We start from the raw sequence: 576,716 nt of genomic DNA on the forward strand, positions 1-576,716 counted from the left end.
GAGTTTATGTGTGAGTGGGTTGTGAGGGGTTTAGATTAGATACAGTGAGTGACAATTAGAAATAGCCAACATCTAGATCATAGAGAGTTGTGAATATGTTGAGTGGTTCTATGCAAACCTAACCCCAAAAGCCCAAGGAAGCTGAGAGGCCAAAGAAAGAGGCTGACAAATTCAGTTTCTCAGAAAGAAACATTGAATAGGAACTTAGCAACAGAAGTCATGTCTATGTCTCTGGCAGTGGCAAGACAAGATGGAAGATCCCCATGGCATTACCATCCAGGCCAAGGAATGTGTAGGACAATCATAGGGAAAGGCAAGAATGCTGTGTGAATCTGCCTAAAGGCAGGATTTGTAGTTAAGTGTATTTTGACCTAAGGGCAGAATTTACAGTAAATACATGCCCTTACACAAGGAATCAAAAAACAGTAGACAGAATAGAAATCTTAGAGGCATTTTCTGAACTGGGGTTCATCAGAAGACGACATGACAGATTTGTATCCAACATGGAGTTGCTTTAGCCTCCACAGACTGCCAGGCTGGGGATTTTAGAATTAATGTAGGTGAATTTGGAAGATATTGAGATGCTTAAATAAAAACGTGATATAATAATGTCTGTACTTTATAAAGATGACTTTGCATATGTTAAGAATTGATGAGGGAACAGTTTGCAGGTGAGAACAATGACGATCCTAACACAGCATTTCAGATGTTGCTGATTTACTGCAGTAGCAGTGGAAGCGCCAAAGTGTAAATTTACACAAAGGAGAAAATAAGAAAATTTAAAAATCTATTTTGTGAATTTGGGCAGGAGAGATGGAACCTTGGTTAGCAAAAATGTTTAGCTGAATTATTTAGATAGTGGTATTAACACAACCCCATTGTGAGGAAGTTAAAATGCAGTTGGTGCTAATGGATATTTGATTAAACTAGTTTATAATATTTGATATTTTTGCGTGTGTCCTTCTTATCAAAATCGGTCATTATGCTATAGTGAGGGAATGCCTCCAAATGCTGGTTTTAAGGATCTTTGAAAAGGTTTTGAGCTATTCTTTCCCCCTCATGGCTATGAATCCTTTATGTTGTTTTCTTGAAAACTTTCCTTTTTACAAATGTTCTTTACAGTCCTTTCTACAAAGAAACCTCCTTTTCTATAAATAATTTGCCTTATTTTTCATTTTTATCATGAAATTTTTTAAAACTTGCACAAACATAAGCAGAATTGTATCATAATCCCTCAGGTGATTATCCAGCTTTTAATATTACCTACTCATAGCCAATCTGTGACTTGTGTTCTTCTACCCATTTACCCCTACTTCTGCATTATTTTGAAGAAAATCCTAGACATCTCATTCGATCTGTGAAAAATTTCTCTATGTAGCTCCAAAAGAGAAGAACTTTAAAGAAAAAACATAATGGTAGCATCTTAACACCTAAAAATTAGCAATGATTCTTTCAAATGATCAAATATTCTGTGAGTGTTCCAATTATTTATTTATTACTGATTTTCTAGTCTGTTTCAATAAAGATCCCAACAAGGTTCACATATTGTGATTAGTTCATGTATCTCTCAAATCACTTTTAATTTATGGGTTTCCATTTCATATCTGTTTTCTTTCTTCCTTGCAAGCAACCAGAAAAACTGTTTATCCATTAGAATTTCCTCACTGTGTGGAAATTGTTGATTGCAACCCCATGCTGTCATTTAGCATGAGACTTAGGTATTTCTTGTAACTTGGATTTGAATCCAGAGCAGTGAGCTTTAACATGGGGTGATTTTACTTCTCCCTCCCCTACCCATCCTCCCATGGGAAATTTGGCAGTGACTGGAGACATTTTCACAACACAAGGATGATACTAGCACCTGGTAGGTAGAAGCTAGAGATGCTGCTAGACATTTAAGAATACATGAGAAGGATGTGGGAATACCTTGCGCAACAAAGAATTATTTGGCCCCAAATGTGAATAGTGTTGGGGTTAATCTAGAGGCTTGATCAGATTAAGGTTCATATTTTGGGTAAGACTACTATAGTGGTTTTGGGTGGTTACTTCAAATTATTAGTGATATAAGGAGCTATTGATTAGGAGTTGTAAAAAGTTATACTCTTTTTTTAACTTAAAAAAATCTTTATTTTAGATTCAGATGTACATGTGCAGTTTTGTTATATAGGTAAATTGTGTGTCATGCGGATTTGGTGTACAGATTATTTTGTCATCAAGGTAATGAAAATAGTACCTGATAGGTAGTTTTTTAATAGTCACCTCACTGTCCTCCCACCCTCCACTCTTAATAGGCCCTGGTGTCAGTTGTTCCCTTCTTTGTGTTCATGTGTACTTGCTGTTTACCTCTGACTTGTAAACAAGAACATGCAGTATTTGGTTTAATGTTCCTACATTAGTTCACATAGGATAATAGCCTCCAGATCCATCCATGTTCCTGCCAATCACATAATCTCATTTCTTTTTATGGCTGCATAGTAATCCATGTTATATGTGTACCACATTTTCTTTATCCAGTCTACCATTGAAGGGCATTTAGGTTGACTCCATGTCTTTGCTATTGTGAATAGTGCTACAATGAACATACATGTCCATGTGTGTTTATGGTAGAATGATTTATCTTCCTTTGGGTATATACCAATAATGGGATTGCTGGGTTGAATGATAGTTCTGTTTTAAGTTCTTTGAGAAATTGCCAAACTGCTTTCCACAATGGCTGAACTAATTTACATTTCTATCAGCAGTGTATAAGTGCTCCCTTTTCTCTGCAACCTTGCCAACATCTGTTATTTTGTGACTTTTAATAACAGCCAACCTGACTAGGTGTGAGATAGTATCTCATGGTGATTTTGATTTGCATTTCTCTAATAATTAATGATGTTGAGCATGTGTTCATATGTTTATTGGCTGTGTGTCTGTCTTCTTTTGAAAACTGTTCGTTTCCTTTTACCACTTTTTAATGGGGTTGTTTCTTGCTTGTTAATTTAAGTAACTTACAGATTCTAGATATTAGACTTTTATCAGACGCATAGTTTGCAAATATTTTCTCCCATTCTTTAGGCTGCCTGTTTACTCTGCAGAAGCTCTTTAGTTTAATTAGGTCCGTTTCGTCAATGTTTGTTTTTGTTGCAATTGCTTTTTGTGCCTTCATCATGAAATCTTTGACAGGGTGTATGCCCAGAATGATATTTCCTAGGTTATCTTCCAGGATTTTTTATAGTTTTAGGTCTTTTATTTAAGTCTTGAATCTATCTTGAGTAGAATTTTGTATATGGTGGAAGGAAGGGGTCCAGTTTCAATTTTCTGCATAAAGCTAGCCAGTTATCCCAGTATTATTTATTGAATAGGGAGTCCTGTCCCCATGAATTGTTTTTGTTGACTTTGTTCAATATCAGATGGTTGTAAGTATGTGGTATTATTTCTGTGCTCTCTATTCTGTTCTATTGTTCTAGGTATCTGGTTTTGTACCACTACCAGGCTGTTTTAGTTACTGTCATTTTATAGTATAGTTTGAAGTCAGGTAGTGCAATGCTTCCAGCTTTGTTCATTTTCCTTAGGACTGCCTTGGATATTCAGGCTCTTTTTTGGTTCAATATGAATTTTAAAACAATTTTTCTAATTCTGTGAAGAGTGCAATTGGTAGTTTGATTGGAATAGCATTGCTTTGGGGAGTATGGCCATTTTAACAATATTGATTCTATTTTACCCATGAGCAAAAAATGTTTTTCCATTTATTTGTGTCATCTCTGATTTCTTTGAACAGTGTTCTATAATTCTTGTAGAGCTCTTTCACCTCCCTGGTTAGCTGTTTTTGCAGGTATTGTATTCTTTTTGTCGCTGTTGTAAATGGGATTGCATTCTTTATTTGGTGCTGAGTGTGGACATTGTTGGTGTACAGAAATGTGACTGATTTTTATTCATTAATTTTTGTATCCTGACATTTTGCTGAAGTTGTTTATCAGATCTAGGAGCTTTTGGGCACAGACCATAGGATTTTCTAGTTATATAATTACATAATTTGTGAAGAGAGATAGTTGGACTTTATCTCTTCTTGTTTGGATGCCTTTTATTTCTCTTGTCTGATTGGTCTGGCTAGGACTTCCAGTATTATGTTGAACAGAAGTAGTGAGTGCTTCCTTGCCCTGTTCTGGTTCTCAGGGAGAATGTTTCCAGTTATTGCCTGATCAATATGATGTTGGCTCTGGGTTTGTCATAGATGGCTCTTATTATATTGATGTATGTTTCTAGTTTGTGGAAGGGTTTTACCCTAAAGGGATGTTGAGTTTTATCAAAACACCTTTCTACATCTATTGAGATAATCATGTGGCTTTTGTCTGTAGTTCTGTTTATGTGATGAAATAAATTATTATTTTTTAATCAAAAATTTATTTTTCTGTGTATTTAGGAAGTTTGTGTATTATTTGGGCAGCTACTTTCTTTTTCTTTTTCTTTTTTTAAATTATTTGATTTGTGTATGTTGAATCAAACTTGCATAAGAGATAAAGCCTACTTGGTTGCAGTAGATTAACTTTTTGACATGCTGCTGGATTCAGTTTGCTAGTATTTTGTTGAGGATCTTTGCATCTATACTCATCAAGGATATTGACCTGACGTTTTCTCTTTTTATTATGCCCCTGTCAGGCTTTGGTATCAGAACAATGCTGGCCTCATAGAATGAGTCAGGGGGAGTCCCTTCTCCTCAATTTTTTGGAATAGCTTCTGTAGGAATGGTCCCAGCTCTTCTTTATACATCTGGTAGAATTTGGCTGTGAATCCATCTGGTCCTGGGCTTTTTCTGGTTGAAAGACTCTATTACTGGTTCAATTTTGGAACTTGTTTTTGATCTGTTCTGGGATTCAATTTCTTCTTGGTTCAATTTTGGGAGGCTGTATGCTTCCCAACATTTATCAATTTCTTCTAGGTTTCCCGGTTTGTATGTAGAGGTGTTAGTTGTAGTTTCTGATGATTTTTTGTATTTCTCTAGGGCAGGTGGTAATGTCTCCTTTGTCATTTCTGATTGTATTTATTTGGATCTTCTTTCTTTCCTTATTAGTCTAGCAAGTTGTCTGTCAATCCTTTTTATTGTTTAAAATAACAAACTTCTGGATTCGTTCATATTTTCTATGATTTTCCACATCTCACTTTCATTCAATTCTGCTTTGATTTGGGTTATTTCTTGTCTTCTACTAGCTTTGGGGTGGGTTTGCTCTTTTATCTCTAGTTCCTCTAGGTGTGAGGCTAGGTTGCTAATTTGAGATCTTTCTAAGTTTTTGATGTGGGTGTTTAGTGCTATAAAGTTCCCTCTTAACACTACTTTAGCTGTTTCCCAGAAATTCTGGTATATTGCATCTTTGTTTACATTAGTTTCAAATAATTTCTCGATTTCTGCCTTAATTTCATTGTTTACACAAAAATTATTCAGGCTTACATTATTTAATTTCCATGTAATTATATGGTTTTGAGCAATTTTCTTAGTATTAATATCTGTTTTTATTGTGTTCTGGTCTGAGAGTGTGGTTGGTATGATTTTAGTTTCCTTGAATTTGCTAAAGATTGTTTTATGGCCAAATAAGTAGCCTATTTTAGAGTATGTGCCATGTATAAATAATAACAATGTAAATTCTGTTGTTTTGGGGTGGAGAGTTCTTTTGGGGTGGAGAATTCATCTGTCTCTTAGATTCATTTGGTCAAATGTTGAGCTCAGGTCCTGAACATTGTTGTTAGTTTTCTGCTTGATAATCTGTCTAATACTGTCAGCAGATGTTGAAATCTCCCACTATTATTATTGTGTGATTATCTGAGTCTTTTTGTAGATCTCTAAGAACTTGCCCTTTAAATTTGGGTACTCCAGTTTTAGATGCAAATCTATTTAGGATAGTTAAGTCTTCCTGTTGAATCAAACTCTTTACCATTACGTTATGCACTTATTTTCTTTTTTGATCATTGTTAGTTTGAAGTCTGTTTTGTTTGAAATTGGAATAGCAACTCTTGCTTTCTTCTGCTTTCTGTTTACTTGGTAGATTTTTCTCCATCCCTTTACTTTGAGTCTATTTGTGTCACTGCATGTGATATGGGTCTCTTGAAGACAGCATACAGTTGAGTCTTGATCCTGTGTACAGACTTGCCCTTCTGTGCCTTTTAATTGGGGTATTTAGCCCATTTACATTGAAGGTTAATACTGATATGTGTTAGTTTGATTCTATCACCATGTTGCTAGCTGGCTATTATGCAGATTTGATTGTGTGATTGCTTTATAGTGTCAGAGGTCTATGTGTTTAAGTGTGTTTTAGTGGTGGCTGTTAATGGATTTTACTTTCCATGTTTAACACTTCCTTAAGGACCTCTTGTAAGGCAGGTCTGGTGGTAATGGATTCCCTTAGCGTTTGCTTGTTTGAAAAGAATCTTATTTGTCCTTTGCTATTGAAGTTTAGTTTGGCTGGATATAAAACTCTTGGTTAGAATTTCTTTTCTTTCAGAATACTGAATGTGGGTCCCCAATCTCTTCTGATTTGTAGGATTTCTGCTGAAAGTTCTGTTTTTAGCCTGTTTGGGTTCACTTTGTAAGTAATCTGCCCATTCTCTCTAGCTGCCTTTAATATTTTTTCTTTCATCTTAACCTTGGAGAATCTGATGACTCTGTGTCTGGGGGATGGTCATCTTGTATAGTTTCTCACAGGGGTTCTCTGCATTTCTTGAATTTGAATGTTGGCCTCTCTAGTGAGATTGGGGAACTTTTCATAGATGATACACTCAAATATGTTTTCCAATTTGCTTGCTTTTTCTCCCTCTCTTTCAGAGATACCAATGAGTCATAGATTTGGTTTCTTTATATAATCCCATATTTCTTGGAGTCTTTGTTCATTCTTCTTTATTTGGTTTTCTTTATTTTTGTCTGACTGAGTTATTTTGGAAAATGAGTCTTTGAGTTATGAGATTTTCCTCAGGTTGGTTGATTCTGCTGTTAATACTTGCAATTGTATTTTGCAATTCTTGAAATGAGTTTTTAGCTCTATCAGATCAGTTTGGTTCGTTCTTAAAATGGCCATGTCATCTTTCATCTCCTGTATCCTTTTATTGTATTCCTTAGATTCCTTGGATTGAGTTTTGACTTTTTTTCTGAATCTCAATGATCTTCATTCCTGTCCATATTTTGAATTCTTTTGCTGTCATTTCATCCATGTCAAACTGGTTAAGAATCATTGCTGGGAAACTAGTGTGGTCCTTTGGAGGTAAGAAAACACTCTGGATTTTTGAGTTGCCAGATTTCTTGCACTGGTTCTTTCTCAAGTATATGGGCTGATGTTCCTTCAGTCTTTGAAGTTGCTTTCTTTTGGATGGCTTTTTGTTGTCGTTTTGCTTTTTTTTTTTTTTTTTTTAGATGTAGTCTCGCTCTGTTGCCCAGGCTGGAGTGCAGTGGTGCAATCTTGGCTCACTGCAAGCTCCACCTCCCAGGTTCATGCCATTCTCCTTCCTCAGCCTCCTTTGTAGCTAGGACTACAGGCACCCACCACCACGCCCAGCTAATTTTTTGTATTTTTAATAGAGATGAGGTTTCACCATGTTAGCCAGGATGGTCTCAATCTTCTGACCTCGTGATCCACCCACCTCGGCCTCCCAAAGTGCTGGGATTACAGGTATGAGCCACTGTGCCTGGCCTGTTGTTTTGCTTTTATCTTCTTTAATGCCCTTGGGTGTTTGATTGTGGCATAAAGTGAATTCAGTTGAATGGCTTTGTTTCTGAAAGATTTTGGAGGGCCAAGGCTCAGCTCAGCACTCCTGGACTACATGCTCTATCTGGTGGGGGGCTGGTACCATCCTCTGGCTTTGCTCTCTGGTCCCTTGAAGTTAGGAACCTGCTACATTGGAGGGATTGAGATGTTCCCAGTCTGCTAAATACAATACTCTAATGGATGGTGCCAGCCAAAACTCATCATCAGGGTGGTGGCAGCAGGATCTATGCTCTCTTGCATGTACTAGCAGCCATGTCAGTTTGGCAGGGTACATGCATGCTGGCTGGTGTGGCGTATTAGTGGTAGTGGGGCTGCAGTGTTCCTGCACACACTTGCCCATATGTGCATTCTGGCAAAGTAGTGAGGGGGTAGCCATGGGTGAGTGCATGCCAGCAAAGCTACCTGGGGAGGTTGTGGTGAGTGGAGCATGAAAGTCGGCTTGTATACATTGGCGAGGGCCACTCTGCTGGAGATCTCTGATGGTCAGGCGTGGTCTGCTGGCAAAGCAGCTGTGATGAAGGTCCCAAGGAGCACCCTGCTGGGCATCCAAGGATGTGCCGCAAGTGAGTGGAGCCAGGCTGGGACCCTGGGAGAGGTCAGTGGATAGTGAGGTGCTCAGATTAGCCTGGCCCCATCTCATGGACAAGCCTGCCCTGCGCTGTCTAGGTCTGAGAGTCACCCCAAATCTAAAGTCTCCTAGAGGAGCATGGCAAGCCTTATGAGATGGGAGTTCCTGACCATGCTCCACTGCAGACATTCTTGCACCAAACCCTCTGGGCTCCACACAGGTTGGAGTCCTGCCCCAACACCTCTCTAGGCAGCTTTCCTGCCAGCTCAGGTACTGTGGGGTTTGTGGTGTCTCCTGCTGCCAGGATTCCAGAGGTCCATGGTGAGAATGGGTAACTCCTTGGCTGTTCAACTCACCCCTTCCCCAGGAGTTGGTGGGGCCCAGGAACGAGTCCTGGTGCTTAGCCCCATGCAGCGTTCTCATCTTCCTCCTACTTCAGCCCAGCATCTGTGTCATCCCTCTGTCTACTCTCAATGCATTCCCTCTGAATATCTGCTCAGAGTGCACCAGTCTTTATGACATCCTGGTCTCTACGTGGCAGATTTTCCTCTTGGCTCCATCTGGTCAGCCATCTTGACTAAAATTCCAAAAGGTAATATACTAATTGTATCATTCCTTTTTCATGTCTTAGCTGGAAAACATCTGTAAAGAGAAATTTCTTCTCATCTGCTTTTTGGTTACCCAGAAAGATGACTTAGTTTAAAGCATTAAAGTCTATTGAATATCTGACAAATGAATAGGATTCAGCCAGCATGCCTGCATATGTTTTCCTTTCAAAGCACTTAGACTCAGATCCAAAATAAGTGGAATTATGTAGACAACGTCAAGATTAATTGGTTTAGAATACACAAACCTTTCCTTTTTAGTCTTACTAGACAATCTATTAGAGTATCTCTACTGAGAGTTTTTCCCCTCAATAACTTTAGCTGTATTTAAAGTTAATGAGCTTTTTCAATTAAAGCCACAGATATTTAGCCTTTGGATAGCATTTAGATGAATCAGGGTGTATCTAATTACACTGGGTAAATTCTTAAGAAGCTGAGAAGATTCTTTATTCAGAACAAACACATTTTAAGTCAGAGTCATATAGTAGACATCATTCCAACCTGTATGCAAATCATCTTTGTGAAACGAGCCTCTAGATGTAGCTGAGTATTTGAGAAATGTATGTAGTAGAAAGCATAGAAAGTATTCTTTTTGACAGAAATTTGTCAATTCTAGTGCTAGAAGGCAAAACAGACATATTCTATTACATGATTGTTCATAGAGCAATTGTAGTTCGTTCGTCAGGAGGCCTCTAGTTCACTGACTTATTGGCCTAAATTCAGGGATAGTTAGAATCAGATGTCCAAATAAAGTAGGAATTTGTTCCAAAATGAGTTTTTCAATGGTCTGGCTAGAATAAGTGAATACTATGATTGACCAGGCTTGGGATTTGTGGCCACTTCTAGAGCCATGGGATAGCTTCAGGTCCTCCACAACTATTTGGACTGAGATAGAAAGAGGATGGTTTCCAAGCTGAGGTGCTTCAGGCAGTCAGATAAAATAGATGTTCACTAGGCTTAGGTTTTGTGGTTTTTCAATTTTTACTGTCTACCACTTCTTTCCTACCAAGGATCTTACTGCTGTTTTGTCTTTAGTATCTGTCTCCCTTATGCGGAAAACTAGAAAAAAGGTTCTCAATGTGGTTATTAGTTGTTTCCTGAAGAGTTTGGTATTTCATTTTTCAGCTTGCCAATTGTTTCACACACATAATTTTAGTAAATTAGTCTTAGTTAGGCAGTGACAGTTGTTGAAATTACAATTGTGCAATTCTTTTCTGAACATTGAAGTTAATGATTAGATCTCTCTTTCAAGAAGGTTGATTTATTTCAATAATTACAGTATATCATTCAGGACACTAGGGAAAAGTCTTTGTGTTTGTGTGTGTTTGTGTGCACATGTGTTTCATTAAATATTGGAGGAGAAATTTAAACTTTCTCTCTACCTAATGTCAACTACAGTAAATTCTTGAATTTTGTACTTTATGGATGTTATTTTAATAATTTTCATTAGTGGAGATAATAGGGAAGGTATTTGTAGCAGCAAAATGGAAATAGAAAATAGTTTGAAGCATTTACTAAAAAAAGAAAAAGAAAAGAAAACTTTAAGATTATTAAGTATTTTACGTAACACCAATAGGTATTAACCAAACAGTTATTGAAGGTAGAAATAAGATTTCATGCAGTGACATTTTTCATGAAGATATATTTTTCTAAAATTACAGGTTAATTAGTGATAAGTGATCGTCTGTAATACTAATTTTGAGACCCTCTAATAATCATATTATTATCCCTTATTTTCCAAAAGGTCTAGCAGAGTTTGGGAATGATATTTCAGGCAGAGATCTTGGGACCTGAGTCCTTCATGCCATTCCTCAAGTCATGCACACGCAAGTGTATAACTCTCAAATACTACAGCATATAACCAAGTGATCACACAATTAGCTGAGAATAGTTATTAATTTGTTGTGCATTCAAAACTTTTCATTTTTATTTAATTGTGTTACATGCCCTTATATCCCCTGGAGGAAGTGTTATAACACATATCCTAGAATGTGTGGGAATTAAATTGATTTACATGTACTAAATGCAGAAGGGTGTATAAAGTAAAGTGATATATTTAAATGCCTAGGGTAATACCTTACTCAGTTTACTGAGAAGGTACTCAATGGATGGCAGCTACTACAATTGTCATATTAAAAACATTAAAATAAGAATATACCTTAGTTTTTAAATACCTCCAAAAAGGAATAGCCCATAATTTATTAAGTAATTAACTACTAGGTTGTTCAATTTTCACTATTAGTAACTTTTCCACTGGTTGAAATTCCTAATTCTTTAGTTTCTATTGTTTCCTTAGGGTAATATGAACAACTGGTTATGAATTTTAATGGTGGAAACTTCATACCTATGTTGACCTTAACTGATCATCTTTTAAGTGTTTGGGAATAAACATTCTTTATGCATATTTTTGAATATTGTTTTCATGCATGTGTCTCACTTTCTTTATATGCCTCTTAGACTCCTCTTAGACTGAAATGTCACAGTGATGTCAAGGAAGATTTACCTATTACTTAGTGTAGTAGGAGGATTTTTTTCAATGTTCCTCACTATACTGTCGTCTCTCTGTCTTCTGACTGGAAGAGAACACCAGTAATTTAGGTCACTCATGACATTTCTGTAGAAAAATGCAAGTAAGAGATGCATGCTATAGTAGATGTTGTTGTGTTGTACCCAGATTTCCCCAGTGAGCATGGAGCCACTCATTCCCTCAGCTGCTGGGAATAATGACTGCTAATGGCTCCCAACTAAGCAGTCCCCTAAGCATGGCTGTCTACTGCAAGGGGCATTTAAAAGTTACGCTCCCTCTCTCAGTGTAGCACACATCCAATGACTTGTTGTGCGGGGCTATAATTGCCTCATTTTGCGACATCTTTGGAAGACCATCACCACTTCAGCATTCCTGTGGGATCACCTCCAGTCTCTGTTGGACCTGCATCGTGATTCAACTTGTCCCTATGCCCAGGCCTGCTTTCCTTACTTTCTTACATGTGTTGTTACCAAGAGCAAACCTTAGTAAACATCTTGCATGCAAATGCCTGTCTTAGAGTCTGTTTCCTAGGACTCTCAATGGCCAACTGTTGGTGCCAGGAGTGATCCTTAGAAGTGAATGAAAATGAAATTTTGGAGCTGGATCTGTGTCTGTCTGGCTGACAATGAGGCTCCCATTACTGGTGATAGGCACAATATTGATAGCCCTTGGAATATGGTAGCAGTAGAACTTTTAATACTTTCACCAGGGGTGAACTAGGAAGAGATACTATGAAAGAAAATACACTAGCTGCTGCGACATCACTGGTATTTGACAAATTAGATGTGTGTGGGGACAAGGAGAAATAGTTGTTATAAGAGCTAAGAATTGGATAGCTGTTACTCTGGCAATCAATGCATTGGAAAAATATATGGTAAATGCCTGTGGGTGAGTAATCACCAATTTAAAGCTAAATATGAAAACCAGAGTGCTTCTTTGGCAGCATGTAAAGAGACTCATCTTCTGCAGCTGGAGGACAGAAAAGCTGAAGATCAGGCTAGTTACTTCACTGTTTTTTTTCTTTTATGGTTCCCCAGGAAAAGAGGCCAACCACAACCCTGGAAGAACTAATCCCAAATGGAACAAATTTATTACATTAAATGAATGACTGCAGTGATGCAAGGGGTGCAGTGAAAGCTGTGTTGCTACATGGCCTCTTTAAGGATTAAGACATTCATTCTCCAGCGACTGGGAGTGTTTCTGCTGATGGTTCACAACTGAGGCCTTTCTCAAGCATTGCCCTAAATTAACAGGAACTGCTTCATGCAAATTTACCTCATCCCAGGAGGCAGTTTAATTCAATAACCAATCCATGCAGATGAAGAAAGACAAGTTATATGGCTGCCACACAAGCAAACAAACAAGAAAATAAAAACAAAACAAAAAACTCACCCATGAGTTCAGTATTGAAGGGTATTAACCATAAGGGCCACTATTCTTTTAATGGGCTACATCATACTATTCTGTTCTCTTTCGGATGCCAACACTTAATAAAGGCATAAACAAATAATGCCTAATAAACAAACACACATAATCCAGATCATAGGTTTTCTTAAAACTATTGTAAAGTAATGGAACTCTTTTTTGTCCAGATCAAAAATATATATATATATATTGCAGATTACCCACAAGTAACAAGGCTGAGAATGGAGTTGCTCTAGTTGAAGAATTCCCTTTTTCCTTCTTTGAAGTAGTTCATAATTTGTGTAGCAGGAGTCCTCCTTCTTCTTTTCTTCCTTTTTTTTTTTTCTTCTCCTTATCCTCTTTTGCTTCCTTAATGGACTTCTGGCGCATGTTGGAGGAGCCCCTATATCTCCTCAGAACAATATTTGCAAATCACTGCTCAAAATAACTGCATGATAAGGATGCTACTGTGGTGACTTAAACACTGAATGGGGTGTGGAAGTTGGTTTCTTAGTTTCTCTAGCCTTTAATTCTGTAATATTCATTATATCTGCTTGGTCTTTTATTCTCTATACACCAAATCCTTATTTAGCATCTCTTTGGCAATCACTTTCTTTTTCAGCATCTTGGAATAACTAAATTTTTGTTTTTGATTACATCTCCATTTCAACTAATCGAATGGTCTACTAACCAAATTTGCAACCTATTCCTCTGTTTACTCTGAAGCATAAACTGATTATCACCCATATCTAGAGCAGTCACTGGTGAAAATGTGACATCAATTTCTGTTAGAGATCATCTCATTTTTTATAAATGATGAGCTTGGGCACAGAGAGATTAAATGACTTGTCTATCACGTAATTAAACAGCAGAGCTGGGTTGGAATATAGATTTTTATTCTCTCAGTCAAAAGTTTCCTATGTAACATTTTGAGCACACCAGCATATAAATTCAAATTTATTTCACCAAGCATTGCTTCTCAACTGCATTACCCAAATTTTAAAAAATTAAAAAAGAAATTAAGAAAAACAAAATCTATCCCAAGGTTCTAACACATCTACCATCCTCCTTTTTCCATATTCTCTTTCATACAAATAGTAGTTTTCCAGTTATTATCATAATTATTACATCCAGGGCCTTTTTTTCCTCCTCGTTCTTCCATTTTCTTCTTTTTCTCTTCATTCTCCTTTTCTTTCTACCTTTTCTCCTTTTACTCCCCCTACTCCCTTTGCCATCTTTTCCCTTTCTTTCCTCTTCCTCTTTTCCATGTACTTTTCCTCCTCCTCCTCAGGGATATCTTGTAGCAAACCTTCCAGGTTCCTCTTTTGATTGAACAAAAGGAGTAAGAGGATCTTTTTGTTTAATAAAAACAAGCCCCTTCCGTTGGATGACAATTCTGGGAAATGGTTGGACAAACTTGCATATGATATTCAGAGATTTGAGGAGACAGGAGAAACAGATAAATTAACTCATTTTTTCTGAGATTTGGATGGAGGTTGTGGGTTCGGTTAGCTACAACCAAGGCCTAATGACTGTAAATGCCTAACATCTTATTTCTACGTGGGTAAGGACAGAAGGAAGTATAATAGAATAGAAACCAAATGACTATGCCTGGCCTGAGTAAAGGTGAGGAGAAAAGGGGGGACATTGGTTATGTATCAGGAAAGAACTAGTTCTGATCTTGTCTTGTACCCTACAATGGGATTGTGAATATGGTTAAACAAAGAGTTAGATGTACAAGGAACTAGTATATTTGGGGTCTCAGGCTACTAATGAATGGGTTCTCTTAAGTGAGCATGACATCAGGGAATAGTCTTCAATTGAAGAACTTGCTACTACAAAAGGGCTCCAATCTGGCCTTCATGGTAAAGACCAGAACAGGGGGAATATAGCTATATCCTGAGAACAATACTTACCTCCCTGCCACCAAGATATCCCATCAGAGTCCCTTTGGTGTTTGGCAATTTCCACTCAGCTCTGCTCCAGAAGCAGCACTAGTTCCCACAGCCTCCTTTTTCTCCTGGAGAAAATTTGGCTATATGATTTCCAATGAGTTTTTCCCCAAGAGAGCCACAATTCCACTTTGACCCCTTTCTCCACCAATGTTGGCTCATAAAGCAACCAACACTGGAAATGTTCACAGCTCCTCTACTCTGGAGCATCTTCATATGCTGTGGGATAGCTGGTAAGGTAATGAAAAGAATTTGGAGACCAAGGTCTCTCTCTGTTTTGCTAGAGAGTTCCCATTGCCAGGTGTCACTGGTGAGCAAACATCACTTTGGTCCCTCTACAAGTTACTGGAGCTGACTTTCCCTCAGCTACTTTTCTTTGGGCATAGCCAGAAAAGACCATATTATATGCTGCAGCTAGAAACTTCCAGCAACAGGCAGCACATGGAGAAATGACTCAAGTAGATCAGATTTTTCCCATCTCTCAGCCCCCAGAGAGCATATGGAAATTTCTGGTAATATTTGGGAGGCGGTTGAGGACTTGGTGGACTCGCCTAAACTTTATGACATACCTGGCTAGAGGGACTTGACAAGGGTACGTAAGTTGCATCCTAAACCATAAAATGGTGACCTTAGCTAGGTTTGCATTCTACTTCTTCACTGACTCATACATTATGGACATTTCCCATGTTGCTACTTGGTTTTCTGTATTTGTTTATTGAATGATCTTTATAATTATAATTTGATTGCAGCATAATGATTCCCTTAAGAGGATGTGCAATAATTTGTTAGTCATTCATTGATTGCTGGACATTTCGGTTTTTTCCAATGTTTCATGATTATAAATAATGTTGCAAAGATATGCCTATTGCTTCTTTTCTTATTTTAAATCATTTCCTTAGTGTGCATTCCCAAGAGTGAGATTACTGAGTCAAGTGTAAACATTTTGGTTAAATAAATCCAAGGGGAAGAACATATTCTATATACTTGAAAAGTAAACTATGAATCTGGAAAATACCAGTTGACTGGGGCTGAATCTGCACCATTTGCATTAATTTAAAATGAAGGTAAACCTTCCTTTTCTATAACTAAGTCCTGTGAAATAGCATCAACCACATCGGCCCTACCAACAGGCTGTCCAAACAGACTAACTGCAGGCCTGTGATACAGCACAACAGAAATTATCTCACCCTTGGGTTCAGTACAACATCCAATTGCATTATCATTTTCCCAGTAAATAGCTCTTGCCATCTCTAACTACAGCTGTGTGAAACCAACAGCATCCACTTGGCAGGGAATCACATTCCGAAGTGTTACTCAATTATTATCCAGAAATAAAACTTAAATCATCTCTCCTGGCTGACTGAATGTAAGGTACGTTTTATTTACCAAAGGGTAAAATCATGCCTTTTAAGCAAACTTTGGCTTTAAGTGTCAGTTTTCTGACAGGGAAGGGTATTTTTATGGCCTCAGAATGTAAGGTGAACTCACAAAACTCTTCCTTCTTCCTCTTCCCATGGTTTTTGGCATTCAGAATGTATTCCTGGAGCTCTACCTAAAGGCAAATTCCACAGTTGTCTTACCATCTCCCTAAGGGAAACATATTTCACAATAGTTACACTAAGGTGATATTTGTTTCACGTCAACAAAAATTTATTGAGTGTGTATGCAGCAAGGCATATAGGAAGAATACAGGCTTGAGTATCATACATACTTGCTGTGTATCCAAAGACATTTATGAAATTTTCCTAAATTCCAATGGCCTCATCTATTAAATGAAATGAACAATGCCGCCTTCACAAAGTAATTGTGAGATACAAATAATATAAATGAGAAAAGTGCTCAGTATACAATAAGCAATCAATACATGTGAATTCTTTTTCCTGAGTCCTAAATGGAATACTGAAATGAAAGACACAGTTTCTGTTCTCAAAACCTACAGAATGGCAGATGAGTACAAACGTAGCTATGATACCAAACAGCCTGTGACAAATACCATAAAACTAAAACAAAGTTTGGAGGGAAAGAACAAGGAGAGAGAGATGTTTACAGAGTGGTCTAGAGTCAGTACTAGATATGTTTTAGATACCAAACCGAAAATAAGCATGTATCTGGACAGCGGTCATGGGTTTCACGGAGTAACCTAACTTCTTTGAGACTAAGTTTCTTCATCTGGAAATGAAAGAACTTAGATTCCCACTTTACAGAGATTTAAAAACATGATTCTCCTTTGTAACTATAACATTGTTTGTATTTTGTTAGTTATTTGAATAATGATAACTCCAAATTTAAGTATCTGGATGGCTGGGTGCAGTGGCTCACACCTGTAATCCCAGCACTTTGGGAAGCCAAGGTGGGCAGATCATCTGAGGTTGGGAGTTCGAGACCAGTCAGGCCAACATAGTGAAACCCAAACTCTACTAAAAATACAAAAATTAGCTTGGTGTAGTGCCCACGCCTGTAAGCCCAGCTACTCGGGAGGCTGAGGCATGAGAATCTCTTGAACCCGGGAGGCAGAAGTTTCAGTGAGCTGAGATTGTGTCACTGCACTCCAGCCTGGGCAACAGAGTGAGACTGTCTCAAAAAAAAAAAAATAAACTAAAATAAAGTATCTGGGAATGCTTTATGAAGGTGGTGGAATATGAAATAAATTGTATAAAATGGGTTGGGTGTTGACCACATATTAGAAGAATCAGCTGAGGGAGCAGCTTAAGTAAAAGATCTTGGGTAAGAAAACGCACCATCGGATGAGTAAATGATTTAAATGGAAAAATATTGTAAAGTGACTTGAATCCACATAGGATATACTTTGGATGGATGGTTACCTGAGCATGCGATTGCATGTTATTTGACATCAGGGGAAGCTCTTGACATTTTTTAAACAAGAAGTAAAACCACTGTCATCTCAAATTTTAGAAAATAATTCTCACAGTAGTAAAGAGACAGCACACTCCCCCATCCTTTGTTGAAAAACCATTTATATCACACAACAAGGAATCGGAAATTGAATTAAAGAGGTTAGTTTTAAACATCCTGTGGCCTGAATTATGGTCTCCAAAGATTTTTATATTCTGAGGCCCAGAACATGTCAATATGTTATCTCACAAGAAAAATAAATAAATAAACAAATAAAAGGAGGAAGGGGAGATTTTGCTGGTATGATTAAGGATCTTGTGATGGAAATATTATTTTTGGATTATTCAGGTAATTACAATCTTAGAGACAAGAGGCAGGCAGGAACGTGAAGATCAGAGAGAAGAGAGATGTGCACCAGAAGTTGGAGTAATGTGCTTTGAAGATGGAGGAAGGGACCATAAATCAAGGAATGCAGACAGCCTGTAGAAGCTGGGAAAGGCAAGGATGAGGATCCACTCTAGAGTCTCTAGAAGAAATGCAACCCCACCAACACCTTGATTTGAGGACTTCTGACCTTCACAGTGAGAAAATGATACATTTGTGTTATAAGCCACCCACTTTGTGAAATATGTATCTACAATTGAAAACTAGTACATAGTCACATACTCTATCTCTGTTTTTTTAGCTTATTATTTTCAATCTCTGTCTCCAACCCACAAACCACATGGATCATAAATAAGTTAAAATATCAAAACTTTTCTTCTGGAATGTTTTTGGGAATACAAATTCATATCATTGAACTAAATATTTTAGAACCCATAAAAAAAAGGTCAGATTTAATCTTTAAAAAAATCCAAGATATGTTTGCAAGTGGTGCTTTTGCCTACTTGGTTTTGTTTCATCAACTTGACACTATCTGGAGTCAGGGAGTCACCGAATTGTCCATTGCAATGTACTCCCAGCATAAGACTGGAACTGGAAGGTCTCCACAGACACAAAGTTAAATTCCTCATGCTGCTTCTCCAAACAGCAGTACCCTTCAAGATGTATGCCCATTCGTAAGACCTTTTTTTTTTTTTGCCTATTCAATGTTCAGTTTTGCCCTTGTACAGCCTGTAATTTGGAGGAGGAGAAACTCACTAACTTCTAAGCACAGTTAAAGTTACAAGAACCTAGAAAGGGGGAAAATGTTTCACAAACTAAGATGCTTTAAGAACTTACCAGGATTCCTTCGTGGCCATTCTTTTGTTATCGTATCCCCTATGACTTCAGCCAGAAAACATTAAAATGAGTTCCTTATACTGTGCATGGTTTGCAGGTGAAGGTTGTCTGAGCTTTAATTTGCTGTTTGATTCGCCCCAGGAATTTCAGGTGTTGCACGAGGGACTAAAGTACAGAGCGTACCTAAGTTCTTGGTTGTCAGCCATTGGACCATGGCCATAGTATTATTAAACCATCCAAGCACGCTGAGTCTCAACCACAAAATTTAATTTTCTCTGCTGCAGGGGCTAATCAACTACCATAGACTTAAAGAGACTGTTTTTATCTACAAACAATTTCCCCCTTCAGACTGATGTGGAGCTAATTTTAGTTTTGTCTATCCTCAGGGTTACAAACACTGATAGAAATTCAGCTTGATAAAAAACAGATAAGAGGTAGAATTTATATGAATACACTCTGTAATATAAATTAAAGAAAGATGAAAGCTCCAAGGTTTTTGGTGACACCTTAGTAAATAATGCTTAAGAATTCCACTGTAAGCAAACTTTACCATACTTGTTAACCATGTATTTTTACACACTCCAACTACCAGGGAATGCCTGTTTCTTCCTGCTGTCCCCATAGGGATTTCCCTCTTCTTTGACTCCTTTCCTTTTTGTTAGCACATCCTCAGTCTCCACTCTTACCACATCCCACCTCTAACCGTGTGTCAGGGTTCAGAATTGGTGTTATGGAAGCAGAAGCAGGGAAAAGGAAACTATTACATGTATTGAATGCCTGTGATACTAATCTTGGGCTATCTTCAGACCTCTTTTATGATAGAGAAAAATAACCCCTAATATGTCAGGACCACTGGTTTTCAGGTGCCTATTACTGGTAACCAAATGCTTCTAAATGATTCTCATAGCATCACATTAAACAATCAAGATTTTAAAATGATCCCCTTTTTTAAAAAAAGAAACTTGTAAATATCCTTCAGCCTTCCAATTGTTATTTTTGAAACTATTTAAATAAGACAGACCCAAAAGAAATAAAATTCATATTTTTGATCACCTAATGGCTGCTATGGAAGCAAGGGATGCCACATGGCATCAATTGTTCCTCAACTGATGCAATCAACATGGAATATGAAAATGGAATGGGCTGCCTCTCGAGGTGGAAAAACTTTTGATTATGTGGATTACACGATCAGAAGCAGCAAATCCATATGGCTCTGTGCCAAGTGACAATTGAGGAAGGGCACTGCATCGCTTTCAAATATTTAAGGATGAGCTCATTGAGACATCAAAGAAACAAGTTTCAATTATAGCAAAGGACTGATTTGATTGCTTTAGGACACAAATTGTTTGGCATAACACCAGAGATTGGGGGTAAATTCCAAGTACTTATACAGGTGACCCAAGACTTACAGCTGCTTAACTTGTGACTATTGTTCAGGAAGCAATTAAGAAGTGAATACAGAGGTGCAGTCAGCAGTACACTCCAGGGACCTCCTGGGAGGTACAGAGTTTGGGGGGCTGGCTAGAAAACCAACTATAATCTTTGATAATTTCTGTTGAAACATATAAAGTTCTGTACAAGCAACATAAAAACTAGCTTTTCAAAGCAATTTGCGTTTTGTAATGTCAGGCTTGTCCAGAGAAAACAAACTAGTGCCTTCCTCATTGCAAAAATTATATATATACACACACACACACACACATACGTTTTCCAGTGGAGCAGAAAGTTGATTCTGACTGCAGATTGAAATACCTGATAGCCAGACTACCTTCCGTGGTGTTTTAAATCTGATTAAAATTATAAATATATACCTGGAAGGGTAATAAGCTTCCTGGTAAGAATCAGAATGGCTTACTGGAAGGAAACAAAAGGACTAATAAGGAAGCACTTCATTTCTTTTTTACCTTAGTAGGAAAAACACTAGCGTGTGTCTGTCTGTTATCATTGCACCCACCTTTCTTCTTTATTTGAGGAAACTCCAGTTTTGTTAAGTGGCAACTTGCTCAGTCCCAGGCGGTGATTCCTGATTGTCCCAAGTAAATCACAGGTAACCTGTTTTCCTCCACTAGTTATTGGTATGGGCGTGGATAGAAGAGCCAGTTCTGGTCAGTGGAGTATGAGCAGAAGTATGAAGAAGTAAGCCTTTTTTTCTGCCATTACTTCCCACCCACCTCCCCTCCAACTGGGGATGTGGTTTCATGAAGCTTTGATGATTAGTACTTTGGCAGTCATTTTGAGACCATCAGGGGAGATCTCAACACCCCACTGGAGACATGCAGAGGAGAAGCTTGGAAAGAGACCGGCCCTTATTGATATCATTGAGTCCCAAGAGCAACCCAGCAATCACCTCCTCTGGCCTTCTTGTTCTGAAAATAATAAATGTTTTAGATTTTATGCAATTTGGTTGAGTATGCGTCCTTCCAGGGAATGACACAGTGCTTTATCATGGAACTCAGAGACTTAAAGAATATTATTAGGAAGATTTGAGGTCCTTTGGACCAAAGAACCACAATGATTACCCAAAGATTTTTTTTTTTTTTCTTGCAGGAAATCATAGGAAGAATTTGAAACAGAGCAATCTTCCTTTTGTAAAAATTAACCCAACTCACAAATACAGGAACAAGTGAGTTCAAGAACTTCATGTCAGTCTGATATTTTGAGGGATCAAAATTCCGGCAAAAGTGTAGGATGTGCTGAATAACATTTGATTTAGTTCTCTAAAGTGTTTTCATTTGCTATGTTTGAAACCTCTTTGGTAAGTTTCCCACCTGTGTTCCAGGAAGTTGGGACATCTTAATTTTACTTATTAAAAGAGACATGGTATCAATTACCTTCCAAAGGGAGAAAAATCTTAAGAAGATCACTATGCAACTCCCAGCTATAAAATATATTAATGTTACCTTTAACCATAAGAAGTATTTTTTAGAGAATTCTTGAGAAAAAGAGAGGATAAGAGGTAGAAATAAAGGGCGGAGAAGTGGAGTGTCAGAAGTGGAACTGAATGAAATAATGAGCCCTTTAATTTCACTAGTCTGGCAATAAAGGTTGTACTATACACATGTTAAATATATCAAGAGGAGGCAGGACAGCCCACATGACTAAGAAGGAAAGTGATTTTAAAGAGTTCTTTCAAAATGATTGCTTTACAGGAAACATTAACTTTAAACAAAATTGGGAATAGAAGAAAGTTCTTACTAAAGAAAACAATTGTAAGTATTCTTAATTGCCTGGAAATAATTTGTCATGCAAAATTGGACCATGCACGATACATTTATAAAAATGGTTTAGAGGTACTGATGTTGTAATGCTGCATATTTTCTTTGCACATAGTGTTCTGATAATACATTCAAGACAAGGGATCTGATTTTCACTTTTATCTCTCCTCCTCTCCCTTCTCTGCAACCTCTACTTGCTTTTTGGGGCTAGGGAGGGACAGAAGGGAGGAAGAGCAGACATAAAATAACTGCAAGAGCCAATGCTGCTACCCAATGTATTTTATTATTTCAGGAATTCATTCAAGGCTGGGTTGCAATTACATTTAAAAGAGGAGAATAATGGGCTATTGACATGTATATGGTTTTAGAAATATAAGGCCTCATTTTCTCAGCTGGAATTTCCCCTACAACGTGCATTTGCATTACATTAGAGAAGCTCTTTTGGAAAAAGAGGATCACATGCATTCAGACATTTTGACATTATCTGGGTCAGAGGGAACATTTAAAAGCAATAGCCCTACAAGTACCAAAGCTTTCTTACAGGCAAGCATCACAATGCATTAGGGAAGAAGGAGGCCAGCCCTGAGCATCTCCCTGCATTGGCCATGTTTTATGACATACCTGCCTAACCCGGACATTAATCTACTGAAGATGGATTGGCCTGGTCATGGTCCTCTGCTAACCTTCAACGGCATGTACATTACCTAAATTGAAATCTGCACTTTTTCATGCCACGTGTGGTTTGATGTGATGGTCCAAGGAATGTAGGGTGCATTAGAATTGGTTTTTATGTGAAGAGAATCTCCCTTCCTATTTACCTTTCAGCAGGGCAGCTGCAGGCTTTCCTTCTCACTTGACAATGAAGGCATTCTTTTCCACCGCTTAACCCAAGAGCAGCTACCCTGGCCGGCTCAGAATTGCATAGCGCCAGTCAGGTATGTAAGCAACTCAGTGCCTTTCCTATTCCCAGAAGTGCCAAAGACATAATGAAAAAGGAATGCAGAAGTTTTCACCTGTTGTAATTATCTAAAAAACCCTGTAAAATGAAATCTTTATCATCTTCTGAGAAGAGGTCAGTTGTAAGTGTCAGTGATTACATGAGCTCTTTATGTGAACTGAAGGACCTGTATAATTGGTGTGATATAGCAAGAAAATCTCGATGTTGCATAAGGTGTCTATAATTTTCTCATCTCCCACATCCTAGTTCCCCAGACATGACACTCTTTATTTACCCTGCACTTACGTTTCTTTCCTGAATAGGCAGGAGAACTAGACTTGTACTGGCCCCTCTGTAATTAGTGGAATACGGAGCAGTATTGTGGGGAGCCAGGATACAGTGAGTCTTTGTGAAACTGCCATCGCTGAATTTTCCTGTAATTTTACAGGTTAAAATTGAAAGAGTAAATGAACACCATAGGGGTCAAGGGTAAAGGCTTTATGAATGGACAATCTGAGTTCAAATCCTCCTTCTCCATCTGTTAGAAATGTGTGACCTTTGAAATTAGTTTCCTTATCAGCTCATCAGTGACATTATGAGAATTAAATGAAATGCTGTAATTATTCATTCATTCATTCAGCAAGTACTCAGAAAACACTTCCAAATATGAAGCACTGTATGTGCCTCCAGCGTTGGGCATACAATGCTATGTTCTGCTTTCATGAAGACTATAGTTGTTAATCCAGGAAAGCATTTAGGATATAGTGTTTGGCACATACTAAACACACCATAAATTTGCTATTATCATAATTACTGTAATAAAAGTATGCAGAGTCACATTTCTATACTTCCTTTTGAAGACATTCCATGCTGTCATCTGGAAGAGCAACAGAAGGGTTATTTTAAACAATGGCATTGACACCTTCCAGAAAAGCATAGGTTAGTAGAACTTTGGTCGTGTACTCAGTGCAGATACTTTTGTAAAACCATTAGGTCTGTTTTGGCAGTTAAAGATGATGGTGCGCTGGTGTACTCTGAGCATTTTCACTTCAAGGTTATTGAGAACCAACTAATGTGCTAGACACTCTTATGTGGGGTGAGTCTGGAGAGACTTTTTCCAATTATTAAAATCATTTTTGCTGCCCATGTTCATGGAACAAATTCAAAGACATTGTCTTGCTCCTGGGTATAAACACTGTCAATATTTTGATACATGAAGGACCTATTCAATGTTGGTGATAAGTGCCAATGCTGACATTCAAGCAGCTGGCCTTTTCCTTGACCCATTAACCCTCCCACTGTAGAACTGAGTTCACTTGTTTACTGAATGCACTTAAAGTGGGAATGACATTGCCTAGTAGGGCTCCCTGGAACTGTGTTGCTAATGGTTGTGGCATAAATAAGGAAACTCTGGGAAATGGGTGGCAAAGAACTAAAGGGAGCTAGGTTGATGTAGCCAGGCAGGAAAGCTGTACACCTGCTGGAGTTACACCTGGCATGAGCCAATTCCATTTGTTCTCTCTTTCTTAGGCAATAAATTTCCTTGGTGAGTAATGGTGCACACCTACCAATTTAGAAAATTAGAGAGATAGTTTCCATCCCAGGGAGTTGACTCCAAAGGGTGTGTGGAGAGCTGGAGACTCTTTGAAGAATCCAAACTCTCCACAGAGTATTCCTTAGAATTTGTCTCACTGGCATTGGGAACGATTTGCAGAAAGTACAGAACATGACACATGCCTTTGATGACTAGAGGAGGAAGGGCTGTGCCAAGAACATGATGAAATGCTGTACACCTCTACCGAAAAATATCCCGAAAAGGTCATGGGACAGTTTTGTTGAACTTTATTTATTACCTAGACTTTGAGAATAATGGCAATTAAGCAAGACCTCGGATTTGATCAATCTTGTGACTAAATCACCAGATGATTTTAGAAGTGCTGATTAAAACAAATACTGGTAAAAGCAAGCCCAAGTTTACACTGAATTTTATTGAAATGCAGCTTTCTGGGTTTTTTTTCCTCTAAAATTGTGAAGGCCTTAGTCTATTTTCCTTTTCCACTGCTTTGTTGTTTTCAGGAATTTTGTGGGTATAAAGTATCTCTATAAGGATATTCTGTTATAGAAAGCATCTTTACAGAAGTGAAACCAGCAACTGTGTGTTTTTTGCCTCTCATCGAGATCCGAATGGAACCCTGTCTCAACATCACCAGAGCTTTTGGTTCCCAGTTCCTTAATTGGCACCTGGAAGCACTAACAAAGAAACAAAAGCTCTGCCAACCTCATTTGCCTAGATAGCTTTTGTGCTCACATTTTCTCCTAGCACCGAGGCATCAGGGAACAGAAGACACAGAGAGGAAATAAATAATTTTCTAATTAAGCTAGTGTGCAGAAGCAGCACTATATTTCTCTTATTGTGTAAACTGAAATATATGAGTCAAGATAGACCAAATGATGCATGATAACAAAAACTCAAAAATTTCATTGGCTTAAAATATTAAGTTTATTTTGTAGTTTCTGCTACACTGTCAACTTGGCTTAGTAGGGACTCTGCTCAACTAGATCACTGTAGGATACTTGGGCATTTTAACACATGCTTCCAATGTTTCTACAGCAAGGGAGGAAGAAGAACAAGGATACGTGAACACTGGCTTTTAATGCTAAATGCAAACACATATCATGTTTGCTCCCATTTCTGTGGCCAAATAAGACATGTATCTAAGCCCAAGTCAGGGAGGCAGAGAGGTCAATTCTTTCGTGTACCAGAATGTCTACACTCATCATAAATTACGGTAGGATTTTTTTTGGTAATTTTATCTTTTTTGTGTATGGAGTGGTAGCCTAGGTGAATATAGAAAAGCTATGACAGCATAAAAGTCAGGTTCAAACTAAAATACAAATTAAATTCTCCCTTCCTTCACCAAGAGTTTTTTAAAGTAATTTCAACTTTTATTTTATATTCAGGGGTTACACATGCAGGTTTGTTACATGAGTATATTGCTTGATGCTGAGGTTCACGGTATGATTGCTCCTGTCACCCAGGTAGTGAGCATAGTACCTAATAGTTTTTCAACCCTTGCTCCCCTCTCTCCCTAACCCCGTTTAGGAGTGTCCAGTATCTATTTTTGCTATCTTTATGTCCATGAGTATCCAATGTCTAGCTCCCACTTATGAGTGACTACCATTTTACCTAGCAATTCTGTTAATGGGTATATATCCAAAAGAAAATAAATCATTCTGCCAAAAAGACACATGCACTCATATGTTCATTGCAGCACTGTTCACAAGAGCAAAGACATGAAATCAACCCAGATGCCCAACAATGGTGGATTGGATAAAGCAAATGTGGTATATACACACTGTGAAATACTATGCAGTCATAAAAAAGAACAAAATCATGTTGTTTGGCACAACACAGGTGTAGCTGGAGGCCATTATCCTAAGCAAATTAATGCTGGAACAGAAAAGCAAATACAGTAAGATTTGTAAGAGTCTATCATTCCATATACACTAGAATTTGTTCATTGTATTGGGCCAGTGGTTCTCAACCAGGAGCAAGTTTGCCCCCTAGAAAACATTTGGCAATGACTGGAGATATTTTTGTTTGTTGGGAGGGTGGGAGATACTGGCATCTAGTGAATAGGGGACAGGGATGCTGCTAAACATCCTAGAATGTACAGGACAGCCCCCACCATAAATTATCTGGTCCAAAATGTCAATAATAATTAGACTACTGGGTTTCTTGAAGCTAGTGTAAAAAAGAAAACTCATGCTCACACAGAAATAAAAACATCATTTCAAGCTCTAGTAATTGAAACTGTGTGGTATTGATAAGGGAATAGACAAGACAAATAGATTAATGGAGAAGAAAAGAAAGTCTTAACACTGACATTTTAAAACAATGGGGAATGGTGTAAAGGTAATTGTCTATCCATGTGGGAAAAAGATAAAGCTGTATCTTTACATCATAGCATTTGCAAAAATAAATTCTAGATAGATTAGAACATGTAAAAGTAAAAGCAAGATTATGTTTATTAGAAGAAAACATGAACATGTTTCTATGATCAAATGAATAAAAATGTAAAAAGAAACAAAAAAATTTAAGAAAAATATGCATAATTGTGATAATAAAACTACATGACAAGCCAAGAAACTGAGAAAACACTTGTAAATATCTATACTATATTAAAAAAATAGCTAAATATATAAAATTTCATCAAACATAAAAGCAAAAGAGGAAAATACAAATTGAGCCCAGGGCATCTGGTAGTATCTCAAAGTAAGGAAATGCTCAAAAACAAACAAACAAACAAACAAAAACAATGATGGTATGTCTAAAGGACAGAGAAAGTAACCCGAAAGAGCTTACAGTGGCCAAAGCTGGAATAATTTGAGTAATAAAATAAATAACATGGTACAGGGTTATAGCTTAAATTACAAAATAAATATACACAAGCCCATATTGATATAGAGAAATGATTTAAGAAATAAATAGAAGAGAAGAAACAAGTCTTTTTGCAGAAGAATTTCAAATACTTTAGTAGATAGTACCCACCTAGAAGGTGGAGCTTGGCCACTACCAGTCCCACTCCCACCTTCCTCCCCTCGCCTTGAGTGACTTGCTTCCAAAGAAAATAATATGGAAAAAGGAGAAAGTAACTTTACAGTGGTAGGTGACTGAATTTAACATGAACAGTCATAAGTCATGTTGATATCATGACCCCCTTGATATGATGTGAAAAGGGGGACATGTTAGCTCTGTGAAACACATAACACCAATCCAATCATGAGAAAAAATAGGAACATTCACAAAATTCCTAACATATACTTCTCAAACTGCCAAGGGCATAAAAAGTGGGAAAAGACCGAGAAGCTGTCATGGACCAGAGAAGACTAAGGAGACATGGTGACCAAATCCAGTGTGGTATTCTGATGGGGTCCTGGAATAAATAACCTATGCTAGTGAAAAACTGGTGAATTCCACCTAACTCCTGGAGTTTAAAGTAATGTGCCAGTGTTGATTCCTTAGTTTTGATACATGTACCATAGTGATGTGAGATGCTAACAGTGGGGGAAACTGACTAAAGGGGACATAGAAATTGTCTGCACTACCACTGCAACTTTTTTGTAAATCCAAAATTATTTTCCATTAAAAAATGTGTATTTAAAAGGTGGAAAGGGGTAGAAACAAAAGACAAATAGCCTAAAATAAAAATGAGTGAAGGTCATAAATGGAAAATTCGCAAAGGAGGAAACATAAATTGCAATGAATTTATCAAAAGATAACTTTATAACAAATAAAATGCAAACTAAAATGAAAATGAAGTATTTTTCAAGTTTGATAGTGTAAATTGGGGAAGCGAGTATTTTAATAAATTACTAGGAAGTATAAACTAGTACACTTACTTCACAAAGCAATTTGGCAGTATGCATTTACATTTAAGGCAGTGGCTCACACCTATAGTCCCAGTATTTTGGGAGGCCAAGGTGGATGGATCACTTGAGCCCAGGAGTTCTAGACCAGCCTGGGCAACATAGTGAAACCCCATCTCTACAGAAAATACAAAAATTAGCTAGGCATGGTAGCAAGTGCCTGTAGTCCCAGCTACTTGGGAGGCTGAAGTGGGAGGATCCCTTAAGCCTTGGAGGTGGAGGTTGCAGTGAGCCAAGATGGTGCCACTGTACTCAAGCCTAGGTGACAGAGTGAGACCCTATCTCAAAAAAACAAACCAAACCAAACAAAAACAAAACAACAAAACAAAACAAAACAAAACAAAAACCCACCACCACAACCACCAACAGCAAACATTTAAAACATACAACACCCCAGCAGCCCAGCAATTCCACTACTTATTAGCCTAGAGAAATGCTTTATGTGTTAATATGGTTTGGCTCTGTGTCCCCACCCAAATCTCACCTCGAATTGAAATCTTCATTTGCCCATGTGTCAAGGGTGGGACCAGGTGGAGGTAATTGGATCATGGGGGTGATTTCCCCCATGCTGTTCTTCTGATAGTGAGTGAGTTCTCATGAGATCTGATGGTTTTATAGGCATCTGGTGTTTCCCCTGCTTGTACTCACTTCATCCTGCTGCCCGGTGAAGAAGGTACCTGCTTCTCCTTTGCCTTCCACCATGATTGTAAGTTTCCTGAGGCCCCCCCAGCAATGCGGAACTGTGAGTCAATTAAACCTCTTTCTTTTATAAATTACCCAGTCTTGGGGATTTCTTCATAGCAGTGTGAGAACAGGGTAATACATATGTGCATAATCAGTCCTACATGTGAGTATTCATTGCAATGTTGTTTAAAATAACAAACAATTGAAAATAATGTGTCAATCAGTAGGGGATTATTAAAAATGTTCATGCATAATCTGGAATACTATGTTTCATTAAGAAGCTAGACTTATGCATAATGTATAGTATGTATATTACATAATGTATATATACATATAATGTTTATGTAATGTGTAATATATAATGATAGATATAATGTAATATGTAATGGAAAGATCCATGAAATATATTGTTGAGTGATAATAATTTATTTACAGAAAGCCACATCGTCATCGAGGTAACTCATAGAAACCCATGTAAAATAATCTCTGAAGTACACATACTGTATGCAAATCTAAGAAAAAGATCTGCAAGGATACATGTTGAAGTAAAAATAGCCTTTACCTTGGATAGCAGACTAGGTAGAAAATGCAATATATGGATATCCGAAGAAGAAGGCAGTGATACTTTGAAAATAATGTATTTTTATTCGTTATATAATTAAGAAGCAAGTTAAATAAATAACCTCCTTGGGACTTGTTAAAGATGTTCAGTTTTCTAGAAATTAGAAATTCAGTAGGTTGTTGGTGGGGCCCAGAAATCTGAATTTTAAACAAATGCTTTGGATGATTTTAAGGCAGTAGACGTATGAGACACTGCATTCAAGAATCTGGAAGGTAGTAAGTATGTTTTCAAGTTGTGTTCCAAATATTACTGACTTTTCTGAGCCAGGCAGGATTAATTTTATATGTCCCACAACCAGTCTTAAAATTTGAAAGGGTCCAAGCTGTGACCCAAATGAGAAACAAGACAAAAGATTAAGGCAGATGGAAGATAAAAATATCACCTTAATTATCTATAAAGCTGATATTGGAGGATGATTCTGTCGATTGACAGACCTTCATAACACTAAATTGCAGAATTAAACAAACTTACCTACTCAGTCATGCAGGCCGGTTTTCACTTTTATTTATGACCAAGAACATGTGTTGTCTTCAGTCAGATTCACCTCCATGGGTAAGAGAAGTACTACCCTATATATTCTTTTTTGAACTTTTCATTCCCTTTCTCCTGAGGAGCAGTGAGTAAGGGACTGCTCACTGGATCATCCTCGTCAAGGTCTTCTCACATGGAAGGAAACATCTTAGAATAGTGAAGGATGGAACCCCTAACAAAACAGAAAATACGAGAAAAATCATGGCATTGTTCAAAGAAGCTGTACTCTTAGGAGACAAGTCTATCATTTAAATCATAAACTCTTCAAACTAATGGTTCAATCTTTCAATTCCATGTTTCTCCATATTTTATTAAAATTGAATTTACCTTTTTACATGTGATAGATTAGTAAAATAATAGTTCTCAATTTTTTACTTCTTTCTGTATCCATGACCTTTTGGGGTCTCCACTTAACACTCACTCTGGGTTTAACCATATTTTTTTGGCCAATGGAACTTGAAAATGAGACTTAAAGTCTATTTGCATGCTGGGTCTTGGAACATTTGCCAGTGCCACCATATGAATAGGCCTGGGCTAGTTATTGGAAGATCAGAATCAGATAACCAAGATACTCCCTTTGCCCCAGCTGAATATTGCATGCAGCCTCTAGACCTGTGAATGAGGTCATCTGACACCAGCCAGCACCAGATGACCCGCCAAATGACTGCAGACATGCAAGTGAACCCAGATGAGATCAGAAGCCTGGCCTGAACCAGAGAAAGACCCACCCAGCAGTATTGTCAACTAACAAAGTGGCTACGTTTTGGGGTGGCTCTGCAGCAAAAGCTAAATGATACACTATATTGCAGGAAGTATATAGCTACATAATATCCTATATTTTCCTTCTGTACTTTTTAATGTGGAAATTGTGAAACTTCCTAATGCTGAAAATGTAAATACTATTTTATGATCTGATCTTTATGAAATAAAACTAGACAAAAATTTAACAAAACCATTTTAAATCTGTAGGGTTTTTATTTCAGTGTGCTCTCCTGACACTCGTACCCAAACCCTAAGTGAACATTCTATAGTTAAATATAAATTTGACAGTCTCACTTCTAAGGAACTACAGTAATGGTCACGGAGTCAACTTGCGTAATAACTATATTTAAATATAAGCATCTTGATTAGTTTAGTCTTTGTTCTCAGGACCATGCCCTTGGACAATACTGAGAAATACTCTGAGTCCTAGTATGCTCCTAAGAAGAAATTGAGCATATACTTCTTTCCTGAGTGATGGTTTAAGGAGTGCATTAGTAAGCCTGAGAGTTGCAAACATGCCACCTTTCCCAATCATGTTGTTATCAGGGGCTAGTTTGAACTGTGTATTGGTGGGGAACTGTTTGAATATTCAAACATAATGAATTTCATTGTTTATATAAGTTTGCCTTTACATAGTTATACATGGTTTACCTCCTCTGAGGAATTGTTACAACTTTGCCTATAAATAATAGGACATTACTTAACTTTCCAGAATTCTCCATGAAAGGGGGCATCAAAATGGAACAGTCATCTCAGCAGATCTGAAAGGAGTGACTTCAGATGCTGCCTGCCAGGAAGAATCAACTACTGCTTTCCAATTCATAAACAGTCCAGGACTCAAACCCCTCCCCTATTCTGTCTCAGTCCAACCTCAGTGACTCATCTGACGTGGTGCTCCAGCACCCAGAACCACCACCAACAGTTCTGTCGTCCTCCCCTTTGTTGTTCTTCTCCCCAAATTATCCAAGCTACCTTGGAGATCTTTGGTGAATGCCATCAAGGTTGACAAATGCATACTGTTGGTTGCAATCAAAGCTATTTTAGCACAATTGGCTATAGTGGAGAAACATCCAGATGAATAAGGTTGAAGTATTTGAAATTTCTCACTTAGTTTTAAGTTGTAACTCACCTCGTAGAAACACCAAAAGCTAAAGGGAAATTTCTTTGCCAAAATCAATCTTATGAAATAATGCATTTTGGTATATGCTGAGAGATTACCAGTAAGAACTACAGCAAACCCCATTAAACATCTGCACCTACTTAAAGCCACAAGTTTTTGCACTGGCATGAGTGTCATGCATTCTAAAGTGATTCTTATTGTTTAAATTAAGGGAGGTGGCTTCCATTTTGTTTACTTGTAGCATTGTGACTGCCATTAAAAGAATACATTTGATTGTTTTACATTTTCATTCCTAAGAGCAAAGCAAACTCAAAGCAGGAGATGCTTATTGTGCACAAGTGTAAGCATATATGCTCACCACAGGAAAAGAGAGGGGAGTTTTTGGTAACCATTGCAAAATGCTAATTATGACTGTAACACCACCTTAGGTAAAATACTGGCTTTGGGGGTCACAGAAGTTTAACATGCATTCTTTTTGGAAGGAAGTGATTCTGAATATTAGTGCCTTGTCCTCTCTGCCTCTTTCTAGCTGATTCAATGAGAGAGATAATTATTTATTTTGTTCCTAGAAAAATGAGACATCCTTACCCAACTCTATTTATTGTTGTTTTAAGCCGAGGCAAGACCTTTAAAATAAGAATTCAGTGGTTACCTCTGCAAAATTGAGGGTGGATGGAAGGACAGGCAACTGCAAAAATATACAAGAGAGCTTTTTGTAGTGAAGGGAATTTTTTTGATATCTCAATCGGGGTGGTTACATGGGTATGCGCATTTGTCAAAACCCATCAAACCGTACACTTAAAATATGTACCTTGTATTTTTAAATGAGAATAAAATAAGAATGAGGAGGCCAAGTCAAATAGGATTTTATAGACTGTGGTAAAAGATTTGGGTTTTGCTGTGTGTGAGATGCAAATTCACTGGAGGTTTTTCAGTGAAGGAGTGATACAGTCTCATTTGTGTTTTGAGGCAAACTGTCCGTGGCAAAGCCTGAAGGTAGGAGACTGTCCAGGGGGCTGCTATTGCAATCGTCCAGGAAAGACCAGATGTTGGCCAGGCAGAGGTGATTGTGGTGGAGGTGGTGAGAAGTGGTGGTACTTCTGCTGTGGACTTTGTGCTGTTCTGTCCAGATCTGCCTAGACATGTGTGAAGAATTTAAGACCCAGCTGCTGGGAAGGTTTCGTTGCCAGCACTCAGAACTGTCTCTTCTGAAGACAGCCACTTGCTCGTTTCCTGGGGCAGCCCAAACACAATGATAGGTTGATGCAGGGCTATAAAGGCCTGCTCTGTGGCCAATCTGGAAGGGCCATCCCAGCCTTCAAGTTCCCTGCAGGGTTGGCAGAGGCCTTGTGACTGCAGCTCAGCCCACTCCTCTCCGCCAGTCTGCTTCTCTCCCTTTCCCCATGCAGGAGTCAATCCTACAAACTCTCTCTGATAAATGCTCACCTCTGTCTCAGAAGCTGATTCCTGGGGAACCCAATCTGTGATGATTTCTAATAGAAGGTGATTCCATTGCTTATTGGTCTATAAATGAAAGATCAGGATCTCATCCCTTCATCTAGTGATGTATGATGGGTTGTGATGGTCTAGATATATTACTGAATGATGAGCCTCTCCCACCCTCTGCTCCTAACTGGCCATGGGGCACCGGCAGCCATTTAACTTCTTTGCCCTCAGTTTCATCTTCTGTAAAGTAAGGAACAATTTAATCAAATGAGATATTCCAGAATTTTTTTTAAATTTTGTGATGAAATTCATTAGAAATATTAAAAATAACTATAAACCAGCTTATTATTTTGTTGACAGGACTCTTGATCTTGTCTTTTCTAAATTAATTCCCTGCTTATTAGCTGTTTTGCAATGGTCATGTATATCTGTAAAAGGTACATAGGAGACATGAAAGATTAGACTAAGCCTACCAACCCTGTAAACTATTTGCAAAACTAAGACTGAGTTGGAGAAGATTGTTGTGAAGAACTACTAAGCTTGATTTCTTGTTTTTTTGTTTGTTTGTTTTCTTTCTTCTTTTTCTTTTTTGCATATTTGGCCTCTGCCCTAATGATTCTAAGTGACTCCAGGTCACTGCCTGACTTGATTTCGCTCTCCTGGGTCTTGATCGTCTCTCATGCCATTTGATTAAGGCAAACTTGTTTCACTCTTTACACATATTCCCGCTGTCTGAAACACTCTAAACTCTTAGTACAGTTAACTCTTACTCATCTTTTAGCTCTCAGCTGAAAAGTTACACCTTCAAGGAATTTTTTTCTTGACTACCATTCTTGCCTGGTGATTACCACCGGCTTGGAACATTCCCATAGGCTTACTCCATGTTGCAGGGAGATTTCTAGGAAACTACATGTAACTCAACATGTGAGTGACAGTGACAGTGAACCCAACTCTATTATAAAATTAAGAGTGAATTGTTTAAAAAATCTTTTTTAGTTACTAATAGCAACACATTACTGGTAATACATTTCAAAACAAATTATTGGTAATTCGTTACACAGCGCTAGTTGGTCACTATAACAAACAAAATTTAGAATCTTTGCTTTAGAGTATTTTATACAATGTAAGTAAGGAAAGAAAGTAAACAAATGCATCCTGATTTTGTAAATTTAACTTTTCTTTGAAGGCTTTTTCCTCTTTGTGGCATGGGGAATAAGGATGGAAAAGTAATGATTACGTGTTCAGCCACCTTTGATGTGTTAGCAAGGAAAGAAATATTTACATGCATTTCTGCAACACTGTGTGATAGACTTAAGACTTCAGGGTGCAAATTCATTGACAGTCTTCTCCTTAAGAAGTGGGGTCTATGTCTCCACTTGATTCTGGGCAGGCATTATGACTGCTTTTACAAATAGAATAAGAAATGACATTGTACCAGGTGCTAGTCTCAGACCTTAAGAAACAAGCAGCTTTGATTTTCTGTTTCTGGGAGACCCAAGGCTACATTTAGATGCTCCAGATGACAAGACTAGTTAAACTCAGGCTCCTAGCCCCTTCTTCCAAGAAGCCAGATATGAGAATGAAGTCATTTTGGACTCACTAGACCAGCCCACCTCCAAGCTGATACCTCCAAGTAGCCTCCATTGATACCATGTGGAGCAAAAGAATCATCTAGCTGAGCCCAAGCCAAGCCACATTTCTGATCCACACAAATGTGAGATGCAATCAGATGATTGTGGTTTTAAGTCACTAATTTGGGGATAATTTGTTACACAGCAATCGATAACCAGAGCACCCTAATTGACATACTTTTTCTTCTGTGGTTTTGTTTTTCATTACTCATGTTGTCCATATATTTAGCTGCAATGTGTCTACACCACTAAAGAAAACAAATTGTCTTTTCTTTGTTTCCAAAGTCCTTTTGTATTCAGAGTTGAAAAAGAAGTTTAATGAACAATGGAGCCATCCATTATTGGTTGGCGAATTAGTCTGTTTTCATGCTGCTAATAAAAACATAACTGAGACTGTATAATTTATAAAGAAAAAGAGGTTTAATGGACTCACATTTTCTCGTGGCTGGGGAAGTCTCATGATCATGGCGGAAGGCGAGAGACATGTCTTATGTGGTGGCAGGCAAAGAGAGAGAATGAGAATCAAGCGAAAGGGGAAACCCCTTATCAAACCATTAGGTCTTGCGAGACTTATTCACTACCACAAGAATAGTATGAAGGAAAGTGCCCCCATGATTCAATTATCTCCCAGTGAGTCCATCACATGACACATGGGGATTATGGGAGCTACAATTCAAGATGAGATTTGGGTGAGGACACAGCCAAACCATATCAGTTGGTAAAGCAAAAACTATTAAAAAAAAATAAGGCCTAGGAGGAAGGAGGATTGCTTGAGGCCAGGAGTTTGAGACCAAACTGGGCAGTGCAGCAAGATCCCATCTCTACAAAACTAAAAGAAAAAATTAGCTGGGTGTAGAGGTCCATGTAGTCCTACTACTTGGGAGGCTGAGGCAGGAGGACCACTTAAGCTCAGGAGTTCAAGGCTGCAGTGAGCTATGATTCTGCCACAGTACTCCAGCCTGGGCAATAAAGTGAGACTGTCTCCAAAAATAAAAAAAAAAATTAAAAAAAGGAGAAAAACCCAAACAACTTGTTTCTAAAGAAAGATGAACCAGGCATTGTGGCTTACTTTGGGAGGTAAAGGCGAGCTGATTGGTTTAGCCTAGGAGTTTGAGACCAGCCTGGGCAACATAGCAAAACCCTATCTCTACAAAAAAAGAAAGGAAGAAAGATGAGTGTTGTTGTACCCTGTACCCTGTCTCAGAGGAGTATCCATTTTGAATGTAACACCTCCCACCTTGCCCTTTTTTGCTTGCTAATATTGAATTCAATTTAACCTTTTTTTAAAAGATGCACCATGTTCATTACATACAGTGATGGTCATTTTCAGTGCCGCATATTTGCAATAGTTGACATACAGCGTGGGGTGTAATGCTTAGCCGGCCCCTCTCTGTGCTTACAGAACTTCCTCCCTCTCTATCTATTCTTCTTTGCCCTCACATTTTGCTAGGTTAATCAAAAGCTTCTCAAAGTCTGGCTCACATTCTATTTGCATTAAAATCAAACACTTCATGAATTAGAATCCCAGGAGTGCAGCACAGGAATTTACTTTTTTTTTTTTTTTTTTTTTTTTTGAGACAGAGTTTTGCTCTTGTTGCTCAGGCTGGAGTGCAAGGGCATGATCTCGGCTCACTACAACCTCTGCCTCCCGGGTTCAAGCAATTCTCCTGCCTCTGCCTACCGAGTAGCTGAGATTAAGGCATATGCCACCACGCCTGGCTAATTTTTGAATTTTTAGTAGAGACGGGGTTTCTCCCTGTTGGTCAGGCTGGTCTCGAACTCCCAACCTTAGGTGATCCCCCTGCCTCGGCCTCCCAAAGTGCTGGGATTACAGGTGTGAGCCACCGCCCCGGTGGAATTTACATTTTAAACAAGCTCCCAGGTGATCTTACACTCAAATTACTGTCTTTATGAACATTTAACTGTCCTTGCTTTTAGCCCCTCCCCATTATGGCATTACATTGTGAGTCTTTTAATATCATTTAACAGCTTTAATCTGCTGTGGCTTCTAAGTTATCTGCTTTCCCTTCGTCTCCTGGGTTATTTCTGTGTTCTGTCATTTTCGGTCTCCTTTGTTTCTTATTTATTAAACTGACTAATAACCCAAGGGCTCTAAATACAATATTTAAATCTGTTGGTGTCTTTTTTGCTGATCTATTTGTTTTTGATTCTGTTAGAGGTTTAGAGTTTTTCTCTCTCAAAGACATTATAATGGCAGAAACATTTAATTGTACTTAGATTATCACATTTTTTTCTGATTTTAATTGTTTCAATTAACTGGAAAAAGATCTGCTTGACCTTCCTCTGACTATTTTGATATTTGTATTATCTGCTTTTCATAACACACCTGTGTCTTTTTCACACAAAAACGGGTGAATATTACAATATTTAAGCATTTCAGTGGCACCAATGCATATCTGAACCCTGAACTAGCCAATCAAGACTCACAAGGAGGTCAGGCATAGTGGCTCATGCCTGTAATCCCAGCACTTTGGGAGGCCAAGGCAGGTGGATTGCCTGAGCTCAGGAGTTCAAGACCAGCCTGGGCAACATGGTAAAACACCGTCTCTACTAAAACACAAAAAATAAGCCTGGTGTGGTGGCGTGCACCTATAGTCCCAGCTACTCGGGAGGCTGAGGCAGGAGAATTGCTTGAACCGGGGAGGCAGATGTTGCAGTGAGGTGAGATCGCACCACTGCACTCCATCCTGGGTGACAGAGTGAGACTGTCTCACAAAAAAAAAAAAAAAAAAAAAAAAAAAAAAAAAGACTCACAAAGAGTGGATTTCAGGAAACCAAAATGATATGTCCTTAGCACCTGAAAAAATATGCAGAAACTCAGGTTACATATGGAATTCATTAGGTGTTTTCTTTGTCCATTCCTGATCAGTTTTCTTACCACCCTCCCCATGAAAAGTAGGTGATCTGGGTGAATTCATTCACAACCTGGTTCAATTTCTCAAGAACATGTATTGATCACTGCCATAGTTCAAAGGAGGGTCTCGAGTAGGGAGGTGAGAGTGGGGGTCTTTGAAAGCAGTAGGGAATGAAGGGAGGAGCCCACTGGGAGCTGGGATTCTTGAACTCCCAGGTAATGCAGAGAATGCGGTGATTTATGAACTGTATTGTACTAAGCTATAGTAAAATTGTTTGGTACAACTTAGAGCACACTATATTTCTTCAAACACAGTGATTTCATTTCGACCTGAACAGTTACTCTGCAGTCCATAAAATATTAACATTGCCTTTCTAAACATATACATTATTTACTGTACAGTGTATAAAATATTTATGTGATTTTCTCTAAAGATACTGTATATAGTGCATTATTTTTGTCCACTTTTTCCCCCTCCTGGAAGCAGGCATGCCGTGAACTGGAAAATGTTTTTGAAATCAAGGAAAAGCAGCAAAAAGGAAGGCGTTACCATGGAACTGAGAGAGGAGATAAAAATCTTTGTTCCTGATGGTCTTGTTCCCACCTGCCTGGGTGCTGCAGCTCTGTGCTGCCTGAGAAAGCCAGTGACCAAGAGGAGCAGAAGACTACCAGGTATCAGGTGCTTTGGGTTGACTATGAAGAGCCAGAAAAGAAACTCAGTATTCACCCATCCAAATTTTCAAGGAAAAAAGCAAGAAAAGCATGCATATGCACAACACCTAAGACATAACAAAACATGAATCACTCACCTGTTACGATTGCCTAAGGTATAGTATAAACTTCATACGCACCATCTTGACCAAATAATTGCTATCCTCTTACTTCACTTGGTTTAGCTTCAGAGACATTTTCTCTGAGGTTCAGCAAAAATGTGAATGAGAGAACTGAAGCATTCATTGAGAAACTTTAAGCTGATAAAATGCAACTGTGATTCCCTAAATCCTTAGTAAAATTTACACGGCACTCCAAGTAAATGAGATTTCTAATTTTTCCAATAGCTCTTAAACTTTTCACATCATTGGGAATAAATACTTTGACATGAGGGCTATCTATATCTGTGGGTTGCCAAATATCTGGCTAGTAAGTAAAAAATAAATTAATAAATAACAACCATGAGAATGTTTTGTCTTCATGATAGTAATTTGGTTTGAAGTTATCCAGTTAGGGTCCAGACTTGGTTCATATTCATTGGAATGCAAAGTACCATTAGTTCTCCAGATTATGTTTTTAAAAATGGGTTTCATTTGCAGAAATTCAGGATAGAGGGGGATGGTACAGAGTTCATTAAAAACCATTTAACACTAAGCTGAATGTCAGCATACTTTGAAAGAGGCCTATTAGTTAATGTACACAAGAAGCTATCAGCACTTGTGATAAGTCAAAGAAACCAAACAGTGAAACCCATTAGATGGTACTTGTAAGGCAGTTGGGTTTTATGAAATGTTTTAGATAAATTAGATTGGGATTGACAGAAAAAATGGCATTAACAAGGAAAGATTTTTATTTAGAGCCCTTACTTGGAGCCAAAAATCCTCAGTTTTGACTGACCTTAAATGATTAACTTGGCCACAAAAAGTTGATGACCTCACAGGAGATACAGAGGACATAATTACACCACAACTAGAAGTGTATTTGTTTGTTTGTCTTTCTGTGCCCTTTTCATGGATATAATGGATATAATAGACAAGATTCTCACCAATACAAAAATAGTGTTACTGCTTCCAAAGACCATAATCCAAAACCTCCATTTCTTAGTGTAGTCTGCTGGCATTAGAGTGAAAAAGCAATTCTGGAACATAATTCTCATAATCCAGCTAGACCTAAGAATAATACTTAGAACTTTTAGATTAATATTATTTCTTTCAAATGTACTTGCACAAAATGCAAGGTCGTTGTAATCTCTGACGAGAATATTCTATGGTGACAATTCGGGGGAGATGCTTATGATTTTACAAATAGCTGGGGCGGGACATAGAGGAGGTAAACTAATGAGCCTAATCTGAAAACAGCCAAAGTGGATGCTCACTCCACTTCAAAGGAAGATTTAGAGGAAGATCCAACATTTTCATGAAGGGATAGAAACTGAAAGGATAGTTATGTGCCATACTAAGTTATTATAATACATTGTAGATAGTAAAAACTCAAAAGAGGCATTGTTACTAGCTACTTCCAAAGAAAAATAAATTAATGATACATATGCCCATGTCAAATTTTAATTAATGTAAGTATTTGTGAGGCCTCTATGCTTAGCTGATTAAAGACCATGCTTTTGGGTAATTGAATGATTTGACTCCATATAAAATGTTTTGTATCAAAGCCAGTTACATGTCAAAGAATATCATTAAAGCTGATAATTTTGGTTTTAGTATAGTTGATCTTAAGCTAGTTTTTCTACTAATGAGTAGCTAGCAGACCTAGTTGTGTCTAGTAAGGTTACTTCTACTGCATAGCAATAGAAACATGTCATTGACATAAGGAGAAACTTAATCATTTTGCTTCTCAGTAGTCAGGAGTTATTTGCTTAGCTCATCCGAAAGTCAAATATTATTAGAATGAGAGTTAAGAGAAGGGAAACCAAATTAAAAGTGTTACATTTGTATCTCTTTTTCTTTGTTTCAATTTGTAGAGGACTTTCAACCAAGTTCTAGTAGCACAATAATAGCTGAACGTTCCATGAATTCCTACTATTTGCCAAACATTGTTCTACATTATCTACGGTATTATTTAATCTTCACAATAATCCCATGAGGCAGGCATCATTATGACACCCATTTTATAGATAATGGAAACTGAGGCAGTGATAGTTTATAACTTGTCCAAGGTCACATATCAAATAAATGAGAGAGCCAACATTTGAATGTGGGCACACAACACTGCATCGTGGTTTAGCCCAAGTTCTCTGAGGAAGTAGCCCTCAGATAGTCCAATATCCAAAATATGTCATTTACCACAAATAGATATTTATTCAGAAAATACTGATTCACTTTGATTCACTTTTGAATAGATCATAAAGTAAAATTATTACAATATGATATGGATGTTGAAACATTTAGAAGAGAACATGAAATCGAAAACCAGTGTGTGTGTGTATAGTAGGGGTGAGGGGAACTGTTTGAATGAAGGTAAGACAGATATACCCCCCACCTCCAAAAAAAAAAAAAAAAAAAAAACACAAATGCTGCCTTTTTCTAGTCAGGATTATGTGCAAAGCATATCATCTTTAGAAAATAGCCCAGAGAAAAGGGAAAAGGTCACAAGTTAAGGGTAAGTTATGGCCTGTTTGGTCTAAGTCTTGACCACTGGCAGGATGCCTTTTCTCTTCAGGTTAGAAGCCCAGTGAAATATCTGCAATGACATTGCTTTGGCCTCCTGGCATTTGATACTGTATACCTGTCTGTAAGGAGAATGGTTTGTGAGCAGCTATTACAGATACCACATTACAAAGTAGATAAGACAACATCTTTGGACCAAGTTTGCCCTGGTCCAAAATAAAGATTGTTTTGTTGACTGTTGGAGACGTTATTAGATTTATCATAAGGATAGCCATTAAATGTTGGCCTTTTCACTATGTATTTGATTTTCTGAGAGATCTCTAAACATTTCTCTAGCTTTCTTTCTGGAGTATGTTTCACAATTGTGATTAGTTTTCATTATCGTTGCACAGTTTTAGTGTGAGCATGGCAAATTGATCAAATCATCATTTGCCTCTATTTATCTTTTGTTAAAAACATGCATCATAATCTTTTTTTCTCTGCTCAGGAATGCTATAATCATACATATAATGACTGCACAATTTAAGTTTATAAACATCTATTACTACATTATCTGCCTTACATGTTTGGAGGACGTCAAAAAGAAGAAAACATAAACACCATACAACAAAGCTATAGTTCATTAAACATTTCATATTACTTTAAATCTAATACATTAAGTCTACAGTATGATTAGATAGAATGTATATATTTAAGAACAAAAGTAAAAAATTGCTCTGCTGAAAGGACAGTGGATTTTAGTTCTGTGACTGTAATAATTTGAGGGCCAAATCACCTGTTATTGGTACTTTAAATTTAGTCTAATTGGCTTCAAAATGTTTCTTCAAGGAATAGAAATGTTTAGCTCTGTTAAAAGAGAAAGTCTTTTCACCAAGTGAAAAGGGTAACTTATGGTATAGCAAGCTTCCAAACACATGAATTAAACTAGAGTTAGTTCTGTTAACTACAGCTAGATAGATGTAGAAATAGAATTGGTTCTGGGTCTCCCAAGGGTCACAAAATATCTTCACAATATGTCTCAGGGTTTGCATGCTTTATTTCAGCTCTAGTTATCTGTGACTGTCTGCCCACTCTTTCACCAGACTGGCTTCTATTGCCTACACATGGTCCCACATGGTGACCCACAGTGTGTTTCATCTTAGAGGCCCAATACTCTCATTTGCCAACTGCAGCCCTGATTCTCAACTGAGCTAGCGTGTCTACTCCAGATGGAGTGTGCATATCTCAATCTTTAATTATGGAGAGGAGGGGGATGAGCAGTATGAACATCCATCTTTCATATTTTAATATAACTTTATATTTGGAAAAGTTAAAATATAGCCATTATTTCATTATGCAAATTCTGAAAATGAAAGCTCCACAAAATCTTCTTGGGGAATGAGGGAAAATATTAAAACATAGTGACATGTTTGACTGATTCTCTCTGTCTGTGTCGTTTAGTTTAAATTCAAGACACAGTGAGAGTTGGCCTGAGGGATTCTAGCCAGCTGCTGAATTGACTGGCCTTGGGGCAGGTTTTTCACCTCTAGTCTAGTCCATTGTACTAGGGAGAAGGATCATGTGGAAGGAACTTGCCCTATCTCTTCAGCACGGAGTGTGATGACGTCTTTCCCAGAGAGAGCACTGTGGGCGGTTAAGTTCCCCTCCCCACCCAAACATGTTAACTAGGTAGCAGAAGTGATCAATTCTATTACATCTTGGGCTCAAAATTTTAAAACGGGATATAATTTAAATGTCAAGAATTGAGAAAAGAGCTTGCGGGATATGAGCTATTTCAAAAGTAAAAGTGTATCTAAAATGAAGTTCATGCAGTATGGTTTGAGGAGGATAGATAAAGACCATATCTTGAAATAGGGTCCAAAGCAGTTTTGCCACTGAAATCATAGATGCAGTTGCTCTCAGACGCTCTGTTTCTGGTGAATATTTCTGATGGGAAAGAATTCTTGACTGAAAGCTGCCAAGTTTGCTTAACGTACTTACCATTAGGAAGAAGCGGGTAGAGCCCTCTAGAAAAGAAGATACAGGCCAGGCATAGTGGCTCACGCCTGTAATTCCAGCATTTCAGGAGGCCGAGGTGGGTCAATCACCTGAGGTCAGGAATTCGGGACCAGCCTGGCCAGTATGGCGAAACACCATCTCTATTAAAAATACAAAAATTAGCCGGGCATGATAGTGTGTGCCTGTAATCTCAGCTACTAGGGAGGCTGAGGCACGAGAATCCCTTGAACCTGGGAGGCGGAGGTTGCAGTGAGCTGAGATCGCACCACTGCCCACACTCCAGCCTGGGTGACAGAGTGAGACTCCCTCTGAAAAAAAGAAAAAAAGAAGAAGAGGAAGGAGAAGAAGATACTGATGTACCCACGCTCTCAGCAGGTTTCCTTGCAGACATGGCTTTCCAGCTTTGAATGGAGAGCAGGTTTGCACCTATCACTAAAAGACTGGGAATCCAGGTTTTAATGTTTCAAAAAATATGCTTGGATTGGCCTCTCCTTCCTTTCTTGCTTCCAAAGAAGTAACTTTTCCTTGGAGTCAAGTAATGGAGCCAAAAAGAGGAGAGTGTTCTTGTGTTTGGATCGGGGAAGAACAGGGTATGGGGGAAGGAAGGAGGCTATGGAGGGCAGTAAAAACTAGCTTTTCTTTATAAGTTTACTTCTCAGGGCCATTCCATGTGACCTCTTTCTAACTTATTTTGGACACAGACAGAGGAAAGATGAGATCAGGGGCCCCCAGAGTCGACAGAGACAGAAAGGAAGTTATTAATTCAGTAAAGCTGTATGCTTCAGAAAACCTTTCCTATTGCAGAAGAAGAAAATGTTCTGTGGAATTTTCTTTTTTTGAAGGTCGGCATCCTCATGTGATATTTACATGATATACTATAATAAGTGACCCAGATAGGATTATGTGCAGCATTTTTATGGCTCTCATTCATTTCTCCTGTTAAACTGTACAGTCTTCATCCCACACGGATTTGCGAGGAGGCTGGGCTTTTCTCAGCCTAGGCCTGCCGAGACAGCTCCTGGTATGCCTCTTTTGACTTCTCTCTCTGTCCCACCTTCCCGGCTGTTGTCAGTTTATTTTGCCTTCAGGCGGAACAGGGCCTCTCCCTTCCTGTTAGTGCTTTGTCACGGCTCAGTCAGCGTGTCACCAACTCTCCTCTCTCTGAACGGTTTCTCCTCTTCCCACCTCGCTTTCAAAAACACATTCAGAGGTGTCCAGGAGCGTCCCATCTGCCCTCTGGACTCATCTGGTTTTTATTTGGTGACCTTGAGGAAGAGCGTTTTAACTTTGCTTTAGGTTGTGGGGAAGCAGGCTTTCGGAGGCCTCTCGGAGGGAGGAGAGCCTATTCCCAGGACTCACACAGGCCTGAAGTTATTGGCTTCGTGAAAGCTGTTCCTCTGTTTTGAAAACCTGCGTGAGTCTGTTATTGTTGGGTACCCCAGAGGCTAATCACTCAGAGGGAGTCTGATCCTGTGCTGTCTGAGTGAGAGCACTGCGAGGCCTTTGTCTCCTTGCTGCCTGCCTGCCCTCCCGACGCAGCAGCGGTGGGCCTCCTGAGGCCCTCCCGGCATTCCTCAGTCACCCTCTCTGAGGCAGAGCAAACCATTCACACCAGGAGCTCACAGAGGTGGGAGCGGCAGAGGATGTGCAATTTTGAAGTAAATTTATCAGGTTGTCTCAAAACACAATGTTATTAGGGTTTACCTCAATTTGTTTTATATCTTTCTATATTCATGAAAGTCTTGTTGTATGTGGCTTTTAGAACATTTGTCATTTTTCTATTGTGAAATGCAACGTGCATTTAGAAAAAATACACAAAACGTATTGGTTCGTGTTAAGAAAATATTAAAAAGCAAATAGCTATGTAACTACCACTTTATTATTTAAAATGCTACTTTTTTAATGCAGGGGAAAAGGCCCTTTAAAACATGGTCTCTTTTGACTTATGGAAAATAAGTAGGAATTCATAAGTGAAAATATTGATTTGGATTTTATTTTATTTTAATAATTTTTTGAGATGGAGTTTCTCTCTGTCACGCAGGCTGGAGTGCAGTGGTGCGATCTTGGCTCACTGCAACTTCCACTTCCAAGGTTCAAACGATTCTCCTGCCTCAGCCTCCCGAGTAGCTGGGATTACAGGCACCTGCTACCATGCCCAGTTAATTTTTATATTTTTAGTAGAGATGGGGTTTCACCATGTTAGCCAGGTTGGTCTCAAACTCCTAACCTCAAATGATCCACCAGCCTTGGCCTCCCAAAGTGCTGGGATTACACAAGTGAGCCACCACACCCAGCTTTGATTTGGATTTTAATATCTTAATGGTGCAATTGTTGTTTTAAGTTCATGTATTTGCTGAGCAATTGACTCTTAATTATTTGCCTGTATATCAATCATTTCATGGTTGAGGTGGAATTTTTACTCCAGGTTACCTTCCCTCATGAAAATACTATATTTTAGGGCTATCTGCTACTTCTTCAAGGCTTAACCCATAAAAAAGTAAATGAATCTGTATATTAAGGTATGTAAAACAGAATTCTCTGTACTGATGAAGTAAGACTACTGCAAAATGACCAAGTAAATCTAGATATCATGCATTAATTACTTTTGGAGCATTCTAATTTTAAGATCACTCTCCCCATTCCCATGAATATGCTACAGGGATGACTAAGTGAAATCTTTTCACCTCAATAAATGTTTAATATATGCCTACCCTGTGCTGGGCATTGTTCTTTATCCTTGAGCCATATGAGAAAAAAAAAAAAAATCCTTGTTCTTAAGGAGCTTATGTTATGGGAGCAAAGAAAAGGGCCATAATAATGAGCATAATGTATAAATAAATTATACAATATGACACAAGTTGATGAGTGCTGTTAAAAAAACACATAGCCAAGTCACAGAATTGAGAATGCAGTGTGGAGGTGATGGACAGCTTACTGTATTAAATAGGGTTGTCAGGATAAGCCTTCTTGAAAAAGTGAGATGTCATCAAAAGCTTGGAGAAAGTGGAAGAATTAGCCATACTAGGGAAAGAACATTCCAGAAGTGTAAGAAGGAACAGTTTGAGCAAAGGCTTGAAGACAGGAAAGTGCCAAAGATATTTAAGAAAGAATAAGAAGGCCAGAGCAGAGTAGCTGAAGCAGAGAGAGTAAGGAACAGAGAAATTTTACACAAGGTCAGAGATCTACGACCAGATCATATAAGGTCCTGTAGGTCACTGTAAGGACTTTGACCTTTACTCTAGTAAATGGTGAGGTCTTGCAGGGTTTTAAACAAAGGGACGCATTATCTGATTAACTTTTCAAATCGATGTGCCAGTTCTTAAACTATTGTCTCTTAACTCCAAACTGATCCTTTTAATACTTGATTTTGTGATGCTGAGGATGGGACTCTTCGGACCACACTTCTTTTTTGCAAGTTGCTCCTGTTAGGCTCTGCCCACAGGAGACAGTAGAGGGGGACCGCAAGAATGAAGGCGAGAGAAGGTACTTGTTCCTATTTGCTTCTTGTGGGCTTCCTATGTGTATCATGTTTCTAGCAATACTTCTTCAACCTAGTAGTAGGAGTCCCTTCTCTTAGCAGCAGTTTTCAGTGTTTCTAACAGTCCAGAACTAACCTCATTATACTCTCTCAGAAACCTCAGTATCTCCCATTAGAGGACTGAGCTAGTTAAGTTTTGATATTTCCAATCTCTTTTCTCTAGTCCCCAGCTATGGAAGATGCTTTCTGCTATTTTTACCTCCATTGTACCCTTTTTTGTCTGTTTGCTTACTCAGTTAATGCCTTTATTCCAGTTAACAATTATTTATATTACATTCTCTCTATTAATATAACTAGTGTGATTCCTGTCTCCTAAGTGGACCGTGACTGATGTAATGAATCACAGTGGCTGCTGTGTTGAGAATAGACTAATGTGAAACAAGAGTAGAATCAGGGAGAGATGTTGGAAGCCTAATGTTTAGGCCAACCAAGAAATGCTCAGAACAGGGAGGCAGCAATAGAGGAGATGGAAAATGAGTAAATTCTGGATAGCTTATGAAGAAAAAAGTAGATTGAATTCTTGAAAGTTTGGATTTGAGTGGTGAGAAAGAGAGGGTCAGGGATGATTCCAAGGACTTTTTAGCCTGGGCAAGTAGAAGACTAGATTTGCCATCAACCAAGATGGGGAAAGCCATAGGTAGAGGAGATTTGGGGCAAATAATGAAAAATTCAGTTTTAGGCTCATTATTTAGACATTAACAGAGATGTCATATAGGCAGTTGGATATAATCAAAGAACTAATTTTCATTCTTTTCTACATGGCCCTGGGCCATGATCACACCTTTTGCTACATTAGAAAAATTTATTGAAAGATTTATGCTCTTGAAATAAAATTATTTGCAGGAATTTAAGTCATTCAGTTAAGAACACAGATGTTGGAATGAGACAGAACTAGGTTTGAATCCTGGTTCCTTGGTTCATCTGTCACACTGAATAAGATAGGTATCCTTTCTAAGCTTACATTTCATCAGCTTAAATAAAAAATATTAAAAAGAATTTAAAACGGTGAAATAACACCAAACTTGCACAGTAATTGAAAAGTAGAAATTGAAGGATACAGAGTAGTGAGCACATTGTAACCTTTGCAAGTAAAATATCCTCCTCAGTTTCCTTATTTATAAAATGGGGATAATAATATCTATTTTATAGGGTTTTTTTTTTTGAGTATTACATCAAAACAACATATGCAAATCACCTAACAGAGGACCATCTGTATAATAGACACTCAGTAAATCTAAGCTTTTCTCTTTATGTGCTATTTCATTGTATGCTGAAAACACCTCACTCATTTACAAATTTAACATCATTTTTCAAAGCCTGTTCCACAAAGCATTCATTCCAGAGGATGTTAATAGGGATTAATACAATAAAATTAAGTCTGGTCCCAAAAAGGTGGCAGGTGGCTGCACACCATTATTGGTCAGTAGCTGTTGGTATCTCTGTCTTCTATGGCCCTTCTCTCTTCTTACTCAGTGTTCCCTCATCCCGGTTGATATGGTTTGGCTTTGTGTCCCCACCCAGATCTCATCTTGAATTGTAATCCCATAATCCCCACGTGTCCTGGGAGAGACCTAGGGGGAGGTAATTGAATCATGAGGGCAGTTTCCCCCATGCTATTCTCATGATTATGAGTGAGTTCTCATGAGATCTGGTGGTTTTATAAGGGGCTTTCCGTCTCCTTCACTCGGCACTTCTCTCTCCTGCTGCCATGTGAAGAAGGTCATGTTTGCTTCCCCTTCCACTATAATCGTAAGTTTCCTGAGACCTCCCTAGCCATGCAGAACTGTAAGTCAATTAAACTTCTTTTCTTTATACATTACCCAATCTTGGGCAGTTCCTTATAGCAGCATGAGAAAAAGACTAATACACTGGTTGACCCTCCCAAGCTCTTTTTGAATCAACTGTAGTTACCCAGAAAATGACATTATATTTTCCAAGAGACTACTCTGCCTTCCACAGTCAGAGGAAAAAATGTATTAAGTGTCTGTGGTTTAATCTAACTAAGTACCCCCTCTTTACCAAGCTCTACATACCTGGAACCCAAATATGATGGTTCCTTGCTAACACGGAGCATTATATTTGGTATCAGGGAAGGAGTAAGTTGCTTCTGGATATAGATGTTTCTGAAGGAGTACGGCAATTTGACTAAGGATATAGACTCTGTACCCAAATCCTAGCTCTACAATTTGCTGGCTGTGATTCTGTACTCAGTAAGTACATTGTTCTCTCTCAGCCTATTTTTCGTCCCTAAAATGGGGAAACTAATAGAGTTGTGTCAGGGTGAATGGAGATGCACTTGTAAACACTCTAATGAGAGGCCAGTCCATTACAGGCACTTGGTGTTAGCTGGTAATAGTAAAAAAATTACAATTTGGTTGGAAGAAAAAAGTTTTTTTTTTTTTTTTTTTGAGATGGAGTCTCACTCTGTTGCCCAGGCTGGAGTGCAATGGCATGTTCTCAGCTCACTGCAATCTCCGCCTCCCAGGTTCAAACGATTCTCTTGCCTCAGCCTTCCGAGTAACTGGTATTACAGGTATGAGACACCAGGCTGGCTAATTTTTGTATTTTTGGTAGAGATGGGTTTTCAGCATGTTGGCCAGGCTGGTCTTGAACTCCTGGCCTCAAGAAATCTGCCCACCTTGGCCTCCTAAAGTGCTGGGATTACAGGAGTAATTTAAGTTAGTGCTAAGCTGCATGTTCCTGCTAAAATGTGAAATAAGAGTTGAAAAAAATAAGAGTATGGGTTACAGAAGTGAGGAGTAATATTACAAAAAGAAAGAATGAATCTGAGCCTTAGATTGTAGGGAATTTGTGTTACTTCTGCTTTTATTTTGTTGTTTTTGGAATGAGGCAAGGATAGTCAGAGATTATGGCAGTACAGGAAGAAGATATATTGAGCAAGAATGTCAAATTTGGTTTCTTTTCTGGAGGTCTATGTTATTACCTTCTGATTAGAAAACTGGTGTTAGTCTATTGCTCAGTGGATGGGGTGTTATTGTACCATTACACTGCTTCAACTATAGATCTGTTTTTCACTATTTCAAGTTAAATTTGTAAATATCTTACAAAGAAGGCAGGTGTGAGTCCCCTTTCTTTAGTTGGCATGTATCTCACTAGCATTATTATATAATGTAGCTTTTGAAATAATTTCAATTGGGATGAACGACATATTTTCTTTTAGCTGTTAGTTTCCAAAACATGACTACAGTACCAATTGGCATATAATTTAAAGGCTGACATAAAATGCAAAAGAAAGGATTTAGATATTTAATATTTAATATCCCCAAAAGATTATGGTAATTATTTCTTTTTTAAAAAAGAGATGACTAGGAACTTGGTTGAGATATTTCTTTCAGTGCAAGTGATCAATGAGGGAAACAAAAAGCATTCATTGCAGAGGAACATTGCTTATCACTCGTACTTTGAGGAATGCGGGGAAGCTTTCCAGTTCTGCGGATTTACTTCTTGTCTAATTCACTGTGCTTTTAAAATGAGCAGCTTGGCAATATAGAAATTTAGACTCACGTTTCTATCTATAAATCATCAGTTTGTCCCTTATGTTGACAGTTGCTGTACAAAATCAGAGAATTTCAGAGTGTTCCAGCAACAAAATGTAAGAAATTTCAGAACACATAAATTTCAAGTGTTTTCTACCTACGTCAGCAACATCATTTTAGCAAAATACAGAGAGGACATTCAAGTGCCAAGATGGGAAATAAAATAAATAGGAAAACAGAATTCAAAATAGGGGGCATGCTTGGATAACCAAACTAATTATTGAGAGATGCCATTGTGACTTACTAAGCTGCTTGTTAGTTACCTAAGTGAAGACAAGTTGGAAATGTAAAGAAATAAGTGCCAAGTCCAAAACTGAGGATCAGACCAAAAAAGCACTATTTTGAGCAAATGCTATATCTTTCATCACTCAACTATTGAGCAGTTACAATAATGTAGGCCAAACACTGTGAATCATTAGGGATAAAAACAAGATGAATATGACTTAGTTAACCTCCTCAAGGAACTTATAACTTGGTAGTGGTTTTGTGACTAGTAGCATTAGCACAACTTTTAAAAATTGCCAGATTCAATTGAAGATGTGGATGAGGGAATAGGACACAATCACATAACTGATATACAATAGATTATGCAATAGGACCACCAACCTAACCATTTCCAGCATTTAAGAAGAAATATTCTTGCCCCCATTTTCCTCACAAATTTAACAGGAGAATCTGTGAAGCCCTTTGTGACCCTAAAAAGGAGCAAGCCAACATTTTCATGAATAGCCTATTCATATGCCGGGACCTGGACTTCTATATTGACTTTTACCATTTCCAATTATTTTTCACAAGTGATACCAAAGGGGTGAGGGAGTGAGAAAGAAAAAAAACTTCAAAAATTGACTCTTAAAAATCACCTAGTTTCACTTTTCTCTTTCATTTAGTTTAAGTGCCTTGACGATTGCCTTTATATTGTACTTATTTTTAATGATCAGTTAAATTGATGAATAGCAGAAATAGTAAATTTAATAGATTGTGCTTAATATTTTGCTCTTGAGCTAATGTTCTTCTAAATTAGTTAGGTTTAAATGATTACGTCTTCCTTTACAACTGCCTCAAATTCTGTAACTCCTTGTACCTGGATTAAGGACATTTGAAGGAAATGTAGCAGCAGGAAAGAGCTGAGCGTTAGAGAGAGTAATATCTTAATGCATTGTTATTGCTTTATTGATCGGAATCGATTCTTTCCCTTGTTCATTTTCAAAGGTGCTCCCATCGTGACAGCAATTGCGAAAACCACAAAATTTCTCCTGCTTACAGATTTCTGTATTCATTTTCCATAAATTTTAACAGAAACCTCAAATCTTGCTACAAAATGTTTTAGCACAAGCATGAATTATTTTGGAGAGCTGGTTAATAATCCCTTTGGCTCAACTGCATTCCTCTTAGTTTATTGAATTTATATGCTATGGTTAAATATATATATGTATACTTTCTGTGGCTATATATATAATCTTTGGTTTATGTGACAACGGATTCCCTGTTAAGAATAATTTAACAAATATGTCCTTTAAAAGATCACAATAATAATGATGGGCATTATAGACACACACACACACACACACACACACACACACACACACACACACAGAGTGATCTTCAGAGTACAGGAAAGAGGGCATCTGACGCATAGAAGATCATTTCCAGGCATTATCCTCAGGTGAAAATGGACTAGCAAGAGTAGGAAGGTAGCACTGTTTGGGTTGTAGGCAAAATTAACAATATTATTTCCACAATCATTGTTCTCTTTTTGAATCCATGCTTTCTTCTGATTTTCTGAAAAACACCAGGGCTTTATTCATCTGTTGGCTCTGTATGTGATTTGCAGAGGTGTCATTGTTCTCAGCCACATCCTGTTTTCCTTTAGATGGCCTTTTAGGTTCAGTGGGAGTGACCAGAGGGTCAACTTTGTTGTCTCTTGTAATGGAGAAAAACACTGTGCAGTTCAAGAAAACGATAAGCCAATTTTAACATGCTCCTTTTAGCTTGCAGTTTTGAAAATGAACTTTATTTTCCATTATCATTAATTGCTGTAAAAACTCATGGCTGTTAGATATTTCCTGATGGATAGCATTTGTCAAATCTAGAGGAGGCAGAATTATTTGTGGTCAGTACTAGTCATTTTTCTACTAGGTACAAATCAATTTTCACTTTTCCCTTGTTTATACATGGTCACCTATTCTAAAACATTTGGGGAAAAGGGAGAGTTTGCCTTATTCCTGCTAGGCTGTTAGCCTTTATCCCTGTGGCTCTGGACTCAGCTCATGAAGAATTTCTGCAAGCTATGGGAAGACCTTAAAAACTGTGTGAATGGGGTGGGTCTCTTCACTCTTACAGCTTCACCCCTGCCTTCTGTCATCTGGACATAAAACTATGTTTGAAGTTACAACATAAATGATGATATTTAAAACTATGCAACATGGGCTTATCGTCATATAGTTCCAGAACCAGAAGCCACACAGTTAAAGCCTTTGCAATCTGTTGACATCTTCTCCTGGGCGCATCTAAATCTTGCTGTGCTTCCTCAGGTCTCTGACTTCCTTCCTTTCCTGAAGAAACCTCCACCCCAAAACAGAGTCTTGGTCTAGTCTTCATTCTGTCTTGGTCCTGCCATAGCACATTTCTCCAAATCTGGATGAGCACCCAGTGGGCTTTGCGTCACTAATGTCCTACAGAACAGGCCAAAGTGGCCATTGAACCCCAACCGAAGACCAGGCCCCTTGAGTATCTATCAGTGAAAGTTTTTAGGTAGGCACTTTTTCATCAAACTCACATTTCTCCTGAAGACTAACATTAATATTTGAATTTTTCAATCTAATTTATTAAAGAGAATATATATATATATAGAATAAATGTAGAGAATATATATATAACTCATCCTATAATCTGGAAGTTATTGTACTATTATAACATTAATTTTTTTCTTTTCATCGATCCCTCCCATTCCTCAAATCTTCTGTGAACACCAAATATAAAACAAACTAAAGATTCCAAACACTTCTTAATGGTTCCTCTTCTGGCTGTACAAAAACACAGCTGAAGCTTTGAATTTATTTCCCTGGTTTCTGATTGGGTGGGTGGGGTTATATATATATTATATATATATATTTTATATATATATATAAATATATATATATTTATATAACGTATATATATTTTGCAGTTACTTTCAAAAGAACGGTTGCTTGTGAGTTTGGACAGTTGACATCAGATTAATTCCTCTTTGCCTCATAGTATATGGACAGAGTGTCAAACTTGAAATGACAAGACCTGGGTGAAGATTTCAGCTCAACTATCTGCTTGCTATTTGACTTCACACAGTTTTCTTAAATCTGGTGATTTGGTTTCCTTTGGTATAAATTGTGGCCAATAATAGTGTTCACCCCATGGTTATATTATGGTCAAATGAGAATTTAAGTGAGAACATTTAGCATTACTCCAAAGACCCAATATGGGCTTGATAATGTAGTGAATCCATGTCTAATTTTGCTGTATAATAATAGAAGGTTATTACCAGCCTCACAAACAGCCAAACTTCGAATGAAATTACTAATGACTTGCAATATTGATTATATTTTCATTTTCTTCCTAATTTTGCAAGGTCATGTTACATGACAGCTTTTAGTTTTACATGCATTTTTAAGAAAAATTCACTAACAATACTGATTGATAAGTTGCTTGTCAATTATAATTCATAGGCAGATATTAGGCTATGATCATTTCATTTGAATTTTTATGTAGGGACCATTCCAGAAACACTTATTTTCATTTGCTATTTGTAATAACAGGAATAGTCCCCACTTATTGCACTAGTAACTGTGGCTATATGGTTGAAAGATTGTTAAGTGCCTAATACACATTATCTCATTTAATCCCCACATCAACTCCATGATGTTTAGAACATTAACACGATTTTACAGATTAAGAAACTGATGATCAGAGAAATTAAATACCTTGCACAAAGTCTTCTAATTAGAAAGTAGAAGGGCTCTATTTGAAGCCAGATCTGATACCAATGCCTGAACATTTAATAACTACATGTTTTGCAACCTTATACTTTCTTCTGATAATATTTTCTTTATATCACAAATAATTCTTTCTTACTACTACCTATCCCGCAGTTGACTCCCTGATGCCATCATGGCATTCTCAGATGGTGATCAGCTTTGCCTCTATACTTTTCTGAAGGGGAATCTCCTTTCCTAGTGCTTCCACTCTTGGCACCTAAATTTAGATGACATTTGTCACACAAGACCACGTGGGATGAAATATTGCCATGAATAATCTTTGAGTAAGTTCTTTGAATTAAAAGTACTGTAAAACAACAGAAAAAAAATATTGAGGATGGGGGGATCCATGTGATGGTATAAAGTTTCAGTGTAAGCAAAATTTTAACGAACCATGCTAAAATGGCAGCACAACTGCAACCCACTAGGTTGAAAAAATCAAATGTAGTGGAAAATCATCTCTATCTCTTCCTTGATGCTATTTAAAACACATCTTTCCCTAGTGTTTTTGTCCTTCTTTGTCATCTGTTGATTATGTTCTGTGACTTCATACCTACCCAAATGCCATGTTCTTCTCTCCAGATTTCTGCAGAAGGCAAATCCTCTTTTTTCTTTTCAAAGCAATTATTCAAATCTCAGCCTTTCGATATAGTTGCTTTACCAACTTTTTGCATATCTTCAATTGTTTTTTATTTACCTTTGCACACATGTACAGATGTGTTTTCTTCCGGTGCTTATTGCAGTGGTTTCCTACCTGAAAATAATGTATTTTTCTCAGATCTTATAGGTTGGCCCTGGCCCTGGAAAGAGTCACAGAGACCACTCTTAGTTTTGCCTGAAAGAGACAGTTTTCTCCATTGTTTGTAGGTCTTTTACTTCTTTCTATTTTCTATATTACAGTATCAGAAATCCCCTCTGTTTACAGAAGGCTGGGATATGTTGGTTATTTCCCCTGACCTTGTCTCCAGGGAGTGTACTGTATTATCGCATAGAAATACCTAAGCCAGTCTGTATTGTAATTCCTTAGGCTATAATGTAATTTAAATTCAAAAGATCCAACTGGGCTGGGCGAGGTGGCTCACACACCTGTAGTCCCAGCACTGTGGGAGGCCGAGGCGGGCAAATCACATGGTCAGGAGTTCGAGACCAGCCTGGTCAATGTGGTGAAACCCCGTCTTTACTAAAAAATACAAAAATTAGCCAGGCATGGTGGCGGGCGCCTGTAGTCCTAGTACTCGGGAGGCTGAGGCAGGAGAATTACTTGAACCCAGGAGGCGGAGGTTGCAGTGAGCTGAGATCAAGCCACTGCACTCCAGCCTGGGTGACACAGTGAGACTCCGTCTCAAAAAAAAAAAAAAAAAAAAAAAAAAAAAAAAAAAAATCCAACGGAACAAAACTGAACATAGATCCAATTGGGAATAGAATAGGCCTTTATAAACATGCAGGCAAATTCATGAAAACATAATAGATTTGAACACATAAAAACTTAAGTTTTCTGTATAAGAGCAGTAACAACAAAATACTCTGAAAATAATTAGGCAAATGAAAAACTGGCCAAAGTATTTGCCACTTTGAATAGATGAGTTCTAACAAATTAAATGAGAAAAATACAAATGTGCTGTGAGAAAGCAAAAAGCATGAAGAGGGAATGAACCAGAAGAGAAATTTTATAGACATGAGGTATATGAAAAATGTTTAACACTACTAGAAATTAGAGAAATAAACATATTTCACTTATCAAAATAGAGATATGCAGAAATGTACATATTCTCTCATATATGTGTGTATATATGTATCTGATATACATGTATAGATATGTATATGTATACATGTATAGATATATGTATATATCTATATATACATGTATAGATATATGTATATATCTATATATATACATGTATAGATATGTGTATATATGTGTGTGTGTATATATATGTCTGTGAGGACAGAGAGACATAGAGGCACTTGCCCTGCTGGTGGGAATGACACTGGTACCACCTCTTTGGACGTTGTGCCATTTTGGAAATAGGTTTCTAAATCCCTCAGTATGTTTTTACTACCTGGTTTAGTAATCTGACTTTTAAAAATGATCTTAATAAACTAATTTACACAGTATAATAATTGAAACTGGGATCCATGCAAAGATGCATCTAGAAATTATAAATTGCAGACTTGATTATAAGAGCAAAAGTTTGAAAATAATATGTGTTCAGATAAATAGAAAAGAGTTGTGAAAGAAGTTCCAAAGGTACCTACCTAAGAAGACTATCTGTAGCAATTAAGAAAGCATGCTTTAAACAATACTTAATAATACAGGGTAATGTTTATTTTGACTTGCTTAGTGAAAAAGATGTTACAGAGTTGTATACACAATGTGATGCTAAGTGGAATAAATTATATTTATAAATATTCACAGAAAATAAAGATAAGAAATACTCCAAAATATTAATATCAACTAACCTTTAATGGACATTGGGATTAGGAATGATTTCTATTTTTGTTTATACTGTTTTCTTCATCAGTGTATCTTGGAAAAAGATACACTTTGAAAATAAAAATTTAAAGACCATATAATCCTACCAAAATGACTAAGATATAATACAGTTTAGATGGAATATTTTCTTTACTTGTTGTCCAGATATTTTCATTCACACTCCTAGCCATTAATCTATTCTTCTGTTTCCAAGAGGTGTTCAAGAAACTGTATTTCTCACTCAGAACTCAGAGAAAAGATGAAAGGCAGTTGTTACCTTTTCTTTTTACACAGGCAGTAAAATCTATTTTTAATGGTTCTGTTTTAAATCCCTGTTGTTAGAAACATTTATTTAACCTCTAACGCTGTTCTACTGAGACATTTTTGTTTACATCAGGCTAGACCTTGACCTTCCCAACCTCACACTCAGGGGAAACTTGTTGTTGTTGTTGCTTTTAAAAAAGATTTGATTGAAATTGTTTTGGCTGGTTCTTTTAGATTTGGAAATAGCCAAGAGCTATTCTACTTTGGACTATTTGGGGAGACTTTATTTTTCCCTCCTCTGGCTTAAAAAGATTTCATTATAAAAGTGAAATTATACAGACAGTGAGTAAGACAGGAACATGTCAAAACTTTTATTCCCCCTGGAGCTTGAGTGGTAAAAATGATCTTTTGCCATTGTGTGTCACTTCTTAGTTCTCTCCTCTTTTCTTGGAGGCATATTGGCATGCAGGCAGAGCTTCAGATATGGTCTTCAGGGTGCTGCAGATAATTTGAAAGGATGAGGGTTGGTGTCTAGTTTTAGTTAGCCAGCATCTGGCGGCCTTCCATAGAAACACCTAAAACGGCCTCAAAAGGAACTTGGAGTTAAGTTTACTCCACTTTGCAGAGAATACCAGGAGTCTGCTCATATGTTTGCTACTTAGTCTATGGAAAGTGAGAATATTGTCACTATGGAAAGAGTTTGTATGTGTGTCCAGGGAATGGTGTAACAAGAAAGAATGAGTCCAAATCATTTTCATCCACCTTTCTAACTCCTTTCAGCCTCCCATCTCTGGGAAGATATTCTGAAGGTTACCACTATATCTATAGCTCTCTCATGTATCACAGACCACTCCCCGGGATACATGGGAATGACAGAGGCCACAAGAACCACCACATGACCCCAACTCTGCTCACTATTGTGGTGTCTCCTGACCATTTATTACTGAGAATGTTTCATGTGTACTCAGGTGCAGTCCTACCAGTTACCACATGGTGCCCATATAATTTTTCCTCTCTAGGAAATTACAATTTCTTAAAGGATCCCTGGTTTTGTTTTTGTTTTTGTTTTTTAAGTGAAGCATGGCACTTAGAAGCTAAGATCTAGTGTTTAGTGTGCTCATTGTTACTGGGACGCCATTGCTTCTAGGTGTTGTCATTGGACAGAACTAGGAAATAGATGTGTATATATGTACATATAAATACACACACACACACATATATATATATCTCCCACACACATACCTCTTCAGTGATCTCTATATCTTTCTGTGTATATATTTGTCACAAAACCATATATGTATAGATGTATGTATGTGTGTATATATATATGTTCATTTCTCCAACACCTCAGGCTTCTTTCTTTTCTTGCTCCTCTTCCTCAGGTGTTGGCAATCCAATACCTCGGGCTTCTTTCTTTTTGTTCTCCTCTTCCTCAGATGTTGCAATCCAAAACCTTGGGCTTCTTTCTTTTCTTGCCCCTCTTCCTCAGGTGTTGCCAATCCAATACCTCGGGCTTCTTTCTTTTTTTCTCCTTTCCCTCAGGTGTTTCCAAGCCAACACCTCAGGCTTCTTTCTTTTTTTTCTGGTCTTCCTGTTTGTAAAATCTTCTCTAGCAGCATAAAATTTAGCTCCCATTATCCTCAATGTATTTAATTATTTACTCAATCAATTTACTTTTTATTAAATGTAGTCGACCTTCCAACCACGATGGCCGTTGAAGAGATGCCATCAAGCCAGGGTCTCTGCTTCTCCCTGCTGCAGCCTGTATCCGAGACTGGCTTCCTGACCTGCACCTCAGTGAAAGGAAGGAAAGAGAAGGGGAAATGGAAACAGAAGGTACAGCAACTTTTTAATAACTTTTTTCCTTATTCCTTTTGCTCACAGTAATTCTCACACTCTGCACCTGCCCCGAAGGTTTGACATCCCAATCCAAAGCACACTAACATTCATAAATATGAATTTTCTTTAATACTTTGTAAAATTATCACTTCAGATAGTCTTTTTTAAAGCTTAATCCCTATATGTATCCACTCCATCCCCTGTAATATTCTTAACTTCTTGCTTTTTAAATCAAACATAGTAACTTTACCAACAGAACAATACTTCATTTGACATTAAAATATACAAAATATGGTGCTAGCAAAACTTGACCTCACATGCAAAGATCTTCAACTGCCAGTGAAAGTTAAGAATATGAAGGTAACTGTAGACTTTTCTCAAGTTCACACTTCTGGTAAAGTCTGTGTGTGTGTGTATGTGTGAGAGATTGCTGTTTTTCTTCTTTGTGGATTTTCTACCCTCTACATGTTTTGAAAACGTCAGTGCTGAAAAACTAAGCTGTCAAGAAAAGGCTGTACATTGCTTTTTTGAAAGTAGAATATGCTGACCCCTTCCTTGAGAATGAAAAAGGCCTCTCTTTTATTGGGCGAATTCTTATCCAAAGTTTTGACCCATAAGACACTTTAAATCTGTAGAAATTGCTAACAACACATTTTCTTTGTTTTCCAGACACAAAACTTCACTGCATTTTCTAGCCTCCTTTGTCATTATACAAGGCCAAAGGAATATGGCTGAAAGTGATGTACAGCAACTACCTCCGAGCAATGTTCCCTCTTCCCTATCTTTGCTCGTATGGTGGAGCAAATGATGAGGAGCACTCAGTAGAGAACTCCAAAACCTAATGGTGGAGCCACTATGGGGAAAGAACCTGATTCTTGCCTGGGGTAGGGTTCCCTCATTCCCTCCACTCCATTCCTACTAACCTGGACAGGACTGTGAAGTGTACAAGTAATAGACATGGATCATTGAGTTTTGTTTGGTATTTTTTGTTATAATACTTATTATGATTAACAACATTTCCAAAACAAAATACCATGTGGGTTTCTACTAGGAATAAATCATAATGTTCACTGTTGGATAGATTTCTAGAGTGGCAGAGTATAGCAAAACTTGGCTGTCTGAGCAAAAATTTTTTTTTTTTTTTTTTGAGATGGAGTCTCGCTCTGTCACCCAGGCTGGAGCGCAGTGGCTGAGTAGCTGGGACTACAGGTGCCCGCCACCACACCCGGCTAATTTTTTGTATTTTTAGTAGAGATGGGGTTTCACTATGTTAGCCAGGATGGTCTCGATCTCCTGACCTCGTGATCTGCCTCCCTCGGCCTCCCACAAGTGCTGGGATTACAGGCGTGAGTCACTGCGCCCGGCCGGCAAAATGTTTTTATTTTACTTCACTATGAAGTTTCCTTCAGCTTCAGTGAGTAATGTAGTGATACTTCTTAAGGTTCTGAAGCTTTGCAACCAGAGTTCCAAGCAAGGAGCTCAGATATGCCCAATTTCAATGGCTTATCTGGAGATAAATGACTCTAGAGAAAAACAGTGATGGTCCCTTCTGTGAGCCAGCATACGGATTCATGGAGCTATTTCATGTCTGGTCAAGTGTAAATACTAATAAATGTTACTCTAACACCTCTTTGAGATGTATAAGGGTTAATATTCTTTCCAGCATGACCTAGTTTATTAGCAAGAATGACTAAGTAATAGGGAGAACTAAACTCAATATCACTATGGTATTTCCTTTCCTTGGAAAGAGTTTCTGGCCATGAAAGGTGAGCTCACTTGCATTTTCACTTCTGTCCATGAAATAAGGAGAATGACCAAGACATCACCTCGGTCGTCTCGTTCACAGGTCATCTGTGCTGCTCTATTTGGGATGCTCCAAGTTGCTTTTTAATCCCTGGTTCCTTTACCCCTTAGAGTAGACCCTGGGGCATTCTCTGTGGAGGGCTCTTGACACTGGAAATTCCTTCTTTGGTTGATCAAAGCTGGTGCAGCCTGACCCCACCCCAGGAAGCTGTGGCAGACGTGTCTGCTCAACCTGGCTTCCTGCCAGCTGGGGATTTACTCTGGGGTGAGTGGGGAGAGGGACTTTCATGTGAGGAGGGGATTTATTGTTGGTTGATGGGGTGTGGCAAGTGTGAAGGGCGGGAACCACTTCAGCTTCTTCTCTGGATTGTCTGTGAGGCAGAGATGAATCTTTGCATGTGGGTTCCAAGAGTTTTGTGAAAAGTCAGGGTAAGTGCTGAATTGGTGAACTTTAATGATCAACTGAAATGCTTTTTTGGAAGTGAAGTATGGACTTGCAAAAAGCAAGATGACAAAAGTTGAAGGTTTGCTGACTACACGCAGTAAAATACTGTTTAGAACCAAACAGCTGGAGATAACATTCTGACGCTCCTCACCAGTTAGCCAATCTAGCTCCACAGACCTAGGGGAAGAATGGAAACTGAGGCTGGGTAACTTGGTATTCTGAAATCCTGCCTTCCTCTAATGGAGGTCATTGAACATTAGAACTCTTCATAACTCAGTATTTTCATGGTAACAATGGTAATGACACTAAAACGATGCATCGCATTCTATAAAATATACCATATCTCGTGAAATTACTATATTTTGAGAAAGACAGAAGATGACATTATATAGTGTTGGTCCAGGAACATTGAGTGACTAGAATAGTAAGGTAGTCTGATAAATGACAGCAGGATGTGGTTCTGAGCTCCCTGCTGTGTCAAGCATTCAGTATATGAACAGAAAAGAAATGTCATGGGGTTTAATTGAGTTTGATTCTAGAGCTTGAGAGAAAGCCAACATTTTTGCACTTTAGAAAATCTTTTATTTTCCTGGCCTTTATATTACCTTTTAAGCCTGCCAAGGGCAGGAATTTTGCATAGGTCTGAATAATTGGCCCCCTCATAGATTTCATCTAGCAAATACTTGTAATGTGGCTTTGATGCCAACTACTGGGCCATATGCTGAGGTATATAGAAAATAAATATAAGCTGTGGTCCCTGCTCTCCGTATAGCAGGAGTTCCCATTTGCAGCATACATCTAAGAATTCAGGTGGGGCCAGTGCTTATTTGTAAATTAGAAAAGAGATGCTGTCTTAGGCGGTCACGGCCATGGCTGCACAGTTTGGTGACTGGAGAGTGGCTGCATTTCAGCCTTCCCTGGTTCCTTTATCCCTTGCCCTTGTGCATCTTTGTGTGCTTTGGATTCCATCATATCTTGAGGACCTGTGGGATATGTCTGCCAGGAACCTAAGTTGTGTGAGAGAGTAAAAAATCCTTCTAGCAGATAAATCATCCTAAGGAAAGAAAAATTAGAAGCAGAGAACTTTAATCCAACCCCAATACATCACAGTGAAATAGACTGGGAGATTCCAGTGGCAGCATGGTGTCTGTCTCTAGACCTTTTGTCACTCTGTGAGTGAAAAACTGAAAGAGCTGTTTCAACAAAGCATTTTCTGTGGAAGAACATGAGGGAAAAAGGGAGCACTTCTTGGGATCTTCCATATTAGAATACAGGGCAGAGATAGGTGAAGGTGGGGAGTGTATGTTGGCTTTAGCAGTGGGGTGGCCTCCACAGGTTCAATTCAGGGGCCTAAGAAGTCTCTGTACAGATCAGCAACAGAAGATAGAGGCTTTGAGATGGCTTTAGAGTGGCTGAGTGATAACTTTTCCAGCACTGGATCAGCGAGGGAGAGTGGAAATTGTCAGATCCCTAAATCATCATCTATGTATTGTTTGAAGAATTCCGGAAATACCTGGGAGAGGAGCAGGCTTAAGCACTAAATTTCCTGAAACTGTGACTTAAGGAAGTATCCTATGAATATTATGTGTTGCTGTATTGTGGCATTAGTTTTATGTCAGTGCAGAGGAAAATAGGGAAACCAGAATAGCACATACACATATGGAAAATGTCATACCATTGTAGGATAACTTTTCCTTACTATAAGGTGTGGGATTAAAGACAGTAGAGGATCACAAAATGCAAGTTATCTGCATATATTCCATTTGGGTTGGAGATGACAGTGTATGAGACAGTAAGCAACTTCGCAGAATTAGTAAGTGGGGCTTCCTGGACAAAGCTCTGAAATCTCTATTTTGATAAATGATAGGTAGGGAGAAGAGAAGAAAGGAGGAGTGGAACGGGGAGGTGAGGAGACGAGTTGGTCGATTACTAGTGGAAGCTACATGGAAGGGAATGTACTCTAAACTGAAAACCAAGATTCCCAGGTTCTCTGCCTAGTTCTGCTCCAGTTAGTAAAGTGGGTGTGGGATAATCAATGACCTTCTCTCTAAGCTTTGATTTTCTCATTTGTTGAATGAATGGATTGAACTTATGAACTTTTAGATTTCCTCCCTGAGTCTGATGTTCACTTCTTTTTCTTTTAATACAGTTGTAGTTTAAAAAAGGGAGTATGCCTACAAATCTTGTGAATGGTTTGTGGCTTATTCTAATAGGATAGGACTGAAACCGAATACAGTGTATCCCCAGCAAAGAATTTGCTGTCTGACTAGAGCTTTTTGACCTGTGGGTAGTTCAAGTCAAGGTTCTATAAGAAGACATTGAAGCCCTGTTTCTACACTGCTGAGTGTATATGTTTTGCCACCTTTCCCACCCCATCTTTCTTTCCTCTCTAGTTTCCTACATGTCAGTTCCTATTTCCCTTTTGGTCACTGTATAAACTTGTAGGACTTCTCCTAAGCCTATCAGATTGGCCAGGCATGTAGTTTGTGTTTTTGCACATCCTGCCAAAATAAGCTTGGTCATTTACCTCTGTTTATTTTCCCTTTCCAGACATCAGGTATTGTCTGCATTCCAGCGCCCACACAAAAGTAATATCTCCCCAATTAAGGCTGCAGTGTCTCTGATTGTTGCTAAGGTTGGTGGACTTGGAGTCAGACCAACCAGAGGCATTTATTAAACAGCAGCCAGTGACATTTGGTTCCTTCAAGAGTTTTCAAATTCTCTGCAACAGCAATTCAAGTGACATTTTCAATAAACAATCTTAGAGGAGAGGAAAAGAAAGGGGAGGAAAAGAGAGGGGAGGGAAGATGAGAGCAGAAGAAAGGAGGGGCATAGAGAGGAGTTGGAGGAATGAGGGGAGCTAAACTGTAAGAGAAGAAACCCAGAGAAAAATTGACACCTTTGCACATTTCTTTCTAGCAAAATTATTAGAATTTTGCCTTTATAGGATATTGATATTCTAGTTTTTCATCAAATTGCATTTTCAACATTTAAAAAATTAATTTTAGGTTGATTCTGGTATCTGATGTTTTGGTAGTTCACAAAACATCGGTTCTCCCTGCCCTAAGAACATTTAGGTTCTTTTTCAGGATCGTCTTTTGGAAGCAACGTTCCAGAAACTTACCTCCTTACAGAATCTTCATTGACACCTTGACGTCCATATACCTTTGTAGTTTCAAGTCAAGCTGATTTTTTGGGTCTGTTTTCAATGCTTTTCCACAGAAGTAGCCCTTGCATACAGTTGCATCACTATTTACAAAACACTGCTATTCCTATAGCTAGAATTTTATCTATTCCTTATTGAAAAGAGGTCAAATGCTGAGACCATACACATATTTTTTCTTTTATTTCTTTTTCAACTTTTATTTTAGGTTCAGGAGGTACATGTGTAGTTTGGTTACATGGGTAAGCTGTGTGTTGCTGGGGTTTGGTATGCAAATAATTTCATCACCCAGGTAGCAAACATAGTACACGGTAGGTAATTTTTTGACTCTCACCCTCCTCCTACCCGCCACCCTCAAGTAGGCCCCACTGTCTATTATTCCTGTTTAGCTCTCACTTATAAGTGAGAACGTGCAGTATTTGGTTTTCTGTTCCTATATTGATTTGCTTAGGATATTGGCCTCCAGTTGCATCCATGTTGCTGCAATGGACATGATTTTGTTCTCCTTTATGGCTATGTAGTAGTACATGGAGTATATTTACCACATTTTCTTCAGTCCACTGTTGATGGACACCTAGGTTGATTCCATGTCTTTGCTATTGTGAATAGTACTGCCATGAACATACATGTGCATGTGTCTTTATGGTAGAATGACTTATTTTCCTTTGGGTAGATACCCAGTAATAAGATTACCAAGTCAAATGGTAGTTCTGTTTTAAGTTCTTTAAGAAATCTCCAAACTGCTTTCCACGGTGGCCGAACTAATTTACATTTCCACCAGCAGTATAAAAGCATTCCCTTTTCTCTGCAACCTCATCAACATGTTATTTTCTCATTTATTAATAGTAACCATTCTGACTGGTGTGAGATGGTATTTCATTGTGGTTTTGATTTACATTTCTCTAATGATTAGTGATGTTGATCATTTTTTCACATGTTCGTTGGTCATATGTGTGTTGAGAAGTGTCTGTTCATGTCCTTTGCCCATTTTTTAAAATGAGGTTGTTTTTTGCTTGTTGATTCATTTAAGTTCCTCATAGATTGTGAATATGAGACCCCTGTCAGGTGCATAGTTTGCAAATGTTTTCTCCCATTGCTAGGTTGTCTTTTTACTCTGTTCATAGTTTCTTTTACTGTGCAGAATCTCTTTAATATAATTAGGTTCCACTTGTCCATTTTTGTTTTTGTTGCAATCGCTTTTGGAGACTTCATTGTGGAATCTTTGCTAAAGACTATGTCCAGAATGCTTTGTCCTAGGTTTTCTTCTACCATTTTTATAGTTTTAGATCCTATATTTACATCTTTAATGCATCTTGAATTAGCTTTTGTATATGGCAAAAGGTAGGGGTCCAGTTTAAATCTTCTGCATATGGCTAGCCAGTTATCTCAGTACCATTTATTGAATAGGGGGTCCTTTTCCTATTGCTTGTTATTGTCTATTTTGTTGAAGATCAGAGGGTTGTATGTATGTAGCTTTATTTCTGGGTTCTTTAACCTGTTTCATTGGTTTATGTGTCTGTTTTTGTGTAAGTCCCATGCTGTCAAGGAGCTTCCTTACCTTCCATATTCTGCATTCTGTGTCTGTCGTTTTAGCCACTTCAGTCTGGTTAAGAATCATTGCTTGGGAGCTCAGGCAGTCATTGGAGGTAAGAAGACACTCTGACTTTTAGAGTTTCCAGAGTTTTTGCACTGGTTCTTTCTCATCTGTGTGGGTTGATGTTCCTTTAATCTTTTGAAATTGCTGTCTTTAGGATGGGTCTTTTTGCTTTTATGTTCTTTGATGCCCTTGAGGTTTTGAATGTGGTATAAATTTGGTTTAATCGATTGGCTTCATTTCTGGATACTTTCAGGGGGCCAAGGCTCAGTTCAGCATTCCTGGGCTGTGTGATCTAATTCTCAGGGGCTGGGACCTACCTGCAACTTTGTTCTCTGGCTCCTCAAGGTTAAGCACCTGCTGTGCTGGAGGGGCCGAGGTGTTCCCAGTCCACTAGCAGCAACATCCCCAACAAAGGCTATCAGCAAAAGTGTTCCAGTGGGGCAGTGGTGAGACCCCACGTGCACGTACACCAGCACATGAGATCCCCAGGGAAGGCAGAGGTCCTCGTGCACACAGACACTGGTGGGGCAGTGGTGGGTCCTCCTGCATGTGCTTACTATCAAGTGGGCAGAGTGAGGTTTGGGTGGGTGCATTGTTGATGGGGGTCCACCTGCAAAAGCGCTCCAATGGTTAGATGGACTCTTCTGGCAAAAGAGCAGTGGTGGTGGCTGCAGTCAAGCTGAGGCTGCACTGTAAGGGGATGCAAACAGACAGGAACCCCGGGAGAGTGTGGCAGACAGGTGGGTGCTCAGATCAGACATTCCCTGTCCCATGGTAAGATAGCCCTGCTTTGTCCCTGTCTGGTAGCCAACAAAGGCTAGGCCACTTAGAGGGGTATGGCACACCTTGGGGTATGGGCTCCCATGGCTATGCTTCACTGTAGTCATTCCCAGGCCAAACCCTCTGGGTTCCATGCAGACTGGAGTTCTGCCTCTGCCAACTCTATGGGCAGTTCTCCCTGTCATCTCAGATGCCAGTGGGGTTTATGGGGTCTTCTGCAGCTAGCATCCCAGAGGTCCGTGGCAAGAGTGCGTCACTCCATGCCTATTTCACTCACCCCTTCCCTAGGATTTGCTCAGGGCCAGGAAGGAGTCCTGGTGCTCAGGAACCCTGTGCAGGGTTTCCAGCCTCCTCACCTTTTAGCCTGGGGTCTGCATCTTCTCTTTGTCCACTCTCAATCCCTTCATTGCAAAGATCTTTCAGAGTATGCTAGTCTACTTGATGCCCTTGTCTCACTCAGTAGGAGTAGTTCTTCCTGGCCACTTCTAGTTGGTAATCTCAGCTCTCCCCGCTCCATATCCTTCCTAAATTAGATGTTTTTCAGTTGCCTGTAAACTACCTCAAATATTGTGCAAATACTCTCATGTTCTCTGTTGGGAATTAGGTGAGCCCTATCATTCTTATTTGAAAGTTGTTATAGAGAAAATGCAGAAGGATTATGTGGTTTGAAGATCAATTGACCAATATCTATACTGATGACAGGAGAAAAAATGTGATTAAATGAAGGCAAAATAACTTTTATGATATTGAAAATAGGAGATAGTGAAATACTGTGTCCAGCTGACAAGTGTTGTCGAATTTGGTTTCACCTACATCTTCCATATAATGGTAGTAAGAGACACAAATCAAACTGTTTGGAATTATTTAATAAGGATTTAGATCTGGATAAGCCTAGAGGGAGAAATTTAATCAAGTTGACTTTCTGTTGTATATAAATATAAGCAATATTGTCCAGAAGCAAGTAGATGCTGCTCATGGCTTTCTGTTTTTATGGAAAATTAGTAAAGAGAGAGTAACATAGGAAACAAAAATTGTAATTACCTACTATGTGCCAGTCTTGTGTTTTCAATTCCCTCATTTATCCTTACACAAACCTCCCTAGGGGAGTTACCATTATCCTCATTTTACACATGAGGATACCAGCTGGGAGCCATAAAGTAACTGGTCCAAAATCACGTAGCTAGAAAATGGCACAGCCAAAATTTTAACTGAGATCAGCCTGACTTCAGAACTGTCTTCTATCTACCTGATAGCCTGTCATAATTTTTGTATTTAATAATTCACTTTCTTCTTGTTTTAGAGAAATTATGGAGGATTTAATCACCAAGACCTGTGCAATTCTATACAATATGTTAGTTACCATTGTAAAATCATTTTAGTATTGAACAGTTCACCAAACTGAATACAATTCACCAAATACTGAAATGCTTTCTCTGGAGAGCCAATGGGCCATTCTGTTCTGAATCCACAGTATATTGTTAGCTACTGTTCAAGTTTGGTTATTGCCAAATATGTCTTTGGGAACATTCCCTAAATATGATAGAGTCTTTACTAACTTATTAACATCTGAGGAGTTGGGAAATTCTGAAAGCCTTGTTAATGCTGAATCAATTGAAAATATAAAATAGGTGATAACTGTCTCCTACTTTGGGAGAGGGTAAGTGGTTACAACAAACTCACAAAGATAGAGAAATAAACTTCAGAAGGATGGTTTCAATCACTGTTGGAAACAGTGTACATCTATGTGAGATGCTATATGAAAATCTGGAGCAATGACTTTCCTGGTAGCTGTGAAAAAGTTAAGGCAAGGCACCAATCAGTAGATCTCCAATTCCTTGGGTGCTCTTCAGGAAAGGTATTTCTTACTGCAGTCTCAAAATCAAAAGACAGAAACAGAAGACACACTACAATTATTATCATCATAAAATTCCATGAAGTATCCATTTAAAAGGATAAAATTTCTTGTAACAACTAGGTTTCTGAGCCAAGGATGATCGAAGTTATGTATTTTTTAAACACACATGTAAGTCTTTTACATCTTAGAGAAACTTTGGACAAAAAATTGGGAAATATACACATGAAATATTCTAATCCTTGGTGAGTAATCAGGTTAACCCTATTGGTAGAATAGGGTTGAGATAATTAATAGGTGAATGTGCCAAAATGAGTAAATGAATCCATTATAATACATTATGTCACAATCCTATCTTTGCTACCATCACTTTAAAATAAAAATAACATTTAACAAGTTCTGTGCCATGAAGATGAAAATAGAATGTTAAAGATTGTCATTATTTCTTCTTTGGGAAGGCTTGTGACTGATAAGATAACTATTGCCTAAACTATTTTAGTATGTGGAATTGGCACAGATAAATTCTCTGCTCTATGTACTAATTACTGTAATTTGATCATTATAATGATTATAATTTCATATTCACTTTATATGAGATACTCTTTTAACACTGCCTGTCACATCATAGTAAATTTGCTTGCAAGATTGTTTTGGGGGGAGAAACTATTATATCTTATCAACAATGCCTTTGGTAGCTTAATTATGATATGCCTTTAGGATTTTTGTAACACCTGTTATAAAGCCTGTTTCCTGAATGAGAATGTTACATTTCTAAGAACTGTATGAAGATACTATTTTAAATGAATTGCTAATTGCATTTCTAATATTTATATGAGAACAATTATTAAAAACAACATAAAATTTCAAGGAGATACTTATTAAATTAATAATGGCTATCCATATAATAATAGAATACTACACATTTACAAAAAGAATGAGAAAAGTATGTACTGAGTTAGAAAGATTTCCATGGTATATTATGGGATCAAAAAAGCAAAGTACAAAACAGTGTACGTAAAATATATTTTTGATACAAAATAGGGGATACATAAAAATTGACCTCTGTATTGTCTTTTTCTTAAAAAAATAACTCTGGTAGGATAAATAAGAAAGTAGTAAGAATGGTTTCCTGAGAGAAAGGAGAAGGGTATACGTGATAACTGAATGAATGGAAGATAGGCTTAAAGAGAATCTTTCACTGTACTCTTCTCCTTAGTCATTGTTGATGGCTCCTGGTGCCATGAGAAGTTTTTGATAGTCATAATCACTGCATTGATCTTTCCTTTTTTCCTTTTGGATTTCAAGCCATACATACAAAAGTCTTTCTCTTTTGTCATTTTATCACTTGTATAATTTTTATAATTACTGTATTCATTTTTAGTTTATTATGGTGCATATTATGAGAAGAAGTGGTTATCCAGTTGTCCCAACACCAGTTATTGAGTAGATTACCACTTACCTGTTGATTGGAGACACTATCTTGGTCATGTATTGAATTATCTGTATTTGAACTGTTTATTCCATTACAGTGATTTGTCTGTGAATGTGCCCCTATTTCTTTCTTTTCTTTTCTTTTTCTTTCTTATTTGTGTGTGTGTTTGTTTTTCAGATAGGGTCTCACTCTGTTGCCCATCCTACAGTGCAGTGGCACAAGCACAGCTCACTGCAGCCTCAAACTCCTGAGCTCAAGTGATCCTCCTACAGCATCACAAAGTGCTGAGATTATAGCTATGAGCCACCACACCTGGCTTCATGTTTTAATTACTAAGACTTCATGCTTTAACATTGATATGTCTATAGGTCTAATCTGCCCTCATTGTTCTTCTCTGTCAGAGGTTTCCTGGCTTTTAAAATGTATTTTTAAACATGTTGGTCTTTTAATTGAGATTGTCCTAAATTTATAAATTTACCCTTATGATGTTGAGTATTCCTGTCCCCACACCTGATATGTCTTTCTATTTACTCAAGTGTCTCTTTGGCATTTCAGTCATGTAGTACAGTTTTCCTTATATGGGACTAGAATATTTCTTATTCATTTCTAGGTTTTTTTTTAATTATACTTTAAGTTCTGGGGTACATGTGCAGAACATGCAGATTTGTTACATAGGTATACGCATGCCATGGTGGTTTGCTGCAACCAACAACCCGTCATCTACATTAGGTATTTCTCCTAATGCTATTCCTCCGCCAGCCCCCCACCCCCTGACAGGCCCTGGTGTGTGATGCTCCTCCCCATGTCCATGTGTTCTCATTATTCAACTTCCACTTTTGACCGAGAACATGTATAGATTTCGTTTTCTGTTCATGTGTTAGTTTGCTGAGAATGATGGTTTCCCGCTTCATCCATGTCCCTGCAAAGGACATGAACTCATCCGTTTTTATGGCTGCATAGTATTCCATGGTGTATTTGTGCCACATTTTCTTTATCCAGTCTATCATTGATGGGCATCTGGGTTGGTTCCAAGTCTTTGCTATTGTGAACAGTGCCGCAGTAAACATATGTATACATGTATCTTTATAGTTGAATAATTTATAATCCTTTGGGTATATAACCAGTAATGGGATTGCTAGGTCAAATGGTATTTCTAGTTCTAGATCCTTGAAGAATCACCACACTGTCTTCCACAATGGTTGAATTAATTTACATTCCTACCAACAGTGTAAAAGTGTTCCTGTTTCTCTACATCCTCTCCAGCATCTGTTGTTTCTTGACTTTTTAATGATCACCATTCTAAGTGGTGTGAGATGGTATCTCATTGTGGTTTTGATGTGCATTTCTCTAATAACCAGTGATGATGAGCTTTTTTCATGTTTGTTGACCACATAAATGTCTTCTATTGAGAAAGGTCTGTTCCTATCCTTTGCCCACTTTTTGATGAGGTTGTTTGTTTTTTCTTGTAAATTTGTTTACGTTCTTGGTAGATTCTGGATATTAGCCCTTTTTCAGATGAATAGATTGCAAAATTTTTCTCCCATTCTGTATGTTGCCTGTTCATTCTGTTGACAGTTTCTTTTGCTGTACAGAAGCTCTTTAGTTTAATTAGATGCCATTTGTCAATTTTGGCTTTTGTTGCCATTTCTTTTGGTGTTTTAGTCATGAAGTCTTTGCCCATACCTATGTCCTGAATGGTATTGCATAGGTTTTCTCCTAGGGATTTTATGATTTTAGGTCTTATGTTTAAGTCTTTAATCCATCTTGAGTTAATTTTTGTATAAGGTGTAAGGAAGGGATCCAGTTTCAGTTTTCTGCTTATGGCTAGACAGTTTTCCCAACACCATTTTTTAAATAGGGAATCCTTTCCCCATTGCTTTTTTTTTTTTTTTTTTTTTTTTTTTTTTTTTTTTTCCAGGTCTGTCAAAGATCAGACAGTTGTAGATGTGTGGGGTTACTTCTGAGGCCTCTGTTCTGTTCCATTGATCTATATATCTGTTTTGGTACCAGTAACATGCTGTTTTGGTTACTGTAGTCTTGTAGTGTAGTTTGAAGTCAGGTAGGGTGATGCTTCCAGCTTTGTTCTTTTGGCTTAGGATTGTCTTGGCTATACGGGCTCTTTTTTGGTTCCATATGAGATTTAAAGTAGTTTTTTCTAATTCTGTGAAAAAAGTCAATGGTAGCTTGATGGAGATGGCATTGAATCTATAAATTACTTTGGGCAGTATGGCCATTTTCATAATATTGATTCTTCCTATTTGTGAGCCTGGAATGTTTTTCCATGTGTTTGTGTCCTCTTATTTCCTTGGGCAGTGGTTTGTAGTTCTCCTTGAAGAGGTCCTTCCCATCCCTTGTAAGTTGTATTCCTAGGTATTTTACTCTATTTGTAGCAGTTGTGAATAGGAGTTCACTCATGATTTGGCTGTTTGTCTGTTATTGGTGTATAGGAATGCTCGTGGTTTTTGCACTTTGATTTTGTATTCTGAGACTTGCTGAAGTTGCTTATCAACTTAAGGAGATTTTGAGCTGAGGCGATGGTGTTTTCTAAATATATGATCATGTCATCTGCAGAGACAATTTGACTTTCTCTTTGCCTAATTGAATTCCCTTTATTTCTTTCTCTTGCCTAATTGCCCTGGCCAGAACTTCCAATACTACGTTGAATAGGAGTGGTGAGAGAGGGCATCCTTGTCTTGAGCTGGTTTTCAAATGGAATGCTTCTAGTTTTTGCCCATTCAGTATGATATGGCTGTGGGCATTTCTAAGTGTTTTAACACATTTGCAGCTTTAAAAAATTGACTTATCAGTCACACATTCAAACTGGTCTTTGTTATGTATATGAAAGCAATCATTTTTTGATTGTTAATTTTTTACTTCTCTATCTAGATTTCCTAATTGCTTGTAATAGTTTTCCTACTGGGTCTCTTGGATTTTCAGGTATACTATCATACTGCCTGAAAACTGATAATCCGTTCCTGCCTTTTCACTTTTCAGGTCTCTAGTTTCTTTTATCTAATTGCAATGGTTAGTTTAATAAGCTCCTTTAAAAGATTCTGCAAAGACTAGCCAGTGGAATGAAGGTTACAGCAACAGGGTCTAGGTAAAATAACCCATTATATATGCACTATTTTAAATAACTGTTTTGGCTATATCAGTATGACCTGTTAGAGATATTTCTTGAGGCAGTATTTCTAAGAAATGAAATTTATTTCACCGGGTTTTAGAATCATCTTTAGCATATCAAACTGGAGCTTTCCTTGGACGCCATGTTACAAATGGCCATGATTCAACTGAAGTAATTTAAAGGAAGATGCACAGACAAACTAGAGATTTTAGCAGTTATCCAGTTAATTCCTCTTTTCCACCGACTACATTTACTGAATGTGATTGCTGCAAAATCCCCAATCCCACCCTTCACAACTTTAAAATTCAGTTATTATATTTGAACATATCCATAGTGAGTTTAAGAATGATTTTCCTCATCAGTGGCAGCAAGATTGCCTGGTATATTGTGTGATGATATTGATATTTGTATCTATATTTAGCCAATTTGGGGCTGAGTTTGGTTCAAAAAAATATTTATGAAGCAAAAAATATTTGATAATTAAATAAAATGAATGTCAACCAAGCTCACAGTTGCTAAGTTTAGGAATTCTTTATTCAAGAAGAAAAAGATTAGCGAATACTTGTGAAAATCCACAGCTGGAATTGCAAGACTGGTTTTCCACAATTAAAATTTACGAATGTTCTTACTGGCACAATCTTCAGCATATTTGATCAATGAGGAAGTTTATTATGGAAAGAAAGGCGTAGTAATGATAAGAAAATGTCCTAGCTCTACCAAAGTTAAACAGAGTACAGTGTCCTCTCAGGCTCTAGGGCCATGAAGGCCCATGAAGGCCCTACTCTGGTTTGAGGAGCACTTAACTTGTAAAAGGGTTGATTTTCCTTAAACACCTTGAAACTCACATCTGGACAAAAATGAAGATCAGTAAACCTGCCAGGAAACAAGAAAGCAGGTTCAAAGTAAAACCTGCCAGTTGTGAGTTCTTGCAAGCTGATTCAGTCCACTGTCTTTGTAGCTTGAGAAAAAGTTGCCAGCTTGGCAACCTAATGAAAGTTACTCCTACTTTAAGCTCCCATATTTAGCCCAACTCTCACAACTTGCAAATCTACAGGAAACCAGCAGGACAGAACATCCATTCAATCATGAAAATCCACCATTGTAGCTTACTAGGATGAGTGTTTGTTACTCACGATGTCTACCAACTTGGTAACACCAAGGTCATCTCTCAATTTCAGAGCATGTACATTTTGACCTACTGTTCAACTAGACTTCCAATGATGAATGGAGGGTGATTTCTACCAGGTGAAAATCTTATTTATCTATCCTAGACTGTGGGTAAAAAATCCTGGATGAGAGCCAAAAGATACATGAAGTGGATTATATATTCTCAGAAGAATTTGTATATCAAGTGACTGCTGATTAGTAAGGAGGTTCTCTTGAGATGTGTGTGTGTGTGTGTGTATACACGTGTGTGTGTGTTTTTGTTTGTATCAATGCTGTGCAGTGCCAGGTTTTATAAATTATCAAATATATAGTCACTACCTATTGAAAAGACTAAATATTGGCTTGGAGGCATTGGCTAAACTTTACCATAGTTCTTTTCGTAATTAGATTTTTTTAAACCTAGCCCCACATGCTGCTACTTTTACCATGATGCAGGAGGGTCTAGTTAAGTTATGCTATATGCTTTTCAATTAAACCATAACTTTCACATGTGCATTTTGTTGTGCTTACCAACATTAAATAAATGGATAACACCTGAATAAATTTAATATCCCAGAGTTCACTCATTCTGGGAACTAACTTACAAGTGAGAGGTTTTTCATTTTAGTTCAGTCGAGAGTTTTACTGAGTTGAAGTAAAGCAGTAGTTCCTTAAGCATAACCTCTAAAAACAGGTAATAGTAAAATACATACTAGTATTTATGACTGACCCATTTCTCAACCCATTTAAATCTGGAAAGATATGTAATAAATGTGAGTCTAGTTTATACACTTAGGCTATTCATATAAACAGTAAAGCTCTTTCATAAAGCTTCTTATCAGGGGACGTGACTTAGAAAGGAAATGGAAAATTATGGGCATAGAGTTAGTACATAAGATTTTCAGTCTTGCATTTTACATTTCTTTTTCTTTTTTTTATTATTATTATACTTTAAGTTCTAGGGTACATGTGCATAACGTGCAGGTTTGTTACATATGTATACTTGTGCCATGTTGGTGTGTTGCACCCATCAACTCGTCAGCACCCATCAACTCGTCATTTACATCAGGTATAACTCCCAATGCAATCCCTCCCCCCTGCCCCCTCCCCAACATTTTACATTTATATCTCCTTATTTGTGCTAAAAGACATAGCTACTGACAATGACACTGTATGTGTGTATAAAGTGGTCCAAGAGACATGTATTGTGAGCACTTCTTGGAACCTAAGAACCCTGTGGCCTCACTTTACTATTGATGACATTTTTCATGATGAAGGTGATTGGCAATGACAATCAATCTGAAGTTTCTCATTTTTGAAAGTTTTAACACCTGATTTCGGTTAGGTATATCGTTTTGGGGCCTTGTGCACACAGGTGTTTAGCCAATATTGGTTAAAAATGATCACTACCTGCTGAATAAAATTAAATACTATGCACAATGTAGATGCTGATAAATTTGATGAAGAATCTAAATATGCCTGTGAAAGAGCTAGATCTTGCAAACTGTAGTCTGTGAATGACTTGTCTTCTGGGGTGTTGATTAAAAATGAAAATTCCTAGCATGTACCTAAGACTCTGTGATTTCTAACTGTGAGCCTGGAAACCTCAGTTTTAACAACTCCTTTGGCAAATACTTCTGTACCGAAATGCTCGATGACTATTAATCTTTAGCTCTTGGATTCTTAAAATAATATTTCAAATTACATAGAGGTTCATTTTCATTTATACCACTGAAAAAAAAACACAAAAAGATGATTTTCAAGATCAGATTCTAAATTCTTTACTCAAGTGGTTGAAATGATTCCAACCTGGCACCTGAAGTATTAAACTGTGTCTGTAAGAATTCTTAAAAACATAGCAGGAAACAGAAATATTCTCAATGGTAAGTATCTGGCTTTTAAGGAAGATCTGGAGTTTTTGATTATTTGAAAAAAACTTACCAGTAGGTTTAGTGATAAGTGAGCATAAAAAGTTTTTGAGTTAATTCACTAATGCAGAGCTCCAGAAGAAAAAGACCTACAGCATTGAGTGAAACATTTTTACTTTTCTACCATAAGCAGCAGGAGAATGCATGGAAAGCGTAGTTGGAGAAGTGGTAGAATTAAATGCAACATAAAATGACATCATAGTACTATTTCTCAATTATAAAAAGCAAAAGCAAGTCCCCAGTAAGAAGGTCTGGGATGGAGGAAAAACTCCTTGTATGAGGGAGGCTAGGGAGGCTGTTTGATGATACCTGAAATTTGGTTCACTTTTAGAAGGAATTGATGTACTGCATGCATCCAGGGAAGAAAGCAGGGCTTATGAAAAATGGTTAAAAGAAATCTGGATGCTTTGTCTGATAATGATGAATTTTGACGTAAGTGTGGAAAAGACGAAGTTAGGAATAAGGGATGAGGACACAGGCAGGGGATGGGAGTGGTAATGTCAGATCTAAACTGAGAGCTATGCTCAAATACTTAAAGGGTTATCATAAGAAGAGTGGTTAACTGCATGTGTGGTTTGAGAATAAAACATGAAGACGAAAGGGTGGAAGTAATGGGGAAATTGAATATGAAAAAACTTTCTTAAATCAATAAAACTTAGCTTACAAACAAAAAATAAGAAAAAGAGTAAAAGAATAAACAACCACCACCAAAATAAAAGAAGAAAAAAGAAAAAGTTATCCGACAAAGGAATAGGATGACTATGCATTAGTGAGTTTCGTATCTTGGAAGTATTTAAGTATATCTGGAATGTTTATTAGACAGTGCTTCTTAAACTTCACCATGAGTATGGATCATGTGAGGATCATGTTAAAATGCAGATTCTGGTTCAGGAGGTCTGAGGTGTGAGACCTAAGATTCTGCATTTCCAACAAGGCTCCCAGGTTTGGCTGAATCTCAAAGGAAATGAAATCTGCAATAACTCCATTATGCAAATAGTAGTAACATTGAAGGAACCTGGGAATGAATTTCTAGAGACCTAGTTTTGAGTCCTGCCTCTACTTAGTCATGTAAATTAGCAGTCTTCTCTCAAGCCTGACAGTCCCACAATGGGGGAGAACATGTGCTCTTTTTTACAGCTGACCTCTTTGACTCTGAACTGACAGTTTCAATTTTTTATTCTGATAATACATGTGTACATATGCCCTAGAGGTGATATTTTAAATTTTTCTGCTTCTAATTTATTTGGTTTGGGTAAAACAGACTTAAGCACATAAGAATTATATGTAAAGTATGAGTAAATAGACTCTGAGCAAGTGTATAAAGATTCCTAATAGGTCACGAGGATAAATGTAATAACAGCATTTTTGCTCTTCAAGAGCCTTTAAATGTTTCAAGGTTGTTTTGTTTGTTGTTGCAGAGGGAGGGTGGAGCCTGCTGGAATTGCTAGAAATCTGATTTTTGATAAGTGGGGTGGTACTTTATCATCCTGATGATGATAATAACAGTAACTGTTTTCTTTTGGGCTTGGTTCTCCTTCTTGTTTTCTTTTCTGTCTTCTAAAATTCATTAACCTGAATTACTAATAGAATGGGGAGGTACTAGGATGGGGGTAGGCAAAATGGAGTTGATACCAAAAAAAGTTAGATGTCAAAGTGTAAAATATTTAGATATAATTCCATGTTTCAGTTGAAGGTGTTGGAACTCTGAGGCTAAGAGGTACTATTACTTTAGAGGGCTAGTTAGAAGCAAGACGCAGAAATAGATCTCTAGAAATTCCTCCCACGTTCCTTTAATGTTAGTACTATTTGTATAATGGCATCATTGCAGGTTACTTTTCTTTTTGGAGTGGCAGTGCAAATATACCTGTGGTTTATTCTTACTACTTTACATCTTTAGATCACACTCATAGTCTAATTTTTAGGTGTCAAAAGAAACAAAGACAAAATTATGTGTCTTACAGAGCATAGAAAACATGAATATAGGCTGGGTGTGGTGTCTCACACTTGTAATCCCAGCACATTGGGGGGCCAAGGAGGGTGGATCACCTGAGGTCAGGAGTTCAGGACTAGCCTGGCCAATGTAATAAAACCCTGTCTCTACTAAAAGTACAAACATTAGCCAGGTGTGGTGGCAGGCACCTGTAATTCCAGCTGCTTGGGAGGCTGAGGCAGGAGAATCACTTGAACCTGGAAGGCAGAGGTTGCAGTGAGTTGAAATCATGCCACTGCACTCCAGCCTGGACAACAAGAGTGAAACGCTGTCTCAAAAAAAAAAAAAAGAATATTTCATATGTTAATTACAAAGTATTTCCTATTCACTTCTTTGAGTTTTTAAACCTCAAATGATATTTGATCAAACTTTCTGTGTGCAGATAAGCTGTTGTAAACACATTTTATTAGCATTGTTATATTTTAGTAAATGTAAAACTAATTTTCTGACAATGATTCTGACTTCTCAAGAATGGATTAAATCACATTGATCACTGTGCATAAGAAGACAGGATATATATTTAAAAGCCAGAATACACATAGTGCTTGCTATAGAAGGGTTTTTATTCAAAACAACAACAAGCACAGACAAAAACAGCTTAAAGAGTAAGCACTTTTGTTTGAGGTATCTGGAAAGATACATATCCAATTTTTATTACAAAGTGTTGGATAATGAGACATCACTACATTGTCTCTCCTTGAAGTTCTTTGGTCATTATTAATCAAGATATTTTTTGGCACTTCTCTCGTATCTATATATTTTCTCTTTATATCCAGTATGTGTTGCGCAGTGTGGGAACCCACAATGTAAAGCATAGGTCTAGACAGTTGTTAATTTAGGAATAGACAAGTCAGATTTAGAAGGAGTGGTTTAGAGCATGGGCTTTGGAGGATGTCAGATAAGGGTCACAAATCTATGCTTACTAAATATGTGATCTTAAGGAAGTTGTTTAATTTCTCTGTAACTCAGAGTCCTCATCTATAAAATGGAAATCAAAATACCGACTTCCAGAAATGTTATAAGGAATAAATAAAATATGTATGCCAGGCACTTAAATTTAGACCCCGAAACATAGATGCTAGATAAATATTTGCTGCTGAATGAATAAACTGGGTGATCTTGGGCAAGTTATTCATGAACTTCTCTTTCTTCATCTGTAAAATGGGAAAAAAATATTGCTCAATCTCAGAGTAGTTAAAAATAAATGAAACCATGTACGTATTACATATATGTACATAGGGCACAATGTACCTCTGGAATCTAGTAAAAACCTAATAAACTGTACTCTTTGGCAATATTATTTTTTAATATTTAGAAAACAAATGCCAAGGTTCATGGTACAATATAAGTTCAGAGAAAGGGCAGACCGTTGTGGGTGGGAGTCGAAAAGAAAGGTTTCCTCTAGAAGGTGCAACTCTGAATTACAGTTATACAACTCTGCAGGGGCCACTTTACCTACCCTCATAACCCATTGTTACCAGATGCCTTGTGGCAAATGGAAACCAAGGTGCCAGGAAATAGTTTCTCGCAAAATCCCAAGGAGTTACACATACATAGGAATGGACCCATGTGAGCTCCACCAATGGCCTCTGCATTCCCTTGGTGAAGGGCAGTGACGCATGAAAGATTACTTTGTTTTTGTGAACACTACCCCTGCAAAGGCATTATTTTACTTCCTCAGCATTCATCTGCTTCAATTATATAGTTCACACTTCATTATTGGTGATGGTGGTGGGTTTTATCTTGGATTTCTTCTTTTTTTCCAAATTGGAAATAGCTTTATATTTTCTTCTGATGATATAAGTGACACATGCTCATGATTATTAATCAATAGAGAAAATTTAAGGAGAAGGCAAAGATCCTGGAGATTTTCCCCACGAATCAGGATTTCTAAAAGAGAAGTAGAGGCCCTAACTTCATGCAGAAATCAATGATAATTAACTTTGATCCCTATAGCAGCCAATATAATCTTAGCTACAACTCTGGTCATGTCATTTTCATGTTTAAAAAAAAGTCCCCCCCCCTTTCCCTGCCCCAACGCCCCTGGCCAGGACAGTCTTAGTGTTGAGCACAGCATATGAAGCCCCTTTGTGATCTGATTCTTGCTGAACTTGTCACTTCCCACCATTCTCCTTCTACCATTAATTGTATGTTCTGGCCCCAGAGAAGTACTTTAAATTATCCAAGTGTTCCTATCATACCTTTAAAGCCTTTTTGACTTGAATTTTACACAGTGGAGAACTAAACTAACAAGAGCCCCTCTTACTGTAAGCACATAGAAATGCTAGATAAAATACAGCTAAAAACATTTTTAATAAATGCTAGGCTTTAAAAAAAATTACATGGTACCAGAACTTAAGAAGAATTTGTAATCAGAATTGTAAACTCCCTAAAGCCTTGGTGGCTTAAGAGGATAGTGGACATAGATATACATCCTAAAAATTATGAAGAGTAATTATTCACAAAGGAGCAGGAGGTGTGGTGTTGACTGCTATTTAAGTCCAGGAGCTGGAGTTTGATCCCCCTTTTCATAAAACAAGGGCACTGAAGGGACTATCCTTTCAGTAAAAGAATTCAAAAGAATCAAAAAAAAAGAAAATTTTTGCAATCTACTCATCTGACAAAGGGCTAATATCCAGAACCTACAAAGAACTCAAACAAATTTACAAGAAAAAAACAACCCCATCAAAAAGTGGGCAAAGGATATGAACAGACAGTTCTCAAAAGAAGACATTCATACAGCCAACAGACACATGAAAAAATGCTCATCATCACTGGCCATCAGAGAAATGCAAATCAAAACCACAATGAGATGCCATCTCACACCAGTTAGAATGGCAATCATTAAAAAGTCAGGAAACAACAGATGCTGGAGAGGATGTGGAGAAATAGGAACACTTTTACACTGTTGGTGGGATTGTAAACTAGTTCAACCATTATGGAAAACAGTATGGCGACTCCTCAAGGATCTAGAACTAGAAGTACCATATGACCCAGCCATCCCATTACTGGGTATATACCCAAAGGATTATAAATCATGCTGCTATAAAGACACATGCACACGTATGTTTATTGCGGCACTATTCACAATAGCAAAGACTTGGAATCAACCCAAATGTCCATCAGTGACAGACTGGATTAAGAAAATGTGGCACATATACACCATGGAATACTATGCAGCCATAAAAAAGGATGAGTTTGTGTCCTTTGTAGGGACATGGATGCAGCTGGAAACTATCATTCTCAGCAAACTATCACAAGAACAGAAAACCAAACACCACATGTTCTCACTCATAGGTGGGAACTGAACAATGAGATCACTTGGACTCTGGAAGGGGAACATCACACACCGGGGCCTATCACGGGGAGGGGGGAGGCGGGGAGGGATTGCATTGGGAGTTATACCTGATGTAAATGACGAGTTGATGGGTGCTGACGAGTTGATGGGTGCAGCATGCCAACATGGCACAAGTATACATATGTAACAAACCTGCACTTTATCCACATGTACCCTAGAACTTAAAGTATAATAAAAAAAAAAATTCAAAAGAATCCACCCAGCAACCAAAACAGGCCACAGGAAATTTTGTACAGTTTGAGAAAAAAGGATTTCCATAGGAAACGGAAATCCCGGGCCTCAGGCATGGGTGGGTATTGATTCTGAATTTGCATTATCCTTGTTGTGGGGGAAACTCCAAGACTTCAATTTGTTCCTGACTGGAGATATTAACCACTCATTAAGGACACTCCTGTAACTCTACAGGAATGGAATTACAGTAAAATAAAACAAAAATAATAACAAAAAATTATTAATGAAGAGGCGCTGAGGAAGATTCCAAACCATCCAAGATAATGATTCACTATAGGAGGAGTTAGCACACCAAAACACAAGATAATTTAAATTCCAAGAACTTGAGATTAAACTAAAAGAAGCTATAAAAGTAAACAAGAAGAAATAGAAACTATCAGGAAGGAAGAGCATAAATTGTTAAAAAACAAAAAAATAGAAAACACCATTTTTTCCAGGGAAAAAACCCAAAAACTTTTGTAGAAATAAAATATATAGTAATTGAAATTGGAAAAAAAAAAACCACACACACACACTCGAAGGAATTAACACATCCATTTGGGCCCATCCAAAGAGAGAAATTGACTTCTGGAAGAGCTGAGGAGTCACTCAGATTAACTTGAAGGTATAAGGATTTAAAATTATGAAAGAAATGTTAAATGGCTAAAAGAGCAATAGAATGATTAGTTTTAATATATTTAAAATGATTTAAAGAGGGAATAAAAAGAATGGAAAAGAATAACGTTCAAGCTGCTAAACATGAAGCTTTATGGAACAGATGAAATATATGAATCCTTAGATTCAAGGAGGACAAAGTTCCCACAGGTTTTCAGTTCCAGCCATGAAGAAGTATTACCCTACCTTTTCTACCAAAAATTGTTATAAAAACTGCAAACATACATAGAACAAAAGTCTGAAGGTATTGGTGAGCAACAGAGGCGTGACATAAAGAGTCTATGATCCTTAAGAGAATAGGCACACACCTCCAATTCCCCGCACAATCTTTGAAGGACATTTATCAAAGGCGCAGGGAAAGAGAGTTTGAATCAAAACTGTCTGTATTTCTGGACTGAAAAGACAGAGGTCCGAATCTGAGGCAGGCAAACTTCTAGAGAGTAGGGAACCACAGAAACAAAGTTTAAATATCTACATTTAAATAACCTTCAAGGAATTGGTCAGCTTTTTGGCTAAACATGTGCATGTTAAAAATCCAAGGAAAACATGGGAAGCTGCAAAGTTGAACAAAGATTTCAGCATCCATGTGTGTTAAGACAGGGATTAAAACTCAAATCCTGCCATGATGGTGGGATTTTGGAAAATAACCTTGGCTCTTCTTAGGTGAGACCCAATGCAAGTGCAACAGCCTTAAAAGTAAGGCCATACTTTAGGATTAAGAGTTGTATCCTAAGGATAAGATAAAAATGAGAAGAGGCCAGTTCTAACAAATTCTTGATGAAATTAATATATTCAATAAGTACCCTATTTTCCTGTCATAAAAAAGTTCTTTTTGGTGGAAGATGTCCGCAGAAAAACCCTCTACAATTCTTCATTCACAATATTCAGCAACTAAACAAAAATGTAAACATATGCTAAGAAGAAGATTAAGTGAACGAAGATGAAGAGGAAAAACTAGATTCAAAGGCAGAGCCAAAGGTAATGTATTATTGAAGCTTATCAGACAGATTTTAAAATAATTGCAATTAGTATTTTTGAGAAAATAGGAAAGCTGAAAACGACACACAGAAAATCCTCTATTTTTGTCTGTGTTGCTCAAATTGTTATTTGGAATATTTAAGAATGTAAAAGGATAGTCTGGAATTGAAAAATACAGTCTCCTACATTTAGAACTCATTGTGAAATGGGAAAGTTCCCTTGTCCCCCCTTGCAGGGTGTGACAAGGGGAGTGGCTTGCTTCTTCACTGCCCAGCTACTCAAACCTCTAGGGGTCATACAGATGGGCAGGTTATGGGGTTCTGACCCCACGAAAGCATCTAGAGGTGAATGTTTACAGTTCCTGAAGCCCCAGTGGGCGTGTGCTCTTTTAGTTTTGCTGTCTGTAGGCCCCTTGTGCTAACTAGATCAATTAGACTCTTGCTTTATCGCAAGGACAGAGGGCTTTCTGTATCCCAGGGTTCTTGCCTTGGTGTACTGGAAGAATCAGATCACAGGTGGGCTTGGAGAATGAGTGCAAGGTTTTATCGAGTGGAAGTAGCTCCCAGCAGATGGGGAAGTCAGAAAGGAGAGATGGTTTATCCCCGGAGTCAGGCTGCTTGGCAGCCTGGGCTCTCCTCTGACTGCTCCAGTCAAACTCTGCCTCATTCCCCCATCAATGGCCTGCCAGCATGGTGGTGTCTGTCCTGTGCTCTTTGGCTAGTGTGCTCCCCTCGACCTTCTCTCGACATCCAGCAGCTTGTGTGTCTGCCTGCTGGATCTTGAGGTTTTTATAGGCACAGGAATGAGGGTGTGGCAGGCCATAGTGGTCTTGGGAAATGCAACATTTGGGCAGGAAAACAAAAATACCTGTCCTCACCTAGGTCCATGAGCACCGGCCCAGGGGTGAGGCCCTAGCCAGGGACCATGCCCTTCTCTACCCGGCTCTTCCCTTCTTCCCTATTATTTAAAGGGACCACACCCTTCCCTTTCCAGCACTTCCCTTCTGTATCAATTAGATGGCTTTGGCAGTTTATTGGGCACAGCAGAAAACAAGATTAAACAGGAAGGTAGTTCAATTAAAAAAGAGTCAAGCTAAAGAACACACACATGAATGAAAAAGAACAGGGAATAAGAAACATATGGTGAGCAGTAAAAAGATATACGTTTGAAAAAGAAATATTAAACAATGAGAAAGAGAAAGTGGAGCAAAAACAATGTATCAAGAAGTAATGACTAAAAGTTTTCCATACAGATGAAAGGCATCAACCAAGATTCAAAAATCTTTGGGAACCCCAGACAGAGAATACCACACTTGGGCACGTCATATTCAAATTGCTCAACTCAAAGTCAAAGAGAAATATCTTAAAGGCAGTCAGAAAAAAGGGACATGTTATCCTCAAAGGAACAACAGTAAGCCTGAATTGACTTCCAATAGAAAATAGGAAAACCAGATATTTAATAAAAATTAGTGTGCTAGTATCAATAAGAAATCTTCTTACCTGGAATTCTACATGCAGCAAAAATATCTTTCAAAAATAAAAGATTAAAATAAAGATGCTTTGAGACAAATAAAAATTGAGAGATTAGATTGCTAGCAGACCTGTATCCCCCAAAATGCTAAAGTATATTCTTAAGGGTGAAGAAAAATAATCCCAAATAACATAGAACTTCAGGGAAGAAAGAAAAACAATGGGCAGAAAAACATGTGGGTAAATATAAATGAATGTTGGCTACTTAAAACAACAACTAAAATATTTTATAAGGATTGTCACGTATGTAGGAGCAAAATGTATGTCACCAATACCACAAAGGATGGGAGAGGGGAAATGGAAATGTTAGTTGTAAATTCCTTGGAATATTTAAGATAGAGTATAGAATGTAGGGATACATACTGTAAATTGTAGGATAATAACTGAAAATATATAAAATATATATACAAATATAGGAGGAGAACTAAGTTAAAAATATCTGATTAATCCAACATAATGTAAGAAGGAAAGAATAAAAAATAGAGACACAGACCAAATGAAAAATAACTAAAAGGTAAATTTAAGCTAAACTAGATTAGTAAGTACATTAAGTTAAAGTAGCTAAACACACCACTTAAAAAATAAAGATTGTAAGAATGTAAAGAAGAAAAAACGAAAAAACAAGTCCTGCTTCAAAGAAGTGCTCTATAAATATAAGGAAAATGATACATCATATAAACATTTACCACAATGAAGTTTACTATATATAATCTTTTAAAATTAAAGTTGGCTCTTTTAATTTTATTGTGATGTAAAATAGATATAGTAAAATTTATCCTTTCAAAAAACTGTGCTGTGTTCTGTGGGTGTTGACAAATAGCTACAGACCTCTAACCACCGTCACAATCAAGTCCATTGTGACTTGTTCGTCACAGAACAAGTCCATCACTCTTCCCCTCTGCCAAATGTGCCATGGTGCAGTCCCTATTTATTCAGCTTGTTTTCACTAGCCATGGCAATCACTGATCTGTTTTATGTCCATATAATTTTGGCTTTTTCACAATGTCATACAAATGGAATCATACAGGATGGAGTCTTTGAGTCTGACTTCCTTCACTTGCATAAAGCACTTGAGATTCACCTATGCCATTTTGTGCATTTGGTCTTCATTTCTTTTTATCCTGGCATTATTCTGCTGTATAGATATACCAGAATTTGTTTAACCAGTACCTAGTTCAAACATTTGGACTGTTTCCAGTTTTGAATGATAACAAAACCACTATGAGCATTCACATACAGTTTTTCTGTGAACACAAGTTCTCATTTCACTTGAGTAAATACCTGGGAGAGGGATTTCTGGTTTGTATGATAACTATATTTTTAACTTTATAAGAAACTGTCAATTTGTTTCTCAAAGTGTCTATTATGTTGCATTCCCACAGCAATGTGTGAAAGATCCAGTTGCTCTACGTCCTTGCCAGCAGTTGGTATGGTAAGTATTTTCAAAATTTTATCTATCCAAATAGATGGGTAGTGGTAGCTCATTGTGGCTTTAGTTTGCATTTTCCTAATGGCTAACTTTCCTAATCTTTTCATGTACTTATTTGCCATACGTATCTTTTTTGGTTAAATGTCTGTTCATATGTTTTGCCTGCCAATTTCTTTTCTTGTTAGTGAGTTTTGAGAGTTCCTTATATATTCTACATACAAGTCTTTTATTAGATATATGATCTGCAAATGTTTTCGCCCACTTTGTGGCTTCTTTATTCTGTTCTCTTACAAGTATTTTTCAAACAGCAGAAATTCTTAATTAAATTTATTTACTTTTCCTTCTATAACTGTGCTTGGTTGTCATGTCTAAGAAATTGTTGCCAGACCCCAACAGCAAAGATTATTTTCCCAGTTTTTGCTAGATGCTTTATAGTTTTTGATTAGTGAAGATATTATGATTGGAGAAGAAAATTCAGGGGCTTTAAAAATACTGTCATAGTTATATTTTGTTTAACCTGCTTGGTATTTACATAGGTGCTTGCTTTATTTTTTTTTAAATGCTATATATCTGTACATCTCTGGGTATGTTTACAGTAAAAAATTAGAAAATGAGTATGACAAAAATTTGACATCCATTCATGTCATAGGAAAAATAAGCTGTAAATATTATACTTAATGGAGAAAGATTCGCAACATTCTCTTTGAAGTACAGTAGACAAGTATGCTCACCATAACGGCTTGTATTCAACATTGTTTCAGAGGGCCTGGCTATATCAGTAAAATAAAAATCAGAACAAATAAATATTCACAATGATTATAAAGGAATGATAAAAACAAAATAAAGGTGATAGGATTATTTCTATATAATGTCTGAGACAGTCTAACAAGCTATTACAATTAGTTTCAAAATTTTTACATAGTTTCTGGAAATAAGATTAACATAAAAGATAATGTATAATACACTATGACTCATTTTAACAAATTTTAAATGTAGTTAAAATATTCCATTCAAAAGAGCAACAAATATAATAAAATGTGTACAAGTCTTTCTGCATGGAAAAATTTATGTGTAAGGACCTAAGGAAGGCTAATATAAATTGATACACTGTTTTATGAATGGAAAGACTTGCGTGTTAAAGATAAATTCACAGTCCCAATTCTGAGTATGTTTATATAGAGCTTGACAAGGTGATGTTAAAGTTCATTTGAAAGACAAAGACCAAAGAACTCAAGACAATGACAAAGAAAATAAAAAAGAGAAAATTTTCTTTAAGAAATTTAGTACAAATTGTTTTCTATCTGGTGGCACCTACTTTAAGATTTAATCAATGTCTTCTATTCTATGAAAGCTTCTCAGCCTATGACAATTCCCCTCTTATGTAATTTCATTGCATTCTATGCTTATTTCTTTCATAGTATTTATCATAGTGTTTATCATGACTGTGCTGAGATTTGTATTTACTCCTTTATCTCCTTCACTGAGCTATTAAGTGACTGCGCAGTTCGTCTTTGTATATCCAGAGTGCCACATGGGATCTAGCTCACAATAAGAAGTTAATGTCAGCTGCTTGCTCTCTGGCTTTACCATTAGTATTTCTTGGTAAGATGAGCTTATTGTTTCCATTAAGTTTGTCACCTAGGCTTTGGCAAAGGACATTAAAGTTTGGTCATTTTTCATACCCAAGTATCTGGGGCTCAATTTTAAAGTGATGTCTGAAGGTAGCTCTTTGATACTACTCGTGTTTTCTCTAATGTTGAATAGAATCATGAGTAAGAATGCATTATGGAGTTTGTTATCTGAAAAACCCTAAGATTATATCCATTTCACCCCTCCTTTCAGATTACAAGCGGACTCAGGCTGCTCAGATAATTTCATTTAAAAATAACTTCAGTTATGTTTTATCTATTGCATACTATTTCTACTTCCTGACATGCATGAAATTAAACAAATTGAAGTCTCAAATTGATCATTTATAAATCTGACAATGAAAAGAGCTAGGAAACTGACAATATGGGAAATATGTAGATAATAAAGCACAATGCGTGATGTTTAAATATGCATAGTATGTTATTTTTACCTACAATATTCTCTTCATCCTGCTTCACAATTAAGCTTAACTCATTAAAAGTTATTGGGAAATCGAGAATCGTACTTAAGGGACTATTCAAGAGAATTTGAGCTTATACTCTCAAAGCCTAAATAAAAGTATTCTATATTTGTACAAGCTACCTTCAGGCAGTTGTTTATGTTCAGCAAAGAGTTATGTAACTTTTTGATTTCAGTTACCTCTTTCATTAAAGAAACAATTCTGAATACCATTACTTATTTCCTTTTGGAATCTCACCAGGTGAAATGATCATTCTAATTCTATGTATGTTGGCTACCAGAAAACTTTGGCATTGGTTTTGCAATTTATACATCCTGTTTGTGTTCTCTCACATTGTTAGCAGTCTTCCTATTTGCTTATACAATAGCTCTCTCCACACCTATACTCCCCCTTGTTTTTCTTATGTAATTTCTTATGTCATTAGGGCTTACCTACTGAAAAATTTTAATTAATGCCACAGTGCAGCCAATGTGTTTAGTTTTTTTGGCGATGTGCTTTGGAGGAATCCTTTTTACAGTAACATAAAAAAATCAAGTATTAATTTGAATCCCCCCAAAACTATTTTCATATACGAAAAATCAATTTCAATGAAAAGAACAAGTTAAAAAGTTTTCACAAACGCAACCTCAATACAATTAAAAGGACTTGCTATTGGAAATTAAGGTACAAATAATCAAACTATACAATCAAAGGAGTTTGTAGAGAATAAGACAGTGCTGACTGCTATCATACTTGATTAACATAAATGTGTTGATGTGAATAGTTAGTTGTAATTAGGAGAACAATTGAATGATACAACACAAACTCATCTTCTCCCCCAACAAACAGGAGACAGGAACACTTGCTACTTTGGTGAAGTCAAGGGCAGATAGTCATTACACAAGTGCTTAATCATTTTCTTTGTGGGAGGACTCATGCTTCCACTTCTTACTGCTTTATAGAAGAATGTGAAAGATTGGAGATTTTTTATTAGCTTTTAAGAAAGAATCCTCAGTACATTGAAAAGATGATTTAATAAGAATATCTGTCATCAAAATTGTAATAATTAGCTGATGGTGATATGACGTTAAAAATACAAGAACTTGAAAACGTAGGCATACCTCCATATATAGAATGCTATGGTACTATTATTGTTCAGTTTTGATAAAAGTCTGCAGAGGGTATAGGATGAAAATGAATGTACAAATAATTAATTTTAATCAATTTTCCAGCTTCTCAATAGGCAACAATTCTTGTAACTTACCAACGTAACACACCAAACACATAAAACAGCATTTTTTAAAATCCAAGTTTTGTGGTTTCTAATTGAATATATGCTTCAAATTTTCCATTTCTGTCTTCATTTTTGGTATTGTTCATGTAAATCAGAACGTAAAGTGGAAAAGAACTGTTAGAAACATGATGTTGCCAAACAGTAAACTGCAAAAGGATTTAAAAGCAAAACCAAAAAAAGAATGTGATTTAGTACTGATACATTTACAGCAGGATGTGAATGCTATGGGTTGGAAGATTACAGCGGGTAGAATATTTCTTTTCTCTCCCGTTCATAGAATTTCAACAGTGGGTTAGTATTTTTGGATGATGTTCAAAATGTACAAAATTAAAAGACTGATGATATAAGTCCTATCATCCACAATTTTATTTAATAAGCCTTTCCTAAATCAGTGATTTTGAAATGTACTTTTGCTGACCTATTACCATTTTTCCTCATCCATTCAATTTACAGCAAATGTATGAATAGTGTACTTTTATTATTAATAGTAAATTTGACATTTCTTTCAGGGTTAATCTTACTCATGTTTTAGACTTCTTAAGGGTTTATGCTTATGGGTTTTAAATCATACTCCAAATCCCATGAAATACACATAATTTCAGATCTATTTCATGTTGTGAATAAAGGGACATATTCTTTCCTACCAGCTTGTCTCCAAAGGCGTGGCATTCTTCTGCTTTACTTAGTGTATTGATCCACAGCCAGCAGGAAGAGAACATAGCTTAGCCCTAGGCAGCTGACAGTTGTGCTGTCTTGTTTATTGGTTTATTTTTCACCCTATTCCTCCCACTTCCTTCAAGGCCCCTTAGAACTTTTTCTAATTTTCTTACATATTAAATAGCATATACCAGTCTGAGGAAGTCACTGTGCAATTGTTTTTAAAACTTACTCTGTCCTGTTCAGATTGGCTTTTAGAAGTGCTTTTGACCTCTTTTTTTTTTAAAAAAAAAAAGTTGACCGAATTCAAATTGTAAAAAGGAGAGTCTGGTTTAGATTGTTGAACAAATCATTTCAGTATAAATGGGGCACTGATGATGTGGGGTTATGCATGAGCCAGACTTGTGGCTTCTTGTATTTTTCCTTATTTTTCTGTTCTAGCCACAGAAGTAATACACGAGCTGAAAGAGAAGGTCTCTCAAAGGGTGTGGTACAAGGACTTTGAGTCCTTTGGTTGAGAAGGACACATGAACAGATAAGTTTCTATTTAGAGTAATTAGAATAAGTAGCTAATTAAAGGTTTCTTGGCACTTAAGTATAGAAACAGGCTGAAGTGGCTCTGCTGTCCTCAAGCTTGAAGTACTGCCAAAGTGAACAGTTTGGACAATTTTTGATGCTAGGAAAGTGGTCACATTGGGTTCTATTTAGGTTGGGGAAGTAAAACTACCTTGCTTAACAGATTAAGCAAGAATGAATTTTAAGACTTCATTTATCCTGAGTGAATATATTGTATATCCAGGTATTTAAATTTCTTCCAATCTTGCTGTCAATTGTATTTTTCTTTAGTGACATTAAAGAGTAATACTCAATAGCAATTCTGATTTATAAATATTTATACCCTCAATGAATAAGGCCAATTTCTTTAAAAAAAAATATTTTTTTTTTGAGACAGAGTCTCACTCTGTCACCCAGACTGCAGTGAAATGGCATGATCTTGGCTCACTGCAACCTCTGCCTCCCGGGTTCAAGCGATTCTCCTCCATCAGCCTCCTTAGTAGCTGGGATTACAGGCGCCCACCGCCATGCTTGATTAATTTTTGTATTTTTAGTAGAGACAGGGTTTCGCCATGTTGGCCAGGCTGGTCTCAAATTCCTGACCTCAAGTGATCCGCCTGCCTTGGCCTCTGAAGGTTCTGGGATTACAGGTGTGAGCCACCATACCTGGCCAAGGTAAATTTCTTTAGCATTAGATTCAAGACCCTTCACATCTGATTTGCCTTTAGGGACACCAGATAGACTGCTAGAAAACAGTCACTGATCTATTTAGGGTGATGTAGATTACCCTAAAGGTACTATGGCGGTTGGAACTACATCAGGTACTATGAAGTTGGAAGAGTCAGAACTGCTACCAACAAAAGTCTGATGGGGAATTAGTGATTTGATTCTGGTCTTAAATACAAATAAATACTATAGACAAAGGGACAGAGTCAAATAACAAGTGGATGGTCCTTCCTCTCTGTTTTATATCTCTTGTCTGATTATTTGATTCTTTGTGCTCACTTGTACATACCCTGTGGCTGCTTGATGTTGTGCCCATTGACTGTTCTGTCCCTTGCTCTGGTGCCGGTTCATGTCTTGTCCAGACCTAATTCTGCAGGGGTGAGCTGGACAGTGAACAAAGAACAAGAGAGATAGGAAGAGCTTGTTCCCTTCTCTGTCTACCACTCCATTTGACTTAACTAACATTTCCAGCTAACAGGGAAAGTCAGAATTTTTCCACAAAGAATGACAAGTGTCCTGAGTGAAAGGATCTTTCTAGGAGAAACCCAGATCTGAAAGGGAAATGTCTCTGACACATAATGCATGGGGAGGAGACATAACTTTTGCAAGCTGGGGAAATAGCTTCCCTTGCTCCTGGATAAAAGGAGGAAGAGTCAGTCTTTTCAAGTCTAAATTGGCACACAGTACTTACAGTCTGAAAGTTTATGTTCCTTACGAACTCATGTTGAAATCCTAACCTCCAAGGTGATGGTATTAGGTGAAGGGGCTTTTGGGAAGTAGGTCATGAGGGTTGTGCCCTCATCGTAGGAAATAAGACTTAGTCCCTAACAGACTTTTGTATTTCCATTTGAAGAAGGTCACCACTAAGAATATGATTTCCGTGTGATTCTTACAAACCATGAGTCAGCAAAAAGTGTGAATGGAATTTTATTTGGCACAAATAGAAAATGACTTATGTAAAACCAAATTAGAATCATATTTACTAAATAATGTAAATTTGCATTTTGAAAATGAACAGTACAGCAATTCCAGGTATTAAGCATTTTAACAAGGAGGCATATGCAAAGAATAATAGTAAAGCTATGACCACAAATTTCTTTATTTCTGTTAGGTATGAACCAAGTATTAAAACTCTACTAACAACTAGGTAGTAGTTTTAACTCGATTGAAGATACAGTTGAAGATACTGAGTAACAGGTGGAGGAACTGATTAATCTCTGCAGAATAAACACACTCTAATATGTTGTATTTGTACATACTGGTGTAAATGAAAAATTGTGAACTTTGGATCCGAGACTATACCTAAGTTTATACCCTATATGACTTTAAGATAATTTACTGAGTGTCTCTGAAACTCAGTTACAATCTAAAAAATGGGATAATAAAAACTAAGAAGACAGTTGTCGAGAGGATTAAATGTGTACAGCCTGCCATAATGTAAAGCACCTGGTAGGCTCAATAAATATTAGCTTTCCTTCTCTCCTGTCAGTCTTTATCTGCTCTCTTTTTCAATCACCCCACTTTTGCAATACCCCAGACAAGATGGAACAACTGATTTCTAACTAAATAAAAACTACAGCAAAATCCTAACAGAATCTGATGAAAATAACATTTCCACTTGTGTATGATGATGTTAATACTTTAAGATAATCATTGCAATCCATTTGTTGAGAAATACTCTTTTGCACATGGGCTGATCAGACTTGCCTGAGCTCAGGAAAAGACAAATTCCTCCTTCTATTTAGCATGTTAATCTGTGAATATACAAAAATAAATGAGCATTTTAGAAAGATATTTTTCTCTATTTCCTTAAAATTAGCTTCACTGAAAAATGAAATGGTTTTAAAGCTTAGTGCAAATAGTGAGAAAAGTTTTATAAATTGTTCAAAGGACCTTTTAACTCTAAAAATGATTATTTCGGCATTCAATATGCTGATTCAGTTGACAAATATAGAGACTGAAATGTGGGGTGTTTGCTGTTGTAAAATAGTTATTTCTTTAGAGTGCAGGTGGAATTAGAAAAAGTGGAAGAGGTGTATGTATGTGTGTGTGTGTTTTAATTCTTCACATTTTAATGCAAATAGATTGGAGGGGTAGATAGGCACGGTGAGATGGAAACAGTGTAGTTGACACCTATATCAAAGGGGTAATTTCTTCATCCCTTGACACATATGTGAGCATTGCTTTTGGATATATGAAAAGGAGAAAGAGAACTGTTGATATTAACTAGAACAAAATGCATCTGGGTATGTGAATGTGTATGTACACATGCATGTGTGTGTAGAGCAAGAAAGACAGACAAAAATAGTCTTCTCTTCCTCTTTGCACCAGACGTGGGTCTGTCTTTTTCTCTTTTCTGCATATATCTTGGATAATCTCATCTATTCTTATATTTGAACTATTATGCTAATAGATTCATACTGTAACACAAAGTAAATCTCATCATCTCTGTTTGCTAGACATACTTTTACCTCAAATTCAATATGCCTAAGGTAGAAGCCTTCATCCCACATCTTCCCTGCTCACCTCAAGCAAACTAGTCCTGATATTAAAAATTCAGAGATTTGGGGTTGGAAGGAAATTTCAGTTTATGTATCCTGACCTAGAAACCACCATGTAATGCCACCCATAGTAATCAGTGAGTTGGTCATCTACCTACATTTTCAAAGCTGAGGAGCTCATTACTTGACCAGATAATCTATTACATGAAAAAGAAAGATATTATCTTGCAAGACAACCCTTTTCGTACACACTTATATATCTATCTATATGTATGTATGTCTGTAAATGATTAATAGTACACAGATTGTTGTCTACTACATGTTGGATAAACTATTAGCCTTAAAGCCCAGCTCTGCTCCTTACTTACTAGATACAATCTTTGTCCTGTTACCTAATTTCCTTATGCTTTGATTTGCTTATTTGTAAAATTAGATTAACAACAATGTGATAGGGCTTTTGTGAGGAGGAAATAATACATGGAAAATCCTTAGCATAGTGTCTGGCCCATAGTAACTGCTAAGTAATTTATTATCATTTATATTATTATGACATATTTTATACATACAGAAAGGTAAAAGCATTGTAGTAGTTTTTCTTGTCTGTAGGGGATAAGTTCCAAGACCGTCTGTGAATGCTTGAAATCGTTGATAGTACTGAACTCTCTATATATAATACTATGTTTTTGTGAGCTGATAACCAAGACGGCTACTAAGTGACTAATGGGCAGGTAGCGTATAGGGTGCATAGGGACAAAGAGATGATTCACATGACAGGCAGGTCTGTGACGTATTTCATCATGCTACTCAGAACAGCACACAGTGTAAATCTTATGAATTGTTTATTTCTGTAATTTTCCATTTAATATTATCAGACCATGGTTGACCACAAGTAACTGAAACCACAGAAAGTGAAAGGGGGGACTACAGTATATAATTAGTACCCATGTCCCTACCACTCACTATAAGAAACAAAGTATTAACTAATATAATTCAAGTCCCTGTCTCTCTCTGGCCCTACTTCTCTTTTTTTCCCTGAAGATTAACCCCTACTTAAACTTGGTATTCACCCTTCCTACGGATCTATTAATAAGTTTGTTAAATAAATAAATACAAGCAATGCATAATACTGTGTTATGTGTTTCTTAACTTCATACAAATGGTATAACATGTCGTGTTTTCTTTTGCCACTTGCTCTTACTATTCAGCAATACATTTGTGAGATTTATCAATGTGGATAAAGCTAGTTCTAGCTCACTCATTTTCACAGCTGTATTTTATTACATTGTATAGATATATCACATTTTATACAGTTTTCTTTTATAAGTCATTAAGTTGACATCAACGTTTTTGCCAATATAAACAATGCTGCAAGGGTATTTAAACACGGGATGGCGAACAACTGATCTCTCAAGTTGATTTGAAATTTGCCTCCATGCCATCTCCATGCATTGTTTCTAACTCTTCCCTGTGAATATATACTGAATTCTTATATTTCTTGTATATTTACATCTTGCAACTGTGATTTTAAAATGAGCTTATTTTATGTAAAAAAACCTCTCACTGATCCCAGTTTTATTTATTACCTTTTGAAATTGTATAACTAGTGCATGTGTGTCATAAAAATCATCACAACAATCTACAAGGGCATATATGTAAGTGGTAGTAACTATCTGCCACTTGCTAGTGATTACTGCCTGTTAGTTTGGCAAGCATGTTTCCAGTCTTTTCCTATGCTCATATCCATACATTGAAACATACATGTGTTACTATCTCAGTCTGTTTGCATTGCTATAAAGGAATACCTGAGACTGGGTAATTTATAAAGACGAGGTTTATTTGGCTCAGAGTTCTGCAGGCTTTACAAGAATCATGGCACCAGCGTCTGCTTCTGGTGAGGACCTTAGGAAGCTTTCAATCATGCCAGAAGGGGAAAGGGAGCTGGAATGTCACAGGGTGAGAGAGGAAGAAAAAGAGAGAAAGGAAATGCCAGTCTCTTTTAAACAACCAGCTGTCATGTGAACAGAGCAAGAATTCATTCATTGCAGTGGGGACCGGACCAAGCTATTCATGAAGGATCAACTCCCATGATCCAACCACCTCCCATTAGGCCCCACATTCAACATGGAGGATCAGATTTCAACAAGAGATTTGGAGGGGGCAAATATCCAAACTATATCAGTTCCTTTGGTTTAGAATCACTTGTTTGCTATGTACAGAAACTAATTTCAGACTAGCTTGTACAATTTATTGGCTCACGTAAGTGGGAAATCCGATGAAGTTCAAGCATACTTGAATCCTAAGTGTTGATTCAAAAAGAGAATCAAGATTTTGCTTTTTAAATTTTGTACTATAATATTTGTTTTATTTTTAATTTTATTTTTCTTTCTACAGGTATGCTCTGACCACTATTTTAAGTCATTTTAGAATTATTGTATAGAAGTTTTCCTCTTCTTCAGTCTCCTGGCTTTTCTGTGTCTTTTATTTAGGGTAGCCTAATTTTCTTCCATTGAATACAGATTGTTATTTGCAGGAGCAAATTTGGTCATTAGCATCCCCAGATTAAGATCCTTTAGATTAAGCAACATGGTAATTAAACTTCACATTTCCAATATCTTCTAGGGATGGATTAGCACTTTTTTGAGTTATACACTGATTACCATGCCCAAGGGAAGAAAATTCCAGATCATTTTCTCCCTGTAATGTCATATAGCAAGGTACATTATCAGATAACCAGAAAGAGAATAAGAAAATACTAAGAGCAGCTGAATAACTCTACAAGTCCACTCATGTGCAAACAGACACATATACACAAATTTTTGAAAATAAAGTTTTCTGTATGTACAGGTTGAATATCTCTTATCTGAAAGTCCAAAATCTGAAACTGTTTGAGTGCCAACATGGTGGTCAAAGGAAATGCTCACTGAAGCATTTTAAACTTTGGATGTTTGGATTAGGGATGCTGAGGTGATAAGATACCCAAATGTGAAACAATCCAAATTATAAAACTTGTCTTCATTTCAGATAAGAGATACTTAATGTATAATGTTATGTAACTTAATAGTTTTTACACACCATGCCATTACATCTTTCTATATCAGTACCTACCAAGCTACTACCTTCTTTTTTCTATGACTATAGAGTATTTCATGGTATTTGCTTGCTACAATTTATTGAACCCTTTGCTTGAGGTTGGGCTTTTAGGCTATCTCTACATTCTCACTAATACAAATTAAGCTAAATGGATACTCTTATTCATTCACTGAATATTTATTAAACCCCTATGCACCTGGCACTATGTTGGGCACTGGAGTGGTACAATATTGAGCACAAAATTACATGACTGACTTTTTAGAGCTTAGAGAATGGAGGAGAGACACTTATTAATTAAACTATCCACATAGATGTAACATTACATCTACGTCCATTCCTCTTCGGTAGAGACATATGGTTATACAGTATTTAATGGTAAGATTTACCTAGTAGGGATTCAGGGAAGCTTTTGAGTAATGGATTCTTTAGCTGGAGCCTGAGAGAACTGTGTTAACTTTAGTGTCCAAACACTGAGAATCCAATAGTACCCTAACTTGAATTATGGAGAGTGCATAAGACAGAACTTTTGACCTGTTTTTCTCCTAAAGAGTATTATATTCCAGGAAACTGATTATTTGAAACAGCACATTGTAAATCTTGCTAAAATCATAATATAATTACATTCATGGTCATCAGTGTTTTCTAGCCTTGCAATGGAGTTCTTTTAACTTCCCTGCCACAGACTTTGATATTAAAATTAAATAAAATATGTTGTTGGATCAATTATGCACCAAAATAGATTGACAAATTTGCTGATTCTATCTATTGAACATGAACAAATGATGATCAATTTTGACAAAGTCATCAACATATTTGCACAATTTAAAGTTTTAGAACAAAAACCATGATTATTATCCATGACTACAGCAGAACAATACACAAGTATAAATTTATATATATATATATATATATATTTTTTTTTTAGACAGAATTTCGCTCTTGTTGCCCAGGCTGGAATGCAATGGCACGATCTCTGCTCACTGCAACCTCCACCGCCTGGATTCAAGCGATTCTCCTGCCTTAGCCTCCCAAGTAGCTGGGATTACAGGCATGTGCCATCATGCCCGGCTAATTTTGTATTTTTAGTAGAGATGGAGTTTCTCCATGGTGGTCAGGCTGGTCTCGAACTCCCGACCTCAGGTGATCCACCCACCTCGGCCTCCCAAAGTGCTGGGATTACAGATGTAAGCCACTGCGCCTGGCCAAATTTTTATCTTTTTCCTCCGCAAGTTCATGTTCTAAAAGAGAATGAAGTTATTATTTTTCAAACATTATACTATAATATTTATCTTATTTTTAATTTAATTTTTCTTTTGATTGGTATGTTCTGACCACTATTTTCATTTATTGTAGAATTATTACATCACACAATTTTGCCATAAAAACAATGTTTAAAAAATAATCCATTCTTCACATCAAATGCAATAGCTATACTCTGGTCATGGCTAGGTATTAAACCCATTTTCTTTAGAGGTGATTAGAATCAGAATCACAGGCCTCTGTGGTGGCCAACAATATAGAGCAGTGTAATACTGTTTCCTCAAAGAAAAAGATTAAGAGTGATGTGGTATTAGAGCAATTAACTAAACAATCACCCTACTTACTCTATTAAGTTCTAAACCCTGGGCTAGAGGGGAAATCCAAAGAAAGGTAAACTCATGCTTTTTACTCTCTAGAACCTTCTAGTAATGATCAACTATGGACAATGAGGAAATTGGGTACCATGGAGGACCATTTGATGCCTTGTCTAAGACACTGGCTGCGGACTGGGGTTCTATCAAATTCGAACTTTAAGACCTACAGGAAATAGCTGACCTTCTCCAAGTTTACTTTCTCTGACCTATAAAGTGGGGATAATATTATTACCACATAGAGATAGTATACCTGGCACATTATGGGTATCTAGTGACTCTTAGTCAGATACAAACAAGACATGGCAAATTAAACATGGAGGAGATAATTAAAAGTTTGATGCAACAGCAAATAATAGGTTATCAGGTGAGGATTCATTTCCTAATGGATGATACGCATGCTATTAGAGTTCAGGGAACATTTGGAACATCTGAATACTGGATTCAGAGTACACACCCAGCAGGTGGACAGGAATGGGGCCTGGAGTCATTAGGAGAAGCCTCCAAACAACAAATTGCCTTGCGTGAATGTCTTAACTACATTCCAGTCCCTAGCTTAACTAATATATTTTCAATATTGAATCTAAAAAGCACAAAAGATTATATGCTGTATGATTCCTTCATTTAAAGTACACAAAAGGCAAAGCTCATCTGTGGTGTTACAAGTCGGGATAGAGTTTATCTTGTAAGAGAGATAAGAGAACTGGAAGGGGCAGGAATGATCTGGGAACTAGTGATGTTCTGTTTCTCGATGTGGATGCTGGTTACAGGGATGTTTCTTAAGTTTGTGGAGATATATTTTTATGTGTGTACTTTTTAATATACTACTCTATAATACAATTTCAAAATACATAAAGTTTCATTTTGAAAATTTTGAAAAAATAAAGAATAAAGGGGAAAAATTAAGAAAAAATCACCTGTAATCCTAGGGCTTAAAGTAACTGCTGTTAACATTTTAGCGTAGATGTTTGACACATAATTAAGATCATCCTGTATAAACTGTCTATTTTACAACCTATTTTTTTCACTAAGCAAGCATGTTACAAGCCCTTTCCCATGTCAGTGAATATTTTTCTAAAACATGATTTATGTATATACCATAATTACCATTTTCTTTAATAATTATGATATTTCTATTTTTAATATTTAAATATCACCACAATGAACTCTTTTGTACATAAATATATTACTTGTTTTAGTATTTGGCCAGGATAACTTTCTATGAGTCATAATGTTTAAGGTTTTTTTGTATACTTTAAAATTTCCCTTTAAGATTTGAGTTCATTTCTCTCAAATCCTTAACAATATTGAGAATGTTTTTCAAATCTGCATTTTGTAGGTGAGCATTCTTTTACTTTTACATTTTTGTTCTTTTAATACTGAGACTGAATGTTGTTTTATATTATTAGCCATCTCTGCTTCTTTTTTTGGAATGCCTTCTCCTAGCCTTGGCCAGTTTTTTTGTTTTTTCCTATTAGAGCATTCCATTTCTCTCAGATTTCTCAGCTTTGCAGTATCCTCTTGTCCAAACTCAATATTTCATTCAGACTAAAACCTAGACTTTACTTGCTTTATGAACTAAGTTCATTTCTGTCCACTTATGCTTTTGGCATCTGATCCTGTTTGTGTTTCTGGTCTGAGTTTTTAAACTTTCTTCTGGGTTTTAAAAGTTCATTATAACCAAACTAACTATGGATAAAACAGTAATACTTTGTGGTAGAAGATACGGAGATTGACTATAAACTATTCCCAAGTGTAAGGCCATAGAAAAAAAAAAAAAACCCTAATTCCCACTACTATTTCCAACAGTCACCATACATATCCATGCTAAATTATAATTACAATCGTTGACCCCAAAGTTGTGGCATCCTAGTTTTAGTAGATTGAGCTCTTTCTGGTTTATACCGAGCATCTGGCTTGTAGATGAACTTTGTCATTTCTGTATTTTCTAAAAGCCTGTAAAAACAAACATGCTTTCTATTTCCCTTATTGCAGTAATGTCCATTAGAAAACACAAAGCAAAGTGTATTTTCAACCAAGCACACAGACTGCCTGCAGTTTCCTCTCATTGGGGTTTGTTCTCCCTCTATCACAGTTGGGAGAAGGCTGTGTGTGATCGGTATTTTTTTCTATCTCTATGAAAGATGACTTTCACATTCTCCAGTTTGGGATGGTCACTGATGAAGTCAGTGCTGGAAATGGCTCAGCCGCGCTGGGCAGCAGAGGGGCAGATGTCTTTCTGTTTTATTCTTCATTTTGAATGTGCCCCGTGGCAAGCCTTAGTTCCTTCTCTCTGTTGGTCTTGAACCTTTACCTTTATTCTTTGCTTACTCCTATTGTATTTTTCCTGCTGTCACTTATGGTGGGCTCGGGGAACAATGTTGCAGGAACATAGAGCTTTTGAGGGAAATGTAAATTGCCGGCGATAGTGAGTCCCGTCTGTTTTCTCATCGGAAAGCAGCATTTCAGAGAGCTGAACTGGCGACATTGCTTGGCGAAGACATGCCGAGTTCAGGAATATTCCCTGTTCCCAGGCCCTGGTTGTGTCGAAGTGGGACTTTGTGAAGAGGGGGCACTCTGGGAGAGACGGGAGCAAAGGGGCACTTTCAGAAGCAGATGCTCCTGGCTTCGGAAGGAAAGCTGCTCTAATCGGAGTTCAGCCGTCTAGCAGACAATCCACAGCTTTGGAGAGAGACAAACAAAAAAGAGTCTCTTAGTCTAGTGCATAAATGTAAGAGGCTTGTCTTAAGTGTGTGTGCAGGACTCTAGCAGGGCTAAAAATGTTATGCAGAGTTAAAGTGAGGCATTGTTTAGGTTTTAATGAAGGCAACCAATTTTTAACAACAGAAGTTCTGTTGCTGAATACCCCTCCCCTTCGCCCTCAACATTCAGTTCCTCTGCCCCTGCACCTGCTTTCATTTTTGGCTTCTTGGCACTGATGTTCACAGAGACATCAGCTGGCAGTGGCAAACTGCTAAAAGCTCCCCTGCAATGCAGCTCTGCAAATGCCAGCCATTTATCCACTGGTGCATGCCAGCTTAACGTAAGGTCTCCCTTTCTCCCTCCAGCCCCAGCCCCCTCGGCCCCCCAGTTTTACTTCCAAATGACAGTAAATGATCCAAACTGAGCAGTGGTTTGGCCCTTTGAGTATCCATTAAATGTGGCCACATTTATTTGCTGCATCTATTTGCTGTGATTATAATATTTTGATCCAAAGAGTGTTGCAGAAAATTTAGATGACAATACTATTTCTTCTATTCAATAAAGAGCTATTGGCCCACAGGCTCATTTCTCTCTCCCCAGCAGATGGTGGGATAGTTTCTTGAGGTCTCTCTGACTTGAAATAGGCTTTTTGTTTTTGTTGCTTATTGAGAGCCAGTTGCCCCAAATTCATTGAATAAAGACATCCACTTTTCAGTTTAAGCTAAGCTCCAATAGATAAATACTGACTTGGAATTGGGGACTGATGGACAAGCTGGAAAGGCAAAGGGGCTGTTGGAAGTTCAGTATTCAGCACAAGGGTTTGCAGTTTCAGAAACGATGGTTTTAAGTTCTCCATTCACCACAACAATTCTGGCTGTATACTGAGAGAGTGTGAGAAATCTGTGAGAAATTCGACATATATTTATTTTTCTTGGAAATTAGAGAATATCTTCACAGTGTACACTCTGAAGGGCTTTTGTTTTGTTTTGTTGTGTTTTTAATGATCTAAACCATCTGGGGAGTTGATAAAGGATGCGATTTTCACAAGCTGAGTTAGCAAAGCCTATTGCTAAATCCCAAACCTTTATCCAGCCTACAGATAAAACCAGGGTGGGAGAGCTTCCCTTCCAGCTCTGAAGCACTATGATCCCACGTATGCCAAATGTTTTAGTATCTGGGTGGTAAGAAAAATACAGAACTGATTAAGGGAGCCTGGCCCAAGGATCCAGAAATGGACATTACTTCTTCTTCTTTTTTTTTTAAAGATTGGTGGAGATCACAAATTTCCAGAAAATCTGTCTGAAAAATAAGCCAGCATCATATTTTATCTGGGGCCTTTTTGGTCTTTTTTTATCCAGGGACAGGAATTAGCACTTGCCAGTATTTCTTAGTCATCTACTTCTCAAATCTGGAGTCTAAAACCTGTCTTACAATACTAGACACAGCAGGTTCCCACATAGAATTACAGAAGTGCTTTAATTGTACCAGTCATCTTGCAATAACCATGATCTTATATAAGAATGTCTGTGTACTTGGAGTTTATGACAGATGTCCAGTTAGGCTTTTCAGGGTTCACAGTCAGCATTTGGGCCAGCTATGTGAATAAGATAGAAAAATCAGGAAATTCATTCCCAGAAACTGACTGTACACTGCCAGTGTTATTATGTCATGTTTTTTGACTCAACCCTGTCTTTTCCTTTTATTTTTTTGAGACACAGTCTTACTCTGTCACCCAGGCTGGAGTGCAGTGGCAAGATCTCAGGTCACTGCAACCTCCACCACTGGGTTCAAGTGATTTTCCTGCCTCAGCCTCCCAAGTAGTTGGGATTACAGGCATGCGCCACCACACCTGGCTAATTTTCATTCTTTTGTTTGTTTTTTGTTTGTTTTTACTAGAGACAGGGTTTCACCATGTTGGCCAGGCTGGTCTCAAACTCCTGATCTCAGGTAATCCCCTCACTTCGACCTCCCAATGTGCTAGGTCATCAGCCACCATGCCCAGCCCAACCCTGTCTTTTCTCTGAGTTCTATCTCCTCTTCTCTAGTTATCTACTGTGAGGTACACCAGATCGAACTGAAAGTTACCCCTTTCTATTTGAACACAAGCATGATGTAAGTTATAAGTTGCTCATGGTAACTAACCAGAAGTCTGACAATATTTCCAAGGCTTGTTCATCCGTGAATTTCTATTCTCTATGAGACTTGTGTGTTAATAAATCAATATTTAATTAATACCTATCACATGCTGCTTTTACGTCTTTCAAACATATGTAAATTGTGTCAGAAATGTCATTTTAATACTTCATCTGGCTGGGGGCGGTGGGTCACGCCTGTAATCTCAGTACTTTGGGAGGCCAAGGTGGGAGGATTGCTAGAGCTCAGGAGTTTGAGACCAGACTGGGCAGCATGGCAAGACCTTGTCTCTACCAAAAATATGAAAAAATTAGCTAGTTATGGTGGCATGCACCTGTAGTCTCAGCTACTTGGGGGGCAGAGGCAGGAGAATCGCTTGAGCCTTGGGAGGTCGAGGCTGTAGTGAGCCAAGATCGTGCTACTGCACTCCAGCCTGGGTGACAGTGAGAGCCTGTCTCAAGAACAAAACAAAACAAAAATAACTTGTGCCTAAGATGCTTTTAAAATTAAGGATCTGGCTAAACATTCAGGGGTGTCCCCCTTCTCCTGGATGGAGCCATGTTACAACGAAGAAACCCAGGAAGCTAGAGCTGGAGCTAGAGCTGGGGGTGACTGTTAACAAGCATTTCACAGGAAATAATCACAAGGTAGTACAATTTTAAGTAATGTGGAAGACTTTTGGTAATACTGCTGACTTTCATGCTGACTGGTTGTCTACTTATTTCACAAAGCCAGAGAACTGTATTACCCCGTACTCCTCACTGTAGCTCTGATGTGTTTCCAATACTAGAAGAAGGAGTATAATAGGTGATGGGCCACAGCACAGCATATCAGAACTTCTACACCTAAAATGTCCTTCAAATGATTCTTCAAAGTCCTTTAGCCTCTCTGAAACTTGGGTTTCTCATCTGCAAAATGGGAATAAAATTATATTGACTCCTGCCAATTCACAGGCTTGTTGTAAGAAACAAATTAATATTTATTAACTTTAGATCACTATATAAATGTTCATTATTATAACTATTTGTGTTACTGCTTTGTAAGCCACACAAGGCTATATGATTGTCAGTTATAATAATTATTATTTACATTAGAATTGTGTTGGCAATGCCTTAACAAATCTGGCCTTCTTCCTCTTTTCCCTAATTCAGAGTGGCTCCATCCAAACAGTCGAATGAGCTTTGACACAACCCTCTCCCTCATTTCTCATATTTTATCTATCTTAACTTCTATTGATTTTGAACTTCTTCAAGCTGAAGGAATTTAGGGCAACATATTGTATTCAGATCTGATCTGTAATGGTTCCTAGCTCAACATTGAATAATTGAATACATTTAATTTATAAATGTTTTATAGGTATTTATTCATATCCTACTTTAATTCAAAAGAAAGATTTAGGGAAGGTTATATGACACATAAATACAACAAATTAGCATATGACAGAGGTAGCTGGGAAATACAAAGATAAACTAATGGTAGGTACCTAAAACAGAATCAAGAATTAGATTAATACAAAGTCCTAACATTGAATCCTTTTTTTAAAATTTAGTTTTTATTTCAATAGGTTTTGGGGGAACAGGTGGTGGTTGACTAAGTTCTTTAGTGGTGTTTCCTGAGTCTTTGATGCACCCATGCAGTGTACACTATACCCAGTGTGTAGTCTTTTATCCCTCACCCTGCTCCCGTGCTTTCCCCCGAGTCCCCAAAGTCCATTGTATCATTCTTATGCCTTTGCGTCCTCATAGCTTAGCTCCCACTTATGAGTGAGAACTGTTTGGTTTTCCATTCGTGAGTTAATTCACTTAGAATAATAGTCTCCAATTCAACCCAGGTTGCTGTAAATGCGATTATTTAGTTCCTTTTTATGTCTGAGTAGTATTCCATGGTGTGTGTGTGTATGTATGTGTGTGTGTGCGTGTGTGTGTGTATATATATATAATTTTCTTTACTCGTTGATTGATGGGCATTTGGGCTGGTCCCATATTTTTGCAATTGCAAATTGTGCTGTTATTAACATGTGTGCAAGTATTTTATTTTTGTAAAATGACTTCTTTTTCCTCTCGGTAGATACCCAGTAGTGGGATTGCTGGATCATAATGGTAGATCTATTTTCAGTTTTTAGAGGAATATTCACATCTACTTTTGTTCTTTAAGGACTATTCACACTGTCTTCCATAGTGGTTGTACTAGTTTACATTCCCACCAACAGTGTAAAAATGTTTCCTTTTCACCACATCCATGGCAATATCTACATTTTTAAATTTTTTGGATTATGGCTATTCTTGCAGGAGTAAGAAATGTGGTATCACATTTTGGTTTTGATTTGCATTTCCCTGATAATTAGTGATGTTGAGCATTTTTCCATGTGCTTTTGGTTATTTGTATATATTCTTTTGAGAATTTTCTATTCATATCCTTAGCCCACTTCTTGATGGGATTGTTGTTTTTTTCTTGCTGATTTGTTTGAGTTATTTATGGATTCTGGATATTAGTCCTTTGTCAGATATATAGATTGTGAAGATTTTCTCCCACTTTGTGGGTTGTCTGTTAACTCTGCTAATTATTTCTTCTGCTAAGCAGAAGCCTTTTAGTTTAATTAAGTCTCATCTATTTATCTTTGTTTTTGTTGCATTTGCTTTTGGGTTCTTGGTCATGAAGTCTTTGCCTAAGCCAATGTCTGGAAGAGTTTTTCCCATGTTATCTTCTGGAATTTTTATGGTTTCAGGTCTTAGATTTAAGTCTTTGATCTATCTTGAATTGATCTTTGTGTAAGGTGAGAGATGAGGATCCAGTTTCATTCTTCTACATGTGGCTTGCCAATGATCCCAGCACCATTTGTTGAATAGGTTGTCTTTGCCCCACTTTATGTTTTTGTTTGCTTTATCAAAGATCAGTTGGCTGTGAGTATTTGGTTTTATTTCTGCGTTCTCTATTCTGTTCCGTTGGTCTATGTGCATATTTTTATACCAGTACCATGCTGTTTTGTTGATCTGATAGTTTAAAGTCAGGTAATGTGATGCCCCAGATTTTTACTTTTTGTTTAGTCTTACTTTGGCTATGCAGTCTCTTTTTTGGTTCCATATAAATTTTAGGATTGTTTCCCCAGTTCTTTGAAGAATGAGAGTGGTATTTTGATGGGAATTGCATTGAATTTGTAGATTGCTTTTGGCAGTATGGCCATTTCACAATATTGATTCTACCTGTCCATGAGCATGGGATGTGTTTCCATTTGTTTGTGTCGTCTGTGATTTCTTTCAGCAGTGTTTTGTAGTTTTCCTTGTAGAGGTCTTTCACCTCCTTGGTTAGGTATATTTTAGATATATTCCTAAATTTTTGTTTTTGCAGCTATTATAAAAGTGATTGGGTTCTTAGTTTGATTTTCAGCTTGGTTGCTGTTGGTGTATAGCAGAGGTACTTATTTGTGTACATTAATTTTGTGTCCTGAAACTTTGCTGAACTCATTTACTAGTTCCAGGAGCTTTTTGGATGAGTCTTTAGGGTTCTCTAAGTATATGATCATATCAACAGCAAACAGTGACAGTTTGACTTCCTCTTTTCTGACTTGGATGCCCTTGATTTCTTTCTCTTACCTGATTGTTCTGGCTAGGATTTCTAGTACTATGTTGAATAGAAGCAGTGAAAGTGGGCATCCTTGTCTTGTTCCATTTCTCAGGGGGAATGCTTTCAACTTTTCCCTATTCAGTATAATGTTGGCTGTGGGTTTGTCATAAATGGCTTTTATTACCTTATGTCCCTTGACATTGAATCCTTACTATGAATGGGTCCAACTGTAACTAGACATTTCATTAGACTCAAAATTTAGTGGTCATGAGATGGAAGCACAAATATTGTCTAAGACAAACACACATGCCTTCTGAATATAATTACAAGAGAGAAATTTCTGGAAAAATCTCCTAAAAAGGACTCAGTGAAATGTAATAAATAATGTTCCTAAGGATATCATTGTAGAAAGTATGTCTAACAGTTTCACAGAGCTCTTTCATTAAATGTTTTTTGTACTTGGTATTGGAGGTACTAAAACATGTAAGATAGACCTTGCTATCAAGGAATCACTGAGAAAAATATACATCAGAAAAAATCAGTACCATTCACTAAGATAAGTTGAACAAGAGAAGGAGGGTACATAGTGCAGTGGGGCACAGAGGAGAAAGTGATCATTCCCACTGAGTGGGCCAATGAGGCCTTCTTGGAAGAGAGAGCACCAGATCGCCTGCATTTCTTCAACAATTTGTATCAATTGTCAATTATGTGCTAGGCAAGATGTTACGTGCTAAAATTAAGATGATGAGAATAATGTCTTTGTATTTATAAGTAGACAAGGCTTTTAAGAGCATTTCAGTGAGAAAGACTCTCCCTTGTTTGTGAGTCATTCCCCGCCCCCCAACTGTGAAAGTTTAATAACAACAGATCTCTTGCTTGCCACTGCCTTCTGAAAAGGAACACGGAACAATATCAGGAACTGCATGAGATGCTCTAGCCACTGTGCAAAGCTGCCAGAGGCCTTGGGAAAGGAAGTAGATAAGAAATAGGCTTCTAGGAATGCATGGGATGCCTCTCCTTTGGACAGAGGGAGGAGTGACTGAACCAGGACAAAACAAAGACCTGAATGTTTGGCATCTAGGAAGGCCAGCAGATATTACCTCCAATTGAAATAACATGCTGGGAAATAGACATGAAAGTCATCTTTTTACAGAAAAGAAAAAAGAATATGCAACTTGGTTCCCTTACTTCTGAATAATTGAGATGAGCCAAGTTCATCCTACTGTCAGGGTGGATATCTTGATTTTTCCAGTGACCAAACTTCTGAGATACTTCCCACTGGTAGTGAACTGTTAGGCCAAAAAAGTCAACATTAATACAAATAACTCTTCGTTATTACCTATATAAATAATGTTCTAATATATTTCATTTAATATTTCCATGTGTGATTTTTTTTTGCTGTATATGAAAGCAATACTCCTCAATTAGTCAGCATGCCTTGGAGGATAACAACATATGCTATTTGCAAGGAGGTACTTGGCACTAAGAGGCAGCACAGAAATATTCAGTAGAGATTCCATTAGTCTGATGCTCAAAAAGGGAAACAAGATGAACTCATAAAACAATAAAAAAATCTAAGTTACAGTCATATGATAAGTGTTATATGCACAGTATAGATAATAACCTACTGACAAAATGAAAGGAAGAAATTACTGGAGCAAGAGGAATCAAGAAAGATTTTATAAAAATTGGGAACTAAAGAGTAGGAAGAACTCAGATAGGAAGGACATCAAGCAGAAGCATTTCAGACCAGAAGAGAAAAGCTTATAAAGGTGTAGAAAAATAACTTTAAAAAAAAAGCATATGCAAATCTGGGAAGCAGAAGATTAACTATTATAACACAGCTGTCAAAAGAGATCTGTCTCTGTCTGTCTGTCTCTCTCTCTCTCTCTCTTTGTCTCTCTCTTTCTCTGTCTCTCTCTTTCTCTTTCTCTCTCTACACCCACCGCCCCCCGACCAAGCCACATACACACACAAGCATTCTTGGGAAGTTTGAAACCTTTGAGAAAGTAAATGGATGTAGATGCATAATGAAATATACATCCTTATTAACAAACATCTGCCAATATAAATTCCTTCAAAGGCATAAATGTTACCAAATGAAAACTCATACAAATAATCCTCCAGGAAAAAATAGCTTAATGCCAAATATGTCAGTGCTGGTAGGTTAATTCTAGATAGATATGGTGCAAAATAGTAATTATCAGGGAGCTGAACCTGAATAAACCACATTCGTTTGTTAAATTCAAACCTGATTAATAGTACTAAATATCAGACTAAATCAAAATTTTTGTTACAAATACAACAGCGTTTGTTTTCACATGTTTGCTTTATATATATGCTGGAATATATTCTCTGAAACAAACTGGCATAGCATCTATTTTGGTATCAAATAGCAAATTCTACCATAGTTTTAAAAAATGTTAAATCACACACACACACACACACACACACACACACACAAATAATCTTCAGAGAAGTTAAATAAGTTGCACAAGATCACACGTCAAAACAACTCTTTATGGCTACAGAACCCTGTGCTTTAAATTATAAGAGTGAAAACCTCTTATAAAAGTAAAAATCTAAAGTTGTGTGCCAGAACCCCAGGGGAGCCTTTTGCATGCAAATGCCAGAACTAGCCCCAGATCCACGGAATTAGAATCCCCAGAATGGGGCCCAGATGTGCAGATTATTTTTAAAAAGTATTCTTTTAAGATATTGATGCCTATCCTTATTTAAGATGCTGCCTACCAAAACTACAAAACAAATGAATGCATGCATGAATGAATACATCAATCAAGAAAGGAATGGAGGCCCAAGTTTGTCACTGAAGTTCAGCAAGACAAGATGGAGAAATATTAATCTTTGTAGCTTTCTTCCTCTGCCTCACTTTCCAATGGTCCTTTAATTAATCAGAACTCTACATTGCCCGAAGGAAAATTTGGATTGTAATAGCAGGGAAAAAGACACAATTTATGTTTATTTTTGGTTTTTTCAACGAGGCTCTAGAGAATCACAACGAAAGGCCTGGAGAGCAACAGCATTGACTGGAAGAGAGTGGGAAAGCAGAGAAGGGATTGCTACCCTTCCTAGGGTGTTCATGTAGCACGTAGGCAATGGGTGGGGAAGCGGCGAGTAAGACATCTGACTAGCTCCTGCTAATATGGCACAGAATGAAATAAAATGTTGAGAAAAATGACAGTAACGTGATGTCAAAATGTGGAGGAAAAGTCAGAATGCGGAGGAAAAGGATATTAACTCTGCCTGGTGACACTTTAAAGAATCCCTGAGGAAGTTAGCACTGGAGTTGACAGTCAATGCATATGATTTCCCATAGATAGAGAATGTGGGGAAAAGCATTCTGGACACACCTTATTTAGGCAGTGTCAGATTAGATGTAGGTAGTTTTCATCAAGCTGAACAAAGCAGATTCAAGAAGAAAAAATTACTGTATTTCTAGAACTTTTTAGTTCAATTCTCTACCACTTCGAAAGATATAAGAAATATATAATGAAATTACTATGATTATTATTGATCTCATTCCTCATTATTTTAGCTAATTCATAATTTGCTGACGACTAGCACATCACTTTCACTCACCAGGAGGTCCCTAGCCAAGGTGCTTTTGGTGGCTTCTCATTCTCACTCTCCTCTTCTTCCCTTGCCCACCAACCCTGATCTGACACTCACAAACTGCTGGATTCTCAAACCTGTTATCTGCTTCCACTGATTCAAGTCACTAGACTGAAAATACAATCCTCTGTTGAAATGCTCCACGCATCTGAACTATGGAAGTATAGAGCGAGTGCTCCAATCTTTGTAGTCCACTCTATCAGCAACTCATCAGTAACTAGTGGGGAAAATTTCAGGTCACATAGAACAACTGAGGAGTAGATTAGGAAAGCTAAAAGGTACCTTAGAGACAATCCACTCCTCTGTTTTATTAACTATTGAATTTGAGGTTCAAAGAGGTTAATTTGTTCATATCTGGAAGCTTCTAAGGGTCAGAAGTGAAACTTGGACCTAAATCTAGGTGCAGTATTTATATTCCATACCTGCGAAGGACGGGAGGGGGGTGTTCAGCAGCAACACTCAGGACTGACTTTGCAGGATGCTCCTTCTCCTTCTCCTACCTACTTTCCTTTAGGGCCACCTCTCACGTGAACTTGGTGCTTTTTCTTACTAATTTACTTTTCCAAATGAAGCAAAGATTAAAATCCTATACATTAACTGTGTGCAAACTGTTAGACAACAATAATTTATTTTCTTTGAGTTCACAATATGCTATACCAGGGAGTGATTTCAGAATTGGGTAGACTCAAATTTAATGAGACTTGATTATAATTACTCAATGTTGTATTGAAAATTGCTGAAGAGGCCGGGTGTGGTGGCTCACACCTGTAATCCCAGGACTTTGGAAGGCCAAGGTGGGCAGATAGCCTGAGGTCAGGAGTTCGAGACCAGCCTGGCCAACATAGTGAAACCCCTGTCTCTACTAAAAATACAAAAATTAGCCAGGCATGGTGGAGGGCACTTGTAATCCCAGCTACTTGGGAGGCTGAGGCAGGAGAATCACTTGAACCTAGGAGGTGGAGGTTACAGTGAGCCGAGATTGAGCCACTGCACTCCAGCCTGGGCGACAGAGAACTTGTCTCAAAAAAAAAAAAAAAAAAAAATTGTTGAAGAAATTGAAGAATCATTCCTTCCCATTATAATGGACTTAGTAAGGAGCATGAATGAGCCAAACAAAGAATTAATAAAATTTGCAGATCTATTTTTAGAAAGCCTGGCTAAAAAGTCAGGATTAAAAAATAAGAAATGACTTGGAAGAAATTTAGAATTTTGAACACGTCTGAAACACAGATGAATTTCTATAGGTGGAAAATCTTAAATATAATTAATACAAAAAATTATGCCAGAGGCCAGGCAAGGTAGCTCAGCATGTAACCTCAGCACTTTGGGAGGCTGAGGCGGGCAGATCATCTAAGACCAGGAGTTCGAGACAAGTCCGGCCAACATGGTGAAACCCCATTTATACTTAAAAAAAAAAAATAGCTGGGTGTGATGGCATACCTGTAATCTCAATCACTCGGGAGCCTTAGGCACAAGAGTCGCTCGAAGGCTGGAGGCAGAGGTTGCAATGAGCCAAGATTGTGCCACTGCGCTCCAGCCTGGGTGACACAGCAAGACCCTGTCTCAAACAAAACAAAACACAAAACAACCACAATTACATCAGGATAAAAAAAGAAATCTAGTCAAGCTAATCTTTGGTTGATTTATAATGTAATGTTGCAGAAAAGGGTATACTATTCAATTTGGAACTGAGACAAGAAAAATCAGTGCTAGGAACTAACTGAGTCTAGATTTTCCGAAAAATGTAGAGAAAGAAGAGCTAATTCAAAACAAGAGCAATAGAGTGATTGTATCATTTGGAGACTAATGTACCTGGAAGACAGCATGAATATTATGATCAAAGGTTTGGTTAGACAATGATTGAAGTAATAAATTATTAACAGTCATGATAAACAGAAAGGGGAAGTTACAATGAAATAAATCTAAAAAGACAAACCGAAGAAAGTTAAAGAAATGTCTACAGTGGTTACTATAGAAAAAAAGTGGTGAAATGGCTCAGAATCATAGATATGCTTCCAACCATGAATTGGAATCCTGAAATTTTGAGTTTAAAGAAAACATAAAATGATAATAGTATTATTATATGGATTTATCGAAAAATGAGTTAACCAATCAATGCCCACATCTCTTTAAATTCAGGTGTAAGGGTTTGTCCACTTAAATTGAACCTTTTTTATAGTTTCTGTTCAGTCAAAGAACATAAGCAATAGGAAATGCCCAATATATTCTTTTTTTTCTCTTTTTTTGTGATGGTTGAAGAGATACTAATCTAATGAAAATGAATCTGATCTAGAGTCTTTGGAAAATATTTATGAAGAACTATATCATATTAGTCTAATTTCAACACCAAGCTTGCCAATACTGCTTGATAATGCTTAGAGGGTTCAACATTGTCCTTTCTCCGGCCATGCCCCTCTCCCAAGGCAGGGAATCTGAGAGTCGAGGACTGTTCTCACCTGCAATATGCCACCAAGACCTGCCACTGGGCTTGAGGGAGGCCCAGGAGCAAGGGTTGCAGTGTATGTGAAGGAGGGTAGTAAATAGAACTTGGAAGTACTGAGTAGAGCATCCGCTGGTGCATGAGGCCCCTCATGTTGCAGGATGGAACCCTGAATAGAATGGGGGTTCAGGTCCACTCTCTTATGCCACCATGTTCCTCTGCAGAACTCTGATGAATCCAGTACTTTGAAATGTGAACCTGGTCTTCCAGATTATTATATAGTTGGTTTGTTTAAGGCTGGAAGATAGAACATAATTTAAACATTGTTAACTTGGTTTACATATTTGAAATATTTGGACATATAGTATGTGGTCTTACCCCGGGCCTGCAAAGTTTTAGAGGCAGACCTGTGTCTTGGCCCCTCTCAGGCTATGCCGGTTCCAGAAAGCAGGGACTATCTCCTATTTTTCCCTTGTCTTTTACCATATCTGACAAGATGCTCCACGCCCGTTTGGGAAATCAAAAGGAACTGAAATAGGAAAATGCAGGGACACGTGATATGAACATAGGTAGAAGATGAAGCAAATATTTCCAGCAGTTAGAATTATTATCAATCTGCCCCATTGCCTTGACTTTCCTGCCACAGAGAGAAATATTCAGGAACGTTATTCCAGACTCAGAACTAAGCCCCTGATGAACAGGTCACCACTACTGTACCTGGTGTTTTACAACCTTGCAGCCTGTTTCCTACACTGCCCAGGTCCCTGTGAAACTTCATTTAGCACGCGGTTAGAATCTCAAGGACAAGGCAGTTTGAGGTCCCCTTAGCTGTTTTTTCCCCCTCAAGGAAATCAACAGAGCTGCCAGAACTTTTAACTTCATATTTTTTAACGTTGCATATTTCAGGAAAAATTTACGGCTCCTTTTATTACATTTTCCGGGACCGTTGATAATATCCTTTCAATGCACAGTTTTTACACCTTACTAAGGAAAATGGACTTTTCTCCATGGCTCCTGTATGAACCTTTGAGTCATTTCTTTCTTTTTTTTTTCTTTCTTCACAGAAATTCAATCATTTAAATTCAGTTGCCATTCTTTTTAATAGAGCCACACTTAGTTCTCATCACTCTGTAAGGCATTCACAATATGCACATCAGATTAATGTGAATGCATTACACAATTCCAAAAAAAAAAAATGTGCTTCCTCATCTTGAATTTACCCTGGGAAACAATGATATATTTTTCTGTCTCTCCTACTATTTGTGTATGTTACCACATCTCAGCAAAGGGTGAACTTGGGTTGGGGTCATTATTAGCGATTTAATGAACTAGGAACATATTTACTTTTTTATCATAATCCTGTGTTTATGAAGCTGATACTTTTTTTGTTTCTTATGGTAATTCTATAATAGTTGGCTGTCAGAGAGGATGTTTTAAAAATTCCTTTATATATAGTTACATTCTTACAAGATTTGCTTGAGCTAAGAAATACTCTTGTTGACCAATTACCCAACAAAAGACATCCAGTTCACAAATTTTCCTTGAGTCTGTTTGCCAACTATATAGGAAAACTATGTAAGCTCTCTGAGCTTCAGTTTCCATATTTTAAATGAAGTTGTCCCAACATACAAGATGGGCATTAGAGATGTCATTTCCTGTGCTGGCATGCAGTTGGTAAACAGTGTGGTCCCCTTCACCAACTACCTTCACTTCTCCCTAACAATATGCTCTGCCCCATGATAGACATTACTCTAACTTGAGTTTGGCCCTAAAGTAGAAGAAGCAAGCTTCAACATTTTTTGAATTTTATTTCTGAATTGACTCTCTTGCAGCTGGTTGGATTCTTTGGTTATGAGGTCTGATAGATAAGTGGTTTTTCCTTTGGTATATTATTTATCATTTTCTTTCCTGCTTTTGTCAAAAAGAAGGCATTTCTTTCTTCTCTATAGCAGATGGTAATAGCAATTAGCTATTACATAGCAGTTACAATCCCGACCCTCAATAGCTGTCAAGTCCCGCTGTGTATCGGAACTGGATGGAAAATGATCTGGATGTTGCAGTCGGCGTGCAGTTGCCCAAAGCAGTCCCACTTATCAAACACAGATTCACCAGGTGACTGCCCCCAAAATTGGCCTGGCAGAACACAAAGAAATACTCTAACATGAGGTCTTCTCTTTTTTTCTATCCGTTTCAATAAATTATAACGTGTAGATACTATCCATCCCCCTTATTACTACTTAAAATTTTCCTGATATCTGACTTTACCAATAACACCAAAAGTTTCTGCCAAAATACTTTCTGATGATAAGTTTATCTGGAAATAACATCTCAGAATGTATCCTCTTTTGTTTGTGAAAATTCCTCATTATAGTAAGATGATGATATAGGCATTATCTAGGTCTGGCTTGAGTGTCTGCTAATGTTAATTCCAAATTATTTTATTGTGTATTGATTACAAACAAAGAGTATAATGTTGTTTCTGGCTTTATACATAATCTGGTAAATTTAGTTTAACCATATACTTAATGTTGATTGAATGGAAAAATAAGACAGGTCTTTTCTATCTCTCCACTTCTATACATGCTGTCAGTAGACAGGGAGGAAGTTTCTGTTCTATGCGTTATTGTACAGTTACCACTTTTAGAAAATGGGGTCCCATCTTTCTCCTGTGTAATTGTCATCTTCACATATCTTACTAATTAAGTGGCTAATTCGCCTAAATTGATTTCTCAAATCTTTCTAGGTCTTTTTGTCACAACAAGGGAATACATTTAAGTTGATCCATCTTTTTTTTCCACAGCTTTATTTAAATATAAATGAAAAAAATTGTATATATTTAAGGTGTACAATGATGTTTGAATATATGTGTATATATTTTCCATTATTTTTCTTTTTTTGTGTAGTGAGAATGATTAAGATATACCCTCTTAAAATATTTCCAATATATTCTGTGGTTTTGTTAACCATACTCAGCATGCTGCACATTAGATCTCGAGAAAGCATTCATCTTGCATAACTGAAACTTTGTACCCTTTGATCAACCTTTCCTGGCAACCACTCTTATACTCTCTGCTTCTATGAGTTTGATTATTTAAGATTGCACATATAAGTGAAATAATGCAGCATTTGTCTATGACTGGCTCATTTCACTTCACATAACATTCTCAAGTTTCATCCATGTTGTCACAAATGGCAAAATTTTCTTCTTTTTTTTTTAGGTCTAGTGGTATTCCATGGTATATCTAGATATACATCACATTTTATTTATCCATTCATCTGTGGCTGGACATTTACATTGTTTCTCTATCTTGGCTATTGTGAATAATGCTGCAGTGAACATGGGAGTGCAGATATCTCTTCAACAAACTTATTTCATCTCCTTTGATTATATACCCACTAGTGGGATTGCTGGATGTTATAGTAGTCTTACTTTTAGTTTTTTGAGAAACGTCCATACTGTTTTCCATGATGGCTGCATTAATTTACATTCCCAGCCATAGTATACAAGGGTTCTTTTATTTATCTTCCATCTTTTTGATGATAGATATTCTAACAGGTGTAAGTTGGTTCATCTTTTTTTTTTGAGACGGAGTCTCACTCTGTCACCCAGGCTGGAGTGCAGTGGTACAATCTTGGCTCACTGCCAGGTTCACGCCATTCTCCTGCCTCAGCCTCCCCAGTAGCTGGGACTACAGGCTCCCGCCACCATGCCTGGCTAATTTTTTTGTATTTTTTTAGTAGAGACGGGGTTTCACTGTGTTAGCCAGGATGGTCTCGAAGGTTGGTTCATCTTAATGAAGGACTGTGATAAATAATATAACTCTATATCCCTGGCTTTTCCAATTTGGGAAGAATCACAGTAATCTGAATCCCAACCAACTGGACCAAAATAAGCCTAGGTTTTCCTCATGTTTTTTACCCCAGATATTTCTAAGATTCTCCCCAAGAAAATTCATGTCCATTTTTCCAATCCATTCTTACCGCTTCTTGCCTCCTAGTCTTAGGTGAATGTGTTGGAGCATGACTACTGTATTTGGGATTTGGCCTTCCCAATCCTTTTATTACCCAATAATAGACAATGGAAGTGTCTATTTCTTTCATGGCCATCTCCATCTCTTATCCTCTTATCCACAAGGATAATCTTCCTCAGGATTTCCACTAGGGCAAATTTTCAGAACTCCATAATTAGGTATCAGTGTAATTCCCAAAAATGAACTCTTTAGTCTTCGATAAATCCACATATATCACTTCAACATTGTAATCTACTTTGGAATGAGGTGAACGTATATCCCTACATCCTTATGCTGTCTCGTGTACGATGCTATAGCAAGGATAACAGATATAATTTCTAATAATAAAGAATAAATTTCAGAGTAATTGTCTCTAAGTACATATTTAGGAAAGAAACCATTTTCAGAATGAAACTTAGACTTCTACCATCAACCCCTTACCTGCTGACTTTGGCATAAGTCACACTGCGAGACACTTGACCCTTTGGAGACCCATCCACCCTCAAAAAAGATCTGGCAAAGAGTTCTGGCTGTCACTTCTGCATATGGTGCCCAGTCGACAAAATGTTTAAATGCACTGCTTGCCTCCATGTGATAAAAGGCATTTTGGCATACGACTCTATAGAAAATGGGGCACCAATTAGGCCTTGGAAATCTATGACCATCAAGAAGGGCAAATTCTGCTCTTTCAAAACATAAGCTCCTCACTATTTATTTGCCAATGGATTGGGCATTACAACACTAGACAAATGACATACTCAAATATGTACTGTCTTTTTGTATTCACTGTTGTTTTTTGACTTTTTTTAAAAAACAGAATTAAGAAATTCAGGTCACATGAGTAGGTTGGATATTTTCTGCAGTTGAACTAGTTTGTTGCTTATTTGTATTTAGAAGGCTAGAAACGGAAAAGAGTAGCATTGGAATTGTGAACATTTCCAGGAAAGTTAGAGAGGGCCCTAACCTATTCAGTTGTTATCTCTTCAGGAAGACAGATCTAATGCAGGGGTTGGCAAACTCATGGCCCACAGATCAAATTGACTTTGTTGTTTCTGTAAGTAAAGTTTTATTGGAACGTACCCATGCCCATTCATTTACATGCTGTCTATGGCTGCTTCCACACTACAATAGCAGAGGTAATTTGTTGCTACAGAGACTGTATGGGCCACAAAGCTTAAAATATTCAGCCCTTTATAGAGAAAGTTTGCTGACCACTGATCTAGTGTAGAGCTATCTTTCTTGTGAAAATATTTTATAAACTTTCTAGTGAAGTTGGAGATAAATATATACTTCTATGTAAAGAAGTTAACACTTAGAGATTAGATCATCTTACTACATTCCTTCTACTAAAGTCAAAATGAGGATCTATAAAGACTTCAAGTGTTGCCTGTGCATGTGCTGATGGGACAGTTGATTTTTCTCATCTCAGTCTGTTGTGACACAGTTGCCCCAAGGAAATGCTCTTAGTTTCAGTCATACTAAAAGTGAAAATCATAAGGCCCACTGCCTGCTAATCACGTTGCCTAAAAAAAAGTGAGAGAGAAGAAAACCTTTAAAACAAGAGACCGTTTTCCTCTAATCATCTTTCTCTTTAAGTGGATTGTTTGAGAGTTATTAAAATAACCGAAGCAGCCTGGAGAATCCAACTTAAAAAACACATAAACCCAGCGTGCTCAAAGTTCAAAAGGTCTATTGCATAGTCACTATTAATCTCTCTATACATATTTTATTTAACCTTCTGTAAATATTGTCATTGTAAAGTGCTTTGGACAGGCTAATGCACTGGGATGTTTTGCTAATGGAAACAGAGACAATAATGCAGAAAGCAATCACAAGACGGGAAGAGGAGGAGGCAGATGAAGGAAAGAGCAGACTGAAGGCAGAGCCCGGGTTGTCTGGGAGAGGTGAGGCCGGGACACTGCGTGGAGCTGACTTCTTCATTAGCAGAGGCTGGAGCCACGCCAGAGCATTCCAAAGGACTACAGTCTGCTTTAAGAGCCCATCAGTTCCCCCTCCCCATTCTCCTTCTCTCTCTCTTTCTTTCAGTGAGCTTTAAAAGAAAGAGCATAACGTTATTTTCCCCCTACGTTATAATGTACTCCTTTCCATTGGAAAATCAGTACATAAAATTGGCAAATCTCTTTTAATTCTGGATAATCAGAGAGTAACTTTCCATTTAGTCATCTACAATGTTTGTTAATGAGAGTCGTAGCTTTGAAGCTCTTCCTGTTTTTATGATTTTGTTCCTCCATGGTGTGTGTAATTGGTTGTTCTAAAGGATGTGGTATCCATCTTCCTACTTCCTGTCATTCCTAAACAGCCTCACAAGACTACTTCCTCAAGGGTGCTGGGGATACCATTTTCCTGTTTCATTTCAAGAGCAACACCGCCATTGCTTGAACTGGTAAAGCATTTGCTTCCTTCTCTCTCTCTCTCTTTTTATCCTTCCCTCTCCTCCATCTTCCTCTTTTTCTCTCCCTTACTCTTTTATTGTTGTTGATGTGTTTCCCACACCAAAAAACTGCCTCCAGGACTGCCTAAGTCCATGTTGGCGGGCTTCTGTTTGTGGTGCAGGTGTGCAGAGCCCTCCTCCGTGTCGTCGCCACAGCAACCTAGGGCTCTAATCTGCTGAATATGAAAAGAAGAAACAGAAAGAGAAAAGCCATCCACCCCCTTCTGCTCCATCCATGAGTCCAAAAGAGGGATACCGTCTCCAAGCATTCCTGATAATCCCCCAGCCATTGCCCAGGCAACAGTCACAGGGAACTGGCACGGCCTGGGGCGAGAAAGCAGTCCCTGTCTCAAGCTCAGACCTCCTCCTCCTCCTCCCTCTTCTCCTCCTCCTCCATTCCTCCAACCCTGGGTCCCCTATAGGCCACTACAAACCTCCATCCCACTTCTGGCCTCCCTGCCCCATACCCTCCAGCCAGTGGGTCATTAACTCACAGACAAGGCAGAGTGTGGGGGGAGTATATGTCATATTTTTCTTCTAATGGTGCTGAAACAATACTCTTGTGTGTATGTGCATGTATGTGTGTGCACATATATTCATATATGTGTGCATGTGTGCTTGCATGTGTATGTGTATTTTAGGAGATTTTCATCCTAGTTACCTTTCAGATGAACTGTGTTTATGAGCTGGAAAGGACGAGTTGGACAGAGAGTTTTTCTTATCGAAGCTAGTAGTTTGAAAAAACAGTCCTTTGCAGGTTCCACGACTTCAACTGTTTCTGGGTTGGAGGAGGATTTTCAGAGCCCTTTGCTCTCTAGTGCCCATATCCAGCAGTGAAAGCTCTCATTTGTCTCCCCACCATCATGTTGATGCAGCTGGGTTTGACACTGCTTACCTCAGCAATTTTTTTTTTTTTTTTTTTTTTTTTTAGTTGAAAGACAGAAGGCTTCCTTGTGATCCCAGCCTTTTCCTATCAAATGACACTCAGCCATGGTTTGGGTGACTTATTTACTGGCAGCGGACCAGTAAAAACAAAAATGAATGTTCACAACTAATAAATCCTTGAGCTTAGATAGCTACAGCAACAGTGGTGGGATTACATCAAAATGTTCAGCCTGATACCACGGGGCTCCCAGGCAGTGTGGAACCTAATAAGTCAGGGGTAGGAAAAGGGGGTAAAACAAGACAAGGAACAGAGAAATTTTTTATACTCTGGGTCTAAGGTACACTCAGAAACTGAGTTTGAATGATATCATGTGCTTTCTTGGTTGGGGACTTTAAAAATGGGGAGCAGGGTACACTGTATTTGAGTCATTGGAATGGGAGGCAGCTATGCTTGCTACCTTTTTCTTTCATTCTTGGAAATTAAACCACACACATCTTCAGCATGATGAAGGAGGCCAGCCTAGATGGACTAGACAGCAAAATCACAGCTTTCTCAGCTGCACTGAAAGAAACTATTTTTATAGAGGACATGAGGTCAAGAATGTTTAGCAAACAAAATTGAATGTCATCTACTCCTAGATAATTCTCCAAGGACCTTCCTCCTCCCAGGCCCTTACTGAAAGTGAGGGCATCTCTTTCAGGCTAGTATGATAATATTTTTATTTGTTTTGGAATTGATCTTTTGGACAGAAGCACATTTTTTTTTTCATTAGTATAAATTCAGAAAAATCTAACCACAAAGCCATTGACTTTAGCTAATGTTTTCTCACTTACTCCCTCTATGACTTCCTCTAATTCGATAAGTAACTATACTTTCTGTGATGACTAACTATTGATTCAGCTTTTGTAATGGTTGAGCTTTTCTATACAGAGCTCAATCTCTGGGTAGAAATGTGGATAACAAATGGGGACAACTTTAACCATAACCCCAGTGTTTAGTTTATGTGTTGCTAAATATTAGAGTATTTGGAAATATGATTGATTGATTTTACTCTTTAAGTGTTGGTTTTGGTTTCATGACTCTCAGACAGTGATGGAGGACACTTACCCGATAACGAATGAAATCACACCCACCCAGTAGTTCTATCTATTTGTTATAATGCAGAAAGAAACACTACTTTTTGTTTTGGTTTGGTTTGGCTTTGCCATTGTCATACAACGAGGCTCTGATGGCATCTGAGTACCTGGAAATTGCCTATGGAAAGTAGGTCATTTGATCAAGTTGCTTTCCAAAGTACCTGATTAAAAGGCATCTTATACAATTCTGCAGAGCTCTGTGTAATTATCTTTGAAGGTTCTTCCATTGCCACTTAAAAAAATGGCTGGGATAAAACCAGAAAAATGAAATATATAAACGATAATTCTGCCATCTGAAGGTGTTTAGAGTTCTTACTGTCTACCAAAGACATTGCTGCTTCAAATTCTTTCGTTAGTTCCCAGGAAAGTAACATAATCGCTCTGTGGTTGAATCTAGCTATATTATTCTCCCTACCCTAGAGATATTGTCTACAGTCATTTTCTCTAAGGCAAATCAAGTATTGTTTGAATGCTATTTTGAAATCCTTAGGAAAAAAGCATTATGTATTCAAATCATCTTCAAATTCTGTTTAATTCCTAGAATCCTTATTTCGCTTCCTCTTTATCTGTGATTGTACCAATATGTTAGGGGCACCTAGTATGTGCCAGACACTATCCTGTGCTCTCAGAATTCAGAGAACTTGTGGTCTAGATGGGGATGCAGGAGGAGAGTAAGTAATGGCTAACTTTTATTGAATCCTTACTAGGTGGCAGGTACTGTTTTAGCATTGCATATGTATTCATTCATTCAAGCCTCAAAACAACTCCATGAGGTAGGTAACAATTATCCCGTATTCCAGAAGCAAAACTAAGGTAAAGAGAGGCTGAATTACTCTCCTCAAATCACATGCTATATTATTTTTAAAGTAGCGTTTGGAAAATACATGGACTGCATCACCGAGTCCAGTATCCTCAATACATAGTAAATAAGCAGAAGCCTTCCAGATAAAAAAGGGAAGGGAATTTAGAGCCCCAAGATTAAGCCCTGACATCATCTCAACCTCTCAGGGTTGCAAAGAACTCTCACTGAGGTGATGGATAATAGCTTGCAGTAACAATGTTTTGGAGGGCGTCTCTATGTAGTGCTGCTCATATATCATTCAACTTGGTTGCTGAAAAATTGGTTTCAGGTTGTTTTAAATGTAAATGAGTTAATATTTCTAATGTGCTTGGAGAAGTGCTCTTACAAGAGGACAGTGGTATATGGTACAGGTTTTAAAATAAAACTAAGAAACAAACTTAGTTGGGGGTTATATGATAAGTGAAAAAAAAAAAAGTAATGACAGAGACGTAACTCTAGCTGCACTGTAAAACACTGAGAGAGAAAAAGCCTTGTGAGAGTCAGGAAATGGAAGATGTAATGTGGGTGACAAGAGAGTCCTTCCTCAAGTCAGTAAGAGCTGCATCAACCATATGTAAGTGACAAAGGCTAGACTGGTGGTCAAAGCAAAAGTTAAATAGTAAAGTAAGGTGGTGACACAATCATATCTGTGTTTCATTGAGTAAGGTAATTTCTGTAGCAATGCAAAGGATGAAAAGGAGATTAGACAGCTGTAGCAGAAGCTCTAATTTAAATACCATTGCAAAATCCAGATGAGAGATGCTGCTGCTGCTGAAGTGGCAATGAGATTGGAGGTGGGAAAACTTGGAAAGACATTTAGGAAATAGAATCCAGAGAACATTGTCCTTGATCAGATGATGAATCAGGGCCCCGATAGTGTGATGACAAGAAGATGAGACCTTGGTTTGGGGCATAGATGACTAGTATATGATGACATTCACTGAGAGAAAGATATTTGGGAGGCAGAGTGTTGAGCTAGTTTTAGGCCTGTTGAGTTTATAGTACCGAACATCTGAGAGAGAATAAGACAGGCAGTTAAAGACACAGTCTATATCCCAGGAAGAGATAGATTTTGGAGTCATGCATACAAGGGGGGTTATTTTAAGAGATGGGAGTATATGGGGACACCAAGATAAAACAGAGATGGAGAGAAGAGATACGGGAGCCAAGGACAGAACTTGGGAACTCAGGGAAAACCTCCTGGGGCCACTTTAAAGAAGATTGCAGACAATAAAAGAAGCCTGGTCAATTAAAAAAAACAAACAAAAGAGAACTAAAAGACTCTTCTCAAGTCAAAAGTACTGTTGCTCTGTAATTTCTTCCTGCAGCTTCCAATCCATCATCAGAGCTAATCTACATTTTGAAACCATCAACCAATTCTCTGATAATGTTGGTCTTGAGACTTCACGAGCTCAAAGGCATCTTGGCACTGTCAAGCTTTTGAAACATAACTCAGTACCTCAACTTTGTAGAGGTCACTGAGAACATTCTCCTGCCTGAAAGCTTAGGTGCTATCAATCACTGATTAAAAAATGCCATCTCTTGAAAAGGCTGGCTCAGCAGAGGGGCTGAGCACAGTCTTGATGAGGAGAGAAAATGAATCCTAATTACTACCTTTGTGATCCTAGAGTTTGGTTTTAAGAAATACAGAAAGACCATCTTCTGTTTACTTACCTCTCCTTACTTACTCAATTGTTATAGGATAATATTTAGGCAGCTTATTAGTAGAATCACTGCAGGATGCAGTAAACTCCCCTTACCAGAGTATATCTTGAAAAGTGTATTCAACCTCCCAAAATACAATATTAAAACAACAACAGGAATAAAAATGCACCCTCTATGTGTTTCATTTATAAAGGGCCAAGTTGAAAAAAAATGCTAATTGGAATGTAATACTCCCCAAATTATTATGAAATGAGATGCTCTACCAGAGTTTATTTTAGTTTTTTTTTAATCCTTAGTAGAAGCAACCATTTGTTCTGTGTTAAAGTCATCACTTTGGAGCAGATATTGAGTGACCCTTCTTAATTCTGTAGATATAAGGAAAGCAGGCTGTTGGCCCTGGGGAAAAAGATGTATGTTACTTTTTTGTCTGACTTAATAAATAAGCACTTTTTTCCCCCTGGTGTACAGACTACTGGGAAGGAAACAGACAAATTCAAGTAAGGAGGAAGGCCCAATAAACCCCCAATCTCATCTTCTTGAACTTGAAATGGTAAAGATCTATGAATCAGACTAGAGTTGCCCTTACTCAGGATCCTAAAATAAAGTTACCTTAAGGTGGTAGTTTTCAAGCAGGCTGGTTTTGTCCCCTAGGAGACATTTGGCAATGTCTGGAGACATTTTTGGTTGTCATAACTAGGGAGGTGGTGTTACTAGGATCTACTTGGTAGAGGCCAGGGATGCTGCGAATCATTCTATAATGCACAGCACAGTCCCCCAAACAAAGAAGGAAACTGCCTAAGTTGTCAATAGTGTTGAGATTGGAAACTCTGCCTTAAAGGTAGAAAGATACAGAACTCATGGACTGATTCTGAAACTGTCAAGAGAAAGAAAGGAGAATAATGGCTTTGGTACATGAGTGGCATTCTCTGAAGCCAGTTTTGTCCCATTTCTTTGTGTCTGACCAGTGTCCCAAGCAGCAGCACTCTTGGGAATAAAAACAAATGGTAATTAAGGCTGTCACTGTTGCATGTATGTGTGTAGCTAACTTAATTACAACCCAAAGGGATCATACTTACTCTGTGCTCTGCATACAAACTTTGAAGATAACTTTGAATCTTTACCATGAGACTCAAACCTTTTTGAGTGGAAGTACCTCATGCCCTTTAATAGTTGCTGGGTGATAGAAGTAGCAATTTTGGGTTTGGCCCAGTTGCTGGAGATTCTCCATCACTGAAAGTAATGCTAGAAAGTAGGGTCCACTGACATGGTTTGGCTATATCCCCACCCAAATCTCAACTTGTAATCAAATTGTAATCCCCATGTGTTGGGGAGGGACCTAGTGGGAGGTGATTGGCTCATGGGGATGGTTTTCCCCATGCTGGTCTCATGATATTGAGTGAGTTCTCACAAGATCTGATGGTTTTATAAGTGGCAGTTTCCCCTGCTCTTCTCTTTTATGCTGCCTTGCAAAGAAAGTCCCCGCTTCCGTTTCTGCCATGATTGTAAGTTTCATGAGGCCTCCCTAGCCAGGCAGAACTGTGACTCAATTAAACCTCTTTCTTTTATAAAATACCCTGTCTCAGGTGGTATTTTTCTGTTTTGCATTTAAAATTATTTCATTTTATTATTTTTTTATTTCCATAGGTATTTGGGGAACAGGTAGTATTTGGTTGCATGAGTAAGTCCTTTAGTGGTGATTTGTGAGATTTTGGTACACCCATCACCAGAGCAGTATACATTAAATTCAATTTTCAGGTGGCATTCTTTACAGCAGTGTGAAAACAGACTAATACACCCCCTCAACATCAAACAATGGGTGTCAGCACCTTACCCAAGAACTTAAAAGGAGTCACTTTGCTTCATGTACTGCTCACCAAGCTACTTCTGTTTGGCAACCAGCTCTATTGCATTTTGCTCACCAAGAGAGAATTAAATCAGCCTGGAATCTCTTGTGCCTCTCACACTACTCCCCATACCCACACATCTACCACCAACCCCCATGAATGTATACCAGGGAAGACATGAGGACCCAAACATATCCTCGAACCTGACACAGATATGATAGTTTTTTTTTCCCAGCAGTATAGAAAAGACCAGGACAATTGCAGTGGGCTATGATACCCTCTGCCTTTGCATGAACAAAAACACCAGAACATTATTTTAAGATATTGGAGCCAGAGGGAGCCCTAAAGAGCGTTTGGCTTGACTGGGCACAGTGGTTCATGTCTGTAATCCCAGCACTTTGGGACACTAAGAAGGGCAGATTGCTTGAGTTCAGGAGTTCGAGACCAGCCTGGGCTGGTGAAACCCCATGTCTACAAAAATATAAAAAATAGCCAGGCATGGTCCTCATGCCTTTAGTCCCAGCTACTTGGGAGGCTTAGGTGGGAGGATTGCTTGAGTCTAGGAGGCAGAGGTTGCAGTGAGCCAAGATCACACCACTGCACTCCAGTCTGGACAACAGCGTCAGACCCTGTATCAAAAACAAAACAAAACAAAACAAAAATATTTGGCTCAGTCATCCCAAGGTGGTACATGTTAAACAGATTTTAGGTGCTACCTGAATAGGGCTTTAAATAACATGAAATCCTATGAGTTGATGAGTACGTTAATTAGCTCAATTGTGGTAATCATTTTACTATGTATATGTATATTAAAACACCACAATTGTACACCTTAAATATATGCAATTTTTAGTCACATATTCCTCAATAAAGCTCTTAAAAATAACATTAAATCCACAGTAAGAGACTTAGTACTTTTCAATTCTGTTTCAGTCTTTCTAGTTATGATTAAATCTCATAATACCAAGTGGCAATAGAGAGGGGGTGGGATTTGAATTCTGACTATGCTGCTTGTAAATGAACTTGTGACCCAATCCTGACCAAAGAGAAGTTGAAGACTTTTGAGGAATTCTTAGATTTTTAAACTCTAAAGCTTATACCTTAAGCTTCTCTATTACATTGCTATCCTGACTAAATAAATTATATAAAGGCTGGGGGACCCTATCTTGTCCTCCACTGCATGTCTAGGTCTAGGCATATCTGGCACTGTTGCCATCTATAGGCACTTAATACATATGTGTTGAATGAACATTTTTTAAAAACATATCCATTATTGACCAAATATCTATTTTCATTTTAATGATGGTTTTACAGTATATAGATTTTCTCCCAGGCTAAATGTGAAATCACGAAGTAGACTCAGTCATTTTTCTCACTGCATTTTTGTTTTTAATAGATTTGGTGAGATGTAGTTGATGGGAAATAAACTACACAAGTTTAAAGTGTACAGTTTGACATGCTTTAACAGATGTATACACTTGTGAAACTTCTACCATAATCAACATAATGACTGTATCCATTATCCCCCAAATTTGCTGGTTCTCCTTTGTAATCATCCTCTCTCTGGTGAAATATCTGTTCAAATGTTTGTCCATCTCCATTGTTTTTTGGAGAATACTGACTCCACAAGCATGAATAGATTCCATGCTATTTTGGATATTTTGGGTACCTTTTTTCACTTCATAGAAGCAGTGCTTTTCTCTTTTTCATAATTAAGTTCACCCTTCCAGACTCACATCAAATATTATCTTCCCTATGAAAATGTTGTAAGGTTTTGTAGTCAGAATGTATTGTTTCTCTGAGCTTTAATAGTGTATATATTGCATTATAATTAAGTTACTGCATGTCTGTCTTATCCTTTACCCATTTCCCAGAAGACATTGTAAATATTTTCAGAATAGGACCACTTATTATTTATTTTTACAGTCTTTGTGCCTAACACAGAATCTAGTATTGAAATCTATTTTTGATAAACATTCATACTTGGTATCTGCATTGGTGCCTGCCTGCCTGCCTGCCTTCCCTCCTGCCTTCCTCTCTTCTTCTCTTCCTCTCTTCCTCTCTTGATGGAGTCTCTCTTTGTCGCCCAGGCTGGAGTGCAGTGGCGTGATCTCAGCTTACTGCAACCTCTGCCTCCTGGATTCAGAGGATTCTCCTGCTTCAGCCTCCCGAATAGTTGGGGTTACAGGCACATGCCACCACACGCTGCTAATTTTTGTAGAGGCAGGGTTTCTTCATGGTGGCCAGGATCATCTCAAACTCCTGACCTCAGGTGATCCCGCCCACCTCAGCCTCCCAAAGTGCTGGGATTATAGGTGTGAGCCACTGCACATGGCTGTCTGGCACTGTCTTTTTTTTTTTTTTTTTTTTTTTTTTTTGAGACAGAGTGTCACTCTTGTTGCCCAGGCTGGAGTGCAATGGTGTGATCTTGCTTCACCACAACCTCCACCTCCCAGGTTCAAGCGATTCTCTTACCTAAATAAAATCAAAAATATTTCTATCTTGGTGTATGTGTGATTTTTGGTTTGGTTTTTGCCATTAAAGTTTGAACTTGCATAAGAGTGTTTAGAGACAATCAAAACTCTTAATTTTTGCCCAGGAGAAAAACAAAAACAAGGTAGAACTGTAAAAGTGCATGGCACAAAGCTAAAAGGTAGTCTCTCCTCTGTTCTCTTGGCTCTAGCAAACTTGGGGTTACAGACAGGAGGCAGTTCAGCAATAGCTCACCCTAAGGCATTGCCAAAGAAGCCCTTAGCAAGAGAATGGATTGCTTGTTAGGGCAATTTTAAGGGGATATGAGTGAAACTGAAAGGAGGTACTCAAATAATTCCTTGTGCAACCTCAAAGGGTTGCCACAATTCCCCTGTGTTTAAGAGGACCCCCACATCCAGGAAAAAAGATCCCAGCCTGTGGAAACAACCCAAGCCAAAGCATGAGGCTCCCCAGGGGAGGGCCCAGCAGGAAATGCCTCTTTGCTTTGCAGTAGAGTCCAACACTTCAAGTTCTCAGAGATATGTGTTTGTGGTTTACCTAAAGGTGGAGAAATTCTACTTTGGACCCACACCTTAAATAATTAGCCTTCCCAGTGGTCAATTTTGCAATTAGGCTAAAATGTTTACCGTCAAGTATATGGCATGCGGATTTGACAAGAGAAATTTTCCATAATTCGAGTCTAGAAAAATTATTCCTAATCCAGATGTGAGAGAAAATAAATTGAGAGCATAAAATATTTTAACTGTAGTCCCATGATAGGCCAAACCCAATATTATGGTGAGCCAGGGCCCCCTGTTGCAGCAAAGTACTTTCCTGCATGAAGTAAATAACTTCTTCCTAAGCATGAAATGTTGCTCTCCAGAGGGTATTTTAGTTGCCTGGAGTTTCTGTAAGATTGAGATTGTTTAGTAAGTTTGAGTTGAATTTTGTTTCTTTTTCCATCTCTCAGGCTCTAGTCTAAATAATACTTATCCAGTGCTTTTTTAAACGTAACAAATCCTGTTCAATTTGATTCTTCATAAATGTTGCAAATTATCTTACTGAAGCTAAAAAAAAGGTACAGTTTTAAAAGATAGTCAAGAGTTAAGGGAGGAAAAAAAAACACCTAAACTAAAGCAGGTATAAATAGGAATCTTTGCAATAGTTTTAAGATTTAAGAAGTTTTAGTTTATTTCCACCTGCTGTTGTCTCAGTGGGAGATAAACTTCCAAGGAAATAGCTGCCTTGGAGGGTGAGAAAGGAGAGAAAGGACTATGCTAGAAATCTCCCACTGGAGAGGACATTCTTCAGCCTCCAAAGGAAGCGTCTCTCATTTGTTTATGCTGTTTTGCTAAAAGACATACAAAGTGAATTAAGAATTTGCAGGCTGGGTGCAGTGGCTCACGCCTGTAACTCCAGCACTTTGGGAGGCCGAGGTGGGCAGATCACTAGAGGTCAGGAGTTTGAGACCAGCCTGGCCAACATGTCTCTACTTAAACAGCCTCTACTGAAAATACAAAACATTAGCTGGGCATGGTGACTGGTGCCTGTATCCAGCTACTCGGGAGGCTGAGGCAGGAGAATCGCTTGAACCTGGGAGGCAGAGGTTGCAGTGAGCTGAGATGGTGCCACTGCCCTCCAGCCTGGGTCATAGAGCAAGACTGTCTCAAAAAAAAAAAAAAATTTGCTTCCAGAAAGTTTATATTTATATGATGTATATACATCACACAATTAGTCATTTATGTTAAATTAAAATATTTAAAAATCTAAATTAAAATACAGATTTAAAAAATCTATTTAGTGTGTGAATAGAATGGGAGGAAACTAAAAAACTGAGCACATAGATGTTTCATAATTCCTCAATTATAAGTAGCATAGTAAACCTAAGAAAATAGCGTTCTTTTTTCCCAGTAATAAAAATTATTCTAACTGATATGTTTTCATATTTGTAATAGCTGTCAAGAAGCCCAGTTTAAAATTTGAAGGCCACCAAAGTTAAAGCTTGGCAAAGGCACATTAATCACATTTATTTATTCACTTTGTTTTGTTCTTTGTCTGCTCTATTTGTCAGTCATTGGGAGATGTATCAAACTCTTGAACTAGAAGTGTGAATTTATCAACCACTCTGCAAGATCTTGCCAATTTTGCTTTGTATATTTGACATTTGCATTGTTAAGTATTTACAAGTTTAGAATTATTATATTTTCCTAAAGATTTAACAAGAACTGACTCTTACAAAGTAATTACTGTACAACTCACATAATCTAAATATGTTACATACATTAACTTATTTTAGTCATTACAATAACTCAGGTGTTATTATCCCAATTTTATGGTTGAGGAAAAGTTTGGAGAGTTTAAATAACTTATTCAAGTTCTCAGTTCCTGGCAACGTCAGGATTTGTACCTAGATATTATGGTTCCTAAAAACATGCCCTTTACCTATATACTGTACTGTCTCCCTATCTTCCTGTTGTTATCTATTGGCCCTTTTCATCACTATGAATGCCTTTTGGCATAGTTTGTATTGTCTGATATTATTATAGCCATATAAAAGAAATCCAAACTTTGGCAGCCCATGGCTGCTAAGTGGATTACACAGGCATCCAGAATTCAGCTTCCACAGCTTGTGACCTCAATGAAACTCATAGTCTAGGAGAGCTGCTGAAGTTCCAGCGAACACAAATGTATTGCATTTCAGAAAAAAGAAAGGCAGAAGAATACAAAATACTTGTCCATTTAAAACTGTGCTCCCTAATATGATAGCCACCAGCTGTATGTGGCTATTGAGCGTTTGAAATGGAGACAGCCTAAACTGAAATGTGCTGAAAGTGTAAAATGCACACCAGAATTTCAAGATTTCATACAAAAAAATATGGAAATTAACAGTTTATTATATTGATTTCATGTTGAAATAATATTTTGGACATATTGGTTTACATAAAGTACATTATTAAAATTGAGAGTCCAGGCATGGTGACTCAAGCCTGTAATCCCAGCACTTTGGAAGATTGAGGCAGGAGGACTGCTTGAGGCTAGGATTTCAAAGTTGCAGTGAGTTATGATAGTGCCACTGCACTCGAGCCTAAGTGACAGAACAAGACCCTGTCTCTAAAATTAAAAAATTTAACCTGTCTCTTCCTACTTTTTTAAGGTAGCTGCTAGAAAAAATTAAATTACATACTAAGTTTTCATTTGTGGCTCACTTTATATTTCTGTTGGACAGTGATTTAAAGAGCTTCCTTGGAATTCCCATACAACAACTTCTACTTACTTTTTACCAGCAAGAATTTAGCCCCTGGATAACTAATAATGGAGACTACAGAATGTGGCCCTCTAAGCCTATGGTTACTCCTAACTGTTCTTAAGGGAGCATTGGAGAATGGAGACTTGGGGAGAGCCTCCTTTCCCTCAACCCCTGTAACCAGTGGATTGATTAGGATTTAATTTGCTTTTGCTCTTCTGCTTATTTGGTATGTATATACTCTTTTTCTGCACTGTCAGTGAAATCTGAAGAAGCATACCTGAATGAATAAAATCGAAAATGTCTCTAGCCTCTTCCCAAAAATGAAAGAATATTTAAATGTTTTCACTTGGATTATTTACTTTACTTCCATTTTGCATGTGACTATAGTCTAGTATTTTGTTTCTATCATGCTTTACACTACCAAAAGATTATTACTTAGACTTACCCACATGCTTACCAATTTCTATGCCTGATATTATTATTATTTTGCTCCTTTATTATTTCACTCCTTTCTTCTAGTTCAGTTTTCTTCCTTTAGTATTCTTAGGGTGATCTATTAGGGATAAATTATTGAATTTTTTATTTCATTGAAAATGTATTTTTCTAGTGTATTTGAATGATAATTTATCTAGCTATTTGATAGTAATTTACTTTCAACATTCTCTAAGTCTTTCATTTTGGAATTCCTATTGGCTATATGTTAGACTATTATCTGTTACCCTAATTATCTCTTAACTGCTTTTTGAAATTTTCTATCTGTGAAACTCCATATGCCACATTGTTGTTCTTGGTTCAGAATGATCTTCTACTTTACAAATTCCCTTTTAAGCTGCCCAATTCTCTTTTACTCTTGGCTGATTTTCTTTTTAGTATGAATGTTGAGTTTTCAATGTTTATAGTCATGTAACCAGCTTCATTATCAAGATACAGATTTCTGCCATCCCCCCAAATTCCCTTATGTGGCACCTTGGAAGTCAATATCTTCATCTCTACCGTCCCGAGGCATCTCCTTATCTGCTTTGTGCCTTATAGTTTTGCCTTTTCCAGGATACCATAAAAGGGATCATACAATATACAGCTTTTTGTGTCTGTCTTCTTTCACTGGCATAATGCTTTTGACATTCATTCATGTTGTTGTTTGTATCAGTAGTTTATTTTTTTTATTGCAGAATATTATTCCATTGTATGGATATATCACAATTTCTTTATCCTTCATCAGTTAATGGATATTTGTGTTGTATCCGCTTGTTGGTTATTATGAATAAAGCTGCTGTAAGCATTTGCTTACAGAACTTTATGTAGTCATATATGTAAATAGGAGCAGAATGACTGAATTATGTAGTAGGAGTATGTGTAAAGTTTCAAGAAATTACCCAACTGTTTTCCAAAGTGTATGTACCATTTTGCACTAGCACATTCTCCCAGAACTTGCTATTGCCCATCTTTGATTTTAGCCATTCTAGCAGAGATGTAGTGGTATCTCACTGTGGTTTTGATTTTGATTTCCCAAATGCCTAATGATGTTTAATATCTTTTCATGTGCTTATTTGCCAGCTGTATCACTTCCTTGGTACAGTGTCTGTTCAAATGTTTGCTCATCTTTAATTTTTTTTTTTTTGGTATTCTTTAGTCATAATAGTTCTTTATATGTTCTGGATACAAGTCTTCAGAAGATAGGTGCTTTGCAAATATTATCTCCCAGTCTGTGACTTGTCTGTTTATTTTTTTTAACTGTGTCTTTGAGGAGCTTTTACATTTTCATGAAGTTAAATAAATAGGCCAGTATTTTCTTTAATGGTTTTTGCCTTCTGTGACCTTAGAAATCTTTGCCTAACTCAAAACAACAAAGATTTCCTTCTAGTTTTTAGAGATGTTTCATCGTTTTAGCTCTTCCATTTAGGTCTATGTTTATTTCTGTTTTATTCCGAGTTAATTTTTTATTTTATGTGAGGTACGGGATCACAGACTAGTAGTGTCCATCATTCCCCTGAATCCAAAATGTTAAGCAAGATGTCTTCTCTACCTTGATGTCACCTGGGAAGGAAGGAAAGAGAAGAGGTGCGAAAGTGAAGCTGAATATAATTCATTTACATTCAAAGTTATTACTGATATGTGAGATTTTGTTCCTATCATATTGTTAATCATTTTCTGTTTATTTTATATATTCTTTGTTACTTTCCTTTTCTTATTATTTGTCATAATGGTTTGGTGGTTTTCTGAAGTGGTACCATTTGAGTCCTTTCTCTTCCTCATCTGTGTCCTTTTCAGTGAGTGTTATCCTTTTGTGTGCTTTCATGATAGTAAATGTCATCCTTTCACTTTCAGGTTTAGGACTCCTTTGAGCATTTCTTGCAGGATCAAGCTATTGTTGAGAATTCCCTCAGTTATTACTTCTCTGGGAAATACTTCATTTCAACTTTTTGTAAATAAAGGATAATTTTGCTAGATATACTGTCTGTGGCAGGCAGTATGTATTTCTCTCCTGGCCTATAAGCTTTCTGCTGAGAAATCTGCTGTTAATCTGGTGAGGGTTTCTTTAGAGGTGACTAGAAACTTTTCTCTTGCTGTTTTTATAATTTTCTCTTTGTCTTTGCTTTAGACAGTTTGTAATGTGCTTGGAGAAAACCTTTGCATTGTATCTGTTTGGTGATCTCAGAGCCTCCTATATCTGGATGTCTAAATCTCTTGCTAAATTATTTCATTAAATAGGTTTTCTAACCTTTTCATTCTCTCTTTGCCTTCCAGGACCCTGACAATTCAAACATTTGGTTGCTTTATGGTGTCCCATGTGTCGTGAAGGCTTTGCTTATTCTTTTTTATCCTTTTATCTTTATTTTTTTCTTATCAGGTTGTTTCAAAAGACTGTCTTCAAGTTTTGAGATTCATTCTTCTTGATCTAGTCTGTGTTGAAGCTTTCAAATATATTTTCTTTTCATTCAATAAAGTCTGTAGGTCCAGAGTTTCTGGTTGGTTCTTCTTTATGATATCTGCTTCCTTGGAAAATTTCTCATTCATATCCTTAATTGTTTTTCTTATTTTTTTGTATTTTTTCAGAATTTTCTTTATCTCACTGAGCTTCTTTCGTATCAACACTTTGAGTTCTTTTTCTGGAATTTTGTAAATTTGTTTTTTATTGGGATCTGTTTCTGGAGAACTGTTGTGTTCCTTATGTTGATATCTGTGCATCTTGTGTAATAGCTACTTCTAATTTTTAAAAATTCGCTTTCATAGGGGAGAATTTTTCTGAAGATGTATCTATGGTATTGGTTCGGTAGAGCACTTTGGCTTTGATTCTGGGTACATACAGTACTATAGTCGCTACACGATTTATTTGCTTGTAAACAGCATCAGTGGTGTCTGTGATTCGTCAGTGACTTAGGGTGCAGTTATTAATGGAGGGTGTGGTGAAGTTTTGCTGAGGACTATGACACCAGTAGGCCAGTCTTTAGGCTTTAGTGGTGGCAGTGGTGAACTGAGCATGCCTATTCTTGAGCTCTAGAGTAATGTGTGCTGGCACTGGTATTAATGGGCCCAGGTAGGACAGTTCTTGGGTTTCCAGGTGGATTACTTAGATGCCAGTAGTGGTAACAGTGGGCTGGGTGGGTGAGTTCCCGGGCCCCTGGCAGCCAGTATGCTATGAACGATGGCAGTGGTAGGGCAACCCTTTGGGTCCTGAGCGGTGTGTGCTGGTATTGACAGTGGCTGCAATGGGCTGAGTAGCCCAGTCTCTAGGCCCATAGGTGGTGTGTGCCGGTAGGTGGTAACAGCTGGGGGCAGAGGAGAAGGGTTGGGAAACCCAGCCTCAGGCCCTTGCTAGGAGTGTTCAGGTGTCAACAGTGGTGGACTAGGCTAGGAAATCCTCTGGTCCCCAGACTGTGTTCTGGCATGGGGTGTGTAGAGAGGTGAAGCTGGGCTAGGTAGGTTTGTTCTTGGCACCCCCCAGTGATGTGTACAGGCATCAGCCATGCTAGGTAGGGCTGAGGCAATATCCAGACCACCAGCAGAATGCTTGGGTGGGGTTGGTAGTGTCTAGGCTGCTGCTCTGCCACCACAGAGGGTGGGGCCACATTCAGTGGCAGCAGATTAGGCCAGTGGGTGGGGAATGTGTGCGCCCCTTCTGTCTCTGCTCTGGTGGTGCTTGCACCTCAGTCCTGGTGGTGGTTGCCTGTTCCTTGCTTACATTTCAGCTCCATGGGCAATAGCCCACACTTCTCTTGCTCCTCTGCCTTGGTGCTGCGGGGCCTAAGACAGCACACAATCTGTTGGAAGGGGAGCTCTAAAATGGCACTTTGCTGTAGCTGCTTAGGTGTCAGGGTGTGTGTGGGACCCAGCACGAACTCTCTCTCTGGAACAATGGTGTCACACAATCCCCGGGCGGCTCCCTATGTTAGTTTCAGGGCCCCTGGGGGTTGTGGGGGCTCTCCTGTGGCTAGGATTATGGGTGGGAATGTGGACTGCTCCTGGCTTCTCACTCACCCTTTCCTCACGTTAAGGAGTCTTTCCTGGCTCCAAGCCAATCACAGCTGAGCAGGCTGTCTCACTTCCCTCTCCTTCCTTGCTTTAGGTATTTCCTGTTACTTTTCTGTTGAATTCCAGTATTCTTTCTTGGATGATCTATTCAAAGTGTGATTATCTACTCACTATTTTGGTTCTTAGTGAAGAAGGCTAGTGCAAAATGCCTCTAGTAAGTCATTTTGAAGCCCTTCCCCTATTAATTAAAAATAACATAAGACCGAAACTCTTGATTTTGACTCTTTCTGGTGTTAAAAAAAAGGGATGGACAAAATATTCTTAGTATTGATCTGTCTCTCCATACACTGCTGCAACTATCATATTGGCCACAGAAGAAGAATTTTCCCTTTAAAACTGGACAAATGACCATGTTTCTGATTTTCCATTGCTTATCTAGCACAAGCCTATAAGAGTCAATGTAATTTTATTAAATCTTGAAGATAGGGAAAGGAAGTTAACAGCTGACTCTAGGCAATTTGGGGTACAGAATAGAGCTTATTTGTTGAAGCAAACTGTCCACTATACAGGCTGTTTTCTTGGTTGTTAGCATTCTTCATGTGACAGACATGCTTTTAGAAGCCCCTAAGTAAAGAATTCTTTTAGAATTTTTTTTTTTTTTTGAGATTGAGTCTTAATCTGTCCCCCATGATGGAGTGCAAAGGTGAAATCTCAGCTCAGTCTAGAGTTCAGCTGCACAATCTTGGCTCACTGCAACCTCCACTTCCAGCGTTCTCCCGCCTCAGCCACCTGAGTAGCTGGTACTACAGCTGCCTGCCACCACACCCAGCTAATTTTTGTATTTTTAGTAGAGATGGGGTTTCGCCATGTTGGCCAGGCTGGTCTTGAACTCCTGACCTCAAGTGATCCACCCACCTCAGCCTCCCAACGTGCTGGGATTACATGCATGAGCCAGCATGCCCAGCCAGAATTTCACAGACTCTTTAAGGTAAAAAGCAAGAGAAGGTGGCTAAGCTTTTTCTTCCATTTCCATAGGTTTACCCCTTATGTCTAGTTCTGTTTAGAGAGCCCAACTCTTCCATTCACTATTGAGACTGAAAATGATCTCACTCTTTAGAAAACTGAAATTATCTTATCACAGCAATGTTCTTCAAGATAACCATATCTTAATAAAGTAGCTCAAACATTCCTAAAGCAGAATTGTCTCTTTCCACTAATTGTGAACAAACACTGCTTGGGAAATAGATTTGTGGGACTCAGACTTTATAATTTAGTTAGATTTAAGAGGTGCATAAACCAAATATATCAATTATTCAAAGTCAGTAGTATATTATTTCATGAATCTTCAGAAAAAGTAGAGATTATTGTGTAAGAAGTTTGGGCTTAAATTATACCTATGGACATGAAAGTGAAAGTCATTCCAAGCAGGGGCATACATAAAAGAGAAGGCAATGGAACATGAAATATTTAAAGGATAGTTCGTCGAGAGTTTGGTTAGAGAAGTAAGTAGTTATAAAATTGCCATAGCAGAAGAAAGTCATACAACTGAATTTGAATTTCCTTAACTTCCTTTTTAAGGAAGTGGGGTCCAAACACAAATTTTGGTCAGAGTGAATTAATGTGTAAAGTGTGATTTTAAAATAATCTAGAGGTGGATGTTGGGGTGTAGTGACAAAGACAGGTTGAAGCAGTGAAACCAGTTACAAGGCTGTCTGTTGTCATGAACAGACAGTTCTGAAATGATAAAAATTTGACCTAGGGTGCTGATGATAAAAAAAAAAAAAAACCAAGTCAAAGGAATTAGAAGAAAATCTAATATATTTTGGACTTTGATTTTTTTAAATTAGGTAATTATTAATATAGAAATTAACTTTGTAACTGACCCCCAATGCGGGTCTTTGTAGTTCATAATATTTTTATAAATTATATGAATTTGGCTACTAAGTGCATGTATACATGTCATCCAAATATAAACTGTATCACATTTTTAGATGCCCCAAGTGATAGTGAAACGACTATGCTCAAAGTGAATATAATAGTCCATAGGCGTATCATACCCTTCCCCAACACCCCTCTTCTTGCTTGAATTCATCCCTCTCAAGTGAAGTAATTGAAGTTCCAAAAAAAATATTTAAATTGTAAATTTCCTGTAGATTATCAAAAACGCAGAAACTCAAGCTATCTCACAAACACTGGTGGGTCAGTTGTATTTGAACCAAATGTTGTCTTGTGGCATGTCTCATTATTGACTATAGTTGGATTTGCCTCTAGAAGTCAGACACAGAAAATGCTTTGAACTGTACTATTCATGGCCTAGATTTCAGTGAGAGGATATGAATATTCGTACTTGGCAGGAAATTCCCTTCATGTTCTTTTTCTCTTCTCACCACTTTTTAAAGTCATTAGAATGTCAGGTAAGTCTGTTTTCTCTTCGCATTTCAAAGGGCAACAGTCAATTTTCTTTCAGGTGGGACTTTTTTCTTTTTTTCTACTTGGTTTTGTGTTGTATTAACTGTATTTTGCTGAAAGTGTTTTTATGCTGGTGCAAATCTAGACAAAGAAAACTGTTATGCAAAATAAACAAAATAGAATGTACTGAGCCAGGATTTCTTTGCAGGATATGTTCCTTAGGCTACTTCTGAGAGGTTATTTAGGGATGGCTGTTTATCCCCTGGAGCCTGACTTCATTTCTTGGTGAAGTGAAATGTTTCTGTGTTTAGTACCTTGCTCTGCCACCCCTGGGAATGGCTGGATGTCAAATATTTACCCCTGTGAGATCGAACAGAAATCAGAGATGCACGGAGAAAACAGAAGTCAAATGCGGTATCCTCAAGAATTGGCAACAATTCAAAGGAAGTGGATTTTAAAAGAAAATATTTAAAAATAAAGTGATAGCATAGTGTAACTTTCTTCATTGGAATGAGGGAAAACCCACTAAAATATAAAATTACTTCAAGCAGAAGAGTATTTTCATCTTACTGCTTTCTTAGTGACCACACCCATTCCATTTTCTTACCTGGCTCAGTACCAGGCCCAGAGGGAGAGGTTTTAAATTTTTATTTTTTTTAATTGAAAACGGATGCTGCACCTTGTTTTTCAAGCCTGCGTTTTTCATCAGAAAAACAAACAAACAAAAAGAACACCTGGCCAAGTATTAGTCTGGTACCTATGCAATCACATAAAACCTGGGAATCAAAACTTGGCATTCAGCTTTCTAGTCACATTGGAAAAATCAAGAAAGTTCCAAATAAGTTTGTTGTCTTCCCAGGACGTCTCCTTTCAAATTGTGTGTCTGATTCTCTCATCCATCTTCTCTACAGTTTCCTTTGGCGTTATATTTCCTGTATTGTCAGAAACGAAGCTACATTTAAAAGGTTAAATCAAATAAATCCAGCTACAAAAGGGCTTATAAAATAATCATAGTTGTGAACAGCAAGGAAAGAGGACAACCACTAAAACCATAAAGGGAATACTTCATGGATGGCCGTGCTTTAACGTTCACATGAGCTGTGTAACATTAGATGCTTTTAAAATTCAGAGGACAAAGTACAGGCATGTTTGTGCATTTCTCTTTCATTTGACAAGTTTTTTTTTAGTTAGGTCTGGACCAGACACTCTCTGCTGCTTGCACATGTGTAATAGAGGAGTTTGCTTTGGTGGTGTTTTCCACTTTCAAACTTGTGTACTATCAAGGCGTGAAAACAATCCCACCTCCTTCTAAACCCCAAAGTGACACCAAATTCCGGCTTGATCTCCTCAGTCTCAGAACCAGCATCCATTTGAAATATTGTCCAAGCAACTTACTGGTATCTTGGGAAGCTGTTAATCACAGACTGCCCTGCCTTCTGTGAAACTGACAGCATTTGGAAGGCGGCTGGGCACACTAAATTTAAAAGTAAATGTTTGGCAGCTTCAGCCGTCCTCAAGTTTGGCAAGGAGAGTATAATCAACAAAGGGGCATTACTTTTAATTGTATTTAAAAATATAAGTCCCTGCAGAATCCAGAGCTGTGTGCTCTGAGAGGCCCTTGTGCTGTTTGCCCCTGTGCACCAGGGGGGATGCAGTTTATACAAGCAGGCTTTGTTTTAATTAGTGCAGCAAGCAGCCTCCCTCCCCACCTCCTCCTTTCAGTGCTTCCAGTTTACAATTGTCCATAACCCCCTCAGCTAAAAATTGTTACTAAGAAAAATTTCACAGAAACCAAAAGAAAAGGGCCAGCAGAGACTGTGCTTTTAAAGAGCTTTTCCAGACTGACTCGGCAGAGCTGTCTGCAGGGAGTGAGTCGTTGAGCTATTATTACTCCAATGGCTTTCAGCTCCAGGGATGTCCCCCAAGGTTAACAAGATAGTTCAGTTAAAAATAACATTAAATTCTTCTCCCTACCCCTTCCCCCAAAAGGGGAAAAGCAACAACATGCCCACCTTTAAATAACATTAAGGATCTGGTTTAAAGTGACAAAGGCCAGAAAATTCAAAATTAAGGGGGTTAGAATTCTATCTCCAAGCCACGTCTTTGAAGGAGAATAAAATCCAGACTCAATGAAGTGAGTTAAGGGTAAAGTGCCAGCTTTAACCCAGCATTACAGAGCTTTTGTGCCTTCTGAGGCAGGCTCTTCTGAATGTTGAAGCAGTAGATAGCAAAAAATCGTGTTTAAAAGAGAAACAAGTTAAGGTGGGATGAGAAGCACGTTGCATGAAATCGTAGTCTTGGACAAACGTTGTTTTACATTTAGCAAAGAAAAGCACTTGGTTCTTGGGCGCTAATCGAAACCTTTGTCATCTGATTAATTGTGCAAAGGATTTTTTTGTGCTCCATCTTTTCCCTTTTGATTTTCAACATTGCACACGCCCACAAATTCAGGTCTTCATTTTCATTGAAATCATGTTGAACAATCACTCCTTTTATTCTTTAATTTAAAAAAGGTGCTCAGATGGGAGGGAAAATTTTATCAAGTATTTGAAATTCATGCTTTGTTGGACCACTGGATTATAACAGCTGTGAAGGTGTCATTAGAGACTTTGCATAATCAATGACTGGGTGTAGATCAATATCATTCATTTCCAGGACAGAGACTGGTTTGGGACCTGTGTTCACAGTTTCCTTCAAGGTATACAACCATGTGGAGTAAGGACTTCCCAAATGAGGTTTTTAAACTGAAGTATTTTCAGGTTAAAATGTTTACAATCTTAAACTACTTTGATTCCATTATATTTGTGCATATTTTAAAAATACAAAATTTAAGCATTTTTGAGAAGAAATACTATGTACTCATGTGATATCAAATAAGCCTCATTTATTCACTTGGAAAATGAGTATAATTTTTAGGCAATTATCAGTGTACTTTTTTTCTCCCTATTAAGAAAAGAGAAAGTTTCTATTTCTTGTTTGTCTCTTTCTAACTCGTTTGTTGTAAACATCTCAAACTGACCTTTTAAACTCTAATTTTATGCTGAAATGAATATTTCCATTATTCCCAACACTGATATATCCATGGAGCTAAAGGAAAAAAGCCCATTTCCTACATATTAGTTAGTGAAAATTTTTTAAAAAGATCTATCAGTGGGTGAGGCGACATAATGGTTTTTGCAACCATGTTTGGTAAAATATGATAATCAGAGTTCTCCAAAGCTGGATGTATATCCACAAGTGGCAAGCTGCTCCACTGTGGTCCTGTCATTTAAAAAAACAAAAACAAAAAACAAAGTGTTGTGCTGTACTCTCTGGGATCCAGTAGCAATTTGACTTAGACATTTTGCATAACCCTGTTTTTCACACGTGAAGACGATGGCACTAATCAAAAATAGCAGCATTTTCACTTTAGGTAGTTTTTTTGTGTGTTGTTAGAATGGATTTTACAAAGCCATCTATGGTGTTTTGATATCTAGTCTCTTCACAGCACATTTTAAATGGTGGCCAGCTGGCTGGGATTAAAGACCCATTATGTGGCCAGAGGAGAGAAATCAACAGGCCCACACAAGAACTAGACCTCTAACACCTGACTTCATGGTTGCCATTACTTTAAGAACTAAGCAGCTTTATTGATATGAAACATACTGCCATCTTGCCTTTTGAGGAAAGGGTCCCATCCTCAAGTGCTGGACATTCATAATGGGGGTACTAAGTGTGTGGTTTAGGGGGAGGGCAGAGGTGGGCTTCAACATCTGGTACTACCTCTTCACTAGCTGTGTGACCTTGGTAGGGCTGGATATTTATTACTCCTTTCTTTTCAACTTAATTTTTTCACCTATAAAAAAAAAAAAGGTCAGCCTTATAAAGTAGGGTTACATAAAAAAATAAAAACGTATTTATTAGGGTGACTGAGAAAAGTACTTAATAATGGTAGCTATGATTATTGTTATTACCATTTGGTCTGGAGTGTTCTCCCATATTTTTTGTCACCCTAATTTTAAGCTTTTAAATTCCCTAAGAAATTTTGGAAGGTTTAAAGGCAGAAGTGGCCTGAAGAAACTGGTTATTCCTGTTTTTTTTGTGAAGTCTCAACCCATTCAAGAGATCCTTCAGACATCTTGATGAGGAAGGCAAAAGAAAGCTTCCTGTTTGGAAGCTGCAAATTGCCAAAGGAGTCTGAGAAGTCTTGAGGGTTGTGTCCTGCATCTCTGACCGTAAAGAAGGGATGGTTGTGGCTGCCACATGGAGAGGGGAGATCCTGGCCATGGCTAGCTTCACACTTATTTGGGCTTTTTTTTGTTGTTGTTCCGTTTATGACAGAATAATAAACCTTAATTTTTTTAAAAACACTGAATGTTGTTCAAATACTGGTTCCAAAGACAGCAGAACAAAGGAGATCTTGGAAACCTGGATTTGGATTCCGTATCTTCCATGACTGACTAAGTGACTTTAGGCTCCCACGAGTGGACGCAGTCAGGGTAACTGGAAATAAGATATTTTCCAGAGGCTACTGACTGGCCATTCTCCAAGTGCTGTCACCCCAGATAACCACCTCCATTTCTTCCTTTCCAAAATGAAAGAGCCAAGATAGCTTGGATGAAGCCTAAGCATAGCTGTGTGACCCTGGGCACATCATATAACCTCTTTGCTTTTTATTAGAAAATGAGGTTAACAATGGTCAGCTTTCTGAAGATACAGGTGTTAAAACGAAGACCACTTTAATGTCTTTGTTGGTGAAAACTATTACAAAAATGAAATGAGCTCTGTATCCTTCTTGCTGTAGTCAAGATGATGGATAAAAATATATTTTTTTCAATTCACTTATCCTATTAACAAATGTTAAATTACAGTGCTATTCTATCAGTAATTTAGGCACATAGAGAAAATGAGGCTATAGTTTAACCCAGAGTTTCCTTCCTCCAAGACACAGTGCAGTCGAACTCACTGAAATGAACAGAATCATTCTCTGTCTACACGTCGGGCCTATGAGTACATAAGCCGATATGATTCGATCCTGCTGAGAATAAATTTCTAAAAGAAGTGCAAGGGAAACATTGATTCAGATAATGGTTGCACTTTTCACTATCAACCTGAAAGGTTTTTGTCTTAATAATTTTGTTTTTTGTTTTTGTTTTTGTTTTTTTTTTGAGACAGAGTCTTGCTCTGTCGCCCTGGCTGGAGTGCAGTGGCGCGATCTCGGCTCACTGCAAGCTCCGCCTCCCGGATTCACGCCATTCTCCTGCCTCAGCCTCCCCAGTAGCTGGGACTACAGGCGCCCGCCACCATGCCCGGCTAATTTTTTGTATTCTTTAGTAGAGACAGGGTTTCACAGTGTTAACCAGAATGGTCTCGATCTCCTGACCTCGTGATCCGCCCGCCTCCGCCTCCCAAAGTGCTGGGATTACAGGCATGAGCCACCGCGCCAGGCCTCGTTTTAATAATTTTGAAAATATTTCCCTAAGGGTTCTATTTTCCAAAACCGTCCTTTATGCATTTGTCATTCTCAAGTTCACCTAATCCTGTGCTTCCTAATGAGAGTTCCATGGAATTCCAGTTGTGAGGAATGTTAAAAGAAAATACATGCAGGAAAAGGAAAAAAGTTTTCTCTCATCAAGCTTGGTATATATTGGGTGTCTTAGTCTATTTGGACTGCTATACTGAAGTACCTTATACCAGGTAATTTATAAACAATAGATATTTATTGTTCATGGTTCTGGAGACTGGGAAGTCCAAGATGTGCCAACACATTTAGTGTCTGGTAAGGACCTATTCCTCACAGATGATGCTTTGTGTCCTCACATGGTGAAAGGACAAAAAGATTCTCTCAAGTGTCTTTTACAAGGGTTTAAACACATGAATTTGTGGGGGAGGGGGCACATACATTCAGACCATAGCATATTGGGTAAACAAAGTCACTTTTCTATAGTACAATACATCTTAGAAACTGTAACATTTTAATATTCATTATGGATCTTTAAGAAGGGGGGATATACTATTTAAGCATTACTAAAATGTATTTTACCAAAGAAATATTTGTTTCAAAGAGCATCTCCTATAAACAGTGGAACATACCTGTGGAACTCTGGTTTGGACATAAGAGTTTTAAAATCTAAATTCTTAGCCAGGATGGCTTGTGCTTCCACAGCGTACAGTCATTGATCCTTTTGTTAATCTCTGTAATGCTTGGTCACAAATAGTGTCAGCAATAGAAAGGTAGAGCTAAGAAAGGGGTGAGCAGAGGAAATATTTTTAGATGACCAAGATGGGGAAGTTAGGTCTTTATGCAGGAAGTCATAGATATTTTGGAAGCCAGAGCTAGAAACACACATGGGAAACTGCAATCATATCTGACAGATAAAGTCAAGCACAATCCCTGGTCCCAGACATCAGCTAGACAAATGTACACAGGATAATATCTTTTGGAGAGCACTGGAAGACTTAAAAGAAATAGCCAATTTCCCACTATCAAAGGGAAACTGCCCAAAGACAGCCAAATGTTGAGGCTTTGAAAAAAAAATTTTTATATGTAGAAATAATGTGTTGTCACTGGAGAAGATTTGGGGAAGGAGAGTAGATTAAAGAAAATAGAAATTATTTGTCCTCTACTATTCAGCTATTTGTTGTATATTCTTTCAGTCTTTTCTCTATATGTATAAACATATATATCTTTTGTATATTTTATATATATTTATAAATTGTAATGACTTTCCCATTTTAGCTCATTAGAATGTCTCATTAAAAATCTTTGAAATCACACTTTACAGTGGTTTACAAAATATTTCATCACATGGATTTCTGGTAATTTCTGTTTTTGAACTTTTAAGTTGTTTTCTAATTTTTCACTATTATAAATAGAGCTATTGTGAATATCCCTGCACATAAATCTTTGTCTGCATTTGTTTATTTCCTTAGGATGGATTCCTAGAAGTGGAATTCCTTGTATCTAATGGCTTGGATTTTTTCAAAGCTCTTTATACACTAAAACCTAATAGCTTGCCAGAATATTCATATCAATCTACACTCTTATGGCATATGAAAATGGACAAAGAAATAATGACTATAGTAGTTTAGGTATCTCTAGATAAAAGCATCCAAAGGAATTCTTCCCCCGCCCCAAATTGTGAGAAGATAAAGAATTTGTCAGGAAATTATTATACTCACTCTTTATTAAAAATTCTGTACATTTTATATAAATATGTATATATCAATTTACAGTTTTGTCACCTAAACAGTTGACAGTCTGTAAGTAGTAACGATGAATTACTGTATTTAGTTCTAACATTTTTTGTCTTTGCTCTATGAAACTCATTACCCCATGATCTGCTCTAACCTGGGGTTTCTGCTTTGAGAATTTTGGGGTTCTAGTCATAGATTTGCTTAAAATGAAGTTTTTATTATTAGTATCTATCAATTTTGGATGCCTAGTACCCTCTCATTTGCTTACTTCTCTGTTCTTAGACCTCACCTTTCCACTTGTTTCCTCTTCCAGAAAACACTTATTTTCTCCTCCAGAAATTCTTTCTCCATATATTTTCTCATTTCGTTTAGATCTCTGTTCAAATATCACCTCTAAAAGAGCATAATTCCTGCCTCACTCTTTACACTGCTTTATTTTTTCCTAGTAATTATGATTTGAATTTATGTTATACATTTATTTTTTTATTTGTGTGTTATTCTTCTCCCTCTCCTAACAAGAATTAAAACTCCATGAAGGCAGAAACTATGAGTGCATTATCTGCTACTGTATCCCTAACATATCCATAGTGTCTGGCACTTGGTAGTGGCTCAGAAATATTTGATGAATGAAAGAATAAAATAACTTTCCCCTACCTGACCAAAGCTGTTTACCTGTTGAATTTGCTAAGGAAAACATTTGTGTAGCTGTAGCTTTTTCTAAGTACAACAGTCTATATTTGCCTTGTTCCTGGACTGTGTCTTTTTTCCTGTAAGACCAGAGGTTTTAGTCAAGGCAATGCTGAAAGGAAGAACACTTAGACACCATTTAATGAGAAGAGTCATTTCCTGCTTAACATTTAATCTGTAAATTGATCTACAACTGAACCAGAAGTATGGATACCGCAATGCTTTATGTTCAACACTTTTTACATCTGCCTGGACTCACGGGTCCTATTATTTACTTATGTTATATCTGATATCATGAGGCTGTACAAGAAGCCAGATCTAGAATAGATCTGTGGTGACAGGGATGCTGGGTGGGAGACATGGGAATCTGGTCAGTATGAGTAATGTTCTCTATGTTTGTGGTGCTTTGAATATCTTATATTTCTCTCTCTCTCTCTTTCTCTCAACCTCAAGGAGCAACCTCCTACTTCTATGTAGATAGGAAGTTGACATTCAATTGACCCCATCATTTATGATTAAAGGCTGATAAAATATGACACGAAATATGGTTTGGGGTTGCAGTTATGAGTTCTATTAGTTTCATTGTCTCTACCCAGGAAACTAGTAAAAACAACTTAATTCTTCAGTCTTAGTTACTTCCTCAGAAAAATGAAAAATTCTATTGACCTCTGAGTACCTGTAATTCAAATATTCTAAGATTATGATCGATGGCAGAGCTTCCCAAGTGTTTTCTATGGAATCATGAATTTCACAAGATGTCCCTACAGGGCAGAAGGGTCGACAGATTCCATTGGATAAGGACAAGTAAGTCAGAGCGAGTCAGCGTGTCACAGCCCCTTAAGAAATGCAGATCTTGCATTAGCATGTTAACTATTTATCTATAATAATTATAGATCCCCATTCCATCTTATTTATAGACTAAAGATTTTCAATCTTGTATATTTGTTCTTATAAAGGAGTAGCACCATTTTGATTATTTTATGTTTCTTCTCCTTAGCATCTTCAGATAAATTACAAATTTCTTAAAATTTAATGGTTGAAACTATATACTTATTTGGGTAGAAGATACGGTTTGGAAACATATAAGGCAATGTTCTGTTAGTTTTATGTATCCTTCCTGATTATAGCTAAAATTTTATTATCTCTTGCAGTAGCAGCAGCTTCACTCAAGCATTCCCTTTGGGGAACATCTTCAGACATCTCTCTTAGAAACTTCTTCCTTAGAATCTACCTCCCTAAAATGTTTTCACTCTGTAGCCAGGACCAGAAAGTAGAAATCATTTCTTCTCCCACCTAATATCCTTTTTATGTAAAAATTTGTTAATACTATAGATCTTTAAAGAAAAAAAAGAAATGGAAATTACCACTTAGATTTTTGCTTGTTCAGAATAAACATCCCTAGGTCCTTTACCTCAGAGGTAGCAAAGTATTGGCCTATGAACCTCCTGCTCAAGTTTGGAGACAGTTTATTTCATACAGTGATTTTGTTGTTATTTGTTTTATTAATTGAGCCAAGACATAAAAATTGGGAAGTTTTATATAAATACCCAAATTTCAATTTTCACTTGAAAAAATAAGGAGTAGTAGTAACACTGGGCAAACAGTTCTACAGACAGTAATTGGCTAGTGGAGGGTGGTGCTGCCTCCTTTAAAATAGCATAGGTTTTCCAGTGTGCCATAGTCCCCATCACTCCTATTGTGCTGCATTTTCTGAGATAGACTATCAGTTTTTCTTTACCCTCAAGCCTACACTGATTTTCTCCCTAATAGTAAGAGAAATATTTTTCTGCTTCTATTCTATTTCAGGTATTTACACTGGGTACTATAAATACTTGAGTGGACAACTCCTGCTTTAAATCTTACACAAATGACATGGTGTCAATTTTCTTTCCATTCTGATTTCTCTCTTCTGAGTGAGGTTTATAGCCTTTGTTTGCCTTAAATATACTCATAAATGAACACAGTTTTCCTGACGTTGTCCAGCCAAAATATATTACAACATGTTGTTGTGGACTAGGTTGTGTCCCCCGACATATGAATTCAACAGATTCATATGTTGAAACCCTAACCCCAAATGTGACTGTTTTTAGAGATGGGCCTGTGGGAGGTAATTAGGTTTAGATGAAGTAATGAGGGTGAGGACCCCGTGATGGCATTAGTTCCCTTTTAAGAAGAGATACCAGAGAGTTTGCTTCCCTCTATGTCCACCATGTGAGGAGACAGCAAGGAGGAGGTAAGGAAGAGGCCTTCACCAGGAACAGAAGTGGCTTGCACCTTGAGCTCCAGACCTGTGAGAAAACAAATATCCATTGTTTAAAAACCATGCAGGGCTGTGGTATTTTATTATGGAAGCCCATACTGACTAATATACAAATATAGCCAAAGATTATTTACATGATATTAAGCGGATGATGAAATGAGAGAATAATAAGTCTGCCAAAAATGCTAAGCTATTTTTAAGCATGCTGCTCTTAAGCCAGGGCTCCCCTATTAAGCCCTTATTTAGTGGCTTTTCATCCCAAAGGAGAGCACCTTAAACAGATCTTAAGTCACCTGTTAAGATGTGCTTCAGTGTTGAGGAGAGTACAGGATATGCATTCAGAAGAACTGGGATATGATCTAGGCTTTTGCCTTTATTAGCTATGTACTGTTGGTTATATCTTTGTACTCTGGGTCATAATTTCCATATCTGTAGCAAAATTGATGGCATTATATTACTATAACCCAAAATAAAACAGCTTTGTCTTATAGACCTTGTTCCAGCTCTGAAAATAATGTATTGGTTTAAAAGAATTCTCCTATGGTATGTTTCTTTAACTTTCCAATGCTTCAGCACATTCCTGAATTTAGCCTGACACTCTCTCAAAAGTTTATGCTGCTTCTAAAGTCTCCTTGTTGGAGGCCTTCCTGGTCACTTTTTGTACACACTCTTCTTCTAGCCTGAACTTACCAGACAAATTCTTCTGCTTTATATAACTCTACTTTTTTCATTGAGATCAGGTATGAAAAAATATTTAATTTTTGATATCTTTCCACTATTGTCTGCCAGTTTTCTTTTTGAGATTTTTTTAGGTCATAGAATTAGTCCCACCCCCTGCCTTTTTTGTAGAGATGGGGTCTCACTATGTTGCCCAGGTTGGTCTCACTCTCCTGGCCTCCAGCAATCCTCCTGCCTTGGCCTCCCAAAGCATTGGGATTACAGGCGTGAGCCACTGCACCTGGTCTAGAATTATCCCCCTTTGCGTGTTTACTTGTGTATTTGTTTTGACCTTCTCTTACCCTCCTGATATCTAGCATACTCCATTTAATTATGCTTAGCCTTTCTGTCCCCTCATTATCAAGTTACTAAAGATTACAAGGTCATATTATCCCAATCTACCAAAAAGAGAATCTAAACATTAACTTAAGACCATTGTACTTTCTCTACCTTTGGGGACTAGAAATCTTAAGTGAAGGAAGTCAGGAACTGGCCAGATGCTTTGCTTTTAGCCAAATTAGATTTCCAGTAAATACTTCTAATCATTCCCAGATACTCCGATTTTAGTGAAATGCTATTACATACTCAATGGCCGATCAATAGAAGCTTTAATAATAGTTAAGAGAAAGGGTAATTACAGTCTGAAATTGTAAGCCAAAGGTCTCAGTTTAAGGAAAAGACTCAGCATACAGGAAAATAGAGTGTCCACTTTCTATATTCTAATTCATCCTAAGCCCTGGCCAGAGTAATAGCTGTTTACATTTTGCCTAAGGATGCAAGAGTTGGTCTCATGAAAACCTGAGATGACTATTGACCCAATGTTTTGACCACTTCTTGAGTTTCTTCCTATCCCTGCCTCCCATATTCTCTTTTCTTTGACAACTGAGAAGCCAAGGCAAGGGTGGGACTTTTCTGGGAGGCAATTTACAGTCAAGCCTGCACATGAGCAGCAGTAAAAGGAACTGGGCATCACACAGAAACTCACAGAATCAGATCTACTTATTTTGCAGACTCAAATGACAGACTTGGGAAATCGGGTGGTGCTTGGAAGTGAACCCTGCAAACTTTGCTCCTGCCCATCTCTCTGCATGCAGTGATGTTTGTCCAAGGCACAGAAAGAGTCTGCAGCTGAGAGAGTCCTGAAAACAAAGGTCAATCCTGGAAATGTCACTTGTATGAGTTTTGAAATCAAAGACATGCTAAGAGAAAGCGGAATAACTATAAAACATACGTCTGACTTTGATTTCTTACCTTGTCATTGTGTCATGACATTTCGTTACCATAACCCAGATTCCCTTCAGATTCTTCACTACGTTTACAGTCATGATACTGGTGCTTATTGCAGGACCTAAATACCTGCTGCTGGTTAGTGGGATACACATTTGACGACAGATCTCCTCGTTTTCGTTGTTCATTCTCTAGGACTAATCTGCAGTTTTGACTAGTAGACAATAGTAATTCATGTGTAAAGCTGCCTCACGTGATAAGCACAACCTAGTAGATAAAGTATGTCTCTCTACTCCCAAGAGAAGGGCATGCCCCCATGGCCTTGACCTAGTATCAAGTAAAAATCACTGGCAAGGCAATATAGTAAAACTCCCATCACGACTGGCCACATCCTATTAGGGATCTGAAAAATTAAAGGAGAGAGCTCTATAAGTCTCACCTTCAATATAAAAGCAATAAGCAGCTACATTGAAAAGCGTAGTAATGGCCTAATTGTTTGTTGTTCTTAGTCCTACCATGTGAAAAAATTGCCTAGAAGAATTTAAAAACAGCTTACGTGCTGAATATAAAGAAACCTAACATTTTAGTGCTTCGCAGCATGGTTTCATTACATTTCAAAGCCAGCTTTCTCTTTTTTAAACAAGTGTATGTGAGATACTACATGTATGTCTACTAGTTAAGTGTATCCATGTTACTCCTACTGCATTGTTACTCAAGGTTGAAACTAATCACTTATCCCACATTCATTTTTTTTTTTCATTCTCTTCAGGAATACTTTTTGTAATAAACCAGTGGAAATTGGGATATTTCTACGTTTGAAATTACATTTGCCATTATTTTATACTATAGTTTTCTACAATCTGAGTTCTTAAAAGTTTGTTTAAAAAATTGTATTTGAAAACCATTTTGAATATATGTGCTGGTTAAAACATGATTAATGTGATCACTTCTTAGTCAGATAGTTTTCATTAAACTTTAAGGCAAGAACCCTGGAATGGAGATTTCAGAGTGTGTACCTTTAACTCAAAATGGGACTAAATTTAATATTGGATTAACAGGTCATTTGTTGTTTAACGATGTAAAAGTTCCAGTAAAAATAATGGCTCATGAAACCTTAAAATATACTTAATACAACATTTTGAAAGGTAGAAATCTTATTTTCCTTCATGGGCACTTAGAATTATAGTTGAAGGAGCCCAGGAATATAAATAGAACTTTTTCTCCTGAGTAGAGGTGTTACCCTCCACCTGGCTCACTTCCCACTCAGGTAATTACACCAGACCTTTTGAAATTATCCCTGAAGTTCTAATTAGACGCAATCTTCTTTGCCTCCTGTTGTAAACTGCTGCTTTGAGTTTTGCTCTGGGGTGGGTTTCATATCCATGCCCCTTCCCCTTCTTCCTGACTATTCTTGTGACTTTGCTAATTAATGCTCAATGTAACACTGTGTGATCTGAAAGGGGCTATGGAAGTGCAATGTCTTATTATCTCTACCACTGACACTTTAACAAGACTTCTGCAGTTAAGCAAAGGGAAGTTGAGAAGGAAAGAATCAACATTCCATGACAACTATACCACCAGTAATATTGCTTGTTTTTCCCATGAATACTTCTCTAGCAGCTATTAGGTCCTCTAGAAGAGGGAGCTTTGAACCAGATGCTGAATCATTTTACAAGTGTGAATGATGTTATTAACAGTTCACTGTGTAAGGGTGACACCTGCAGCAGTGAATTATCTTAATCAGTTTTATAAAATATTTTTAAAATCATGTCAATGAAGCACCAAAACCAAGAGAGAATTTCCCTTGAAACAAAGTAGATTAAAATCATGAAATATGCATGTTTGCAAATTTATAATAATTTTCCTGCAGTTTTTTTCATGAGCTGTTCAGATATAGGCTATATCATCTTGGAAGTTTATATAAAAATTTTCTGGAAATGCATAAAAAGTATGTAATTCCTCTGTTGTGGCTGCTTTAAAATCATTATCTAAAATATGAAATATAGGCATATAAGTGTATATGAAAGGCGATGACCTTAAGGCAGCCCTAACAGGGTTTACGTATTAATATGTGTATGTCATAAATTTGTCTAATATACTTGCTGCCTTTTCATCCATTTTAGGCTGCTGTAAGTTGTTCAAAACCCTGTTGTGCCCTATCACCTATGACCTAGTTAAACCTTTTTCTTCCTGTGTGGTTGCTTATGATGTAGCTTCCTTGTTCCTCATATCAGTAACCCCAAACCCCAAACACATCATACATGCTGACCACATAAAATCTTAATGGTCAACACCAGGGTCACGTAAATAAGGTCCTCCCTTTGTATGTGTTTTCTTTCATTAAACTAGCCAATCCACAACTTCTAAGAGAAAGCCTACGGGATCATGCCCATGGACCTTAATAAACACATAGTCCCATAAGTTCTCTCTGTCCCTCTCCCTCTGCTATCTCCCTCTTGTTTTTCCTTCTCCTCTTCCTCATTTCTCCTTTTTCCTTCTACCCATCATCACCCTCTGGCTGAACTCCCTGCTGCCTCAGGATTTCCCCATCAGTTTCCCTAAGCTGTTCTAGGACCTGTAAGTGACAATGGTCTTCTGTTACATACATTTTAGTTTCATTTCCTCATTGGGTCTCACTTGAAACATGCATTCCTGAACCTAACCTTCTTTCCAGTCTGGGTTCTTTTTTAGAGAGTGGCTATCTTGGTAGGAACAAACTGGACACAGGTCAGACGAGTGTCACAAGGGCATCTGCCAGTGTAAATAAGATTCCTGTGGAAGGGACACCTGGCCTCAGGTCACTTGGGTATTAGGCCTTCTGCCAGGATAAAGAAGTATCCCATTTAAGACACACTGTAAACATCTGCAACCAAATCCCTTGAATTTCTAGTCAGGGCAGGGTCTAGAGCTTATGGCCACTCTCAAAAAGAAAAACCAAGACTAATTTAGAAAGAAGGGTATAACAAATAGAAATAATATCCATCAAAACTAGAAAAAATTAAAAATTCTACAAGAGGAGCAATGTTCTCTTTATGTGTTTGAAAGTCTAAGAAAATTTATTATTCTGCAAAATTTTATGTGTCAGATAACATAAATTGAAACTGCCCCAGAATATGCTTTTATTGAAATTATGTCTCTTTGAGATGTTCAGAAATGCTTTATAGGGTTGAGACATGTCAGAAAAGGAATTAAAAAATAATCTCTAATTTTAGTAAGTGGCTAGAGTTTGCATTGTTTTCAACTACTTTTTAATAAATTCCAAGGTTTGGACACTGAGCTTTTCTATATAACATTACTGACAGAATTAAAATGACATACCACAGAAGAAGTAATTCAGCAATTTAAACTCTTTAACAGGGATAATAAAGTGAGAGTTTCTGGAAAAAATATCTTGTGGATTAGTTCTTTGCCAGCAATCTCCTTTTACCTGGAGAAAGATCTAAACTGTTAGAGGTTTTAATTTTTCAATCAAGTATGTGACTATTTTTCTTATTTTCTGCTGGGAAAAAATGGTGGGCTATTTCTTAGTCTCCAAAGGTGGTCAGTATGGAATTAAAGCATGACAAGATTAAAGCCAGTCCTTGTAGATTACAAGAAGAGATTTACAGATGCAAATTCTGAGGCGCTGGCATTGGGCATCACAGTGTTATTACCAGTTATATTCTGGTCAAGAAGGTAAGTGCATGGAAAGTGAAAGGGAGCAAAAACTTCTGGGCCATATTATGCTGCCATCAGACATTGAAATTTTGTTCAACTTTCTTCCTCTGTTGTTAGTGCAGTGTACGATTCCAAAACCGGGACGTGAACTGGATGGTTACTCTGGTGATCTGGCACATACTTTGTAAATATTTACATCATAAAATTTAGAGCCTAACATTTAGCTATGATGTTGACACTCCAGTGCGACACTTCCAAATGTTCCCTCACATTGGATCAAGGCAAGTAATCAAAAAATAGGAAAATATTTGAAGAAAAAAAGACATGATTATAATGAATTAAATACTTCCCAATACCTACATCAAGTCAGCTTTTAATTCACAATATCAAAATATCTGGGCAGTTCAGGATCCCACATTTCCATGGAGAAGGCACTTGCCTACTTGGGAGGCAGCATGATGTAGTGGAAAGAACATGACTTAGAAACTCATAGACCTGGATTCACATCCTAGCTCATATGCTTAATAGCTCCATAAACTTAGGCATGTTACTTTCTCTCAGTTACGGTTTTCTCATTTTTAAAATACCTTCTTTGCAGTGTCTTGTGAGGGCTAGATGTGGTGATGGAGAATACCGAACAGTTTGCATACTATAGGCTGGGAAATCAAGAATGACACCAATACAGATGTTTTCTCTTCATTAAAACTGGCTGAATTATTCTACTTCATTGATTGGAGTTCATTTAGCAATGGCAGCAAAATATTAATACTTCTAAATAACATATCTTGCTGACAGTACATCACCTGGCATGTAAAACACAGTCATCTCTCAATTACTACCCCGTTTCTTTAAGAGTACTTAAATTTTTATTTTGAACTTTAAAGAATGTGTCATCAATGCATTTACCTTCTGTATCAGTTAAGTGGCAAGATGGAAGGAACAGCAGTCTCAAATCAAGATAATGCAAAGAGTTTTTTCATCCAGAGGTGATTTAGAAAGAGGATTAAGGGAATTGCATGTAAGAGTACAGGGACCTGGGTCCAGCTGCAGTGGGAATGTCACCATTTCTAACCCTAAAGCAAAGAAAAAGGGAAAAGTTATAGGAAATTAAAGGAATTGTATCTTTCTCTCCTTGAGTCTAGCAGTGACCATATATTGAAGAATATAGGTAATCCCAGGTGAGTCTTAGACAGCAATGGGAAAAAGTACAGGTGATCTTTCTTAGCTCCCTCACTCTGATCTGCCAGGGCTCCTGATTGGCTAAACTCAACCAGAAGCCACAGGGTTCAGGTTCCTGATGATACAATCCATTCAGGTCAGCCTTGTATAGAAAATGTTGTAACTGGCAGGGCGTGGTGGCTCACACCTGTAATTCCAGCACTTTGGGAGGCTGAGGCGGGCGGATCACCTGAGGTCAGGGGTTTGAGACAAGCCTGCCCAACATGGTGAAACCCTGTCTCTACTAAAAATACAAATAAATTAGCTAGGCCTGGTGACAGGTGTCTGTAATTTCAGCTACTCGGGAGACTGAGGCAGGAGAATTGCTTGAACCCAGGTGGCAGAGGTTGCAGTGAGCTGAGATCGTGCCATTGCACTCCAGCCTGGGTGACAAGAGTGAAACTCTACCTCGGAAAAAAAAAAAAAAAAAAAAAGGAAAATCTTGTAACCCTGTTAAGTTTCATTTTTTTTTTTCCTATACAAGCAAACCTTAACTTTTAACTTCAACACACTGAGCTCATTTCTCTTGAGTCTGTATATCTTGGAAGGCTATTCCTAGCTTTTCACTTGATAAACTCTTTAAACTGGATCCTGATTCTTTTGATTATGTCAGGTTGACATCAAAATAACCAAGATATGGAAACAACTGAAATGTTCATAGATGAATATAGATGAAAAATGTGTGTATATATACTACTATATATAAGGATGAATATCATTCCATTATATATTTGTATATAATGTATACTATGTATAATGAATTTTATTCACCCTTAGAAGGAAGGAAATCCTGCCATTTGCAATAACATGGATGAACCTAGAGGACATTATGTTAAGTGAAATAAGCCAGGCACAGAGAGAGAAATACTGCATCGTCTCACTTTTATGTGGAATCTAAAAGGGTCAGACTGATAGGAACAGAGAGTAGCAAGGTAGCTGCCTGGGGCTGAGGGGATGAGGAAATGGGGAAATTTCATTCAAAGGATACATTTACTTTCACTTATAAGACAAATAAGATCTGGAGATCCAATGCACAACACAGTAACTATGGTTAAATAATACTATATTGCATACTTAAAATTTGATGAGACATTAAGACATTACCTTAACTGTCCCTAGCATGAGCATGTGCACGCACATATACACACACACACACACAGAGTACGAGGGGTTGGATAGATTAATTAGCTTGATTGCAGTAATCACTTCACAATATATGCTTATCAAAACAATATGTTGTATACCTCTGATTTTGTGATATAATAAGAAATACATATTTGATCTCTGCCCTTGGTTCCTGGCACACAACTTCAAAAACCCTTGGAATTTCAAGTGACAAATGTCTTTTCGGATGCTAATGAGGTGACTGCTGGCTGAAGGCTCCAAGATAACCTCAGGATGGAGCCAGGCTGATTGCCAGAAGAGCCAACCATGTAATTAGAGGGTTGGAACTCTCGGTCCCACCCCCAGTCTCCAGGGAGGGGAGATCGGCTGAAGGTTGAGTTGATCACCAATGGCTAATAATATGCTCAATCATGCTTATGTAACGAAGCCTCCTTTATGAAAGCCCAAAAGGACATGGGTTGGGGAGGTGCTGAGGCACCTGGAGAGGGCATGGAAGCTTCTCACCCTTTCCACATGCCTTACTCTATTCATCTCTCCAGTGTTTCTCCCCGAGAAAAAAAGTGGGTCTTCTAAACTTTTCCAGAGAGAAACAAAAGTGATGAAGAAAGAGGAGGGCAGGGAGTAGAGACAGTAGCTTTTTTTTTTGAAACAAGGTCTAGCTCTGTCGCCCAGGCTGGAGTACAGTGGAGCAATCGTGTATCACTGTAACCTCTGCCTCCAGGGCTCAAGCAATCCTCACACCTCAGTCTCATGAGTAACTGGGACCACAGGCATGCACCACCATGCCTAATTTTTGTATTTTTTATAGATTTAGGGTTTCGCCATTTTAGCCAGGCTGGTCTCAAATTCCTGGGCTCAAGCAATCTGCCTGACTTGGCCTCCCAAGGTGCTGGGATTACAGGAGTGAGTCACTGTGCCTGGCCAACAGTAGCCATTTTTGATAAGAGAATCTCCAGAAGCTACTGTGCATAGAACAAATAAGGAGTTAGGACAAATCTTCCTGTTAGAGTGATGAAAGGAAAGGTCAGTCTTCTCCACAGTTCTAAAATGTCCAAATATCTACCACATATTCAGTTTTCAAAGTACTTTCAAAATTATTTTGGTTCAACAGGGAATTATAACCTTTGTATTGCCCATTTTATTTTGGATTATTTGATTTTTTGCTATTGAGTTGTTTGAGCTCTTTGAACATTCTGGTTTAATCCCTTGTCAGATGGGTAGTTGGCAAATACTTCCTTAAATTCTGTGGGTCATCTCTCCAATTTGCGGATTGTTTCCTTTGCTGTGTTTCTTAGTTGGTATTGTTCCATTTGCCCATTTTTGTTTTGGTTGCATGTGCTTTTGAGGTCTCAAGAAATCTTCACCCAGAGTAATGTTCTGGAGAATTTCCCCAGTGTCTTATTTTAGTAGTTTTATAGTTGCAAGTCTTAGATTTAAATGTTTAATACATTTTTTATTTGACTTTTGCATATGGTGAGGGATAAGGGTCTAGTTTCATTCTTCTGGATAGGGATATCCAGTTTTCCCAGCACCACTTATTGAAGAGACTGTCGCTTCCCAAGTGTGTGTTATTCGTGCCTTTGTAAAAAACGAGTTTTGACTGTAAATGTCTGGATTTATTTCAGGGTTCTCTATTCTATTCCAATTGGTTTATGTGTCTGGTTTTTATGTCAGTACCATGCTGTTTTTGTTACTATAGCTTATAATATAATTTGAAGTCTGATAGTGTGACGTCTCCAACTTTGTTCTTTTTGTTCAGAAATATCTTGGCTATTCCAGGTCTTCTGTGGTTCCATATAAATCTTAGGATTATTTTTTCTATTTTTATGAAGAATATTATTGGTATTTTTATAGGGATTGTAATGAATCTGTAGATTGCTTTGGGTGGTATGGATATTTTAACAATATTGATTCTTCCAATCCATGAACATGAAATATGTTTCCATTATTTTGTGTTCTCTTCCAATTCCTTCATCAATGCTTTACAGTTTTCAATGCAGAGATCTTTCACTTCTTTGGTTAAATTTATTCCTAGATATTAAATTTTATATATAGCTATTGTAAATGGGATTGCTTTATTTTTCAGATTGTTTACTCTTGGCATATCAAAACACTACTGATTTTTTAGATCTGAGTAAGCATTTTTAAAAAGAAGGCATACAAATGACCAAAAGATACATGAAAAAATGCTCAGCATCACTAACATCAGAGAAATGCAAATAAAAGCTATAATGAGATATCATGTCCCCTCAATTTAAAAAGCTTTTGTCAAAAAGCCAGGCAATGTGGAAGGGGTGAGTTTAACTGGCAAGGAACAACCTGCTCTCACCATGGGCCTCTGGAATCCCAGTAGAAGGAGACTCCTTGACCATCATGGACACTTGAGTTGAGAGGGAGAGCTGCTTAGAGAGGTGGTAGAGACAGAATTCCAGCTGGTGGGGAACCCAGGACAGTTTGGTGCAGGAGCATCTGTAGGGGAGCACAGCTAGGAATACCCATCTCCTTAGTATCAATTTGCTCCCATAGGAGACTTCAAGACTTCAACCCTAGTGTAACTGTTGAACCCGAACTCTGCAGGGCAGTCTTGCCCATGAGATAGGGCTAGTTCAACCCAGCCCTCACTCTGATAGCCTCTCCTGGGGCCCCAGCCTGACGGTGACTGCTTGCAGTGCAGCCCCTAGGTACCAGCTGGGGACTAACATCATAGTTCCTGCACTGGTGGACCACACCTAACCAACAGAGTGCTTCAGCAGAGCTGCCCGCACCAGTCCACCCACGCCTTCCCCCTAGTGCAGCCTTCCCCATACCACTTTGCCTACAGGCAATCACCCATGGCCACCCCCATATCACTTTGCTGCTATGTGTGTGCACAAACGGACCTAGCCTTCCCTTCCCTGTCAGTGTGCATGTGTGGGTGCACCACGCCATGCCACTGCTGCCAGCATGAATGCACCCTGCCCCCTGCCCTGCCACACTGCCTCTGTTGTCAGCGTGTTGGCAGGCACAGAGCCTACCAGCCCTGCCCCTGCCAGTGCCCCATTTCTGCACTGGGGCTGCTGTTGCAAAACTAGGCACAGAGAACAGCAGACCCCCTGCCTCAAGCACAGAGTAACCACTGCTGCCAGCACAAACACGCCCAGAGGGCACATACAGTCCTACATCCACCAGTGCCCTGCTCCTGTGCTAATACCACCACTGGTGTGAACAAGGGCCCTGCACCCCCAGCCCTACTGCTACTACACAGAGGCTGGCATTGCAGCACCTGCTAGCTCCCTGCTGCAACCAACAAGCATGCATCCCATTGCACTGCCACTGCTGCTGGCACAAGTGAACAAAGACAGATCCTGCTGCCACCACCTTACAAAGTATTTTGGCTGGCACTACCCATTGGAGTGTTGTGACTAGCAGTCTAGGAGCACCTTGGCCCTTCCAGTGCAGCAGGGTCCTAACCTTGAGGAGCCAAAATCAAAGCCAGACCTAGTCGAGTCAAACAGAGTTAGAACACACAGTGCAGGAGTCCTGAGCTAAGCTTTGGCTTGGCCTCCTAAAGTCTTCCAGTAATGAAGCTAGTCAACCGAACCCACCTTATACCACAATCAAACCCCCAAGGTCATCAAATAGGATCAGAGAAAATACACATCTAGAGGATAGCAACTTCAAAGACTGAAGGAACATGAGCCCACAAAGGTGAGAAAGCACCAGAACAAGAGCTCTGACAACTCAGTCAGAATGTCTTCTTTCCTCCAAATGATGACACTAGTTCTTCAACAAGAGTTCTTAGCCAGATGGAAGTGGCTGCAATGACAGAAATAGAATTCAGAATATGGAAAGGAGGGAAGATCACTGAGATTCAGGAGGTTATTGAAACCCAATTTAAGGAAGCTAAGAATCACAATAAAATCATACAGGAGCAGACAGACAAAATAGCTGGTATAGGAAAAGATGTGACAACCTGATAAAGCTGAAGAACACTCTACAAGAATTTCATAATGCAATAACAAGTATTAACAGCAGAACAGACTAAGCTGAGTAGAGAATCTCAGAGTGTGGAAACTAGCTTTCTGAAATATGACAGACAAAAATAAAACAGAATAAGAAGGAATAACCCAAACCTCCAAGAAATATGGAATTGCATATAGAGAATGAATCTATGACTCATAGGCATCATGAAAGACATGGGAAAAATGAAAGCAACTTGGAAAACATGTTTCAGAATATTATTCATGAGAACATCCCCAACCTAGCTAGACAGGCCAACATTCAAATTCAGGAAATGCAGAGAACCCCCACAATATACTTCACAAGAAGATCATCCCCTAGACACATAATCATCAGTTTCTCCAAGGTCGAAATGAAAGAGAAGTTGTTACAGGACAGGACACTTACAAAAGGAAGCCCATCAGACTAACAGTGGACCTCTAAGCAGAAATCCTCCAAGCCAGAAGAGATTGGGGGCTGTACTCAACGTTCTTAAAAAAAATTCTCACCAAGAATTTCATATCCAGCCAAAATAAGCTTCATAATCAAAGGAGAAATAAGATTCTTTTTGGACAAGCAAATGCTGAGGGAATTCATTACCGTATACCTGCCTTACAAGAGCTCCTGAAAGGACTAAATATGGAAAGAAAAGACCGTTATCAGCCACTCCAAAAGAGATGTAAATTCACAGACCAATGACACTATAAAATAACCACACAAGTCAGCATAATAAACAGTTAACAACATGATGACAGGATCAAATCCACACATATCAATACTAATCTTTAATGTAAATTGACTAAATGCCCCAAATAAAAGGCACAGTGTGGCAAGCTGGATGAAGAACCAATTGTATGCTGTCTTTAAGAGACCCATCTCACATGCAGTGACACTCATAGGCTCAAAATAAAGGGATAGAGAAAAATCTACCAAGCAAATGGAAAACAAAGAAACCAAGGGTTGTAATCCTAGTTTCAGACAAAACAGACTTTAAAACAACAGAGATTTAAAAAAAGATAAAGAAGAGCATTACATAAAGGATTGAAATCAGAACACCTAACTACTTCAAATATATATATGCACCCAACACAGGAGCATCCAGATTCATAAAGCAAGTTCTTAGAGACCTTCAAAGAGACGTAAACTCACACACAATAATAGTGGGAGACTTCAACACCCAACTGACAGTATTAGAAAGATCAGAGAGGCAGAAAATTAATTAACAAAGATATTCAGGACCTGAAGTCAACACTGTATCAAATGAGTCTACATAACTCTCCACCTGAAAACAACAGAGTGTACATTCTTCTCATCTGTACATGGCACATACACAAAATCAACCACACAATCAGAGATTTAAAAATCCTCAGAAAATGGAAAATAACTAAAATCATACCAGCCACTCTCTTGGACCACAGCACAATAAAAATAGAATTCAAGACTAAGAAAATCACTCAAAGCCATACAATTAAATAGAAATTAGAGAACCTGCTCCTGAATGACTTTTGGGTAAATAATGAAATTACAGCAGAAATCAAGAAATTCTTTGAAACTAATGAAAACAAAGATATAACATACCAGAATCTCTACACAGCTCAGGTAGTGTTAGGAGGAAAATTTAGAGCAGTAAATGCCCATATTAAAAGATTAGAAAGATCTCAAATTAACAACCTAACATCACAAGTAAAGAACTAGAGAACCAAAAGCAAACCAACCCCAAAGCTAGTGGAAGACAAAAAAATAACCGAAATCAGAGCTGAACTGAAAGAAAGCGAGACATGAAAAGCCATTCAAAAGATCAACAAACACAGGAGCTGGTTTTTTGGAAAAAAAAAATAATAATGAGATGAATAGACTGCTTAGCTAGACTAATGAAAAGAAAGAAGATTCAAATAAACGCAATCAGAAGTGACAAAGGAAGGGGGGTATTACCACTGACCCCACAGAAATACGACTAACCACAAGAGACTATTAGAACACTGCCATGCATACAAACTAGAAAATCTAGAAGAAATTGATAAATTCTGGTCACATACACCCTCCCAAGACTGAACCAGAAAGAAATTGAATCCCTAAACAGATCAACAATGAGCTCCAAAATTGAATGAGTAATAAATGGCCTACCAACCAAAACAAAAAAAAAGACAACTCAGGACCAGATGGATTCACAGCTGAACTCTACCAGATGTACAAAGGAGAGTTGGGACCATTTCTACTGAAACTACTCCAAAACACTGAGGAGGAAGGACTCCTCCCTAACTCATTCTATGAGGGGCAGCATCATCCTGATACTCAAATCTGGCAGAGATACAACATAAAAGAAAACTTCATGCCAATATCCTTGATGAACACTAATGCAAAAATCCTGAACAAATTACTAGCAAATCAAATCCAGCAGTAAATCAAAAATACTAATCCACCACTATCAAGTAGACTTTACACCTGGGATGCAAGGTTGGTTCAACATATGCAAATTAATAAATGTTATTTATCACATAAACAGAAGTAAAGACAAAAACCACATAATCATCTCAATAGATGCAGAAAAGGCTTTTGATAGAATTCAACATCCCTTCATGTTAAAACTCTCAACAAACTAAGTATTGGATGAACATACCTCAAAATAATGAGAGCCATATATGATAAACCCACAGACAACATTATACTGAATGGGAAAAAGCTGGAAGCATTACCCTTGAAAACTGGCACAAGACAAGGATGCCCTCTCTCATCACTCTTATTCAAAACAGTATTGGAAGTCATGGCCAGAGCAAGAGAAGGAAATAAAGGACATCCAAATGGAAATAGAGGAAGTTGCACTATCCCTGTTTGCAGATGACATGATTCTATATCTAAAAAATCCCATAGTCTTGGCCCCAAAGCTCCATAAGCTGCAAAGTCACTTCAGCAAAGTCTCAGGATACAGAATCAATGTAGAAAAATCACTAGCATTCCTATACACCAACAACAGTCAAGCCAATATCTAAATTGGGAATGCAATCCCATGCACATTTGCCACAAAAATAATAAAATACATAGGAACAGAGCTAATAAGGGAGGTGAAAAATCTCTACAACAAGAATTATAAAACACTGCTCAAATCAAAGAAGACACAAATGGAATAAACAGGAAAAATCAATTTTGTTAAAATGGCCATACTGCCCAAAGCAACGTCCAGATTCAATGGTATTTCTATCAAACCACCAATGACATTCTTCATGGAACTAGAAAAAAAGTATTTTAAAATTCATATGGAACCAAAAATCCCAAATAGTGAAGGCAATCCTATGCAAAAAGAACCAAGCCGGAAGCATCACACTACCCAACTTCAAATTATACTACAGGGCTACGGTAACCAAAACAGCACGGTACTGGTACAAAAACAGGCATATACCCAATGGAACAGAATAGAAAGCCTAGAAAAAATAGTGCTAGGATTACTGGCAAGCCATATGCAAAAGAATGAAGCTGGACCCCTTCCTTATGCCATATACAAAAATCAACTGAAGATGGATTAAAGACTTAAGTGTAAAACCCCAAACTATAAAATCTCTAGAAGGCAACCTAGGCATACCATCCTGGTTGTAGGAACAGACAAGTGTTTCATGACAAAGGCACCAAAAACAATCACAACAAAAGCAAAAATTGACAAGTGGGATCTAATTAAGAGCTTCTGCACAGCAAAAGAAAACTATCAATAGAGGGAACAGACAACCTACATGATGGGAGACAATTTTTGCAAACCAACCATCTGACAAATGTCTAATTTCCAGCATCTATAAGGAACTTAAACAAATTTACAAGAAAAAACAAACAATCCCATTAAAAAGTGGGCAAAGGGGCCAGGCACTGTGGCTCATGCCTATAATCCCAGCACTTTGGGAGGCTGAGGCGGGCAGATCATGAAGTCAAGAGATCGAGGCCAACATGGTGAAACCCTGACTCTACTAAAAATCAAAAATTAGCTGGGCACAGTGGCGCTCACCTGTAGTCCCACATACTCAGGAGGCTGAGGCAGGAGAATCACTTGAACCAGGGAGGCAGAGGTTGCAGTGAGTCACGATCAAGCCACTGCACTCCAGCCTGGTGTCAGAGCGAGACTCGGTCTTCAAAAAAAAAAAAAAAAAAAAAAAAAAAAAGGTGGGCAAAGGACATGAAGAGACACTTTTCAAAAGAAGACATGCATGCAGCCAACAAGCATATTTTAAAAAACTCACTATCACTGATCATTAGATAAATGCAAATCCAAACCACAATGAGATACTATCTCATGCCAGTCAGATTGGCTATTATTAAAAAGTCAAAAAATAACAGGTGCTGCAGTGGTCACAAAGTAAAGAGAATGCTAATACACTGTTTATAGAAATGTAAATTATTTCAAACACTGTGGAAAGCAGTGTAGCAATTTCTCAAAGAGCTAAAAACAGAACTACCATTGGATTACTGAGTATATACCAAATCAATATAAATCATTCTACCATAAAGACAGATGCATGTGTATGTTCACTTTAGCACCATTCACAAATGGCAAAGACATGGAATCAACCTGAATGCCTATCAATGATAGACTGGATAAAGAAAATGTGTGGTACATATACCTCACGAAATATTTTACAGCCATAAAAAAGAATGGGATCATGTCCTTTGCAGGAACATGGATGAGAATGGAGGCTATTATCCTTAGCAAACTATTGCTTGAACAAAAAAACAAATACTGCATGTTCTCACCGATAAATGGGAGCTAAGTGATGCAAACACATGGACACAAAGAGGGGAACAGCAGACACTGGGGCCTAATAGAGGGTGAAGGAGGCAGAGGAGCAGAAAAGAAAAACAACTAATGGGTACTAGGCTTAAGACTTGGGTTATGAAATAATTTGTACGTCAAACCTTTGTGACTTGAGTTTGCATATATAACAGAACTGTACATGTACCCCTGAACCTAAAAGTTTAAAAGAAAAAAGAGAGGCAATAATGGATGCTGCAAGGATGTGAAGAAAGAGGAACACCTTTATACTACTGGTGGGAATGTAAATTAGTAAAGCCTCTGTGGAAAATAGTATGTAGTTTCCTCGAAAAAGTAAAAATAGAACTACCCTATTATCTAGAAGTTTCACTGCTGGCTATATCTAAAATAAATCAGTACATCAGAGAAATATCTGCACTCTCATGTTATCACAGCATGATTCATAATAGCCAAGATATGGAACCAACCTCAGTGTCCATCAATGGCTGAATGGAGTAAAAAATACAGTGTATATACACAATGGATTATTATTGAGCTATAATAAAAGGATGAAGTCCTGTCATTTGCAACAACATGGAAAGAACTGGAGGACATTATGTTAAGTGAAATAAGCCAACCACAGAAAGACAAATATTGCATGTTCTCATGCATATGTGGGAGCTAAAGACAAAAAAAAAACTGATCTCATGGAGGTAGAGAGTAAAATGATGGTTACCAGAGGCTGGGAAGGGTCTTGCGAAGGGGAGGGAAAAAGAGAGGTTGGTTAATTGTTAAAAAATACAGTTAGATAAATCTAGTGTTCAGTAGCACAATAGGGTGACCATAGTTAACAATAATGTACATTTCAAAATACCTTGAAGAGTGAAATTGGAATGTTCCTAACACAAAGATATAAATGCTTGAGGTAGTGGATATCGGATTACCCTAATTTTATGATTATCTATTCTTTGCTTGTGTCAAAATATCACATGCATCCCATAAATATGTACAACTATTATGTATTCATAAATAAAACAAAATGATTGCCATAACAAATGCTTACAGAACTAAGAAGATGTATAGGCAAAGATAACATAATAATAGAATATTCCAACTTCTTTCAGTAAATGATAAAAATGGAGGGGCACAAAAATCAATAAGGATATGGACGATCCAGGCAGCATTATGACTGTTACACCAACCAACTGCAGAATAATATGTTATTTTTGATTGGCTATTGAAAACATTCATGCCCACTGTTTACCAAGAAAGATTATATACAAGGTCAAAAGAAAGTCACAACACATTTCTATATAATTCTAGTATGAAATATTTCAATGTGAACAACAATAAAAATAAAAGACACCAAAATGTGGAGATTGCAAGCAAATAGTGCTTATGAGAAAATTTAAAACCTTAAATATAGATATTAGAGGAAACTCAATTATGTAAATGTCCATCTTAATCTGAAGAAACAAGAGCAGATTAAACTCAAGCTAGAAGGAAGTAAATAATAAAAGAACAGAAATAAATGAGAACAGGTATAAAATAAAGGATCTCAACAAAGCCGAATGTTCATTTGATGAAAAGAGTGATATAAATTAATCCATATTATTAAGCCCTAAGGAAGACATATATTTACTACAAGGAATGGAGAAAATACAAACTAATCAATATGAAAAATGAAAGAGGGAACATCACCATAGATTCTGCAGCTACTAAAAGGGATGAAAAGGTGCTACTATGAACAACTTTATGCCAATACATTTAACAACTTGAAATGAAACAAACTAATTCTTTGAAAAGCACAACTCCTAAACCAGCACAATTGAAAAAAAAATTAGTGCTATGTCTGTTAAAGAAATGAAATTTGTCATGAGAAATCTTACCAAAAGGAAAATCTCAGGCCAAGCTTCATTTATTAACAAACTCTTCCAAACATTTAAGGAAGAAATAATACCAATGTTACCAAAACTCCTTAAGAAAAGACAAAAAGAGGGAACATGTCCCAACTCATTTTATGATGCCTTAATACTGATGCCTTATGTGAACACTAATTAAAATGAAAATTATAAATCAATATTCCCCATGAAGACAGATACAAGAGATTGGAAAATTGAGCCCAGTGATGTATAAAAAGCATAATACATCATGCTCAATGGGATTTATCCCAGATATAAATGGTTGAGTTAGCAATTGAAACCAATCACGTAATTTATCACATTAATATAAGAGAAAAAACTTTATAGGAATTACATTTCTAGGGATGAAAAAATTTTGGCAAAATATAGTACCTGTTCATAATACATTTATTACCTGTTCATAATAAATGTTAGCAAATTAAAAATAGAAGAGACTTTTTTCAAACTGATGTAGGATTTCTATTAAAAATTTATAGTTAACATCATAATGTAAGATATTAAATGTTCTCTCCCCTTTGGGAACAAAGCAAGGATCTCCACTTTTACTGCTTTTATTCAAATATTGCACAAGAGGTCCTAGTCAGTAGTAAGTACAATATGGCATGAAAAAATTAAAAGAAATAAAGATTGGAAAGAGAGACATAAAACTTTTGTACTTTTAACAGAAAGTACAAAACAATCTATAAACCATTAGGATAAAAGAACTTAGCAATATTGTTAGATACAAGGTTATAATAAAAACTAAATTATATTTCTCTATAATAGGAACATAAAGCAGAACATAAAATTGTAAATAAGACCTTTTATAGGAGCATTGAACAAACTTGAATACTTAGGAATGAGTTTAACAACCTGTTTAAATCTACTTTTAGATTTAAAAGCTTCTATAATAAAAATAAAACATAATAGGAAAAACATTATAAAAGACCTAAATAAATAGAACAAGATGGCATATTAATAGATTGGCAGATCCTATATTATTAAAATGTTAATTCTTCCAAATTAAACTACAGCATCAATACAATCAAGTCAGAATGCCAGTGGGTTTGAGTGTGTATGTAAATTGATGAATTGATCCTAAAATTTATATGGAGATGCAGAAAACCTAGAAATAGCCAGGACAATCTTGGCATAGAAAAGGAAAGTTTTAGAACTTCTGCTACACCATTGTAAGATTTACTACAAAGATTTACTATAGTAGTAAGACAATATGGTAGTGGCACAAGGACAAATATTTCAGTGGAACAGAATAGAGAGTCCAGAAAGAGGCCCACAGTTAAATGGTAACTTGATTTATGAGGAAGTCACTAATGGAATTTATTGAGGAAATGTTGGTCTTTTCAATAAATGAAGTATAGTAACCTGTATGGAAAAAATAAACCTTGACTCCTCATATAGTCACAAAAATCAATTCAAGATGGATCATAGACACGAATGTAAAAGCAAAAACTAAAGTTCTAAAAGAAAACATAGGAAAATATTTTCATAAGCTTGGGTAGCCAAAAATTACTTAAATGGCATACACAAAAGCACTAACTAGAAAAATAAAATATAATGAATTGGATTTTATAAATATTAAAAACTCTGTCATTGAAAGACTTCAATGAGAAAATGAAAAGGCAAACAACAGACTGGAAGAAGGTGTTAGCAACAGATGCGACTGACAAAGGAGTTGACTCCAGAATATATGACTTCTATAAATCAGTAAGAAACAGACTTGAGGAGATTATCATGAATTATCTAGGTGGACCCAGGGTAATCATGAGGATCCTTGTAAGTGGAAGAGGGAGGCAGGACAGTCAGAGAAGATGCAATGTCAGAAGCAGATTTCAGAGGGATGCAATGTCAGAAGCAGACTTCAGAGGGATTCAATCTCTGGCTTTACAGATGAAATGGGGCTGCAAGCCTAGGAATGTGGGCTGCCTGTAAACTGGAAAAGACAGGAAAATAGATTTATCCTTGGAGCTTCTGGAAGGAATGCAGCCTTGCCCAAATCTTAATTTTATTCCCATGAGACCCATTTTAAATAAAATGAAAAATTCTATTTACAAAATAAAAGTAATGTGCTGCTTTAAACCACTAAGTTTGTGGCGCTTTTTTTTTTTTTTAATTATACTTTAAGTTCTAGGGTACATGTGCACAACCTGCAGGTTTGTTACATATGTATACATGTGCCATGTTGGTGTGCTGCACCCATTAACTTGTAATTTACATTAGGTATATCTCCTAATGCTATCCCTCCCCGCTCCCCACAAGAGTCCCCGGTGTGTGATGTTCCCCTTCCTGTGTCCAAGTGATCTCATTGTTCATTTCCCACCTATGAGTGTGGCGCTTTGTTACACAGGAAGAGAAAACTGCTATGGCTTAGAATTTCCATTTCTAGATGGCTACCTTAAAGTAGCTGAAGACATGTACAAGAATGTTCTTGGAAGTATGATAATAGTAAAAACTTGGAACCAAACTGTCTTTCAATAGGAAAACAAAACAATTGCAGTTTATATTTTGGACTATTAAGTGATAGTTAAAAGAATGAATTAGGTGTATATTTTTAACATTAAAAAAACTCAAAAGTGTGTGTGTGTGTGTGTGTGTGTGTGTGTGTATTTTTTTTGAGATGGAGTTTTGCTCTTGTTGCCCAGGCTGGAGTGCAATGGCGTGATCTCAGCTTATGGCAACCTCCACCTCCTGAGTTCAAGCGATTCTCCTGCCTCAGCCTCGTGAGTAGCTGGGATTACAGGTGTCCACCACCATGCCTGGCTAATTTTTGTGTTTTTAGTAGAGATGGAATTTCACCATGTTGGTCAGGCTGGTCTTGAACTCCTGACCTCAAGTGATCTGCCTGCCTTGGCTTCCCAAAGTGCTGGGATTACAGGCATGGACCGCCGTGCCCAGCCTAAAAGTATATTATTGAGTGAAAAGCAAGTGCAGAAAATAAAAGCAGTATTCATATTCATTTCCTATGGCCACTGTAACAAATTACTATACATTCACTGGCTTGAAAAACCACTCATTTATTCTCTTACAGTTCTGGAGGTCAGAACTGAAATCAAGGTGTTGCAGGGCTTTTTTTTTTCTGGGATCTCTAGGTGCGAATTTGTTTCCTTGCCTTTTCTAGTTTCTGAAAGCCACCGTTTTTCCCTGGCTCATGACTTATACCTTGTACCATAGACCATTTATCTGTCTGTTTCCACTGTCACACTGTCTTCCTCTGTAGTTAAATCTCCCGTTGCTTTCCTTTTACAAGGACATTTGTGATTACATTTAGGGTCCACCTGGATAACCCAGGATAATGTTCTCATCTGAAGACTCATAACATTCACATCTGCAATGTCCCTTTTGCTATATAAGGTAACATTCACAAATTTTAGGGATTAGGATGTGGATGTTTTTGTGGGCCTTTATTTGGTTTACCACAGTGTCACATAATTTAGATAATTTAATGCATTGCGGGAGGTGCTTCATTACAGGAGGTGCTTCATTCAGTACTATATAGCAAGAACCACCAACTCCTCAGCCTATACTAGTGGAATCCCTCATCATTTTCTAATTCTACCCAATAGTCAATTCTACATCTGCCACTTACAACATACCTATTTGCAGCTCTAACTCTCCATACTGGAGTTCAATCATTAAATAAAAACTGATGACATTTTTTTTTCCCAAATGTAGCTTATAAACTTGAAGAAAAAAAATAAAAAGATTTTGAAGAGAACAGAAAACAGAGCAATTTCAGAAAACGATATAGAAGGACTCATGGTCTGTTTTAGGGGAGCTAACATCTGGATGAATTAACAGTGTAGGGAAGTTTGAGGAGGGTGAAAAAGGTATGAGAATGGAAAATATCACACCAAAAAAAAATGCAACATCAGTAATGTTGAGTACACAATTCAGGTTGGTGGCTATGTATTTATGAGTCATATCAATTAGCCATGTTGTATGATTTTGTTTCTAACAACATTCAGTATTAAGGTAAAGAAATAGAGAGTAATAGCTTGGTTCATCCAAGGAATGCAGCAAACACAAGGGACAAGAGAGTGGAGAATCTATGTGTGAGTGATTACACTGAGTTTTAGTGGTAATTGAACCCAGTAATGTGGGAAGTGACAAGAGGAGTAGGCAGATAGGATAGAATTGGTTGAACTGATATATTGGAGGCCACCATGAGGTAAAATTATGTAGTAAATAAGACAAAATAATAGGACAGTGGAATGTTGGGCTTATGACTTTCAAAGGTGGAGCAATTTCAAATGATGACAATGTCTAGAATATGACCATAGAAGGAGATACGTTTTCTGAATTGAAGGAAAAGCTCATGGAAGATGAAAATGCAAAGAATCATGTAAGGACATGGTATTGACTAGCTCAGCAGCATGGGCATTTAGTTCATTCTTATAATATTAGGAGCTTGTATGGAGAATAAAAGTATTACCCAAGTGTTAAAAATCTTCATGAGGCTGAATAATCAGAACAATATGTTGAGCAATTAAATAGACTATGATGTCATTCACTGACATAGGGAATAGATACAGGATAGAAAGGGGGTAGCTTGGAGAGTGAAGACTGTCCATCCAGATTTGAATACATTGAGTTTAGATTTCCTGTGCAGCAGCAAAATAAATCTCTCCACTAGGCAGCAGGCCATATAGGTTGGAAAGTAAGAAGAATAAACAGGATATTGAGAATGTATAGATTATAATTTAAATAAGAAAACTAAATTGAGATAAGCCAAAGAGATTGTGTAGATTATTTAAATTTTGTCAGAAAACTTATATGTCAATGATTGTCCTTGTTAATGCTTAAGTTTTATTTTTATTGCTTATAATTTTATGTGAGCTGATAATTTATTTGTTCCTTATATTTACACACACATACACACATGCGCGTGTGCACACACAACACACACACATAACACAGTTTCTTCAACTTGTTCATTAACTTTGATTTCCAGGCCATGTTTTATGATTGATTTTGTTACTATAGTGCTTAATAGAAGACTATCAATAGATAATAGATAATATATATTTCTTTTTACTAAATATGCAAATATTCTATTTTTTGATTTGTGGTTCTGAATTTTTTAAAAAAATAGATAACATAGTTGGCTGTGACATACCTCTATGGCACTGAAATATTTCACCTCACTTTAGGAAGTAGACTTTGACATAGTTAACATTTAGCTCTCTATAAATATGTCATCTTTTTACTTCTTGTTAGGGTAACTTCAGTATATTCTGTGAGTGATTACAAGCTCATAAGAGGGTACTATGAAAATTATATGCCAACAATTTGAATAACCTAGAAGACATGGATAATTTTCTATAAACATACAATCTAAGAATGAATCATAAAGAAATAGAAAATATGAACAAACCAATAATGAGTAAGGAGAATTAATCAATAATAAAAAACTTTCCAACATTCTATCAAACATTTAAAGAAGAATTAATGCCACTCTTTCTCAAACTCTTTCAAAAAAATTTAAAAGGTGGGAACACTTTCAGACTCATTTTATGAGGCCAACATTACCATGATACCAAAGTCAGAAAAAGATACTACAAGAGGAAAAAATATATAGGCTAACATCTCTGATGAACATAAATGCAAAAATCTTCAAGAAACTACTAGCAAACAAAATTCAACAATACCTTGAAAGTATGACACATGATCATCAAGTGGTATTTATTCCTGAAATGCAAGGAAGTTTTAACATACTAAAGTCATCAATGTGGCTGGGTAAAGTGGCTCATGCCTGTAATCACAGCACTTTGGGAAGCCAAGGCATAAGGATTGCTTGAGCCCAGGAGTTCAAGATCAGGTTGGGGAACATGGTGAGACTCCGTCTATACGCAAAATTTAAACATTAGTCAGGCGTGGTGGCATGTGCCTGTGGTCCCAGCTAAGTTGGGAGGCTGCAGTGAGCTGTAATTGCACCTCTGCACTCCAGCCTGGATTACAGAGTAATCTGTAATCTGTCTCAAAAAAAATTTTTTTAAAGTCATGAATGTATCAATGTGATACACCACATCAACAAAATGAAGGATAAAAATTATGATCGTCTCAATAAATGCAAAAAAAAATTGGCGAAATTCAATACCCTTTCATAATAAAAACATGTGTTTCAAAGAACATCTTTATTTCTGCCTTCATTTCGTTGTGTACCCAGTAGTCATTCAGGAGCAGGTTGTTCAGTTTCCATGTAGTTGAGCGGTTTTGATTGAGTTTTTTAGTCCTGAGTTCTAGTTTGATTGCACTGTGGTCTGAGAGACAGTTTGTTATAATTTCTGTTCTTTTACATTTGCTGAGGAGTGCTTTACTTCCAACTATGTGGTCAATTTTGGAATAAGTGTGATGTGGTGCTGAGAAGAATGTATATTCTGTTGGTTTGCGGTGGAGAGTTCTATAGATATCTATTAGGTCCGCTTGGTGCAGAGCTGAGTTCAATTCCTGGATATCCTTGTTAACTTTCTGTCTTGTTGATCTGTCTAATGTTGACAGTGGGGTGTTGAAGTCTCCCATTATTATTGTATGGGAGTCTAAGTCTCTTTGTAAGTCTCTAAGGACTTGCTTTATGAATCTGGGTGCTCCTGTTTTGGGTGCATATATATTTAGGATAGTTACCTCTTCCTGATGAATTGATCCCTTTACCATTATGTAATGGTCTTCTTTGTCTCTTTTGATCTTTGATGGTTTAAAGTCTGTTTTATCAGAGACTAGGATTGCAACCCCTGCTTTTTTTTGTTCTCCATTTGCTTGGTAAATCTTCCTCCATCCCTTTATTTTGAGCCTATGTGTGTCTCTGCATGTGAGATGGGTCTCCTGAATACATAATTAAACATTAAACAAATAAGGTATAGAAGGAATGTACCTTAACCTAATAAAAGCCATATGTAATAAACCCTGGGCTAACATCAACTGGATGTTGCAAAGCTGAAAACTTTTTCTCTGAGGTCAGGAAGAGAAGATAAGGATACCTACTCTCACCACTTCCACACCATATAGTACTAGAAGGGCATAGTCAGAGAAATTAGGCAAGAAAAAGAAAATCATCAGAAAAATGCAAATTAAAACAACAATGAGATATTACCTCTTACTTGTTAGAATGACTATCACAAAAAAAGAAAAGATAACAAGTGTTGGTGAAGATGTAGAAAAAAGGGAGCCCTTGAACACTGTTGGTTGGAATGTAAATTAGTACAGCTATTAGGAAAAACATTATGGAAATTCCTTTAAAAAAATTTAGAATTACCATATGATCCAGCAATCTCACTGCTGGGTACATATCCAAAGAAATGAATCAAGTATGTTAAAGAGATATCTGCAGTCTCATGTTCACAGCTTTATTTACAATAGCCAAGATATAGAATCAACCTAAGTGCCCATGGATGAATGAATGGATAAAGAAAATGTGGCATGCATATATATATACACACACACACACACACATACATACACATACACACACATATGTATACGTATATTCTGTTGTGCATATATATATAATGGAATACTGTTCAGCCTTATGAAAGAAGGTAAATCCTACATTTGTAACAACATGGATGAACTCTGAGGACATTATGTTAAGAGAAGCCAGGAACAGAAATAAAAATATTCTATATATTACATATATATTACATTATATATATTACATATGTGTATACACACACACACACACACACAAACATAATCTGAAAAAGGTAAACTCTGAGAAGCAGAGAGTAAAATGGTGGTTGCCAGGGTTGGGAGTTGTTGGTCAAAGGGTACAAACTTTCCATTAAACAGAATGAGTAAATTCTGGAGATCTATTATACAGCATGGTGACTATAGTTAACATGTATTCTATACTTGAAAATTGCTAAGAGGGTAGGTCTTAAATGCTCCCACCAAAAAATGTATGTGAGTTGACACACATGTTAATTGACTTGATTTAACCATCTCAAAATGTATATGTGATTCAAAACATGTCATATGCTATAAATATATACAATTTTGATATGTCCAATATGCCTTAATAAAGCTGTTGGGAAAAAAAAGGAAGTCAGGCAATGTCAAAAATAAAGAAGGAATAATAAGCAAGGAATTGATTATGTTTTTGTTTAAAAATTTATTCTCAAAACTAATTACTTCTTTATGTATGAAGCTGAGTCCTGACCATACACTGAGTAAATAAGAGCAAGTCTGAATTTCTACAAGCATGATGGAATTAATATAATCAATTTTCACACTGTATCCAAAAGTCATGGACATGGAATGAACTTAAAATCTGAAAAACCTGCTGAGAGTTTTACTATTCTTTAGTTGTATAACTTTTAGCAAATCCCTGTTTCTCTGACCCTTAGTTTATTCGTTTAGAAAACGTAGATAATGAAGTGAAAGATATTAAGATATGCTGTTTATGAAAGTTTTCTACAAGGACATAAATATGAGTAGAACTAACATAAAACTGTAACTTAATTCAGTGTAATCATAGTTGCATGGCAATCTCTACCAAGGTACCAATGCCTTAAGGAAGATGTTAATTCCTTCCAGGGATGCTACAAATGTGGTACAAATGGGCTAATTAACCTACCAGTTTTGTTTTCTTCATTTTAAAGCAAACCAAGGGAAAAAAAATGAACTAAAGTGCAAAAACTCAAGCGATCAAATTATATGAGAAAAGTACAGTTCATGGTGCTGTTCTTTGGAGTTACTGTGTTTAGTTTTCATTTGCTCTATAGTCACCAAATTATTCAGCATTTTCAGAATCTTTCACGAGTTTTTGTGTAAACCTTTAAAATCTTAATAAACAAGTTCCAGTGCAAGAAAAATTTCCAGGTCAGTCAAGAAGCCAGAGGAAGACAGCTCAGTAAACCTTTCTTCTAATTAGTGCTTAAAAGAAGCCAGTGTTTCAGAACAATGGGTACACAATGGTTGCTGCTAGTGACAGAAGTAATTGTTGACCTAGCTGTTCTTACAAAATATTGCTTTCCCATAGGCCCTAATTATTAGTCCTGTTATTTCTCCACTGTTTGACCAAGACTAGGTCTGTTCTTAATTTGGGGTCTGCTGCATGACAGTGCTTAGCTTTGCTAATTTTGGAATAAATTACTTTAGGTAGAACCTTTAACAAAAGCTAAATTTCAACACCTTAACTCCTAGGTAAGTTATCTGTATTTTGCTACCTTATATTTTTCGAAATCAAGATGTTCTAACAGGCATGTTGGTTCCCTTGAATCTGTGTCAGATGAACAGATGTTAAAATGCACAACCATATCTAACACAATTTCACCAGCAATGGGTATGTATAAAAACGATGATATTTAATATGACATTAATACTTAGCAAAAAAAAAATACTGAATATGACTAAAACTGAAATTCAAAGCAATTCAGGCTTCAGAGTGTGAGTTTGGAATAGAAAGCCTGTACCTTTAAATGAAGAGTTTCAGTTGATGTTATTAGAAAGTGTTTGACCTGTTAGGGTACCCATAGGGGACAGAGGTTTTTAGTCTTCCTACTTGGATGATAGGAGCATGTCTGCTTTTCTCCACACTTATGTACTCCAGATATAGTAAGTGTTCTGTGTTCTAGGGGCATGTCTGAGCAGGATGGAAGGAACCCAGCTTTGAGCCTTTTGACAGTGTGGATTTAATTAAGCTACACATTGCCTCGAGGTTGCAGCAGTACAAATACATTTATTCCTTACTTTCAACACAAGAAATTGTCATCCAAGGAGAGGAAGAAAAAATATATATTTTTTCATTGAAAAGCCAATGTTATTCATTACATTGGAAAAGTGTACAAACTCCTATACATTAACCACTGGATAAAACATTATTAATTTGAAGCATACTTCTGATTGAATTTAAGAAGGGTCTACATTATAGTCTATAACTAATATTAGTTTCTAGTTTACTAAAACATTTACAAGTTGAGACTTTGGGCTCCTGAGATTTCACCTTTTGCCTCCATTTCAGCTTTTGGGACCATTTACTTTTTATGCTGCAGTAGGAATGTGGATATACAAAGTGTGAAATAGAAGGGGAGTACTGGGCAAAAATTCAAAGGGCCTGGGTGCTATTCTCAGCTGTTCTGCTAACTAATCATATGAGCAGAAACCACCCAGGTAACCTCACAAGATTTAATTTCTTGCTTGTAAAAATCTAACAGTTGTAAGAGCTCTGCAAGACCAGTTGTGGGGCTTCCAACAAGTCAAGTGACCTTCTACTCACAGTTATAAAGTGAAAACCATGACACCTACCTTAGAGAGTTGAGGATTAAATCAGCAAATATACATAAAGAACCTCTCAGAAGAATATGAAACAGAGTAGCTACCATTATGAAGATTCTTAATTCTCAGAATGCACACTGCAATATGAGTTTTATTTTAATGAAATCCATGTGTTTATAGCCATTTCAGATTTGCAGTAAAGTATTTGCAGGTCACAGAAACATTTACAGTAAAATGTCACTTCAGTATGTGTCTGCCTAATTTAACTCTTTACCATATCAGACTTTTCTTTCTCAAATTAAAGCTGTTAAGAGTGATTTAAATGTAGAAATAGAAACCCTTAATACGAAGTGATTATGGCATCTCTGTTATTGTACTTTCTTTTTAGCACAAGTTCTGGGTTTAGCACAGAATCAGAGAATTTGTTACAAACAGGATTTAACTAAGTGATTCACTAGGGCATCTGCAGACAGCCTTTCCGCTTTTCCTGTTGCATATTGAGAGAGAACATGCTAGGATTAGAGAGAACATCCTCTTCAGGGGATATACTAAAAATATGGAGGTTCTTGTGTTTAAGTTAAATGTAAACAGTACCTTTGCACACTACTGAGTGCAAGAAGTAATTTTGAACTCCTACCCCATTTCTTGGCCTTAAGGATTTAATTTTTTTGTTAGGTTTTTTTTTTCTCTCTCTCTTCTTTTATCACATGTGCATTGGCATGTGAAAGGAAAGGAAGCAGATAGAAAGATGTTTAATTTTTCTAAAGCTGAGAAGCTATATGTCTTAAGGGTAATTAAATTATGATTTTGTGACTTTTCAATATGGATTATCAAACTTGATGGCTTTAGAGGCTGCAGTAGATCCTTGGAAAGCCACAGCTAACATTTCACTATTTTCCCACCTAGAGACCTACCTATTTCAAAAAAGAAAAAAATATGCTTTTCTACTTCAATTGTTGAATAGCCTCCTCATATGTTTTATTTGTAAAACAAAACATACACATTGTGAAAATGACAAAAACTGCACAGTGTGAAAAGAAACCATCTAGCTTGCATAGGCACATATTTTTACATATTTGTTTCTAAATGTACAAACAGGATCTGCTCTACAAAATGCTCCAGGATAGTATTTGTTTCAAATTTATGTAATCAGCCATGTTGCAAGATGGTATTCAAAGAAAAGCTCAGAGATGTGTTATCCTGGTCTCATCTCTGACATTCCCCCCAACTCCCCCGCCCCATAAATAACAGAGATGAAAATATACTTATTGTCAAATGATACACTAAAATATGGAAATGTCTTTATGTTTAAAAAACACAGTCATATCTAAAAGATGAGCTCCAGCCAGGAGAGAATCTTTGTGTGAGGGGAGAATTCAGTTAAAGATCAGAGTTTTCTGCTGGCTGTTTTGTAGATCTTAAAATTTATAAGTAGATTTCCAGATGTTATACTATCAAACTATAACTTGAGTTCAGTTCATTAAAATGTCGTTGTTGATCAGGACTCTCAACTGAATTTCCAAATTATCTCTCTCTTACCTATTCATTTTAATGGCCTTTTGGCAGGCTGAGTCTTGCACTTGCCGTCTTATTGACAGACATCATCCTTTAACACAAGATCATTTGAACCCTGAACCAGCACATGCAAAACAAGGCATGTGCCTTTCTGGAAAACCAGCGCTCGCCAAAAGAATGGCTGGCATAGCCTCCCAGTCGCAATCAAACCCAAGAATCTTTTAATTATGAAACAGATATCTATGTTAAGAAAAAAAAAGAAAATTTAAAATACTCTGGAAAACTGGATCATTACTGGACTCTAATTCTTTCAGTTTATTGCAAAAGGTTCCAGCAATGCTTACCCGAAACATAAATGTGTCTCTTAAATATGATTTAGAGTTTACAAAAGACAGAGATTATTCCAAAATAATAAAACTATGGCCTGGCTGAGGAAGACTGAATCATCTTTTATGAGGAATCTTTATTTTTTCCCGAGTTATTAAAGTTGTTATATAAGGGCACAACTAGCACATTTGCTGGCCCTGATCTCAGATAAGATCAAACACCACATATAGCAAGATAGATGGTATGTACTGATAGAACAAATTATCCTTCAGTGAATTTATAGCTAGGGTGGGAATGCACTGCCTTGCTACCTGTGCTGACCAATTTTTTGGCAGACATAACCACAGTTTTAATAGGCTTCCTGCTCGAGTTTTGGAAAAACCTTCTTGCCAGTACAGCTACTGGAAGAAATTGCAAAGATTTCTTCAAATCAAAGGCCAAGGTAATGTGGAGGATCTTTCAGAAAGACTAATTGATAAAATAAACTACAAAAGGCAGAAACTAATTATAAGAATAAATATACTAACCACCCAAATTTCTTTTAAGTCAATTTGAATGTTTATGAGAATTTGGGTCTATTCTTGTGTGCCTTCTGACTACATCCTATTTCCCAAATTCTATTAAAAAGTAGTATAATTATTCATACTTCAGAGAACTTTTTCATTCTGGCTTAGCTTACACAATTTCCTAGGAACTAACTTCGTGAAGCAGGAATATAAATTTTATTTGCTCTTTATAAACTTGTATTTGGGAAGAAAATAAAGCAAATTTTAACTGAATTAGAAAAAAAAAAAGCAGATGATAATAATTCTATGGGAAAATAGGTAAATAAGCAATACTCCAAACTAGAGATTGGCAAAGTACAGGCACAGCCTATTGCATTCAGCCCTTGAGCAGAGAGAATGCACCAGAGACTGTGTGGCCCATAAACCCTAAAATATTTGCTATCTATTCCTTTATAGACAGAACTTGTCAACTCTTGTTCTAAAAAAAGGACATCCTGCTGTACCTTTTTGTTATTTCTTACCTATACTTTGTTATTGCAAAGAGGAATGACAAAACTGGAAATCAAGAAAAACTAAGAGTAATTTTTAAAAGTTAACAGTAGTATGTTACTTATTAGTATACATACTGTAGGATTCCATCAGTGTGAAGTTCAAAAACAAGCAAAACTAAACTATCATGATAGAGATCAAATCACTGGTGACCTCTGGAGATTACCGACAAGGAAGTTGCATGAGTGAACTTCTCGGAGTGATGAAAATATCCTATATCTTTATTAGGGTAGTGGTTACAAAATAGTGTATACAGACATAAGATTTCATTGAATTGTTCAGTTGAAATATGCAATTTGCTGTCAATAAGTTATAATAAAAATGTAAATCAATCGAGAAAAACATAGATATGTTTGTACTATCTACACATCTGCACATTTTGTAGTATAACATAAAGAAAAAAGAAAAAATTTAACAGCATCCTGAAAAAGAAAAAAAATCAGATTATCTACAAAGTAACATCATTTAGACAAACAACAGATTTATCAACAACAATGGAGGCAGAAATACAATGGAATACAATCTTTAAAATGCTGAGAGAAAATAAATATCAGCCAAAAATTCTCTAACTGGCTACACTGTCGTTCAAAAGTAAAAGTAAAGTAAAATAATTTGTAGGAAACAGATTAAGAAAATTTTTCACATATAGACCCTCAATGAGGTCTATACTACTAAAGAATTACTAAAGAATGTGAACTACTAAAGAATGTGCTTCAGGAAGAAGACAGTGGAATCTAGAAGGAAGAAATGGAATGCACAATGTGATACAGAACAAGGAGATAGATAAATACGGGGATAGATATAAATAAGCATTTACTGTAAAGAAAAAGTTAACCATAATACAAATTATTAATTTAGGAGTGTTTGAAAAACAAGGTGGACTTGAAATGCTGAACAAAAATTCATTGTGCTATATACCTAATTTTTGTACACTTTACTGCACATAGACTACATTCACTTTTTAAAATGTTACTAGAATAACAATCATCCTATTCCATCATTGTTAATACAAAGATAATGATCATCATCATTTTAATTGCCTCCTATTCACTCCATTGGTGATGGAGGGTTTCCTGCCGTAGGGTTGTGGAAGTGGCTGAAACTATACTTGACACTGGACAGATAAAATCAATAGGAGTTTATTGGTCACATATACTCACAGCCTGGGGGAGGAGTATACACCTCCCCAATGTAGGGAGGCACAGGGGCATATTCTGGAATGCAGTGAACATGTAGGGGCTGTGAAAGTCAGGTGTTGTAGTATTAAGAGTTTGAGGTACTCCCTGGTCCACGGGAGGGTGTGATTGACTGAATCATTCTGTGGATTGGCAGGGAACCAAAACTCACTACTCAGGGCTAAGCAGGAACTGCATCTGGTCCTTTTGATAAAGAGGGCCATTTGGCTAGGGGAGGTTAGCAGTGAGAACAGAGTGGAGAGCAGAACTTGAAGTTAGGCCATTTGAATTCCTCCTGCTTCCTCCCAGATGTTGAAGCAGCACATAATATTGGGCCTTAATCGTAGGCCTTACACTGTAATTATTACCTTGCCCAAGAACTAAATTAAACCCTGGAAGTGTTAATGTCCAAGCTTTTGCACCATTTGGGGGAGTTATGAAGGAGTATATCACTGAGTATGCCTAATTCTTATTTCTAGTAGTCTCAGAGAATACAATTTTAATAAAAGAAGGTGGAAAAGAAAAAACATTGTAATGCATAATGGTAGTTATATTGTTGTACAGCATTAGAAAAACATGGTATAGTTGTTAATTGTTCAAGAAGTGTATGTGTGTGTGCCTGTGTGCATCTGAGAAAAAATGATCCACACTCAGTAGACTTTGATCTGTCTCCAACCATTGAGAAGACCCCAAGAGAAACTGCACTATGTATACCAAAGCCCCAAATAGACTCTGCCGCTTATTATCAATATCTCAGATTTAGAGGAGTGTATTGATGTAGGGAGACAGAGAAATCCTGAAAAATTAAATTCTTTAGGTGGAAGTTTCCAAAAAGGTGAATAGAAAATCCCATTATGTACGTCTAAAGAAGGTGCGCAAGAAAGGGAAGACGTAGATCTCAGGTTAAGTAAGGAAGTTTATGAACTATTATGTTATAGAAGCATGCTTTCAGTAAAAGGGGCAGAGCCCTGCTTATTAATATTCCACTCCCATTTCGCTCCTCTTCCATATACACTCATGTCTTAAAAGTTGTTCATGTTCAGTGTGAGAAAAAATATTTTTCAAACCCTAGAAAATGATATCAAAAGCATATTTTTGGTCTATGATGTTATTACCAGACTTTTCTGAAAAGTAGCATTTCTGATAGATTTTAATGAGTTCAAGTTGTTTTTTTCCACCCCCCAAGGTGGGGAGGGGGTATTTGTTTGTTAGAAAACTAGATTTTACCTATCCTGCTAATTATCCAGTTTTAATGAGCCAACTGATTTTTAACTAGACATTTCCGTTTTACCTTTAGCTAATAATATTGTCTGTTCACCTGTAGTTTCCTATAATATCCACCCAAAGAGAGGTCTAACCCATCTCTATTGCAGGCAAGTTAGTCTGAAATCAGAATTTGACATGTGCTCGCAATCAGTTCATCTGAGAAGCTGCTTTAAAAACAGGCAAGGATCTATATTTCATAATAAAACATATGGTAGAGTTTATTTCATGATTGCGACCATTTTCCACCAGTCAAATACAACTCTAATTAGAAAATGTAGCAGAGAGAATTGGTGAAGTAGGAGAGAATACATGGTGAAACCTATAACTGCTGAAGATTAGGGAAACTTGCTCCTTGCAGATATGTGTAATAGCCTTTAAATCTCAGCCTGTCCATTTCTAAGCACATGCAGAAAAGTCCTGTATCCAATTTCGTGACAAAGAATTTTCTAAAATCTTTTAGGATTTTAAATGTTTCACCTAAAACATGTTGTCTAGGAATGGAGTTCATCAGCTACAGTGGTTTCAACTGGTAGTAATTTTGCCCCTTGGGGACATATGGCGATGTCTGGAGACTTGGGTGTTTTTTTTGTTGTTGTTTGGTTTTTTCACTTTAAGTTCTGGGACACATGTGCAGAACGTGCAGGTTTGTTTCATAGGTATACATGTGCCATGGTGGTTTGCTGCACCCATCAACCCGTCATGCACATTAGGTATTTCTCCTAATGCTATCCCTTGCCTTGCCTCCCACCCCCTCGACAGGCTCCAGTGTGTGATGTTCCCCTCCCTGTGTCCGTATGTTCTCAGTGTTCAACTGCCACTTATGAGTGAGAACATGTGGTGGTTGGTTTTCTGTTCCTGTGTTAGTTTGCTGAGAATGATGGTTTCCAGCTTCATCCATGTCCCTGAAAAGGACATGAACTCATCCTTTTTTATGGCTACATAGTATTCCATGGTGTATATGTGCCACATTTTCTTTATCCAGTCTAACATTGATGAGCATTTGGGTTGGTTCCAAGTCTTGCTATTGTGAATAGTGCTGCAATAAACATACATGTACATGTGTCTTTATAGTAGAATGATTTGTTATCCTTTGGGTGTATACCCAGTAATGAGATTGCTGGGTCAAATGGTATTTCTAGTTCTAGATCCTTGAGGAACTGCCACACTGTCTTCCACAAGGGTTGAACTAATTTACACTCCTAGCAACGTGTAAAAGCGTTCCTATTTCTCCACATCCTCTCCAGCATCTGTTGTTTCCTAACTTTTTAATGAAGGCCATCAGAAAAGCATAGTATCTGGGCCGGATAGCTCCATACCTCATGGCATGGTCCCTCACCGCTTCCCTTGGCTAGGGGAGGGAGTTCCCTGACCCTTTCCGCTTCCCTGGTGAGGTGACATCCCACCCTGCTTCAACTTCCCCTCCGTGAGCTGCACCCACTGTCTAACCAGTCCCAGTGAGATGAACTGGGTACCTCAGTTGGAAATGCAGAGATCACCCTCCTTCTGCATTGATCTCACTGGGAGCTGCAGAATGGAGCAGTTTCTATTCAGCCATCTTTCCTGGGAATCTTTTTTTTTTTTTTAATGGTCAAGACTTGAGGACAGGAGTTGCTACTGATATCCAGTTGGTCAGTCTAGCCAGGAACGCACCTAAATATTTTGCAATGTATGAGACGGCCTCCCACAGCAAAGAATTATTCAGCCCCAAGTGCTGACAATAGTGGTAAGGTTGAGAAACCCTGAGCTGAGACATCAAGGGTCATACTTCATGATGACAGTGTCAGGGCTCATCTGGTTAAGTGTGTGATGTGGGTGAGAGTCCCTAGGAGGAGCAAATGATGCCAAGAAGAACTAACTGGTATTTTTTTTCCCCAAGACTTCACCAAGAAAACCTTTATCAAAATGATGTTTTCCTAACTCAGACTGAATTTTAAAAGAAATAATAAAAGGTCAAATGGCAAACAATCATTAAGGAGTTAACAGGATCCAAAGAGTTAATTTGAATAGGAATGGAAGTGAGTATGATTATGGCTGAAGCAGAGGGAGAGAAAAAAGAGAGGCTCTAGCAGTTAATATCCAACAGAGAAGAATTAGCTTGGTTAAGACTCTGGTTATGGCTGCCTGGGAAAAGGGCCTTTCTTTCAGGGAGGAAACCAGTGAACGAGTTCATGATAAGTGTCAAGTTAAGGCTGTATTCTCATAGAGGAGCTATGAGTAGAAGCCAGGGAATCAGATTATTGGGGAAGTTGGGGTGCAGGGACACCAAGATAACCAGCTGAGTGGGGGAAAAAAAAACAACTAGAAGTAAAACCAGGATAAGCAGAAAGTCACATAGGAGAGACAGGAATTGAGTGGTAAACTTGGCAGCAGGTTTGAGAATCACAGAAGTAAACGCTCTGTGGATAAGTCTGTGGGCATAGCCACATTATGAAGCCTGTGCCCAGGGCCCTCAGTCACACTCTTCTGGCTCATCATACCCAGGCTAATTTTATCCCAATGAAAACTAAAAGATCTCATTTGACATTTCCTTGGATGTCCTTGTGTAATGTGTAATGAACCCAGACAGAAATAAACCTTGTTAAGGCTCAATTCTCAATGGAGGCAGCTACCTGCTGCATTCATTCTAGACCCCAGAATCTTGATGTAAAACTTTAGAGGGTCCAGATAGTGAAGACACTTTTCTAAAATAATATCTTGAGAGCTATTTTATTCAGATAGTTATTAAGGCAACAAGAATATTGATTGAAAATGGGTGAACTCTATGGAATTTTATGCTTTAATAATTTTACTACCAGAATCATCTTGATACCCTTGCAACAAAGAGGAAAAACTCCAAGAAAGTTTAGTAAAACAACCTTGCCTTAGTAAACAAGAAAAATTAACAGGATTATAGAAATTGTGAATATAACACACCTTGAACAAGTAAATAATAATGAACTGAACCGGTGAAATTGGCATCATGTCATGCACATTATCTTCCCACCTGCAAGGTCAATGTTATTTTATTTTATACATGATGACACTTAGCTATAAATTTTATAAGTGGGTCCTAAAGCAGCAAAATATGTAGAAGCAGTACTTTATGTATAGTGTTTTCGGTTTTCTGTGTGTGTGTTTTTGGTCAGTAGAAGAACTACAGATGGAGATCAGATTTTTAAAAAGCATAGTCATTTTGCTGTTACAGTGAGAGAATTAGGCAGTGGCATTAAATTTCCACTTCAGTACTGAAAGACACACTGATCAAATAGATGCCAGCTTAATACAGGCAGTGAACACATTTCCTGATCTCGGATGACAAAGTGATCCTATTCATGTAAATGTGTTAAGTGGAGGGCACTGGGGGTAATCCATACACAATATCTATGGGCCAAAACCAGATTTATATAGACTTTTTTCAGTTAAAGACTAAGGAAAAACAGAATATATAGGACATGAAAAATTTGAACCAGACATGGAAAAGAGACCTCTGAAGACTCAATGAGAATATTTCTGAAAATTGTTAAGTACAAGAATAAAGATAAAGTAGAAGATGACTTATTAATCAACATAAGCTGTATTATATGAGGCAACAAACAATTCTTAAATATTAGTGGCTTACAACAAATAAGTGTGGTTCTTGCTTAAATTCTGTGTCTGTCATAAGTAAGCTTTATGGCTCTGCTTCTCTTTGTCTCTGAGGGACTCAGGCTGATGGAACTTTGTTTTCTCCTTCTGTGACTGTCAAATCAGAAGAGAGCATGGAAAACTAAGCATTGACTCTTAGAGTTTCTACTCAGAAATAACTTGCATCACTTTTATGCACATTGCATTTGCTTAAACATCAGAGAGCCAGATCTGAGATTGAGTACATGGAGAACAATCTTACTTTGTGCTCAAAGTGAAAGAACGAAATGCTGTGAAACTCTATTTTCTAACAGCTATCACAGTCAACTCTTCGGGTCACAAATATATCATTGACTTTTTCTTCTGCCAGCAAATTATACTTACTCACTTCCCAAGTTCTATCCAATCACAGCACTGAGCTGAACTTCTATATGTGGTTCCTCATGGTCTACAAACCTGTGAAGCAAAATGACAAGTTATCTGTCTCCCATGCTGCTGATATGCAACTTCAGAAAAGAATCAGGTTATTGAAATTCGGAAAGGAAAGAAAGAGTTCTATATTCACTGATTTGAAGCAATTCTGAAATCCCATTAGATAGTTATTGCAAGGGTACTCTACCCTGGAGGTGGGAAATGTTCTATCATGAGTGCCTGATTTACCTGCTGGAATTGTCTGTTCTGTCCTACCTTCACTGATGTCATTCATTGTATCTTTTTTTTTTTTTTTTTTTTTTTTTTTTTTTTTTTTTTTTTTTGGGATGGAGTCTCACTCTGTTGCCAGACTGGAGTGCAATGGTGCAATCTTGGCTCACTGCAACCTCCACCTCCTGGGTTCAAGCAATTCCCCTGCCTCAGCCTCCCGAGTACCTGGGACTACAGGCACGCACCACCACACCCAGCTAATTTTTTGTATTTTAGTAGAGACGGGATTTCACCATGTTGGCCAGATGGTCTCGATCTCCTGATCTTGTGATCTGCCTGCCTTGGCCTCCCAAAGTGCTGGGATTACAGGTGTGAGCAACTGCACCCAGCCCATTCATTTTATCTTAGCCTTGGCCACATTTGGAGAGGTTTTGGAAGCTCCTCCTTCAAGTCTTGCCAGCTTTCTCAGCCTGCTTCCTGGATGTAGAGTTGTGGGGGCTTGAAGGGCAACTGAACAAGAAATATGCAAGAACTATAATCATCTATCTAAATCTAGATCTATTTATATAGATCATCAATAAAATTGTGATCTTCTGTATGAAAGAAAATACTACATTCACTAATGTGAATAAAGTACCAACCAGAAAAACATATTGGAACATTTAACGGAAAATGTAGAGATATCAAGGCCATATAATATGTCTCACAAATCAGTAAAAAGAAGAAACAACAATGAAAGGCAATGAAAAGCGAGCAAAAGATAAAAACAGACAGTTGAGAATAAAGGAATCTAAACTAAGTAAACATCTCGACTTTGCTGGTAACCAGAAAAAAGAAAAACCACTACTAATATCACTTCTGTCTTTTATATTGGCAAGAATAGCAAAGGTTACAAAACACAAGGAAGTGAATACTTTGATGCACTGTTGATTTGAGTGGAAGTGTTTAACATTTTTTCAAAAGCAATTTGGCAATATTAATACAAAATTAACATGAATGTATCCTTTGGTAGCGAACCAGAGAAATAACTATTCATGAAATTTTTTTATCTGTATCATTATATCTCTCTATATTTTTCCCTCTCTATATGCACTACAGTTTTGTTTGTGATAGTACACTTGATCTTAGCCAAAAGGCCGAGAAGCGATTGTTTGTGATAGTAAAACAATGGTAGTTAATTACTTCATCAATAAGTGAAGTTATAAAATAAATTAAGGTATACCCATTATATAAAACACTTGGTAATTCTGGGGGACAATTTTTAAAAATAAATAAATATGCCATGGAAAGATTTCCAAGACATATTGTTCAGCGAAAATAAAAAGGTGTAATGATTTATTTAGAAATTGAAATTTTAATACAAAAATATCTGTTCATGTATACCAATATATAGTAAAGGAAATAGTAGTACACATTCTGAATTCCTGACAGAAGATACTATAGGAAGGGCAGTTGGAATTAAAAGTAGGAGAATGATTAAGGAGATTTTTCTAATTTTACCTCGTTGACTATGTTTGGATGCTTTATAATACAATTAAAAATGAATTGATGAGACTTGGACTTCTATCCAAGATAGAATTTCAGCAAATGGAGTTACATTCCAGCCTAAAACAAACAAAAATGGAAAAAAATATCTGAAACAATAGTTTCAGTATGCCGGACTTGAGACAGTGAATGATAGTGATGCCTGGGAGATGCCCAAGTGAGGGGAGAACTACAGCTATCCCAGATCCCTGCCTTGGCAGGTTTTCCAGTCCATGTTGAAGGGGGGCAGGTGGAGCCCAGGAGAATCCCTGAGTTGAGAAGACAGAGGTGAGAGTCTAGACAGACCATGTGGTTTGAGTTTGTGGAATAGAGTACTGGAGAACAGAGAGCTACGCAGAGACAGAACTCCAGACATGGGATTAGGGGCCTCTTTAAGTATTCAGCTGAGCACTAGTAAGTGCAAGCATTGAGAAAATTACAATAGGTGAGGGAAAGAACCACCTAAAAGATGAACAGTAGGCCGGGCGCAGTGGCTCACACCTGTAATCCCAGCACTTTGGGAGGCCGAGGCAGGTGGATCACGAGGTCAGGAGATGGAGACCATCCTGTCTAACACGGTGAAACCCCGTCTTTACTAAGAATACAAAAAATTAGCCAGGCGTGGTGGCGGGCGCCTGTAGTCCCAGCTACTCAGGAGGCTGAAGCCGGAGAATGGCTTGAACCCAGGAGGCGGAGCTTGCAGTGAGCCAAGATCATGCCACTGCACTCCAGCCTGGGTGACACAGAGAAACTCTGTCTCAAAAACAAACAAACAAAAAAAACCCACAGTAATAGTACCCAGTGCTCACACAGGACTGAAATAGTGCATGTTCTCACCATAGAGAGTGGAAAAGCTCAAGACTCCTGGGGCACTAGGTAGAGCACACATAAGAATCTTGCCTCGGTGGTGGGAATCATCACCCCTACACTGAACACTACTCTGGCTCCTCCCAACATATCTGAAAAGCAAGATCCAAAAGGATAAAACTGTTTTTAAGTAACAACCTTATCCCGAGAACAAAACTCAAGAATATTTATGAGAACACAAACATATCCCGTATCCCAAAAGGTAAAATTTACTAAATCTGACATTTAATCAAAATCAAACATTATCAGACAAGCAAAGAAACAATAAAATACAACCCACAGTGAGGAGAAATACCAAATTCAACACAGAACTGACAGATGTTAAAACTAACAAAGACATTAAAACAGTAATTATAACTCTATTCCATATGTTCAAAACCTTGAGCAGAAACATGGAAATATAACAAAAGAGCCAACAATTTGTGATTTTAAAAATACACTGAGGCTGGGCCCAGTGGCTCACGCCTGTAATCACAGCAGTTTGGGAGGCCGAGGTGGGCGGATCACTTGAGGTCAGGAGTTCAAGACCAGCCTGGCCAACATGGTGAAACCCTGTGCCTACTAAAAAATACAAAAATTAGCCAGACATGGTGGCCAACAGCTGTAGTCCCAGCTACTCAGGAGGCCAAGGCAGAAGAGTCACTTGAACCCGGCTGCAGAGGTTGTAGTGTGCGAGATTGAGCCACCGCACTCTAGCCTGGGCAACAGAGCAAGACTGTCTCAAAAGAAAAAAAATACACTTGAAGGAATCAATGAACTTGGAGACATAAAATATGAACTACCAAAAAGGATCACAGAGAAAAAAATAAAATTAATGAAACATCCGCAAGTTATGGGAAAGCTAAGAAGTGTTCTATTATATGTGAAAGTGGCATCCCTGAAAGGGGGAGGGTTAATGAATATAAATTCTGTTTAAAGAGCAGACAGGAAAAATGAAACAGAAAAGATGGGGCAAATAGGAAAGATGTAACAAGATGATACAGCTAACCCTAAACCTATCAATAGTCACATTAAATATAAATGATCTAAATATCCTCATCAAAAGATAGAAATTGTGTGGTTAGACACAAAAGCAAGACCGCATTATACCTGAGCACAATAAAAGCATTTTAAAATAGAGATAAAGGCCAGATGCAGGGCTCACGCCTGTCATCCCAGTACTTTGGGAGGCTGAGGCTGGCAGATAGCTTGAGTCCAGGAGTTTGAGACCAGCCTGGGCAACATGGTGAAACCCTGTCTCTGCAAAAAAGAAAATACAAAAATTAGCTCGGCATGGTGGCACGGCCCATGCTCCCAGATACTTGGGAAGCTGCGGTGGGAGGATCACTTGAGCCAGGGAGACCACGCTTGCAGTGAATCGAGATCGTGCCACTGCATTCCAGCCTGGGCAACAGAGCAAGACTTTGTCTCAAAATAAGATAAAATAGGTTAAAAGTAAAAGAATGGAGAAAGATAAGTTATGCTAATAGTACTACTATGCTAACACTAATTAAAACAAAGTTAGAGTAGCTATATTAATATCACACAAAGTAGATTTCAGAACAAAAACTATTTTGAGGGATAAAGAAGGCAATTCACAGTAACAAAAGGCACAATTCATCAAGAAGGCATAGTAATCCTAAAATTTTATTCACTTCATAATGTAGCTTCAAAATGCATGAAATAAAGAGTGATAAGATTGCTTAGAGAAATAGGCAAATACACAATTATAGTCAAAGATTTCAATATCCCTCACAATAACTGAGAGAAGAAGTACACAGAATTCAGTAAGGATACTGAAGTTCTGGACAGTACTCTTAACCAACTTGACCATTGACGATCAGAGAACACTCTACCCAGCAGTAGCAGAACATGCATTCTCTTTAAGTGCACATAAAACTCCTCACCAATGTAAACCATATTTTGTGACATAAAACAAGGGTCAATAAATTTCAAATGATTCAAGTCACACCAAATAGTTCACTAAGCACAATGGAATTAAGTTAGAAATCAAAACAGGTATCTGGAAAACCCCCAAATACATGAAAACAAAATAAATTGATATACTACATATATAATTAAGATTATGGGAAATATTAAAAAGAGATACAACTATCAGAGCAGTACTTAATACTGCTCAAACACAAGACTAAAGAATAGAATAAACATCATAGAAAATTAAACGATAAAGAAAACTATTTTCTAACTTTCAAAGAATGCTGAGAAAAAGGAAAATTAGCAGAAATAATGACAGATAATGTAGCATGTGAATGACTGAGAGCTAAGTTTCAACTTTAAGTATTTCTGGAAAATCAAAACTAGCACAAATCTAGAAATATGCTTTAATATTAAAAGAAAACAATCTCCTGAGTGGAAAAATATATCAGGATTTTAAAGAAAATATTTGTCTAGAAATTTGCCAGCCTACTAATTATGCTGTAAAAAGCCATGATATCTATATATTAAAACCACTTCAAATGAAGTAATAGAGGTGTGAAATGAAGGCATCACTTCAAATTACTTTATGATAGAAGATAGTATATACAGGTCCAGATCACCTCCTCCATGTATAGTAAAAACGTTGTTTTTGGGAAACTTGTGTTACTACCTCTCAAATATGGAGCATGTCCAGATGGAAAATAATTTATCCCTTAAGCTGTGAGTTAAAACCTATGTAATGAAATCTGGATGTTGTAATGTTATATAAGGTTGTTTTGAGCAGAGGATAAGAGGGTAATAGGAAAACCACTTTTGACTAGTCTATGGTTCTCTTGGAGTATTTCAAAATTAATCTCACTTTTAAATGAAAAGAATTAAACTTTAGTCTGACCTAGAGACAATAGTCACCTACAAGATTTTAGAAATTGTACAATGCAAACGGCAGAATGGTGGAGGGATTGCAAGTTGCTAGATCAGTGATTTTTAATTGGGGTGATTTTGTCCCCCAGGGGACATTTGGCAATGTCTAGAGACATTTTTGGCTATTACAATTGAGGGACAGGGGTATTATTGCTATCTAGAGGTCAAAACCAGGGATGCTGCAAAATACACTATAACACAAAAAGACTCTCTCCTCACAACAAAGAATTATACAGCCTCAAATGTCAATATTGTTACTGTTGAGAAACCCTGTGCTAGGTATTTCGTTTGAAATAGAACACAGTTAAAAGATAATTCTGATAAAAACAGATTTGATCAATTATTTGTATAGTTTTAAATAAGTATGTTTTATAATCAAACATATCTATCTATATCATCTACCAGAGAACTGGGAGCAGAGAATAAAAGTAAACAGCAAAAGTATAAATGTGAAAAGCATGAAAGTAAAGGAAAAGGTAAGAATAAACATATTAGTTAAGAACAAAAGATCATTATGAAACAGGTAAATGTATTAAATAACAAGAAGCTAGATTTAAAAAGACTTGTAAAATATACGAAATACCAGCAGGGGCCGGGCGCGGTGGCTCACGCCTGTAATCCCAGCACTTTGGGAGGCCGAGGCAGGCGGATCACGAGCTCAGGAGATCAAGACCATCCTGGCTAACACAGTGAAATCCCGTCTGTACTAAAAATACAAAAAAAATTAGCCGGGCGTGGTGGCGGGCGCCTGTAATCTCAGCTACTCGGGAGGTTGAGGCAAGAGAATGGCGTGAACCCGGGAGGCGGAGCTTGCAGTGAGCTGAGATCGCGCTACTGCACTCCAGCCTGAGCAACAGAGCGAGACTCCGTCTCAAAGAAAACAACAACAACAAAAAAGAAATAACAGCAGGCTTGCAACAGTTTTTAGGTGAAAGTAGAAAATTAGAAAGAAAGAAAACACAAACAACACTAGGAATAAAAGAAGAGTATAAGGTCACAGATATAGAAGAAATTAAAATTTGTAAGTGAATGTTACATAAAAATCTGTAACAATTATATCAGATAAAAATTTTATAACACAATAATATATATTTTTATGGATGCATGTATAGGTAGTCAAATATAAAACAACGTTACCCACAACTTCAGAATAGTCATTTCTAGGGTTATTTCCAGGAAACGAGAGGGGAAAGATGAAGTTGGGGCTTTCATTCCATGTGAAGTATTTTATTTTTATTTTTAAAAATAGGCTCCAAAGCAAATTTGATAAATGTTAACAGCTGTTAAATCTGGGTGGTCAGTATTTGGGTGTCTGTTATCTCCTGGTCTGACCTTTTCAGAAACATGTGAAATGTTTCATAATTCAAAATAGACGGGGAAAAAAAGTAAAATCGTTCTTGTCATAGAGTTTTGGCCAAGTTCTTTTAAATAGCTAAATAAATTTACTGTTTTTTTCCCCAGGCTTATTTTCCTAGTCAAATAATTCAAATGGATTAATCAGTGATGATTTCTACTTTTAAAGGTATATTTCGTCTGATTTTACTTTGTTGTAGTGGTAGGCTAAGCATTTTCTGGGAACACTCATGTATAATAAATATCATATATCTAAATTCTGATTCCCACACAAGATAGTTGAGGCATCCCATTGCAATCATAGTAAGACAACGAAACCTAAAGGCATGAGCTGAGCTCTTAATTCATAGCAGTTACCACTGGGGCTGTGTCTCCCCTGATTAGCTGATGTTTCCACCAATTCTACCCCACACCATCTTTTAGGCATAGTACCATGTGTGGAACTGGAGTTCTCTGACTCCCGTTCTCCAACCCCAGGCCTAATACATGAAATGTTCACTACTGTTCCCAACACCTCGTGGTTCAACAGTTAACCTACTTCTGTATCCTGCAGCCAGGTTCCTTCTCTTCCCTTCCCATTCGGGAGTCCTGTCTGCCATTTGTAGAAACCATCCAACTCCTCATCCTTCTCTTAGTGTTGGGGAACTTTTGCCAATCTCGGGCAGACCACTGTTTTTCCCCTTCTTCTTCCTTCAATTTTCATTTCCTTTCTCTTGGGGACCACTCAGTTCAACCCACACCAAATGAGCCTACGTTCTCCTCAAACATAACTTTGGGTCAGAGCATAGTTTGAGTTCAACTTTCATTTTTAGTTCTGACTTGCAAAAGCTGTTAATAACTCACTGGGACAAAATGCTGAGAACTGAAAAGACCAAAACTTCACTCCCTTCTTGTATATACCTAAGAGAAAGAAACAGCATTGCTTATATAATAGTCCTCCATAGTAGCTTGAACAAAATTCTCAATTGATAATTCCACCATATTTGCACAAATATTGCATGATTCCACACTTTCATATAGTTTCTGTCAACTGTCCAGATATAAAATCAAATGCTCTTCCAGGAGAGAGTCCTGTAATACAGTTGCACATTTGGTTGAGAAGAGCTCTCCTTACCCTTCAATTTCTTCACAATACCTGGATCGCTGCCAGGACACCAATATACAAATAATCTACCTTCAGTTTGCCAGTTCATCATAGCACACCTTATGCTTTTAGCAGTATTTGCTCTCTCACCTCTGACTTGTCTCTGTTAAAAGACAATATTAGAGTGAGAAACTTCCTAAGGTCTTCCTATGGAATGAGTGAAACAGAGAATTAATTGAATCTCTCTGCTATCTCCTTTCTCATTTTCTTGATAGCCGTTTTGCCCTGTATCCATCTCACTGTTTTTCTTTGGCTGGGTCCCTTCCTCTAATTTATTTAAAGAACTGCATATTATGGGCTGTGCTATTGCTTGCAATGACTCTTAAAATTATTTTGGATCTGTTTACCTTTGAGTTTACATCTGACCCATCCATGTTGCCTGGGTTTCCCTATTGCTTCACTTGGATAAACGTTTTGCTTTTATTATTATTATTATTATTACACTTTAAATTCTGGGATGCATGTGCAGAGCGTGCAGATTTGTTACATAGGTATACACGTGCCATGGTGGTTTGCTGCACCCATCAACCCATCATCTATACTAGGTATTTCTCCTAATGTATCCCTCCCCTAGTCCCCCACACACCAACAGGCCCTGGTGTGTGATGTTCCACTCCCTGTGTCTGTGTGTTCTCATTGTTCAACTCCCACTTATGAGTGAGAACATGTGGTGTTTGGTTTTCTGTTCCTGTGTTAGCTTGCTGAGAATGATGGTTTAAGTCCTTCATTTTTATGGCTGCATAGTATTCCATGGTGTATATGTGTCACATTTTCTTTATCTAGTATATCACTGATGGGCATTTGGGTTGGTTGCAAGTCTTTGATACTGTGAATAGTGCTGCAATAAACATACGTGTGTATGTGTCTTAATGGTAGAATGATTTATAGTCCCTTGGGTATAGATCCAGTGATGGGATTGCTGGGTCAAATGTTAATTCTAGTTCTAGATCCTTGAGGAATTGCCACACTGTCTTCCACAATGGTTGAACTAATTTACACTCCCATCAACCATGTGAAAGCGTTCCTACTTCTCCACATCCTCTCCAGTATCTCTTGTTTCCTGACTTTTTAATGATCGCCATTCTAACTGGCGTTAGATGGTATCTCATTGTGGTTTTGATTTACATTTCTCTAATGACCGGTGATGATGAGCATTTTTTCATATGTTTGTTGACTGCATAAATGTCTTCTTTTGAGAAGTGTCTGTTCATATCCTTAGCCCAACTTTTGATGGGGTTGTTTTTTTCTTGTAAATGTGTTTAAGTTCCTTGTAGATTCTGGATATTAGCCCTTTGTCAGATGAATAGATTGCAAAAATTTTCTCCCATTCTGTAGGTTGCCTATTCACGCTGATGATAGTTTATTTTGCTGTGTAGAAGCTCTTTAATTAGATCCCATTTGTCAATTTTGGCTTTTGTTGCCATTGTTTTTGGTGTTTTAGTCATGAAGTCTATGCCTATGCCTGTGTCCTGAATGGTATTGCCTAGGTTTTCTTCTAGGGTTTTTATGGTTTTAGGTCTTATATTTAAGTCTTTAATTCATCTTGAGTTAATTTTTGTGTAAGGGGTTTTGTATAAGGAAGGGGTTCAATCAACACCCTAACATTACTAGAGAAGTGAGAGCACACAAATTCAAAAGTTGTGGAAGATAAGAAATAACTAAGATCAGAGCAGAACTGAAGGAGATAGAGACATGAAAAACCCTTTAAATCAATGAATTCAGGAGCTGGTTGGTTTTTTGAAAAGATTAACAAAATAGACCACTAGCTGGACTAATGAATGAAAGAAAGAAGAATCAAATAGATACAATAAAAAAGATAAAGGAGAGTTCACCACTGATCCCACAGAAATGCAAACTACCATCAGAGAATACTATAAACACCTCTATGCAAATAAACTAGAAAATCTAGAAGAAATGAATAAATTTCTGGACACTTACACCTTCCCAAGACTAAACCAGGAAGAAGTTGAATCCCTTGAATAGACCAATGACAAGATTTGAAATTGAGGCAGTAATTAATAGCCTACCAACCAAAAAAAAAAACCCAGGACCAGACCAATTCACAGCTGAATTCTACCAGAGGTACAAAGAGGAACTGGTACCATTCCTTCTGAAACTATTCCAAACAATGGGAAAAGGCCAGCATCATCCAGATACCAAAACCCAGCAGAGACACAACAAAAAGAGAACATTTCAGGCCAGTATTGCTGATGAATATTGATGCAAAAATCCTCAATAAAATACTGGCAAACCGAATCCAGCAGCACATCAAAAAGCTTATCCACCACGATCAAGTCAGCTGCATCCCTGAGATGCAAGGCTGGTTCAACATATGCAAATGAATAAATGTAATCCATCACATAAACAGAACCAATGACAAAAACCACATGATTATCTCAATAGATGTGGAAAAGGTCTTTGGTGAAATTCAATACCCCTTCATGCTAAAAACTCAACAAACTAGGTGTTGGTGGAACGTATCTCAAAATAAGAGCTATTTATGACAAACCCACAGCCATTATACTGAATGGGCAATAGCTGGAAGCATTCCCTTTGAAAACTGGCACAAGACAAGGATACTCTCTCTCACCACTCCTATTCAACATAGTATTGGAAGTTCTGGTGAGGGCAATCAGGCAAGAGAAAGAAATAAAGTGTATTCACATAGAAAGGAAGTCAAATTGTCTCTGTTTGCAGATGACATGATTGTATATTTAGAAAACCCCATTGTCTCAGCCCAAAATCTCCTCAAGCTGATAAGCAACTTCAGCCAAATCTCAGAATATAAAATTAATGTGTAAAAATCAGAAGTATTCCTATACAGCAATAATAGACAAACAGCCAAATCATGAGTGAACTCCCATTCACAGTTGCTACAAAGAGAGTAAAATACCTAGGAATACAACTTACAAGGGATATGAAAGACCTCTTCAAGGAGAACTACAAACCACTGCTCAAGGAAATAAGAGAGGACATAAACAAATGGAAAAGCATTTTATGCTCATGGATAGAAAGAATCAATATCATGAAAATGGCCATACTGACCAAAGTAATTTATAGATTCAATGCTATTCCCATCAAGCTACCATTGAATTTCTTCACAGAATTAGAAAAAACTAAAGTTTATATGGAACCAAAAAAGAGCCCATATAGCCAAGACAATCCTAAGCAAAAAGAACAAAGAGGGAGGCATCATGCTACCTGACTCCAAACTATACTACAAGGCTGCAGTAACCAAAACAGCATGGTACTAGTACCAAAACAGATATATAGACCAATGGAACAGAACAGAGAGCTCAGAAATAACACCACACATCTATAGCCAACTAATCTTTGATGAATCAAACACACACAAGGAATGAGGAAAGGATTCCCTATTTAATAAATGGTCTTGGGAAAACTGGCTAGCCATATGCAGAATACTTTTTGCATTTTTTTTGCTTTTTTTGCTTTTTTAAATGATGCTTTTCTCTATAAAATTTTTTTGGATTTTGCCAGTAATGCAGGCAGAATTTTGTTTGAATGTCTGACTGTTAGCAATATGGTATACATCTTTATTGGTTTTCTAACTTCTGATAGGTATTTGTAGAGGTCTGCAGGCTTTCTGTAGGTATTCTGTAGACACACACATGTACACTCTTTTGGTTTTTTCCAAATGCTTTTTTGGTTCTTTTTTTCTAAAATTCAGTAATCTACCAGTTCTGTTTTGCTTTACTTTCTCTCTGAAATGTTGAACTTAATCCTTTTGTGATCATCATTAAAAACATACCTCAGCACTTCCTTAACAGACTCCTAGTTGATACACCAGTTCCTTATTATACTACAAGCCAACCCCAAAATCAGTGGCTTAAAAAAAATAACAAGCCTTTATAACTGTTCATAAGACTAAGTGTCCACTGAGGAGTTATTCTGGTCTTGTTGAGCTTACCCTCATCTCTGTGGTCAGTTGTATATTGAGTAGGCAGCTGTAGGTCAGCTGGCTATCAGCTGGTCAAGAATAGTTTCTGGAACTACTGAATTTCATTACATGGTCTCTTAATCTTCCAGCAGGCTAGTCCTAGCTTAGCAAAATGGTGGTGACAGAGTTCCAACAGAGTATGGAAGCAGAATATGCTTCCTGAAATTTAGACTCAGAGCTGACACATCATTACGTCAGCCATATTCTGTTGGTCAAAACAAATCATAAGGCCAGCTCAGTTGCCATGGATAGAGAAAGAGACTCCAGTTCTTAAAGGAGGAGGTGTGAAGTCATGTTTTGGTTTTGGTTTTGGTTTTGAGACAGAGTCTCACTCTGTCACCCAGGCTGGAGTGGAGTGGTCCGATCTCAGCTCACTGCAACCTCTGCCTCCTGACTTCAAGCAATTCTTCTGCCTCAGCCTCCTGAGTAGCTGGGACTAAAGGTGTGCACCACCATGCCCAGCTAGCAAAGTCGTGTTATAAGTGATACAGGTGCAGGGAGAGGACTAACCGGGGCAATCTTTACACTCAATCTGCCTGCTGCAGTTGACTTCCATTAACTTTTTATTCAGAAAATGACAGTAAATGTAAAATATTTACTGAGCACCTACTATGAGAAAAACACCGTATTAGTCATTGATAGGACTCTATTATCAAATTTAAATCTCATGAGAGGTTGAGGCAGGACGATCACAAGGTCAGGAGTTCAAGACCAGACTGACCAACATGGTGAAACCCTCTCTCTACTAAAAATACAAAAAAATTATTCGGGCCTGGTGGTGCATGCCTATAATCTCAGCTCCTCAGGAGGCTGAAGCAGGAGAATCACTTGAACCTGGGAGGCGGAGGTTGCAGTGAGTCAAGATCGCACCACTGCACTCCAGCTTGGGCGACAGAGAGAAACTCTGTCTCAAAAAAAAAAAGAGTACCTCCCCTTATACCATCCCTTTCTATCTCCCCTAGCCTCTGGTGACTGCTTTTCTACTCTCTTTTTCTACGAGACTTACTTTTTTCAATTCCACATACTAGTGAGATCATGTGGTATTTGTCTTTTTGTACCTGGCTTATTTCACTGAGTGTGATGACCTCTAGTTCCATCCATGTTGTCTTGAATTACAAGATTTTCTTCTTTTTTAAGGCTATTATTACGTTTTGTGTCTATACCACATTTTCTTTATCCATTCATTTGTTAACAGACATGTAGGTCCTTTCTCTTGGCAATTGTGAATAATGCTGAAATGAACATAGGAGTGCAGCTATCTCTTTTACATACTGATTTCAGTTCCTTTAGATGTATACCCAGAAGTGGGATTGTTGGATCATATGGTAATTCTATTTTTAGTTCTTGAGAAAACTTTATACTGTTTTTCATAATGGCTATGCTCCACCTTTTTGCCAATTTCTCCACATCTTTGTCAATACACGTTAACATTAGTTTTTGTTTGTTTGTTTGTTTTTAGTAACCATTCTAATAGTTGTAAGCTAATATTCCATTATGGTTATAATTTTCATTTCTCTGATGTTTAAACATGTTAAGCATTTTTTTCATGTACATGTTCACCATCATATGCCTTCTTTTGAAAAATGACTATTCAGATCCTTTACCTAATTTTTAATTAAGTTATTTGTTTTCTTGCTATTCAGCTGTTAGAGTTGCCTATAGATTTTAGACATTAAACCCTTATTAGATGTATTTTGCAAATAATTTATCTCAATCCATAGACTTTCTCTTCAATGTTAATTGCTTCCTTGGCTGTGCAAAGCTTTCTAGTTCGATGCAGTACCATTTGTCTGGGTTTTGTTGTTGTTGCTGGTGCTTTTAGAGTCCTAATCAAAAAATTGCTGCCCAGACCAATATCATGGAGCTTTTCCCCTGTTTTCTTTTCATAGCTTTGCCATTTTAGGCCTTACATTTAAGTGTTTTATCCAGATTGATTTGATTTTTTAATATGGTGTGAGATAAGGGTTCAATTTTATTCTTCTCCCTGTGGATATCCAATTTTTCCAGCACCATTTATTGAAGAGATGGTCTCTTTCTATTGTGTGCTTTTGAGATCTTTTTTGATAATTGATTGACTGTAAATACTTGGGTTTATTTCTCAGCCTTCTATCCTATTTCTAAAAATAACATTAATTTAAAAGAAGACATAGAGTGGCCGACTGCATTAAAAAACAAGACTATATATTCTGAAAGCACACACACAGAGAAAGAGAGAAAGAGAGAGAGGAGATTAATACTTCTACAAACTGATGGCTGGATGTGGAATCCCTCCCTTGGAAATCACTGTCTCTCTCTCTAGTAGTTAAAGGAAGCTGCTCTGGAATATGGTGGCTCACTTCAAGCCTGGGCTGCCCCCTCAACAGCTTTGCCACTTTAGGAAAGCTGCTGCTACTACCTGTGACACAGTTTCTCCTTCTGTAAAATGGGGATAATGGGCATTTTTCCCACAGGGCTGCTATGAGGATTAGATCAGACAATACATGTTAAGAGCTTTGCACAGTGCCGGAAACACAATAAGAGCTCCATAAATAAATGTGAGCTCGTGGTATGGTTGTCATCGTTGTTGCCATTATCTCCCTCAGAGGGATGCTGAAGCCCCCCATGCTCCCCAAACTTGCAGGGAGAAAACGGGGACACTGTGCTGAAAATGCCCCAGCCTCTTAAGAGTTTCTAACTGAAAATCTTAAAAACAACAAACAATTCATTTTGTGAGACCAGTATTACAAGGATGTTACAGTAAAAGAAAATTGCAGATCCATATTCCTGATGAATGTAAATGCAAAAATTTTCAAGCAGCAAATCAAATTCAATAGCACAATGAAAGTATCATACACTTCATCCAACTGGGGTTTACTCCTGGGATGCAAGGATAGTTCAACATACAAAAATCAATCAACGTGATACATCACATCAATAGAACAGAATGAATAATGAAAATCACACGATCATCTGAACAGATGCAGAACAATCATTTGAAAAATTTTGACATCATTTTGTAATAACACTCAACAAACTAGAAATAGAATCAAACTACCTTAACATAATAAAGACCAAATATGAAAAAGCCACAGCTAATGTTATACTCAGTGGTGAAAAACTGAAATTTTTCCATTTAAGATCAAGACCAAGGCAAAAAACCCACCCACACCACTTCTATTCAACATATTATTGAAATTCCTGGCCAGAACAATTAGGCAAGAAAAAAACGAGGCATCCAAATTGGAATGGAAGAAGTAAAATTATGTTTTTAGAATACATTATCCTACATGGAGAAAACCTTAAGAATTTCATGAACAAAACCTGTTTGAACTAATAAACAAATTCAGTAAACTTTCAGGATACAAAATCAACATATGAAAATCAGTTACATTTCTATACATTAACAATAAACAATCAAAAAAATTAAGAAAACAATTTCACTTATAATAGTATAAAGAGAATAAAATATTTAGGGACAAACTTAAAGAGGCAGAAACTTTTGTACACTGAAAACCATAAAACATGGCTGAAAGAAATATAATACACCAATAAATGAAAAGAAATTCTGTGTTGATGACTTGCAAGACTTGATATTATTAAAATGATCCTATTACTCCATGTAATGTACAGATTCCATACAATCTTTATCAAAATTCCAATGATATTTTTTACAGAAATAAAAAAATTCTAAAAATTCAAATGGAAACATAAAGGACATGAACAGCCAAAATAATCTTCAAGAAAAGATGAAAGCTGGAAGTCTCATACTTCCTCATTTCAAAACATATTACAAAGCTACAGTAATCAAACCACTATGGTACTAACATAAAGTCAGACATATAAACCAACAGAAAAGAATACAGAGCACATAAGTCCATGCATATATGGTCAACTAATATTTGAAAGGGGATCAAGAATACACAATGGGTAAAGAATAGTCTCTTCAACCAGTGGTGTTGGGGAAACTGTATATCCACATGCAAATGGATAAAACTGGAGCCTAGTCTTTCACCGTCTACAAAAATCAATTCAAAATGCATTCAAGACTTAAGCATGAGGTCTGGAAATATAAAACTCCTAGAAGACAACATATGGGAAAAACTTCATGATATTGATCTTGGCAATCATTTCTTGGATATGAACCCAAAAGCACAGACAGCAAAAGTAAAAATAGACAAGTGAGAAAACATAAAACTAACACTGTGCACTTCTGCACAATAAAGAACATAATCAGCAGAGTGAAAAAACAACTTACAGAATGAGAGAAAATATGTATGGACCTAAATGTCCATCAAAGGATGAATGCATAAAGAAAATGTGGTATGTACATACAAAGGAACATTATTTGGTCTTAAGAAGGGAACTCACCATATGAAGCAACAGAGATGAACCTGGAAAACATTATGCTAAGTGAAATAAGCCCATCACTGAAGGGCACATGCTGCATGATTCTGCTTATATGAGATATCTAAAGTAGTCAAGCTTATTGAAGCAGAAAGGGGCAGGGGTAGAGGAAGAAATGGAAAGTTGCTGTTTAATAGGTATTAAGTTTCTGTTATGCAAGATGAAAAAGTTCTGGAGACCTACTATACAACATGGTGCCTATAGCTAACAATATTGTACATTTAAAATGTTGTTAAGAGGTTAAATTTCACGTTTGTGTCTTTTACCACAATAGAAAAAAGAACATGTAAGAAAGTTCATGTCTATGATATGATAATGTCCATGCTATCTGGAAAAGAACTGTATTGAGAAAAGCATGATATAATCCAGTAGCAAAGATTTTTTTCTTAGTGATCTTAGGCACAAATGTTTTTGGAATTTAGAGCCTTTTGGAATAAATCACCTTGAAATTGTATCGCCTAGTTGAAGTTTTTTAGTTTCTTTATGTCTCAGTTTCCTCATATGTAAAATAGAGTTAATTATACATATTTTATGGGAGTTTTAGGCAAATTTAATGGGATTAATTCATATAAATGTATTACAGAAATGTATCACTCAGTAACTGATAGCTATATTCATACTTGCTAAAAGCTACAGTTTGATTAAATCAGGTTTATTTGACCCGATATGGAATACTACATACTAAGCCAGCGTGGAAGCATGCATTGTCTCTTATGTTCTGCCCATAGAAAACTTGACTTTGGCTCCTTCTCTGATCAATACAAGGCCTGATCTATTATGACTCAGTAGCAAAGTTGGCAATATCACTTAGGAGGCTTTCCTTGGCAAAACTATTGTTTTAAAGAAATCAAGCAATTTATTATGTCACATAAAAAGAAGAGGTAGACTAATTTTTCAGGTTTATTTAGCAATTCAATGAAGTCTTTCTATCTTTGTGTTCAGCTATGTTTTGTCCATCATCTTTTTTTTTTTTTTTTTTTTTTTTTGAGACAGAGTATCACTCTGTTGCCCAGGCTGGAGTTCAGTGGCATGATCTAGGCTCACTGGAACCTTCACCTCGCAGGTTCAAGTGATTCTCATGCCTCAGCCTCTCAAGTAGCTGGGATTACAGGTGAGCCCCACAGCGCCTGGCTAATTTTTATATTTTTAGCAGAGATGGGGTTTCACCATATTGGCCAGGCTGGTCTCAAACTTCTGACCTCAAGTGATCCATCCACCTCAGTCTCCCAAAGTGCTAGTATTACAGGTGTAAGCCACCACACCCAGCCTGCATCACCCTTTCATCCGTGTCCTCATGTTGGTTCTCTTAACGATCACAAGACGTCTGCAAGAAGCAGATGGAGAAATAAATACATGATAATTTGTTATCTGTAGAATCACAAGCTAAAGCTAGAGAGAAGAGAAAGAGAAACTTGTGTCCCAGAAACTTGTGTAAATATGCCTTTCTCTTCAGTCTGGGCCATTTTAAATGAATCCACTCTTGGATAACAGGAAAATATAGATCATTAAATTACTCCAATCAGAATTTCCTCTGAAACTGGAAAAGGAATTAATATCTGAACAAAACTGTGAGTTAGAAACAGGAAGTGGAGGTGAATGTTGGGTAGCCTGTCAACCATGTTGACTAAACTCAATTTCCCGAAATGTACACAGCGTACACTAAAGCAATCTGTGTCCGAAAGATTCACTTCAGGTTAAATTCTGAGAAGGGTCAATTTAACAGGTATGTGAGCTTTCATTGACTTCAGGAACTGCAATGCATATCTTGAAAGGATTTTTTAAAAATTTTCACCCCAAAATATAACTTATATGCTAAGTTATATAGATATTAAAATATAACCATAAATGTGAGTCAAAATAATTCAATTTTATTTATTGGATTTATTCTTTTTTTAATGCTAATATCTAGGATCTAGAATTTCGATTGTGGCAGGAAGTACTATAAATTGGGTTTCTTGATACTGCGTTTTAAAAATTTTTATTAGCAGATTTGAAACTGCACTGACACTAATTTAAATTTTACAATAATTTTCTGCATTTTACAAAATTTTTAAAGTATATTTAGAACTAGCCATATAGCCACTAGGAAGAAAGTGTGAAAGAACAATAGAGAGTGGAGGTGGTTAGCAAATGTCTTTTAGTGCGTGATTGGACTCTGAGTATATTTTAACATGTCGTGAGTGTACCAGTTAAAAGACTAATTGTGAACATGAGATAAGAAATGGAGACGAGTTTAAAAACAAAATGGTGAGAATCATTGATTAGTTCTCTGTTTTTACAGCAGAAAGTGTGACTTAGATGTTTTAATTGTGAAGTCATTTGCAGAGAACACACATAAATAGTTCTCAGTAGATATTCTTTTACCTATATTTAGTATAAAGGCAGTCACTATTCTTAGCATAATTATTCCATTTTTCTTCATATAGTTTCATTGGTCTTGGTCGGAACAGTGACAAACTCATTATTTCTGCCCAGATTTTCAAGGATTATTGATGCCATTGATGATATTTTCCCACAGACTGCATCACAGCACCCATTGTTCAGAATATAGACTCTCACAGGATTGAGGTCCAAGCACAATTTAGATCTTAAGCCTCGCCAGCTTGTGGGTAAAACTTGGAGTAAAATTAACCTCCAGGCCTAAATCTCACCGGCTTATTTAGACTTACCTTTATAATCCCAGGACATTGACTACTCTCTGAAGTACTCTGTGTTAGTTTCCTAGAGTTACTATAACAAAATGCCACAAAAATGGGTGCCTCAGAACAAGTGACAGTTATTGTCTCACAGTTCGGGAGGCTGGAAGTTCACAATCAAGGTGGGCGGGGCCATGTTTCTTCTGAAGGCAGGATCTGCTCCAGGGCTCTCTCCTACTTTCTGGTAACCTCGAGCATGCTGTGGCTTGTGCATAGCTCTCTTCTCCCCATGTCTCTTCACATCTTCTTCCCTCCATGTATGCCTCTTGTCCAGCTTTCCACTTCTCTTAAGGATACAGTCATATTGGATTAAATCCCATCCTCATCACCTCATTTTAATTCAGTTACCTTTGTAAAAATCCTGTTTCCACATAAGGTCACGTTCTGAGGTACTGGGGATTATGATTTCAACATATCTTTTGGGAGGGGGTACACAATTCAGCCCGTAACATGTGCCTCCTTACCTTAGTACCAGTGAAGGTCCCCAGGCCATATCTGGCATGGGCTTCCTCGGGTCACCACCCAGATGCTACTCCCCACATATTCCAGGCCATAGGGTTCAACATACTCATTAGGCTGCAACTCTAGTCAAACAATTGTTCGCTGAATGACTAGTGCGTGCTAGCCCTGGGGATACATTAGAAATGGTTGCTGTCTACAAATAAATAAATAACAGTATAATTAGAAATGATGTTCTATGTTTTGGAGGATATGAGTAGGGTGGAAGGAAAAAGAATAATAACAAGGAAAGGGTACCCACCTACTTAGGTTAGTCACAGAAAGCTACTTTCTGAGTAGGTGACCTTTTGACCTAGGCCAGAAGGATGAGAAAAGGTCAGCAGAAGATGAAAAACAGATAATTTCTTATTCCAGGCAGAGAAAACAGCATGTGCAAAGGCCATGAGGCAGGAAAGAGGTTAGCCTATTTTAAGATCTGAAAGGCAGATAAGATATCTAGACTTTGCTATTACCCATTTTATAGACCAATAGAGTAATGTTTCCTATTTTATGTAATAAAGGCAGAATTGGGATTGGATCTACTCTACTTTGTCCTCACCAATGTGTATTCTTCCCCTAAAGAGATTACTGACTCCTGCTGGTTATATCTGCCTTCCTCTCTATCCTTACTCCAACTTATATAGGAGTGGACACTTGCCACTTCTGTGGGATTTCTACATCACCCTTCCCTAACGACAGCAGTCCTGTCCTCCTAAAATTCGTTCTTCACACTCCAGCCAGAGACGACAGACAGCTGAGTCTCTTCTTGGCTTAATGCCCTCTGCTGAACCCACACCTGCTATAGCATGGCCCTAGGAGGCTTACTGTGATTTTTGAGGACTGCCATGCTGTGGCCTCTGTTCCTAATTCAGGCCAACCGTCTGCCATCCTGCTGTCAACCCCAAGCACCATGAACTCTTTTTGCAGTCCTTTTCTTTATTGTTCTGTTTTGCACCCCTAGCCTGTGCTGATGCTGTGCCCTGCTATAGGTACGTCTTGGTGAAGTCTAATAAATCCTTTAACATCTGGCTTATGGCCTTCCTCCTCCAAGATGCTTTCCCAGAACTTCTGACTAAGCTACATGGCCTTCCTTGGTGCTTCCATGTGTACATCCCTATCATTGCCCTCAGCACGTTGCTCTTTAATGGTCTGTTTGTGGGTTTTTTCATTGAGAACAATTTCAGGCAGACACTGTGCTTTCATCTTGGTATATCCCCAGTACAGTGCCTGGAACATAGTGGATATTCAACAATTTTCTACTGAGTATGTGGATGAATGACACTTTCCAAGATATAGTTAAGAAAATAACTTCATAAGTTTGAAGCTACCTTGGATATTTTAGTGAATCCAGCAACCACTTTCTTCTAATTTATTCCTTCCCTCCTTGTTCAAAAATTCCCTTTATGCCAGTTTCTGGGCCTCTGAAGCCTCACCATACTCATACACCCTGCTGGAAGTCACAACTGTATTTGAATTGTCATTCATAGCACCTTATTCCCATCCCTTCACACTCAATGTGAATCCAAGTACAACATCCCACAAGGAAATACTAATCTCTCTCTGCTTCTGGATTATGGTACTCTACACAATGGTACCTCTAAGACTTGCCCTAAGATGTCTGAGTGCGTCTCCATGAATTGCCACAATAGTCTCCAGGTGTCCTTCATTGTTATGTTCCAGAATTATGGTTCCTGATTCTATCTCCAGTATTTAAAATGAGTCATCTACCCGTTGCACATCTCTACATCTTTCTATTTAGTTCAGGAGAAGCATGACATGAGGAATGTATAATTAGAGTCAGTCAAACTTAAAGGCTCAGAGACCTATTAATGCTTAGGAAGTTTGTTAGAGAATGTTTCTTTTCAGCACAGCATATGCACAAGTTATGTGCTTGGAAGGGGAAGCAGCTCCATAGGCAAAAGTGGAAGGCCTTGCAGCTTTGTTCTTTTCTGATACAGCACCCAGCAAGGTGTACCATTGCTGTGCTACATTCTGTGAATATTTTGGGGACAAGTGTCAGGACATGTTTCATGAGCACAGGTGCATTCTATTTGTGTCAGCATCTATACAGTAAGGGAGGGTGTTGAAAGAAAAAGAACAGACTCTTCTCCCAACTCCAGTAAGGCTGCCATTCAAAAAGGCTTTTCTTGGCATTTTCCTGAACACAGTTCAGTAATGCTTCTAGGAGGGGTACGCTGAGAACAAGGGATTCCAAATCCAAAACAATCCTACTCAAGCCCCTACTTAACTTGGAATGAGGTTGTGTAGGAAGTTGGTCTTCAAGCTACTTGTTCAACATAGCTGGAACCTTGCCTACCAAGGCCACTGTTACTTGGGTTCAGGGTTAGGGGAAGGTCATGATAGCGTTTAAAGGATGTGAGAAAAAACAGTCATGGTACTGACAAGTCATTGGCTCTGAATTTTACCCCGCAGAATCACATGAATGTTCCCTTTGCCAGGTAGAGCCCTGGGTAGTTGATATCTTCCCATTGGGTGACAGTTCTGCTGCTGCAGCAATTCTCCCACTCCCCATTTCCTGCGTAGCCTCTGTATTGCTGCTGCAGTGCCTGCATGGGTCATCGCCTCTCTCACAGCTGCCAACACTGACCTGGCAAGACACAGGGCTGCCCACCTGATCTTGTTGCTCTAATTGAGCTGCCAGTCATGCTTTGAGTGAAATGGGGAAAGCTGTTGTCCCCACAAAAGTTATAAATTTTAATTCTACTTGAGCTTGAGAAAGAGTAGCCTTGATTGTCATTATCCTATTCTGTGGAGTCCTTTTGCCTAGGAATCTGAGACAAATTTTCCAATGGCTATACTAGAGAACATTTTAATGGTACTGCAAAATGTCATATGTAGAAACACCCCCCGCCCATGGTCAAATTGTGTCCAAGAGTTGAGACTACACATCTTTTTATTTTGTTACTCAGGAAGCTCTGACCTAGTTGTGATACTTGGTGAGAAATGAGTCTCTCTTTTTAAAGTCTTGAGTCTGCAGAATATCATCTTGACAAGTTTCTCTATAATATTTCCTGCAAGGTTTATAAAGTCCCATTTATGCTAGTGTTACCCTTCCTTCTGAAATCCTAAGTGTTCATAATATCTTCATATGTAGCATAAATACTAACAAATATGATAAAGCAACTGGTGATAACTTTTCTTAACTTTAAAAAATCTGGAAATACTTTCAAAGTTACATTTGTTCATTTTCTTGTATCCAAAACTGTTTCAGAATTGATTTACCTATCATAAGAATACTTATAAGAATAAGAATAATGCAAAGAACACCCATATACTCTTTAACCTATATTCACCTGTTATTCATATCTTACTCCATTACCTTATTGATTGTTAGAGAGACAGGTAGATGATGAGAGATAGATGGATAGATAGATGTATAATTTTTTCCTGAATCACTTGTAGATGAGTTACATACACCACTACCCTTTACTTCTAAATAACTTAGTAGGAATTTCATTAAGAATAATCATAATAGTTATCAAGCTCACTTAAAGTAGTATTGATATCTCCAATAAATCTAAGATATATTTGCTTTAGATATAATCTGTCATCTGTATTTCAGTTTTTCAGTTGACCTAATAATAATCTTGACAGTAATTTTCCCCTTCTCCAATACTGGATCTGGTCTAGATTTACATATCACATTTAGTTGTCATGTCTGTTTCATCTCCCTTAATCTGAAATATCCCAAGATTGTCTTTCATGACCCTTTCATTTTTGAAGAATACAATCAATCATGTTCCTATTTTTAAAAACTAAAGGTTGTTTCTTATTTGGGGTTTGATGTTTTCTTATGATTACATTCTATTTTCAGCAAGATGACAGCATAGGTTATCAATCTGGACATACACAATGGCCTTCTGCCTTTCATTGATGATATTAATTTTGATCACCGAAAGTGTTATCTGATTTCTCCACTGTATAATTTTTTTTTTCTCTTGAAACTCATAAGCAGTTTGTGGGGGAAAATCCTTCAAGATTATTCAAGTATCTGACTCCTCCTCATAATTTAGCAGTGATCAGTGTTTGCAAAATGCTAATCTTTCAAGACTAGCTCATCCTATACATATGCTGGTTGACTCTTAGCAACATACCATAAGCAAGGACTCTGCTTTCTTTCCCACTTATTTAGTTATTTATCTATTTATTATTGGTATGGGCTAAGGAATTTCTATTTTTAATAGTTTATAATTCATTCCAGTACTAAATAGGTGATGATCAAATTGCCCCAGATTTGGCAAGAGGGAGCCTATTCATATGGCTCGTCCTTTTGGTATCCACCTCTTAGTTTTTGAGCCCTATCCTAACTTTTAAAAGAACAAAATGTTCTAGCATCATCCATACATACCCTACCTGAGTCCTGGGTTTAGCCAAGTAGTTGGAGTCCTTTTAGTGGTAAATAGTATTGGAGACCAAGGTTTGGGACTAGGCATGCCCAGCTGGAATGTCTTTGCTTCTTAATGCTTTCAGAAGACAGAGCTAGGAAATATGCACATGTACATATACAAATTCACTCAGAAACCTACAAATATACATACATATATGAACACACACATGCATAGACATATGCATACATTCATGCATATATGTTATACATATATGTCCAGACTTTATGAGTTCACATCAGCATGTCCAATTCCAATCCACCATCACAGGGTACTTCATTGCCTTTGCTCCTCCACATTTTTATTTCTCTTCTCAGTGACGAGGCTGAATCCCAACATCAACACATGTATTTATTTGCTCATTCATTTGTTCATGTATTTCTATCCAAAATTGTTTCCAAATTGATTTACTTATCATAAAATTGTTTTAATTAGAAAAAATGAGATTCTTCTTTTCAAGTACAGTTTCATCCCTGTCTTACATGATAGTCTTATTTCCATAGTCATACAAGACACAAAAAGGCTTTAATTCGATTGAGTTCCCAAATGTATACTCTTCTTCTTCACAATATTGTTGTATATTCTTGGCTCTGGAATATTTATTTTATTACCAGGGAGGGAATTGGGAATGAAGATCACTCTCTCTCCTATGCTAGGTATGAACATTAATTTCGAAGGGGAGTTTGGAGTTGGTTTGAAAATAATGAGTTGTAGAGAAAGCATGTTGTACCCTTCAAGAACCCAGAAGTGAGGTCTTGAGATTGGACACACCAGTTTATAATTTTATAAGAACTTAAAAGTTTTAATTTTCCCTTAGATTTTCCCTCTATATAAATATTTATTGCTTAAGATTTAGATTGCCAGAGAAGCTAGAGATTTTCTCACAGGTAAATGAGGATAGAATACTTTCAATACAAATCACCAGGCTTTTGTACCTATAAGGGGCAGTAATAATTTAGTAGTATCACAAAGGAAGTTACCATGCAGTAACATTTCTAAAGTATGATTCTTGGGATACTATAATTATCTGACAGCATTATTATGAGTATTTGAAAATAACATTCATAGATAAGTTTGGAAAATTTGTGGTAAAGTAGAAGTAAAGTTCAGATCTCTGTACCATATTTTAAAACTGATTATAGGCATACTTCAAAGATATTGCAGGTTCATTTCCAGACCACCACAATAAAGTATTGCAATAATGCAAGTCACATGAATTTTTTAGTTTTCCAGTGCATATAATGACAACAATGAAGTTTGATGCACCCATTGACTTTTCTTTCAAAAACGATTTTACTGTACCATGTAATGCTCATTGGTAGCATTTTAGCTACAGAACTACTAACTTCTTTCTTTTCCTTTTTCTTTTTTTTTTTTTGAGACGGAGTCTCACTCTGTCCCCTAGGCTGGAGTGAAGTGGTGCAATATCGGCTCACTGCAATCTCCGCCCCACTGGGTTCAAGCAACTCTCTAGCCTCAGCCTCCCAAGTAGCTGGGATCATAGGCACCCGTCACCACATCTGGCTAATGTTTTAAAATTTTTAGTAGAGACAGTGTTTTGCCATGTTTTCCAGGCTGGTCTTGAACTCTTGACCTCAGGTGATCCACCTGCCTCAGCCTCCCAACAAAACTTCTTTCAAAATTGGAGTCAGTCCTCTCAAATGCTGCCACTGCATTATCAACTAAGTTTATGTAATGTATTTTATTGTCATTTCAACAATATTTATAGCGTCTTCACCAGGGGTAGATTCTATTTCAAGAAACCACTTTCTTTGCTCATTTGTAAGAAGCACCTCCTCATCTGTTCAAGTTTTATCATTAAAGTGAAGCAACTCAGTCACATCTTTGGGCTTCACTTCTAATTGTAGTTCTCAGGTTATTTCCACCACATCAGCAGTTAATTCCACTACTGAAGTCTTGAACCCCCTCAAAGTTATCCGTGAGGTTTGGAATTAACTTTTTCCAAATTCCGTTAATAATATGTTGGTGTCTTCTCATGAATCATGAATTTTCTTAGTGGCATATAGAATGGTGAACACTTTCCAGAAAGTTTTCCATTTTCTTTGCCCAAGTTCATTAGAGGAATTACTATTCATGGCAGCTATAGCCTTATAAAATGTATTTCTTAAATACCAAGATGTGAAAATTTAAGTAATTCCTTGATCCCTGGGCTATAGAATAAATGCTGTATTAGTGGGCATGAAAAAAAAAAACATTAATTTTCTTGTACATCTCCATCAGAGCTCTTGGGTGATCAGGTACACTGTTGACAAGGAGTAATGTTTTGAAAGGAATCTTTTTCTCAGAACAGTAGGCCTTAGTAGTGGGCTCAAAATATGTAGCAAATCATATTATAAACATATATGTTGTCATCCAGGCTTGTTGTTCCATTTATAGCACACAGGCAAAGTAAATTTAGCATACTTCTTAAGGACTCCAGAATTTTCAGAATGGTAAATAAGTACTGGTTTTAACTTAAAGTCACCAGCTACATTAGCTCCTAATAAGAGAGTCAGCCTGTCCTTTGAAGCTTTGAAGTCAGACATTGACTTCTCCTCTCTAGCTATGGAAGTCTTAGTTGGCATTTTCTTCCAAGAGAAGGTTGTTTCATCTACATTGAAAACCTGCTTAGTGTAACCTCCTTCATCAATGATGTCAGCAAGACCTTCTGGATAATGTGCTGCAGCTTCTACATCAGCACTTCCTGCTCCACCTTGTACTTTTATGTTATGAAAACAGCTTCTTTCCTTAAACCTCATGAACCAATCTGCTAGTTTCCAACTTTTCTTCTGCAGCTTCCTTACCTCTCTCAGCCTTCATAGAACTGAAGAAAGTCAGGGTCTTGCTCTGGATTGGTTTGTCTTAAGAGAATGTTATGGGTGATTTGATCTTCTACCCAGATTACTGCAACTTTGCTTTCTTATCATCCATGTGTTCATTGGAGTAGCACTTTTAATTTCCTTCAAGAACTTTTTCTTTGCATTCAAAAATTATCTAACTGTTGGGTACAAGAGATCTAACTTTCATCCTATCTTGGCTTTTGACATGCTTTCCTCACTAAGAGTAATAATTTCTAGGTTTTAATTAAAAGTGAGAGAAGTGCCAGTCTTCCTTTCATTTGAACACTTAAGAGGGTATTGTAAGGTTACTAATTCATTTAATATCAATATTTTTCTGTCCTGGGGAATAAGGCCCAAGGAAAGGGGGAGAGATGAGAGAATGGCTGGTTAGTGGAGCACTCAAATCACACATAGCATTTATTAATTAAGTTAATCATCTTAATTAGGGGTGTTCATGGAGTTCCAAAACAATTACTAGAGTAATGTCAAAGATCAATGATCACAGATCACCATAACAGATATAATAAGAAGTTTGAAATATTGTGAGAATTACCAAAATGTTACACAGAGATATGAAGTGAACACGTGCTGTTGGAAAAATGGTGCCTATTGACACAAGATTGTCACAAACCTTCATTTTGTAAAAAACACAGTATCTGCAAAGCACAAAGTTAATTCCACAAAACAAGGTATGACTATAAATACAGGTGTGACACATGTCTATGGATTATATCATGATGCAGTACTAGTAGTCAAAATAATATACTTTGGGAAATGCCAGAAAGTAATATAGGAAAAGGTTTTGTTTTATTTTTTCTGGTGGAGAAATATGTTATGGTACTGGTCAAACTGTCCCATTTTTGAGAATTTCCAGGATCAGGATAACATGGGCGGGTTATCTGAAGTAGCTGAAACATAGACAGGAAAGAGAAACAAGATTCTTTCTTGAATCTTGTCCAAGAAAGAGGGCCAAAGCTGAAAGCCAGAGAAGCCAAATAAGTTTTGTGTCCCAGGGCTAGGGACATGAAACTGAAGGATAAAGAGTTAGTCAAAATAGCAGCAGAACGAGAAGTAAGTAGAAATTAATTGAATAGGTCATAGGCTTCAACCATAGGCAAGGAAAGAGGTAAAAAGCCCTTTATATTATGTCACAGCCACTTGGTCCATGAATGATTTGGCCTGAATTAAAAGAAAAAGATTATGAAAGTATTTCTTGATGTTCTATCAGACCAAAAGCTTTATTTTACTAACAGCAGTAGTTGTGTTCCACACACTTAAATCCAGGGTGGTAAATAAAATCTCACCCACCACAACCTTCCACAAGCCACTCTAGGGCATTAGCAGGCACCTGCGGTCTACACTGGCAATAAAACACATTTGGTTAAATTCTAGAGTGCACGGATCTGAGCTCAAGCAAAAGGAATAGGAACAGATATAGCCAACGTTACATAAACACAGAAATTGTACTTTAAAATATGAACTGTAAGCACTGCAGTCAGGGAATACAAACCTCCTGCTCCTGGTTGCTTGGGACCACAGATTACAACACAAGGGAATTAGGACCTGGAAAGGGGCATGTCCCTTGTCATTTGTGGAGAAACCTTATACTAGTTTTCAAATAATGAAGGCCTGGGGTTAATAACAGAATCACTCTCTAGTCATATGACTTGATGTTTAATTACTTAACAAAGAGTATAGAGATTGTTCTAAAGGAGTGAGACCAGTCATTTTTAAGTAACCCTACCATTTTATAAGATCCCAAAAAATTACCATGCCAGGTGAAGTCAAGTAAAAATTATCCACTTTCCACTGCCATTGGGAATCCAGTGACCAGAACGGAGAGGCCACACTAGCCATTTTTCTTATATACAGAAGCCTGAACAAGTTTTCCTTCTCTCTACACATCACAAGTGCTCCCTAGGCTTTTCTGAGGCACCCTCTCATTTTACCGGCTACAAAAACAGACTCCCTACTAGATTCATTCTTACAATAGCGGCACACACTGAGGCATCAAAAACCAACTCATCTAGGAAGCAGGCAAACAAGACTTAAGACTTCTAGAATTAACTTGTTAGTTGACTGTGTCCAACCCATGGCTATACCTTCAAAAAGCTAGAGCAATTTATGAAAACCTGGATAAAGTTTAAAATTGTGAAATAGCGGGAAAAAACAGAAATCGTTTAAATTAGTTTCTACATATGAGTGTCTATCTACCAAGGCAAGATGGCAGGAGAAATGGGGCGGTGGAACCAGGCAGACTGCCTTCCATTCTTGGCTTGCTGTTTCCTAGCTGGGTGAATATGGAATATTTGCCTTTTCTGAGCCTCTGTTCCCTGTCTAGCACCATTCTGCTCCTTCTAACTTAGTATGTTCTTACCACACAGGTATTCTTTAAGTGACTTAAACTGTGCTCTTTCCCACCCTGTGGACTTTGCATGCATTTTTTTCTATAGGAACACATGTTTTTAGCTGGTCACACGGCTGGCCACTTCTCATCTTTCAGCTCTTACCTTTTCAAGAGGCCTTCTCTGATCACTGATCCTAGATCATCTCCCACTATTGCCCTCTGTCACAGTACCCTTTCATATTTTCTTTGTAGGAGCTATAACAATTTATAGCAGTACATTTATTTTGTTGATTTACTTGATCATAGATTATCTCCCCTACTATGCTTTTAGCATCCACACAGGCAGGGACTTTATTGCTCACTGCCACATACCTGTTGTCTTTGTTTTAGCTTGTTCAGGCTGCTATAACAAAATACCACACTAGCCATTTCCACAACTGGCTGGCTTATAAACAACAGAAAATTATTGCTCACAGCTCTAGAGGCTGGGAAAGTCCAAGATCAAGACATGGGAAGATTCAGTGTCTGGTGAGGGCCCACTTCCTTGTTGATAGATGGCCTTCTGTTCTCTGTGTCGTCACATGGCAGAAGGGATGTGGCAGTTTGGGGCCTCTTTTACAAGAACACTAATGCCATTCACGAGTGCTCCACCCTCATGACTGAATCACTTCCTAAAGGTCCCACCTCCACATACCATCACATTAGGAATTAGGTTTCAACATATGAATTTCAGGGGAACAGATATTCAGTCCACAGCACCTTGCATTGTCCTTGACACACATGGATGTTCAATATATATTTGTTGAATACATGAGGATAATATGTATCTCTAAACATGTTTTGGGAATAAAATGAATGAAACGTATATGAAAGGTCTAACTCAGTTCCTGGCCCATACTAGGCATCAGTAGGTATTGAGACTTTTCTTCATTCTGTCTTCCCCAAGTGCAGCACTGACAGAATTAAAACTTACAAGACATTGAACTCCTAGGAATAAAATTTGAATGCAGCAGTAAAAAGATTAACTTGATCTTTAGAAGCTTCCTGAAAGAAGGAGAATATTATTTGTAAATATATATTTTTTAAAAACCTTCAAAATACTCCAATATCCAAAGTTGGTATTATTACCTTTTCCCATCTACATTCTTTTTTTTTTTAAGAGCAGATTAGTAACAGAAAGCTAGGAATCTAGGATATACTGAGCTAACAAAATGTTAACCATGCTATTTGATGAGCTATGAATTGGAGCCAGACTTCTCAACCTCCATCCTGAGCTAATTATTGGTTTTTTTTTTTCCAATGAAAATATACAATTTGTTTTGCAAAGATTGAGTTTTATTTCAGCAAGGCTAAAACATATAAATTCCACCATCTTTGCCTCTTTTCAGGAAGCTTGCTGTAAAAGGGTCTCCTTTGCTTTAACTCCCCATCAACAAAATTTCTGCCTTTAGTAAAAAGCAACCCTAAACTCATCAAATGAGAGACAAACCTATCGTTACTCTATCAGCTATAGGAGTTGCAGGATTACCTATTAAACAGTACTTCCTTCCTTTATCACTTTCCACAGATAAAGGAGAGTCATTTTATCTTAAGAAAAAAGAAATTGGTGAAAATAAATCCCAACATTTGTTAATCACGTGGTCTTGAATCCTCAGGGGAAAAAAAGCACAGTAGCCCCCCTTATCTCTGGTTTCACTTTCAGTGGTGTCAGTTACCCACAGTCATCTGCAGTCCAAAAATGTTAAATGGAAAATTCCAGAAATAAACAATTCATAAGTTTTAAATTGCATGCTGCTCTGAGTGGCATGATAAAGTCTCATGCTGTTCCGCTCTGCCCCATCAGGGATGTGCATCATCCCTTTGTCCAGTATATCCACACTCTGTATACTTCCCACCCTATACAGTGTGACTGTATAGGAAAAAACATAGTTCAATACTATCCATGGTTTCAGACATCCGCTGGGGGTCTTGGAATTAATCCCCTGTGGGTATGGGGGGCACTACTGTAAACAACATAGAATCAGAGATTTTTCTGTTTCAAAGTGAAAATGGACCAAAGGGATTATTGTACAATCCTTTAATTTACAAGTGAGGAGACTAAGGCCTCAAGAAATTTGATGAATTCCCAGGCAGAAGCGAGCAGTAGACTGAGTCCAACACTTGTCATTCAAGTTGCCACGTCCACTAGTCTTCTACTTCCATGATTTCTTCCCCTTGACCTAGTTTTCCATTCCAATGACTTTCCCCACCCTTCTTGTCACTCAGTTTTTGCTCTGGGACAAGAATTTTCCCAGATGGCCCAGAGAGTGAAGACTAAAGTAAATTAAAATCATTCTTGTACAATTTGCTTTGTTTATTTCCATTATTGCTAATAATATGTGTTTCTTTTGTTTTTGTGTTTGTTTTTCTCATTCACATGGTATGGAAACATTCACCCCAAAATAAATTCTCAATCAAGACTATTCTCTCAGTGTCCAGGAATAAGCAGTCTTGAGGCACAAAGAAGGAAAGAGTCTTCTCATCCCCCTCTACAGATTTCTATTTGTCAAGGCATTAGAGTTAGTAAAGAATGAGCTGGTGGTGCCTTGGGCTGCCTACTGAGCACCCGTTTCCTGGTACCCATGCTTTCCCCACATTTATTCTTCAACATGAGCTTAAAACATCCTTGGGTGTGGGGAGGGCATGCCATTGTGGCAGAGATTTGGCAGGTACTCATTGGGGTCCCTTGTTCTTTCCATTTATTTAGAAGGCAGAAGAGGGAGCAGCAGAAACATACCCTTCAAGGAAATATGCTCAGTGATATCGTGGCAAGTCTTTCCAGCCCAATTTCCAGAATTAGAAAAACTACTCACACACCATCCAACTGAGACAGTAGTAGATATGAAAAGGCTTCTTCAGTTAAGCAGATATATATTGAAGTCCATAAAGAACATATATACAAAGTGCCAGGCCCTGCACCAGAGACTAGAGCACCAGGGACAAACAGGACAGACAGCTTTTGATCTCTACCTGAGGGCTGCACAAAGTGTTCTGAGTCAGCACTGGGACTTAGCTATCTCCTTCTGTATTAGTCCATTTTCACACTGATGATAAAGACATACCCAAGACTGGGCAATTTACAAAAGAAAGAGGTTTAACTGGACTTACAGTTCCATGTGGCTGGGGAAGCCTCATAATCATGGGAGAAGGCAAGGAGGAGCAAGTCACATCTTGCATGGATGGCAGCAAGCAGAAAGAGCTTGTGAAGGAAAATTCTCCCTTACAATAACCATCAGATCTTGTGATACTTACTATCACGAGAACAGCGTGGAAAAGAACTGCTCCCATGATTCAATTACCTTCCATCAGGTCCCTCCCACAACACATGTGAATTCAAGATAAGATTTGAGTGGGAATATAGCCAAACCATATCACCTTTTCTAGGAATAAGTCCTTTCCTTCAGTGAATAACTATATCCTGATTACATACTATGCTCCAAAAACCATATTAGGCTCTGTGCAGGGTACAAATAGCTAGAGTCTTATCCTCAAACAATGTTCAGAATAGCTGGGAGAGTCACATGAAAAGATAAGTTAATAATGAAAGGAACTGGCACTCCAAAATGTTCTATATCTTGATCTAGGTGGTACTTACACAGGTATCTACATATGTAAAAATTCATCAATCTACTTATTTAAGATTTGTGTACATTTTAAGATTAAAAAAGAAGGCAAGGAATTATTTGTTTTACATGTATATATATCCTCATACAATTCCAAAAATGATTTGAACCTTTTTACAAAGATATGCACAATTACCAGATTGCAAAATAAATAACAGAGAAAACTGGAGGAAAGAAAAATAAAGACAGGAAATAAAAATAAGCCAAAGTTAATGCTATTACCACACCAACACCCCCGCCCCCACCACCCCCGTCAAATACATGACATTAAGTGTTACGTATTACTTGTAGTGGGCTACAATTCTGACTCTGAGTCTATGAAAAGAGGGAGATGCTGAGTGTAGTGGCTCACGCCTGTAATCCCAGCACTTTGGGAGGCCGAAGCGGGCAGATCATGAGGTCAGAAGATCGAGACCATCCTGGCTAACACGGTGAAACCCCGTCTCTACTAAAAATACAAAAATTTAGCCAGGCATGGTGGCAGCACTACAGTCCCAGCTACTCGGGAGGCTGAGGCAGACGAATGGCATAAACCCGGGAGGCGGAGCTTGCAGTGAGCTGAGATCGTGCCACTGTACTCCAGCCTGGGTGACAGAGCGAGACTCTGTCTCAAAAAAAAAAAAAAAAAAAAAAAAAAAAAAAAAAAAAAAAGGGAGACATGATGGCCAAAGGGTAAAAACAAAATAGCAGCTCAGGAGAAGCCCAACTATTCTTGGTTTTAAGGACTGAGAGACATTTTTCCCCATGGGCCTGCATGAAAAAGACACTGTAAAATATATCAAATGATATCCCAATAACATCCATACAATATATTTCACAGTGCTTTTTGCTGGGTTGTTTCTTATAAAGTTTATCTATTTATTTATTTTTTTAATGTCAGATAGTGATATAATAGCAGACCACAATTCAACAAAAGCAATTATACAGGGACTAAAAGGACACAGGTCAGAATATGAAGTGTTACTTGAGTAGAATAGATATTCTCTTAGTATCAAAGCAGGGAGTAGTGATGCAATCTGGAGAAATTGAGGAAGGCTTCATTAAAAAGGAGATATTCAGCTGACCTTGAACAAACATTGGAAGACATCAGATAAACTAACAGAAATTAAGAGGTCACTCAAAGAGGTACAGGTGCAGACCAAGAGGTGGAAGAAAGAATATGAAAGAAAATAAGTCATCCAGGCTAGTTTGTAATGAAAAAATGGGCAAGAAGACTGAGAAAGTAAGTTGAGGCCAGACATTGGAGGAACCATAGGTCAGGCTAAGTAGTTAATTCATCATCTTACAGATAAAGGGTAGAGGGGAGCTAAAGTATTTCAGGCTTCTGGACAGAACAGTATTATGATAAAAGCTATTAATATTTAGGAAGATTCCTCTGACTGTCTTTGGCCAAATAAATTAGAAAAGCAAGTTTTGGGGGAGTACAAAACAAAAAAGAAAAATTAGAAAAGCAAGAAGGACACAAGTTAGAAAGCTCTTCCCTAAATTCTCTAGACAATGCCTCTGTGATAGAACTTAGAGGTATCCTATATTTACCTGCACACAGGTTAAGACTGGCTAAAGGTAATTGTTCCTAAGGCCACAGTGAAGCCACACCCATAACCACCAGTTAGTTGCCTCTCCTGAGCCATGGTTTAAATTTAGGCTTGGTTTGAAACAATAACAAAAAGCAGCTAAGGAAACCAAGGAGGAAGTTTTGGATCTTTCTCAAAGCAACATGGAAAAGAAGGGAGAGATGGAAAACAAAATATTTTGGAAGGGAGTGGAAAAGATGACCTACTCATGGCACTAAAGGCATACAGGGCAAAGGAATGTGTATGCCTAGAACCAAAGAGCATGGCTGCCTCTCTGGCCTCTCCAGTGGAAAGGAAGGATGTTATGCAAACCTATATGAAAGGGGCATCACTTCCTCACATGGCTCAGGCTGTTGTTTACCAGAGGAACATTAGGGCTCTCACTGTCCTTTCTTATAGAGAAAGGCTGTCTCCTGCTGTTTCTGGATCCAAGGCCTGCTGAAAGCTATTTAGCGGTGCATACCACTCCGTGTGCAGCTCCTTCATTCCTTTGCTGTGTTTGCATGCCTCACCGAGCATATTCACTGTCCTGTGCCTTGCACAAAACCCTCACATTCCTTTTTGGAATGCCTCTATGTCTCTGTGTATATTTGAACCTCCAGGCCAATGAACGTGAGCTTCCTCCCTTTCAGCACCTAAGGAAAGTTTAAACAAATACAAAGGCATATAAAACTTTCTTCTGTCCTGATCTGGTTGACTAATAATGTATATATTGTTTTCTGGTTTTGAAAAAACAAGAAAAAAAAAATCTCTCCCTGTGTTTGGAAAAAAGCATGACAAGAGGCTCCACCTGCTGGCCTAGGGACTTCCAGAAGTTTCAGACCTATTATCTCAGATTGGAAATAACATCCACTCCTACTCTTCCTGTTGGTAGCTTTGAAAGACAATGCCATGTCATAGTGTCCATGGACATTACTTGGTTTCTGCAGTGCTCCATCTATTAAAACAGTCTGTAGGCCAAATACTTCTGGTGCCATGAAAAGAGCATTAGACTAAGAGTCAAAAACTCTGAATTCTCATTCCAACTCCGCCACTTACTATTAGAGTGACATTGGGAAATGTTTACTTTTCTCTAAGTTTTCAGGCTTTTTTTTTCAACTGTACAACGGGAATTACAAGACTTTTCCTCTCCATCTTACAGGTTGGTGTTGAGAATCAAATTGAAATCATTAAGGACATGAACAACTTTGTAACCAAAACACCCTGTAGGCACAAACAAGAGCCGTGGATTTTAGCCTAGTGGAGCTTTGCTGTGAAGAACTTTAGGAAATCTCTTCTTGAAAGAAACCTTTCATGTTAGGGTAATTTCTACAAGGTCTTGGATCTTTGCTGACAGAAGGAAATTCTTCAAGTTGCATCCTTAATGTGATTTGCTCTCAATTCATCCTTAGATTGTGATGTTCCTCTACCTCTCCCAGTGTGGGAGTTAGTGGGGATGAAGAAGCCAGGAACTTTGGTAGGAAATCAACCCAGAGGGCAGTTCTCCCTCTAAACTTCACATCTTACGTAAGGTAAATGACGAAAAAAAGCCCTTTCTCTTACTTTTGTAATTGGCCCTTTTCCATCCTACCAGCCACATAAATAAGTGGACTGGAAGGGCACCTAGAGATAACATGAGGCAACTCTCACACGTGAAGGGCATGGAATGAGCCTAAGGGACTCATGCAAAGTTAGCTAGCCAACTGGGCTTACAGTTTTCAAACTCACAGATGTCTAGGTCTAAACTTAGCAGAACTTACGAGACTCTAAGTAGCTCTGAGATCGTTACTCACCTTCCTATGACTTTGTTTACTCATTTAAAAATAGATATGGAAAATGATCCTACCTCAGAGGGCCCTAGGGTAGTGTGGGCAAAAAGAGAAAGTACCTTGCCAAGTTATGACTCTTTGTAAATGCATTTAATTATTATCATTTAATCAGAATTTAGAATCTGTATTAAAGCCTAAGTTTTAGGATAGTTTTACATAAATGCAATTAGCTTATTTATATGCATTATATAAAAATACATATATTCATATATATTATAAATAATATTATAAATACCATATATTATAGAACATATAGGCAACAATATACAAATCCATATATATCATATTATAAACATGTTATATAATATATAATGTATATAATTATATGCACATGTACTATAATAAAATTTTATGATAGGCACTGAAGATATTACTATTATGAATATTTTGCTAAAAATTTGAAATAGGAAGCATCTAAATTATTTAAACATTTTAATTAATAAATTTCATTTTGTAGAGCAGTTTTAGGTTCACAGCAAAATTGAGCACAAAGTACAGGGTTTACATTTACCCTGTCTCCACACTCACACACCTTCCCCTACTATTACCCTCCTCCCAGCACCATCATAATACATTTGTTATGATTGATGAACCTACTTTGACTCATCATCACCCAAAATCCATGGTTTATATTAGGATTCACTCTTGGTATTGCACATTCTGTGGGCTTTTGACAACTGTAGAATGACATGTATCTACCATTTTAGTAGCATACAGGATAGCTTCATTGTCCTAAAAATCTGTGCTCTGCCTATTTAGCTCTTCCTTCCTCCTAACCTGTGACAACTGCTGATCTTTTTACTGTTTCCAAAGTTTTGCTTTTTCCAAAATTTCATATAGTTGGAATCATACAGTATGTGGTCTTTCCAGATTAGTTTCTTTCACTTAGTAATAAACATTTAAGTTTTCTCCATGTCTTTTCAAGGCTTGAAAACTCTATCTTTTTAGTGCATAATATGTCATTGTCTAGATGTACTATCATTTATTTATCTACTCACATACTAAAGGACATCTTGGTTGCTTCCAGCTTTTGACAATTACGAATAAATCTGTTATAAACATCTTGTGCAGGATTTTGTATGGACAAATTTTTAATTCATTTGGATAAATATCAAGGAGTAAAATTGCTGCATCATATGGTAAAAGTATGTTTAGTTCTGTAAAATACTGCCAAACTGTCTTTCTAGGTAGCTGAACCATTTTGCATTCTCACCATCAATGAATGCACATTCCTGTGGCTCCACATCCTCACCAGCATTTGATGTTGTCAGTGCTTTGAATTTTGGCCCTTCTATTGGGTGTGTATCTCACTGATGTTTTAATTTGCAATTCTCTAATAATAAATGATATTAAGCATCTTTTCATATGCTTACCATCTGTATATCTTCTTCGGTGAGGTGGCTTTTCATGTTTTTTGCCAATTTTTATTTGGGTTGCTTATTTTCTTATTGTCGAATTTTAAGTGTTCTTAGTGTATTTTGGATAATAGTCCTTTGTCAGAAATGTCTTTTGCAAATACTTCCTTCCAGTCTGTGACTTGTCTTCTCATGTTCCTGACATTGACATTCACAGATCAGAAGTTTTAATTTTCATGAAGTCCATATTATTGATTCTTTTTTAAATTTTTTATTTTTAAGTTCAGGGGTACATGTACAGGTTCATGCAGGTACATGTGCAAGTTTGTTTGACTTGTGTCATGGGTTTTTTTTGTACAGATTATTTTGTCATGGAGGTATTAAGCCTAGTACCCATTAGTTATTTTTCCTGAACTTTTCCCTTCTCCCATCCTCCTCCCTCCAATAGGCCCCAGTGTGTGTTGTTCCCCTCTAAGTGTCCACGTGTTCTCATCGTTTAGCCCCCACTTATAAATGAGAACACATGATATTTGGTTTTCTGTTCCTGCGTCAGTTTCATAAGGATAATAGCCTCCAGCTTCATCAATATTTCTGTAAAAAACATATTGTTGTTCTTTTTATGGCTGCATAGTATTCCATGGTGTTTATGTTCTTTATCCAGTCTGCCATTGATAGGCATTTAGGTTGACTGCATGCCTTTGGTATTGTGAATAGTGCTGCAATGAACATACACATGCATTGGTCTTTATAATATAATAATTTATTTGGGGGGGGGTATATGACCAGTGATAGGATTACCAAGTCAAATGGTATTTCTCAGGAATTGCCACAGTACTTTCCACAATTGTTGAAGTAATTTACACTTTCACCAACAGTGTTCCTTTTTCTCTACAACTTCACCGGCATCTGTTATTTTTTTACTTTTTAATAATAGTCATTTTGACTGGTGTGAGATGGTATCTCATTGTGGTTTCAATTTGCATTTCTCTAATGATCAGTGATGTTGAGCTTTGTTCCATGTGATCGCTGATCACATGTATATATTCTTTTGAAAAGTGTCTGTTTATGTCCTTTGCCTGCTTTTTAATAAAGTTTTTTTTCTTGTAAATTTATTTAAGTTCCTTATATATACTGGATATTAGACCTAGTCAGATGCATAGTTTGCAAAAATTTTCTACTATTCTGTAGGTTGTCTATTCACTCTGTTGATAGTTTTATTTGCTGTGCAGAAGCTCTTTCATTAAATTAGATCCCATTTGTCATTTTTTTCTTTTGTTGGAATTGCTTTTGGCATCTTTGTCATGAAGTGTTTGCCCATTCCTATGTCTAGAATGGTATTGTCCAGGTTGTCTTCCAGGGTTTTTATAGTTTTGGGTTTTACATTTAAGCCTTTAATCCATCGTGAGTTGATTTTTGTATATGGTCTAAGGAAGGGGTCCAGCTTCAAACATCCACATATGGCTAGCCAGTTATCCAGGCACCATTTATTGAATAGGGAGTCTTTTCCATTGCTTGTTTTTTGTCAGCATTATTCAAGACCAGGTGGTTGTAGGTATGTGGGCTTAATTCTGGGCTCTCTATTCTGACTACTGCCGTTGACCTATGTGCCGTTTTTGTACCAGTACAATGCTGTTTTGGTTTCTGTAGCCCTGTATTCTAGTTTGAAGTTAGGTACCTCGAGCTTTGTTTTTTGCTTAGCAGTGCCTTGGCTATTTAGGCTCTGTTTTGGATCCATATGAATTTTAAAGTAGTTTTTTCTAGTTCTGTAAAGAATGTCCTTGATAGCTTAATAGGAACAGCATTGAATCTGTAAATTGCTTTGGGCAGTATCATCGTTTCAATAATATTGTTTCTTCCAATCCATGAGCATGGAAGTCTTTTTCTATTTGTTTATGTCATTGTTGATTTCTTTGAGCAGTGTTTTGTAGTTCTCATTGTAGCAATCTTTCACTTCCCTGGTTAGCTGTATTCCTAGGTGTTTTATTTTGGGGGGTGCTGGGGAGCACTTGTGGATGGGATTGCAATCCTAATTTGGCTCTCAGCTTGACTATTGTTGGTGTATAGGAATGCCAGTGATTTTTACACATTGATTTTGTATTCTAAGGCTTTGCTGAAGTTGTTTATCAGCTTAAGGGGCTTTTGGACTGAGACTATGGGGTTTTCTAGATATAGGATCATGTCATCTGGAAACAGGGATAATTTGACTTCCCCTCTTCTTAATTGGATGCCCTATATTTCTTTCTCTTGCCTGATTGCCCTGGCCAGGACTTCCAGTGCTATGTTGAATAGGAGTGGTGAGAGAAGGCATCCTTGCCTTGTGCCAGTTTTCAAGGGGAATGCCTCCAGCTTTTGCCCATTCAGTAAGATGTTGACTGTGGGTTTGCCTTAGATGGCTCTAATTATTTTGAGGTATGTTCCCTCAATATCTAGCTTATTGAGAGTTTTTAACATGAAGGGGTATTGAATTTTATTGAAAACTTTCTCTGCATATATTGAGATAATCATATGGTTTTTGTCTTTAGTTCTGTTTATGTGAAGACTCATGTTTATTGATTGTGTTTGTTGAACCAACCTTGAATCCCAGGGATAAAGTCTACCTGATTTGGTGGATAAGCTTTTTGGTGTGCTGCTGGATTGAGTTTGCTAGCATTTTGTGGAGGATTTTTTCACTGATGTTCTTGAATGATATTGGGATCTGTTGTTGTTATGTCTCTGCTAGGTTTTGGCATTAAGATGATGCTGGCCTCATAAAATGGGTTAGGGAGGAGTCCTTCCTCCTTAAAGTTTTGGAATAGTTTCAGTAGAAATTGTCCCAGTTCTCCTTTATACATCTGGTAGAGTTCAGCTGTGAATGCATCTGGTATTGGTATTGGACTTTTTTTGGTTGTTAGGCTATTTATTACTGAATCAATTTCAGAGCTTGTTATTGGTCTGTTCAGGGATTAAATTTCTTCCTGGTTCAGTCTTGGGCAGGTGTATGCGCCCAGGAACTTATCAATTTCTTCTAGATTTTCTAGTTCATGTGTGCAGAGGTATTCATAATATTCTCTTAGGTTATCTGTATTTCTGTGGGGTCAGTGGTAATATGTCCCTTGTCATTTCTGATTGTGTTTATTTGGATCTTCTCTTTCCTTCTTTATTAGCTAGCAATCTATGTATTTTATTTTTTTCCCAAAAAACAGCTTGCAATCTATGTATTTTATTTTTTTCTGAAAAAGAACTTCTGGATTCATTGATCTTTTGAATGATTTTTCGTGTCTCAATTTCCTTCAGTTCAGCTCTCATTTTGGTTATTTCCTGACTTCTGGTAGTTTTGAGATTGGTTTGCTCTTGGTTCTGTGGTTCTTTTAATTGAGATGTTAGGCTGTTAATTTGGTATCTTTCTAACTTTTTGATATGGGCATTTAGTGCTATAAATTTTCCTCTTAACACTGCCTTAGCTGTGTCCCAGAAATTCTGGTATATTTTATCTTTGTTCTCATTGGTTTCAACTAATGTCTTGATTTCTGCTGTAATTTTATTATTTCTCTAAAAATCAATGAGGAGCAGATTATTCCATTTCCATGTAATTGTATTGATTTGAGTGAATTTCTTAGTCTCAGTTTCTACTTTAATTGTGCTGTAGTCTGAAAGATTTTTTGTTATGATTTCAGATCTTTTGTATTTGCTGAGAAGTGTTTTACTTCTGATTATGTGATTGATTTTAGAATATGTGCCATAAGGTGATGACAAGAACATACATTCTGCTATTCTTGGGTTGGGAGTTCTGTAGAAGTCTATCAAGTCCACTTGATCAAGTGCTGAGTTCAGGTCCTGAATATCTTAATTTTCTATCTCAATGATCTGTCTAAAGTTGTCAATGCGGTATTAAAGTCTCCCACTGTTTTGGTATGGGAGTTAAGACTCTCTTAAAGTCTCCAAGAACTTGCTTTAGGAATCTGGGTGCTCCTGTGTTGCATTCATATATATTTAGAGTAGTTAAATCTTGTTGAATTGAACCTTTTACCATTATGTAATGCCCTCTTTTTTTTTTTTTTAATCTTTGTTGGTTTAAAATCTGTTTTGATTGAACCTAGGATTACAACCCCTGCTTTTTACTGTTTTCCATTTTCTTGTTATATTTTTCTCCATCTCTTGATTCTGAGCCTATGTGTGTCATTGTGTGTAAGACAGATTTCTTGGAGACAGCATACCGATGAGCCTTGGTTCTTTATCCAGCTTGCCAATCTGTGTCTTTTAATTGGGGCAGTTAGTCCATTTACATTCAAGGTTAGTATTGATATGTGTGGATTTGATCCTGTCATCATTATGTTAGATGGTTATTTTGCAGACTTGTTTATGTAGTTGTAAAGTGTCACTGGTCTGTGTACTTCAGTGTGTTTTTGTAGTGACTGGTAACAATCTTTCCTTTCCATGTTTAGTGCTTCCTTCTGGAGCCCTTATAAGGCAAGTCTGGTGGTAACAAATTCTCTCAGCATTTGCTTGTCTAAAAAGGATCTTATTTCCCCTTCGTTTATGAAGTTTAGTTTTTCCAGATATGAAATTCTGAATTCTAATTTCTTTTCTTTAGGAATGTTGAATATTGGCCCCCAATATTTTCTGGCTTGTAGGATTTCTGCTGAGAGGTCCACTGTTAGTCTGATAGGCTTCCCTTTTTAGGTGACGTGACCTTTCTTTCTAGCTGCATTTAACATTTTTTCTTTCATTTAGATCTTGGAGAATCTGATGATTATGTGTGTTGGTGATGATCTTGTGAAGTTTCTTACTGGGGGGGGTCTCTGCATTTTCTAAATTTGAATGTTGGCCTCTCTAGCTAGGTTCAGGAAGTTCTCATGGATGATAACCTGAAATATGTTGTCCAACTTGATTCCATTTTCCTCATCTCTTTTAGGGACACCAATAAGTTGAAGATTGGTTTCTTTATATAATCCCATATTTTTCAGAGGTTTTGTTCATTCCTTTTCATTTGTTTTTTTTCTATTCTTGTCTATCTTATTTCAGAAAGTTGGTTTTCTAGCTCTGAAATTCTTTTCTCTGGTTGGTCTATTCTGCTATTAATAACTGTAATTGCATTATGAAATTCTGGTAGTGTGTTTTTCAGCTCTATCAGGTCAGTTGTGCTCTTTTCTATACTTGCTCATTTTTTTTCTGTCAGCTCCTGGCAATGGTTTATCATGATTTTTATCTGCCTCAGATTGAGTTTCAATGTACTCCTGTAGCTTAATCATCTTCATTTTTATCCATATTCTGAATTCTATTTCTAATTTCAGCCATCTCAACCAGGTTCAGAACCCTTGCTAAAGAAATGATGTGGTTGTTTGGAGGAAATAAGGCATTCTGGATTTTTGAGTTGTCGGGGTTCATGTGCTGGTTCTTTCTCACCTTTGTGGGCTTATCTACTTTCAGTCTTTGGGGTTGCTGACCTTTGGATGAATATTTTTTTCTTTTTTCCTGTTTGAAGATCTTTAGGGTTTGTTGTGGAATAAGGTAGATTCAGCTGACCAACTTCATTTCTGAGGGATTTTAAGTGGGGCAATGCCCAGCTCCCAATTCCTGAACTGCGTGCTCTAATTCCAGAGGACTTATATTGGGCCCTGACTTTATTTTCTGGCTCCTCTAGGTTAGGAATTTCCTGTGCTGATAGAGGCCGAGGTGTTTCCAGACTGCTGGTCACTACACTCTGATGGGAGGTGTCAGTCAAAACATTTTGTAGCAGGATCCATCTTTGTTGGCATGTGCCTGCAGCAGTTGCAGCAAGGTGCTAGTGGGTGCCAGGCTGCCTTCCTTCCTATGGGCATTCACCACAGTGGTGGAGGCAACACAGCTCGGGGGAGGACAGGTGGACTTGCTGGCAGCTGTGCGTGCAGTGGTGCTGGTGGTAGTATTTGCCAAGGGGCAGAGCACTGGTGGGCAGAGATTTGGTTGCCTTCTCTGTGCCATGCAAGCAGGAGTGGTTACTCAGGTTTGGGGAGGATCTGCTACTCTCTGTGCCTAGATTCACTCCCATGGCAGTGTGAGCACAAGGGCAGGATGATGGTGGGGGTGGTGCTGCCTGGCTGCATCCCTGCCAAGGCTCTGTCTGCAATGGTGGTGTACAGGGGAGGGGAATAGATGAACTGCACTCCTGCACACTGGTAGGGCAAGGAAAGCAAAACCTGTCCATGTGGCCGTGTGCTAGCAAGAAGATGTGGAAGTTGCCATGGGCCTGGGGGAAGCTGCAGTGCAGGGAGGAATTATGCAGGCTGGTGTGTAGCCACAGGGGCCCCCCTGCTGGAACTCTATGGAGGTCAGGCATGGTCTACCAATTCAGATGCTATGATGTGTCACCCAGGGTTGTCCTGAAGACACATGTAGCCTGGCTGGGACCCCAGGAGATGCCAGCAGACCAAGTAGTGCTTGGGTGAGACCAGCCCCATCTGATGGACAAGACTGCCCTGCAGAGGGTCCAACAGTTCACCTAGGGCTAAAATTACTTATGGGAGCAAGTCAAGCCTAAGGGGATAGCCTTCCCTGGCTGTGCTCCACTACGGATGGTCTCACACCAAACCCTCTGGGCTCCACATCAGCTGGTTTACTGCTCCTACCACATGTCTAAGCTGCTCTCCCTGCCAACTGAAGTGTCCATGGTGGTTGAAGGGTCTCTTCCTGATGGGGATCTAGAGGCCTGTGGCACAAGTGGGTTGCTCCTTGCCAGGTAAACTCAGTCATTCCCCTAGAGTGGTTGGGAACCAGGAAAAAGTTTGGTTGCACAGTAGCCCTGTGTATGCTTCCCACCTTTTTCCCCCTTCTGCCCAGCTTCTGTGTCTTCCCTCTATCCACTCTTGTTGCTTTGCCTCTGAAGATTTGTTAGGAGCATGCCAGTCATCTTGGTCTCTGTGGGAGCTGTTCCACCTCACTGCATCTAGTCCATCATCTTGCCTTCCACTCTCTCAATTATTTCTTTCATGTATTGTGCATTTAGTGTTTTATCTAAAAAGCAATTACCATATTCAAGGTCACCTAGGTTTTCTTCCATGTATCTTTTAGGAGTCTTATAGTTTTGCATTATTAGGTCTGTGATCTATTTTTAGTTAATTTTTGTGCAGGATGTGAGGCCTATTTCTAGATTATTATTTTTTGCATGAGGATGTCCAGTTGTTCCAGCATAATTTGTTGAAAAAACTATCTTTGCTCCAGTATATTGCTTTTGTTTCTTTGACAAGGATCATTGATTATATTTATGCAGATTATTTCTGGGTTCTCTATTCTAATCCATTAATCTGTTTGTCTTCTGTTGCCGATACCATACTGTCTCAATTCCTGCAGCTTTGTAGTTAAGTCTTAAAGTCAGATAGTGTCAGTTCTTTTACTTTGTTCTATTTCAATATTAAGTTGGCTACTCTGAGTCTTTTGCCTATCCATATAAACTTTAGAATCAGTATGTCAAAACTCACAGAATAACTTGCTCATTTTTATTGAGATTGCATTGAATCTATAGATCAAGTGGGGAAAAATTCTTGACAATATTGACTCTTCCTATCTATGAACATAGAATACATTTCCATTCATTTAATTCTTCCTTGATATCTTACATTAGAGTTTTGTACTTTTTCTCGTATAGATATTATACATATTTTGTTAAATTTATACCTACATATTTCATTTGTTTAGTGTTACCATAAATAGTGTTTTGTCTTCTTCAGAGTCCACTTGTTTATATCCGGTGTATAGGAAAGCAATGAAATTTTGTATATTAATCTTACATTCTGTGACCTTTCCATAATTGCTTATTAGTTGCAGAAGGTTTTTTATTTTTTCAGATTTTCTAAATAGACAATCATGTAATCTGCAAATGCAATTTTATTTCTACCTTCCCAATCTGTATACTTTTATTTTCTTTTTTTGTCTTATTGCATTAGCTAAGATTTCCAGTATGAGGTTGAAAAGCAGTGGTGAAAGGGACATCCCTGCCTTGTTTCTGATCTTAGCTTCAAGTTTCTCACCATTAAGTATGATGTAGGATTTTTTTACATGCTCTTTATGAAGCTGAGACAGTTTCCCTCTATTCCTAGTTTGCTGAGAGGTTTTTTTATTTTTTTAATCATGAAAGGACGTTGGAATTTATCAAATGTTTTATCTGCATCTAATGATATGATTATGTAATTTGTCTTCTTGTACTTGTTGATGTGATGAATTACATTATTTGATTTTTGAATGTTGAACCAGCCTTGCACACCTGGAATAAATTCCGATGGATTATAATGTGTAATTCTTTCTTTATATTGTTGAATTCAATTTGTTAATATTTTGTTGGAGAATTTTGCAGCTACATTCATAAGGAATATTGATCTAAAGAGTGTTTATTTTTTTTTTCTTGAAATGTCTTTGTTTGGTTTTAGTATTAGGTTAAGCCTGGCCTCATAAAATGAGCTAAGAAGTATTTCCTCTGGTTCTATCATCTGGAAGAAATTATAAAGAATTAATAAAATTTCTTTCTTAAACATTGGTATAATTCACTAGTGAACCCATCTGGGCCTGATGCTTTCTCTTTGGGGAGGTTATTAGTTATTGATTATATTTCTTTATTGGGCCTATTGGGATTATTTCTTCTTCTGTGAATTGTGGCAGATTGTGAGTTTTAAGGAATTGGTTTATTTCATTTAGATTATCAAATGTGTGAGCATGGAATTATTCATAGTATTTTTAAATTATCCTTTTAATGTCCATGAGATCTGTAGTGATGTCCTCTCTTTCATTTCTGATATTAGTAATTTGTATCTTCTTTCTTGTTTTCTTAGCCTGGCTGGAGGCTTATCACTTTTATTAATCTTTTCAAATAGTCAGCTTTTAATTTTTTTGATTTTTCTCTACTGATATCCTGTTGTGAGGTTACTTAATTTTTGCTCTACTTTTAGTTACTTTTTTACTTCTGCTTACTTTTGATTTGATTTGACCTTCTTTTTCTAGTTTCCTGCTTAGATAATTTATTTTAGATTTTTTCTCTTCTAATATATGCATTCAGTCCTGTAAATTTCCCTCTAAGCACTGCTTTTTGCTGTATTACACAAATTTTGGTAAGTTGTATTTTAATTTAGTTCAAAATAGTTTTTAATTTCTCTTGAGCTTTCTTCTTTAGACCATGTGTTATTTAGAAGTATGTTATTCAGTCTCCAAGCATTTGCGGATTTTCTCTTTTCTTATAATGTCTAGCTCTATTGCATTGTGATCTGAGAGCAGACAATGTATAATTTTTATTTTTAAAAATTTGTTAAGATATTTTTATAGCCCAGAATGTGGTCTATCTTGGTGAATGCTCCATGTGAGTTTGAGAAGAATGTGTAATCTGGTGTTTTTGGATAAAGAAGTCTATAGATGTCAATTATATCCAGTTGACTGATAGTGCCATTTAATTCATCTATGTCATTACTAATTTTATGCCTGCTGGATCTGCTCATTTCCGATAGAGGGCTGCTAAAATCTTCAACTATAATAGCAGACTCATCTATTTCTCCTTGCAGTTCTGTCAGTTTTTGCATCATATAGGTTGACTGTCTCTTTTTGGGCACATAGACTTTAAACATCATTATGCCTCCTGGAGTTTTGATCCCTTTATCAATGTGTAATGCTCCTCTTTATTTGTGATGACTTTCCTTGCTCTTAAGTTTGCCCTGTGTGAAATTAATATAGCCACTCCTACTTTCTTTGATTAGTGTTAATACAGTACATCTTTATCCCTTTAATTTGTATGTCTTCATACTTAAAGTAGGTTTCTAATAGACAACATATAGTTGGGTCACGGTTTTTGATCCACTCTCACAATCTCTGTCTTCTGATTGTTGTATTTAGGCTGCTGACATTTAAAGTGATTATCAATATATTTGAATTAATATCTATATTATCTGTTACTCTTTTCTATTGGTTGACATTATTCTTTATTACTCTTTTTGTTTTCCACAGTTTTTTCCCTTTTGTGGCTTTCACTGAGCATTTTGTATGATTCAAGTTGTTTTCCTTTTTTAACATACTAATTATGCTTCTTTTAAAATTTTTTTAGTGGTTGCCCTAGAATTTACAATATATATTTATAGCTAATCCAAGTTCACTTTCAAATAGCTCTATACTGCTTCGCAGAGAGTGCAATTATTGAATTTTTACCATATTTTACAATGAATCTTTATCTCTTGTCCTTTGTGTTTTTATTGGACATCTTATTTTTCAAATGATTTAAGTTTTTAGATAATTCATGTAAGTTTTTAGATAATGCTATAAGATATAGAGACTGTATAAAGATGATACTTTTAAAATGCTACATAAAATGTGTGGATCCTACCAGAGCTCATTCAAAACCAACCTGAACTCTTCTCTATTATTGTAGGCGAGTCTCCCACATTAAAGGTTCTGCAATGAACAATTCTCACCCAGATACTGTCATCTCTCTTTGGACCTCACATGGCTCCATGGATTTTCATAGAGAATAAAAATTACCTCTCTATGGTCACTATTCTTCAGTCAGTACTGGGACAGGACTAAGTTGTTTTTGAAGTCTTTTTATACCCCAGGCCCTTTCCTCTCTTTTAGTCTCTCATTCTAACCCCTAGCTATCAATGTCTGTTTTGAGGAGTTCATCCTTTAGAAAGGATTCCTGTACTCAGATTGTTAACTGTCCCTTGCTAAAGTGGTAACTGAAACATGCAGTATGGTATTGATGAGAAATGTAGACTTGAACCCAACGTTGCCACTTATTGAAAACTTACTAAGCTCTGTTCCTTAATTTTCTCATTTATAAAATGAAGTTCATGATAGGACCTTGTAAGTGTGTTATATAATAATTAAGTATTAACATCAATTTAATGCTCATAATTTAGCCAACTAAAGTTTGGATCACAGCTCCACGTTGGGCTCATAGCTTAGGCTCTCTGAGTATCAGTTTTCTCTTCAGCAGAATGGAGATAACAGCATCTATTTTTTAGTAATGTTGTTTTGGTGACATCAGATAGCAATGTAAAATGCCTTGATCATAGCTAACTCTGAAGGAATGTTAACTTCTTCCCCCATCCCTGTTAATTATAGCTTTTTCAAAAATAATGCATTAGGGTATATGCCTTCCAGAAACTATATTGCCTTTTAGAGGGCAATTCCAGTGGACAGCAACTTTTAGACCCAAGGAATTTACTGTAATGGTTGAATAGCAGGCAATGAAGACTAAATTTTGGGATAGAGAGCTATGCTCCTATAATCACAATCTACAAGTAGATATTTCTCTAATGCTAAAATGTTGCCTTACATTCCACATATTTCCAGAAGCCCTGATCCTCTACATTTCTGAATCTAAAAAGATCCATGATTCATCATGTCTAGAAATGGCTGGTCAAATATTCCTCACTCATCATAGACTACTGTAGTTCTTTAAAAGGAATATTAACAATGATGGCTCCTCCCTCTCTCTTCCAACTGTGACCGTTTGCACCTCATACCGTAGCACTTTCATACTATATTGTAATTAGTATTTGATCTGTCTGTGCTACTCATCTACTTTGAGGTCTTTGCCAGTCTGTCTATTCACCCTTGTGTCTCTAGCACCAATCACAGTTCCTAGCATAAAATATGTATTCTATTAATATTTATTAAATGAATAATACATCTGATGAGCACGAAACTTGGTTAAGCACAATGCTTGATTTAATCACACAACAGTATTTTGAAATAGGTATTATTATCATTCCTAATTTAGAGACCACAGCACTAAGTCTCAGAGCACTGTTGCCTTTGCAAGTTCATCTGTCACAGGTGGGATTTTAACAACCAGCTTTCCAGGAATCAGAAGCCCTTCTTTGTAGCATGTGCCAATAACTATGGTATAAATTTTAAGCTACCAAGGTAACAACTGGTTTGCAATATTCTTGAAATTTAACAATTGGTTACAAACTGACTTCATAATACCACTGGATAGACTGCACATGTGGGCTGTTTCCAGCTTAGCCAATGCTGGTAGTCAGGTTCCCGTCTTAGTTGACAGAGGATCCTAGCAATTGCTGCAGCGCAGTCACCCACTATAACCTTTGACTGCTGATAATCTCTGTATTCCAGACTATTTTGCAACTGGTCACATGACTGACAAGTCCATTCATCAGGAATATTCTTCCTTCACCCGAGGCCAGCCACACACTTCAGCTTTTAGACATGAATTAAGCAGAACAGAGGTTTTTAAAGTAAATGCTTTAAAATAAGCTAGTCTTCTGTTTCCCCCCCAAAGTTTAAAAAATAATTAGACAAAAGCCATACCCTGTTGGGTTGAGAATTTATTAGAGAGGCCTTCTTTGAGATGCACAGTTGGTTTGTGACTGAAATGGCAGTGGATAAGTTGTGTTCATGTTGAAATAACAATGTAATTATGTGAAGCTGCTTATCTTTAGTGTCTTCAGGCAGAAAAAATGTTTAGAAAACCTTACTGAGTCCCCAAAGTTTTCCAGGGATTGTGTGAGATGCCTTGGAATGCTAGCAGAATCCACACAGACTGATTAGAGGGGAAGCTTTCAGCACTCTTAAAAACTCTCACGTTATTTTCTCCCTTGGGAAGCTGCTGAAGAACATGTTGTATTGGGAGTGCAAAGCCGCTAGGTCAATGGAATCATTTCTTTGTGACTTGGGGATTTCTCAGAGCCAGAAATGTTATCCCAGCTTCATCCCTGTGACTGAGGAGAATTGCATCAGCTGCTCACAGGATACCAGATCTCAATACTACATCTATTTAAGCAATGCCCTGTATGGCAGATGTCAGAGTGCAGTTACTGGATGCACGTGTGACTGAGTACAGTGAAGCCTGGTTTATTCTCTTGGGCTTACTAGCAAGTTTCAAAAAATATTTGGAAAAAAAAGGTTGTGTTACAGTAATATGACTGTCAGGAAGAAAATATGTGGTTCTGTGTGCATATTTGTAAAAATGTATGTGACATAGATACAAAGAAGATAGGCAGTAGTGAACAGTCTTCAGCTTAATGTCAAGCAACGATTTTTGTCCCCGCTCTGCTTCTATCTAACTCTATGTCTTGAAATCACCGGTTAGTGTTTCTTGCCCTTAATTCTCTTGAATAGAAACACAGGGGTTTGAAATCTATGGAGTCATTTCCTTCTTTTTCAAAAATTTCTAGATTACAGGAAATGAAATTAAGTAACAATTTTATTTCAAAAGCATCTTGAACAAGAAATTTTTCAAAAGAAATAAATGAGTGATATTCAAATAATAGTATTTTTTAGAAAAAGTATTAATTTAAGATTTAAGAAATCCTCTGGTGATTTTTTTCCTTTTGGCCAAGGTTATATCCACATACATCTGGATAAAAGTGAAAAAATATGCCAATCACCCAGATGGTTCTAAGTGTTTGATATCTGTCATCATGCAGGCCAAACACCTGGGTGATTGCGTTCGTTTTCACTCTTTAGCCAGATGTTTTGAAACCAAGGAGGTATGTCTTACATAAAAAAAAAAAAAAAAAAAATTAAGCAGAATAGGGTGTAGTAAGAGGAAGAAAAAGAAGAAAATGAGCAATTTTTGAGCACCTACTCCCTGTCAGACACTTACTTTTGTATTTTAATCTTCATAAGAACTCCATGAGGCATTATCTCCAACTTATAGATAAGGAAACTGAGGCTTGGAAATCTAAATTATTTGCCAATGTCACATATCTAAGAAGTAGTAAAGCTAGGGTTTGAATTATGTATTATAGAAAAAAATATTAGAAATAAATGCAATTAAGTTACAGGTAATGAAATTAGAGCTGAGAAAGATAGAGTGCCTGGATAAATAACACATGCATGTGGATATTGAAACAGACATAACTACTGCTACTGTTGTTCATCTTAAGAACTTTTTACTCCAAGTCTATAACAAACACCCATAGAAGGAGTAAGCAAAACCAGCCTAGAAGAACTGGCCAACTGCTGGACAGGTCTCTTGGTTGTGCCATTTGGCTCCAACCACATAGTAAAATTGAACACAATTGTCTCATTAATTGTTTTACTGCCCTTAAGTTAGGAATCTTTGACGATTCTGTAAAATTACCTAATTTATTATACAAATGTATGTAGAACAGCATGCAAATATATGTGTGATGATTTACTAGGAAGAAGATTCTGAATATTTGATTTTATAACTCATTGTAAATAACCTGGGGGGTAAACTTCCCTGTATACAGCAGAAGGCAAGTTGGCCCATCACAAGGTTCTCAACAATAGCTTTATCTTTGGGGAAATAATGAATCAGACTTTCTCCTTTATATGCCAACAAACATAAATTCCTGAGCCCACATGGAAAAGGAACTGAAAGCACCCTCTTCAAGACTCTGCTTATATGGTAGTATTGCTGACTCACAACCAGGGCAAAAGTGTCCCACTCTTTCCCAGACAACAAGCACAGGAGAAGAGAATAACTCTTTTGAGGTTACTTTACCTGGCTTCCCCACTGTTTTGTAACCATGGAGGTATGTCTTACATAAAAAAAATTAAGCAGAATGGGGTACAATAAGACAAAAGATGATCCTGAAGATGATCATGGGTCTTGAAGATGATTATGACGGGAGGTCTGGTCCTAAGTTTACTTATCCCAGTTGCTGACCTGCAAGTTAGAGCATTGGGAAGAACATTCACTTTTTAAGTAAATATAAGGATGAGAATTTACAGAGTAAGGAAATGGGGTTGAAGGAGGGCAGATGAGTGTATAAATGTTAGTTCCAGAATATGAGGGAACGGGTTGGAGATAATGCATTCTTTGGAAATAGCAAATGCTGTTGAAGCTTTACAGAAAAGGAAATAAATCATAAAAGAATTTGGAATGCTTTTTATGGGTTGAAGTAGAAGGAAATTGAACATCAATATGATTCTGGAAAGAAATTTTGTGTCACTGCATTATTTAAATGTTAGGGGAAAATGATCAAAGCTGCCAACATTCAAAAAGGAATAATCTCTTTGGAAAACTTAATACACACATATCTGCAAATATTTAGGGGACAAGGAAAGACTATGGAGGCAAATTTTGTGTCTATATAGTTAGACATTTTCTGATCTAGACCTACCCAGAGGCACATGCTGAAAATGGTCAATGTTTAAGCTCAGCTCTTCCCTGAACCAAGTCAAACCAAATCTGAGCATTGTTTTAGAGGTCCCATTCCCTCTAGTAGGAGGAGTCTTGAAATTTTTTTTCACATCCTAATATTGATGTCTGATATGCCTGCCTGGGGTTGTCCTAAGATAGTAAGAAAAATGACTGGAATTTATTGAGCACTGTTTGTGCTAGGTATTCTGCTAAGTACTTTACATACATTATCTTACTTAAATGTCACAGCAACCCTCTCAGATAAACGTTGCTAGTTCTCTTACAAATGAATAAGGGAAAGTTCCAAGTAACTCTTAATCTCAACTAGTAAGCAGCAGAGCTAGAGAACAAAAGTTCACACTAATCACCATTACACAGGACCGCCATACAGTCCCACATGCAGCCTCCACTCAACACACACTCAAATTTTTCTAGTTATAAACTCTGCGCATTACCCTAAGGGACTTGGAACTCAACACTAACGTGGATCTCCTCCCAACAAGGTCTGTACAATGGTCATTATATCTTCTGTGTGTGAAGAGAGTAAAGAACATCAGCCAAAACTATGATCCCATCATCTACCTGAACATACATATTCCGTTTCAGTCTCAAGACTGGTTCCCTTAGATGCAGGAGACAACAGGATCATCCCAGAATCCCCTGTCTACCCTTGGCTCTGTAATTTGGATCTTTTCCACCTTGCACCAAAGCCAAATCTTATTGGAGTTTTTCTTCTCCCTCCTACAAGTCCTATCATTTTTGGTAATTAATCCTCCATTCCCCAATGAACAATGTATGGCCATGCAGGTCTCAGACTGACAATGAAGTTTGTGACATGCATAAATCACTGTTCATATGACAGCTAAAAATAGCAAGGTGCTTATTTTGTTCCTCATATCCATGACATGGCACACCAACATAAGCTTAAGAAAACACTCAGTCTTGTTCTTTCTAGATCAAGACCTTCAAGCCTTCGATTCCCTCTCCTTATGAAGTGTTTAGGTTTCAGAGACAAACCATTAGAAGCAAAAAAGGCAAGATACTTTAAAATATAGCAATGCAGATACAGAAACAGAGCAACCATTGCTTCAAAAAACCTAAGGCCAAGAACAGAAAATTCAGCTGACATTAAGGGATACTGGCTAGTAGAATAGCCACAAAGGTCCTAAGAGAGCTAAATGATAAGTACTATTCAAACTCTAACTCTTCAACTGTAACCACGTGAGTCACATTAGCCTTTCTAAGATATCGATATCTCATCTGCGATATGTATATCTCATCTGCGATATCTATATCTCATATCTATATATCTATATCTAGACATGAGATCTGTATATCTATATATAGATGAGATACAGATATCTCAGAAATATATATGTAGTTACATACAGATATATAGATGTTTCAGATATGTGTAGCTCATATAGATATATAGATATGTATTTTAGATATATCTAAATATATAATATCTTATTTTTAAATACAGTTTTTGAACAAAATATATATATAAACACATAGATATATCTATCTAAATATATATTTTTAGACATTTAGATATTTTATATTTAGCTATATTTATCTAAAAATATATTTTAGAGCTTTATATATTTATCTAAAATACATATTTAGACATTTATATATTTGTATAGCTAAAATATATATATTTAGATATATATACATTCAATATATATCTAAAATATATATATTTTTAGACATTTCTATATCTAAAATGTATATATTTAGATATACATACATCTGATAAATATCTAAATATATATATTTTTAGATATATCTATATATGTATAGATACAGATACATAGTTTTTTTGAAAGCTTTATTTAAAAATAACACCCAAAGAGAAAACAAGTCAGAAATTCACCACTCAATGAATTTTTACAATGCAAACACTCCTGGATAACTAGCATCTAGATCAAGAAACAGATCACTCCATACCCACGGAAATTTCCTTGTGCACCTTTCCCATCACTTCTCATGTCACACTCTGCCCAAATGTAACCACTCATGACTTCTTACACAGTAGGTTTGTTTAGCCTGTCCTAGAACTTTACATACATGTAATCATGCAGCATGTACCATACTTACCTGCCACGTAACAACGTTTTGGTCAACAATAGACCGTACGTATATCATAAGATTATAATACTGTATTTTTACTGTACTTTTTCTATGTTGAGATACACAAATACCAGTGTGCTATATTGCCTATAATATTTGTACAGGAACATGCTGTACAGGTTTGTAGCCTAGGAGCAATAAGCTACACCATATAGCCTCGGTGTGTAGTAGGTTATGCCATCTCAGTTTGTGTAAGGATACTCTATATCATTAGAACAATGACAAAATCCCCTAATGGCATATTTCTCAGAACATATCCCTATTGTTGGGTGACACATGACTGTATTTTGTGAGTTGTTTTTCTGAAGTCAGTATTCCGTTTCTGAGATTCATCCGTGTTGTTACAGATTGTTGTAGTTCCATGTAGTGTTTTCTGTATAATATTCCATATGAATATATCATGGTTTGTGTATGCATTCTATTGTAGATGGATGTTTGATTAGATTTTTCATTACTAGGAATGTATTCAATGCCCAATTAATATATGCTGAGCATATGCATTACATTGTTATTTTCCTCTGTAAAATACACTCACATTGTATTTATCAAATCTCATTTGGTTTGGATTATGCACCTAATGTGATGATTTTGTTTTGTGTCTTAATTCTAAACTCTGTGGCACTGGCAACCCTTTTAGGTTTCCATTATCTGCAGATTTTTAAGTACACTTCTTCACTCTTCTGTCAAATCATTTTAGAAAATCCGATATTTTAAAGTCTAATACAAAATATTATATTAACTTGGCCAGGGGCAGTGGCTCATGCCTGTAATCCCAGCACTTTGGGAGGCCAACATGGCGAAACCCTGTCTCTACTAAAACTACAAAAATTAGCCACGCGTGATGGTGGGGGCCTGTAATCCCAGCTACTCAGGAGACTGAGGCAGGAGAATCACTTGAACTTGGGAGGCGGAGGTTGCAGTGAGCCGAGATCACGCCGTTGCACTCCAGCCCGGGTGACAGAGCAAGACTCTGTCTTTAAAAAAAAAAAAAAGAAAAAAAATCATATTAACTCGTTAACCTCTTGCTCCAGGAAGAATGTACACAGAACTAAAATTTATTATTGTTGCCAACAGTCCAGAGTTGTTTTTTGTTATTGTTTGTTTGTTTGTTTAAACAGCCTTGCCCAACATTTAGGTCTCTGCTTTACACTTGCCATTTCGACCTCATATCCATATTATTCTTAAGCTAGCTCAGATTCTTTCTTTTAGAACAAAAGTAGTTATGACGTATTACAATGAATTTATTTTATGTATTACCTCCTCCTGGGTAAACAAAATGAATAATAAAATAAAATAAAATAAACCTGCTGTGCAAAAGACTGTCCAAAGCAGCAATTCACCACTGGGCGGAATTTCAGGCATTGATATAGTTAGGCTCTGTGCTCCCACCCAAATCTCATCTTGAATTGTAATCTCCATAATCCCCACATGTCAAGGGAGAAACTAGGTGGAGGTAACTGAATAATGGGGGTGGTTTCCCCCGTGCTGTTCTCATGATAGTGAATGAGTTCTCACAAGATCTGATAGTTTTATAAGGGGCTCTTCCCCCTTCACTTGGCACTTCTCCTTCCTGCCACGTTGTAAAGTAGGTGCCTTGCTTCCCCTACACCTTTCACCATGATTGTACATTTCCTGAGGCCTTCCCAGCCATGCTGAACTGTGAGTCAATAAGCCACTTAAAATTATCCAGCCTTGGGTATTTCCTTATAGCAATGTGAGAATGGACTAATACAGGCATCATAATCTAAGATACGTAGATGCTCAGGTGCAGGGGAAAATTTCTGGACACCTCAAATCCATGTTGTCAGCATACATGTTGGATTTATAATTGAATTGGAACTGGTTCATTGAGTACTTACTGGTTTTAACACAACTCTATGCTTGAGAATGATTTCATCTTTATGATAAATGATTTTAATATTTGAAGAGTTTCCATTAGTATCTTTAGCCAGGGCTGGATGGAATCAATGACTAAAGGAACAATAGACCAAAACAGACTTTAGAAATGAACTTGTGTCATTCTTATAAGCTGAAATTACTCCTTTCTCAAAACACGGGCCCTCTCTATCATATTCCCATTCTGCACCTTCATTTGAGTGTGAAAATCTACACAAAACAAAAAGATCTAACACAAAACAGACTTCACACCTGCAAGAGAAGTCTTCCTGTCTTCTTCAACTACTGTCTTCCTATTGTAACCATAATTGGTTCAAGTTTTCCCCATAGACAAATATGTTGCTAAGTTATACCATAGACAATGGAAAATGACTATTAAGACTTTATTTTCCACAAGATAAGAAGATAAACTGATAGTAAAGGAATCAAGTTGGATTAAAAAGTCTTTAAAAAATTGATTCAGCTTGTGATTTATTTGATAAGATCCATAGTATTTGATGGTAGGAGTGTCATCCAGAGGTGGCCTACCACATTTTCTCTCTCTCATGCCCATGGCTTATCTGCCATATAATTCTTTTTCCTATGAGCCTGACAGTTCCTTAGAATTCTTCATACAGTTCTATGGGTGGCTCCTAATACTTATCTGAAGTAGGTACATGAAATAGAAATGCTTTGGCATTCTTAATCTAGAAACCCTAAACCCAAGTAATAAAATAATCCTGGCATCCTAAATGACTCAGTGTAGATATGTTAATATGTACATTCTCCTTAATTGATGTTTTTAGAGCTACTTAAGAATAGAAGACATAAAAAACAGTGGTAGGAAGGTATAGGAAGGGACAAACTAGAAACGTCTGAGACCCTATTAGAAGTTGTTACAACTGCATTCTAAACAGCAGCTAAATAAGATAAGATCAGATATCTTGGAAATAACGTACACCAATCATAGTCGAGAGAAAAGTATTTAAGCTAGTATTTAGAAAAACAAAAAGAGTGAAATTTATTTAGTTGATTGACTGTAAAGACTATTTCTTATTTCAGAATTTTAAGTAAAAAAAATTAAGTATAATTTTTAAGTTAAACATATTTTCAAAAAACAAGATAGGTAAATCAGTTCAGTTAATTCAGATGACAAAACAGAGCATTGGGGAAATAATAAATTTCCTAGAGAAATGTCTTAAAACAACAGCATTTCAAATAATTTTTGTATATACTTCACTCTCAAGGAAATGGAGCATAACTTCCCTCTCCTTAAGAGCAGGCTGTGCTTTGTTACTTCTTTCTAAAGAGTGCAGTATAAGAAGAGGAGGAGGGAGAACTTTGCAGGAGGGAAAGCTGACACACACACACTACTTCAGGCAGGTGATGAAGGTCAACATCAACAGTGGTAAGCCATATTGACAGTGTGAAACCTTGATAGGAAGTGATAAGATTGGCACTTGACCTCTGTGGTCTTCCTCCCCAATACTCATAGCCAAATTCTGAGAAGCACATCAAACACATTCATATTGAGGGACATCCTACAAAAAACCTGACTGATACGCCTCAATACTCAATTCAAGGTCATCCAGGACAATGAAAGTATGAGAAACTGTTTCCAGAAGACATGAAACTGGTACAAGGAAACAGAACAACTCAATGCAATGGTTAGGATCCTGGGTCATAAAAAGGTCATTAGGTAAAAAGTAGGGAAATCTGAATAAGGTATGGATTTTAATGAAAAATAAATGTATCAATATTGCTTTATTGATTGTGAGAAAGTAACATATGTGAATTTTATGTACTATCTTTACAATTTTTACATAAATCTAAAACTGTTTTAAAATAAAAGTTTTCCTAGAAAAGAAAGAAAGAAAAACAAGAAGCTCTTTTGTTGGCAATGTAAACCTCACAGCCATGTTGGGGAATGACAGCCTTGGAGATATAAATCACTGGAACACCTTAACAGAGACTGGTGTAGGCTTTCCCTTTTGGAAGTCTTTAAAGAAATAAGCTATTTCTCTCTAGGAATTCCTTAGTGTACTGCTATCTTAAGATGGGTAGGTTGGAATCCAAAAGCTCTGATGCCCTCTGGCTCCATTGTTTTATGAGTCTGTAATTTATTTAATGATACTGGATATCAATTACCTATGGGTAAACATAATTTCCATTCTTATTAACATTCTCACAGAGGCCTAATTTCTTTCAGACCTGTGTGGAATCATGCATTCACGTGATAATAGTATAAAAAACTTTATTCTAGGTATACTACATGTTTTACTGTCTCCAACTGTACCAAGGAGTCAGGCTTGTTTAGCATGTGTTGCTTTCCAGATAATTTTCTAATGACTGCTCCTTCGCACCTAGTTATCTTCCAGGTGCTAGCAAATTAATATTAATGTTTACACTTCTAGGTTCTCCTGAGTCCCTCCTCTCCCCTCCCCCACCAAAAATATGCAGGTAAGAGGGAATGTACAGACATGATGGAAGAATCTACACATTTACTCTTATATAAATCTTCTTCCCCATAATTATAGGAGGTCCAGTGCTTATATACACTTGTCTCTAGAGTAACATTCTTTTGTTTAAGTCTCTAAACAAGATTAGAAAAGTGGAAGGGAAATCACATATCTCTTTTGAAGCCACAAATGAAAGACTGGAACTAAGCCATAAAAAACACCAAGGCAATTTTTTGCTGTTGTTTTGTTTTGCTTTGTTTTGTTTGTATCTGGGACTTAATCCATTTTCTCCTCCATCACAACCTCTATACTTATTCTGTCCCAAACTCTCCCGTCCCTCAACAAGCATGTATATGTGGTTTTTTTTTAAAAATCATAGTTAGCTTTCATCTTCTATGCCTTGTTCAAGCAAAAGCCTGCAAAGTTCCTTTAAGGCAAGCTGCTCCTGGAGAAAAGTCATGCTTCATACCTTCATTAGAGTGTTGAACACGCCTTGAATGCTTAATAAACTTCAGACAATAAGATCAGTATAATTCGTATAAGGGGCAAGTAGATGAACCATGGAAGGATTTGGCTAACTGCAGTAAACTGGACGTCCCCAAGGTCCCCAAATTTCTCTTTCTGTTTTCTCTGACCACTGTTAAATTTCCTTGAGTGGACTGGCCAGGCTGTATTGCAAGGTTGCAAATGAATGCCTTCCTTCCCCTTGAACTTGTTAAGCTCTCGCGGCTTCTCCTACTTTGTCTGGCAGGCTGCACCACATCTTAATGACTTTTTGCAAGAAACAGAACCTCCTAATATCTAACACTCTGCCCTGTCATCTGCTGTTAGGCAAGCTTGCTTCTGAAGCTAATGACTTGAGGTTTCTCTTACTCTTTCTCTTTTGATTAAGTTTCCAGCCCATAGTGGAAAAGGAGAGGATATGATGAGGGGAGTGAGAAAAGCGAAGAGAGGACAGGGTGGGGGGCGGGAGGAGAGAGAGACAGAGAGAAGAGAAATGCTATAAATATGGGCCAGTACCTAATTATAATTCGAGACACTGGCAATTTAATAAAAACAACTCCTCCAGAATGCAGCCATAAGGAAAGAGTTTCCACAATCTGTTCATCTGCATAATTAGTGATTGAGGACCTGGGAACAGTTGGAACATTGCTGAGGAAGGCCTAGGTCACATTATTGATAACATAAATAACAAAGATACAGATTTCCCCAAACTACAAACATCAGAATGTAACTAACAACAACCTAATAGGAGCACAGAAAACAAACAGAAAGCAGATAAACTCTGGAGCCGGGCAGGCACAAGACTGGAGTCAAGCACATCATTCATCAGTCTAAATACCCTCAGGTTTCTTGGAGTCACCTAAAAACAAGAAAACGGGAAATCCTCATTGGTGATGCTTTCCGCAAGGATGTGTGCCTACAGCTGTGAATGTGCACGTTCCACGAGGCAGACACAGTCTTTATGCTTTACACATGGGAACATAATTCATTTTGAAAAAAATTTGCATTGCTAAAGTTAGTTATTTAATGGCACAGGGGAGACCTGGCAAGTGAGTGCTAGAGACACGGTTTTCAGTTTAGAACTCAGCTGAATTCTATATAAGAGACTGATAAGCATATTTAATTCCTTTAAAAATGTGCTAATTACATACTCCCTTTATAAAGTGATGTGCATTCTTACTGGCAATTTGAGAAGGGCTCTCAGAACCACAAGAGCAGGAGTCCTCTGTTTTTTACTCTGTATTTCCAGCTCTCGCCATGGAGCTGAGAAGATAGTACATGCAGTTCACATTTGTGGACAGGCTGCCAAGAGACAAATGCAGCAAATTAAAAATAAGAGGAGGTTAAGAATCACTCAAACTTCTACTACCCAAATACAATCACTGGTGTGCAAGTCTCGGGCATGAACTTTACGCTGATGGAGATACAATTTCTAAATACTTCAAACCCCAAGTATCAGCTACACGGAAGTTGTAGATACACAGACTATACAACATTTAAGAGTTGCAGCTTAATCAGGCTAAGGGGTGTGTGTGTGCACATAAACTATAAGCCCTGGCAAATTTGAATGCTTTGTGTCTTCAGTCAGTGTGAGACCTTCCTCACCATGTGAACAAAGAATTGTCTTTGAGCCCAAACAGATGGGTGACAGCAGAAGAAACAAGGAAAGAATTTTCCATGCACATACCTCCGTCATGCACGACTGTCCCTAGGGTAAATACGTGAATAGTTTCAACTTTTAACAATAGAAAGAAAAATAGTAATACTTTAAAAAAAGTATATGTGGCTTTGTGCTTTCAGGCTTTAAAAACCACACACATACCTGCGGTTTTGAAATATCCTTAAGACACCAAAGGGGATGATCCTGTCTGACTGGGTGAATGCGATAAAAGGAAAGTCTGTCCTTTCAGTGGGAAATTAACCTATTCAAGCAGGTTGTAGTAATTGCACATTTGGTTGTTGAAGAATCGCCTTTAAAGTCTAAACTTGCCATTATCTAAAAATGCAAAACAATCAGAGGAATTTGTACTTTTTAAATTAAGTATCCTAACATTAACCCATGAATACATATATGCATTCCATTGGTTTATTTAGCAAATATTTATTGAGTTCTCATGATGTGCCATATACTCCTCTAAGCTCTGAAGGTACTGGTAAACAAAGAAGACAAAAACTTCTCAGTTCTTGTTTTACCCAAGTCCCTGTGAGTAACACAGGCAGTTGCCCCACTAGATCTTACATTCCTAAAGAAAGTTTGTGGATCTTCAATATGACTCCCTTGATTTGAAAATCCAAAAACTTTAACTGCCAACTGGTTCAGTACAATTGAATAAACTCTTGCAGGTGGTGCAAAGTGAAACATGGAAAGCCTCAAAGGAATAGGGTATCCAAACGTTGAGCCTTTGTAGAACTATAGACAATGGGGTAAGGTTAGATGTCACAGATACCTACAAATTGTATCTGCTATTACAGAAGAATTTGAATTTTACAAGCCAAGGTCAGTATACCTTAAAAAACTCTAGCCTATCTTTGCACTATTTTGATGGGTCAAAGAAGACCCAAAGCGGTAATTCCTAGAGTTATATATTTCATTGATAGATACAATTAAAACACAACAACAAAACAACTACAGGAGACTGCCCCAGCAGTGCCAACTTTTAATTTCAAAGAAGGACATTAAAAGAAATTTAAGTATTTTTCAAAGTAGAAAAATACACCTGAATAAATTACAATTGCTTCTAAGAAGACCAACACACACTAGCTGTATATAGGAATAGGCTGAATTATGCCGTTGTAAAAATTACCACCACTCCTGCCCCAGTCTGTTCAGCTTAAAACAGTATGCTACATGTTTTTCATGGGTAGACAGGAATGGTCACCCCTTGGAGATTGTGACTGTCAAAGCAGCCATCTCCAATGTGGCTAACCACTGTGCCAGGGGGAAAGAGAGCTCTGGATACTCTTGAATCAGCAGTTAATGCTCCAGTGCAGAAGCAACATACATGGCTTCTTGCAAGATTCATTGGCTGGAACTAGTTGCGTGGTCCAATCCAATTACAAGAAGACCACAAAGTGCAAACTTACCATGTGCCAGGTGAGCCAGGAATATCTGACAAGCAGCATATATTTGACAGGCGACACTGATGTGTGCCACAGCTCTAGATGATATTGTTCTTATTTTCTTATTTCAGTATGGACTAGTGAAAATATGGTCACATCGTTTTACAGATTTAAGTCAGAATTTGAGAACAACCCATGTTGGAAGGAAGAATATTTGCAGGCCAAATATAATTCTTTCTGGAAATTGAAAACTTTCTTGGAAGCATGTGCAAATTATCACTAGATGACCAATAATAAGGAGACTGCTAGGGGGTCTGACCCATATGATCAAAGGTAAACAACTCTGAGAACTCAGATGCTGAGAGCAAGAGCAGCAGGAAGGGCACTGAAATGCAAAGCCTGCCCCAGTAGCAGTCTCTTGCACTCAGACTGAAAGACAATTTTCTTCAGTTGCCAACAACATCATGCTTTATAACTCGTTCCTAATCCACCCCCTGAAGGATGATTATTTCAACGTTAACTCTGCACCCAAGCATCTGAACAGGTCTGAGTCAGCCCAGCAAAACCCAGCAACATCATTGTTGACCCTAAAGGTTGCATAAGAAATTTTTTTAAAGCATAGTTTCCTATGCTGTGTGCTCATGCGGTCACGGTTCTTTTGCTCCGTGTTGTTGCTTTTATCGTTGTTAATACATGTGGCAAAACCAACCCTAAAAATTAAGTTAAATCTCTTTGCTCAGCTATTCTATTGAGCTGTGAGGCAGGGAAGTCTTACGCTGTTTTATGGAAATTCTGATTTTCAAAGTAATAAACAAATCTCAAAGGAACCAGAAAAGAGCTATTGGACCCATGCCACACACTCTGTGTGGGCTCAAGATACTGTACTTGATTATGGCAAATTTTCTTTTCAAAAACACCCCCAAACAAAGCTTAAGTTCCAGAAATGTTTTCTGTGCCAGACTTGTAGTAAATTTTCCTTGGAGGGCCTAATGCAAGATGAAGGACAAATGGAACTAAGATAGACTTGGTACCCAAGTGAGAGAATAAGAGAGTTCAAACAAATGTGCAACTAGGTTCAAGCCTTTGATTCTGTAATTCAAGTAAAGAATCAATTTAGTGGAGAAGAGAAGGTGGTCAGTATCACCATATAATATAACACATACAAAATAAGATAAATTAACTTTTTAAAATTAATGATAAAATTCTGTCAGAATTATGTAAAATAAAATGTAAATCTCTCTCCTTCCATACTTATCCCCAGGAATCCCACATTTTTCTTCTAAATGTAAAGTTAATGGTTTCTAGTGCATCCTTTAGAAAAATTGTAGTACCTGTACTAATGTATATATTTATACACATTTTTCACCTACCCACCTGGGATCTACTATATACTATATAGTCTTCTGTATTTTAATTGTTCAGGAGTCATCTTAGCATCATGCAGATGCAGCCTGGATAGATTTTTCTTCTCTGTTGTAATTTTTAAAATAATAGTTTGCTTTCCCTTTGATTTCATTGAGAAACTGCCTATGTAGCAACTCAGGCATCTTGTATAGTACATTGCACTGGAAAAAAAAATCTGCTGCATTAAAATATTTCAGGATTAAATATTAGCTGTGAATGAATGGGGTTATCATCTTCTCCTCAGATAAATAACTAAAGCAATAAACAAATACTTTTAAACAACAAACTTGGCTTTGTGTCTGGCCCAAAGGGCTGTCAGATAACCTGCTTTAATAGAGCAAAACTCCCCAAACTGTGTTTATGTCATTCAAAGCTTCCTTGGATACCCGAGGAAAAAAGTAAATTGAATGGAAATCAAGGAAACCAGAAGTTACCTCTTCATCAGATTTTTTTCCTGAACTTTAATAAAAATTAGAAAGAGTAACACAGTGAGAAGAGCACCTAGGGAGTGGTTCCTCCAGCAAACCCAACTGTTACAACTCAGTGCACAGGGACATTGCATTGCAGAGAGATTAGGACATTTAACTTAGCTGTTTTACAGATTAATCTATTTATTGTTGAGGTGGATTATAAGAATGCACACACTCAGATAGGAATGAATGCAATGAAAATGACTAAAAGGAAAGGAAAATAGCTATTATTGGACACCTGCTTCATGTCAGATACTACTCAGCTCCTTACTTAAACCTTCTTATTAATAAAGTTTCCAAGGAGGTAGTCTTCCCTCCAAAATAGGTAGGTAGGTAACAGGTAGATCACTACTTCACAGGAAAAAAAAAAGTCCCTTATCCAAGTCACACCATCAGTAATGCTTTGGACAGGAATTCAAATATAAGGCTCTGACTACAAAGATAGTTTTCTTCCCACTATACCACAAACCCTTTTCAAAAATTATCTAGTTACTAAAATATGTGTCAGGCCCAGATGGTTTTACAGCTGAAATCTATCTAACTTTCAGTGAACAGATAATCCTTATGTTATTCAAAAAATTTCTGACCATAGCAAAAGATGGAAAGCTTCCCAATTCAATTTACAAAGCTAGCATAACCTTACTTCCCAGACCTTACAAAGACAGAATAAAAAGAACACTAAAGAATTTCACTGATAAATATGGACACAACACAGTACCTAAATTGTATGCAAAAGTCAGCAAATTAAATCCAGGTGTCTATTAAAACCACTGCATACCATGACCAAGTAGAGTATATTGCAGGAATGCAGGGATAGTTCAACATTAGAAAATATCAGAACATAACCTATCAAATTGATAAGTTAAATGAAAAAAAAAACCAAAAATACATTATTTATCTCCTAAAAAATACCTGCCATGTCTAATTTAGAAACAAAATTCCCAGTTTAAAAAACAAGAAGAGAATGTAATAGAAGCTCAAAGACTTCTAAAAGAATACCAGTAGCAAATATCATATTAAAAAATGCTACACAAACTATTCATCTGACTAGAGATCCATATCCAGAATATGTAAGAAACTTAACTAAACAGCAAATAAACTAATAACGCAGTTCAAAAATGGACAAACATCTTTTTTTGAGACATTTCCCTAAAGAAGACATACAAATGGTGAACAGGTATATGAAAAATGATCAACATCCTTAACCACCAGGGAAATGCAAATCAAAACCACAGTGAGATACCACCCCACTCCAGTAAGAATAGCTATTATCGAAAGGACAAAAGAAAACAAGTGTTGGTAAGGATGTGAAGAAAAGGGAACACTTACTGTTGGTGGGACTGTAACCTAACACAGCCATTATGGAAATAGTATGGAGGTTCCCTAAAAAATTCATACTAGAACTACCATATGATCCAGCAGTCCTACTACTGGGTGTATATCCAAAAAAATGAAATCATTTTTGTTGAAGAGATATCTGCACTTCCACACTTATTGCAGTAATGTGTTAAATACATGAGGTGATGGATACACTAACCACCCTAATTAGATAATTATACAATATACATATGTGTTAAAACATCAAATTGTACCCCATAAATATGTATAATCACAGTGTATCAAAAAATAAATACTAAAACCATGAGCATTAAAAAGCAGAAGCTAAGAAAACAGCATTAATTTAAACAACATCGTTTGGGGAAAGTCTGAGGTAATAAATTAGTAAAATTAAATAAATGGTATTAACAGTGAAAAGAAAGTCAACAATGTTATATGCATATGATATAATTGCATATCTGGTAACTCAAAAGACTGAAAAAGGCTAATAGCATTAATAAGAGATTTGATAATATGATTACATACAAAATGAATACATCAAAGGACATCCTGTGTCCTGGGATCCAAAAATATGCTTTAAAATAAAAGTATTTATTTTCATATTAATAAAGAAATTGAGTCCAATAAGGTTATTTTTTTATTAGAATTAGACAAAGTGATTTAAAGGTTCATTTAGAAAATAAGTGTATGGTGATTACCAAGAAATCTATGACATATGAGAATAATGGAAGAGGGATCCTTTCCGTACCAGACACTAAGACTCTTCAGAATCTAAGATTCCAGAGGGAAGGGTTTTGTCTGTGATGTTTCCCAGGACCTACACGATGCCAGAAGAATAGCATGCACTCAATAATTGTTATTTCAGTATACAAATGAATTAAGCAAATGTGATCATAGACCACAATTTTGGTCCATGAATAAGCAGGTAGAACAATGAAAGGGAAGAGAGAGTCAAGAAGTTGATTAAAGTGTATATTTTATTATATTATAAAAGTAGCATTTCAGTTTGGTGGAAGAGACTTAGTGCTTTGTCTTTAAGACAATGGCTTTAAGAATATTGACTCTAAGAATACTGACTTTAAGAATATTGACTCTCCTTCTGGAAGAAAATAAAGTTGGATCCCTACCTCCCCCCAAACAAAAATCAAATGCCCAACAAGCTAGTAGTTTAAAATGTAAATATAAATGTATTAAGCATGCATTACCTACAGCTTCACTTATATTAGACATCCATGACTCACACCTGCCTGGACTTCCCAGTCCCCAACTGTTACAGGCCTGGTGGGACTTCCTCGTTCAAATTAAACTTGATTCTCTTTTACCCTCTCTTCATCACCTAACACCTGCTCTTTCTTTCTGGTGTGTGTGTGTGTGTGACTATTCTTCAGATACCCACTCCAATCAGATGAAATGTAAGAAATTTGCTTTCCAGATATGTCTTCATGGCTGTATTATTTGTGTCCTAATTCGGCAAGTAGAATTTCACAGAATAATAAATGTGACCAAATTAGTGGGATTTTAATACTGTCTATTGTATAATTGTGTTCTGAAATAATCTGTCCTGGGCAAGTGATTATTAAAGGAGGCAAAAAATAAATTTTTAATTTATAAGATTTTGCAAACAATGCAGTAATCTTAAAAGAATATAGGTAGTCGATTAATCATAAAGAAGGAAGAGAAAATAGGGATAAATGGAACTGTCACCAAATGCTACAAACAAAAATGGAAAGATCAATATCATTAGTCCCTGTGGTCTTGCAGGAACTTTCTGGTGAATTTAGATACAACTTCTAGGACTAGGAAATGTGAAGAAAACCTAGAGGCTAGAAGACTACTTTTTGTTCATTTATTCCTTCCTTCAACAAAGGGACTCCCAAATCTATGAGAAATATCTTAACCATAAGACCCAGCATGTACTTGACCAGTTTTCATCTCCCCTACAATGAAGCAGATTACACTTTAATAGTTTGTTATTGAGGTTGTGATTAACTTCATGTCAACAGAATGAGAAATTAAAAATCAGAGTAACTTAACCAAACCTCAGGCTACATCCACCTTTCCCAAGAGGTAACCTAGTTTGGTAAAAGGAACATAAACGTGGATGCCATACAATCTTGAGTTCAAATATTTGCTTCAAATATTTATTAAAATTTTTTTAAGTTCTCAGAATCTCAGTTTTCTCATCTCTAAAACAGAGATACTAAATAACTATCTTACATGTGAGGAAAGTGCCTTGGACAATATTGTTCACTCCTGCTCTCCTCATCCCATATCTCTTCCCAACAGAATTTTTGAGGAGAAAAAAAGAGAACGTTTTCAAGAATTCTATCTCTAATAGAGAGAAAATGCATATCCAATTTGCTATTAGATAAGGATCATTCAAAATAACTGTCCAAAGCATTTTTAAGCACCAATTTCATCAAAAGACATGTATTCCAACAATAGCATATTGATTTTATTCTACATAGGCTCTCTGCAGATTCAAACATTTGCTGTAGTGTGGGACAGGATTTTTGGCATCACTTTAGTAAAATGTTGGGTTCTTAGTTTGCATAACTGTTGCGCCTGTAATGAGCAGATACAAAGCCTTGGCTCATTTCGCTGCCCTTCACTCCAGAGCAGTGGCCATTTTTTCTCGCTCCCATCTGCAGCCCAAGAAGACTAAATAAGACCCTTCCAAAGCCCAGAGATCTATGCTGTAAACTGAGAAAGAGTCCACAATAAAGAATTCACAAAAAATCCTCCGTCTTTCAGCATCACAATGATAAAATAGTGTTCGAATGTCATCATCATTAAAAAGTATTCGTGACTTCAGTTACTGCAGCTCTCCCTACATGAGATCAGCATAGAAATTGTGGTCAGCCTCTTAGACACTACCAGAAGTGGCTTTTGTATGAGCTCTTAATGGTGGTTACATATCTACTGTTTTCTTTTAAAATCAGCTACCCTATTGTTTGATATAGAAAAAAGTTAGATAAAATTGCTCATTTAGTGAAGCTCTGCTATGGGAAGATGTCCATCATCCTTTTACTTAAACAGCAACTGGTTAAATGACTTTTTCTGTGGTAGTGTTATTAGAAAGAGGTAGTGGGAATAGTTGTATGTTACAGCCATTATTGCATGCTACAAAAATACCCAAGGAGTATAACAATATTCCTAATAACATTGTCACATATATCACTTCGTCAAATTCTAATTCATTCTTTCTGAAAATATTTGTTTTGTAAACCATTTTAAACACTGCTGTAGATGCTGGAGGTAAAACATAAAATACAGGCTCTGCCCTCAAGGCAATGGCAGATGATTAAATAGTCCATTTTAGCATAATGTGGCAAATATTTCAATAGCAGTTAGGGCAAGGTGCTATGGGAACACCCAGAATGGATACTTAACCCAGCCTTGGAAGAGAAGGAGGTTAATTCCTTCCTAGTCATTCCTCAATGATGAAATGAAGAAGTCAATTCTATATTGAATTTAACTTTTAAGCCGGTAGAATGAGTGAGAAGCAGCTTTCTAGGCCGAAGGTACATTTTTTTCAGTTCTTAAAACTAGAGTAGCCCTCAAGACTAACAAGACCAGTTAATAGTGCATGGGCTTTGATTATCTGCCATGGGCTAACTATTATATTAAGTGCTGTATATGGATCATATCATGTATCTTTTTCACAGCAAACCTATTAGGTAATTCCTATTGCCCCTATTTACATATGAGGAAGACACGATTTAAATTTCCTAACTTGCTCCTCCAACATTACACAGCCTGAAACAGTGAGCCTGGGAGTCAAACTTGGCCTGTGCCTTGACCCATTTAGCTGTGTCCAAATACTGCTTCCAAATATCCATTTACTCTGAGTAGGCTTTGTTTTTTGGAGATGCCATCTGAAGCTCTTTCATACCATGCTATTTTATTACTTTTGTTGAATTTTATCTTATTCAATTCAAAATAAAACAGAGGCGTCACTAAAGAAGACAAGTTACATAGTACTTTGTAATAGCTATATATATAAAATTTGACCAAAAATGAATAATTTTTCATTATTTTCAAGGACAGAGGAGAAACTGTCTTGTCATAACCCAGAGCCACAGGTAGAGCGCTGGGCTTTCTGAAGACTATGCTCAGCTGTCATTCATTCTGTCTTTCTCCCCTCCTCCCACCACCAGAAGCTATGGAAAAGGCGCAGAATGGTGTGCTGTTGTCTTAACTCACCTGCGAGAGTCTATTTCAGGGGACATGCAGGTTTTTCTGAATATGATGAACACCAGAGATTCAGAGATGGGAGCAGACACTCAGGTCCATGGGACAAATGGAGGATAAATTGGGAGTAGTTTGATGGAATATTCTTATACCCCACACATGTGTCCCCACACATGTGTCTTCTCTTTGTAGCCCTGGTCATTCATTATGTGATAAGGTGCTATGTTTTCCAGCAAATTCAGTATGTGCAGCCCGGTGGGTAAGCGTCTAGGCTTTGAATTGGGATAAACTGGGGATTGATTCTTTGTTCTTCTATTACTCACTGTATGTCTGTGGAAAATGTATAAAACCTCTCTGAATTTTGTTTTTCCACCTGTAGAGTGAAGCTAAGAAGACTTACCCATAAGGTTCTCAAAGACATTAGATGAAAGCATTTGTATAAAGTGCTGAATACGGTACCTGGCACTTAGCAAGGACTGGGCAAATAGGAGTTATCATAATTATTAGGTTTACAATTCTAAACCTTTGGTGAAAAGTAACAATCCAAGGCATTTTTCAACAGCCAGTTTTAAAAATGAATAGCTTCATGCCTTCTCTGTAATATTTTTGTTCATATTGGTTGTTTTCAAATGGAAACGTTTTTAAGGTCTTTTCTTAGCTTCAGTTTTTGAATTGAACCCACTTTCCTACTATAGTCACAAAGGACTCTCAATGTTCGATGCTAATATCAGAATCTAAAATCAGAGTCTTACAAAATTTAGGGCTAAATGAGCTAAGGGCACAGAAAAGCTCGAAGTGGCTTGTGTAACCGAAGAACAGCTACTCCTCATTTGCCTCATTCAGGGGATGAATGCTCCTTCTCTTCCTCTTCATCCCCCACATCCTAAACAGATTTCCTGAAAGACCTTCTGGTTAAGTTCTCATCCCCTTGGCAAGGCAACTTGTCTGCTGAGCCAGTCAGCTGTCTCATTGAGATTCACTGCCAGGTGGACAGCTTTGATGGCAAGGAGGTGGCGTTCCGCCCAGTTAAGCAGCTTTCAAGCCTCAAGCCATAAAGATGAGCTCCTGGCCCTCCTTCCTCCAGGAGGATACTGCAGACATATTGCCTGCCCTTGGAAGGATGGCTTTCCTGTGGTGCAAATTATTGAGCTGTGCAGAGCACCTTACTTACTGCTCTCTCCTCAGAGCACTTGAGACACAGACCTTGTCCAGTTTCTTGTGTCAGCTTTTTTCCTGTGAAAGGTGCTGTTCAAGTAATTAGCTTGAGTTGGAAACAAGCAGTAAGTAAGTTAGGGGAATATGTGTTTTTTTGTTTTGTTTTGTTTTGTTTTTTAGCTGAGGCTGATCTTTCTAGATACACCAGGGGAAGAAAATCCTATGCTGTAAGATGTGTACAAAATAAAAGAGCGCATGTTTCTGAATGAACCTTTCTTTTTTCAATAGTCCTTGCACACTTTTTCAGCTAAATAAACCAATAGCTATTACACCTTGAGCAATGATGGTGTTATCTAGCCCATTTTATAGATGTGAGTATTAAGAACAAAAGATGGTCAAAGACTTGAATGTGACATTTTAAAAATGAAACAGAATATGTCACATATTTTTATCAGAAAGGTAATATGTGTCCATTAAAAATACAAATGGGGGGAAACAAAAATCTCCTATTAAGACAGCAATCAGAGAGATTTGTCATGGAGGAAACCTGTTTAGGAAACTCACCAGTAAAGAATGGGCAGTTGGGATTTTGTGACGAGGACTTGCGGGAGTGGGCTATGCTGTTGTTTTCACCGATTCACTGCCTCTCAGAAAGGGAGGCAGAGAGGAGCTGCCTCTCCCCTTATGCATGTGAGAGAGGTTGTCAAGGAAACTCTGGGTCTTGCTATGCTTATGCAGGAGTTTGGTGAGCAGAATGTGCCAATGTCCAACATCCACCTGGAAAATCTAAAGGCAGATATGAGTCATCCAGCTGTTTAGCTAGTGAAGCAAAAAAAAAGAACTGTTGCCACACTGGAGTCAGCTGCATGCCTAGAGTGTGTCAAGCTGAAATGTGCATGAATATTTACTGTGGGACATCAGGGTAGAGGTGGAGGATTAAGCCAAATGTGAAACGTTTCAAATCCTGCCCAACAGGATACCCTAAAAAAGGGCTGGACAGGGGACTCAGATAGAGACAGTCCACATGGAAGGCCACAGGAAAAGAAAGGGGAGTACAGCTGGAGCAAAACGAATTGTCTGCATCACGGGATGTTCCATCACCTTTTGGTTCTGTAAAGAAACAAAACACACATGTACCCAACAATGAGTCAATCTGCCAAGGCCAGCAGTGAAGCTATCTTTTAAAAGCACCAGTTGAGTAAGAATGTTTCTGTCCTTCTTTGCCATCTCGCCTGTCCTCTGTGCTTTTTTCTACCCTTCTCGGGGTTAGCCAAATAGAGAAGAAAAGGTAGAAGTCAACAGTGGGTAAAGAGGAAAGAAAGTCTATATGCCACAACTCCCACTGTTGGTTGCAGGCAGTTTGATTATAGTTGCTCCTAGAGGGCCAGCTGAATGAGGAGTGGCGAATCCTTACGCTTAAGACTGGTGTTGGCTAATATATTAGGTGGGCTCTTTTTGAATAAACACTGTGTATTGCAACCAACATCACTGTAAGATTTTGTTCTAACAAAGTTGTCATAATATTTCAGGGGTAAGGAAAAATTCGAATAAATATTAAAAAGATAGTAAGAGATGTAAAAGAGAGTCATATAGTTTCTGTCATAGCTGCACAACTGCTGTAGTAGCTCAAAAAACAGCCATGACAATATGTAAATGATGGGTGTGGCTCTGCTCCCATAAAATTTGTGGGCTACCATGGCCCATGAGCTGTAGTTTTCCAACTCCTGTTCTGCATCATCATTTTTAATGGCTGCATAGAGTTCCATTCTGCAATTTTAACCAGATCCTATTTAATCATTACACCGCTGTTGGACATTTAAGTTGCTTCTAGTCTGCTACAAAACGTGATGCTTGGATGCGCATCTTTATACACAAAACTTGATGCCCATCTTATTTATTGTCTGTTCCTAAAGTGCAACTTCTGGGACAGTTCCCATTTTAAGGGCTTTTGAACAATACTGCCAAATTGCCCTCAAGAAAAGTTGTCACGGTTTTCATACTCACCAGTGGGGTGAGAGAGTGTCCATTTCCCTACAAGACAGACTACAAAGGGGAACGCTTTGCACACACATCACACAAATTTTAAAAGAAGGAAATGGAAGCTGGGCAGATTGTGTGCCTAAAGTGGTTTATGAGTTACAGTCTTGGTCCAGGAGATGGTGAGGCCCAACTGTCTCTATTACATGATGCTGCTTCTAAGAGACACAGTGAGAACAGATGATTATCCACTTCTGAAATCTCTGGCTACTGTCTGGCATCACGTTTTCTTGATTTTGTTTCCATGGGCTGCCGTGATTACAAGCAGAGTGAACTAGTGAACCAAACCGAGAGTGGGCACACACAGTAAATGATAACCCTATTCTAACGTTGTCGCACAGTGTGACCTTGGGCAAGACCCTGAACCTCAGCTGTGTGGCGGCTTCTCCTCAGAAAAATGTGACAGCACCCTCCGGGGAGAAAGCAGAAACTAAATGATTACACTCCTCCCTACAAATAACAGATGTTCGTGAAAAGAGTTTTCTGACCCCATCGCAAGGGAGGAAGGATACGAACTCTTTAAAGATAGATGGCTACTGCTTTATCTGAAAGAATGAAAGCAATGGAATTTTATTACCTTTATATCGTTTGGAGAGTTAACACTGTTCCTCAGTCTGGGTATTAACTGAAAAAACCTCTGCATCTTGTTCACCAGTTTATATCATGTTCCCATCATGGCCCTGTTTAAGCCCCAGGAAGACATGCACATGGGACATGTTTCAGAGCTGGCACAAGCATTGATACCCTAACCCCAGGATTCTCCAAACCATCTCCACTCATGTTTCTTGCCTTCCTTTGTTGTCCAACAGCTACTTGGCTCCCCACCCAGCTTCTAGCTCACCACTCTGACCCCTCTTATTCTAATATCCATTTCAGTGCAGCTTTATGGCTTGACTTCTCTTTCCAAATTTTGATAGTCTGTTTTAGGTCCCAACGCTGGAAGCTTGCACCCAGATCTAAGGACATTCCCCAGGAAGATGCAGTGATTGCGTGTGTGATCAGATAATTACCTTCAAAGATGAAGCCACAACTCAGCAGCTATTGCCTTTAAAAAACTCTTTTAACATTTTTATAACATCTGGAATAAACCTAGGCAATTTCACCACACAGTAGCTTAACCACTACGCCATAGGCTCTCCATATAATTATATTCATTCTCCACAGTTTCACTGCCCTATTTATCTAAAACATGAATCAGAAAATCTCACTTTTCTGCCTAAAACCTTTCGGGGACTGTCTACTGTCCTCAGGATTAAGTTCCCTTGGCAGGGCTTAATGAGATATGTTGCTATCTGACCTTGACCTTGCCAGTCTTTTCACTTATCTGACTCATTCCCCTTTTTCCATTCTCAGCACCCTCCACTTCCAAAACACACTGCTCTCATATTCTAGATTTTAGCCAAGAATATTGAACCCAGGCTGTGCATCTGAACTGCCTGTGGAGTGTTTTAAATATATATGATGTTCAAGGGGGAGGGAGTATATAGGAGCTCTCTGTGCTAGCTGCTCTTTTTTTTTTTCTGTAAACCTAAAACTATTCTAAAACTAAAGTGTACTAAATGTAGCCAGGTGCCATCATGAAGGTTTGAAGTGGGCTGGCGCTAGCTGGTGAGTCTGCTCCACAGGTAAGACCATTGCTTGGTCCATACTGATCACTCACCACTCCCTCCGGGACACAGGGCACTTCCAGGTTCCATTACGTAGCTCAGACTTTATTTCTGGGGAGGAACTATACAGCCATCATACATCACTCCATTGTGAAGTCCTCCCAACTTGCCAGACAGAACAGACCACTCTTCCCCGCTGTTCTGTATTTCTCTGGACACACCTCTACCATGAAATTGATCACAGAGTGAAATAGTGTTCTTTATGAACCTGTCTCTTCTCTTAGACTATACACCCTGTCAGGGAAGAAGCTCTGTTCTCCTCAAATTTGCATCCTCTACTGTCCAAGTTCAATGCCAGACATATTATGAACCTTGTACATGATTTATGAGTAAATAAATGGATGACTAATAGTTAATGTTTATTGAGCATTTACTATGTGTTGGCCCAGCTTTAAGAGTTTCACAAACACTCTGTAAGTCAACACTTCTAACAGGTTGAAATTGATATTTTTTATTTTCCATTTTATGCAACAGTCAGTAACTGGTTTGCTACATAGTTGGTTTCAAGTCAGAGTAGCCCAGATCCAGCAACCACTATATATTGTGGCCTTGCATACATTAAGGACCACCAAAATTCAGGATCTCTGATATTAAGGGATATTTTAATCCATTCCTAAATGTTTCTTCTATTTTGAACTTATAATACTGAACACTTTGACCCGTTGTCATGTCTGTATGAGAGATTGGTTTCACCAAATAATGCAATAAACATCAAACTAAAGTATACACATAAGCACAGAATATCTCTGGAAACCAGACTGCTTAAGTTCAAATCTATTAATAACTGTGCAACCTTGAGCAAATTATTTAACCTCTCTTTGACTCAGTGCCTCTCCTTAAAGTAGGGATATCAGTAGTTCCTATTTTATTATTATAAAGAGTAAATAAATAAAGCAGTTACAACAGCACTTAGCATGTAGAAAGAGCTATGTAAAAGCTGTGTGTGTATTTTTTATATAACCAAATCTAACTTTAGCTGGTTTCAGCCATAAATCATCCAAATCATTGAGAAAGATGTCTTATAACCTTTACCCTTATGGGTTCTTGAGGTAATACAATTTGTATGAATCACATATCATATGTATTGCATAATCTCTGATGACTCTTGACCATTTTCTTTCATTTAATTGAAAGTTCACAGCACAAATAATGTAACTTCCTGGTCTATCTCCTAGGAGTCACCTTTATAGGTGTCATTTGGTCACAAACTTAAGATTGATGGTATGTTTATACAATTGCTATAATTTGTGTTTCTTTTGAAGTCAGCATTGGAACCAGCAGGAGACAGACCCTACCACAAAGGTAGCTGCAACCACAGTCTCTCCCAGGAGACAGACCAGGTTAGGATTATGCAGAATTTGATCAGCAAACTTTTTTTTTTTTTTTTTTGACAGAGTCTTGCTCTAGTGCCAGGCTGGAGTGCAGTGGCGCAGTCTCGGCTCACTGCAACCTCCCTGTTCAAGTGATACTCCTGTCTCAGCCTCCTGAGCTGGGACTACAGGCATGTGCCACCATGCCCAGGTATTTTTCTTTTTTTGTATTTTTAGTAGAAACAGGGTTTTACCATGTTGGCCAGGATGGTCTCCATCTCTTGACCTCATGATCCTCCCACCTCAGCCTCCCAAAGTGCTGGGATTACAGGCGTGAGCCACTGAGCCTGGCCAATAAGCAAACTCTTAATATGTCACCTGAGCTCCTGCCAAATGCGCAGGACCATGCTTCCATGGCAAAAACTGGGAGACTAAAGGGGCCCCAAGAGACCAGTCAGGAAGCATGGTACTCTCTTTTAAGTGCCAAGATAAATGATTTAACGCAACAAACAAGGACAGAAAGTTGCCAGAGATCTCAGAAGGCCCATAAAATACTAGATGGCAGATGTTTATTGAACACTTATGTGAAACCCCAAGTTTACTTCAAACCCAGCTCCCTTTATACTAAACTCTGCTACCTGCCAATGCAATTTAAATAGCTAGACATTTTCAATAGGCACCTCATAGTCACATTCCTAGTAACATTTTGTTTGGCCTCTAGGGTGTTTCTTTAAAAAAATAGTTTCCAAACTTTAAAAATGGGGAGATGTCAAATAAAATCTATGTTTTTGGCTTTTCTGAAAAAAAAAATCAGATCTGATCACCTTGGGATACAATTCTTCATGGCAACAATTGGCATTTGTTGGGTAGCAGCTATACCTTTACCTAGGGCAGGGGTGTTCAAGTCTACTCTGGATCCCCCAACCCATCTTCTGTTCTGTAGATATTTGAGGTTGCATCCTCTTGGATTTCATGCAAAACCACTTATTGAATACTACGTACTCATTGATTGTTCAATTTATGTCTGAGGTCTTAAAAAAAAGGCTTTACTGTTTTGTTGGGTTAAATGATAAATCAGTACCTGATAAGAGAGGTTTGGCTCTTTAACAGTACAATAGCAGTTTTATGAAACCATAATATATATGCACGTACCTTTGTCCTTACTCTGTGAACAAAGACACAACTCAATAGAGAAGAGAAAGAAAATGCTTTGGGGTCAGCCAAAGTGGAGGCAAAGTGAATGCTGGCGCTTCCTCTTTGAGCAGTATAACTAACTCTCTCTGAAGACTCTCTCAAAGTTTCTGTTTTCTACAGTGAGGATAATTAAATCGGCCTCACAGGGACATTGCAAGGTTTAAAGCAATACTTTTGTGTTTTGCTCATGTTGTAGCTTCAGCTTGAAACTTTCTGCGCAGTCCACCCTTTGTCAAGCTGACAAACTTCTCTTGTCGACCAAGACCAAGACACAAATGCCATTTATTCTCCAGTCTTCCAGCCCTTGCTGCCCATGCCATATCCTCTAGCACCCTGCCCCAGAGAAAAATTAATGCCTGTGCTTCTGATTTCTGTACTTAGTATCTCTGTAGCAGCATGTTCTATTATATGTAAACTTGTATGCAAATCTTTCCTTCCACAACAGGAAGCATTCTTTGTGTTCCTAGAATATGATACAGTACCTGTTTTATATGTGTTTAGATAATAGTGACCCATTAATACGTGGATACATGCCTTTATTTTTTCTTACTGTTTGACTCATGATCTTAAGATGACTACTAATAGTAATGATGATGTTTTATTAACTCAGTTGCCTAGAATAGATGCATACACACTTGCACTTTTCCAAGCTGTCTGTTAAAAATATATGAAATGAGCTTATGTAGAAGGAATTTTCTACTCAAGCAGTTTTATTAGGATGGAAAAAAAGTTTCAGTAATAAATGCTATGGGCGTGTTTAACCTCCATATGGCCAGAAGAAGCTGATCTGAATAATTCAGGGGAAATATGATAAACCCTCTTTTTCTCCCAGGATTCATATGTAATTTTAACCCAAAGTCTTTTCAAATTTCAGACTTTTATCAAAATCTAGGTGATAAGGTTCCTGAGGGCAAGGCTGTTTTCTTTATTAATTTATGTAATCTTTGGAACAAGATCTGCCACATTAGAGAAATTCAACAAATATTTACTGAATCAACATATGAATATGTCAAGGATGCACTGGAATATCAAGCACTTGGTAGGAAGTAACATTAACATCACACTACTTGCCAGTCAATGTGATAGTCACTTTCCCTTTTTTTTCTTTTTAGAGAGACAGCTTCTCATCCTGTCACCCAGGCTAGACTGCAATGGTGCCATCATAGCTCATTGTAACTTCAAACTCCTGGGCTCAAACCATTCTCCTGCCTCAGCTTCCTGAGTAGCTAGAACTACAGGTGTGCTGCCACCATATCTGGCTTATTATTATTTTTTTTTTTGAGACTGAGTCTCGCTCTGTCGCCCAGGCTGGAGTGCAGTGGCACGATCTCGGCACTGCCCCTCGAATTCAAGCAACTCTTGTGCTCAGTATCCCGAATAGCTCAGACTATAGGCGTGTGTCACCATGCCCAGCTAATTTTTTGTATGTTTAATAGAGACAAGGTTTCACCATGTTGGCCAGGCTGCTCTCAAACTCCTGACCTCAAGTGATTCACCTACGTCGGCCTCCCAAAGTACTAGGATTACAGGAGTGAGCCACCACGCCTGGCCATGTCTGGCTAATTTTTTTAAATGTTTGTAGAGATAAAGTCTCCCTATCTTGTCCAGGCTGGTCTTGAACTCCTGGCCTCAAGAGATCCTTCTACCTCAGCCTCCTAAAGCACTGGGATTATAGGCATGAGTCAGAACACTTGGCCACTTTCTGTACATAATCTCATTTATTTTTATAACTCTTCTCTGAGATTGGTACCATTATTATTGTACCATTTTACAGTTATGTCTTCTTGACTCCAAAGTCTTTGCTCTCTCCCACCACCCATGCCTATTCTTGAGGTCTGCATCTCCTAAGAAAGGGCAGACACGCAGAGCATGTCCTCCTAGAGAATTGAAGGCAAAGGAAGGTCATGGATAATTTTTCTCTCCCTGTGGACCCTGCCTCCAATCATGAAGTTGTCAGTGGGCACAGCGATATTCCCAAGTGGAGGAGCTGCTGTTGAACTTTTAGATTAATGAACAGGCTTTTTTTTTCTTCTAGTCCTGATCTGGCTCCCTGGCAAGCAGAACACAATTATGTCTTAACCTTTAAAGCCTTTAAGTCATGACATGCCTTGCATGGTTGTGTATATGGTTTTACCTTATTAATTTAATTTTTATTTATTTAAATGGCCCTCATGAGAGTAAGTCGTCTTTGAAAGGGGATGGTTAATAGGGCTTCCTTTCACTCTGTCTACAGGAATCTCAGTAAGAGGATTGATGGCCAATCTGATGGAACAGCACTTCCCTGTAGGCCATTATTTGCAACTGCTAGAGTAACCAAAACAAAAACTTGCCAACAATGTTATATAAAAACAGAATCTGGTGGCACAGAAGATCGTGTATAGGTCTAGAGGAAAATTGATCCGCAGGGCATGAAATAGAAAATCTATCATGGTACTCCCCTGCCAACTCTCCTTCCTTAATACTGTCTTTGGAATGGATACTTTGGACCAGGTAAAAATTGAGCATTTAATCATCTTTACTGGCTTTAGCTAATTCAGAGCAAGCTTTTGTTTGCTCAAATTATAGATGCATTAAATCTAAAACCTGTGTCCTTTTCTTGAATTATAAGTTTAAGTTTCAAGTCTGGGCCTTTCTTTTATTCTTTCTTTTCTTTCTCCTTTCGCCCACCCTCCTTCCCTTCCTCCCTTCCTTCGTTTTTGTGAGACAGTGTCACTCTGTCACCCAGGCTGGAGTGCAGCGGTGTGATCTCAGCTCACTGCAACCTCCACCTCCCAGATTCAAGTGATTATCGTGCCTCCCGAGTAGCTGGAACTACAGGCACCCACCACCATGCCCGGCTATTGATTCCCATTTGATTTCACAAATGAGAATCAATGTAAACCAGATTGCAGAGATTTGGATTCAACTCTTGGCTATTTATTATTCTGCATAGCGTCTGTACTAGAATCCTAGCATCAAAGTATGATTTCATGGTAATAGTCTGTTGCTGGATCATATAAATTCCACTGGGACAAAACAAAGGCATTTTCTGCCTTTATATCTTTTAACGTTGTATCTAAATTATTTGAAGTTACTTTGAGTGAGTTGAATATGTAATCTCTCAATGTAAAGAATGTCAAAAAAATCATTGTTGGTGTTAAGACTGCATAACAAATCACCCCAAATATTAGTGACATTAAAAAATAACCATTTTAGTAAGAAATTCTGCATGTCAGGAATTCAGGGCACTGCAGGGATGGTTTGCCTCTACTTCTTAATATCTGGGGACTCAACTGGGAGAGATTTAAATGCCTTGGGGACTTCCACAGCTGGGCCTGGAGGATTTGCTTCGAGATGACTTCTTTAGGCTCTTGTTAGGTTGGTACAAAAGTAATTGTGGTTTTGGACTGTGAATTTTAAATCATTATAACTAGGCTGAAACACATCTTTATTGGTCAAAATAGGAACCATTACAATTAACATATTTTTGTCGATGAGAAATAAGTTTGTTTATTCCTGTAGCATAAAAATCTGTGCTTCTGCATTCGACGAACTATTGGAAAGCATTTTCTGCATCCTGCTGGTTGTGGAAGCATTTTCCCTGGAAAAAGTTGTCGAGATGCTTGAAGAAGTGGTAGTCAGTTGGTAAGAGGTCACGTGAATATGGCAGATGAGGCAAAACTTTGTAGCCCAATTTGTTCAACTTTTGAAGCTTTGGTTGTGAAATGTGTGGTCCGGCTTGTCGAGAAGAATTGGGCCTTTTCTACTGACCAATCCCAGCTCCAGGCATTGCAGTTTTTGGTGCATCTCATCGATTTGTTGATCATACTTCTCAGACATAATGTTTTCACTGGGATTCAGAAAGCTGTAGCGGATCAGACCAGCAGCAGGCCACCCACCAGTGACCATGACCTTTCTTTGGTGCAAGTTTGATTTGGGGAAGTGCTTTGGGGCTTCTTCTCAGTTCAGCCACTGACCTGGTCATCACTGGTTGTCATATAAAATCCACTTTTCATTGCACATCACAATCCGATGGAGAAATGGTTCATTGTTGTTGTATAGAGTAAGAATAAGATGACACTTCAAAATAACGATTTTTTTTTTTTTACTTTTGCTCAGCTCACGAGGCACCCACTTACCAAAATTTTTTCATCTTTCCAATTTGCTTCAAATGCCTAATGACCATAGAGTGGTTGACTCTGAGTTCTTCGGCAACTTCTCGAGTAGTTGTAAGTGGATTCACTCTCAATTGATTATTATCAGCTTCCGGTGGCCGGCTGCTGTGCTCCTCATCTTCAAGGTTCTCATCTCCTTTGTGAAACTTCTTGAACCGCCACTGTACTGTACGTTCATTAGCAGTTCCTGGGTCAAATGCATTGTTGATGTTACAAGTTGTCTCTGCTGCTTTATGACCCATTTTGAACTTGAATAAGAAAATCACTCAAATTTGCTTTTTGTCTCACACCATTTCTATAGTCTAAAATAAATACAAAATTAGCAGTAATAATTCATTGGCAAAAAACAGAAAGCAAGAAATGTGCATTAATGTGATGTATAACATAACCACATTTGTTTCAGAATGTATTCCAATATCAAATGGCAAATTTCAAAAATGCAAAAACCACAATTACGTTTTCACCAACCTAATATTTGACACCTCAGTGGATGTGGCTGCAAGGCTGAGCTCAGCTGAGACTATAGGTCCAAGTGTCTATAGGTACCCTCTCCAACATGGTGGCTCAAGGAATACTTCCCCCATGACAACCAAGTATTCCAGTAAAGCAAGGTGGAAGCTACAAACCAAGTGGCCTTTGCATAGTGTCACCTCAGAAGTTGCAGTGTCACTTCCACCATCCTTTATTGGTGGAATTGGTTGCAAGTCTACCAGGAAGAAGGAAAGGAAAGATAGACTGCACTTTTCAATGGGAGGAGAGTTAAAAGGATTTGCATCTGTTTTAGAAACCACCATACTCGTGTAAACTCTGATGTACATTTTTTGGACATTTTATTTTTATGCACTAGATTACTGTGTGAAAAAAATATTGTCTGAACTTTTCTGAAATAAACTTTTCTGAAGTAAAACAAGCATTTTTGGAGACATTTTATAGGTATTTTGTAGCTAATTATCTTCTGTAGCTATAATACGTAAGGGAGTAACTTTTAATTAGGTTGTCTTAGATGACACACTAGGAAAGTCACACGTGATAAAACTAGACATTTAATAGGTAGTTTATTGAGACTTTTTTAGTGGCCATGATGGATGTTTGGCTATAATTTGACATTTATCCAGAGCATTTTAATGTATTTACACTTTAATGTTAGCAGTTTCATTTCTAGAGGAAAATTTAAAAGTAGTCAAGGAGTTAAATCAAGATTTACTTACAAATATGTTAATCACAGAATTATTTGTATAGTACTATAAAATTGAAGGTAATCTAAATATACCACAAAAGACTTTGAAACTATTATGGTATATTTATTTCACAGAGCACTACAAAAACTCATGCTCTGAAGGATATTTAGTGACAGGAGAAAATATTCATAATATGCTTGTTAGTGCTAAAAGGACTAGAAAATGGTATATGAAATAATATAAATTGTATAAAATATCTGACTGTATTGTATATATAAAACTAAAATATTAACCCAAAATATTGGCAGTGATGATCCGTTAGGTTTGAAAATGTGCATAAGTTTATTGTTTTTGTTGTGCTTTTCTAACGGTGTATTTTAAAACTTTTCTAAAATGATTACATATTTTTTATATTTATAAAATGAATAAATCTTGCATTACTTTGTAAAATATGTAAATTTACATATTTAGACCTTTTGAATTTTATACCAAGAGGGTATATTCCCTCTTAAAAAATAGAAGAGAGAAGAAAAAGAAAGAAAAGGAAAAGTCAAAGGAGAAATGGGGCAGCAAAATATAAATACAAAGAAGGAATTATTTGCATGACACAGAAAAACAGCCTAAACACTGTCTTCAACTAGTTGTCTCACTGAAGTTCTCTTTGAAGGGCCTAGAAGATCTCATCTCTACCTTTTAAAATCCAGTTTGCTTTAATTTTTTCATTTGTGTCTGCTTGTTGTGGGTTGAAATGTGTCCCCCTCAAAAAACATGTTTTGAATTCCTAACCCCCCAGCATCTCAGAATATGATCTTATTTGCAAATAGGGTTTTAACAGAGGTAATCAAGTTAAAATTATGTCATTAGGGTGGCTCTAACTCAATATGACTGATGTCCTTATACAAGGAAAATCTGAACAGGGGGATAGAGAGAGAGGAAAGATGATGTGAAGAGACACAAAAGAAGGAAGAAGACAGACATCTACAAGTCAAGGAACACCTGAAGTTGTGAGAGGCAAAGAGAAGAAGAGAGAAAGAGAAAGAGAGACCTGGAACAGATCCTCCCTAATATCTTCAGGGAGCATGGTTTTGTCAACATCTTGATTTTGGACTTCTGGCCTTTAGAACTGGAATACAATCAAGTTCTGTTCTAAGCCATCCAGTTTGTAGTACTTCGTTATAGCAGCTCTAGGAAACACACACACTAATATATCCTACTCTTTCTATCTTCCCCCGAAAAAGATTTTTTTTAAATTGACATTCCTCTATTAAAAGATGAAGAAGAAAAAAAGAGGAGGAGAAGAAAAAGTACAGTTGATAAGGCTACATGAAACACAACATAATAAAACAAAAATACGTATAAAGAAAGTTAAAGAGAAATAGGATAAGATAGAAAGAGGGAAGTTAGGGAAGATTTGGTGAGTTCAGGGCATTAAAAAACTTGCCAAATTAGGAGAAGCCTCATTGCTTTCCCAATTGAGACAAAGGTCTTCCCCCATACAAAAGATACATTAGGATATCATCAACAATGTCCTCATCAGTATTCATTCAGGAACAAATTGATAGATAAGTGGGAGTTTATCTGTCAATACAGGCTTACCACATCTTGCAAAAGCATAACTACCCTGGAGGAATCCAGAGGAGTAAGGAGTATGTAGACATAATACATCTGAGTTGTCACAAAGGAGGAAGGTGAGGGAGGAAGGGGAGGAGTAATCAATACATTTAGACCCCAAACATAGCTCTAACAGTCTAGGGTAATCCAGATCCATTTCTTTCCCTGACTCACTTTTTTAAAACAAAACAAAACAAAAAAAAAGTAGCTCCATGCCCATTAAATGTAAATCTCACCTTTCAAGGCTCCAAGTAATTCCATAGTTTTTCTCAATTAGCACAGTGAAAGCCCAAACTGGTTTTGTTTTGTTTTCTTTTTTTAGACAAGGTCTGGCTCTGTCGCCTAGGCTGGAGTACAGTGGTATTATCTCAGTTCACTGCAACCTCTTCCTCCCGAGTTCAAGTGATTCTCATGCCTCAGCCTCCCAAGTAGCTGGAACTACAGGCATCCACCACCACATCTGGCTAATTTTTGTGTTTTTAGTAGAGATGGGGTTTTGCCACGTTGGCCAGGCTGGTCTAGAACTCTTGACCTCAAGTGATCCACCCACCTCGACCTCCCAAAGTGCTGGGATTACAGGTGTGAGCTACCACACCCAACCAAAATACTTCCACTAATTTATTTTTGTCCTGATAACACATAATCATTCTTTTAATGGGTAAAGCATTTCACTGTATAGCTGTATCATAATTTATTTAATCATTTGCTGTGTTGTTGGGTATCTACGCTGTTTCCCACTTTCCAGTATTGGATAAATTCCTTAGAAGTGGACTTTATGACTCAAAGGGCAAACATGCTTTATGTTATCTGGTACATATTATCAAATAGCCATCTAGAAAATCTAAACAATTGGGAGCTTGTTTTTAAGTTTAGAAATCAGGAAAAGTACTAACAATATTGTAGTCATGACCTATTGCTTATGGTATAGAACAAGGGTTGGCAAACTCTTTCAGCAAAGGGCCACATTGTAAATATTTTCAGCTTCGTAGGCCATACAGTCTCTGTTGCGTCTCTGCCACTGTAGTACAAGAACAGCCATGGACAATATGTAAATGAACTGGCCTGGCTGTGTTCCAATAAAATCTTATTTATGGATCCTGAAATTGAATTTCAAGTAATCGTCACATGTTATAAAATATTATTCTTCTTTTGATTTTTTTTTCAGCCATTAAAAAAAAAAAAGGCCCAGACTATGGTTCACAGGCACACGAAAACAAGTTCAGGCTATATTTGACCTACAGGCTGTGGTTTGCCAATTCTTGGTGTAGAATTTACTACTTTGATAAACAATTTTGCAGCATACTAAAAAATCCCTCCTTGATGAGAAACTTGAACTTTCCTGCAGGTTCTTCTTGGCTCTTTAATATTCACATGATATTAAGACTTCAATGGGTAAATTAATGTCCCTGCACATTAATTGCTGTCCATGTTAATTCAAATCACCGTTGAGCATATTTCCTAAGGATATAAAGATTATCCATTCCTATGGTTTCTCTTAAAGCTGTCCAAGGATTAAGACAGACCATTAGAGCCATGTTCAGAATCATACTGTATTGATTACTCTTCCCCTTCCTCCCTCACCCTCATCCTTTGTGACAACTCAGACATATACATGACACACTCCTTACTCCTCCAAATTCCTCCAGAGTAGTTATGCAAGATGTGGTAAGTCTATATTGAGAGAGAAAGATACTCTTACTTATCTATCAATTTTTTCCTGAATGAATACCAATGAGGACATTGTTGATGGTATCCCAGTGTATCCTTTGTATGAGGAAGACCTTTGTCTCTGTTGGGAAAACAATTAGGCTTCTCTTAATGTTAGCATCTTTGTTATGCCCTAAAGTCACCAAGTCTTTCTTACCTGTTTACTCTATTTTCTCTTTAATTAGCTTTCTTTATACATGTTTTAATCTATTTGGTTATGCTGTATTTTATGTAGTTTTATAAGCTGTATCTTCTCCTTTATCTCCATCTTTTAATAGAGGAATTTTAATTAAAAAAAAATAAGAATGAGGGGGTGACAGGCAGGGATGTAGAAGATCAGGATTTGCCCCAGGGGGTGGGGTGGGGATGGTCCTAATGCCCCACAGTAGTGTCTTTCAGCTTCTCATAGCATGTCCTTCTAGTCTCCTTTCTCAGTGCAATATAGCAGCGCCATTCAAAAACAGAGCCCCACATTTATTTAGCTCTTCTGCCTTTTGTCTAATGGTTCCGTTTGTGAACCACTCTGCCCTGGGAGCCCAGACATGGATTCTCCTGAAGGTCTGGGGACTCTCAGGCTGGAAGTTCTCTGTGCCCAAGATCAGAGCCCAGAAAGGAGCTCAGGCCAAAGAGTTTGCCCCGGGGGTTTATCTGCAAGGTTGTCGGGAATGACAGCAAAGAGCCAGGCTGCTTGATGAATCCAACGAACAGAAAAATCTGTCAAAACACGCAGAACGTTCATTGCAGGGATCGTGGAAACATTGCCTATTTGTTTGGAGCGCGTTTAATTATTTTTAAACATATGCAGTCTGTAGTTCAGTGAACATGTCAGGAATAATAGAGGAAGAAAAGCAAACGAGGGGAGGGCGGCGCTGTTCCCAGAGCGACTCCTCTTCGCAGCTGGCTGATGGGGAGAAGCAGTCGATGCCCTCCGAAGTGTGGCTCCCTGTCTGTCACCTAATGAAAAGCAGTAGGGGGATTAATGTCATTAGCTCCAGGCCAGCATGCTGTGTAGTAAACAGATATACATCCTGGCTTATTTGGGTGAGTATTTCTCAGCTCCTGCCCACTGGCCTGCAAAGGTCACTCCCCAGCCTTCTATTAGTTAAATGGGGGAAAAAAAATGGGTTGGTTGAGAGAATCTTGTGGTCTGTTCCAGTGGGAGCAGTCACTGGGAATTCTGGCACCTAACTCTGCCCCCTCCCCCCTCACTCACCCTAATTGGGTTTAGATTTCTTCTTTGGGAAAAATCTGAGGTAACAAGAGAAGATAAAAGCCCTACATGTAAATGCTTTGCAGAAGAAAAAAAAATGCTTTATTTTGATAACAAAATTGAATAAGGAGTGTGGAAAAAATTGGGAGTTTGCTGTTTGTATATCATGACCATCTCTCTTCACTCTTGAACCAAGAGCTTTTTCCACATATTAGCACACGCAAAGCTGAAGGCTGAGCCATGCGTGTGTTCACTTTTCCCTAATCCACAAAAATGTGAACAGCAAACAGTCACAGGTGAATAAAACTTAAATATTTTATGTTCTTAGAAAACACAGAAATTCTGACTTTAGAGTGGAAACTATTTAGGGAATGGGAAATAAAAACATAAGAATGTCAAGAGGAAGAACAAATACTTCCTGAAGATGGTGACGACCAACCTACAGCCACAACAGGAAACTTTAAATAGAGGAATACCCAGAATCCTCCAGAGAGAACCAGGGAGGGTCCAGGAAGCCATTTTGATAAAATGAAGAAATAACTAAGGAAAAGAAAAAGCATGTTTGAGGGAAATGTGGCAAGGAAAATTTAGAGTTAATGCAACATTCCACAAATAGTAGATGAAGACAAATAAATGCTGCCTTGTAAGAATTTACCTTCTTTTCTTATCAAAGCAGAACACTCTATTTTATACTAAAAGCTTTGAACTGTGCCCTGATGTTTGTGGGCTGTGTAGTATTTTATAGCAATAGATGTTACTATCAAAGAAACAATACAAATGAAAAATAAAAAGAAAATTCAGAATCATTTGTACTTGTTATGTCACAAACTCAATTCTGAGCTCCCCCTCCTCACCCTTATGACTTCCTGAGAGTCACTGGAAGTCATATTTCTTGAAAAGCATCATGGCAGAGTTAATTTTCTCTTCCACTAGTAACGGGCCAGCAAGGGAGAAAAGGAATAATGGAGAGGAAGAGCACACCATAAAAAAACCAAAGCAGAACAAAACAACATCAACAACAACAACAAAAGGCAAATTTAAATAGTTTTAGCTTTTAGAGATAAACCTAAATCTTTAGGCCTAACCAGCCTCTAGGTAGAAACAGGATCTGAGAGCTTGATACTAGTGATCAGACTGTTCTCACTGGTCAGCTGTTGACATAAAGCCTCAGACCCTTTTCCTAGGTCCTAGTTCACAAATAGGAAGGAGGAGGCCCCTCTGAGGCCTCTGGCTGCTCTGGAGACCCACGCGCCTGGGAATAATTCACTACACCCCTGCAGGTCCCACCATGTCCCAAGGAAAATGGGGACTTCACTGCAGAAAGATTGCTACCTTGCCCATTCAGCTGCTTCCTGATCTTTCCTGATCCCCCATGTTCTCCACCAGGCCAGAGTCAATTCTCTCCTGCACACAGAGAGAGGATCATATGGCTCTTGATGGTTAGATTTAGGGCCCAGGGCCAGCCTGGGGGAGGCCCATCCTGGCTGATCTCTCCTTGACTTGTCTCTTCTGGCTCCAGGCTTCAGTGCAGGACATTCCTTACTCCTGGGTTCCTTTCTCCTTCATCAAAGCACTCATGCCATGGATGCTTAGAGTGGAGGTGGATTACAGGTAGGGCAGAGGAAGACAAGGTCAGTTTCCACTGTCTAAGGATGAACCAGGATCTACCTCTCAGAAGTTTGATTACCAAAGCTTACAAGAAAATGTTTACATCTTACATGACTTAATATGTTAAAGTAAAAGTTGTTCTTATGAACAAAGGGGGAGACTAATGAAACTAGGTATTATCCAAGCATTTTCAGAAGTGCAATTGTATCAAATAGAGAAGGAATATGCTCTGTGTGTGATTATAAGAAAAGTGTGGACTCCCTGCTTCATTTTAACTGATTGACTACTATTGACTACTGAGGTGGTTTTGTTGTTGTTTTTTTTTTTTTTTTTTTTTTTTTTTGTGGTAAAAATAAAAATCCTAAGAGATTCCCTCTTGCTTAGCCAAAACTAGCAGTTTTCATGTATGACAAAATAAACTCTTCCAGCTGCAGAAAGCTGGGGCTATATTTTTATCTCTGGGGTCTGGTGACTGCATAAACTATAAGAACAAAGCTAGAGTGATTTATTTACTAAGTGTCAATTAGAAACTTCAGATTTTTTAAGGGTTTGTAAACATGTACAGTATGGGACATATTATATATATACTGTTTGGCTAACACAAAACACTCATAGCAACCTTGCACATTACAAATTTGATCCAGAAAGCCATTGGGGGTATTTTTCATCCCCTTTCTTCTCCAGCCAGTGTCATTGTCTTGCCTGACCTCAGTGTCACAGGGCCTTCTGGACGAGGAAAGAAGACTATAGTGGTCTGAGGGCCCTGATTTCGCTGGCTTAAGCCATCAAGGGCAATGGGATCCTGTGTTCTTTTCCTCAGACTTTAAATCTCTTTTTTTTTTCTTTTTTTAAGACAGGGTCTCTCTCTCTTGCCCAGCCTGGAGTGCAGTGGCACAGTCACGGCTCACAGCAGCCTCTACCTCCCACCTTAACCCCTCGAATAGTTGGGCCTGCAGGCACACACCACCATGCTCAGCTAATTTTTTGTATGTTTTGTAGAGATGGGGTTTCGCCACATTGCCTAGGCTAATCTTGAACTCTTGGGCTCAAGCTATCTGCTGACCTTGGCCTCCCAAAGTGCTGGGATTACAGATATGAGCCAACTGTGCTGGTCAACTTGAAAACTTAATGTGCATCAGAAGCATCTGGAAAATTTGTTAACAAAAATGTAATTGCACAGATTCCACCTCTGGATACTCTGATTCAGTAGTATGTGTTGAGATCTAAGAATCTGCTATCTAATTTATATATAGATATTTTATATACTTTAAGTCCTAAGGGTACGTGTGCACAACATGCAGGTTTGTTATATAAGTATACATGTGCCGTGTTGGTTTGCTGCACCTATCAACTCATCATTTACATTAGGTATTTCTCCTAATGCTATCCCTCCCCCAACCCCAACAGGCCCCAGTGTGTGATGTTCCCCTCCCTGTGCCCATGTGTTTTCATTCTTCACCTCCCACTTATGAGTGAGAACATGCATTGGTTTTCTTGCCTTGTGATATTTTGCTGAGAATGATGGTTTCCAGCTTCATGTCCCTGAAAAGGACATGAACTCATCCTTTTTTATGGCTGCATAGTATTCCATGGTGTATATGTGCCACATTTTCTTTATCCAGTCTATTATTGATGGACATTTGGGTTGGTTCCAAGTCTTTGCTATTGTGAATAGTGCTGCAATAAACATATGTGTGCATGCATCTCTATAATAACATGATTTATAGACCTTTAGGTATATACCCAGTAATGGGATTAGTGGGTCAAATGGTATTTATTTCTTTTTTTTTTTTTTTTTTTTGAGATGGAGTCTTGCTCTGTCACCCAGGTTCAAGTGCAGTGGCGCGATCTCGGCTCACTGCAGGCTCTGCCTCCTGGGTTCACGCCATTCTCCTGCCTCAGCCTCCCAAGTAGCTGGGACTACAGGTGCCTGCCACCATGCCCAGCTAATTTTTTTGTATTTTTAGTAGAGACAGGGTTTCACTATGTTAGCCGGGATGGCTTCAATCTCCTGACTTTGTGATCCACCTGCCTCGGCCTCCCAAAGTGCTGGGATTACAGGCCTGAGCCACCGTACCCGGCCCAAATGGTGTTTCTAATTCTAGATCCTTGAGGAATCACCACACTGTCTTCCACAATGGTTGAACTAATTTACACTCCCACCAACAGTGTAAAAGTGTTCCTATTTCTCCAGTATCTGTTGTTTCCTGACTTTTTAATGATTGCCATTCTAACTGGCATGAGATGGTATCTCATTGTGGTTTTGATTTGCATTTCTCTGATGACCAGTGATGATGAGCATTTTTTCATAAGTTTGTTGACTGCATAAATGTCCTCTTTTGAGAAGTGTCTGTTCATATCCTTTGCCCACTTTTTGATTTTTTTTTTTCTTGTAAATTTGTTTAAGTTTTTTGTAAATTCTGGCTATTAGCCCTTTGTCAGATGGATAGATTGCAAAAATTTTCTCCCATTCTGTGGGTTGCCTGTTCACTCTGATGATAATTTATTTAGTGTGCAGAAGCTCTTTAGTTTAATTAGATCCTGTTTGTCAATTTTGGTTTTTGTTGCGATTGCTTTTGGTGTTTTAGTTATGAAGTGTTTGCCCATGCCTATGTCCTGAATGGTATTGCCTAGGTTTTCTTCTATGGTTTTTGTGCTTTTAGGTCTTACATTTAAGTCTTTAATCCATCTTGAGTTAATTTTTGTATAAGGTGTAAGGAAGGGATCCAGTTTCAGCTTTCTACCTATGGCTAGCCAGTTTTTCCAGCACCATTTCTTAATAGGGAATCCTTTCCCCATTGCTTGTTTTTGTCAGGATTGTCAGAGATCAGATGGTTGTAGATGTGTGGGGTTATTTCTGAGGGCTCTGTTCTGTTTCATTGGTCTATATATCTGTTTTGGTACCAGTACCATACTGTTTTGGTTACTGTAGCCTTGTAGTATAGTTTGAAGTCAGATAGCATGATGCCTCCAGTTTTGTTCTTTTTGTTTTATGATTGTCTTGGCAATGCAGGCTCTTTTTTTGGTTCCATATGAACTTTAAAGTAGTTTTTTCCAATTCTGTGAAGAAAATCATTGGTAGCTTGATGGGGATGGCACTGAATCTGTAAATTACCTTGGGCAATATGGCCATTTTGATGATGTTGATTCTTGATATCCATGAATGTGGAATGTTCTTCCATTTGTTTGTGTCCTCTTTTATTTCCTTGAGCAGTGGTTTGTAGTTCTCCTTGAAAAGGTCCTTCACATACCTTGTAACTTGGATTCCTAGGTATTGTATTCTCTTAGAACCTGTATTTTAATAAGCACCTCCCCTCAATCTAGTCATTATGCAATATTAGGATCACATTTTTGAAACATTGATTAGATCTTTCAATTATAGTAATGCTTTAAATACTATAATTTAAATTATGGAATTTGGGGGAGCACTTTTTAGGAAGGTGTGAAGCACAGCATTTAGTATGCATTGGGGGCCTGGCCTCATTTGCTTAATGCATAGTATGACTTTAGGATGACTATTGTCATCTTGATGACATTGTTTAGTGTACATTGCAGATGGAGTATTTTCTCTGTTCCCTCCAGCAGTCTGTTTAGGGCTGGAACCAAGTGATCATAAAATATTGCAGGGAATTTGAAAGTTATTCCATTTAACTCCTCATATTGGAGCTCAGGGATAGAGCAAAATGTGTGGGGCTCATGTCGCCTGTGTGTATGATTATGTGTGCAACTCAAACATGGGGCCTTGAACAAGATAGTGACTTAGTGGGTGGCGCTTTGTAAGTAGCATAACACAAAACACATAAGAAAACTATATGTGTGTATGTGCATGCGTGTATATGGTGAGTTACACTGTTTGGCACTTAATGGTTTGGACCTATACCAAAGGCAAACCACTGAAAAAAATACTTGCCATTTCAAGGACTGCATAAGGTGACCGAATTTCCTCTATGAGACATAAATTTCACTCTTGCTGCCCAGCTGGCTGATTGTTCAAATTCAATAAATCACAGATTCAACAAACACATATTTAGAGAAGGAGGGAAGAGGAGGAGATGAGTAATATCAAGCTGTGCAGATAAGAAGGCCAGGGCTAAGTCTTTGAAATTGTGCACAATAGAATGAATACCTTTTATCCATTCGCCCCACTAAACACCACCACCACGAAAATCATTTTCCAATTAGTCAGCAGGTTTCAGCATCATTACCTTTGAGATCAGATTTGCTACCATTCAAAAATGCATCAGAGGCAGTGTAGGAAGAGTTAAGCATCATTCCTGGCATGCGAGGTCTGGGAGGAGGTGAAATTAGATTAGCTGCAGGAAAATGGGAGGGTTTACATTACCAGAGGGGCTCTACCTGGCTCCAGGCTTAACAGTGAACAACGCTTTCAGCATATGGCATTACAATGGATTAGTGATCAAGTACGATTAATCCTAATAGATCGTCTTTTGAACCTCAGTGGCTTGTTAGGTGAGAAAAAATTGTCTGTCCCCAAAGTGTCAGGTGAAACTCTCATTTGAGGTAAGACTGCCATGTGGAGATGGGTCTCCATCTGGTGGCTTCCTTTTGTGAAACTCCACCAGAAGGTGTTTTAATGAGGCTTTTATAGCAGGCACCACCTGCCACTAATCTTCCCCTCTAAAAAGGTGTAATTGAGGGTTGGTTTTACAGTATGGCTCATATCCTAACCTTGGGAATTCATCAAGAAATGCAAATCTGGGTGGGATGGTGTAATCATGAAATGCCATTTTGGCTTTGGGTTTAGACTGAAGTGGTTATAGAAATTTGTGGTGGGCTAATTACAACCAGCTATATAGTAGCTTCCCCTTTTCAGTTAGATTAATATGTGTGTCATCTCAGAATTAAATAACCAAGTTGATGGTGACCATATGTCTTCATTCAATTTTTTGCACATGTAAAGAGTTGCAAGGCTGCTAGTGGTTCACACAATTTAAAGGTTTCATTTACACTATTAAGGTTTAACTGGTTTGAATTTACTGTACATTCGTCCTCTTAGTAGATACTTCAGTTCTACAATGCATTATTTCAATAAGACATGAGCAAATTACAGAATCACTGAGTCATTTTCTATCTATGGGACTTGGGGAGTAGAGGTATTTTTCTTTATGTCTTAATTTAAGATACAGATTTCTGTTACACTGCTATGCTGGCAGGTTAGTTATTGATTATGCTGACGTTTCTACCCAGGACTTTGAAGTATAAGACGCTGTAGAAGATGGAGTATTATAGAACAACTTTGATGTTTTTAATTCAACAAACATGAGTTAAATTCTTACTATATACTAGTTAATTTGCTACAGATTAGGAAATAATATTATTAATAACAGTAACGATAATAATATTACACAAACTCTGCCTCCCAATAGTGTAGTATCATTTTGTTTTCATTCTTGTGCTACTCAGAATATTTTTGAAAATCATTTCCTTTTGCCAGTACTACCTTAGAATAATATGTTAAACATCTCAGCTATATGTAATCAAATCAATAAAATAGTATGTATACTTAGATAAATTTCAATATTTGAGGTTCATCTATACTCCATTTTAAAAGTCAAAGAAATGCATGGCTCCGGGTTACTTGCCTTTCAATTATTAGTTTAATGAAAGAGTATTGCAAGAAAGGTAGATGACCCCAAATATCCCCAAATCCAAGCCTGGTTTGCAGTTTGAGTTTGGAACAGCATTTATAAATATGAAATATGACTTTAAAACAGAACACATAAACTGGCATCCCAAAGGCTCTGACCTGCAGTTTTATATTTGGGCTTTTTTTTTTTTTTTTTTTTTTTGAGACGGAGTCTCGCTCTGTCGCCCAGGCTGGAGTGCAGTGGCCGGATCTCAGCTCACTGCAAGCTCCGCCTCCCGGGTTTACGCCATTCTCCTGCCTCAGCCTCCCGAGTAGCTGGGACTACAGGCGCCCGCCACCTCGCCCGGCTAGTTTTTTTTTTTTTTTTTTTTTTTTTGTATTTTTTAGTAGAGACGGGGTTTCACCGTGTTCGCCAGGATGGTCTCGATCTCCTGACCTCGTGATCCGCCCGTCTCGGCCTCCCAAAGTGCTGGGATTACAGCCTTGAGCCACTGCGCCCGGCCATATTTGGGCTTTTATTATTTTTGTTTGCTGGACTACACAGGGTTTGTGTTTTTTAATACAAATTTTAATCCATGTGGACATAATACACTCTTTTTCACCAAAGGCCTTGTTTACTTCCTAATCTCACACCAAAGCACACTGACAAAATTGAATCCCAGATCTAAATAAGGTTGATATTCACACAAGTTTGTGAGCATTGATCCCATTACTTTAGAATCAATCCGTGAACTTGTCTGCATGCATGCAGTGAAGCCCTTAGGGATGTATGAGTGAGGGAGAAGGCAGGAACCTACCCAATTAGCAGAATCACAGAAGCCAAATCTACCATTTGTAGGGCTCAACATTTTATAACTATTTTGCTCCCCTGTCCCTAAAGTCCTTGCTACACAACCAGAAGCCAGAAACTGGAGGGACAGGGTAGGTGAGAAGAAGATAAGACCACATTATTTAACCTATTTTCCACTTAGAAAAAGATTTACAATCAGTTTGAAAACGTGTAACTCGAACTTCAACTTTCCCAATGCCTTTCTCCAGGAAATTCAGTTCTCACAGACATGAATGATTAGAACTAATCTTGCCAAAGAAAGAGAGTACATGAATGTTGTTCTCTCATTGACAGAAGAATGAGGTTGATTATATTTTTCTTTAGGCTTTGACAAATTAGAAAGTCTATCCTTTCCCCTCAATAACCCCTCAGTGTTGGTTTAATTTAGAGGAAATAATAGCTGTCTGAAGGTTACATGACTGCCTGACACATAGTCTGTCTCTTAGTATTGACTACATCCATGCATCATATTAAAGAAGTACCCAACTTCTCCCTGCCTCAGCTTTTCCACCTATTTTACTCATTCCACTAATGCCATAATCAGACCTAGCCTTGGGAATTATTATGAAGCAAGAAAACGTTGTCTTTCAAGTTTCCTCGCTCGATGCTGCCTTTCAGTTTCCTTTACTGTCTGGTAATGCTTTTCCCGATTGCAGCCCCTCCCCAACTCTAGGATACAGTGCCAGGGCTTCCAGCCTCAGAGGGTTCACAACCACATCTGTCCATCCATGTCTCTCCAGCCCAAACCCCCTGGGCCATGATTTTCTAGCTACTTTCACCAAGCACCTTGTTGTGAAGTGGGTTTTTGTGCCTTGTGATTTTGGACTTTAAAAGCATTGGGTCTGAAGCTAAGGGAATGGTTTTCTTGATAAAAATGAATAAAAACTCTGTAGCTGGATTGGAGAATCATGTAAGACCAGAAGAGGCCTGTGGATAGCCAAATCACACCACGCTTTGCCAGGTGCCTGCCCCTGCGCCTGGATAGTTTTGTGTATTTTTAGTAGAGATGAGATTTCACCGTGTTGTCCAGGCTGGTCTCCAACTCCTGAGCTCAAGCAATCCACCCACCTCAGCCTCCCAAAGTGTTGGGATTATAGGCGTGAGTCACCACACCCGGCCAATATGGATTTTTATGAGAGTGAGACAGTTATCCGGGCATGTTTCCTGTGACTTTTAGGACTTGGGGATAGTCACAGTGGAGGTATATTGGCTAAAACTTTGTGATTCCATATTTTTGGTAATAAGTAGGAGAGTGCTCACTTCTTTGGCTCAGCTAGAAGTCAAATAAATGTATTTAAACCCTTTCCTTCCTCACACAACATTCACCAGCATAGTAACGCTGGGTTGTATTTTGTGTCAAATTTACATCCCTCGGTATCTTCAGTTCACTACCGTTTGTCCTCTTTCATAAATTATGTCTTCATTTTATTCTTCAGCATTCACCTTTCCAGCTCTCCTATGCTCTCCCTGAGAGCCTTGCAGTGTGCCATTCTTCCTCTGGAGAACCCACCTGTAAATAAATTCCCCCCCCCCCTCAGACTTTCTACATGAATCCCAAAAATGAGGTTGGCTCACCTTGACATTTTTTTGTTATCTGGCATTTTACCTTCTATCTTCCTCATTATGTCACATATGTTTGTAACTGAGGCCAGGAAAGTTTTAAGAGAAGAGAAAAGAAGAAGAGAGCAAAGGAGGAGAGGGATAGGGAAGAAAGGACCAGGAAGAAGATTTTTGTTTAAATCCTTGTTTCTGTTTTAGGTAAATTATTTAGACACTAATCCATATCCCTAGAATCAGATAAAAATGTAGGTAAGCAAACTTACATGAATTTCTCTATAAGCATGAGAATTACTCACCCAAAACACTAGAATAGGTATAGCATTGCCCCTGAAAACAAGTTGCTGGCATCTGGCAGAGGTTCACAAAGTGCTTGTGAGATTTATATGTATGGAAGATTCCTGAACCAGCACAAGATTTTGATTTAGTAGACCTGGGTTGAATCCCAAGAATCTCAATTTATAACTGCCACCCACAGTGGTTCAGACACCGTTCTAGAGAAAGAATATTTCAAAGTTTTGGGCTATTTCATCAGATCTTCATTACTCTCCTTGGCCGTTTGAGAATCCTGAGTGAGGAATTTCAAAGATGAATGTGTGTAGAGAAGGAGCCTGTTGCATAGAGAAACAGTAAATTTTATTGCATATTATGTATTTTTTAATTTAAAGAAGAGCTATCTTGGAGCAGTTATGCTCCATAAATAAAGCATATAAGCATTAAACTTAAGAAGGAGTCTAGTCTCTGAAGCAGTTATTGTCTACTCACCAAAAGAACTGGAATGATTATAGGCAGCCCAGGCCAGGTATGTAATGTGGGTGTTAAGACTGTTTACAAAAACCAGTGTGGGAAGGCATGGAATTTCCATACTGAGTGCTATTTGTGTATACAGTTCCTCAATTTGTATTCTAGAGGAACCCAAAATTTGTTTGCTGCAAGAGCAAATCTCACATTGCAGCAAAGCTGGACATTCCATAGCTCCCAAGCTGATGTGTTGCCCTGCCTGCCCTATGCTTCCCTCCTTGTCCACTCTAGCCAATTCCTTAAAGAGCATCTAATTTAGATGAACTATAACCATTCAGAGCATTATTGTTTAAAGCCCCCATGCCAGCTGATGGCACTATAAAGTTTGAAATCACCAATCAGCAATTATCTTCATATATTCATGATGAAATAAAGTTGCAGAAAAAGCCAGTTTTTGTTTCAAGAATACCCTCTTTTAGTTATTTTAGGGTGGTAGTGATGCTTATGACCATTGGACAGTCTCATGCACAAAGAAATTCAAGTTGGATACAGCAAAAGTATCCAAACATGAAGGGCAATGATAGCATCCCAGCCTTTGAACAAAAAAGAAGGCCTTGATTCAATAATTTTTGGCTGGTCAACCAGTACTTGAAATTTAAGTTTTTTAGCCAACATTTCTCTCATATATAAAGGATTGCAGGTAGACTTGGACTACTAGTACCTAATATAAACCACTATTTTTTTCAACTCGGAATCTACATATGCATTCATTCTGAAGCTTATCTTTTATTCCTAAAGCCTGCAAACTAGATGTAATACTAACTTTCAGCAAGCAGACCTGGTGCTTACTCAGGAGAAAGTTTCCCTTCTTGCTTTCATCCATAGGACTTTCTATTCTGAGAGTGTTTGACTTCATCCCTGATTGATCTTTAACTGGCATACATTAAAAGACTCTCCCTGAATAAGAAGTGCCATGGAAATAGGCACCTTTCATCTTTGGAGGCAAAGGAGCCCTGTGCCACATGGTGGGGTGGCAGTTCCTTTGATCAGCATTTCTTTACTAGAGCCCAGAAATTGAGTCACCCCACCAGGCATAGCAATACAATAGGCAGTCAGTATCCCAACGGAACCAATGCTAAGCAGTGATTGGGAATTTCCATCAGAGCATCTTAATCCACTAGTCTGAGTTGTCACCATGAGTTCCACGATGCCCATTAAAATGACTTCAGGTCACCTTTACTGAGCCTGCCCATTCACTCCAAAACAATTATCCTAATCCCCTTAGCAGACCCAATCCCTTAACACTTATGAAGTGCCCTCCTACACAGGGTGCTGACATTTTCCAACAACACTGGCCTCTTTGAAACGCCAATCAAAAGTCCTCCTTGTTAAAATACACGACCCTCTCTGCAAGTATAAACAGACCTTCATACATCACCACCACCACCATCATTAAAAAGCACTTACAGAACACCCACCTGTGCATGATGCTGTGCAGCCCGGCCCAGAACAAGCAAGTGTTCCAAGTGCTGACCTGACGAAGGAGTGGCTACAACCCTGCCGCTTCAGGGTTCTTCTGCTGTTTGTTTAACACAGACTGTGCCTAAGGGCATGGGCCTGCAGCAGACCATTTCTGGTAGCTGGGTAATTGCCCCAAGAGAATTAATTAGCTGCTTAACAGAGCAGATCTAGGAAATGTAGTGTGTGACAAAGCTTACCATTAAAGTTTTAAAAAATACTACTTCCCAAAATGTTCGTTACTACTCCCCAGTACTCAACTACTTGGTTCTGCACGGGGTGATTTGGAAGGATCTTTCAGTTATTTTCCTTCCCCTATACACTGTCACCCTACTGACTACTCACCACTAAGGAAGGAAGGAAGGGTAAATCGAATCAATGCTGGTCCAGTGTCATTCTTTTGGCCAGCAAACCAGGGCAGAGGACATAGGTTTATTTATCACTCCACTACTTACCAGCAGGGCAACTTTGGAGAAGCTGGTAAATGCTCTGGGCTTCAGTTTTCTTCAGTGTAGAATGGGAAGCGTACCATATATGGATTGTTTTAAAGGTTGAGTGAAACAACATAGGGTGAAAATTAAGTGCTTGGGACTCAGCGGTGTCAGAGAAATCTGGGCTAAATCTTAGACAAGACTGATAGTATTTACTAAGTCTGGGAGCCTTTTGAGAGGTGAAGCTGGGAAGGCCTTTGCACACTCAGGGGGTGAGAAAGTCTGATGAGAAAGGAGTGAGAAAATAACACGAGAAAAGGGAAGACTTTTTTTTTTTAATTATACTTTAAGTTCTAGGGTACATGTGCACAACGTCCAGGTTTGTTACATATGTATACATGTGCCATGTTGGTGTGCTGCACCCATTAACTCGTCCTTTACATCAGGTATATCTCCTAATGCTATCCCTCCCCCCTACCCCCTCCCCACAATAGGACCCGGTGTGTGATGATCCCCTTCCTGTGTCCAAGTGATCTCATTGTTCAATTCCTACCCATGAGTGAGAACCTGTGGTATTTGGTTTTCTGTTCTTGCGATAGTTTGCTGAGAATGATAGTTTCCAGCTGCATCCATGTCCCTACAAAGGACACGAACTCATCCTTTTTTATGGCTGCATAGTATTCCATGGTGTATATGTGCCACATTTTCTTAATCCAGTCTGTCACTGAGGGAAATTTGGGTTGATTCCAAGTCTTTGCTGTTGAAGTGAACACATTTAAGGCTAGCAAAAGTTAGGCAGGGACAACCAAGGAATTAGGGTGCCTGGAACCTAGGGGCTTCATTGGGAAGTAAGAAGAAGACAGGGTGAAACATAAGAGAGAAGCAGTGGTGGAGGGGATGTGTGCCATCATCCATTTGTTCATTCATTTCCTCAGCCATGTACACATCAGCATTTATTGTTGTCTACCCTGTGCCCGATGTGATGTTTGACAAATTTATATGATTCTTTATGCAGAAAGCAATATAGTAACCTGGAAGGAACAATGATTGTGGAGATGTGAGCTTGAATCCTGGCTCTCACCTCTATTATTTTAGGCTTCTCATTAGCATCATTTACCCTTCTTTAGCTGCATCCTTCCTGTGGGCCCAAGGGAGACATATGTTTCACATAATTTTAAAACTTGGCATAATAAAGATACTGGTGCTTCAAATCTAGCTAAAAACATGTTTTGACAAAGATGTATATGATTTAATTTCCTCTTCCCCATTGCAATATTTTCCCCACAATGCAAGTTTAGGTATCTGTCCTTTACTTAAACCGTACACAACGTGACAAGTAATAAAGGCTTTAATAAGAAACATGAAAAGAATAAACCTGAAGATGCAATCTTTCCCAATTCAAAGATGTTTGTTCAAAGCAGTTCCACTCAACAGTCTTAATCTCTTGAGAGGAGTCTTGGTTTATTGTGAGAGTCTCCTACCTAAGATTGCTTGAAATGCCTGCAAAGGGAACCTGGTCTGTAACCTAGGACTGTGATGGTCTTAGGTCCTTTCATGTCTTTTCCAGTGCTATTCCAAAATTCTAAGTGGATATCACTGATTCAAAGTACATAATACATATGGGTTCTAGCAAACAATATTTTACCTACAAAAGAAAAGTGAACGTGGGCTGCAAACATCCATTGTTTTTAGACGTCCACATACTGAAGAGGATGTATTCAGTGTAGCTCACTCGATTCTGATTGAATATCCACATTTTTAAGCCTGCTCTGTTAGAGCTACCCTATAGAACTTCACTTTCTCTATTGGCAAATGGGAACAGTAGTGCCTACCACAACAGGGATATCAGCAAAACTGCATGAGGATAATTATTTAAATATCCTGGGACTGTTCTACCTAAAGCAGTCTTTTTAGTTCCTCATTGTACCATCCTTTTAAATGCTGAGGATAGGTGTCCCCACAATCTGAAAATGTATTATTTATTTACATGTTCAATTGTCTGTTTTCTTCATTTACTAGAATGTATGCCCCAAGAAAAGAGAAATCTCACTTGTTATATATCAAGACTTGCCTGCTCATAGGAGGTACTCAATAAATGTTTGTTGAGTGCATAGTAGTTGATCAACAAATGACAGATATATACAAAACTATACATATGTATATATATTCATATATTTATAGCTTCTTACTAGATAGTGTCTGTTTACATATATGTTCATGATAAAAACATTCTATATGAGCTATCATAATCCTAATTTCATGTATATAAAGAAATGAGTTGAGAAAGGTTGAGTAACTTGTCTAACTTCACAGTGCTAAGAGTGCCGGTCTTGGGAATTGAACCCGTAAACCCACACCCAGTTGACATTTCTTCCATTACAGCACAGCTCCTACTCACTAATTTTTTTCTTCAAGAGATGGCTATCAGTCTTCCTTACCATACGCTGTTTCAGAGTCTATTTCATAGGTTGTAACTGTATCTATCCTTCCCAATGTTTCCTTAGCCCACAATAGCCTGTTCCATATGTACAGGGCTAGAGCCTGAGGTATCCTTGTGTGGCTCTCTGGCTCTGATCTTGTCATGGAGCCATCTCAGTGCTATTATTTCCAGCAGTGGGCTGCTCCAGCATTCTTAAAGCCCCTCATTTAATTGGCTATTCAAAACTCAGATACTGTGAGCCCTCGTCCCCATGGGGTTAAAGCACCCAAAAGAAACCCCACAGATTTCCTTCTACTTCCCAGCAAATTTAAGCCACACATGTACCAGCTGCTGATGGACTCCACACCCCAGCTGTGCTGCTGAAGGGTGACTGTACTCGGGCAACCGCTTCCAAATCGAGCTGCTGAAATGGGGCCTCATGAGACTTTGACAGTGTTAATTACTGAATCCTCCCAGCCTGCCAGCCAGGCTTCTCCACGGAAGGCCTCGCCTCGCCATGTGGAACTGCTCCTGGTGGCACTCCCTCTGAGCTCCCATTTGGCAGCACACAGGCAACATTTTAAAAGATGTTTTCATTTGCTTTAGCGTTTGCTTCATCCTCCCCCTTCTGCCCCCCGACTCTGACACTTCGGGACTGAAATATGTTTTTTGCAGTTGTGGCCGAGTTCCACCAGGTTCCTGAATCCTGCATTTAATAAGATGGTTGTCAGAGGAGAGGCCACAGCTGGAGGCGTTGACCCAGGTTTTACATGCAGGGGTCTGTGCACACAGACCGCATGAATGGTTACAAGTAAAGGCATGGGACAGCTCTTTGTAAGTCTGACTCAGTTTTGTTCCAGAGTCCTCCTACACAGGATATGCTCCATGTTCACATATATTTAACTTTTCTGTAAGAGTACATACAGAAAGCGAGCCTTGGTTGGGACAAGAGTGCTTTTGTGACAGGTTTCCTGAAAGAAAAAACTCTACATCATTTTTATGCCTGATTTAACTTGACCCGTCAATCACAAGAATTTGGCCAGCTGTGCTATGAAACAATGCAAGTTCCATTCACAAGGGCTGTAATATGCCATTCATTAAGATGACTCTCTTGGCTTCCACCGTGGGTGTCCTCTTGCTCCACCAGAAGACCTAAGGGGATAAAAAAGAGCCAAGCCACTAGAGTAGCTGCAATAGAAAGCACTGTGGTCACAGGGCCAGTGCCAACTCCAAAGGCATGTACCAACCAAAATGCAGATGTTCGATTTGGCCATGAGAGATGGCATGCAGGCCTTTCAGGTTCAGTGAACCAAACAGGATGATGAGGGTTTTCATCTTCCAGAAGTTGCGCCCATAATTCTAATTGCTAGATTGAATTCTCCTTCTCCAGAAGATTAGCTATAACCAGTTACTAGGGACCCATGCAGAGAAGACACTTTATTCTTTTTCTTGGTTTTTGTACCATAAAGTTTTCAGATGGAGCAGAGAGACAGGTATAAGTCAGGATACAAATGGAGTCTAGTGCTTTCTGCTGCCTCATCTGAAAGGCAGCCATGCAGGAGATGCCCCAGACAGCAAATCATTTTTCTTGTGGAATCATGATCTAAATTTTCCACATGAAAAGAATCCCAGACCCATTACTTCTACAATTTGTATTTTTTCCCCACTTAACTTCCCAAAGAAATGCAATCTTTTCCCCAAAGTTCAGTTCCATGGGCTGAATTGCATCTCACAAGAATTCATATGTTGAGATCCTAATCCCCAGTATCTTAAAATGTAATCTTATTTTGAAAATAGGGTCATTACATATGTAATTAGTTAAGATGAGATCATGGTAGAATAGGGTAGGCTCCTAATCCAGTATGATTGATGTCCTTATAAAAAGGGAAATTTGGACCAGAGACACTCACACAGGGAGAATGCTGTGTGAAGACAAAGGATGAGATTGGGGTAATGTCCCATAAGCCAGGGAAGACCATAAGTTGCCAGCAAATCACTGGAAGTTAGGGGAGAGGAACAGCCTAGAACAGATTCTCCCTCTCGGCCCTCAGAAGGAACTTACCTGCCAATGCCTTAATCTTGAACTTCCAGCCTCTAGATCTGTGAGCGGTATATTTCTTTTGTTTAAGCCATTCAGCTTGTGGTGCTGGTTACAGCAGCCCTTGCAAACTAATGAATACAGCAAGTGTAACTGCTTTTTTGCACTTGTGTCCCCTGAAAATTAAAACTCTTAGGGAGAATTCTGTACCAGTTTTCCAAGTAAGTTTTAGAGAAAGATACCTGCCTTACAAGCTGAAAAATGTCATAGGTGGGCAGACGATGCTATGTTTACAGGTCAATATACTTTCTGTAAGGTTATTTATAAGCAGTGGATTTATTGCAAATTATTTAATGTCCCTCTGAGGAAAGGGGAAATTGAGATATGAAGGGCAGAGTCTCTGCAAATGAAGTTCCGTGGTGGAGAGTTGCATGCAGACTAGGGCTTGCTCACAGAAACAGTATCTGTAAGGAGATGAGGCAGAGGAGAAGTTGAGTGGTAGTGTGGCTACAACAGACGGATAAAATGACGACCATCCATTGTGTCCCTAAGACCAGCTCCAGTGTTGGGAATTGTAAATTGTGTCACTGATTTCCTATAATTTTGCAATGAAGAGAAACTTACCAGAATCCTGAGAAAGCTGTTCCCAGATGGGGTGAAATGTCCATAAAAGTTGTACACTGCCCAGCACTGCAAGGAATGGACTGTAGTGGATGCTGTGGTTGTTGGCCAATCCCCTCTTCAAGATGAAGACCATTATTTCCTCAGATGCCAGGAGTCATGGCTTGCTGAAGGCTCATAGCCGAGTTCCTCCCTCAGCATTGACCTCTGTCAAAGAAAGCTACCTAATCTTAGGACACACCTCATCTAAGGGACATCCCACATTCAACAGCTCCAAGTAACCAGCTAGCAGTCAGAATTCAAAGTTGGTGATACTCTTGCTGTGTCCTCTAGTGGAATCATTCCCTCTCTGAGGTTCAAAACTTCTGGGTCTTTGACCCACAGAGTTTCAGAGACAGAAAGCATAAATTATCCAAATGGGTCTGTGGGAATAATCAGGGGCAATCCCAATATCACTTTTCTTCCTGAGTCTTGGTATTCTACCTACTGGGGACATAATACCATGTAATGGTCATTATATGTGAATGTACATTGTATACTGTAGGATGGAGCCCCCTCCTTACAGCACCCTCTCCAAGCTGGCACATCAGCTGCTGTTTGAAAATGCTATCCCTGTGGTCCAGCAGGCCAGCAGCTACTGGGCAGTGCTGTTAGTGTTATGATTAGTGGATCCATGGTCATATGTTCATAGTGGTCCCTTCTGTGCTATAAAGTGGGCTCTTTGGTCTGATGTGATATGTGATCTTGTGTTTGTGGATCAAATGTGCTCCCAGGTAACGGAGCTGATTGAGGCCCTGGGAGAAAGAAAATCATACCCATATTCAGAATGTATTTATTTCAGTCAAGATAAATTACTGTTTCTTCTAAAGTAGAAACAGTCCAATATAATCAACTTGCCATGAAGAGGCTGGTTGGTCCTCCCAGAAATGTTGCCACATTAGAGGCTTGGTGTGGGATTCTATCGCTGGCAGGTTGGCTATTCAACAGCAGCAGTAGTTAAATCAACGTTGATCAGTGAGAGTCTGTAGTGTTAAGTCTAGGTAAAGACTCCTTTCCTGCCACCATAACTACTTTGTTCATGAGTCAGTTGTGCAAGCACCAGGATATGTGATGACCTAGACTCTATTTCAGATGCACCACTTCCATATTACAAGAGATTGCTGTTAGGCTTGTCTCATTATATGAGTTGATGTATCTGACAGGACCAAAACCATGGTGGGAAGTTCTGGTCACAAGATCATTTCATGTCCTACCACAATGCTACCAAGGTAGTAGCATACCATGGTCTTTGACATAATTTTCTGGGGGCAGATGGCATATCTTTGTTCCAGAAACATATGTACCTACACTGTGGTGCTTTTACTATGGTTTGCCATATACTTTGTATAGTATCTTTTCCACCAGTTATCTCTGTTATAATACCATAGGGTCTGCCAGGCCTTAAGAGCCAAGCAGCAGTTCCACTTGCATTGCAACCTAGACCGACTACAGAGCTTTCCTGCTAGGGTCCTACTCAGAGCTGACAGCCTTCCAAGTCATTTAAACTTGCCAGTGAAGAGCGAGTTTATAGAGAGGATGAAACTGCAATCCCACCATCATTCAATAAGCCAGAAGCCAATGGGGACTTACTGATACGCAAACCTACTGAACTTGCTGTTGGAAAGATCTTTGTGAGGATTAGGAATTAGGTTGAAAAAAGAAGAACCAACTTCAAGCAAAAATTAAACTTTATTTCTACTTAAACAATTAATACACTTGAGTTAGCTTTCCAAACCTAACCTCCTGATTAAATGCCCTTAAAACTGAAAAAAAAAATTGTACATTTAACAAATCATACTCATACTCAGAATGTGTTGACTCCAATGTAGATACAGGAATACACCGCTTCCTAAATGCAAAGAGACCTACTACGCACTGTGTTTCCTTCTTAGGGGTGAGAAGTACAAGGACACTAATTTGTCCTGTACTTCAAGGGCATGCTTCTGCATACCCAACTGATGCCTAAAACTTTACTAATATGGTTGGTCCTGGAATACAGTTTGTCTTTCACCTGGAGTGTATGTGTATGTGGCTTCACAAAATACCTAAAATCCTTGCTGCTTCCTGATAGTCTTGTTTGATTAATATTATGTCTTTGAGAGAGTGGGTCAAAATGACATTCTACAGAATGCCCAGATAGTACGTGTCCCTTTGACTATATAATTATGGAGGGGGAGAGTCAACACAGCTCTGGGGAAAGACTATATAGGTCTATTTCATGTAAAGACAAATTGCTTCCAATCCTTCTTCCTAATAGAGTTGAAAATGAACACACAAACCAGCCCAATGGCTGCATACTGTGTTCCTAGGGCTGTGTGGTTATGTGCTTATGAAGATACAACATCTGACAAAGCAGCTACAATTGGAGATACTACTTGGTTGAGTGCTAAATGCTCCATTGTCATTTTTGAATTTTGCAGCAGCGAGGCTGATGAATTAAATGTTTTTGTATTACTGCAGTTTTTGCATACTGTAGATCTTTAAGGGTAGCACTAATCTCTGCCATTCCACCAAGGATGCAATATTCTTTTTTTATTTCCTATGTTGGCTGGAGTGGAAGGGTACCCTAAGCTTTATCATTGTATTTCCCACTATGATGATTATTGCACCTCAGGTCAAGAAATCATTGTGAAGATTCTTCCAACTACTAAGTATATGCATTCCAATTATATATTAGGGTCCAGGAAAATGATCATGGACTGAGTCTCTGAATCTAGTCACCTCTATGAGCCAGATCTGGGGCAGGACTTCATTTATTACTTGGCTTTCAAATGCTCAGTCTTATGCAGGGCCATGATGGTAACTACTGTCCCCAGGTACTAATGTCAACTTAGATTCTGTGTCTGTACTACTTGAAATGTCTGGGTATACCTTTTTTTTCTGGTGTATGGTTACAAGAATATGGCTGAAACTATTTTAGGTGGGAAACTGGAGCATCTTTACATACCAGTGGAGTTGTAGGGCCTTCCCAGGGACTTGGCATCTCCTTCAGTATGTGAGTTGTGAAGCTGAAAACTCATGTAATTCAGGAAACTGGACAAGGGATCATGACTTTCTACTAGGTGGTTTCCTATAGTCTCCTGATATTTTTGATCATATAGATTGAGCAATATCTTTGATAGTTGCCCACCTATCCTTCTCCTTGGTTCTATCAAGTATCTCCATGTTTTTATGTAGCTCAGGCACCTACACTACCTCACTGGCCATGCTGTCATTACTCTTCTTGTTTAAACAGCCACTTGGCCTCTGTCATTGTGGGATTCTATCATCTGCATTGCTCTCAGGGTGCTCGGTTGTAGCAGCGTCTCTTATGTTTAGCTCTGGCCTGGCCTTCATGGCTTCAGATCATGTGAGCAGTCCTCATGTTTTGGAGACGGTCATTTTTTTTTCCCTGGGCCTTCCCATGGAACAGAATCAGATGGAGTGTTTGCTGGCCATATGCAGTGTATTCTCTCACCATGTCTACTATCAGCCTCTTAACTCCTTCCTCTGCTGTCTCATGGCAGTTCTGTTGGCTCTACTTCATTCAGTGTGAGCCTTTGCTTTCTCTAAGTTTATATCAGGATCATTGCCAGGGTGTTAAAAACTGTGTCACAGAAATTTTCTCTCATTTTGATAAACTCTTCGTTGTCCAACTTCGTGTCAGTTACCCTTGATATCACAATGCTAAGAATTCTAGTTACTGTCTCAGCTACATTTTGACTTGGACCTGCAGTTATTTTGTGGTATGGTCTATTTGCTTCATCAGGCTTAGCACTTTCATGGTTGGGTTATGTTGTAGTATAAAAGTAATTACTGTTTTGGTGCCAATGGAAAAGTGGAACTAGATCCTGAGAAAAGTGTGTATTGTCCTACAAGACTGAGACTTCTGCTTCATCTTCAAACAAGGGGAAAAAGATAGCTATTATAGGGAAGAATGGGCCACTTTACATAGGGTAGAGGATAATCTAGAAATTCAAGGCATTCGAATTCACTGATCTAGATTCCCCCCTCAAATCTCAAGATCCTACTCTTTGCTAATCAGGGTTCTGACCTCAGAGTAGCAGACTTGCTGGGATTTGAGAAGTCAATCTTCTTTGGACATCTGTTCTTCTTTCAATACAATTTCATATCTAATCTGCATTTTCTGCTTCTAGCTCTGTGAGTGTCTTGTCATATGCTGTCAAGGAGGCCCTCTGGCTTTCATACTTTACCTTGAATTGGTTGTTAATTACCCTTAAATTTTATTTTTTTTTGTCAATGCATCAATAGTCCTTAGAAAAAGCCATCTGATTCTGTAATCCTTATAGTTACCGTTTCCGCAGAACTATTCAAACACTTGAGATATTTCACTGACAAGTGTATTCTCTTTCACCAGAATCCCATCTGAATTCACCACCTGTAAAAGTTATAACAATTGCACCACTACTGCATGGGAGGGTTTTCAGTAACCCCTGCCTTACTCTGCTGGGGCTGCCACAACAAACTACCATAGACTGGGTGGCTTCAACAACAAAAATTTATTTTCTCACCGTTTTGGAGACTAGAAGTCTGAAATTGTGGTGCCAGCATGGTTGGGATCTGGTGAAGGCTCTGTTTCTGACTTTCAGATGGCCACCTTCTCACTGTGCCCTCATAAGGCAGACAGAGAGAGAGAATATGAATTTTCCTCCTAGGACCTCATTTAATCTTAATTATTACCTCCTAAAAATCCTATCTCCAAAAACAATCACATTGAGGTTATAGCTTCAATACATAAATTTGGGGGAACACAGTTTATTCCATTGCACTCATCTACCATCAAGGATGGGAACCTGGTTCCTTTAACTATTACTGGCACCAAATGTTAGTTTCCCAAGGAAACAGACTCTGAAATTCTGCAATTTTCATCTAGATCACTTACTGGGAACTGCTTTTAGGAGCAACACCTGTAGGAAGGTAAAGGTAGCAAGACTGGAACCGTGATGCGGCCTCAATCAAGTCATTGGTTGATTTCAAAGAGAGCTTTGAAGCGAGAATGGCCGTTCAGAGATGTCTCACACTGAGGCAAGGGGACAGAGCTTTTGTACCACTTCCTGACCAGCCTCAAATGGAGGCTGCTTCCTGAGAAGAAGGGGACAAGCTTGGATGAGGCAGCTTTTTTTTTTTCAGCGAAAGGCAATTCCCAGAGAGAGATTTAGTGGTCAGTCTTAGCAGCCATCACTCCCAGAAATTGGGGTAAATGTCAATTCTAGGGTGGGGTGGGGGGATCTGGGTGGCATGCTATAGCATTCACCTGTAACAAACAAAAGCCATTGCCCAAAGATTACATGACATGGAAAGACTTAATTAATTATAAAAATTACAGTAGGAAGGAGGGAGCAAATCTTAATTAAATTTGCTATTTGAAAATACCTTTGCTCAGTGTGTTTATATTATACTAAGATATATAAATGGATATCAATAAATGTAAAACACTAGATATTATAAAATATTAACTGAAAGCATGTGAAACATTTTGTTACCTAATTCTTTGATTTCAAAAAAAAAGGAAACTATCAATTTTTTTGCTCTTAACTTAATTCCATCTTCTTGGTGAATACCACCTTGAAAATTAAAAAGTAAATCAAATGTTTTAAAGTCTCATTTATTTTGTATAAATGTTGTCTGAATTAGTTCGTATTTCTAATTTGCATAGTCTGAAAAAAACCTTACTATGGTGTAAATTATTGATATGAAAGAAAATGTTGCTTTGAGAACAGTTAAAAACATTTGAGTCTTCAAGTAGTACTTCAGAGAGTATTCTCAGAGACAATAAACAATTTCTCTGTATTGAGTCTAGCTACTTGAACATATTATAATCAATGTCAACGTGTTTAGAAAAACCTGAGCCTTATGTACGACTTTATACTTAGATGGAAGTTTATGTATCAATTCAAGCAAATTTTATTACATAAAACTATCTGTTCAGAATTACAGATCATTAGAAAAAAACAGAAATTACACAATATAGAAAATGAATGTAATAAATATCAATAATATCTTTTGTTGGAAATTTTTACCTTTACTTAAAAATTGGTCAGATTTAGAAATGTCACTCTGAAAGTTTCATCTAAAGTTCTCAGAAGGTTTAATACTATTTAAACCTTTATGTCTAGAGATCTACACTCATCAACTGAGAATTTACATGATTGTAGCAACTGCAGGATTCTTTTCAAGTAGAGTATTCTACTTTTGCCCTAATATGAGCAGTATTAGAATTATACACTGTCATAAATATATCTTACTACTGATTCATATCATATGACTTGGACCTTAACCAATAGCTTAAATTATACATAGTAATCATTCCAAAATGGACCCTTCATGGGTGGGGGAAAATGTTTTGTTCTATTTTAAAAATCCCCATTATGTAATAGGAGTTCAGAGACACCACATTCAAAAAGAATAAGATATACAATAAATAACAAAAATTATGCAGGCAATCAAAGCTCTAGTGCCAACATTCATCATAATTATTTAACCGAAATGAACTGGTCATATGAATCTCTTACACAATTTTTTCCTAAAACTGTTGCCATTTGTTATCCTATATTCTCACATTGTTCTGATTAAATTAGAAGGACAGGCTCTGACTTTGATCTTTTTCTATCTGAATTTCAGACCTTTCTTTTTCACTCACTCACATTCTCATATGTATACTTGCAGCCCACACTTCTTTTCTGAGCTCCTGACCTATATGTAGCCAACTGAGTATGATCTTGACTCTGATTCTTTTATCAATTTCTTAATGGCTATTTTAAAGATCCATCCCTTATTCTCTGTCCTCGCTGCTTAGGCCCCCAGCAGCTTTTGTTTGGATTATTATGATCCAATTATTCTGTCTGCCTGATATTTTATTCCCTACTTATCTATTCTGTACATTATTTCTATGTATACCACGTAGAAATACTAAAGTTCAAATCTAATGAAGTCATATTTTCAGTTAAAAAACTTTAATGTAGGCCAGGCACAGTGGCTCATGCCTGTAATCCCAGCACTTTGGGAGGCTGAGGCAGATGGATCACGAGTTCAAGAGATCGAGACCATCCTGGCCAACATGGTGAAACACTGTCTCTACTAAAAATACAAAAAATTAGCCAGGCATGGTTGCAGGTGCCTGTAATCCCAGCTACTTGGGAGGCTGAGGCTCCAGCGAGCCAAGATCGCACCATTGCACTCCAGCCTGGGCAAAAAAGAGTGAAACTCCATCTCAAAAAAAGAAAAAAACATTTAATGTGACTCCATTGTCTACAAGAAAAAGTTAAGGTTCTTGACATTACAGAGACAGCTCACCATTGCTGGCTCCTGGTTTCTTCTTTAGCCCATAGCATCTCATCCCTCTCCAATGAGGCACAATCACGTGAACAATATTGTTCAGGTCACTGGGCCCATTTCTTTCACCAGTAGTTTCCACTGCTGTCTCACTAGGTTGGCAAAGTTCTTCTCATCATATTTCTTGCGTTCTCTTACTTGACCTTTTCACTATAGATAGTATGATGGTTTATTTAGGTGTCAACTTGACTGGCTTAGAAGGGGATACCCAGATTGCTGGTAAAGAATTATTTCCGGGTATGTCTGTGAAGGTGTTTCCAGAAGAGATTGGTATCTGAATCAGGGTAAGGAATATCCACCCTCACCCAATGTGGGTGGACACCATCTGCTTGGCTGAGGGCCTTGACAGAACAAAAAGGCAGAGGAAAGCTGAATTTACTTTCTTTCTTCTGGAGCTGGGACACCCATGGCCCTCAGACTTGGGTGCTTGCACCAGTACCTCCTCCTGGTTCTTAGACCTTCAGATCGGAACTGTGCTACCAGCTTCCCTGATTCCTCACTTGCAGCCATCCCACTGTGGGACTTTCCAGCCTCTATAATCATGTAAGAAAATTCTCCTCACAAATCCTCTTATAGAGACATATACTGATAACATAATCAGATTTTCTGTGCTGACTGTCATGTGTGCAAACATTAATGAACCATAGTGTCTAATTATAGTGTCTATATAAATAAATCCAGTTTCTAATTATGTGATATATAGATATCTATATAGATGAATAAATCCATAGTGTCTAATTATATAATATATAGATCTACCTATATAGATTAACAAATCATAGTGCCTAATTTTATGTTATATATATGGTGACCCTGCTTGTATTAATCAGGGTTCTCCAGAGAGACACAACCAATAGGGTAGATAGAGATTGAGTTATATCGATGTATTTATAACGTATCTATAAAACATATATCTCAATCTGTGTCTACCCTATTGGTTGTGTCTCTCTGGAGAACCCTGACTAATACAAGCAAGGTCACCACTTTTTTTTTTTGGTCTAAACTGGGACACCTTGGAAAGTGAAAAGGGTGAGACTAATGCTTACTCTAATGGATTTTGAAGCAAGGTCATAACCTAGGACTTTTCTCAGCAAACTGATATGTATTTATCCCTTACTTATAAGTCAAGTTCATTATTCCCTTTTCTTTATGCTTCCTCTCTTTGTGTCAACTTGTATCCCAATACTTATTGTATTATATTGAAATTACTTATTTATATGTCTCTCTCACCTACTATATTTGCAGCAATACCCTTGGGGATTAGACACTATGGTTTATTACTATTTGCATACATGAAAATCAGCACAGCAAGTCTGATTAGGTGATCAGTATATGGTAGGTAATAGAAGGCTACTAGATACCACAAATAAAGGGATAAAAAGCCAAACATTTTACTAAACTTAGATTCCTATTAAACCAACCTGAAGGTAGAAAGTTCCATGTGCTCACCTCAGGATAATTCTTAGAGACAGTGTGAGCGGCCAGGATCAGGAAGGTGCAGACATGTTTGACAAACAGCATAAAGGGCTAGGTAGTACCCAGAAACCACAAATGAAATGGAAGCCAGATGCATATGAAATAAGAGTTGAGGAGTTCCTTGTATGAAAGCAAGGTTAAGATAATAAAGAGGGTCAAAAATCAGGAGTCAAAACAGCCAACATGTGGCATGAATGACAAGAAATCTTGAAAATTTGACTAATTTAAACTTGTCCACGTTCACAGGTGGAACTTGGAGTATAGAGCCAGTGATAAGAGATCACCTGAAATAAGTAGACCTCGCTGGCACCAAATGATCCTGTGTGTGTGTGTGTGTGTGTGTGTATACAGAGATATACACATATACAACAAGGTCATACTTTAGTCAGGTTCATACATATTGATGTAAGCATATGTATAGATATACACTTCTCTGTGTGCGTAAAGTCACGTGGTATAAGCAACAAATACTTTTCATTTTATCTGCTGACTTAATTTCTCTAAATTTAGGTTTTCTTAAATATGCAATATAAAAATTAGCTTAAATCTGAAAATTAGCTAAGTCAAAGACATTCTGGTTTCTGATGGAATGAAAGTTTCTTACTGGAAGGCAAAATATTATTTTGATTACTTAGTTTTATTGCTCAACTTAAATATCTTCTCCTCACGAAGACCTTCTCAAACCTCCACTTAAATTATCCCAGCTGGGCACAGAATATACTCAATATGTTCTAATCTGGAACACTTATATTTTATTTCAAATTAGATACATCTCTATTTCTTCACCAATCTACACGGAGGCAGAAAGTCTGAAAAGAGCCAAGGCTATCATGAACATAATACTGACTCTCGTAAATAAATTATTTCCATTCTATCATCTCCATTTAAAGAGTTTTTTTTCAGTGATTCATTCCCCACAAGAAACATGAATAACTTTTCCCTTGGTGTTTTGCTTCTTTGAAGCTCAGTCTGGCCATCTTTTCTCCTACCACTGTTGTTTTCTTTGTTATCACTGAAGCCACCATCTGCTCCAAAGCGAGGGTCCTTAATGGGACTTGAAGCGCTAACAGTGCTGCCTGAGGCAAAAGTCTGAAGTTAAAATTTGGCGCACAACCATCTTTGCTTTCAGCACCGATGCAGCCACCTCCCCTGGGCACCCAGCATTCCCTGGGGCTCTCTGTTTAGAGACCTCCCTGGTAGCGCTGTGTTTCCCGACAGTGTCTCTTCTTCTGTCACAATCTATTCCATATCCCATTTCATCTCAGGCAATTGTCTTCTGAAAATCAACTTTGTGAACCAGTCCATGCTAAATTACTACTAACTGATCTCCTGAATTGACAAAGCTTTCCAACCAAAGAAAAGGGATGAATGTCCATGGTGCAATTTCTGGCCAGAAAATAATACATTGGTTAATTTAACAATTCTGTTACTCCTCAAAACATATCATGTGGGTTTACTGCCAAGTCTGCAAGGGTGATATCAATATATAGTTTAAATTTTCACAAGAATTGTTGTTTGGTGAAACTCTTCTAAAAAATCTTGCCAGCTCTTTAACACAACACACTTAAATAGATGTGAGTTGGCTAAAATGCTAACTCCAGAGAGGCAATTTGGAAACATCTAAGGGTCAAAGACAGGTAGCAACCATCGAGAAAAGGCTTTATAGAGTGGTAGAGGAGAGCTTTCTCTGCCTAGAAGACATATTGCTCTCAACCAAATCCAGGTTGGTCTATAAAAGCCCTTCCCTGGCAGCTGCAGCAGGCATTTTGAAAATCACATTATATAGGAGGCATTTTTTAGAGGGCCTTTTGCAACGCACATTAGCAAAATGTATTTCCGTACTTCCGTGAATTTGTGAATTAGTAGATTGCACTAATGACAGCCATAGCAACAGAACTACAGTTAATGAAGAAACTCTAATTGAGACAGAAGAAGCTCTGTACTTCAAGAAATTGCAGCCACAAATACTGTAAACTTTCTGAAATTAATACACGGAAATAAACCAACATGAATGAACATGGAGCAAAGTAGCAAAACTGCTAGACTAACTGAACAAAAAAATAAAATTAGTAGTATAATAAATTATGATTCCTTAGAAGAGAGTGCTGGTTACAAGCTTGTATATACATATATAATGTATATATAAGCATGTATACACTATATGTGTACATATACTATATATACATAAGCCTATATATGTAATACACTATATATATACATACATATATGACATTTGTGCTTGTGTTAACACATAAAATATATTTAAAATTTATTTCCATGTATTTATAGCCATAATCCTTGTGTTCTTTTATTATTAAGGTTATAAGTAAAAGGCATTATGCTAATAAATTAAGGAGAATCTTGAATTGCAATTAAGATTCCACCAGATTGTATTGTAATATCTCTGCTTAAAGTATTTTGGTGGCTTCCAGTGGCACTTAAAGTAAAATTCAGCCTGATTCAATAGCCTACAAAGTCTGCAGGATCTGACTCTTACATTTCCCAACCTCAAGTCAGCGACTCTTTGCTTTGATAATGACACTTCAACCATCCTTATCTTCCACAAGTGCCCCCAAACACTCAAATCCCATTCTTGCTTTGAGGCTTTGCTATGTGCTGTATACTCTAGAAGCTAAGAGTTCTCTTCCCTCTGCTATTACCATGGCTGGTTCCTTCCATGGCTTCCTGCCTCAACTTAAGTATAAACTCCTCAGAGAGACCTCTTCAATTCTCCATATTTAAACTGATTTTATCCAACCCCTCCACCACTTTGTCCCCCCCAGAAGTAAATTTTATTTCATTATGGAACTCATCACAAATTGTGCTTTTTTTTTCTGTTTATTGTTGTTTAATAGCATATGGCCTGTCTCTCTCACTAGATCGAAAACTGCATAAGGGTGGGGCCCAAATCTGTCTTGTTCACCATTTTATGTCCCACACCTAGCATGGTGTCTGGTTCACATTACCTGCTTGTGTTTGCTGGCAAGGTTGTCAAAGAGATGTGCCAAGGCAAACCTTAGTGATAATTATTTGTTGGGAGGTACAATCTCTGGGTAACAAGGCTGAGAGGGGAAAAAAAAAGTGAAATAAGGAAAAAGGAGGCACAAATACAAAGGTCATAGTCAGGCCTCTCAATTACCAAGCTGGCTGTAGCTTCCCAAGAGACACAGTCAGTTGCTTAGCTATAAAGGATATGTTCAGATGAGCTAAACAGAGTCACTGCACCTTAGAATGGTGGATTGGAGAAAGGAAAAGAAAGGAGTTCATATCCTCTTTTCTCTCATTGATCAAAGTTCTCCCGTAGGCAATTACCTACCCAGCCCCTGGTACTCTCAGTCCCCGAACTTCAAGGTAGCCACTAGGGAAGCCAGATGGCAGACCCTGTGTTAGAATGCTTTATTATTATTACTATTTTTGGAGGTAGAGTCTCCCTCTGTTGCCCAGGCTGGAGTGCAGCGGCACGATCTTGGGTCACTGCAACCTCCATCTCCCAGGTTCAAGTGATTCTTCTGTCTCAATCTCCCAAGTAGCTGGGATTATAGGCATGGGCCACCACATCCAGCTAATTTTTGTATTTTTAGCAGAGACGGGGTTTCACCATGTTGGCCAGGCTGGTCTCGAACTCCTGACCTCAAATGATCCCCCTGCTGTGGCCTCCCAAAATGCTGGGATTATGGGTGTGAGCCACCGTGCCCAGCCTAGAGTGCTTTATTTAAGTTGCAAAGTGGTAAGAGGAAGAGGAGGCTTATGAGTCTTGTTAAGTCAAGCCTGAGTTCCAGGTTTGTGTGGCTTCTGCTAGCAAAAGGTATGATGGGGACATAGTGTCAGAGCTGAGCACTCACCAGAGAAGACTGAGAAAGTGGGTGTTCCCCAGAGATAGTCATGGCAGCTGCTGCTGTGGCAGTACTAGTAACAGCCAGAGGTCTCCATAACCAAGTGGCCAAGGGCCTAGGACAGAAATAAGGCCAAGGAAATGGGAGAAGGTACTTAAATCTGATTTGGTGCTCAGTGTTTGTCAAATGAATAATAGCAGAATGGATAAATATATTGCTAGAAGCAGGCCAACTTAGTAAACAGATCCACTTAGAACCTGAATGGTTTGAACATTTCTTGCCTGAAAAGAAACCACTCCTGAATCTTACCATTTTAAACATGCAATATGATTTACCACTTCTGGACTTTCAATAGAACAGAGCCTATTCAATATCTCCCAGCTCAGCCCTTTATTTCATTTCTGGCCACACGCACCAACAGCCTCATCCACCTTTCTGGTACATCTCTGCCCACTCCTCATCAGTCACAAAGTCATTTGCTTTGGTCTGGTCCATCTTTCTGTATCTCAACAGATCAATCAGCAACTATTTATTGGGTGTCTAGTGTGGACAAGCAGCATAGGAGGAGTAATTGACTAAGAGTTATGGCAGCTGGATTCAAATCTTATCTAAGCTCCAACTTCATGGAAGGGAAGCCTAGCTTAGCCGCTGCGTATCCCAGCATTGGACCAGTGGGAAAGGGAAGGAATCTGGGAATGAGTGGCTTTGAGAACATGTTCTAACATGTACTATTCTGGCTGATGCTCAAAGAAGACCACCGGCAGCTCATAAGTTTCAAATGGCATAAAAATAAATGTGGGGCTCAAATTGAGTTGCAATGATACCTAAATGAGAGAGTGGGTGGAGAACCACATATATGAAGTGCAAGACAAGGGAGGACAATTCTGTAGTTGACATGTTTTGTCACTTCGTTTGGTTTGGGAAAATATTTAAACCCTCAAGCTTATAGTATACGAAGCTGATACCAGCCATCAAATAGAAGGGCCTGGCACAGAGGAGAATGGAACTACAGTTTATTACACATCTGGTATGTGGTAGGCAACAAACATACAATTATTCAAATTAAGTTTATCCTCACCAGTACTTTATACAGAGGTTTTATCATTTCTGTTTTACAGATGAGCAAATGGAGACTCAGTAAAGTTATGCCACTCCCCCAATTAAAGGCAGTAACATTCGCTTGACTCTAAATTTTATGATTTCCTGCCATATCAATCAAACTTAGAGAAAGACAAATACTGGGAAGGCAGAATTTCATATTTCTAATCCAAGAGGCTGGAGTCCAGGGCAGGAGTCCATTCCCAATGGGTTTAGGGCCTGCACTCACTCCAGCACCCTCACTGCTTATCACTGGACAAAACATTCCACCCTCTGTACTTCTATTTTGTCCATATAATTAAGGAACAATTAGTTTCAGAGTGTGCCTAGGATTTATCTTTCTGTCTCAGTTACTGTATTGCTGTGTGAACTAAACAAACAAAAACCTTATAAGCTCCATATCCACAAGGAAGTTACAATCTCTTAGAGAAAAGAAGAATACTCATGGAATTATTAGCAACACCAGATAGCATGCAGCTCCTCTCGGTGTGCATTATGTATATGTGCGTGCAATATAAATATGACAGAAGTTAACAGAGGCATCATTTTAGAAGGTGAAAAGGAAAGCAGGAATCTGATTCTGTGTAGAATGAGGGATGTGGGGAAAGAATGAATAAGGGAAAAAAACAGGCAGGATCTAAGACAATTGCTGTCTTTCTTCAAGACCATTGGAATGGCTTCCATAGTCCTGTTAGTACAGACCAAATGTTTGGTCTAAGAACTCCCCTCTCTACCGTCCTGCCTCCTCCCAAATACACACAGGTGCTTACACATACACACACACCAAGATAAACTATAACTTTCCCCCAAAACTCTGCAGTCACTTTTCATTTGACTTCTAGTGCTGTTTGTTGGAATTTTAAAAAGGCACATTCTCTTTCCCATCTCACAATTTTGTGCCCTGTTAATAAAATACAGCTAGTCTACTTGCTTTCCATACTCAAAGATGTTTGCTGGAAAGGAAGGGAAGGAGAATACTAAAAATAGAAAATGTAAAACTGTTGAATTTTTTTTGAAAGTTGGGGAATCATCTATTTAGGATTCCATTTTCTCTTCTATTGATTTCAAACAAAAGTAATCCAAACCAAAAACTTGTGTCAGAGGGATGGCATGCATGTGTAGAGACAAATAGCTTAGTCTAAAATGGAGTAATAAATAATAGCATTCATTGTTGAGCAGACTATACTTAAAATTATATGCAGAGTTCCTGCATAAGCTACTTTTTCATTCACAAACTTTCCTATGTATTTTTTTGGACTCTGAGCACTTTTATCTTGGTCTTATCCCAAAAATAAAGTTTTCATAAGTTGAACATAATGTCTTCAGTTGCTTTTGAGCTAAGTAAGCATAATTTTAAAAATCACATTTCTACCTTTACAGCAATTAAAGAGAATACTTTGTGTATGGATAACTCCAAGCCATACAAAGTATAAAGCTGAAACTTTCCATGTGTCTAATTCTCAAGGAAAGTAGATCCCTTGGATAATTTCAATCCTGTTTCTTAAAGATAATATAGCCCAAAAGCCCAGGCCTCATCACCCTGTGTATGCAAATGTTTTAACATTAAAATGTAAACCCGACTTTTTCTATTTAAAAAATATTTAACTACAAAACATTTAAAACTGCAACACATTAAAAAAAAAAAAAAGAATAAACTCATTGCCTAGAGAGAACAAGCATTCAAATTGTGCCATATTTGCTTCAGAAATGTTTTTGGGGGAAAATGAAATGCATGGAGTTGAATCACAGTGTGTCCCTTCACAGATTTCCCTCTCTCAGAGGAGATCTTCTTGGGGGTAACTACCATCCCAAGGCAACTTGTGTTCTTCCCCATCCTTGTTTTTGAAAAATGCCACCATAGATATGTATATGCATCGAAAAAATATATTCCAATGTTTCATGTATTTTAAAACATATATATAAGTGGCGGCATATTGTACTTATCCTTTTGCAATCTGCTTTTTTCACTCAACATTTTGTTTTTGAGAATTATTCATGTTGATGCAGAGAGGAAGTTAAACATTATTTCAGACAGTGAAAACATCCCAGCTCACAGAGGAACTCTTGAAAAGTCCACATGGCATTTTGTGGATGTCCCCAGGAGTGTCTTGCATATGCTCAGGAGTCCCTAGGACCTTCCTTCCTGTCACCATGCTGTGTGGGGCTGCCTGAGCGTCAGGTTCCTCAGCCACCCTTTCCTCAGCTGCTGACTCAAGATTCTGCTGTCTTCTAGACAGCTAGAGCCAGGACCTGTGGATCCAGATGTCCTCACTGCTGCCACTCTTGGGGCCAGCCAAGCCTCCATGCTGCCCTCACCCTCACCCTCACTCCAACAGACAGATACTCAGCAACGTCTCTAGGCATCAATGTCCCTGATACTTGTGGGCCCCCAACAAACAGTAGTTGGCCAGAAAATGAGAAAGAGCTCACATACTTTGGTGTAACTATTCAGAGGCCTGTATCCGGGTGCTTCTGTTGGGTGTTTCACAATTTGAGCTCTCTTAGGTCACACATAGAGCTGTCAACGTTCCCTTTCTCTACCTCAGCAGACACATCACCACCTGATTGAATCAGACTGGGTTCCAGGCCCAAGTTCCAACTGTGCAGATGTCTCCTCATTCTCCTCCAGCCCTCTGGCTGGGTTTCTGAGTGAGTCTTTATTCTGTCAAAGACCAGCTGATTTCTTCCTGAAATAAATGGTTTGCATCTTTCCAGGCTCATCCTTGATGAAGATGAGGGGTTCATATATTTTATTTTCTTTTTACTCCCATGTTTGACTTCTAATATAATGCAAGTAGATGCTTGGAGAAGTGAGACAGAGAAAGGGGGAAAGTGCCACCCAATTCCACTCACCAGAAAAAATTAAACTTAGCTTTGGCTCAGCTAAGACCCCAAATATGTCAAGACATGTATTTGAGGTGAGAGGCTTTTTATGTCTGGGATAGGTAAGCAAAGAAAGGAATTACAAAAATGTAACCTATGACGACCTCATTTTTTGGAGGTTTTTGTGGCAAGCAAAAACATTGGGAGCCAGTTTCTCTAAATTGTTGCTGAAAAATTATTCTGAAAATAGTAGAATAGATTTATCCAAGCCCCATGTGATTCCTTTCATAGACCGTTTTATTCCTAGGTTGAATATAAACTTCTTGTCATACAAACACTATTTCAGAGTTCATACTTAAGGGTGTGTTTATATTTATCGTCCATATTGCTCATGTATGTTCTTTATTCATTAACATCATAAACATCTATAGAATGCTTACTCCAAACTACACACTCATTACAACATTAATCTTGGTCTATCTTAGATTGAGATCCTCTGTTAATACATTACTCCCCTAGTAGCTTGGGGCTTTCCTAGGCAGGGGTTGTGTCTTATTCATCTGTGTATGAAACTTTCATTCAAATTATGGGTCTATCATTTGCTGTGTTAGCTGCGGTGCATTCACATATTAGAGACCACAGTTATGTGAAATTAATATAGTGATAGTTAATGTAAAAAATTAGAGTGAGAATTGAATTTATTATAATATATGTAGAAAAATAAAATCAGTACCTAATGAGTATCAGTTTCTTTTCTAGGTCTGTAGCACTTTAAGCAAGGCTTTAAAGGAGAGTAAAGAGATAATAAATGTTTTCTGAATGAAATCATACAATACAATTCAAGAAACCCCGGTAACAACCACATGGAAAAACACACAAAGCTTAGAAAATGCTTTTTAGAGCTTCATGTCAGCCCCAGTTAATTTCCTCACTAATGAAACTCCGCCTGCTTGTTTCTGAAAGACAGAGGATGCACTGAGACCCTCAACCTTTGTATTTGCTAATCTGTACATCGTAAGTACTTAGCACAGAATTGACTCAGTGTCTGCATCAGGGCAGCGCAAACCAGCATGGGGCTGTGGCTGACTTTGATTTGGAATCCTAAGTGAGCCCCCTCAGCAGGATGCCTGAGCTCACATCACCTGCCCTTGTCAATCATTTTGCCTTTCCCTCAATTCTATTTCAGATGAGACTCCCAAGGAAACATGGGAAATCATGTCATCCTCAGAGGCTGGGAAAGTTCAGTCCAATCTGAAACCCAAATGGCCTAAGAGCTTCTAGTTTTAAAAATAATTTTAAAGCTTTTGATACTTTTGTCTCTAAAGATGTATTTTACAGTGGGATGACTGCATATACACAAATTAGCTTACCATAAAATGTTCTTTATTTTTAACAGTAGATTTAATTTACTCTGCAACCCAGGGGAGTCCAGAACAGGAAAAGGCCCAAAGCAACAGATAAAACAAAGCGTTGACGATGTGCAAAGCTGGCATTTCTCTGAGCTCAGGCTGTGACAATCATCTGTTCAACTCATTTGTTCATGACCTTTTAAGACCCTTCTAAACATCATGACATTTCTCAACACACACATATCAATGGCTATCAAAATAATAAACCAGTAAGGAAACATAGCCAGGTAAGGCAAGTGACACGGGGTGCAGAATGGCCCATTTTGCTCAGCAGTTTTCTTTCACAGGGTCACTGAAGGCCACACTGTTTGTTCTCTCTCCATCATTATTTTTATACCTCATGTCTTTTTCTTCTGGTTTGTTTCCCCATATACCACCTACATTTCTTTGCAAATGAAAAAATCACCATTGATTAAATATTCATAATCTGGCAGGCACTTTGCATATGCATAAAGTATATGTATCACCTCTCTGAACTAGGCATTATTATCCCCATTTTACAGGTGTAGTAACTGAGTCTTAGAGAGGTAGGTGATTTGGCCAGTTACACAGTGCGTTCATGATAGATTTCACGCCTTGCAGATCTGTCTGATGTCAATACCTGCATCCTTAAGTGCTACTCTCTATAACTCCCCACTGCTGATCTTTATCTTTGAACTTTCAGAAGCTAAAAATGGCATTCCTTGTTCATCTCAGAGACTATGACTATCTACATTAACTTTTCTCCATAAATTTTTTAAGTGAGATTGATAGAACAAGCAATATGCCATCATCTTCTCATTTTGTATCAAATGAATCATATTTAAAAGGACTAAATAAAAAATAGACAGGATACAAGCACAGCTTTTTGTGTGCTTTGCCCATATGGCATTTTTTACAAATTGCAAGCGTGGGGCAATCCTGGGTCGAGTAAGTCCACTGACGCCATTTTTCCGACAGCATGTGCTCACTTTCTGTCTCTTTATTACACTTGGGTCATTCTTGAAATACTTAAAGTTTTAAAATTATTGTTCTATATGTTAGGGTAATCCGTGATCACTGCTCTTTGTTGTTACTATTGTGATTGTTGGGGGCACCATGAACATTACCCATGTAAGACATAATTTTTGTGTGTCTGTGTATTCTGACTGCTCTGCCAACTGACCATTCTCCCATGTATCTCCCTCTCCTCAGGCCTTCCTAGTCCCTGAGACACAGCAACATTGAAATTAGGGCAAATAATAACCCTACAATGTCCCTCAAAGTGTTCTAGTGAAAGGAAGAATGGCACATCTTTCACTTTAAATCAAAAGCTAGGAATGAATAGGCTCATTGAGGAAGGTATGTCAAAAGCTAAAATAAACCTCTTACACAAAACAGCCAAGTTGAGAATTCAATGGAAAATTTTTTTGGATATTTAATTTTTGTGGGTATGTAGTAAGTGTATATATTTAAGGGCTACATGAGATGTTTTGATACAGTCACACAATGTGTAATATCATGGAAGATGGGCTGTCCATTCCCTCGAGCATTTATATGTTGTGATACAACCAATCCAATTATACTCTTTTAGTTTTTAAATCAACTATTAAATTATTATTGACTATAGTCACCCTGCTGTACTATCAAATACTAAGCCTTATTCATTTATTCCAACTATATTTTGTACCCATTAACCACCCCACTTCCCCCGATCTCCTCCACTACCCTTTCTAGCATCTGGTTACAATCCTTCTACTCCAAGCTTGTCCTACCCATGACCTGCAGACCACATGAGGCCCAGGACTGCTTTGAATATGGTCCAACACAAATTTTGTAAATTTTCTTAAAACATTGAGGTTTTTTTGCATTTTCTTTAGCTCATCAGCTATTGTTAGTGTTAGTATATTATATGTGTGGCTCAAGACGATTCTTCTTTTATTGGGCCCAGGGAAGCCAAAAGATTGGACACCCTTGTGCTACTCTCTATCTCCACCGGTTTAATTGCTTTTGATATTTAGGTCTCACAGATAAGTGAGAACATGCCATATTTGTCTTTCCGTGCCTGTCTCTCCACTTAACACAGTGACCTCTAGTTCCATCCAAGTTGTTGCAAATGACTGAATCTCATTCTTTTTTATTGCTGAATAGTATTCCATTGTATATAAGTACCAAATTTTCTTTATTCATTCATCTGTTGATAGGCACTGAGGTTGCTCCCAAATCTTGGCTATCTATTGTGAAAAGAGATGCAACAAACATGGGAGTGCAGATATTTCTTTGATATGTTAATTTCCTTTCTTTGGGGTATATACCTACCAGTGGGAAATCCTGGATCATATAACTCTATTTTTAGTTTTTTGAAAAACCTCCAAACTCTTCTCCATAGTGGTTGCACTAATTTACACTCCCACCAACAGTGTACGAGGGTTCTCAAAAGTGCTGTTCCAGTGAACACACAAATGGTTAAAAAAAAAAAACAAAAAAAAAAAACAGGCTTATTGCTGAGATAGAGAACGTTATAGTGGTCTGTATAGAAGATCAAACTAACACAACATTTCCTTAAGCCTAATCCAGAACAAGGTTCTAACTCTCTTCAATTCCATAAAGCCTGAGAGAGGTGAGAAAGCTGCAGAAGAAAAATTGGACGTTAACAGAGATTGGTTCAGGAGGTTTAACGAGAGAAGCTGTCTCCATAGCATAAAAGCTCAAGATGAAGCATTAAGTCCTGATGGAGAAGCTGCAGAAAATTATCCAGAAAATCTTGCTACACTCACTGATGAAGATGGCTACACTTAACAGATTTACAATATGGACAGAACAGCATTCTCTTGGAAGAGGATACCATGCCGTCTAGGACTTTCATAGTTACAGAGAAGTCAATCCCTGGCTTCAAAGTCTCAATGGACAGACTGATTCTCTTGTTAAGAATGAATGCAGCTGGCAACATTAAGTTGAAGCCTATACTCTTTACCACTCTGAAAATGCTGGGATTCTTAAGAATTATGCTATGACTGCTTTGCCTGTGCTCTATCAATAAAATAACAGAACCTCGATGACAAAGCCTACTATTGAGAACTGCTGCTCAGAGAAAAAATATGTTAAAATATTACCACTCATTGACTCATTGACAATGTACCTTGTCAACCAAGAACTCTGATGTACAGAGATGTACAAGGAGATTAATGTCATTTTCATGACTACTAACACAATATCCCATGGATCAAGGAGAAATTTCAACTTTTAAATCTTACTATTTACGAAATAGTGATTCCACTGATGGATCTGGGTGAAGTAAATGGGATACCTTCTGAAAAGACTTTACCATTCCAGATGCCATTAAGAACACTCACGATTCATGGGAGGAGGTCAAAATACTAACATACTAACATTAATGGGAATACAAAATACTAACATTAATGGGAATTTGGAAGAAGTTGGTTCCAACCCTCATGGATGACTTTGAGGGGTTCAAGGCTTCCATTGAGGAAATCACTGCAGATGTGGTGGAAATAGCAGGAGAACTGGAACAGAAGTGGAGCCTAAAGATGTGACTGAATGACTACAACTCATGATCAAACTTGAACAAATAAGGAGTTGCTTCTTACAGATGAGCAAAGAAAGTGGTTTACTGAAATGGAAACTACTCCTGGTGAAGATGCTGTGAACATTGTTGAAATGAAACAGAGTATTTAGAATATCACATAAACTTAGTTGATAAAGCAGTGGCAGGGTTTGAGAAGATTAATTTCAATTTTGAAAGAAATTCTATCATAGGTAAAACACTATTAAACAGCATCACATGCTACAGAGAAATATTTTGTGAAAGGAGGAGTCACTCAGTGAGGCAACCTTCATTGTTGTCTTATGTTCAAAATTGCCATAGCCACCCCAACTTTCAATAACCACCACCCTGATAAGTCAGTAGCCAACAACATCAAGGCAAGACCCTCCACCAGCAAAAGATTGTGACTCACTGAAGGCTCAAATGATTGTTCATATTTTTAGTGATAAAATATTTTAAAAATAAGGCATGTGTAGTCCCAGCTCTTGAGGAGGCTAAGGCAGGTGGATCACTTGAGGTTAGGAGTTCTAGACCAGCCTGGCCAACATGGCAAAACTTCATCTCTACTAAAAAAACTTCATCTCTACTAAAAATACAAAAATTAGCTGAGCATGATGGTGCATGCCTGGAATCCCAGCAACTTGGGAGGCTGAGGCATAAGAATTGCTTGAACCTGGGAGGTGGAGGTTGCAGTGAGCTGAGATTGGGCCACTGCACTCTAGCCTGGGCGACAAAGAGAGATTCTGTGCATGCCTTCTTTTCTTGTTTTTTTTTTTTTTTTTTTGAGACTTTTTTTTAGGTATAACACTATTGCACATTTAATTGACTATAGTATAGTATAAACATAACTGTTATGTGCATGCAGAAAACAAAAATATTGTGTGACTCATGTTACTACAATATTGGTTTTATTGTGGCAATCTGGAGCCAAATCTACAATATCTTTGAGGTGTGCCTGTATCGAGTCTTTTATTCTTCAACATTCAACGGGACATACTGAGCCTAGGAATCGCTCTTTATGCTCTTTAGGCCCAGCTCCTGTTGGGTTGACTGGTGAAGTATAAACAGTTCTTCCTAGCCCTCCAACTCCTCAACATGTACCCAAAGTTAAGTCATGAGAAATAATATTCAGGAAGCATTTTCTGAAAGATACAGGATTCATCATTTTAGCCCTGGTCTAACCCAGCACAGTGGAGTTTGCGTAGTTGGGCCCCTCTAGAATTACTATGTTTCCTAAATTTAATTTTATGGCCACCAAGTATGGCAACAGGGTACAATTCCACTGTGCACCTTCACACAAAGATGTGAATAGTGTCGTTTGGAGCTGTTCAACAGGTAGTCCTCTCTACAGAATGGTTCTATGAACATCAGCCTAGAATTTAATAGAAAGGTTATGAGCCTGTCTCTTATTCCTTCACTCTGTATAAGGATTCACAAAAGAAAATGCCCTCAGGCTTCAATGCCTGGAGCAATGTCCTTTTCCAGATTAGTTGTTACACCTCCAGTGCACAATGTAACACTTGTGTGACATTTTTGTACAGTTTTTTTTTGGAAATTCAGAGAAAGTTTTATGTAGACTTTTAATAATTTCAAAATTACATAGCATACATTTGTTATATTATTCCCTTATCTCAATAAACCCATTTTCATCTTTAAAAAGTTAAAAAATTATTTAGCCTTCTAATATTCTTTTGGAATAAGTTAAAAATAAAATAATGCATAAAAGTAAGGTGTTCATTAATTTTTAACTTAAAGCAGTATGTATTTTTATCATATTACAAAAGCAACATATAATTATAGAGATATTAGATAACACAGATTATCTAAAGAGCATCAAAAGAGAAAATAGATGATCAAAGATCATCAAAAAGAAGAAAACAGAAAATACATACAATTCCAAACCCAGGTATTTACTATTTGGTAACCTGTTTTTTCAACACATCAATAGAGGAAGTGCATTTTCCACGTTCTTTTGATGTGTACATAGTATATCTGTTGATTAATTTTTGAGGAGTATATTGTATTCTATTGCATGTATATACCAAAGTATAATTAATGGCCTATGAATGTGGGGCTTTTAAAATGTTTCATAATATTCACTGTTATACACAGTATTATAATGAACATCTTCAAAGCAAATCTTTAAAAATATTCTCAATAGTTTCCTTTTAATAAGCTAGATTAATTTTAAAAGTATTAAAACAATTATAGATCTGATACCAATGAAGACCAACTGAATCAAGTCAGTCTCTCCCCCACCCCCTTTTTTTTTTTTTTTTTTTTTTTGAGACAGATTCTCACTCTATTATCCAGTTTGGAGTGCAATGACACAATCTCAGCTCACTGAAACCTCTGCCTCCCAGGTTCTAGCAATTCTCGTGCCTCAGCCTCCCAAATAACTGATAACTACAGATGCCTGTCAACACGCCTCCCTAATTTTTCTTTTTTTTTTTTTAAGTAGAGACAGGGTTTTGCCATGTTGGCCAGGCTGGTCTGGAACTCCTGACCTCATGTGATCTGCCCACCTGAGCCGCCCAAAGTGCTGGAATTACAGGTGTGAGGCACCACACCCAGCCAATGTCTCTGTCTTCTACATCCATCTCTCTGATTTTACTTTTGACCAGTATTTCTCAAACATCCTTTTACTTGAAGATAAAAAAGTGATGACTAAGTCACTTTTTGAATCACACAGCTTATATATTTACAAATATAAAAGCAGGAATGAATCTATATGGTATGGATATCGGTGAGTTACAGTTGTCTATGAAAGGTGGTATGCATCTATTCACATTTTTCAGAATAAATGATCTGTTGAGTTTGATGAGGTTTAAAAAGTATGAGTCATATCCAGGACTATGATTTAGTTCTCACACATAGTCTACTAGCCCTTATAACCTTTTAAAAAATGTATGATTAATAAAACGTTTTTCATTGACTTATTCCTGGAGTTTTGCTTCTGTTGAGACCACCTGGGGCTTGGAGCACCCAGAGTCTTTAGTGAGCTGATCTGAATGCTATGCCTTCAAATTACCTACCCAAAGCCGCCAGCCCTTCCTCAACTAAAGGATGAAAACTGAAGCCAGAAGTTCAAAATACACCTGTGATTTCGAAGAGGCTATTGGGATTCTTAAATAACAACAAAAAAGTAGTTTGGTGCTCTTCTCTGCACATGCTACAGTAAGTCCTTAGGGGAATGTTCTGAGAGTGATGACTGTCATGGGAAGCAATGGTTTTTGTAGGTGCTGGTTTGTGAGGTGATTACTTGGGCTTAACCTCTTTCTCATGGGTAAATGTGAAGCCTCTCAAGTTCACATTTGTTATTCAGGCAGAAATCAACTGAAATTTGTCTGTAAGAAGATACTGGGCTGGCCCCTGTTTTGCCTCTTACCGCCCTTCCTTACCTATCCTACAAGCAAGCTCCCCGCCCAGAAAGGGCAGCTTCCTCCACAGGATCTGTCTTGTATCTTGTCTCCATATGTTGCTGGGAAACCTCTTCTTGAAGTCAAGTGATAAAGTTGCACTTCTGTTTCCAGTGGCGCCCGTCCAGCCCAAAGTGAGACTGGCTGCTTTGTGAGAGTTTCTCAACTGGGTCGCCAAGCACAGTAGTGCAGCTGGAAAGCGTTTTCTCACTGTTGTGCCCCAAGACTGCGGTTAGTTTCAAATTCCTATGAATGTGACTAAAAAATGTTTGTGTTTTAGCCACAATCACTAACAAATTACACTCAGTTATTCAACGCACAGACCAAAAGAGAGCCTGACCCCATTATCAAAACTCAAACCCAGATGGTGAGGAGTCCCAGCCTAATGAGGGCCTCTCAGTCATTTCAAACAAATTTCTTGTCAATCATGCCACATTGCATATGGGGGTCTTCTTTCAAAGACATCCAAGTTTGAGGACTCAGAGGCTTTCCAGAGCAAAGCAATGCCTTCCTCCTAAAATTACTCAATTTTAAAGAGCTTTAAGAAAATCTTCTCTCCTTTTCCTCCCTCCCTTCCCTAGAAAAAAAATATTCTAGCCTGTCTACACTAGACAACTTTATCAGACTCAAATCTCAAAATGGAGCAGCCAGAAAGTCAGAACTACATTCTTGGCTCACTCGTCAGGGAAAGAAAAAAACAAAATGAACTCAGAAGAGAAAGACAATATCAAAAAGCTTTACTGAATGGTCTTCTGAATGTAAAATAAATTTACCAGAAACTGTAATTCCAGGATCCAATGCTCACTTTGCTTGCAGTAAAGAGTTAGAAAGAAAACCACACTGTTGTCTGGAACTTGACAAAGGTACAAAGAGAATCCCCTGTTTTTCCATCTTTCTAGGTGAGATGCAGAATTTTGCCCTCTGCCCAAAAGGGCTTGGCCTTATAGGCCTGTCTTGACCCTGTGTTTGCTCCTATTCCATTTGGTTCCTTCCCTACTGTCAGTGAATCAAAGCCTGACCTCTGCTTCTTGGCTTTTTCTCCTTTCTCAATACTCCACGCACACTTCTCTGACTATGAAAGTGTCGCCCCTGATGTTCTCTCTGGCATCTCTTGCAGGCTGCCACGCTTAGTGGTAAATTCCCTCCCCTGGAGAGGCAGTCACAGCTGTGTGTCCTATGAAAGGACTGAGCTGCTTGCTGCGTGCAAAGTAGAAGAAAACCAGTGTAAATCGCAGTCCTAATTGCCCATATGGGAGATTTGCAAAGAAGGGAGTGAGTACAATGAAAGAGCAGGGCAAGTTGTGAGCAGAAGGCTGAGACCGGAGTGCTGAGGGAAAAGCAGCCACCATATCAAGAAGTTCAGAAATTGTTTCTGTTACTGCTGCTGAGGATTCAAAGAGAGTTTTAGAGTAAAACAAAGTCCGCTGGTGTTAGGACTGAACTCCATTTTCTGTGTGAGTCTGAGCAAAGAGAAAGATAAACAGAACCTTTCACCGACAGGCATATTTTAGAGTTCAAGTGTGACATGACGTGTCCAAAATAGATTCCACATGATTGGAGCAGATCCAGAATCCCAGTCCCTGAATAGCAATCAGTGTTGGAAGCTAAGAGCCGGCATCCACTATCATCACATAAAACATGGAAGAAACGGCAAATCCTACACAGCTGTTAGTGAGTAAGGACAAGCCATACATGGAGCTGTATGCTATAGGCGCATTTTCTTAAATTACTCAGCTTATTTTAAATTGAAGGCCTATTTGAGTTTTTACATGTCTTTTAATGAATACCCAGAATTTTACAAAACTTTCTTTTCATGAATTTTCCTTTCAAAGAAGGAGAGTTATGCTCTTTGCAATATTCAATCCAGGCAGAACTAATGACCCAAGGGCTTCACGCTAGTTTATTTTCATGAAAAGCTCCCCTTAATTTGAAATCACATAGGGTTCCAAGCATCTCAGAAGACAGAGGCCAAAAGTCCAGGGCCCGATATGACTTTGTCATGAAGAAGACTGAGAGATGGTGGGAAGCTTCACTTTCAGGACCAGGTAGGCTGTTCTATGTGGCCTGTCACTATCTGACAATTTTCAAATAGGAGAAGAAGGGAGGAAAAATTGAAGAAGAAAGGAGGCAGGAAGAGAGGAAAGAGAAAATGAGGGACTAGAAGAGAGATGAGGTCTGTGGTACTCAGACATTTTCTCTTCTGTTTAAGGACAACTATTTTCCTTTAAAATAGTCACCAGACTGCCTTCAAGATCAGTCCCTCCCATGTGGCTAATGTTTAGAACATTTAAGAAATTTTTAAAACTTTTATAATTTAAGAGGGTCAGTTGTAGGTCATTCTCCAACACACATGCACACACAAAAAAATCTAAAGGGCTCTTGTTGCTAAATGCATCTTTGTGAGAGGTTGTCAATCAATGAACGATCCCTTGTGCCATGTTTTTGTGGAGCCGTACTATTATGAAAGTAAAAAAAGTAGCAAAAAATGAAGAATCAAGCACTTACAGAGAAATGGCTGGTACAGCCATGTGCTACAACTGTACTCAAACTGGCTAGGAAGTCAGCCTCTGACCTCAAACCAAAATGATAGGCACTAGACAACTGGAGTTTTCCCTCTGTGTTAACATTCCTTTCATTATTTTAGTGTCCCTATACGTATTTGAAATTCTGTGACTGCTACTTTAGCACATCATGGACTGTTTGTTTGTGTTTACAGATATTTCTCTTTGGTTACACAATTGCCCCTTAAACAACACAGGTTTGAACCATGCCAGTCCACTTATATTTTTTTGTTTGTTTGTTTGTTTTTGAGCAAATGCCAGATGGAAAAGATACAGTATTCGTGAAACCTGCCTATGTGGATGCAAGTTCCATAGGTCTGACTGTGGGACTTGAGCATGCACAGATTTCAATATACAAGGGCAGTCCTGGAAGGAATCCCTCATGTATACTGAGGGACCACTTTATTAACCTCAATTGTCCTTTAGTATCTTAAAAATAGATCAAAGCAGAGGTTGGCAGTTTAGAATGTCTACAGGTTATTACTAAAACACAATGAAAAATACGGGGGAAAACTGACAAGGCTCCTTCTCTCTTCATAGCATGGTATGACTGATGCAAATCTTAACACGAAGAGTCCTTCCAGAAAGATTTCTGATGACTTTGGAGCTTTACTTTTTTCATTATACTTTGCAGTGCCTGCAAGTACTGTAGGATATTTGTTTAAAGAGAGGCTTGTGATGGCCTGCTAGAGTTTAATTACTAAGGTTACAAACAAATAAAGCTTTAGTGTATTGCAAAGCATTGATTCGTGGTTTTCACAAATACCATGAAATTACATAATCATAAAGCTTAGAGCTCAAAGCAACCTTTAAGGATCACCTGATCTTGTCTCATAACTTCAGAGAAATCAGGTATTATTTATGTTTGGTAGATAAAGCACCTGAACTTCAAAAAGGCACACTGTCTTGCTCAATCTCATCCAGTTAGTTTAGGGGATTTGACCTCTTATCTTTTGCTTCTAGTACAATTATTTGTATGGAATGAAAATACAGTCAACCTTAAATCCACAGAGATAGAAAACAGATTAGCAGTGTGCAGGGGTGAGAAAACTGTTCCAGAACTAGATATTGGTGGTAGTTGCCTAACATTTGGAATGTACTAAATGCTGCTGAATTGTTCACTTCAGATGGTTAAAATGGTGAATTTTATTTTATGTGAATTTTACCTTAATTAAAAAACAAAATCAAGAATAAGGTATTGCTATTAACTGTTCATCTTTCCATATCCTCTACTTCCTGTCAAGTTCTTTGAGTTCAGGAACTGTGCCTTATGTCACTTTGGCCCTCTAACACCTGGCACACCTGGCACCATGTTTGAGAAATTCTACTGGACCTCTTCCCCCAAAATCCAGCCAGCCAAAATAATAATAATCCTCACACATAGCAAAACCCTTTTTATTGCTGAGTTTACAACATTACCATCATTTTATCTAGTTTGCCTTACTCCACTGTTGAGTCAGATAAGATTATCTGAGACCTGAGTAGAGCTAGCTCACCTCCAAGAGCATAAATAAAAGAATATATGGTTCGTTGATAGGACCAGCAGTGCCAAGGATAGTGGCCTGCACAAAGTAGATTCTTATTAAATATTTGTCTTAGGGGTGAGGGATGAATCCCCTGGGATCCCCAGGATCTGGAAAGGGATATTTTTTCACAAGAGTACAACCCAGTTTAGGTCCATGAAAACATCAGGTTTTTGAAGGTCCTATCCCTGTTAGGTCATTTAGACCACTGCTCATGAAGTAAGCCCACAGGCAGTTTACCAGTCCCACGGCTACTATCACTTACCAGAGAAATATGGTGGCCAAATCTCAGTCCTGTATATTAATACCCTCTCAGACAGTGGAGAAAGAAATGAATTTGTTGTTTCAATATATACCTATTCCTCACTATCAATGTTAATCTTCTCATGAAAACTTTCTCTAAATGGAAAGCTATGAATTAAAAAGAAAAAAGGTACTAATTACAATGGAAAAAGATATAAATGGAATAATACAGTATGTGTGCTTCTATGAGGGCTTATTTCTCTCAGCATAATATCCTCAAGATTCATGATGTTGTCAAATGTGGCAGAACTTTCTTCTTTTTAAAGGCTGAATGAGGCAGAGCACAGTGGCTCACTCCTGTAATCCCAGAACTTAGGGAGGCCAAGACAGGTGGATGTCTTGAGGCCAGAAGTTTGAGACCAGCCTGGGCAACATGATGAAATCCTGTCTCTACTAAAAATACAAAAATTAGCCAGACTTGTCGCCATGTGCCTGTAGTCAAAAATACTTGACAGGCTCACACAGGAGGATTGCTTGAACCCAGAGGCAGAGGTTGCAGTGAGCCAAGATTGCACCACTGTCCCACTGTACTCCAGCCAAGGCAACAGAGTAAGACCCTGTCTCAAAAACAAAAAAGGTTGCAAAATATTACACACACACCCCTCACATATTTTCTGTATCTATTCATCTATCAGTGGACATTTAAGTTGTTTTCATGTCTTGTCTGTTGTTAATAACACAATTAAAAAAAAAAGACATATGGTTTGATTTGTGTCCCCACCCAAATCTCATCTTGAATTGTAACTCTCACAATTCCCACATGTCATGTGAGGAATCCGGTGGGAGATAAAGGAATCATGGGACGGGTCTTTCCCATGGTGTTCTCATGAGAGTGAATAAGTCTCACATGATCTGATGGTTTTAAAAATGGGAGATTCCCTACAGAAGCTCTCTGCCTCCTGCCATCTGTGTAAGACTGTGACTTGGAAAGTCCAGCAGGATGGCCAAATAGAAACAGCTCTGGTCTGCAGCTCCCAGCGAGATCTACACAGAAGGTAGGAGATTTCTGCATTTCCAACTGAGGTACCTGGTTCATCTCACTGGGACTGGTTGGACAGTGGGTGTAGCCCATGGAGGGCGAGTTGAAGCAGGGCAGGGCGTTGCCTCACCAGGAAAGTGCAAGGGGTCGGGAAATTTCCCTTTCCTAGCCAAGGTAAGCCATGACAATCTGTACCAGGAGGAATGGTACACTCCTGCCCAGATACAGCACTTTTCCCATGGTCTTTACAACTGGCAGACAAGGAGATTCCATCTGGTGCCTGGCTCAGTGGGTCCCACATCCATGGAGCCCAGCAAGAAGATCCATTGGCTTGAAATCCTTGCTGCTAGCGCAGCAGTCTGAGATCAACCTGGGATACTGGAGCTTGGTTGGGGGAGGGGTGTCTGCCATTACTGAGACTTGACTAGGTGGTTTTATGCTCACAGTGTAAAAAAGCCACTGGATAGTTCAAACTGGGAGGTTTGAACAACCACAGCTCAGCAAGCCTGACTGCCACTCCAGATTCCACCTCTTTGGACAGGGTATCTCTGAACAAAAGGAAGCCCCAGTCAGGGACTTATAGATAAAACCCCCATCTCCCTGGGACAGAGCACCTGGGGGAAGGGACTGCTGTGGGCACAGCTTCAGCAGACTTACACATCCCTGCCTGACAGCTCTGAAGACAGCAATGGTTCTCCCAGCATGGCATTCGAGCACTGATAACAGACAGACTGCCTCCTCAAGTAGGTCCCTGACCCCCATGTAGCCTGACTGGGGGGAACTTCCCAGTAGGGGCTGACAGGCACCTCATACAGGAGAGCTCTGGCTGGCATCTGGAAGGTGCCCATCTGGGACAAAGCTTCCAGAGGAAGGATCAGGGAGCAATAGTTACTGTTCTGTAGCTTCTGCTGGTAATACCCAGACAAATGGGTCTGGAGTGGACCTCCAGTAAACTCCAACAGACTTGAAGCTGAGGGGCCTGACTGTTAGAAGGAAAACTAGCAAACAAAGGAATAGCATCAACATCAACAAAAAGGACATCCACACCAAAACCCCATCTGTAGTCACCAATATCAAAGACCAAAGGTATATAAAACCACAAAGATGGGGAAAAACCAGTACAGAAAGGCCGAAAATTCCAAAAACCAGAATTCCCATTCTCCTCCAAAGGATCACAACCCCTCACCAGCAAGGGAACAAAACTGGACAGAGAGGAAGTTTGATGAATTGACAGAAGTAGGCTCCAGAAGGTGGATAACAACAAACTCCTCCAAGCTAAGAACCTTGAAAAAGGGTTAGATGAATTGCTAACTAGAATAACCAGTGTAGAGAAGATGATAAATGACCTGATGGAGCTGAAACATGCAACACAAGAACTTCATGAAGCATACTCAAGTTTCAATAGTCAAATTGATCAAGCCAAACAAAGGATATCAGTGATTGAAGATCAACTTAATGAAAGAAAGCAAGAAGACAAGATTAGAGAAAAAAGAGTGAAAAGAAATGAACAAAGCCTCCAAGAAATACGGGACCATGTGAAAAGACCAAATCTACGTTTGATTGGTATACCTGAAAGTGACAGGGAGAATGGAACCAGGTAGGAAAACACTCTTCAGGATATTATCCAGGAGAACTTCCACAACCTAGCAAAGTAGACCAACATTCAAATTCAGGAAATGCAGAGAACACCACAAAGATATTCCTCAAAAAGAGCCACACCAAGACAAATAATTGTCAGATTCACCAAGGTTGAAATGAAGGAAAAAATGTCAAGGGCAGCCAGAGAGAAATGTCGGTTACCCACCAAGGGAAGTCGATCAGACTAACAGCGGATCTCTCAACAGAAACCCTACATGCCAGAAGAGAGTGTGGGCCAATATTCAACATTCTAAAAGGAAAGAATTTTCAACCCAAAATTTCATATCCAGCCAAACTAAGAAAGCTTCATAAGTAAAGGAGAAATAAAATCCTTTACAAACAAGCAAATGCTGAGAGATTTTTATCACCACTAGGCCTGCCTTGCAAGAGTTCCTGAAGGAAGCACTAAACTTGGAAAGGAACAACTGGTACCAGTCACTGCAGAAACATGCCAAATTGTAAAGGCCATTGACGCTATGAAAAAACTGCATCAACTAATGGCCAAAATAACCACCTAGCATCATAATGACAGGATCAAATTCACACATAACAATATTGACCTTATGTGTAAATGGGCTAAATGCCCCAATTAAAAGACACAGACTGGCAAACTGGATAGAGAGTCAAGACCCATCTGTGTGCTGTATTCAGGAGACCATCTCACATGCAAAGACACACATAGGCTCAAAATAAAGGGATGGAGGAAGATTCACCAAAAGCAAATGGAAAGCAGAAAAAAAAAAGCAAGGGTTGCAATCCTAGTCTCTGATAAAACAGACTTTAAACTAACAAAGGTCGACAGAGACAAAGAAGGGCATTACATAATGGTAAAGGGATCAATGCAACAAGAAGAGCTAACTATCCTAAATATATATGCACCAACAAAGGAGCACCCAGATTAATAAAGCAAGTCCTTAGAGACATACAAAGAGACTTAGACTCCCACACAATAATAGTGGGAGACTTTAACACCCTAATGTCAATATTAGATCAACAAGTCAGAAAATTAACAAGGATATCCAGGACTTGAACTCAGCTCTGGACCAAGTAGACTGAATAGACATCTACAGAACTCTCCACCCCAAATCAACAGAATAATCATTCTTCTCAGCACCACATCGCATTTATTCTGAAATTGACCATATAATTGGAAGTAAAACACTCCTCAGCAAATGTAGAAGAACAGAAATCATAATAAACAGTCTCTCAGACCACAGTGCAATCAAACTAGAACTCAGGATTAAGAAACTCACTCAAAACCACACAACTACATGAAAACCGAACAACCTGCTCCTGAATGACTATTGGGTAAATAACAAAATGAAGACAGAAGAAAAGAAGTTCTTTGAAACCAATGAACACAAAGACAAAATGTACCAGAATCTCTGGGACACATTTAAAGCAGTGTGCAGAGGGAAATTTATAGCCCTAAATGCCACAAGAAAAAGGAGGAAAGATCTAAAATCAACACGTGAACATAACAATTAAAAGAACTAGAGAAGGAAGATCAAACAAATTCAAAAGCTAGCCGAAGACAAGAAATAACTAAGATCAGAGCAGAACTGAAGGAGACAGAGACACACACACACAAAAAAAAAAACCTTCAAAAAATCAATGAATCCAGGAGCTGGTTTTTCGAAAAGATCAACAAAATAGATGCACTGCTAGCCAGACTAATGAAGAAAAGAGAGAAGAATCAAGTAGATGCAATAAAAAATGATAAAGGGGATATCCCCACCAAACCCACAGAAGTACAAACTACCATCAGAGAATACTATAAACACCTCTACGCAAATAAACTAGAAAACCTAGAAGAAATGGATAAATTCCTGGACACGTACAGCCTCCCAAGTCTAAACCAAGAAGTCAAATCTCTGAATAGACCAATAACAAGTTCTGAAGGTGAGGCAGTAATTAATACCCTACAAACCAAAGAAAGTCCAGGACCAGACAGATTCACAGCTGAATTCTATCAGAGGTATAAAGAGGGGCTGGTACCATTCCTTCTGAAACTATTCCAATCAATAGAAAAAGAGGGAATCCTCCCTAAGTCATTTTATGAGGCCAGCATCCTGATACCAAAACCTGGCAGAGACACAACAACAACAACAAAATTTTAGACCGATATTCCTGATGAACATCGATGTGAAAATCCTCAATAAAATACTGGCATACCAAATCCAGCAGCACATCAAAAAGCTTATCCACCATGAACAAGTCTGCTTCATCCCTGGGATGCAAGGCTGGTTCAACATATGCAAATCAACAAACATAATCCATCACATAAACAGAACCAATGACAAAAACCACATGATTATCTCAATAGATACAGGAAAGGCCTTTGATAAAATTCCACACCTCTTTATGCTAAAAACTCCCAATAAACTAGGTATTGATGGAATGTATCTCAAAATAATAAGAGCTATTTATAACAAACCCACAGCCAATATCATACTGAATGGGCAAAACCTGGAAGCATTCTCTTTGAAAACCAGCACAAAACAAGGATGCCCTCTCTCACCACTCCTATTCAACATAGTATTGGAAGTTCTGGCCAGGGCAATCAAGCAAGAGAAAGAAATAAAGGGTATTCAATTAAAAAAAGAGGAAGTCAAATTGTCTCTATCTGATGACATGATTGTATACTTAGAAAACCCCACCGTTTCAGCCCAAAATCTCCTTAAGCTGATCAACAACTTCAGCAAAGTCTCAGGATACAAAATCAATCAATGTGCAAAAATCACAAGCATTCCTAAACACCAATAACAGACTAACAGAGAGCCAAATCATGAGTGAACTCCCATTCACAATTGCTACAAAAAGAATAAAATACCTAAGAATCCAACTTAAAAGGGATGTGAAGGACCTCTTCAAGGGGAACTACAAACCACTGCTCAAGGAAGTAAAAGGGGACACAAACAAACGGAAAAACATTCCATGCTCACGGATAGGAAGAATCAATATCGTGAAAATGGCCATACTACCCAAAGTAATTTATAGATTCAATGCTATCCCCATCAAGCTATCAATGACTTTCTTCACAGAATTGGAAAAAACTACTTTAAACTTCATATGGAACCAAAAAAGAGCCCGCATAGTCAAGAGAATCCTAAGCAAAAAGAACAAAGCTGGAGGCATCAAGCTACCTGACTTCAATACTACAAGGCTACAGTAACCAAAACAGCATGGTACTGGTACCAAAACAGAGATACAGACCAATGGAACAGAACAGAGCCCTCAGAAATAACCCTACACATCTACAACCATCTGATCTTTGAGAAATCTGACAAAAGCAAGCACTGGGGAAAGGATTCCCTATTTAATAAATGGTGCTGGGAAAACTGGCCAGCCATATGCAGAAAGCTGAAACTGGATCCCTTCCTTACACCTTATACAAAAATCAACTCAAGATGGATTAAAGACTTAAATGTAAGACCTAAAACCATAAAAACCCTAGAAGAAAACCTAGGCAATACCATTCAGGACATAGGCATGGGCAAAGGTTTCATGACTAAAACACCAAAAGCAATGGCAGCAAGAGCCAAAATTGACAAATAGGATCTAATTAAACTAAAGAGCTTCTGCACAGCAAAAGAAACTATCAACAGAGTGAACAGGGAACCTACAGAATGGGAGAAAATTTTTGCAATCTATCCATCTGACAAAGGGCTAATATCCAGAATCTACAAAGAACTTAAACAAATTTACCAGAAAAAAAAAAGAAAAACCCACCAGAAAAGAAGCAAAGGATATGAACAGACATTTCTGAAAAGACATTTATGCAGCCAACAAACTTATGAAAAAATGCTTATCATCACTTGTCATTAGAGAAATGCAAATCAAAACCACAATGAGGTACCATCTCATGCCAGTTAGAATGGCGATCATTAAAAAGTCAGGAAACAACAGATGCTGAGAGGATGTGGAGAAATAGGAACTGTTTTACACTGTTGGTGGGAGTGTGAATTAGTTCAACCATTTTGGAAGACAGTGTGGTGATTCCTCAAGGATCTAGAACTAGAAATACCATTTGACCCAACCATCCCATTACTGGGTATATACCTAAAGGACTACAAATCATTCTACTATAAAAACCAATGCACATGTATGTTTATTGTGGCACTGTTCACAATAGCAAAGTCCTGGAACCAACCCAAATGCCCATCAGTGATAGACTGGATAAAGAAATGTGGTACATATACACTATGGAATACTGTGCAGCCATAAAAAAGTATGAGTTCACATCCTTTGCAGGGACATGGATGAAATTGGAAACCATCATTCTTAGCATAGTAACACAAGAAGAGAAAACCAAACACCTCATGTTCTCACTCATAAGTGGGAGTTGAACAATGAGAATATATGGACATAAGGAGGGTAACATCACACACCGGGGCCTGTTGGGGGGGTGTGGGGGACTGAAGGAGGGATAGCATTAGGAGAAATACCTAATGTAAATGGCGAGTTGATGGGCATAGCAAACCAAGGTGGCACATGTATACCTATGCAACAAACCTGCACGTTGTGCACATGTACCCCAGAACTTAAAGTATAATAAAAAATAAATAAAATTATCCTTTGCAAAGAAAAAAAAATTCCATAAAATTAAGTTCCCAGTCTACTCCTGACACTTACTAATAAAAATCTTTTTAATGAATAAAATTTTTTAAAAAACTGTGACTCGCTCCACTATGCCTTCTGCCATGATTGTGAAGCCTCCCCAGCCATGTGGAAGTGTAAGTCCATTAAACCTCTTTTTCTTCCCAGTCTCTGGTATGTCTTTATCTGCATTGTGAAAATGGGCTAATACAGATATGATACATTTCATCCCAACCCAAAACATACAATTTCATAGATAGAATATATTCTTAAAGAATGAAAACAAGTTTATATAATAAAAATTTAGAATTCGTTGTATATAAGACATAATAAAGTTTGTTTTACCCATTATATTTTTCTACCATTTTCTTCAATTTTTTAAACCTTGAGATCATAATAATTATGCTTAAATTACTTAAAACTAAATGTTATAGCACAATTCATCTTACAGCAAAATACAATGTAAATATGAAAGTCCTTGAAAGCATGTGAAAATAGCACACACAAAAAACAGAGCCTTAGAAGATGCTACCTCTTTATTCCTTTCACTCTACCTAGGTATCAGTAGTGTACCAGCAAATGTTTAATAACTGGTTCTCCAGAAAAAAAATATGCATAAGTTTATTACAACTGTTACTGCTATAAAGACTGAATCGCACACAATTTATATATAATAAGAAAATGTACAATGTTCTTTTATTGTAACTTTCACAAGGCTAATTGACTCTCAAATAATGCAGTAGTTGGAATTTGCCTAACTCTTGTATCTGTAGCCAATCTGTGGATGTAATTGACAAAGGAAGGTAGGACAAACATGAATGTTTGTTAATATTTTATTTATATTTATGTTAATGAGTAAAGACAAAAGTGAAAGAATGAAGACACATGTAAAAACTTTCCATGATTGTCAATTACAAATTCTTTTGCTGAACTGAACAATAGATTTTGAACAGGAGAAAAAAACTCAATTTTTCTGTGTTGTCTACAATGTAATAGTGATTATGTACAGCATATTTCACCTTATAGATACAATATATGTAAATCTATTAAGAGGATAGATAATAAAATGTAGTAAAATAATCGGGAAATGATAACTTTGAGGTGTTTTCAGTGTAATTGTTTAAGCTGTAAGTTTATACAATTCAGTTTGTAAATAGCAAAAGTTAAACTCTCAATTCAAGAGATTAAGAAATATCCCAAAAATTCCTAAGAAAATACAAAGAAACGATAAGAAAAGTAGAAGCAAATTAGAAAATGGAACAATAGAATAGATAACTCTAAGATCAGATTTTTAAAAGTAACATGATACATTACCTCAAAATAGTAAATCTAGTCAAGAAAAAAAGGAAGAAAAGGTATATTTATAAAATTAGGGAGAAGATAGAGTAAATAGGAGCAGATTCAGAGGTGTTTAAAAATATTGAAAATCATGATGAAATGATCATTTATGGAAAAGTAATACTTATTCAAACTAAATCCAAATGGATACAGTGTGAACTGAAATACTACCTAGAAGAAACTTCAAATATTACAAAGAAGGTCTAAAATGTTTCTAAACCAGATGTGCCTTCCAATGAGACTTTCACATTTTCCAGAAACAGGTAATTTCCGTACTGTATAAAATCTACTTCTGCTCATAGAAACAGATGGGAAGTTTTAAAATTAATTTTGAAAGGCCAGTGTAATCTTGAAAATAAAACCTTACAAGAAAGAACACAGAAGTAGCAAGAACATTGTGAATGTTATTGTTGATAATAAAAAATCCTAAAGCAAATTGAGTGCAGTAATAAAATAATTCGTTATGATCATAGACAATGCCAAGAATGAAAAGATAGTTTCTTAATGTGAAATATATTAATAGAAACATTGTATAAATAGATCAAAAAAGGAAAAACAACCACTCATCTCAAAAGATAAGCAGTAGGCAACAGATAAAATTCAATATCAATTTTGGATTAATAGCAGTAACAACAATACAAAATTTCCAGCAAATTAAAAAATCTGTCTGTACTTCTTTGAGTTAGACTACCCATCAAACAAAGGCAGATCCCACTATTGCTTAATATAATGTTATTGTGGTCTCAAAGTTTGATTCCCTGGACCAGCAGCAACAGCATCACCTAAGAAACTGTTAGAAATGCAAGTTCTGCGACCCCACTCCAGTCCTACTAAATCAGAAACTCTGGGGGTGAGGAGAAGGGGTGGCTCAATCTATTTTTAAAAGCCTTTCAGACAGCGAGGTGCTAGAACTGGCACATACTGGCTTCTGAAAGAAGCAAATTGTGAAAAATTTAGGAATTTTGTAAGCCAGTTATTAAATACAGACATGATTTAAAAATAAAATATACATAAATTTACAAAGTGTAAAGATAATAAATACTTAACGTGTTGCTACCTAATTATTTTTTCTACATGTTACTATTATCTAAGCTTTTGCAGCTATTTAGCACTATTGTATCAGTATGGTAGAAATACTACACAATTATGTACTCTGCACCATCTTCCCAATTCGGCCTTCAGTGACTTCACATCGGTGGCTTGAAATTGCTCATGATATGAATATTTACAGCACTGAAATTGGCAAACAGTAAAAATCAGGGTTTGAGGTTTTGTTTTGTAAATTGTCTAGATTGGGGCTGGCAGAACGTTTCTGTAAAGGGACAAGTAATAAATACTAATATCTTGGATTTTGCAGGACACATAACCTCTCAGCCAGAGCTGCCATGGTTGTGTGAAAGCCACTATATACAATCTATAAATAAATGAGTGTGATTATGCCCCTGTAAAACCTTATTTACAGAAACAAACATTTAATCAAATTTTGCCTGTTGGCCATGGTTTGCTGACTTTTGACCTAGACTTTTAGAAGTGATGAGGAAAATGTTAATAATGCAAATTAAGTTTAAAAGTATGGTGTGAAAGTAGTCATTGCATTGAGAAAAGTGCAAAAAAATTGAGGATTATTTTTCCAGAATTAGAAAATGCATTTGATTCTGCAATTATTGCCAATTAAGTGAAGTTTCAATGTACTTCCTCATTGTTTCATGTTTGTCTTTCACTATAATGTATGTAAAGAAAAATGTCAAGTAACAGTCACCTTAGAATGTTCATTTATCAGTTGCAACCATAGGTTGACTAAAAGTACACAATTTTTGCCAAAATTAACAAAAGTTTTCTGCATGAGTCAATTGGCTCTGTGGAATTTGCAAAGACAAATTTTGAGAATCACTGTTATAGACAATAATAAAAGAAAATGAAATGAGAGATGGTTATTGGTTGGAAGAGTCAAAAAATCATTATTTGAGGATGCCTATATTTCCTGCATAGAAAATCCAAGAGTCAACTGAAAACTACAAGAACTAATAAGAAATTTTACCAAGATGGTCAGATTCAAAACAAAGAATGAAAAAGGCAATAGGTTCCCTGTCAGTCATGAAAAACCAGTTAGAAAATGCAATGGAAAAAATAATACTTACAAAACCCAAAACAAGTCTATATTTTATACTACTTACAAATAAGCTTCAAGAAGTAATATTCACATTTAAAAGTTTACCAACACTCATGAAAAATATTTATGTAAATGGAGAAGAAATCAATATTTCTGAAAAAAATCCAAAGTTTATTGATTTTTCAATCAATATATCAACAGAATTTTTGGGAAACTTGACAGTATGATTTTAAAATTTCCTAAAAGAATAGAAGAGCAAATATTTAAGAGAGTAATTAATGGGAATAAAGGGGAAGGGTATAAGACTTACTTTAATAGATTTAAAAATGCACTGAAAACTTACAATTTAAATAGCACAAAAATTGTCAAAGAATGGCTGAATGTGAAATCAAATACAAATAATAACTGAAAGTTACCACTCTGCTTGATTAGCAAAGTTCTAAATCTTTATAGTGAAAACATATACTTGAAGGAAAAGTATACAGAATTCTAGAAAGCAAAAGGGAGTTTTCCACCACACATCTCATCTCCCCACCCCACCTACCTTTCATTAACACACCCCTTTCCCAAGGTAGTCACCCCACCTACCTGCCGTTAACATACCCCTTCCCCAAGGTAGTCACTTGCAAATGCTCAAAATCATGTTTTCCACCCATTCCACACATATGTGCATGCATCATATTTATACATCTGTAAGTTCTTCTTCATATAAATGGCATCATAGCATATACATTATTCTGTCACTTGCTCTTTTTAATTACTGATGGTTGGCATTTTTTATACTGATACATTTATGTCATTTTTTCTAATGTTTTTATAATTTTAAACCATATGTTCATACCATAATTTATTTTTTATCCTACTTCAATGAATATTTAGGCAGTTTCCAGAGTGTTGCTACTGCTATCAATGCTGTAACCAATGTGCTTATACATATACACATATACATATATATTTTTAAGAACAATCATATAGCACAGTTCAGAGCAAATATTTAGATGTGACATTACTGGGTCAAATGATGTGTGCATTTCAAATTTTCATAGATATTGCCAAATAGAATCAAACAAGTTTTACAACAATTTTTATTTTTACCATCAGTGTATAATGATTCATTTTTATCCTAAGAAATCATCAATAATTTTGTCATTGCTAATATGATTGGTGAAAATACGTCTGTAATTTTAATTTCCATTGCTTTAAAGTTAGGTTGAATGTCTTATATATTTATAAACTACTTTTTTCTGTGTGTTACTTATTCATGTTTCTAATTTTCTCTGGAATTGTTTTATTTATAATTTTCTTCCTATATCAAGGAAATTATCCTTTCATGCTAATGTGTTTTGCAATTAAGCTTTTGTGCCTTTATTATGGTAAGTATTCTTGTATTAGAAGTTTTCGTTTCAGATAATAAAATATAATTGCTCAATGAGGCTTCCCCATTCAAAGATTATGTTTTGCAAATTACCTGTAATTTCTTCTGTTATGTTTATAGTTTCATTCTTGTAAATAACTCTAATTTATTGTTAATTTATGTTATATAAAATGTTACTTATAGATTCAACTTCTGGCACATTTGTTCAAATTCTTGTGAGTTGTTAAAAGAGATTTAATCACGATCAAAAATATATATAGATTCCTGTGTCAAGGTGCTTATAGTCTAGTGAGGGAGACTTCCAATAATTACACATTCCCATCAGAATTGAGATCCACGCTAGAAACAAAGGGTATATAATGCCTTTAGTAAATAAAAACATACAGTTGGTATCAAGGAAGCCTCCCCAAAGCATGTGAGCAGAAATCAGAAAGAACGTGCTCTAGTTAAGAGATTTGGTTGCATGGGGAAGGGAGCCTTCCAGACATAGCATGAATGAAACTGTGTAGGAAGAGTATAGCATGTTTAGATAACTGCAAGGAGAACAGAGAAACCAGGTGAAAGATCTAGGGAAACAGTGGCAAGAGATGTGCCTGCAAATGTCAGCAAGGGCCAGATCAGGAAGGTTGAAGTTTATGGTAAGAATTCTAATTTTTATCTTAACAGCAAGAAATGGCCTGTTAAGAATTTTAAGCTGGATGATGATATAATCACTTTTGTATTTTGCAAAGATTATTGTTACCACAATGAAGAAAAATGGATATGAGAAGGCCATTTTACCATAGCCCTCCTGAATAAGGAAACAGATAAAAGCTCTCTCCTTTATAGAATGCCCATTAAATGCCAAGCACTTTACATGAATTATTTTATAGATTTGTAATAGTCATATGTCAGATACCACATTGTTTCCTTTAGGCTAAACTGCTGCAGCAAGAAAACACTAAAATGAGGAGCTTCAAGAACAATGTTTATTTTCCTCTCACAAAAGAGCCCAGTGAGTGTTTCCGCTCATGAGGCTGTGCTGTGCCATGCAGCCTTCAGGGATAAGAACCCTTCCTTCTTGCCTCTTGAGATCCCAAATTGCATTGTCCTGTACATGTGCTGAAGGCTACACCACCGAGTTCGGATTCCAGCCACCAGGATGGAGAATGTGGACACAGGAGTCCCACTGTTTTAAATGCACTAGACCAGAACTGTTAAACACCCTCTCTGCATATTCTACTGATAAGATTCTAACCACATAGAAGCTCATTACTGCAAAGGAAGCTGGGAAATATAGTCTAGCTTTGAGCCCAGGAAGGAGGTACAGAAGTTTATAAATAGTTATCAGCCTCTACCCTAGTTAAGGACTGTCTGTATAAGCATGAGGAGAGTGAAGCTCAGAGAAGTTAAATATAATAACTTTCCCAAAGTCACACAGGAGAAAGTGGCTGGATCAAAATTCAATCACTCACCTATCTGACTCCAGATTTTTTATCTTTTGCTAGACAGCTGAATTTCCCACCTCTTCAACCTGCCTGCCTTCATATCCTCCTCTCAGCTCTTAAGAATTCATAATCCAAAGTGAGGAACAGAATTGGCACCCCTTCCCTTGGAGTCTCTACAGTATGGGTTGGTAAGCTACAGCTATCAGGCCAATTCAGCCTGCTGCTTATATTTGTAAATAAAGTTTTATTGGAACACAGGCTAGCACATTCTTTTACATATCGTCTATGGCACCTTTTATGCCAAGATGGCAGTGTGAAGTAGTTTCAACAGGACTGCAAAGCTGAAAGCATTTATTGCTTGGCCCTTTACACAAAGTTTGATGACCCCTGCTGTAGACTATTTTTTGTTCATCAAAATGTGCTTTTTCCCTCAGGGAGTATTTGTTGAATACACTGTAAACTTTTATAAGATAAATAGGAAATTATGAGGTCTCCACTTGCTCAACAAAGAGGCTGAATTGCAACTTACCAAATAAAGAAGGAATTCCAGGATGAAGCCATTTAAGAGAAGAAATAAATGTTAAAATAAGCATTTCAAACAGGACCAAAGAGAGGCAATATCAGTGCCATGCTGAAAGGCAACAGAGTAACTGTAAGAATAACAGAAACACATTCTGGAGCTGTTCCCTTTATACAGTGTTGATAAAATTTGTTAATACCATATGTTAGTCTTATGGAGAGAGGCATGGTCTGACTATGAATTTTGGAATTTTACCAGCAAACTTGTAAGCTCTGAAGTCGCAGATTTGCTGAACTGCTCATCTCCGTACAGTCTGCGGCTGAAGGTTAAAGAAGGAGAACAAGAGGGAAGAAGTAAAGCTGTTCTGCGTGCAACTTGAGTTGAGTGAAGCTGGACAGGACACATTCTTGTCAATCTCAACAGTTCTACATGTCAACATTTAAATGGAGGAAAATGCTGCCTCCTTTGTAGATTTTTTTTAATTAAATTGGATTTTAACAAAGAGTGATCTGATTGGCTGTCAAGCTATCATCTAGCTGTGAGATTAACAGGACCATAGCCACTAATTGGGACTTGTTATGTACATCATCATTCATCAAATCAGTATGCCCATGAAAGGGAAGAAAATAAGCAGAAAAATCTCTGTGGACCTAATTTTGCTCCCACTTTTTGTATGTGATACCTAATCGGTTCATTATATTTCAGTCTTTGTGCTATGGCTTCTATATGGTTTGTCTTTAGTTCTTCAGGTCAAACGAAAGCCTGGGGAACCAGGACTTCTTCATTTCCTTAGTTCTGATGCCAAAACCTGACCTCAATTTAATGTGGGATACAGGGAAGCAAGGGAAATGGTATTTTCATGGATCAGAAGACTTGTGTAACTGAACCCCCATCTCCCATGACCCATGAATTCTGATTCTTAAGATATTTATTTCCCCAGAATCAGAGGGCAGAACGAGACATTTCCAGATTTATCGAGAGATGAGTTATTTCCCACTTTGTGTCAAAAAGAATCCACTGCAGTTGCTGAACCCCAAGTGCCCATACTTCCAGCAAAGCATTTTTCTCAGCATATGGTACCAGGCCCCGAGTTGGAAGCTTGTAGTGTTTTCTCAAGGCTACGAGAAGTGATAAAAAGAATCCCAGTGTCCTTCATCCTCAAATGCTTGTCATACATGCACTGCTTTAGGGGGAGCATATGCAGTTCTAAACACAACTCCTTTTCATCCTCTTACTTATTAGAGATCAATTTTTGTCCTTCGTTTTCTTCCCCAGCCCCCAGCCCCCAGCCCCCTGCTTCATTGGAATGCTTCAGGGCTTGAGTTATTGTAGCATAATTCATGCCCAGATGCTGTAGGGGTACTTGGCCTTCAGGTTTGTGCCTAGCTACACCAAAGACATGAGTTATTACACAATAATTCACATCATGTCATGTCTTATTGCTTAATTAACTTTCCTATCAGAGTAACACATTTTTGCATCAGCAAATGTGGTGCCCTCATATGACTTAAAAGCGTTCCTTTATTTTATGCTAGTGGGTCAGGAATACTGTGGGACAATTTATTAAAGGTGAATTGAATCTCAGGGCTAGAATAAAACCCATTATCTTTTATGTAAATAAAATGTCAAAACTGCCCTCTGGATTAGGGGAAATGAAAAGTCAGGACTGTTAGTCTTTTGTACCATATTGAGAAGAGGAGTTACTTCCTGGGATTTGTACAGATAAAGAAAAAGTAGAATAGTTTTGGTGGGTTTTTTTTTTCCATGTCCAATAACATAACTGTTCCAATTTTGAAACATCTGCTATCCTGTTGTGTGTGTATGTTTTTTTTTTTTAACTGGTTTTAGGTCTGCAGGTGCAATTGCAAGGGATAAAACATCTGTGGTTTGCCTTAGAATATGAAGAGAAATATATGCAAAACTGGCAGATGAAATCAGCTGCCACTAAGTAACAACCGTCGCATATTCTATAGTCTCACAAACTCACAAATCAGGAATCCGTACTTTAGGATTTTTCCCAGCTGCATGTTCCAAGCTTATGTTCTGTCCACAGATCGGGAGAAAACTGTACATTAACTTTTAACTTCTCAGACTCAATTCACTCTCTGCTTATCAAATAAACTGTTAGCTCCCCTGTGACAAAGAGAAGCACAAGTTACATCCTCAATTATGCAGGAAATTGTTTCATCTTCTTTTATGTGATGGTCAGTCAAGTGTGGCCACAAGAGGAGACAGGGGAGGCTCAGGAAAGAAGAAACTTTATTATATTCACAGACCCTAGAGAGAGGAGGCACAGCACACCGTGTAGTGCTGCGTGGGAAAGACACCAAGGTGAGCAGCAGGCAGAAGACAGGAGTGAGGGGAAAGTTTAGACAAGAGCCTTTACTGGGATTTTCAAGGGAAAGACAAGGCAATGCAGCAGAAAGAGTTTCGGATTGGCTAGTTTGAATAGTTTTGGTGGGCTCTAAGCTATAGCGGTGGTCCTAGTTGTCTGGTACCTGGTCCTGGGATGATTAAGGCAGAAAAATATTCCCTCCTGGAGTGTACAAGCCAGACAGAGGAGTGATGGCTCTATATTCTTTTGCATATTGAAATCATGCTCAACAGAGCCCTTGCTGTCTTTAAAAATTGGCTAGCTCCCTACCTCCACTACAGGGCAGGCTATTCTCAGCAAGAAAGTATTTTTAAGATGTCAAAACATCGTAATATAAAAAAATACACAAACACACATATATAATATTTCAATGTAGATGCAATAACAATTGTGGTTGATAAGACAGGTTTGTCTCACTGGTGACCAGCAGAAAAAAACAGGGCTGAGGGGAGCTAGCGGGTCAGCCATAATGAGGTCATGCCAGTCCCGAAGGTCCTTACTTTATAAACTTGAGGAGTACTGGGAATGAAGAGAAAAGTTCCCATTAGTCACTAAAATGGCCTTCAACTTTGAGGGGAGAAAAATCTCACTACAAGAGATCATCCTTAGCCAGATACATTCAGTGGAAGGAACACAGAAATTGTAATTAGAATTTGGAACAGACTTTGATCTGAACCCTAAAACAACCACTGGCTGACTACATGATTTTAGGCAAATTATTTAATCGGTCTAAACCTCAGTTTCTTTAACCATGATATAGGGCAAATAATTACTATCTTGAGGGGTTAAGATGACAATTAAATGACATATGTTCAAAATATTGTAATTATCATAATTACCTTAATCACCAATAAAAGCATAAACAACTATTCTTTATATTCTTTAGTAATGAGTTCATGCAGAAAGGGAAAATGGTATGAAATTTTCCCTTTGAAATTTTCCCTATGAAATTTGATATTTATGAGCAAATGGCATGGTTCTATGAACAAACACTGACAATGTGAATTGGGCAGTTTTTGCTTGTTGGAGAAGAAGAGAGTCCACCTCATCACACTTCCCAAAGATCTAATGCATTGATAAGTTAGGAGTATCAGAGGGGCGGCAATTAGGGAGACTGAATTTCTTTTTTTTTTTTTTTTTTTTTTTTTTGAGACAGAATCTTGCTTTGTCACCCAGGCTGGAGTGCAGTGGCACAATCTCAGCTTACTGAAAGCTCCATCTCCCGGGTTTACATCATTCTCCTGTCTCAACCTCCCAAGTAGCTGGGACTACAGGCACCAGCCACCACACCAGGCTAATTTTTTGTATTTTTAGTAGAGACGGGGTTTCACCATGTTAGCCAGGATGGTCTCGATCTCCTGACCTCGTGATCCGCCCGCCTCAGCCTCTTAAAGTGCTAGGATTACAGCCGTGAGCCACTGCGCCCAGCCAAAATTGAATTTCTATGTTGGGCTCAAGTAAAAATGTAGGCTTCACCCTGAAGGCAGTGAAAGAGTGTGGTTATACTGAGGGTTATGATCTCAGTCCTTGGAAAAGCAGGTATTATGTAGAAGAAGAAAACAAAACAAAAAATTGTATCAGGAGACCAGGTATGTGTTGGGGCAGATCCTGGACAGATTGAGAATTTGGCAAAGTGTCTTCTCATGTCTCAGTTCACAATGAAGCTGCTTTCCTCTGAAATAATTATTTCGGGGAGCCATAAATGTGATTAACCACCTATCAGTCATTTATACTTTAGTATGAATTCTTACATTCAAGTGCATTCAACTGGTGCCCTCCAGATACCACAGTGAGAGAAGAATTCTGATGGGAGGTATTGAATAAGAGGGTTAATTCTGCAATACAAATATTAATTTTTAAGCTGTTTCTCATACAAACTCCCATCCAAGAAGGGAATCACATAGTGGGAGATTATAATTTCCAGCTGCCAGAGACAGATGCATTCAGTTTATGGATTTATCCATAGCAAATATGGATATTGAAGTCAAGCTGAGAAGGCAGCTGTTGCTGAGGAGATGGCCACGTAGGAGTGAAATCAAAGATGTGTCCAGTCCCATTGCTGGATCACAGAGGGAGCATGTCAACTGGGGTGCAAGATAGAATGAAGGAAAGGGTGCTAAGAAGGGCTCTAAATTTGGGAGATGAGTGCCAAAGATAAATGGATGCCCTGCAGATGGTTTTTAATTACTAAGCCAGGGTCTTTCTGCAGCCACAGGTCTTTCTGTAGTCACAACAGTACTATTGGTGATAATTAGCCCTCTGGGACATTGCAAGTGGGCGATTGTTCCGGATAGAGCCACTTAGTGGAGGTCTGTCTAACAGAGAAACTATTGAAGGACACTGGTCATGTAGGGAAGAATAAGACATCAAAAAACCTAGGATGGGGTCTTCAAAGTGGTAGTAACCTACAACTAATTGAGTCTTTTAAAAAATAATCTCACTAAACATGAACTCTTGCATTAAAGGCAAGTGACCTTGGAGCTTGGGACTGCAACTGGTAATTACCAAAGCTGGGTTTTGCTGACTCTTTTATTGGCTACATCTCATTTATCGGCTCCAAATATCAAATGGGTCCCAGCAATATAAAGGTCCCTGATTCCCTTGGTCTCCTTTGGCCTGGCATAAGTAAGCTGGAGCAAGAGGACAAAATTGAGTGTGATGTGAGATGACCTAAACAGGGCTCTCCAACTGAGGGATCTTGCTTCTCAATGAGAGTGAAAGCATTAGCTTCACAGGCAAGGAGAAGCTGTGTGCAAGGGAATCAGACACATTCAGCCAACCCCTGCTAATTCCTAGCTTTTCCTGCGAGTCAGAAATCTTTAAAAATGTATCAAGGGCAGTTGTCTACATGTACAAATAAATGTGTATGAGGAAAGGTGTCCTTACACATGTATGATCACACACTGGTCCTCAAAGAAACTCAACAAACTTTGCTAATGCCATCTAACCAGAGATGGGAGAGCCAGCCACTTCCTATCATTACACAAGGGCACTGGAGCAGTGCTTACCCTCTGGAGATGACCTGGCGGTGCCCTCCAGACCACAGCAGCTGCTGCCTCTGAAGCTAAGCGCTACCATCTCGTTTTCTTTGCATCATCAGCACACAGCTGCCTTCAGTCATCCCACTGGGGAGGGAGGGGAGCATCTTCTTAAAGAAGGGACATCAGCTGTGCCCACTCTCCTCTGACTCCACCCACATTCCACAGCTACTCTCAATAGTGCTCACTCAACCACCTCTAACCAGCTCTTGGCAGCAAGTCCTGGCCAAGTTTCTAACCACAGCTGTTCCACCTAGAGTATAGCTGGTCGGTCAGAGAATGGCCTAAAACAGCTGCATAATTCAGGATAGGCTGGAGGAAAAGAAAAGTTTGTAGGACCCCAAGGTTTGGTGAAGATGTGTGCATTTGATAGGAGCGTGCTTCTGTTTGTAGTTACAGATGAGTTGGAGGGGTGTGAAATCATGTGAGGACAGCTGTGTGCATATCCAATGGGTGTGGGGATGGCCAAAGGTATATGTGGTTGATATTTGTGGAATGGGTAATGTATGTACAGTATTAGATACGGTTCTTAAAAATTGGCAAGCCAAATTGAATTTAGGTGTGTCAAGATGATCTTCCAAATATTTCTAGAGCACCATACATTTATGTTAGTCTCATTATTTATAAGGTTCAGGCATGTCAAGTGAGCTGTTTAAAGAACATCTAAGCCTTTATTTATATAAGTCAGGGCTTTTTAGTGTAGCCAAAGACTTCAGGTGTTGCTCAGAGGTTCCTGGGCCCTCTTTGAAGCCCTCTGCCTAAACTCACCATTGAAGATAAAGTTTATCCAGAAAAACTGCTTGTTAAAGCACAGTTGCTCAGATGCCTGATGGCACCAGCCACATGGCTGTATAATGTTGGATGCTCAAGTCGCCAATAGACATCCATCTGAACTTAATTGCCCCCTACCAGAATTTGGTCCTGGTTACCTTATTTTCTCCTTCCTCACCACTCCACAGCTGAAACTGATGACAACAGCCACTTTACCCTCCCCGCCCTGACCCTGAGCCCTGCCCGATTTGAGTCCTGGTATCAAGCATGGTGCTAATTCTGGGGGACACCCACACTTGATCTTCTTTTAAACTCCATGTCCCCACTTGTTGATTGTGTTTTAGATCCAGAGCAAATGTTTTTCATTTGCCCTCTAGATACTAACAAGCATAGAGCACCCTATCAGGAAGACAGTCACAATTTGTGAGTTGAATTTTTTGTTCTAGTTTTTTGGCAATATGCTCACAAGCTATTGCAATGGGAGCATTTCTATAAATTGCAAAAATCAGTGAAACTTGGCTCTACCAAGTCTTTAATAGAAACCAACAGAAATAGTATCCAAGGTCAGTTAGTCATTTAAGACTCCTCCCATGATCTGACTGCACTTCCCCTGTCATTTTTGTCTAACTGAACTGTTGAGCATTTGCTATGTTTAAGGCACCTTGCTAGGCTCCACTTCACTGTTTCTTATGATGTCAAAGAATCAGACAAGTAAAAGCATGCTGCAAATGGCATAGACAAGATTGATTCCTGTTGAAAGAATGGCAAGACATTATTGAGATGACATGGGAGGTTGACCTAAACAATGAATAGAAGAATTTTCAATCAAAATTAAAGAAGCGATGTTGCAGGCAAAGGGAAAGGCATGACCAATATCATGGAAACATGATAGGGCAAGATCTGTTTGATTATTGCCCATATTATTCAAAGAGCTTATAGTAAGAATTGAGATTGCAAAGGTACTTGGAGGCCACAATTTTAAAGGACTGCAGAGGCCAGTCTGGAGATATTTGTCTCAACCTTGGGGAGTCATTGATGTTAAAACATTTAGGAAAAATATGTGAGAGAGACAAGAAGTTGTATCATGGTTACCAGTTAAAAGATGGTAACATGAAGTTGTGATACATACTGAGACTCCTTCCTAGGGAGTTGCCAAGTAGTGGCACCTCAAAGCTGAAAAACAACAATGCCATACATCCCTGACTTGGGACCTGCTAACAAGGTGACCTTTCAGAAGAATCAGGAGAGCAACCCCCCCCCCCCGAAGAAAATAGAGAAAGAGGAGTCATCTTTTGGGACGAGTTGAGTTTGTGAATCAGTCTCTACTTCTCCCCATGTGGAATGGGGCTGAGAGGGAAGCAGCTTGGCTATTTTTCTGTGCCCAACCAAGCCGGCTGTTCCCTGGAGAATCACTCAGGAAATCTGAAAGCATCATTAGGAAGTGAAGACTGTTATGAACTTTTGCTGCACCTGAAAGTTCACAGTCCCAAGAAAATGCATAAAATATTTTGGATATTGAATCCTAAGAGAGAGTAAATAAGTCCTAATATATTAAGGTTGCTACCCCCTCACAGTCTCATACAAACTGAGGCAGGCGTAGCAATGATCCCAAGTTTCCTGTGGACCTAGCCCAGGTCACCAAATAAGGGGTGGGCACCAGTATGGGTGGGTCATATTGATGAAGGATGGGTTGATGTGAGGAGGATACTGATGGCCACCCACCAGAGGGAGAGGAGGAAGCTGTTCTACCTCCATAAGACTGCTGGCTGGGCATCGAAGACCACCTAAGATGGAATGCTATGTAACTAGAGGCTGGTTACCATCACCAAGAAATTAGACAAGATATCGGCTGACTTTAAAGAAAAGATTGGCAGCTTGCTATCTTCAACATGCTGGCAATCACATGAGTGAATTCTCAGTTACCCTGACCTCTCTGATACCCCCATCAGCAGAATAGTTGCCTGAGATCAGAAGAAAAGAGGTAAAGAACCAATTACACTCTACTCCTCCTCAATCAGCTTCTAACAGCCTAGTCATATCTAATTTAATTAAAGATAAGATGTTTTGAATAGAGTCTGAGATTTTAATAACTGGATTGCAAAAAAATCAGTAAACTAAGCTGATGATTACCAGAAGGGGCTGACAAAGTTAAAATTTCTTGCTGCCCACAAGGGTGGGAACTCAACTAATATAGTTGGTAGAAGTTTGGAGAAAAAAAAAAATATACAGTGACATGTATTAGAAAGTTGAGAGATTCCAATAAAAATTCTTAAAATTACAAGCAGTAAGGATCTGAACTAGGAGGTTAGCAATGAGGAAAGATGAGATATAAATATGACTTCAAAGATAAGACTGAAGAACATGACTCATCAGTAAATATAAAGAGAGGAAAAGAGACAAAGACCCCCAAATCACTTTGGATTCTCTTTGTTTTGGGGGCACAAGAGGAAAGTCAAGTAACCTTTTGCAAATTCCATAAAATTCTACATCTCAAGGTACTAGAAAGAGGCACTTATTCACTCATACCCAAAATTGTGCATGCAATTTCAGGGAGGTTTAAGAATCCTATGAAGCCCATCCAGGGACCCCTTAGGGAAACATGAGCTTCTAACCTGAGCAAATAAGAGGGTGTTGGTACCACTAAACAAAATAGGATGACAGTAAAGTGAGTGGTTTATTAGTAGAAACCCCAAATCTGTATTGCCACCCCAAAAGTGTCTTCTAACTTCCAGACCCACCTATTCAACACCTCTGCTTGATTATCCCCAGGATTCTCAAATCAATCATGTCAAAAACTGAGTAATCATCTGTTCCCCAATCTCACTCTTCCTCTCATGCTCCCTAACTTGATTAAGTTATCATTACTCTCCACCCTAGTTGCTTAATGTAAATTCTTCAGTATTTGAATTTGGGAGAATATTGAATTGGGAGAAGAGAATAAGAATATTCTCAACATTCTTACTCTCTTCTCCCAAAACCAATAAAACTCCAATTTATGTCACTCTTACCTTCACTTCTCTCCATTCCCACCATCATTTGCCATGTGCATAACAAAGCTTCTTAATGTATCTATCAGCAACCAGTTTGGTCTCAACCAACCCATTCAAACTACTCCAGCTAAAGCAATGTTTCAGAAAAAATCTGATCATGTAATTTTAATACTTTAGTCAACTAATGATTATCATGGCCCTAAATTTGCAGTCCATACTCCTTTGATTAATTACAGGGTGGTCCCTGATCTGGTCCCTGATCTGACCCCCTTGGTCTTTCTGTCCTCTACACATATCAGTGGTACTGCACCCCTTACTTTCCTCAAAGCACCATGCACCCCTACAATTATTTTCTTGTGCCCTCCTTCACCTGGCTAAATTCTACCCACCAAATTCTACCCACCAATAAGATGCCACTTCTTCAGGAAGCCTTTTTGAATCTTTCCCCAAGTCTAGCTTCCATGCCTCTCCTTTGTTCTCTCCTAGCACCCTATGTTTACTCTTAAAGCACCATGACAACCCTGTATTGTAATTGTCTGTTTGCTAATTTTATCTCTCTGGAGACTGTCAGTTCCTTGAGAACAATGATGGGTATTCTCTTCATTCCCATGTCCCTAAGACATAATGCAGTTCTCGGAACAGTGTAGGTCTCCAAGAATATTTGATTACTGAATGAATAAATGAATGAATAATAAAGTGAAATAGGATAATGGGATGGCAATATAAAAAGGAAGTGAACCAGGAGGAACTTATTTTCTCATTTTATATCTCCTGGCAAATACTACTATCCTCATTACTGTCTCCACACCTTTCTTCTTACCTCTTCTCCCACTTGGAATGTCTTCTCTCCTGCCCCTCCCACTCACACCTATTCCTCCAAGACTTGCCTAACTCTCAAACGCCCACATTGATTTCTTACTTCTCTGAATTTCCTTTGGAACTGATTACCTATGAAGTACATTTTATCATGTGAACACACATTCTTATAATTTCATTGTTTCATTTGAGTAAGTTTTATCTCCACATGAAGTGTTTTTTTACTTATAAGATAAGAGAGGTTATTTTCTTCATCAGAGTTACCACAGACCTGGGTATGTAGTCACATGCTGGGAAAAGCTGGCACTTAATAATCCCTGTTGATTAATTAACATCATTAACAATCATCAATGTCTTTCTATTCGACAACAAGCCTTATGAAATTTTCCTACTCATTTTGTTTCCAATCCAGGAGTGAATCAGGGAGCCCGGCCCTGCTTGAGAAATAGATCTTTTGAAGACAGCTGTGCTACTTTTAATCCAAGCATCAAGCCTGGAAAATCCACTCATTTAGCAAACACTTATTAGGGTAAATTATGTGCTAAACCCCCTCCAATCCCTTTACCACTCCCAGACTCCTACCCACCTGCCCTAAATGTTTACAGTGATGATGATTGGCAGGTTCCCTTGAAGCAGAGCCTGGACAGGGACTCCTGTGTTAGTGTTCTCAGGGGAAGAGAAGTGAGGGCAGCAGGATAAGGCAAAAACAAGCTAAGCATGCCTGTGGCCCAGGTAGAACCTAACTGTAGCCCGGCCCCACAGGGAGCTCTGGAGGATGAATTTCACTTCAGAATTGGCCCTATCTTGAGACAAGGGCTGACTTTTGTCTTCCCTTAGTCAATTACTGTAAGCTGGTAATGTATACTAAAGAATACAGTGGCTCCTATTTGGCCAAGGGTGACTCTGTAGAAAAGGAGAATCTATAAGCTAACAGTGAACATTCTTAGAAGCTGGAGTGTTCATGCATCAGCCTGGTAAAGGAGGTCTGGATGCAGCACCAAGATCATCCACAACAGATGAGCACAAATCTGTTGTTTATAAAGAATATGCTCCATCCAGAGAATCTGGAAAATAATAAAGAACAATCTTGAATGATTAACGCAGTGGAGGCCTAATTTTACAGAAGATGCGGCCTGCATGAGATGACACGAAATATAGTAAGAAAGGTCATATATTGCTAGGAAACTGGTCCTTCTAAACAATTATCTGTTTAGAGAACAATTACAGAAGTGTAAATAAAACAATTCTTCAAGAATGCTGTTCTGTTTTTAATCAAAAAAGAAAAATATGGAGATTCAGGGAGATGATTTAAGATGTGATCAATGTCCTGCTAAATAAAACTCTTCTAGTTTGTAATTGACCTACTTTATTATTTGCTTTATGTACTGCTAGCCTAGTTATCCTGAACCTTCCATGAGAATATAATAGTGTAAAGGGAATCCCAAAAGCCAGGTCTCATTTTGGTTTCAATTCTTGATAGTTTTCTATGTCTCTATCACAGAGTTCCAGTTATCAGGCCACCAGAAAACAAAGTTATTTTTTAATCATCTTTAAACTTTTGCTTGGGGGTCCCTTGAGAATGAGTTATTCATCTCAGGTATAGAAAAATCATGTACCCCAAAATACAGACACTCCATTAGACAGAGATAGCTTTACTCGCTGCTGTGTCTACTTTTAACTCTGTCTCTCCTCTCAGTGCTCAGAACCAATTTTGACAGAAAGAGAACAGGATATTCATGGCCATTTACATTTGCCAATGGTGGAACTGGCTGGCTGTACGGTAGCATCTTTCACAATTCTGGCTAATCTTCCACTTACCAGTCTGTGTGTGCACACTGGCATGACCCAGGCATCTATTCATTTCAGGGTGTGGTAGGATTATGTTTCATGGGACCAGGTTTCTCCTTCAGCTTCCTCAGGCCCCTGCATGCCAGCCAAACACTTTATAGGCTCAGAAAGAAATGTTCCAAAGTACAAAGAGACAGACAACAGTCACTGCCCCTAAATTACAACAAAGAGCATGCCATTAAAAATGTTTGTAGCTGGCTTATGGATAATGCAGAGTAATTAGCAATCAAATTGGCATTGTGATGGCACAGGATACAGAGGGAACTGTAAGACTGAAATTCACCATTAGCTGGTTTACAAAAAGTTTTCTTAAGCTGCTTTCTAAAGTTGAAGTGTTTGTCTCACATCTTTCTATGTGAAAGATCTAACAAGTAACCACAATGATTTTCATCCACCTACCTGGCAATGCAATAGGAAAAGGCAGGGATTAAATGAATGCCAAGGTCCCTTGGTATGCAGAGACATGTCTTCCTTATCTTTAAATTCAATGCCTGTGCAGCCCAAAGCCTGGTGTAAAGTAGGTATTACTATACAAAACAAGTCCATTTCCCCTAATTTTTTAGGAACATCATGAATTATCTAGCCCTACTCTGAGTTAGTAGATCTAGCAAAGCTAGTGGAAATGCCCAGTATAATTAACCTTTGCAAATGTCTACAGGAGTATTTATATCAACCTTTCTAATTATTGACGTCTTCTTCAAATATTAGAAACAACAACCTCTCTCATAATGGAGGTTGGAACTGGAGACCTAATTTTAGTCTTCTAATTGGACCACCATTTAGAATCTGGTTTGCTGAGAGATAGTGGATGCTGCCAGATGTCTGAGAATGGTAAGCACTAGATATACCTTAATCAGGGAAGCAGAAGTACATCCAATATATTACTCCCTGATCTGTCCTCATCACCAAAGCCTCCACTTACACACAAAACATGAAAGAAAGGAGTTATGCAAGAGCCACTAGAAAGAGAGAAAACATTATTTAGATGACTTTTTCATAATAACATTCAAGATTATCTTAAAGAGGGAGGCTGTCATTCCAATTTTGACCTCACTATTTTGAAGCTAACAGAATTCTTTGGGTTTTACCCATTTTGCCAATGATGATGACAGGACGTACCAGAGAGGAATTCCTCACAATTTTCTCAGAGGCTAGCCAAGAAATAAACAAAAGTATCAGTCTTTTAGCTTAACTCATAACAACCACCAATACAAAATAAAAATGATAACAAAAATGTACTTAATAAAATTTGTTAGACATTTAAAAACTTAACCTGAAACAAGTAAGACTTTATAGGAAAACAATGAATAAAGTGTAAAACTGAAACTACCTGGTAAATTTGTGTTTGACTAAAAAAGAAACAAATGTTTTGCTTTCCATATTTTTATTTTTAAATTGGACTGGATACATGTGTATATGGATAAAATTAAGAAGACATGAAAGTACAAAGAATAAAAAAATTAATCAAACTCACTCACTGGTATAGTTTGGCTCTGTGTCCCCACCCAAATCTCATCTTGTAGCTCCCATAATTCCCATGTATTGGGGTAGGGACGCAGTGGAAGATAACTGAATCATGGGGGTGGGTCTTTGCTGTGCTGTTCTCAGGATACTGAATATCTCAGGAGATCTAATGGTGGTTTTTTGTTTTGCTTTTTGTTTTCGAGACAGAATTTTACTCTTGTCGCCCAGGCTGGAGTACAATGGCACGATCTCGGCTCACCGCAACCTCCACCTCCTTGGTTCAAGCAATTGTCCTGCTTCAGCCTTCCAAGTAGCTGGAATTACAGGTGCCCACCACCACGCCCAACTAATTTTTGTATTTTTAGTAGAGACGCGGTTTCTCCATATTGGTCAGGCTGATCTCGAACTCCCAACTTCAGGTGATCTGCCCACTTCGGCCTCCCAAAGTGCTGGGATTACAGGTATGAGCCACTGCACCCAGCCAAGATCTGATGGTTTTAAAAACAGGAGTTTCCCTACACAAGATCTCTGTTTTTGCCTGCTGCCATTCATGTAAGATGTGACTTGCTCCTCCTGCCTTCTGCTATGATTGTGAGGCCTCCCCAGCCATGTGGAACTATAAGCCCATTAAACTCCTTTTCCTGTATAAATTACCCAGTTTCAGGTATGTCTTTATCAGAAACATGAAAACAGACTAATACACTCACTATCTTGCCCCCAGACACCCATTTTTCCTCACAGGAAATAGTAACTACACTATTAGCAGGTTCTTGTATAACGTCCAAAAAATACAATTTTAATAAAATCCCAGGAATATAATTGTTGGGTCAAAGGGCATGTTCATCCTAAATTTTAATCAATTTGGATTGTCTGTAGAAATTGAACTAGTTTACATTCCCACCAGCAGTGAATGAGTGTTTTGATTCCCAACACCCTTGTCAATGTTTTCATCTTCATGAAGTTTATAGGTGAAATTCTCTTACTATAAATTACGTTGGTCAGCTTTTCATATGTTTATGAACCATATAAATTTCCTTTTATGTGAACTGACTACCTAGTTGTCTCAGGACCATTTATCAATTACTCTAGAATTTTAAAGGCCACAGTGAGTATATACTAAATTATTTTATGTATTTTGGGTTTATAGATTTTGTGTTCCCTGATTGATTTATAGTTGTATTCCAGGATTATGCTGTTTTAATTATTATAGATACATAAGTTTTAATATCTGATAGGTATAGAACCCTCTCATTATTTTCATTTTCAGCATTATTTCAGGAAAAATAATATTTAGGGACTTTAGAATCAAGTTGTCTAGTTAAAACATAATCCATCTATTGATCATCTATCTTTTTAGTATTTCTATGAGGAAAAAAATCTTGAGGAAATTTAGACCTTCGTTGTTAAATCAGATAAAGACGACAACTGAAATAAAGACAAAATTCATAATTTTGCTTACTGTGCCTGGTAAAAGTTGATACATGCCTCATTCTTGTAAAATTTCCTATGACATTATCTTAATAAAAGTAATTTCATTAAAATAGATTTTAATAAATTTTGAAAGTAGTTTAATGTCACACGAAGGGAAATTGATAAGACATTTGGTTAGCTAAATGCTAAATATAGGTTCTTCTAAAAATCATTTTAATAACAAAAATTGATCATTAGTCTAATTCTTAATAAAATAGATAATGAAAATATTTTGGGGGCAAAAAATGGGGAAAATAATGTTCCAACATGTAAAAATGATACAGTTACAATGTCTCCCACTAAGTTGAAGAATATATTTTGGTAGAAGTTTAGGGATTGATATGGTATAGATGTTTGTCCCCTCCAAATCTCATGTTGAAATGTGATTTCAACATTGGAGGTGGGACCCAGTTAGAGAATTTTCAGTCCTGGGGTTGAGTCCCTCATGAATGACCAGGTAGCCTCCCTGTAGTAATGAGTTCACATGAGATCCAGTTGTTAAAAAAAATCTGGAAGCTCTCCTTCTCACTCTCTTGTCATGTGTGTGCCAGTTCTCCCTTCACCTTTCAACATGATTGTAAGCTTCCTGAGGCCTCACCAGAAGCAGATGGTGGTACTGTGCTTCTTGAACAGCCTGCAGAACTGTGTGCCAAATAAACCTCTTTTAATTATAAATTACCCAGTCTCAGGCATTCCTTTAAAGCAATGCAAAATGGACCAACACAGAAAATTGATACCAGGAGTGGAGAGTTGCTATAGATACCTAAAATGTGGAAGCAGCTTTGTAACTGGGTAATGAGCAGACGATGGAAGAGCTGGAGGTCTCAAAAGAAGACAAGAAGACAAGGGAGAGCTTAGAACTTCTTAGAAAATTGTTAAGTGTTGTGACCAAAACACTGGTAGAAATGCGGACAGTGAAGTCCGGGCCAATGAGGTCTCAGATGGAATTGAGGAAGTTATTGGGAACTGGAGAAAAGGTCACCCATGTTATGCCCTAGCAAAGGACTTGGCTACATTTTTTCCACACCCTACTACTTTGTGGAAGGCTGAACTTAAGAATGATGATCTAGGGTATCTGGTAGGAGAAATTTCTAAGCAGTAAAACATTCAAGAGGTGGTGTGACTGTTTTCAACAACCGTATAGTCAGATATAGGAGCAAATAAATGACTTAAAGTTAGAACTTATGTTTAAAAGGAAAGCAGAGGATTAAACTGTGGAAAATTTGTAGGCTGGCCAAGTGGTAGAAAAGGAAAGTGCATTTTCAGGGGAAGATTCCAAACAGACTGCAGAGCAACCATTTGCTAGAGAGATGAGCAGAAGTAAAAGAGAGCCAGGTACTAATAGCCAAGGCAATGGGAAAAAGGGCTCAAAGGCATTTCAGACACCTTCAAAGCAGAGTCTCCCATCATAGGCCTAAGGCCTAGGAGGAAGGAATGGTTTCAGGGTCCAAGCCTTGGCACCACTTCCCCCTGCCACCTGGGAGGCTGCTTCCACTACCCTTCTGCCACTCCAGGTCCAGCCATGGTGCAAAGTGCCCGAGGTATGGCTCAGACTGTTGTTTTGGAGAGCTCAAGAACCATAAGCCCTAGTGGTTTCCATGTGGTGTTAAGCCTGCAAGCACACAGAATGCAAGACTGAAGGAGGCTTGGCAGCTTCTACCTAGATTTCAGAGGATGTGTGGGAAAGCCAGGATTTCCAGGAAGAAACCTGCTTCAGGGACACAACACCAGCATAGAGACTCATGTAGGGCAGTACTGAGGGGAAATGTGGGATTTGAGTACCCCAACAGAGAGTTCCCACTGGGCAGTTGCCTAGTGGAGTTATGGGAAGGGGGACATTGCCCTCTAGACCAAAGAATGGTAGAGCCACTGGCAGCTTGCCCTCTGAGCCTGGAAAAGCTGCAGGTGACACTCATCCCTAACCTTCAAGAGCAGTCATGGGGGCTGTACTCTGCAAAGCCACAAGGGTGTAGTTGCCCAAGGTCTTGGGAGCTCGACCCTTGCACCAGTGTGCCCTGGATGTGGGACATGAAGGATTATTTTGGAGATTTGTCTGATCTGCCATTTTGAACTTATGTAGAATCGATTGCCCTTTTTGACTGATTTCTTCCTTTTGGAATGGGAATGTTTACCCAATGCCTGTACCACCATTGTGTCTTGGAATTAAATAACTTGTTTTTAGTCTTACAGGCTCATAGATGGAACACACTTGCCTTGAGTCTCAAATGAGACTTTGGACTTTTGATTGGGTTGATGCTAAAAATGAGTTAAGACTTTTGGGACCACTGGGAAGGGATGATTATAATTTGCAATGTGAGGAAGCATGAGATTTAGGGAGCCAGGGGTGAAATGATATACTTTGAACATTTTCCCCTCCAAACCTCATGCTGAAATGTGATCCCCAGTGCTGGAGGTAGGGCCTAGTAGGAGGTCTTTGAGTATGGGGATGCATCCCCTCATAAATGGCTTGGTACCTTCCCCATAGTGATGAGTTCATGCAAGATTTAGTTGTTAAAGGAAGTCTTGGACCTTCCCCCTTGCTCTCTTGCTCCGTTGTTTACCATGTGATACACTGGCTCCCCCTTTACCTTCTGCCATGATTGTTAGCTTCTTGATGCCTTACCACAAGCAGATGCTGGCACTATGCTACCTTTACAGCCTGCAGAACTGTGAGCCAAATAAACCTCTTTACTTTATAAATTACCTAGTCTCAGGTATTCTTTTATAGCAACACAAAATGAATGAATACAGAGACTAAAGTTAAATACTATTCTGTTGGCAATTATTTAGAAGTTCAGTTTCCTTTGCGTATTAACAAAGCATTTCTAAACATCTTTATTTCAGTAAATCTAATAAAAATATATATCAGTATAAAATATTTTATGTTTTCTGCATTACAATATTTTATAAAATAATTAAGCTATTTCAGTGGTGATCTCCTAGCTTATTTCCATTACATAGAGGAAAGAGTCCTGAAGTTAGAGTTAGAAGACTTGGCTTTGAATTCTTATTTGACCTTTTGCCATACAGCACAGATTTGGGGTTTTCTCAATCATTTGGACCCTGAGGAAGGAGATAATGAAATTCTTGTGAGAATTATATAACATCATGATATAAAACTCTCCTCAACACAGAAAAGTTGTTCAGTATGTTTATTGAATAAAGCAATGAGTGAATAAAGAAAAGAATGAATAAAACCTTTGATTTACATTAGCAAGGCATGAACGTATTGCACTGGCTCACACTTATTCTCCAACTGTTGCCTCGCCACAGCTGGTACAGTTTAATAACTGTAAAAGAACCCAGCCAGGTTGGCCAGTTCCAGAAGTTATAGCTAAGATTGTGAATGCAAGAAAAATTAACTTGCACACTTTTGAACTCCTAATTTTTCCTTCATTAACATAATTTTCCAATCAACTAGGTTAATCTAGACTGAGAAACTTTTTTATTAAAGTATAAGTAATTCTCAATGGTAAACTGACATCATTCACCTCTGACACTAACTCACTTGCTTTTAGACTAACACTGAATTTCATGACTGTGGACTGGCCCTATAAAGTTTATAAAATATTAATAAGGTGTTTGTTAAAGAAAGTAATACAAAGTTTTTATTTTATAGGTTTTTGGGATAAGGTTCACTTTGACAAATTTTAGGGGTCTTTTTGGATTTCACATTCTAGTGCATCAAATGCGTACGATTTCAAATTGGCAATAACAGGGCTCTGACTAGGAAATCACCTACCCAAAGACCCCATTTCCTAATATAATCACCTTGGGATTTAAGATTTCAATATGAATTTGGGGGAGATGAAAACATTCAAACCACAGCACTAAGGTTACACTGCCCACATATAACAGGTTTAGAATAACCCAGATCATTCTAGACTCTAATTCCTGATGAGAATGGAGCACCTGGGCTACTTCCAGTCCTAATCAGCTCTGGACTAGAGAGCTACGGGGCTGTCGAATATACAACTGAGCATTTATTACCCAGAAAGGCAGACAGACATCGAGGATTTGGTTTATCTTCCATCTAAAGACTTCATCATGGGGGTTTTACTAATCCATTCTTTACCTTCTTGCACCTTATTCCCTGCGGGACACACAGATTTTAAAGGAAGAATAAAAACCAGTGATTATGTTTCTGTACTAGATATCTGAGAGGTTTCTATGTTAAGATGGAAGGCTGAAATGAGCCTCTCCGACTGCTTCATCTAAAACTTCACTGAAGGATTTTTTAAAGACACATCTCAAGGACAGGGAGAACAAGAGAGCAAATATAGCAACCAAATTTTGGAACTGGAATCAGGTGGTCCAGTGGCCCCTGACTTAGCCAACACAAGACAGCCAAACCCTGAGCTGACAATGGAAAAAGCAGAGGGCCAGTGTCATTCCTGCCCAACAATCTTCAACAGGTACAGGATATAGAAGCAGTAGGGATCTCTGAATCTAGAAGTGAACAGTCAGAAAGGGCTAAAATAACTTTCTGAAAGCTGTTTGAGAGCTAATAAGAGGTTAGCAGAACTAGCTCAGCAAGAAGTTAGCATTCATGAAAATTCTTTTAAAAAATACCTCCTCAAACAGATACATTGCAAAATAAATGCATTGCAAAATAAATAAATACATTGTAAAATAAACCCCTTCTATTGCCTACTTCTTGGGGAAAAGTATATAGGCTGAATTTCAGCACACCCTCCAACCCCCATCTTGTTGCCATTCTACCAGGTTTGTGCAGTACAAAAACTGTACAGCTTTATAGCCATGTGCAAGAACCTTGAGTCCCTGCATCCCTTCCAATCCATCTGCCTGTGAAATTGTCCCTCCTTCACCCTGGCAGGGACACATTCGTAATTGCATCAACTTTTCCAGAATAGAGTCTTGTAAACTCTCAGAAAGCGGTTGCCAGGGAATAACTCTGTTCAATTCATCTTTTCTCGGGAGCCTTCATCTTATGGAGGGAATTAGGTTTGTGCTTTGTACTCCATGTATTTGTTTTAATTTTGTTTTCTATAAATACTCAAGAGTGTTTTCTAAAACCAAGGACTTTCTATGACTTAATCACAGTGCATTTAATAAAAATGAGAAAATTGAAAATTGTTGATGCAATACTATTATCTAATACATATTCCAGACTTAAATTTTGTTTGTTGTCACAGAAAAAAAAAAATGTTCTTTATAAGCTTCTTTTTTTTCTGGATCGAGATCCAATACAGAATTAAGCATTGTATATCATCCTAAGAATAAGTAGTATCTTGTTAGGATATCTTTACCTATGGTTAAGCTATAAAGAAATTATAGAGGCTAGCACAAAAGTCTGTATACTGGTTACTTCTGGGAGGTGAAGGAGGGGTGTTCAGGCACCTTCTAAGGTACCAAGAATAATTTATTTCTTGGGTGATAGTTTCACAAGTGTTCATTTTATCATTATTCTTCAAATAGTACATACTCATTTTATATACTTTTTAATAAATAGTACATTTTATATTTTGTTTTAAGAGGAATAATTTAAGGGTCTGCTTTAGGCACAAAAGAGTATTACTTTTAGTTAAATGGGCTCATATTACTCAGCTTAATCCACGTTAAGAAAAATTTGATATGTTCTTAAGAGTCATCTTGGTGTCAAGAACGAAATATGGTGTTTCTGAAACAGCCTAGGACTGAGTTAACCTCGGCTCTACTACTGGCTAGCTTGGAACTCTGAGCCTCCTTTTGTTAATCTGAAAAATTATGACATTAATTACTTCAAAGCTTTAGTAAAGATTAGAAGAGATAATTGCATATAGCATCTAGTTAAGATACCTCATTCATACTATGTTATTTTAAAAATATACTTTTCCTCTCCCTACTTTGCCGTTCTGTCTCAATTCATCGGTAAACAAGTTTAACACGTAGTAAGGTTTTATTTTTAGCTAAATTTTATTATTTATGATTCTTTATTTCCCACGACAATGACTTTTTCACTAAGTTGTTTAGGAAATAAAATCTTTTTATATGGAGATAAAATTCTAATTCTTTTTCCTTATCATAGCTTTTCCTGAATTTTGTGCTCTATTTCTCTCAAAGTTGCATTCAAAGCATAATGAATCTCTTGGCCTTGCTATACATATTTTCTGAATTGTTTTACTTTTAATACGGGTTCCAGAATCAGTTTCTAGCTTTTTGAATTTATACTAGACTTAACTATCAAGTGGGGAGGTTCCCGTTTTTTATTTTTGAAAGCAGGTATGTGTGAAAGATTGTAATTATCTCTGCCATGAAAGTCCTGTAGAACTCACTCCTAAAACTGGACACCATTTTTGTACTTGTGTGTGTGTCAGTGTGTATAGTTGGAATTTGTAGATTTTCAACTACTGATTCAATTACTTTAATGTTTGTATATTTATTCATTATTCTGTTTTATATGAGGGTATCCATTTTATCCAATATTTTAGAATATTACCATAAAATTTTAAGCATACTATCATTTGTTTGAAAAACCTTCTTTTAATAATTTAGCTTTTTGTCCCTATCATTTGTCAATCTCTCTTTTCATTCAGTCTTTTCCAGTTTATATATTCTAGAAGATTTTGAAAGAATTGAATGTTGATTTTTAATTAGTATTATCAAAGAACACAGTTGGTATGATACCAGTTTTCTGAAGTTTGTTGAAACTTGCTTTGTGGCCTGGTATATAATCAATTTTCACAACTATGTCCTATGTGATTGAGAAAAAAGATTAATTCTTCAATTGTAATGCAGTTGCCCCTAAATATACATGGGAAATTAGTTCCAGGACACCCCCGTATATACCAAAATCCATGCCTACTTCAGTCCAGCATTCAGCCCTACGGAGCCCACATAAACAAAAAGTCAGCCATCAGTTTACTCAAGTTTCACATCCTGTAGACACTGCATTTTTAATCCACCTTTGGTTGAAAAAAATCCACGTATAAGTAGATGTGCATAGTTCACACCTGTGTTGTTCAAGGGCCAGCAGTATATGACCATTAGATCAAGCTTCTTAGTTGTATTTTTTCCGTATTTTATTTTTTTACTTTTTAGTTTTACCTACCAATTAGTAGGATACAGGCCTCAAATTCTCTCAATTGTGAATTTGACAATCTCTTTGTAATTCTCCAATTTTTGTTTTAGATATTTTGAGGTTACGTTATTCATTAATTTTTAAAATACAATGTGAAAATCTGTGTGCTATTACATTTATTGTGATTAGGACATTTGGATTTAATTTTTTTCATCTCATTTTGCAGTTTCTACTTGGCCTCTTTGTACATGCCTTTTTTTCTTCATCTTGTGCCTCATTTTGAATTCACTGACATGTTTATTACATATTTCCTTCTAGCACATTGAAAGTATTATCAAATACTTCTATTATTTTAGGAGTTACCTTAACATTTCAACATGTATTCTCACATAACACAAACTAAAGTTAAGCTCACTCTCTCTTCCCAAATGATCAAAAGCTCTCAGAACACTTAATTATTCCCTTTTGCATTCTAATCCAGATTTTTAACTCTAATTTTTTTTTCCACAATTGGTCACTGTGATGGTCTTAGTTGTTTTATCTAGCCAATGTTTCATCACATTTACTTATATAATTTCCCAATATATTTGTTCATTACTCCATTTTGCATCTCTGTCCTTCCTTGTGGATTCAGTTCGCTTCATCCCGAAGTTTGCTGTATATCCTACAATGTTCCTTTTGCTCCTTTAGTACATGTCTGTTGGTATTAAATGCTCAATTTTTCTTTGTCCAGAAATGCTTCGTTTCAACTTGTTTGTCAGTAATAGTTATGCTGGAAATTAAATTTTCCTTGATGGATCTTTGAAAATACTATTATACCATTTTCTGGTTTCTATTGTCACTACTCAAAACTCTGTTTTCAGTCAGTTATTCCTTTGTAGGTAATTCGTCTTTTCTTCCTAAGTTGTTTCAAACATTTCTTTATCTCTTGTATTCTGCAGTTGTATTTATCCTGCTTGGAGCTCTTCCACCTTCTAAATTTAAAGATTTAAATCTTTCATTAATTCTAAAAACCTTCAACCATTAACCCTTTGAATATTACCACTCCTGGACTCTCTACTCTTTTGTTCTAAATTCTCACTGAATATATATATTAGACTTTTATTCTTTTCTCCATCTCTTATCCTTTCTGTCATTTCTCCATCATTTTGCCTCTCTTGGTGTATCATTATCAGTGATTTATTCAGATCTAATTTGCAGTTTACAAATTCTCTCTTTAGCTGTGACCAATTTACTGCTTAAACTCTCCATCAGACTTTTCATTTTTGTGATTATGTTTTCGTTTACTTTTGTATTTTTTATCCAAATATGCCTATTATGTTTGCCTGTCATTTTTAATAATACACCTTGTTTCTTTTTCATGTTATTAGCTCTAGTTTCTATTTCCATCAACATTTTGTTTATACATACGTAGCATTTTGAAATTAATTCTAATATCTGAAATCTTGGGTGTTGATTATTGAAATTTATAGATTTTGCTGACTCTTGTTCATGATGGCTTGTACCCATTTGTGTTTCATAATTTCTGTTAGTGAGTTTTTATTCATGGGACCTTCTCTGTAGTCATCTTTACCATACTTAGTTAAGGGCTCTCACTTCCAGAAAGGCTTTTTGTTTGGTTTCTCCAAATGTCTGAGGGGCACTGCAGCTGAGGACCTCTTTATGTTAATGCCTTGGGCTTGACTTTGCAGAAACCGTGCAAGTGCTGTGGGGAGCTTTTTTCGGCTATCCAGATCTCTGACCAAGACAGATCAATTTTTTTTTATCTCCCTTTGCCAGAAAAAATTTTCAAAGCCTACCTTTACACTGAGTGAGCTTCTGGCATTATACAGGAGGGCCTTGACTCTTCATTGCTCAGCCTAAGGTTTACTTTCTATCCCCAAAAGACTGTTTAAAGACAGATCCTTGGTTACCAAGATTGGCTAATGCCCTCTGAGTACCTGCAGATTTACTGCCTAGTGACTAGCCTACTTTCATATTGTATGTGTGTGTGTGACTCTGGCCCTCAAAAATCTTGTTTTGCTTTCTATAGGCTTAGCTGTGCACTTGAGAAAATATTTCTTATACTTTATTTATTTCTAGGCATTTATTGTCATATTGTAGAAAATATAAATGATTTTAATGATTTTCTTAACTCTCCATTCTGAACCCCATTCTGTGGTAGTCTTTTCTCTTTTTCTTTTTCTTTTTCATGCCCCACTAACCCATCCCAGGTACAGCAGTAGCCACCACAGCAGGAACAATCATCTTCCCATAAAGGATCATCACATTCCTCTTAGGGTCCACTTCTCTACACTCTGACCTAAAACATTTCTTTACTCAGACAACAAGTCTTGATGATAGCACAGCTCCAACTCATCTGCATTTCATTTATTTCCCAAGATTCTTGTCAACCTACGGATGTTCTCAAATTCACAGATGAATGTGGGGAAAAAGGGGAGGAGGGCAGCAGTGTTGACAAGGTTCAGAATAGACTTTAATAAGAATTCTTTTTTTCAATCCTGCTTCATGTCTGCCAGGATATATGGAAACGAAGACATGTAATAAATTCTCTCAATTGTAACCAACCAGGTACAGTCACGGGTCACTTGACGATGGGGATACATTCTGAGAAATGCATCATTAGGTGATTTAGTTGCTGTGTGATATCCTAGAGTATATTTACACAAATCTAGATGGTATAGATTACTACATACCTAGGCTCTATGGTATACCCTATGGCTCCTACGCTATAAACCTATACAGCATGTTACTGTGCTGAATACTGTAGGCAATTGTAATAAAACGATAAATATTTGTATATCTAAACATAGAAAAGGTAGAGTAAAAATATGGTATAAAAATATAAAATGCCATACTTGTATAGGGCACCCTTACCATGAATGGAGCTTGCAAGACTGAAAGCTGCTCTGGGTGAGTCAGCGAGTGAGTGGTGAGTGAATGGGAGTGTCTATGCACTACTGTAGACTTTATAAACATTACACTTAGGCTATATGAAATTTACACTAAAAACATTCTTTCTTAGATAAAAAATTAAACTTAGCTTACTATAACTTTTTTTCCACCTTATAAGCCTTTTACTTTTTAACTTTTTGACTGTTCTGTAATAACACTTAGTTTTAAAACACAAACACATTGTTCAGCTGTACAGAAAATGTCTTTTCTTTGTATCCTTATTCTATAGGCTTTTTACTATTTTTAAATTTTTAGGTTTTCTTTTTTTTACTTTTTAAACTCTCTTGTTAAAAAGACAGGAACACACACGTTAGCCTAGGCCTACACAGGGTCATGATCATCAATATTACTGTCTTCCACCTCCAAATCTTGTCCCACTGAAAGGTCTTCGGGGCAAGAACATGCATGGAGCTGTCATCTCCTATAACAACATATTCTGAAATATCTTCTGAAAGACCAACCTATGACTGTTTTACAGTAAATTCCTTAAAAATAAGTAGATGGAGGACACTCTAAAATAACAGTAAAAAGTATAGTAAGTAAATACTAAACCAATAACATAGACGGTCATCATCATTCTCAAGTACTATGTACTGTGTATAAGTGTATTGCCAGACTTGTATACTACTGGCAGCACAGATCTGTTTACACCAGTATCACCACAAATACAAGAGTAATGCATTGTGCTATGATGTTATGACATCGCTGGACAACAGGACATTTTCAACTCCATTATAATCTTATGGGATCACTGTTATATATGCAGTCTGTCATTGACCGAAACGTCATTATGTGGCACATGAGCGCACTTCAAAGAGAAGTGCTTGAGTTATGATTTAAACAGATAACATATAAAATGGAACTTTAAAATAAACATACATTCTAAAACCTTATCATAGACCCTCAAGAGCTCTTAAAAAAATCTAATCACAGAGGACAAAAATTAACATTAACATATATAATTTTCCTTACATGGACATAAAGATGGAAACAATAGACACTGGGGACTCCAAAAGCAGAGAGGCAGGGAAGGGGACAAGGGTTGAAAAAATACCTATTGGATACTATGTTCACTATTTGGGCATAGGTTCAACTGAAGCCCAAACCTCAGCATCACACAATATATCCATGTAATAAACCTGCACACGTATGCCCTGAGTCTAAAATAAAATAAAACATGTGTTTTTCCTGACAGCTTCTCTCAAAATCCACGGTCAATATTCTCTCAAAGGCCAGGTGTGGTGGCTTATGCCTGTAATCCTAGCACTTTGGGAGACTAAATTGGGAGGATCCCTTGAGGCTAGGAGCTTAAGAACAGCCTGGGCAGCATAGTGAGACTCCATCTCTTAAAAAAAAAAAATTAAGTTAGCCAGGCATAGTGGAGCATATCTGTAGTCCTAGCTACTTGGGAGGCTGAAGGAGGAAAATTGCTTGATCCCAGGAGTTCATAGTTACAGTGAGCTATGACGTGCCACTGTATTCCAGCCTGAATGACAGAATGAGACCTTGTCTCTAAAAACTATGTATCTATGTATCTGTCTGTCTGTCTGTCTGTCTATCTATAGGTCTGTCTATCTATTTAATCTATCCTCTCAAAATTTTGGTTTTAAAACTTTGGGAAAGACCTGATGAATCTCCAGTGTAGCATTAGTTCTGAAATTTACACAAATATATAGGAAATATTCTTCCTGAGGTATACGAACATATATGAATGTTAGCAACATAATAATGGTCACCCCAAGTATGTAACACAATATATGTGTTCTTTCATACAGATTGCAGTCACCCCTGGATTCTTTCATACGAATTTACTCCAAACTCTTAAATCCATGCCATAAATTAACAACGAATGACTAGCTAATGAATTTTCAACACAAGGACTAAAAGGAATTCCTATCAGTTATTTCAAACATCCAAACCAGTAAAGCTTAACACCTTTCAAGAAGCATAGGTCTTGCCAGGGAAAAGGAGCAACATATTTAATTTGCACACTCCCCTCCAAAAATGTCCTGTATCCTACTCAAATAAGGGTAGAACAGTACTTTATTCCCAGAGAAGCTGCTAGAAAGAGTTAACTACATTTGTTCTCTTCTTCTTCAACTCCTACTCAGTTCTGCACCCAAAACTATAGTTTCTGCCTTCAATATTTCACTGACACTGCCCTGGGTAAGGCCAACACCAACCTTTGTTTTTGCCAAATCCAGTGAACATATTTCCATACTCATTTGTGATTATTTGCCCACCTGATTTTCATAATACTTTCCTCTCCTTCTGTTTCTAAACAAATCTCCTATCTGTGTCTCCCCCTTAAATGCTGCTGCTTTCCTGCGTTCTGACCTCTTTTATATTCAAACTACATTATCTAGCTGAGAAATCTAATGGAAACCTATAGTTTTAACTAAAACTTTCATAGTGATGCTCACTAAATTTCTCTCTGTAGCTAAGATTTTTTCTTGAGCTCAAGACCTGCCCTCTGGACACTTTTCTTTGTATGTCTGATAAGTACTTCAGGGTATACAAGACTCAAAATGAGATCATTATCTAGCCTGCTATACCTCTAATCCTGAATCCTTGAACTCTCTGTCTGAAAGTCAACAGTAACACTATCCTACCACCCATCAAGTGAGACATTTAAAGGAGAATCCACCTCTTTTACTCTCTAGAGGCAATTACTCATCAGAACGTACCAAAATCCTAGCTCTGTAACATCATTTCCTCTCAATCACTATTTCTGCTGTCATGACTTAGGAACTCATTATACCTCCTATTGACTCTTGCAGCAGTCATCTGATTCATCTTCATGCCTCTAGCTTTGTACACCTACCTTTCACCAGTCTAACCTCTCTACTGCTGTCAGGGTGGTCCTTCTAACATGCAAATCTGAACACATCACTCCTCTGCTTAAAATTCTTCAGTAGTTCCCATAGTCATGTTTCCCAAAGTTTTCTTTCCCCTAGAGGTTCTGATTCATTAGATCAGAACTAGAACTTAAGGTCCTATATTTTAATGAGAGCCCCAGGCGCTTCTTATAATTAGGCAAGGCAACTTTGATCCAAATAATTAAGTCTCAACTTTTTGCATAGCATGTAAGTCCAGCCTCATCATTCCTGCCTGCTTTCCCCAGAACCCCTCAATACATACACTGAAGTTAACGGTTAACTACACTGAGTCATATATAATTCCCCAAAGTGCCACAATGCCATGCTGTCTTACACCTTATCACCTTTGCGTGGGCTGCTTCTGCTGCCTACAATGTAGTCTCTGGCTTATTCATTGGTCCTGCAATTTTTGGTCAAAACATTGCCTCATGTATGAAGCCTTGGATTTTCTCAATCAAATTTAGAGATGCCCTCTCCTGTGTACCCACAAATTTGTGTACACCCTCATTACAGCATTTTACTCTACCCCTATCCTTCTATTATAATTATTTAGATCTACACTGACCCATTAGACTAGGGGACTTGAGGAAATAGAAAGCTTTATCTTCTTATCCATAACATTTTGCAGAGAGGCTAGTATTAAATATTAGAGAAATTACCAAATAAATGACCAAAAGACACATTAATGAAAAGTATTGGCATGGATCCTAGCTTCATTCTACCAATAACTAGGTGTCTCATCACAGAACAAGTAGCACACCCTCTCATAACCTCAGTTTCCTCACATATAAAAGTGACAAATTTAACACATGATTTCTTTTGGTTTATTATTTAATATTTTATTATGAAAAATTCAAACATATACAAAAGTACAAAGAATAGTATACTGAACCCTCTAGGGCACATATCTACCTTTAATCATTATAGACTCCTAGTCAATATTTTTCTGTATACCTCCACCCACTTGTCCTTCTTCAGATTATTTTAATGCAAATTCCACCTATCTATCTATCACTTAACCCATAAATATTTTAGCATGTATTTCCAAAAATAAAGACTCCATTTAAATCTTTAACATAATACTAATAATAACACCTAGGTAGATTGAATCAAGGGTCCTAATTCTTAACACACACCCTCTTATTAGTATTATTCATCCATACCTTGATTTGGCATCAAGTATTTCCCTACTTCTTGAATTTGAATTTGGCCATATGATGTGTTTTGGCTGTGTCGCCACCCAAATCTCATCTTGAATTGTAGCTCCCATAATCCGCACATGTCATGGGAGGGAGGTAATTGAATCATAGAGTGGGTTTTTCCCATGCTGTTCTCATAATGAATAAGTCTCATAAGATCTGATGTTTTTATAAATGGCAGTTCCCCTACACACACTCTCTTGCCTGCTGCCATGAAAGATGTGCCTTTGCTCCTCCTTCACTTCCCATCATGGTTGTGAGGCCTCTCCAGCCACGTGGAACTGTGAGTCGATTAAACCTCTGTTTTTTGTATTAATAAATTTCCCTGTCGGGTATTTCTTCATAGCAGTTTGAAAATGAAAATGGATTAATACAGTAAATAGGTACTAGGAGTGAGATGCTGCTATTAAGATACCCCAAAATGTGGAAGCAACTTGCAACTGGGTAACAGGCAGAGGTTGGAACAGTTTGGAGGGCTCAGAAGAAGACAGGAAGATGTGGAAATGTTTGATGCTTCCTAGAGATTTGTCAAATGGTTTTGACCAAAAAATCCAGGTTGAGGTGATCTCAGATGGAGATGACGAACTTATTGGGAACTGGAGCAAAGGTGATTCATGTTATACTTCAGCAAAGAGACTGGCAGCATTTTGCTCCTGCCCTAGAGATTTGTGGAACTTTGAACTAGAGAGAGATGATTTACGTATCTGGCGGAAGAAATTTCTAAGCAGCAAAGTGTTCAAGAGGTGACTTGGGTGTTCTTAAAAGCATTCAGTTTTATTGATTCACAAAGATGTGGTTTGGAATTGAAACTTATGTTTAAAAGGGAAGCAGAACATAAAAGTTCAGAAAATTTGCAGCCTGACAATGGAATAGAAAAGAAAAACCCAATTTCTGAGGAGAAATTCAAGCCAGCTATAGAAATTTGCAGAAGCAACAAGGAGCCAAAGGTTAATTGCCAAGACAATAGGGAAAATGTCTCCAAGGCATTTCAGTGGTCTTCATGGCAGACCCTCCCGTCACAAGCTGGGAGGCCTAGGAGGAAATAATGATTTCATGGGCAGGGCCAGGGCCTTGCTGGTTTGTGCAGTCTCAGGACTTAGTGACCTGTGTCTTAGCTATGGCTAAAAGGTGCCAACATACAGCTCAGGCTGCTGCTTCAGAGGGTGCAAGCCCAAAGCCTTGGCAGCATATATCTGTTACTGTGTGAGCTGAATCCATTGTTGGCTAACCTACTGTGAACATTTTTATAAGTCTTTTTATAGAGATATATTTTCACTTCTCTTGGGAAATTACCTGGTTGGTAAATTTTTGTATCAAAAGTTAGGTGTATCTTTTGTTTTACAGACAATGATGGTTCCTGTTTCCAAAATGATTGTACCATTTTACATTCCTACTCGCAGTGTCTAAGTGTTCTGGTTACTCCACATTACTGAAATGAGTTAAGACTTTGGGGGACTGCTGGGAAACATGATTGGTTTTGAAATGTGAGGATATGAGATTTGGGAGGGGCCAGGGTGGAGTGATATGGTTTGCCTGTGTCCCCGCCCAAATCTCATTTTGGATTGTAGCTCCCTTAATCCCCACATGTGGTGGGAGGGACCCAGTGCGAGGTCATTGAATCATGGGGTTGGCAGGGGATGGTTCCTATGCTGTTCTCATGATAGTGAATAAGTCTCCTGAGATTTGATGGTTTTATAAAGAGCAGTTCCCCTGCACACACTCTCTTGCATGCCACCATGTAAGATGTGCCTTTGCTCCTTCTTCACCTTCTGCCATCATTGTGAGGCCTCCCCAGCCATGTAAAACTGTAAGTCCATTAAACCTCTTTTTTTAAATAAATTACCCAGTCTCGGATATTTCTTCATAGCAGTATGAAAATGGACTAATATAACATGTGAATTGCTTTCATCACAGGGATGTTAGTGGACATCATCCAACAAAACTTGAAAACTTATATGACTCGGCTTACCTGTACATGTTCCTGCTTTCACATGAGAGGCACATGCCTCCAATAACCATTGGTCCAAGAAAGATAGGAAATACATGGAGAAATCCTGGTTCCTATTTGAAGCTTAGAGCCACCCCAACAAACAGAAGTCTGAAGAAGGGCCACTGCAAGCAACTCACAAACACATGAGCAAGAAATAAATGCCTATTGCTGTATGCCACTGATATGTTATGGTTGTTTGTTATTATGCTGAAAAAAAGACAACAGAAGTTAACAGTAAGTCCTTAATATCAAATACACAGAATGTTAACCAAATGGTTTTTTATGTACAGTTATTTATAGGTTTAGAGGTAAAATTTGCATACAATGAAATGCATAAATTCTAAGTATAATTCTAATGTATAGATATGCAGTGGCTTCTTTATCCATTTTCCTATTAATAGACACATGAGCTGAATCCATTGTTGGCTAAGCTACTGTGAACATTTTTATAAGTCTTTTTATAGAGATATATTTTCACTTCTCTTGGGAAATTACCTGGTTGGGAACTTTTTGTATCAAAGGTTAGGTATATCTTTTGTTTTACAGACAATGATGGTTCCTGTTTCCAAAATGATTGTGCCATTTTACATTCCTACTCGCAGTGTCTAAGAGTTCTGGTTACTCCACATCCTTCCTAATATTTGATGTCAATCTTCTTCACTTTGGCCTTTCTGGTGGATATGTAGTGGTATTTCATTGTGGTTTTAATTTGCCTTTCCCACTTCTGTGATGATGTGGAAAGCTTTATCTTGTGTTTGTTGGTTATTCATGGATCTTCTTTTGTAAAGTATCTGATCAAATCATTTGCCAACTTTTTATCAGATCATTTTGGCATATTATTATAGAATTGTAAGAGAGTTTTATAAATCTTGAATAAAAATCATTTGCTATTTTGAAATATTTTCTTTCAGTCTATAATCTACCTATTCAAATTTTAAAATGTCTTTTAGAGGTTAAACTTTTTATTTTGCAATCACTGTTTCTTCAATGATAACATCTTGAATATCTATGCTACAGTATCACAATTACTGACATCCATATAGTCAAAACCCAATGAAAAAAAATGAATAATATATCTTAAAATATTCAAATCTCCTAAAAGCGAGAAAGAAGGAAGAGGAACACAATATTAAAGAGATTAATAAAAATGAATCATAAAATATCGACCTAACTAAATCGAATGTCTTTTCATTTTAATGAACTCAACACTTCATGATTATCCTAGTAAGTTTCTTGGAAGAAATCAATAAGCTGGTTCTAAACTTCATATAGAAAGGCAGAAGACTTAGAATAGCCAAAATATTTTTTTTTAAGTTGGAGTACTTACCCTATCTGATTTTAGGACTTACTTCAAAGCTACACTTGTAAAAGCAGTATGATAATGACCTAAGACGTACAGATCAATGAGACAGAACTCAGAAGTAGTATCAAAGTATCTTTGTTAATAAATAAAATTGAATTACCCCTAAGTAATTATATGGGAAGGGAAGTTTTTCCAAAAGATGGTGATGAAACAACTACTTTTCCCACAAGGAAAAAAACAAAATCCAAGCCTTTCCCCTCTCCCTGCTGTGGCAACATATTAAAAAAATCAACTATTATGAAATAGATCATAGACCTAACAGTAAAAGCCCAAATCATAAAATTTCTAAAAGAAAAAAAGGGAGAAAATCTTTGTGATATTGGGTAAGATAAATATTTCTTAAACAGGCCACATAGAATACAAACATAAAAGAAAAAATAAATTAGATGCACTCTATCTAAATGTAAAAACATGAGCTGTTAAACATGGTTAAGAGAGCAAAAAGGCCAGACACAGACTAGGAGAAAATATTATCAAAACACATATCAGGAAAAAGTTTATATCTAGAACATATAGAGAATATTTACAACTCAATAAGAAGACAGCCCTGAATATTTTTAATGGACAAAGGATTTAAACAGACATTTCATGAAAGAGGATCAACATCCAATACATGTGTGAAAAGATATTAACCACTAGACATCAGAAAAACACAAATCAAATTCAAACTGCAATGAGATATCACTACACACTCACTCGAAACAAATATTAAAAAGGCAGATAATACGAAGTGTTGGTGAGGATGTAGAACAGCTAGTATCTCATATCTTGCTGGTTTCATTTGCACAGTAATACAATCACTTTGGAAAACATTTTGGCAGTATCTTATAAAAAGTTAAATGTTTACTTATTCCAGATATTTATCCAAGATAAATATTTTGTGTCACTTGTGTCAAAATAACTTACATATATATGAACGATAGTAGCAGCATTATTAAGAACCCAAAACTGGAAACATAAATATCATTCAACTAGTACGTAAAGAAATTGTGACATAGCCATACTATGGACTATATTCAGCAATGAAAAAGAACAAACTGCAGGTACATGCATCGACAAGCGTGAATCATAATAGCATCATACTAAGTGAAATAAGCCAGACACACAGGTGATAAGAGGGCAGATCAGTAGCTGCCTATGCATAGTAATCATCTGTGGAGGTAATCAACTGCAAATGGACCAGAAAAAACCTTTTGAAGTCATGGAAATTACTTGATTGTGATATTGGTTACACAACTGTACACAACTCCCAATGTCATCAAACTGCACAAAATGGGACAATGTATCGTACCTAAATTATACCTCAAAAAAGCTAAGAACATACATATGAGAAATGCAACAAATCATAATATCAACAATAAAATCCTCTAATTATGAAACTATTTTGTTTTCCTTAAAAGGGAAAAAAAATAATGAATGAGCAAGAGTCCCACCCATCCCTTCTTTCTACTAGAAATAAATGAATCAGTCTGGATGAAGTATTCATCAAAAATGATGCCATGCTATAATTGAGCATAAGAAGAGTACAAATTAAAGTTATTTATGTCTAAAATTTCCTTCCAAAGCTTCAAATGATTCAGAGAAAAAGAGAACATTGACATAATCATGTGAAATTCAATAGCTTTTTAGTCCTGGTTTCTCCATTTGGGTTCTCTTTATTTTGGTGCTCTCTGAGGTCCTTTGTCAAGTCCTCAGCCTCTCTCAAAAACAGTACACACTCCCTTCCCCCAAGTACTATCTTGACCTGTAGTGGAAGGGAAAGCCATCAATTAAAAGCTTCAGTATAACACTTTCACTGTTATTAAGTCATTGCTTCATTCATGTGAAAAAAAATATTATTCAGTGCTTGAATGTTAGGGGCAGCATGAGGAGGAATGAGGCTGTTCAGGAGTTAGCTATGTGAGTACCAAGTGTAAATTAATGTGGGGGGATATAAAAGTATGCTTATATAAAATATTAAACATATATCTGTGTTTGTTGAACAGTGACTATATGCCACAATTCTCTCATTTAGTGTTCCCATCAACCTATCACCTAGGTTTATGTTATTATTCCATTTTACAGATGAGGAAATGGAGACACAGAAAAACTAAGAAACTTGTCCAACCCATGCATAAACGCCCTGCTTTTTCTTTTATGCAGCATAGACAACACAACCCTAGCAGAAATAAGGAAATGAGTAAGTGAAACAAAATAAGAGGCATTGTTCCTGCCTTTAAGCAGCTCACAATCTTACAGTCTAACAATATAAAACAGGCACCTTGAGGGCTTCAAGAATAATGAGATGCCACACTGGGTGCATGTGTACAAGTACGTGTCTGTATGCATAACAAGTAGGTTACCGACAGACATATCAAAAGAGACAGATAATGAAAATACAATGGCCACAATTTGAAATTAGATATTAAAATTAAAGCCATTTATCCCCCTTAGAAATTTTTCTGAGTTGCTGAGAAAATAGCAAAAATCTGATTGGGAATAGTTTTGCTTTATTTTCAAATTTTTCTGTAATATTTATTATCTTTATTATAAACACCTTAATGATAGGTAGAGTGCCATTTAAGCACTTTAAGTCCCACAATGTGTTACTGAAGCTAACATGAAAATATTGTTTAAATGCTAATCATGTTTGTGGACATGTTAAGTTTTTAAGAATCAGAAATAAGCAGGCATTTGAGTTCTGACTCTTAAAAACCCATTTAGTTTTTTAATCTAATGTTGAGGTCACCTTTTATCTAACACATCTATTCCAACTAAATTCATATTAAGTTTCAAATTCATAAGACAATGCAGAAAACATAGGGTCTGCTTGTCAGACAGGTGGCTTCAGGAAGAGTCATTTTAACCTAAAACCCAAGAGATTAGTCTGGACCCAGGTAAAGAAAAAAGACAGAAGGAATAGACAGGAAGAAGGAAGGCGGGACAAAGACAGGGAAGAAGGGAGAGAGAGAGGGAGGGAGGGAAGGAAGGAAGAAGGAAAAAAGGAAGATAGAAAAGGAAGGAAGAGGGAGGGATTCCACTTTTCCAGACTCCTGTGGTTGGAGGGAAGGACTTTCACCAGAAGTTTGTTCCTTATGTATCCATCACTTCTAAACTTCATCTTGGCCATGGACTCTTAGTCAAATCATTAACCTCTTTGAGCCCTAATTTTCTCATCTGCAAATTACAGATAATTGCAGTAATTCCAATCTTTTCAGGCAAGACTTAACTGTGACGATACGTGTGAAAGCAATTGAAAGCCTCTAAAATATCTTACAAATATTCACCTATTGGGGGCCTGTGTGTTTAAATAGCATCGCCACTGCCAAGTTTTGGGGGAATAAGCATGGAACTTTACCCCCTATTCGAAACTTAACTCCCCTGATTCCTCTCTGCAAGCAGCCTGAACGTTGGGAGATCCAGCAGGAAAGGAAAGCAACCCTCAGAATCAGGATGGAACTTGATGCCAATGATGGGAGGAGAGTGGAAACAGGGAGAGCTGGACTGAGAGACTGTTTAATGTTCAAAACCAGTGCCAAGCTAAATTAGAAACAGGAGTCTACATACCTGTAACTTACCTCATCGGTATATAATTTGTAACCTGAGATCCCCTTACAGAGAAGTAAAAATAGCAAGGCTCTCAAGCAGCCTTGTGCTCTGCTGAGTGCAAGGGCAGGGTGGGGGAGGGCCAGCACTGGGGAAAGATAAAAGGGCCAGGCAGAGAATGCCAATCATGTGGTCTTGGCAAGTACACCTTCTCCCCTATACCCTGGGTGATGGCATGGGGAATACAGCCAAGAGAGGTGACATCAGGAGGCTGACAAGCAAACCTTCCAGGCGGAGGAGGACCTGTTGCCCTAGAGTCACCTGTTTTTGGTTTTTGTCATAGGCCCTATGACATTTCCTCAAAGGGAAGTGTCACTGAAGTTCTGAGCCTGCCTAATCCTGCCATGATCAAGGCAAGTTAACTAGTCCAGGAAAGGCCAGTACTCAGGCAGGTGCAGAGCAGATGAGTCTGTTTTCAAGTTTTGTAGTTGGCTCCCAGCACCCTGGAAGAGATGATTTGCTGCATAGTTGTCTCACTCTCTGTGAACACATTTTTCTCTCACTGGGTCAGTGAGCTTGGGAACCTTCAGAGAACAGTTTGCTTCCTTCCTTCAATTTAGGGGATAGTACCTCTCAAATCAAGTCTATGCCATTTTAATATCACCAGTTGTGCAAGTGATAGTGGAAAGCCTTGTCCTTTCTTAACTCCTGCTGCATGGAAAAAGTGACAAAGTAGAAAGGAGAGGAAGCTTATTTTTTAATTAATCATATCAAAAGTTAGTACTTGGGCATGTCTCAGCATTCTTTGTAATGATTATATATTGGATGCTATTAATATAACAAATGCAATATTGAGAGTTTCTAATGTTGAATCAACACTATCTTTGTAAACTAAACCTTACGAAGAAGAAGAAGAAAGAAGAAGAATGAAGAAAGAAGGAAGAAAGAAGAAAGAAGAAGGAAGAAGGAAGAAAGAAGGAGGAGGAAGGAGGAGGAAGGAGGAAGAAGAAAGAAGGAATAAGGAAGAAGAATCAGCAGAATCAGAGATGTTAGATCTCGGAATGGTACCACAGTTTCAAATTCTCTAAAAAACAAAACAAAACAAAACAAAGAAACCCAACCTAAGACATTAAACTAAATAATCAGTGCCTATTGGCTAGGCAAATTGCTCTCTAATGTTTCGAATATGTTTCAATCTTAATTTGTAAAACTCTGTTTATGTAAATGGGTTTTGTTCATTCATTTTGCAAGAACTCAAATATTCTTCCAGTTACCATTTGAAGAGAAGGTAATTTTTGTTTCAAACTGCCTCCTGTTCATAAATAGGTTCATCAAGTCTTATTTATTATGAAGAATCAAGAGAGAACTGCAAGCTCTTCATGGCTTTCCTAAGAAAAGCAACCAGAAACAACATAACAGAGTAGAAACAAAGAAGAAATGGGGCCATCCAGACCTGAATTTGAATCCTGGCTTTGCTCCATAAGAAATATAACACCTGAGAAACTTAAATAACTTTTCTGAGCCTCACTCAATTGCCTTTCCTATAGTAATGGGAACAGTAGTGCCTGCCATACTGGGTTATTTTAATGATTTGGTAAAATGGCATATGTAAAAGCCCCTAGAAACAAACTGTCCAATAGAAATATCATGAAAGCCACATATGTCATTTTCTAGTAGCCACATTTTAAAAAGGCAAAAAGAAACTGGGAAAATTAATTATAACAACATATTTTCTTTAATCCAATATATTCAAAATATTATCATATCAAAACCCAATCAGTAGAAAAGCTTATGTTAATGAAATATTTTACATTCATTTTTTTCTATGAAGACTTCAAAAGCCAGTGTGTATTTCACACTTACAATACACCTCAATTTGGACACTAAATTTTCATAGGAAATGCTTGATCTATATTTAGATTTCTTAAGATTTACAGTTGAAAAAACAGATTCACATACCCAAGTTGTTCCAAAAATACTTAAAGTTTTCCAAAAACTGAACCAAATATCAGTGTTTTAAATTTAAAATAATCAAGATTAAACAAAATTTAAAAGTCAGTTCCTCAGCCACACTAGCTCCCTTTTAAGTGCCTAGTAGCTATATGTATCTAGTGGCTACTGCACTGGACCTTGAAGCCCTAGAGCAATGTCTGGTACTTAGTAAGTGCCCAGTGAATGACATATTTTCTTCTGCCCACTAATATCTTATTTTAATCCAAAGTTTGCTTAGCACTGAAGTTTCAACTTTGAAAGCAATGCGAACAACATCTATGACAGGCTTGCCCTAGCCTGGGAACCAAGCACTAAGGTGGCATTTCCATTTGCCATTCCACAAATCACCCAAAATGATCTTCTGGAACTGCAACCATCAAGCTGTTATAGTTTTTTATTTCATTTCAGTACTCCATGTTGCTCATAACACACCCTCCTGGTTTGTCCTATCTCAGATGACAAATAATAATATGAAAGCCTCCATTGTACGCCAAATATGAAAATACCACTGAAAGAATCAGCTTCACAAAATCAGTAGCATTTATATACACTAACAATGAGCTACCTGAAAAAGAAATTAAGAAAACAATGCCATTCAGAATGGCATAAAGTAAAATAAAAATGAAACATCTAGGAGTAAATTTAACCAAGGAGGTGAAAGATCTGTATGCTGAAAACAATAAAACATTGATGAAAGAAATCAAAGAAGATACAAATTAATGAAAAAATATCCCATGTTCATGCGTTGGAAGAATATTGTTAAAATGTCCATACTACCCAAAGCAATGTACAGATTCAATGTAATCTCTATCTGAATACTTATAATAGTTTCACAGAAATAGAAAAAACAATCTTAAAATTGTGTGTAACCACCAAAAACTCTGAATACCCAAAGCAGTCTTAAGCAAAAAGAACAAAGCCAGAGGCATCACACGACCTAATTTTAGAATATATTGCAAAGCTATAGTAATCAAAACAGCATCATACTGGCATAAAAACAGACACAACTACCAATGGGAGAGGATAAAGAATCCAGAAATAAACCCACATATTTATAGCCCATTGACTTTTGACAAAGGTGCCAAAAGCACACAATGGAAAAAAGGGCAGTAGTTTTAGGAAAGCTAGATATCCACATGCAGAAGAATGAAACTGGACTCTTACCTCATACCTAATGCATAGATTAAAGACTTGAGCACAAGACCTGAAACTGCCACACTATTACAAGAAAATACAAGACAAAAGCTCTACAATATTGGTCTGGGCAATAATTTTGTCAATATGACCTCAAAAGCACAGGTAACAAAAGCAAAAACAGAGAAATGTGATTATATCAAATTAAAAAGCCTCTGCACAGCAAAGTAAACAACAGAGTAAAGAGACAACCCACAGATTGGGAGAAAATATGTTCAAACCATATATCAAATACAGGGATAGTATTAAATATATATAAGGAACCCAAACAACTTAATAGCAAGAAATCAAATAACTCTTTGTAGGGACATGGATGCAGCTGGAAACCATCATTCTCAGCAAACTATCACAAAGACAAAAAACCAAACAACCTATGTTCTCACTCATAGGTGGGAATTGAACAATGAGAACACTTGGACACAGGAAGGGGAACATCACACACCGGAGCCTGTCGTGGGGTGGGGGAAGTGGGGAGGGATAGCATTAGGAGATATACCTAATGTAAATGACAAGTTAATGGGTGCAGCACACCAACATGGCACATGCATACATATGTAACAAACCTGCAGGTTGTGCACATGTACCCTAGAACTTAAAGTATAATTTTAAAAAAGTTTTTAAAAAAATAAAAATAGGCAAAAGACCAGAATAGACATTTCTCAAAAGACATACAAATGACCAACAGACATAGGAAAAATGCTCAACATCATGAATCATCAGGGATATGCAAATTAAAACAATGAGATATTATGTCATAACTGTTGGAATGGCTATTATCAAAGGTGAAATAATGGCAAGTGTTGGCAAGGATGTGAAGAAAAGGGAACCCTGGAACATTGTTGACAAAATGTAAGTTAGTGCAGCTATTGTGTAAAACACTATGGCGGTTCCTCAGAAAACTAAAAATAGAACCATCATTAGATCCAGCAATCTCACTACTGGGTTTATATCCAAAGGAACTGAAGTCAGTATGTTGAAGAGATATCTGCATTCCCATGTTCATTGCAGCATTATTCATAAAAGCTAAGATGTGGAATCAATCTAAGTGTCCATCAATGGATGAATGGATAAAGAAAATTCGGTATACATACACAATGTAATACTATTCAGCCTTAAAAAAAAAAAAAAGAAATCCTATCATTTGTGACAATATGGATGAACCTGGAAGACACTATGCTAAGTAAAATAAGCCTGGCAAAGAAAGACAAACGCTATATGATCTCACTTACATGGGGAAGCTAAAAAAGTCAAATTTATAGAAGTACTTAAGTCAAATTTATATAATGAGGGTTATCAGAGGTTGGGAGTGAGGGAATGGGGAGACATTGACCAAACGGTACAAAGTTTCAGTTAGGAAGAAGGAATACAAACAGCATGATGACCATTGTAAATAATAATGTATTATATATTTTTAAATGGCTACAATAATAGATTTTACACGTGTTCACTAAAAATATCTGAGATGATACATTATTTAGCTTGACACAATCATTTCACAATTGTCAAAACATCACATTGTACTCCATAAATAAAAAATATATAGCCATGTGCCAATTTAAGAAATCCATAATTCACCTCCCTGGAATTGTACAAAGAGCTTTTTGAATGCCACAGCTGTTAGTCCAAAGCTTTCTGAGCCATGAATATCTGACCTGCTTTCAAGAAGGCAGGCTAGTAAAAGAACTAAACCCCACTCTGCTTTTTTTTAATTCCTTAAGGATGTAGAAATCTGAGAAAAAAAAATTAATGGAAGATTCAAATGTTTGGACTAGATCTGTAATCATAGTCCATGGTTCTTGCAACGAATGTACACTTTGAATTGTGAGGACCCCGATACTTTCCCCAGATCTCCACAAAAGATAGTGTTAGATCTGTCAGATGATCCAAAATGCATGGCACAGTGGTTAATAACTTCCTAGGTGTAATGAATATCTGCTCTTGCTGCCTACCCAGTATCCCTTCCCCATACCATTGATAACATTTCCCTGTTCCTCCAGGGAAAGTAACGTTTTATTGGACATAGACTGCTGGGATTCTCAATTAAATTGTCCTATCCTGTCGACAACAAGTTTGTGTTTGATCAAAATTAAGCCAATCAATGTCTCTCTTCTTGAAATTTGAATCTTGAACAAAGTGTCACAAGGATTCATAATGGCTTGAAATTTTTCTTTCTGACATCTTGACATCCTAGCCTTGAAGAGTCTATAAGTTCTGTCTCTAGATTTCAAAAGCTTCCTTGCTTCTTCTTTCCAAGGACTGGTCTTACTTCATTTTGAGCTTTTTATTCAATCCCATAGTTCCATAGCCTCCAATAAATTCCCTCTTTTTCCCCTCCTGACATTACCTAGAGTCTGTTGCTTGAACCCAAACATTCCTACCTGAAATAATAGGTAATGTTCTATTATCAAATACGAATTCTCTCAGGCCCATGCCTGCTTGGTCAAAATGAACTTGCTGCTCTTTCTCTGATTATGCAGACAGAGAGATGCCTATTAATGAGCTCATGAAGTTGAGTAACAGTTTCAGACAATTGCTTCGCAGACTCCCAAGGGCCCTAATTAGAATCCTTTATTTGTCTCCAACTGAGGCAACCTTCACTGTGGAGGTGGGGATTTTTGAAGGACATGAAGAAAGTCTTCAGATTATTTTGACCTGAGAAAAACCCTTTGGAGTGATTCTAACTGATAAGATTGTAAAACACAGCCATATTGCAAAAGCAAGTATTACTGAACTAGACCCCAGGCAAATAGTTTTTCCATTTTTAGGGCAAATTATCCTCAGTATTAAATTCCTTACTGAAGTTTCACCTGCTTGCTAATTTTTATTTTTCTTTATAGTTGTATGGCCTTTTATATTTCTTCTTTGGTAATTCTATGACTTTCTAAAATAATTGCTGAAAGAGAAATATAAAAGGCCATACAACTTGATAAAAACAGTCAAGCTGTCTATACTATCAGAAATAAACAAAAAATGTACAATGTGCACAATGAAATGTAAATATTGTTGACAGTCAAAGGCTTCTATGTATGGAATAGTGTGATTGTTAATGATGGAAAAATATTTGTGTGCTCAGAGAAATACAGGCCTAATTGTTCCGCAAGCATGTCACAAAACTACTTCCAAAAGTTATACATAGTGCAGGGTGTAAGGCAATTTTTTGGCAGTCTCCATTACCAGGGATCATGTTTAAATTAAATCTCATAATTCTATTGCTGTCCTCTGCCCCCATTCATATTTCCTCAGGAGTGATTTTCCTCCACAACATTATTACCAGCTCCCATATATCAGTTCCCTATGTTGATCTTGAGATCAAGCCACAGGTTTTTCCCCTTCCTCATTAGCAAAAAACTTGCTTGGGCTTGGGATAACCCATCTCTTGCCACATTCTCCCAGTATATTGTTTATGCCTTGTTAACAAGAACTATACATTTGGAGGTTCAATAAATTCTTTCAGGCCATTCAGGTCACATTTGAAACCCTAATGAAGTAATGTGCAGAGCTGAAGCCTAGTGACCTATAAAGGTGAGTTCAGTCTTGCATAGTTTTCGCTGGAGAGTAACAGCTACACAGGCCTGACTTAGGCAATGAAAGAATCCTGTCCATAATGTTTCCCATTACTTTTATGTATCTTATGCATTAGTGGCATTCTTAGGGACTAATGTAAAATGACATTTTAATATTCAGGAAAAAAATTATGGAATAGTTTACCTAAAGCACTTTGTATAAACAATAAAATAATTAAGTATCCACCTACAAAAAAAAAAAACAGTTGCTTCATTTTTATTTGTCAAAAAATGTGAAGGGTCTGAGATTTTACTCAACTTGCAAGCTTACAAATTAGCCTGCTACAGTTTCATGGATGCTGGCAGAAGACACAAGACTTTTGAGTCAGAGACAAAGATGTTTATTATTCACAGCACAGCAAGCAGCAAGAACAATATATTTGTAAATTTCCCTGTCCCCAAGTATCACAGGAGTAACACAGATGGTTCCAGTGGGTTTTGTTACAGAAGTGGAAGTTCATGCTTAGGGAAACCATATCTTTTATAATGGGCAGCAGTAATGTCTGCCCTTTGCTCCAGAGGGGACATCATCTTTATTATACTTTACTGTAGGGAAAGATGCCCTTCAATCAGCAGGGAGATGATCTGTCTTCCAAGGCTGTTTACTGCACAGACATCTTTGAAAAGTTAGTTTAGAAGAAAGGCAACCAGTGCCTCAGTGTGCAAGACATACAGAAATACAACAGATCCAATGAAGAACTGTCTCCCTAACATTGCTAGTGACCCATGCCCAATTTTCTAAAAAATTTTAGAGATTGCTTTTAGATAAATTGTAACCCAAAGTAGGCAATAGCTATTTAGGCTTAGTTTTCAATAAGAAATCTATTACTTAGCCTTCCCACCCAGGGCAACATCATCTAAAATGTAATTGTCAGTAGAATCAGGAGTCTCTATTTAAGGACAACTGCAGAGATTTTTATAAAAACAATTCAAGATATTAAATATATTCTTTGTGAATGACTTAACCTACCCTATAGAATGAGCTATAAATGACTTACTAAAAACATAGATGTATTTTCCACTTATTATGGGCATAGCATAGCAATCACTGTGCTGAGTACTTTGTATACATTATTTTATTAAATCCTTCTAAAATTACTGGGTGTTATTATCTTTATTGTTGACATGGAAAAAAAAAAAAAAAAACAAGACTCACAGAATAAACTGTCCAGCACATCTATAAATGGCGGGATCAGGATTTGAACAGTGGTCTGGCCAACCCCAAATTCAGGTGCTTATCTGCTGTACTACATTGTGTCGTCAAATAATTACCTAGTGCTTAAATGTATAAGGACACACAGAAAAATACAATACAATATGGGTCTGTTATGAACTATTAATTTCTGTCTCTCTAAGGTATTGGTAAAACCCTTAATCAGGATCAAGCAGCATCATATCTTAGTTCTGCTACTCAGAACTGAGCTGGAACTGAAGATCTTCACTTTAATCTCATTCCTATATGCTTAGGGCTGCAATGAGATAAAGATATACCATACAGATATGCCCAATAAAAATGCTACCATATACACTGGATTTTAAAGGCGTAGATATACACAATGAAATATTATGCAGCCATAAAAAAGAATGAGATCATGTTATTTGCAGCAACATGGATGGAGCTGGAGGCTATTATCCTAAGTGAACTAACTCAGGAACAAAAAACCAAATACTGCATGTTCTCACTTATAAGTAGGATCTAAGCTTTGAATACATATGGACACAAAGAAGGGAGCAACAGCTACTGAAGCCTAGTTGAGGGTGAAGGACGGGAGGAGGGTGAGGATCAGAAAACCACCTATTGGGTATTATGCCGATGACCTGAGTGACAAAATAATCTGCACACCAAACCCCCACAACATGCAGTTTACCTTTATAACAAACCTGCACATGTACCCCTGAGCCTAAAGTAAATGTTAAAAAAAAGCTACCAGATCTTATAATCTAGAGAATAAGGTTCCTGTAGCTCACTGGCCAAAATCAACTTACTGATTTTTCTTAACGAGTACAAATTTAACTAGCTATCTAGTAATAGATTTAAATAGCCTGTGTTCTGGATCATGTGTTGATCATCTTTGACCAATGAATTCACATCCCTTTCTGATCTACACTGGCCCCTTGCAACTGATCCCGTTTGTCGAAGAGGTGATACATCAAATGCAAAAGTTAACATTGTATTGGAAACAGGGTGAGGTGGGAACCAGTGTCACAGGATATTTCTTCATAAAAACAATTTAATAGAAGCTGATCCTAATCCCTGATTAACATGGAGGGTAGCTCTTAAACTCTTTGTTATAATGCCAGACCACTACAGGTCAACAGGAACCAACCCCGCTACAGGCAAAAATGAAAACTATTACTTCCAAAAACAAGACCCATGCCTTAGTAAGAGAAAAATATTATTTCATCGTCATGGTTAAATAGTCTTGCCTTCAAGAAAAAAAAAGTTTACCCTTGAGAAAATGTTTATTTAATAGCTCGACTAGTAAAGGAACCAGCATTGGAAAGTTTGCAAAGAAACTTGCCTTTGTATCCATGATTACCATTGCTCATGAGACTGAAATCCATCCTTCTTCTCTACGTGCCCCCACTTTGGGGAACAGCAAGAAGTATTACCCTTTTGGCCAAAGTGCAGGGTGATTTTCGGTATTTCCAGATTCACAAAAGGGCAAGACTTTGTTCTATGAAAGAAGTGGTAATGTCTCTAGGAAGTCTTTAGGATTATCACAGTGAAACACTTTAAAAGTAGGCATATGGAACCTAAGTACAAACATTAAAGCAGGAAAGCCTGGAATGTGAGGGATCCCCATAGAGGGTCATCTACTTGTGAAGAGCTAAGGCTTAGGGAGTCTTTCCTTTGAGATAGAAGAGAAAATTGAGTTAGCTAGACTTGCAGTCTTTGTTTTTTCTACATTATAATATCTCTCTGAAATTGTCCTAACCCTTCAGTAAAGAACTTTGCACGTGTCTATGAAATGTGATGGGTAAGACTTTTGGATACTGAAATAACAGGGCTCACCCCATTTTCTCCCAGACTTGAATGTAGAAGGGAACTGTGCCCCTCAGGTGACTCAGAATCACAGACATCAGTTAGTAATGACCCTGGATCCTGCAATCATGTTCTGTGGGGAACAATCTATGAATGGTCCCAAGCCTGGTGGAGTCAGCTTTTGCAACAGGGCCTCACTGACCTCCAGGCTACATCCCCAAAGATCAAAATCCAGCTTTTAAAGTGCTCAGTGTGCTTATTATCGTTGTAATCCTTTCTGTCCCTGTTTGCCATTACATGCATTTGTGCCAATACCGGATGTGCAAAGTGGTGAAAACCAGAAATGATGGGAAGCAAATGCCCCATTTTCCAATAGGAGATACTTTAAGGACCCATTTCCCTTTTCCAGGAAGAAAATGACTTTCTGAAGACTTATTGGTTCTCCGAGATAGTTCATTTAATCACCTCATGTAAATTTGTGTGTATGTGTATGCATGTATGTGTTTTACAGAGAAAGCATGGATTAATGAAGGAAATGATTAAGAAAAATAAACCAACAAAGAGCTAATATCTACTATCTTTTTAGGTGCCTTATTTATATTAGCTGATTTAATCGTCATCTCAAACAATCATTAGTATGCCCATTTGAAAAACAAAACAAAACAAAAAAGGCTCAGACATATTAGATAACGTGCCAAAATTCACATGACTACTCAAGGCAAATGTACAATTTAAACTGAGTTCTGAGTCCAAACCCTTTGCTGTTTCCACAACTGCATGAATGCATTTTGTAAACCATAGATATAAAATATTCCATGAAGGTGGGCTCTGCTGAATATATCTTTGGAAAGTTGTTCAGGAAACAGAGAAGAGAGATTTGGAGCTAACCTAAGGGATTAAATGATTTCTGACAGACATACAACAACCCCAGCCTCCCTACAGATTAAGGAAGTGCTTGACCTCCATAGCAAGTTCCAGATCATGGCCAGTTTTTCCTCAAGCAAACCAATCCTTACTAAAAGAACTCCAGGGGCTTATCAGGTGACCTAAAATTTCTAACCCAGGACAGATAAAGTCAGCAAAATCTAGGGCCAGAGGCAGGTATGAAAATATCTGGGGCAATATTGTTGCCAGATCTTTTCCCTAGACACTGAGAATGTCACACAACTCTGCAGTTAACAATATTTAATTACTATCTACCAGGGTTCTGGGGATCATTAACATACAAATAATTGTTCAGATTTTCTTGTCAACAGCAAATGGTAAAAACCAGAAATGAAGGGAAACAAGAAGACAATGAACAGGGTTTCTAAATAAAGGTGTGGAGGATGTGGAGGTGGGAGTGGGATGGGCGGCCAGCAGTCACAGGAGAAGCCAAGGAGGCACAGAGGCATTTTCTCTATTTCCCAGTGTACAACTTAAGATGTCAAGAAAAAAACTGCCCATTATCCCCAGGATCTCTGCCCTATTCACAGTATAACTTTCCACAGGCTAAGCCCTGAGATCAGGAGGTTATTAAGGAAAAGTGATATTTACAGGTCAAACCTCCACACCAGTCTGGAAAGTAGTTCAGGAGATTGTTTTCCCCAGTGGTTCCAAGAGAAAAATTATAGATCCCTAGAGTTTAATGTTCTTGAAAGAATCCATGAAGGAATTATGAAATACACATGCCATAAAATGCTTCACCTGACCTCAAGGCTCTAGTTAGTTATGATATTTATTGAGTGGTTACTATGTGCCAGGCATTCTGCTAGATGCTTTGTGTGCTACATAAAAATATATAATCTTCACCAGAAAATCTCAAGTAGGTATTACGATTCTCATTTTAGAGATCAGCAAACTGATTCTCAGTGAGCTTAAGAACAGAACAAAGAACCAATCAGTGGTGCAACTAAGCTTCAATCCCAGGTTAGTTTTAATCCAAAGCCAGCACAAATTCCATTAAATCCACAACTTCTTGAGTATGCATGTGGCATGGGCAGGGGAGGGTATGGAACAACAGGAATTATCTTTAAGTTTTGCATTAAAATGAATCTTTAAGCCTAATATATTAATAAAGGCATCTGTAGCTGTGCATTTTCAAGCATCAGTGGTCAGATCAAAAGTATTTTTTAAGAACAGCAAAGAATTATCCTGACAGCCCTGGACATGAGGCCAGCCAGGTGTGGGGGCTGAATCTCTTAAAGCATTTCAGCTGCACCCAGAAGGCAAAGAGCCAAGTATTTGTACACAGAGCAAAATATGTGTTTTCCCTCCAATGCCTGTGTCCCAACACCGATCAGGAAAGTTGACACCAGCCCATTTCCTAGGGAAGGTAACAAGCTCACTCCAGGACACTTTGACCACTTTCCACCTAGATGCTTGGGCTTCCCTGACTGAGTAGTCCTCCTATTCCACCTGTTTGCTCTCATGAATCAATAGAGTTCATGGATAAATATGTTCAGGGTTATGGACTCAGATGACCCAGCCACCTCATATTCCTATCCTGGATGACTGTGTTCCAAGCACACCCCAGAATAATTGTCTTCAGGAGCACTTGTCCTCTTCTCATTTGTGGTCCTGATGTACCAGAAGGAGTCAGAAGTCCTTTCAGAGATGAACTTGCCTTATGTTGCATTTGTTCTAATCACACTGGACTTTGATTCCCAAACATACCTCACAGTTTTCAATTCCTCAGCCTTTGTGCACACTATTTCTTTCCATTGAGTGACCAAATTCTCTGTCTCCATTGAATAATATGCAAATCCATTTTCCTTTCAAACATCAAACCATCAGTCTTACAACGGCAAACACTGGGTTAGAGAACTTGACTTGGACCTGTGACCCAAGCCTAGACCTTGCCATCCACCCAAGGGGAGATTTAGATACTGCTCCAGAAAACTGCAACCAAGTAAAATAAAAAATGCAGAAAATGGAAGTCTGTTTTTATAGTCTGTGGTGGGGATAAATAAAATGATTACATTTTAAAATTGGATTTTCTCTGATAACCAGAACTGGGGATCCTTTTTGAGTGACTTCTTTCATTTATATCAAACCTAGAAATGTGACAGCTTTAGGTCTGCTTCCTAATCTATATACAATTTTGCTCATGAATCTATATATAAGATGTTTACCAGAAAATTTATTATTTTGACCTGTTATTGCTTTATAACCTTAATATTTTTAGAATATCTAGGAAAAATGTATAATTATTATATTATGGGTGAGTGCTACACTAAATGCCATACTTCAAAGTAATAGCAGCTAACATTTATTTAGCATTCACTATTATGCCATGTACTGTTTTGTACACTTTATACAGATTAGTTTGTTAATTAATCCTATTAATTTATTCCTATTCATTAATTCACTTATTGCCTAAGATTGGTACTAAATTATCCCCATGTGATAGCTCAGCACAGAGAGGTCAAATGCATTTCCCAAGGACATGCACAGTCAGACCTCAGAGTTCTTATTCTTAACACTACGTGACGTATGTCTTCAATTTTCAAATTCTCCAACACTAAACTGCGATTGCTTTTGCTTCTGCTAGCATACCACAAAATCCAATGATGCCCAAGGAAGTATTAGTAACAATAAACAGAGTTTAAATAAAGTTTACTTGTTCATTCATTCTCACATCAGTTAACATTCATCCACTGTCTACTAAGAGTGGCCAGTCTGTGCCAGGTATACAAGAGACAAAAATGAGTAAAACAGAGTTCTGGTTTCAAGGAATTCAGTTAAGTGGTGAAACGCTAAGAAGTCTGAGGTCTATAACCCATTGCTTTATGCTTCTTGCTCTCAGCAACATTTTCCTGCCTTCCACCTTCTCCAGCCCTTCTGATTTTAACATCACTCCAGGTAACTTGGTCATTTCATATTGTTAGCAACTCTGAAAAACCAAACTTTACATAAAAAGAACACAATTCCTACTATACTATCAATTTCAAAGCAAATTTTCATCTAATTTACACTTATTTATTTATATGCCATGTTCATTGCAGCTTGATTTGCATTGAGTGTTCTATTCACAATAACTTGCAAAGGAGGCATCATTATCCACTACTTTTCAAAACAGCAATCTTGGGGAAGCTCAGGTAAGCTAGTTGGCCTTCCCAGGTCACAAGTAGCAGAGCTAGGAGTTATCTGACTATAAAATCCAAACTCTTTCCACCAGACTGTGGTGCCTGTTCTTCATACAACCTTTATGTATCTGGTCCTTTTTTCCTGAGTGTTGTCGGGCTCTGAATGTCTGCTTCCCTTCATTCCTTGGTAAGTGGTTTGAGCCAACTTCTATGATACCACATATATAACACTGGACTCAACTGACCACAGAGGCAACTTGAAGGTTTTCTTTGCCTGCTCTCCTGTTAAGGGTGGAGGGAGCCTGAAGCAGCCAGATCCCTTCTTCTCTCATCTGACCCCACCCTGACCTCCTTGGAGATGTCCAGAGCCAAACCCACCTCCTAAGCATCAAGCAGCCTCAGCCAAAACCTGTGTCTATGTAAGGAGCATGTGTCTGTATCTTTACTTGTCCAGGCTGCTATAATAAAGGACTATAAACTGGAGGGCTTCTAAACAACAGAAATTTATTTCTCATAGTTCTGCAAGCTGGGAAGTTCAAGATTAAGGCACCAACAGATTTGGTGTCGGGTGAGGGCCTGCCTTCTCGTTTCATAGATGGTGGCTTCTAGCAGCGTCCTCACATGGCACAAGGGACAAATGAATGCTTTTGGGTCTTACTTATGTGGGCACTAATATCACTATGAGGGCTCCTATCTCATGACCTAATCACTTCCCAAAAGGCCCCACCATCTAATACCATCACCCTCAGGGTTAGGATTTTAATATACAAATTTTCAAACCATAGTGGTTTCTATGCGTATGAGAAGGGAGAATGGCTATATGAAAACTCTTTTGCCCCCAGGATGGGGTATGATGTACATCCTCTCAGCTCTTGAGCAGCAGCCCTGGCTTGCTCCCCCATCTTTCCTCCCTCTTCACAGAACATACCCATCACTGTCACTCTCTCGTTGACAGGCTGGGACCAGGAAGATGGTGTGGGGCCAACCCACCACACCTGCTTCCCCTCTCAGGTATAGTAAAGTGGTCTGGCTTTCCTTTTTATTGGTTTCTTACTACAAATTTTCCTGTCATTTCCTATTTCGACTTCCTTTATCTAAGCCTGGAATGCAGTCAGCACATGTTATCCTTATTCAAATTTTGTACTTCAATATGAAATGATTGGGCTGTTAAATTCAATCTTTCAGACACATTCTTAACAGTATGAAGCCTACTAATACAGCTGAAAGCATTGGTGTCTAGCCCTGGACATCCAAAATGGAAGACTGCTTCCATGAAAGAGAAAGGAGACCACTCATTGCACAAAGAGTAGAGAATGACCCTGTTATACCTTATCTTGAATCTGAATTCTTAACACTGAATTCTGCTTTTCACCATGACCTGAGTCTCATTTTGCAGGACTCAGGCTTTCAGACATGTACTGACACACTGTTTCTTTTTGTGAGTCTGTGCTTTGCTACACATGCAAGTACACACACACACATCCCTACCTTCTCTACAATACCTGCATATTGAGTAAAAGAATTCAGGTAATAAGTAGCCCCAACATTTCTTAAGTGCATGTGAGTTTGTCAGGAACTTTACCTGTATCATCTCAACAAACCCTCAGAATGACATAAGTATCCCCTTAAAAAAAGGAAGAGTCTATTCCTTAACCAGGTCAAATAACGAAGTGTAACAAAGACATGTACCAAAAAAAGAGCTGGGAATGGGCATTTCAATATAAACCTGTGCTTTTGACTACCACAGTGCACCGCCAGTCAATCTGCAAGCAGAATTACTTGCAAATGGAAAGTACAGTGTAAAAGCACAAGGTAATCAACGTTTATTGAGGACCTACTACACCTCTGATACTGTATTTAACATTGTATGTGCTTCAAACAATTTAAGCCTACAGGATCAGGTATTAAGTGTATTCATGTGTCTGATGCTCATAAAATTTGTCATATATTAATAAGAGGATGTTTGGAGTCCATACTCATGAGGAAGAAGGCTGTGACTAATTTCAAAGCTGACTTTAGGATTAGAAAGTTTATTGGGTAGAAGACTTTCTCTGCTCCTGTATTTCTTCCACATTGACCTCTGGGATTCTGTGATAAGATTCACTCATATGAGGAAGGCTTCATCTTATTTCTGTAACAAATGACTAAATTATGATTTTTTTTAGAAGATGCATCATCTCAGCAACTAGTATATTGTCTAAAACTAAAATGAGCTCAAATAAATATTGGATAAATGAGTGAATATGTATTTCTGGTAAGTATTAACATGTTCAATCCCAACACCTTTGTGCAAGTTTTTGTTAAATGGGTCCCTTGATTGCCTGTATCAAATATCATCTCACACACTTGTTAAAATCAATTCATCTGCACCTCCCAGACCTCTTGAATCAGAGTCTCTGAATTGAATCTCAAAGGCCTACATTTTAATAATTCGTAGCATATAAATGTTGTTTAAATTTATATGCTAAAAGCATATAAAATTTCCAAAGCATACAAAATTTGTGGCCTGGACTGTGGAGCAAATCGACTTAGCAAACAAATTTTCTTTGGGAAATACAGGCCTGGGGTAAGGGTAGGACCTAAAGCTTTTGGAAGAATATTTTAAAAGGGTAAAGGTGAGCTGGAAGTTGAACTACATCAACATCTAACCTGTGCCCAAGCTGATCAACAATTTGGAAATTGGTGAATTGCCTTGATTTATTCTTAATTCTTTTTCAACCCTAATTAACATTTATTTGATTTTTAAATTAACTGTAATTTTATTAAAGGAATACATATAATTTAAAATATCAAATTGTGCTGATAGGTTTAGTAAGAAAAACAGTCCCCTCTACTTCCTTTCTTATATATCCTCCTCCCTAAAGGTAACCACTTTTAACTTTTTTAAAGATTTCCTTAAGAATTTACCCTCATTTATCTAAAACTACATGTATTTACTCTCATATCATAATTCATCACATTTAGATTTTCTTTGTATCTGTGTTGATAAATTTTTATGTATTTTGATAAATGAGAATTTTCGCTCTCTTGCACTCCCTCTTCTCTACCATATGGCTATAACATAGTATCTTAATTATTAGATAATGCAAATATTATTCATTGCTCAGTCAAGTGATATATACTATGGTTACACACCTTGTATCATACACCTTTTTTTCCTGGAGTTAAGAGTTCCACCGTTTTTTTAAAAATTCTATTTGTTTATTCACATCTCTAATTAAACCTCCTTTTACCTACCAAACTTTTTGAAATATGCCCCTTAATCACTTTTGAACACGATTAAGTTCATTAGATAATTTATCATTTCTCTTTTAATGGATATGATCCTATTTGAATTTTCCACTCGACTGCTCCAGTCTATATATTAATACATTGCTCTTTTGAGTTTCACTTTTGTTACCCAGGAATTTCTCTTTGCAAATTTTCTTTCCTTCACTTCTGTATTAGATCCTGGTTCTGGTATATTTGTCTTTCTTGATTTACTCTTATTTTACTAGAAAACATCTTCTAGTAACTTACTGAAAAAAAGTGCATTCGAGTGAAAATTTTTGAGACCTTGCATATCTGAGAATACCTTTTTTCTAGCATCACATTAGATTTGTAATTGTTATGAGTAGAAGATTATGGATTGAAGATCACTTACTTCAAAATTTCAAAGGCACCATTGTTATCTATTTTTCAACAAAAAATGTTTTTTGAATGTTTGAATCCTTTTTTCGATTTTCTATTCTTGGAATAATTTTTTTTTTTTTTTTTTTTTTTTTTTTTTTTTTTTTTTGAGACTGAGTCTCTATCACTCAGGCTGGAGTGCAGTGGCGCGATCTCGGCTCACTGCAACCTCCGCTACCTGGGTTCACACCATTCTCCTGCCTCAGCCTCCCAAGTAGCTGGGACTACAGGCGCCCACCACCACGTTCGGCTAATTTTTTGTATTTTTAGTAGAGACGTGGTTTCACCGTGTTAGCCAGGATGGTCTCGATCTCCTGACCTCATAATCTGCCTGCCTTGGCCTCCCAAAGTGCTGGGATAACAGGCATGAGCCACCGCGGCCGGCCTCTTGGAAGATTTTTTGAAGCTTGTTTTTATTGTGAATGTCTTGGTGTCAGTACTCAGTGGGCCCCATTCATTTGAAGATATTTATCCTTTGGTTCTCTTGTTTTGTTTCTTTGCTCATTTTTCTCTTGTTTCTCTGCTTATTTTTTTCATAATTTCTACTAGATGTATCCTCTCATTTCCTTATTCTCAGTCTCTTTTTGTCCATCTATTTGTTTATTTCTGAATAATACTATTATCTAAAATTTAGTGATTTTTAAATTTTAAGTTGTTATATTTTTAATTCCTAAATGTTCCAATTCATTCTCAGATTATCCTTTTTAAAAATATCCTGTTCCAGAGTTCAGATATCTCCTAGTTTTCTCAAAGATAAACTATGTATTTATTTTTAAAATTTTTTCTTATGTTGGGAGATTTTTAAGGGATGGAATTAGAAAGTTCCTTACTTCAAAATTTTGAAACCAGATGTCTTGAATTTGATTTTAAGAAATTTTACCTTAATTAGAAATGGTTCCCAAACATTATTCACTAATATAGTCACCTAAAAAGCTCAAGGACATCATTGGGCCTTATCTCAGATGTATCAAATCAGAAATCTCATAGGGGAAGATCCAGAAATCTGCTTTGTTTTGTTTGTGTCCCAGATGACTACAAGGCCAAGTTGGCAAATTACTGCGTGGATATTTTGTTGTGTTCTTAACCCTTCTCATGTGATGGTGACTAAACCTTTTTATCTGTTTCTCACAACAATATTCCCTCTAGACTAGCTTGTTCGCAATTTGGAACAGTAGGGAAGGATTGCAGCGATGTCAAAGGTCTATTGCATCACTTTGTTATTGAATGTACCCATAAAACTGCACGTCTCCTTTGCCTTACATTCTATTTGCCATAGGTCAGAAGTAAAGGTCTTTATCTAGTATGACAACATTTTATTTTTCTTTGTCCAGCATCATCCTGTGCCACTCTCTTCCCTTTTATCCATAAGGTTCCTCTGAACACTAATGAATATATATTCTGTATTCCAGCCACAGTGATCTTCCTGCCTTCATTCTATCATAACGCATGCTATTATATCTCGTCTTTCCACTTATTGCAACAATAAATAGATTACTATTCCCTGTGCTGCATCTTTCTAAAAAGTACAGAATAATATGTGGGATAGATTAGGAGAAGGAGCTTCAATGTACGTGGACCCCGTTTTCTGTTTGTTTCATCCCCTTAACCCACACACACAGATCTCCATCTTTGTTCATTCGGTTCTAATATGACGCTCACCAAAAACGTATGCCTCTTTATCACAGTCACCTGGAGTTACAGCCCTTAAGAACAACATGCTTGAAATCAATGTTTCTTATGAGAGACTAACGCTTAAAACTGCACAACGAATTTTATTCTCTCAGCCTTGCAACTGCTGGAGAAATTAAGACATTATAGTTATTAGTCTGATCTTGAAACTCCATTATAAATAAAATGTGACAGCAGATTTAATTGTTGAGAATCAGATCCTTAGGTTCCTTAGAACAATACTCTACCAGGAAATTTGCTGGAAAAACTAAGTGCTTTTATGGCAAATAGATCTGTCCTGCCTCTCTTCTCATTGCAAACAGAGTCCAGTATGCATGTAACCTAATGTCAGCCCCTCATCCACTCACCAGGCAAAATTCCAAGGACGTGAAGTCAAAGTTGTCATCCTGTGATACACAACTGAATTACACTTTCCTTTGCCACACATAAAAGGGGGCAAAGGTGGAAAATAGGCTGGGCTTAGAAATAAAAAAGGACACTGTCATTTTGTAGGGAATTTGAATTAGAATAGGGTCATCATGAAATGACACTTTCAATGACCAATTCAGAGTAAATGAAAATACCAGATAGTGTTTGTAAAGCCACAACCTCTTGAAAAGCATTCTAAAGAAATTGCTTAAAGTGTCTATGTGTGCATAATTGTTTATTTCTCAGGAATATGGGCCAGTTCTCTCTGAGCACATACTCAAATCACAGCACACAGTAACATATAGGCCTGGGGGCAGTCAAAAACAAAACATGCAGTTCTCTTTGGAGGTCAAATTCCAAAGCTAAGAACTTTGGGAATAAGTCTAAATGTTCCCACCCTTGAGAATAGAGGCCTTAGGAGGACATGGTCATATAACCTAGAGGTTATTTACAGAACTACCCCAGGACCCTGTAGGAGTTAAAAAGACCACCTAAGAGAGCCTTGAAGATCCAGTTTCCCATAAATGGGATTAATGAACTTGGAAGACAATGCAGTGCTAAGAGATGAGTCAACCTTTGAGCCATAACTTGAATAAAGGGGTAAAAAATTTCAGACTGTTTGTCCACTTGGTTTCCCCATCTCTGGTGCAGATGTGGCCCCCTCCCTAATGTGATTACTAACAGGTAATTCAGCACCAGGCAAGTGTGAGTTTCTGACAATTTGCAGAATTCTTACCAATCAGGAACTAGAAATCACTTGGGAATTTGAGTGAGAACTGGCTATTGAGGACCTAAATAAATCCTTATGGGATCAAATCAATAATATATATTTACATATCTAAATTTTCATATTAATAACTTGCCTATATTTGCAAACTATATAAGAAGCTATAAAATGTATATAAAAATTAGTGCTTATAACATTTGTAACACTCTCCCATTTAATCCTTACTTCCATGTAGTCTCGGCAGAGATCATTAGTTCCATTTTATAAATGGGAAAGTTGAGGCCCAGGAAAGGTTGAAAGGAATGATCTGAGATCCCGTAGCTGAGACCCGAGATTCCAAACTGAGTTTTTAATCTCAGAATCAAAGTGGTTTTTTTAATCAAGGAAGAAAAATTCTATTTGAACCAATTCTAAATTTTTCCATGATTTTTCTCACTTAAACCTTCACCTCACATCTTTTCACATGAAAATAATTGAACTATTTAAATAATTTAAGTATTTAGGGCTAAGGGAGACCATCCACGTTCCCAAATATCACACCAGTAACACTGTGTTACAGCCATCTGCAAAAAACGGCCAATGTTAGGAACTGAGTCTTCACCTTTTACTGAATGTAAAGTGTTATTCCGGGAGAAGTAACATCCTACAGAATGCACAGCATTTTCAACATTTCCCCATTATGGGTTCCAAGCCTCTGCATTAATGCAAACATACGGTCTGATATCCTTTAATATTAAATCCCCACTCTAGCCTCTCTAACAGAAAGTGGCCTTTGGGTGCCTGCCTGAAATAAATGGGGCTGGACAAGCACATTGGTCTTTTCTGGCACCCCAGAAACCAGAGATATTCCTCCCACAGTGATTTTGTGTGCAGCACTGAGTGCATGAATCTTGGATGTTGTTTCAAAAGGAACCATGAGCCATTTATTCTTAGCCTGAAATTGGCAGGCTTTACATTTTGGAGAATTTTTAATAGGACTAGCAGAGGAACTAACATTAGGGATTATTTTCTCAGTGTGGGGTTAGATGTGTAATGCATATGTTTGCCCTGAGGACCCCAAGCCACATACTGTAAAACTCTGTTAAAATGCCTTTCTCCGCAACTATTAACATTTTCCTGTGCATATTGTTCATTTATAATAGTCCCAGCCAAAAGTTTAGAAAGCTATGTTCCCCCATAGACCATTATTTTTGTGCTAATTAATTAGCAAAACCAATATCTCAGCTATGAGATTCCAAGCTCTAGCTACTCAGTTTGGCTGAAATCTGTTTTTCTAATTATTGACTACTTTCTGCTACTTTAAGTCCGCCACCTAAGTTCTTGGACAGAGTTAGCTTCTGGGAGCAGGGGATGTCTCCAATGGCAACACAGTTCCACACTGAGTGGTGGAGTGGGAGGGAGGGATTGCAGCTGTCGGAGTCACTGTGGATTTGGGAGGAAGTAAGAGGAAGAAAAAGAGGAGATTTGTAGGACAGACTTAAAAAGGAAAAGACTAAGACCTTTTGACAAAATTTCAGTGAGGTGCAATTCTCTAAAATTGCCAATACACTTCAACACTCTTAAGGGAAACATAGTATTAAAAATATATACAACAAGGAGATAATGAGTTAGACTCCTCTGGAAAATAATTCTGTATATATATTCTTGTGTTCTTAGGCTCTTGTTTGATTTTATTTCTGAATTCCTGGAGCTGGCTATATTTTTATTTCTAATTTGATAGGAATTTAGGCAGATTGTTTTCTCATTATTTCCAATATTTACAATTTACATTGCCTATCTGATTGCTTACATTTGGGGATATAGATATACACATATGAATATACACACATATAAACAGATACAAATAGATATAATCTCTCATGGATTTTCTATATGATTATGATGGTTTTTATAAGGGTAAGAGGGAACAGAGCAGCTACTAATACTCTCTGAGCATAAACCATACCTCAGGGCACTGGGCTATGTGTTCCATCTCATTCTAATTTTATAACAACCGAAGAAGAAAGAATGATTATCCCTAGGTAACAGATGAGAATACTGAAGACTAGAGAGCTTGCATATGTGACTAAGGTCCTAGTATGTGGTAGAGATAAGACTTGAATACAGATTTGCCTAGAAGAACACTGAGGTTCTTTCTCCTAAAACATGTTTCTTGGAAAAACACTTGCACAACACATAGTATGCCTGCAGTTTGTTCCTAAAAGGAAAGTTCTCCTTTTAATTCCTTATTATGAACATTTACTTTTAACTCCTAAGACCAGTCTCTGAGTGTGTACAAAAGTATCATAAGACATTTTTACACCTGTCAAATGGGAAAGGTCATTTCTTAAGAGGAGCCAGCTATAAGTCAGGGGTTTTTTAATTAAAGAAGGAATTTTGGGGTGTGATAGGCAATAGAGAAGGGGAAAGTGTGTCAGAAACAAAAGAGTTTGAAAAGGAAGAATCAGAGACCAAAGTTATGTTTCAAGGGTAGGGGACAGGGTTGATGTTTGGTGGTTTCTTTTTTTGCTAAGGGCAATTTTTCTCAGGAATCCATCCCATCCTTCAATATTTGGTGCCCTTCTAGGCACACATTAAGATCAGAGATTCCCTAAGTTCACAATATAGCTCTACAGCAACTAATTCTCCAATAATCTGATAATTTACTCTATTAGTAATAATAACTAGCAAGGACTAAAAGCTTAACTTATTATTTTCCTCACTTCCAGATGATTTCTTTAGCTTCCAGTAGAAGCTTGAATGCTTTTGTCAGGAAAAATAACTCAACTGGCACCCCTTAAGGAATCATGAAGGAAATTTTGCCATCATTTGCATTTTGAGTATTTCCCAAATTTTAATTATCCTTGCTTGAACCACTTGTATGATTTTACCATCTTATATTACAGGTTTAGTGTCATATACTATTTTTTATATTGACCCCTACTTTTACTGATATATATTTGGTTCATTTGTTTTTAGATGATAACTGAGTGGTTTATTGAATTGTCTCAGCTTGGAGGAGTAAAAACATGTTATCGTTTTATTTTTCTCAAATCACTGCCCCTGGTACTATGTCAAATCTCTCTAACCCCTGGAAAAAGTATCGAATCCCGTCTTGTGCAGATTTCAAAATCTCTCAGGTGCTTTTGGTTATTAAAGTTGCAATTGTCCATTTTCAGTTTTTAGTTATGAGCCAGTATAAAATTTGTTTTTCTACTCTATTGAAACATACTGATTTAACCACTGCAGCCCAGGTTACTGGCCTCAGACTTGAAGAAGGAGAGGGCAAAATTGACTCTTACTCTTTTCACTGATCCTTGACCTGGAAATGCGGGCTATATTATCTGCTCCATCCTCCTCTCTACATTTTTAAGGCCCCATTCTGTAGACATCCTCTTGGAGTTAGCAGTCTCTGTTAGCTGGTAGTTGTGAGTCTTTCTGTGCAGGCACCAAGCAACTCTAGGCTCAATCTCTTCCAAATCTCTCCTGTTCTTTTCCCCATCAAAACACCACATGACGCCTGTAATCCCAGCACTTTGGGAGGCTGAGGCGGGCGGATCATGAGGTCACGAGATTGAGACCATCCTGGTTAACCGGTGAAACCCCGTCTCTACTAAAAATACAAAAATTAGCCGGGCGTGGTGGCAGGCGTCTGTAGTCCCAGCTACTCGGAAGGCTGAGACAGGAGAATGGCGTAAACCCGGGAGGTGGAGCTTGCAGTGAGCCGAGATCCTGCGACTGCACTCCAGCCTGGGCGACAGAGCGACTCTGTCTCAAAAAAAAAGAAAAACAAAAATGCCACATGACATCCTTTATTTTAACACTTCAGTAGTTTTTAGTATATTCACTCTATTGTATAGTCATCATCACTGTGTGTTTTAAAAGAAAGTTTTATATCACAACTACAAACATTTTTTTAAACGCATCATTTGTCCTAATTAGAAGGTAATAGAAAAACATTACAATGAAAACAAAACTGTGTTATTCATTCTTTGTTACTAAATAGTGCTGCCCGTTGAAGTCTTTGGGCTTGAGATATAATCTCATTGCTAAGGAGAGATGTCATTGAGGGCTACCATTGATGTTGAGCAAGTGAAATTTTCTCCATTCTTATGAATCATCAAAAATATTAAAGGTGAAAAAATATTTTTCAAACATGTGATTTCATAATTGAATTACTCACTGTCAAGTCCACTTAAAAATCACCAAAGACATGTATTGTACACTTGAGGAAAACATTTTGTTAGATATTTCCTGCTGTGTTTAGAGTTGGTCTTCCTTTTTCCAGGATCCCTGTGCTTTCCTCATTTTCCTTAACCCTTTTCATGTTTGGATCTCTACAGCTACACCATTCCAGCCATAGCAAATGGCACATGGGGAATAATTAAGGAACCCAGCCAACAACCAGAACTGAGGCCCCAGACATAGGGCTCCAGTTGAGTTGTCCCAGCATTTCCAGCCATTCCCGCCACCCCAGCCAAGATCCAGTCATTATGGAGCAGAGGCGAGTGACCAACTGTACCATTCCTTAATTACCAACTCACAAACTTGTAAGTATAGTAAAATGGTTATTGCTTCTTGGCACTAGATTTGGGAGTGATTTATTATACAAAATTAGATACCAAAACCAAAAATTCATAGGGTGACTGTTTACCCATGTTTGCCCAGAACAGTCCCAGTATACACCTGTTGTCCCAACATAATTATGATTAGTGCTGGTTTCATTCACCATTTAAGGCATCCCAGTTTGGATGACAGTTATATGTTCACTCCTCTAATATGCCATGTTCTGTACTCAAATTATGGTCTTGCCAAATGTCTAGTCTTCTAGTATCTTAAAGTTTGCATAACAGAGAGCCGAATGTTGCCTGCTTCTGAATTTGGACTACCAGTTGTGACTGAGCATACATATTGCTCTCAAGAAAAATTCAGAATTCTTTAAGTACGCCTGAAAGAAAATAGATACTTAAAATATATATTTATAAAAAGATTTCTCAACTGGTGACACTGAAAAGACCACATACCAAAATGTTATTTACATTGTGATACCTAGTAACAGAAGAAACAGGTGTAAAGGAGAGCGAACAAAATTTTTTTGCCATGTTTCAGTCTTCATTGCCACACATTATTGAAAAAACCCAAACCAATAGACACTGTTTTCAAGACTAACAGCAAATTAAGCATTCAAAGACAAAGAGGGAAAATGTTGTTCACATTTACTAAAAGCTGTTACTTCTTCGCATCTATATAGCAAGCACAATTACATGTGTTATTTCATTTAATTTTCATGGCAAACCCGTGACGTAGGTACTACTATCAACCCCATTTTACAGATGAAGAAATGGAGGCTTGGAGAGTTAAGTAATCTGCACACTTAATGTTGATAAATAGAGGCAGGATTTATACCCAGGCACTCTGATTCCAGATCCTGTTCTCTTAGTCTTTAGCACTTACTGCCTCTCTATTCAAATATAACAGAGAAATTAATTTGTAAGCATCAAATTAATTTGTAAGTACCAAATTAATTTGTAAGTATCATAAAATGCTAGATATAGTATATATTATTTTGGGAATAAAATGATTCTGTATTTTCTAATTATTTCCTTCTGGTGAATTTATTTCCCTTCTATTACAATCTGATCAGTCTTACAGGAAAGCAAAATCAAAGATTATTGTGTACATTGTCTGTGGTAAATAACAATTTTAAGATGCTTAACAACCTACCAATATTTAGCAATATTTCACTTAGATTATATACTAATTATATGTACATATTATACTGCTTAGAAAGTATATTATTTATAAGAGGCCATTGTTGAGGAGTGATTAGTTCTACAAGGGCTGGTCCTTGGGTTTGATATTTGTCATTTTTTTTCCTTTTCCTTTTAGCTGACATGTAGTACGTATACGTTTTTTATGGAATACAGAGTAAAATTGCAATACATGTATAAAATGTATTATGATCTAATCAGGGTAATTAGCATATCTATCACCTCAAACATTTATCATGTCTTTGTGTTGGAAACTTCAAAATCTTTTCTTCTAGCCGTTTGAAAATATACAATAAATTATTAGTAACTATATTTACCTTACATTGCTACAGAACACTAGAACTTATTCCTTTCATCTAGGTATAATTTTGTATCTGTTAAACAACTCCTCCTTATCCTCCCCTCCCCATTCTACCCTTTCCAGAATCTAATAACCACAATTTTACTCTCTACTTCTTTGTTCAACATTTTTTTAGCTCCCATGTGAGTGACAGCATGCAGTACTTATCTTTTTGGACCTGACTTATTTCACCTAACATGATGTCCTCCTGACTCATCTATGTTGTTCCAAATGACAAGATTTCATTCTATGGCTAAGTAGTATTCTATTGTGTGTTTGTGTGTCTGTTCATGTATGTAATGTATGTATGTATATGGCATGTTGTCTTTACTCACTTAAGTTGATTTTATATCTTGGCTATTATGAATAGTGCTGCAATAAACATGGAGGTACAGATATCTCTTCAATATACTGATTTCCTTTCCTTTGGATAAATACCCAGTAGTGAGATAGCTAGATCATATGGTAGTGTTATTTTTAGTTTTTTGAGAAACTTCCAAACTGTTTTCCATAATAGCTGTACTAATTTACATTCACACCAACGGCATATGAAAATTCCCTTTTCTCTGCATCCTTTTCAGCATTTGTTATATTTTTAAATAGTAGCCATTCTAACTGGGGTAAGACGTTAGACCATTGTGGTTTTGATTTGAATTTTCCTGATGATTAGTGATGTTGGGCATGTCTTCTATACTTCTTGGCGGTTTGTACGTCTTCTTTTGAGAAAGATCCTTTCAAATCCTTTGCCCATTTTTAAATCAGATTTGGTTTTTTTCCTGCTGTTGAGTTTCTTGTATATCATGAATATTATATACAAGTTGTTCTATACCTGTGCCTCATTAGACAAATAATTTAGAAATATGTCCTCTTTACTCTGTTGATTGTTTCCTTTGCCATGCAGAAACATTTTAGTTTTATATAGTCATATTTGTCTATTTTTGGTTGCGTGTTCTTCTGAAGCCTTGCCATGAAATCTTTGTCCAGAACAATGCCCTAATGTGTTTTCCCTATTTTTTCTAGTTTTATAGTTTTGGGTCTTATATTTGTGTCTTTAATTTATTTTGAGTTGATTTTTGCATGTGATGAAAGCCAGGGGTCTAGTTTCATTCTTCTGTATATGGATATCCCGTTTTCCTAGCACCATTTATTGAAGAAGGTATCCTTTTCTCAATGGATGTTCTTAGCATCTTTGTCAAAAATCAAGTTAGCTGTAAATATGCAAATTTATCTCTGAATTCTATATTCTGATCCTTTGGTTTTTATGTCTGTTTTTATACCCATACCAGGCTATTTCTATTACTTCAGCTTTGTAGTATACTTTGAAGTCAGATGATGTGATGCCTCCAGCTTTGTTCTTTTGCTCAGTGTCTTTTGGTTCCATATAAGTTTTAGGATTTTTCTATTTCTCTAAGAAATTTCATAGGTATTTTGATAAAGATTACACTGAATCTGTATATTTCTTTGGGTAGTATAATGATTTTAATAATACTAATTCTTTTTGTGTTCTCTTCAAGTTTTTCATCAATGTTTTGTACTTTCATTGTAGATATCTTTCACCCCTTTGTTAAATTTATTTCTAGATTTTTTTTTTTTAGCTATTGTAGTGGAATTTTTTTTCAGTTGGTTTGCTATTGGTTTATAAAAACACTACTGATTTGTGTATATTGATTTTCTATCCCACAATTTTCATGAATGTGTTTACTAGTTCTAAGAGTTTCTGATGGAGTTTTTAGGATTGTCTATACATACGATAATGCCATCTATACAGTGGGACAACTTGACTTTCTCTTTTCCAATTTGGATACCCTTTATTTCTTTCTCTTGCCTAATTGCTTTGGCTAAGACGTTCAGTACTATGCTGAGTAAAAGTCATGAAAGTGAAAATCTTTGTCTTATTCCAGTTCTTAGAGGAAAAACTTTCAGCTTTTTCCTATTCAATATGATGCTAGCTCTGGGTTTGTCTTATATGGCCTTTATTATGTTATGTCCCTTCTATACCTAATTTGTTGGGAGTTTTTATCATAAATAGATGTTGAATTTTGTCAAATGTTTTTTCTGAATCTATTAAGACGATCATATGGTTTTTCTCTTTTCTATTCTATTGATGTGATGTGTCATATTTATTGGTTCGCATATGTTGAAACTTCTTGCATCCAGAGAATAAATCCCATGGTGTATTAGCTTTTGATGTGCTGTTGGATTCTATTTGCTGGTAATTTGTTGAAGATTTTTGAATTTATGTCCTTTTAGTCTGTTTTATGTTGCTTTTAACAGAATACCCTGAAACTGGGTAATTTACAAATAAAATATTTATTTCTTACACTTACGGCAGTTGAGAAGTCCAAGGTCAAGGGGCTACATCTGTTGAGAGGCGCCTTGCTGATAGGAGCTCTCTTCAGAGTTCCAAGGTAGCACAGGACATTAAATGCCCAAAGGAGCTGCATATGCTAGCTCAGGTCTTTCTTCCTCTTCTTATAAAGTCACTAGTTCCACTTCTATGATAATCCATTAATCTATTAACCGATTGATCCATGAATTAATTCATTCATGAGTGCAGAATCCTCATGACCCAACCACCTCTTAAAGACACCATCTATCAATAGTGCCACAATGGAGATTAGGTTTTAACATCAGGCGGGGTGCAATGGCTCACACCTGTAATCCCAGCCTTTTGGGAGCCCGAAGCAAGTGGATCACTTGAGTCCAGGAGTTTGAAGCCAGCATGGACAACATGGCAACACTCTGTCTCTACAAAAAAATTAGCCAGGTATGGTGTCTTGCACCTCAAGTCCCAGCTAACTGGGAGGCTGAGGTGGGAGGACTGCTTGAGCCCTGGAAGTTGAGGTTTCAGTGAGTCAATCATGCCACTGCACTCCTGCCTGGCTACAGAGTAAGACCCTATCTCAAAAAAAAAAAAAAAAAAAAAAAGTTTTAACCTGAGTTTTGGAGGAGATAATCATGTAAACCATTGTATATGTTCATCAGAAATATGGGCCTGCCCTTTTCTTTTTTTGTTGTGTCCTTGTCTGGCTTTGTTATCAGGATAATTCTAGTCTTGTAGAATGAGTTAGAAAGAATTTCCCCCACCTCTTCAATTTTTTGAAATAGTTAAAGAATTGGCATTAGTTCTTCTGTAAAAGTTTGGTATACTTCACCAGGAAAGTCATCTCATCCTGGCCTTTTCCTCGTTGGGAGACTTTTTATTACTGATTCAATTTTGTTACTCATTATTGGCCTGTTCAGGTCTTCTATTACTTTCTGGTTTAGTCTTGGTAGGTTATATGTGTCCAGGAATTTATCCATTTCCTCTGGATTTTTCAAGTTGTTGGCATATAGTTGCACATAATAGTCTCTAATGAGTCTTTGTATTTCCGTGGTATCAGATGTCATGTCTCCTTTTTTGTTCATGATTTTGTGTATTCTCTCTTTTTCTTAATCTAATGAATAGTTTGCCAATTTTGGTCACCGTTTCAAAAAAAAAAAAGTTTTCATTTTTCTGATGTATTATTTCCTCTTTCCCTACATGCATACCTCACTTTATTGTAGTTTGGTTTATTGCACCTCACAGATACTGTTGTTTGCAAATTGAATGTCTGGCAACCCTGCATAAAAAGCAAGTCTATTGGCGCCATACTTCCAATAGCGTGTGCTCAGTTCATGTTTCCATGTCAGCATTTTTTAGCTATGAACTTAATTAAAATACATACACATTTAGACATAGTGCTATTGCACATTTAACAGACTACTATAGTGTAAACATAACTTTTATATGCACTTGGAAGCCAAAAAAATTGTTGACTCACTTTATTGTGATAGTCACAATATTGAGGTGGTCTGGAACTAAACTGCAGTATCTTTGATGTATGCCTATATTTCATTTTTAATTCTGCTCTGACCTTTATTATTTCTTTCCATCTAATAATTCTGGGTTTGGCTCCTTCTTGCTTTTCCAGTTTCTTGAGGTGCATCATTAGGTTATTTGAAATCTTTCTACTTTTTTGATGTAGGTGTTTACTACTATAAACTTCCCTCTTGGCACTGCTTTTGCTGTATCACATAGGTTTTGGTATGTTGCGTTTCTCTTTTAAATTGTTTCAAGAAATTTTTGATTTCCTCAATTGTTTCATTGACCCCCGGTCGTTCAGAAGCATGCTATTTAATTTACATGTATTTTTACAGTTTCCCAAAGTTTCTCTGGTTATTGATTTCTAGTTTTATTAAATTGTAGTCTGAGAAAAAACTTGATACAATTTCAAATTTTTTGAGTTCGGTAAGAGTTGTTTTGTGGCCTAACATATTTTATACTGGAGAATGTTCCTTGTGCCGATGAGAAGAATGTGTATTCTGCAGTTGTTGGATGGAATGTTCTGTAAATGTCTATTAGGTCTACCACACAGTTTAAGGCTGATGTTTCTCTGTACATTTTTTTGTATAGGTTATCTGTCCAATGCTGAAAGTGGAATGGGTAAGCTCCCAATTCTTATTGCATTGGGGTCTATCTCTTTAGCCCTTATAATATTTGCATTATATATCTGGGTACTCTTGTGTTAGGTGCAAATATATTTACAATTATTATATCTTCTTGATGAATTGATTTCTTTATCATTGTATAATGACCTTTTTGTTCTTTGCTTATAGTCTGTTGTGTCTGATGTAAATATAGCTACTTCTGTACACTTTCGGTTTCCATTAGCATGGAATGTCTTTTACCATCCCTTCACTTTCATTCCACATGTTTCTTTATAGGGAAATGTGTTTCTTGTAGGCAGCAGTTAGTTTTGTTTTGTTTTCAAATCCACTCAGCCAGTCTATAACTTTTAATTGGGAATTTAAACTGTTTACATTCAAAGTTGTTATTGACAGGTAAGGACTTACTCTTGTCATTTTGTTAATTTCTTCTATTATTTTGTATATGTTTGTTTATTCCTTCCTTGATATCTTATTGTTTATCTTTGCAGTTGGGCAATTTTCTGTAGTAATAACATTTGATTCCTTTCCCTTATCTTATTTGCATATCTGCTCTGAGCTTTTTACAGGTATACCTTGAAGATAATGCAGGTTTGGTTCTGGCCCACTGCAATAAAGGAAATGTCACAATAAAACAAGTCACATTGGATTTTTAGTTTCTCAGTACATACAACAGTTATGTTGAGCCTATCCTGTAGTCTATTATGTGTGCAATAGCATTTTTTTAATGAAAAAATGCTCAAAAATGCCAACAATCACCCAATCCATCAGTGAGTCATAATCTATTTACTGGTCAAGGTATCTTGCCTCATTGTTGATGGCTGTTGACTGATTAGGGTGGTGATTGCTAAAGATTGGGGTTGTTGTGGCAATTTATGAAAATAAGGTACAAACTAAGTATGCTGCATTAATTCACTCTTCTTTTCATAAAAGATTTCTCTTTAGCCTGTGATGCTATTTGATAACATTTTACCCATAGAACGGCCTTTAAAATTAAGGTCAATCCTCTCGAATCCTGCCTCTGCTCTATCAGCTAAGTTTATGTACTATTCTCAATTTGCTGTTGTCACTTCAACAGTGTTTACAGCATCTTCACCCATAATGGATTCCATCTCAATAAACCATTTTTTGCTCACCCACAAGAAGTAACTTCTCATCTGTTCAAGTCATATCATGATATTGCAACAATTCAGTCACATCCTCATGCTCTACTTCTACTTCTCTTGCTATTTCTATCACATCTGTAACATCAAAGTTACATCAAAGATCACTAATCACATACTACCATAACAGATAAAATAACGGAAGTTTGAAATATTGTGAGAATTACCAAAATGTGGACAATAAGCACATGCTCTTGGAAAAATGTTACCAATAGACTTGTTCAATGCAGGGTTGCTATAAACTTTCAATCTGTAAAAATGCATTATCTGTGATGTACAATAAAATGAAGTATGCTTATACTTTTGTGTGATTTCATGATGGTAACTATCATCCTTTCACTTCCAGATATAGAACTCCCTTAAGCATTCCTTGTAGGGCCAGTCTAGTGGTGATGAATTTTCTCTGTTTTTGCCAGTCTGGAAGACTTTAGCTCTCCTTAATTTCTAAATGATAGTTTTCCTGAGTAAAATATTCTTGGCTGACAGGTTTTTTGTTTGTGGTTTGTTTTTGAGACATGGTCTGGTCTGGCTGTCACCCAGGCTGGAATGCAGTGGCACAATCTCAGCTCACTTCAACCTCCACCTCCTGGGCTCAAGTGATCCTCCCAGCTAAGCCCCCTGAGTAGCTAGAACTAAGGCACACACCACCATGCCCAACTAATTTTTCTGTTTTTTTGTAGTGATGAGGTCTTGCCATGTTGCCCAGGCTGGTCTCAACTCCTGAGCTCAAACAATCTGTCTGCCTCAGCCTCCCAAAGTACTAGGATTGCAGGCATGAGCCACCATGCCCAGCCTTTTTCTTTCAGAACTTTAAATATATTATTTCAATCTGTCCTATCCTATAAGATTTCCACTGAGAAATCATCTATTAGTTTGATGGGAGTTCCCTTATATGAGATGATGTTTTTCTCTTGCTGTTTTTAGAAATCTCCGTCTTTGACTTCGAGCAGGTTGACTATTACGTGCCCCAGAGAAGACCTTTTGGGTTAAATTTATTTGGGGATATTTGAGCTTTCTGTATCTGGATATCTGTATTTCTTCCCAAACTTGGGAAAATTTTAGTTATTTCACTAAATAGATTTGCTATGTCTTCTTTCACCTTTTCTTCTGAAACTCCCGAAATATAAATATTTGTTCACTTAATGGTATTCAGATTCCCAGGTACACATGGTCACCAGTGATGGTACATCTGGGCAGATCAGTCTTTGGGTCTCCAGGCCGCTTGTTTAGATGTCGGCCCAGGTAGCAGTGAGCAAGGTAGGCAGGCAGGTTTTCAGGGACCTAGGCAGCATGCATGGCATCAGTGGGGGCAGTTGTAGCAATGAGCCAATCCTTGGGCCACTGGGTGATTTTTTGGCTGTAATCCATGTTAGCAGTATCTGCAAGTTTCTCAGTGACCTAGGGTATGGTTGTTTGTGGAGGCCACCAGCCGGCCATCGGTGTGTTGGGGGGCAGAGTCACTGTGGGTGACAATGGCCCCAAGCAGCCAGAGTGGGAAATGTACATTTCAGCTCATTATAACCTGGGGACAGCTTTCCTGATGTGCTTGACTGCCTGTTACCCAGGGTATAGGGCACTCCATGGATTCAAGTGCCAGGAATGTAGCAGCACCACTAGGTCCAGCTGGTCTCATGACACTGCAGCCCTCTGAGTAGATGTGAGAGGATGCTGGCAGAAGTATATGTGGAAATGCAGTGGCTACGGGTCCCAGGGCATGGTGTAGTCTAGTTGTTGCTCTGCTCTCAAAATGGTGCTGTGCTACAACAGCCTGGGACCTGGGCAGGTTAGAGGGGCCCCACGATAAATTTCCTCTCTGGAATAATGCAATTGTGTGGACTCAAGGCACCTTCTTATCCCACTGCACATGTCTGTGGTAGAAAAACAGACTTCTGTGGATCTCCTGCTTACCCTTCCCCCATAATGGGGAGTCCCCACTTGACTTGGAACCAATCCTGGCCAGCTGCTTCACTTCCCTTTATATGCTGCTCTCAAGTTTCTGTGCCTCAGAGGGTCTTTGTCACTTCTTTCCTGCATTCTGGTATTCTCCCTTAGACGCTGTAGACATGTGGTTATTTATATTTTGCTCCTTCTCTGTAAAGGAGGTAAGCACTGGGCACCTCTAGTCAGCCTCTTGATCTCAATTTTTTTAATAGCAACTTAACTGATAGGATATTCTCCTCATATTTTCTAGGACACTGTAAGTGATACAAAATTTGTATTTCAGGCCGGGTGCAGCAGCTCATGCCTTTAATCCCAGCACTTTGGGAGGCTGAGGTCAGGAGTTTGAGACCAGGTTGACCAACGTGGTGAAACCCTGCCTCTACTAAGAATAGAAAAATTAGCTAGGCATGAAGGTGCATGCCTGTAATCCCAGCTACTTGGGAGGCTGAGGCAGGAGAATCCCTTGAACTGGGAGGTGGAGGTTGCAATGGGCTGAGATCGTACCACTGCACTCCAACCAGGGCAACAGAGAGACTCCATCTCAAAAATATATGTATATTTGAGTCTTAAAATAACAAAGAAGAATGAGAAATTATAAGGCGAAGGCTCAAGAAACTGAGTAGTTGAACGAAAATATATTTGTCCATATACAAATTGTTTTATTCAAGTATAGCCCACCTCAGTGGAAGGTGGCATGTCTAGAATTACTGGTAAAAGTGTTTATTAGTAATTTACAGGAAGAAACACAGCCTTGGTGTCTTTCAACATTAGGAAGAAAGAGTTCATCTTCAAACCTGTCCACCCCAAATCAGGACATCACTCTTTCCAAGAAAAAGAACCAAGAACACAAGTACACATCCCTTTTCATTGCTGTAACATATAGGATGGGACTCTGTTTTGGCAAGAACAAAAAGGCAGAACACAGAGCACTTGTATTAGAGGCAGAGAGATAATTTCAGGCTGTGCAGATAGTAAAAGAAGCCAGACATTATATAGAGTAATACAGTTGAATAACGACAGTGATATTAAAATAGAGAGCCTTCTATGGCCATAAGCAGTACTGAGTGCTTGAGATATAATAATCCATTAAATCCTTTTAACAACCCTAGGTGTTAAGGATCCTTTCTGTCCCCATTTTATAGACTAAGAAACTGAGATATGGAAAAGTTAAGTAAATTGCCTAAAATCAGAGAGCCAGGATCCACAGCATTATGCTAAACAAAGAACAGAGATTTCTCTAGGAAAGAACAAAGCTATTGTTTTACCTTGTATAAGATTTTTTTTTAATCCAAATTCATGGGATAAGGCATAAAGAAGATGGAGGGGGAGATTAGAAATAAGTATCAGGACCTTAGAGAACCATATCTATAATGCATTCTGTAGGGTTACGTTTACGTACACTATATTTTGTGTAATCATAATATGGACCCTTCTGTCTCTCTGGCTGTGTTCTGTATTTCAGAAAGTGATTCAGAAAGACCTCTATGTCATAATAGTTTCAAGCTTAATTCAAGCCAACCATCCAGTGTGGTTTGCTTTTAAGTTCAGATGGGCAAACAGTATTAAGATGATGGGGAGGAGAGGAGGGAACTTATTTTATTCATTGTCGTGATAGATATAATTAAGTTGTAAATAACTCAGAAGTACCAAGGGAAAACTGTTGCAATCATAAACAATGATTAAACTGAGCCTAAAAGAGACCAAAAAGAATCAGGCTTTCTGAACAGAACAGAAGGCTACACAGAAACTGTCTTTAAATGTGAGAGCAAACATATACATAAACTGGTGACATTCAACTTCAGGATGAATTCCTTACTCCAGATTTTGTAAAGCATGGAAATGCAGTGACTTCATATTTTCAATTTTTTAAAGAAAAGAATACATAGCCCTGGAGTGATTTTAATACATTCTTTGAGACTGGGACTTGATTAGACAGCATTTCAAGGTCCTGCAAATGCTGATCATGATGGAACCTAACTCCTCTACATACAGCCACAGCAAACGTTGGCAGGCGCTCTGATGGTAGGTACTGCTGCTCCATTGCTCCACAGGCCATTATTACAACCCCAACAGTGCCAAGAGCAGATGTGTGTGCTTTTTTTTTTTTTTTTTTTCTGTTGTTGTCGGTGGCATGGAGTCTTATATCCCATAAATGTAAACTAGGTTTAATTTGGACTTTTAGTTAGAAAAGAAAAGTTGGTTCTTAAGGGGAAAGATGTCTAAGGACCTCCCTTCAATACTATATAGCAAAAACACAGAACATGCCATATGAACCTCACTTGGGAAATTTAAATAAGGAGCTTTAGAAACATAACGTGATTTGGCAAGAACGTAATTTGAATGTGGTTGTGAGGTCCCACTAGCAACATATGCTTTTACTAAGCTGTACTATTCCTTTCTTTCACAGTCTGAGCTTTTAAAATGTTACTTTATATTTTCTATGATTATCATTCAGAACCAAAACCAAAGTAGTTAACTTTGAATAAAGCTATCCTATTATAAAATTAGAGTTCATCCTGAGGAAGAGAGGTGGGGGGAATGTTTAAATGTGACCCCTTTCTCTTCTCTCCACCCCCCTCCAAATACACTCATAAAAACTAAAACCGTGATGGGGGGAATGGAGAAGTCTGTTTATGATTATGAATTAAACTTCGAACCATTCCTATTGTTCCTGCCAAGGATTTTTGAATGCTAATGTTAAAAGATATATATAAAGTAAGATCTGCTAAGGTATTTTAAGAGTCTACAGTAATGCACCAAGCTTTTTTCCTTGCTTCATTGTTAAAGATAATATGCCTTTCTAACAAAAATGCTTTCAAGATGTAACCATATTTTGAAATGAATATCATAATACATCCTTTGCAAGCCTGGAATTTGGAAACAAAGAACTTGCTTTAATCTGTTTTTCTTCTTACCTGATAAGCAGGATGACAGCGCTGCTGGAGGAGGTTTAGACCTGTCCCCAGTCTCATTTGCTTTTCTTCCTCTTTCTTCATCATGTGGGCCCTGACAACCTTTCTTTCTGAAGCTACATAAATTAAACAGGACTAAGACTATCAACTTTTGTACCAGCTCCAAAACAAGCCAAGACAAGAAAGAATCCTCCAGTTGATCGACAGACTTCCGGTATTTCTGCTAAACTGGTAGAGCGGTAAAGTCTCCATGCTTTCCTCTCCACTGAAATAACATCAGAGGTTGGATCCTTGGCTGTCTTTAATGTTTTCCCTTTCACGTAGCTAAAAAAGATATTTCAAATGATGTAGAATGAAAAAATAAGCCAACTTTATATTCTTCTTTATTGTTCGTTCCTTCTATTTCACAAATATTTCCAGTCTTGGGGTATCAGCTCCCTTGAAAGTCAGATCTAAGAACCTCAGCACAGCAAGCCCTGAAGTGGCCTGAAGTTCACCACAAAGCAGTGAACTCTGCTACGTGAAGTGATCTTCAAACACTGATGAATTGATCTTTCCTTTATGAAGTCTGGATCAACAATAATTTGTGACTTTTCAAATAGGTACCTAAAGGATGGTTTATAATAGGTAATCAAAGGAAAAGGGTGGTATGCTTCAATTTGCAAAGTAAATGATACATCAGTAGAGCCATCTGATTAGAAGATATAATTAGTGAAGGCAATAACATGAAGGATCTAACAGCTCCTAAGAAAATCAGCAGATAGAAGGGTCCCAATATATTTTAGTTGAAACTGGATCTTAGATCTGACTTTAAAATCTAGGTTTCTGTGTGGACCTTAAGGAAAACTTCTATCAGTTTTCCTAAGAGAGGTTTTGGTAAAGATTTCCAGCCTTGAGAGGAAGGCTTAAGGATCTAATTTTTTCATGAAGAACATTAGCCACCATAAAAAACTTTCCATTGTCAACACCCTTCAGCCTTCTAGAAAGAAGAACACTGCTATGAATTGTAAAGCCTACCAATCTTCTCCAGCAGTGTACAGCATTGCATTAGAGGAAATTTGATCTCAACAGAATAAATCTCTATTATTTCCAACAGACATAAGAACTTACATATGGGAAATTTCTAAGATTATTTGGGGGTTTTGGCATCTTTCTCCTACATTCTGCCTAATTCATGGTGGTATCTGGGTTCCAACGAAGACCTCCTCCATGGGAAGCCAATGGGCCCCTCTTCTTATTCCACTCAGAATTAAAACATTGACAATATTATTCCAAGATTGTGGGATTTCACAAAACCACTGTATTACCAGACAGTTTTGCATGCAATAATGTCTAATTGGCTAACTCCAGGAACAATAGATGGACAATTGTTATAGTTATATTCTGATGAATTCACGCTAAATGTGGCTTGAATCAAGGAATATGGTGACCCTAAAATTATAATGTTAAAAACAAAAATGCAAAACTAGTAGTTTTGTATCTTGTTCTTTCCTCTCATATCTGTGGACATTTAAAAAAAAAGCCCATGCAACTTTTCACTAGTCTGAAGTGGTATAGGTTGGAGAAGATTTTAGACATTTTGGACTTAATAGACAAAAATAACAGTTAAAATGTATTAAGCAATTTACATATATTACCAAACCATTATCAAAACTACTCTATGAAATAAGTGCAAATGGTATCCCCCTTTATGAAAGAGAACACTGAGGCTTTGAAAAGTTGAGTGAATCAATCACTTACAGCAAGTAAATGACAGACCTATTTCTAAATCATGGTTATTTTTACATGTGTTTAGACTTCTAAAAACAGTGACTTGGAAAGTGTGTTTGTATGAATGAGTGTGTGTATGTGCACATGCTCATCAGAGAGGGAAAGACTGAGAGACTCTCTCTTGCCCCTCTTTGCTTTCTTATTAGTACCATCTATAATACCAAGTCTTTTGACCCAGCAATCCCATTACTGGGCATCTACCCAAACAATTATAAATCTCCTCTGATAAAGACATGTGCACACATATGTTTACTGTGGCACTATTCACAACAGCAAAGACTTGGAACCAACCCAAATGTCCATCAATGACAGACTGGATTAAGAAAATGTGGTACATATACACCATGGAATATTATGCAGCCATAAAAAAGGATGAGTTCATGTCCTTTGCAGGGACATCGATAAAGCTGGAAATCATCATACTCAGCAAACTATCACAAGATCAGAAAACCAAACACTACATAGTCTCACTCATAAGTGGGAGTTGAACAATGAGAACACATGACACAGGGAGGGGAACATCACACACTGGGGCCTGTTGGGGTGTGGGGGGCTAGGGGAGGTATAACATTAACAGAAATACCTAATGTAGGTGACGGGTTGATGGGTGCAGCAAACCACGATGACATGTGTTTATCTATGTTAAAAAACGGCACGTTCTGCACATGTAACCCACAACTTAAAGTATAATAAAAATAAATAAAATAAAATAAAATAAAATACCAAGTCTTTGGTGAATTGGAACCCTGGGCTTATAAACTACGCCCAACGTTGCTTAATTAATCCCTATCCCCCATGGGGTATTATGTTATGACTTATGACAGCACTGTCCAGAGCAGCTTCGTGGCAGAATGAAACCCAAAGGAAGAAAAACCTCTAAGAGAATTTAAAACAAACAAACAACAACAACAAACACCACCAAAGGGAAATAGCACAATCAAGAACATGCTTCCTTGGTGTTCCCTCCTTAGGATTCCCGAAGTACCCACTGTCCACCATGAATTTCACATTTCTCAGTGTGGGCAAGAACTGAGTAATGTGTCCTTCTACCACTTATTCCAGAGAAATCAGTATTTAGTAGATACATGTTCACCATTCTAGCCAACCATAATGAGAAATATGTCATAGCCAGTTGACTATGACAAAATAAAAATAGAATGTGTCAAAATTGAAGGAAGAGTCTGGTGTGACTTACATTTTTACCTTCACAGAACATGACGTGTTCAAAGTACATTCAAGTATTGTGTTGAATGTCCAACAGGAATCACTTTTTGTACATCACTACTCCTGAAAATGACAAGGGAAGCAGAAAGAAAAGGGTTAAGAAGAATTAAGACAGAACATGAGATGAAACAATGATAAGGCATCACTCTGATAGGCAAGACAGGATACTATAGAAGATAATAAGTGAATTTTGGAGCAAGAAGAACTAGGTGCAAATCCCCGTGTTAATACCTATTAGTTGTGTATCATTGAACATATTAGTTCACCTGTCAGTATCACTTCTAACTTCAAATATAGGAAATGACAATACCTAATTTGAAGAATTGTTAAATTGAACAAAATTTCCCTTATCCTCTGTGTGGAAATTTTTCACCAACATTCATTATCCTTTTCTTCCATAGCAACTGAGTTGTAATTGGAGTGTAGCTATCCAGCTAAAAACTACATGTTCAATCCTCCTACATCTTACAGTGTAGCGTGGCCATGTCATTGAGTTCTTGACAATGGAATGTGAATGAAACGTGTTTCTTCCCAGCTTGATCCATTGAATCTTGCACACACATTCTCTATACCATTTCATTATTTCTGCTGACTGGAATGCCATCCCCAAAGCAACCCTGAGGACAATAAAGTTGCATTAGCCTATGCCCCAGGAAAATGGCATAGTGATGAGAGCTGCTGCTGAACTGTAACATCTTCCCAAGGCTATTTTGAGGACAAAAAAGTATAAATTCTTCAAGGTATTAAATTATCATTGAGTTTGTTTTTATAGTAGTTTAGACTACCTTAACTAATATACCTGGGCAACTTAAGGATTGCAAGCAGTACCACATAAAGCATAATTTCTCCCTTTAAGAGCTTGCAGTCTAGTTGAAGATTTAAAGTGAACACACAGGAAATTGTACCCCAAGACAGTATGTGGACAAGGGTGAGCTAATGGTATTGGAAAACATCATTATATGTGTTCAACAAATAATTTCATTTTCCTGTTGGTAACCAAGGAATTCTACATTTCCTATATCTCTTTGTATCTGTGTGGGACAGTATGTCTAATGATGGCCAATAGAATGTGGAAGGAAGTCATATATGTCAATTCTAAGCCTGGCTCTTCAAATGCCCGGTGAAATCCCTACACTGTCACTCCTTGTTCTACTGACTGCAGAATTGCCATCAGAGGCCTCTGAATGGGCCTAGGGGATTCCATGGTGGAAGGATCCAAGCTCCTCATTGAGGAGGGCAGCCAACAGAGCCACCTGGTCAAGAATATTGGTTCTGAAGCTTGCCTAAAAAAGAAATCATCTTTATAATGCGATAAGCCACTGAGACTTGGGGTTGTTTAATATAGCCATCGGCCTAGCCAGTCCAATGTAATGATGGAGATAAGTGATCAGAAAAAGAAGCAAAGAAAATTCTTATGTGTGGGAATGATCGGAGGTGGTTTCTTCAGGGGTTAGTATTTGAGCTCATTTAGTTAGTAGAAATGGAAGAGAAGGACAGATGGTGAATGTCGTTACTAGTTTCAGATTTTATTGTGGTCACTTTCCCATCTTCTCCAGCCCAAACATTTACTGGATAAAGAATTTTCCATTTAACTTCTCAGATGCTGTTAAGACAAGAGCCCCTTCTTTTCTACTGGAATCTCATATAAAATCCTTATATTTAAACAGATACTAGTTTAGTTACTCTTACTGAAGTGAAAACAGGGCTAGTCTGACTTCTTGGCCGATTTCTTACTAATTACATGTCCCTAGATCACTCCCATGGAACCCTCAAATGCTGAGAAACAGAATTTGAGCACCAACGTATCAGAATACACTCAGATGTAATATAATAGGCTTGCTCTAGCTCTTCATGGGGGAACCGCAGTGTGCAATGGATTACAGAGGATGCAGCAGCAAACTGTGGAGTTGAGCAGAAAGCCAGTCTAATTACCCAAGAGAGACCACCCTTAAACAGTCCCATCAACAGAAGTAACATACCCCATCTGTCTGTTTCTCTACTATATACATTCACTTTTTAAAGCTAAAGTTCTGCATGATTCTTTCCTATGAGAATGATAATTTAAAACTGAAGCTAAGATTTTCCCAAAACTATCCAGTCTGGAGAGGATTCTGGGAAGATGGAGTAGGAAACACCAGGAATCTGTCTCCCCACATAGACAACAATTACACTAGCAGAATCTGTGTAATGTAATTATTTTGGAACTCTGGAATCTTGCAACTTTTATGGGAAGGCTTTGGTAATAAGTTGCTTAGTTACCGATCAATTCAGTTTTCAGCACAGCACCTCCGCACTCTCACCATCAGCCCTGTAACAGGCAACTGTGCATGTAATCCTGGAGCAACTTGTGTACACCTAAAGGAAGCCAGGGTGGGCAAAAAACTCTGTCCTCCAACTAGTAAGGATTTGTGCTGTCATTGCTGCTACTGCTTTTGATCACAGAAGTGTAGATGAAGGGGAGGGAGGTCATTGTTGTTTCACCTCCCCCACAGTCTCTTATTGCAAGCCCCACTCTTTTTGGCTGAAGTGACTCCAAATAATTTAAAGGGCAAGTGCCCCTCTTTTGTTTCCCTACTTTATTTTTCTTTTTGTCATTTGAAAGCCAGACACTGAATCCTAGGACATTCAAAAGCAACTGCATATATGGTGAAAATTAGAAAGTAATCAAGCATGACTAGGGAAATGCACAGGGTCAGAAAAGAGCTGAGAAAACCTTAGGTTTATACCTTAGACTAATCTTTGGCACAGAAGCAGACTACAACAATAAAACTAAAACAAAAAAAAAAAATCAAACTCTGGGTAAGGAGAATCCAATTTGCAGACTTACTTCATTATTAGATTCAAATGTCGAGTTTTCAACAAAAACAATTAGAAGCACACAAATAGACAAGTATAGCCCACTCAAAGGGACAAAAACTAAATAAATAGAAACTGTCCATAAAAAAGACCTGCAGAAATTCTGCTAGATTAAAGATGCTCAAAGAACTATAGGAAAATATGGAAGATGTTAAGAAAATGATGTATCAACAAAATGGAAATACAAATAAAGATAAAACTAAAAAGAAACCAAAAAGAAGTTCTGGAGCTGAAAAGCACCATAACTGAAATGAAAAACTTATTAGATAAATTCAAGGGCAGATTAGAGTAAGCAAAAGAATAAACAAATCAACTGAACAAGACAATTGAAATTATCAGGTGTGAGGAACATAAAGAAAAAGATTGAAGTGAACAGAGCCTTAAGAGCCTGTGGGACACAATGAAGTAGACTAACACATGCATTGTGGGAGTCCCAGAAGGAAATGAGAGAGAGAAAGGAGAAGAGAGAATGTTTGTAGAAATTATGACTGAAAATGTCTCAAATTTGATAAAAGACATCAATATAAACATCCAAGAAACTCAACAATCTCCAAGTAAGATGAACTCAAAGATACTCACATTAAGACACAATATAATTAAACTTTCAAAATCCAAAGACAAAGGGACAAGAGAGAAACAACTCTTCACATACAAGGGACACTCAATAATGATTATCATCAAACTTCTCATCTGAAATTTTGGGAGACCAGAAGGCAGTGAGCCAATATATTTAAAGTCCTATAAGCAAAACAAAACAAAATAAACAACAAAAAAAAAACAGCAACCAAGAATTCTATATCCAGCAAAACTGTCATTAAAAGTGAGGGGAAAATTAAGACATTCCTAGATTAACAAACCTAAGAGAGTCCATTACCATTAAACCTGCCCTGAAAGAAACACTCAAGGGAGTTCTGTAGGGAGAAATGAAAAGAAGCAAGACAGTGATTCAAAGTCATATGAATAAATAAGGTATCAGTAAAGGGAAATACATGGACAATTATAAAAGCTAGTATTATCTTAACAATGACTTATAATTTCACTTTTTTATAGATTTAAGAGGCTAATGACCTAGTATTATTATAACCTTGGATTGTAACTGCAAATTTTGTTTTACACATGGTTGAAGAGAATACTACATTCAAAAGCATTATTAGTTTATTTTTGGGGGCACACATATGATTTTGTGCGTACATGTGTTCACATATAATTTTATGCACATAACTGAAATGGATAAATGGAGCTATTAAAGGATCATCATATGCTATTGAGGGTAAGCTGGTATAGAATCAAATTAGAGTGCTGTAACTTTGTATGGTAAATGTAATCTCCACGGTAACCACAAAGACAATACCAATAAAATACACACAAAAGGAATAAAAAAGGAATTTAAACATTTCACTATAAAAAAATAACTAAACACAAAAGAAGACATTAATGAGGGAAGTGATGGACAAAAAGGCTATAAGGCAACTAGAAAGCAAACAACAAAATGGCAGAGGTCCCTTTATACTAAATATTAACTGAAGCGTAAATGGATTAAACTCTCCAATCAAAAGACAGATTGGAAGAATAAAAACATATTATCCAACTATATGCTACCTACAGGAAAATCACTGAAGATCCAAAGGCATACATAGATTAAAAGTGAAAGGATGGAAAAATACATTGCATGGATAAAGTAACCAAGAGATAGCAGTAGTGGCTATGCTCATATCAGACAAAATAGACTTTAAAACCAAAAAGTTTATAAGAGACAAAAAATACATTATATATTAACAAAAGTTTCAACACAGCAAAAAGATACTATCAACATTTACACTTCTAGTAACAGACCATCAAAATATATGAAGCAAAAACTGACAGAGCTACAGGGAGAAATAGATGCTTCTACTATAATACTTGAAAATTTCAATATCCTTCTCTCAATAAGGGATGAACAATCAGAAGATAAGGAATAGAAGATTTAAAGAACACAATAAATCAGCTAGATCTAAAATTATGTGCAGAACATTCTACTCAACAACATTCTCCTCAAGTGCACATAGTATATTTTCCTGTATAAATCATATATTAGGCCAGAACTTGTCTCAATAAATTTAAAAAGATAAATATACAAAATATCTTCTCTGACCCCAACAGTATAAAGTTGGAAATCTATAATAGAAAGAAGGAAATTTCAAAAACTTGTGGAAATTAAATGATACAGTCTTAAACAACCAATGAATCAAATAAGAAATCATAAGGAAAGTTACAAAATATTTAGAGATAAATGAAACTGAAAGCACACATACCAAAACTCATGAGATGCAGTGAAGGTTACACTAAGGAGGAAATGAATAGCTACAAATGCTTATGTTAAAAAACAAGAAGATTTCAAATCAATAGCATAACTTTATAACTTATGGAAGTAGAAAAAAAAAAAACTAAACCTAAAACTAGCAAAAGAAGGAGATAGTAAGTATCACAGCAGAGACCAGTGAAATAGAAAAATAATGTATAAAAGAATCAATAAAATCAAACATTGGTTCTTTGAAAAGATCAACAAAATTGATAAACCTTTAGCTAGATGGACTAAGAAAAAAAGAAAAGGCTGTAACTACTAAGATCAGAAGTAAAGTGAAGTCATTACTAGTGATTCTGTCGCAATAAAAAGGACTTTTAAGACAGTATTATGAACAACTATGTGCCTATAAATTGGATAACCTAGATAAAATGGACAGTTTCCTAGAAACACAAAACCTACCAAGACTAAATCACAAGAAATAAAAAATCTGAATAGTCTTATAACTGTAACTAGGAAGGAGATATAATTAGTAACCAATAATCTCCAATAAGTAAAGCCCTGGATCTAATGGCTTTACTGATGAATTCTACCAAATACTTAAAGAAGAAAGAACACAAATTATTCTCAAAGTGTTCCAATAAAAATGAAGAGAATGGAACACTTCTTTACCCATTCTACCCTGATACCAAAGCAAAAAACACTACAAAAAAGAAAACTACTGATGAATATCCTTTATGAATATTGATGCAAAAATCTTTACCAAAAGACTGGTAAACCAAATTCAGCAGCATATTAAAAAGATTATACACCATGTCCAAGTGGGATTTATGCCTGAAATTAAAAAATGGTTCAGCATATGAAAATAAATATCTACTACATTAACAGAATTAGGGAGAATAAACATATGATCATCTGAATAGATGCAGAAAAAGCATTTGACAAAATTCAACACCGCTTCATGATTTAAAAAAACAAAACAAACAAAAAAAACAGTCAAGCTAGAAATAGAAAGAACTACTTCAACATACTAAAAGCCGTATATGGAGAATTCACAGGGAACATCATACTCAATGGTAAAAGACTAAGCACTTTTTCTCTAAGATCAGGAACAGGACAGAGATACCCACATTTGCCTTTTCTATTCAACATAGTATGGGAAATTTTAGCCACAACAATTAGATAAGAAATAAAAAGCAAAAGAAATAAGATATTCAAATTGGAAAGAAAGGAGTAAAACTACCTCTATTTGCGATGATATGATCTCATAGAGAAACCCTCAAAATTTCACACACAAAAGAACTGTCAGAACTATTAAATGAATTCAGCAAAGTACCAGGATATAAAGTCAGTACTCACAAATTAATTGCTTTTCTATACACCAACAATGAACAATTTGAAAAATAAATTATTTTTTAAAATTCCATTTACCATAGCATCAAAAAATACTTAGGAAATTACGTAGCCAAGGAAATGAAAGACTTGTACAATGAAAACTACAAGATACTGTTGAAAGAAATTGAAGAAGATATAAATAAATGGAAACATAGCCTATGTCCATGAATTAGAAGACACAATAGGTTAAGATGTCCATACTACCAAAAGCAACATACAGATTCAATGCAATCCCCATTAAAATCCCAATGATGAAATTTTTACTATCTACCCATCTGACAAAGGGCTAATATCCAGAATCTACAAAGAACTTAAACAAATTTACAAGAAAAAATCAGCCCCATCAAAAAGTGAGCAAAGGATATGAGCAGACACATCTCAAAAGACGACATTTATGCAGCCAACAGACACATGAAAAAAATGCTCATCATCACTCACCATCAGAGAAATGCAGATCAAAACCACAATGAAATACCATCTCACAACAGTCAGAATGGCAATCATTAAAAAGTTAGGAAACAACAGGTGCTGGAGAGGATGTGGAGAAACAGGAACACTTTTACACTATTGGTGGGACTGTAAACTAGTTCAACCATTGTGAAAGACAGTGTGGTGATTCCTCAAGGATCTAGAACTATAAATACCATTTGACCCAGCCATCCCATTACTGGGTGTATACCCAAAGGATTATAAATCATGCTGCTATAAAGACACATGCACACGTATGTTTATTGCAGCACTATTCACAATAGCAAAGACTTGGAACCAACCCAAATATCCATCAATGATAGACTGGATTAAGAAAATGTGGCACATATACACGATGGAATACTATGCAGCCATAAAAAAGGTTGAGTTCATGTCCTTTACAGGGACATGGATGAAGCTGGAAACCATCATTCTGAGCAAACTATTGCAAGGACAGAAAACCAAACACCGCATATTCTCACTCATAGGTGGGAATTGAACAATTAGAACACTTGGACACAGGAAGGGGAACGTCACACACCAGGGCCTGTCATGGGGTGGGGGGTTAGGGGAGGGATAGCATTAGCAGATATACCTAATGTAAATGACGAGTTAATGGGTGCAGCACACCAACATGGCACATGTATACGTATGTAACAAACCTGCAGGTTGTGCACATGTACCCTAGAACTTAAAGTATTTTTTAAAAAACCCAATGATGTATTTTGCAGAAATAGAAAAACCCATCCTAAAATTCATATGGAATCTCAAAAAAATCCCAAATAGCCACAATAATCTTGAAAAACCAGAACAAAGCTGGAAGACATGCACTTCCTGATTTCAAAACTTATTACAAAACTACAGTAATCAAAACAGTGTGGCACTGGCATAAAGACAGACATATAAACCATTGAAATAGAATATATGGTCAAATGATTCTGACAAGAGTGTTAAGACCATTAAATGGAGAAAGGACAGTCTTTTCAAAAACGGTACTGGGAAAACTGCATATCTACATGCAAAAGAATGAAGTTGGACTCTTACCTAACACCATAAATAAAAAATTAACTCAAAATGGATTAAAAACCTAAATAAAACTATAAAACCTTTAGAGAGAAATATAGGATCAAAGCTTCACAACATTAGATTTGGCAATAATCTATTGGATAGTACACCAATGGCACAGGAAACCAAAGAAAAAATAGACAACTTGAACTTTATAAAAATTTTTAAAATTTGTACATCAAAAAGCAATATCAAGTGTAAAATGACAACCTGCAGAATAAGATATTTGAAATGGTATATCTCATAAAAGGAATTAATATTCAGAATATATATAGAACTCCTAAAACAACACAGAAACAACTTGATTCAAAATAGACAAAGGATCTGAATAGATAATTCTCCAAAGAATAAATACAAATGGTAATAGCATATAAAATGATGCTTAACATCACTAATCATTAGGGAAATGAAAAAAACAAAACTATACTGAGGGCTTGGTGCAGTGGTTCATGCCTATGATTCCAGCACTTTGGGAGGCTGAGGCAGGAGGATTACTTAAACCCAGGAGTTTCGGACCAGCCTGGGCAACATGGCAAGACCTGTTTCTACTACTACTACTACTAATAATAATAATAATAAATTAAATTTTTTAAAAACTACAATGAGATTCTAACTCACCTCTATTAGGCAGCTAAAAATTAAAAATTTAGCATTTCAAGAGGAAAGCTTCTATTCCTCGAAATTCACTTACATGAATCACTTTGTTGCCTATCATATAAATGAAATATACCAATTTTATATTATTAATAATGGTTACCATTTATTAGTTGCCTACTATTCATAAAGTTTGGCATTAACCTCTAAGCCTTACAGCAACCCCAGAATTAAGCATTAATATCCCTAGTTTACAGGTGGAGCAACTGAGGCTCAGTGAGAATTCCTCTTTTCCAGCTTCTAAGCAATAAAGTTGATATTCAAACCAAGCTTTCTCATTTCAAAGGTTATCCACCTTCCATTGAATCACAGTTGCCATCTTTCTTTCCACTCAGGGAGAAATATATTTTGTGGCTGCTCACAAAGCTCATTTTCAAAACACATAGTAATATTTTCTGTAAGACTAGCCTAATAAAGACCTGTGCAATATCTGTGAAAATTGTCTGAAGTACAGGTTCTGTCATTTGTCAATGTTACAGTGATGACCAGAGGCCCAAATATGAAAGCTGAAAAATATAAAGGTTATTTCCATTGTCATTTGCCGATGTGCTATTGCCATAAGTCTCCCCACCTCATCCTAACAGTTTTCATTACCCTAAAGTTTCTTACTAGTGTATTACATTTTTAAAGGAAGAGTTCTTGTCTGTGTCTCCAGAAGAGACTGCACAGAGTCACTGACCCACAAATGTCCTTCTTAAATTAATACTGGTTGTTTGTCTCATCAATCCATAAGACACATTTGGTTTGTTCTAGTTTCAGCATTTCCTTCTCAACAAAATTTAGTTTCTTTTCCCTAGAGACTTTAGTTGAAACTCCACCCCACATGACATCTAATTCATAACAAACCCTCTCAGTACAATCTGTGATTTAACAATTAGCTAAGATCCATATTTCAAAAATACATAACTTGATAGAATAATTCAGTAGCCTCCCAGACTTGAAATTTAAATCTGAGCGGTTGAACTAGACTATCATTGACTGGGGTCTTTTGAATGTCAGTGGAATTAGAGGCCTCTATTTGTACATGCCCTCAAATGAATGGTTTGGGGCTGGTTTGCTCTTGGTTCTCTAGTTCTTTATTTGTGATCTTAGGTTGTTAATTTGAGATCTTTCTAACTTTTTAATATGGGTATTTACTGCTATAAATTTTCCTCTTAACACTACCTTAGCTGTGTAGGGATTTTGTTGTGTTGCATCTTTGTTCTCATTCGTTTCAAAGAATTTCTTGATTTCTGCCTTAATTTCATTATTTACCAAAAGTCATTCAGGAGCAGGCTCTCTAATTTCTATTTAATTCTATGGTTTTGCATGATTTTCTTAGTCTTGAGTTCTATTTTTATTGTGCTGTGGTCCAAGAGAGTGGTTGGTATGATTTTAGTTATTTTCCATTTACTGAGAATTTCTTAATATCTGATTGTGTGGTTGATCTTAGTGTATGTGCCATGTACAGATGAGAAGAATGAACACTCTGTTGTTTTCAGGTAGAGAATTATGTAGATATTTATTAGATTCATTTGGTACAGTGTTGATTTCAGGTCCTGAATATCTTTGTTAATTTTCTGCCTCTCTGATCTAATACTGTCAGTTGGGTGTTGAAGGCTCCCACTATTATTCTGTGTGAGTTTACATCTCTTTGAAGGTCTCTAAGAACTTGCTTTACGAATCTGGAGATTTATAAATTCAAAGGTGACATTTTAAAGGTTGTTGGGTCCCTTAAGTATATGATAAAAACTGACTGGGCACAGTGGCTCACGCCTGTAATCCTAGCACTTTGGGAGGCCAAGGTGGGCAGATCACCTGAGGTCAGGAGTTTGAGACCAGCCTGGCCAACATGGCAAAACCCTGTCTCTACTAAAAATACAAAAATTAACTTGGTGTGGTGACGCACGCCTGTAATCCCAGCTACTCGGGAGGCTGAGGTAGGAGAATAGCTAGACACCAAGAGGGAAAGGTTGCACCACTGCACTCCAACCTAGGAGACAGAGCAAGACTCCATCTCAAAAAAAAATATATATATATATACACATATATATATATATATATATATATGATAAAAACTATGATTTATTTCCCCAGAAATTTTGCATATGCACCCAAATTTTTGGCAATAATTTTATGGAACTCATAGAGCTGCTGAAGTTTCTAATCCCAGTTTATGATCCTTTGCTTTAAAAGAGAAACTCAGACAAAATAATTTGTTCCCATTCTTTTTCTTATGATGACATTGAGTCAGGAGATTCCAATTTTCAGTGACAAATAAAATGAGAATTATATGAGAATGACTCGCTATTAGCTGTCACAACAACCACACTGAGGACCTGGGTGTATACTCCTCTACGTTGGAAGTCTTACAAACCAATTCAGAGGACAATGGTCTCTACCTAGCAAGAAGTTACCTAGCACACTTGGTAGAATATTCATTCACGGCCAGGCGCAGTGGCTCAAGCCTGTAATCCCAGCACTTTGGGAGGCCGAGACGGGCGGATCACGAGGTCAGGAGATCGAGACCATCCTCACTAACCCAGTGAAACCCCATCTCTACTAAAAAATACAAAAAACTAGCCGGGCGAGGTGGCAGGCGCCTGTAGTCCCAGCTACTTGGGAGGCTGAGGCAGGAGAATGGCGTAAACCCGGGAGGCGGCTCTTGCAGTGAGCTGAGATCCGGCCACTGCACTCCAGCCTGGGCGACAGAGCGAGACTCCATCTCAAAAAAAAAAAAAAAAAAAGAAGAAGAATATTCATTCACTCATTCATCGAACTGATACTTACTGAGCACTTTAAGCACCATGTCTTTAACAATATATTGAGGATTCAAAAATGAATAAGACAACCCCAAATAAACTCTGTTGTCAACCCTTCCTCTCCTCCACATTTTTGCCGTCTTATTGCCCTCTCCTACAAATTTCAACACAAGAAATGTGTCAAATTTATGTCAGATGAAACAAGGAAAATCTTGAAGATTAAAAAAAAAATCTCAGGTGTGGATAAAGGCAAGGCAAAGTTCTTATTCATTTTCATATAGCCCCCTTGCATTTAGCAAAGTACTAAGAAGAGAGTTGAAAAATTTGATTGAGCTGGACTTGTGGAGTGAGAAGTGTATAAGGAACTCAGGAAGGATAATAGCTCCTATAAGCCTTGATGTCTCGATGTGCAAGCGGCAAATAATCTGACTTGTCACACCCAGATGAAGATCTGATTATATGAGGGTAGCTTATTCTTCTTCAATAACAGCAGAAGCCAACACTATGTGGATGACATTGTGCTAAAGTAAATGCTTTATATGAATTATCTAATTCATTGTTTATAATACTGAGGAGTAGACATGACTTTTTAAAATTTTTTTCTGAAATTACGGAAAACAAACTGAGGTGTAGAGAATTTAAACTGGTTTGTCAAAGTAGTAGAGATATAGATATTAGAATAGGGGCCAAAGTAGTGAAATCCAAAGCATTCTAACCCAAAGTGAATGCTTTTGACTTCACCACTGCAATAGTTTCCTACCCTTAGTAAAGCCCAGAGAGAATACATCAAACATGTAAATTTTTAAATTAGGAATTAAGCATGGAGGAAGAAAGTCTAGCCATATAAGAGTTACCTATACAGAGCATGCATACATACGTTTGTCTGTGTGTACACACTGGCATGTGTGTAAGCAGGAGGGAGGGGAAGCTTATTGTGATCTGAAAATACTACCAACATCTAGTAACATCTGAAGTGAGTAGAGCCAGAAAGAAGTGAGAACAAAGAGCACAGGAATACTACGTACACAAACACACACTTCATCATTTTCACAATTGTGCTAAATGCTACCCCTTCAGGAGAATAAAAGCTGTAGCCAGACTAACATCCATGTGAAACATCATTTTGAGACTCTCCTGGAGCAAAAATAAATGATCCCATTAAAAAGGAGACAAGGGGCATGAACAGACACTTTTCAAAAGAAGACATACATGCAGCCAACAAGCATATGAAAAAATGCTCAACATCACTAATCACTAGAGAAATGCAAATCAAAACCACAATGAGGTACCATCTCACACCAGTCAGAATAGCTATTATTAAAAGTAAAAATAACAGATACTGGTGAGGTTGTGGAGAAAAGGGAACACTTATACACTGCCGGTGGGACTGTAAATTAGATCACCCATTGTGCAAAGTGGTGTAGTGATTCCTAAAAGAACTTGAAATTAAATTACCATTTGACTCAGCAATCCCATTATTGGGTATATACTCAAAACAATGTAAATCATTCTATCATAAAGACACACGCATGCATATGTTTACGGCAGCACTATTCACAATAGCAAACATAAATGCCCATCAATGGTAGAGTGAATAAGGAAAACATGATGCATATACACCATGCAATACTATGCAGCTGTAAAAAAGAATGAGATCATGTCCTTCATAGCAACATGGTTGGAGCTGGAGGTCATTATCCTAAGCAAGGTAACACAGGAACAGAAAACCAAATACTGCATGTTCTCACTTATAAGTAGGAGCTAAGCCATGAGATTACATGGACACGAAGAGGGAAACAACAGACCCCGGGGGCTACTTGAGGGTGGAAGGTAGGAGGAAGAGAGAATCAGAAAAAAATACCTATTGGGGACTATGCTTATTTTCTGGATGATGAAATAATCCGTACACCAAACCCCCATGACACAGTTTACCTATATAACAAACCTGCACATTTACCCCTGTACCTAAAATAAAAGTTATAATAGTATTTTTAAAAACCTGTCTTCAGCATATTCTGCCCTTCCTTGCTCCAATTCCCATCTCTCGCATCCTGTAAGCCCCTGGGAACGGGCTTAATTCTATCCACACTATTCTAACTTCATAACATACTCCTTATTTCCATAGCCTAAAACTGAGGCCATAAATTACTCATTGTGCCTCTTTAAGCCTCACCCCCTTCTCAGTACCACAGAGCATATCACATTACTGTGGAAACTAAGGAACCACAGAGAAGTTGGGGGAAAATATCCATTTTAATGCCAGAGTCAAAACAAAGCTACTAATTCCCGTTAAACCCCGTTGGGGTGACAATGGTAATGAAATTATTTCTTAGAGAATTTCTTAGGAAAGAGCAAGTCACAAAAATTCAAATGGTCATCTTCAGTCCTCTCTGTAGAAACTGAGCGGCCACTGGTCAGTATGTGAGGATCCTCATTTTTCACAAAGTTGGCAGAAGGTGCCAATCAAAGACCTTGGTTTTTTCTTTGCATTTTCTAAAATAAAATACAATCGGTAACAATTAACATTCTTTATCAATGTCCTTCCTCAATCCTAAGGGTAAAACTATAAGCTTCTCAACTCCCCTAAGCACTATTAAGGCAACGTGTACCAAGTCGGAAAGTAACTCTTTGTTTGGATGTAATAAATTGGACATTAAATAATGATCAAAATGCTTATTAAAGCCTACATAAGAAATAACAAGTAATATCAATTGCATAGCTCTTAACCTTCAGTAATTATGTCATTTGTAATCAATTGCCTTTTTCATTAGTCATATTATTATATTCTGTAGCTGGTTTCTATTACATAATTGTTTATCTTCAATAAATATGTTTTAATAAGCAGTTGTATTTATACTCCATGAAATAACAGTCTTAATTAATCTATGTTGAATACTCATTTGGGAACTTAAACTCAAAGACCTGCCAACATTCTAAAAGCATGATTCATATCAAGATGAATAACAAAAGTTATACAATGTGCTAAAAAATACATATTGCAGTGACTCCATTTTACATGAAGGCTGTGTAGAAGCTATTTTTTTTTTTAATCTTGTGATATTTTAGAGAAGATACATTTCCTAAGATTTCATGACAACATCCCTGAAGGTTTCCTATATGCTACTTACCAGGGCTGTATCACTAAAACAAGAGCCCTTTTGTTTATTATTTTTGGTTTTTCTACAACCAAACTAGACAAAGATACTTTATAATAGCACAAAAAGAGGATGGCTTTTACCATATGATAGTTTTGGACAGCATCATTTTAATAGAGTTAGAGGTAAAATATCAAATTTCATTTAACAGAGAAATATTAACCAAAGGCAAAAGTACATGGTTCATTTTTCATTTCTCAAAACTATTAGACTGAATTGTCTGACTGGCAAAATAGATCAAAAAACAGTTTTCTTAGTAACTGTACTGACTTTTCTCAGACAATCCTTAGATATTAAAAACTAAAAGAGTAAGAAACTTAAAAAGAACCAAAAATACAGTATCTAGTCTTCATTTTTTCATCAGATAATCAAATCTTTTTGCTGCACTCTGAAGAAGTTGAGGACACTATGAGATTAGGAATGTTCTAGAATTACTGAACCAAAAAATAAATGTCAGCGATATTCCCATGGGGAACATATTTTAAGTTCATTTGGTCACATCATACATACATTGATTTAGACCAATTATATGCAGTTGATGACAAAATTCGCCTATGGAAGACCTTGAAAAAGTGGATGTAAATAACCAAGGAGCATGACATGACTAGAGAAAAGTGTGTCCAGGTGTGAAAACAGGCTATGTCCTGGGTACACTAAGGTCTGGGCAGAGCGCAAGTTCTTGGGCAGATCTTTCAACCTTTGGAACCTCATTCTTAAAACATATAGCATTTCTGAAATCCCTGAGTTCACGGGACCATTGCCTTTCAACACATATTTTTAAAATCTCTAGAACCATCAAATAACTTTCAGTGATTTCTGTGAGGTCATGTTAAGGTTAGTATAGAAAGAGGACCACCCACATAGCCAAACTGGCATGTCTCTTTTCAATTTTCATTGTCAAAAGGACAAAGGAACTGTTTTAATGAAGTGTTTTTCAGTTGTCTTTTGTTTCACATTTTACACAGGAAAAAGGAAAATGTTTCTTCAGTTCAGGGCATCTGAATCATATTTCCAAGGGGACAGGCATTTTCAGGACAGTAAGTACTAAATTATAAATAACTTTCAATAAATTAAACTGTAGTCTGGCTTTTTTTTTCTTCCTTGGAAACATTTAGCCTTCAGAAGACTTAATTGTTCTTCAAGATAAAATGACAGTTGCTTCTAAAGTATATAAGGCAATTGGGCATATGTCAGTTATAAAGCAGTGACGAGATAATGTGGCACAACATACTTCAGCAAGAAACTCCACTGAACCAATGAATGCAAATGTATTCTAGCTTTCTGCCTCGTGTCAACTGATCCAACTTGCAAAACTGGATAAGCTCTCTATTAGTGGTTTGAAGACCATAACAATCTTTGTTATAATTCAATGCCATCTCCTCACATGTACAGTGAAAGGAACAAATAAGGCAGTTATCCTGATAATCAGGGGCCAGAAAATAAACTGTATCCCAATTGTGTAGATATTTTTGGTGAACATGTTTAGGCTTCGTATTCGTTAGTTACATGTTTCCTTTTCTATTTACTTTTCATCACAGATATAGTCCAGAGTTCCACAAAAAGAAGTAAAATGAATGCAACAGTCTGTACTTTCCTAGTTATACAGAGTCTAATGAATGGAGTTAGATGATATTTACAAAAAAACAAAACTCTGATTTTCCCATCTTTCTCAATTCTACAGGAAAGTGATTTTGAGAGACAGTTTTCTCAAGAGTTGATGATTTCCCATATAATTCTACATTTGAAAAAAATAATAGGACCAAAGAGGGCAGTAATTGAGGCAAAGAATTAAATCATTTATCTGAAGATTTCTGGAATCAAAGAGGGAAATATTTTTGGACTAGGGCCTTTCTTACTCTTAAAATCCTCTCAAATAGCGGTCCCTCCATAAAATTAGTCATGATTAGATGCTTCTAGAAGGAGACAACAGAGGAGATAAATGAATTTGTTCTTTCCTTCTGCAACACAACCAAAATTTACTTCTGTGTTATTATTTCGTAATATGTCCCCAACCAGTTTTTCCCAACTCTGCCGTAATTCCCCTTTCATGCCTATAACTCAACTCAACTTAGTATAATAAGAGAGGAATCTTTATTTTATATATATATAATCTTTATATATATATACACTTTATATATATATAAATTATACGCACACTCAAATTTAAAAATGCTTTTAGTTATAGGCTTAGCTGCTTACTTACAAAAAAGAGCTGGAAGCATGAAGCAGCAGTATACAAAATCAAAGAGGTGGTCAACTGGGAAATACACACAAAAATAGAAGAAACACAGAAAAGCCAGCCTCTCCAGCATTTCAGCAAGACCCCACTCCCTATATATCCTGGGTTATAACTCTTCGTGAGTATTGCTGGCCTTTCTTACAAGGGTGATCAGAACAAGGAACCTTGCTGTATTCATCTTCTTACCTCTACAGCAGCACTTAAGTTCCAAGACTAGAAACTTAATATTTGATGAATGAATGAACAAAGGAGTGAATAGAATGGCAAATAACAAGAAGATAGCAGGAAAGTTAGAACAGGAGAGAAGAAGACGACAACAAAAGTTTCCGTTGTTTCCACCAAGAGCAACACAACTTTGCCTGAGAGCCTGAGCAAGTTTTCTTCACACCTGACCATCATGCAGAGTTTTTACAGACAAAAGATCAGCACTGCTTCTCTCTTTTCTTCGCCTCCTTCCTCCCCTTCTTTTCAAACTAGGGAAGTTTGTATGTTACTGTACAGACCACCAGGCAAATGGCCAACTGTCCTCTGGGGAAAAGCCAAACCTGATTCTCATTTTAAAGGGATACTGATTTTTATGGCCCGAGGTTACTGTAATCAGAGAATATACATTGAACTTCAACTCTCTCAGACATGTCCAAATCTTTTCACTATAGAAGGTAGATCTTTCCAGTCTGAAATTTTCAAGTCATTATAATCATATGAACCCTGTTGTCAATATATTAAGAATAAAGAGATGTTCACCACGGGACCTTCATCTGCAAAGTCTTCTCTGACTTCCCTCAACTAGATTATAATCCCTCCTTCTGAAGTCCAGTAGCGCTTTATCTACATTCTCTTATAGCTTGCCACTTTCTACTTGGTATTGTTATGCAAATGCATGTTTAATTAGCTCAACTAGAGTCATGATACTTGAGGGCAATAGCCCCTGCAAAACCTTGAGAGTGCTTTACTTCTTGTCTATAGAAGGCCCTCATAATTTTTGTTTATATATAAGTAAATCTATTCTGATTGTAGTTCAGTTAAACTGTTGATCAAAAGAACCCCCACCAGTATCTTACATCCTAAGATGTTTTGAGTTAACCATAATAGTTAACTCTCCTTGAGGACTCATTTTATGCTCAGTGATATACTAAGTGCTTCTTTATTTGCATTTTTCCATTTTAACCCTCGCTGGAACTCTCTTAGGTAGTCTTATCCCCTTTACAATTGAGGCAGCTGAAGTTTACAGAATGAAGTAACTTGCCCAAGCTCACCCTACTAGGGAATTGGCAAAACTGGGATTGAACCCAGGCCGCGAATTCCACATTCACGGCCATTGTATAATTCTACTTCCTGGTCAGCCGCGTAAGGCCTTCCGGTCCTTATTCCAAAAATCATTTCTTAGAAGAAAACTAGGCTCAACAGGCCGCCAGATGCAGCTGTCAGAAAAAGCAAGACACTTCCTCAGAAAAAGAAACACATTCATCCAAGGCTTTAAATGCTGCCTCACACCAGAAGTCCCAGTACTCTTGAAAGGAGGGTGACAGTAAGTCAGGCTTAAACCCAGGGTGACCTGGAAGCCCAGATAAACTGCAAGCTCCTGTGATACCCGAAAGGCTATTGTGTTGGCAATTTATCGTCGAGGAAGCCAAGTTTTTGTTTTTGCACAGGAAACACACTTCAAAGCTCCTGCTCTAACTGAAATACATCTTTCATAACTTAATTTACCCAGATTTATTTTTCATGAGCCATGTACTTTTTTTTCAGGGAGATTATTTTTTAACATTTCCTTATATGTAATTTTCTTAAATATTCAAGGCCTTGAGCTATTGTGTAAAAAAAAATTATGCTTAAGAGAGGTTAGAGTCTACATTTAGGCTCACAGTTAACAGCGAAACACAACAGGTATGAATTATTACCCAATCTTTCATGCTCTAACGTGTCTTCTTGCTTAATTGGAGCAATAAGTCCTAGGATTCACTGGGGATTTTTTCCTGATTGACGTCACCCATCATTCTTGAAGCAAGATACTTACAAAGAGATCCTCAAAACAATGGAATATTCATTCATGTGCACTAACACATCCCCAGGTGTTAGGAAATCTGCAGCCCTGGGAATGAATCTTCTTTGTCCCAAAAAATGCCCTGTGGGCTGTGTTACTTTCTTGCTTTTTATTCAAAGCTTCGGATGAATGAAATGCTGGTGAAATTTTGAGGAGGTTCAGATTTGTTTTGGTACAGTGGGATGTGGCTTTTTTTTCTTTTTGCCTTTGCTCTCTCTCCCAGGCAACACCTGAGACTCTCTGCCCTTATCAGTGTCAAAAATTACTTTTTCTAAAAGTCTTTTTTGGACTCAAGCCAGAGTTGCCTCTTAAGCATTTGAGGGGTGACAGGTTTTGTTCCCTGTTAAAGGCCTTTTGAGCATTGCTGAGCATGTGGAGTAAGACTTTGGGGTTTGGGATTCCTTGGTAGAATCTCCAAAAGAACATTACCTAGGAAGCAACACAGTCACCCTGGGTATGAGATAAGAATAGGAACAGCATAGACATCATCAAAAAAAAAAAAAATTTGTTTTGTGTAATAAATTGAATATTTACTAGGTGTCAGTCACTGTTCCAGGGGCCTTAGTTATGTTACCATGTTCAATCCCAGTAATAACGCTCTGAGAGGAGGACTCTTCTTATTCTCATTTTACAGATGGTTTAAGTAATCACCCAAGGTTACATGAGTAGCAACTGCTGGAGCCAGGATTACAAAACAAAAATAAAGGAGATGCCATGTTAGAAGTATTATCTGTTTGATCCCTTTCATTCACTGTTAAATTGACTCACGGATGGAGGAAGGAAATATATGAAGTGTAAGATGAAGCTTTCTCAGTTACTTATCCCCCATTTTTTCTTCACTTTAAAATGTAAAAATAGACTCTCTTGCCTGCACCCTCACCAAGCTCCACTTAAGTCTAGAATGTCTTGGATAAGTTTTACTGAGGTGATTTACATTTTGTTTTTAGGAAGACTAGAAATTGTCCAGCTGCCAAGACATAATGAGAGGCTGCATTTGCTTAGGATCTTCCTTGATGAGGTGCAAAGGTAACTGTCAGATGGCACTAACTGGCTCTTCGACATCAGTTTAAGAAGTGCTACACAGGCCAGGCGCGGTGGCTCAAGCCTGTAATCCCAGCACTTTGGGAGGCCGAGACGGGCGGATCGCGAGGTCAGGAGATCGAGACCATCCTGCTATCATGGTGAAACCCTGTCTCTACTAAAAAATACAGAAAACTAGCCAGGCGAGGTGGCAGGCGCCTGTAGTCCCAGCTACTCGGGAGGCTGAGGCAGGAGAATGGCGTGAACCAGGGAGGCGGAGCTTGCAGTGAGCTGAGATCTGGCCACTGCACTCCAGCCTGGATGACAGAGCAAGACTCCGTCTCAAAAAAAAAAAAAAAAAAAAAAAAAAAAAAAAAAAAAAACCTGCAGCACAATGTTGTTCCATTCCTTTTGCTATGGAGGATGAGGAAAACTTGAGGTCTAGAAGGGTACTTCTTGGAAGATTGGCCAACTACTTGCTCACTTTTTTCAAAAACAAATAATCCATTAGCAAGCACAGTAGTCCCCCTTATCCACTATTTCAGCTACCTGTGTTCAACTGCAGTCCAAAAATAGGTGAGTACAGTGCAATATTTTCAGAGACCATATTCATATAACCTTTTTTAAAGTATATTGTTATAATTATTCTATTTCATTATTATTGTTGTGAATCTCTTACTGTGCCTACTGTGTAAATTAAACTTCATCATAAGCATGTATATACAGGAAAAACATGTAGTATGTAGTGAGGTATTATGCACAGTTTCAGACATCTACTGGGGGACTTGGAACATATCCCCTGCTGATAAGGGGGTACTACTGTATTCCTGGAGTCCTTGTAAGTTCAAAGTCCAGTGTTAGGCTTTGGGAGGGAAAGAGGAAAAAAAAAATCAAAAAAGGCAGAAAGGAAGAAAGAAGGGAGGGGGGGAAGAGAAGCAGAGGAGAGGAGGAGGAAGAAAGAGAAAGAAAGAGAAAGAGAGAAGAGAAAGAGAGAAGAGAGAGGAGAGAAAGGAGAGAAAGAGAAGAAAGAGAAAAGAGAAAGAAAAAAAGAGAAAGAGGAGAGAAAGAGGAGAGAAAGAGAAGAAAGAGAAAAGAGAAAGAGAGAGAGAAGAGAGAAAGAGGAGAGGAGAAAGAGGAGAGAGAAGAGAGAAGAGAGCGAGAGTGCGAGATAGAGCGCGAGATAGAGCGCGAGATAGAGCGCGAGATAGAGCGCGAGATAGAGCGAGCGAGCACGAGCAATAAAGAGAATGAGAGAAAGAGAAAAAGAAAGAGAGAAAGAGAAAGAAAAGGAAAGGGAAAAGGAACAGGAAAGAAAGAAAAAGAAAGAAAGAGGAAGAAAGCGGAAGGGTAGAGTGGAGAGAGGAGAGCAGAGAAAAGAAAAAGTCTTTAGAAACATCCACAAGCATCTGAAATACTTTTTCAGTTCATTACTGCTCCCCTCATTGAAAGTAATTCTAAAGAAATCCTTCATTAGGCCTATAAATTCCCTTGTGATTGGATAGATTTTGCATATTTGTTTGGCCTGTTATCAATGAATATAGATAGAAAACAGAAGACAACAGATGCAGTCAGCATTTAATCTTTAAAAATCACTTTATGTTCTCTGGAACCCTGTGCATTTGTTAAATAATCCCAGGCTTCCTTGAAAATACTGTTTAGTAAACTTTTATAAAGTTTTTCAATATGTTTCTTAGTCATCTTGTTAACATACAATGGCTCTTTCCTTTGGTGGGCATTTTCAGAATTGACCCAAATTGTATCTCAGGGAATTCACCTGAGGAGTAAAGGACAAGTTTTCTCCTATACAAGGAGAAAGAATGCAATTAGAAAATCAAAAATTATCTTGTGTTCTTTTGCCTTGTGTCAAAAAGTTAGTATTTTTAAATTTATATTCCCTTTCTGGAAGATTTTAAAGTTCAGTTTTTAAATAATACTTTTATCTGTCAAACGAAGTCTAAAAAATGAGACTAATTGAGAGACTTCATATAGATCATCCAGTCCCATAAAACTTGGATTTTATCAAGATGGATTTTACCAATATGTTCCTATTTTCCCAAGACAGTCACAGTTTATGTCTATGGTCCTGGCATAATTATTTATGTCACCTCCTTTCGCTCCTTAAAATGTCCCAACTTGGATGATGAATTTCATGGTTACCTAAATTTTATATTGGAATATATGCATACAGCAAACATGCTGCATTAGAAAATATGAGTGCCTTGGACTATGGTACTAGTTATACGATCTTACACAGTTATTACCACTTTTAGCCTCAGTGTCCACATTATAAACTAGGAAATATAATTACCCTTCAAGGGTTGAATGAGGATCCAAAAAGACAAGGTCTATGACAGTGCTTTATAGACTGTAAAGCTCTCACAACTGTTGGTAATCAATATTGTTCCAATTCAGTTTTCAATAAATTATGTGCAAGAAAGGACCAGGAAACTACAAAGCTGCACATCTGGGGAAGTATGACTTTATAAGAAAGAGCTGAATTTGTTTTCAGACTAGACAAGAAAAAAACCTCTATGTTCAACTTCTAGGTCACCAATCTGGCCATTCAGAGATTAACAAACATTAATATACATATAAAAAATGTGTTGAATGTTGTACAGTCTATTTTATACAATTTACAATATATTTATTCTTAAGAGTGTGAAAGTACAGATTAGAAATGAGTGCTGAGTAGTCAAGAGACTTTTCCAAGATTACATCTCTAAAAGAAGTAGAGTTGTACCTTGATCCTCTGCTAAATAGGTATCTGAAGTGAGCTCATTTGTCCAAACCATGTTTCTATAATGTGCTAACATTTAATTTCCTGATTTTTCCTGTATTTAGAAACCTAAATTATTGGCACATTTTGATTAATCTGAAAGAATAAAGTGAAGGAGATCTCATAACTACCTTTTTAGGTACCTGAACTAGATCACATTTTGATAACAAATTTAATCAACAGTGCTGTTTGGGGTACTTTACAGATCCATATAATAACAGATTTCTATGCTTCTCAGCTGCCTCAAAGATTTAACAGTATGTTATGTTTTTGCTACTGGCCCTAAGAGCTGATTTCACTACACTTCGCAATATAAGCCCATCGACTTAATTTAGTATTAGGAAAACAGTGTGTCAGTGTTTCTTCACCAGTTAAAACAGGTTAACAAATATGTGGCTTGTCAGTTTTCTGAGAAGGTTGCGTATTTTTTTGCAATCCAGCACCACAGGTCATTGTGATCCTCTTTTTAACCCATTGGTGATGTTAAATGTTAGAGAACCTCTCAGCAACAAGTAAACCAAAATAATAAGGGTCTAACTTGCATTATTTTGGTCAGCAGGCCAAACTTAAGCCAACTATCAAACTTGTTTTAAAAATAAAAATCAAACAAAACCAAAAAAAAAATAATAAGATCATGAAAAGAGTCTCCTTTCCAAACTTTTAAAATTATTTATTTCGAACCCTAAAGTTTTTTTGTTGTTGTTATTTTATTTTGACTATAAATTCTTTCTGTTCAAGAACAGAGCAGTAAATTTGGCTCACTGTCCCAGAGAAGAGGAGAATTTCTGGCAGTGATTCATTATAACAACACAATTTTTCCAGCTCATGCCTACCCATTCTCTAGATTAGAGTGACATTTGTTTTTAAAGCAAATCTAGGTTCCTTTTAGTGAGAGGTGGTAATGCTGCATGATAAATAATCAGCTTAAGGATTAACCCCCTAAGCAAGTGGCTTATGGTGAGTAAACTGCCAGGCTAGAAATAGATGAGAATCTTAACATTTATATTTAGTGATTTCTTGTAATCATTATTGTGTTGACAGGAGTCATAAAGTGGAAAAGACACACAAATATAGATTCTAGAGACCTAAACCATTAGTGCTAGTGGGAATAATCCTAGACTCCCTCTGAAAGGCCAGATCTTTCAAAATCTGACCCCATCCACATGTGAAACTCTTCTGAACACACCTCCACTGACACAAATTTGTCATTCTTCCTTGAGCACAACCTGCTTTTTCACATCTTGGCTCCTTTATATATTCATTCTTTAATACCTTGAATTATATTTCTGCCTAGAATATTCCTACAAAAAAAGGCTAAGTGTAAATATCATCTTCTCTACAAACCCTTCTCTGATTTCTCTACTTCCAGTGGTAATTAATCACTTCATCCTCTGTAATATTAAATTTATGGTAGCCCTTATCACTTTGCGAAAGACACAGAATCTATCTATAAGTTTTTCTCCTTTTCTAAACTATGGGATTTTTGAAGCCAAAGATATCATTTTAATAATCAGCATTTCCATAGCACAGCAAACATTTTGGTGCATGGCTGGAAAACAAGTATTTGGCAAATTAGGAAAGTCATGATTTGTATCATATGGTAGCACAGTACATAAAGCACTGGACATGAGATCAGAAGTCTTAGGCTGCTTTACTCTTTGCCACTTATAAGTTTTATGAACACAAGAAAACTTTATGCCAATAAATTTGACAACTAAGTAAAATTTAAAAATTTTTGTAAGAATTACAATATTCCAGAACTGATCCAAGAATAAATAGAGGGAAATTACATATGTATATATTCATATATATGAAAAGACATCTCTAGTAAGAAAATTGAATGAGTAATGTTTTTAATCCCACAAAGGAAATTTCAAGTCATGATTGTTTTGTCAGTGAATTGTATCAAACATTTGAGGAAAAAATAATACCAATCTTACATAAACTCTTCCAGAAAATAAAGTTCTTTGGAACACTTCCTAACTCATTGTATTGCCCATAATATTACCCTGATACCAAAATTTAACTAAAACATTGTAAGAAGAAAATACTGAAGACCAAGGGGATATACACAAAATTCTTTAACAAAGTATTAGGACAACAAACACAACGATATATAAAAAGGATAACACATTATTCCCAAGTGGAGTTTGTCCCAGGAATGCAAGGTTAGTTTAATACTAAAAAATCAACTGATATGATGCATGATATTAATAAACCAAAGGGGCAAAAGTATATGAGCACACAATAGATATACAAAAAGCATTCGACAGAATTCAACAGCCATTTGAGACTTTTTAAACTCTCAGAAAACTAGAAATAGAAAACAGCTTTCTCAATCTGAAAAGAGCATTTAGAAAAATCTACAGCTAATATAACTAATGATACAATATTTAAAAATTTTTGTCTAAGATAGAGAAAAAGGCAAAAAAGTCTCCTCCAAATGCTTCCATTCAACATTGTACTAGGTGTGCCAGCAAGTATAATGAGACAAGGAAAAGAGTTGAAAGATAAAGCTTGGAAAGAAGTAAAACTTTCTAACTCCAGTGTGAGCCTTAGTTTCTACAATTGTAAATTAAGAGGTTGGGGTCTTAAACAGTTTATGTTCCAATATATGTTATACTTCAGTAAAATTATAATCAGTTCGGTTGTTGAAATCAGAGATAAAATCATCAAACAAGACATCTTAAAACAATCATTTTTCAACAATATCTCTGGAAAATTGTCTTCATTGAAAACCTACTGCTTACTTCTGTTCCAAGCATTAAACAGGATAAAAAAGAAAATGAAGGACTCTTCTGCTTGAACTTATAGTCTAAGTATTGATGCAAAACTAACAACCAGTTTACAAGTATATGTAATTATATATTTGTGCATTTAAATATCCACATTTCCATCTGCTGGTAACAATTATATTGGGTCAATAGCATATTGCACATTTCTTTGCATTAATCTAACCACTTTTTAATTCATATTTTTGTCTTGGCTCATACTAGGTTATTTCCCTCTCTCCCCTTATGCTTTATAAACATTTAGAATGATACAGAATATATTTTTAATTGTTAGAATTTAAATGAGCAGGACAATGAGAGTTGGAGTAATTGAATTTTAGAGGAACTAACACGTCTTGAGCAAATACCTATGAATGGGTAAGAAAACTAAAACTTGTTTGAGCTGTTATGTGCTGGAAATCTTTATATATATATTATCTCATTTATGCCTCATAGCAACAGTACAAGGAATTACTGTATGTCTGTTTGTATTAACATTATCATCATCATCATTACCATTTTACTGAAGAGGAAATGGAGATTCAGCAAGATTTCTGAAAACTTCCCCACAGTCACACAGCTATTATAATAAATGACAAAGTCAGAATTTCAATGCAAAATTCTTTTTTAAGAATATAGAGGTGAAACAATGTGATGTCTCAGTCTGCTTGTAAATGAATGCTTCAGTGGAAGAGCAAGGGGAAGAGTGGTAATAAAGACAAATAGATGAATCAACGTCTGAAAAATATTTATAAATGCTAAAGCTGGGTGACCATTGTTAAGACCACTCATTGTTATTCACTCTACTTTTATCTACAAATGAGATTTTTCATAATTGAAAAAAATGGGAAAAATCTACTTTTTAAAAGAGGACAATTTTTCTCTGTTCTGCCCACTACTCTGCATAGCCTTCATAAAGCCTTGAGCTGAGTTTTGAATAATGTGGAAGGTTTGATTAGACAGAAAGAATAGGAAGACAGAAAGGGCTAGGAGCAGAATAAAAATGAGAACAGATTTTCTATGAAGTAAAAGGAGTTGACTTTTTAAAGAGGATATGAGTTGTGGAAGAGAGGAGAGGATGTAAAGTAAGTTTGGGAATGTTGGGTTAAATTCAATTATTAAGAACCTTGAAAGCCAAGCAAAGAATGACAGAACTTTAAAAAGAAATCTTTATTCTAAGCTCCATCTTAATCCATCACTGAAGTATATATTGAGAATATTCAAAGGCCTAAAAAAAATTTAGATTAAATACTATAATAGCAAATATCATTAGAACAAACACACACACACACACACACACACACACACACACACACACACACACCTTTTCCTAAAAAAGAGACGTCACTGTGGCAAAACCAGATTAACACCCCATTTCTTACAAGTCATTCTTAATTCAGCAATATTTCATCATAAATTGGTCTTCCCTTGGAGTTTTCTGTTTTTGTTTGTTTTTGAGACAGAGTCTCGCTCTGTCGCCCAGGCTGGAGTGTAGTGGCATGATCTTGATCCACTGCAAGCTCTGCCTCCCGTGTTCATGCCATTCTCCTGCCTCAGCCTCCCAAGTAGCTGGGACTACAGGCACTTCCCACCATGCCCGGCTAATTTTTTGTATTTTTAGTAGAGATGGGGTTTCACTGTGTTAGCCAGGAGGCGTTTACTGTTTTTGTGACTAGTGAAAGGTCTAATATAAATTGCTCATAGGTCCTGAATTTACCAGGCTTCAGTGGGAGAAAAAGGTTGGTGTATTTGAAAGAAGTTTTGAGCTAGACAGACTACAGACTGAATGCCATGACTTCCCTGCCATAAACTTGGACAGTTATTTAATAGCTCTTCATGTGTTGGTATACTTAAAGAAAAATAGCATAAGGAAAGTTAACCTATAGGACTTAGTACAGTGCCTAGCACCTTGAATTGTATCCTTCTGCTTTGACCCAGTGTCAAACATTCTGATCCATTGTTACATTTGAGAAGCTGCCAGCCATGCAGCTGCCTTCTGTAAGGACTATTATGACAGTTTGATTGCAAAGCATCTCATCAATCTCTGCTTTTTCTTCCTCTTTTGAAATGTCCCCACACTGCTCTCTTGTCCCCTTGTAGCCAGCTAAGGAGGGCGAAATACACCTGAAGACAAATTAGAACATCTCCACTTCCCAAATCCCACCCCATTTGAATGCTTGCCAATCAGAGGCTGTCTCAGTATTTCCTCTTTTTACTCCATAAAATGCACTCTCCTTTCTAAGACCTTTGTACACCTGCTGAAAGAAAAATGACCACACATGAGTTCTGGATGCACGTTTATAAATAAATAGCCTTCATTAATTTTGCATTGGACTTTGTTTTGTCTTTGACATGTTGTATGGCAGACCCACTGACCAGGGTCTGAAAATGGACCTATCACACTGGGCACAGTATCATGACGTAAGCATTCCAGGACATTATCTTTCTACCAAAAGAGGTTCTGAAGTCAAAAAAAAAAAGTGTCCCAAGTTTGTTTGGCACTGTACACTAACAGGTATCCATACCTTAAGGAATTATAGCAATCATGAGTATACCGAAGGCATTTGGTGAGAAGCCTTTTGTTTTAGCCAATATATTTCAAATTTATTCCACATCACAGAATGTCCACCCCTCCATAATGCTGTAATAAACTAATCACCAACTTCTTCATTCTGGGGTCACTTTCACATGGCTTAGTAGTGCATCCAGATATTACTAAGTAGCTAGTTAGATTAACAGGGGTGAAAACAAAGGCAAAAACAAGTTTATAAAGAAGGAGAGAAAGAATGATGAGAGAAAGTAAAAGACAGTGGAATGAATCAAACAGCTAGAACATGCATGGCATAAGTATATTGGAAGCGACTGCATGAGTCTCTTAATTCAAAATCCTACTAGGGTTAGGGATACCACATTAGAACCATTGAAATGTCAGTTACTTTAGCCAAGCCGAAGTTGAGCCCTTCCCTAATCTTCCTCCTAAAGTAGTTTTCGGTCATCCTTTAGTCCTATGTGGGGGTAAGTTTCAAATTAGAGCTTTAAAAGTTGTCTGGCTTTGAAGAGCACTTAAGCTTATAAAAGAAATAAACTGCTGCATTGCAGTGTCAAGCTAAATAGATGATTTATTGACACTTTTTCAGAACTACTCTAGGTTATTTTTGGTGGCATATATCCAAATGGAACAGCACCAAGGTATTTATACAGGCTCCAATTTCTGCACTTCTCCAATATCTGGCATGAAGTGTTTTTATGGTATATAACCTTTTCCCCTGAACTAGCTTTTGCTCATCCTTTAAGCTGAAAATTGATCAGTGTCTGAGTATTTGAGTAGGCATACTACCACTAAGCAACTTACATGCTGGAGACAAACAGCCCGACAATTCCTTTGCATTGTACTACTTTGAGCAAATTTAGTAGACTAGAGAGCTGCCCTGTATATAGGTGGGTATAAAACAAGAATCTGGCTGTATTAGAGTTCTCCAGAAAAATGGAACCAACAGGACATGTAAAGCTATATAGGGAGATATTTATTGTAAAGGATTAGCTCACACAATTATGGAGGCTGAGAAGTCTCATGACCTGCCGTCGGCAGGCTGCAGGCCCAGGAAAGCTGTTGGTGTAGTTCCAGTCCAGACCTGAAGATCTGAGAATAAGGCATGCTGATGTCCAAGGGCAGGAGAAGACGGATGTTCCAGCTCAGGAAAACTAATTTTCCCTTCCTCTGCCTTTTTGTTCTATTCAGGCTCTCAACAGATTGAATGTTGCCCACTCGCATTGGTGAAGGTGAATTTTATTCAGTCCACAGATTCAAATGTTAGTCTCTTCTGGAAACACCCTCTCAGACATACCCAGAAATAATGTTTTACTAGCTATCTGAGCATCTCTTAGCCCATTCAAGTTGATACACAAAACTAATCATCATACTTGCTAAGCTGTATGTGTGCTCAAGGTCCTTCCCAACAACAAATGCCCTTATTACTCCTTCCTCAGTATAAACGCCTTTATATTGCATCCTCAGTGCAGGTTCTTCCCTGCACAATGGTGCCAGACTGGATGGGAAGAGGACAGCGAAATCTACAGCACCTTTTTCTTGCTAAGACATGTGTCTGAGAGGCTGCATAATCCCAAATAAGTCAATTTCTCCAAATTTTCACAGAGATGTCATACAAATGACCTGCAGCCCATATTCCATATTCCATCAATCAATTAATATTGTCTCAGTACCGATTGAGTAGAAAACATTCTTTTAGCTATTGTAGGAGATTTAAAAACAAAAACAAACAAAAAAAAACAATGCAGCCTAGGGAGATTCAGTGTGCACATGAACATAAAGTTTAAAGGGCTAAAAGAAGCAAAACTGAAATACTACGAGTGGGCTTCAGATTGTGGGTCTCACCTCTCAATTCTTCCTGGTAGGACCCTTTATTCTCATCATGTCTTGATCTTGTTTCCTTTCCTGGGTTGCGCATAATACAAGTCTCTTCTCCTAACTTTGATCACCATCCTTTCTTCTCTTTCTCATAACTATGATCAGGGATCAGGAACATAGTCTCCACTTGCTTTTTCTTGTCCTTGACCAGCACACTTATAGCTTGTTGATCATACCTTTATCCCACAGTAGAGGCTCTCCACTGTCCTGTGACCTAGACCAGTAATTTGCAACTTTTTCTGCAAAGGGCCAGATGGCAAATATTTGGGCTTTATGGGCCATGTAGTCTCTGTTGCAACTGCTTGTCTTTTTAGATATAGGCAGAAGCAAGCAAAAATTTGAATTTCATATAATTTTTAACATGTCATCAAAAATTCTTTTTTAATTTTTTCCAAACATTTTAAAATGTAGAAACCATTCTTTTTAAAAAATAGCCTTAAAGAGTACAAGTGTAGTTTTGTTACATAGATATATTACATACAGGTAAAGTCTAGGCTTTTAGTTTAACTATCACTTGAATAGTGCCCATTGTACCCACTAAGTAATTTCTCATCCCTCATGCCCCTCCCACCCTTCCAAAACTCCAATGTCTATTATTCAACATTCTCTATGTGTACATATTATTTAGCTCCCGTTTATAGATGAGAACATGATATTTGACTCTGTGTCTGAGTTGTTTCACTTAAAAGATAATGGCTTCCAGCTCCATGCATGTGGTCGCAAAAGACATGATTTCTTTCTTTTTTATGGCTGAACAGTATTCCATTGTGGGTGTATGATATGTGTGTGTGTGTGTGTGTGTGTGTGTGTGTGTGCATGCATGTGTATTAGACACATTTTCCTTATCCAGTCATTCGTTGAAGGACACTTAGGTTGATTCTATGACATTAGTATTACTAAAGATGCTGTCATAAACATACATGTGCAGGTATTTTTTTGATATAGTGATTTCCTGTGGGTAGATACCCAATAGTGGCATTGCTGGCTTGCATGGTACTTCTATTTTTTGTTCTTTGAGAAATAGCCATACTGTTTTCCATAGAGATTGTACTAATTTACATTCCCTTATCAACTGTGTATAAAATAACATAGGAACCATTCTTAGCTCCTGGGTCATACAAAAAGGCCCACAGTTTGCTGGCTCCTAGCCTAGAATGTATGTAAAGAGTATGTACGTAGACAGTGGCCCCAAGTCATAAGGATACAGGCAAGATGAGGAGAGGAAGAGAGAAAGGAAGAACAATGGATAGGAAGGTATAATACTTAAATCTGCAAGGAAGTTAAATCTTATAACAAATGCTCTGGCCCAGGGTTTGTGAAATTTTCATACAGGCATAACTACTATGGTTAACAGGCAAATGTTCTGTGAGCACTGGTAATTGTTTTCATAAAGCCAGTTCTAAATGTGTGTAGTAGACAATGCTACCTGTTTACCAAAACTGTTTCTTTTTCTCCTGGTCAGGCAAGTAGGCTACTTTTCCTAGCCTACCTTGCAGTTAGCTGTGGTCATGTAACTAGCTGTCACAATGAAATATGAGCCCAAGTGAGATCAATCACGTTTAAGAAAGGGGTAGGCCTCCTCCAGTCTCTCTTCCTCCTTCTACCAGCTGAATGTTATGGAAAATGGAGCTCCATTAGATGGTGGAGTCACACGAATCAGGGAGCCTTGGTCCCTCAAGAACCACATATAGAAGAGCTGCTCACTGACCAGGAGCATCTAGCTAAGACTATTCTAAGAGCAGTAAATATACTTTTCATGCTTATTCAGCTCAATAGAGCAGCTAACCTTATTTATGCTAAGGTGTAAATTACTAAGAAATGTTGATTGTGTGACCATTACTTATAAAATACAAAATACATACTCATAGCTTTAAAAAGAAAAGTTATGACAATATGAAAAAAAAAAACAGAACTTTTCACATCAATTGTGTTCAAAGAGCTATGTTTTGGGACATACAAAATAAATTACTGCCTCCCAGCTAAATAGAATAGGAGCAATCACAGGAAGAAGGAAAGACCTATTTGCCTAACATATCCACAGAACTTAATATCAGGTTTTTGCAGTTTTTAAGCCCTTATGGTTCTGAAATTTCTACTCTAATCCTAGCTCTTCCATTTTTCATTTTCAGAGACATGAAATTTTAGATTTTGAAAGGACTTGGATGGCAACATGTCTAACCTCTCACCTTTAGAGAAAAACATATTGTCAATATCAATAATATAATCCTTAAACTATATTGAGAATTATATCCCTCAGTCTCCTCTTTACCAAGCTAAATATCCCCAATTTCTATGGGATATTTTTGCAAATATATTTTAATCCATTAATCTTTTTCATTCTTCCTTCAGTTGTTCACTCTTTCTCAGGTTACAAAGTTCAGAAAGGGACATGAGATTCTAAATAAAGACATAACCAACAAGGCCAGCCAGGCCTATGTATAGACAGAGTTGAAAGCTGCCAGCCTGGTTTGATTTGAGATGCAGAAAAGCTCCTGGTTCTCCTCTTCTCCAGCCCCAATCACCCAGACAAAAATAGTCCCCCTATCTTGCTTGCCAAGGACAATTTTCCCATCACTGGAGGGCCTTTGGGAAAAGGGGCAGAAGAAAGGCAACTATATTTCTTTTAAAAATGTGCTTGTCTGTATACTAGATACATTATATACATTACTTCACTTAAACTCTACAAATATCTTAAGTTACTAGTGCATATATCATAAAGAAAGCAATTAGTAAAAGATAAAACATAGGCTCCACAGTCGGGCAGACCTAAGTTTGAATTCCACCTCCAACATTTACTGGCTGTGAGACCTTAGCTAATTTGTTTATCCTCTCAAAGCTTCAGGTTCCTGACCTAGATAGTTTATTCCATCTACAGCATAGGATGATGTCATGAACAAGCAACATAATCTATGTGCCTGGTCCACTGCCTGCCTCCTGACAAATACTCAGTATGTGTAAGCCAGTATTATCCCCATTTTACAGATAATGAAGTTGAGTCACAGAAGTTAAATGATTTGCCTTAGGTCACAGAGCTAAGAAGTAGCAGAAACAACATCTAAACCTAACTCTGCCTCCAAAGCTTGGGTTTGTTCCACTACCGTTTCCAAAACGCTTCTCATGAATTCACATGAATGGCCCAGGAGAAGCAGCACAAAAGTTCCACCACCGTAATTTTAGAGTATCCAACTTAGAAACTAAGTATATAGCCCTGACATGTAAGTAAGTAGGTAAGTATTTAGAGTTGGAAAGAATGAGTCAGAAAACAAGTTTCCAAGAAAATGTGGCTCAGTTGGAAGGAGGGAGCAAAAAGGTCTCAAGGGAGCTGTACTGTTCATGGCCACTGCTTATGGACACTGGGAACATTTGAGAATTGTGCACCAAAAGCAGGGTGGGGCAGTGTTTGAGAGCCCGCTTCACCTAAGTTGCAAGAGCTCTAACAGGAACTTAAGAGTTACATAGCAGTTCACACTCTGATCTGAACCTGCTTTGGGAAAAAAAAACAATTTTATAAATTGGTACAAGAGAAATATATCAAAGATAGCCAGATATATAGTCAAAGAAAAAGAAGACAAAAGGAAGCCTGAAGGTGAGCCTACTTTGTTCACTTTCACAGTTTCAGCAGTCAAGCTAGAGCCTGTCATATGCTAGATTTGCTATTTGCTTTATGCCTTGGAGTACACATTGTATAGTCACTCAAAATTTAGTGACAAAGTTCTTGTCTCTAAAGCAGGACATGCAGAATTCCAATCACGATTCCTTCACTTTGCGACAAGTTACCTCCTTCTCTGTGCCTCAGTTTCCTCATCCTTACAAGGTACTCAACAGATTTTGTTTTTGAGATGGAGTTTCACTCTTCTCGCCCAAGCTGGAGTGCAATGGCAAAATCTCGGCTCACTGCAACCTCCACCTCCCAGGTTCAAGCGATTCTCCTGCCTCAGCCTCTCGAGTAGCTAGGATTACAGGCATGTGCCACCATGCCAGGTTAATTTTTGTATTTTTAGTAGAGATGGGGTTTCACCACATTGCCCAGGCTGGTCTCAAACTCCTGACCTCAGGTGATGCACCCACCTTGGCCTCCCAAAGTGCTGGGATTATAGGCATGAGCCACCACACCCAGCCTGCTCAACAGATATTAACTGTTGTTATTCTCTCATTTAATCCTTACAATCAGTGAAGAAACTGAGACTGAAGTTACTCAGTTGCTTGCCTAAATCTTCCCCAGACAGTAATCAGAAGGATCAGAATCCAAAGGCAGGATTTATGTCTCTGAGCATCATCTTCCTCCTTGCCATGCTGCTTCTGTGATGTGTAAGAAAAAGCTCAATAACCTATCAAACAGTGCTTTCCAAATAATCTGAAATTTCCTTTATTGCTTTACAGTCATGACTGGGACTTGGAGATTTGTCTTTACTGAATAGCTGAATGGGCATCCGCATGTGGCCAAATGTTGTTAGTGACAGAAGGTCAATACATCAACCTACTTGCTCATAGTACAGAAAAGAACAATTAAAATAAGCAGAGAGGGCAAATAAACAGCACGTGCATTTTCTTCCTAAGATACCCTGGACAAATTACTTGTTGAGCTGCAACTGCTAACAGCAGTTACTTATACTGAATTAAAGAAGCCATCACTATACTCTTTTGTCATCCTCCCCACTAAAAAAAGAAAACTGAAGTGGTAAATGAGTCCTGCCTAAAATAATGAAGGGTCCTCTTTAGATAAATCAATTTCAAATCTTTGGATGGGTCATTGTTTAGTAAAGGGGATGGTTTTTGAAAGCAGGGAGATGAATAAATGGAACTAGCACAGCTCTCCATAAAAAGTTAGTTGCTAGCTTATTTGTGAAAGAATCTTCCAATCAAATTATAGACAGTTAAAAAATGTTTCTCTTGCTCCCTGTTGCTAACTTAATTAACATTTGCCCTCAAAATGTATGTGTGTGCATGTGTATATCTGTGTGTGAGCCTACAGCTGTTCACTGGACATGAATAAACAAACAAGCAAGCACGTCTGCAAGCTATTTCCACTCATGCTGGTAGAAATAGCTTGAAAAGATGCACGTTTGGGGAGACCACATCACCTCAACCCCTTGGGAGGACTAGGAGTGCCAATCCTTCGTAAAATTCGTAAAAAAACAAATTTTCATCTCTATTCTATGTAAAATCTGGAGCACTACTCTGGACAGACTAGAGTTCAGGAAGTTTTTAACTTTAAACATATGAAATTTCCATTTTCATAGGTCAAAACATATTGAAGACCAGCCATTTATAGGGTTTTGTTGCATAACATTGCTAGGATAGTGGAGAAAAGTACTGGGGAAGATCAATCCCGAATAGAAGGGAGGGTTTCTCCAATGATAGATGCTAGTAATTAGAAAAAAAAAGTTATATTGTAGAGAAACATATACATGTGCATGTAAGATCTATATTAGCAACTGGAGCATCCTTATGAAAGACCTTCCATGTAAGTTTCATAAGCAGAAGCTCTCTTAGACCACAGAGAAACTCATGCTCAGTAAAATTTTTCATGTCTTCTGATGTTGAATTTTTTTTTATTTTCCCCAAAACAATCATCAGTCTTCATATACCTCAAAGTGTGTATTTTTTTAGTCAGCATTGAAGGATGTGAATCGAATCAGCTCAATTTCAATGCACAATCCCTGATTCTCCCAAACATTTCAGACTTATCCCTGATTCTCCCAAACATTCCAGGCTTATAATTTCTAATGGTGAGAAGAAATAAAGTCAGATGAGTTAAAGCATATCTCTACTGAACAAAATAAATGGTCATTTTCTTTACTTTTCTCTGGAACGTAAGTGTTTGCACAGCATCAGACCATTTATTGAAGATGCCATCTCTTGTTCACCTCTATTTGGTACTGGATTTTATTAAAAATGGAGAACAGATGACCTACTAGGCTTGAGGTATGGTCAGAGTTTTCTTAAGGGGTCTTCTTCACACAATTTAAAAATCAGATCCAACCTGATCATTCTTATTACTGAGCACGTAAAGTGAAAACATTTTGTCAAAATTTAACCTCTTAGATGAAGGAGCCAGCAAACATGGTTTCTGCCTCCATGCAATTAGGTGGCTCAATTTTGAAAAGCCCCACCATAATGGCTCAGAGGACTCCCCATTTTGGTTGATGCTGCTTTTCTCTGAAACACAAAAGGTTAACCCCACCAATAGGTCGGCACATCTCTAAAGTCTCAGCCACTTCTAGAGGTCTCTCAATGACAAGTTCTTGCTCAGAGTGAAAACTAGCTGTAGGCAGAACAAGGATGGCAGGTGCAGGGGGAAATGATCACCCTAAGTACATGGTGGCAAGAACATGAGAGCTACAGACTTCATGGTGGAGGAATGCAGGCATTTCTAGATATGGTAACAGCCTCTGCAATGGCAGATAATTATGTTTGTGATCATCTGAAACCCTGAAAATAAGGCTAACCAAGTCAGGGTTGCCTAAGGGCCACAGACACAGAACTCCAGCCAGTGTCAACATAAGGCTGGTAACTGATCACCACAGGCATGAGCAGGAATAAGAACATCCACTGTGTAACATGCACCCAATACCACAGACCTAATACCCAAACCCCCACATCTGCCTGGCTTTCACTAAGTCCTGAAATAATGGATTTAAAAGATCATAAATCATCTTTCTTAGACTGGAGGTTGCATAGGGAAATTCCTAGATGAACCTATTAGTTGAGAACAATCTGAAACCTTTCACCAAAATATGTAAACTGTAATATGTGATGCCAAGAAAACTTGTGTACCCTATTTTTGGTGCACTGTATTGCACTGTATTTACACACACTTAACTTTCCCATTTGTCAAAGATGTTCTTAAGAACAATAACAATGTCTTGATTATCTTTGTATCACCACACCTGCATAGAGCCTGACACATAATAGAAACCCAATATATATTTACTGACCAAATGGATGGGTGAAGAATGAACTTTATAGTAGTGCTAATAAGATGTTTTATCTTGACATTAAATACACATTACTTTATTTTTCCTTCAAAGATATAGAGAGCTCTGACTCCAAAGTAAGAGACATGATTTGTACTTATTACATTTTAGCCTAAGATCTACTATATGGTACCAAGTATATTGAGAGTTAGGAAAAAAAGAAAAAAAGAAAGAAAAAGAATCACTACCTGCCAAGATCTACCATCTATGGATAAAGAATATCATCCCATCTCACCACAGTAAACAGTTCAGCCTCTCCTATCTGTGCTCCTACCTGGCTTTCCACTCACAGAAGAATAAAATAGATGATATGAAGTTAAACAAGGTCTCTAAAGAATCTAAACTAGCTCTTAGCAATACATGCCTCAATAAGGTCTTGAGGAGCTTTACAAGAGAGAAACATTCTCTCCAAACAACTTTCCAAACAACTCAATTTTACAAAGTCAGTGCTTTCTGAATACAGTGAACACTGATACCAAAGGAACCATAAAATGTGACAAGAACATTATGGAATAAGGCATAAGGGACACTAAGGTTATGAACCCAAAGAAAATTATACAATGGGAAGATTGTATTTCTTTCAGTTCAGAGCAAGTAAAATAAGTTCAGGGTAAAACAAAAAAACCAACATTAAATCAAAGAATTCAGTAAAATGAATAAGCACTTTAGAGATTCAGATTTTACAGTTAAGAAAGACTAGGAATATTAGCCAAGTAAAGATAAGAGACTGCCAAGGAAAAGTAATATCCAGTAAAAGTACAGAGAAAAAAAAGCATTTTACTTTTCCTTCCCATATTGAAATTTTTACAGAACTTTAAAAAGCATGTTGGAGGAAATTTACTTTTCTTTCCTTAATTATATAATTCTGGAATGACACAGTCACTGTCAGCAATATCTGGAAGTATTACATTAGAAAAGTCCATACTAGAAATTCTGAAAGAAAGTTTTAAAGTATCTGGAGAGTTTGGCTGTGGATATAGAAAGAAAAGATCATTTTAGCTCTAATGCTGAATTATTTTTCAACCTATCATGATATCAACTGTGTATATGACAGATAACATGAACCAAACATGTTAAATGACATGTTCGCGTTTCTATGCTCATTGACCTTTCAAATATTTGGAAAAAATATTGTAATGATAATTCTTGATTGCTCTAATTCTCCCACTAATATTTAATAATATCAACCAAATAGTTCATAGTCCTGTCTTCTCACGCATGTAATAGTCTATTTCTATGTGGACATGAATTAGTAGAGATTGATTGCTTTATTGTTCATATCAACAATGTTAACCAAACATGTTTGAAATGCTGGCCCTAAACTAAACACAAATTTCAACACAGCTACACTAATCAAGCCTGACTACATGAATTATGCAAAATATAAAACTGAAACATGCTTTTATATTAAATAACTAAAGTTCACACTCTGTCTATAACCAATAGTATCAACAGAGGGAACCTAAAAATAACCATAAATGTTTCATGTGGTTTTAATCTTGGGAGAAGCAAGAGAAGTTTCCACATGGCTATCATAAAATAAATGTCAACAACATATGGGCAAATGAGACCAGACCGAGTACACGTGTAATTCTCTTTATTAGCAAAAATTAACCTAGGTTAGATCTATTGGGTTAAGTGGTAGTAAGAGCTGGTAAAAAGCAGTTAACAGAAAACAGGAATAGAAAAGTAGAAGAATAAAAATGGGAACAAATCAAGAAAATTCCTTCAGAGAGTGTGATTCAGAAGGCTAATATTCTCTCAACAGCAAAATAGATTATAATCTTGACAAATTTTTGGTTGTGTTTTTTAGTATCTTTTATTAGAACATCAAAATATTTAAAAATAAATTTATTCACTAATATGTTATCTCATAAAAATATTGAATGCTGTCATCTCTCTTTCATAATAGAAAAAAACTTATATGTGGAGATTTCTCCAAGTGTCTACCCTAGACCTGAGTCTAAATAAAGGAGAAAAAAAACAAAAAACAAAAAACAAAACAAAAAATCTCGGTCTTCAGACAGTTATTTTTTATTAAATGACCATATAAACACATCTGACTTACCTTTTTTATGGGTAGCATCAGGCAAATTCCCTGTACATCTTTTTCTTCAAAATACTCTTTGATCTAAGAACAAATTTAAATAGTATTGAAACTAGTATTATTACAGATACGAGGCATTCTTCCTTGGTTTCTGTGATTCTTTTTAGTATTGCTGAATAAACATTAGTAATGTCTATGTCTTGAGGAAGCTGAATTTGAATAGAAAATTACTAGCTTTATTATAATCACTTACAGACTTTTAAATTATGCTGTCAATATTTTCAATAATATATTTCACTCATTTTAAATGTTTGGTTAGATAACCACCTCCTTTCTCCTCTTGCTCCAGCTACTGCTAATTCAATATAATCATTGAATAGGGTATCATGCTTCCTCCCAAACAAGCAAGAATTAAAGTCACAATCTATAGGCAAAAGCTCATTATTGCTGGCTTATTGGAATTAATCACATTTAAGGCAGCAATTTAACCTGATAACCCTCAACCTAATCGTCTCAATCATTCTATTCTCTTCATACCATACTTTCCCCAAAACTGCTACAAATCTTAACTGATGACCCAAGTTCTGTCTGTTGGCTGGCACCCACTGGTATTTCTATGTAAAGAAAACACCATGGGGTCATTTCACTACATTTATACTTAGATGGTTCCAAGAGAAAAGTTTCCCCTCAATACAACTTCACCAGCAAAATATTCCTTACATAGATTAGTATTAATATAATTGTCAAGGAAATTAAATATCTTTACATGTGTTAGTAAAAGCTACATTTTTTCCAGTTTGACTTCTCCATTTATACCTTAAAAAAGGAAAGACCCTGGAGTTTCCTTTGAACTGTACATTTTAGGTGTCTTATATTAAATACTATTAAGGGAAGAATAACTGATGTAAGAATTCTTAAGAATTAAACTTACATATTTTGGCAGAAAAGTCCAAAAATTTGGACTAAAGTCCAAAGCTTTAGTGTCTAAAGCTTTAAGGTTGAGCTCTTTTCACTAATAGACCCATGCTGGACCCCAATTTCTACACTTTTTAAGTGAGTAGTTTGAATCAGATGTCTCTGAAATTCCTTTCAACATCCTAAGCTCATTTAAGACTTTTGATGTGATATAATGATTTTTTTATAGGTAGATGATCATAAACTCCTCCCTTGAGCCCCACTTTCAGAGAACGTTCTTTATATAGGTAACTCCCATCATGCATTAAGGGAACAAAGAGATACAGCGTACATAGAACAATTGATATTCCAAAACTTTTTATTCTGATTCTGAAAGGCAATTGGAGACATAACTCTCTTAAAAAGATCCAGAATGTAAAACAAAGTATCTTATAGTCTTTATAGAGCTCTTATAAACTATTCTTCCTATCTCTTGGACTGCACTATTGATGACAATCTGAGATCTAGCAAAGTGTCGGGGCATGTTACTGAAATACCAGGGTTTTGGTCTAGGTCCTTCTGCTCACCGCACAGAAAGCCAATCACTGAGACGACAAGTATTGCCAAGGAAGAAGACTTTAATCTGGTGCTGCAGGCAAGGAGATGGGAGTTTGATCTCAAATCCATCTCCCTGACTGACTAAAACTAGGGGTTTATATAGCAGGAAAGAAATGATTCAAAAGCAGTCATAGACTCCTCCACATGCAATTCCATGAACTGACATAGATAGCACACACATTAAAGATGCAATAAAAACAGGCACCAGAACCCAGCAAATCCTCACAGTGGAATGGGTGCATTTATTTTTCAGTTATTGTTAATTCCATATGAGTTTGTGTATTCAGAATACTTGTTAAATTCAAAAAGGAAAAGGCCCTCAGACCAGGATTAGCAGTCAACGGAGTGTAACGGCAATCAGATAGTATGGAAGTTGAAATTTGAAATTCTGCTGCAAAATGGTCCTGGAAAGTATTCAAGCAATTATCCAGCTAAACCAAAAAGAAAAAGAATTTCTACCATACAATTAAAAATAAAGGCAATGTTGAGGTAAATGATCCAGATTGCCTTTCACATTGATTAAATTGCCTTCATGAGTATGAAACCCTGCGGTTTGTCCATAGCCAAAGACTAATAAAATCATAGGATGTCAGAAGAGAAGGAACTATATAGATCAACTTGTTCCATCACACCATTCTGTAGATAAGAAACCTGAGAGTGGAGTGTTTAAATGATTTTAAGATGTAGAACAGAACCCAACTAGAACCTAAGCCTTAGAACCTTCTAGTTAGTTCATTCCGATTTATACAACATGAGTTAACTAACAGCTCATAAGGAAAAAAGATTAACATTAAGGGAAGAAAAGTCAAAAAAAAAGAAGGAAAATATAGTTGCTTCATTTATATAGTTTGTTATCACTTTGAAACTGTTATGTTAAATACACTTAATACAAAGTCTTAGAAAGTTTTATAATGCCACAAAGAAGAAATGCCATATGCTGAATATGTTCTAAAAAATGCTAATCTCTAAATTCAGATTTTTTGAGGATTTTTTTTCTGTGTTGATTATTTTATATCCATTCTTTAAAAATCAACTGGCAAGAAACACAATATCTTTAATGTCTAGAATTCTGATTTTTATATTTTAGTAACATTTATTATAAATATTCAATTAAAATAATTGTCTTTATTTAAAACTGTATCTTTTTTTTTTTTTTTTTTTTCTTTTGAGACAGAGTCTCGCTCTGTCGCCCAGGCTGGAGTGCAGTGGCGTGATCTCGCCTCACTGCAAGTTCCACCTCCCAGGTTCACACCATTCTCCTGCCTCAGCCTCCCGAGTAGCTGGGACTACAGGCGCCCGCCACCACGCCTGGCTAATTTTTTGTGTTTTTAGTAGAGACAGGGTTTCACCGTGTTAGCCAGGATGGTCTCGATCTCCTGACCTCGTGATCCACCCACCTTGGCCTCCCAAAGTGTTGGGATTACAGGCGTGAGCCACTGCACTCAGTCTAAAACTGTATCTTTAGAACAGCTGTAAATCAGTAGACAAACCAAGGCTTTTTTTTTTTTTTTTTTGAGATGGAGTCTCGCTCTGTCGCCCAGGCTGGAGTACAGTGGTGCGACCTCAGCTCACTGCAAGCTCCACATCCCAAGTTCTCCTGCCTCAGCCTCCCGAGTAGCTGGGACTACAGGTGCCTGCCACCACACCTGGCTAATTTTTTTTTTTTTTTTTTTTTTTTGTATTTTTAGTAGAGATGGGGTTTCTCTGTATTACTCAGGATGGTCTCGATCTCCTGACCTCATGACCCACCTACCTCAGCCTCCCAAAGTGCTGGGATTACAGGCATGAGCCACGGTTCCCAGCCCAAGGCACTTATTTTTAACTCACCCTAATTAAATGTCCCAATCTCCCTAACGCATTTAAAGAGAGTATGGAGAAAGTGAGCAAATGAGTGTGATTGTGTATGTGACCTCTAAACTTTGAACAATGCATCCTCAGATGTTTCATAATGCCTATTATGGTCCTAAATGCACTTAAAAAGAAAAAATAAGACTGTCTGAAGAATAATTGTTATGCCTAAATATTGTTAAAAATTTTAAAGTTGATGTTACCAAGGAAGGTACTAAGGAGAGTCGAGCCCTCCACTCAGCTCACCCCCAGTGTAGGTGTTCTTATCACACACTTGTCTATGGATCTTCACTGAGGAAGGGAGGGAACATGGGATCTTCCACTATCAAATCTGGAAAGCTCTTCAACATTAGAGTCATCACCCTTATTTCACCAGGAAGAGAACATTTTTCGATTTTGTATCTAATGAGTAATAGCTCAATGGCTAAGATCGAGGCCTTCCACCTCCCAGGACACACTCAGCCTTTTCTCAATACATCTCATTGTCATATTTTAAAAATATAAAGTCTTGTATGTTGGACATTATTTTTCCAATAAAGGCAGATTTTTAATTTTTTTGATTTCACAGAAAATCTGAGAAAATCAAACACAAAATGTTTTTCTGTAAAATACATTTTCATGTCATAAGCAAGTTTAACATAAAAATCTAATCTGATTAATGATACCTGGCTACATTTGTCATACTGAGGCTAAAGCCTTGGACTTCACATAGAAAAGTTGTAAATGTGGACATTTAAAGGAAATGTCTCTTCACTCTTTAAAATATCTTATTTTAACTAGAATTCAGTCAAGGACTCGCTGAAGCAGTTAATGGAATATACTGTACTTTATTTCCATCATCGAAGCTTTTTTTCTTACCAAGGTTTCCATCTCTGTTCCTCTCCTTTGGTTCTGTTCCTTAGTTTATTCCCTTCAATAACTCCCTTGCTCAGTAGTAAGATTTTTTTCTCTATCATCCAACTCTGTATCTTTCTACCTCCTTGTCTTCCCATTTTATTATTGTAAACAAGCTTACGAAGAACATTTTCAACTTCCAAGGACTCTTCTAACAATCAAATCTCCCTCTTTTGTGGGAATGCTGCCAAACCACTACCACATCTTAACATGTTGCTCATCCAGGTTCCTGCTTAATGCCACCTGTGATCCCTTCACAATTTCTTCCCTGAACACAAGCTACTACTTCCCATGCAAACTGCCTTCAGCCTGGACAAACGACGACAGAACCAACAAACCAACCCAAACTTGTGTCTGTCTGTAGAGCTAAGACATCAGCCATGTCAGGAAATGGAGTGAATCAGAAAATAATCTGGGTTATTGACTTACAGTAGGTGCTTGACAGGACTGTTTCTGAGTACCCAAAAGGTATTAAGCACACAGTCCTGACAACAACTCTGTAAATATAAATTTTCTCCATGTCGCAGTTGAGGAAACTGAGAGCCAGAGGTCCTTGGAGTGTAATTTTGGCAAGTCTCTTTATTATTTCATTTTATTTTATTTATTTATTGAGATGGAGTCTTGCTCTGTCACCCAGGCTGGAGTGCAGTGGCACGATCTCAGCTCACTACAACCCGTGCCTCCCAGGTTCAAGCAGTTCTCCTGCCTCAGCCTCCCAAGTAGCTGGGATTTCAGGCACCTGCCACCATACCCAGATAATTTTTGTATTTTTAATAGAGATGGGGTTTTTCCATGTTTTCCAGGCTGCTCTCAAACTCCTGAACTCAAGTGATCCACCCCACCCCCAGCCTCCCAAAGTGCTGGGATTACAGGTGTTAGTCACCACACCTGGCCTAGCCAGTCTCTTTAAATGGAGTTAGCCCACCACTGAAAATTATGGAAGCGTTGTATAGCATTTCACTTTAATGTCTCCACAAGCAACGTTAGTCAGGACCACCTCCTGCTGTCCACAAGGACACTCTGCCCCTCCTCCTCCTGTCTCCTCTCTAATTCTCTGACCTCTACTCCACATATTTACCACTTGTATATTAACCTTTTCTCGTTAGACCACTTGAGACATTCTTTCATATGAAAGTGATAGCATCATTCACGCCCCACCTTTTAAATATAGGTTAGCTGAGAAATCATGAAACTGGCCTTCCTGTCAACTAGTAAGTATTGAAACTGGAATTAAAACCCATTGGGATGAATGGAACACACAATCTAACACTGAAACTTCATATTCTTTCAACTACTCCATGCAACAGTTATTTGCATCAGTTCCTTTTTACATCACTACAGAAATTACCTTTTGAGGTTTGCTTTAAAGAAATTAAGAGCTGTAGCAATTACTATATTAAGAATTAGAGTAATAATAGCTAACATTTTATGTCAAAAATATCAAGCATGAGCTATGTGTCTTACAAATATCTCATTTAATCCTCATAGAAATTATTATATAGGTACTTCTGTTATATGTCACTTAACGATGGGTTATGTTCTGAGAAATGTGTCCTTAAGTGTTTCATTGTGTGAACGTCATAGAGTGTATTGCACAACCTAGATGGTATACCCTCCTACACACCTAGACTATATAGTATAGCCTATTGGTCCTAGGCTACCAATGTATACAGCCTGTTACTGTATTGAGTACTATAGGCAATTGTAATCATCAGTAAGTTGTGTATATCCAAACATGGAAAAAGTACAGAAAAAAATGCCATATTATAATCTTAAGAAACCACTGTCATATATTTGATCTGTCATTGACTGGAATGCCATTAATTGGTATACGACTGTACTATTTTTATATTATGAATGACTGTTTTTTGCCTTTATTTTCTTAATTTAAATATATAAACTTCACTATTAAAGAAATGTAACTCTGACAAGATCTCTTTAAAGACAACACGCAGAATCTCAGAAGACCACATTAGAATCTTCAAAAAGTGTTGAAGATTCAAAAATCTTCTAACATTTTAAATGCCTTAGATTATAGACATAAAACAAAAGGTAAGTGGAATTTAAAACACATTCATTCAATTTGGGGAAATTCTTTTAACAATTACATATAATACTTTGATTTTTTCACTGTTGTAAAAATGACAACTATATACCACAAATGTGCAGGTAAACCGGCTGAAGGAGAAATTTGTATTCTGCATTTATTACCAGATGAGTTCAATTTCTGTCCTCCCTAAAATCATGGTTATCAATCTTAAGTTTTAAAAACAGAACAGGGACTTTATGAAAACAAAATATTTGAATGAGCATTAAAAACATTGTTCATATTCATACATCCACAACTCGCACTGCCTTCAATATAGACTAGATTACACTAAGGGCTCACCTTACAGCTGTTTCAACACAAGCAGAGTGAAATGTGTTATTGTGAGTAAAGGGGATGGGTAGAGGTTTTAACATTGACAATCAAAATAGAGACTGACATAGTCACAAAGTAAAGAACATGCCATAATTTAAAATTAGTCTATGAATAATATTTTTAATTAAAAATACAATGGGCTATGAAGATACAAGCTTGGTATATTTCCAGTCTAAGTGCATGGCATGAAGTATTTGGCTGAACCACTTAAAATTGACATTTTAAAGATCAAAACGAACACTTCCCCACCTTTTGGCTAAGATCAAGTGAAGACGGAAACATATTAAATACTATATTTATAAAAATAAATTAATGAACAAATAAACAGAGTGGAGAAGGAAAAACCTCTTCCTTACAGTACAATGCCAATCAACAAAAGCAAACAGAATGATGGGGTTAGAAAATCCCCAACGAATGGGTGAAAGTTTGATGAGGATTAGGATATTTACACAGTTTCAAAGTAACTCTCCACAAATTCCTTATTACTTATAAAGGATAACTTTATAATAGAATTTTAGAGTGGAGAAACTTGGCAGATACCACCTTAATCAGTGATGAAAGTTAACACCACCAACACTGGGACAAACTAATATATTTTACCTCCTGTTAGGATTATCTGAGAAGGACAAAACAGCACCCATCACTTCTGTGATATTTTTTATAAAAAGCATAGCCAGACTCTAATCATAAGGAAACATCAGGCAAACCCAAACTGAGAGTCATTCTGCAAAACAACTGGCCTGAACTCTTGAATAGCAAGGTCAAGAGAGACAAAGATAGGCCAAGCAACAGTTCTAAATCAACAGAGACTACAGAGACACAAATATAGAGCGTGACCCTAGGTTGGATGCTGGGCCAGGAAAAAATTTTTATAAAGGGTGTTGTTGAGACAATTGAGAACATGAGTTTGGACTGTGAATTAAATAACAGCATTGTATTAACGTCAGATTTTCTTATTTTGTAATGGTTCTGTGGGTAGAAAAGAGAATATCTCTTCTTAGGAAATCTCTTCTAATTTCTTATCTTCTTACGAAATACAAACTATAGCATTTAGAGGTAAGAGGGCACAATGTCCCCAAATTATATCAAATAGTTCATAAACTGTACAAATACATGTAAATACATAAAGAAATGATAAAGTAGATGGGACAAAATATAAACCTTTTATGATTTATCAAAATAAGTACAAAGAATCTTACCTATAATATCATATGGCTCAATCTAACATTTACATGTTCATTGACATATATAATCAACTAAAAGCACTTAGGAATGAGAAACAACTTACTAATATGATCACAATTAAAAATACCTAGAACCAGTATGTGAACTTGGATGAAATACAAATCAGTATATAAGTATGCTGAATACATTGTCAACAGTTGACATTCTCGCAGCAAACATTGCATTTTGAAATTATATTCTTTCAATAGCTTTTTGGCCCAAGACATAACACAGGAAATTATTTGAGCTGCTTGAGTGGGACATCTCCAAATGAGCGGTCACATCATCACTGACATTGCATCTCACTTTTTACTTGAGTTTATTGCATGGAAAAGTAATTCATCTCTTTGAATATGTTTCATAAGAAAAACAGAACTCTAATTCTCTTCCAAGAAACCCTGGGGCAATAGTAAATTCTGCATCCAAAATTTGAAAGAACTTTTTACAACTGGAAATCCCACCATCAAAGTGTAGCCTGGAAAATATTTTTATAAAACTAAAGGTAGAACAAATTATGTAAAGAAAAAAAATTCCAGATGCATTCCTACGCTAGTCAAGCAACATCAGATTATTCAGCATTGCACCTATTGGTCTTCTTAATAAACCAAATCCTGACACACTGTACCACATGGCACTAAAGATTCAGGATGGATACACTGCAACATCATAAAATATTTTCTAAAATGATAATTTTGTGGATGGATTTAATGCTAAATACATCCAAGCCCCCAAAATGGAATTTTAATCTAATCATAGTAACGCACTTTTCTCTAAAATCTTCAAAAACTAAACAAAACCAAGCCCAAAATGAAAATTGTTCAAAATAAAAATCACTCATAATCTTAGCATGTAAAGATAACACCATCACTGTTAAAACTTTGGTATGTTTCATACCAGCATAAACCCATACATGGCTTCATCCATCCATTTAATTTTATATACAAAATAAGTGCTTTGAATACACAGTCTCTATGTTGTTGGTTTTCCAACTCCAAACATTTTCATATGTTTTTTACATATTTCTTTCATAACAATTCAAATGAAGATGCTATGGAAAGTGGACCAATATCTTCAAGACACAGAAAAGCAGACAACCAATGGTGGAGGTGTTTAAGGACAGTTCCCCAGGTTTGTTCACCTGTGGGAAAGTCCTAAGCTGAACCTCAGTGTTAAGACTGCATAGGAATGAGAAGGTTCTTCTTCCTTCTCCTTCTCCCAGTAAGACCACATGGTACTGATCCTTACTGTTAGGGAATGCACCATAGCTCTGTTTGTATTCACATTCTCTGTGTGGTCTCTCTTGGCCCTAATCTCAATTACCAGGTGAGACTAGAGTGACAGTTTCTAATTTTTTTTTTCAGTATAGAAAACTCATAGACCTATATAACCATTTCTCCTATTCCATTAGCCCTATTTCCATTAGCAGTTGCTACTAAATAAACTGCCCACACCACAATCTGGTCTTAGCTCCTTTCCAATAACACCTCCCTCCCATCTGTATCTCATACACCAGTCACTCTGTTCTAGCCACTGCTGCCTGAACATGCCATTTGTTCTCCCTTCCCTATATATTTACATCATTCCTTGCTCCAAAAATATCCTTTGATCACTTTTCTGTATATTGAAATTATACACACACACATATATATACACACACATACATACACACACACACACTTATGTGTATCATGATCTTCATTACCTTTCCTCATCCTCCCAATGTGAACTGTATTTCCTTCCTCTGTTCTCAAACATTTGTTGTATCTCAATGCAGTTTTTTCTTTCTTTCAAGCTTGTGTCAGATTTTGTTTTTGCAATTTTTAATTGTATCATTCCCTGTAGAGAAGAGAAACTTTCCTGAGGGCATTGCGGTGTTTTAGTCTTTGCTGTTTCATGTGATTTTAAAATAGTATCATGATCATATTAGATGTTTATCTAATATATGAACAAAAGAACTAAAATAGGAGAATATCAAGAGGCTTTGGACAAGCTAAACAAAGTAAACTATGGAAAATCTAGTGTACTCTGGGTCAGTTAATTATTCAAAGTACCAAAACATGGATAATTGTACAACTTTGTGTTTTAAGGGCATATATTTGTTTTATTCTGAATTTTAACTTCTTCCAGAAACAATATTAGCCCAGAAGACATCAGCTTTTTCCGAGTTTGGTACTGGCTTCACCAACCATTAATATGCTTCACTTTCCAGAGCCTCTATACCAGAAGGGCAAACAAGGTACAAAATGAAAACGTGGGGCCATTTGTTTAAGGTTATTCAGGGCTTCGGGATGTTCACAGCAGAGCATTAAACCAAGGGCAGGGCCCTTCTAAACACAGGATTCTGTGCAACCGCACATGTCATGTGAAGCCAGTGCTGTCTGTATAAAATGTCTGTGTGCAGTTTTCCATTCTTTCAGTTGAGATAAAATCCAAAGATTCTCACACAAATGAATACAGATTTGCTAAAACAATCCAACAAGAAATGGAACAGAAAGAAGGGCCCAGAAGTTTCAAATTATTCCTAGACCTATTATGTAAGTTTCTTTCTTGACCTGTGCACAGAATTCTCTGGCTTATATTTCCTTTATACATCTACTTTTAAATTGTATCTTTGTAGGTTACCAGTCATGCAGCAAAATGCTTGCAAACCTTTTCCAAAAGGAGAATGGGGGTACATTATTACATTCCAGTCTCTGATGAATGTTTAACTTTTTCAGTCAAGGACTCTGTTCATCTAAGCTTTAGCTAATTTTTTTCAAATGGGCCTTCTCCGACCATCTCAGTCTTCAACACAAAACAATTTCTTTTGCAAAAAAAGTGAAATGTATAGAATTGACTCCAGTTCTATTAGACCCATTACTTTTAAAAGTATTTTATCTCAGAGTGCAGCCGGCAACATGAGCCTTTCAGTGGGGTGGGGACTAAGGAGGGAAGTGGTGGAGAGGGAGGATGAGGGAGATCAAGGCCAATAGGAGAGCCCACCAAAGGTATGCTGAGTTATAATTAATGGCATGAGGTTACAACCTGCAGCTGACTTCGGTTACAGTAAAAGGTCAACCTTCCGCTGCAATTTGCATTTACTGACTTGGAGTCAGCTACAGTCTTCTCTTTCCCTCACTCCCTCAGGGTTGGCTGTCTAGCTGATCCCCGTTGCATGCCTTTCTTTATTCCAACAAAGATTCTTTTTTCACCCCTTACACAAACGTGCACCCACACCCATACCTCCACCCTCACCCACATTCCCACAGAGGCACACGGACTCAAAGACTGGACACTTCCACGGCTTGTATTGTATATCAGGGGATCCGAGGCTTTTGGATGCTTCTGCCAAAACCGACTACATTCTTCTGCCAAGTCCTCTCCCTCATCCAGTGACATTTGGAAGGACAAAGGGGGCAAATTCAAATGGGCCTTATTTCCAACTGGATAGGACATTCTCTGGTGAGCATAAAGCAATTTTGGTGTCGAAATCATTTCATCTGAAATACTCAAGGCCTTGAGGAATCTCTATCTCTGGTGGAACTGAAAAGGGGGAAATGATATTGGAATGTAGGAGAGGGTAGGGAAGTAGCCAGCTGGAAAAATCCTGGAGCTCTATGCTGCCAGGGCTGGTGCAGACATTCCCTAGGGAGTTGGGTTTTAGGCGAGTGGAGAGCTCTCTCACCACACCAGGTGTCCTCACCATGCTTCACTCTGAAACCACTACTCCTCCACAAGACGGGGACTGTTTGCAGACATCAGCCTCCTGTCAACTCCCTTGCATGCTCTTATGCTAGCAGGTGTAGATATCCCTCTGCTTCTTTTCGTTCCCACCCCACACCTTCCACTGAGTGCCCTGCCTTCTATAGCTCCCTGCAGCCTTTATTCAAATCGCTGCATCTTCTATCCCAAAGATTCCCAAAGTCCAATCACTTATGTAGCATCTTTCATGACTTGACATTTTCGGTTATCACTGACTGGTATTGTTATCAACATTTTTATTTTAATGGCTCACTTTCCTTAACTAACATACATGCATTTTTAATGGAAACTTTTCATCACTGCTAAATGGAAACTGATATCACTTACAAGCAATAGAATAGAATATTAAATGCTATATTAGAACAATAAAAAGGCATTCATTCAGGGACCTCTAAAAGCCATCTCACCTTTATCTATGGAACCAATACCCCTCTTCGAGAAGCACTGCTCTTACCAAGGCCTGCTTGAGACAACTAGCTAGTCTAATCAATTTATTTGAGGAGAGGTGTATTCCTCAGTTGTATTTGTACCTAGTATCCTTCACAGATAAACAAAAACATATTCCTGGATGCCTTCATGGTCAATCCAGAAAGGAAAAAAGTCAAAATTCTCAGAATTTAGCTCCTTTGACTGAAAACTCTCCACCTCCCTTCTCTAAGCTTCTCTCAGAAAGACTGAGGAATGAATGAATGAAGGAATGAATGAATGAAGACATCTATGTTGAGATACTGACCAGGGTCAGTGTAAAAATACATTTTGGATCTTATTGGTTTCTATTTAATCCTCTTATAAGTAAGGACCCTCACTATGCAAGCCACCCATAAATATTGGGCTTTTCATTTATTTTGCAAGTATTTACTGAATTCAAATGAGGACTTAGACCTGGTGCCTAAGATCTCACTAGAGATTCAGAGTGAGAATTCACAGTTTAGCAAGAGAATTGGGCTTAGGAAATGCAAATCCCTTTAGTTTTCTCAAATTTGATTGCATTCATAGGTGAATTAAAGGAAGACCATGTTAAAGTCCAGTTGATGTGCAATCTTATGATTTAAAATTCAAGTCTCAAGTTCATCTCCAGGCTTCCTGGTACAATGGTAGTCAACATAGTGACCCCAAGAAGAGCCTGATCTTACTCTTAGCATCCAGACCTTTTCAGGGACAGGGATAGCTGGCTGATGGATTGTTTACGGTCAGAAAAGGTGGCTGCACACATGGATGGGATACACAAGGTGGCTTGTAAAACTTATGAGCCATGTTCTGTGGTGTGACCCGGGTGAAGGATGGTTCAGCTTCAGTGGAGGGATAATTAAAAGCAATTAAGCACCGTTGGAGAGATGGCAGAATTCAGCTCAGACTTCAGGGCTGTGCAAACCCAGTCTGGGTGAGGGCCAGGAGCCCAAAACCCTCACCTTCTTTACTTAAGGAAAAAACCCAACAGATTATTGAGCCATGAGTGCCATCAACAGGACATCACTTAATAAGGTCTGAAAAATATTTTTGCACCCCTGTGCATCCCAAGGAGCTGCACTGTCTGCCTATCAGAGGTATGCCTGGGGTTCCTTCACTATGTTCTCATGCAATGCCAATGCAAAAGAAAAGAGTCATTCACACCTCAATGCATTCTTTTCTCTAATTTCTTGGCCATCACCTTAAAGAGAAGAGGCTCAGGGAATGAGAGGACAGAAGTGGGAAACAATATTTAAGGACAGAGTTCTGTGTAGAAACACAAGAGGTGGGATTTTGGGGTATAGGATAGGACAAAGCCAGAAGAATCCCACAAAACCAAGGGGTGGGTGCTGCTTTAGGATCAGGGCCAACGTAAGCCTAATGGAGTGCCTTGGTTTCCTAGGCAACTGGGAATACTACTACTCTGAAGGTGGTTACAGGCACCTGGTTAAGTGCTAGCCTCTCTAACAGTCATCTATAATTACCATTTTATTACTCTTAATATTATAACCTACTTGATACGTTCTTAGTTCCTCTTATAACTGTCTTCTTTTTCTTTGGGGGGAAATAACAATTGTTATCATGTCATCCCCTCCACAATGAAATAAGGAAGCATAAGTCCTGGATTAAGATTAAATATGCTCAAATGTATGCAGAAAGCAGAAACACTAGGAATTCTGAGTAACTGGGCTCTTCACTGCTTGTATCCCCCAAGGAAAACAAAAGCAAAGATTTTACACACAGGATGTTAGTTATTATCCATCTCCACCTGCTTAATGTTGAAAGGGTGGTTTTTCCCCCACCCTTTCAACACTAAGCAGGTGGAGATGGATAATAACTAACATCCTGTGTGTATATCACAACTATGAGAATATATTGTTTGTTGTATTCCTTCTAAGAAAGGCAAAATTAAGATTTTATCTAGTCCTACCTACCCCAGGCACCTCAAAGAACTTGAAAAGCTTTCAAGAAGTGTCAACAGAAAACAGTTTTGTCTTATAAGCATAAATGAATTTCCTTCTGAAATGAACAGGAGCAGTCTTACATGAGAAGGCTATTTACAATATGAATTATATACGGATCTATGGGAGGATGTTAAGGGTCATATATGAAGCTAAGGGAAGCCTGTGAGAATAAGTGGGTCTGTGTTTACAAATTGAAGGAAAAATAGAGGAATAAAGTCACTTTTGCATGTCTCTTATTGTCTTGAAGAAATAAAAAGGAAAAGCACAATACAATTCAATCAGGACTCTATCAACCCCAAGTCCTCCTTGCTTTACCTACTAAATGTTTCTCGAATTCATCCAGCTCTATCTTTCACTGTCAACATCCTACAAAATGGTACAATTGATTCTTTCATATTATACTCAATGCTTCCTAACTTGTGTCTCCACGGTTACTGATTTTATTTATAATCAATTTTCCACATGCCTGTTGGAGAGATACATTAAAAATTTAAACCTGCTCATGTCATTCCCTTGATTAAAACCTTTTCTGTACACCTCAAATTTCTTAAAGGCCAAGACTCTCCAGAAAGCATAGCATGACCCAGGCCCTGTCTACCTCATCAGCTTCCTGTACACCCTTTGCTGACCACTTGCTGAGCTCCAGCCCCCCTGGACCTTGCTTGCTCTCTCTCCCATTCCCTATTCCCCTTCACCTAAAACTCACCTCCTCAGGGAAACTTTCTTGACCTCCCATCTCTGGTCAGGTCTTCTTAAAAGCAGCTTATACTTCTCCATCCATAGCATGTATCACAATTTATAGTAATTAATTATATAATTAATTATTCAATATCTATTATTCCCTCATAAAAGACCTATGAGAGCTTTGAGGAGCTCAAAGCCTAGAGAAGTGCCAGGTACCTAGTAATAGTCACTACTTATTGAGTGCTTACTACATGCAGGGAATGTTTTGAGAACTTACGTGCATTAACTAATATAGCCCTCATCACAGGCCTATAGGTTAGGTGCTATTGTTATCTTCATTTTAGACACAGGGAGGAGAAGAAATTTGCCAAAGATCTTGTAGCTCTGAACAGTGGAGCTGGACTTGAAATCCAGACAGAGTGATTTTAAGATATCTCTTAATTATAATTCCACATTACCACATAGTTGGCATTTAGTAAGTATTTGTTGAATCAATGTGTTTGACAAAAGATATTTTTCAAGTAGCTATGGTCAGACACTATATGCATGGGAGAGCAAGCAGCAAGAAAATAGAGTCCAACCCTCATTAGGTGTGTACTTTAATTCTTAGTTCTCTGGGTTAAGTGCCCTTTTAATGTTTTTCATCCTTGTCAATTCTTATTTTTCCAGCACAGTTCAATTGTTACTGCTGTGCAGTATTCATTAACTATTTCACGAATCTGTCCCGGAAATTTTGTCTTTGGAGAGTTTTGTAATTGAATGCCATATTCATTGAACACCTGTTTGCAGAAGATGCAAAAACAATTTAGTTTTACACTCAGCAGAAGCTCAGAAAATTCAATTATAATTTTATGATATCATTTTTATGTCTGGAGTTCTGTCCCAGCACACTACCCAGAGAAGTGCATGGTCACTACAAATAAGTAGTCCTTTATTTTTATAGTTTGCAATACTTTTGAAAAGCTGAAAAATTATGACTCCTCTTTACCAAAAACAAGGATCTATGGGTTAAAACACAAACATGCACAGCCACACCTCCACACAGATTCAATTTTGCATTTAATTGCAGTGAGTTGATAAACCTGAGGCCAATTTATGGACTCAAAGGATCCCAAATTAAGAATTTCTGATCTAGAAGAATACATGATTACAATGTTAAAGTTTAATAGGCAAATGAGTCAATATGTTGACTCAACAACAGAGGAGTTTTTTAAATGTAGATTATGATTTAGTAAGTCTGAGTTGGGGACTGAGATTTGGCATTTCTGACAAGTTCTCAGATTATGTCACTGTTGCCAGTCCATAGATCATACATTGAGTAGCAAGGCCTGAGATAATCTCTCAAATGTCAGTGATCTCAGCTGGGCTTTTAATAAGACTGGGGAGTCATGGATTTGAAGTTGAGTTTCCTGGTCAGTACCTATAGTCCAAATTTTTAGTAGCATAAGAGGTAATTCATTTGCTTTAGACATTAAGCTTGCTAGAAACAGTGAAAACATGACATGATTTCTCACTCTGTCCAAATGTCTCAGCACTTGTGCACAGAAGTGGCCTTCAGGACAATCTGCATACAAGGCTAACATTGTCTACATGAAGAATTTGGATTTGCTCAAATACTTGAGTACTTGGTAAAGGCATAAGTGTTTTCTGCCATAAGATAGGGTATTCTTTGGCAGCTGTAGTCAAAGGTTTTGGTATTAATCCAAAAAAAAGTAATATATTAAATCATTGATAGACACCAAATCAATAAAGTAAATTGAAAACTAAAATTGCTTTAGTTGTAGGTGGTGGGACCTGGAAAGGGAAAGCCAGAGATTTCTGGAAACTCCCCAGCTATATTTGTACCTCCATGGTGCCTCTTGAAAATCTTATGTAAGCTCATTGCAAACATGTCTTGAAAAACACTGTAGAATGACCTGAAATGAATGGTTTGGATCTATGTTACTAGCAGGTCACCTCAAGAGTGTGAGTATCCGTTTCTGAAGGATTGTCCAATATATTCACTTCAGAGATTGAAGAGTTAAAGGCCGGGCGTGGTGGCTCACGCCTGTAATCCCAGCACTTTGGGAGGCCGAGGTGGGCGGATCACAAGGTCAGGAGATCGAGACCATGGTGAAACCCCGTCTCTACTAAAAATAGAAAAAATTAGCCGGGCGCAGGGGCGGGCGCCTGTAGTCCCAGCTACTCGGGAGGCTGAGGCAGGAGAATGGCGTGAACCTGGGAGGCGGAGCTTGAAGTGAGCCGAGATCGCGCCACTGCACTCCAGCCTGGGCGACACAGCGAGACTCCGTCTCAAAAAAAAAAAAAAAAAAAAAAAAAAAGAAATCTGGATTTGAATGATCCTTTTCACACCCAGATCTGCTACTCTAAAAGTCTGTGAATCCATTCTTTTCTAACTTAATTAGGACCTGGAATTTAAATAGTGTAAAGCATTTTGATATTTGTCCATCCTTCCATCTCCCAGGGTGAAGAAGCTGTTTTGTCATGGCCAGAAGTCACTGGTAATTATTTAGATAATTATATTCTACTGTTGAGAACCTAGACCTGGCTCATTCTTTTCCTCACTTTCAATTCGCGTGTGTGTGTGTGTGTGTGTGTGTGTGTGTGTGTGTGTGTGTGTGTGACAATATTAACTTTTCACTTAACTGCTGGAAATTGCAGGGAGCAGACAACTGCAGCTCAAAGAGGTGAAACAAAGAAGAGGAGGAAAAAAAGAGGAGGGAAAAGCTTTGCTGCCGAGTTTTTTCTTAAGGGAGGAAGAAAAAGATTTTGTATTTCATAACAGAGAGCATTAAAATGATGTAGCCCCACACACAATGAAAACCTTGTGTTTTATTAAAGTGAAAAGGCTTGCTCAAGGCCTCCATTACTCATTTCCGGATGGAATGGCAAAACTTCAAGTTTGAAAAGACTCAAGTAGCTACAATCAAACTTTCCCTGGTAGCAGCTGATAACACAGCACTTTCCAGAAATCCATTTTGTAGATTGTGCAGATCAGCTATTTTCAGGACTCTCAGAGGCTGAACTCTGCACAAAAGGGGTAGCAGCTCAGAAAGCCTGGAGATACTTAATGCTGGAAGAATGTTTTCCACTATTTTAGGGTGGGAATTGATGGGAAATTCAATGGGTGGGTAAAGAGGTCACTACCATAATGCGAAGGCCAATGTTTCAGTATATCCATCCCACAACTGAAAAGGACCAAGGCAAAAGTACCCAAAAGCCTGTTACCCCACTCACCTTCCTCTTCAACCAGAAGGACGGGGTTCAGAGACTCAGGAGTAGACGTCAGGTAGCAAACAGCAAATCTCCTGCCAGTTCCTCATTTATGCTGGAGAACAGGCACCTGGTCTTCATTAACATTGCTGCGGTAGTTAATGCGTTGCAGGTGTGAAAGTGTGTGGCTGAAATCTGACAAAACACCTGTCTTTTGTGGCACCATTAGATCTGCCTAGTGTGGGACACGACCCCCTCGGGTGTGCTTTCTCCTGCCTTGAAAGCCACAGTAAGCATTGTCCTGTAATTACAAAATCAGAGTCATCATTGCTGGGAAGAATTCCTTAACAAATTATACCTAATTAGTCTGAAATTACCTTTAATTCATGGTGAAACCATAGGCTTAACTGTGTTCTATAACACCTTCCTTTTTATCTTTATGCAAATATGATTATACACTATCAAACTGGCACCACCAGGCATAAAAAACAGCTGCAGCTAGTTCTTTGGTTACTAAATGAGAACTGGACCCATGCCATTGATTATGTTTTCTGAAATGCTGCATCAAAAAAAAATAATAATAATATCAGCCAGTTCCTTCCCTGTGAATTCTAGTTTTCTTCCCCGCCCACAGAATCCTAATTGAAAGCTGTGAGATTGATCTCCCTTGCCCAACCCCCCACCTCCTCACCACATTTTCTGCAGACACGTGTGTACATCTTGCTGCCGCCCAATCTTTTAGAATGTCATTAAGTGTCAAAACATACCTCATTTTATTTCTGATCACAGCCTCTTATGATATAGCTTATTTGGTTCTCATTCTCATCTGAAGTCTTCACGAAACTTTTGATTCAATGCAATTTGATTCATGTACTTTGGATTAAAAAGTTACTCATGTAGCAGGCATGGATCTATAAGCTTTACATATACTGTTATCTAATCCTGGCTGCAGTCCTATCCATTATGTACTACTATTATTATCCCCATTTTGCAGATGAGGAAACCAAGGCACAGAGATGTTATATATCTTACATGAGGTCAGGAAGCTAGAAGAGACAGCCAGTATTCTTGCCCAAGCCATCTGTTTCTAGCATGCTCCTATCCCTTCTAATAGGCATTCCCAATGATGTCCAAGGTCTTTCTAATTGACACTGATTATTTCCAATTCTCCTATCACACTTGTGAGCACAACACTGTAGGAAATTTTTTCCAGTTTGTTGGCATGTAAAGGTGAAAAGTTTCACTGTCATCAGAGAAAGAAATCATAGCTAACTCCTCCATTGAATCCATACAATTTGTGTAGCAATTATATTTCCTCCTCTACTCCAATGAAGGCATTTTTAGAACCAAAGTCATATTTTCTGTTTCTTTAAAAACAAAAGCAAGCTGAGTGTATCATAGGTATTTAAAAATATGCGTGTCTTTTAACTGGATCATACTTGGGTAACTTTTGCTCTGATATGAAAAAATGTTTGAGATGCTTTCTCAAACCAGAGTTTAATTCTTCAGAAAACAATTAAAAATATTAAATGCTTTTAGAGTTTAAGGTCTGTTTCTTCCTTCTGCATCTTCTAGATAAGTTCCTTGAAAAATTAGCATTGGCTTTGCAACAGTCATTCCCATCCTACAAACAATGACAGACCATATTATTGCTAAGTGCAATCCAGTCCCAGGTTCTCTGAAGATTGTTCACTTTAAAAATGAACCCCAGACCACATCTAGGTTACTTTCCAGCTAGGTTTTTGCAAGTATACAAGAGATTAATTTTCTTGAACAATTTCAGGCTTGGTATGCAAAGTCAAACACACATCAGGTGCAGAGGTTGTACCAGACTCCTCAGTAGGATGTCTTGAAGTTCCCCTGGAATGTAGTGGTGAACTGGTTAAAAAAATAATTACAAGACTACCAGTAAGGTTTTGGCTGAATACTACTTTTGTTCAGTATCAATCAATTAAAATAAAAGCATTTTTGATGGTTGTTCATAACAAATATCCGGGTCCATCTGTGGCTATTTTATTTATGGCATTGCTGTTTTTCACCAACAACAAGTTGGCTAAAAATCAGGTTTTAAAATCTTAATTAGAATCAAAACATGATCTTCTCATTTAACGCCTCCATTCAAGTTCATGTTACTGCTGTGTAGAAAACGGAGTCTGCTTTCTGGAGGCAGATCCTGACTCCTGCACCATGGTAATCTACACAGCCGGCCCACAGCTGAGGGATGAGCTGTATTTCTTTACAGTATTTTTATTAGGCTGATTCCCACAAGTTTAAGAACACTGTAATCGGAGACACTGCAAGGTCACATTAAAATAAGAGGAGGAAACTGAACTCTCATTCAACCCGTTTCCATGAAGTTTAGAATTTTCAACTCATTTCAAAGCAGAGGATGTTCCTTTTCACATCCTTCATGTTTTGTAAACACTGCAAGTGCTACTGGCTTCGTTTTCATCAGTAGGAGCCACCAGCTTATGTTTATTATTTTTAATTATTAGGCCTTCTGCAAAGAGAACATTACTGCTGACAATTTATATTAGTGGTGATGCATCCTGATTGGTCAGAGGTGTGATTCCCTCCTTCTTTCCTCACTAGTAATGTTTGTGATTATTTATAACCTCCACACTTTGGTGTGTCGTGTTTTTCCCTCAAACAATTTTCTGTGACACCAGTTAACAATGTGTAATTACTATAACCAAGGCTGGGTCTATTTGATGCCGAAGCATCCGGTTGGAAGGCGAAATTTAGTCAAACATCTGAATGTTTGAGCTGCATAAGGCCAAACATCTGGATGTTCCCAAATATTTTCTCAAATATTTGGAAACATCCACAGATTTCTCCTCGTGTAGACAAAACATCCAGATGATTAACTGAATGCTTCTCTTTTCATCTGGATATTTGGCCACTGAATTTTCTTTGGGTCCTCTATGTAAGAATATCTATCCAGCTGTTTTACATAGCCATTGCTACACCAAAACAAGAAACACAGGGAAAAAACACATCCTATTGCTCCAAGGCAAGTCTATCTCATTTTCAGTAATCGTGACAAACACCACACTGAAATATAAATTACCTCCAGAAGGAGAAATCTTTCTGTAGTCTCCTCTTATCCACGATTTTGATTTCTGTGGTTTCTGTTACCCGCGGTCAACCATGGTCCAAAAATATCAAATGGAAATTTCCAGAAATAAAGAACTCATAAGTTTTACATTGCTCACCATTCTGAGTAGCGTGATGAAATCTCACACCATCCCACTCCATCCCGCCTGGGATGTGAATCATCCTTGGTTCAGTGTATCTGTGCTGTCTACACTACCCACTTGTGAGTCACTCAGTAGCAGTCTCGGTTATCAAATCCACGGTTGAGTTATCACAGCACTAGTGCTCAAGTTACCCTTGTTTTACTTCACAGTGGCTCCAAAGTGCAAGAGTAGTGATGCTGGCATATTGTTACAATTGTTCTATTTTGCTATTATTTATTGTTGTTGATCTCTTTCTGTGCCTAATTTATATATTAAACTTCATCATAGGTATGTATGTATAGGAAAAAACATAGTATACATAGGGTTCAGTATTATCCGTGGTTTCAGGTATCCACTGGGAGTCTTAGAATGTACCCCCTATGGATAAGGGGGAACCACTGTATATCCTAAAACCTAGCAAGAAAAGAGTTTGAGTGTCGAGTCTCAGAAAAGGAAATTACTTATCCAGTTTTAGCACCTTGCAGTAACTATTTTTGTTGGCACTATAGTAATTTCTGAAGCTCCAGTCTCTGTGTTCCTTCTCCAGCCATGCTCTTTGGGCTCCCTTAAATTGTCCTCCATCTAGAGATTGACAAAGTTAGACTAGAAGCTATTAAAACATTCAACACTCTGGTTAGATGATACTAACTCAAAACTGTACAAATACATAACCTAAAAAAAAAGGCAATTTTTGTAAGCAATAGCCTCTCATCCAGAAGCTGGTAGCCACACTACAATATGTGAACTCTTCCTGAAATAGTATATAAAGATTTATATAAATATGCATTTTGTGCAGAGGAGGGAGAGTACCTGGAGATTTCTTTAGTCTCTCAAGGGCTGTTTTTCAATGAGTATCTTCTCCTTAGTGGGCATATTTTTAATACTTTCTAAAATTATTTGTGAGTTGGGAGAATCAATGCCACTTATTGTACGTGGTTGTTTGTGATGAATTCTAGCAACATTTTGTTTCCTCTGCTGGGCTGTTTTCAAAGATAACATGAAAAGAATTTAAAGATATCAAAGACACTTTATACGTAGTCACCCCCAGCATATACTCCCTCTTAGCCAAGGATTGTTCAACTGCAAGAAACTGTTATCCACTCAAGCTTGTGAAGAACAAGGAGTTTATCTTAAGGAGTCAGAGTAATCTCTTGGAAACAGATGGCAGGAAATACAAACAGGCCTCACAAGGGACTAGAACTAGGACCTGCAATGCCCAGAGGCACAAGGGAGCCACTCTTCTGGTCTCTGCCTCTCTGAGACCACATGGTCTCTCATCTCTCTGCCCTCTGCACTATTCTCTAATTCATCTAATCTCTGTGTGTCTTGGTTTTCTCACATGCACAATGAGGATAATGATAGAATCTACCTTAAAAGTTAGATGTGCCTATCAATGAGTTAGTCCTTACAGCATGCTTAGAAGACTGCCTGTCACATAATGAGCACACAATGAATGGCATCCATTGTTGTTGTTACCATTGATTATTCTCTTTGCAGACCAAACTCTCCTGCCTGCTCAGCAGTACATATGGCTTTTGAATAGCCACACTCAAATGACAGCCCCTGTTCCCCAGGTTTGTTTGTATGATTCTCATTCTCACAGTTAACTGACTGCTGATTCTGAATCCCAATTTGAAATTCTCAGGAGAGAGGATCTAATGAGCCCAGCTTTGGGCAGGTGTGTACCTCTGGCCCCATCCGCTGCTGCCCTGCCCAGGGATGCCACAGAGCTCACTCACCCATTCATGACCTGCTGGGCAAACTCCTAGGGAAAGAAGAGTGGGTCAGGGAGGAAACAGAAAGCATTCTTAACGCAGATAGCAACATTTTAAACTTGCATTGTGTGTCATTAAAGTTAGAACACATAGCTGAGCATAAAGAAAAAAAAATCTGTGATCTCTCTATTTAGGGAAAATTTTATTTTTAATATTTTAGTATATATTTTATCATGCATTTTATACATATTTTTACCTATTTTATAAATGTAAAATGATACTCTGCATTTTGTTTGCAGCTTTTTTTGCACTAACAAACTGAAATTTTCCATTAACTATTTAGTATTATTCTACAATATGTTTCTTAATGACAGGATGGCACTTGTTTAAATACATATAAAATAGAATATATTATAATAGCCCATCTTTGAACATTTAGATTATTTTCAATTATATAACTTATAACTGGTACCCTCACATAGCAGCTCTTGCATAAATTTTTATTCATATGGTTTTTTTCTTCACTTTTAATTAAACAAGAAATAAACTCATGTATGGCACTTTATTTTCTATTTTAACTTTTATTGCATTATCTAGGAGTTTGTCTATTTTTATTTGTTTTTATCAAAGAGCCACTTTTTGGATTTATTTATCAGTCTATCAATCATTTAGGCAGGCTTCAATGGTAAGCTGCTAATTAAGTTAAAGATAAAAGTCAAAGACACAATAAGATTTAGGACACGATGAGAATATCTATGGAATATATAACACTTTTTAAAAATGAACTTAATGATCTGTTCTGTCCACTTCAAACTTTCTGAGACTGCAAGCCTACTTTGCAAGAGGAAAATCTCCACAGCTATGTCATCTACTTGCTTATAGGGTGTAAAACTCAATCTATGACTAACAAATCAATATTGGCAATTATATTACTTGGATATTCATTTGTTTTGCATTTATTTATTTAGCCTGCTCTTGGGTCAAATAAGAGGAGAATCTTAACAAAGAGTCTTACTACTATTGAACCTGACCATTTCTTCTTGTTTCTCTGACATTTCCACATAATTTCTTTCATTGATATATTCAGATTCTATTACAGCATAAATTAATTATAGATTGAAATTTTAAATACTTACACTGACTTTATTTGTCTGATTTATTATTACTTGATGTAAATTCTATTCAGTCATATACTAATATTGCTAATCCTTGCTTTTATGTCTGAACTTGACCAAGATATTTTTGCCTGAACTTTTATTTTCATACCTTTTGAGTTCCTTTAATATGGCTATATATATATATATATATATATATGCTGTTTTAATTCTGTCTGATATCTTTGTTTTCGTTCTGCTCAGAATTTAATTCATTTATAACTAATCAGAACTGATCAGTTTTGCTAAAAGAAAAATTTTCCAAAAAGTTTAGTCATGACTTTCTTAGAAATGAACACATATTAAGATTTTATTTAAGACCCAAGCAAACCAGACAGATGTGCTAATCAGTTCAAAAGAGAATCTGAAGGACAGACACATTTGATCAGGAATAGACATTAATGTACAAATGGGAGCAAACTGGTTTCTTGAGGGGAAGTCGGAGGTAGTTCAATTGACCAGGTCAGAGCAGAATTTGTGTGTTTATAGACAAGAATTACTTAGCATTGCTCTCAGTTACCAATAACTTACAGTTGTGAACTAACTCAAAGACAACTAGTGGCTAGAACTAGATAACTTACAAGGGTGTCCTGTATGGAGCTAAGCATAGTTTTTCATTAAAGCTCACATTTCCCTTAAGTGTTTTTCGGTCATTCTGAATGCTTTCAGCTTTTTCAATTCTTTCCTATTTTATTTGGTTTCTATTTTATTTAAGTTATGTTTCTCCCTCTCTTCCATCTAGTTATTTATAGGAAATTAACCTCTCACTTATGGTTGAACTGTTCAACTGTGCATACTAATGTATTTTCCTCTAATTATTAACTTTAGATTACAACTTTTACTTCTGCCTACGAGTTTTTGTGATATAGTCCAGAACTTGAGGTCTAGTTTCTTGCCTTCAAATAATCATTCTCACTTTAAAATATGCATATTTTGGAGTACTAATATTTTATTGTTTCCTTAATTTATAATTATTAAGATTTATGTTTTACAGTGATAGCCCTCATCTTTCTATATTTCATTACTTCCCTATTCCTGAGTGTGTATACTCATTTCTTAGTGAGAAAAGTTTTGCATATATTTATAAAAGAAACATATGTGTAATTTGTGCATTGGTAGTCATTGTATATCCAATAAAGTGTTTCTGGTACCTTTGTATGTGAATAAAACCTATATATATTGTAGAAATCTTTGGTGATAGTCTTTTTTTTCTCCCATTTAAAACTCTGAGGAAATCACTTCATAGTCTTCTAGCTTCTCATTACAAAGGGAAAACTGAAATCTGAAACTGGATATTTTTAATTCTTTCATGAATGACCAATCTCATCTGCCTAGATGCATGTCAGATGGGTTTTTCCCCATGAACTTTAAGACTTTCATCAGGATATATCTACCTGTTGTTATTTTCATGTATTTTTTTGGGATTTTTTGAGCTCATTCAGTTTACAAAACCAGACCTTATTCACTAGCCCAGCCAAATGTCATTTAATCTTTCTGACTATTGCTTTCTTTCTGTTTATCCTGACATCCCCTTCAGTAACACTCACTCTCATGATCTCAGTAATTAATCCTCCAAATAACTTACCTCAGCTTTGATTGTCTTTATTTTTTTGTCATTCACCTCTGCATTCTGGAATATTTTTTACCAAGCATATATTCAATCCCCTTCATTTGACTTACTATGATGTTATTTCTACTGCTATTGCATTTTAAAACTCTGTTCTTAAATGTTTACTTTAAAAACATTTTTTCCCTTGGAACTCATTTTAAATTTCTGCCTCTCTCTGCAACCAGTTCCAATTTCAAATCTGTTTATTGTATTATCATCTCATCTTACAGGTTTTATTTTATAGAACCCATGTTTTTCTAATATTCATAAGACCACAAAATGGTGTATAAACCATATTTCTGTTTCTTTCGATCATTTTAAAAAATATGCTTCTGTCTGTGAATAGTATGATCCTGGTTGTGTATGTGCCTGTGTGTGCCTACATGTGCATCCAAAAAGCTGAACCCTAAGACTAGAGGAAAAGGACAAAGTCAGCCAGCAAGATCATTTGTGTCACACAAGTCTAGAAAGTCACAAATTCATTAACACATGTACTTCTTAAAAAAAAAAAAAAAAAAAAAAAGGAGAAAGAGAGAGAAATGGTTGAAACTCTTTTCAAGGATGTTCCAGCACCTCATATATCCAGCCAGGAACCCACCTTACCCTGAGGACTCTCCTCAGGTAGATTTACTCCCTGGAGAGACAAAACTAGTGCGATTTCAGAGTCAGGGTCCTTGGACATAGTTGAGGGTGAAGCTGAGGTATCCTTCTGAAAATGGGGCTGAGGATCCAGGCTAGGAATGCATATTGGGCTATGAGACTCACATTACTCATGCAAGAGACTGGAAGTTTCCTCTCTGAAAAAATGGCAACTTACAAAGACTCAGATCATGACACTCAGAGGCCACCCGCTAACAGGCCTTGCCCCTGCACACAGAAATTCTGATCTTCATTATAAATATGGACATACAGCCAAGGCTCACCACACATTTGAGAGAAGTCTCTAACAGGAAAGACTGGCCAAAATAAACAAATAAGACACGCTTGCAGGAAATAAAGACAATACAGTGAGCAAAGAAAGGTTTAACTTTTTAAAAATATATTATTAATAGTCTCAAAGTAACCAGAAAAGATTTTTTGCGTCATGAGATAATAACACGTTGCTATTTTTTAAAAAACTTTTCACAGAACAATTAAATAAAAATGCTATAAAAGAAGGGACGATAACTGAGGAAATCTTCAGAAAGTAAAGCAAACCCATAAGAAAGAATAAAAAATAGGAAAGGAGGGAAAAAGTTAATAAAATCTGAGGAGGGGTCCAGGAGACCTCACATCTAAATAAGAATTTTAGGAGGAAGAAAATCTAAAAGTTGAAAACTAAGAAATTATCAAAGTAATAATGTCATAAAATTTGCCACACCTAAAAGAAATGGCTTTCTGGATTATGAAGACCCAAGTGCGCATTGTGATGAATAGACCTACAACAAAGAAAATCTCTGTGAAATTTCACAATACTATGGATAAAGAGAAGAGCCCAAAGGCCTCCAACGAGAAATAGCAGGTCCCTGAGGAAGGATGAAGAATGAGAAGAGCATTTGACACAGCAACATTGGAAGCTAAATGATAAAGGAGCAAGGCCTACATTCTGTCAGCAATGATTTTCAAGCCAGAACCCTGACTCTAGCCAAATTTTAAACCAAATGTCAAAGTAGAATAAGGATAGTTTCAAACAGTCCAAGTATCAAAAAATTGTCCTGTCATGTTCCTTTTTGAAGGAAGCCACATAGAAACATACTCCATTACAACAAAGAGGTAAATCACAAATGAGGAAGATGTGGAAATCAGGAAACTGGAGTTCCCACACAGATAAAGACTAAGGGAATCCTAGAAAGAAAAAAAAAAAGTGGTAAAAGAAGAGCCCAGGATGACAACTGTGCAGAAAGCCTAGAGGAAAATCAGTCCAGATGTGGAGCATGGAGGGCTCCAGAAGCTACATGCCAGCACTGCTTGGTTGTAATGAGGAGATTTGCATTTCATTTGGAGAGTTTAACAATAAATTAGTTACAGGTACACAGAAACTAAGCAAACCCACAGAAAGGAGGTAAGTCTTAGCTCTAGCCAAAACAAAAAGCTGTACAAGAAAGGTTATGATACAGTAGCTCAACTGTGAGCATTCTTTATATGATCATAATTAGAGAAATACTGATTACTGATAAGATTAAGTATTGATATGATTATACTGAGAGGCATGGGTGTATTAATTAGTTCAGGCCACTGTAACAAATTATCATAGACTGGTAGGCTTAAACAACACACATTTATTTATCATAGTTCTGAAGACTGGGAAGTCCACGATCAAGGTCCAGCAGATTTGGTGTCTGGTGAGGGCCCTCTTCCTGGTTTTTAGGCAGCCAGGTTCTTGTATCCTCACATGGGAAAGAGCAGAGAGAGCTCTCATGTCTCTCCTTATAAGGCCACTAATCCCATTCATGAGGGCACCACCCTCATGACCTAATTATCTCCCAAAGCCCTCACCTTCTAACTTCATCACATTGGGAGTTAAGGTTTCAACATACAAATTTTAGGAGGATGCAAACATTCATTCCATAACACAAGGGAAGGAACCTAATTCCTGTAATAGGAAACAATATCTAAACTAAAAAATTAGCAGTAGAATGTGTTAGTTGAATATGGAAACAGCAATAAGAGTTACGTGATTGCCTTAGAAGGATGAGGATGGGGATAAGGAAAAGGAGACAAGCATTATAAGTTGTTCAGTTGCTTTTTAAAACTAGAACTAAATATATTACTTTGAATAAAATGAAACTTTAAATTTAAATTTATAATAAAGGAACACAATCAAAATATATTTTTCTTCAGATTATTCAAACTCTATGCTCATTTCTTTATGATTCAGAATTATTCACAAGATCTTTTTTCCCCCTAGTTTCTCATACTGAAATAGTAAAAAGTCTATTCAGGGCTGGTATTTCCCTCAGAAACAGGGTGGGAGAGTCTTCTTAGCTTGCAGTTAGAGGATATCTTTCAGATTTCAAGTGATGGGCTTTGGGCAATATCAATGACCCAGTAGCTTGAAGGACACAGGAACAGAGATAGGGGTCTGGAAATCCTGGAAGGTGGGGAGAGGGGGTTTTAACATCAAGGATTTCTTCATTTCTAGAAAAGCTGCTATTTCAGGGTTAAACCTTAATTGTGGGGCAGCTTCCTTCCAGGAGTGGAAATGATCTCCCTTATCGTTCGAGAAAAGGTTTCTTTACTGTCTTTGTTGGCCCTGGGCTTCCAAAGCCCTGAAGTCTCCAGGCCCATTCCTCATGAGCAGTTCCACACCACATCAGTAAAGAAATGTGCCCTCTTAGGAAGCTGCCTCTCTGTAACTACTGCCACTGCAAAAGCTGGCTTTTTGGTATTACTGCCCACATTCATGGATTTGTGGGTCAGATTTCTCTAGACAGCTCCCTGCTGCATCAATTAAGACATCTCAGCCTCAGGAAATGACTTTTCCAGAGCCGCTGCCACAGCTTCTCTGGAGGCTTCAGCTCAGTTCCTCCAGCCACCCAAAACTCTGACCTCAATTCTGCTCACAGTCAGTGGGAAAGAGGATCCAAATTCTGCTTTCTCTGTCATCCTAAACTCTTGTCTACAGTATGGGTCTCTCTGAGTCCTAAAGTTGTCCCTAAGCCCCAAGATTTCTTCCACTTGCTTGTCACAGAATCACAAAACTTCCTTATAGCATTCCACCTGGGGGTCCTTGCTTTTGACTGCCATTGAATCCAGTAGGAATTCCTCAGGTTTCCTGACATTTGAATAGCTCTATTTCCCAGCTGTCAGTGCTAATGAACAGGGTTTTTTCATAAATTTTTTTATTTTCTAGATCTTTTCCACAGAGGAATGTCTAAATATTGTCAGCCTAAATCAGCATACAGCAAGTATCAGTTAAAATTAGGTTCACTCACCAAGGTCATGCCTTCGCATTCCAGCCTGGGCAACAAAGTGAGACTCCGTCTCAAAAAAAAAAAATAAAGATCAGGTTAACTCAGTTGCATTTTACAGAAACTCAAAACGAGGGTACTTAAATGAGACTAAGGTTTACTCCCCCCTCACATAAAGAAGTAAGGAGTTAAGCAACCAGAGCTGATGTAGTGACACCTTTTATATCATTGCTCTGCCATCCATACAAAATGGTACTTGTACTCATTATCCAAAATGGCTGCCAGGACTCCATCCAACAAATCTGTCTTTTGCAGAAGAATGGAGGAAGGAGCAAGAAACTGTGCTCACATTTCCTTTAGAGGACACCTTCTAGGGCCACATCCAATTCTACTTATTTCTCATTGGTCAGAGCTTAGTAATGTGGCTTCACTGAGCTTCAGAAGAAGTTGAAAACACTGGAGTCATTAAAAATCCTTGGATATGAAATGAAAAACAGTGATTCTAAGGAGGCTAAATGTATTTGATAAGAAGTTTTTTTAAGGACAAAATAAAAGAAAAAATAGAAATAATAAAAAGTATATGACCCTTCTGGGATTTATAGGCTTCGATCTCTCTATCATGAGGTCAAACCACAGAACAAAATCAGACAATATAAAGAAAAGCAGAAAGATAAGGGATGGAAAATGTATTGCTTTCACGAGAAATCTAACCTTCTATTCTTAGTGTCTCTTAATTCTGTCTATCTATTTACACACATATTACATAATTTCTGTTAAACCCAATTCTCAATATTAGAATAATTTTTTATAACTTAGTGTCTCCCAGGCTTGAGCAAAATCCTAGCACAAGGGAGAAACCTAGTAAGTTTATATTAAATGGACAGTTGGATAAGGGGATATATGACTGTCGACAGCATGAGTTTAGCAAAACACATTGCCATGCACTAGTTATCAAGTATTAACAAAGCTTCTATTGTATGCATACTATAGCAATGACAAAGAATATAGAATCTGTGCATTATGCACAGATCTTAAAGTCCTGGATCTTAAAGTAGAATCTGTGGAGTACTTTTAAACCAACATCAGGAAGCAAGTATAATCACCAGTCTAACATTCTACCACCAAATGTCTGAGATGAGCCAAAAGCCAGCCATGAATCCATGTTACATATTGATTACAATGAATACATTATATAATTCAATGGAAATAGAGAAGGTGCCAGAAAATGTAAAGTCTGTTTGCTAACCTCTGGTTATTTTTTTACAAGATTGATAGATTCTGATAAAGTTCAACCTCATAGCACAAGACATCTGTAATGACTTTCTTTTTTTTTTTTTTTTTTTTTTTGAGATGGAGTCTCGCTCTGTCGCCCAGGCTGGAGTGCTGTGGCCGGATCTCAGCTCACTGCAAGCTCCGCCTCCCGGGTTTACGCCATTCTCCTGCCTCAGCCTTCCCGAGTAGCTGGGACTACAAGCGCCCGCCACCGCGCCCGGCTAGTTTTTTGTATTTTTTAGTAGAGATGGGGTTTCACCGTGTTTGCCTTTCTTATGCTGTATCCAGTTGTGGGGCGATTGCTGTGACCTTTGAGTATACACTTAGATCCTAAGATGTTTACAATAGTTCTCAAAGATAAAGTTTCGCAGCATAGGTTAATTTTATCCTTAAAAATTACTCTCTTTCCTTTGACTTACCCTTCCCTGTACTCTCGTTAAATTACCTAGCTCTTCACTGGCCCCAACAACATCTTAGCACACTCAGGGCTCAAGCTTCATAGGTGAAAACCATCCGCCTAACTCTGTGATGCAGCTTATGAATTCACAAATCTCCTTTCTGACAACTCATAGGAGCTAGGTGACAAAACTGGGAATTGAGACTTCTGAACAAGCTAGCAGTGGAACCCAAGTCATCAGCATTTTCACCTGTGGCCCTGATAAGTGGCACCCTCATCTGACCCACACAGCAACCCAAGTGCAACATGTGGGTCAACCACACTCTAGAAATGGTTTCTGCCTCTCCTGCAGCCTGATACTTTGATTGCATTGTGGTTGCTCTAAAAGCCCTAATACAGAGGTCTGTGGATTCTTCTCTTTACTATGCGGTTTGAAGCTGGGCAGAGGGGAGGAGACTTCAGAAAGAAAAATTGCCCAGTGCACCGTGACAGCTGTATAATTAGGCAAGGCAGGCCAGTGCTTACAGCATTTGTCATTCAGCAATTGTTCACACTCCAGGTTCCATAGCCAGGTGCTTCGAAGAATGAGGTGATGATAATGTCTTTATGTGACTTGAGCCCGAAGGACCTTCAAGCTCACATAGGCCAAGCAGGAACCCTGGCAGAATAAAATGAGCACTGCTTTACTTTCTTAGTGTTCACCAGTCTATTTGTCATAAAAATTAAATACACTTTGTTAGGAACCTTTAAACATTACTAAAAACACATTCAACCAAAGGAGGGCTATAGGAAAGATTTGTAAATTTTTGTTCCCAATTGTTTCCCCGAAATTTGAGATTTGTGATTTGTGACTCCGTTTGTGAAAAGACGGAGTTAATGCCAATGAATAGGAAGTGGACTGGAGGGATGGGGTCTGCACAAGAGTTACTGAAGCAGCCTGCACCTCTTTGGTCTTCTATTTATCCAGAAAAAGAAGAATCCTATTTTTAAAAAGCTTAAATATCATAACTCTGACTGTTTCATTAAACTGTACAATTCCCCCATGAATCATGATCTCCTAGCACGCTGTGTACACAGAAGAATACCTCAGTTTCTCACAGTTAAAATTCAAATAACCATGTCTGTAACACAGGTCTTCTTTACCTTGAACCATGTTATCTCTTGGACTTATTTTCAATTTGTTTTTTTAATGATGCTCCACCTTTTTATGGTCCACTAGCAACAAACGTTACCTTTCCTCCATCTTGCCTTCTTTTACTTTCAGTTCAAGGGTACATCATGCAGTCATCCACTGATCTTTACCAGACTCCTTGTAGTAATGCCAGGCTGTGCCTGAGGATCTGTGGATTACATTGCAATTGTTTTAAATTTTAATCTGCAATTGACTCCTATTTTGAGAAGAAACCCAGCTCAGCCTCATCTCTTAAAACTGTCCTTCTCCACCTTCAGTGGTAGACTCACAACAGCCTCTGTTTTTACTATGTGAACTCTGACTCTCATGCCCGATGGGCATCAAATCCAAGGGTACCAGTTGGCTTCTCTGGAAGGGAACTGAGGATGATCAAACATCTGAAATGAGACTGCAACTGGCTTATATGAATTTGGGACCTGTGAGGCAGCCATGCACGTAAGATGCCAGAATAGCAGGTGTACTGACAGAAATTATGAAGTGTAAATACAGAAGGTAATACAAGAAACATGCAGCCCCAGAAAAGCAAGAAAAGACCAAGAAGATGCTGACCAGGCTCCGGACTGCATTCCAGATGCTTGTTCCAGTCCTTCAGGGCCAACCACTCTTCCTACTCATGACTTCTGAGAGATTCCTCTCTGATCTAATGTCTAAGGTTTTATTAATTCTACTTCAGTTAATTGGAGTAGGATACTGTTGCTTCTTGTGACAGGGAGGTGGAAGTTTTATTTGAAAAATTTCCAGAGAGGAAATTTTCTTTGTTTTGAAAAATATCTTGACGAACTACTTGGACTAGAAGGTTAGATCTGAGGACACAGCAGGTGTGAAAGCAACAAAGGAGAACACTTAACTCGTCTACATAAACAGGATTTTTTTTCCTTCTGAAAGAGAGGGAATAAAGAGAAGAAGCAAGCAAGAGGAAAGAACAAACATAACTAATAAATGGTTTGAGGCTGAAAGACTTCTCAGAGTACGGACAATGAAAATTCCCTGGTGGCAGAGTTGTTAGATCATTTTAAGGATGGTGACATATAATGTTCAATTTGAAATTCTTTGTTGCTGCCATGAAAACATTCCATTTGTCTGCATCCCACCCACCTATCCTCTGCACCAATGTCTGCTTTGTTTGCATACGAATTTTTGTAGAAATTGAGCAACGGGCTGTTTCATAAATGTTTATTTTGGTACAGAATATGTATAGCAAATGAGAGAGCAGGGGCTCAGATGTATAGGTAAGCATGATCTCTTGTCTGATCTTTTATTCTCTACATAGTCTGAAATAAAGATTAAAGACCATTTTATTAGAATGCAAGGGACTGATGGGGTTTGGGGCATGCCACCCCAAAGTATGACACCTTAGCATTGGAGAAAAACACAGAAGCAGAAAGGTCTCTCTGACCTTCTCCTGCCCTCTCACTATAAAACGTAGAAAGAATTCTCTGACCTTCACCAGAAGTAGGTCGTAAGACCCTCACGTAAGAGAGGCCCACCCAGAACAGAGGAATGTCCTTATCTCTGAAGACATGGGAATACAGAGTAGAATCTGAACAAACGGGCCTTGCTAAGTCCCCCCTGAAACCCCAGTTTATTATCATTAGATCATACCCCTTTTATCCAACCATACTTTTCCACAGCTCTCCACTTCATCAAACTTAGCATAAAAATATACTGGCTTTCCCGTTTCTGTGGGGTCTCATTTTCTCATGGCTCCCACGTCACATAAAATGTATATTAAATAAATTTATATATTTTTCTTTTGTGAATCTGTTTTTCGTTATAGAGGCCTTGACCGTGAACTTAAGATGGGAAGAAAAGATACTTCTCTCTTAGAGGACTGTATGTAAGTCCCACATAACCCTGCATTACATATGCAACCCCAAGAATCTTGATTCAAATGTAGCCCCTCCTCTGCTCATAAATTCATTTTGGATATGTAAATCTAAGTTAAATCTAAAAGCAACAATCCAAACACATTACTTGCAATGGCTTTTGAAGTCTTCAGGTGTATAGGGTGTAATCCGCTAGAGAGATAAACAAGATGAGTACTGCTGTTAAAAGAAATGTACTCAATGGTTCCGTGAACTTGGAGCAAAGATATATTAGATCTGTGATTTCATTTCTTAAAAATTTTTTTTTTTTTTTTTTTTTTTTGCTTTTCAAAAAGACTCAGACTAGCATTCCTTTAAATAGCAAACTCATCTAATGCATTTAAAATACAATTTAGTTTTGCAAAACGGATTTACAAGTAACTTTTCAGGAATCCATCTATTGACTAAAGAGAGGTATGTCTGTTATGCAAAGCACTGTACTTAAGTACCTTAAGGAATAATCCCAGTCCATTATTTCTTAGCCTATCTAGTGGGTGTTTGTATTTGTTTTATAGCTTTTTCCCCTCTTTGATTTACATTTACGAGACAACTGGAGAGAGATGATGTGAGATGGTTTTTATTTTTATGAGCAAAAGGAACCACATCAACCACAAGTAGCAGAACACTGCCACTGCTGAATTATGAAGGTCTCCTCAGCAGAGGGAAAATTAAAAGGGCATTTTGTCCCTACTTTCACTTCTTATGGGGAAATCATGCCCTACAGATGTCTACCAAGCAATTCAATTGTAAGTATGAAGCTGTGGTTGCACCTTCATTCAGTTGCTTATGTTACCAACACAACTTGAAACTAATTTAAATGTATTAAACTTCCATTCAGCTTTTGGGTGTTCATTTGTGATTATCTGCTGGCAACTGATATGACTCTAATTAATCAGCCAAAATAATGAATAATGGCCTAATTCATCTTTTTCATGACTCCATGAGCATATACCATCATGAGACTATTGAGTTAAAACCTAGATATGCCCTCTCTTCCTAAAATAAAAGTGGGCTTTGAAACCATGTCATATTTATTACCAGTTACACAAAGCTAGGTACAAACATATTTAATTGACTGGCAAGTATAATCCCATAACTATTACTGCCCTAGCTTGCCTACACACACACACACACACACACACACACACACACCTCCATTTCTCAGAGGGTGCAAACTGGCAGCACGTGAGCCAAACCTAGCCCACGGATAAGCTTTATTTGGTTTGCATGTCAGAAATCACATTGTTATAAAAGCCTACGCATTAACATTTGAAAATTAGGAGATTTCACATATAAATTCACATTTCTAACTTCTCTTGAAGAAAATAAGAAAATCTGGCAACACTGGATTGGAATTCCATAGGGCAATTATTAGCTGGAGCTGGGATGCAAAGTCCCTTAGTTGGGACTTTAGGCTCTCTCAGCTTTGCCGCAGTCCCTCCATACTCCATTACCTTTCTTTCACCCAGTCCACAGCACACATTTACCCTCCTAGCAGATATTTGAGTTTGCAATTCCTGGCCTGCATTGTTCTCCTTCTCTGGGTTTTTGGAAAGCATCTTCTCTTTAGATGCACTAAACACTAAACTGCTTCCACCAGAGAACCTCAGGAAATCTGAGCCTCCATTTTCACTTTCTGTGCTTTTACAAATTTAAAAAGGTATCCCTATATATAACTAAGCCTTAAAATACAGGTGTGTGGGACTTTAACACACAGACTCTAATCATAAACATATTTAGGCATTTTTCTCCCTGCAACACAAATTTTCATCTAATTTATGTTAATCGAATGAATTTTAAAAGTAGCATAATTGTTTAAAATTGGTCTGTTTGGGGAACTAACATTGGGGTAGAAAAAGAATCACTTCACATGTAGCCAAATATCTCATTCGAACAGTGTTATGCTTCTGTTTGTAACAAAAAGTAAACATGTTTATTAAAAATATGTAAGAGGCCAGGAGCGGTGGCTCATGCTTATAATCCTAGATCTTTGGGAGGCCAAGGTGGAAGGATCACTTAAGCTTGGGAGTTATGCCCAGCCTGGGCAACATAATGAGACTTCGTTTCCACAAAGAATTTTTAAAAATTATCTGAGCATGCTGGCACATGCCTGTAGTCCCAGCTACTTAGGAGGCTGGGGTGGGAGGATCATTTAATCCCAGCAGTTCAAAGCTGCAGTGCGCCATGATTGTACCACTACACTCCAGCTTGGGCAAGACTCCATCTCAAAAATATATATATTATATATATATAATATGTATATATGTATATATTATATATAATATGTAATATATGTATATATTACATATGTATATATTATATATGTATATATGTATATAAGTATATATGTATATATAATGTATAAAGTATATATGTATATATAATGCATATATTATATAATATATAAGTGTATATATAATATATAAGTGTATATATTATATATAATATATGTGTATATATAAGTGTATATAATATATATGTGTATATATAATATATAATATATAAGTGTATATAATATATAAGTGTAAATATATTATATAATATATGTGTATATATATTATAGTGAGACAGGAATATATATGAATAAAAGAAATATGTATATACACACACAGGAATATAAGGAATATATATATAAACATATATTCCTCATATATATATAAGAGGAGGTCTGTATTAATAATAGTGCTGACTATGTTTGGAAAATGAAGGTTGTTATTTTAGAAAAAACTCAATCTATTCAAATGTCGGATATAGTCAGTGATGTTAGGGTTTTGAAGCTATACAATTATAGCTATGAAACACCTCTCCTATTGACATTCTCTAACGAAAATAATAATAACCTTGTCGTGGTGCATCTGAAATATATAATCTCTGTTTCTTTCTTTTCCCATTGAAAGAATTGTCCTATGATACATGCTTTCCAGAGAGTTCTCTTAATGTTTCTTTGCAAAACAAACTGTATCAGAGGACACAGTTTGTATCACAAAAATGTTATTTTTACTCCAATTAAGGGTTGTAGTATTTTACATTAAGATTGGCCTGGTATATTCAAAGTATGCTTCATTGAGAAAATGTTCTCTTTACATAACTCTTCAGGTTGTTATGTACTTAGTAAAGTACAAGTGAATGACATAGCACTATGTGAAGAACTCCAAGTTCCCTAGAAACCATCTCCTTACTTTTTTCTCACCAGAAACATTGGTGAAATACACTATTACCCTCCTTTTTCAAATAAGACTAAGATTCTAAGTCATTTGCTGAGGTCGACGTCATACGGCAAATTAATGGAGGAGACCGGTTCTCTGGCTTTAAGTTTCAGTGTGTGTCTAGATCTGGATCTTGGTTACCTCCTGAGCTAAAACTCTTCATAAACCGGTCTTAAGTAAATTTGTCTGCTCCGAAGGGTTACAACCGTTGGTCCCATAGACTAATGCAGAAAAAATGTGCTGTGTTAATGTCATCTCTTTAAGCCTCAGTACTCTCAGCTGTAAATAGGTATGATGATTCTTCCCTACTATGGCAAGACTTAAATTTAAGACAATATACTTGTTACGTCTGTTACAGTAGCCTAACCTTGCCCTAAGACAACAGTTAGAGTAGTTATTACCTACTATGAACTCATTCGTTATCAAGCTTCAGCATGTGTCAGAGTCACCTGGAGGGCTCATGAAAATGCAGATTATTAGGTGCCATCTCCAGAATTTCTGACTCAGTAGCTCTGGAATGAGATCTGAGAATTTCGGATTCTTACAATTTCCCAGGTGACACTGATACATCCTGGGCACACACGTTGAGAACTCTGCCCTAACATTGTCAGTAAATCGCTAAGAATAGCCTGGAAGTGTAGACCCTCCCAAAAGTCATCATCATTTCATTATTTATTGGCCATCCTATGTGCACATACAAAATGACTTACAGGTCTTCCAAAGGAATCCTAATAAAAGTAAGGCTAAAATAGCAATGTAAAGATATACTTTAATCTCTGCTTTATTCAGTAAAGCATACATTTGGCAGAGTAATAAGTTATTAACTTTCCACAGCAATATGTTGATTTCACCACTGTTTTATTTTTCTTTATCTAAGATAATTCTGTGAGTTCCCAATTCTAGTGATTCAACGAAACCCATAAAAATAGGTTCGCCTATTTACTAAATGTAGTTCTTTGATATAGATGATACTTGATTGATTTTTATATTATATGAGTGCATAAGTAACTCTGGCATTCAGAAATGATAATATTCTCCTATCTTTGATCAAATTAGAAAGCCATGTGCATTAAAATGGGTTAAAAGGAAAAACTTGCATGTCTAAAGTTAAAGTATGACTAATGCATTGAAGAAATTGTTCAACACAGTTCATCCTGGTAAAAAATATTACTTCTGTAGTCAAGCCAAGGTTAGTGTCAGGTTAGGTTATCTGCAATTCAAGTGCCAGATGTGCCTCTGTGTGTGTGCACGTGTGCGTGCTTGAGCACGTGTACGTGAACTTCCCACTAGAGAGTTATAGACACTCCAGGAATGACTTTACGGAAATCTTTCCTTACAGAGAGCTAAGTTTAAAACTCTTTGGGTAACTTTGTCCCCACTTCATTTTTTCCCTATCTTCTCCTTGACACTTTTTGCTGAGCCAGCTACTGTTTTTCTCCAACCTGCTAGGTTTTCAATAAATTTCCTGTTGTGCATTGGGATAGCAGTGTTCCTGGAAAATCGCTTTTCCTAGGTAATCTGCGCCAATATTTCCCATATACTTTTTAAAATAATTTAGAGAAAAGTAACAAAGTGCTTACAGTGCAAGAATTTACTCCAGAAGACTCCAAACCATTCACTGACGTTTTACAGTTTTAATCCCAGCTTCAATTTCATAACTGGTGCTCAAAACAGAAGAGGTGCACCGAGGTGTGCACTTGAAAAGACATTTATAGCCTTTCATTTTGAGATTTCAAAAACATTAACCAACATACTCAAATCCCCTTAAAATTTACGTGGAGAACTAATACACTATGCTCTTTAAAAAAAAAAAAAAAAAAAAAAAAAAAAAAAAAAAAAAAAACCTTGTGGAATTAGAGCTGAGAACCATTCAATAACCAGTTGTGAAAGTAAAAAACATTAGAATCAGAATCGTCATGGGAGCCTGTGATTTGTAAGAAAACCTTGAGAGTTCAAGTAGTTCATTTTCTAGCCTTCAAACAGTACTCTATTAAAAAAGTGCCAATTTTGAAAAATATATTTTTTGGCCTCTGTATCAAATTGTCTGATGGATGGTGTATAAGCAAAATGACAATAATCATAGTTAGCACAGAGACACCATTTTAACACTTTTACAGGTATTTAATTCATTGAGGCTTCATGATACACCTGTAATTTCAGTATATCCCCATTTTCCAGTTGAGGAAGCTGAGGCTGAGAGAAGTTAAGTAACTTGCCCAAGGTCACAAAGCATGTGTGTGGCAGAGCCAGGATATGAACACAAGCATTATAGGTTAAGAGACTCTCACCATGGAAGCCTCTTGGGGAATGGGGAGAAGAGTCACAAAAACTCCTCCAGAAATTGCATCATGGAAAAAATAATCCAATTTAAAGTAACCCTAAAGCTCTAATTATTTCTTCTTTTACTTGATTGGCGATCAAATTCCCTTCTAGCTTTCTGGAGAGGTTACTAAGAAGCTATGACACAAACAGCACCAGCTACCCACAATCTGTGTTTCCTTTGGTGACCAGTCAGCCTCTTTATATTGTCTTCTTAAGGCACAAATAAGGGCAAGGATTAGAGGCCTCCTGGCCTCCAAGCTGCTGCTCTCACGCTCCCTGTCCTCTGGATCTCACAGCTCTGGTGGTCCAGGAGCAAAGAGAGAAAAATCACAAAGATTAAATTCTTCCCTGAGTTGAGAATAATGAGGAAGGTGTTGTGTCAACACCACAAGCAAGGAAAAGTTGCCCTGATTCCATCATTTATGCCCCCTGAGATCATTTGTGTAGCTCAGGGCATACAAAAAGACCTGATGTCAAGCTCAGTTCCTGCCTTTGATGGCACACAAACAGAAGTCACTTTTACACATTCACTGATTCTGCACATATTTATTGACAGTCTAGGGTAGGCTGGGTACTAAGATGGTTAAGATCCAATACTCGTGCTTGAGGAGTTCCGAGTTTAGACTGCTCTATGCCTTGGTTTCTTTCAGCCGGAAACAATAACTCTATAACCCACTTCTCCCCGAGGGTGCCACTCAGATTTCTGAGATATGAAAAATGTGGGAAGGAAAGTTTCTGCAAAGCCCCAATCCTTAGAAAAGCAAACTTTGCCGCCACAGCACACAGTACACACTCCAGAGTCGCCCACTGCCAAGAGGCCAGCCAAGACACAGACTCCACCGGAGCGCTGATGTCTCCAACTCATGGCCCGCTTTCATTCCTCTCTTCCCTGAACACTTTTAAAATTTTTTTCTGGAGTCAACCCAAACTCAGCAGAGTTTCCAGATCCGTGGAAGTACAGCATGCAAGCAGCCCATTTCCTGACAACGCTGCAAAGCTTCAGGGAACACATTTTGTTATTTCCACATTTATGAGTCAAGCTGAAGCCCTGAGCCTGACTCCTGACCAGGCTGTCCCCCACCTGGGAATGCTGCAAAGCTGAGGGGGGAAGGAAAATGGCATTGAACATGCCTGGAGAAGTTAATAAAAATAAATGTTCCAGTGGCTGCCTAGACAAAAACATTGGCATCGAAGGGGTTTCTAAAAGGGACTGAGGTGTGAAGATCATTTTCCGAGGCCTGTTCAGGTTCTTCCCATGATAACTTGTTCTGGTGTGATTGCAAAGAAAGCAAAGTTTCAGGAAATGTGGCTCAAACTAAATGACACATTCTCCAAATGAACCCTTTCTTTCTTAAAGCAACCTGAAAAATGAAGCAAAGGGACTATACATCATTTCATCAATAATAAAAATGTTTAAGAACTTAATATGCATACAGCATCATGCTAGGCATTGTGAATGGTACAAAGAGAAATGTAACCATTGAACAAATTATTTTCAAATATCTACAAGGTGTCAGACATTGCATTAGCTATCGGAAATGAAAACACAGGTAAGGCGCGGCTCTAGCCCGTTCTGCAATTTTTAAACAGTCTTAAAGCAACAATGGGAAAAAGAAAACTGGTCATGCTGACTGATGGTATTTAGAAATAAGGAGAAGTTCTGAGATTTACTACACTTTTTCCATTTTCTGGAGAAATATTGTTGATTGGTTGAGGTGGCTTGTCAAGAAAAGAAAGTTGTCTTTTAGTTGATAAGGTAATTAGGAAGGAAGGAGTCCACTCCACTTCCAAGCTGTAACTGAAATTTTGAATGAAGGAAAACAAATTTATAAAGATGAGTCAAAACCAAAACTGAACACTGGTATAGCGCCGGTTCCTACTGAACTTCACTGGGACAATACAGCTGATGCTGTTAATAAGGATGGTGCTGCCACATATTGCAAGTTGGTGTTTGTTATCAACTTGTAACACAATGTCAGGTAGGAATTTTCTTGTTGCCCTGACATTTAGCTAAGACCCAATCTGAGCACCTGACAGTAAATTTATCACATTCTAATTTCAAGGAAATTCCCTAAGAGTTACTGAGAGGCACCAGAGCAGAGCCAGTCCTGACAACAGCCACCTCTCTCTCCTCCCACACCAGTCCCTAGAAAAGATGACTGAGAAGTGAGAGGTGTGGGACTTCCCACTCAGAAGTAGGAGCACAGCATTGCTGTACGCAGTTAGTTCCTCCCTTCTCATTGCAAAACGGTTGTACAGTGCTACATTTTAGTGGGAAAGAAATCCCTTGCAGGAAGCTGTAAGACAGTGAATGACTGAAGGGCAAGAGCTAATATGGTATATAGGAAAATAGGCTGGAATCAGAGTTCCCAAGTCAGGAAACTGTGGAGTGAGAAGTCTACAGAGACTCTCGAAGAACCACAAAGGCAACCCACAACAGCAGGAACACTAAGATATCTGCAATGCAGCCAGACGCAGTGGCTCATGCCTGTAATCCTAACACTTTGGGAGGCCGAGGCCGGCGGATCACCTGAGGTCAGGAGTTCAAGACCATCCTGACCAACATGGGGAAACCCCATCTCTACTAAAAACACACAATCAGCTGGACATGGTGGCACATGCTACTCAGGAGGCTGAGGCAGGAGAATTGCTTGAACCTGGGAGGCAGAGGTTGCGGTGAGCCGATATCGCAGCATTGCACTCCAGCCTGGGCGACAGAGCCAGGCTCTGTCTCGAACAACAACAACAACAAAAAGATATCTGTAACGCAGAGAGGCCATCAATGGATGCCATAATCACCCAGCCCCTTCCTACCCCCCACCTGAACAAAAGGGGAAGAACATAGAAGAGGAAAGGGTAAGAGGATCTTATAATTTGTTGTGCATACCAAGACAAGTGGTGAGAGTTGTTATTAATAACTACACCAGGACAACAGGCATACACTGGAACGATCCCTGGAAAACTGGCGGGGCACAGTGGCTCACACCTGCAATTTTAGCACTTTGGGAGGCCGAGGTGGGTGGACCACCTGAGGTCAGGAGATTGAGACCAGCCTGGTCAACATGGCAAAAACCCGTCTCTACTAAAAACACAAAAAATTAGCCAGGCATGGCGGCGGGCACCTGTCATCCCAGCTACTCAGGAGGCTGAGGCAGGAGAATCGCTTGAACCAGGGAGGTGGAGGTTGCTGTGAGCCAAGATCACACCACTGCACTCCAGCCCAGGTGACAAGAGCAAAACTCCTTCTCAAACAAACAAACAAACAAACAAAAAACAAGAAATAAATACACATAATACACAGTAGTAACACACAAACGGTAAATAAAGTTCAAAACCCGGCTTCTCTGCTTCTCAATGGGGGATCTGGAGTAAGCGACTTAACCTCTCTGAGAGTCAGTTTCTATGTCTGTAAAACAAGAATCACATAATTGCCTTAGAGAGTTGTGAAGTGATATAAAAGCATCTAGAGAGATGCTTGACAACAAGGGCTAATTGTGTTGTGTTCAACAAAGGCTAGTCTTCAGCTTCCCTCTCCTCTACTCTGCCATGATAACACTCCAGAGTTCTCTGGAGAAAGAATGAGATGTGCTTAACAGACAGGACGTAGCACAATGAACATTCATTTCTTTCCTACTGACCCACATGCTGAGCTGCTGTGCAGCTGGACTCTTGACAGTGTCCAAACTATGTGTCATTTCATGTCCATTTTTTGCTTACCTACATGGTCTAAGACCTTTGAACCAAACTCATTGTGAATGTGTTTGTGTGTATGTGCACACATGCACATGCACACACATGAGGGGCAGAGGAAGCAGAAAGTTTTAGGACCCCAAAAATTATACCCCTCAATGCTCACACTCATGCCCAACTCAGAAAAGAAAACAGGTGAAAAGGATTTAGTCTCAGGAATGGTAAGAATTAGTTCTTGTGGGGTTCAAGCAAAAGGAAATTCATATATGCTTTCTTTCTCCAACAAAATCCCAGGCACGGGCAAAATGGATTTAAAATAAAATCGCGTTGAGTATATAAAGAGAAAAAAAAAGGTAAGCAAACAAGGGACAACGTTCAATCAGAGAACTATGTAGGGAAGAAGTAAATCCACCTTCTTGGTGTTGGAGATAAGAATGGGTATTTATGATCACATAGTTATGAATGAGTCTAAACTCCTCTCTTGCATCCATGTGATTTCTTTAGACATTTCCCAGTAGAATATATTTGATATTGTGCAGTGGCCATTCACTTGCTCATCTAATAACACATATTGAGCAACCTCCATGTGCCAGACACTGTACCAAGTGTTTTACATATTTTGGCACACTACAGTACATATATGGCATTGTAGGGCACAAGAGAGAAAATGGTTGACTGCATCATGGCAGGATTTGAAGCAGAAGCAAATCCTAAAACAAAGACCATTATAGCATTAAAAGGTGAGAAAACTTGGATTATTGTCTATAAATTTTATGAGAAAAATGACACTGCCCAATTCATGCTCCTTCTTATTTTAAGGGTGCTGTGGGTATTAGCAGGTTAAGGTATATTACTGTAGCAAGTATTTGATGACCAAAATGGGACAATATTATCTGCCTCTGCATGTGCTTGTTTCTCTCTAGCAGGAATGGAGCATAATAATAGGTTATTATAAGACGCTCTGCAGAACCCCACTTGGGCCTTCAGTAATGCCCATTCAGATAAGAAAGTTGAGACCCAAAGAGGTTAAGTAATGCTAGCACAAAGCACTCCGAGATGAGATACAAAACCAGCCTCTTCTATTGATTCCCAAAACCTACTCCACTGGGAAGGTTAGTAAAAGTGTGGGAGCATTTTGGTCATCAAAACTGAAGCAGGGGTTTACTATTGGCATTTAGTGGGCCAGGGTCAAGAAGGTCACAACTCACGTTATGCACAAACATGCCCCACATATCAAAGAAGAGAGATTCAAGGGAGAAGAAATACATATATTGCTTAAATGCCAACAATATACCAGATGAAGCAATAGGGGTGTCATATATAATTAACTTAATCTTTAAAACAACCTGTGATCTCTTTCATTAAAAATATCAAGAGCTCCCCACTGAGATATTTTTCTGAGTTTTAATCAGTGTCCATGATCAGACTCTTTCCAATGGACTAGGCATGTCTGTCTCTGAAATTGATTTCACAGGCCATTTTAATTTTTAAAAAAGTATTTAAAGGGAATTGTCTAGTCTCACCATCATTTCATAAAACAGCAAATGCTGAAACATCAAACAACCAAGAAGAACATAATCTCAGGAAAAACAACAGTCAGTGTGGAATGTATTCAGTGTTATGAAAAGCTCACTCGCTTGTTCCAGTTTTTCTCATTCTACCACGGGGCACCAACAACCTCACCATGGGCTGCATCCAACCCGTGAATCAGCTTTGGTGACCACTGACCTAACATCTTGGGCAATTTGCTCTTGGCAAAACCACTATTTAAAGAGTGGGGCCAAAAAGTCAAAGACTGAGCTATGGCTTAGGCAAAACAGGAAGATCCAAAACCAGTGACCCGGAGCAAAAGAAAGGGAATTGAGAGGGAATGACAAAAGGCAAAAAGAAAGTAGCCATCTTTGAAAAAAGGGTATCTGAGGTTTCCTAGAGCTTCCCTCTGCTTTTTAATAGGATTATTAGAATCAGAAACCCTTCTTTTGGAAAATCCATGCCTCAGGAGTACCATTTTCTTTTTTCTACACTTTGTCAAAAGCATAAAGGCTTTTCTCTGACTCACAGTCTTTCGTAGTTTCCATTGGTTGGTTTTTTCTTCCTTTTCTATTAGCCCTTTTGTTCCTCCCTCTTTCCCCAACATAATAGCAATGTTTTCTTGACCATTTTGTAGTAATCTTCCGGCTCAGCAGTAGCTTCTTACAAGTCTGCAGTTTAGTGAGAGGTAGAACAGAGGTTACTAGCAGCAGAATGGAAAGTTCACAGGCTTGGGAGTAAGTGGAGGAGGCTGGTTTTTCTTCTCAGCTAAGAATGCTTCATGGTAGCATTACTTAACCTCTTTGATCCTGAGCTTTCTTATCTGCAAGATGTGTTTAGCATTACCTCATCCATTGCAATGAATACTAAATAAGACTATAGATATTCAGCATAACTTGCATTCAATACATGTTAGTTGCTTCTTCACCTCCCTTTTCCCTCTCTTCTACATTGTTCACAATTGTTCTGTCATTTGCCTGTGTGACAGGTCTTTCCCAGTCTTTCAATTGATTCTTCTATCATTATATACTCACTGTGACTGAAGATAAGCAGGCTACAATCCGAAGACTCACCCAAGACCTTCCATCTGTATGATTTTCAAGAACAGTTAACGACTCACAGTCTGCTTCTTCTTGCCTCTCAGATATTTTCCCGGATGAAAGGTCCTCAGTTTCATCTCAACATACTAAATGACTGTTGTCAATGGTACATTCAACCAGAAGCCTCGGCTGAAGATGTCTCAATATGATTTTGTCTGGATTGACTTGTTGGAATTGTTTTTGTTTGGCTTGGTTTTTGTTTGGTTTTGCTTTCTTTTGGATATTGGATAAAAACTCATTTAAAAGAAATATCTATTAATTCAATATAAGGGAACTAACTCTTCTGTCTATATTTCTTCTAATAAGAAAAAGTAAATGTATACACAGTTCTTATGGAGGGGAAGTAAATCTTGGCAGTTAGCCAGACTATATGAGTTTCAATTCCAGCTCTGCCTATGTTACTGTGGGAATTACTCAATTTCTCTCTGCCTCAGTTTTCCTTTCCATATTATAGTGATAATAATAGTATTTAACTTATGGAGTCACTATAAGGAATCAAAAGGTAATACAAGTGAAATGTTTAAGACATCACCTGGCATGTGGCAGGTGCTCCAAAATTATCACTATTATTAATCAGTAGCTTTTCAACAAACAATTAGTGAGTACCCACTAAGTCTTAGGCATAGTCCTAGAGACTATGAAAGATTAAAAATGGATCACCTCCTCTTCTTAGCTTTCAGAGATCTTACAATTGGGAAATAAGAGAACTTATTAGGCCAGGCGCGGTGACTCACGCCTGTAATCCCAGCACTTTGGGAGGCTGAGGCAGGTGGATCACTTGAGGTAAGGAGTTCGAGACCAGCCTGGTCAACATGGTGAAACCCCATCTCTACTAAAAGTACAAAAGTTAGCTGGGCACAGTGGTGTGTGCCTGTAATCCCAGCTACTGGGGAGGCTGAGGCAGGAGAATCGCTTGAACCTGAGAGGTGGAGGTTGCAGTGAGCCAAGATCGCGCCATTGCACTCCAGCCTGGGTGACAGAGCAAGGCTCCCTCTCAAAATAAATAAATAAATAAATAAATAAATAAATAAAATTAAACTATAAAAATATATTTAAAAAAAAAAAAAAAGGCCAGGCACAGTGGCTCACGCCTGTAATCCCAGCACTTTGGGAGGCCGAGGCGGGTGGATCACGAGGTCAGGAGATCGAGACCATCCGAGCTAACACGGTGAAACCCCGTCTCTACTAAAAAATACAAAAAATTAGCTGGGCGTGGTGGCGGGCGCCTATAGTCCCAGCTTCTTGGGAGGCTGAGGCAGGAGAATGGTGTGAACCCGGGAACCAGAGCTTGCAGTGAGCCAAGATTGTGCCACAGCACTCCAGCCTGGGCGACAGAGCAAGACTCCTTCTCAAAAAAAAATAAAAAAAAGAGAACTTATTGAAGTTGAAGGCTATTTATTAGCTTACAAAGCACTTCTCACAGCCAAATGTTATAATTACTCTCCTCATTTTTTGCAAGGAGCAAATTAGGTGCCCTGACCTGTGGCACTTAGCAAAAATGCATCACGCCAACACTGTTTCCAGGATTTTTTACTCCAGAGACCCATGCTATTTCACTTCTACAACATCGAGGCTCACAAGATGTATCAGAGAGTATCTCACATTATTTTCTTTTTAAGAATTTACTTAGCTCCTAATAATTCAAGTAAAACCATAGGACTTATGCAGATAATATCTCTATCTCCAATTAAGAGGGTCTAAGTAGGCCAGGGCATTCTCCCACTTCAGGAAGGAGTACCTGGAAACATGAGCATTGCTCTGACTGGAGCCACTGTAAAAAGCCTTCCTTACCCACTCCCAGTGTGAAACCGCAATCAACTTTCTAAGGGAACTTTAAAAGTTTCAGATCAATCTTAATATTGAATAATTGAACCTTTACATGATTTCTGTCTATGGGAACAAATACATTTATCTATGATGACAAAAGAAAACATCACTGATAAAACAGACAAGATTCACGGGCTGCTTCTTTTGGTGTCTCCAAATGTTTTTACCACCCTAGTAACCCTTGTGTCTAGCACAATGCTTGGAGCATAGTAAATGTTCAATACATAGTTGCTGAATTAATGAATGAATGGCTGTGTTCTATACAAACTATTTAAAAAGTCTTTGAAAGTCAATTTTTGACATTTATTAAAATGAGAGACATGGTGAGCTTTTAATAATCTTTGTGGAATTGGAATGGTTAATTTTAAACTTTCTTTTCTTTTTGTAACTGTGAACAGGAAAGAAGCATGATACAACTGAGAGAACACTGGAATAGGTGTTGGAAAACCTAGTCTTCAAGCCCTAAAACTGGGTTATTGTGTGACATGGAACACATTAAGTTATCCTCTCAAGGTCTTGGTTTTCAATTTTGTAAAGTGCAAAGAGCTGCACTAGATTAGTTCAGCAATCCCTGTCTGTGCATTTCAAAATACCATAATTTTATATTTGTACAACCTAAAAAAAATTGGGATGAAAAGTGTTTGATGAAAGTGAGCAATAGGCAAATGATGTCCCATGTGCACCTTCATCCTTTTAAGGGCTCCTTCCCTTACGGAGTTGCCCTCCCTACCTGAGGTCCTTGCCCCTTAAAACTTGCACTCATAAGGGGTTTGGCTTTACCTTAGCTATCAATTGCTGCATAACAAATTACCCTAAAACTTAGCAGCTTAAAACAACAAGCCCTTATACTCTCACAGTTTCTGTGGGCCAAGAATTTGGCACAACTTAACTGGGTGTCTTTGGCTCAGGGTCTCTCATGAGGTTGTCAATCAAGCTGTCAGCCAGGGCTGCAGTCATGTCAAGGTTTAACTGTAGCTGAAAAATCTGATTTCAAGATCACTCATGTGTCCATTGCCAGGGCTCAGCTTCTTGCTATGTGGACCTCTCCGTAGCCTGCCTGAATGTCCTCATGACATGAGAGTTGGTGTTCTGAGTGAGGAGAGTTTGAACGTGCCCAAGATGAAAGCCACAGTTGTTACAGAAATAATCTGGAAATGACACTCCATCACTTCCGTCATATTCTATTTGTCAGAATTGGGTCAAGGAGCCTAGCATACACTCAAGGTAAGGGCATTAAACAAGGCAATACCAGCAGGCAAGGACCACTGGGCCACCTTAGAGACTGCCTACCACAGCTATGACTTACACACTACTATGAACTCCAGACATGTGGTTAATCAGGAGGTATTCGTTTTAACTGGGAGATATTAGTCTCCCAATTAAACAAGACATTAAACAAGGCAATACCAGGAGGTAAGGACTGCTGGGTCATCTTAGAGATTGCCTGCCACAGCTATCACTTACACACTTGTATGAACTCTAGACATGTGGTTAGCCAGGAAGTATTTGTTTTAATTGGGAGATATCAGTCTCTGTCCACTCAAGGAGAAAATTCAAGCATATTTGATGAAAGGCAGAAGTTAGCTACTAAGGTAGGAACTAAGGTGGAATGGGAAGAGAAAGGATATGGTTCACATTAGAAGGGAAACTGTGGCCATATATATTGAGTCCCACCACATGTTAATCATGGTGATGGGCACCCTGATGGCTTTGGCTGACCCAGCTCTCCCCATTTCTCACATATAACCCTGAGAATCACTGTAGAATGTGCTAAGAGTGCAACATGCTGAGATAAGGAGGAACTACCTGGAATAGATTTGTTCCCATCCCTCCTAGTACATGATGTCCTGCAACACTTTGGCCCAGTGATCCTAGTGTCCCCCCAGGGCATAAAAACCCAATGCAGAATGCTTTGGAGATACCTCAGCTGCAGTGTGATGTGGATCACACACAGATGAGACCCCCATCTGCCCTGGGTGGCTTTTCTCAGCCTTGGGAAATGAGTGTGCAATGAAGTTGAGGTTTCTATTGTTCCTTGCTGTTTAATCTGTGAGTAATAAAGTTGCTTTGCTTAGCTTGTATGAGAGTTCTGTCTCACCAGACTCATGTAAGTGCTCGAGTAACCCATACATGGTAAACCTGTTTCATAACAGGGTCAGATAAAAATTAGTATTCCCCGAGATACAATATATTTGTTGTTGGCTAGTTCCTCCAAACTTCCATCACCCTACAAGGAGAATTAACTGAAAAAGTTATCTCAACCTATTTGAAGACCAGAGGCAGAATATCATAGTGAATGGAGCACGGTCTTCTTGCCGCCTTCCAATTGTAGATGTGTCATTTAAACTCTCTGAATCTTAGCTTCCCCACCTGAAAAAAAAAAAAAAAAACTGTGTCACCCAAGCTATCTATCTCACAGATGTAAGACGGAAATGAAGAGTTATTTCTGAGAAAGGTCTTTACAAACTATAGCACCATCCAAGGGAAGAAGATATTATGATTATGCAATTTTTCTCAGGCACAGTGAGAGAACTAACTCTTGACCTCTCTATATTTTTCAACAAATACGTGCAAATGCTTAGACATTTACAGAAACCATGTTATCGCTAAAAAGCATGAGCCTATCAAGGATGCTTTACTCATCAGGATTAACTAAATTATGCTATCAAAACCATCCCAAAATCGGAGCCACTTAAAATGACAAAACAATTATTTCTTTCTCGTGCTGTATGTCCGTCCCACATTGACTGAAGCTCTGCTCTGTGACATCTTAATTTGATGGTGGGTTCTGAACTAATGAAGCAGCCATTGGCCCAGGCAGCCTGGAGAGGTGAAAATAGAAACATACACACTGGCTCTTAAGCAGCCCAGAAGCCGCATAACCCATTCCCTCTTTCACTTCATTGTCCAAAGCAAGTCATACAGCCAAGACTAATTTCAGAGAGAAAAAGAAGTACAATCTTCCCATGTACCGAGGAAGAGAGGGGCTCTGTGAGCATCAGGAAACAGCAGTAATGTTTTCCACCGTGCCTTCTGAGAAAATAGAGGGTTTGTGTTTCCAAGCTACAGGAGACAATTAACCTGCAACAGAGTTCTAATCTGTGGGCAGGCCTTCTTATTTATGAATCATTTAAGGTTATTTTTTTCTACAATGAGTGATTTCACCAAAATTATTTTTTATTAAAGAAAACACAGGGCCTATTAGGAAATGTTATCATCGACACTTCCTGCAGTGTGTCTCTAACTCATATTTCTGCAGAGAGAAGTCTGAAGTGGCGCTGTGGTGCCTGTGTGCATTCATCTATGTGTTCTTGGGACACTGGGAAATGGAAACACGTGATTGGCTTAAGGTCAAGTTTAGTCAGTGCTTATAAATTTCTTTTTGCAAGGTTAATGATTTAGCCCCTTCTAATTTAGCTGCACTGAAACTTGTTATAAATTTGTTAGTTCAGTGCATCTGTTTTAGATCGGCCTTCAAATTGTAGGCTGCTCTCACTCCTTGCCCAGTCTTCCTCCTGTAAGGTTTCTTTGCACTACGTCAATCCAAATGAACACTGAATTTAGGCTTCATTAGTTCTGGCTTCTACTTCCAGCTCTTCCATTAGCTGACTGTATTGCTTTGGAAAAGTTGCTTTACCTCTCCAGGCCTTATCTGTAAAACAAGGGAGTTGGCAGGGAAAAGACCTTCTAGCTATAACTACGTATGGTTCTAAGTCATGCTGTGAAGGCAGATAGAGAATATGTTGGTTTCTTCCTCTTTTCTGAGTTTATCAGCAACTGGAGGAGCTATCTCAGTGTAAGCTTGGCCTCCTAACATACAGCAAAATGCCTCTGAAGATCAATCACATTTCAGCACCTCCCCATGCATTATTTCCTCGGTTCCCTCCTTGAGAGCACTGAAGTACAGACCTCAGCCATAAGGTGCAATTTGTATGCAGCGTACTTTTTAGTACCCTTTTCCTTACTTAAAACAAAAAAGTATACACAGAGGTTGCAAAATATTCCTCTACTTATACTATCTTATGCTTTTAAGAGTTTTTGCTAGGATGATGTTGTAGATTTTAACCACAGGTTAAGTAACTGCTCTAGCTTTTAATTGGTCATCGTTCTTATCATTTTTACACCCACATAACAGTCAATGGATTCAAACATTCTGGAGCACCAGCTAGGAAAATGGGGTCATATTCCTTCATACGGTTTTGTTGGTATGAGGCCATTGAAGAAATGATTTCAGTAGGAGAGAAGTGTTTCTCAGGTACCCAACTATAAATAGCTTCCTAAAAAATGGCTTTAAGGATAAGTTAATTTTTCACTTGGAAATGCCTTCAGCATCTTAAAAATGTTGATCTCAGATTCACAGTCTTTTCTGGATTTTCTCAGCTCCGATGAGTAACTTGGAAATCCTAAAGATTTTGAAGTCGTGTACATTTTGATTAAAACCCTAGTCACCGAGTAACCTTGAGCAGGTTATGTAAATTCTCTGAGCCTCAGTTTCTTCATCAACAAAACGGAAAGGCACCTATCTAATGAATCATTGTGATGGTAACTAAAAAGTAATCTGAGTATACATTATCCATGACAGATGACCAACATCTTCATTCCCACAAAACTGTTGGGATGAGGTTTGCATTATGTATGTCAGTACTGAACTTACATCAAAAGATTAGGTCAGGCATTTAAAAAGCATGAAAAACAGGTATAAATTGGTTTAGGCAAATCTATCTCACAAGTAAAGAAAATGATTATTTGAATTTTGACAAAATTCAGCTGGAGTGTTGTAAGCTTCCTGGTGATCACTGAGTCAGTAATCTTCTCCTACATTCTGCCTCATTCTCTGACTTTATTGGTTCAATGGGCTACACAGATCCAAAAGTGAGGATAGGAGACTTCTATTGAGCTGGCCAGCATGAAAAAATACTGCATATGCAACTCTTTTTATTTTATTTGAGACAGAGTCTCACTGTGTCATCCAGGCTGGAGTACAGGGGCACAATCTCGGCTCACTGCTTACCTCCACGTCCCAGGTTCAAGTGATTCTCCTGCCTCAGACTCCCGAGTAGCTGGGATTACGGGTGTGTGCCACCACGCCCAGGTAATTTTTGTATTTTTAGTAGAGATGGGATTTTACCATGTTGGCCAGGCTGGTCTCAATCTCCTAACCTCAAGTGATCCACCCACTTCAGCCTCCCAAAGTGCTGGGATTACAGATGTGAGCCACTGCACCCAGTGTCTTTTTATAAATTTTATAAACAACTTTATCAATCAAACATTTCTTCATCATTCAAATGATAACTCCGAGATATGTCCATCACCTCTTTATACCTATTATATCTGAATGAAGCCATACATCTTTTTATACTTTCAGTATTTTTAAGTAGAAATCTTGAGAAAATACTGAACAAAAGGAAATTATGCTGTACTGGAGTTCTATCTGTACTTCAGCCTAGCATCTATAAAATGTTCTTTCTTGTTATCCACTGGTCAGGTTTATAATTCAATTTCGTTTTATTCTATGCCTATAGTTCTTTCCTAATTTTTTTTTAACTTCTCCCACAATTTTCTGAGGAAAAAAACCAAGCTCACTTTTCCTAAGTTTCAAGTCTTTATGAAAAGCTCAACTCAGGTACTATTTCTGAGTTTCTCTTCATTCCCATGCATTAAGATTTTTTTATTTCTTCCTTCAAAAACAGCTGTCCCTCTTGCTTGCTTTCTTTTTTTATTTATTTTGCCCCTCTTCCCAAATTCAGTTTTATTTTCTCAGGCCCCAAACAAAGAACACAGAACCTTAGAGCTAGAAGAGATCTCACATATTATCTAGTCTTCCTGCCACAGATAAAGAAAGCAAGGCCCTGAGAAATTTCATGAACTATCTTCTAGCTCCCAATCCTTTTCAGTGGGAACCACTCTTGACTCTCCTTCTTCCTGTCAAAATAGAAGAAAGAAGAAAGAAAAAATTAGGTGTTTTAACTTGGGCAAGAAATGTTGATTCTTTGAATTATTTTCTCATCTATGAAATGTGGGTGTTTGGGTTGATGGGCAACATGAAGAGGAGTCTGGGGAAATTAGATACATGGCCTATGAATCCTTTTCCAAGGTATAAAACCTACGACTAAAGCATAATGGAGTCACTTAATCTATCTATCAGGAAGTGGAGGGATCTGACAGACTTATTTCCTTTCTTCCCAGTGCCACCTTACAGCTGTGGTCTTGTGGTAATATGGCTGGTACAGTTAGAAACCAAAATTAGAAACCAAGCAACCACAAGAGGAAAGGCTCTGGAACAATTCTAGGCCCTGACCCAGCATTTCCAGCCAAGGACACTGCAGGCGTCCACGCTTTGCTGCACACATGGTCTCTAGTCTGCAACTCTATGAACAGTGGGCAATCCCCACATACCTCACATGCATACCTAGAAACCTTCATGCTCACTTAACTGAGACTTTTCAACAAATCTTAGAGAAAAAGAAAACTAGATAACCAGTTACTTAACTAAGGACTATAACTCAACTCACAGTAGAGTATCATCAACAGTTCTGCTGCCATGATCCACCATCAGAGAAATACTCAAGTGTTTTTCATCAGAACCACTGATATGAGCTTCTCTGACATTGAGCTACGGATTTTATTGTTATTTTAAAGAGAAATTATTGTCAAGCACATGAATTGTGAAACATCTGTTTTCATTCTGAATTCCTTTTTCCCAAAGAAATTTACTTTTTTAAAGAATTACCACAGAAGACCCAAGAATTCTAAAAACTTAACACACTTATACATAAAAGTTAAATAAGTCATCAAAGTCATGGATTTTGGGGTGAAAGGGAGGAGGTTGCAAACCAGTCATAATGATGACCTAGCCTTAGGATACCAAAAGAGAAAAGTACCCATTGGATTCTTCTCTTCCTATCCAATTGTATAATAACATAGAGATAAATTCCAAGATTCACTACAGTTTAGAATTATTTCATGATGATTCCCAGGTTGTCTGAGGTATAAACCATTATGTTCATCCCCCAGAGAGCCACGAGGAATTAGAGAAACACATCAGAACTCTGGAGTCAAGAACTCTTAGCCCTTTACCCGCCAATGACAGTCAGCTGGGTCAATAACACTTGCTTTCTAAAAAAATACAGGGATGTGATATTACTCCTTTATTAAAACAACTTTTTGTGCTGGCCTGTTTATGTGAATTTTTTTTAAAAAAACAGTGTGTTGGTGAATTATGTTACAATTCGTGAAATTTCAGGAAGGAAAGCACTCAGGACTCATATTTTATGGCCGTGTCACTTGAAATATTATGGCTAGAGTCTGATTTATCAACAATCTGCTAGAGGGATGATATTCTTCTGTATTTTTAAGAGCGCAGAAGGAAGACTTGAGTAGTTATTATGTGGCCAGTGACTGATTTATATTGCTTCCCATTGCAGTCAAATAATCTGGAGCAAAAAGGGGGGAAAGGATAATTGTAACAGTACAACCTCGCTGTAAAACATAGAGTGTTCTCTTTATACGGAGTTTCTAAATGTGAAGTTTGGGTGACATTTAATATTGTGGCTGGACTTTCATGTCAGCTGAAATCAAAATTCTCACGTAATTACAAAAGGTACATCCTGTGGTTCTCAAGCCACAAAATGACAGGCTAGAACAGAAAGGAAAATAAACCTGGGGGATGGGAACGTGTGAAATGCTTGCTCTTTTTTTTTTTTTTTTTAATCATAGCTAACAAGCAAAATAAACACCACCCCAGCGCCTATGGTTTTGACCCAAACACCTAATGTGTGGGTTCAGAGGATGCTACTGAAATCCCACTTACGCTTGTTGCCGATCGTGTTTCTCTAATGGTATGTTTTAGACATAGAGCTCCATGACTAGGGACAAGCTTAACTCAAACTACACTGAGGTTTGGAAGAATATGCCTGCCAGGAGCCTAATGTACTTAATACAACAGGGCTGGGTCAAGAAAGTGTCATTTGGTATTACTACAACGACAGGAGGCACAGACTATTTTAAGAACAATATGGTTTGGGGTGATCTCTGTGAAGTTTATGAGTAGTCAGAGAAGAGAACATAAAACTTGCTCTACACATGTAATTAAAATACTGGGTAACTAAATTCATGTGCAAGTAATAGGAGAGCAGCATGGAGCCAGGGGATCATAATCAGCATCCTGGTTGAAGTGAAAAGCAATTTGTGGTGGCGCTTTCAAATTCCTACTTTAGTGGACAGATTTGGAAAGCTCACGTATAGTCTTCCTGGCTGGGTGGGTTTACTATCATAGCCCTTTCATTTAAAAAATGTCTCTAAACATAGCAGTTGGGTTTGGTTTTGTTTCTTTTTCTCCAGGAGAAATCACACCATTTTTTAAACAAATCACTGTTTCATGGGAGCAAACAGCTAACAGCTAAGCTGCACAGTAATCAGTGTTTCTATTCTCCATCCAAGGTGGGGTGGGGAATGAGCCTGAAACTCCAGCATCTCAGAGATGGCCTCCCACACTTCCATGGGGCCTATCAAATTCCAAAGCATATTCTAAATGTGGATTTGTGAAATAAAGACAATAGAGTGGGGGAGGAGACTTTACAAAATAACAGATGTTACTAACTATCCTGCAGTTGGCTATTATGTGGTCCAAACATCTGTATGATGGACTGAATTATTCACTTTGTCCTGGAATATCAGGAACCACCCACCCCTCCTGTCCACATGGGGCAGGTGGGATGGCTTAGGTTGTTAACCATGCACCATGCTACTACAAATTGGCGGGCTGCCTACGTGACCAAGACTTGGCTCCACATAGAAACATTCAAATTTTATTCCTAATAAGCCCTATAAAACAGACCCCAAACAGCCACAGACCAGATTTATAAGGTGGCTGGGGTGGGGGAGATAGTAGGATTTGAACAGATCATGAAAGAACAAAAGATCTTTCACATGGTTTTGGATTATAAGTGATCTGTAAAAAGAACAATCATGCACAAAATACTATCTGTGGACCATGGCCTCCAGAATGTCAACATCTAAACCATACGTGCATATTTTGGGGAAAACAATCTCTCTTGTTTTTAAGTGAATTGTTAGCTTGTACCATAAACTATATCAACTTGCAGAACATTAAAGTGAAAAGGGTATTAGACCCCATCTTAATGTCATCATTTTCCTTTATGGGGAAAAAATGTCCAAAGACACAGCACAGTCAATTTTTAATACTGTGGACCAACCCTGTGTTCCGGAGATAAAGTATAAGTGTGAAGAGAGAATCATGGGCTCTGGATCAGACAGATTCGGCATGGTGTCCCAGCTCTGCCACTTTCTAGCCACTACTTCCTCTCTTAGAGTCTCTGTGTCTATGCCTCCCAGGTCAGAATAAGAGCAGATCGATGTCAGCAATGGCTGCCTCTCTCTAAATGTGGCACTAGCCCCTGCTCAGGCAGCATTCATAACAAGAAGAGTGTTTGCATTAGGTAAGGTGAGAAGATTCCGAGAAAAAAAAATAACTTTTAGTGCATTGGTGGAAAAAGAAAAAATCCATCAAATATTCTGGTGCTTAAGTTTTCCCTAGATCCCTGGGACTTCTAGAGCCTACCTTTTAGGACCCATGGGGGCAAAGAGAGACTGAGGGGGTGGGATTCCAGGACATTCCTACCCACCTCTACTCCCACCTTCAACTGGAGCATCTTTGCATCTTTCTCTTTCAAGTATTGGACTCCTCAGCTATATCCCATTAAAAAATATGTACATTTATCTACACATCAATTATCCTCCCACCTTCACTCAAAATGCCTGTGGTGAGAACAGCACAGAATTGAATATAAAATAGCTGGGCAGTCTCAGGCAAGTCACTTGCAATCTCTGAACCTTGTACATCTTATCCTTAAAATGGGAGGCTTGGATCAATGACTCCTCAGGTCTCCTTCTGGTGCTAACAGCCTCCCCTCCACCTGTCCTCCCCCTAATGTACAGCCCCCAGCATAGTGAGAGGAGGCATTTTCCTTTCCCTTTCCCAGTGAAGAGAAGCCGTTCTCCTTCCTAGCAGACACATTAGACTTGGGCACGAGCCACTCCCCTTCTTCTTTTTCTTATATTTGAAGTTCCAACTTCTTCTAGGATAACAAGTCTCTCCAATCTGACTGACTTAAAAAACCTTTTCTGTCACTCACCTCTTCATACTAGGGTGAAGTTTTTTCTGCCCACCTCTTTCCCTCCCCTCAAGGGCTGTGAAGAAAGGGAGGAGAGGAGTTCTTGTTTCTCACTCTTTCTTTTTGTTTGTTTGAGACAGTCTCACTCTGTCACCCAAGCTGGAGTGCAGTGGTGTGATCTCAGTTCACTGCAACCTCCGCCTCCCGGGTTCAAGTGATTCTCCTGCCTCAGCCTTCCAAGTAGCTGGGATTACAGGCGCCTGCCACCATACCTGGCTGATTTTTGTAGTTTTAGTAGAGACAGGGTTTCACCATGTTGGCCAGGCTGGTCTCGAACTCCTGACCTCAGGTGATCCGCCCGCCTAGGCCTCCCAAACTGCTGGGATTACAGGCATGAGCCACCGCACCCAGAATTTCTCGCTCTTTTTGACTTGCCCTAGTCTGTCTAATATCGTCCTGGCAAAGAAAAAAAGAAGCGGGACTAACTCAGTGTGTGGGGGAGAGAAGTGGCTTTAAGCAATCCTGACTACATTTGCCATAAAATGCCGGCTGCCCATGTTTGTTGACTTCTGAGACTTGAATAATATTGTGCAGTTTATCTTTATGGCCTCTTTTATGCGAACAGGCCTAGGGGTAGCAAAAAAGGGCAATGTACTGTAGTCTGCTAAAAGCTTTGCCGTTTGATTGCTTCATAATTTCACCATTCATCTAATTTGGAGTGCACATTCATGCAACAAACCTGTCTGTCACCCTTAACAAGCTCTTTGGTACAGACCGGAACAATCTCCCATAATGTAAACAACCGTCTCCTTCGGCAAAGAAAGAAAACACACAACAGGTTTTTAACACTCGCAGAAGTAATTGCCTTGGACTTTCCCACCCCTGGTATTGGATTTCTCAATTCCCAGGACTCTTCATCAAGGAATATCTTTTAAAACATTTTCCCCCTATTCTTCCTTGAAAGCAATTCCATACACATTTTCTTAACACCTTCTATGCACAAGCCCCCACACTAGGAAATGCAAGCTATGGGACCCTCTGTAATATCTGGGCTTTGCTTACTGAAGAAAGGTCCTTCTGTAGTAAAGAGAGTACATGCTTCAGAGTACGACAAATGTTGTTTTGACTTTGAGTCTTCCACTTGGTAGCTGTGTGACCTGGGCACGTTAATCATTTTCTTCCAGCCCCATTTTCTCATTTCCAAAATGAGGACTAGATATTAGCTGCTATAATTGGTGGACACCAAAAAGGACAATAAATGTATATGTACACACATGATTAATAATATAAAGTGAATTAAATACATTTAAGTGTCATCTACTCTCTGCTCACCCAGCCTGCCATTTCCTATCTCAATTCCTTGAATCAGCCACCTTTTATGTATTCACATACAAACACACACAACCACCAAAGGAAAGCGAGAGTAAGGGAGAGGGAAAAAGATGTGAATTTCATTTCACTTCTTCAACTGCTTCCCTTAGGATAAAGACCTTTCCTTAATTAATGAAATTTTCTAATTTGCACAATGTAATAACTGACACAATTGAATTGAAGGAAGGATAGAGAGTAGACCATGCCACATTTCCATCAATCTCTATAAACATTTAAAGGTCTATAAAAATTGAAATGGTTTAAATTGAAGAAAATTCTCAAAAGGGATCTAACAAGTCACAAGAAGGAAATTTGGGGGCTGCTATATCAAAAAGGACAATGAACATTGTGTCTTAAAGTTGAAAATAAGCTTGATTTTTTTCTTTTTTAACTGCTTTGACAAGATTGACTGTTGGCTTTGATGTCACATTAAAAAAAATTCTACAATAAAAATTCCATAAGAGTTATGGGACCATTTCTTAATTATAACCATCGAAAGTAGGTAAACAAGGCAAGCACCTTCTTTCTAAATGAGTGAGTAGAAAAGCTAATGACAGATAACATTTAAAACATAAGGACCTTAAGAACTTCTTTACCTTCTCTTTTATGAAAGTGTTCAAGAGTGATGACATAATGAATGAGATAATGAGATGTGAAGTGGATAAATTGTAGGAAGGTAAAAAATGGCTAAAGCATTGTGGAGAAAGAAACAATATATTCTAATTAGTTAAGCCTGGAAGTTGGCATTTAAGGGAAGCTAAGGAGCTTATAGGGTTATTCATTTGGGTTTTTCATTTTGTTTTGTTTTAGATAGATTGCAATTTATAAAATTGTGTGTCTGTCACTCCTACCAAACCATGAGGTCCTGGAGAGAAATGAGACACTATAATGAACCAGGGTCTTCAACTAGGCCCAGCCTACAGGATGCATTTAGTGATGATGATGACAAAGACAACAACGATAGCAATAAAAAAAAAGAAAGGATAGCTAGTGCAACTGGAATAATAACAGTTAACATGTATTCAGCTCTTACTGTGTCCCCAGACACATTTCTAAGAATTGTATATGACATATACGCATATGTATATACATACATCCTCATTTAATCTCATTTAATACTTACATGATCCTCAGTAGAGACAATGTTAGTTTTCCAATACATTTGCAGAATATCTTTTTTTTTTTTTTTTTTTTTTTTTTTTTTTTTTTAGAGACAGAGTCTTTCTCTGCCCACCACACTGAAGTGCAGTGGCGTGATCACTGCTCACCACAGCCTGGAACTCCTGGACCAATAGATCCTCCCACTTCAACCTCCTAAGTAGCTGAGACTACAGGCATGCACCACCATGCCTGGCTAATTTATTATTTTTTGTTTCATTTTGTTTAAGACAGGGTCTCGCTCTGTGGCCCAGGCTGGAGTGCAGTGGTGTGATCTTGGCTCACTGCAACCTCCACCTCCCGGGCTCAAGTGATCATCCCACCTCAGCCTCCTGAGCAGCTGGAGCTACAAGCGCACCACCATGCTTGCTAATTTTTCTATTTCCAGTAGAGACACGGTTTAGCCATGTTGCCCAGGTTGTTCTCAAACTCCTGGGTTCCAGCAATCTGCCCCACTCAGCCTCCCAAAGTATTGCAAACTGCTGGGATTACAGGTGTGAGCCACCACAGCCAGCCTCTTTTTGTTCTTAATAATTCATAATTCCTTGTCAGTCCACCCTTCAAAGAGCCATGGCTGTCTAACTCAGATTACAGAAAGTCAGATGGGACAGAAGACTGTGGCTCAAAGAGGATATCCCTGCCAGAGAAAAAGAAAAAGCTAGTCTGTTCATTCCTGAAGACTGTGAAGCCAAAACTTCAATGGGGGGCTATCCATGAATAGAGGGATTGTGTGCAATTTTACTTCTCTCTTGTGTACTTACTTATATATTCCTATATTAAACAAGGAACATGCATTACTTCTAAAATAAGTAAAGAAAGACATTAAGGAGCCACTTTTTTAAGAGAATGATATGCTACAGTCCATGAAATGAATTCCAATCAACAATAAAATATTTAATGCTCGGACACATTACAATCAGTATTACAAAGGAAAAACAAGAAGCAATGTCATTATGAACATTGAGTGTCATTTGAGATTTCTGTCTACTTTGAGGCCTGAATGCTTTGAGCCCTGAAAATAATAATAAAAGTAATTTTGAGAAAGTAAAACAGGAGCTCTCTTGAAAGGTGGGATGAAAGAAGAAAAGAGGGACAACTTACCAACAAGTTCAAATTGTCATAAAAATGATATTGACCAGCTGTTCATCACCTCCATTTAGGACAAAACAAGACAAACATGTATCACATTGCAGTGAGTTTGTTGTTCAACAGTAAAACAACCTTCCCTAAGATAAATGTGATAGATACTGAAATTCATAACTCTATATCCCTGTAAATAATATACATGGGCAACTCTTGAGGGTCTGCATATACAGTTTTGCACAGAAGCTAGACAAGTTACAATTTTGCAAGTCTAACGTCACTCTAATCCAATGGATTTAAACTATTTGAATTGTGATGAGAGGCCTTCATGTAGTGCTGTATACAAAACAAAGTTTCTCCTGTTGTATCTAAGTTAACTCAACTGTAAGCACATTAATACCCAACTTGTGAAACAGTGGACCAAAATTTAGGCTTCTTCAGAATATTCTCCAAAAGAAACTTTGCAGCAGAAAGATTTTAGAATAATATTGGACCTCTACTTAGGTTCTCTCTCTTGCTAAACTATAATGAGAACTGGAATTACAATTGGACATGATGGACTCATTCAACTTGAACCCATTAAATTGATGATGCCAAAACTGTGGTATTCTGGTTCCTTGGGGAGTGAAGGGGGTGTAAATTAAAAGAACATCTATGTTCCTGTACCAATAAACTCTATAAATCTAGTTTCCTGTGTTTCATATTTATATTTAATATTTATGCAATGATTATTCATTAAACATATCACAATAGGCCAAATACTTATGTGATACTTTACAGCACTCAAACTTTTCTGATCCTTGCAACAACACTAAGCAGGCTCCAAATTTTATCTTTTTAATGATTCTGGAACTAAGGTTCAGAAAAGTTAAGTGATTGGCTCATGTTTACTCAGCTAGTAAGCATTAAAGACTAAAACTGGGGTCGTATGACTAATCCTTCAAGTCTCTTTCTGTTTTACCATTCTTCTCTACATTGTCCATTCTTTAGAATTTCACAGTATAGTTGGTGACACGCAGTTAAAATGGTAAAGAGTATTAATATGAAAATAACCCCATAAGGCAATGCAAAATTCACAGGAACCCATATAATCAAAGAGCGAGATTGTGGCATAAGTTACAAGGGCTGCTAGAATTTAGACAACCAAAAAATCATGGTGACCAGAGGAGGCAAAGATTGATTAAGGAAATGACTCCAGATGCTAAAATATGGATAAAGTTTTTTAGACTAAGAAGGGAAGGAAAAACATTTCAGTTAAAGGGAATGGCAGAAGCACTGGGAATCTCAGTGGTAGCTTCAGAGGACCATGAAGAGATTAGCTGGAGTGTAGGGTGCACAAAGAGTCAGGAGGATGTATGGCAGGATCTGGGAGAACCTTGAATCTGGTAGAATTAATATTGACTAAATATCATTTTACTCCAGGCACTTAAGTCTGACATCATCTATTTCTGAAATACCCTCAGGGTAATTACCAACCCTATTTTCCAGAGGAGGAAATTGATATTTCAGTCATATTAAGTGGTTTGTCCAAAATCCTGTAGCTACTAGTGTGAATTACCAAAAAATGGCCACAATTTCCTGTCCTAGAAAGCATTCCCCTTTTCAATATGCCTTTGCCTCTTCTCCCAAACAGAAATGTAGACTATTTCTCCAACCCTTGCCTCAGGACTGGACTTGTGATAGAAATGTATCAGGAGCAGCATGGTTGCCAAAGCTAGGACCTAAAACACCTTGCAACATAGGTTTTTGTCAACTGGGAATGCAGCAGCCCTGTGAGCACAAAGCAGCTAGCCTAGACTCCTGGAGGATGAGAGGCCACGTGAAGGAGAACCTCAGTGCCGCAGCCAAGAGCCAGCAGATACTGCCTGAGATGAGTGGGACTTACATCCATCTGGGATTTTCCAGTTGACCCTCCCTCCAGCTAATTGCAGCTGCATGAGTAAGACTGGGTGAGACTGGCAGAGGAACCCAACCAACACCCAGGATCATGAGAAGTCATCATTCTTATTTTCAGGTATTTCTAAACTTGATTCTTTCTATCATATGATGCCACTAATGAAATTGAAAATTTTCCAGTTATTAATTGGGAGCTATTTTAAATATTTGAGCTAGAGAAAGAAATGAAGAGAATAGGCCGGGCGCGGTGGCTCAAGCCTGTAATCCCAGCACTTTGGGAGGCCGAGACGGGCGGATCACGAGGTCAGGAGATCGAGACCAACCTGGCTAACACGGTGAAACCCCGTCTCTACTAAAAAATACAGAAAACTAGCCGGGCGAGGTGGCGGGTGCCTGTAGTCCCAGCTACTTGGGAGGCTGAGGCAGAAGAATGGCATAAACCCGGGAGGCGGAGCTTGCAGTGAGCTGAGATCCGGCCAGTGCACTCCAGCCCGGGTGACGGCGCAAGACTCTGTCTCAAAAAAAAAAAAAAAAAAAGAAATGAAGAGAATACTATTCTAAACAATGAAGTTGGCATTCTAAACTTGCAGAGAAGAAAGCTGAGGTACTTAGTAATTACAACAACTTGGGTTCTAGTTACTGAGTATCATAAAGGTGGTTTGAATTGAGAAGGCAACTTGCCCGCCTACTAATTTCTCTCTCTCTTTCTTAGTAATAAAAACCTCGTTGGGAGGAAGTGGCGCTGTCCATCCGCGCAGCTCTAGTTGGCTCCCCAACATGGAGCCATGGGAGGCCTTGGGAAAAAGAAGTATGAACGAGGCTCAGCCACCAACTACATCATCCAGAACAAAGCCCATAAGAAGCTCCAGCCAAGCCTGGCTGACTTCAGGCGGCTGTGCATTCTGAAGGGCATTTATCCCCATGAACCCAAACACAAGAAGAAGGTTAAAAAGCGTTCTACATCGGCCCGAACTTTTTACCTTATCAAAGACATCAGGTTTCTCCTCTATGAAGCCATCGTCAACAAGTTCCAGGAATACCGGGTGTTAGTCCGGAAGCTCCAGAAGGCCTATGGGAAGAGCAAGTGGAAACACTGTAGAGCATCTAAAGGACAATAAGCCCAACTACAAACTTGACCACATCATCAAGGAATGGTACCCTACGTTCATCGATGCCCTGCAGGACCTGGATAACGCCTTCTCCCTGTGCTTCCTCTTTTCCACCTTCCCACAGACTGGCAACGGCCACGTGCAGACCATTCACCATGGAGTTCATGCACTATATCATGGCTGCTCGTGCCCTGCCACAAGGTCTTTCTGTCCATCAAAGGCATTCACTACCAGGTCAAGGTCCTGGGACAGCACCACTTATGCCTTCTCCCATGACCACCCAATAGACATGGACTACAGGGTCATGGCCACCTTCACCGAGTTCTAGGCCACCCTGCTGGGCTTCGTCAACTTCCACCTCTACCAGTGGCTCAACCTCCACCACACACTAAAGCTCAAGGGTCAGGCCCAAAGAGAGGCAAAGGCCATTGAGGGCACCCATGTGTTGGACTTAGCTCCATGGAGAAATTGGCAGCCCTCAGTGCCAGCCTGGTCTGCATGGTGGTGCCTGCCACAGAGGAGGAGCCCAAGGTGGATGAGTTTCCCGCCGATGGGGAGACGTCAGCGCAGGAGAAGACCACAGGAAGGAGCTGGAGGCACAGGAGAAGCACAAGAAGCTTTCTGAGGGCCTAAAGTTCTTCCTGAACCTAGAGGTGCCCCGAGAGGACCTGGCCTTTGTCATCAGGAGTTTTTTGGGGGAAGTGTCCTGGGACAAGTCTTTGTGCATTGGGGCCACCTATGACGTCACGAACTCTCGCATCACCCACCAGATTGTCGACCGGCCTGGGCAGCAGACCTCTATCATTGGCAGGTGCTACCTGAAGCCCTAGTGGGTGTTTGACTTGGTAAACGCTAGGCTTCTCCTCCCCGTGGCAGAGTACTTCCCTGGGGTGCAGCTGCCCCCACACCTTTCACCTAGTGTGACCAAGAAGGAAGGAGATTCCATCCCACCTGAAAAGCTGAGGCTGCTGGCTTTGCAGCGGGGAGGGGACCCACGAATCCTGAATGCGTCGGAAGAGAAGGAGGAAGAGGAAGACGACAACAAAGGTGATGGTGATAAAAGGGGAGAAAATGAAGAGGAGGAGGAGGAGGAAGATGCAGAGGCTGGTTCAAAAAAGGAGGAAGAGGCCCAGCTGGCAGCCCTGGAGGAGCAGAGAATTAAGGGGAAGACAGGCACCTTGAAGTTGGAAGATGAGCAGCGGCTAGCCCAGGAAGAGGAGAGGGAAGCCAAATGCCTGGCCATTATGATGATGAATAAGCGGGAGAAGTACCTGTACCAGAAGATCATGTTTGGCAAGAGGTGAAAAACCAAGAAGCCAACAAGCTGGTGGAGAAGCGGAAAGCCCATGATGAGGTGGTGAGGTCTGAGAAGAAGGCCAAGAAGCCAAGGCTGGAGTGAGTGCCGGTGGCCCCTCACAGGACAAAGGCCAGCTCCTAGCAGCTGGACGTGGCAGAGGCAGGCCAGAGGACCTAAGTGTGATGGACACAGTCGCTCTTCTCCTCCTCCTCTCTCTAGTCAGTGATACACTCACTGTAAAAAGAGGACCCCTCATGCTCTCTGGCTGGGCTGGTAGACAGCCCTGGCCTCCCTTGGGTGGAGCTGCCCTGCTGGTGCCTAGGCAGAGAAGAGGCCTCTGTGCCCAGACTGATTCTGTGCTCCCAGGAGCCAGTGACAGGAGGGGCAGGGACCCATCCAACCCCTTACCTGCTGCCTCCATTCACCCTGGCTTTCCACAGCCCCCTCCCACACAGTTGGACCTATGCTTCTTAGGGTGCTGTGACAGAGTGAGGGTGGAGGGAGCATTTGTTATTAAATGACTGGACTTTGGTGGCAAAAAAAAAGAAAAAAAATGCAACATTTTCTGATGACATGGGCCATCAGGAATAAAAGCTACATTTCCAGACCTCCTTTATAGATAGTAATAGCCATAAGACTAAGTTCTGGCAATTAAATTATAGCAACAGTGTTAGGAGCAGTTTTGCATCTCTTTTCCTTGTACTTTCATAGCACTTCTGGCCTGGAATACAGATATAAAGGCACATCCTCTGCCTCCATCCTGGATCAGGAAGATAAGGACCACACATTAGATATGGTAGTGTTGAAAGATGCCTGCATCCCTGATGACGCCATGGTGTCACCATGCCAATCCTTCTACCTTTGCATTATTTTCATGAAAAAGTGAACTATAATATTATCTTGATGAAGCTACCATAATTTTGGAGTTTTTGTCACATTCAACTCAGCTAATAAATTGATAATTGGTGCAGGAAAATTCTGGGAAGGAAGCATCAGAGGATTTGGTTCTCCCCAGGTACAAGAGACAAAGATGATATCCAAAAATGAAATAGGTTTTTAGCCTCAATAATTCAAGACACTATAGTATTTTCCCTTTTCTGTATTCAGTTCCCACTCCTCCCCCTAGCCAACCAACACATCAGGGAGTCTTTGAATCATGGGAATTTATGCAGTCTTCTCATTCTGTAGTTTGAAGCCCATGAGCACCAAGTCACACTAGTTGCCCATTCCAAAATGCAGCCAGGTAGGAAGATGTTCATAGTATGAGTAGGATGGCCATAAAAAAAAGACTGACCAAGATCAACACTCCAATCCTCCTCTTACTTGGAATAAAGCTGCTCTTATCCCAGAAACACTATAAACCTGTACAACTGAAACCTGTACAATGAAAAAATATCATTTGAAAGACAGAAAGAAATGGTGCTCAAGATGCCTGGTATACATCAGTCAGCAAACAAAAGACACAAAAAACTTCTGCCTTCATGGAACTTAGATTCTGCCAGGGAGAGGCCAAGAATAGAAGAATAAATATAATCAGTAAAGTAAATGATACACGGTATATTAGACAATGATACATTCACTGTAAAAAGAGGAAAAGAGCAACTTGGGAAAAGCAGAAGTGTCCTCAGCAGGTGTTGGGAGGGAGCAATGTTCTTTTCTCAGGATATATATTTCATTAGAAGGTAGGCCAGCTGGAGTATATAAAACTTTCAGGAAAAGAGGTTTGTAAACATCCACAAAAGAGATGAACTTACAGCCGATAATTTTTCAGGAATAATAATGTGTTCAATCCCTTTGGGTCAGTGAGATAGCCTGAGCGGTTTAATCAAATATGGGTGAGATCCACATATAATGGTTCCCAGTTTAGAAAACTAAGGAGCCCAGTAGAATTAACATTATCAACAGTACTGTTTAATAATTAAAGTCACATAATAACTATAATCAGTTGAACATAGCTCACGTTTATTGAGCTTTAACTACACACCAAGCACTGTGCAAACTGATTAAGAGAGATGATCTCTCAGAGGAGGTGGTACTTGAGGTAGAGGGAATCCTATTGAAATACTTCTCTTTTTTCTCTTTTTTTTTCTTTTTTTTTTTGTTTTTTTTTTTTGGTTTTTTTTTTTTTTTGTTTTAGATGGAATCTCGCTCTGTCACCCAGGCTGGAGTGCAGTGGCATGATCGCAGCTCACTGCAAGCTCCACCTCTTGGGTTCACACCATTCTCCTGCCTCAGCCTCCCGAGTAGTTGGGACTACAGGTGCCTGCCACCATACTCGGCTAATTTTTTGTATTTTTAGTAGAGATGTGGTTTCACCGTGTTAGCCAGGATGGTCTCGATCTCCTGACCTCATGATCTGCCCGCCTTTGCCTCCCAAAGTGCTGGGATTACAGGCGTGAGCCACCGCACCCAGCCTTGAAATGCTTTTTAAAGAAAATAATCAGAAACATGTTCCTAATTGCCACGAAGAAGGTATGACTTGCTCTGTGTGGGAGTGTGTGTGTGTGTGTGGGGTGTGTGTGTGTGTGTGTGTGTGTGTACATGTATAGCCTTGTAAATACTGGGGTACTCTACATGCCCTGAGCACCTGAAAAATTTAGTAAATATTTAGACATCAACTGGTAAAAATAACATTAACTAAAACTTTTTGAATATGCTATTGAAATAGGGGATGGGTTATGGTATAAATTTATTGGCTGCTATTTAAATGAAAAGAATTACAATGCATTTAATGTTCATTCTAATCAACTGATGTTAGAAGATTGAATTTTAGACTGTAAATGTGGTGTGCACATTTGTCTCTAAGTGAGACTTTGCGTCCCAGCTGTTGAAACATTTGTGGGACGGTGAAAGTTTTGTGGACTAATAGATTCCTGCAGTGGGGCACAAGCTTAAGGCAGCAAAAGATGTTTTCACTGAAAAGACAAGTCATCTCACCCTTCATAGAGACACAGTCATTCTGGGTACACTTAGGCAAAACTTATTCTCTCAAGAAGAGTCTGTGGCAGTAGGGAATATATACCACATAAGAAAAAGCAGTTTATCCTTCTGAAACGCAGAGGGTAACTTAGGAAAGTAAAATTTTGTACAGCTCTCAAGATACTACCTGATGCTGTCAGCTAGTATCTTGAGAGTTGTGTAAGAGTTGATGTTTAAAACATCAATTGTTTATGAGAAATTGTTTAATTATCATGAAATGTTATTTTTACGTATGGCAGGAGTAGGCAAGAACAAACAAATGAGATCATTAATAAAATGTAAAATGCTTATTTATTTAGATATTATGCTGAGTTAACCCCACCTTAAATCTTTATAGCATAAATGTAAACCCAAAATTTTAAGTAACTTATAAAAAATTTAAAAAGTGAGTAACTTTCAGAATTAGGATATGATCCCAGGATATCTGACCCTGAAAGCAGTATGTTTAATCAGTATCCTTGCCAACACACACACACACACACACACACACAGAGAAAGAAAGGTGGGGGGAGAGAGAGCGAGGGAGGGGGGCGGAGAGAGAGAGAGAGAAAGCCTTTATGGAACTGACCAGGTTACTCTGTTTCTTTTGAGCTTATAAGACTCTTGCAGTGAATAACTTTTGGACTGTTCTTTGGATGGACAGCCTCTGCTCTTCCTTTTAATAACAGCACCCAGACTTTTCTCTTAGAAACAACCTTCTCACAAATGTTAGCCCATGAACTTCAGACTGACTTCTACCCCAGTTTTAGGAATAGGATGGTTTTAGCCTTAGACAGAATATTTCATTCCCCTGGCCACAGGGATTGATTCATTGTTGTGCATGCAAATCAGTCTAAGCCAGACCCACTGAGACATTTTCTTGAGCTACTAGGAGAAAGACAGGTTCTCTTTCCACCAGGACATGAAATTGGAGGGGATTAATTCAGCCATCATGTCACCAAATGGAGCCTGAGAATGAAGCCAGACTTAGAAGAACAGAGAAAATTTGGAGTCACTGAATTCAGGCATGTCCAAAGTCAACTCCATCCCTACCCCATACATTTATGTGAACTCATAAAACACATTTTATGGAAGTCAATTGGACTATGTTTTCTATTGTCCCCAATAGCAAGAGTCCCAAGGGATACAATGCTCCTTTACAGGGAAGAAAGGGGCAGCCTGCTTATATAAGCAGAGCAGGGTGTGGAGCCTTAAAGACAGACTTGTGGCAGAAAATGCAATTTCAGGGGCTGACAAAAACATTGTACTAAGTAATTCCTGAACCTTAGGCTCTCCACTGTATGCTGAGACCAGGCCTCAGCCCTGTCCCCGTCATCTCCAGTTTTAGGTTCCTGGAGTTTCAGAAAACAGAGCAGAGAACTCAGATATCCTTAGTGAGAAGATAAAGGACATCACCAAGAGGCAAGAGCTTTGTTTGGTGGCCCAAGACTTTTAATCTTTTCCTACTTCTCTCACTATCTCTGTCACTCTTTCTGTCTGTCTCTCCCTCTACACACACACACACACACACACACACACACACACACACACACAACCATGCAACCCCTAGCCCCAGAGTCCATGATAAAGGAACTTTGTGAGGAGATGCCACGCCTTTCCTGTTTCTTTTATCTCCAAATTGTACGTAGAAAAATATCCCAGCATGTGTTGGCTGTAACATAATCCAGGCTAAATGCGGAAATTGCAAAGCTGAGGCTGAAATAGACACCACATCCTTAGCTCAATATCATTGAATCTCCTTAAAACAAAATAAAAAGGAAAGGACAAAGACAAATCATACCAGGGAGAATGATTGCCTAAGTAAACTCTTGAGTTTGGTTGGTCTGTCTTTTGTCATTTTAGGCCCAGACTGCCTGCACTGTCAATGTACTTTTGTTAGAAATTATCATTGGCTACGTAAACAGAGCATATCTTTTCACAGCAGCAATAACACACACACACACATACACACACACACACACTCTCCCCGACATTAATACTTTCTGGTTTTTCTATTGCTCTGTCCAAGACAGAGACAAAAGATTTTTGAGGAGTGGTGACTTAAAGGAGAAATGTTGCATTTCCTAAAATGAGGGCATCATACTGCTTTTTCTGTCCCACTATTAGCATCTGAGTCTTCAAACAAAAACCCAGGCAAACAAAAGCCAAGGGAACCAGGGCAACCGTCTCCCAAGGGTTAAAACTAGATCAAAATCAAATGGCACGCTTCACCATGTCTTCTGCATGACTGATACTGCAATCGATCTGCAGCGGTTCATTTTCTCTCTGGAATCTCTGCCTACTGAGAACAAATACAAACACATGTGGAACCAATAGGAAGCAGACTAAGGGCTTTAAGAGTTCTGCGCCAACCTGTGTCAGAGAGCTCTCACTTAGCAGATGGGGCAATTAATAAAAGAGTCAAACGGTACGACTGTGTCAAGGTGCCTTAAGTGCTAACAATCCCCTTTTGTCTTCCTACTGTAGAGTACAGATGGATTCCAATTCAGAATAAGAACTGTATTGTGCCCTAGTTTACTCTTGTACAGTGTCCCTGTATTAACAGAGGCCAGGTGTCCTGTGTCTCCCATTTTAAAGACAAACGTGATACTGATTTTTCCCCCTGCCAGCATTTTAAGTGCTGACATGACCACTAATCTGGGGAAAATTAAAATTTATAAGTAAATTAGCCTTTCAAAAATATCTCAAAAGGAAAGATTTGCCATCAAAGTATTGCCAGTTTGTGTACACGCCTTGCTGCTCATTGATTCTAATCACAAATATATGATTCTTGCCCTTCAGCCGACAGCTCGGGTTTATTAAAGTCACTCAAGACTGAGCGTCCCGCAGGTGCTACTTTATTTTTTTAAGATCTAGAAAATGAAGGGTCAGGGTCAGAAGTGGTTGCAGCAGGTCACGTGGTCCTTTTTTTTTTTTTTTTTTTTTTTTTTTTTTTTTTTTTTGCCAATATGAGCCTTAGTGTTCTGGTGAATTTTCAGTTCAGTGAATTGCATTCTGCCTCAGCCTCTCACCTCTGTCTTCATTGGCTCCCTAAGCTGCTGCGGTCACCGACAGCAACCAGTGATCTTCCTCTCTGAACCAGACCCAGAATAGTGGAAATGTGTCTGCCACTCCCAAGCCAGCTGTGTGAAACTGAGAATGTGCTTCACTGCCCAAACTGAATGCCAACCCCGAGAGACCTGGCGTGCTGTAGTTTAAATGGAGAATCCCTCATAATTCTTTTCCCATAGACATCAAAATACCATGAGGAAAAGAGCACATTAGATGTTCCATTGTGTCCTCTTTCTCTCTCCACCTTTGTGATATATGAGATAGACTCCAGGAGGCCATGGGCCGTGCAGGGGCCTTCACTTGGAATTTCCCCTTCACTCATCGTTCAGTGAAATCTGCGTCTGGAACAGGCAGATAAAAAGAAAGCTCATCTACTCACTTAGATAATTCATCAGAGGCTGTAGAAAGCTCACGTAGTTGTTTGTTGTTGTTACTGCTGTTGTAATGTTAGGGGTGGTTTTCCCATGTGGGCTGAGGGTCAAGCAATGATTTGTTTTGCTAAAATAAAACTCAGAAATTTAATTAAATTCAACAAACATTTCTTGGGCTCTAACTCTAGCTGGTTCCAAACTTCAGTTTCAAGACCTATTCAGAGTAAGTTAAGCTTTTAAGCTGAAGGGAAACTTCTAGATTATTTTGTCAAATGTCCTAATTTAGAAGTAAATTCCAGAGAAGCCAAGCAATTTGAGAAAAGTCATAAATCTAGACGCAGAGCCAAGGCTGAGCCAAGCACACTCTCTTGACTGGACCCAAATGACTCCAACACTCTTTCTTCCACACACCCCCATGTATTAGGTTGATGCAAAAATAATTGCGGTTTCAGGCCTTGAATTTTAAATCATTATAACTAGGTTCAAATACAACTTTGAAGTGAAATAGGAACAATTACAATCACACATTTTTGCCAACAAGAAATAGGTTAGTTCCTGCAGCGTAAAAATCCATGCTTTGGGATTGGATGAACTCTTAGAAAGCATTTTCTGCATCCTGCTGGTTGTAGAAATGTTTTCCCCGCAAAAAGTTGTCGAGATGCTTGAAGAAGTGGTAGGTGGTTGGGGAGAGGTCAGGTGAATTTGACGATTGACGCAAAACTTCGTAGCCCAGTTTGTTCCACTTTGGAAGCATTGGTTGTATGACGTGTGGTTGGGCATTGTCATGGAGAAGAATTGGGCCTTTTCTGTTGATCAATGCCAGGTGCAGGCATTGCAGTTTTCGGTGCATCTCATCAATTTGCTGAACATACTTCTCAGACGTAATGGTTTTGCTAGGATTCAGAAAGCTGTAGTGGATGAGACCAACAGCAGACCACCAAACAGTGACCATAACCTTTTTTTTTTTTTTTTTTTTTAAGTGCAAGTTTAGCTGTGGCAAGTGCTTTGAAGCTTCTTCTCGGTTCAACCGCTGAACTGGTCATCACTAGTTGTTTTATAAAATCCACTTTTTGTCGCATAGCACAATCCAATCAAGAAATGGTTCATTGTTTTTGCATAGAATAGGAGAAGATGACACTGCAAAACGATGAATTTTTTTAATCTTCACTCAGCTCACAAGGCACCCACTTACCAAGCTTTTTCACCTTTCCAATTTGCTTCAAATGCTGAATGACTGTAGAATGGCTGACGTTGAGTTCTTCAGCAACTTCTCATGTAGTTGTAAGATCAGCTTTGATGATTGCTCTCAAATGGTCGTTGTCAACTTCGGATGGCCAGCCACCATGCTCCTCATCTTCAAGGCTCTCGTCTCCTTTGCAAAATTTTTTTTTTTGTTTTGTTAGTTCGTTTTTGTTTTTGAGACAAGAGTCTTGCTCTGTCACCCAGGTCTGAGTGCAGTGGCCTGATCTTGGCTCACTGCAACCTCCACCTCCTGGGTTCAAACGATTCTCTTGCCTCAGCCTCCCAAGAAGCTGGGATTGCAGGTGTGTAAAATCATCCCCAGCTAATTTTTGCATTTTTATTAAAGAGGGGTTTTTGCCATGTTGGCCAGGCTGGTCTCGAACTCCTGGCCCCAAGTGATCCGCCTGCCTCAGCCTCCCAAAGTGCTGGGATTACAGGTGTGAGACACCATGCCCGACTTCCTTTGCAAAACTTCTTGAACCACCACTGCATTGTACATTCGTTAGCAGCTCCTGGGCTAAATGCATTGTTGATGTTGTGAGTTGTCTTCACTGATTTACTACCCATTTTGAACTCAAATAAGAAAATTGCTCAAATTTGCTATCTAACATCATTACTATAGTCTAAAATAAACACAAAATAAACAGCAAGTAATAAGTCATTAGCAAGAAAAATATAGCAAAAAAAATGCCCATTAAAATGATATATAACATAACCACGTTTATTTAAGAATGTATTCCAATGTCAAATGGAAAATTCCAACAGTGCAAAAAACGCATTACTGCAGTCAATATTACTAGATGGCATTTTACTTTTTGTAACACACAAAGTCCCATCCTGAGGCCCTGTCCCTGAGTTTTGGGGAGTGGGAAGGAAGAGACTACTCTGATAATTCTTCCTTCAAGGAAAGGTTGAGAACAACCCATCCATAGTATTTTGGAAGGAACAGCATTCATTTTTTCCCTGAGGTCTTTTCTCTTTGTGAGGAGAAAGCAGGGATCAGAAACATTGCCCATTTTCAAACTAGAGATCACATCTCTTATGGAAGATACTGTGACAAAATAGCGTTTCCATATAAAAAGTCATATCATTGTTTGGCTGGCCTCACAATAATAGTCTCCTTATAAATGATTCACTATTTAATTCCTGCCCTACTCAATGGCTCCCCATGATTTTCAGAAGAATATTTCAACATCCTAGCTTAGCACTGTCTTTATACATGAAGTAAGTCCTGCTTTCCACCTTTGCCGCCTCTGCTTGGCTGAAAGTGTTGTCCATCAAAATCTGTTCTCCTTCTTCTATAATAACAGAGTTGAGGCTAGATGCGTAAATTAGAGACTGCATTTTCTAATATCCTCTATATCTAGAACTAAGTTATCCCGATGTGAGCCAAAATGGTGAGCTTTAGAGCAATGGACATTTTCTCCTCCATGCTCTTTTCCTTTTCCCATAAGTGGGAACATAATGGGAGAACTTCAATCAATCAAATGAGGTAACACTCAAGGAAGAAGTAGATCAATGAGGAAAAAGGAGCCTGGGTTCTTGAATAACCTCGTGGGGCAGAGTTGCCTGTGAGCCTAAACCATCTGGACTGTTGCATCAGACAGAAATGGCATTCTCTTATGAAACCTGTTTAATGCTTAGGTCTCGTTGATACAATAGCTTAGGCTTTGCCCCAAATCACACATACCCTTTTGTCATAGGTGGGGTTCCCTAACAATCAGCCTCTGAGACTTTGATACATATGCATGCAGGTGGTTTAGTAGAGAGTGCCCTCCTTAGTATCATGGATAAGGACAGTAGGATTTGGCGGAGGGAGAATTTAAACCACATGAAGTGGTAATGGAGGCCACAGATGATCCTAGAGGAAGTTTTGGATTTGAAATGGCCCTTCAGATTTGTTGAGGCAAATAGGCCAGACAGCCATACCTCCACAGTAACCAGTCATTATATACAGGTGGCCTTGGGGAGGAGAGGAAATATGAGTGAGGACACTGTCTTTGGCTAAGACAAATACCTAACTAGGGGCTCAATTGAGAGCCTAGAACCATCAATATACCCAGTAGTTGGGGATGAGTTCCTCAGCCCAAAAGGGGATCTGGGTGACACACCACAGCACCACAGCCACTTCAGTTTACACCTTGAACTCCTCAGATCCACTTGGTTCATATAATAATACATTCTTCAAACAGCAAATTGTGGATTGTGGTTGGTCTGTTTCCTCAGAGAAACCTACAAACTTCAGCCCCCACACGGCTGCTGGTGTTAATGGTTGAAACGGATTCACATCATTCCCTCCTCTATTACCTTTTCTAAATTCCTGTCTCTCTCCGCAAACACCTCTGTTGATCTACATCGCTTACATAGTGGGATGACTCACAACTTCCATCCTAAAAGATCCGAGCCCTGGTCTCCAGGCTGTTCTTAGGCTTTTGCTGCAGTACTTGTCTCTTGGCAGGGGAGTACCAAGAAATGCTCCATGGATTACATGGGTGCAAAACATACAGTTCTCTTCACCCCTAAAGTAACAGCAGCCCCACCTCCACCTGATGATCAGGGTCAAGTATCCATGGCAGAATGGTGACTCCTTTTTTGCCTACTGGTTTTTGGGCATAAGCAGGCCTAAGTGACCAGATGGCAATTCTTGCCTAATAATGGAACTTTTGTTATATCCTCCTGTGAAAGTGCTGGTTCTTGAAAACCAGGAATTGTAAACACACTGATCACAGAGTTTTGCAGGGAGAAAATGCAAATTTCCCAAGCGGGTCACTGAGACTTACAATAAGAGAATTCCCTTCTGCTTCTACTCTTCTGTTCCTGGACCAATGTACTCTTTCTATTGTGAACAAAACATTAAATCATCATTGATGTAGAGTAGATACCACATTGTATAGGATGGGGCCACCTTCTCACTAGGTATCATCCCCATATCAGTGCCCACTTCAACGAAGCCAATCCGTAAGTCCATCAGGTTGGCAACTTCTTCTGGGTGTGGCGGCAGGATCAATGAATTCCATAGCCATAAGCCCACTACAACGCTTCCTTTGCCAAAAAAAAAAAAAAAAAAAAAGGGCCATGGTAGTGTATGGGATTCTTTGTTGGTGCACCATATACCCTAATGATGACAAAGACCTTACCTAAGTCAAACTCATACACAAATATACAAAAATATGTGATGATTCCAATCAAGATGAATGGTTGTTTCTCCCAGGGTGGAAGGATTCTAATGTAATCAACTTGCCACCACTCAGTAACTGATCTACATAAGGGAAGGTAATATGTCAGCAGCTACGCATTGATTGGGGTTGTGGACACATTAGAGATTAGCCAACAAAAGTAGCTAGGTCAGCCTTGGTAAAAGTCCATGATATTGGATCCATGAAAAGCCTCTTCCTTGCCATCATAACTACTCCATTATGCCCGCACTGGGTGGCTGAAGAGAGAGCTGGCTAATGTCAACTGCTGAAGTCATTCTGTCTATTTAGTTATTTATTGCTTCTTCCTTGACGGATGCTTTATGGAGGCTTTCACATGTGAAATAAGGATATTTACTCATTTTAGTCACTTCCATAAGTCTTTACACATGCCTCTTCTCCAGATCATTTTGTACCACATCTTCTAATATTTCTTCTTCTTGGCCCCTGATCAACCAATGAAGCCATTCACCACTACCCATGAGTTTTTCTCTATTTTTATATTGGACCACTTTTATTTTCATATAAAATGCTTGTCTAGGTGTGCCATTAGAATCTCCACTCATTGACAGAGTCTCCTCTTACTACTGCCCCCATAAAGGATATCCCTGAATGGGACTATAATGCAGCTATGATCCATTTTTGACTTGCACCCACGTGTTGAACTGATTCATACATTAACCAAAATTGATCTTTTCCTCTGCTTTCAGCTTCTGTTGGAGATCTGGCATCTCTTTCAGGATTTCAGGTTCAGAAACTATCTGAGGTCTAGAGACTGGGCAAGGGGATTGGCTGCTGTGTTCAGCCTTTTGATCATCCATCCTTGATTTCTTTTGATTGTGTAAACTGAGTACGTTCTTATTGACCCTCACCCCATCTATTTTGCCCCCAGGGCCACTGTATCCTATTAACCATCTCTCAGTTCCACTTTTGTCTCCATTATGCCAGCACTGTGTTGGAAATAAGAGCTCGGAGTCACAGGGAAAACGAGCACTCAAACAAAAGATTTCTCATGTCAACTGCTAAAGTCCTTCTGCCTATTTAGTTATTTGTTGCTTCTTCCTTGATGTATGCTTTATGGAGGCTTTCACATGTGAAATAAATATATTTACTGTTCTTGTAAAATGTTACTTCGATTCTATTAACTTAGCTCCCAACCAAGCTAACACTTCAACCTTGCCCCTCATTATAAAAAATATCCTTGCCTCTGATAGCCAAGGATCACCACCTGACCTCTATTTCTTGGAATTCTATCACTCTCATTGTTATCAGTCTACTCAGTTTTCTAACAGCATCCCCTGCCATCAGTCACTGCTGAGTTTTTCTGTGATGCTGGAGCCTGTCTCACCAACATATTCCTGATCACTGAAGTAAAAGGGGTATCCACCAGGTCATCCTGATGAAGATATGTAGCCAGCAGGTTTCCCAGCCTTACAGAGTATTTCCATTTGAGCATGCCTGCCTCTCTGAACCTTATGATCCCTTCTTGCACCATCTGCCAGGGCACAACAACAGTCAAAAGTGTGGGAACCAAGAATCTCAGAAGAAGTTGAACTGTGGTCCAGTTGCATCAGAGGCTTCAGAAGACCTTCCTGACATCTCTTGAAATGGGATGAATATTCAGAATTTTCTGCCTTAAATTAAGGGGAAGAGATCTTTGTACCTTTATATTTTGGATGCATACTGTCCCAGGGGAACGAGTGTAAACTTCGACAAGGAAGTTCCCTTTGGTTGAGGGCAATTTCCAAAAGAAGGTAAGCTGAGATTTCACAGCCATCATCACTCCCAGCAGCTGGAAGGCTGCATGTTACAATCTCCAAGTGGTGGAGTGGGTCATACACTAGAGCATCCATCTCACCAGTATTCACTACACTTCACACAAAGATGATCCTCAACAGCAAATGCCAAAATCATCCCCTTCTGTCTTGGCACCTACAGCTTTTCCATCTCAGCTCTTCTCCATATAGCTAACTCCTACTTACTCTTCAAAATAGCTCAAATATTGCTTTTCTGTCTTCCCTGACCCCCCTTAGTCTACTCTGCTTTACTGTCTCTCCTGTTTTGCTCCCAGAGTAACTTTTATCATCATTTTATCACATTATATTGGAATGATTATTGAAACCCACTGTAAATAGTAAACTCCTTGAGGGAAGGGACAACGTTTTGCTCTCCTTTACACCCCTTAGGTTGACATGTTGCCTGGCATATAGCAGGCACACTTCCAATGTGATTTATTAAATGTGTGAGTGGGTAAATGAATGACTGAATACATTAATGAATGTTCACATACGCTCTCATTTTATTTCCAAAAAGAATTTGAGGCAGCCAAGTTCCAAAAAACCCAACATACTGCAGCTTATGGAGTAGTAGCTCAAAATATGCAAAACCTGGCAGAAATGCATGTCTTACTCTATAGAACGGCACACTATTGGGGTATAAATATGAATCTTGGAAAAACCCTGATTTCAAGCTACAGATGCCCAGATTGGTGACAGCAGGGTATCTTCTCACAAGGACCAGAGATCCCAGCCAATAGCACTTTCAAGAATGTGCAAGCAAAGAGTTAACAGTCTCACAGCTGCCTTTCATTGGAGGTGTTAATGAGGTGACAGGGGGGAAGGATTTTAAAAAGAAATTGCCTTCAGTCATTCCAGTTAAATTCCAGTACAATGGAAAGACATGAAGCTCTCTCCACTCCTCCTCTCTCTCGACCCCTCCCCCCATCTTAATGGGGTCTGACCTTAGCTCTATGGTTGCATGCCTCAGTCCACAAAAGACTTGGAACGGCCGCCTTGGTTTCCAAACCTCAGGTTGCCTTGGGGGAGTTACTAAAATTTGGTTACCAGAGATACTTAGGTTAGAGAATATGATTTAAAAAATAATGTGTGGTGAGACAGTTGTAGGATGTCATCTGTGAGAACAATCAGGAACCCAGGCACTAAGTCATTCCAATGTACTTTTTACTTGTCTACTTGGAAATTCTGTTTCTCTGGCATGAATCAGGAATAGAGGACAATGTTTTAGAAGGAACTTTTCTGAGTCTTTGAAAAAGGTTCTCAAGCATGGCCAAAAGACAAAATGGCCACTCCAGCTAAAAGTTTTCAATGTCCCACAGTAGCCCCCTCACAGTGAAGTTAGAGATAAAAGGATACTGCAATGGGTAGGTATTGATAGGGAAGGGAAGTGCTGGGAAGGGCAGGGCATGGTCCCTTTAAATGATACGGAGGGCGCCAGGGAAGTGCTGGGTAGAGGAGGGCGTGATCCCTGGCTAGGGCTCCACCCCGGGGGCCTGTGCCCAGGGACCTAGGTGAAGACAGGCATTTTTATTTTCCTGCCCAAACGTTGCATTTCCCAAGACTACCCTGGCCTGCCATGCCCCCATCCTGTGCCTATAAAAACCTGGAGACCCTAGCCGGCAGACACACAGGTGGCTGGACGTCTAGAAGAGCACATCAGTGGAGGAACACATGGGCGGCTGGATGTCAAGAGGCAAGCCCCGACAGACACCCACACGCGGGCAGGCCATCAATCGGTGGAATGAGGCAGAGTTGGGTGGGGCAGTCAGAAGAGAGCTTGGGCCACTGAGCAGCCCGACTCCAGGGGAAAACCTTTCCACTCCATCCCCTTCCACCTTCCCCCATCTGCTGAGAGCCACCTCCACTCAATAAAACCTTGCACTCATTCTCCAAACCCAGGTGTGATCCATTTCTTCCGGAACACCAAGCAAGAACTCCGTAATAAAGAGAGCCCTCTGTCCTTGCGACAAGGTAGAGGGTCTAATTGAGCTGGTTAACACAAGCCGCCTATAGACAGCTAAACTAAAAGAGCACATGGTAGCACAGACCTACTGGGGCTTCAGGAGCTGTGAATATTCACCCCTAGACACTGCCCTGGTGTCAGAGCCCCACAGCCTGCCTATATGCTCCCCTAGAGGTTTCAGCAGCAGGGCACTGAAGAAGCCAGCCACTACCCCCGTCACACGTCCTGCAAGGGGCACAAGGGAACCTTTCCCATTTCTGTATTGCTTATGGCACCAATGATTTCAATTTCTGAGGAGACTACTCCCTTGAGGAAAATATCTATTGTTGACTAGGTCTATATGATATATAGAGAAAGACGCAGGCTAGGGAGTCAAAGAGATACATGTGTGTATAAATTTGGGCAAGCAAAAACTCTCATTTCTCACCTGTAAAATGGGGCTCATGATCCTACCTTTAGGATTACTGCAAGGCTGAAATGTGATAAGATGTGAAAAATATTTAGCACAAGACCTAAGGACATAGTCAAAACTATTATCAATGAGGAGGATTTGCCAAGGAATTCTCTTCTCATGGTAGAAGATGTATGCTATTTATGTGTACAATACTGAAAGACCTTATGTACCATGAGTACAGGAAGAGGCTCCTTCATTTTCTTAGGACCTGTTAAGAGAAAAAATGAGAAGAAATCCTAGTTGTTCAACCAGGATGCATCACTGTGTTCAGAAATTACTTAATCTCTTTTGAGCCTTGATTTCCTTCTCAATAAAATGGGGCTCTTATGACCTACTTCATAGGGTGTCTATGACATTTAAATACGTTAGCAAATTTAAGTGAATAGTACAGTCCCTGGCTCAAAAAAACCTCCAGTCGTTTACTAATGATTTGTTCCAAGACGAATAGCCTTCAATCTGACTCTTATTTTCTAGTGAACAGATTCACAATTATTAAACAATATCTATTCCAGCTCCTCATCAACATGTGAGAAGTAAAACTTTTTCATGGTCATCAAAAAACCTGTAGAGCTTAGGCATAGGCCAGAGCAAGGGCTATACAAGCAACATTTTAGCACATTTTACAGAGCAGGTCTAGATTCTAGAATGCTGAGAGGGGACAGCAAGAGGCCTCTAGACCAGCGATTTACTTTTCCATTTACTAAAAACAAACAGCAATGAGAACAATCCATAAACGTTTAGACCAGCAAAGGAAAAATGTTACCTTTTTCTTAAATGGTGGATACATCAGGAAATCCTTTTGTCATATTTTAGTTTAAAATTAAAAATAGAAGAATTTCTCTAACTTCCACTCAATTTGCTGTGAACCTAAAACTGTTATAAAAAAAGAAAGTCTATTTTTTTAACAGAAGAGAATTGGATCAGTTCAGGCATATTTTCAAAAGGAAAATAGAACTTTAATGTACCTTATTTTTTAATTTTTGCATCAGATGAAATTGTATTGAAATCCATTAAACAATAATAGAAATCTTTGAAAATAATAACATTTGAGAAGTACTCGCATAGTTAACATTTTATTTTGTCCTCATTAAAATCCTATGAAACAGCTTTGGTGAGTTTATTATTCCCCATCTTTTTACAAATAGGACTTGGAGAGATTAATAATAGGACCAAGATAATAGCAAGTTGTCACAACAGTCAAAATCCCCATTTCACGTCTCCTTACTTCTTCCTCCAGCACATCACAGTGCATTTCACACAGAAGGAATATAATATAAGGAATTGGCTAGAAAGATACTGGAAGGCCTGGAGAGGAAAAATAGAAGAAACACAAGTAGGAAACGATGCGTATTCTTGTGGTTAAAATTATTGGAAGGAGAAAAGAAGAATGAGACTCAAAGAGAGACGAAATGTTCTTAGAGTCTGGTGAGAGGTCTTGGTGCCAATTCACCATCCAAATATATGGTTTCTCAGGGAAACTTAATACCCACATCTTGTGACATTGAACCTAGCCTCGTTATGATTTTTGCCTTAGAATAAAAGTACAGAAAAAGAAAAAATTACTTTAAAAAAACAACATAGCAACAGAGAGCATACACGATTTAAAAGGCATTCCTGAGAACTAGAATCATCCATGGCCTCCTGTTTCTGTCCGGTGCTGCAATCCCATTAGCTCCCCTGAGCAAGCTGTGGTAGGCCCAAGCTAGGAAAGAGGACGAGGATCCACTGAGGTACATTGGGAAAGTGGGGCTCTCTGGATGTATCTTGTTTCAGGAGCTCCCTGATCTAGGAATAATGCAGTGTTGAAGGCCTGAATGCTCTTAGTGAACCCATAAAACTGAAGTACACATATTCATGGGTGTTAACCATATACTCAAGCACAGACTGAAATAAAAATTGTAGTCATGATGTCAAAAGACTGGGTTTTTCACAACTATAATTGATATTTATTGACTTGACTATTTGCCAAATATTTTGCTAAATGTTTTCATGTATAATCTCATTCAGTCCTCACCAAAACCATATGTGGTAGTTATTTTTATTATTCCCATTTTAAAGATGGGAAATTGAAGTTAAGAGGTTAAATGCCTTCCCCAAAGTCACACAACTAGTAGAAAGAGGAGCTGTGATATGAGCCCAGGCAGTTTAATAGCAGGGACACATTCATAACCAGTGCCATTTTCTTTCTTTTCCTTTCTTTCTTTCTCCTTCCTTCCTTCCTTCCTTCCTTTCTTCCTTTCCTTTCTTTCGTTCTTTTCTTTCGTTCTTTCCTTCTTTCTTTCCTTCTTTCTTTCTTTCTTCAGGGCCTTGCTCTGTCATCCAGTCTGGAGTGCAGTGTGCCATCAAGGCTCACTGAAGCTTCAACCTCCCAGGCTCAAGCAATCATCTTCCCGCCTCAACACACACCACCCCCACAACCCAACCAGTAGCTGGGACTACAGGCACATGCCCCCAGGACTGGCTAATTTTTGTATTTTTTGTAGAGACAGGATTTCACCATGTTTCCCAGACTGGTCCTGAATCCCTGGGCTCAAGTGATCCACCTGTCTTGGCCTCCCGAGGTATTGGGGTTACAGGCGTAAGCCACCACACCCTGCCCAGTGCCATTTTCTTCCCTCATTGGAAGGGTGACTTTTCCTTCCTAATTCCTGTTCTAAACCCCTCAGTTTTTCTTGGCATGAAATACCTACTGTTGTTTGGCCAAGGAAAGTCATAAAGAGTATGAACAACAATTTGCTTTCCAAATACGTTATACTCATAGATATCCCATCGGTTCCAGTTCTTTATACCAAGCAATGGGTCACTTTCTTTTCTGCACACAGTGCACTGCTCTTTCCCAAAAGGGACATGGCACAAAACTGGCACAATTTACTCATGCAGCAACTACTTTTTTAAATATTTTGTTTTGTTGCTGTTTTCCTCCCAGAGGAACTCAGTCCTGAAGCAACATTATAGCTCTGACCTAGAAGTTTGAATTAGAGAATTTAAAATGTCATTTTATAAACACACCTAGGGTCAATTCAGTCTTAAAAAAAATAGACACTAAAACAAGACTAAATAAAGGGTAAGATGGGATGGCAAGCTGACGTCTCATAGTGTGAATGTTTTCAACCAGCTTCACGGAGTCTTGTTTTATTTTGTTTTTTATGTTGCTATCTCCATGTATGTTCATTTGTGTGGAATATTTAAACAACAATACATTTCCTAAACTTTTGCTAATACAAAGGAATTTCTAACTCCTATCCAAGACCATTACAACAGCAATTAACATTGTATTATGTCAATGAATGTGTTAGCTACAAATCATTAATTTTTTCTAGGCATAAGTAATAGACATAAATTTGGAGAAATCCTATCAGAAAAGAAAAGAGAAATTTAATAAAGGGAACATGCCACCTTCCATTTAATATAGGACATTTGCCAAAACAAGACAAGCACGCTAACCAGAATTTCAACACTTTCCAGGTGTTAGAGATGTTCACCTTTATTGCTAATATGTAAGTCCTCCTCTTTCACCTCCTAAGCTCATGACAAGGCTGAAAGCTCCATGCCGTGATTGGGGAGCTACTATCCTGGCCTTGAAAGATAACCACCCTCTGCACAGCTAAGCATTTGGCACAGCCATGGATTCAGGAGCACCAAAGAGCTCTGAAAAAGTAATATTTTAATTATTGCTTTTTTAAACATATGCTTAAATTGCATTTTCCAGCTAAGGAGTAGTTTCAAGTATCATCCATATCTCACTCACAAAGGAAGGTTCTCAGGCCAACTTGGCAGCTTTGAGCAATTCGGCTGATCTGGAAATCTTTCAGCTCCCCAGTTAGAATCCTTCATGTTCAAATCCAGGTGCCAAAACTTTTACTGAGCGACAGAACTATTGCTTAACGGCCACTCTCACCTGCTACTGTCACTGAGCTATGACTACCACTATGTTTAGAGCTACTTCAGGAAAAGGATTGTCAAGCCATATGTTGCAAAGTGACTGCTACATGTCTCTTAGCTGTTTCAGTCAGCACAACTGTGAGATTTCTCACCCAGCAGCAGCTTTGAGTCCATTCGATGGATCAGTTAAACCAGGGATTTAGCTCAGGACTAACAGCACATTAGGGTAATCCATATACCTAGAGTGACCACACACTCACTCTGCTGGGATAGCCCCAGTCTATGGGTATTGTCAAAATACAATTATCAATACTGCCCACTTCCACTGTCAAAGTTGTACCAGTTTGGATAACTGTAATATATAGTCACTTGGACAATGCTGATTGAAGACCAAGAGACCAGGATGAGATATATCTTAATGCAAATACCCACACTAATAGGCTTCATAGCTCACCTTACCTCCCTCCTGGCAGTTGCCAGAAATTCCACTGTTAAATCTTCAAACCATAACGTATTGTACTTTAGTACTTATCAAAGTGTCTGACACAAAGTATTTATCCATTTTGTGAAATGGAAAATGTCAAATCACAAGGCATATTGCTCATTCATACAATCAAAAGAGTATTTATTGTATCTCCACTGTTTGCAGGCATTGTGCTAGGAACTAGGGATCTACAATGAGGCAGGTATAATTACTGTCCTGAAGGAGACAACAGGCTCATGGGACAGATTGATTTAAGATACAGTTTTAGTGAGATCAGTGGTATAAATCTCATGTACTGTAGGAGTATACAGAAGGGCCAACTCATCCAGTCTTGAGAAATCTAGGGAGACTTCTTAGAAAACGTGACATTCAACTAAAGGAGAGGAAATAAGATAGAGCCAGGTTCTTTTCTACATTTTATGTGCAAAGGCGCATTAAGAGACCTGAAAGTCTCCAGCATGGCTGGAGTGAGGACAGAAGGAGTGAGTGATGAGGCTGGCAGCAGGAGGTAGAGGAGCACAGGGAAGGCCACATATGCCACATTAAGAAGATAGACTTTATCCTGGGGTCATGGAGAGCCAGAACAAGGTTTTACATAGAAAAGCGACTAGATCAGATTTGATCTTACAGTGGTATCTCTGGCTGCCATATGATGACTATAGGTAGTATATTTGCTCTTAGGCCAAGAAGAGGACATCACTTTTGTGTTTTATTTGAATGCTTTGAATCACTATGGAGAACATTCTCCTTCATCAAGTCAACCATAACTCAACAATGAGACACTCTGGGTTTAGTTTCGAGTTCCAGGGCTTAATTTTCTGGTGCCTTTGGCCAAACCACACTAGGCTGACTTGTACCTCAATTTCCTGGTCTGTAAAATATGGACTGTTGTATTCGCCTTTCACATGGGTGATGTGAGGAACCACTAATGAGAAGCAGCCAAGTTAGAAAAAAGTATTACAGAAATGCTTAGTAAGTCCAAATAGCCAAGAAAGATGAAATGTGTGTGTTCAAGTGTTCAAGTGTGCAGTAGAAGTGTTTCAACTATAGATTTAATGATGTGGAGGCTCATTTTCACTAGGGCTGTCTGTACCAGCTTACATCTGAGCCTGGGGTGGCAGCCCTGCTCACCAATTAAGAGCAGATGGCAATCTGAAACCATCCCTGCTTAAGATATTTCAAGAGACCAAACATTTAGTTTTAAAAGAGTTACCAATAATAATAGCCATCATTTATTGAGAGCTGGCGATGTGCAACATACTGCTCTAAGTATTTTGCAAGCATTCGCTCATTAGTTCTTCACAACAGAAAGTTCTAATTCTTCCCCATTATATTTTTTGTCTGAATACTTGAGTTTGAAGAAATTAAGTCTGCCCATCCAGAAAGCCACAGAGCTTGAATTATAACCCAGGCTTGTAAAAGTCCAGGTTTATTCTCATAACCTCTGCACTGCTCTGCTAAAAACTATTAAAAGGCCTCTGGCACTGCCATCTTCTTGCTGGTGTGTTCCCACTCCTACCCATCCTTGTGGCTCATATCATCACTGGCATGTGAAGTTGCTGTTTCTAGAATGTGAGTCAGTCAAGATAGAAAAGTTAATTTATTTTAGTGGATATGTGTCAGTGACACTATTTTTAAAAAGTACATCATGACAACTTGCACATCACACAAAATCTCTTCATTGGGCTGAACCAATATGACCCTGAAAGGCAGTAAGTGATCTATCCCACTGTACGTTTTCCCTCAAGAGTGCCCCTCAGCAGTTGGTGGTTCACATCTGCACATTCAACAATATAAGAAAAATTTAGCTACTTTTTTTGAGAAATGGACCCAACAGTGGAGAATTGAAATATTGCTTAGATAAGTCCTTTCGGGGCATAGATTGGTAGATCCTGTCATTTCTTCTTGCCATATCATATACTAAAAAAAATTGATTGTGATGATTGTATTACCAAACAGTGCTTTTTACACCAAGAGCATGCCAACGTTTAAAACTGAGCTCCATGCAAGTTCTACAACTATACTTCAGGAACTTCACATATATGATTTAAATTCATTTTTAAATAGATTTCTTAAATTATTTTAAGGCTTATTTCAATTAATTTTATCTAATTTATATATTTAATTATAAACAAATTAATTACTAATGTATTTAATTAAAACTTATTTTTAAGACAATTCTAAAACATTGAAAACTAAATCAACTCAAAATTTAAATGACATTCATTAAATCTAAATTTAAATTAAATTAATTCAAAACTAAAAACATATTCAAATTTATACACTCCCACCACCACACACACACCCATGCTAAACTCCAGGCTTATGTATTCAGCTGCCTACTTCATATCCATCTTAACCACACTGTGTCCAAAATCAAAGTCTTGATCTTCCTCACCCCTGCCTCCTGAACTTGTCTTTTCTGCAATCTTCTACAACTCCTTAAGGGCAACTCCATCTTGCCAGTCGAGTCTTTCTTGACTGATCTCTTTCCGCACATCTCAGATCCAAATCTAGCATCAAATGACCACTTCTGATGACCTCTACCACCTTCACCCTGTGTGGGTCACCATCGTCTGTCATTCGGAATGCTGCAATAGCTTCCTAATTAATCTTCCTTCATCTGACCTTTTTCCATAATAGTCCATTCTCAACCCAGCAGTCAAAATAATTCTTTTAAAACTAAGTCAGATCTTGCTTCTCAGATCATATGTCTCAGAATCTTCCAATAGTGGGTTGTCTTCTGAGAAGGCTAAAGCCCTTTCTGTGACCTACAAGAGCTGGCCCGCCCTTATCCCCTTTGCCTTGCTGAATTCATCTTCCAGGACTAGTCCATCTAGCTAACCCCACCCCAGACACACAGTTCTCCTGGCTGTTGCTCAGACACCCAAAGCATGCTGCTGCCTCGGGGATTTTGCACTTGGGATATTCTCTGCCTGCTCTTCCCCAGACAGCAGGTTTCTCTCACCTGTTTTGAGTCTTTGCTCAGTGAGGCCTACCCAAAACACACTATTTAAAATTGCAATCTCCCACCTTATACTCAGGAGGTAAGAGATTCTAAATCTATTCCCTGCACTATTTTTTCTCTACAATACCACTACTTGATGGACTATATATTTAGTATGCATTTGTTCATTGTCTGTCTCCTCAACTAGAATTTAAGCTCCATGAGATGGAGATGTAATTTCTCCAATTCTACTGCCCTACTTCCCAGCATGGGATGTGAGCATTGAGTAAATATTTGTAGATGAGGCCAGGTATGGTGGGTCACACCTGTAATCCCTGCACTTTGGGAAGCCAAGGTGGGAGGACCACTTGAGCTCAGGACTTCAAGATTGGCCTGCGAAATATGGTAAGATTACCCCATTTCTAAAAAAGACGAAGAAGAAAAAAAAAAGAAAAGAAAAGAAAGAAAAAGAAAAAGAAAAAAGTTAGCCAGCATGGTAGTGTACAGCTGTGGTTCCAGCTACCTGGGAGGCTGAGGTGGGAGGACTGCTGGAGCCCCGGAAGTCAAAGCTGCTGCAATGAGCTGTGATTGTACCACTGCACTCCAGCCTGGGTGATGGAGTGAGACCCTATCTCAAAAAAAAAAAAAAGGGAATCACAGACAACGAAAAAAAAGAATGTCAGATGTAAGGTTATGAGTTACATACAGGGTCGGGTGGCTAGAATCCCTGTACCAAACCCCGGACTGAATCTCGGAGAGGATATGTAGCTAGAGGATGGCTTTGGGGTCCTCAAAAGCAGAGAGTACTTGCTGTTTATTTCCTAATTGGGCCCAGAGAGTTGAAGGACCCGTCTGTCTCTAGTAGCCAACAGGGGCAGGAGCTGGAAGGTAAGCTACAAGCAATCTAGCAGAGGGGTCTGGGAAAGCCCTCACACATTTATCATAATGCTGAAGTGGTCAGTTCAACAGACTGTTTCCCATGTGCCACAGAGGCCATGATGACATGAAGAGAAGGGAGGGAGAAAATAGAGAGAAAGAAGTTGAGTCTAGAGAGGTCATATAGGGAGCACTAGAAGGAAGTGATGTGAGTGAACAAGAAACCACTGGCCAGATAAGGACATCATATCTCAGGGGAACCAGCATGAATGGTTGACAATGGGGAACCAGATGCCCCACCTCGTGTGGACACAACATAGCACCCAGGAGAAATAGACACAACTGCATGGAGAGGCAAGAAGACCCTGAATTGCCTGAAACTTATTTCAAGCCTCCTGGGGTAACAAGGTGCTTGAAATACAAAATAAGTCCAGTTAGAGAATAACAAAGATACTTTTATACCCCCTAATCATATGGAAAGTCTCATATGGGCTATGCTTAAATGTTTTAGTGTCTGTTGAAAGTCTGGGTCTTTTTTATCAACAACGAATGTGAGCAATTCATCTCTCAAATTATTTGTGATTCAATTTCAAAATAAAGTTTTCCTACTACGCATCTTTCAGGCTTCTAGCTCAGTTTATTTGAAGTGTATCTTAAGAATTGCAAGGTGAGTTTTTTTAAGTCATAATCAGCAACCACTTATCTGTGTGCACCAGGATTTTCTTGATATGTTGCACCCAAAATAAAATGTAGATATGAGCCTGATGCTGACGTGGGTATGAGACCAGCACTGTCACCTAACTCCTGTTTGAAGTATTTATGTTCATCCAAACAGGTCCATGGTTCTCATCAATTGACTTTTTAACAGTTTGTATACATTTAGTTTTTAAAAATACTTTTATATTTTAAAACATTTTAATATTATTTATATAGGCTGAAATCATTTGAAATTTCATTTGAATAAAGTGCTGTTGCTGAAAATATTTACAAGCTACTGTGCTATACAATATAAGGGTTTTCATTTTAAATACAATATTTTGAGAACTCTTTTGTTACATAAACTGTTTATATATCTTATTATTAATATATTCTAGCTTGAGGCTACTTACAATAACTATTTTTTATCACTGCTCTGTGCAAGGAGTAGTACTAAGAATTTACATTTATTATCCCCTTGAGTAATCCTCTTGACTCTGTAAAGCAAATCATATTGTTGTCTATACAATAACATTTAAGAAAACTGAGACTTAAATAACTTGCCCCAAGTCAGACAGGTAAGAATTGATGGAGCTTCTTGGCTTCAAAACCTGAATCCTTACCCACTGCATAATTTTTTCAATGGACTCTCAAGACCTTATTTATGAGAGATAAGTGAAAATTTCAACACAAGAAGCCCAAACACCAAATTAAGAATACAAGACATGTGATATTGACTTACCTTAGAGAATACTGGCACTTTACCAAGCACTGTGAATCACATTTCAAAGGCACAAGGTTCCTCCCTCTCAGTTCGCCAGGACTGTGGTGGTTTGACAGAAGCAACTGTAGAACAAAATCTTCTCACACATGGAAGGTAGAGGGATCTGAGTTTATCTATGGGATGACCAACAATGTAACCACATTGTTGATAAAGTATCTTGAGATATCAGAAATATACAGAGAGCTTCTTTTATGATGATATTAGTGAGGCCAACAGAGCACAGCTGGAAGAAAAAAACTAGGTACTACAAAATAGCCTTGCATGAGGGTAACCTGTGGTACCCCAGATTACTCCTTCTGCACAAAGTGCCTTCTGCACGAGGAACTGTCATCTCAGGGTGGTCCACAGGCCTTGGGGTTTTGCATCCATAGCACGCACTCTGTCCGTGTTCTCCCCTACATCTATTGCATCCCCACGTGTAACTAGCAGGTCTTAAGTTCTTTTTTTTTTTTTTTTTTTTTTTTTTTTAGATGGAGTTTCACTCTGTCACTCAGGCTGGAGTGCAATGGCGCGGTCTTGGTTCACTGCAGCCTCTGCCTCCTGGGTTCAAGGGATTCTCCGAAGTTCTTTATGACAAGGAACCTTGAACATTTCCTGGAATATAGAACCTTTATGGCAGGAAAATTGATACCATGTAATTCTGGAGGCTGATGATGGGCTTTGAATGCAGGTAAGTCAGAGCAAGCCACTCTCAGCTTGCTTCTCTATTTGTAAACGGAAGATAGCATCACCTGTTACCACGAGAATTAAATGAAACATAATATGTAACTCTCTTGCTTTTCCTCCTTCCTCAGATCTCTCTCTCCCTCTCTCTCGCTCCAGGCTCATTTACCTATCTTCCTATTTGGCATTCCACTTGGATATCTAATATGGTTAAAAGTGAACTTCTAGTCTCCTCCCAAAATTGTGCTATATCTGTAAGCTTTACCATATCAGTTGATGGTAACTCATGACAAAAACCTCAGAGTCATTCTTCTGTAAAAATAATTTCAACTTTTATTTTGGATTCAGAGGGTGCGTATGCAGGTTTGCTACATGAGTAGATTGCATGACACTGAGGTTTGGGATACAAATACTCCTTCACCTATGTAGTAAGCATAGTACCCAATAGGTAGTTTTTCAGCCCTTGCTCCCCTCCGTCCCTCCACCCTCAAGTAGGCCCCAATGTCTATTGTTCCCCTCTTTGTTTCCATATGTACCAATGTGTAGCTCCCACCTATAAGTGACAAGATGAAGTATTTGGTTTTCTGTTTGTGTTAATTCACTTAGGATAATGGCCTCCAGTTGCATCCATGTTGCTGCAAGGGACATGATCTCATTCTTTTTTGTTGCTGTCTAGCATCCCATGGTGTATACATACCACATTTTCTTTATCCAATCCACTGTTAATGGACACCAAGGTTGATTTTATGTCTTTACTATTGTGAACAGTGCTTTGGTGAATATAAGTGTACATGCATCTTTTGGGCAGAATGATTTATTTTCCTCTGGGTATATACCCAGCAATGGAATTGCTGGGTCAAATGGGAGTTCCGTTTTAAATTCTTTGAGGAATTTGGAGTTGTTCTTAACTTCTCTTTTCCTCTGACATCTTATGCACAACCCCTCAGGGACTCTTGTCATCTTTATTATTCAACACAGCATTCAAAGTCATACTTCGTGAGGCCAGGCGTGGTGCCTCACACCTGTAATCCCAGCATTTTGGGAGGTGGAGGCAGGTGGATCACCTGAGGTCAGGAGTTCGAGACCAGCCTGGCCAACATGCCGAAACCCAGTCTCTACTAAAAATACAAAAATTAGCCAGACATGGTGGCACACACCTGTAATCCCAGCTACATGGGAGGATGAGGCAGGAGAATCGCTTGAACTCTGGAGGCGGAGGTTGCAGTGAGCTGAGATCATGCTACTATACTTCAGCCTGGGCAACAGAGTAAGACTCTGCCTCAAAAAAGAAAAGAAAAGAAAAAGTCATACTTTTTGAAACATGTATCAGATCATGTCTCTATTGTGCTCAAAACCTTGCAGTACTGCAGCATTTCACTCTCACTGAATGAATGCCCTGTAAGGCTCTATCGAATCTGTATCTCCTTTTCTCCCTTTCTCTCTCTCCCTCCCCCACTCCCACTCCACCAGCCACACTGGAAGCCTCAAGCACACATTCACCTTCGAGCTTTCACTCTGCCTAAAGTCTCTGCTTGGAAGGCTCTTCTCCCAGATATCTCTTGGCTAACTTCCCAGCACCATCAAGTCTTTAATCAAGTATTACCTTGTCAATGAGGATCACCCTGACCATCCTACCTAATCCCCTAAACTTATTTGCCCTTTGTTCTTCTAATCTCCATTATATTATTCTACTTTTTTTGTATTTCCACATTTACCACCTTCTATTCTGAGTGTTTATCATATTTTTTAATGTCTCATTCCCCTGCTAGAATGTAAGCTCCTAGAGGTCAGGAGTCTATGTCTGCATTGTTCTCTGATAAATGCCAAGAACCTAAAACAGAGCACAGAGTAGGTGTTCAACAAATATTAGCTAAATGAATACAAAACATTTCAGAGCATCCAATGAATGTTAACTCTCTTCTCCCTTCTTCATGCATAAAAGTTGCCAAAGAGAGAACTAAGATATTCTTAAATCTCTCTGAGTAGCCGTAAGGGCAGAATCTAGAAACCTTCTGATTCCTGAGCAAGCAAGACGTTGGGGCAAAACAGATAGCTTCAAAATCATTAAAGGCACTTCCCATTTTAGTGAAATGACAAAATGATAATTTGACAGGTGGTTGGGAGAAACAAGCACTCTCATATATTTTTTATGGGAGTAAAAATTAATGCAACATCTTTAAAGGAATATTTCTAATATCTATCAAAGTTGTGAATACAGATATGCCCTTTCACCCATCAATCACACATCTAGAAATTTCTCCTATAGATATATTTACATATGTAAAGATGATAAAAGGATATTCTTTTCATCACTGTTTTAATTGCCAAAGATTAGAAACAACCTAAATATCTGTTGGTAGAAGACTAGTTCAAAAAGTTAGGGGACACTTACAGTGAAGTATTCTGAAGTCACCAAAGAGAACACGGCAGATCTGTATATAGATACGGAATTATGTCCTAGAGAAAAAACAAGGCAAAAAGCACCATGCATCACAAGCTACCATTTGCATATAAAAGGAAGATACACATAGAGTATCTCTAGATACATAAATAAAAATACTAGTAACAGTTGCTGCCTCAGAGGAAGGAGACTGGGCTCTGGGGAGCAGCGCTGTAATGGAGACTTCTTTTCACTGGGTACTTCCTGCGTCGTTTGAATTTTTTTTCCAAATGGAAATGCTACTTGTTCAAACGAAGAACTTTCAAAAATCACATCACCCTTGAATACAAATTATTTTAGAGAGCCACTAATTCCTGGAAGTTTCTTTAGGCTAATATTTGCTTTTGAAAATTTGTCTTCGCAATGTCTGTAAAACTAGTCCTGTCGTGGTTCATTTCTATTACCATGGACGGCATGCTATTGGAATGGAAGCGATTTACAATTTCCACCTTCACTGTTTTTAGTTTGCAAACATGATGATTGATCCTGATGTTTCTGGTACTAACGGTTACTAGGATGATCAGGATCTAGAGCACCTGGACAGATCAGGAGTCCATCTGGGACAGCAACACTAACTTCTTTTTCTATCTAGTCTTGTGGAAAAAAAAATTAATCAAAACATAAGTAAGTGAAGCATCATGTTTCAGAGGCACGGAAAATACTTCTGGAGTTGAGATGTCATGGATTCTACTCTTTATTTCTGGGCCTTTGGTGATCTCACTCAAAACACCCCTGGCCCTGCCTGGACCTCTATTTTCCTGTTTGCGAATTAAAAAGTTTACACTTCCTAAGCTCACACAAACACTTTCAGATTATGAGCATAATTGCCAAATATAATATACAGTACTATTTCTCAATCTCAACAACAAGCATGCCAAAACAGTGGCAGGAAACCACAAAGCTAAAAATGAAAAAAAAAAAAAAAAAAAAAACTTAAAGGTCAAGAATTACAGCACTGACTCCTACTCACATTAGCCTTTGCTTTCTCAAAGGATGATGTCACTAAAACACTGTGGGCTTTGGAATCTGATAAATCAAAGTTCAGCCCACTAAGTGGCGAGCACTTTTAATCCAGGGACTGAGTATCATTGACATTGTGTCCCCAGTGCCTCCAGCAGTTCCTGATTCAGTATCACTCCCCCATGGATCAGTTCTCCTCCAGCCACCTTATACATGTTCACGACTTTCAAAACTACCTCTACATTGAATCATAAATTCCTATCTTCAGGACAGACCTCTCATTTAAACTTCAGACATGCATATCCAAAATAGCATCCCATTTCAATGTCTAAAAGATACCTTGCAATGCATCTAAATCTGTTATAAACTTCCACCTCAAATCTGATTGCCTTTCACAGTCTCCTATAAAAATAATGGCCCTACGCTTCAGCAAGCTTTGCAGGCAAAAATTCTAGTGTCATCTCTGTCACCTTTTCTTCTTCATCTGTATATCCAATCCATGAACAAGTTCTTTCAACTGGACCACCTAAACCACTTTCCAATCCATCCCTTTTTCTGCATTACACTCCCACCACTGTTCCTTTATTTACTAGTCCAGCTATTTTTGCTGATCACCAGGACTGCTACAATAGCCTCCTGCTTGGCTTACCCTCTTCCACCCTTGCCTCACTTCCATCTGCTCTCTGCATTAAAATCATCACGTCATTCATAGACTGCAATCTCTTGAATGGATTCACTGTTTATTTATTTAGAAACAGAGTCTCACTCTGTTGCCTAGGCTGGAGGGCAGTGGTGCAATCACGGTCCACTCCAGCCTCAACCTCCCAGGCTCATGCAATCCTCCCTCAGCCTCCCAAGTAGCTGGGACTACAGGTGCACACCACCACAACTGGCTAATTTTATTATTATTATTATTTGCAGAGATAGGGTTTTTCCATATTGTCCAGCCTTGACTTCTTGAACTCCTGAAGTCAAGTGATCTGCCTGCCTTGGCCTCCCAAAGTGCTAAGATCATAGTTGTGAGCCATCATGCCTATTTTTAAGATAAATGGAGAAACAATCATAAAGCCTTACATTTCTAGCCTCACACCTTATCTCTCACACATATACACTTACACCCAGGCACACACACTCCAGCCACCCTGGAATCTTTCAGTCTTCCTTACTTGCCATGCTTTTTCCTACCACAGGGCCTTTGCACTTGTGGGCCTCTCTCTGAATATGACCTTTTTCCTTTCCCTTAGTAAACTCTTACTCAGCCTACATATCCAGCTCAAGTATGACTTCAATGAGGAAATGTTTCCTTCCTTCCCTGAATAGGTCAAATACCATATTATTATATACTCTCTTAATAGATGGATCTCTGTGTCCTAGCACTTTTCACATTCACAGCTTCACATTTATTTAGGTGGTTGTTTGGTTTGCAGATGTTTTCCCACTCACCTGACTACCATGAAAACAAGTCCTGGGTAGATTTTGGCTCATGATTGTTTCTCTGCTACCTGACACATGCACTCCAGTGAACATTTATTTCATGGCTATTTCAATGAATACATTTTTGTGGGGAAAAAAGATAACCAAGCTTTGACACATATTCTGTATGATCCCAGCAAATAGCACAAAACTTCTGAGTGAAATGTCTGTATCTGTAAAATGGATATAAAAATAATTAATTTACCAGGTCTCAGAATACATTAAATAAGATTATATCTATAAAAGTCTTATCCCTGTGCCTTATTGAGACATCTTGTCAAAAGATATCAGTTCTCTCCTCCTTGACCCCTCTTCTGGTAGTTTAAGTGAAGAAAATGATCTTTTCAATAAATAAACAAGTGATTTATTAAAGACATATGATTTGCTCAGATTATGCAGTGTTTCAAGCAGCCAAGGTGATAAAAATATGAAAGAAAAGGTCCCAGCTCTTATGGAGACCAGGAGACAGTGGAGAATCTGAAGTGGAAAAATAAAATAATAACCTGAGTTCCACAACAATACAATAACAGCGAAGCAAGCTTTTTCAGAAACCTGCACAGGACAAGTTGCCAGATAACCTGGAAGTGCTATGAGTTCAGGGAAGGGGGAGGCACAGGCACTGGGAACCAGGGAGTTCCTTTTAAGAGGATAGACCGGAGGTAGTTAGAGAATGAGGTATATGTGGGTGTTGGTCAGCCCTGGTTGATAATAACAGCAGGAACAAAGAGAGCAGGACTGTTCCAAGATCAAGGAGACTAGATTACCTCAGACAAGGAGTCAGAGTAGATAAGGCTGGAAGGCATACGAAGTTTTTAATGCCAAATTATGGAAGTTTGATTTTGTTCTCTAAACGGAATTATTGAGAATGTAAACTTTTACAAATCTAGATGTATCCCAACCATTTCAAATACTAAAGAAAATACAATATAACTCCCCCAATTTGGTCTCTATGGTTCACCAAAATCAGTACTTCAGAGGAAGAAAAGAAGAGACGAAGGAAGGGAGATGGGCACCTGGCAAGCAGCCCACGTCTCATGAAGGTTTCACGTTGTGTGTGAACATATGGTTGAATCATATCTCTGTGACTTCCCAGAGAATGCGGATAAACAGCACGTTGGCTTATAGTGTCTTGGGAGTGTCCTCTCTGCTCCAGCGTCTGCCTCTGGCATGCTAGCCACTGGGCCTCTCCAAATCATAAGTTCTTTGCAAGGCTCACACACGCAGAGAAGGCCCCTTATGGGATGTTCATGTGAAAGGCTACAGTCCGTGAATTACCCCTAAGTATTTTGATGCATGGGATAATTTTGAGTGGCCCATTTTATCACCTCCACTACCTCCATTCGCACCCTTCATTTCCCCTCCATTTTCAACAATTCTAAGAATATATAAAAAGAAAACAATTTGTCTTGCTGCAAATTGAAGGCAAGAGGTTTAATAAACAGATGATGATATATAACATATATGTGTATACACATACATATGTATCTATCACAAAAGCTGACTTTATATAGCCATAGGAGATTTTAGGGGAATGCAACTAAAACAAAAACAAAACAAAAGTTCATGAATTTCATCATTGAATTTCAATGTTCTACTGTTTTTCTGACTGAGCATGAAAGAATATGAAGTGGGCAACTTGCTATACTTTCTATTCTGAGAACATGAGGTGTGCACTTTTCTATTTTTTCTATTCTGAGATTTCATCATATGAGCCAAATCTTGGAAGTGCCAAAAACAGAGCATTCTCTTATGAGATTGTTATCTCTCCTCTTCCTGGTGGAAGAGGCACTCCCTCTGCACCTTGTCTTCTATGAACAGCAGCAACAACTCTTGACTTTAAAGATTTCATGGCAATCTGATCACTTTTCAGACTGATTTAACTCCTTTTCCTAAAAGTTCACTTTAGACTGTCAACAACCACCTACCTCTTCCTGAGACTAGGTTGAGTCCATCAGAATTAGGTTCATGTAACCTCTTGGTCATTTTTTAAAATCATCTAGTACAGTTCACAATTGTATATTTTGTGTGTTGTATTTGTAATCTTTGTCTTCCTCAATGGACTCTAACTCCACAGGGGCAGAAGAAGTGTGGGTTCTGCTCACCATTGCGTCCTCAGCATCTACCCTAGCACAAAACTCTTAGGTGATACTCAGTAACTACAGGAGGAAAGAAGGAAAGCAGGAAGGCAGGGAGGCAGGGAGGCAGGGAGGCAGGGAGGCAGGAAGGAAAGAATTAGACAGAGAGTCACTTTTCCACTGTCCCTCCAATGTCTCTGCCACTTCTTCTTATATTAATTCATAAAATATGGTAAGCAATCTATTGGGGACTCTCAGAGACAGAGGGAGAAACATACCTCCTTCTATCAATGTTAGGATTGAAGCCTAACACTTACCCAAATGGGCCATCAAGTCACCAAAAGACAGGTCTAGATTTTATGGTGATTTCAGTTACTGTTGTTCATGATTTAGTAATAACTATGGATATTCAGATTCCAAGTAACATGTGATAATTATAACAGAGGTAGACACAAATTACTGTTAAGACTACAGTGTTAGGAAGGTACTGATCCTCCTTGGAAGAGTGAGAGACAGTAAGATACATGAGCTGTTTGAAGAAGTTGGCATTTGAACTGTACTTTGAAGGGTGTATGGTAGATTGTATTAGGGTGAATGAAGAGATAGTCATTGTAGCAGAGAAAACAACATGATAAAGACCCAGAGATATGGAAATACCTGATGATTAAGACAATGGCAAAAGGTTTGGGAAGACAGGAATGGAAGATATAAATTGGAAGTTGTAGGAGACTGAGCTAGGGTGATAAATTCTCTTCTATATATTCTCCACCAGGACTGAAGCAGAGAAACAAGAGGGTAGGACTTAGACAAGTTTAGGGAGGAAATGTGATAGAGGAAAATGCATGGGTTTGGAGGGTCCAAAGGACTGGAACTCAAATTCTAGTTGTGCCATGGTCTAAGCTTGTCACATTGGATAATTTTATTTAGCTTCTCTGAGCCTCAGTTTCGTCATCTGAAAGAATTCATATAGTACCTGCCTCAAATACCTGCAATAGGATCAAAAGTAAACACATATGCAAAATCCTGGCACATAGCTGGATTTTTTTTTTTTTAATGTTCATTTTCTTTTACATGTGAGTTTCATTTCACTTCTTTTCACCCTTCCAGATCTCTCCTCACTTCTGCTCATTTCATCAAGCCCCGTTCCCCAAGGTGACCAGTGTTGGCTTTAGCTTTGGATGGCTCCTTTTTGGCCACTGCTTGATTCAAGCTGTCATCCCAGATCTCTGCACATATCTTTCTATCCCTCAAGTGGAAGCATTATCGAGAGGTTTTGGTTGGTTATTTGTAATTGCTGAGTTGAGTTCCAAGGCTCCTCTCACCTCTTGCCCAGCCCACATGCTCCCTAACCCCCACCACCCCAGTAGATGGGAAAAAGAAGGTGTGAGGCTCCCTGGGAGCTTGGCTATTGTTTGAGGGAACTGGAAGCCACCATGCTCAGAGTGTCCATCCTCCCTCCTCTCAGCACATGCTGCTTCCTGTCAATCATCCTGGAACACCGAGTGCTGGGCCAGACAATTTTGTCCACAGGATGTTTATTTGAAGGCGCTGCCTTGCCAAGTCTCAAAGCTCAAGACTTCCGCTGACAATCCAAACACCAAAATGAGAAAAGGGGAAAAACCTTTGGGCAGTTCTTTTAATTCCTAATAAGGTCTATTTATATTCAAAAATAGCAACAGGTTATCTGAACTTACAGAGGCTGAAGAGGCTAAGAAGCTTGATCTTTAAAATCCTGAGCCCCAGGGAAGTTGAAATACAGGTTTCTAAGAGTGGACACTAAAAGCATGTCCTCAAAGCACCTTTAGCTTACTCCACAGTCAGCTTTCATAAATGATCAACTCCTGTTTTTATGGGCACACCTGACTGCGCTGTCCAGAGGGTAAATGCCTTGCTACTAAGCCACAAAGCAAAAGAATTTGCAAGATATATATGGATATAAATTCAAGGTGCTCAACTCAAGCTACAGGATAAATCTAACAGTCTGGGGTCACTGTGTAAATTTCTGCTATCCTTTCATGGTTTGCACACAATCTGAGAAATGTTGGGGACTCTCACTAATGATTAACCTAAAGCAAGAAAGTTTGGAAAATGACCTTAAAACATGTTATATTTTATTCAGGGAATAGGTAAAAGATTTTTCCTGGATGTAAATAATTAAAAGATTCCCAGTTGACTTTTGGAGACTCAGTAGTTGAGAGCCCTTGACATGTCTATTTCTACAGCCTCTGTAATTACCAAACAGGAATGTTGAGCCTCTGTGTATTTATCAACTATTATTTATAATCTCTACGTCTCTGGGCAAATGACTTAATCTCTCTGAGGTTATTTTTGCCTGTGAAAATGCATCATTATCCAAATTCTATTGGATTGTAATAATGCTTAAGCAAAATCAAGTGTGAAATGTACCTGGCATGTAAGAGGTGCTCAGTAAATGGTAATTTAGAAAATAGAAAACCAGGGAGAATTTGAGAGGCATTCCTAGGACTGACTTTAAAGTGACTTCAACTATCACTTTCACCTTCTCAACAAAGTATTAGGGACACATTAGCAGTAACCCTGATATGTGAAAGCAAGTCACAAAAACCTTTAGTAGGAACAGTTTTGAGATAAACATGATCCAAAGATGCCTTATTGAGAGCATCCTAATTTCAACAATCAGTGGTCAAATAAATGACAAGTTTGTGAGCAGAATCAGGAACAAAAAAGCAGTACACCCCGGTATATCCTGAAACATTAACACACACCTGTCAGGAAATGACACCAAGAAGCAGGACTTTCACAGTCCTTGCAGAAGACCTTGCAGAAGATCCCAAGTTACACTGATGTTTAAGTTTAACATACCCCAAGTTTTGGAACCATCTGTTCAAGTCCTGGCCAGATTTCCATGCAGTATGCAAATGCCCTAATAGAAAAATTACTTCTCAGGTTATTACAAAGAGATGTATATTCTGAAATTTTTCCAAAGACATTTCTGTTATACAGAGTATGGGTTTGGGAAAGGTTATTAAACCAAGTCACTAAACTTCAGCATTAATGGACTACATATAAGGGGAAAAATGTGTTGTTTTAATAATTAGGAACATACAGATATTAATTTTATTATTTTATATGTGTTGAAATGGCAAAGATGTAAAAAAACCTACCAACTACTAGAATATGGAAGAATTTGAGGATGAAATTCACATACACTCCACATAGAGTGGTGGTAGTAACATATAGTAGAGACTTTATAAACCAATACAAAAGTATGTAGCAAGGTTATAAAAACAGAGTCATAATTTCTGACCTAGTAATGCCAGTTATGGAATATCTATCCAAATGAAATAATAAGGAATATAGTCAAATATCCATATTCACAGTTATCACATTATTTATAACAATATTTCCATTAAAAATAGAAATACCCTAAATATCTTATAATAAGAAAACAGGCACATGGTAATATTATTATACATTATGGAGCCATTAGAAACCAAGTTTTCAGCTGGACATAGTGGCTCACACCTGTAATCCTAACACTTTGGGAGACTGAGGAGGGTGGATCACAAGGTCAGGAGTTTGAGACCAGCCTGGCCAATATAGTGAAACCCTGTCTCTACTAAAACTATAAAAATTAGCTGGGTGCGGTGGCAGGCACCTGTAATCCCAGCTACACGGGAGGCTGAGGCAGAAGAATCACTTGAAACCGGGAGGTGGAGGCTACAGTGAGCCCAGATTGTACAACTGTACTCCAGCCTGGGTGACAGAGCAAGACTCTAACCCGTAAAGAAAAAAAAAAATTGGTGACACTGAATAAAATAAGGATATAAGACAACTTGGAAAACCAAATGGGTTATTGTACATTGCCTTCCATGTACTCTCCTGCACTTACCAAATTTTCTTTAGTGAACATAGACTTATTTTATATTTAGAAAAAAGCAATAAACATTTATACCAATAAAAACTCTCAGCATTCACAATCAAAACAACCTGTAGAATTATCACTAACAGTATCTTTGAAAGCCAAACCATCACACTATTCTTTGTATTGCAGTTACCCAGAATGCCACAGAGATTTTGATATGAAGAACTGGTTGCTTTCTTTTCCTTTTCAGGTCCATATTGCTTTATCTGAGCATATTGCAAAGTGTCCTAAAAGCCATATGGGAGATGTACTTCTTCCCAGCTGCAAAGGAAACATTTGCAGAACAGAAAACACTAGAAATCACAATGCATTCTTAGTCATAGTAGAATGGAACGTACATGAAATATTGTAAACATGGAGTGGAGATTTCATTTTTAAATATTTTAATTGCCAGAACAGAGCTCTTTGATTCTATTTCACAGCTCTGTAGATGAGCAGTGGCGGGGCCGGGGTGGGGGGAGCAGGAAGGGGGGGACGGGGTTGGGGCGAGGGAGGGGAAATGGAGGAAAAAGAACAACGGCCACTTGGAGTGAAAACAATCATCAGTTAACAAATGGCAAAGAGAAATTAAGTCTTTCTAGCTGAACTGTGTTTCGTTTCTTACATAAGTTTTAGTGCTGTAAACTGTGGCACGTTTTGTACTGTATGTTCTCTCGGAAAAGCCAAACAGAAACCAGTCATCATGGTTTCGAGAGAGCAAGGCCTCCCCTTTCTCATGTTTCAGCTACGCAGTCTCCATTTGGGCTGGGGACCGTATCATATATCATAAATCACTCTCTGATAGATATTTGGCAGGCAGTCAGCACCCCAGGCTATGTAACAAACTAAAGTATGGAAAAATTTTAAGGTGGAATCTTGATTTTGTAACTTAAGGACTTAATAGCATCTCAAAACATTTTACTACTTCCTGGTACACACACACAAAAAGCCAAGAAAGCAGAATTCTCCATATGGTTTTCGGTTTTATAGGATATATACACAATAAGCCATACAACTGTAAACCTGGAGGCGTTCTCTTGCTGTTGTTACTTCAACTCCAGTGAAAATGAAAACAAAATTAGAGAGTTTTATCTCAACCTAGCGCCTGAAAGAGTCAAGTCACCAGGAACTTCTAGAATCTGCTTTTTAACTATACATCCCCCTATGGTTAACTGTTCCACACCTTCTTAGAAACTAGAGGCGGCAGCAGGACTAGGGGGTTGGGGACAGATTTTATTGTAAGATAATAACATGCTGTCAAAAGTACTGTCAGGGATTTCAACAGGAAGGCTTATACGTTGACAACAGTCATAGAAACCCCAGTAGAGTCTTTCTCCTGATTTCAGGCCCAAATCCGAGTTTTTGAGAGCCCCTGAGCATGCACTCCCACCTTCTCAGATGTTGCAAACTCTTTCAGACTCACATGTTCTTCAGGAGCCTCTTTCAACAAATCATGCTTTTCTTTTTTGAAACTGCAAACTGCATTTAACCCCTAAGTCACATCATCCCAGCCGACACTAGGGGCTGTTGGAACACTGCAGCTCCCAGCAAAGCCATTGCTAAGAAGCCGGTGAGCCTTTCTGTGCACGGAGGGGTTAAGTCCATGGTATTTGGACGTGCCCGAATGTTCTCAGTGTTCTCGGGCTGAGCAATTCTTAGAAGGGCTAAATAGAAACGGGGGAAATGTGGAGTGTGCGGTGTGGCATTGTGCTCTCTGCGAGAAACAATGCATGGGAAAACAAAAGAAAGAAACTGAATAAATCCTTTTTGAAGTTTAAAATAAACGCTGCTTTTTGGTTGTTGTTGTTTTGGTTGTTCACAAATTAGCCATAGTTTGGGCAGGCTAAATATAAAATTTGCAATGTAGTTTATTTAAAGTGTTTCTGTCCAATCTCAATCAATTTGAAGAAGAAAATTAAAGCCAAATTTAGACAAAATGTATAAGTGGTTATATATACATATGCTAATTCACAAATAACGTATATTCTAAGTATATTATGTGTTTCCTTCCCCACTCCACCAACCCCAATTGTCACTGACCAATTCATTCTTGAGATTCTGCTAATTTCCATCAAAGAAAGTCTGAGGCTTTGTACGAATGAAACTCATAGACTCACAGGTCCCCTCACAGTCACTTGTGACCCCACTTGCAGTTGACCATCAAGTTCCAGACTGCTTCTAAAAGAAAAGAAATTTCTTTTTAAAGGAAGCACTGGAATATGGTCCTGCCCAAGCCCAGCCAGCCTAACAGTCCTTCAGTATCTCCATTTTTGCCTCTCTTACATCAGTGGTTCTCAGGCTTGGCTGTACATGAGAATCTCCTAGGAAGCTTTTAAAAATTCCAAAGCCCAGGCTACACCCCAGACCAATTACATCAGAGTCTCTGTGGGTAGAACAGAGGCATCCGTACGTCGTGCAGCTCTCCAGCAATTTCAGGTGTAACCATGTTAGTAGTCACCCTCCTGGCTGGGATTCCTGCATCCAGTCTTGCTCTCCTGTCAGTGGATGATTCTACTAAAACTAAGAGTGAGGTTACTCAAGTAGCATATATGGTCATGTTTTCTCCCTGTTTTAATAGCCCTCAAGGGTTCCTTCCTGCCCACAGAAAAAATGTCCATATACCTTCCCATAACAGTCAAAGCTTCCTGGCCTCCATGTCCCTCTCTATCTTCCTGCCAATCCCTGCCTCCACACTCCCCAATCCTGTCCCACGGAGCCACCTGAACCCCCACATGCACCATTCTCTCACTCACATATCCAGGCCTCAGAACGGGCTGCTCCTTCCACCTAGAAAATTCTCTTTCCCCCTGCCTAGTACATTTCAAATCTAAATTCTCCTCATCTATTTTTGCACTCAAGTCAGGTGTTTCTTCTTGGGAAGTCTTGCTCACCAACACACCCAGGATGTCCGGCTGTCACCAACACTAGTATACCCCCAATATCCTAGATTTACCTGGAGTACAGGTAGAGAAGTTGCCCACGACCACTGGTACTCTTCCCAAATTTTGAGTTTACCTATAGTACAGGTAGAGAAACTGTCCATTTACCTGCTTTCACTCCCACTAGTTGGTGACCACTTATGAACACAGAAGATTCCTTGCCCACCATTGTAACTTTGGTGCATGGTTCAGCACCCAGCATGTGGTGGGAACACAGATTGAGCAAACCCTGAGTGGTCCCAGGCAGCTCTAAGCATGGAGCCTCACTTTCTAACTTAATCAGTTATACTGTTTGTATTAGTCTGTTTTCATGCTGCTGATAAAGACATAACCGAGATTGGGCAATTTACAAAAGAAAGACGCTTATTAGACTTACAGTTCCACATGGCTGGGGAGGCCTCACAATCATGGCAGAAGGTGAAAGGCACATCTCACATGGTGGCAGACAAGACAAGAGAGCTTGTGTGGGGAAACTCCCCTTTATAAAGTCATCAGATCTCATGAGACATATTCACTACCACGAGAATAGCATGAGAAACACCTGTCCCCATGATTCAAGTACCTCCCACAGGCTCCCCACCACAACACGTGGGAATTATGGGAGTTACAATTCAAGATGAGATTTGGGTGGGGGCACAGCCAAACCATATCATATTCCTGGCAGAGAACACTTCCCTAAATGTGTGAGTCAACATTAACCTATTTTTTCTAAGGTACATAGAAGTGTCAATGTTCTGTAGCTCCAATGAATTGGACACTGAGAAGTAGCTGGGAGAAGGTGGAGTTAGATTTGTTGTTAGGAAACAAAGGGTCTTGCAAGCTACATCCTCAAAAGTGAAAGACTTTTGCTGAATGTGTCAAGAATCAAATAATTCTAGTTGTTGACAAGACTTCCAGACTACTTCCTATTTGGTTAATTCTCATTGAAAAAAGAAAATGCCACCAGCTGCAATTGAGCATGGGAAGACATGTAAACCATCAAATCCCACTCTGCATTTATGATATCCTTGGGTTCAGCAACACTGCATTTATCTGTGGTCTTCTTCCACAGATAAATGCAGGTCTGCCTTCAATTCTATTTTGTTCTGTTTTGTTTTGTTTTGAGGCAGAGTCTCTGTCACCCAGGCTGGAGTGCAGTGGCACAATCCTGGCTCACTGAAACCTCTGCCTTTCAGGTTCAAGTGACTCTCCTGCCTCAGCCTCCCAAGTAGCTGGGACTACAGGCGCACTCTACTGTGCCTGGCTAATCTTTTGTGTTTTTAGTAGAGATGGTGTCTCACCATGTTACCTAGGCTAGTCTCAAACTTCTGAGCTCAGGCAATCCACCCACCTCAGCCTCTCAAAGTGCTGGGATTACAGGTGTGAGCCACTGTGCCCAGCCTCTACCTTCAATTCTGAAAGGCTTACTCAGGGCAGGCACACCACCTGCTATAGCAGCCAAGGAGAGATGGTTAGACCATAGAAAAGAATGTTCCAAAGTGGCTTACTGAAAGCATAAAGCGAAATTGGTGAGAGACAGTTTTACACATAAGAAAGAGAGGGAGAGGTAGAGAAAAAAAAAAAAAAAGCAAAAGGGGGATCAAGCACAGTGGCTCACACCTGTAATCCCAACACTTTGAGAAACCAAAGCAGGAGGACTGCTTGAGCCAGAGTTTGAGGCCAGCCTGGGCCACACAGTGAGACCCCCATATCTACAATTTTTTTTTTTAATTAACCAGGTATGGTGGTGGGCACCTGCAGTCCTATCTACTCAGGAGGTGGAGGTGGGAGAATCACTTGAGCCTAGGAAGTAGAGGCTGCAGTGAGCTGTGGTAACACCGCTGCACTCCAGCCTAGGTGACAAAACAAGACCCTGTCTCAAAAGAAAAAGAAAAAAAGAAAGAAATGAAAGAAAAATGGAAAAAAAAAACTTTAAAGAAAACTGATAAGGAAAATACAAGAAAAGGAAGGAAAGGGAATCAATAGGTATAAATTGCCCTCAACCTCTAGTAAGTGAGGATCCTTATTATCACTTTACAGATAAGGAAAATGGGACACAAAGCAGTTAACATACTTGCAGGGACAGGTGCGTCGGCTCATTCCTGTAATCCCAGCACTTTGGAAGGTTGAGGCAGAAGGATGACTTGAACCCAAGAGTTCAAGACCAGCCTGAGCAACATAGTAAGACCATGTGTCTATAAAAAAATTTTAAAAATTAGACAGGCACATTGTTGCAAACATATAGTCCCAGCTACTTGGAAGGCTGAGGTGGGAAGATTACTTGAGCCTGTGAGTTTGATGTTGTAGTGAGCTATGATCCCACCATTGCACTTCAGTCTGGGCAACAGAGAGAGATACTGTCTCAAAACAAACAACAAAACAAACAACAACAACAAGAACACACACACCACTTACAGAAGGTGTGTATCCATTAAGTAACAGATGGAAAGAGGAAAGAAAGAAAGAGGAGTGGGACTCTGAAGAGTGAAAATGTATAAGGATGAGGGGAAAATTAATGTATAAAGAGAGGAAAGAGGAAGCAAGCAGGCAAAATAATCCAATACCGTAATTCAAAAGGAAAGACCAACACTGACATTTCCCAGACATTCAGCTCGGAAGGCTTTGTTGCCCTGGGACCATACCAGGCTGGCCCTTCTCTGAGTGTAGGGACTTTTCTTAAACCCAAACATAGAAGGTCATCTACTGTGTGAACAGGTTGTATTCTTACTCTGTGGCATTTCAGGAACAGCTTCAGAGAAAGAATTTTCCATCAAGTCCTGACCAATCGTTAGGTAGATTACTGTGGAGGTATAAAATGCCAGGGCATACATAAGGCCAAATAATCTGTATTTCTTCTTGGGTCGCAGATCTCAATCTAGACTTGGGTAGTCAGGCCAATGTCTCTCAGCTCATCCAACTGTGAGAAAAGGTCTTTCTAACCACGTCACCCCCACCCAAACAAAAAACATACCACTGGGCTAGCAACGCAACCTGGTTCTCTGGAAATTGCAGACCAGCTGTAATTTGTTTTGTCAGCATCCTTGCTTGGGGTTTTTTGGTGTGTGTCTGTCTATCTTTAATGTTAATGTGAGTTTAAGAAACCTCCTACCTTTTCCTCTTTTCTGAGCACAGAAACTCCTGTTGATACATAGGGGTCAGGGCTATAGAGAGAATCTGGCCAGCTGGCTAAGAGTGATAAATCCAGACTAGAGGTGAGCAGCCCACAAATTTCTCATATTCTTCTTTCTGGTTATCAGCCATTATTTTTCAATAGGTTCACATAACCTCCCAGCCCTAACACACAGAGCTCCAAAACTCCAGCTCTTGGCTATGGGAATGTTACTAAACCAACAGAAACAAGTTGTAACCAAGTACCAAGTTATATCAAGCATTGTGGAAGCTAATAATAATATTGACTATAACTATGATAACAAATAGTATATACCATTCTGGGTTCACAGGTGACTTTCACACATATTGTTTCATTTCATCATCATTAGCAATCCTGAGAAGTAGATGGGGCAAGTATTTTTCACTGTTGCCTGGATAAACAACCTGAGGTCCAGGCAGGTTAAGAAATGACTATTGAGGGGAGGACATAGAATTGAAACTTCTAATCCTGACCTTGGTCCTCTTTTCACCATAACATAGCTTTTGGTATATTGAGCTCTCTTTTGAAATAAAATTTGCCTATCTACAACTGTCACTTGGTGGTATTATTTCTGATCTCCAGATTTAAACAGGAAAAGAAAAAGTTCCTATTTGTTTGTGTGTTGCATTTCAAACAGAACTTGAATTGCCTAATACCTTATTTAAAAGGCATCTCTTCTTCAAGCTAAGCATTGTCATTTCTTTCAAGCAGGAAGGTCCAAAGAGGTGAAAAAACAGAGACGTGGAGGAAAGATTCCTAATACACTAATACACTCTCCTTCCCGGAGGACTCAGCAGGAACCCTCTCTGGCTTCCTGGCCAACAAATCCAGCCAGGAGGATCTTAACTAAGGGTCTTGCTTTAAGTGTATATAGATTTTAATTTTAAAAAAGAAATATATATATGTGTACATTTGCTCATGTATTGTTGCTGAAATGAAAATACCATCATGGGCCGCGCACGGTGGCTCACACCTGTAATCCCAGCACTTTAGGAGACTGAGATGGGCAGATCACTTGAGGTCAGTTTTAGAACAGTCTGGCCAATATGGTGAAACCCTATCTCTACTAAAAATACAAAAATTAGCTGGCCATGGTGGCAGGCATGGTGGGCATGGTGGCATAGTGCCTGTAATCCCAGCTACTCAGGAAGCTAAGGCAGGAGAATCACTTGAACCCAGGAGGTGGAGGATGCAGTGAGCCAAGATCGTGCCACTGCACTCCAGCCTGGGCAAGAGAGTGAGAATCCATCTCAAAAAGAAAAAAAAAAGAGAGAGAGAGAAAATAAAATTAAAAAAATACCATCATATACTAAATGTGTTTCCCAACTTACTAAAGTGAACTGACCCTTTTAAACTATCCTATACTTGCTGATTACTTCCAAAGTTCATCTGATCCCTGCTCCTTTCCAACTTTAGAAGATGGTGAGTAAATTATTCTTATTGGTGGTAGTGGTGGATTTTAAAATTATAATTATTCTTCTTCTCATCATTGAATAAGTGGTGACCACATGTATTTGGCTAATTTTTAAGACTGCTTTTATAAATCTTGAAGGTGCCTGTCTCCTAGGGATACATCGTTTGCTACACCAGGCCAGTATTGTCTCCACAAACATATTTTCATTATAATCATTTCCATTTCAATCCTGCTTAAGAATAGCGTTTTCCCGGCCACTGCACTTCAGCCTGGGTGACAGAGCGAGACTCCGTCTCAAAAAAAAAAAAAAAAAAAAAAAAAAAAAAAAAGAATAGCGTTTCCTCATGGTAAGGAACTACCTGGGTTTCCCCCTCAAATTAGAGAAAAGTAAACAGGCAAGTTGCAAGTATGTAGGAAAATGCATTATAGTCAGCCATAACTTCTTCATTATGCCACCATTTAGTGAACTCTTTGAGGTTAGGTGCTGTGCTTATCCACAGGAAAGAGGTATAGTGAAGCCACGAAGCCCTGGGTTCCAATCTGTCTCTGTCACTTACTAGATTTGATCTTTGTTAAATCACATGATTTCCCAGAACTCAGTTTCCTCATCTGGGACATCAGCTTTGCAGAGGTATTTAAAGATTGAGTAAAATATGAATATTTAAAAGCTGACACAGAGGAAACAATAAATATTAGCTTCTTGTCCCATTATTCATCTTAGCATCCTCACAAGATGAGCACCCAATTATTTATTTGTTCATTTGCTCTGAGTACAGGCATATCTTGGAGATTTTTCAGGTTTGGTTTCAGACCACTGCAATGAAGCAAATAACACAATAAAGCAAGTCACACAAATGTTTCGTTTCCCACTGCATAGAAAAGTTACGTTTACACTGTACTGTACATTAAATATACAATGACATTATGTCCAAAAAAGTAATATACATAGCTTAACTTAAAAATACTTCATTGATAAATAATGCTAATGATCATATGAGCCTTCAGCAAGTTATAATCTTACTAACGGTGGAGGGTCTTACCTCTATGTTGATGGCTGCTGACTGATCAGTGTGGTGGTTGCTGAAGGTTGGAATGGCTGTGTCGATTTCTTTTTTTTTTTTTTTTGAGATGGAGTCTCACTCTGTCCCCCTTGCTGGAGTGCAGTGGCCGGATCTCAGCTCACTGCAAGCTCCGCCTCCTGGGTTCAGGCCATTCTCCTGCCTCAGCCTCCCGAGTAGCTGGGACTACAGGCGCCCGCCACCTCGCCCGGCTAGTTTTTTTGTATTTTTTAGTAGAGACGGGGTTTCACTGTGTTAGCCAGGATGGTCTCGATCTCCTGACCTCGTGATCCACCCGTCTCGGCCTCCCAAAGTGCTGGGATTACAGGCTTGAGCCACCGCGCCCGGCCTCGATTTCTTAAACTAAGACATCAGTGAAGTTTGCTACATCAATTGACTCTTTTTTTGTGTGAAAGATTCTCTGTAGCATGCCATCTTTGACAGTATTTTACCCACAATAGAACTTCTTTCAAAATTGGAGTCAGTCTTCTCAAACCCTGCCACTACTTTATCAACTAAATTTATTTCTATCCTAAATTCTTTGCTATCATTTCAACAATTTTCACAGCACCTTCACAAGGAGTAGATTTCATCTCAAGAAACCACTTTTGCTTATCCATAAGCAAATTCTCATCTGTTCATATTTTATCATGAGATTATAGAAATTCAGTAACGTCTTCAGGCTTCACTTCTAATTCTAGCTATCTTGCTCTTTCCACCACATCTGCAGTTACTTCCTCTACTGAAGTCGTGAACCCCTCAAAGTCATCCATGAAGATTGACATAAACTTCTTCCAAACTCCTGTTAGTGTTGATATTTGACCTCTTCCCATGAATCACCATTGTTCTTAATAGCATCCAGAATGGTGAAGTCTCTCCAGGGGTTATCCATTTAGTTTGCCCAGATCCATCAGAGGAACCACTATCCATGGGAGCTGTAGCCTTAAAAATCATATTTCTTAAATTATAAGGCTTGAAAGTTGAAATTACTCCTTGATCCATGGGCTGCAGAACGAATGTTGTGTTAGCAGGCGTGAAACCATTAATCTTGTACATCTCCATCAGAGTTCTTGGCTGACACCGGTGCATTGTCAATGAACAGTAATATTTTAAAAGGAATATTTTCTTTAGGCAGTAGATCTCAACAGTGGGCTTAAACTATGCAGTAAACCATGCTGTAAACAGACACGCTGTCATCTAAGCTTTGTTGTTCCACTTACAGAGCACAGGCAGAGTAGATTTAGCATAATAATTAAGGGCCTTATGATTTTTGGAATAGTAAATGAGCACTGGCTTCAACTTAATGTCACCAGTTGCACTGAGCCCCTAAAAAGAAAGTTAGCCTGTCCCTTGTAGGTAAGCATTGACTTCTCCTCTCTAGTTATGAAAGTCTTAGATGGCATCTTCCTGCAAGAGTAGACTGCTTCATATACATTGAAAATCGGTTGTTTAGTGTAGCCACCTTTATTGGTGATCTTATCTGAATCTTCTAGATAACTTGCTGCAGTTTCCACATCAACACTTGCTCTTTCACTCTGTACTTTCATATTATGGAGATGGTGTCTTTCCTTAAGCCTCATGCACCAATTTCTGTTAATTTCAAACTTTTCTTCTGCAGCTTCCTTACCTCTCATGACCTTAACAGAATTGAGGAGAGTTAGGGCCTTGCTCCGGATTAGGCTTTGGTTTAAGGGAATGTTGTGGCTGATTTGATCTTCTATCCAGACCACTACAACTCTCCCCATATAGGCAATAAGGCTCTTTTGCTTTCTTATCATCCATGTGTTCACTAGAGTAGCATTTTTAATTTCCCTCAAGAATTTTTCCTTTGCATTCACCATTTGGCTAATTTTTTGGCACAAAAGCCCTAGCTTTCTGCCTGCCTCAGCTTTCAACATGCTGTCCTGACTAAGCTTAAACATTTTTAGCGATTGATTTCAAGTGAGAGAGATGTGAATCTTCCTTTCACTTGAACACTTAGAGGTCATTGTTGGGTTAATTGGCCTAATTTCAATATTTTATGTTGTAGGGAATATGAAAATACAGGGAGAGGAAGAAAGATGGGAGAGCTGTCTGTCAGTGGAGCAGTCAGAACAGACATATTTATCAACTAAACTCACCATCTTATATGGGTGTGATTTGTGGTACCCCAAAAGAATTACAATAGTAACATCACAGATCGCCATAACAGATATAATAATGATAATAAATTTGAAATACCGCAAGGCTTATCCAGATATGACACACAGACATGAAGTGAGCTCAAGCTGTTGGCAAAATGGTACCAGTAGGCTTGCTTGACACAGGGTTGCCACAAACTTCAATTTGTAAAAAATGCAATATCTGTAAAATATAATAAAGTGAAGTACAATAAAACAAGGAACCTGTATATCAAATCTCTGCTTTGAATTTTTTTATTTCTTAGTTTTTAAGGAGAAAAAAAATGATTAAAAATTAAGGCCACATGATTCTAGATAGTATAAGAGAAGGTAGGGTGGAGAATTACGGGTGGGAGCAGCCGGGAAATAGGTTTGTCCGCCTTCAAACTCATATTGCAGTTCTAGATATAGGGAGTGGTTTGTTATAATATTGGAGTATTTTTATTGTTTTTTGTTTTGTCTTATAAATGGAAGTTATAAAGCACAAAGTAAAATGAATGACATCAACCAACCTTGTGATTCAGAGTTTTTGGTTTGTTTTTCAGTAGAAAAATAACTTCTATTTAGACCTCACTGGCTGCACCGTCTGTTCCTGACATTAATCTCCTTCTTCCTCTGCTGTTCCATCTTTCATGAGTGGTCCCATGAACACTTTCTCCTCCTCCGGGGTCTGGAAGCCGCCATGGCCAACTTGGAGGTGGTGTTAGTGTTCTCCAGAGGCCACTGCTCTGTACCAGCAAAGACTTACAGAGGGTGAGCACTCACTTCCTGGTTCCCACCACCCAGCCTTTCGGCATGACAAAGTCATTGGTCACTTCACCATAGATAAAGCCATCCAGAGGACTGATGCTCTTGTCAGACAGATCATAATCAGTGGATGCATTGTTCTTCATCAGTTTGCCATCCTTGATAAGGTAGCTCTGGATGATCGTGTAGGTATTCTTGTTGATCTCAGGGCAGTGGTAGTAGCCTTTCTGCCCAGTACATACCACAGAGAAGTCGACATGGACAGGATGTCATGCCCCAGCAGAGGCAACCTTGTGCAGCCCTTAGTGGGTCTTCCAGGACAGCTTGTCTGTGTGCCAATGACTGGTGACCACTTTGTAGCCTTTGCCCTTGGTCACCCCAGTGACATTTATCATTGCATACTGCCCAAACACTTGGTTCACAGGTACTTGTTGCTCTAGACTTTTCTGGGACAACTCTCATTTCTCAGTCACAGTGCTTCCATTCATCTGCATCTCCATCAGGTGCCTTCTGGAGTACAGGAAGCAGGCACATCTGGGTGTGAGCAATGATGCAGATGACTTGGGAGTACTTTTTCACGCTGTTGAAGTTCTTCTCCAGATGCTTTTCAGTGTCCTCATCCTGCCATTTCTTACAGTACTTGGTAAAGGCCTGTAAGAATTATGCCAGTTCTTCTCAGATTTATGCCAGTTCTTATAGAAGCACCTCTTGCACTATTCCTGGATGTGCTCAGCAAAGGTGGTCTTGAAGGTCCGGAGGCCTCAAAGAGTTTCCACATAGCCCACAGTGCCTACAACCACCATGGGTGGCATCTTCACAATGGCCCAGCTTCTACTTCCCTCTTGTTCACCTTGGATCCTGGCCTACGGACTTCCCACACAACGTAGGTCATGCCAGCCTTGTAAACCAGGAATGCCACGAGGTGGACTGACTAGGGAAGGGTCATCCTTGGAGAAGCTCTTCATCTTCCCATGATGCCTGCTGCCATGCCTCCCAGGCAGGAAGCCCAGTGACCCATGTCTGGGAGCAGAGAACTTCCTGTGAGGCATGTTGTCATCAAATCCCGCCAGTAGAGCAGGAGTTCTTAATAGATTGAGTGGATCCTCCTTTCCCAGAGATGCATTATAAAATTAGCACCAAATATTTAAAACAAAATGCTTCAATTATCTTTGTTACAGTGTGTTTAAAGTAATGAAAAATAAGAAACAATGTAAACATCCAATAATAGGAGTATGACTATATAAATTGTAATCGTTCACACAGTGGAATAGCATGCCACCGTTATGAGGCAGACCTTTATTTACGGATATGTTCATAACAGTGAGTGAAAAATTCGGGATACAAATACACACACAGAGGAAGTGGACAGTTTTCAATATGTTTATAAGTCAACTTGCACAAATTTTCTGGCAGGTTATATAGTAAATTATTTTTTCTGGGTGGTAGCTTTAGGATGATTAAACTTATTTCCCTTTTACTTCTTAGTAAAATACATTTTACTTTGTCAAGAATGTTCATTACTTCTGTGATTTAAAAAGGGGAGGATGAGGCACACAAATATTTTTTAAGTAATTCAATATTTATCTACAGTATCTTCCTCCTGATGGCCACTGCTTTGAAATAAGACAGACTGAATTAAATAATCTGAAGGACTCTAATTTGGCCAGCAGCATTTCATTCTTTATCCTAAATATATCTTTGCAGTTTTATTAGATAAAATAAATATTTATTAGATATTGCAAGAAGAAAAATAAATCAGTTCCTACCAAACATGAAGTCTAATCAAAATTTTGAGTTTTTAACTATAGTTATTTGCAGTGAATCTGCTTTTAAAATAAAAAATTTTGCAAAAAGGTCATAGTTTCTAATAGTCGATATAAGAAGGGAAGGGAAGAATCATGGGAGAATGAAACTAAGCAGGAGTAGATGGGTGTTGAACAAATAGAGGAACATCTAATCCTTTTCATAGTTCTAGTACTAAGAAATTGATAACAGGCCAGGCACTGTGACTCATGCCTGTACTCCCAGCACTTTGGGAGACTGAGGCAGGAGGATCACTTGAGACCAGGAGTCCAAGACCAGTCTGGGCAACATACTGAGATCCTGTCTCTCCAAAATATGTTCAAAATTATCCAAGCACAGTGGTGCATGCCTGTAGTCGTAGCTACTCAAGAGGCTGAGGTAGGAGGATCACTTCAGCCCAAGAGGTCGAGACTGCAGTGAGCTATGATTGTGCCACTGCACTCCAGCCTGAGCAGCAGGGCAAGACTCTATCTAAAAAAGAAAAATGAAAAGAAAATTGTAACAAGAGGCACAGTTAAGCATCAGTAGCAATGCTTTCTCTCTGTTGGAATCCCTGACATCTCCTCCATGGTGAGCTGAAGGACTAGAACCCAGTTTGAGCAAGTAGTAGATGGAGATTGTCTTTGGCTTTAAATTCAGAGAAAAGGAAATGAGTATTTGCCACCAGCTAATAATGGTCTAGGAAACAAGTTAAGTCCACAAATGTTCACCTAAGGGGATCTGATGACCTCCAGCGAAAAGGGCATAACAGGACTGAACCTTTTACAGAGGGTCTGGTTGGTTCCAAGCCTGTGTACATGGAAGGAGCTGGAAAAACAGCTAATCATGGCAGAGTAGGATTCCAAAGAGTCCAAAAGCACCCCACTGAGAAAGCAAGATAACAGTGCACACTCCTTGGTTAGAATCTTGATTCTATCATTTAAAGGGGTGACCTACAACAGTATGGCACCACACTGGCCCCCATTCTGGTGCCAGTCTACAAATGCATTATTACTGGACCACAACAAATACAGAAAGTAAAAGTAAGTATTTGGAAACAATTTGACTTTGCTGCAACATCCAAGACCATGATCAGGCAATAAATCTCCTTGAACAGTGTACAAACTAGCTGGGTTGTTGAAATTGCATGATGAATCACATGTGGTATGACATGTGACAACACCTGGCATTTTGTTAGTTCGTTAACTGAATGCCAAAAGCATATAAAAACTTGTAGAACAGAGCATGTATTTACTTTTATAATTTGTTCTTTTGTAACCACTTTCATTTTTAATCAAGCTTATTTTTAAGTTTATGGTTCATCATTATTAGCTAAATTAGGGAAGTAATATTTATATTTTTAACCTTAATATACTAAAGTGATCTTCAGTGACAATTTTGGGAGGAGAGTCAAGAAAAGATTCATTCTTTTCCTGAAAACAGTAGAAGTAAACTAAATAATAACAAAGCTGATACTGAGAAAATGAAGACTAAAAGGCTTAGTGCTTGTTTTACTCCAAAGTATGAGTCCTATATTGAGTTATTTGTGTGACATAATTGATGGAGAAGTGGTAAGATCATAGTACGGTATTTACAGGAGATGTACTGGCTAGTAAAGCAATGAAACCAGCAAACCCTAAGCAGCATTTATATACAAAACATAAAAACATTCAAAACCAAGCAATTATGTTTAAATATAGCCACCTAAAATGTAATAATCACTATCAAAATTAAAATCTATCTCTGAAACTGGAGTTAGCCCAAGCAACATAATGGGTAATATATATCTAACTTTCAAAGGACAGATCATTGCTGTATTGTGTAATCATTTCCAAAGCATAGAAAAAGATGGAAAACTTCCCAGCTCAATCCAAAAATCTAGCATAATAATCTTTATTTTAAAATATAAAGACATTTATGCAAACAGTAGAGAAAGATTTGGAAGAATATACTCCAGCTGGAGGCCAATCTCATTTGGTACATGAATAAAAAAACTTTGATGTAAGAAAATCTAATCCAGCATTGTATGAAAACAACAACCAAATAGGATTTTCATATAAGTGTAAGGATAGTTCAACATCAGGAACTCCATTACTATAATTCTAGAAAATTAATAGATTAAAGGAGAAAAATTTTTAATGATCTAAAAGATGGCAAAATCATTTAAGAAAAAGATAAATTTTCAGTTTCAAGAAGACACATAATTAAAACTGTACTATAATGCAAGCTTATGCAATTAGATTAATTAAATAGAATAGAGAGTTTCAGAGATAGAATCATGTGCCAATGGAAATTTAATACACAAAATGCTATGTTCCACAACCATAGAAAGGACTAAATTAATTTTTATAACCATGTTGAAATAATTTGATATCAATTTGGGAAAAAAAGTTAAACTTTTAATTGCTATCATATCCCCAAATAAATTCCAAATTAGTAAATAATTCCTTAATATATGAAACAATAAAAATATTGGAAAAGCACACTGGAAAACATAGAAATCACAGAAAAGGAAAAAAAATGAAAAATTAAACTTTTTATGACAAGTGATATCAATAAATTAAAACACATGTAATAGGTTGAAAAAAATATTTGCAACATATATAAAGGACAAAAAATAAGGACTCAAAAACTGTAAAGAGACTTTAACAAATCAGTAAGCAGCAGACAAATCATCCAACAGAAAACAGGTGAAGGATATGAACAGGCAATCCACAGAAGAAACGCAAGGATATATAGAAAGCATGTGTAAAATTTTGATCTACTTCACTATTAACCAGTGAGTTATTTTCTCTCATCAAATGAGCCAAAATTAAATTTTGAGAATGTGCATTGTGAGGGTGTGAGAGAAAAGGCATTTCATGTTTCATTGATGATAGTGCAATTTGGAAAACCTAAACTCTGCCTCTGGGAGATAATTTGGCAATATTTATCTAATCACATGTAATAAATATTTGCTTGATCAATTACATTCTTAGAAGTCTCTCCTTCAAAAATACTTTCACATAATTACACAAACCTTAAACAACCTAACTGTACATCTATTAGTTGAAACATCTTTAATAACCTTAATAGTATATCTATTTTATGGAATAATATGCAACAATTAAGAATAATCAAATACGTTGTATTTACTACTCTTAAATGATTTGTAAAGTGTGTTCTTAAGTTAACCAGCAAAATAAGGCAAGTTGCAGAACACAAGTACAGTATAATTACTTTTGAGGGAAAAAACACACCTAAATACTTATGTAAATACATGAAAAAAGACGTAGAAAGATGCACTCCAAATTTTTCTCCAAGGAGGGGGAAGTTGGATGAGAAAGGATAAAGGAAACTTTCACTTTTTATATATTCTGTCTAGTTTGTTTGTTTGAAGAATACATATTTGGATTATTGGTATAACTTTAAGTTCTTGAACATGCAGGGGAGTATAAAGTAAAACAAGCATATATGAACATTAAAAGAAAAAAAGCATCACAGCCACTTTTTTTTTTTTTTTAATGGAATTTTGCTCTGTCATCAGGCTGGAGTGCAGTGGCATGATCTCAGGTCACTGCAACCTCCGCCTCCCGAGTTCAAGCAATTCTCCTGCCTCAGCCTTCCAAGTAGCTAGGACTACAGGTTGCGCCACCACCCCCAGTTAATTTTTGTATTTTTAGTAGAGATGGGGTTTCACCATGTTGGTCTTGATCTCTTGACCTCGTGATCCACCTACTCAGCCTCCCAAAGTGTTGGGATTACAGGTGTGAGCCACCATGCCCGGCCACAGCCGCCTTTTGACGTGTCACATATCTCATTGGCAGAGTTAGGATATCGGAACACAGTAACTGGTGAACAATAAACAATTATTCTATTCTTGCCTCTAGTTCCTTGTTATTGGCACCAATCACATTTGTAGACTTCTTTAGAGTTTACTTTATAAAATACTTTAATAATAATAACACTTTGTGTCTGTAAAATACAAAGCAATTTCTTATTTATTTTTGTCCTTGATCAGGAAAATTGAGCAAATAATATTATACACACAGTTTTCTAGGGAAGGAGGTAGGACTCAGTGGATTGTCTAAAATTGCAGAGCAAGTATACTCTTCATCCATGCCTCTTGTTCCTACTTCCATTGCTTTCATAAAACACCACAGTGAAGTTCCTTGAATCAAAATACTGTAGTTAATAGACTTCTGTATTCTGTAAGGTGAGTTGAACTTATATCTGACAGCATGAATATGGTTATTGATGAACAACAACATTCCTATTGGACATTTCTACATGTAACATTGTCCCAAAGTCTCAAATTAGCCACAAAATGCCTGTTCATATCCTCTATTACTATTCTATTGATTTATTTGCCTGCTTCTTATTGATTTGTAATATCTCTGTCTATTTTATAGAACTTTACCCTTTGTCCTTTAGATATGTTGTAGTTTTCTAATCTGTTACATGTATTTTAATTTGAACTCATTTGTAATAAAAAATTTAATTTTTTATTGTTCTTGTTCTTTTATATGACATATAAAATGATTTCCAATATACTTTTCTAATTCTCTGGCAAAGCTAAGAACTCACATGACTTGCTCAATATCGCATGGCTGATTAAGAGCAGAATCGAGCTTAGAACCTAGTTCTCCTGAACCCAAGGCCAGGAATCCCTCCACCACAGTATGACTTACCTTCCTACCACAATTCTGCCGCACAATTCATCTTTATTTTTTTGTACTTGAGGTGTTGCAGGTACAGAATATGTGACCAGAGAGGGATGACATTTGAGGTTTAAGTTTCTTGGCACTTCCTCTCAAAAGCATTCAAAAATATAAGAGAGTATGATAAACTTTAGCCCCATGGCATAGATGCAGAGCCCGTGCTTAAAGGGATTCTAGGCCTGAAAAAGGCTTGGAGAAAATTGATTCTGGTGGATTTATCTTTTACATGAAGGAATAGAAGCCTAAGGAGGTAAAGAGATTTTTTTTTCCATGTTCACTGCCAAAGTGTCGTAGATAGATGCAAAATGCTGTTCTCCTCCCATTTTCCTGGTCTGTCTCATAGATTAGATTTCACCAAGCAAAGGAATTCCAGGAAAAGCTAAGAGATGAGAGGATACTCTCTTAAAAATTTGGAAGAAGGGAAAATCCAAATTTGAAAAACTGCAATAGAAGGATAAAGAAATCAGAACTATTGAGATGAAATTGGATCACAACCTCTATTTTATAATTGGAGATTAGTTCATTTACCTGAGTTTGAATCTGTCATCTAATACTTTTCTTTCTTCTACCTATTTTATGTTTATTTTTCATTACTTTCTGGCTTTCTTTTTAATTAATTAACATTTTATTATTTAATTTTCCCCTTTATTAATAAGCTTTATTTGTTCTTTTACCCTTTTTAAAGCAGTTAAAAGATTACACTATATGTAATTTACTATAAATTAGGAATCTAGTATAAATCAGTATTTTATCCCATTCCAAACAATGGGTCTTTCAACAATTTTTTTTTAGGAAAAAACAGGGTTTCACTGTGTCAGTGCAGTGGCATGATCACGGCTCACTACAGCCTCAACCTTCCGGGCTCAAACAATACTCCCTCCTCAGCCTCCCAAGTACATGGGACCACAGGTGTGCACCATCATGCCTGGATGATCTTTGTATTTTTTGTAGAAATGGGATTTTGCCATGTTGCCCAGACTGGTCTTGAACTCCTGAGCTGAAGTGATCCGCCTACTTTGGCCCCCAAAATTCTAGGATTACAGGCATGAACCACCACGCCCGGCCTAAACGATGCTTTATGCTTGGCGTCTCAGTATTTCTCCCCATGCCCCTTATATATAAGTGCATATATCAAGGAGAAAAAGTTGCCTAGAATACCAGGTTTATCTCAATTTTTTCCTTTTTTAAAAAAAACAGGATCTTAAACCCACATACACTGGCTGTCTTAGTAGACCTTTGTGGTTTAAAACAGTTTTTTATTCCCAATTACAAATATCTTCCTTCATTATTATCACTGCAAACTTTCCAGGTTTGATCAACTGAAATGTTCAATTATGATTGGAAGCAGAACTTTTGTTGAAGAAGTTAATGTTAGAGAAAAACACTATTGATGTTTGTACAGGCCCCAAATACAAATTTCTTCATAGTTTTATTTTTTAAATACATTTTCATGAAGCTACATATGATACGATTACACTGAACACAGATGCAAGTGAGTCTGTGTATAAGGAGTGAAATCTGAAAAAGCTCTGTGGATTGTACCAATGCAATCAACTGGTTTTGGCATTGTACTACACATGCAAGGTGTCAACACTGGAGAAGGCAGAGTGAATGGTCCTTTATCCAAGTTACAAAGCCAATGAAGTAGATAATTTATATAATTCTTTGCTAGATTCTTTTTTGCTTTAATAACAATAGAAAATATTTGTTTTTTTAATAAAATTAGAGTATTACAGAAATTGAAACTTAGGAAGTTAGACTTACTCAGGTAACATAATCGCGAGGAAATTGCTGTTAACAATATGATGCAGCTTTATATTTTTGAGGATAGTTGTGGTTTATTGAATAATTTTAAAAGTAACATTTCCTGATTCTTTTTTTGTGTCTTTTTAATAATGTGTGTGTTTTTTTTTTAAGTTTCCTTACAACAGCCTCAGGATGTATTTTAAATTTTGAATTCCCAAAGCACATAACTCTGTTTTATTCATTTTCATCCTAACGTTTTTAAATCCCCATGTACTCAAATTCTTCCATATTTGTTAGTTATCTTTTAACAATCTATTATTATTATTATTGAGACAGAGTCTCACTGTGTTGCCCAGACTGGAGTACAGTGGCGCGATCTCAGCTCACTGCAACCTTCACCTCCTGGTTTCATGCAATTCTCGTGCCTCAACCTCCTAAGTAGGTAGGATTACAGATGTGTGCCACCACGTCTGGCTAATGTTTTTATTTTTAGTAGAGATGGGGTTTCATCATGGCTGGTCTCAAACTCCTAACGTCAAGTGATCCACCCCCCTCGGCCTCCCCAACTGCTGGAATTACAGGTGTGAGCCACGGCACCTACTCACAATAATTTATTCTTAAGATGGTTTTCAACTATTATGTTCAGAGGTTTAATGCTGTCACTTCTGTTTTTCAGTTAGCACAATTAAATGTATATCATGTTATGCTCTTAATGTTCCTAGTTCTTGTATGTATTAATGTCTGCTCTTACATTGTAGCCAACAAATAGCCTATGGAAAACACATGGGAAAGTTTGTGTCTCTCTGTGCATTTCTTGGCAACTTGCAGTATATAGTTATTTCAACATTGAAAAAGTATATCTTCCAAAAATTATCAAAAGAAACAGCATCTTTCAGAACTGCCACAGTTTTAGTCAAAATGTACCCTTCGAAACATAATAGGATAACATTTTGAACAATGCATCTAGATTACATTTGCTTTACATTTAGAGTATTCTCTACATAGACAAAAGGAAGAAACAATTTTTCTTCGCCTTATAAATTAGTGAAATTATGCCAGGGCCATAAGTAGACTATGGGCCCTTTAAGAAACATTTTTTTAAAGACAAAGATATTGGGTGAAGTTCACTGATTTCACAGATTGGTTGTTTGCAAGCATGCAAATTCAACTGGAGTAATTTCCGTTAGCCCATTAGAGCAAAGTTACAGAGAAGCCCAGTGTAATCTTCTGAATTTATGCTATCATCTGAGAAGGGATATTCTGTGACTATGAAAAGGTATAGTAGTTTGAGGTTATAGGGATGGGGGCAAATGGTATGATTACACTTTCTTTTGTGAATCAATTCCAGATGTGCCATTAGATTCTTTGAATACTGAAGGAACAAAATATCAGTACTAGAGAACCCATACTGGTAATCTAGTTGAACTTTCTCCTTTTACAGAGGAAGAAACTGAGACCTAGAAAGACAGATTGCCTGCACAAGTCACACAGTTTTCTTACAAAAACTAAAATATCACTTGAACTAGTGTATCATTCATATTTCAAAATAGATTAATTTGTCTTATCTTTTTAAATTATTAATAAGATATAACAATTCAACTTTTGTTTATTTTGGCACATTGGGGATGTTTCTTCGATCCGACTCATCTAGAATGACAACTTTACAAACAGCCATTTCTTTTTCTTTCCTCCCAGTACTAGAGTCCAGCCAGAATTTCCCCATACAGCTTAGAGGGCACGTTTCACATTTCATGAAAAACCATGCTGCAGTCTACATCATGGTGGGATGGACAAGGATGTAGGCTGGGGGTTGTGGAGAAGGAGGAAAAGAAGGCAAAACCTCAATATACAGGATTATAATTTATTTCGATTCAGATATAAATTGCCAACTGATCCTCACTCAGGCTGTGAAATATAGATTACATCTGAAAAATTCTATTATTTCATTGTTACATCTAAAGAAGTATTCAAGTATTAATATGAAAAGCAAATATAGGAAAAACTCAATCTAAAGGCATATTTTGCAGTTTTATTTTGCTAAAAAGCAAACTACTTCTAACTCCCAGTTTTTAATGGTAATAGTAAAAATCTAGATCTTTCTTTAGGTCAATCAAGGTAATGCACATAAAAGAGCTATTGAACAATAAGTAGACTGTTGTGGGTTTGTTGTATTGTTTTTGTTGTTGTTGTTGTTAAGAGCAGCTTCTCATCTTATAACTACAAAGTAGCTGCTTTAATGCCATAGTACTTATTAACATTCTCTCATTATTGTTAATAAAATCTTCATTTCTGAACACAGCAGGGCAGAGAGAGAGAGAACAGCATAAGGCAATGGCCACATCCATGCCATAGAACACATGTTATGCATATACAACCATTTAAGCATTCAAAATGCCCAAGGAGAAATTGAATATCTGGAATTAGGTTTTAAAAAGATGTGGAAGGGGGCTGAGAGTTCATAAATTAGTATTCATCTAGAATAATCCTGTTACACTCAAAAGAAATCAACCTTCGGAGCTCACATGACATCAAGCACAAGAGGGTTTAAAAATAATACTCAAGTCAATATACATCTATGGAATGCAGAATGGTGTTATACAAGAAGTGCCATGGTGATGAAGGAAAATCTGTGTTTCAAGCAGAATCTCTGAAAAGCAATTACCTCCTTTTCACCAAAGGTCTTCATCTGCCCCATACCCAGGTACCTAAAGTGAAAGCAAATACAACTGAAAGAAGACAGTGGCTCTCAAGTTAGAGAATTTTAGCTAACAGATGAAATGGTCAAATATTTGTAGAACACAGTTGAGAAAAGCTGTATCAGTCAGGTCAGAACAGGAAAGGTTATTCTGTGATAACAAACAGCCACAAAAACCTCAGTGTTTTAAAACACACATGTATTTCTCATTTAGGCAAAGTTTGCCGCAGATCAGGGAACCTCTCCAAGTCAGGTGTCCTCTGTGTTGGTTCAGCCTACCGTTCAGCTTCAATCTTTCAGTCCCTCCACATCAACACACACTCCCATGGTCATCGTAGCAAAAGAAGAGCAAGTTGAAGGGTTCAACAATGCCAATGCAATGCTCTGGCATTTAAGTGACACATGATTTTTCTACTAATGCCTCACTGGCTAGAATTAGTCACACTGTCCCATGCGAGTGTGAGGGAGTAGGCAGTGAAGTATAAACCCACAACATACTGGTGAGTCTCATTAAGCCTTTGCCAGAGAAGCTCATCTTCTGTAGAAAATAATTGAAACACTCTATACATAAACTGCAAACTTTGCCTGTAATCCCAGCACTTTGGGAGGCCAAGGTGGGCGAATCACAAGGTTGGGAGTTTGAGACCAGCCTGGCCAACATGGTCAAACCCCATCTCTTCCAAAAATACAGAAAAAAAAAAAAAAATAGCCAAGAGTGGTGACTCGTGCCTGTAATCCCAGCTACTTGTGAGGCTGAGACAGGAGAATTGCTTGAACCCGGGAGGCAGAGGTTGCAGTAAGCCAAGATCACGCCTCTGTACTTCAGCCTGGGCAACAGAGCAAAACTCCGTCTCGAGGCAGTGTGGGAAGTGTAAACTTTGAGCAGCTACAGAAATAAAACTACAACTTATTTTAAAAGGGCCACTTATTTTAAAAAGGGCCACAACGTGAGAACACATTACAACACACAATATGGAGAGAGAACATCAAGGCACATACAGATGTTAAAGATGGTCATCTAAATTACAGAAGACACTGGTAAATCATGTATTCCTACAAGGGTAAGAAAAAAGAGGAGAAAAAGAAAAACTGGTAAGAAAGAAAGAGTAAGAATTCTGTTGTAGCTCTTATTTATTTTGTGATACTTGTACATCTTCAATAAATTCTGCTGAAGGAACATTGCAGAATATTGTTTCTGTCATTCTCTAAATATCCTTTTTTTGGTTTCATAAAGTCCAAATAAAAATATCTAGATGTTGATCTAAATATCTTGATATTTAGATAATACCTATATTGCCAGATAGCTGGACTGGCGTTATAACCAAGATGTTGGTTTCCAGAAACAGCAAAACAAAGTGCCTAGACGCCCTTATAGAATGATGCCCATTTTACACCATCAAACCTAGTCCTCGAAATTTCAAAACAAATTAAACTTTAGCGGGAAATGCACTAGCACTTTTAAGCATTAGGCAAGAAATGTTTTGTCTGCTAAGTTTTCTTTCCTCCGGGGCTTACCCTGAAATAGGTGTCAACGTTATTTGCATTTGAACACTCTGGAAACTTTTTCTTCTTGTTCCCTCCTGAGGCAACACTCCAAGAGCTTAAGGCAGGTTGAGGCTTTGATGTTCCTGTGCTCTTGTGAGTGAACAAAGAAAACCAATGAACTCCTGTTTCCTAGGAAGAAATGGTGATAAAAGTGCTCAACAGTCAGCATCCACCTAGATGTGTTCATTTATTGCCATTTTAGGAACTAGCAAGACTACTGTTATTTACTGTTGCTACTTTTCCTGCTAATCAAAGAAACTTTTACCCAAGTTAACTTATTAGGAGCTTAAAAGTGTAGTTTTGTAAGGCAGGATAGTTAGAATCTTTTTCTTTTTTTCTTTTTTTGAGACAGAGTCTCGCTCTGTCACCCAGGCTGGAGTGCAGTGGCGCGGTCTCCGCTCACTGCAAACTCCACCTCCCGGGTTCACGCCATTCTCCTGCCTCAGCCTCCCTAGTAGCTGAGACTACAGGCGCCTGCCACCACGCCCGGCTAATTTTTTATATTTTTAGTAGAGGCGGGGTTTCACCGTGTTAGCCAGGATGGTCTCGATCTCCTGACCTCATGATCCACCCGCCTCGGCCTCCCAAAGTGCTGGGATTACAGGCATAAGTCACCGTGCCCGGCCTGTTAGAATCTTTAATCTAGTTAAAAGAATTGCCAAAGCCCCTTTGAGTAAAGGGTCCTCCCAAGAGAGACCTCTCTGGGGAAGCATAGAAGGTTTTGGGGGGATTGTGCGTGTATGTATGTATGTGGGTGTTGTTTTTTTGTTTGCTTTCATAGTACAAATTTATAAGAACAGTCAAAATCAGATTCTGGCAAATAAAATCAAAGGGGAGTATATGTTTTGGGAGGGGTAAGAAATTACAGTGCGCTTTGTAAAAAAGATTTTGGAAGGGAAAACTGGACATTTTTTTAAAAAAAGAGAGAGAATTGCCTTT

General features: G+C 38.0%; 2 long non-coding RNA genes and 2 pseudogenes across 6 annotated transcripts; 2 read left to right on the top strand and 2 right to left on the bottom strand.

Moving 5' to 3' along the window:
• Positions 1-86,043: 86,043 nt before the first annotated feature.
• Positions 86,044-356,384, top strand: LOC139358136 (uncharacterized). 5 transcript variants are annotated; one of them, XR_011612577.1, is made up of 5 exons: positions 86,050-86,563; positions 334,706-334,833; positions 345,567-345,683; positions 347,711-347,833; positions 348,674-356,384. It is a non-coding gene; the product is annotated as an uncharacterized lncRNA (long non-coding RNA). The 5 variants fall into 5 exon arrangements; XR_011612576.1 differs by having other exon boundaries at positions 86,044-86,563; positions 345,567-347,833; XR_011612578.1 differs by lacking the exon at positions 347,711-347,833 and having other exon boundaries at positions 86,053-86,563.
• Positions 289,960-344,813, bottom strand: LOC139358137 (uncharacterized). The gene is made up of 3 exons (XR_011612581.1): positions 344,742-344,813; positions 291,844-292,047; positions 289,960-290,333 (listed from the first exon to the last, which is right to left on the bottom strand). It is a non-coding gene; the product is annotated as an uncharacterized lncRNA (long non-coding RNA).
• Positions 356,385-514,028: 157,644 nt separating the features above from the next.
• LOC105489176 (pescadillo homolog pseudogene) lies at positions 514,029-515,751 on the top strand (annotated as a pseudogene).
• Positions 515,752-563,160: 47,409 nt separating this feature from the next.
• On the bottom strand, positions 563,161-564,358 carry LOC105489175 (large ribosomal subunit protein uL3 pseudogene; annotated as a pseudogene).
• Between the last annotated feature and the right edge of the window lie 12,358 nt (positions 564,359-576,716).

The sequence above is a fragment of the Macaca nemestrina genome, chromosome 14, assembly GCF_043159975.1.
Source record: "Macaca nemestrina isolate mMacNem1 chromosome 14, mMacNem.hap1, whole genome shotgun sequence".
Lineage (NCBI taxonomy): Eukaryota > Metazoa > Chordata > Mammalia > Primates > Cercopithecidae > Macaca > Macaca nemestrina.